General features: G+C 42.0%; 2 protein-coding genes and 1 pseudogene across 9 annotated transcripts; 2 read left to right on the top strand and 1 right to left on the bottom strand.

Annotated features, from left to right (window-relative positions):
- Positions 1 to 178,070: 178,070 nt before the first annotated feature.
- SETD4 (SET domain containing 4) lies at positions 178,071 to 538,929 on the bottom strand. 8 transcript variants are annotated; one of them, XR_016392952.1, is made up of 17 exons: positions 538,475 to 538,919; positions 536,750 to 536,919; positions 533,098 to 533,193; positions 528,767 to 528,804; positions 526,100 to 526,188; positions 524,143 to 524,572; positions 521,625 to 521,799; positions 520,062 to 520,143; positions 518,842 to 518,922; positions 516,198 to 516,321; positions 514,758 to 514,924; positions 455,868 to 456,012; positions 438,752 to 439,024; positions 428,648 to 428,751; positions 353,790 to 353,902; positions 254,692 to 254,742; positions 178,071 to 191,262 (listed from the first exon to the last, which is right to left on the bottom strand). XR_016392952.1 is itself a non-coding variant. In XM_022552807.3 (12 exons), exons 2-11 carry the CDS (start codon positions 536,820 to 536,822, stop codon positions 514,790 to 514,792), a joined length of 1,323 nt encoding a protein of 440 aa, XP_022408515.1. In that variant the 5' UTR covers positions 536,823 to 536,919; positions 538,475 to 538,919; the 3' UTR covers positions 470,672 to 499,276; positions 514,758 to 514,789. The 8 variants fall into 8 exon arrangements, 2 of the variants coding, with proteins under 2 accessions (XP_022408515.1, XP_022408514.1); XR_016392953.1 differs by lacking the exon at positions 438,752 to 439,024; XR_016392951.1 differs by lacking the exon at positions 178,071 to 191,262 and having other exon boundaries at positions 239,433 to 254,742; positions 431,089 to 439,024.
- On the top strand, positions 430,835 to 431,403 carry LOC111163784 (large ribosomal subunit protein uL14 pseudogene; annotated as a pseudogene).
- A 5,198-nt stretch (positions 538,930 to 544,127) lies between the features above and the next one.
- On the top strand, positions 544,128 to 550,375 carry CBR1 (carbonyl reductase 1). Its single transcript, XM_022552935.3, has 3 exons — positions 544,128 to 544,567; positions 545,340 to 545,447; positions 549,693 to 550,375. The coding sequence occupies exons 1-3, from the start codon at positions 544,279 to 544,281 to the stop codon at positions 550,127 to 550,129; spliced, it is 834 nt and encodes a 277-aa protein (XP_022408643.2). The 5' UTR covers positions 544,128 to 544,278; the 3' UTR covers positions 550,130 to 550,375.
- The last annotated feature ends 26,341 nt before the right edge of the window (positions 550,376 to 576,716 follow it).

Genomic DNA, 576,716 nt, shown 5'->3' with positions numbered 1-576,716 from the left:
TTCCCACCGTGGCCGATCTCAGGCTGCCAACCTAATGTCGCTGAACCAAGCTGGGAAGAGACGTGCCACAACGTTGTCCAGAGCGGGGTCAGCTGGACGAGGGGGTGGGCTCCAGCACAGCACTGGCAGAAAAGGAAGAGCACTGGCTAGAGCCATGGGTCTCAGTCCTCACTGTGTAGGAGCATCACCTGGGAGTTTTTAAGATTCCTGATGCCCGGGTCACACCCTGAAACAATGAGGTTGGATTCTCTGGGGGTGGGACCCAGAGGCGATTCCAGCAGGCAGTCTTGGTGGAGACCGACTGGGCTGCACAGAGCTTGCACGATGCTCCCTCTTGCAGAGTTCCCGCAAACACTCTTGAGACATGGAACATTTCTTCATTAAAGCCTGTCAGAATCACAGTTTGGAAACTGCAAAACCATGAGCAGGGAGACAGCAGTTCTTGAGTGTCTGCTTTTACCTTTCGATGGTTGCACAACCTTGGGAAATGAAATGAGAACCCAGGGGAGACACAGTGATAACCTCAACGTACAGAAAGTTCTCTGCAGCCTCCCTCCAAAGAGATCAAACATAACCTAGCTGAGAGGTGGGCTGCAGGTCTTGCAGCATCATCTCAGCCATTTGCCTTGACTGCAATGCAAGGCTCCCTGTAGGTGCCAGTGATTTAGGTAAACAGGTCTGTGGTTCTGCAGCTGGACAGTCTGCACCATTGAGTAAGGCACTTTGCTTCTTTCATCTTGTCGCCTTCTCTATATCTGTATTGCTTTTTATGTGAAAGACTTTATTTTTTATTGAAATGTAGCTGCTGTACAATATTATATGTTACAGTATTATGGTGATTCACAATTTTTAAAGGTTATACCCCATTTATAGTTATTATAAAATATTGACTATGTTCCCCATGTTGTACAGTATACCCTTGAGGCTTATTTTATACCTAAGAGTTTGTACCTTTTAATCCCCTACCCCTATATTGCCTCTCCCCCTTTCCTCTCTCCACTGGTAACCACCAGTTTGTTCTTTATATCTGTGAATCTGCCTCTTTTTTGTTATATTCACTCATTTGTTGTATTTTTTAGATTCTACATATAAGTGATATCATACAGTATTTGTCTTTCTTTGTCTGACTTATTTCACTAAGCATATTGCCCTCCAAGTCCATCCATGTTGCTGCAAATGGCAAAATTTCATCATTTCTATGGCTAAGAAATATTCCATTATGTATACATATATATTATATATATATAATATATATATTATATATATATATTTTTATATATATATAATGGACACTTAGGTTGATGGACACAGGTTTCTTCCGTATCTCGGCAACTGTAAATAATGCTGCTATGAACCTTGGGGTGCATGCATCTTTTCTAATTAGTGTTTTTTGTTTTTTTCAGATAAATACCCAGAAGTGGAATTACTGGGTCATATGGTAGCTCTATTTTCAGTTTTTTGAAAAACCTTCATACTGTTTTCCACAGTGACTAAACCAATTTACAATCCCGCTGACCATGTATGAGGGTTCCCTTTTCTCCACACCCTCACCATTTGTTATTTCCATATCTATATGCTAAATACATTTTGTATTTTTCCTTTTATGAAAGGTGGTTTTGGTATGAAACTGAATATTTATTTGAAGTGAGTGAAGACATCCCTATATATTATGAATGTAGAAAAGCTGACAACTGCTGGAAATTGCACAAAATGCAAATTAATGACACGATATTTTATTAATGAAATGTTTGTCACCCCTCTCCAGTCTATTTTTAACTGTGTGCTGCAGTGGTGAGTCTATTCCTGGCTGAGAGGACTCCCTTTTTACTAGTTATTTGTGAGAACTGAATTTTCAACTTCCAGTTTTTAAAGAAAATGTTTTTATTGAAGTAAATGCACAGAAGAGTGCAAAAATCATAGCTTAGAGCTTCATGAACTTTCTCAAAGTGAACGTACTCATGTAACCCTCACCTGGATCTGGAGATTGTACTTCCCCACACCCCAGGAGCACCCCTTGAGCCACCCCCCAAGGCCCTACGGCTCTCCCGTGGCTCTACCATCCTGACTGGTCACCATCGATGAGCTCTCCCTGTCTTTGAACTTCATACAAATGGAATCATGCAGAATGCACCCTGTGGTGTGGGCTTCTTTTGCTCAACATTATTTGTGACCTTCATCAATGAGGTTGCTTGTAACAGTAATTCATTCAGTTTCCTTTTTGTATAGTATTCCCTTATATGGATATGCCACAGTTGATTTATACATTTCACTATTGATCTAGTTTTTGACACTTAAAAAGGGTCTTTGTGTCCAATTTCTGTCAAACGAAACTCTGTCCTATGTCTAGTGAAGATGACGTTCAATTTAGATAACACCCAAATTGCCACTCATGCCCTGTTTTTTTTTTTGTTTGTTTTTTAATCTTCCTACAGGCCAAGTTGTTACATTTTAAAAGCTTAAAAGTTTAGAAGTTGAAAAAGTGCCCCAACACTCAGCCCCTGGCACGGGATAAAGAGTATCTTGAAGGAAATCAGAAAGACTGAGTGATGGGTGAAGGTGTGAAAAGAGACCACACAATCCATTTGAGGATCTTATGTTTGAAAGGGACCCTGGAAAGGAAACATCCTCCTCTTACTGGATAAGGAAACTGAAGCCCAGAGAAAGAGGAACTTGCCCAAGGCCAAGCAGTTAAAAGGCAGCTCAACAGGAACCGCGGAACCTTGGTAACTCCTGGTCAACTTCTTCTACAACGTTGTACTCTCCACATTTTTAGACCTTAAACTGTAAATTCCAGAATGTGTCAACCTAAGTCAAATGTGAATGAGGAGAACCCATTTTAATGATCTGAATTCTAACTCAATAAAGAATTCATAAATACCTCTCACATTGGTCAACTTGCCTCTGCCCCAGCCCAAGCTGCCACCACCTCCTGCCTGACTCCTGGCTAAGCTTCTTGATGTCACTCAGCAACCACTTTGGCCTCCTTCCAATCAGTTCTCCAGGTAGACAGCATAATCTGCGTTTCTGCAAATCTGATCTCTTCATAACAACCCTTTTCGAAACACTGGTTTCTCATTATCCTTAGGATAAAGACCCAAATCCTCCTGGTGCCCCAAAAGGGCCTGGAGAGCCTGGACCCACCTCAGCTCTTCATCCTCCCCTTGCACGATCAAGTGCTATTCTGCCTTCAACTATGACTCCAGCAAACCCCCCTTATGAAGGCTTCCCTCCCCTTAGAATCAGTTTAATTATCACTTCCTTGGGAGGTCTTCCCTGAGCTCCTGTCCACGTCCCCTGCTATACCAGGCCCCACCCATCGGCAGCACCCATCACTGTTCTGACTCTACATTTACTTGTGGGGGTCTGTCCTTTGATTCAGACTTGTCCCCAGATTCCATGAAGTGTGGGTCACACCTGTTTATGTACCGGCATATGTTAAGTCCTCAATAAATATCTGTTAGGTGAACAAATATATGAATGGTTGCTTTCTAGTAATTTCTGTTTCATTATTTGCATTTTATAGCCTATCAAGGACAAGCCTGTTGCATTTACTGAAATTTTATAAATATGTAACACTCAGTATTTATTTAGATATTGACTATAATCAACTCAGATGAAAATACAGAGGACACGTTAATTACATTCTCAGATAGAAATAGTTGGGAGGGCAACAGGGTAGAAAAGTCAAGATTGCAAAAGTTCACAATGACAAATACATAAATGTAGGGTCTTTTACTGGAAACCAAACAGTCAACTCCACAGTGTACACTGGACACGACAGCTTGTCCAATTCTGAAGTCTGAAGCTGCATAAGCATGGTCCCTGAATTAAAGAGCCAGTGGAAATATAAAATGTGGGTGTGACCTTACCATACGCTCACATCCGGTGTGAAATTATAGTGTCCAAATCAGTACCCTTTCCCCAGGATAAGACCTGATCACTGTGGAGCTACCAGACTTAAAACAACAAATGATGAATTTAGCCTGGTTCTTGCTGTTGAACAAAAGACTTTTTAAATTGCTGTGAGTTTTACAGGAACTTCCAAATGTGATTTGGTGAAATATTTTATCTCCCCAGAAGACGGTCTGGGCATTTTTCTCAATATATTATGACTTCACCAAGAACGGTGCCATATGCATGCATTTAAAATACTATCAAACCCCCTCTGAGCACACTTATCTCCACAACCACTCCTAGATGTCTCAGGGGTCTTCACCTACCCTAACCGGGCTAGTCCTCGTACCTGACAGTCACCAAGATGCCATCTAGTCATCTCCTGGTGGCCTTCTCCAAAATTGATGCCAGCCACCCATCTATACAGACCCTAGTCCATAGACCTCCAAGCCATCATTTAGTGCCCTGAATTGCCATCTTGATTGATGAAAATACAAAACAAAAAAGATAATGTTTAAAAGATTTTATGAACACTTAATCTTTCATATAAAGAGTAATATAATGCCTGCCTGAAATGCCACTTTTGTTCTATGCATGGATTTAATTAATATCATCTCCACTCGACTGGAATGGACAGGAGTTTTCGAAGCTGTGCTATTAATTATGTCATGAAGGTTGTTATAGCTTAAGTTTGGGCACCCCATTTCCCCCAGCCCCCCAAAAAGACCAAGTCTATTTTATAGAGGGACTTGCATATTTAATCCTGACCAGGCTCCATGGAGAGAAAATTTTGTTCACACTGTTCATTCCCTGTTTTAGATATTCCTCGTTGTCTTGGACATGGCTAATTTCCTTGCCTCTGTATCCCACAGTTTGGATAAAACAGACAAACCCAGCCTTGAAAAACATTGATACTAGAAATAGAACCAGAACAGCAATTTCTGTGATCAGTTTACTTAAAACGTTAAAAATTATGTTCTAATTTTCAATATATGTTCTCCCCAGGTAAAGCTGAGGCGATTCGATTTGGTGCCATTAGTTTAGTAAAAAGGAAATTATGTTTGGCCAATATTTTAGGAGAAGAAGATAGCCTCTTCAAAATATCTGGAAACAGTAGAAAGGGTGAGGAAAACCAAACCAAAAACCGTATGGCAGAAATATCTTGGAGTTTTTATTGCTTAATATATATATATATATACACACACACACAATGCATTCATTATTCAGAATCGTGTCTATTCTATTCCAGTGCCATCCAATTAGGTTTTCTTCCTGACAGGAGTTGGTTCCATCTAATAAATTCACTAAATTCTGTAAACACTTACACGACAAGACTTGCAAACTTTTGCTCCGTGCTCCCATCACACCCCGTAGGTCCTCAAGCAGAAGAGAGACCATCAACGAAAATGCAGAGCCAAAAATCCTCCTCATAAGAAAAAGAAGTAAAGGTTTGAAGAGTCAGAAAGATTAATATTTTCTCCTCTTTTGTGGATCTGCTCACACCCTTGGGGCCTCATTTTCAAACTGGCTAAAAATGAAAGGATGAAAGAGTCCAGAAAGGTGCAGGATAATTAGTCTGGATATACAGCAGCGAGACATTGAAGGTCAATAATTATGGTTGGGTGGAGTGTCCCTTGTTAGATATCGAAGCATGAAGGCCACATCCATGGCCCAGTGTACATCATAGCGCGGAGAGGCACAGGGTGTAGCAAAGAGGATGCATAAGCACCTTGACCAGTTGTCGTCTGCCGGGTACTTTAACGTTTCATTGAAAATGAACTTCTTTTTGTTGTTAGTAAAGGGATTTCTTCTGACACAAGATGTGTACTGGGGCCATTGATATTTCTCACTGAGTTCTAGATCTGAACTTTGAACTGAATTCTTTTTTTTTTTTGCAGTACGCGGGCCTCTCACTGTCGTGGTCTCTCCCGTTGCGGAGCACAGGCTCCGGACGCGCAGACTCAGGGGCCATGGCTCACGGGCCCAGCCACTCCGCGGCATGTGGGATCTTCCCGGACCGCGGCACGAACCCGTGTCCCCTGCATCGGCAGGCAGAATCTCAACCACTGCGCCACCAGGGAAGCCCTGAACTGAATTCTGAAAGTTCAAACTTGACCCAGTAACTTTGCCCCTTTCCCTTCTCCATGGATTTCCTGTGGTCCTGTTTCTCCACTCCTGTGATGTGTACCACTGTGTGTCACCTGACCTCTGTCAGGCGTGCCTCTGTCTCAGATGCCCATCTGGATCCTGCTTTCTAGACTCTCAAGAGGGTGAAAAACAGTTCATGGGGAGAGGAATCAAAGACATATTCCTGTTTTTTATGTCTAAAGCACAAATATACATACAGTGCATAAACTCATATACAGTACATCTGTGGTATCAAAATTTCACGGAGGGGTGCTATGTTTGGGCAGAGTGTTTGTATCCACCCCAAATTCTTATGTTGAAATCCTAATCCCCAAAAGTGATGATATTAGAAGATGGGGACTTTGGGAGATGAATAGGTCAGGAGGGTGGAGCCCACGTGAATGGGATTAGGGCCCCTATAAAAGAGACCTCAGAGAGCTCCCTTGTCCCTTCCGCCTTATGAGAACATTACAAGAAGACAGCATTTATGAACCAGGTGAGTGGCCCCTCACCACCCCTATGCTGGCACCCTGATCTGGGACTTCCAGCCTCCAGACTGTGGACAATTAATGTCTGCTGTTTATAAGCCACCACGTCTGGGGTATTTTGTTATACCAGTTGAATGGTCTAAAACAAAGAGTGAGATTAGTTTAATAAAAATGTCTAAAAAGTTTCCTTAGAGGGACAATAATAATAACTTTAAAAATTGTGAAGCACTGGCCTGGACTAAAAGCTGGTTGAGGAAGGGAAGCTTGCCTTCTCCTGCCTTCTCTTTCATATTTTAGGAAAATGATACAATTTCATTAAATAAAATTTTGAAAAGCAAAGAAAGAGGTCACTCCTCAACCTACCACTCTAGACTTGCTTTCTACCTCCAGTAATTTGTGCACAATTTTACATAGTTATGCTCACCAAACACACGATCCACATGCATTTTTTCCATTTATTTTTTAATACAATTTTTAAAGGTTACACTCCATTCACATTTACTCTGTTATTACAAAACACTGGCTCTATTTCCCATGTTGTACAATACATCCTATTGTAGCCTATCTTACACTCAGTAGTTTCTACCTCCCACTCCCCCACCCCTATACTGTCTGTCCCTCTTCTCCCCACTGGTAACCATCAGTTTGTTCTCTATATCTGTGAGTCTGCTTCTTTTTTGTTGTACTCACTCCTTTGTTGTATTTTTTAGATTCCACATATAAGTGATATCATACAGTATTTGTCTTTCTCTGTCTGACTTATTTCACTTAGCACAATGCCCTTCAAGTCCATCTACATTACTGCAAATGGCAAAATTTCATTCTTTTTTATGGCTGAGTAATATTCCATTGTATATAGGTACCACATCTTCTTTATCCATTCCTCTGTTGATGGACACTTAGGTGGCTTCCATAACTTGGCAGCTGCTATGAACATTGGGGTGCATGGATTTTTTCGAATTAGTGTTTTGGTGGGGTTTTTTTTGGATATATACCCGGGAGTGGAATTGCTGGGCCATATGGTAGTTCTGTTTTTAGTTTTTTGAGAATCCTCCATACTGTTTTCCACAGTGCCTGCACCAATTTACATTCCCACCAATAGCGTACAAGGGTTTCCTTTTCTCCGCATCCTTGCCAACATTTGTTATTTGTGTTCTTTTTGATGATCGCCATTCTGATTGGTGTGAGGTGATATCTCATTATGGTTTTGATTTGTATTTCTGTGATGGTTAACAATGTTGAGCATCTTTTCATATGCCTGTTGGCCATCTGCATTTCCTCTTTGGAAAAATGTCTATTCAGTTCTTCTGCCTATTTTTTACTCGGGTTGTTTGTTATTTTGATGTTGAGTTGTACAAGCCGTTTATATATGTTGGATATTAATCCCTTATTGGTCTTATCATTTTTATATTCTAAGTTGTTTATTTATCTTAATCTTGTAAGCATTTTCATGTCATAACACATCATTATAATCCATGCATGAGAACTCTCCCCATCTAGCCAAGGAATAATTCCTAGTTTCCTTCTGATCTACCTGGGGTCAAGCAAACTCAAAGAGCAGGACAGAAGGACTCTAAAGACAGCATAGTTCTCAAATACATGTGTTTGTAGATCCTTTAAGAAGGTAAACAAGCAGCAGATGTAAACGGGTGAGCCCTTCTTAGACAGTCTCTGACTGCTGACCATCACCAGACCCCAGAGGACCCAGCAGAGCAGGGTCAGGCCTCCACTAGGACCTTGACCCAGGAGTCTCCTCCCATTTGGCCTAGCATGAGGGCTTTGTACCTTCTCTCCTATAATTTCTGATAACAAACATGAGGAACCAGCTCTCCGTATCACATTGGACAATTTATAAACCCCCCGACCCTTCACTTTTTAAATTTCTTTTTTTGTTCAGTTGATTTTTGTTCAACCTTCCCCAAGTCTCCCCATCCTCCTTTATGTTTGCTTTGCACGAACCTCAACCCCACCTTACTAAACAATTATATGTTCAGTAAGTAATTATATGATTGTTCCATGTTTGACTAAGACTGCTCAGAACTTTTAGAAACACCTCAATAGTCCCATAAACAGCAGATACCAATTTAGGACATAGATTGTACAAGCCAGCAGGTACAGCTTGTGAGTGAGCCCCTCCTCAATCCATTCATTCCCATTCCAAGGAGGTTGACTGGGAATCTCTTAACCATCCCCCATTTTCTTCTGGCTCAATATTTTCATCATGGCCAGTTTTATCCTAACTATTAATAGGATTGCAATGAGCACAGGTAGACATGTAGGGGTTTGCTATTTCCTTTTAGGAAAGGCCTCGGTGTTCTATGACCTGAGGTGACTAATTATGTGGCTCATCACAGGCATTGCTGAATTGCTGGATTACCTATTTGTCTTTGCATCTTTCAAAGTACCTTCTACATATCCTTGTTACGGTCAATGACCAACATGCAGAGTTTTCAAAGGGCAGGAGTATCGTGGATGTGCTGAAGAGAGATTTACTTTCACTACTGCTGATGTCACCATGTTTAGGTTTGTGTTGTCTAAGTTTGATGCTGTGATATCTAGTCACTATTAGGAAAGAGTGAGTATCATCTGAAGGGTATTCTTCCCTTTGCCCGCTACCTGGGATAAACAAGGAGATGGTTTCAGTTTGAGGCAGTCACAGGAGTTCTAAGATTGGGGGATTGCTTCTGGTTTAATAACCTTCTAAAGACCCAAACCATTCTTGGTTTATCCTGAAAGTTCAGATCATTTCTGATCCCTTTGATGAGGGTTGATAGGCTTGAGATCAGCCTGGGAACCTCTGGAGCTCCCCAAAGACAGTCCTAATTCCCAGCCAGCCCATGAATAAGTATCCACACTGGGACACTTTCCAAGAGAAACTAGTACAGAATTCACCACCAACCTGCCATCCCAGTGGCTACCTGGAAGCAGAGGCCAGAAATGTTGGTGCCGTGGGGCACAGGACTCCTCAGTGATGCACAGTCCAGACAGCTGTGGAATGATTGTATCTGGAATCTGCCAGGCTTATTGCTGCTGTTACAGAAATTTTATCAAAATACCTTCCTCTTCAGGGAATTACACTGAATACAATGCTAGAAGAGGTTTAAAAAATCCTCACTTTTATACCTTATTAAAAATATTATATAGATCCCAAATTGTACCCTCGTTCCTGCACATTGCCACACATTTGTTTGCTGTTTATAATAGCAAAGGCTTTTGCTTTTCCAGTAGGTTAGTGGACAATGGGGAATGTATGGTCCTCAGCTGTTCTACAAGCCATCACCATATTTCCAACCAGGCATTAATTCATGCAGAAGTACCTCAGTCTTAGATGCTTAGAAATTAAATAATGCACACACAGCTCTCTTAACTAGGTCAAATGCAGTGCTTTCCCATTCTGGACACAAGAGATGAAGGAGCACAAATTCAATGCAATAGTCAAAGACCAAGGAATAAGATAACTTAAGACTTCAGGGTTCCAGTTTACATCAGCCCCACTGGAAACTCAATAACTAGCCAACTTGGTGGACAGTACTAAGCTATGTGGATGTCTGTGGAGAGAAAGTACTATTTTCCTTTCAGTGTTACTTAATATCATGTTTTTTAAATGCTTAAAATCTAATGTATTAAGTGTTAAATTTTGAAATGTTAGAAACTTAAAAACTCTACAAAGATTTTATCATAACATTGGACTGAATTCTGTTTTCATGAGGTCAACAGGATTTAGAAGGAAACTACAAAATACAAGTGACATAAAAAGTGTAAACGTAATCAAATTTTAAAGCAGGAAAAGCAAGTTACAACAAGAAGGGGTCTCAGAGTCAGGTGGTTCCCTCTCCACCTGTACAGGTGAGCATCAGAGGTGAGATGACTTGTGAGGTCACAGGCCCAGAGCTTCATGGACAGCAAGTGTCCTCAGGCCCAATCCCTTACTGAGGGGCATTTGTACCCTCTCTTCTCTCAATTTTGGATATAATCATGACTCTTTCACTCCATCTGAATTCAAGCTTTCCTGTCCACTTCTTTCCATCCATGTTGCACACACCCATCTGTGTCTTTCATCATCCCCATCCCTTCTTCCCTCAGGTATGTTCAAGCTTGATCCCCATCACTTGCTCTGTGGATCTCATTCTTACTATGTGATGTTTCCAGTCCTACATCTTCTCTTTAACTGACATTTCCCTAATTCTCTTCTTGATTTAATTCTATCCTTCATCTCAATAAAGGTCACCTTTTCCCATGTTCAACCTCTTGTGTCTTTCACTTCTCCTCTTGAGTTCCTGTCTCTCTAATATTCCCCATTTTAACATTGGAAGGTCAGGGTAGTGCAGTGGTTGTAGATACCAGCCCTGATTCTAGCATTGAAGAGCAGCATGACCTTGAGTAAATTACTTAGCCTCTCTGTGCCTCAGTTTCTTCATCTGTAAAATGGGGTTAAGAATAGTACTTACCCCATGAGACTGTGGTGAGAACAATAAAGCAAAATCCATGTGAAATGCTCAGTGCAGCTCCCAGTAAGCAGAAACCGCTGAGGCACTGTTAGCTATCATCCACAGCTTACATTCTGCATCCGTGCTATTTTTTTTTCACTTTCTCCTATTCTCAGCCTCCAGAAAATTCTCATACACACCATCCATTTATACTGACCCTACTATAAAACTTTGTCCTGAACCTTGCCTTACCATTAAAATATGCCTGCCTGTGATCCATTCTTGAGGAACCGATAGTATAGTTATCTTGTTAATATGAAGAGGACATTTTGACCTAAAGCACTGTCAGGTACCAGATTAGTTTCATGTTAGGATCCCTACTACACCTACAACTGAGCCATGGGAACTACATGGGGAGGGAGATGTGGGACAAAGGAAGACACTTTCCAGCTCCTCACAGGTCACACATGCCTCTTTGTAGGTAAAAGTCCTCCCCCTGTAAGTCACCAGTTTCTATGACAACATTGGTGTGTTTCTTTGCCTCCTTGAAGTGATCTTAAGTTTAAGGGCAGATATAGTGGTTAAACCAAATGTTGTTACCTCCTTACAGGTGATGCCATAAATAACCACCACCACCATCATCATCATCAACTGAAGTGTTTCAACCTGTTCCAACAGCTACAAAATATACTGTAGACTGAGTGACTTACCCAATAAACATTTATTTCTCACAGTTCTGAGAGCTGGCTACTCCAAGATCAAGATACTGGCAGATTCCGTATCTAGCGAAGGTCCTCTTCCTGGTTCACAGACAGCAGTCTTCTCGCTGTGTCCTCAGGTGGTGGGAGGGGTCACAGGGTCTGAAGTCTCCTGTATAAGGGCACTAACACCATTCATGAAGCCCTCACCCTCATAACCTAATTGCCTCCCGCAATGCTCCATTTCCAAATACCATCACATCAGGGATTAGGTTTCCATATATGAATTTGGGGGACACACAAACATCCAGTCTACGGCATCTAGCGATAAAAGGTACCCACACTTTTCAAAAACTAGATGATTCCCATGGAAAGCTTGCATAACACTCTGAAACACAGTATGTTTTCTTTGTGAATCACAGAAGAAAGTACTCTGGCCTCCACTAAGCCTTAGAAAAGCCTAGATTGTCAAGTCAGTCTTGCTCATCTCTGGTTTTGTGACACCATGAAGTAGGAAGCTCCAAAACCACATGAGGACAAGTAGCAATTCCAGGCCTTATTTGTAGTGACATTAACTCGGTCAGCCTTCCATCCGGGTCTTTAACATGTGAAAGTGCATTAACACCAGCCATCTGCCATCTGCAGCCTTGTGTACAGTAGCTTTAGTAGCCGGGCGGTGGATGTTTCAGCCATGTAAAATATTGACCTCTCGACAGGCATGATTACTGACCTTACTTGACTCAGAAGGTCAGTTAGATGCTCCCATTGAATTCTAAAATGATAGCTTGGCTGCGTATAAGTCCCCAGAAGCAGCTGATTCCACACATAGCATCGTGATTGAAGGGAGGGAGGGAAGTTTGCATCGCCTGAGGTCTAATTCAGAGACCTCTACACTGTAGGGGCTCCATTTTTTAAACTAAGTTTTTATAATTTTTCACAGAGCAAAAAGCATAAGCAACTCATTAAACAAAAACGTTATTCCAGAGAGTTCACCAAACTCTACCTGAGGCCCATCTTGCCCAGCAATTTAGAAAATAACACATGCCAAGCACTTAGGATAGCAAGTGGTACAACGTCAGAGCCCGATGAATGTCTGATGTTAGCATCACTTCTCTTCCTCCTCTATCCACGTATGTGATGGCATTGCCCAAAGCAAATACTCACATGTATGTATAATTAGTTGTATGCTTCTTTGATTTTTTACATCATATTATATCATCATGATATTCACAAAGGCAGCACCACGGGCCAACAACATTCTTACCTGGAGGTGGCAGCTCTGTTGTCAAACCCAAGTTCATGTGCCTGATGCACTGTGAGGTCAAACAAAGCAAAATGTTGGAGCTTATTGCAAGGGCCAAGCAAGGAGTACCAGCAGCTCGTGATCAAAAGACCCCAAACTCCCCCATAGTTTTCAGGGAAGAGTTTTTAAAGGCAAATTTTGAGGGGAGGGCTGCAGGATGCATGACTTTCTTCTGAAAGTGGTGTGGTAACAGGGTGATGTTTAGGGAATTTTGTGCTCAGTGTGAAGTTGCCATCCTCCACCTGGGTGGGGCCCTTAGCTCCCATAGAAGAACCCAAAAATTTGTAGCTGATTGTCCCGTGTATCCATTGGGAAGGAACTAGGACTCTGCATTATAGCTGCACTGTTGTTCCTTGACTGTTCCTCCTTTGTTTCTTCATTTCCTCACTTTCCTGATAAGTCCATTTGAATCTGCCCTTTGGAACTCAAGAAGAGCTTTTATACCCAGGAGGGTCCTGCAGGGTCCTGGTCAGTTTCAGCTGCAGTTAAAATTGGTTCATTCCCACTTATTACGTGCCAAGCTCTATGATAGGCCCGTTTAAAGAATTCCTCACTTAAATTAGCTTATGGTTTTTAATTGTAAAAGAAAAGAGAACTTTAGGCTAAAACTTTGCCTGAGATTAAATCAGGCTGGTGCTTCCTCTAAGAAACAGCACCTGCACTGTGATACCCTTGTGAAATAAAATTCGTATTTTATGGCAAGACAAGAAGAATTTAAACATAAGAATTCTCTGCCCTTTGGCCTCCCCACTCCCCCCGCACTGTGCACTCTGTATCTGCATTATGCATTGACCTGAGGCAGGAGACAGATGGGGCCCAGGCTGAAGTGCTGAAGTTTGTCCCCTATGGACAGATACTCCAACATGAAGATAACAGGAGGATAATAGGAGAGAGCTCTGCCCAGATAAAAGATAGAGACCACATATTTCTCATTCTTGAGGTCAAGGAGAACTTCCCAACTATACAAGCACAGAAAAGCTCCTCAGAGGTCAAAAGGGGAGCGATGTCAACCTACTCATAGGCCTCTTCGCTGGAATCCATCTTGGCTAAGAGGTGCTCACGCACACATGGGAGGATCCTGAGATATACCAAATACGGACTCAGAACCAGGCAAAGCAAGATGATCGGCCAAAGGAAACCCAGAAGAAATGCCCCATATAAGTGATTCAAGCTACCACAAGGGTGCAACTCTCTCTCTCTGAGTCTCCTCTTGTGTCTATCCACACATACTCTTTTTCCTCCTAATAAACACTTTACTTGTTTCACTACTTTCCATCTTTGTGGGAATTCACTTCTGCAAGCCCAAAGGGCCAAGACCTTGTCACTGGCCACTGGTCTAGTGGCTAGGATTCAGTGCTCTCACTGCCTCGGCCTGACTTCAATCTCTGGCCAGGAACCCAAATCCTGCTTCAAGCCACTGCAGGCCAAGGACACTAGAGATCAGACCAAACCTCCCGTATTGGCAGGAATACCTGCTCAACCATAAAGAGCAACCTTCTCCCAGCACCAACAAGACAACTCCTTAAAATATAGCATTCCTTCTAGATCTCGTAAGGGGTCACATGACCCACATGATGAGGCTTAGATCTGGATCGTGTAAACTGTCAATAATACGTCATTTGATGTCCAGCTCTCTGCCTCAAAAAACTTATATGACTGTGCCTTGATTTCTAACTGGTGGAACAAGTCTCAGAGCTCTCTGAGATGCTTTTCCTGGGCATGCTCTTCGAGCCAAATTCTCAAATTTGGCTTGAATAAAATTTTCCTATTCTTTCTTAAATCTACTGATTAATTTTTTGTGGACACCCTCTAAAAGGGAGGGCTACACGTGGATGTTGAACAGAGCAGCCATAACTCCACAAGCTCTGCAGAATCTCTCATCTTCATCAGAGCTGCAGAAGAGGAAATGCACACAGGAAGCACACATTTGACTCAGACACAGGCCCAAATGCAGTGCCACTCAGGAGCATTTAACTCGTCTGAAGGCCCCCCAATTATATGAAATTATCATCCCCATTAAATTCCTGGCACTGCCATTAAATATCATTAGGGCTAACTCAGTTCTCTGATCACATCCTGAAGGAGTGGATTTCCCGCATAAGCACCTCCCAATTAAGAAAGGAATCCTAGGTCTTAAAGTGTAAAGGATAGTCCCTCAGTAGTCACTTAATTACCATATCCGCAAAGCTTCCACCAGGCTGAGCACCAATAGTTTGCAAAGCAATGGAATGATTCTGAATCAGTACAAAATCTAAACTCAGCCCCTAGATTTCCTATCAGTCTTAACCCTCGACAAATATCCTGTATTGTTTTCTCCAAGCAGGGAGTTCCTTGGGTGCCTATTACTAATTTCTACACATAGGCATAGTTCTTATACTTCTCTGCATTAGCATGGTATCTTGCACATAGGAAGCACCCAATACTTTTTAGGAGTGATCAAATTATGAAGTTGAACTTGAGATTCTAAACCTGCAGATTTAAGAAACGTAAAAGCTAAGCCCCTTTCTAGAGTGGCTTTACACCAAGGTGATCCTTGGAATGCCAAAAAGTAAAAGGAACTTTTTGGCAAACCTACAGAAGTCTGTTATGAAACAGCTTATTATAATACAGCCTTGGATTTACACGAGTCTAGTAATGTCTCCCTAAACAGAACTACTAGTAAAAGCCTAATATAATACAACTAGCTTAAAACTCCTGGGTATCCCACAGGCAAATCAAACTCAAGTCTCTATACCAGGTCACTTTATTTTTCCTTTCAATCCTGTGTCTACTCTTTATTTCCAGCCTCTGTTGATTGAATCACCATTTACCCAGAGTTCCAATGCCAGAAACCTTAATTCCTATCATTTTTTCACCTACCACTTTCCTGGTTCCTCCCAACTCCCCTCATCTCCCTCTCCATCTCTTCCCACACGTGGACACATTGGCCAAAAGCTGTGTGACCGAGCAGGACCCTATGGGGTCTTCCCAGGACAGGCCTTCCCCCATATCCTCTGCTTTAGCTCCTCTCTGAGGTACCTAGATAACAGTATTTGATGCACATTTCCTGAGTTGTTTTACAGATGGGAAAACCCCCCACCAAATGGAAGATGTTAACTACTTGATGACCACGAGCACATGGGCCCAGGCCTCCAGGAGCCTAAGGACTGATAATGTTAACCCCTGTGACACCACCCTGTTACCTCACCATCAGCCAATCAGAGAACTGTGCACGTGCTGATCACATACCCTGTGACACCCCTCCCTCACCTGCTTTTGAAAATGCTTTGCCGAAACCCTTGGAGGAGTTCGGGGCTTTTAGGGCATGAGCCACCCATCTCCTGGCATGGCCCTGCAATAAATCTTTCTCCGCTCCAAACTGACTTTTCAGTTTGTTTGGCCTCACTGTGGGTCGGGCACACAAACTTGTGTTCACAGTTGCTCTCAATACCACTTCAGAAATTTCCTTCAAGTGCATCCCATCTTTTCCATTCCCACCACCATCTCCGTTTCGAACAAAACTATCTTTCAGCCAGACAACTCCCAACGGCCCTGCTTGCCTCTGTCTTTCCCTTAACAAAAGCATCCTCCCCACTACTGCCAGGATAATCTTCCTCAGTTAAAAACAAACTAAGCTAAAACAGCCTGATCACATTGCTCTCTTGAGCTAAAATCAATCAATCAATCAATCCAGTGCCTACAAGAAAAACTCCACACTACTTAAATTGTCACCAAAGCTCTTGGCAATCCTACCCAGACAAGCTCTGACGCGTGTCTCATCCTGCCAGGGGCCGGGCAACTCATTCCCCCAACGGTGGTGCCCTGATCCTGTTTAGGGAGGCCTGACTCCACATCACCTGTGCAATAAGCACATGCTTTTCTCGCATCTTCTTTTAATTCCAGTAGGAAACTTTTTCCAGACATATTTGTAACATGACGTTCTGTTTCCCTTATTTATGCATATTTTTAATGGGACTTCTGTTGCTCTGTGTGGCTTTTTTCCTAATGGCTCACTCTTAAGCAATAGAAGAAGTCTCCAGACCTGACCTTTGACGGCAGACAGGGTGTGCGTGTTACTTTTGGCCTCATTTCCTGCTCACTTGCCCACTTGTGTCCTGGACAAATTCCCTTCTTGGATGTGTAGCAAAAGTGCAGGATTGGCATACACAACTCCTGGCCCTATCCCCATCCCCTCAGATTTTACTGTCTTCTCTGCGTTTAAGCCAAATGTATTGAGGTTCAATTTACGTACCATTACACACATTTTAAATGTAAAGTCTGATGAGTTTGGACTAATGTAGAGCCTCACAAAATCCATACCTTAATTAAAATATAGAACAGTTTCACAGTCCCGGAAAGTTTTCTCTGCACTCAATCCTTCCCGTCCCCCACCCCAGGCAACCACTCATCCACCTTCTATCAGAGTTTTGTCCCTTCTAGAACATCATCTGAATGAAGTCACACAGAATGCAATCTTTTGTACCTGGCTTTCTTTATTCAGCATGTTTTTTGAGATTCATCTATGTGACTATGTACCCTGACAGTTTAATCCTTTTGTTACAGAAAAGCATTTCAATGTATGGATTGTTTATCTATTCACCTGTTGATAGACATTGGGATGCTTCCAGTTTGAAGGGACTAGGAAATATGTATTTTCTAAAAAGAGAAAAATAGAGCATGGGATCATATGATATTTTAAATGACGAAGTGCAGGATTTTTACCTGATTTTATTTTGTACCTCTGTCCTGAAAAATCTGGTCTCCTAATGTCATTACCAGCATTATTTCCTTACCCTAAAATGTGTCTACCTGTATATCGATATAGTTGTTTTGACATCACAATACCGGTATTATTATCAAAAATAAAACTGTAGAATGTAGTTAAAATTTTTTAATGCTCATTACACATGTGTAATGTGCATACAGGTAAATTTCTATGCTATCATATAAAATAATTTTTTTCTATGTGATTTATTTTCAACCACTTGACACAGAATTAGGATCATCTGAGTCTCTAAATTTTTTAAATTTTATTTTATTTTTACTCTGTAACGTTTGATAACATAGAACATTCACCTGGTTCCAAAGTCAAATCTACATATCAAGGCCTGTTCAGAAAGGTCTAGTTTCCATCTTCGTCCCTACCTTATTTCCCCATATCATTCTATTTGCTCCTATAAAAAAATATAAGCACATGTGAACCTCTCTTGGTACTTCTCTTCCTTTCTTATACAAAATACTAACTGCATTCTCCATCCTAACACTCTAAAAGAAGCAGTATGTCTTTCTCATTTCTTTTTACAGCTGCTTCATTTATAGATATACAGTATTACAGTTTGTTCAATCAACTCACTGGTGGACATCTGGGTTGTTTCCAGGCTTTTGCAATTATCAACCATGCTTCAATAAAAAAATCTAGTGCAAATATCATTTTAGATGATGCCAGTGTCTTTGGGGTTGTCTTCCTGATATGGTACTGCTGCCTCCAAGGGTGAATCCACAAGCCCTTTCTCTAGCTATTGCCAAAGTGTCCTCTTTCAGTGTTGTGTCATGTTCCCACCCAATGGGGTGCGAAGTGGCACTTGCTCCCGTGGCCTCACCCTCAGAGTATGTTGTCATACTTTTCGATGTTTACTAATCTCATAGTTGAGAAATAGTATCTCAGTGGAGTTCGAATTTGCATTTCAGGCGGTTACCCTTTTAATTTGCAAGCAAATCATTGTCTTCCCTTGATCTCTCCATCCACAGCAGGCAGATTATTTCTCATTACCTGTTAGCCCCGATCACCCTTTGATGGTAGTAACTTCAGTCCTCCTCCAGAACCCTCCACTCCCTCTGTCAGGGCTGCACCCTGGGTGAAATTTCACCATGCAGTTCAAGATATCTCTCCCTGGACTTCCCTGGTGGCACAGTGGTTGAGAGTCCGCCTGCCGATGCAGGGGACACGGGTTCGTGCCCCAGTCCGGGAAGATCCCACATGCCGCGGAGCGGCTGCGCCCGTGAGCCAATGGCCGCTGAGCCTGCGCGTCCGGAGCCTGTGCTCCGCAGCGGAAGAGGCCACAACAGTGAGAGGCCTGCGTACCGCAAAAAAAAAAAAAAAAGATATCTCTCCCTTCCACGATAGAACCAAGCCCGCCTCAAAACCAGTTTTCCTGTATAGAGAACAAACGAATGGTTACCAGTGGGGATGGGGAGAGGGGCAATATAAGGGTAGGGAAGTGAGAGGTACAGACTATTGGGTGTAAGATAGGCTCAAGGATGTATTGTACAACGTGGGGAACATAGCCAATAATTTGTAAAACTGTAAATGGAAAGTAACCTTTAAAATTGTATAAAAAACAAAAAAGATGTATTAAAAGGAAAATTGTTAAAAAAAAATAGTTATACTGTAGTGACAATATCCTGGGATGGAAGTAATTTAAAAGGAACAGATACAGCTCTTTGAAAGTCTCCAGAAGCATATTTTTCAGTACTTAATACATGTCATCACTTTCACACTGTATCTTTGATTCTCCCTCCCTTTCTCAGAAGATGCCATTATAATGGACTCAGCTATTACGGAAACAAGTTGTTAAAATAGAACAGATTATCGTATTCAACAATCCCAATACCTAGGTCTAGGCCCTAGGTTGGTAAGCTCTGAAGGATAAAAGCCAGGCTTATCATCGATGTTAGCTCTGCTTGCAAGGACATCTCCTAGCTGCATTCTTCTTTCATCCATAGACTCAGATTTGGAGGGAAAAATAAAAGATAAAAATAAGCCATGGAAAAGTTCACTGCAACTCAGGTCATGGTATCAGAACGAGAGTCATTGTGAATGAGGATTTTACCAAAGCTGTGAAATAAAAGTCAATCTCTCCCGATTTCTCCTGCCATCTCTTTCTGGGAAGCTCTGTCCACATGGCATGGATCTCCTCGGGAGGAGGACCGAGTCCTGGAAACCCCGTGGAGCTGTCCAGGCACTGACAGGAATTGACCAGGCTGAGCTGATCTCCAAGGACCTCCCCCAAATCCCTCCACCAGGCCAGGGCTTTTGTTCACCGCTGTCTCACGCTGTCCTCTCGAGTGGTTTAGTCTCTGGAGCCAAAACCCTCACCCTTTCCGCAAACAGGCTTTGTAATATTTTAGTGTAATTGCACCAAGCATGTTGGGAAATGAAATACCAGCCCACACCCAGTGGTCTACTTAAAATGTCAGCAAGAAAGGCAAAAATTCACTCCCAAGGTGGCAAAGAGCCATTCCAATTCTCAGAGACCGGGCTCAGACATCTTCTAAGAATAAACAGGAACATCCACAGAGGGCAGCGGGACTGATGTAGGTTATTCAGTCAAAATGGACACACTGCTTTCCAGAGTTTGGAGGTCTAAGCTCATGTGTGCTTTGGTTGAGAGAAGCAAAAAAGCAGAGGAGGGAAACGGCAATGGAGTCCACATTTAGACCCAGATTACCAGGCAGAGAAGTGCAACCATAAAAACTCAGAATCAGACAGCGGGTTGGCAGCGAATGACTTTTTTTTCCCATTAAGTAGTTTGTGGGCAGGGGCAGACCTCCAAATACTCTGTGGCAGTGCCACTGAGCAAAGAATGGTTTGCGCCTTGATTGGCTAAGACCAACAATGACACACTCTCACCCTCCTTCCATGCAGAAACACTTGCACTGAAATGATTTTTAGGTCGATGAGCTGAGGACCTTTTATGGTAGAATTGTTGCATATGAGAGGTTAAACTAGAAAGGATCCACAGACTTGGTATTACTGAGCAGTATGTTCTCATCTGAGGTTTGGCACAAGCCAGCAGGACATTTATGGCCTCAAGCAGCCATCACCAGATCCCAAAGGCCATTATCAGTGCCAACTATTTGCCTTAATTAGGATATTCTGATAGTGGTTCCTCATAGTGGTAAAGTGGTAACCCCTGTGGTCAGCTCTATTTGGTTATAAGTCATACAAGATAAATACCAGAGGAGCTGGTTAATACCTGGGTTGATGGCAAATGTGCCAAAGAATCACATTTGTTGTTAGTAAGTACAGGTAAGAATCAGATCACGTTATCATGAGAGTAATGACTTCAAACCTTTACAGGTGGGGCTTCCCTGGTGGCACAGTGGTTAAGAGTCTGCCTGCCAATGCAGGGGACATGGGTTCGAGCCCTGGTCCAGGAAGATCCCACATGCCACGGAGCAACTAAGCCCATGCGCCACAACTACTGAGCCTGCACTCTAGAGCCCACAAGCCACAACTACTGAAGCCCGTGCACCTAGAGCCTGTGCTCCGCAACAAAAGAAGCCACTGCAATGAGAAGCCCATGCACCACAACAAAGAGTAGCCCCCGCTCGCCTCAGCTAGAGAAAGACTGCTCACAGCAACGCATACCCAATGCAGCCAAAGATAAAATTAATTAATTAATTGTAAAAAAAAAAAACCCTTTACAGGTAAGAATAGGGGCTTAATGTGTCCTGACACTCATGTAGACAGACTGTACAAGAGTGCCTTTCAAACCTTACTATGTGTGCAAATCAGCCAGGGATCTTGTTAAAATGCAAATTCTAATGCAGCAGGTCTGGAGCTGAACCTCAGATTCTGCATTTCTAACAAGCTACCAGGGTATGCAGATGCGTAAGGATATAGAAGGTCCATTGGGACAGCCTTTGAGTAGCAAGACTGTAAAAAAGATGAAACACAGAACTCAAGGATGATAATAATTGTTCCCCCTTCAAAGTGGTTTTGGAAATATGTATTCCAAAATTGTAGCCACTGCTTAAAATAGTTTTTAAAATTTCTCTTTTAAAGTTGCTTTAGAGACAATTTTGTAATGTATTCTAAAGTCAATTCTACTATTTTAAAGTTAATCCTTTGTTTTGACGTAGAAAAACAATGCATTATTGGTTCATTCAACTCATCCATCAGTCTTGGCATCAAAAATCCATGAATTCGAGAGATGGGTCTGTGAGTTTACAGGCAAGTAAACAGATTTCAAAGCTGTGTGGAGCAGTGGTAGCTGTTCTGAAGGGTCCTATAATGATTTAAAAACTAAAGTCAGATTCGTTGGTTACATGAAAAGATGCTCAACACTGTTAATTATTAGAGAAATGCAAATCAAAACTACAGTGAGGTATCACTTCACACCAATCAGAATGGCCATCATTAAAAAGTCTACAAATAACAAATGCTAGAGAGGGTGTGGAGAAAAGAGAACGCTCCTACACTGTTGGTGAGAATGTAAATTGGTGCAGCCACTATGGAAAACAGTATGGAGGTTCCTCAAAAAACTAAAAATAGAGCTGCCATATGATCCAGCAATCAAACTCCAGGGTATATATCTGGAGAAAAATAGAATTCAAAAAGATACATGCACCCCAATATTTATTGCAGCACTATTTACAATAGCCAGAACATGGAAGCAACCTAAATGGCCATTGACAGATGAATGGATAAAGAAGATGCGCTATGTATATACACAATGGAATATTACCCAGCCATTTAAAAGAATGAAATAATGTCATTTGCAGCAACATGGATGGACCTAGAGATTACCATACTAAGTAAAGTCAGAAAGAGAAAGACAAATACCACATGATATCATTTATATGTGGAATCTAAAATATGACACAAATGAACTTATCTACAAAACAGAAACAGACTCACAGCCATAGAGAGCAGACTGGTGGTTGCCAAGGGGTTGTGGGGTGTGAGGAGGGATGGACTGGGAGGTTGGGATTAGCAGATGCAAAATATTATATAGAGAATGGATAAACAACAAAGTCTTACTGTATAGCACAGGGAACTCTTGATATATTCAATATCCTGTAATAAACCACAATGGAAAAGAATATGATAAAGAATGTATAAATATATATGTAGAATGGAATCACTTTGCTGTACAGTAGAAATTAACACAAGGTTGTAAATCTAATATACTTCAAGAAATTAAATTTTTTAAAAATTAGCCTGGGTCATTAGCTCTTCTATGTAAAATAATAATAACAATAATAATATAGTTAGTACTTAGATGAATTCTTAAAACTCACCTAGCCACTGGCTGTAAGTATGCTATAACAGTGTATTCCCATAACAAGATTCCCCATTATCTCTGAGCAGCATTTGGGGAACTGGGGTGCAAGGTCAATGTAAAACCAGTGAAATAATAAATGATTGTATTTTATATTGAGTGATATTATATGTATGTTCATATGTTATAAATATATAAAATACACTTATGCAGGATTGACTACATCTGGCACAGTCCTAAGAGCTATTTTACATGTATGAACTCATGTGATCTTCACAAGAACTCAGTGAGAATGTTATCCCCATGCTGCGGTTGAGGGAGCTGAAACACAGAGGGATGGGCTAAGATGGATACTTCCATGCAGCTGGTGAGAAATCAGAGCCCGTGCTCTCCATCACGCTGCCCTCCTGCACCTTGATGCTCTCATCGCTGCAAGTTGGTTTGCTTGATGCAGATGAGTGGAAGGCAACGCCCACCATGACTTCTGTAGAACGTGGGATCTCAACATCCATTTCCCATCTTTGCAGGTGTCTGAGCACGGCGATCATGCCACAGCAGTGAATGGGGCCTGGCCTTGGCACGTTCAAGTTCAGAAGGGAACACTGAGTTATACTACAAGAGAGATTCCAGGTCATGTGGGTCGACATCATTTGAAAAGTCCTTGTTATAAGTAGCATGTCACGTAACATTTTTACTTGTGTATCATGAAAGAATTGCTTCATATAGGAGTTAAAAAAAATCTGTGAAACCTCTGCATTGGAAATGGTTAAAAATTATTAGGACTGTTTACAGAGAAAGAAGTTGTAGCTGGCTCTCCTGTTAAGTGACATGATCCATCCTGGAACTGCTAAGGTAAGGCAGGAGCTCTGGCCGTGGGTTGAGAAAGACTTCAGATAGCCGTGTTAAAACAGACCTCACGTGGGCAGGTCCTGGTGTTTGTGGGGTACACGTTTTGTTCTGTGAAAAGAGTGGATGGGTTTTATATTGTCAGAGACTTCTTCTGGAAGCCAAGAGGATTCTTGATATGTGTAGATCAGTTTATACTGAATGTACCCCTGATGTACAAGGGGAACATTTCATGGTGAGTTGTCTATAATAATAGCAAATACTTAGATGGTACATGCTTTTTACGTGTATGAACTATGTTAATCCTCCTACTGACCCTATGAGTTAAGTACTAGTATTATTATTCCTATTTATCAAATGCGTAAACTGGGACAAAGAAGTTTTATGATGTGACCCAGGGGTCACGTGGCAAGTAAGCAGTGGAGACAGAATTTAGGACTAGGCAATGTCTCCAGTGTCCCGGCTCCTGACCACTGGCCACTCTGCTTCTTCACAAAGTAAGTTTCTCCCTTTCCCTTGCCCTGTGGGGCTTTGCACCAGCTTCTCCCCTCTTCTTGCAGCATAAACGTTGTTCTTCTTGACCTTCATGGAGTGACTCTTCTGGGTGCCTTCAGGGTTAATGTTGCCAATATAATGTGGAATAAGACATTGCATGAAACATACCTATACTAAAATATTATTGTTTATCTGAAATTCGAATTTAACTGGAAGTCATGCATCTATATTTGCTGCACCTGGCAATTCTACTCAGCACTCAGCTTAAACATTTTCTCCTCAGAGGCCCTTTCTAAACACACAGACTTAAGAGACCCCCAGCCATTGCCCCATCCCCACAAATCTCTTCACAGTCCTCATCTAACAATATCATTTTTCTTCACTTGTCTACTTGACCTCATCTGTGTCCTGCTATGAAAATGTCACTCAGAGAGTCAGGAGCCTCGTCCATCTGGTTTACCACTCTATCTGCAAAGCCTAGAACAGTGCCTGTTGAATAATAAAGCATGTGATAACCTTGTGTGGGAAGAATGAACTCTTCCCTGCTGCAAGGACCTCTGCCTACATATGTGGGGGATGCTTTGTTTCTGCCAGCAAACACAGAAGAGCTGATCGGAAGATATGCTGTACATCGTTGCCTTTTCCCTGCTTTGTGCAAATAACCTGGAACTGAACACACTGACCCGATTTTCTAATTCAAGGGTGATAACTTTCCTATTAGCTAATGGTTATTCATATTTTTAAAACTGTTAAAGAAATGTCCGTTTCCTTGCAGGCAAAGTGGTAATTTAGTGTATGTCTTTGAAAATAGTGATCAGCACTTCCCCAGTGTATGTGGCAGATGCCCTCAAACACAGAAAGGAGTCAATATAGCTCTGAAAAGCACTACGATGACCACGATGACAGCCAGGGAGAAATAATTCATTTTTATGCGGTAGCCCTCGGTTTGGGTAAAGCACGTGATAAACATCTATTTCACTAACTCTCTTTTAAGGTAGAGCTGTTTTAGTTTTACAACAAAATTGACAGTTCGAAGGTACAGAGATTTCCCATATACCTCTTCCCCCACCCTTTCTCAACATCATCACCAAAATGGTACATTTGTTACCACAGATGAACCTACACGGACACATCATAAGCATGCAAAGTCCACAGTTTGCCTTAGGGTTCACTCTCAGTATTGTACATTCTATAGGTTTGGACAAATGCTATCTAACCTATATCCGTCATTATAATATCATACAGAGTAATGTCACTGCCCTAAAAATCCTCTGTGCTCTGCCTATTCAAGTCTCCTCCCTCCACACCCCTTGCACCCACTTATATTTTTATTGTCTCCACAGTTTTGCTTTTCCCAGGATGTCATATAGTTGGAATTATACCACTAAGTCTTTTTTTACCCGCTGCTTCAAGTAAATGGAGTAACAATACATGTAGAACAAGCGAGTGACCCTCTATGGACATACACTTTCCCATTGAAGACCTTGATGTGGTAAGTAAAAGGCTATAGCACCAATGATTTTTAACCTGGTTTAATACGAACAATGAGGGTTTGATAAAAGATGAACCCGAATGAAGTAAGAACAGAAATCTTGAGAATCTTTGAGCTGTTCAATCAACATCATTTCCAGAATGGGTTAAGTGATGCTGAAGTTCCCTGTGACTGTAACTATGAATTTGTAGAAGGTAGAATTTTCACCACTTTTATTCATTGAAAGAAACTAAGACATTTCTCACATGCAAGTTACAGATGTTTGGCTACGTTTCAAATCCTAATTTCACTGAACCAAAGCTATTGCAAAAGAATCACTAGTTGCTAATTTTTTTTAAATGAGTAATTTAGTCTTAGTATTAGGTATAGTTAGAATAACTAATTATTGATTTTATTTTATAGTTATGACATCTTAAGTTGGAAAGACTCTTCTACTTCAGTAATTTGGGGGAAGAGTTGTAAGAAAATGTTTTAGAACATTGAGGTGCAAACCCTAGTGTGTGGGCTATGTACTCTACATACACCTCTACAAAGCTTATTTCCTGACCTCCTTTTTTATAATCCAAACAAAGTGTAAAAAAAAAAAGATGCACTTATCAACCAGGACTTTTTTTTTTTGCCAAGAATTTTCTCAGAGTGAAAAAAAATCAATAATATACACCCACTTTACCTGCCCACAACTCCCTCTTCTCTCCCGATATCTTTTCAACCTTCTACAACTGATCAACACTTTGCATTAATAAACTTTGAAAGTAAGAAAAATTGATGATGACTACTTCAAATGGGAATCCTACTGGGAAAACCATTGATTCTTTATCAGAAAACTCTAAAATGCCACCCAAGGCAAAATGAACTGATTTTAATATTTTATACTAAATAACAGTGTACTTTCTCATAAGATGATATTTTTAAAAATAAGAATGAGTGAAAAACAATTTACTCCGAGGTACAAGAAGTCACTTCTTATTTTATATGGGGGGGGGTGGGATTTGTGGAACTATTGAGGGATATGAAACCCCTGTCTAAAAAACAACTTGAACTGATGTCCATATAAATCACAGCTTTAGAAATTCAACAATTTTATTTTAAGATATGCTCGTGGCTTAATCTATACGCACACTTATACCTTTCCCTGAATTGCCATTTCTCTAAAACCGTTGATTAAGGATGAGCCCCTGTCAGGAAATGCAACCTCCCTCTCTATCCACCATGGGGCAGGGGACATGCAATAACTGATAATTTTCTTTTAAGACAGCTTTGCCATGATCTACCTGGCATACTCCTTAACCTCTTTGAACTCAGCTTCCTCACTGTGAGATGCCATAAAAATACCTATTTCATTGAATTGTCATGGGGATTAAATGAGATAATGTATACAAAGTACCTGTTGTATAGTAAGTGCTCAATAAATGTTAGCTTCCCCCCTGCATTTACGTGTATATGTTAGCAAGGTTATGTAATAGCAGATGTGTAAACAAGGCTGGATTTTCCAGTTCTTATTTACAGATCTCAATTCATGTTTTTTTGTTTTTTTTATACATTATTATTTTTTAAAATAAATTTATTTATTTTTGGCTGCATTGGGTCTTCGTTGTTGCACATGGGCTTTCTCTAGTTGTGGTGAGCAAGGGCTACTCTTTGTTGCAGTGCACAGGCTTCTCATTGCAGTGGCTTCTCTTGTTGCAGAGCACAGGCTCTAGGCACACGGGCTTCAATAGTTGTGGCACGCGGGCTCAGTAGTTGTGGCTCATGGGCTTCGTTGCTCCGCAGCATGTGGGATCTTCCCGGCCCAGGGCTTGAACCCGAGTCCCCTGCACTGGCAGGCAGATTCTTAACCACTGTGCCACCAAGGAAGCCCTCAATTCATGTTTAATAATTAACATTAATATACACAAATGCAAGCAGAATAAAATAACTTATGCACACAGTCAGATGCCTCACACCCTAATGCGTTGTAAAATGTCCTTGAAGTTTTTCAATCTCTTAGAATGCTGTGTTCTTCAATCTCCCTTTCCCCCTAGGCACCATTTGGGAGTCTCACCATGCCCCTCTCTCCATGAGTCCCTCTAGTTGACTCCACAGGCTACTTGGACCCTGGCTGGCAAAGTTCCGGGGAACGCGGGGGAATTTCACTCGATCAGAACATCAACATAAGCACACCACTTGGGAGTTCCTGGTACAAGTCCAAGTGGATAATTGCTTATAACCGTCATGCGTTCTCTACTAGACATATAGGATACAGTCCACGAGCTTTTCATTACATCAAGACTGTAATATAATGTATTGTAGGTAAGGAAGATATTCATCACTTGGCAATGGCCCTGCATAAGATATTCAGATTTGCAAAGCATTGAAAGACGGCCAATGTCTATGGTTCTCCAATGACAGATGATAAAAAATATCAACTATATGGCAGAGGCTGAAATCACTTCTTGGGCATCCCACGACATCTGCAGCAGCTTAGAGCAAAGATCACCAGATTTGGAGTCGAAAGACTTAGATGTGGGTTTTAGCTCCGACACTGGTATTTTTCAGAACCTCAGATGTGTGACCTGGAAGAAGGAGAGTAAAGACTCTCCCAGCGCTATTGTTCATGAATCAAATAGGGTGGAAAGGTAGATGACTCTCTAAAGCCCTACACGCGGAAGTTATTGGGGTCGTCTTTGCTTAGTTTGTAAGAAGTGGACTTAAATCATTTCCAGAAATTCTCAATTTCTCCATCTACAACGCCATGACGCTTCCTGCCTTTCACCTGTAACCCTCCTCTGACTGGTGCAAACTGTAAAAAATCATCATCGATACCACACCGCCATTTAAGGAGGCGATTTTTCAGATCAGAGTACCAAGACCCACATAAATGAACGTTAATCAAAGTCATGCGTACTGATTCGTAGACTAATATCCTATCGTTTTACACTCTGCACTTATGAATTTCAGTTAAGAATTTTGCTATTCTATCTCTGTATATTCTCTACAGGGAACATGCTGTCGCTGTTGAATAGTGTTATTGGTTTCTGTTCTATAAAGAGATTCTAGACTTTGTAACTACACAAATTTATCATCAATCATGAAACTGAAAACTGGCTGTCGAATCTTTCATGCTCTTTGCTTTTAAAATACAATTTAAACAACCATCAAGCCTATTTATTGGCATCCTTACCTGATATATTAAAGAACCATTAGCGGTTTGAGGGGCAGAAATGTAGGTGGTGCTAAAGCATGACACGTGGGATGTATTTGACATTCGAGCAGCTCTCACCGCTGCCTGTCAATTACTTCCCCTGAAATATCACTTACGTCCATGTGGGCACCCTAGACACAGGGGGATAGTCTCAGGAAATGGCGCTTCCATGATCCAACGATAGTGTTGGAACTTGGAAGCAGAACCTTAAACAAGTGATCATTAGAAGAATTCTCTTTCAACTTTGGAAATTTTTTTAAAAATGGATGCCATTTTCACGGAAAACAAATATGATATCCAAGCCAGTCCCAGCACTTTGAGATGTCCAAATTAGTCAGAAGTCCATAAAACACACACATTTGTGTGCCAGAGAGAGAATGAGATTACATGTGCATATATTAAGCTTGATTATAAATGAAATAGTTGTATGTTTGTACATTGTATAGATCCACATATAGACATACATAAACATTCCATTAACAATTAAGCCAAATATTTAAAAAATTAACTCCAAACCAAGTTAATGGTCAGTAAGAAAGAAGAACAAAATATAGCCAATCCTCTGTAACTCGTGTTAAAAATGTTAAGACACAGATATGGATACTTTTTATCAAATTCAGATTTTGCTTTGAAAGGCAGAATGTGATGATTTTGTACCATATTTATTTGTGCTACAACTTTCCACTCTAGACAGAGAGCAGCTAACTTGGGAGCTACAAGAAGTAGCCTGAGAGTGAATCAAATGATATTATTTACCAGGTGCATGGAATTTTAAGAGCTTGAAAATCACAACATCCCCACTTTCTCGATGAGAAAACTGAGGCTCAAAGCGTAGGGGTCACAGCTAGAATTCTAGTCTGGACTATTCTAAAACCTAAATTACCTAAAACTATCATGTATCTTTTATTTATTTTTATTTAACAAGCTCTTAACTTAGCATTACCATGTACCTGGCACTTCTGTAAATGGTTTTATACCTATTAATTCATTTAATCAGATCCCCTAAAGACCTAACAAGTAGGTACTGATGTTAGCCTCATTGCACTGATGAGGAAACTTTAGGCTGGAGAGCCTAATTTACCGAAGCTTCGATAGCCAGAATGTGGTGGAGGAGGGTAGGGTGAATCCAGGCTTTGTGTGGCCTGAAGCTTATACAATTTGGGGGACTCTCTTTAAAAAAAAAAATACAAAATTGGGTATGAATAGGAAGAAAAATCATAACAAATTATTAGAGTCTGGAGATTTGGGGCCTTTCTGATGAGACACCAAAGTGAATGTACTAGAAACATTTCCTGATCACACCTGTCTCCCGCCCCAACTAAAACATTCTGTAGCTTCCTGTGAGTGCTGAACGCAGGTAGCTTTCCATATGGTACTGCTAATCTCATTAAGAGCCCTGCAAGGCTGGTCACTGAGGCAGGGAGAATGAAATGACTTGAAGACCTTCTTCAGGAAGCCTAGATGGTTCCAAATCCTGCCCTTTCTGTGAAGCTCCTGCCAACGTCTCTCCTAGGAGCTGGCTTTTATAGGACTGAGAATTCCTCCTCCTCTTTCAGGGGATTCCATTGCTTCCTCTAAATGACTGTGCACACCCTTCTTCAATATCTCCTGCTGCTAACACGGAACACTGTTATCAACAAAAAGGGAGTGCTGTTAATAGAAAAATAAGAAGATCTTGGATTTTTGAGCATTTTACTCAAAACCCACTAAAGACTCTAGTGCATTCTGACTTACATAAGGGTTGCTGGTTTATAAGATGTGCTGTTAGCAATAGTTTAAAAATGAGTATATCCTTTGATAAAGGAGGCAAGACTATACAATGGAGAAAAGACAGCCACTTCAATAAGTGGTGCTGGGAAAACTGGACAGCTACATGTAAAAGAATGACATTAGAACCCTTCCAAACACCATACACAAAAATAAACTCAAAATGGATTAAAGACCTAAATGTAAGGCCAGACACTATAAAACTCTTAGAAGAAAACATAGGCAGAACACTCCATGATATAAATCACAGCAAGATCCTTTTTGACCCACCTCCTAGAGAAATGGAAATAAAAGCAAAAATAAACAAATGGGACCTAATGAAACTTAAAAGCTTTTGCACAGCAAAGGAAACCATAAACAAGACGAAAAGACAACCCTCAGAATGGGTGAAAAAATTTGCAAATGAAGCAACTGACAAAGGATTAATCTCCAAAATATATAAGCAGCTCATGCAGCTCAATATGAAAAAAAAAATAATAACCCAATAAAAAATGGGCAGGAGACCTAAATAGACATTTCTCCAAAGAAGATATACAGATCGCCAACAAACACATGAAAGAATGCTCAACATCACTAATCATTAGAGAAATGCAAATCAAAACTACAATGAGGTATCACCTCACACCGGTCAGAATGACCATCATCAAAAAATCTACCAACAATAAATGCTGGAGAGGGTGTGGATAAAAGGGAACCCTCTTGCACTGTTGATGGGAATGTAAATTGATACAGCCACTATGGAGAACAGTATGGAGGTTCCTCAAAAAACTAAAAATAGAACTACCATACAACCCAGCAATCCCACTACTGGGCATATACCCTGATAAAACCATAATTCAAAAAGAGTCATGTGGGCTTCCCTGGTGGCACAGTGGTTGAGAGTCTGCCTGCCGATGCAGGGGACGCGGGTTTGTGCCCCGGTCCGGGAGGATCCCACATGCCGCAGAGCGGCTGGGCCCGTGAGCTGTGGCCGCTGAGCGTGCACGTCCGGAGCCTGTGCTCCGCAACGGGAGAGGCCACAGTTGTGGGGGGCCCACGTACCGCAAAAAAAAAAAAAAAAAAATAGAAATAAAGAGTCATGTACCACAATGTTCATTGCAGCTCTATATACAATAGCCAGGACATGGAAGCAACCTAAGTGTCCATCAACAGATAAGTAGATAAAGAAGATGTGGCACATATATATACAATGGAATATTACTCAGCCATAAAAAGAAATGAAACTGAATTCTTTGTAGTGAGGTGGATGGACTTAGAGACTGTCATACAGAGTGAAATAAGTCAGAAAGAGAAAAACAAATACTGTATGCTAACACATATATATGGAATCTTAAAAAAAAAAAAGTTTCTGAAGAACCTAGGGGCAGGGCAGGAGTAAAGACGCACACACAGAGAATGGACTTGAGGACACAGGGAGGGGGAAGGGTAAGCTGGGACGAAGTGAGAGAGTGGCATGGACATATATACACTACCAAATGTAAAATAGATAGCTAGTGGGAAGCAGCCACATAGCACAGGGAGATCAGCTCGGTGCTTTGTGACCACCTAGAGGGGTGGGATACAGAGGGTGGGAGGGAGATGCAAGAGGGAGGAGATATGGGGATATATGTATAGCTGATTCACTTTGTTTTATAGCAGAAACTAACACGCCATTGTAAAGCAATTATACTCCAATAAAGATGTTAAAAAAATAAAAACTAAAAGAGTGTATCCGTATTATATCATATCTTATATATTAGTATTCATTCTAGCAAACGATTGCTTTGTATTTTTTCTTGTCAGGTGCTAGGATCAGATATCTCTACGTTCAAGATAGAAATGGAAAGGCTCACAACACAACCCAGAGAGGATATCTGAGTCAAGAGTTCAAAAGTCAGACAATAGACTAAACTTACCACATTTATAATAGATGTGCCAATCACCAAGGCAAGCCTTTTACTGGCATAAAAGAGCAGAATCCTGCTATCCCCTACTTTACTGCTTACTCTAACCAATGGAATCAGTCTGGTCTCTTTTTGTTGTATCTGTTTCCTGCCAGCCTCACCACTTGTCCATAGGAATCACTTTATATGGCTCCATAGAATGCTACACCCAGGACTATCACTGCCAAAGAAGCAGCCAATTCCCACAACCCAGGCCCAGCAAGTGGCCCTGCTGAGGCTATGGAGAGTGGATTCACGGGAATTCCAAAGAGGTCCTCCCAGCTTGGTCTCTAGAGCTGAACTCCCTTTGAATAAGGTGGATTCACCAACCTTTCCTTCCTGGACCATGCAATCTTCTCATAGGTCCCACGTCTCTAGGGGCTACATGACCATTCACAGAAAGTACTAATTACAAGGAGGCCTGACCTTGACCTCCTATGGGAGAGGCATCAAGAGTTCGCCTAAGGATAAAGATCCATCCCTTTAAGACAGCAACTGAGTCCAAAGACTAAAGTGTGAAAAGAACAACGGGTCCAAAGATGAGCACATCAACACTTTCATTGCCAACAGCAATTGGTTGCATCTAAAAATAGTTCTGTTTTTAAGGAGAACTGTTTCAAATGACTCTTAAAAAAAAGAATAAGCCCACATTACCAAATTTTACACATTCCTATCTCCTAGGAAGAAATTTCTACACTTAAAAATTAAATAAGTAAAACATTCTGACCCCTTAGTTTATGCCCAAGACAAATTCCTTGACTCCACACATTCACAAATTTGCTAACCATGCAGCTGTGGTTAGTCATATGGTTCCTTGGTTAGGTAACTATGGTTTTGTTCTGATCCTTTAAAAAAATACATTTTTAGCATATCTTCCATTTTTTAAAATATATTTTCTCATTCTTGCCATTCAAATCATTTGAAATGCTTCCCTAAAGATCTATATCAATAGTGTTGAAAGAAATGAATGCTTGGGAACAGGAACAAACAATGGAATAGACTTCCAGCTCTAAATATTCTATGAATCTATGCTTCATTTAAAAAATTTAACCCCAGACCTGCCAGTAGAGCATGGATAGGTGTTGAATAATCCCAGATCCCAAAGTCTGTATTAGAATTCAGGTAATTGGTCTTTTTATCACCCTCAGCAGTCTACAATATTATCCTTGATTATTTGTGACACTTTTACTTACCCTTCTAAGTATCACTTGTTTCCATAGCAGACAAACCCAAATACCTCTCAACTAAACTACTTTTTTTGCACTATACAGCCCATGTGCAGAAATTCAGTTTGTTTATATTCTGATTTTCTCAAATGTAGATTTGTAATTAAGTGTATTTGTTGCCCTTAGAATAGTGTAAATATTTTGCCTGCAAAACTCAGCATAAACATTCATCCATCTTTTTGAGGCTCCAATTCACTTCTGTGCCTCTGAGGATGTAGTGGTGGGGTTGTTAATCAGCTTTAGACATTGAATTACTGTTCGGATGCCATGTTTCACCTTTGGACTTGTTCCTCACAAAGCTGGAACCAGTGTCTTTAAAACTATGCGCAAATAACAGATTAGCAGCAGTAAAAGACTTTTCAGCAGCATCAATAAAATCTCGGCAGTATGCACGGGGAGCCAATGGTCAGAGAGACCCAGGAGGCCTTCCACACAGGATACGTATCTTGTTACAGAATTCCTCAATGCCTTTTTGCTGTCTCCCTAATGACCAGTTAAATGGGCTCCCTCGAGGATGCCTGAGTCAGCGCCAGCTTGAAAACTGCTGAGGAAACATCCTCTTTTACTGGAAATGATTTCCAACAAACTGCCATGTGCCATATTTAGACTCATGGCTTAGTAACACCCAGCCAAAGGGGCTAAGTTTGCAGGGCAGGAGGCCCTGCACTGTGAGAAAAGAACTTGCTTTTGTCTGGCCCAAGTGACCACAGGGCAGTGAGCTAGTGAGTCTGTGGTGGGCTGTAACCAGAGGCACAGAATCGTTTCTTTCTATCTGGAGAGACAGGCTTCCTTCCGCACAGGCAGCTGCTTCATCCCGTCCTGCTTGTCCCACAAATCAGAGATGTGAATAGGGAGGTGGTGATTCAAGTTTATGCACATCTACCTGCCAGTGGGACATCACAACCCAGCAATTCTGTTCACCTGAGCTCAGCGGGTGGATGGCGGGCAAATGTCTCTTCTCCCCCATCTAAACTTAAATCACAGAAAAATGATATTAAAATGCCTTGAGTCATAGAATATAATTCTGCTAAAAAGCTGAGTCACAAGATTATAGAACTTTAAGAAATGTAAGATGTTATGGAAAAACCTGAAATAAACTTTTGGGCACCCCAATATTTATACATAAACATACACGTATAACTTGACGTAAATGTTTAAGCAAAATTATGTAGACATGGGATTTTAAGTGCAATCATTTCCCCCACCCCAATTTTGTCCTTGGCTTCTCTCCTCTCCCCGTTCTCCCTACTCCCAATATATCACCCCAACTTCCCAGATTAATTTATATTAACAACATATCTTGCATCTTTCCATGTTCCTCCTTATGCTTATATAATTGTACACAAACACACAGACATATATGCACATAGCTAGGTCATTTCTGTCACTGTTTGATGTCTACAAAAAGAATATTCTATTGTAAACACTTTTCTGCATTTTGCTTTTCTCTCAATAAGAAATCTGGGAAATCCCTCCAAGTCAATAGTCAATAGCTCTGATTCAGTCTCCAACAGTGTGTAGTATTCCAGGGTACGGAAGGTTCATCATTCTTTCAACCATTCCCCTCTGAAGGGGCAAAGCTTCATGAAACTCTGCCCTGTATTTTTTAATATACGTTTCCACTGGAAAGCCGAACAAAGAACACTTACCCAAGTCCTAAATATATCTTAACAAAGAAAAGTTCTCCCTTGAGCCCCAGTACAAGCTTATCTTCCATTCAGTGCACAAGGTATGCTGTTTCAAAGTGTAGGTTTTGTTATTATTCAGGTACCGTAAGGGAACAAATCAGGAAATGACTGTAGGGAAAAGATAGTTTGTTACTCATAGTTCCCAAGAGGAGAGGGCATGCCATGCCATGCAGGGCCACATGCGGAAGCACCAGGGTTAGTCTGGAGAAAGAAGTGTAAGGGGAAAACTTGAGCAAAGAGCCTTTATTGTGGTTTTGCTGGGAAGGAATGGGCAAGATAGTGTAAGCAAGCTAAGCAGGTTTAGGATTAGCTAGTTTGAATAATTTCAGTGGGATCTGGGTTATAGGCACTGTCCCAAGTTGTCTGGTACTTGGACCTGGAGTGATTAGGGAAGGGTAATATTGGGCCACAGTATAAAAGCCCCAGAGCTCAAAAATGGAGGCGGTTGGGAGGTATGGGCTTTGGATCAGTTGGTTTGCAAATGAAAGTTTCACTCCCAGGCAAGTTGATTGCCATCTCTAGGAATTAGCTAGTGCTGGAAAGGAGCAATCCCACTCCAGCCAGTGAGACCCCAGATGCCAAAGCATCAAGAATACAGAAAATAAGGGCTTCCCTGGTGGCGCAGTGGTTGAGAGTCTGCCTGCCGGTGCAGGGGACATGGGTTCGTGCCCCGGTCCGGGAAGATCCCACATGCCATGGAGTGGCTGGGCCCGTGAGCCATGGCTGCTGAGGCTGCGCGTCTGGAGCCTGTGCTCCGCAACAGGAGAGGCCACAGCAGGGAGAGGCCCGCGTACCGCAAAAAAAAAAAAAAAAAAATACAGAAAATAAGAAAACATAGTAAATGCAAATGCCCAGCACACTCAAGCAATATTTGGTAAATGACAGGCACATTAACCAAGAAAACACAGCACACTCTGCCTCCTGCCAAGGGACACAGCTCCACAGACTCAACCAAGTTGTTGCAAAGGGCCTTGGGCTCTGAGGGGTGCATAGGAGTTTGTTCCGGGGTAAGGTGGGAGAGGTACTTCTGGAGCTGTGGGGCTGGTAGCTAAGATGACAGCATCAAAGCCACGCAGAGCTAGCACTGTGGCGGGGAGAATGACCACAGCCACTCTTTGGTCTACACAGCCTGTGGTCCTGCCTAGTGATGCCCAGCTGTCCTCAATCCCCTGACTGCTTTGGGCAGTTGCTTCAGATCCTGGAGCGGCATCCAGAGTGTCATAAATTCCCTTTCCCTGGATTAAGAGGTCTGCCACCAGGCAGCTCTTTGACCAACTCTCTTCCACTGGAGAATCTCTCCTGCATTCTGTCTCCATCATCCCTCACTTCCCCTGTTCATGGGAGGAAGGATGGAATTCTCCCTGCCATGCACAGGTAGGACCCCTTTAGACCTTTACTGGGACCTTTTGCTGGATATGTCCTATTCCCACACACACTGGAATACAATGACTATCATGTATAGTGATCACTGGTCATTTTTCCACGTGTTTCTGAAGAGGACATTACTTAGGGATTTTTTTCATGTATAGAGGGATTCATAGGTGAAACATGGCAAAAGAACTAAGGTGTTTGGGTTTTTTCTTTTCTTCTCCATCAGCCTACTTCCTATATCCTCCCTTTCTACTGGCTGACCCTCAGGTGTTGCTGAGTTTGAGTTAACTGAGGAAGCAAAAACTGTGCTAATGACCAGCCAGGCCAGTTCAGTTCAGGTATATCAAGAATGTACTGTGTGTCTCTTCTGCACTAGGATTGGAGACTAAAATAAACAACATGGTCCCTTCCCTCCAAACACCTGTCCTCTAGTGAGAGAAGCAAAACAGAACAAATGTTTTGAGTATATACTGAGTGTTGTCAAGAACTGTGAAGGGTCTGAGATTTGATCCTGCTTGGAAGCTAACAAGTGAGTCTGCTACATTTCATGGATGCTGGCAGAAGACATGAGACTCCTGGATCAGAGACAAAGGACTTAGTGACTCACAGCACAGCAAGCAGTATGAGTGTCACATTCACTTCAGCTCTCTTTGTCCCTCAAACCCCACGGAGGTGAGGAGGAGAGATCCAGGTGGATGCTGCAAACAGAGTGAGTTTGTGTCACAGCTGAGGAATCTCAAGGTTAGGTAACCCAGACCTTTATAGAGGGCCACAAGCAAACCTGCCCAACCCTTTGCTCCATTGGGAGACACTATCTCTACCATCCGAGGATGGGAGCTATACAAATATCTTCAAAAAGATAGTCCATAGAAAATGGACGGTTAGTATTCTTCTCATAAGACACACAGAAGCAGACACCTGTGGGGAATACTATCCCCAAGGGCACTTAAGACCAGCCAGGAATTGTCCTAAATGCATGATCTCATTGATCATCCTAGCCACTCCAGTTGGCATCACCCTTCCCATCCTGCAGATTAAGAAACAGATGTGTGCCTCAACTTCCAGTTCACCAACACAAAACTAAAAGGTGACAAAAGAAATGGGATTCAGATCTGATGCCTTTGCTGTGTCCTTCTCATTACACCACACTGGTGTCGAGAGGCACCAGAGGTAGAAAAAGAAAATCTCATTCATGGCATATGACTGAGAGTTGGCAGCAAGCAGAAATCCAAGTTGGGATCCCAGAGAGCTGGAAGCCAGGCATGATGTTGAGGGGGGAAGATATTAAGACATCCTCCCTTCCACCACCCACCAGTGCCCCAGGACATTCTGGAAGATGCTGCTCTCACACATGAATTATTACGTTGCTTTCTGTTAAGATAATCCACCCTGTCATGACAATTTGGCAAGTGGATAGATTAACTATCAATCTTTTGAGTTCTTACCTCTTGCTGGACACTGTTCTAAGTGCTGGCAGTAAGTGACTGCCATGAAAAGAAAGAAATTCATCCTCAAGGAGCTTGCCCATCTTCTTGTGGGAGGAGCCAATCTGCTGTCCAAAAGGTGTACATTTTGCAGCTACACAGGTAGTTTTGCCAAAGACAGTGTAATATTTATCACTCACCTCCCCATTACCACCTGCTAAAAAGATATCTCAAGAAGGCCCTTGCTAGGTGTTCAGGTGTTATGCCCATCTACAGATAATGATGGAAGTCATGAAACAACTTTCAAATGGACTTAATGATCCAAATGTCACAGGCAATTTTTTTCCTCCATCAAGGCTCAGTCTAGTCAGAGAAACAAGATGACCAGAACATAACTATGATACTTACCTGACAGGTTAAAAAAATACCATGAAATTTTCAGATTGCAAACATAGGCAATTATGATGTTTAGCTTGTGTATCTCCATTCCAGAAATATTTATTTACGGTTCACCAAATGCCAAGTTGGCATTACCTGCCCTTGTATCTTAGGCATTTCCATTCACTGTCAGATCTTCAAAAAGCCAAGTAACTAAATGTTTTAACTTTGGGTTTCTGTTTTTAAACCCTTTGCGTGTTTTTAATATTTAATAGAATAATTAACAGCATTGATTCTGATACCTTCCTAAATCTCTAAATTTTTTCTCATCTATCTAATCTGGGTAATAATGGCTTGTTTAATGAATGTACTATTTTTGTTTCATGTTAAACTTAGTGCAATTAAATTAGACTAACCTAGCCTAACTTAAACTCAGCGCCATTAAATTAGACTAACCTAGCAATCACTTAAATCTCCCTCTCCTCTAACTCTTCCTCTTAAAAGAAAATTATGATTCTGCCCAAGGATGGCAAGTAGAGTGTGTGCCCAGCTTTCAACATTGTAAGGCAGAACTGCCATTTGGATGCCAGGGATATTCCGATGCAGGGACATACTGACAGACAACCAATCCCATCACTCCTTTCCACCAAACAATTAAAATAAAATAAAAACATTTTTTTTCAATTACCACATATATAAATTGAAGTGCCTCCTCCCATACCTGACCTTCATCCTAACCTCAACCCCATGATCAACCCCCACCCCAAGTCCAAGAACACAATTTCAAGTTCTGCTTCAACCAGTGGACAAGACAGGGCGTTGCTATGGGTTGAATTGTATCCCCCCACCCAAAATTCACATGTTGAAGTCCTAACCCCCAGTACCTCAGAGTGTTACATAATTTGAAAATAAGATTATTGCAGAGGTAATTAGTTAAGATAGGGTCGTTAGGGTGGTCCTCAATCCAATAAGACTGGTGTCTTTAAAAAACGGGAAAATTTGGAGAGAAACACACATAAGGATGAAATCTATATAAACAATAAATGCTGGAGAGGATGTGGAGAAAAGGGTACCCTCTTGCACTGTTGGTGGGAATGTAACTTGATACAGCCACTATGGAAAACAGTATGGAGTTTCCTTAAAAAACTAAAAATAGAACTACCGTACGACCCAGCAATCCCACTCCTGGGCATATATCTGGAGAAAACCACAATTTGAAAGGATACATGCACCCCAATGTTCATTGCAGTACTATTTACAATAGCCAGGACATGGAATCAACCTAAATGTCCATCAGTGGAGGAATGGATAAAGAAGATGCTGTACATATATACAATGGAATAGTACTCAGTCATAAAAAAGAACAAAACAATGCCATTTGCAGCAACATGGATGGATCTAGTGATTGTCATTCTGAGTGAAGTAATTCAGACAGAGAAAGACAAATATCACATGATATCACTTATATGTGGAATATGTACAAATGAGCCTATTTACAAAACAGAAGTTGAGTCACAGATGTAGAAAACAAACTTGTGGTTACCAGGGGGGAAGCGGGGGACAGATAAATTGGGAGATTGAGGTTGACATATACACACTACTATATATAGAATAGATAATTAACACGAACCTACTGAATAGTGCAGGGAACTCTATTCAATACTCTATAATGACCTGTATGGGAATAGAATCATAAAAAAAGGGGATATTTGTGTATGTATAACTGACTCACTTTGCTGTACACCTGAAACTAACACAACATTGTAAATCAACTATACTCCAATAAAATTTTTTTTTTAAATGAAGGCAGAGGGGCTTCCCTGGTGGCGCAGTCGTTGAGAGTCCGCCTGTCGATGCGGGGGACACGGGTTCGTGCCCCAGTCCAGGAAGATCCCACATGCCGCGGAGCGGCTGGGCCCGTGAGCCATGGCCGCTGAGCCTGCGCGTCCGGAGCCTGTGCTCCACAGCGGGAGAGGCCACAACAGTGAGAGGCCCACGTACCACCAAAAAAAAAAATGAAGTCAAAGATCTAGGTGATGCTTCTACAAGCCAAAGATTGCCATCAAACAACTAGAAGCTGGGAGAGAGGCACAGAGCAGATTCTCCCTCACAGCCTCAGAAGGAAAAAACCTGAGGCCACCTTGAGTTCAAACTTCTGGTCACCATAACTAAGACAATCAATTTCTGTGGTTTAAGCAATGCTGTATGTGGTGTTTTGTTATGGCAGCCCAGGAAACTAACATAGGTGTCATCATACCTTACTCAGGGAAAGTGATGGGAAAATAAGGACTACTTATTTCCAGGGGCTGCTGCTGAGTCAATTCAGCATTTGTCAGATGCCTTCCTCACCTTCCTGATAACCTCTCCATGCAGGTTGGTTCCCACAAATTTGTGGGGCCCAGGGCAAGATTGGAGAGCTCCCTTGCTTACATCTAAATATCTACATCTTATAAATCAAATTAATAAACTGTTAAATAAAATGTTATCCTTATACCTTTATAATATCAAAATAAATGATTTTTATATGACTGTCAGCAGGATATAATAATTAATATTACTAGGCAACAATTAATATTATTAGTGTTCTGCTTGTGTGTCAGCATTCTTACCAGAGTAATAAAATTTAAATGTACATAATTAATTAAATATTATATATTTATTCCATAAAATTTAATCCTTTTTTACTTTCCTTTCAAATGTCTCTGTAATCAAAACTGTCACATAATTTGCATTGTGTTGACTATAAGCCAACTGAGTCAATATAGTTTTTTAATAATTTTAGTTTCAAAGAATGAAAGTGCTGAGAGTGGGCATCCTTGTCTTGATTCTAATCTTGTAGGAAATGCTATCAGCTTTTCACCATTGATTATGATGTTAGCCGTGGGCTTACCATATAAGGCTTTTAGTGTGTTGAGGTAAGTTACCTTCATACCCATTTTCTGGAATTTTTATCATAATTGGATGTTGAATTTTGTTAAAAACTTTCCCTGCATCTATGAAGATGATTGTATGATTTTTATTCTTCAATTTGCTAATATGGTGTATCACATTGATTGCTTTGAAGATATTGAAACATCCTTGAATCCCTGGGATAAATCTCACTTGATCATGGTGTATGAACCTGTTAATGTATTGTCGAATTTGGTTTGCTAATATTTTGTTGAGGATATTTGAGTCTATGTTAATCAGTGATATTGGCCTATAATTTTCTTTTTTTGTGATATTTGCCTGGTTTGGGTATAAGGGAAATGCTGGTCTTGTAGAATAAGTTCAGAAGCATTCCTTCCTTTGCAATTTTTGGACTAGTTTGAGAAGGACAGGTATTAACTATTCTCTAAATGTTTGGTAGAAATCACCCATGAAGCCATCTGTTTCTGAGCTTTTGTTTGTTGGAAGTTTTTGTATTACTGATTCAATTTCATTACTGGTAACTGGTCTGTTCATACTTTCTATTTCTTTCTGATTCAGTCTTGGAAAATTGTATATTTCTAGGAATTTGTCCATTTCTTATAGGTTGTCCATTTGATTGGCATATAATTGTTCATAATAATATCTTATGATCCTTTGTATTTCTGTGGTGTTTGTTGTAACTTCTTTTTCGTTTCTGATTTTATTGATTTGGGCCCTTTCTCTTTTTTCTTGATGAGTCTGGCTACAGTTTTACAATTTTGTTTATCTTTTCAAAGAACCAGCTCTTAGTTTCATTGATCTTTTCTACTGTTTCTTTAGTCTCTTTCACTTATTTCTGTTCTGATCTTTATAATTTCTTTCCTTCTACTAACTTTGGGCTTTGTTTGTCCTTTTTTTCTAGTTTCTTTAGCTGTAAAGTTAAGTTGTTTATTAGAGAATTTTCATGTTTCTAAGGTAGGTGTGTGTCACTATAAACTTCCCCCTTAAAACTGCTTTTCCTGCATCCCATAGATTTCAGTTCACTGTGTTTTCATTTGTCTTCAGGTATTTTTGATTTCTTTTATTTCTTCAGTGACCCATTGGTTGTTTAGTACCACATTGTTTAGCCTCCATGTGTTTTGGGTTTTTCTGCAGTTTTTTTTTCCTTGTTGATTTCTAGTCTAATAGCATTGTGGTCAGAAAAGATGCTTCATCTCATTTCAATTTTCTTAAAGTGAAATTTCAAATTTCTTAAATTTACTAAGTCTCGTTTTGTGGCCTAGCATGGGATCTGTTTTGGAGAATTATTAATGTGTACTTGAAAAAAATGTGTATTCTGCTGCTTCTGGATGGAACATTCTATATATATTTATTAAGCCCATTTGGTATAATGTGTCATTTAAGGCTAAGGTTTCCCTACCAATTTTCTGTCTGGATGATCTGTCCATTGATGTAAGTGGGGTGTTAAAGTCCCCTACTATTATTATGTTACTCTCAATTTCTACCTTTATGTCTGTTAATATTTGCTTTATGTATTTAGGTGCTCCTATGTGGGTTCATATATGTGTGTGTGTGTGTGTGTGTGTGTATACTATTCTTATATCCTCTTCTTGGATTGATCCCTTCATCATTATGTAATGTCCATCTTTGTCTTATTACAGTCTTAGTTTCAAAGTCTATTTTGTGTGACATAAGTATTGTTACCACAACTTACTTTTGATTTCCATTTGCATGGAATATTTTTTCCATCCCCTAACTTTCAGTCTGAGTGTGTCTTTAGATCTGAGTGAGTCTCTTGTAGGCAGCATACATATGAGTCTTTTTTTTTATCCATTTAGCTACTCTCTATATATCTTTCTTTTTAAATAGCTGATAAGAATTTTACTTTTACTTTTCTAGGGAATATTAATATTTAATTGAGCAGAACATTACTATACAAAATGAACTAACAATTATGTATGATAACATTATTTTTGCACTTCTTATTTAATTTGCATTTTTAGCCACAGTTTTTAGAAAGTTGGTTTTTTGTTTGTTTAACATCTTTTTTATTGGAGTATAATTGCTTTACAATGGTGTGTTAATTTCTGCTTTACAACAAAGTGAATCAGTTATACATATACGTATGTTCCCATATCTCTTCCCTCTGCATCTCCCTCCCTCCCACCCTCCCTATCCCACCCCTCTAGGTGGTCACAAACCACCGAGCTGATCTCCCTGTGCTACGCACTGCTTCCCACTAGCTATCTATTCTATATAACTTTTGATTGGAGCACTTAGTCCATTTATATTTAAAGTAATTATTGATAGGTATGTACTTATTGCCATTTTGTTTATTGTTTTGTGGTTGTTTTGTAGTTCTTTTTACTTCCTTTCTTCTTTTGTTCTCTTCCTTTGTTATTTGATGACTGTCTTTAATGTTATATTTAGATTCATTTCTCTTTTTTGTATGTGTATTCAACATAGTATTGGAAGTCCTAGCCACAGCAAACAGACAAGAAAAAGAAATAAAAGGAATCTAAATTGGACAGAGAGAAGTAAAACTATCACTGTTTGCAGATGACATGATATTATAAATAGAAAATCCTAAAGACACCACCAAAAACTTCTAGAGCTCATCAATGAATTCAGCAAATTTGCAGGATACAAAATTAATATTCATAAATTTGTTTCATTTTTACACATTTATAGTGAACTATCAGAAAGAGAAATTAAGAAAACAATACTATTTACCATCACATAAAAAAAGAATAAAATACCTGAGAATAAATCTAACTAAGGAGGTAAAAGGCCTGTACTTGGAAAACTATAAGACACTGATAAAAGAAATTGAAGATGACATAAACAGATGGGAAGATACTATGCTCCTGGATTGGAAGAATTAATATTGTGAAAATGACCATGGTACCCAAGGCAACCTACACATTCAAGGCAATTCCTATCAAAACACCAGTGATATTTTCCACAGAACTGAACAAATAATTCACACAGAAGACCCTGAGTAGCCAAAATAATCTTGAGAAGGAAGAACAAACCTGGAGGTATCACACGCCCTGATTTCAAGCTTTACTACAAACCTTCAGTCATCAAAACAATAAGGTCTTGGCACAAAAACAGACACATAGATCGATGGAACAGAACAGAGATCCCAGAAAGGAGCCCACACTTATATGGGAAATTAATCTATGACAAAGGAGACAAGAATACACAATGGGGAAAAGATAGCCTCTTCAACAAATGGTGTTGAGAAAACTGGACAGCTACATGCAAAAGAATCAAACAGGACTACTCTCTCACACCATATACAAAAATAAACTCAAAATGAATTAAAGACTTAAATGTAAGATCTGAAGCCATAAAACTTCTCTAAGAAAACATAGGCTATATGCTCTTTGACCTTGGTCTTTGTAAAAAAGTTTTTGGATTTGTCTCTTTAAGCAAGGGAAGCAAAAGCAAAAACAAACACATGGGACTACATCAAACTAAAAAGCTTTGCACAGTGAAGGAAGCTATCAACAAAGCAGAAAGTCCACTTACTGAATGGGAGAAGATATTTATAAGTGATATATCCAATAAGTTGTTAATATCCAAAATATACAAAGAACTCATATAAAATCAACATCATAAAAACCAAACAACCAATTAAAAAATGGGCAGAGGATCTAAATAGACACTTTTCCAAAGAAGACATACAGATGGCCAACAGGCACATGAAAAGATGCTCAACATCACTAATCATCAGGGAAATGCAAGTCAAAACCACAATGAGATAACACCTCACACCTGTCAGAATGGCCATCATCAAAAAGACTACAAATAACAAGTGTTGTCAAAGATGTGGAGAGAAGGGAAGACCTGTACATTGTTGGTGGGAATGTATAATAAATTGGTGCAGCCACTAAGGAAAACAGTATGGAGATTCCTCGAAAAAATTAAAAATAGAAGTACCGTGTGATCCAGCAACACCTCTCCTGGGTATTTATCAAAAGAAAACAAAAGCATTGGCAAGGACATCTTGTGACATTAGAACATCTGCTGTAGTGACTAACACTCTTCAGGTCCCAGGGAAACACTTCTCCACCTCTCATCTCCTTGTGTGATAACTGAGTCCAAATGCCATGAAGGAGTGTGGGTTTATTACTGGCAAATAAAAATATAGGGCACTCAGTTAAATTTGAATTTCAGGTAAGCAACAAATATTTTTTAGTATAAATATGTCTGCAATACACTGTAATTTATGTTAACCTTATGCTGGAGATGGACACAGCTTTGGAGACACCCCTGGACAGCTTTGGAGACACCCCTGGATGAACTTGTTCATCCTTAAAGACAGAGGTGCTCAAGACAGAGGTGCTGATCTGGTCTTTAAGGCAGGTTCTCTTTCTGCCACCACAGGGAACGATTGTTATGCACACACTTCTTGCCAACTCTCTGCGAGATAACTCCATTCTTCTTTTTTTTATTATTTCATTCATAAATATCTATTGCATGCACACCAGGAGCCAAGCACACCTCCAGGCACAAGAGAGGTGAGGAAGTAGAAGACTACAAAAATGAGTAAGAGAGGAACCCCACACTCTGTTGCCTACAGACTATCAGGAGAGACAAGGCACATCTTTAATAGCAAGAGCATGAACCAAAGATCTTGCCCGTGAAGGTCAGGAGTAATTTCAAAAAGAAGCAGCCTTTAAGTCACCTTACATGCAGATTGGTTTAACAGACAAAGAGAGAAGCAAACAAAGGAGGTTGAATGTCCCATGTGAAGACATACTAGGAAAGAGTGTCATGAGGCAAAACTCATACGTCTTAGAGGTAAAATTTGATAAATCCTAATGTAAGTTACTATTTTTTTCTTATGTAATAGAAAAGTTGGTCATTTTTCCTTTGGAAAAATTGACCGTAATTATCCTGTAAAGAAACTCATGGATACTAGTCAAGGAGCAGGTTAGTCCCTTTCACAGAGTGAGAGGTCAGGCAGCTATACTTTTCTAGCATCAGGTAATGCGTGAGACCTATTCCTCAGCCCTTCCAGTTAGGGATGCCCTGCAGAGCTCTCTCCACCATGCCGCAGATGGCATACTGTGCTTCTGGCTATTAAGCTGGAAATGCAAACCACCTTTTTGTGGTTCAAATAATCTCCAGGAGATAGTTTCCTGGAAGTTTTAAGTCCTATTTCTCATATCACCTCCATCTAAATTGATGGTATCTATGACCTTTTCATCTAATTACACTAGTATTTTGTACCTATTTTTATTAAATGGTTCCATTACATACCCATTATGTGATAGCTGCTTTCTGTTAATAACCTAATGAGCCCACTCTGCTATTTCTCTTTCCTTTCAAAATTAGATCAACATACTTAAATACTGAATTTGTCATGTTATCTAAGATTGTCACAGAAACCCTTATTTGACAAGTGATTTTTACTAACACCTAAATAGAAGAGATAGACAACTAAAACTCTACCAAAATCACGTGTACTCCACTTAGAGAAGTACCTAGATTGGCTCACAGGACAAGGAAAAAGTGGAGAGGACTGAAAAGCAGGAGGTAAAGAGATGACATTGCAAAGGAGAAATCGAGGAATGCAAAAAAAAATAGATGACAAGTGGGAAAATGATGGGAAGAGCCTGAAGAATTCCCCAATATGTCACCAGTCGTTACAAGATGCACTGTGTAGCCACCATGGGCAGTACAAATCAGCCCTCTACCCCACTTTTGAATCAGAAAAATTCACAGTGTAAGGCAATATCCTCCTAATATGTTGTGAAAATTCTACTGGGTCCTAGTTAAAGGCAGAAATTAAATAAACGAAAAGACATTTATGAGAACACCATTAGGAAGACCTGCACTTCTTTACTATGGAGGCTTATCAGTGAATTGTCTATTATTATGACTTGCATATTAACATTGCATGGATTTCCACTTGCTCAGTCCTACCCCACAGTATTTGCTATATTTGAGTTCTAAACCACTATTTTTATTTTATTTTCTCCTGTCCGATATTTGGCGTGCATCTAGTCTATTGGGAACATTTGCTATGTTTGCGATAGTTATTCAGAAGTTATAAAACGGGATTATATAGCAGCATGTAGCTGTTACATGTGATTAGAAATTACTAAATGCAAGGCAGGGAATTCAACTAGAAAAGTTAATTCATTGTGTTAGCTAGTATCACGAAGAGAGCCTGACTTTAGGGAAGACTTTTTTACTGAGGGCAGTAAGCCAGTAATGATATGCCTAAACCATATTAATAGCAATTGCACTGCTAATTTCATTAGCATTTGAATTATCATTATGTATTAATTACTACAGTTAGGCCACCAAAGACTAATATCCAAATCTGACAGCACCAATTCCCCAGATGCATTTTGTGGTCGTTGAATGATTATCATTCAACAGTTTGCTGCTTTAACAAATACAAAGCAACACAGGCTCCCCAGCCTTGACAGGACCGATTGCACAGACATCATTTAAACTAAGCTAAAAATGCCTTCAAACACTTTAAAAAGAGAAGATGCTGCATGAAAAAATGAAGGAATAGATGAGAAAACACCAAGCACAGACGGTTACAAAGTTCTACCTTGACTCCAGGTGGAAGGTTTTTGCTCAAATTCAAATTCCTTCAAGTGGAGTGACATTCTCAGGGCTTTCTCTGATGATCTGTGCTACTGAAAAAAAAGTCAGTGGTCAACTAAGTGCAGGAAACACTGATCTAAAAAGAAACGTGGATCCTACTGCAGACCTTCTCAGAGCTTTTAACATGTTATTGCCAGTTGTGATCTTATGAGAGGAGGATAGAATTGGCAGAGTTTCCTAAAATTTACTTGACCATCTAATCTTTCTTCTCACTGCCTATCTCCTAGAATTATTAATCCCAGGAACATATTTTTGAAGAAGCTGAATTAGCAGAATATAACTTTAACCAGAATAGTGAGCATTTCATAAAAGTAAATACCAACTCATACAATAAAAACTTCTGTTGTATTTAAGAGAAATCCATTGTCATTAGAGGCTCCATAATTTCCATATAAACCTCTAGTCTACATTGTGAGCAGAATCTAATATCATTGCCAAGATCTCTGCAAATTATTCTCCTGGATACTCTGCCCCTGAGCCCCAGGTTCTACGGAACTAGGAATCTATGGATCATCTCTTCTCCAGTGCACAGTGTCTCCTTCCAGCCCACATTAACCCAAATAAGGAATGCCAATCCTTTCCTAGATTTCCACCAAAACCAAACAAAAAAAACCCTCTCACAAGGTCTGTTTTTTATTTTTTGTAGGCTTTGCTAAATCCTGGGGAGGCATTTGGAACTTATACTGCAGCAATGTAGTTGCAAACAACTCAAAATTGAGTAAGGGTGAGCTTTGACAGGGCGAGAGAGAGTCATGGACATATACACACTAACAAACGTAGTAAGGTAGATAGCTAGTGGGAAGCAGCCGCATGGCACAGGGATATTAGCTCGGTGCTTTGTGACAGCCTGGAGGGGTGGGATAGGGAGAGTGGGAGGGAGGGAGATGCAAGAGGGAAGACATATGGGAACATATGTATATGTATAACTGATTCACTTTGTTATAAAGCAGAAACTAACACACCATTGTAAAGCAATTATACGCCAATAAAGATGTTAAAAAAAAAATTGAGTAGTAGACACACCTTTGCTTTCTTTTTTAAAAGCTTTATTGAGATGTAATTCACATACCATATAATTCACCTGTTTGAAGTATGACTGAATGGTTTTTAATAGATTTACAATATTGAGACACACCTCCGCTTAACTTCCGCAATTAGTTCACCAAGGTGGTGGCCCTCCCACTCCTCTACCTTCTCTTTTTCTCTCCAACCCTCAAATTCAATTTCTTTCTTTTGCAATTCTTTGGTGTTCTTGCCTGCAGCCAATCCCTTTTAATCCCATCCCTCAACTCCAGATAGCACAGTAGGGTAACTTTCTAAATAAAGAGACAGCAGCACTAGTTACAATAGCCAAGACATGGAAGCAATCCAAGTGTCCATCGACAGAGGAATGGATAAAGATGTGAGATATATATATATATATATATATATGACTCAGCCATAAAAAAAATGAAATAGTGCCATTTGCAGCAACCTGGATAGACCTGGAGATGATCGTATTAAGTGAAGTAAGTCAGAAAGACAAATATATAATTTCACTTATTTGTGGAATCTAAAAATATGATACAAATGAACTTATTAGTATTTACAAAACAGAAACAGACTCACAGATATAGAAAACAAACTTGTGGTTACCAAAGGGGAAAGGGGGGGTGGGAGAGGGATAAATTAGGAGTTTGAGATTAACAGACACACACTACTATATATAAAATAGATAACAAGAACCTACTGTACAGCACAGGTAGCTATACTCAATGTCTTGTAATAACTTATAATGGAAAAGAATCTGAAGGAGAATACATATATATACATATATGTATACATATATATATTTATAAATATATAAAACTGAATCACTTTGCTGTACACCCAAAACTAACACAACATTGTAAATCAACTATACTTCAATTACAATATTTTTTTAAAAAAGATGGATCTCTTCCTGAGTGTCAGATGTCAGAATTTAAAATCTTGAAATAGATAAATAAAAACTTTATTGCATGAGGCCAATTTTCATCTCCCCTACAGAAGTCTCATGATGAATTCTATCGGATCGCTTCTGGAAAAGCTGTGGCTCTTCCTTTAATATAGTATCATCCTACATGAAAACAGTTATAGCTGTTTCTCACTTCCCTCAATCCATCTCCTTCACCTAGTTATGTCCCTCAGATAAACTTTCAGTAAAACCTACACAGAGAGCTGAGTTCAGACTCCCTCATGACATCACCATCGCCTCTACCCGAACAAGCCGAGAAAATGCTATTATTCAGTCACAGGCAAACAATTCAATAGAGCAAGGGAGTACAGTGTTTCTGGCTGAAGGCCTGGCCTCCAACAAAAATGGCCCAGACTTTCTTAAGCAAAGAAGAGAGGGAGGGAAAGTAAATGGAGGAGAAATGGTAGTGGGTTTAAGAGCGCTGCACCATAGGTTTCTGACCGGCCATGTCAGATGTGGGCTGGGGATGAGAGGAGATCTCAAACTCCGTAAAAAGCAATGGGGGCTGCAGAAAGCACAGGAAGACCATGACCCACCCCGTCCTTAGGGTATTTCCACCCTGGTGAAGGGTAAGCAGCTCAGTTGCCGGATTATGAGTTTGTTGTGCAGGGCACACCTAGAATTTTCTTTCCAGATAGGGAGGCTCTACCAATTTTTTTAACCATTGGGTAATTATTGCAATAAAAGCTCTACACATTTGCACTTGACCCATGTGTTCCCTGTATTCGTTCATTCCCTGTGTGTTCTGTCCAGGCTATACAAAGACACGTCTTCTTCACTCTACCTTGAAGCATTTGGTTTAAGGAATTTCAACTTTCTGTTGTGTTTCATCATAATTCCTTATACTTCATATCTTAAATAAATCTTTCTTCAACACTTAGATCAAAGAGCTCAATGCTACGCACATGCAGCCAACTGACATCAAGAGGATGCAAAGGATGGTGTGAGGGACTTCCTGGTCGGTCCATCTGGTACATCACTGCCTCACATCTCAGCAAGTGATGATCAGGTGAATAATTACAACTTTATTTGAGAACCAAAGCCAACCAAGACAGGGAACTTGGAAAGGTGTCTGTGTCTAGTGGTCCCCAATCTCCATCTGCTCTCCCCACAGTAATACCATATTTAGATGGGCAGGTGCTGGTCCAGAAGCTATAGATCATCTCTAGACTATATTTCCTTCTATGCAGCTAGGGGGGCTATTCACAAATAAGCCGTTAGATATGCAAATTTGTTACTGAGCTGTTGCTACCTGGGGCAAAGAGGCTTTTTTTTTTTAATTGAATCTGTTGAGAACTGATGCTTTTGTAAAATACAATGCAAATTAACTATAAAATGAGCCAGGCATCTGGATCTCCTGGCAATGTCACATTGCTGTTAAAACTTTCCAAGTACTTGACTCTCAATTTCTGTGCTTATCTCAGCGCAGACTGCCCAATAGGATGCGAGAGGAAGGTATGTACACGACCTGCAGGTCATGCTTTGAAAGGGAAGGGGCGTGCTCTCCCTTGCTCCTCCATGGTCCCCTTCTTATTGGCTAAAATGCAGCTGGCCCGTGAACTACCTGGGACCACACAGACATAACCAGTGTGTTAGGAGGACAGAGAAACAAGGCAGAGGAAGTCTGGGCTCCACTGACTTCACTGAGCAAATTGCCTCACCAGCTTGAACTTTTACACTTCTCTGGTTCAGGAGACATTGGTCACAATGGCAAACCTATACCTTATCAACATATGGACTCAAGGCCAGATTGCTAGTTGGAACATCTCTATACATATGGATGTCTGAGTATATAAATAAGTATTAAAAGTCCTCTCAGCAGTGTTCTGTAGTTTTCAATGTAGAGATTTTGCAAGTATTTTGTTAAATTTAAAAGTGTTTTATGTTTTTATGCTATTATAAAAGGAGTTGGTTTAAAAAAAATACATCAAAGTCACAATAAGGTCCTACTGTATAGCACAGGGAATTACATTCAATATCTTGTAATAACCTATAATAGACAAGAATCTGAAAAAGAATAGATATATACGTGTGTGTGTATATATATATATAACTGAATCACTTTGCTGTACATCTGAAACTAGCACATTATAAATCAACTATACTTCAATAAACAAATAATAATAATAACTTGGAAAAAATACATCAAAGTCCAACTGACTCTATGTCTAAATATTTGGGTAACACACCTTGAAATTCTTATTGGTTTGGTCCCTTAGTAAAAACAGAGTCAGAAATTTACCTCCTTTCCCTCCATGTGGGGACAGGCTACTGTCTCCCTTGAGCTCTGACAGCCTCTGCGCAAAGATACACCTTGGTCATAAAAAACAATATATGATTATATGTATCCTAAAAATATCATTCAGCAATGAAATAGTTTGCTATGGAACATATGGTTTTTTCCCTGGGGGTTGAAGGAATTTGATAATGCTTTTGTATTAAATTTTGAAGCAAGTTGACGGAAAGCAGTCCATCTGCAAATGTTCCACACATAATGCACACTGACCACGGACAGGATTTAAAAAGGTGTTGGATTGGGATGCAAAAAACAATAAAGTCAGTTTAAAAGCACTTTACCTGTATTCCTGAATAATGAGCTATTAAAAGAACTGCCTTTAAAAATACCTTTATTGAGTTGATAATTTAATAATCTTATTAATTTAGAACCGATTGCTATTTATCCCAATGTGTGTGTGTGTGTGTGTGTGTGTGTGTGTGTGTGTGTGTGTTTAAAGGTATCTCATTTATTTTAAGCCTTCAGTAGAGCTTTCTGAACTGTCCAGGTTGGAGCTACTGAAAGTGAGTTTTGTGACCCGTGTGGTCCAGGAATTGTTTGTAATCCATCTGTACTAAGAACAGAGATTGGGAGTCAAGTACTTAGAGACATTTATAGCAACATGACATCGCTGTGAGATCCAAATACAAGTTCCACTTTCTAACAACTAATTTTTCTTGTAGAGTATTGATACAAAAGCACCAGTTCTGAACAGACTTGACATTTTAAAAAAATGGCCTTTCACCACAGATAGCAATTGGTCTAGTAACCAATCTGTGGATACGAAGGCCCATTTGCACATTAGCCCTCAGCTTCATATACGCCTTAACTCACACACAGCCAACATAAAAACTTCTTAAGGACAGAGGCACAGAAGCGATCACCTACAGTAAAAGCAAAACAAAAACTTATCATTCATATATTCTTGCCACTTGGCAACAGAGCAAGACTGTTATAACTGATATTATTATCAGTGGACAAATTTGCAAAGCATAGTTTTATGAGTATAAAAATTACAAAATAATTTACTTTATAAGATAGAACAATTTGTATTCATGTGTGTGTCTCAATCATAGAAACAGTAATTGTCCCCATGTCTTCTGGACTTTGTCTTCAATTCTAAAACCATTTCTTAGAATTTGCTCCAGGTGTTGGTAGCTACACCTCTGGAAAGAGTCTTTGGTTGATACCAAACGCATTTGACTTATTTCTTTGGAAAGCTTTATTTTGTCCCTGGAGAAATGCAGCCTGGTTAAATGTCTGAACAAATTGTTATTATTATTTTACTGAGCAATAAACTAAAGAGTGATTGAGTTACCAGTGACTCACAGGTATTGTTAAGCCTGGAATCACATGGTTGAATGACCAGCTGGCCCAGAACTTGGGTGATTCAAATGATCCAGAAGACAAATGAGCCAGGAGCGAGAATGTCTCACACCAGTGTAAACGCAATTAATGTCAACAAAATCCCATTAAATTTATCGGTTGCCTGGCTTCTGAAAATGGTGGAACCAACCCCTTTCCTGTGCCTGCAGGGCAAATTCATTAGATGGAAAACAGCATCTTGTTAACCATGGAGTTCAGCCAGGTAAACATGGGGGGCAGTGCCAAGTCCTTGAGACACTTACAGAGGGTCAACCTAGAAGGAGGGACCACAGAGAGGAGTTGCTGGACTTCCTTTATGACGCACAGTAGGTTCTTCCTAAACAGTGTCTTCTTAGAGTCACCTTACAAGATGGAAAGAATATATCTGATTGTCATTCAGTTCATAAAATAATGATTTTATATGGCGGGGGGACAGAGACAGAAAGATTGAGATTTTGCCTACAAGCTCATCAAAGACTCCCACTTTTTTGTTTTTTGTCTTAGTATTTGTCTTAGTTTTTTGTCTTAGTAAGAATGATTCATTTGTGCTGACTCAACTTCAACCATATTCACATCAGATGCTCTTATGCCCACAATTGGCAACTCTGTGGAACAAAACAGAACTCGCTGGCCCCAAAAGTCATCAAACCTACAATTTTGACTTCTGTTCTATGTGCTCACACCAACTGGATGAACATTGTTAAACTCATCCAACTCTAAACACTCTTAAATGATCCATCATTGTGCTATTTGGCAATGGGATGGCGCCGCTTCTGAGATAACTCATGCCGCAAAACTCAACAACACTCCCCTTGTTCAAAGTAGAGATGATGAACAGTGAAAGGGCCATGTCACAAAGGGCTTTTGTGTGAACAGACTTACCACCCTGGGGTAAGAGAAGTGTAGCCTGGAGAATGGTTTGACTGGATAAGGCAAAAAAAAAAAAGCCAAACAATCAAAAAGCATGGATTTTCAAAGAGATCATTTTCCCAGCCATGTCTGATTCTGAATTCAAACCCTTAGATTTCACAGTGTTCTATCAAAAATCTACTGAAATCAATCCAAAACAGAAAAATATTGAGGTGAAATGTTACCAGCACCAGAAAAAATGTCGAAAATACTTCTTTTCTTATAGAGCAAATGTTCTTTGTTGGTTAAGTTGCTAATGCAAGATGTAGCACATTATGGCAGTGGGAAATTAAAAAATTATTACTCATTCATTGAGTCAAAGCTTATGTGTCTGGCATTGCTCAAAACTCATGGGATAGTATTTCTTTGTGCTCTTGCTTAATTTTTTTTTCCATTTTTAATAGTGATTAGTGCATGAAGAAAATCTGGGAGGGTAATGAGACAGAATTCCAGAAGGGAATGGCAGAGTAATCCATTTAAGAGAGGGGAATCCTGTGAAATCTAAGAAATTTGAGCTACCATAACTCCCAATGTCCTTTAATTTTTGTATTTTTACTTAGCCCATGGGAGAAATCAAAATTCATAAATGATGGCTGATCATGGATCTTTAGGGATAACAAAAGTTGACATGTGATTAACATTCTGAAGAAAACTAGATTCTGGTTATTCTTAACATGCCATGACAAGGCTCTTCTGGAATGCAGAGCAGAGGCCATTGAGGGATGGGGGAAAAGCGGGATGAGGTCGAAAACATCAGTAGAACCAAGAAGCAGCGAGCATAGGGCAAGGGGGAAGGAGGGACAAAGAATATACCTCATGGCCTCCTAGAAGAAGTTTTGGAATGTAATGAAGGAAGTAGAGGGAATATCTGTACGTTAAACTGCCTGGAGCCTTCCCCATATTCTCCCAGACTCCTGAGCCTTTCTTTCATAGCATTTTTTCTTTGCTGATTTCGATGTTACCAAAAAAAACTTGTAGAGTTTCACTGCTGATTTTTTCTCCAGACCATCTGCTCATTCTTGCCCTGGGCACCCTGATCCATAACTATTGTCAGCTGAGACAAAACTAGCTCCTTCACGATTTACCGACTCATGCAGTCTCCACAACATCGATCCCCGCAGAAATGTAGATCAGCTTTTCCAGGGAGAGCCTCCCTCCTGAAGAAATGACCCTAGGCCAGTGTCCACCACAGAGAGAAATCCCGAAGAACTCACCTGGGTGTGCAGGCAGGAGTTGGGAGGGTCACAGGGTCTCACAGTCCATGTGACACACCATAGGCAGGAGCTCATAACTTGCTGCTCCCAGCAGTAAGACAGTGATGTGTCAGCTCTTTTCCTCTCTCCTTGCCAACTAGAATTCATTTGGATCCTAGAAAGTGGAGGAGACCAGAAATCGGTTTCCCTTATTACCTACTATCATATACCGCTATTTTGGCAGAACTGGGCCCTGCAGCTGTGTGGAGGGCAAAGTCTATTTCAGTCCTGCCATCAGAATATCCAGCAGCCAATGGACAGGGGGGTTCGGTGTAAACTGGGGGAGGGAGAGGGAGCGGGTTGGAGGGGTGTATGCAAAAGCTACAGGCACTGAAGGGGTCAGAGATCTGCTAAATAAAGTGAACCTTTTCTTCCACGATTTGTCTCTCCTTGGATCACCATTGGCAATTGCCCCCCAGATAAGAGGGAGCCCCAGCTGGGGCCACTCTGCAAATTCATGAGGCAGGGGAAACACACAAGCTGGGCATATGCATGATTATTACAGGAAGAGGAAAACACTGGAACTATTTAGCATGTCATGGTTGGACAGGGCTATTGCTGAGACAGTGGTGGGGAAGAGACAAATGGGGTGGGGAAAATTCTCTAATCTTAATAAAATCTGTTTGCCTCTTCCAGTAAGTAAAATATTGAGTGATTACGTGTCTGACCCTTTAATATCATCAGTGGAACGAGAGAGATCTAAAGGAAAATATTTAGAAAAACAGAGTCTATATTTTGCCTTGCCTGTGTTATGCCTTAATAGGTTCTCTCATTAGCAATAAGCCAATTCTATATAAACAATGTTTTCTCAGCAGGCAACAGCAAGTTAATAAGGTACCCTCAACACTCCTTAGAGCTCCCAGGCTTTAAGAACCTACCTAAAGAGATATTGTGGCTTTCCTGGTACTCGGCACACATTTCAGTGGGGAATAAATGGGTGTGTGCGAGGCAGTAAAGAGCAACTTCCCTTAACAAGCTTACTCTTTTCTGCCACTGTCCACCAACATGGGGAAACATGAGCGAAGCAATTATTCAGGCTTTACCTGCAAAAGGGGAAATATCATACAACCATCAGAATACATACTACAAAGGTTAATTCATTTTTTCTTTCTAAATGACTTTTTTTTCTCAATTTGGGAAGATGTTTTTAGTTCTTATTTTAAACAGATGTAATTTCTGAGGCCGGCAGATAAGCCATCTGAGTTTTAAAACCATAAGTCATTATTAATTGACTTTAGTTATCAAATTAACTTTCTTCAAAGATCTGCTGACTTACTAAACCCCACATCGGACACAATCGCTTTCCTGCACCTTTCCACTTGTCGATCAGCTACAAAATCTGATATTTGAGATGGATTCTATTTGCCTTTGCCCAAAACTTCTTAGAATCAAACTGGATAATTATTTCTCTTTCCTCATCCTATTTAGACTTTGTACTTCCCTGGGAAAATGTAAACAGTATTTGCAAAACAGCTTAAGGAAAACCCAATTATTTCCCTGGTTTTATTAACTTGATATTTGTACCAGTAACTCTGTACTTCCACACATATCAATAAAGTTTATCACTTGTTTCCTTCATGGACTGGCTGACATGGTCAGGGCAAAATTTAATGTCTTAAGGTCAGTATTTTGGAATTATAAAAATGATTATTTTGGACATTCTTTGTAATATTACATATAGTTCAAAAGCCAACATCTAAAAATCTATTCCCCTTTAAGAAATGTCATAATTATCTTCAATTATAAATTTAAACACATATAAATCTGTATTATAATTGGTATACTTTAAATCAGTTACTCACTTGGATCTTTAAGAATACATTTAAAACCAGTATAGTGTAGGAATACTTGCTATTGATCAAAAATAGAAAGATTTCACAATATGTGTTAACCTACATCTTACTTACCTTTCTTTTTCTTTACCTTATGAAATAAAAATGTTCTGCAAAATAGGATTGCTACTCCCAAGTCCCCCTAGACAAGCCATTAAAATCAAAATGACAATCTTATTAGCTTTAACTTTAATTGGTTTTATACAATCAGTGCTTTGTTAGGTAAATTCACTTCTCAATATATTTTAAGTATTAAAAGATTACCTTGATGTCTAATAAAAATAAAACAGTTGTATTAGCTTTAACTAAATTGTTTTTTCTTTTTAAGCATTACTTCCCCTCTGTCTTTCATTTTATGTTATATGCACTGCGAGTATTCCCAATATTTTTAGAGTTTCAATACCCTACTCTTAACATACTTATGTTTTATTTGAAGAGAATTGAAACATATTTTAAAAGTTGAAAGTTTACCTCATTCCTTCAGAAAACTCAGTACACGTCAATGTATCACAGTATCCGGATTGATCATCACTTATTTAGGGGCTGAATCATTCATATCCTAACTAGAATTTCTCATCTTTCTTTTAAAAAACTTTAAACAAGTATAAATAAGTTTTAATATCCTGAAGATTTTAATAAGAAAATCACATTTGTATGGTTATACTTCTAATAGTTAAATCATTTTAAAGCTAGAGGAATACGTTAGCTCAAACATTATTTTGAGGACAAGAAAATGGAGCTCCAGTATATATAATTTATTATGTGGCAAACAAACAAAATGCAATCTTGAATTAATTCACTGACACTATTCCTTGAGTAACAATAAAACAACAAAACTGTAAACAGTTTCAATGTACGTTATATTGTTATTTGTAAATCCAGAAAAGCAAGCACAACTAAAAAACAAACAAACAAACAAACAAAAAAAAACCTTAAATTTTACATTCTACTCAAAGATACAGGTGCTCTGACTATACCAAATTTGTTCTCACTAATACCCAAAGCAAGGGTTCTTAACATCGTTTTTGTTTTGTTTTTTTTCATATTACATCACATTTCACTGACATTTAGGTTACCAACCAGCTGAAGGGACCAAAACCAGGCCCCCCTTACTACTCAAAAAGATAACATTCACAGTGATACTGTGTCAAGCAACTGTACTCGAGTGATTTTGATTTTGATTCATTTCTTGTCTTTACAACTTTCACTTTGACCTTTTTCAAATGGACACAGAAATGAGTGAGTGGTGTGATTTCTTTTCATTCATTTATTTGGCCATTCTAAACCTTTCACTGAGTGCCTAATATACGTGAAGCATTATAAAATGGCATGACCACAAATAAAGCAAATATTGCCAAAGCTTCAATTAACAAAAACAGCATGTCTGGAATGAGGTAAGTGCTGGCTCAGATACTACTAGAGCATCATTTGCAGCCATCCTCTAATAAGGATGCACCTGGGGTGCACTAAGAAGCGAGTGACCAGAAATCGTCAGCCTGCAACTTCCGGATGGACTAGGAATGTGTAGCCAGGGAGGAGATACCTTGGTTGTAATAAACTTTGTCTTGGAGTTCCTCAACTGTATCATTTAGTTAAGGCCTCCCCTATATTTCTGTAGCATTTTTTTTCTCAGACTTAGTTGTGCTTTCTTACTTTTCAAGCACATATAACTATGTTTATTTTACTCCCCCCCAATGGATACACAAAACTGCAGGATCTCCTAACAAGTCCTCTATGTTGAACATTTTCAGGGCATCATTTACCAGTGGGAAGGAATACTTTCTGCTCGTTTGCCTTTTAGCATTTATGTTTCCTTCTTAACTACACGTCAAGCAAGAACGTTTGAGCTAACCCAAGTCCTGGAATTGGGTAAGGATTCCTCTGTTTACTTAAAATATTTGCTTAAGTTTTGCTTCATTTGTTTAAATACCCAATAAACCAGTAGTAATTTCTTTAGTTCACATTCTATGTTTAAACCAAAAAGAAAGAATAAGTATGATCATATTGTGAAGTATATATGGTAAAGAATAAACTGGACTTTAAATTTATCACAGAGAGAGTTTGATCATCTATCTCCAAGGTTAAGTTCTTTAACTGTTCATAAAATTTGCCAAGCTTTCCTCACATCATTAGGATGTTTCAAATTGTAACCCCCAAAATCATTTGTTTTTACCTCAATAATTTTATCTTGACTCTTTTTAATAGGCATGTGAATGTCTTTCAATCCCTAAGTCTCTCCAAGACCAAACTAAAAAGGAAGACAGAGAGAGAAAATAAAAATCCCTTTCTTTGCCTCCTTCTAACAATAATCGCTTATGAGGTTCATCAGCTATGAAGGACAGAAAAGGCAGAATCACAGACACAACTGGAAAAGTAACAGGAGGTACCTTTCCATCCCACAGACTAACTTTGTGATGTGCTTCATTTAGCAGTTCCCAGGCCCAGGTGGAAATTCTCTAGCATCTTCTTAATAAAGTTTCATGTTGGGAAAGTTTCATGTAACAAGTCATGTTTATCATGTCAGCAGATTTTGTTTTTTAAGCTAAACTAAATTCATAGCACCACGCATGATTTACAATAAAACCTTAACGAAACGCTGAGAACTGTTTAAAAAGCTGCAGCAGGTTTTTAAGGAAATTGGTTGTCTGTATTTACTCTTTGAATTAAGTGTTAAAGAAAAACAGAATAATAATATATAAAACCCTGGTTTCCTGTAACAACAATAATTATGATAACTAACATCTGTATATGGCTTTACAGTTTGCAAAGTGCTTTCTCATACATTACCTCATTTAGTAGAGTGGAAATGTTTAATGATCCCAGTCTTAAGCTGCATTTCATTAACAGTATATACATATAATATTAATAAGCACATATATATAATATTATATATATAATATTAATAAACACATTTAGAAGAAAATATCTTCATAGTCACTCTGCACTAAGCCTGAACAAGAGGGAGATAGGGAGACGCTGAAATCCAATATCAACCCCATAAATCAAATAAATGTCAAATAAAACCTGTCAAACACTTCATAATGTTCTGTGCATGTCATCAAACTCAAGGAGAACCCTGCTGTGTCACCTCAGAATGATGAAGAGATCTAAGGTGTGAAAGCACGCTGTTAGAAGTTTCATTAAAGCCTTATTTACTAGTTCCAAACGAAGTTACATTGATCTTTTAAACTATTGCTAACCACAAATGCATTAAACCTAAACAGTCTTCATTTACTGAGAAATAAATGTGTCAGCAGAATCATGACTTCTGTCCAATGTTGTTCCGGCATTTAATTCACAGAGGCTCAGTGTTAAGCTTTTTATTGCTTGTTGTGCTAAAGCCTGTTCATTTAATTGCAAATATATTTCCTTCCTGCATCATTATCAAAATTGTTATCTTAAGGAAATATTGTTTTTAAATAATCTGCTGGAAAACCAGAGCCGTACATGGGCTTATTCCGAATAATTGTTTCCTGCTACAGATGAGTTAGCAATTAAGTGGTAACGTTGCTCAAACAATTTTAAAAGGAGGTGAGGATAAAAGGAATCGGACTGTGCTGGTCCAAGTTATGAGAAGCTTTTGGAGTTTTTTGTGGAGTCAACATGCACTCGTGGCTGATTTAATCAATACTTACCTGTTTACATTTTAAAAGAACTTGGTTAATGGTTCCAGGGCCTAATCTAATAAATAAATCATTTCAATGTAGGTTGTAATTTTGTGAGATATGAATTAATTCAAAAGTGACCTTAGTCTTTCTATCCTTGAAATGGAGACAAATGTTCTGCATTTGACCTTGACCTTGATCTTTCCTTATATTAATTTGGGGAAAGGACTTGCAGCCAGGTTTTAAATTAAATGATGCCAGTAACACTATTATGGGCACACCCATACTAAAGAAAAAAATTAAGATGCTATAATAAAATAAGGAAGAAAATGCATTATGTGACTCCAGAATCTACAGTATTTACATGCACTTTTTAAAAAATTACTTTTCCATAGCTAAATACAACAGGCATGGCATGTTTGTTTCAGTGGGTGAAAATGTATCGACAGCATTCCCAATTCTTCATTAGTTAAACCCACACTAAATAGATTGCATCATATTGTCCATTAAAGGAGACTTACAAAAAAAGGAAGTGCTCTCTAGGAGATGACTCCAGTTCAATAGTATTTAAATTCAAGAAAAGAGCAATTGTTTACTGAGGAGATGACTATGGGAAATACTTTGGAGAGTGTTCATTATTTCTGAGATTAGTTCTATTGCTAACAATGGAGAAAGACACAATTTCTAGAAATTAAAGCAATATAAATCAAGCTTCCAATGGGAAGCAACCAAGATAATTCAAATTTGCAGTTAAAAAAAAATTGCCAGTAATTGACTGGTGATTATTGCTCTATTTCAAAAGAATTGAGAAACCCTCCATGTACCTGTTACTACATGGAATTGTCCAGTTTATTTCAGAGGGAAACAGTAAGAAAATGATTGGCAGGGTGGGACCAGAAATGGGTGGACCCCTGCAGTGGACCAATGAGCAATTAGCCATGTCCTGCGTGGCCAAGACTGGGGAGTGACAGGAAGACATAAATGATAAGAGTCTAAGGTAGTAAACACTCACAGCCTACCTTGATTCATCCTGTCCTTTGTCCACCATGGAGTATCGGGAACATGGGCAAGGGACAACCATTCCCAAGGTACAGAGGGTACCCACCCCAAGCTTCGATAATACATCTACATCCCAGCAGCCTGGAAACCAACAGACTTGTCTAGGTATTTTCTGGGTTTCTCCTGCAGAACTCACAGAGCGAAGGGCTCCAGGAGTGTGATGGAAATGGGTAGCAGCTACTAAGTAGTTAGAAAATGGAGTTAGAAAATGGGTAATACGGGAAAGAAATTTCTATTTCTGCGGTCAGCTGAGCCTCTGAAACCTGGCTTCCAAAGAACGAAGGTGTTACCTTGACAAGGCTGTTGATGGGCATCCTCTCACGTCTCTGCCCACATGCATCTTTCAACGTGCTCTCCCACCGTCACAACCTTCTGCTGCTGTCACCCTCCTCCTCTCCCGGGTCTCACATGGTTATAAATATTGCAGTTCTCGAGCACTTGTGTGCCCTTCCGCCGGCTTCAGAACTCCTCTCCTTGCTCGCTCACCTCCACACACCTCCCACCACTTTAATTTTGACCTAACATTACCTGTGGTTTTCTTGTAGCTTCCACCATCCATTTAGGTACTCCAAAGGATTGGATTATTGTCTTAAATGCCTTCTTGAAATCAAGACCCAATTCTTTTCTGAGGTCAAAGCTCAGATTTCCTCTTGCTCACAGTCACCTGCTATTTGGCAATCTTCTGCCATCCATAAAAGCATCCTGCATGTGCTAAAGTGTACCGCAACATACTAACTCTTTGCTGCTCCCAAGCCGAAGAGATGCTCAGCGAGGATTTACCTTCTCTTCTTCTGGTCTCGCCTTAGCCTTCACGGGACGCCAGGTATACGCATGCACTTCATATATTCTCATTCTCTGAAAATCCAGGCGAACAATGTCAGTATCACCAGCTACCTAATTTTCCCTTAAGAAAATATATGTTTCACACAACTTTAGGACCTTCTGGAGATCACAGCTGAGGAAAAGTATCTGAGTACTTCGAAACAATTAATTCAAAAACCTGAGACACAGTATACATTCTTTTTATGAACAACAACATGGATGTTTACATTCAAGTTCCTGCCTAGATGTGGACACAGATGTCTCAAGCTGGTAACAGGCAGAGCAAATCAGACTGGAAAGTGTGTTTTAGCCCACACAGGCTAATTCGTTTCTTAACCTGGTCTGGATCCAATACATAAAAAGCTGATGACCTGACAACAGAGACCATGTTCCCATACTTTCTGTAGTGACTGGGCAGACATTGTACTCTTCAGATACAACATATGTTTTCCAGGACTTGAGGAACCCAACCCACTTCTCTCAAACATATAACCTGTGTGACCCCCAGGGAGATTTGAATGGTCCACGCTTGATCAATAAATTTTTTGAAAGTCAAGAAAATTTTGATGAATAAGAAATAAATAGATTTTTACTCAGTGTGCTTTTGGGAATCCTCTTAATAGCTTCATTCCAACCACATCCCAATCCAGTGACTATACCTGTTTACTTTTTCTAATGATGAAACAGGGTTGGTCCCTTTGCATATCTGGCATCTAAGAGAAACCATGAGCATCCATCAAGGGCATTAAGTGTTAACCTCACTTTCACTTTATGAGTTTCGGGCCATAGGCTCGCGGACCAACCCAACTGTGGATCCATAAACAGTGTCCCCATCCTGAAGAGTATAAAGTGAGGTTAAGCACAAGAAACCACCAAGAGTATCTCCTTCAAATATTTACAAGGCTGTAATATATGTATGTGTTTTATGTCTTGGTCAATACGTCTGATTGGTGGGAGTTCCATTTTTATGAGTTCCAGGTGCTTTGACTCATGAGCTTTTTATTCACATCTAGAATATAGGTATATATATTTCCAGATATAATCTTATCCAGCCTCTTCAGATGTTAGTACTAACAATTTCAAGAATATTCAAGCAATAGGATGGAAGAGATTCCTCTAGAATGAAACCAAAACAATATTAATAACAACCATAAGACCAAGATGAAACATTACGAGAGCCTCATTTGGGAAGCTTATCTAAAGAATAAGCTATTTATTAATGAGTATAAACCCTATTTATACATTCAATCATTCCCATCTTCAACTCATTGCTCTACTTTTTCTTTCAATATTTTATTTCTATATGATGCCCCTTGACCCCTCAGTAGGTTTCATTGGAAGGGTATGCTCTTTGAGAAAATAAGATCAATAATGTTATCACTTTCAACTGCACTATCATTTTCACAGATCCAAGTTGAAATGAAATCAATTATGAGAACAAGTAGCACTGTTTTATTACTAATGAATGAATTTAGCATTGTTTCCCATATTCCCACCACTTAAAATGGAAGAAATAGAGCAAATGTGGTCCAGAGAAAGCTCAAATAGTCCAGGCTAATGGTGGAAATACTTAAGTATCATCCGTATACAGCTAATATAAACCAAAGTGGTTTATTACTACTGTTTTGTGATTTATGACTCACATTATGACTTTATTTTGAAATGGTTGCATGAAATATTAATGTGTGGTGAAAGAACACACAAGAAGGAGCAGGGATCATGTTCTATCAGATGTTAGGCTGCTCAGTGATTTATTCCTCATAATACACTGAACTCAAGTCTTAGTGTCCTATTTGCTTTCTTATTGTAATCAGCCCCTCATATTCAAACTTTTCAAGGTGAGGTAGCCCTACTTTTGTTCCTAGATTGTAGGTTGCGTACTGTTAATTTTTAAAAGGATGGAGTGGTTTATAACAAATGTGAATAATTTATAGCAAATGTTCTCAGCATTGATTAGTGTTCTTTAGAAATAGAATGTCCTCTTGATATGCATCACTCCTTTTAATGCCTTATGAAAAGTCAGAAGACCTATTACTGCACTGCTTAATGGACAAATCAACTTTAATTTTAGTCATATATAATATGAAAGATAAGTACCTATGTTTTTCCCTGTTTGGGATTTGCCAGGCATTAACACTGAACATTAGCTCAAAGCAATCTAAAGAGAAGTTAACAATAGGACACAATTGCTCTCCCTTGGAATTTACATTTGATCTGGTTTCTCCAAACTTTGGGGTGGATGGTTTCTGAAATCTTTCATTTTGCTGCACTTTAAGTCATTCTGCACCTCACTTTACAAAGCTCGAACCTGGGGACTTAAGTAACAGATTCCACAACAACTTTACTGAACAAGTATATTAATTTATACAGTTTCCTATTTCATTTTAATTTGATCAACTGCATCCAATGCATGAAAAACAGTATCTTTTTGAATCATCATGAAAGTTAACATGGTTTGATTTTCATAGTATTGAATTCACCAACTATGATTTTATCATATATATTTAAATGTCAATTATTGGTAAATAAAGAAAATAACATAATAGTTGACACTGTTCTTTCTATACAAATGACATACACTGTCCAAGAGCTTTACATATATTAACTGACTTTATTCTCTCAATAACCTGTAACATAAGTACTGTTGTAAGGCCTGATATACAAAGAGGAAACTGAGGCACAGAATCAGTAAGTAACGTGCCCTAGTGACACTGCCAGTAGCGGAATTCGATTTAAGAAATTAGATGGCTTGATTTCAGAATCTATGCTCTTACTACTACACTATTCCTATTGTCCTTTGCTCAGAAACATTTAGCTTCAATGCCCTTTGTATAAACACAGAAAAATGAAAAGATCCAATGATCTGGACCTTAAGGGTACAAAATCTAACTTTATGAAGGATCAATGTTAAGAATTAGGTTCAAATGGTGAAAGGGGAAAAGGACAGATTTTGCTTTTGAAATTCTTTAACATGTCCTTGAACACCCATGGTCATCCAAATGGCAAGATGGCTACCTCCTGCATGCTCCAGGAATAGTAAAATGTACAGCAAGAGCACTAGGGCAGAGAGAACTTGGCTATGAATACACATCATACTGGGCAATCCTGGGATTATCGCTGAACTTCTCTGAGACAAGATTTCCATTTCCAAACTAGATAATAACACCCACCAGTAAAGCAGTTGTGACAATAAGAGCTAATATAAAGTGTCTGGCATATAGGTCCACAGTATGTTATGATATATATCTGTTGTCATTGTTTTTGTTCTATCAATTTTATTCTTTCAGCAAGCCTACCCTCAGACCAAGTCACTGCATGAGCGCAGGGAACTCAGCCCTTTAATGATGTTAACCCCTAAGCTCTTTAGTTACCCTTCCCGCCTTGCTCCTGCCATTCAAACTTACATTGCAACTCACTCAGTTAAATTCACATGCATTCTTAACTTCCAATAGCCATTGGAAAAATGATACAAGAGACACTGAGAAGGCAGAGGGACTATGTGATGTCCTACACAAACACGTCTCCACTCAGGGAAAATCCTTTTAGGGAAGATGCTTTGCTCTTACCTCTGTGGTTCGGTTGGTAAATGTGTGACCACTGATATTCCTTGTCTGTGAATTCCTAGTCCTTTCCCAGCAAGATAAGGGCTTGAGAGAATAAATAGAAGAAAATCCAAGAGAAAAGAATCTGTATGATTTGGGAAAAGAAGACAGATGGAAACCAAGAGGGAGAAGAAATGAAGAAACGAGGGAAAGAGAGAAAAGGTTTCTTCCAGAGAGAAAGTAAATCAATAGTAGACATTTCGGCACGGAATAACTGTGATAGAAATAGGATGCAAACTGAGCCAGGCTCATTTATTGTTTTGTGCATCCAGTTATAGAAAGTAGCGTGAATAGCAAAGGGTTCTGCCACAAACATGGAATTCCCAAAAATGATAAAGGGCAATTCCATGGAAGTGAAGCATTGCTGCAGGCTTATTGTATTATTATTATTATTATTATTATGAAAAAGCACATCACATGCCAAGGGCTGTTCAACTTTGTAACTTAGCTGCCCTAAGACGAGGGTGTGAGGTCTAAATGCTCCTCTCTCGACCTAACCAGAAGTGGATGGAAATATAACCCTTTATCCACCTGAGGCTCCAAGGAATGATTTTTAAAGTTGCCTCCATCTCTTTAGATGTATGCATGAGGGGAGAAATGGCCTGTGTAGAGCAGTTTTTTAAACGCTGCTTAATATTTTCCCTTTATATCTACCATCTTTTTCTTTTGACTGTTTTGTGTCATAAGGATCGTGACTACTTTTTTTTTTAAACTTTTGCTACCTCCTTTCTCTCATCTTTCTTTCCCAATTTTAATTCTTCCCTGAGAACAGTTCAGAACCCCAGACTTCAGTCTAGACTTCCCATAGCTCCCCCTCCTCCCCCACTGCAATGACCCAATTGCCTGATTGTGAATGGGTAAGTGTCACGGAAAAGAGGTCTACGTACATAACTACTAACCTATGCTCCATAATGGAAAGTTCTAAAGCCAAAAAGACTACTTTGGAAGGGACCTTCAAGATGGTGGAGGAGTGAGACATGGAGATCACCTTCCTCACCACAAATACATCAAAAATACATCTACATGTAGAACAACTCCTACAGAACACCTACTGAATGCTGGCAGAAGACCTCAGGCTTCCCAAAAGGCAAGAAACTCCCCGCGTACCTGGGTAAGACAAAAGAAAAAAGAAAAAACAGAGAGAAAAGAATAGGGACAGGACCTTCCCCTATGAGAGGGAGCTGTGAAGGAGGAAAAGTTTCCACACACTGGTGCAGACAAGGGGTGGGAGTGGGGGAAGCTTTGGAGCCATGGAGGAGAGCGCAGCAACACGGATGCAGAGGGCAAAGTGGAGAGATTCCCAAATAGAGGATCGGTGCCGCCCAGCACTCACCAGCCCGAGGCTTGTCTGCTCACCTGCTGGGTTGGGCAGGGGCTGAGAGCCGAGGCTTGGGCTTCGGAGGTCAGAGCCCAGGGAGAGGACTGTGGCTGGCTGTGTGAACACAGCCTGAAGGGGGCTAGGCGCCACAGCTAGCCTGGAGGGAGTCCGAGAAAAAATCTGGACCTTCCTAAGAGGCAAGAGACCATTGTTTCAGGGTGTGCAGGAGAGGGGATTCAGAGCGTCGCTTAAAGGAGCTCCAGAGACGGGTGCGAGCTGCGGCGATCAGCGCGGACACCAGAGACAGGCATGAGACCCTAAGGCTGCTGCTGTCTCCATCAAGAAGGCTGTGTGCGAGCACAGGTCACTATCCACAACCCCCTTCTGGGGAGCCTGTGCAGCCCGCCACTGCCAGGGTCCCATGATCCAGGGACAACTTCTCCAGGAGAACACACGGTGTGCCTCATGCTGGTGCAATGTCATGCCCGGCCTCTGCCACTGCAGGCTCGCCCCTCATTCTGTACCCCTCCAAACCCCCAGCCTGAGTGAGCCAGAGCCTCCAAATCAGCTGCTACTTTAACCCTGTCCTGTCTGAGTGAAGAACAGATACCCTCAGGCGACGTACACGCAGAGGCGGGGCCAAATCCAAAGCTGAACCCTGGGAGCTGTGCGAACAAAGAAGAGAAAGGGAAATTCCTCCCGGCAGCCTCAGGAGCAGCGGATTAAATCTCCACAATCAACTTGATGTACCTGCATCTGTGGAATACCTGAATAGACAACGAATCATCCCAAAATTGAGGCAGTGGACTTTGGGAGCAGCAGTAGACTTGGGGTTTGCTTTCTGCATCTAATTTGTTTCTGGTTTTGTGTTTATCTTAGTTTACTATTTAGAGCTTATTACCACTGGTAGATTTGTTTATTGATTAGGTTGTGCTCTTCTTTTTTCTTACATATATATATTTTTTCCTTTTTCTCTTTTTGTGAGGGTGTATGTGTATGCTTCTTTGTGTAATTTTCTCTGTATAACTTTGTTTTTACCATTTGTCTTATGTTTCTGTCTGTCCTTTTTTTTTTAGTATAGTTTTTAGTGCTTGTTATCATTGTTGGATTTGTTTATTGGTTTGGTTGCTCTCTTCTTTCTTTCTTTTTTATTACATTTTTATATTTTTATTTTTAATAATTTTATTTATTTTAATTATTTTATTCTATTTTTTTCTTGCTTTTTTTTCAACCCTTTTCTTCTGAGCCATGTAGCTGACAGGGTCTTCATGCTCCAGCCGGGTGTCAGGCCTGAGCCTCGTAGGTGGGAAAGCCAAGTTCAGAACATTGGTCCAACAGAGACTTCCTGGTCCCATGTAATATCAAATGGCAAAAGTTCTTCCAGAGATCTCCATCTCAACACTAAGACCCAGCTCCACTCAACAACCAGCAAGCTACAGTGCTGGACACCCTATGCCAAACAACTAACAAGGCTGGAACACAACCCCATCCATTAGCAGAGAGGCTGCCTAAAATCCTAATAAGTTCACAGACACCCCAAAACACACCACCAGATGCGGTCCTGCCCATCAAAGACAAGAACCAGCCTCATCCACCAAAATACAGGCACCAGTCACCTCCACCAGGAAGCCTACACAACCCACAGAACCAACCTTAGCCACTGAGGGCAGACACCAAAAACAGCGGGAACCTGCAGCCTGTGAAAAGGAGACCCCAAAGGCAGTAAATTAAGCAAAACGAAAAGACAGAGAAACACACAGCAGATGAAGGAGCAAACCAAAAAATAATAATAATAATTAAGAGGAAACAGGCAGTCTACTTGAAAAAGAATTCAGAGTAATGATAGTAAATATGATCCAAAATCATGGAAATAGAATGGAGAAAATACAAGAAACGTTTAACAAGGAACTAGAAGAACTGAAGAGCAAACAAACAATGATGAACAACACAATAAATGAACTTAATAATTCTCTAGAAGGAATCAATAGCAGAATAACTGAGGCAGAAGAACAGAAAAATGACCTGGAAGATAAATAGTGGAAATAATTACCACAGAGCAAAATAAAGGAAAAAGAATGAAGAGAGTTGAGGACAGTCTCAGAGACCTCTGGGAAAACATTAAATGCACTAACATTCGAATTATAGGGGTCCCAGAAGAAGAAGAGAAAAAGAAAGGGACTGAGAAAATATTTGAAGAGATTATAGTTGAAAACTTCCATAATATGGAAAAGGAAATAGTCAAGTCCAGGAAGCGCAGAGAGTCCCATAAAGAATAAATCTAAGGAGAAACACACCACGACATATATTAATCAAGCTATCAAAAATTAAATACAAAGAAAAAATATTAAAAGCAGCAAGGGAAAAACAACAAATAATATACAAGGGAATCCCCATAAGGTTAACAGCTGATTTCTCAGCAGGAACTCTGCAATCCAGAAGGGTGTAGCAGGACATATTTAAAGTGATGAAAGGGAAAAACCTACAACCAAGATTACTCTACCCAGCAAGGATCTCATTCAGATTTGACAGAGAAATTTAAACCTTTACAGACAAAAGCTAAGAGAATTCAGACACCAAACCAGCTTTACAACAAATGCTAAAGGAACTTCTCTAGGCAGGGAACACAAGAGAAAGAAAAGACCTACAATAACCAACCCAAAACAATTAAGAAAATGGTAATAGGAACATACATATTGATAATTACCTTAAATGTAAATGGATTAAATGCTCCAACCAAAAGACATAGACTGGCTGAATGGATACAAAAACAATACCCATATATATGCTGTCTACAAGAGACTCACTTCAGACCTAGGGGCACATACAGATTGAAAGTGAGGGGATGGAAAAAGATATGCCATGCAAATGGAAACCAAAAGAGAGCTGGAGTAGCAAGTCTCACATCAGACAAAATAGACTTTAAAATAAAGACTGTTACAAGAGACAAAGAAGGACACTACATAATGATCAAGGGATCAATCCAAGAAGAAGATATAACAATTGTAAATATTTATGCACCCAACATATGAGCACCTCAATACATAGGGCAAATGCTAACAGCCATAAAAGGGGAAATCAACAGTAACGCAATCATACTAGGGGACTTTAACACCCCACTTTCACCAATGGAAAGAGCATACAAAATGAAAATAAATAAGGTAACACAAGCTTCAAATGATACATTAAACAAGATGGACTTAATTGATATTTAGAGGACATTCCATCCAAAAACAGAATACACTTTCTTCTCAAGTGCTCATGGAACATTCTTCAGGATAGATCATATCTTGGGACATGAATAAAGCCTTAGTAAATTTTTAAAAATTGAAATCATATCAAGTATCTTTTCCAACCACAATCCTATGAGACTAGATATCAATTACAGGAAAAATATCTGTAAAAAATACAAACACATGGTGGCTAAACAATATGCTACTAAATAACCAAGAGATCACTGAAGAAATCAAAGAAGAAATCAAAAAATACCTAGAAATAAATGACAATGAAAACACGATGACCCAAAACCTATGAGATGCAGCAAAAGCAGTTCTAAGAGGGAAGTTTATAGCAATACAATCCTACCTCAAGACACAAGAAACATCTCAAATAAACAACCTAACCTTACACCTAAAGCAGTTAGAGAAAGAAGAACAAAAAAAAACCCCAAAGTTAACAGAAGGAAAGAAATCCTAAAGATCAGATCAGAAATAAATGAAAAAGAAATGAAGGAAATGATAGCAAAGATCAATAAAACTAAAAGCTGGTTCTTTGAGAAGATAAATAAAATTGATAAACCATTAGCCACACCATCAAGAAGAAAAGAGAGAAGACTCAAATCAATAGAATTAGAAATGTAAAAGGAGAAGTAACAACTGACACTGCAGAAATACAAACGATCATGAGAGATTACTATAAGCAGCTTTATGCCAATAAAATGGACAACCTGGAAGAAATGGACAAATTCTTAGAAAAGCACAACCTTCCAAGACTTAACCAGGAAGAAATAGAAAATATAAACAGAACTATCACAAGCACTGAAATTGAAACTGTGATTAAAAATCTTCCAACAAACAAAAGCCTAGGACCAGGTGACTTCACAGGATAATTCTATCAAACACTTAGAGAAGAGCTAACATCTATTCCCAAACTCTTCCAAAATATAGCAGAGGGAGGAACACTCCCAAACTCATTCTACGAGGCCACCATCATGCTGATACCAAAACCAGACTAACATGTCACAAAAAAAGAAAACTACAGGCCAATATCACTGATGAACATAGATGCAAAAATCCTCAACAAAATACTAGCAAACAGAATCCAACAGCACATTAAAAGGATCATACACCAGGATCAAGTGGGGTTTAGCCCAGGAATGCAAGGATTCTTCAATATATGCAATTCAATCAATGTGATACACCATATTAACAAGCTGAAGGATAAAAACCATATGATAATCTCAATAGATGCAGAAAAAGCTTTTGACAAAATTCAACACCCACTTATGATAAAAACCCTCCAGAAAGTAGGCATACAGGGAACTTACTTCAACATAATAAAGGCCATATATAACAAACCCACAGCCAACATCAGTCTCAATAGTGAAAAACTGAAACCATTTCCACTAAGATCAGGAATAAGACAAGGTTACCCACTCTCACCGCTATTATCCAACATAGTTTTGCAAGTTTTAGCCACAGAAATCAGAGAAGAAGAAATAAAAGGAATCCAAATTAGAAAAGAAGACATAAAACTGTCACTATTTGCAGATGACATGATACTATACATAGAGAATCCTAAAGATGCTACCAGGAAACTACTAGAGCTAATCAATGAATTTGGTAAAGTAGCAGGATACAAAATTAATGCACAGAAATCTCTTGCATTCTTATATGCTAATGATGAAAAATCTGAAAGAGAAATTAAGGAAACACTCCCATTTATCATTGCAATAAAAAGAATAAAATACCTAGGAATAAACCTACCTAAGGAGACAAAAGACCTGTATACAGAAAACTATAAGACACTGATGAAAGAAACTAAAGATGATACAAACAGATGGAGAGCAATTCCGTGTTCTTGGATTGGAAGAATCAACATTGTGAAAATGACTATACGACCCAAAGCAATCTACAGATTCAATACAATCCCTATCAAACTACCAATGGCATTTTTCACAGAACTAGAACAAAAAATTTCACAATTTGTATGGAAACAAAGAAGACCCCGAATAGCCAAAGCAATCTTGAGAAAGTAAAAGGGAGCTGGAAGAATCAGGCTCCCTGACTTCAGACATTACTACAAAGCTACAGTAATCAAGACAGTATGGTGCTGGCACAAAAACAGAAATATAGATCAATGGAACAGGATAGAAATCCCAGAGATAAGCCCATGCCCATATGGTCACCTTATCTTTGATAAAGGAGGCAAGAATTTACAATGGAGAAAAGACAGCCTCTTCAATAAGTGGTGCTGGGAAAACTGGACAGGTACATGTAAAAGAATTAAATTAGAACACTCCCTAACCCCAAACACAAAAATAAACTCAAAATGGATTAAAAACCTAAATGTAAGGCCAGACACTATAAAACTCTTAGAGGAAAACATAGGCAGAACACTCTATGACATAAATCACAGTAATATCCTTTTTGACCCACCTCCCAGAGAAATGGAAATAAACACAAAAATAAACAAATGGGACCTAATGAAAATTAAAAGGTTTTGCACAGCAAAGAAAACCATAAACAAGAGGAAAAGGCAACCCCCAGAATGGGAGAAAATATTTGCAAATGAAGCAACTGACAAAGGATTAATCTCCAAAATTTACAAGAAGTTCATGCAGCTCAATATCAAAAAAACAAACAACCCAATCCAAAAGTGGGCAGAAGAGCTAAACAAGACATTTCTCCAAAGCAGATATACAGATTGCCAACAAACACATGAAAGAATGCTCAACATCATTAATCATTAGAGAAATTAAAATCAAAACTACAGTGAGGTATCACCTCACCCCAGTCAGAATGGCCATCATCAAAATATCTACAAACAATAAATCCTGGAGAGGGTGTTGAGAAAAGGAAACCCTCTTGCACTGTTGGTGGGAATGTAAATTGATACAGTCACTGTGGAGAACACTATGGAGGTTACTTAAAAAATGAAAAATAGGACCACCATACGACCCAGCAATCCCACTATAGGGCATATACCCTGAGAAAACCATAATTCAAAAAGAGTCATGTACCAGAATGTTCACTGCAGCTCTATTTACAATAGCCAGGACATGGAAGCAACCTAAGTGTCCACTGACAGATGAATGGATAAAGCAGATGTGGCACATATATACAATGGAATATTACTCAGCCATAAAAAGAAACGAAATTGAGTTATTTGTAGTAAGGTGGATGGACCTAGAGTCTGTCATACAGAGTGAGGTAAGTCAGAAAGAGAAAAACAAATACTGTATGCTAACACATATATGTGGAAACTAAAAAAAAAAAAAAAAAGAATGGTTCTGAAGAACCTAGGGGCAGGACAGGAATAAAGACACAGATGTAGAGAATGGACTTGAGGACACAGGGAGGGGGATGGGTAAGCTGGGATGAAGTGAAAGAGTGGCATGGACATATATACACTACCAAATGTAAAATAGATAGCTAGTGGGAAGCAGCCGCATAGCACAGGGAGATCAGCTCGGTGCTTTGTGACCACCTAGAGGGGTGGGATAGGGAGGGTGGGAGGGGGACGCAAGAGGGAGGGGATATGGGGATATAAGTATACGTATAGCTGATTCACTTTGTTATACAGCAGAAACTAACACACCAATATAAAGCAATTATACTCCAATAAAGATGTAAAACAAAAAGACTACTTCATGTTGTCCACCACACCAGTTAGGAGGAAAGATCCTTTTAAACACAATCTCTCATGTGTCATCTCAAATATTAAACCCTGAGAGATGTTTCACAGTGTATGGGTCTAATGCTGTTGACCAGTTGGCCTGTAGACTGTTAAATAAACCACGTTGTCCATGAATTCCCCCCACACATTAAAAGGCAGAAGTTGGCAAATGTATGCAATATACTTCAGCTTATTAAGGGTATTTTTAGACTACCCCTTTTGGGTTAATAAAAACAAAAATTGTCTTGTAGAAGGGAAAAACTCTCTGGGGCACTTGGAATATCATGCATTCCAGACTTGGAAAGGAGTTACAATTTCCAGTTTCAACAAAACTTTTCTTACCTAAATAGGAAGCCAGAAAAAAAAAGATAGAAGTTTACATCATAACTCAGGTCCGTCTATTCTTCTGATAAGAAAATAAGACCTAAAACAAAAACAAACAAAAACTCATCAGTTATTAAACTTCGTAGGAGGATAAAGAAATGTCATTCTCACTTTCAAATTTCTTTATGTATTCCTTGAGAGGTAAATGGGTCCTGTCTTCCCTCCAAATTCTCCTTTAGAAGAAAATTTCCAAAGACTTTTCATTCTGTGAGTAAAAAGTACATCCACATTTATTCCGTGGTTTATTCAACAAATATTTTTGAATATATGGAAAGGCAAAGTTTTCAGAAATAATGTCGTTTTAGAAATAAGCAGTTATTTTCCCCAAGTATAATTCAGTGACTCAATCTACCTTCTGCTGAAGCCACTGTCATCACCACCAAAGCTTGAGTGTATGAAAAAATTTAGAACTCACTTTCAAAAATTGTCCCAGCATAGAGGTAATTAAAATAGAATTATTTTATAATTCTATTGTAAAATAGAATTATATAATTCTATTTTACCTCTAATTATATATTAGAGGTAAAAACATAGAATTAAGAACACATAAAATGCCAGACAGGCAAAAGAAATCTAAGGGAACTGGCACTAAAGTTTTCAAAACACGGGGAACTGAGCTTTTCAAACGTCAGCCAAAGCAAAGCAGCTCATCAGGAATTCAAGGAAAAAGAAACACAAAATCATTATCCCTGGCATCTGACATGACTATTGGGAGAAAAAAGTAAGGAAGTTCTGTTTATGGCCTTAAAAATGCCATTATTTGGACCAGAGTCATAACAGAAAAGCGCTGCTTATTTCAGTGAACTGTAAATATCAAACCCAAAGCCCAAGATCTTAGAACTCAGGAAATGTTCACCATTGACTGCTGTTGCGTAGGTAAGAGGGCCGCTGTGGCTGTGGATGACTCTCTGATATACGTTGTTTCTTTTTCTCCCCCCTGGCTATCCTGTGTCTTTGTACATTCTTTATAACACTCCCTTCTCACTACTATTCAATTAGCTTTCAAATGAGTGAAGAGTACCTATGCACCACTTTACCAACCACCATCACAAGAATTCACAACCGGCTGCTTTGAAGTAACTGGCATCAAAATGTGCAGAAAAATTACTTTTCTAATGGTTGCCTGGAAGATTTATATCTTTAAAATGTAATTAAAAAGTAGATTTAGAAATCTGCTCGGCAGCCAAAAAGATTAAATATTAATGTGGAGTGTAATTAATAAATTATACATCCCTTGATTACTAATGGCTTATTGACTGTAAAAGCATAACATTATGGAATATTAGGGCAAACAAAGGCTTTTGGGGAATATTGCTCAGCTTCAAGGATGAAGCTTCTGCTCTCGAATTTTCAGAAGAAATCCCGATCTTGCAGATAACATAAAAATTTGCCCAGTTGTTCCCATTATCAGTCTTCATTCTTTACGTTACAAAGTCTGCTGCTCTTTATAAAATGAAAACTTTGTAGTTTCTTGAATCTTTTTTTATTGCATTAAAGCAATTTCTATTGCTTATCCTCTGGGCTTTCCAGTTGAAATTTCAAATCTAGAAGTATTTCTGTCCTCTTATATGAAAACAAAAGGTCTAAAGCCATTGCAAAGGGCAGCAGTGAAGAGAAACATGTGAAACAAGGTGAGTGTGTGATGGGTAATACTTGCAGGGCGCTTCAAACTGAAGTGCAGGATGAAACTATGAATGGAGATAGTGGGCTTCCTAATGGCTTCCGCAGACGACTTTGAGCTCCAATCATCCTAAGTTCCTTTTACAATTTTTCAAGACATTTATCAGAATCTTAGAATGCGAAAGCTGTAAAGCATCTTGGAGGTTACCTGGCTGTAAAATTTCTTGGAAGTTATCTGGTCTACCAGCTTCATTTTGCATATGAATTTGGAATTCTCTTATCCAAGGCAGGCACATGACTCATACAAGATTTCAAGGGTACTCAGGGGCAGAATGGGTACAATAACTCGGGTCTCCCCCCAAAACCAGTCCAAAGCTTTTTCCTTTGTTTCATTAGTAACTGAGAAACCAGAATGGTCTTAATTTACAAACCTTAATTTACAAATCTTTTGATATTCAAGTGTTTTTCTAAGAAATTTTATTAACATATACACAGAAACAAGTGATGTCCAAACCACTAGAACCAAACTTCAAATAACTACCTCTTTAGGAGTCCCTCCCAACTCGATCCCCACTAACCTTTGTCTAAGACAATGAATTCCTTCTGTCAGAGAATCTTCCAATGGAGAAAAATTAGCAGAGTAAGATACAGCCAAGGACCTAGAGTTTCAGTCTCATTTTATTCTTCTGAAATTAGGCAACTCTTTACACTCCTCAGAAACCAGAACAAATAGCTCTGTAGTCAGCACTTAGAGCGATGAAGGCAGGACTTTGGCAGGAATAATATTTGGGCAACTGTGCTCAATAAGTTTTGCTCAGGAAATTTCCCAGAGAGAACCCGGTGAGTGCTGAGAAAGTTAATCTGATTCCTAAAGCAGAGTACTTCCTGGGTCAGAGTTCAAAAAGGAGGAGGACTCACCCCCCTGCCCTGGGAAGCCCATGAGCAACCAGACCTTGGCTCTCATCTCAGCTTTGATGTTCCTCCTTCAGGCAGACCCTCCCTCTCTATCTGCACACTTTCTTCATAGCACACATCATAATTATACTTACTTTTTGTCTATTTATCTAATCATCTATTGTATCCATTTATTTATTTGTTTTTCTATGGACACGTTTATCAGTTTATTTTGTCTATTTCATGCTTTTCTCTTTTAGAGTGGACTCTAAGCTCCCTGAGGGCAAAATTTTCTTTACTCCTTTAATTCCAGAGTCTAGCACTACACCAGAAAAATGAAAGTTCCATGAATATCTGTTGAGAAATAAATACACCTATAAGAGCAGAAATTTCCGGAAAATCCTCCCAGCTCGCTCTCTCCCTGCTTGTTCTTGCATTATATACACTGTTCTTTCATTTCAACACTGGAGTCTCCTCTATTTTCCCTGTGCAGCCAAAATGTGAGGAGGAAGGTGGAGGGCCTCCATCATTAGGAGGGTGGCCACCATCAACGTGGAAAACTGTGGAGGCAAGAATGGTGACAATATGCTCTAGAGTGGTCCTTTCTCTTAAGTCCAAGCGGATTAAGTTGCAAAGCATCTCACACTAGAGGAAAATCAAAGCTCCTTCTAGAATGGATCAAATGGTCTTTCTCCAGTGACAACGAGTAGAACACAGTTAAATCATAGCTCTGAACAAGAAATAAAATCAAAGGGGAAAATGTAAATAGGCAAGACTTTTGCAAGCTATGTTAGAAATTCAGGCATTTAACAGGTATATCACTCTATTAATTTCACACGAATGTAGTTCATAAATTCTAGCTTGTAAAATTCTCCTTCCCTTTTTATGAACAATGTCGTTCATATGTCCCTACAGATGTCACTCTGTACAATTCCATGGTTGAATTTTTTTTAATTTCAACATAAGTCCAAAGATGTCATATTTGTTGACCAAAAAAAAAGAAAGATACTTTAACATTTTGAGAGCGTGACACTACCTTTCTTGTTGAACTGAGTTAATCTCAGCTCACTTCACTTCCTCTCAACCATCATTTTGCTCTATCTCTTCCGTCACGTTCTGTAGCTGACAATAGCAAAAACACTCGGAAAATATATGGACAAATTAACATGGGCTCAAAATACAAACCTACCAGCTTAGCTCTAATAGAAATTCAATCACCAGAAATTATTATTTTTAAAAAGTTACAAATAATAATATAATCAAAAAATCCTAAGGATACTATATTTCTTCAAGCTGACAATGTTAATTGTCACCAGAATACTATCTATACAACAAAACTTTTTCATTGCTTAACAAGTAATCAATAGGGAGAGTGGGAGGGAGGGAGATGCAAGAGGGAAGAGATATTGGGGGCATATGTATATGTATAACTGATTCACTTTGTTATAAAGCAGACACTGACACACCATCGTAAAGCAATTATACTCCAATAAAGATGTTAAAAAAAAAAACAAGTAATCAGTGGCTTAGAAACTTCATACAATTTCTGATTTTACAGAGGTGGAAATTAAGTTCTTGTGAGGTTAAGAGACTTGGTTTAGGTCTGAGTCACTTGCTAAAATAAATGCATAACCTAAATGGTATTCATTTTGATGCAATTATTTTATTTTATACTGTACTCACCATGGCAGAAGTGTACCTGATTAAGATCTTGACAATTATTTTGCATACTATTAACAGCAGTGCTTAACCCATGTGGCAGGATAGCTACCAATAGTTTCTGTTGTGTTCTCTGTGTTTTTTCTTCCTCCTTCCAAGGTAGCAGTGGAATACTGTGTTCAATTTTACTTCAAAGAAGATTCTTCAAAATGACAGTTATAAAGAAAGTAAAATGCATAGAAAAACACATGTTATAATTTTAAATTTAAAAAGACGAAAGACTAGTGTCTCCATTGAGTAAATTACATGCACATGTAAGGTCTGAAGGAAAACATGACAAGATTTGCTCTGTTAGAGCACAGATTTTTTAGTTTCTACCAGTATATTACTTATTCAAATAAAAATTAAAATTTAACATCATTAAGTACACATTCTAAAACAACAGGTGGAGGTTGATTGTTTCTTCTGGATAGAGATTCCAGATATTTCAGCAAGTGGCATCTAAAAATACAAAGTCCTTCCTAGGACGGAATTGTGTGGCATTTTATCTAAGATGCTGTGGTTATTGGATTTGATGTTCCTTTGGCAGCATGAACGTTTTGGACCTTAATTATGCTCATCAACAGTCCCTTATGACAATTTCAAGGTCCGAACATTTCTGGAAACAGAAATTCTTGTGCTAACTCATTTGGGACAAAACCTGCCTTGAAGTGACAGGTCGCTATGCATAGTCCTTCTCCGACTGATGAGAATATTAATATATTTGATTAAAGACATAGTTAACAGTTTAGATTATGGAGTGATGCTGCAAACCTTGCTAGGGCTCTTATACGATGTGTGATATGCCTATTAAAGTACAGTCCAAAATCTGAAACCTTCCAAATTTCAAGACACGTCTGGCTCAAATGTTCAAAAAATGGATAGTGAACTGTATTCTGTCTTATTTTACTGTTTAATGTAACCGTACGCTAATGACAGCATCAAAATCCCTTTGCAGTCCTGTCCTGCATGATCACAAACCACACACAGCCCAAATCTGACCAGTCCTCGGTGTCAATCAGCTGACAACTTATTAGCAAAATCAGCGAAGGAAAATCATCCTTCATGGTTGTTGATGGCTTGTCAGGGATCCACAGAGAAACTCCGAACCTTAATCTACATGAGTGATGACAAGAGAAATCTTATTCATACTGCTTTAAATACTCATACTGCCTAATATATTCTGGAATCTCTCAACAGTACGTGACACTGATAACTCTTCAATGTTTCCTGTTTCAGAATGAAAAGCTGTCTGCGATTTGGGTTTGAAATAAAATTATTTCCCAACAGCTTGAGCACCAAAAATGTCAAACGGCCTAACATTTTAGGCTGATGCCGCCGAGGTGCTCTAGAAGTGGGGAAATGGGGAAAACAATTAAGCTTGTCATATTTCAACTTTTAACAATTTTTTTTATGACACACAACATCGGTATAAAGACGTAATTAAATTCTCCAACCCATGGGGATCCACGTGTGTTGTCATGCACAGGCAACTTAGTAATCATTTGACTTTTAGTAGAAGTCAGGAGTATTTCCGACCATTTTATCACCAAATATTATTCCACTTCTTCCTGTGCAAATTCATCAAATTTGCAAAATGAATAGGCTTCAAAAACAGAGATACTGAACTCTCAGTGAGTAAAGAGTAAAGTACTCCGTGGATAAGTCATGTATTTTGGGTAACATGTTAACTTTTTGAAAGCTTCTCAGGGGCCATTTAGCATATTTAAATAATAAGTAAGGAAATCAACATCAATTAATATTTTCTCTGTGCCTGCGGGGTACTTGGCACTGTCTGTTGGACTCAGTGGGAAACAGTCATTAACTGTCCCTGTTCTCAAAGGGCATTTTCCAAACAGACCATAACACCAACCTCATTCTTTCACAAACCGCAGAGAGCAAACAGAAAAATGTAACTTTAGCCAATTAAGAGACTTTGTTTTTAATGGATACTTTACTTCAGTTGGCTTAAATCTTTGTCTTTGAGGTGGTGGAGGAAGGATTGGGAAAATAATAGGATAAGACAGAGAAGTGATGACGAGAAGGAAGGAAAGTAGGAAAGTGCTGAGTAGACATGATGTATTTCTTTTCTCTAAATGGCCAGTAAACACAGCTCATTCCTTCATCTGCTCAATCACTCAACTCTATGTCCCGAGAGCTTCTCTACGCAACCTGGTCCTGGGCTGGGGACAAAAGAGTGAATCATGGAGCCCTTGCCCCCAACTATTCAATGGGGCTACAGGGATCTCTATCTCACTGGGTTCTTGTGAAGATTAAATGAGCTAATATGTGTGACAAGGTTCAAATAATGCCTGGCACATACTATATGGCACAAGTGCTCTAATATTTTGGGAAATGGGCACATAAACAGACATTTTCCGTGCAATGTGGTAAGGGGGGAGTAGAAGACTGTGGGAGGGTGCACGGGTCGGGATGCAGAGGAGGGGCGGGGAGATTAGGTGGGGGCGCCAGAGTCCTGTCCAGGCATCAATGTATCAGAGGGCTGCGCCTGTGCAGCTGGGCTGCCCCACGGAGCAGGCAGAAACCCTGCCTGGGCTTCTTCCAGACACCATGTGTCCTGGCCTGGGACTGTACGTGCCAGAATTAAGGGGCATCTCCTCTTTCTCTCAGCAAGTGCTGTGTACTCCAGGAGAGGAACTGCGCAGTCTTTAAATAACAGGTGGAACTGATCAGGTCTGTATTTCCAATCACTCAGCATGGCTGATTCTGCTTTCCCCGGAGGATCAGGCGCTCTGTTGGGTGTAGGTACTGTGTCAGGGCCCTGCCTGTGGCATTTTCTTGTCCCTTTTCAGAACCGCCTCGTGGACTAAGAGAAGGACCCAACTCTCCAGTAAACCCTGACTCTGCCTAGAAAGCCCCCCTGGACAGGGGCCTCCAGTGGGGAGGCTGCAGCTACCTGGTTCCCAGGTATCCAGGTGTGAACCACCTGTTGGCCAGGTGTCTTCAATAAAGAGGGGAAAACAGGAATCCAGCTCTTACTACTATGTTGAATTTGGTTCAAGTTCCATTTGTTAGAGCCTGGGGAAGAGAAGGGGCAGAGGGCGATCCAAAATGACTCACCTGGGGTGCACCTGTTGAGTGAGGTATCAGCCATGCAGTGGGAGGCAGAGCTCACTCCACAGTGGCTCCTGCAACTGTTCGATGAGTGCTGGGAGCCTGCTGGGTGTCAGACCCTGAGCCAGGGCACCGGGGACCCACAGTGAACAGAACATACCTCTAGCCCCCCAGGGTGTGTATTCAGCTGCGCCAGACTGATGTACAAGGACTCATAGTAAACGGTTAGAGGGAGAGTGCCCTCAGCATTCGAGAGCCCACGTGGGTCCAAAGAGGGGACCATAGTTGGCCTTTAGCCCAGATGTTGCCGGGCCAGGAGGCTAGAGGCAGATGCTATGAGAGGTGCTGGGTAAGGACCCAGGGTCTGAGCAAGACAGGGACTGAAGTGGGCTGTCATGGGGGATGACTCTAGGCAGGCCACCACTGGTTGAGTAGGACCCTCTAAGCCATTTGTGAGGGCAGCAGACATCGTAGGCCATCTACCAACTCCACCTAAAAAGGATGTTTGCATTCCTGGAGCACCGGCAGTGGATGATGAACGGAGCGTGTTTAGACCTGAATCTCAGAAGCCTCCTCTAAGTGAGCTGTTGAGAAACTGGAGGTGTGTGTTCTCCTTGGTTCCCAAGAGACTGCCCTAGGATCATCTTTAGAAGATCTTAGATGAAGAAAAAACAAAACATAACAAAAGCCATGTTTTAATCCCTCTGCCATTTATTAACCGTGAAAATAAATATTCACTTGATTCACAGAGGTGGTGTGAATTAACCTTTGGTTTTTAACTTTCAGGCTTCAGAAGTCTCCTACATCGGGAAGTTCTCTATTGCCATACCAATGGTGGTTTTTCTGTGGAACTACTTGAGGATAATCTTTTGCCCTATAAATTGGAAGCCTGGATAATGCTGTAAGGGGGGTGGGGTTTGTTCTCATTCTTTGGTTCTGTATAATAGAGAAAAATTTACAGAAACCCAAAAGAAAAGAAAAGTGAAAGATGTTCCTTGTTCATAATAGTCAAACTACTGTCTCCCGAGGATATTAGGGACCCTCAGATCAGATTTCAAATTCCAACTCCTAATGAAGTACTAAATAGATAACTTTGGCTAAATCGTTTAACCTCTGTGAGGCTGCATTTTGCTCATTTACAGAAAGGGAGAAACAAGACCCACCTCTCTTGTACAGGCTCCAGTGTGATAGCATCAGTGAAGGCGTTGTGCATACTCAGAAGCAGTGGATGAATGCACAGAACTATATTCAGTCATCAGCTCCTTTCCTGATGGATGAAACGGTAGCAGAAAATCACAAAGGTCCAAGTCCTTGTACGGTTTCCTAAGGCTCTGCCTGCTTAGTGATGTCAGAGTCCAAGTTATAAAAAAGGGAGGAATCCAAAATTCCAGAATTAAGGTTCGAAATCTTGTGAAGAAAGCATCCTGGGGCTTTGGAGGATTCCAGCATTAATCCCTTGCCTGCCATCCCCTTGGTTTACTCTGCCCTTCACAGATCGCAACCTGCAAGGCCAGACCTTCACCCATTTTCTGCAAACACTCACAGAGCAGCACACAGGCAGATAAGGGCAGACCCATGCCGGGTTCATCAGAGAGGGGAGGGGAGGGGTGCCCGATCTCAGCATAGAGGTGACCAAGTTCACGTAACTGTCAGGAAATGAACCTGATTCCCCACTGGACTCCAAGTAGAACTCATCGAGGACCAACTATGGGCTTACCTGAAGCTCATGTACTCCTCACAGCAGCTCCATGAGGACTTCAGATATGTATCCTCTAGGTCTCTCAAGGGAATGACTACAGAAATGTACAAACTGACTTGTTGATACAAGCCGTGGTTTAAGCCCAAGCTCCTCTTTCTGAGAGTCACGATACCTACTATTTATTAAGCACAGATCACGTGCTAGACACTATGTGCCAAATGTTTTCCATGTACCATTTCTGTTGTTCCTCACCAGCTCCTACATGTCAAGGATTATTATCATTCCCACTTTACAGATAAGAAAACTGACTCTCAGGAAAGTAGTCACTTGCTCAAAGACACAGAGCTTGTGTGATTTAAGCCAGAACTTGCCTTTTCCTCTGCTCTACCATCTCCTCAGGAAAAACAGGTCCATACTCTAAGCATTGGTGAGGCAGGGCATTACTGAAATAACCTATAATTATTGATCTACACAGACATTGGGAATGTCCCAGGCAGCCACTTCCTAGCCTACAGACCCTGATTTTGTTCGGGCACCAATGTGTCACTCTGGATGATTTAGTTGGTGTAACTGAATGGTGACAATCCCAATCGATTTAGCCAGCACTTGACCTTGTTCTGACCAAAGAGATGTAAGAAATCTCTTCTGGATTTCCAGAAAAGATTCTTTCCTCCCTGACAAATAACACTTGCAGAGGAGAAAGCCCTTTTGCGCCAGCTCCTCCTGTCACAACACCTGACAGCCACAACACTGTCAGATGTGTGAGGACCCAATGGTTGGAGCAGTGGCAGCGTCTTGCGAGCATGAGTGGAAGGTGAGGGGCATTGCTCTCAGTGTAAGGGTGTCAGAATGAAAAAGAAAACAAGTTCAGGATTTGGAGTCATTGTTATGCCATCAAACCTACCCTGGGACCACCTACTTCCAGAGTTTTTGTAACGTAAATACGAGTTGTTATGCTCGAAACCTCTGTTAGTAAGTTTCCTATTGCTCCAGACACACCCCAACCGACAGAGTTATGAAGTCAAATCAAAATGCAATGTTGGGCTTCCCTGGTGGCGCAGTGGTTGAGAGTCCGCCTGCCGATGCAGGGGACACGGGTTTGTGCTCCAGTCCAGGAAGATCCCACATGCCGCGGAGCGGCTGGGCCCGTGAGCCATGGCCGCTGAGCCTGCGCGTCCGGAGCCTGTGCTCCACAACGGGAGAGGCCACAGCAGTGAGAGGCCCGCGTGCCGAAAAAAAAAAAAAAAAAAAAATTATTAAAAAAAAAAATTTAATTGTATAATATTACAACAAAAGCTACTAACTTTAATCACAAGGCTTACTGTATTTTATTTTTAAATTTTTAATATTAATATGTAATTATTATAATAACTTAACCACTACAGAAATGCATAAAGCAAAAGTGAAACTTGTCCCAGAATTAAAATGTGCTGAAACTTCTTTTAATAATTAGAAACTTAATTTGTGTTTGAGCTTCATCCATGTTGTGTGTAGCAATAGCTCATTCCTTTTTATTAATGTAATAATTCATTTGTTTTTATTAATGAGTGGTATTTCATTGCACAAATATACCATAGTTTGTTTATTTTCCTGTTGATGGACATTTAGGATGTTTCCAGTTTGGGGCTGTTATGAATAATGTTTTTATCACTGTTCTTGGACAAATTACTTTTTCTTTTCCTCATTTCTCTGGGGTAGAGAGAACAGGCAAAATTAAGTTATCAGGTTGGAAATCAGAGCAGTGCCCCTAGGGGTGGCACAAAAGAACTTTCTGAGGTCATGGATATGTTCTATATTGTGACTGGTGTGGTAACTACGCAACTATATACATTTATCAAAACTCATCAAACTGTGCACTTTAATGTACATAAATCATACCTCATTTATAAAACTCATGAAAAAGAAAAAAGAGAAAACAACACAAAACAGTATGACGTTGCAGTGGATAAAGAGAATCCATTACATTAGCATCAATTACAGCCACTTTCCTTCTTTTTTTCTTATGCTTTGCAATATCTTTATTTTACTAGAAAGCACTTAATATATTCATATAGATACATATCTCCTAAAGTATATACTTTATTTTATTTTTTTTAATTTTTATTGGAGTACAGTTGATTTAAAATGTTGTGTTATAGACAACTAACGAGAACATACTGTACAGCACAAGGAACTCTACTTAACGCACTGTGGTTACCTAAATGGGAAGGGAATCCAAAAAAGAGGGGATATACGTATATGCATAGCTGATTCATTTTGCTGTACAGTAGAAACTAACACAACATTGTAAAGCAACTATACTCCAATAAAAATTATTTTTTTTAATGTTGTGTTAGTTTCAGCTGTACAGTAAAGTGGATCAGGTATAAATAAACATGTATCCACTCTTTTTTAGATTCTTTTCCCATATAGGTCATCACAGGGTATTGAGTAGAGGTCCCTGTGCTATGCAGTAGGTCCTTATTAGTTATCTATTTTAGACTTTTTTTTTTTTTTGCGGTACGCGGGCCTCTCACTGTTGTGGCCTCTCCCGTTGTGGAGCACAGGCTCCGGACGCGCAGGCTCAGTGGCCATGGCTCATGGGCCCAGCCACTCGGCGGCATGTGGGATCTTCCCGGACCGGGGCACGAACCCGTGTCCCCTGCATCGGCAGGCGGACTCTCAACCACTGCGCCACCAGGGAAGCCCTAGTTATCTATTTTACACATAGTAGTGTGTATATGTCAATCCCAATCTCCCAATTTATCCCTCCCTCCCTTTCCCCCTGGTAACCATAAGTTTGTTTTCTACATCTGTGACTCTATTTCTGTTTTGTAAATAGGTTCATCTGTACCATTTTTTTAGACTCTACATACAAGGGATAGCATATATTTGTCTTTCTCTGTCTGACCTACTTCACTCAGTATGATTTTCTTCTGTTCAACCCTAAACTGTAGACACCTGGAAGCTAAGAACCATGATTCTCAGATTTTCTCGAATCAAGGAGTCAAACTAAGCTTCTTCAAATTAAAAGCACACTTGCAGGCTTCCCCATGTTGCTGCAAATGGACCAGGGCACGAACCCGTGTCCCCTGCCTCGGCAGGCGGACTCTCAACCACTGCACCACCAGGGAAGCCCTGTTTTTGTTTTTTAATTGGAGTATAATTGCTTTACAATGTTGTGTTAGTTTCTGCTGTACAGTGAAGTGTATCAGCTATACGTATGCATATATCCCCTCCCTTCTGGACCTCCCTCCCTCATCCCACCCATCTAGGTCATCACAGAGCACGGAGCTGAGTTCCCTGTACTATACAGTAGGTTCCCACTAGCTAGCTATTTTATACATGGTAGTGTATTTATGTCAAACCTAATCTCCCAATTCATCCCACCCTCTCCTTCCTGCCCTGTGTCCACACGTCCATTCTCTATGTCTGCATTTCTATTCCTGCCTTGCAAATAGGTTCATCTGTACCAGTTTTCTAGATTCCACATATATAATGGAATATTACTCAGCCATAAAAAGAAATGAAATTGGGTCATTTGTAGAGATGTGGATGGGACCTAGAGTCTGTCATACAGAGTAAGTCAGAAAGAGAAAAACATGTCTTTTTTTTGTTAGTTTGTTTTGTTTTGGTTAATTATGAACCTTTTCAAGGATACATAATAGTTGAAAGTATTGTAGAGTGAACACCCATATAGCCACCATCTAGATCCTACCGTTGTTCACATGTTAATTTTGCTTCATCACATATCCACAACACATTCACACACAACTCCTTATTTTTCAGATGCATTGACAGTGCATATTTTAATTCAGCACTTCCACTGGTGGTCTCTTAGTCCCCTCCAGTACCAGGTAGTGGCTCCCCTAGAGGGCCAGTGCCCCAACTTGTTCTTGGAGTCTTCCAGATGACCACCCTAGAGCCCCTCCTCCAGCCCTCTGACAATTCTGTAAGCCCCTCACTCCATGTACAGTCTGTTCTGCCACAAGGCCTCTTCCTAAGACTCCAAAATAGCTCATGTAGGACTGGGAGTCAGGGGATGATGTGACAGTAACATGACAATTGTCTTGATTCATACACAGTTTTTTCTGAGCAAGAGGAACAGGAAAAGAAAAACCTTCAGCTCCACAACAGAATGCTTCTCAACTCTACCCAAGAAAATTAAAGAGGATTGCCTGCACCCGCGGCTCCCTCCCCCAAGAAGAGATGCCCCCAGCCTTGCAAAGCTTTGCGCAGAATAGGTTGCTCTTCCTTCCAGGTTTGGAGTTTCCATCTGCATTTTCTCAGCCCAAAAGCCAGCATTTTCATTCGTCTTTATTCATTTTAAACATCCCAAGGCTAACTCCGGACATGTTCAGTCACCTGTCCAAGCGCCCTCTGAGGTTCAAATCATTGTTTTTGCTGGTGCCCTAGATGCAAAATGACATAAGTTTTGAGTGATCTGCACGGAACCTATATATTCTGTAATTATTAATTTTGAAGAACACGAAGTTGTGGGTTTTTTTTTTAAGAACACAAAGTTTTTAAGGAACACAAATACTGGGTTACAGAAGAAATAACTAATTTTTAAAATTTTTTATTTTTTTTAAATTGAAGTATAGTTGATTTACAATGTTTTGTTAGTTTCTGGTGTACAACAAAGTGATTCAGTCTTTTTCTTTTAACATCTTTATTGGAGTATAATTGCTTTACAATGGTGTGTTAGTTTCTGCTGTATAACAAAGTGAATCAGCTATACATATACATATATCCCCATATCTCCTCCCTCTTGCGTCTCCCTCCCACCCTCCCTATCCCACCCCTCTAGGTGGTCACAAAGCTCCGAGATTCAGTCTTATATATATGACTTTTTCTTCTTTTTTATATTCTTTTCCATTATGGTTTATTTCAGGGTATTGAATGTAGGTCCCTGTGCTATACAGTAGGACCTCGTTGTTTATTTATTTTATATATAGTAGTGTGTGACTGCTCATCCCAAACTCCTAATTTATCCCTCCCCCACCTTTCACTTCTGGTAAACAAAAGTTTGTTTGTTTTCTATGTCTGTGAGTGTGTTTCTATTTTGTAAATAAGTTCATTTTATCATATTTTAGATTCCACATATAAGTGATATCACATGGTATTTGTCTTTCTCTGGCTTATTTCACTTAGTATAATAATCTCTAGGTCTATCCATGTTGCTGCAAATGGCATTATTTCATTCTTTTTATGCCTAAGTAATATTCCATTGTGTCTGTGTGTGTGTGTGTATATATATATATATATATACCACATCTTCTTTATCCATTCATCTGTCAAAGGACACTTAGGAAGCTTCTATGTTTTGGCTATTGTAAATAGTGCTGCAGTGAACATTGGGGTGCATGTATCTTTTCGAATTAGATTTTTCTCTGGATATATGTCCAGGAGTGGATTGCTGGATTATATGGTAACTCTATTATTAGTTTTTTGAAGAACCTCCAACTGTTTTCCACAGTGGCTGCACCAACTTACATTCCCACCAACAGTGCAAGAGGGTTCCCTTTTCTCCACACCCTCTCCAGCATTTATTAAGAAATAACTACTAAATCAATCTCTGCTTAACACAACTAGAGTCACTCCTGTCATCTGCAATTGAAATCCAACTGATACAGAAATAAAACCAGATCTCCCAACCCACTCCAGGCCCCAGAAATAATCACCAAAAATAGGTTTTTGGACCCTTCCACCTATGAGATCATATAGTACATGTTTTCTTATGCGGGACTCCACTTAACAGCATTAGTTGAGCAGTCTCTCCAATACCAGGACTTGTAGCCTACCTCACTGTCTGGGTTTATCGTGATTTACTTAAACAAAATACCACCTGTGGACACTTGAGATACTTCAACTGTTTGCTATCATTAAAAACGCTATAATGAACATCTTTCAACACACCACTTTATGTACCCAGGAGAACATGGATGCAGGATACATTCCTAAATTCCAAAAGGAATGTTCACTGTTGCCCGGCAGAGAGGATCCTCCATTGTATTCCCATCAAGCCAGTGTGTATACAAGCATCATCACGGGGCAATTTCAAATATGCTTTTGTTGTTGACTGTCTGATAAATGAGAAAAACTGGCATCTTGTTTTAATTTGAGATTCCTAATATTGAGAAATGTTGAACAGTTTTTGTTTACCAGGCATCTACCACTTCTTTTCCTCTGTGGATTGCTTGCTCTTTTATTATAAATTGATTTGTAAATATTTTACATGGCAATGACATTTACCTTTTGTCCTATATATTTGAAAATGCTTTTGCTAGCTCACCATTTGTCTTATAGTATGTTTTCCATGCAGAAGTTTTCAACTTTTAAGTAAATTCATCGGTCTTTCCCATTATTTACCTCTGGTTATTGTATCATGTTTATAAATTCCTTTTTCTTCCTAAGAATGGATATAGACAGGGATAGAGATTGAAAATTCTTTAGTAATAAAATGGCTTTGTGGTTAAACCTTTAGCTCATCTGAAATTTGTTTGGTATTTAGGAGTGGGATATTTTTAACCAAATGGGTAGTAAATTGAGCACATGTAATTTATTGAATTATCTTATTTTGCTGATAAAATGTCGCCTTAATGTACTTAGGGTTTTGTGTATTTGTGCTCCCCATAAATTATGAGCTATTTCTGGAATATTCTGTTCAATTGACATGTCTGTTCTTATTCCAGTTCCACCTGTATAGATATTGTAGGTAATGCTATAAAAAATTCCAATATTTAGTGGAGATAGATAGTCTTACCCTCCAAATACTCTCCCCCAATCCCATTTTTAAAGAATTTTCAGGACTATTCTTAGATACTTATTTTTCCAGTTGAACGTTAGTATTAATTTTCAAGTTCCTGGGGCCGGGGTGGCGAGGGGGGGAGGGGGAAGAAGCTTGATTTAATTTTTAAAGGATTGACATCTTTAGACTACTGAATAATACTGAGTCTCCTTAACCAGTGACAAGCTATGTCCTCTATTCATGAGTCTTAATTTTTTTAATGTTCCTTAATGAGGCTTTTCCAGGGTTTTTTTCCCCATAAGCATTAAACAGGTCTTAAAAAGTTTATTCCTAGATAATTTATATTTTGCTGCAATCCGAGTGTGATATTTTTCACTGTATTTTCTAATGGCTTGTATGGTTCCTAATAGTTTCCATGAAGAGGTCAGTGTGACTCAGCTTAATTTAAGTTTACATATCTCTGTTAAGAATGCATCAAGGTTGGGCTTTGGCCTTGATATTCAAGAAAAATCTTTTCAGCCATTTGAGGTCCAAATAGCTGTATGACTGCAGTATCATTTCTGGCATCTCTAATCTTGTCTATGATCCATAAACCTGGGAGTGTAGTCATTTGCATCCTATCTAACCAGTGTTACAACATCAGTGATATCAACATGCCACGTGTGATGCTTAATTTTACGTGTCACCTTGACTGGGCTACGGGATGCCCAAATAGCTGGCAAACCATTATTTCTGGGTGCATCTGTGAGGGTGTTTCCAGAAGACATTAGCAGCTCAATCAGTAGCCTAAGTAAAGCACACTATGTCTCTCTTCCAGTGGGCATCATACAATCCACTGAGGGCTTGAATAGAACAAAAGGCAGAAGAAGGGTGAATTTGCCCTCTGCTTGAGCTGAGACATTTATCTTCTCTTTTCCTGGTTCTCAGGGCTTTAGTCTCTGGGACTTACACCATTGGTTCCCCTAGTTCTCAGGCCGTTGGGTTTGTAACCATACCTCTAGCCTTTCTGGGCCTCCAGCTTGCAGACAGCAGATGGTGGGACTTCCCACCCTCTATGATTGTATGCCTCAGTCTCTCCCAATAAAAGTCTTTGTATATATCTATATATATCTTATTGGTTCTGTTTCTCAGAAGAACCCTGACTCATACACCATGCTGTTTGGATTTGGATTCAATATCTGACAATTTACTTAATATAGGTAGGAGAAGAAAAAATTTCCTTACAGGCTTTATATGTTAAAATTCCATCAGCCAGTTTAAGGATAAATGAATATTTATTTTTTCAAGAGTACCTGCTATAAAGATTAATTATGACATTAAAAATGCATATTTTATGTTAAAATAATTATTAAGAATGTACTAATAGGGCTTCCCTGGTGGCGCAGTGGTTAAGAATCTGCCTGCCAATACAGGGGCATGGGTTCGAGCCCTGGTCTGGGAAGATCCCACATGCCATGGAGCAACTAAGCCCCTGTGCCACAACTACTGAGACTGCACTCTAGAGCCCATGCTCCACAGCAAGAGGAGCTACAATGAGAAGCCCACGTGCCGCAACAAAGAGTAGCCACTGCTCACCGCAACTAGAGAAAGCCCTCACGTGGCCAAAAAGACCCAACGCGGCCAAAAATAAATAAATAAAATAAATACATTTTTTAAAAAAAGAATGTACTAATAGTTAAATTAATGTGGAGAGGGGAAGATATCATGATACAACTATTAAGAGAATGTGTTACATAACATTCTAAAATCAAGAAACATTTATAGAAATTTAAAGAAACTTATAGAATACAGAAATTAGATTATATTGCAATTATAATCTGTGTACAATTGTTTGGTATGCTAGCCTTCATAGCATTAAGTAAAATATCTATTAGTGACTGTATTGAATTTTTAGTTATTTAGCACCATTTAGGCCATGAATCTTTCAAGAAAAGTCCATTTAAAAATTCTTAATATCTCGTCAGAATGAAATGCATAATGTCAATTTTGCTGGCTCAGAATTTCATAAGGGAAAAGAATCACACACATAATATTCATGAATAATTATCTGTGACTCAAAATAAAGATTTTAAGAATAGTTTTTAAAAAGAGAAAATATCACAGGAGAAAAGTCTTTCTCCTCTCTGAACCTTAATTGACAGTGAACATCTGCCTTATTTGATAAATATGCCTTCAGGGACTTTGCACTATGTCAAACTTTTAAAATATGACTAAGACTTTTATATTTTTAAAAATTTTTGTTTTGAAAAAACATTTCAGACCTAGAGAAAAGTTTCAAGAATAGTAAATACTGATACAACCTTTACCCAGCCCCTCATTCTCTCTCTCACCCTCTCCCTCTCCCTCTGTCTTCCCATCCCTTCCTCTTTCTCTCAGGGAATGGACCACGCTGGGAAGAAGGTCCAGACTAGGGGTAAGGGATTCAAGGGTTCTTATTCTGGATCTGCCTGAAAAAAGCAGCAAAACTTAGATGACTCTGTTTACCTCTACGGATCTCTATTTCTTCATCCTGATGATCAAGAGTTTGTACTGAAATCTCAAGGTTCATTTATCATTTGCTATGATCTGTAATGATTGTATAAATACAGTTGTCCCTCTGTATCCATGGGGGTTCCAGAAGCCCCAAGAATACCAAAATTCACAGATGTTCAAGTCCCTTATAGGAAATGGTGTAGTATTTGCGTATAACCTACGCACATCTCCTGTACACTTTAAGTCATTTCTAGATTCCTTATAATACTTAATACAATGTAAATGCTACGTCAATACTTGTAGATACAGTGTAATTGGTAGGTAAATAGTTGCCAGCACACAGCAAATTCAAGTTTTGCTTTGGGGAACTTTCTGGAATGTTCTGGTAATATTTTTGATCTGTGGTTGGTCGAATCCATGGATGCAGGATCCATGGATATGGAAGGAAGGCCATACTGTGAGAGAATAAACAATAGAGTGCAAGACTTGGAACCCTTCAGGAAAGTATGAAGAAAGCAAGCTGAAAGGTGGAAAGTGGTAGATGCTTAGAATAATAAGAAACAATCTTTCTAGAATAGTGTTTTCCTAATCTTTGGGAAAGTTAAGAAAACAACTCCTTGCTTTCAAACACTAACTTGGGAGGAACAAAGTCCCATCTGTCTGCCAGTGACTAAATATCAACACAAAGTACAGTAAACCTCATTAATTTTCCCTAATTGGGTGGAAAGTTTTGAAAAAGTCTGAAGTAGAGAAACATTTTCACAAAATTCAGCTTAATTTCAAGCTCATATGGCAACAAGGATGACAGGGCCCCCAAGGAAAGGAAAGAGCATACTGTCTTAGAGAATTTTTAATAATAGGTTTTTAAAGAAACATTAGGAATTAGAACATTCATTGTTTCACAGAAGCGTTCAATTTCAAAGAGGGTTTACAAGTGTTTAGAAACATTCGTTGGCCTTCAGCCTTATAAAAACTATGTATTTCCCTTGTTTGTACTTTTAATTTGCTTGGCAAACCCTTCCTCTACTTCTAGCCCTAATGTATCAATGCATTTCACCAGCATTTTAAATTTATCCCGGATTCTGAGTTAGTGGATTTCTCATTGGCCAGGGTCATATAGCTCTTTTCTAAAAATCCTCAATACTTTTAAGCTCCCAGGAAACGCACCTGTCAATATGGCATGTGCGTTCTCTCATTTTCTTAAAAGCAGGAACTAGGTTTCATTTCTCATCCTTGATTCTAAAGCAGTTGGAGAGCTTGAAAGAGAAGGGGGCCGTCAACAGAGCGCAAATAAATCTAATCGTGGTGAAAAGGTGATGAAAGACTTGTGCTTACATTTCCTCAATTTGTTCTTAAAATAATCCTTGACACACTCTTTGATTAAGGACTAACTCTTGCTTTTCCAAGGCTGGGGTCATAGAGATCAGGAACAAAAGACACAGTAATTTTAAAACACATATTTGAGCAATTAGCTCCCACCTTTTCCTCTCCATATTTCCAAAGATTTAATAAGTAGCTAAATTGGCCTCTTTGAATTCTGCTTCTGCTCCTTTCCGCAGCCCACTCTCTAACAGGTACACTGCTGAGTGAGTAGTAGACTGGTTAAGAGGAATGACTTGAGAAAAGCTTAACTGAAAATACCACCACCAGCCACTTAAGGCCTATGAGTGTTTCTAGCAGAACTAACAGCTCAGGCATGGATTGAAAGGGAAAATAATATATATGAGTAATATTGGGAGGAGGAAGGACTAAAACTGGGGAGTGTGACAGATGCTATCAATGTCACACCAGAGTCCCGAGACACTCGCTGTCCATACCATGATCCATACCTGCAACTCACCTCCTCCACCATGGATTTCTCTCTCACAGTGTAAGGAAGACCGGAAGTGGTAGAGAATTAATGCCCCTGGATCAGCTCTCAGCCCATAACAAATGGGAATTAGAGGATAAATAGTCAACTGTCTCCCCTGTAGGGTGGGACAGCTCTGAAAGCACATTCTACTCTGTCTCTCAAAGACAAATCTTGCAAACAAGGCATTGACCACTCTTTGTTCTGGAGTACCTTGTCATGAATGTTTGTATAGCAAACAGCCTTGGAAGATAGAGATAATATCTTCTTCTGGAACAAAGGATAAGAATGCTTGCTGCTCGTTATGTAAGATTTGGGTTCCTTAAGTACAAGGTTTCAACCCACTGATTGCATAAACAAAATCTAGGCCCATCTGCACTATGCGCATGGTATAAGGGGACAAGGAGAACCAACACAGTGATGCTCACACTGCCTGCTGGGCCATATATAATGAAGTCATTTGTCTCTGATGTAGGGGTCTCATACCTTCTGCCAGCATCCATGAAACTGTGTTAGGCCAACATGCTAGCTTGAAAGTATGGTGGAGCTCTCAGACCCCACTGATCTCACACCATAGAACATGACCAACTGCAGGACTGAATTTGAATTTGGTCTAAATTTGAATTTGGTCTAAATTAGAACAATCATTTTCTGAGAAAATGTATTTTAAAAAATTTATTTTGCTATATTGTTCAGACAGGATCCTAATGAAAGTTGAATATTTTGAGAAATAGATGTCCAGGGTTTCTCTGGTCACCAAACTTGAAGGCTGAGCCACCCAAAGCTCTTAGCTGCTGGCAGATATACTAGAGGCTACAGAGTTAGTACGCTCATTCTCTCAAATAGTGAATTGTTCAAAGATCCAGGAGACAAGTACAGCTCCTTCCTCTGAGACTTAAAAGACAGAATATTGGGAATTCCAAGTGTAACAGTCAGACACAATGAATTCACCACTTTTGCTTCTTGCTTGTGGAACTGTGGGTCAATGTATATTTTGTTGGTTAGTTCACTTATTTGTTACACCATACAAAAGTCAATCTCCTTAAGCATATGCATTAAAATGACAATGGAGAAAAAAAGTACAATTAATGGTGAAAAGAAGAAAAGTTACTGAGGCATTTGCAGGTTGGGAGGGAAGGAAAAGCATGTGGCTAACACTGGGATTAGCAATAAGTTTGAAGTCCAAAGGGTTTTCATATTCACTCACAGGTGGATAAAAGGGTATGAGTATCCCCATGTACAGAAGAGAAAGAGGAACTGTTGCCAAGTTCATCAGCTCTCTGCAGCTCCATGGAGAACAGTAAGCTTTATTTTACAGATCACTGAGAATGAATCAGGACTTGTCATAGCTTAAGAACCCTGGTTTGCTTTAACTAAATACGTATATATTGTATATTACATATATAAATTATAATGTAACATCATATTGTTACATTATTATGTAATGATAAACATTAGAATTATGTTAGAATTATATATGTAGCATACATATTTTAGTAACATATGTAGCTAACTTTAGTAACTTCAGTATAGTAATTTCAGAAAAAGCTCTTTCTAGACTAGCCATAAAAATAAAGGCTTACTTTACTATTACTGGTTCTCTGTATTGTACTTAAACTTCTACAGTTGTGTGTCAGTTATAAAACATACCATTAAGATAACATTGAAAAGGTTATATTAGTAAACTGCACTATAAGTATGATAACCTTCAGTTCAAATCAGAGACCAAAAAGATCCAAAGCTAGGGAAATAATTTCACCCTTACTTAATATGTTTTTCAGATTAATCTAAGAATGACACCAAAAGGCCAAGATAAGAAATGCAGGCAGTGAATGCAAGCAAAATATTTTTTTAAAAGACCATTTTAATATTGGAAATCAACATACCCATGTAAGTGATCAAATAGTAGGAATTAATGATGTCCTAAAAAACTTCCATTTTCCATCATTTTATTGGTTTGAGGGCTTTTAGTTTCAAGCAGAAATAAAATGAGCTTCCTTCCCTGAAGATATAATAGTCGTTGTCTGGCCTGATTTTGACACTGATTTTATAAGTTATTTGTAGAAGAACAAACATCTTCAAACAGACAGTTCCTTACTGAGCACCTGTGATACACCAGGCGTTGTGCTCAGGGGTGGATTCAAAGAAGAAAAATGTCCTTGAAGGGCTCAAAATCAGACACGTATTTTTTTAAGCTAAAAAATAAACATGTGACTTAGTTTTTTTCCAAAGGGCCTGCAAATTGGAATTTATCCAAATTCCCTGAAAAATAGAAACCTAGGGAGGAATTAAGACAAGGTTTTATCCAGCATGTTATCTACACATTCTTAACTATGGTAGGAGCCTCCAATTTTCCCCACTAGCATGGGAAGAGAAAAGATACTAAAAGTCCTTACTTCCACACACTTCTTTTTGTGTCTCCCCCTAATATAGTTGCTTCATTTCTTGAAATTCCTGCTATTTTATTAGTCCCGTGTGAGGAAAATGGAGGTCAAAGCCAAGAGTCTCTCAAGATGAGGTAAAAGGAGGGAGTTGGACTCCATGTAGCCCAGTCCAGAGCTTGAGGACAGAAGACTGAGCTAACAATAAAGTGGGTCCCTTTGCCTGGAGGGTTCTTAATGTTAAAGACAGACTGTGAAGAGCTAGATGATTTTGCAGGTATATTCCACAAACTGTCCTCTTTTATACAAATGATTCCAGGGAGGGCTCCCCACTTAAATTTATGAGGCTGGTATAACCTAGGCACCAAAACTGGACAAGGACATTAAAAGAAAAAAGTGCTATAGGTCAATCCATCTTATGATCATTAATGCAAGAATTCTAAATAAAACATTGGTAACCTAAATCCAGCAGGCTATTAAATAATTACATCATGGCCATGTATGGCTTATCACAGGACTACAGATTAGATTAACATTAGAAAATCTACAAATATAATTCACAACATATTACAGGAGAAAAGCTATATGATTATCAAAATATTCAGAAAAACACAAAAGTAAAATTCAATACCTTTCTGGATAACAAAACAAATACCCTAAACAAGTTAAGGATGGAAGGAACCCCTTTAACTTGATCAATGGAATCAACATAAATCATACACAATGGTGAAGAATTAATAACATTCCCTTAAAAGAACCAAAACAAGTCAGGAACAAGAAACAATGCCTACTCTCACTGCTTTTATTTAAAATTGTACCAGCAATCCTAGCCAGCACAATAAGGCGCGAAAAAGAAATAATCGATATAAGCATTGGAAATGAAGAAATAAAATTGTCATTATTTGTAGACTAAAGAATTATTTACGTAAAAAAAAGTTCAAGAGAGCTTACAACTTATTAGAGAAAAGAAATAGTGGTAGAAAAATAGACCAAATGAACAGATTAGGGAAATTTACAACAGACCAACATATCCATGTGCACTTCATATACGAGAGAGGTGCTGATATAAACCAGAAAGAAAGAATGAACTATTCAAACAATGTTCTGGGCTGACTGACTACACATTCGTAAAAACATCTTTGCCTCATGCCAGATTCAAAAATAAATTCCAGATGTATTTAAAATCTAAAGATTTTTTTAACTTAACATTTATGGAAGAAAAAATAGAGAATAGTTTTAGAACCTCAGGATAGAGAATCACTTCTAAACCAAGACAAAAGATGACAAGGAAAGAAGAAATGATACATTTTTTGCTACATTAAAATTAAAAACCTTTGTATGACACCATAAACAGAGTGAAATCTATAAGCCAAATACTGGAAAAGACAGCACAAATACCTGCAAAGGAGATTTTCCTGTAGGTCCTATTGGCCAGAAATGGGACAGATGACCAATCATTGCTTATCTGTAGGAGCTTAGGGAAGACCTGCCCTCATTTCTTGGGACATTGTCACCTCACACCTCAACCAAATCAGGACACTTTTAATAAGAAAGAAAGGAGGGAAATGTTGGTTGGATAAGCAAACTATTACATCTGCTAAAGACAGCTCACAGGCAACTGACAGAAGAGTAAACCAGAATGATTAATAAACCAATGAAAAGTTCTGGGCTTCACTAGCAATCAGAGGAATACAATTTAATGGTTGGGGGAGGAAGAGAGAGACAGAGAGAGAATATCATAAAACCATCAGATTGAAAAAATTCTAAAACATGTAATAACACCACAATATTGGGGTTTGAAGAGGCCCATCTCCACTTAGATGCCTTGTAAGCCTCTCAGTATTCAAACCCAAACTGCTTCCTACAAACCCTTCTTTCCCCCAGTCAATGGCACCACCAACAACTTAAGGGGAAGACTTGAGTCATCCTTAACTACTGTCATAGCTTCATGGCTCATATCCAGTCACCCTGACATACTTGTAGGTCCTTCTTTTCTGTTTCCACAGTGCTAAAACCCATTTCCACTACCTGGTGGATGTCCTCATCACTTCCTGTATGAAAATCCTCTACATCCTCTTAACCCATCTTTTTGCTTCCTATCTTGCTGCCTTCCAACCACTATTCAGCAGGTAATGGAGCTGTCTCTCCATGCTTAAATGCTCCCAATAGCCATTGTTATAAAGATCAAGATGAAATGCCAGATGGGACGTCCCTTAAAGATCTTTCTATGCCTCTTCCAGCCCCATCTACAGGCCTCTCTAGGAGTCCACACCTTCCTATTGGGTTCAATTTTCTTTTCCCCAAGTACATTCATTAAGAGTTATTTTAGTGAGGATCTCTGAGCAGTAAATTCATCTAGCATTTGTATTAAATTGTTTTTATTTGCTTTCATCTTTGAATGATTATTTATTCCATGTTCATTGTTATTATCCCTCAGCACTTTGAGGGCCAAGGAAGGCCACTAATGATGGCACCCAGGACACAGACCAATGATGCAGAGTCAAAAAAAAAAGAAATGACTTGCCTTCCTTCTAATTTCTGTCTGACCAGCCTTACTTATAAAACAGAGTGTACTTCCCAAAGAGAACTTCTCCATACTCTAATCAACAACTTTGCTCTGCTTATCTCTGACAACACAAGGCTCTTCCCAAAAAAACCCCAAAAAACTAAAAACAAAAAAAGAAAACAGCAAGGGGGACACCGTCCTGACGATCTTTGTAAGGTAAGAAAAGTTCAGAAATACTCTTGCACCTTGCCATACTTTAGAGGCTGTGATGCCTAGCTTTCTATGATTATAAAAAAAAAATTTATAAGTTAAAAAAATGTTAAACTTTCTATTTTAATTCTAGATGTAAGATCCAGACATGAGATTCAATGCTCAGGACACTGAGGCTAACTTATTTCTGTAAAATAAGTCATTTCAGCTAGTAAGCTGAAAGGAAATGTATGTTATTCATTAGATTACCAGTACCCCCATATCAGCACTACTGGGTAATTCTTTTTCATCTCTAAAACACCAATATTTGTGCCTAATTTAATTGATTTATGCCAAAGATGCAGGTGAAAATTGTTTTGAGTTTTATTACATTACTCAACTATTAGCTTAGTGTTTCAGAGAGGAAGAAAAAATGTTTTGAAAAAATAAAAAGAGATCCAGGTGCCCACTGGCCAAAAGAAAACACACCAAGGAGTGGCATGCACATACAGGCTTCTGGGTACAAGTTTAAATCAAATTTTCTTAGGAGAGGCAGACATTGCTTATATTTTACAAAGGATATATTTGACCTAAACATGCATAAAACATAGGTGATCATATTCTAAACAACCTAAAAATATTAACTCATTTCCCCCTTATTTGGCATTTCCTTTGGCACTTTTGTATGCAATCTGAAATCCACTGTAAAGCACTTGACATACATACATACAGTCTCATATGTGCCCTCTTGAAATGTGAATGTATATAAGCCATGTCTCAATGTAAGCTGACTACAAATTCTTTTCAGGCAAAGACCATGATTTTTGTCGTTATTCTTTCCTAATTATTAAAAATATCTCAAAATACCCACTTTGGTGCTGTGTTTAGATTTATATGATAGATTTGCTTTCCCCAAATGCTGTACTTCTTTTACCACCAGGACTTTGCATGTGGTTTATCTGGAACATTCATCTCATCCTTCAAGAAGTAGACATTAAAAATATGGTTAAAAGATATTATGAGAAACTTTATGACAGTAAACTTGACAATTTATATGAAATGAACACATTCCTTGACAATCACGTCTTACCAAAGCTGACACACAAAGAAAGAGAGAATATGAATAGCTCTATATTTATCTAAGAAATTGAATCTGTAAATAAAAATATTTCCACAAAGAAAATTCTAGGTCCAGATGGCTGCACCTGTGATCTCTTTTAAATATGTAAGGAAGAAATGACATCCGTCATACACAAAACCTTTCAGAGAACAGAAAAAGTCCAGCTTAACCATGATATCAAAATCCACAAGGGCATTACAAAATAAAGAAATTATACATCAAATTCACTTATCAGGTACAAAATCCTGAACAAACTATTTGCAAACTAAATTTAATAATGTATAGAAATGGAAAATACATTATGGTAAATTTGGGTTTATCCTAGGAAGGCAAAGTTGGATTAATATTAGAAAATTCATATAATTAACTGCATTAACAGATTAAACATGAAATCATCATATGGTCCTTCCAATAGATGCAGAAAAAATGATTAGATAAATTTCAATGCTCATTTATGTGAAAAAAAAAAAACCAAACCTTTAACAAACTAGGAATACGAAGGGACTTTCATAACCTGTAAAGAAAATTCATAGCAAATATCCTTTATGATGAAAGTTAAAAACTCACCTTGGGAGTCAGGAACAAGATTCAAATGCATGTTATAATTTCTATCAACAATTCAGTGGAAATTCTAGCAAGTACAAGGAAATATAAACTAAATGCCTAAAGACTGTTATGAAAGAAACAAAACTTTCATAATTCACAAATGATATGTTATTATGATTTTAGCATCTATGTTCGTGAGTACATTTGCATTGTCATTTTTCATCCTCATTCCTGTGAGGTTTGGTCAAGCTTATGCTAGTTTCATAAACTTTTTCAGTACTCTGGTATACATTTTGTATGTATTAGCCGTGTCTCTTATTTTCTGATGCTTTGACATTAGGAGGTCTTGCTGCTCCTAGAGGGACTGCCCCACCCCACAGGGTTAGCTAATTCCCAAAGATAGTAAACAACTCACCCCTGAGGGTGCCTTTCAAATGTAAACCAATCCAGAGCCCACACACCTAACTCCTTCTTTATCAGGCTTTCACATATCAGGACACTATCCACCTGCCCCAATCGCTCCAGGGTCACATTCCAAACACCTAAGGACAGCTCCTATGCCCCAGAGCCTCCTGAAATTACTCAAAGTAATCAATCTTAAACCTGTTTACCCTGCCTCACCCATTCTTTTGTCCATCGTGGCAAGAAGCCGGGCCAGGTTCCTTCTGCTTGCATCCTTGAGTATAACAACCTGTCTTTACAATGGTAATATTCTCCCAATCAGTTGACCTTGCCAGAACTAAGGAATAATAAAACCTCTTATTTTAAAATATATAAAATTAGAGTTATTCATGAGAACTGGCCCTCGTTCACCTCCCCTTGCATTACTGGTCCCTTTCTTTTCAGGTTTCAGCGGCACTGGACTTCCTCCTTTAACTCTACATGCCTTAGGGTTTTTGCCCCCATGATTCCCCCCACCCAGAATTCTCCTTCCCCAGAACCCTGCTGGTTCCCTTATTACCATCTCAGGCAAGCCTTCCCTGGCCATGTGGTCTAAAGTAAACCCCTCTCCTGCTGCCCCCTTTCCTTATTATCAATACATTACTATATCTTATTTTATTTTATTTTATTTTATCTTGTTATTCCATTGTGCTCATTGCAACCTGAAATTTTCTTTGTTTCTTCTTGGTTTACTTTCCTAAGTCTGTTTCCTTGAAAGCCAGAAATCCATCTGACTTTCACTGCTTTAGCCTAGGAGAGCACTTGACACACAATAGGGGCTCAGCATCATTGTTTGAATGAAGAATTAATAAATGGACACAAGAATATGCCACAAGCCGTGGCAGGTATTTGAGAAAATAGTTTGGGAAAATAGTGAGGAGACCATATCCCTTAGAGCCAAGGCCATTTAGGGGAGGGTGGGGAAGCGAGTCCGTAGGGAGCCCTGAGCACCCAGTGGGAGAGTAAGACAGGTTGGAGCATAAACACCATCCACACTCTGTACTGCCCCAGCTCTTGAATTGAGACTCAATATCTGGCTGGAGGCTTACAGTGAATTTGCCTCTTGTGTCACCTAGACTATAGGCTTCAAATAATCGACAGGGAATATTGTAATCGGTGACTAGTTTTAATTCTAGAGAGACCCAAACATGCAATTCTATTCTTCCTTAAAATAAGAGAAGACATCTTAGAAAATGAGTTGTTTAAAACACAGATCGCTAAGCATCAATTTGGGCATTATCTGAATTCTGACATCATAAGTGAAAACAGTTTTAACTCCACTTAAAAAGATGTCAGATTCAGGCAGTTTTACAACAGGAAATGGGAAAAGGTTAAGGCCTTAACATGATTCAGGTGTCATTTGATATATATACATAGGAAATAAGGTCAGTTAAAATAATTTTTTTCATCAAGAAATTTACAGCTCAGAATAAAATGATGTTTCAATCCATTTTAACCAGCGTTCCGACTCATTCATGTTTCTTAACATGGCTCCTCTGCATTGACCACTTAAAAGCTACAAACAATGGAAAGTTCAAAGAAGACCTCTGTGCTTATTTCACTAACATTTTAATTCCGGTAAAGTTTAAACTACTGAATACAGCTATTTTCATGACAAAACAAAAAAAGGAGTCTGCCATTAAACTGTGGGTGACTGGAATAAAATGGAGAAATACATTAGCATCAAAGTTTCTTGGTTCATAAAACAAACCGGTTCAAGGGGGGAAGCCAGAAAAGTGTGAATAAACCTCAACGGTTTTGCTGTTTATTTATAAATATCTATGCACATATTCAAGACCCAACTCAAATATCACTTCCAGGTGACTACTTACCTTTTCCTCTCCTGTTTTCCAGTGTATAAATATTCTTATGCATATTTCCTTAGATAATAGATAACCCCTCTACTCAACTTTCGGCTTCATAAAAACAGAAGTCCTTGTTTTGTCGATTTTGAATCCCCAGGACCTGGTATAGTGTCATACTTTCAAGAAAGGTTTATTGACAAAGTAAGAGTATTTTAAGCAAGGGCCTCCTATATATGTACTAGGTGCTGGTCATTGTTGCTCTAATAGTAATTTTTTTTTAAAAAACCCTGATCTGCCCCTGTCCTCAAGAACCTTATGTTCTGATTGTGGAATTTAAAGAGGCAGAGGGTTTGTTTACTAGTTACCACTCTGTCTTCACCCAACCAGTTCGTGAGGAGTTTAATAGCAACCTGCCTGTATTTTTTTCACAAAGGATTTATACTCCAAATATAGTCATCATCATAAAAAATCAGGGAGTTGTGTCACACCATCTTAACACTATCCTTAATGGTCTCTTCAAAATTAAGGGAAAAGATCCATAAGATTCCAAATTGTTTATTAAAGAAAGGCCCTGACTGATGACATGTTTCAGACCATGACTGCCATAGTTTTTAAAGAAAGGAAAATTTTAAATGTAACACGTGGAAGTCACTATATTAATTTAGTTATAAAATATATCTAGTAAAGAGCTGCTTCTAGGTATAATTTATACGGTTAATACGTCCAACTATAAATCAAAAGCACTCACCGTGGGTGTTCCTAGTGAAATTGTCCCACTCTCCATTAATTTTACTGACTGGTATTGCAGTCGAAGATTAAGCAGTTGATTTTTCAAGTAGTAACACAAATTCTCTTTTCTCTTAATGGAAGATGGTGAGAAAGGGTGTTTTCCACATTTCTGGCCTATGAGGAGAGACAAAGAAGTTTTATTGTACTGGATTGGAAAGACAATGCTCCCGTTTGGATAGGTTGGGTTTCTTTGTTGGTTTTTTTGTTTTTTTTTTTAATCACCTATACACATAGTGTAGAGGTTGAGAATTTTTTTATTCAAGGAAATTATAAAATATATTTTTTAATGGGGAAAATCTGCTATACTAAAAATATAAAAGCTATGTCATCCCAATGTGTGAAATAATTGTGATTTGAAGTATTAGGGTCCATTATCCCCAAAGAAACCTGCACACCTATCACAGGTTGGGTTTTGGTTTTTGATTTGGATAATATGGACCCTATAATTGTCCATCGCACTCTGTCACCCAAAATGTCCCACAATAAAAGTGTGTGGTAACTCAATCTTCCGCATGGGAATTAGCCAACTCTGATGTTATGAGCAGGCCTCTGTCTAATTTTTTAAAGAGCTACTTGCCGTATATTTCCCACCAGGCAGTCTTAAAATTTATTGTGAGCTTATACACCACATGAAAATTCAGGGTAGTATTGGTAGATCTTTCTTATGGGAAAAGCATTCCAAAATGATATCTTGTGGAAAGAGCACAAACGTACAGCATACACACAAAATAAGTATTTGTAGTCCACTTTCAATTTATTCAAAATATACTCTTCTCTCCCAGTTAAAGGAGAAAATGATTACATATTCAGTTATCTTGAAATAATTAAAAGGTCATCAATTTCCTGTCAGGGAAGTGATATGGTTTAATTACATTGTATAAATGTATTGACCAGGCCATGGGGGAGAGTATCCCCATGAGAGGTTATTATCCTAACAACAATCTGGCCTCCACTGAGTGGGATATAAGTGTGTACTTAGAGATTTGTGTATATGTGTGGATTTTAAAATAACTGTAGATTTGGGATTAGCAGATACGAACTACCATATATAAAATAGTTAAATATAAGGTCCTACTGTATAGCACAGAGAACTATATTGAACATCTTGTAATAACCTATAATGAAAAAGAATATGAAAAACATATGAAAAAGAATATAACTATATGTATGACTGAATCACTTTACTGTACACCTGGAACTAACACAATATTGTAAATCAACTCCTTCAGTTTAAAAAAAAAGAATCAAATAAATAAGCAGGATTTTATCTGAAACAACAATAGAAAGTAAAAAATAAAATGGAGTTTAGGGCAATTGTATTGAGATTAATTAAGGTTTGGTTTACTACCCAGAGTCCACAAGTCAAATATCATCCAGACTGACAATTTAGCGTGAAAAGTAAGGACTCAAGAGTTCAAAATATAGGGAAGTCAGTTGAAAATTACAAAGGATTATAGTAAAAAAATAATGACTATAGAGTCTCTGAATGGTAAAGCTGGTTGGAACCAGAGAGAGTTTAAGATTTGTTCATATTTTTCTATGAGAAAATAAAATACTTATTCATATAAATACAGAATTCCCTTATATTAATTTATACAAACTTTCCTTTTGCAAGGACTTTCATCCCATCAGACTAACTATTGAAATTGGGCACAGAAAATGGCAATTAGGGGCTTCCCTAGTGGCGCAGTGGTTGAGAGTCGGCCTGCGGATGCAGGGGACACGGGTTCGTGCCCCGGTCCGGGAAGATCCCACATGCCACGGAGCGGTTGGGCCTGTGAGCCATGGCCGCTGAGCCTGTGTGTCCGGAGCCTGTGCTCTGCAACGGGAGAGGCCACAACGGTGAGAGGCCCGCGTACCGCAAAAAAAAAAAAAAAAAAAAAAAGGTAATTAAATAGAACATCCCTCAAGGTAATCATATTTGCAGTTTCCCCAATCTACCCTAAAATAGTTAAAAGGAACAAGTCTCTAAGCTGAAGGGTTCATTCTGATATCACCCAGTCACGAGTCTACATGAGCTAGGGAAAACCTACATAGTAAGTCGTGTGGAAAAACCCTGTTGACTAGCTAGAATGTCAAAATGTAGTATTTCTACCCAAAAGTTTTGTTACAACAAGTGGTAGCATACAATAGTTTCCAATACAGAGAATTTCTTCAAAGTGAAGTCAATTAGAGTCTTAACACACTGTTATTAACACATGGATTAATAATTCACAAAACAGATTTTTCTCCTCTCTTCACCTCACATCACTCCATGCTCGAGGCTTAACAGATTGCTTGGATGCCTCTACAAAGGCCGTTTCTGCTTCATTCATTTGAGCCTGTGCACTGGTTGTCTGTTTCCTGGATGCCACTCCCCACCTCTCTCCCATCCCCAACCGGTAAACAGACTCAACTTGAAGATCAAAGTTCCTAGTAAAGCCCCCAGAGCTGGAGCTGGGCATTTCTTCCCCTATTTACCGTATTTACCTCTAGCCATGCCTCAAAACAGTCAGCTCCCTGTTTTGTCACTTACCACCTCTGTGATCCTGAGGAAGCTTCCCAATCACCCAAGCCTTGGTCTCCTTATGTGTATAACTGGGATAACGACACATAACTAAAAAGTCTTACAACAACTAAAAGAGAATTTGTGAGAAGCCCAGCACAGCGCATGGCACACAGGGGCACTCAGCAAATGGTACACCTTCCACAAATCCCAGCTCCCTTCTCCAGGGTTCCCTCCAATAACCCTGCAGCCCACCAGAGTGCGGGCCCCGGGGACGATGCACCCTATGTTAGGTCAGCACCCTGCTTGCTGCCCCCTGAAGCCCTATGTATATGTGAAGTTTCCTCTGGGTTACAGCCTTCTCCTCCTCTGTCTCCCCAGCTGATCACAGCTTCCAACACAGATTGTGATTCACATCATCTGGGGTGAGGTCTGCAGTTGAGTAGTTTTTATTATTTTTTAACTTTAAAAACTTTTATTTTATATTGGAGTATAGTTGATTACAATGTTGTATTAGTTTCAGGTGTACAGCCAAGTGATTCAGCTATACATATATCGACTCTTTTTCAGATTCTTTTCCTATATAGGTTATTAAAGTACACTGAGTAGAGTTCCCTGTGCTATACAGTAGGTCCTCGTTGATTATTTTATATATAATAGTGTGTATCTGCTAATCCCAAGCTCTTAATTTATCACTCCCCCCAACCTTTCCCCTTTGGTAAACATAAGTTTGTTTTCTATGTCTGTGAGTCTGTTTCTGTTTTGTGTTTTGTTTTTTTGTGGGGGCGGGGGGGCCGGGATATTAATTTTCTTTTTTTAATTTCTATTTTATATTGGAGTGTAGTTCATTTGCAATGTTGTGTTAGTTTCAGGTGTACAGCGAAGTGATTCAGTTATATATATACATATATCTATTATTTTTCAGATTCTTTTCCCATATATGTTATTAGAGTATTGAGTAGAGTTTCTTGTGCTATACAGTAGGTCCTTGTTGATTATCTATTTTATATATATTAGTATGCGTATGTTAATCCCAACCCCTTAAAGCCCTATGTATACATGAAGTTTCCTCTGTGTTACAGCCTTCTCCTCCTTATCTGTCTCCCTAACGGATTCCAGTTTCTGACACAGAGGTTGTGATTCACATCATCTGGGGTGGGGTCTGCAGTTGAGTATTTTTTATACTCCTAGGAGTTATTCTAATGTGCATCCAGGATTGAAACCCAACACATCCTTCCGTGATCCCTCCAGCTAACGGAGTCCCTCTCCAAATGTACTGTAATTGTTTGTTTCCTAGATGGCGACACCCTTCAAGGTCAGCACCGTGTTTCATTCAACTTCAGATCACTAAAAACTTAACACAATGTCGAGCATTTTGCAGACCCTCAAAATCTTAATAAATAAATAAAAGGGTAAAATGTTGGATAAATGGCCCACCTTGCTAGTCCTCTTTTCTTTTCTGGAGAATGTGTATAATATTTCTCCTACTCACAAAGACACTGAAAAATTAAATCAAGTTTTTTTTAAAAAAGCATATGTTTGGGTGGGATGTATTGGGAGCTTGGGATTGACATATATACACTACTATGTATAAAATAGATAACTAATGACAGCCTGCTGTAGAGCACAGGGAACTCTACTCGGTGCTCTGTGGCGACCCAAATAGGAGGGAAATCCAAAAGAGGGGATATATGTACACATGTGGCTGATTCACTTTGCTGTACAGCAAAAACTGACACAACAGTGTAAAGCTAGTATACTCCAATAAAAAAATAAAAGCATATGTTTAAATAAATATGTACTGTATAAAGCAATACCATTGCCAAACTCCAATAATATATGTTCATATTCACTTTATACAATAAGAAAGCTGAAAGTAGGAATGCTTGTGAAAACATATCAATTTAGTCATTCAAACGTCTCTCTTGAACTCATTTCTTTTTAATTTGTGGCTTCCATCAGTAACCCTGGAAATAACTTCTTTAAAGTAGAATTCATGGCCACAGTGACTTTGAACTCAGCTCACAGAGACTGATAGATGCTGAGCTAAACAGCATCTCACTTGAAACAAGACTGGCATGTGAAGCTATGGCCCCAGAAGAAGAAGGATCACGTGTGCAGTCAGTGCCGCTCCTGGCCCCGGAGCTGGATCAAATTCGAAAAAGCAGAACACAACCAGAATCCACTCTCTAAGCATCGTTCCTCAGGTAAGGCTTGGACACCTCCAACTCTGATCCCCCCCACAGGGGACAATTCGTCCACTTGAACAGTGCCCTGGGTGAGTCTATTATTGCCTTTAGGATATGGGGAATAGCAGTATTCACTTCCAACTGGCTTCTTGACAAATTACCACAAACTTAGAGGCTCAAAAACTGATAGCAAAAACAGTCCACAGATTTATTCTCTAACAGTTCTGGAGGTCAGACATCCAGAATGAGCCTTAAGGGGCTAAAATCAAGGTGTCAGCAGGGCCAGTTCCTTCTGGAGTCTCCAGGGAATAAGCTGTCCCTTGTCTCTTCCAGCTGCTGGTGGCTCCTGACAGCATCACTCCACCCTCTGCCTCTGCGATCTCATCACACCCTCCTCCACGGTAGTCAAGTCCCCTTCTGCCTCTCCCTTCGGTTTACATTTGGGGCCACCTGGATAATTCAGGATAATCTCTGAATCTCCAGGTCCTTAACTTAATCACATCTACAAAGTTCTTCTTGCCATGGAAGACGACATTCACAGGTTCTGGAGATTAGGACGTGTACATCTTCAGGGGCCATTATTCAGCCCGTACAGATATATAACTAGATGAAAGTAAGATCTGTCCACAAATAATTATAATACAAGGCAGCACATAAAGACGCTGTAAGAGAAGGACAGGTGAAGACATACAGAAGTAAGAGGGGGAATAAGTCCTTCCCACTAAGAAGGGTCAGGAAAGGCCCTGTGGGCTGTAGGATTTGACCTGGTCTTGAGAGATGGGAAGACTTTGGAAAAAGTAAAGCTCAAAATATGTCAGTAAAAAAGTCAATAATCGATACTCCTCCTTCCTGTGATGTGCACATATACATACACGCACACAGTAAAATAAACCAAAACAGTTTTTTGAAAAAGAATGACTGGGACTATTCTGGACCTGTCAGCCAATGGTATAAATTGATACCAATGGTATCAATTGTGACCAAAGGTATAAATCGATAGTATATAAAATATTGAAATTCTGGAAATCTACAGAACACAATAGTCAAGGAACTGGCTATCTTATTGCATATATATTTAACATGTATGGTAAAAGAAATATTTTAAATAAATGAGAAAGGGGTAAGTTATTTCATAAATAAATCCCCCTGGAACAACTGATTATTTGATGAAAAAAATCTATTTAGATTCTCACCTAAAATCATTCACCAAACAATATAAATTCCAAGGGAACTTTAAAATTAAATATAAAATATCAATATATAAGAAATCAAGAAGAAAAAACTTTTTAAATTTACCATCATTGGAGGAGGTACAATTTACTAAAAGATGAAAACATTATTATATGTTACTAAGTTTAAATTTTAAGCTTCTCTTCAATCAAAATAAATAAATGGAACAAAATTAAAAGGCAAACATCATATTTGGGGAAAAATAGTCACAGGAAATACTATCTAGACAAAGTACTAATATCATTATATATATAAAAAGCTTAATCAAATTGAATTTTAAAATACTGAAGCTCCAATGGATAAACTGACAGAGGATGTGAATAGGCAATTTCCAGAAAGGAAATATAACTAATCAACAAATGTGTGGAAAATGTTTTCCTTCACTAGTAATCAAGGAATGGGGCATTAAAATAACAATGAAGTAACCTTTGACCCCTATCAAATTAGCAAAGATTTTTTTAAAAATAATAATTTCCACTGTTGATAAGGGGACTGTGAAAAAGGTACTCTCGAATATTGCTGATATTTTGGTATAATCCTTTTGGAAAGCAATTTGGCAAAGAGTCTTGCAATGTTTATACTCTAACTCAGTAAGTCCACTTTTGAGAATGGAGGCTAAGAAAATAATTCTGAATATTCAGAAGCACTATTTATAAAAGGAAAAAAAAATCAGAAGTAATCTAAATACCAGATACAAACACAGTTTTTACATAAATTGTGTATATTCGCTTCATTAATTATAATGTAACTTTTAAAAATCATATTTTTAAAGAATATGCAATCTATGGAAAATATAAGCATTACAATGTTAAATGAAAAAAGAGTAGGATAGAAATAGTATATACATGATCTTTCCATTTAGAATGAAAACAAATAGAATAAAGATTAGATATAAATACAAAAAAATATTCACAGTGTCTGTCTTTGGATAGTGAAACCATGGATGAAATAGATAGATAATAGATAGATGGATAGATACTTGCTTGTTTTAATTTTAAGATATCCTTTTGTTGTCATTGTCAAACTCTTACAGTTTGTCACATAAAGCTTCATTAAAAACTAATTTTTAAATGCCCCCAATTAAACTTTTTTCCTACTGAAAAATTTCAGGAAATAAATTTTTTCCACTTTTTAAAAATAAAAACTGGCTTTTGTTTTTAATTTTTTTTGTTGTCAGTATGTAAATAACACAAGAATTACAAATTTAGAATCTCCTTCAAGAGAATACCCAGACCACTTTCCTTCTAAGACAATAGTTATCTGGTATAGCATTTTATTTTATTTTATATATATATATTTTTTACCGGTACACTGGCCTCTCACTGTTGTGGCCTCTCCCGTTGCGGAGCACAGGCTCCGGACGCGCAGGCTCAGCGGCCACGGCTCATGGGACCAGCCGCTCCGCGGCATGTGGGATGTTCCCGGACCAGGGAACGAACCCGTGTCCCCTGCATCGGCAGGCGGACTCTCAACCACTGCACCACCAGGGAAGCCCTGGTAAAGCATTTTAAATCTCCATTGATTACACCATAACCCTCATAAAGTGTTTCTACTTGCTCATAACTTCTCCCATAAGCTCTGAAATTCAAATAAGTGATACAGTTTTTTAAAAAATTCTAATTTAGGTTTTGATATATATCTGCCTAGAGACAAAAGCTAAGTTGATTTCATGTTTTTAAAAAGACCCCCAAATATTATATGTGCTTCTAATCTCATTAGCAATTAGTTTTTAAACTGTTTGCTCATTGAACGTAACATTTGCAGATAATTTTAAGAAATGATTTTTCAAATTGCTCTAATAAATTCATCAAATGACTCCCCACTGTTGGATTTGGCAAAAATGGAGTTTGAGGTTGAGGGAAAGAAGGGATGCAGGCCCAAGGGCCCAGACAATCTGGGAGCCAGAAACCAGTGGCCCAGCAAGATGCCTCGTCACATAAAGAACCCAGGAGCCACTTGGCACTGGGAACGAAATGCACCCTTCTGTCTTGGACACCAGACCTGGGATGCTGCCAAGAACGGGGCTTGCCTTGGGGGACTTTTAGGAACCTTCCAGGACTGCACCAGTCCTGCACCTTCTCTTGCTGGAGCTCTCCCCTCTGCTGGGGAGTAGCCAGCCATGCAGAGCAGCATCCAGGCCCTCTTGGGAGCCCTGCTCCCATGGACCAGGCAAGGAGCCCTGGTCAAACATGACGCTGCCTTTAGGACACAAGGAAGACTTGAATATCTCCCTGAACTTCTCTTGCCTGGTTTGTAGCCATGTTGGATCAGACCAGAAACTGTGACCTCCTGATACACAGTGTCTAGACAGTATGACATCCAAACCACATCAGCAGACCTCATCTCATCATAAAAAATGTCAACATTCTGGAATTGCACCATCCAGAATTGTAGCCACTAGCCACATAAAGCCATTTAACATTAACTTTAAATTTATTAAAATTAAGTAAAACTTAAAATACAGTTCCTCTTTTGCACAAACCATAGTTCAAGTTCAGCCAGAGGTGTCTGGTGGCTGCCACCTCGGACAACACAGGTCTAGACAATTCCCACCATCACAGAAAGGCCCACGGGGCAGCACTGTTCCAGAACATACTGGTTCTAGCAGGGAGTCAACGGGCCCACTTCCCCCATTTCTAAGACAGTAAAACTTAGAGGATCTGACTCGAAAAAAAAAAAACAAAAAACAGGGAAGAAGCTCAAATGTTGTTACCATTTAATTAATTAATTAAAATTTGCCTTCAGCCCCATCCATATAAAATAAACTCCTAGGCTTCCCTGGTGGCGCAGTGGTTGAGAGTCCTCCTGCCGATGCAAGGGACACGGGTTCCTGCCCCGGTCCGGGAGGATCCCACATGCTGCGGAGCGGCTGGGCCCGTGAGCCATGGCCACTGAGCCTGCGCGTCCGGAGCCTGTGCTCCGCAACGGGAGAGGCCCGCGTACCGCAAAAATAAAAAATAAAAAAAATAAATAAACTCCTGACTGTGGCCAGCGGTTACATGCAGACTTTGTCATTTTGCTTACTGACTACACATTTTCATTGATCAATTCTAAATTGGATTATTGTTAGTTTTAAAAGCGCCTGAGCAGCAGAAAGTGGCCACGTGGCAGGCAAAGGGGAGATTGATAGCAGAATAAACAGGGAAAGTGACAAGATTCGAGGCTGAATTGATCACTGTCAGCGGGTCCGTGGTCAGCTGTCTGCCCTTTAGTGCCCAAAGTAAACATCAGAATAATGTTTAGACAAACACATTTGATTTTTGAGGTAATGGGTATGTCAACTAAATGACAAACCTTAGAAAGGTCAAAGGGATAGCCATTTTTCAGACTCTTTCAACCATTAATCGTTGATTTTGGTAACAGAGCTCTGGTAGGCAGAGCGGGGAGAGAACGTCGGCTTGTGTGCGCTGTGTGATGCTCCAGACAGACCTCCCCAGGATTCCCTGGTCGTCAAAATAAAATGCTGTTGTAAGCGAAGAGTTCCTCCTTTAAAAATGGCACTCAGCATCTCAGCCGTCTAAAGACAATCCGAAAGGCAACAATCTTATTAATCCTTTGAAGGGACTCAGTCCATTAGTACCCACTAAAATCATATTTCTGTAGCCTGTTATCTACAATAGAACAAAGCACAGCAAATCCTTTCCTAATGATCCGTTAGCCTCTGAGAAATTTATAACATTGTTCCAAACACAGGAAATCACTGGTGAATCACAAGTACCCGGAATTATAGTTTGGTACAATTCACCACTTGCTGGGTCATTTTTAATGTGATTTTTTTCCCTTTGAAATATCATACGTTAACGATGACTTACAAGGCCAATCAGCACTGATGGTGACTATTGCGAGCGTCCCAAATTCACCTGGTTTATCTGATCACACAAAGCATTTTTTTCCTTCTGCCTAGAGGGGTGTGACCGATGAGACTGGATGGGAATGGAATGTAGGTAGAGATGTTCCTGCCTCCAGAAGGAGCTGAGCATAACCCTGCCTCTCACAGAAGAATGTCATGGTGTTCTTGTGTGCTGACAGTTGCTGCACGCAAATCATAATTCATCGATCTGTTGAAATCATGTCACTTGCCAAAATGTTAGGACTCTCTAAACTCATCAAGCACATCAACGTACATAGGAAGTCAGAGAAATGTGAAGTGTGTATTTGAGTCCTACCTGTAAACACACGTGCCACGGCATGGAGTGCACATCCCTCAGATAAAATAGTGTAACGAGTAGGAAGCATAAACCATATAGAGGTCTATTGTTTTGCTGTGTAAAACTCCAGCAAACTCACTGTGCAGCTTGGGTACTTAGGAAATAAGTCTTTGAATATATCTGCAGTGTGGGAGTGTCTTAGTCAGATTCAGTGCCATAACAAAATACCTAGATTGAGTGGCTTGAACGATAAAACTTTATTTTCTCACAGCTCTCGAGTCTAGAAGTCCAAGATCAAGGAGCCAGCATGGTCAGTTTCTGGTGGGAGCTCTCTTCCTGGATTGTAGACAGCTGCCTTCCTGCTGTGTCCTCACAGGGCAGGGAGAGAGAGAGGGAGCGAAGGAGAAAGGGAGAAAGCGAGCTCTTTAGAGTCTCTTTTAATAAGGTCACTAATCCTACCATAAAAGCCCCATCCTCATGACCTCATCTAAACCTAATGACCTCCCAAAGGCCCCACCTCTGAATACCATCACGTTGGAGGTTAGGGCTTCAACATATGAATGTGGGGGGCACACAATCAGTCCATAGCAGGAGGCATGAGGTTATCAGCTATGGAGGTGGATGTTACTGATGTTCACCAATTTCTAGTTCTTGTCTATTTCTAGTGACGTCTTCATTACACTGCTCCATACCCTTGGAATTGTTTGGCCATGTCATTAGTCATGGCTAATGAAATATGAGGCATGTCACTTCCAGGCTAAAACATGTCACTGCTGTTGCTCAGCTCTCCTGTCATCTCTTACACTATCAAGGTAAGTCCTGAGCCCCTTGTGATGGTGTCATAGGTGGTATTCTAGTTACCATGCTGCAGAAGAGCTGAGCAGCTTATAAAAAGCATTGACTTACATTCATGGATGCTGTGGGTCAAGAATTTGAACAGGGTAAAAAGAGGATGACTTGTCAATGCTCCATTATATCTGAGGCTGGGAAGTCAATGGCTAATGTCTAGAATCATCTGAAGGCTTGTTCATTCACATATCTGGTGCTGGGGAAGATGATTCAAAGGCTAAGACTGCCACCTTGAGTGCCCACTGTAGACTCTCTAAGTGGTGGGGACTTGCTCACAAACGGCAACATCAAGGCAGTCAGATTTCATACATGGTGGCCCAGGGCTCCAGCAAAGAAGGCAGAAACTACATGGTCTTTTGAAGCCAGCTTGGAAGGCACACATGTTACATCAGGTATACGCTATTAGCTGAAGTATCAATAAGCTGGCCCAGGTTCAAGGAGAGGGGACACAGATACCATCTCTCCACCAGAGGAGTGTCAAAGAACGTGTGTGCATTGCTGGAGTCGGTGGGGAGGGGACTTTTTAAGATCACTACTGAGGGTGTGGAATGCCTGTTTGGAGCAGAGCCCCACTGCCCTTCCACAAAGCCATGTGGAATAATAATAAACTCTTACTGTGTTAAGCCACTGAGGTTTTGGTGGCATCTGTCCATGCCCAACCCAAATAGAATATCTCCTTAAGTCCTCAAAGAGTTAATGAGCTTCCTCCATAAATATCAAATTAACCAAAACAGGAAAGGCTTCTACTTTAGAGGAGTATAGCTCCAGTGCTAAATTCATGCTTCAAAAGCAATCAGGTTGGAGTGTATAACTGAGTTACTTTGTTGTACAACAGAGGTTGGCACAGAACTGTAAATCAATTGTACTTCAATAAAAAAAATTTTATAAAAAGAAAAAAGCAATCAGGTTACGCGACTTTAAACCAACATCCCCCAAACTGTGTTTGGAGGAACACAATATATATGTCCAATTTTTTTAGCAAGAAAACAGAGGTTCCCAATAAAGCCACAATAGCATGTACCTGCCCCAGGTATCTACCCCCAACTGCCTGCTAAGTGGCCGTGTCAAACATCGCAGATCATCCTCAACACTAACCATCAAACAATCTTCTCCTGAGTCCCAAAAACTACTTTCTCTAAGATTCATTCTAGTATAGCTCCTCTCCAAACCCACATTATGTTTGTATCTTTGTGTATTTAAATTCCTGTCTTTGGTCTACTTTGGTACAGAGGAGAGAGTATGGGTTTGAATTCTACTATTTGACCAGTTATTTCCAATAAGTATGTCAAAGTATAATTCTATGTCTAAACTTGAACTAAAAGCTGGATTGCGGGGGGGAGAGTGAGGGATCTACTGAAGACTTGTTAGTGAAGGCTAAGATCTGAAGTAGCATTTCGTCTCCCTGGGGAGGCAAGATGGGCACACAAAACCATATTAGTCATCTGATCGTGTATGATAAGGACATTATCAGAGTCATGAGAAAGGAGATGAGAATTGGTTAAAGTAGAAGGAGACAGCTTTACAGACGGAACTGGATTCAGCTTGTCTTTGCAAGGAAGACAGATTGGACTGTAAGGGTAGGAGAAAGAATGCGCAGAATGTGTAGAGGCAAGAATGCTCAGGGGAGGATCTAGTGCAAGGAAGAAACCAGACAGCTGGACTATGTACAGTGTCCTCATAAAGCATCAAGTTATCAAAGTTATTGATAGTTCCAAAGTCATTGTGATCCACTGGAGAACCTGACTCAGCCCACTTCCCAAGGGCTTCAGACCAGATGGAAAACTAGGTTCCTCTTATTTTATTCTATGACCTGGAGCAGCTTGAAAAAAGCAAGAAAAGTCAAGAGCCTGGGAGGAGGTGGGCTGTGAAACAGAAGGTCCTGGGCACAAATCCAACTGTGCTTCTCAATCGCACATGAGGACTTAACTCATCCACACCTCAGCTTCCACTTTTGCCACATGAGTATGAAATTCTCATTAACATGACTTCTCTGTGGATTAGTTTGACACTGTGTGTAAAGTTCCCAGCACTGTTATGGTTACATGGTAGATGCTCAAAAGAAGGTGTGTGTTACCATCACCATCATCATTATCATCACCATCACCTCATTAACAAAATGAAAGATCCCAAGGATAAATTCCAAGCTATGCTTTGGAAAGAAATAGACTAGAAAGATAGAGGTTTGTAGAGAACACAGGGCTCATGAGTCCTGAGTCAGCAATAGAATGTGCTTCAACTAAAAAGTTAATTTAAGAATATTTTCCATCCGCGGTTTGTTGAATCTGCAGATGCGGAACCCGCGGGTATGGAGGCCGTGTCAAACATCGTAGTAATGAAACTGTAGTAATGAAACAAGGAAAGAGCAGCATTATAAAATCCCAATGCCAGTTAGTGTTGACTTCTCAGGAGGAGGGGGGAGGACAGATGTCAATGAACATTATTGGCAGTATTCTAGTTCTTGGATTGTGTGGAGGATTGATGCCTGTAACGTATCATTAATAAATGAATAAGTGAAATGGGAGAGGGCCATGCACGATAGCTCAAATATCAAGTAAAATCAAATACTGCCCAGTGCTGTACTTGGTCATGTGAATGACGAGAAAATGTCCTCACGTAGGAGTCTTCCATCCTCTGAACACTGAAGCAATATAATTATACTCATTAAAGAAAAAAAAGTTAATTTAAGAATATCATTTTAGGGCTTCCCTGGTGGCGCAGTGGTTGAGAGTCCGCCTGCCGATGCAGGGGACACGGGTTCGTGCTCCGGTCCGGGAAGATCCCACATGCAGCGGAGCGGCTGTGCCCGTGAGCCATGGCCGCTGAGCCTGCGCATCCGGAGCCTGTTGCTCCGCAACGGGAGAGGCCACAACAGTGAGAGACCCGCGTACCGCAAAAAAATAAAATAAAATAAAATAAAAAGAATATCATTTGAAAAAAAGGAAGTACTAATGTCTGCTGCAACGTGGATGAACATTGGAAACACTATGCTAAGTCAAAGAAACCAGATGCAAAAGCCATATTGTAAACTAGAGATGATCATACTAAAGTAAGTCACAAAGAGAGAGACAAATAGCATATGACACCATTTATATGTGGACTCTAAAATATGACACAAATCAACTTACCTATGAAACAGAAACAGACTCACAGACATAGAGAACAGACTTGTAGTTGCCAAGGGGGAGGGGTGTGGAGGGAGGGATGGAGGGGGAGTCTGGGGTTGGTAGATGCAAACTATCAGTGTTATATATAGAATGGATAAACAACAAGTCCCTACTGTGTAGCACAGGGAACTATATTCAATATCCTGGGATAAACCGTAACGGAAAAGAATGGGAAAAAGAATGTATATATGTGTATAACTGAGTGACCTTGCTGTATGGCAGAATTTAGCACAACATTGTAAATCAACTATACTTCAATAAAAAAAAATTAGAAAAAGACCGTATTGTATGAGTCCATTGATATGAAATGTCCAGAACAGACAAATCCATGAAGACAGAGAACAGATTAGGTTTTCCTCTTCCAGAACAGAAGAGGCAATGGGAGTAACTGCTTAATGGGTTCGAGGTTTCCATTCGGGGTGATGAAAAGTTCTGGAACGAGACATTAATGATGGTTGCAAAACATTATAAATGTACCTAATGCCACTGAATTGTACACTTTACAGTGGTTAAAATGGTAAATTTTAAATTATGTGTATTTTAACACAATGAAAAAGTGGCATCCAAATATATTAGCAGAAAAGTAACATTAAAAATCAGGGAACTAGTGGGAAGCAGCCACATAGCACAGGGAGATCAGCTTGGTGCTTTGTGACCACCTGGAGGGGTGGGATAGGGAGGGTGGGAGGGAGACACAAGAGGGAGGAGATATGGAGATATATGTATACGTATAGCTGACTCACTTTGTTATAAAGCAGAAACTAACACACCATTGTAAAGCAATTATACTCCAATAAAGATGTTAAAAAAGAAAAAAAAAAGCAGGGAACTAACTCTCTCCTAACACTCAGAATTTAAGATCCTAGTGAGATGACAGTACAGTATGGATGCATGACGTTAAAAATGACTGACAGAGAAACCGAAGAGCAATAAAAATAATAAAAAGCATAGAAAAGAGTGTACCAAAAAGCGGTCAGAGATGGAATGACTAAAACAGACAGAGGAGACAGCAATAACGTGTAGAAATAGGAGAGGTTATCTCAGATGATCTGAGTGTCCATGTGCGCTCTATTAAAATAACAAGATTGTCCTTGCATAATTCCCCACTCTAATTCATTTCAACAAAAGTCCCACCCCAGAACCACTGGGGCACTGAATGCCAACTATAAATAAACTGTTTACAGCGAAACAATACTGTTTTGTAATCATTTTTCATATTTTCCCAAATGTCAATGCATAGAGAAACTCGAATCTTGGTGTAATATTTTCCCCACGAATAGGGAAAGCTGATACCTTCACCATTTGGAAGATAGAGAGAGAAGGATGCTTTCTGGAGAAGGAGATAAAAGATGTTAAACTGAGAAGAAGGTGGACCATTGTGCACAACTCCCCCCTCACTACAGCTGGTCATCTGCTGGAACCAGCAAGCAGAGTGGCACTTGCAGTCTGAGAGGGAAGTGGCTGAAATAGGGAAGCCCTTTATTTGGAGGAAAGCTTTGTTAGCAAGGACAGCTAAGGGGCTGCGGTCAGAATGCCCAGCTGAGGCTACCCCAGGAGTTCTATAAGAGAAAGGCCTGAGCTCGTGCTGTCAGGCTCAGCTCTGAGTCAGCAAACAAATATACAGTTTTTGAGTTAAAGTTTCATGTAGTGCTGTAATAATTAATCTTGCTTCGATGTTTATAAGGTCATCATTTTGGAATCTGTAGACTAACAGACAGTAATAACTCCACGGATCAGGCTGCCTGAATCCAATTACAAATATCTCATCTACAGTGGCAGCAACTTGGAGTGAGGTGAAACTTGGAAGAAAGGCTGGAAGGGTTCCATCAGGACCGCTAGCCTGAAAAAATTCTGATAAACATGAAACTTATCAACAATTCTGACATTTCTTTCCCAGATAGAAACATTTTATGCTATGAGCTTTTTGAGGACTCTTTTTCAGAGAAGACTTACTGCACACCATGGGTTCAGAATGCAAATCACCACCTACAGTGGAAGAAAGAGATAAATTTAAAAAGCAGATTTTCAGAGAAAGACCCAAAGGAAGAGAAACAAATGGACAAATGGGGTGGGGGAGGTGAGATCAAGGGATGGAGTGAGATGAGGAGGGACAGAAATGAAAATAAGAAAGGTTCCAAAATGGAGACTCACTTCATCTCTTCAAATTTCCTGGTGTCCTGATGGAGTAATGGGAGATTCCAACATAGATGGGAGGATCTAAGTAAAGGATCAGGGGACATCAGCTGGCTTTCTATTTGTTCCCAGACCCGAGGGTTGTCCACCTCTCAGCTGACACCTCTCTCACCCATGGGTGGCCCCTGATCTGCTCCAGCTAAGTTTGTTTCCTTGTTGACCAACACGCCAACACATCACAACAAGAAGTTGGCATGGAAAATGACTTAAAACATGCATCATGCTCATAGGAAGAGAGTCAGTCTTCTTATCTGCCCCTGCAAAATATAAATTGCACAAAAGGACACTTTGTCATCATGAGAGAACGGTGGGCAGCCATGCTGACCCGTATACCTAGGGCTTGGAGAACAAGGAGGCCAGTCAAGGCTCTATCTCCCCTGACACCAGGGTGCAGGGTCACACTCCCATCTACTCACTTAGTGAATGCCAAAAGTTCTGCAATCCTTTCTAGACTTTAGAACCATGAGGGTTACAGTGTCTCATCTCAAGAAGAAAGGAAGTGCCTTTTGGGGGGATTAGGTTTGGTTTGTTGTTTGTTTTGCTCTGTTTCCACTGGCTCTCAGGTCAGCTACCCACTCTTCAGAACGGAGCCAGACTTCCTCTGCACCATGAACAGGACACTGGCTTTTTCCCAGGTCTCCTGCTGAACTTCTAGCACCTTCCTCACACAGATTGCAGGTAGGAGATTAGAAGCACAGAGCTCTGGAATTGTAAGGATGGAAAAGAAGATGTAAATAAAGGTCCACCTTTCAATCTCCTGGGCCTCCAGTTCAAATTTAAGTGCTCAAAACAGTGACTCTCTCCTAGAGAAAGGGAGCTGCTGCACCACAGTGCAACAGGCTGTTTCCCGGCTGGTGCAGCCCATCTCTGGGCTGAAGCCAGAGTGCCCACTGCATGAGCTGTGAGCACACATGGTCCAGCAGAAACCCCTTCGTTTTCCACATCTGTCCCTTTAAAATGTCAGTAAGGTCCACTTTCTCCCTGCACTGCATCTGTTTCCCTGGCATCCCACGTTTCTGTTACAGAGAGCTAAATCCTCGATTTATTGCTTTCTCTTTTTCAAAGTAAGAAAATGTAGATTCAAGACATTTAGCAAAGGTCTCCAGCTAAGTCCCAAATTTAAAGATGAGGAAGGATTTGGAATTCCCTATACTATTCTCCTGTGACCAGGCTGTATGTTGTTTGTTTCCGGGGCACGTTGTGATACGAGGCTCTTTGACTACATATTAAGATGTCGTAATTGGTCTCAGTGATTTCCAGCTTGCAAGACATCACCTAGAGCTAGACTGGTGCAAATGTTTTAAATTTTTAATTAGCATTTTAAAAACAAACCGTAGAGTTAGGCCAGTCCATATTCAAATGCTCTGGGCATCAGTCCCAGCTACTCGCCAGCTGGCGACTTGAGACCAGTTACCTAACTTCCCCATGCCTCAGTTTCCCACATCTACAAAACTCTGATGAGAATTCCTGCCCTACCTACTTGGCAATACTAAAATGGGAAAATGCTATGAATTATAAAGCATTCAAAGGTGCTGTCTTATGACTGAGAATACCAACTTGTTCATAATAATTACTGGGGGACTTGCAGGTTATGCTCAAGTCATTGGAGAGTAAGACACAAGTAACTTCCTACTAAACTACTGAACTACAGGGCTTCTTCCAGAACCCATCCATGTGAGTGCTAGTAGCTACCTTTCCATCTACGGTATGGAACACCTGTTTTTACAGAATGATCATCTGAGTGCAGCTGTTTCCAAATCTAAAAATAAATCAAGGTATAAGCAATCTTTTAATTTTTAAATTATATGGTAAAGTCAACCTTTTCCCCTTTGGTGTACAGGTCTACCAATTTTCATACGTACAGCCTGGCCTAACCACCACCCCAATCAGCGTACTGTCCAGTTCCATCACCTAAAACATTCCCTTAATGGACACATTCTTTCTCCCTCTCCCCACCTCACAGCACCTGCAAGCATGGATCTGTTCTCCAGGTCTATTCTGACGTTTTTGGAAAACGTCATCTCAATGGAATCATACAGTATTCAGCTGTTTGAAACTGGCTGTTTTTCACTCAGCATAGCATCTTTGAGAATCATCATCAAAGTTATTGTCTGTTTCTTTTCATTACTAAATAGTATTCCCTGGTACTGATGTACCACAGTTAGTTTAACCATTCACCTGGTAAAGGACATCTGGTTTATTTCCACATCTTAGCGATTATTAATAGAGCGGCATAAACATTCACGTGTAAGTTGTTGCGTGAGCCTAAGTTTTCATCTCTCTAGGGTAAACACCTAGGAGTGGGATTGCTGGGTCATCCAAGTCATTCTTTTATAGTGACAGGTAAATTTCAACATCACATTAAATCTCCAGAATTTTTTTTCAAGTCAATCTCTTAAAATAAGAGACTAAAAACACTATTAAACAACACTATAAAAACTCATGTACTCTACCCTCTCTCAAAATTTGAAGTTTTGATATTTTTGTGCTATTTTTGAGTGTTTTCCATAGATATTTAAAATGTCATTTTAGCACATTGTAAATAATTTTCAGTGATTCTATCAAGAGTTATTTTTATCAGCTAAGAAACATCCATTTGACTTTCTGAAATAAAGACAAAATAAAGCTAAGTAGAAAGGGGGTTCAACATCAGAGTTTGAGTTAACACAGACCGGATCTAGCATAATTTTGAAGCCGCTAAGGCTGAACATTATGAAGAAGACTCCTTCAACACTGCTACTCATCAAGTAACCCTTGGGGTGTTTGAAGATACTTTTTAGGAGTGCCCCCAAAGGCCTGGATTTAGCATTTGTTAAGCAGTCATGGAGGAAGCCACAGTCACTGGAGTTTTTTGAGCCAGTCTCTACGTGGTATCTCTTGCCCTGAGCCTCATGGGTCCCACGGGCCCCAGAACAATCTTCATTCCCGTGGTTGAAGATGACAGCATAATGTCAGTGTACTTAAAATTCAATTTCATTCTTCCTAATCTATGCTCCATTATGCAGGCCTTTGAAATAGTCTCCAAAGAAGGTAAGCCTTCTATTGATTCCCATTCTCCTACATAGCAACTGGTGTGTAGCAACCCATCGTATATTACGAGGGGGAGAAAATATTGATTCTAGGAAACTTAATATTATTAAAAGACAGTTGTATTAAATCTCTTTCCTGGACTTAGCTGAGCGCTTTTTTTTTTTCTTTCCCATTTTCAGAAAATCAATGAAGCTAATACCCTTGTTAGTTTTAGAGTTTCTACGAAAGCAGTTTCATGTCATCATAGAACCATCGGAAGGTTTGTAGGCTCAGTGCTCAAAGCTTGCAGCCCTTGACTGACTGACGATAATAACATTCCTCTCTTTAGTTTTTTCTCTTTAGTTATTCTGCCACTCAGAGGGGGCAAGTTGTATTCGAATTACATTTTCCATGTTATCTGTTTTCTCCGGTGTGTAAAAGTCTCAAGATAATGCTTAGCCTTCACCATAAAATGCCTAAGTGCCTATGATAAAGTTCACTTCACAAATGCAATTTGCAGTTTGAGAGAAGTTTAAAGAAATAAAACCAACAGGAATCAACATGGCGGGGGTGTGGGTGTTGCTTGATGGAGAACACCTGCCAACTGAAAACCCCAGAATCTGCTATTTAAGACTGTAAGTCACATTGGTTTTTCTGTGGACCATCCAAACATGAGCTTTCCTTTTTATAAGAAGCAGCTGCTTCTGATTTGCGACAAGATTAAAGCATGTTGGAATCTCTTGCCAGCATCCAAGTTCTGATAGAATGTCTGCTATGTCATTATCAAATATAACAAGACTGTAATATGGCTCCAGAGTCAATGAACCAAAGACTGGAGTCTTCTTCTAATTATATAATATGAAACTTCTTGTAATTCTGATGCCATGAATTTGGAATTTGTGATTAATATGAGTTAGGCTGCTAAGCAAGCATTTTCACCATAGATACTGCAAACAGTATTTTAAAAATAAGATGGCAAGAATAATGCTGAAACTATGTGAAAAACAAACTGTCTTCAAACCCCCTCAAAGACTTTAGAAGCCACAATTAGCATGCAAATATTTGTGGTGCTTTTTATAGTTATTTTATATCCCTTTCCTCTGGCTTCCCTTGAGAGTGGTATTCTCAGTTTCCACCTGACCAAGTCCACCTGGACATTTCAGACACCATGAATTGATTTGCCCCAAACTGTATTGGATATTTGTATTTCTTGCTCACTGTCTCTCTTCCTGTTTTCCCATTTTCCATGAAAGGGCTCATCTCTACCGTCACTTAAAAGAGAAATCTGAAAAGGAACCAAGGACCGTTGATTGACGTTGACACTGTTGAACTTGTCTAACTTGACTCCTCTCCCCTAGAATTCATCCTGTTGCTGCTTCCTCCCCACTCACCAGACCCCTGAAAGGCCTCTTACCTACCAGCATGTCTGGTCCCAGAGATGAAAAAAGCAAAGCATCAGATCATATTGAAAACTGCCCTTGGCTTCATATCGCCCATCAGATAACATGCTGAGTCACCAGCACCCTGTGCTGGGAAGGCTCTGGACTCAAAGATGATGCACATGAGCTTGAGCAGATACCAGAGCAGAAATGCCTGTGTCCTTTTTGGGTGAAGGTAGGAGACCCAAATGGCTCAAACAGGAGTTTTTGTTAGTGATATTTATACAAAATGGGTCATAGAGGTGAAGGGTTCCAGACCAGTGGAGGCTTGTAAATCAGCCTGAGACTTTTTGACTGTATCTCTCTATCCGTGGGGAATCATGGCATGTCATGAGCAGAAGAGGCAGAGAGAAGCAACGTCCAATTGGAAACACCAATCCCCCTCCCCTACTGCCACACAAACAACTAAATGATGTCATTAGGCTACTAGCTATTTTTGCTAGTGACTACTTCATTTGTCTTTCATGGGAAACAAGGAGACAAAGAGAGATTTATTGACAAGTAACTCTTTAGGAGCTTCCCTTTAATACACTTCGAATTTTTAAGTAATATTTGGTACTGGCTCTACAGACATAAATGCTGTTTCAGAGATTTACAATGTATTAGTAGTAGTATATAGCTTAACTGTGATGGTCCTTTCTCCAGAGGATAAAAAAATAGAAATATAGTACATCATCAGATAAGGTACTAACATATTAATGAGGGGACTTCATTTCTTTGAACCAAAGAAAACAAAAAAAATATGATGAAGAATGCATTAATGAGGGTTTCAAACTTAAGTGCCTGGTCCTTTTAGTCCAAAGCCATTTTACCAGATAATCTCATTCAAAGTAAGACACAGTGGTCCTATGTGTTATAGCCTCCATTTGAGAAGATCATTTAAAAATCATTTAAATGGGAGTTGGTATGTATACACCACAATTTGTTTATCCAACCATCCACTGATGAACATTTGGGTTCAGTCATTTAAAAAAACGAAGTACTGACACATGCTATAACATGGATGGACCTTGAAACATTATGCTAAGTGAAAAAAGCCAGACACAAAAGACATGTTGTATGATTTCATTTATATGAAATGCCCAGAACAGGCTAATCCATAGACACAGAAAGCAGACTTGTGGTTGCCAGGGGCTGGGGGGAGAATGAGGAATGACTGCTTAGTGGGTACAGGATTTCCTTTTGGGGTGATGAAGTTGTTTTGGAACTAGATAGAGGTGGTGGTTATACAGTGCTGTGGGTCTACTTAATGCCACTGAATTCTTCACTTTAAAATGGTTAATTTGGGGCTTCCCTGGTGGCGCAGTGGTTGAGAGTCTGCCTGCCGATGCAAGGGACATGGGTTCGTGCCCCGGTCCGGGAAGATCCTACATGCCGCGGAACTCCGGCTGGGCCCGTGAGCCATGGCCGCTGAGCCTGCGCGTCCTGAGCCTGTGCTCCGCAACGGGAGAGGCCACAACAGTGAGAGGCCCGCATACCGCAAAAAAAAAAAAAAAAAAAAAAAGGTTAATTTTGTGTTATGTGAATTTCACCACAGTTTTAAAAGGGGGGAGGCGGTCTGTAGATGGCCATCCAGGAGGCTGTTACAGTGAAATTTCAGACATTGTGGCAATAGGGTAGAGGTTTCCTAGTAAGGAGCTTTCTCAGGGTCCCTAAATCACAGGAGTGAGTTTGCCTTTGTCCAGGACTGAACTTGCCTCAGATAAAAAGTCCTCACTGTGGCTTGTCTGGGAAGCCAAGGTTAGCTCGCAAGAAAGGAAGGAGAGTTGGCCTCAGCCTTCCACTGGCATGGATCCATCCTCTGTGCAAAAAAAGAAATAATAAGTAACTAATGCTGACTGGAATTAATTTTATTATTATCCTTATGCTATGCTGACCTTTTCTTTTCTGTGGCCTAAAATTAGATCTTGTGTTGTTTATCCAAATTTTGCCTGGGATTCTTTTTTAAGTTGTATTGATTCCCTACTGCTGTGGCAGCAGAACCAAGCCAAGGCGAGACCTGGTGGTTACACACAGTTTACTTTATGGTTTCACCCTCGGACACAGACCGAGGCAGCGACATTTGTTTTCTGGTTACTGATGACACATGCGTTTCGTCTTTCTTTCTCATGCCCCAGGCTAACCTGGGAAGCCTACCCAGGGCCTTACGCAAGGGAGCCCCTGGTTGCTGAGGCTGCAGACTATAGCGTCTAGAAATCTGAGACTTGAAGACCCACCCACCCGATTCCCATTGGGTAAGAATGCCAGCCTTTCTCAGGGCAGGAAATCAACATGATAAGGGCAGAGGATAAAGAAGAGACTAGATGGAAGTGAGCTCTGAGTAGGTATAGTTTTGCTGTCCTGCTTTTTGATGTGAGTGGATGTACATTCAACTTTGCCTTTCTATGAAAAAATTCACCAGGAGGAGGGCACAGCTGTCAGGGTTCATTCAAAGGACAGAAATCACTCTAGTTATTTTAACAAGGAAGATGTAATGCAAAGAAATGTTAACTATAAAAGATGCTTAACTATTTCATTTTTAAGAAGGGAACCTAGGGCTTCCCTGGTGGCGCAGTGGTTGAGAGTCCGCCTGCCGATGCAGGGGACACGGGTTCGTGCCCTGGTCTGGGAGGATCCCACGTGCCGCAGAGCGGCTGGGCCCGTGAGCCATGGCCGCTGAGCCTGCACGTCCGGAGCCTGTGCTCCGCAACGGGAGAGGCCACGACAGTGAGAGGTCCGCGTACCGCAAAAAAAAAAAAAAAAAAAAAAAAAAAAAAGGACCCTAAAGAAGTAGCATTACCTTTAGGATGAGGAAGAGAGATAAAAGGACAAAGAATTGGGAGAGAAGCCCCCTCTTGCCATCCACAAGGTTGAGACTCAGAGCTCATCAGAGGGGACTTAGCTACCACAAGAACTTACAACCTGCTGGTGGTCAAGAAACATCCTGGAAGGCAAAGGCCAGAGATGGTCTGGAGAAGCAGCCTGTCATTGTAGGGGTGTGTGTGGGAAGAGCTCCTGGGAAGTGGCCACCAGCAGAGACAGCATGGCCGGAGCTCAGCTACATAGGCCACTGGGCCACTGCAGAGGAGGGTAACGCTGGAGATCCCGAACTCAGGAGCAAAGAGTCTCCACCTTGCATTTGCCATTCTAAACCCTCCTGTGATGAAGTTAACATCTGGCCAGTGGGCAAAGGAGAAATGTTTACAGGGTCCACAGCTCCAGTATCACAAATCAGGGTAGAGAAGAGTCAGTCTGGAGCTGGGAGACAATACATTGACACTTTGCACAGATGGGGACCCCCATTCTAGATCTGGTCTCACTTCCAGGGCAGGCGGACCCTTCACGTCAGTGAACCGCTATCATGGTATCTCCATCCCTGGGAGGAGCACGGAAAACATTCTTCATCAACTCCATTTGCCAGTACTCGGTGATATATCCAGGTGAGTCAAGGGACATCATTAAACTTTCAAAAACAGCGGGTGATAAATATTTTCACAGCATCTCAGGTGGAGGAGAAAGATAAAGAGGAGGACTTTCGTAAACCTAGATGTGGCCCCAAATGGCTGTATTTTCACCAAAATCAGTTTCCTTTTCCTCCTGAGCATCCAGCTAGACTCTGTTCCCAGCTTCCTTTTACAGTTAGGCAGAGGCCACATAACTGATTCTAGCCAATGGGGTGTAAGCAAAAGTAATATATCCCACTCCCAGGCCTGGCCCTTAGAACAGCCCCGGCCCTTATGTCCTCTCTCTTCCATGACCCACTAGCTTCTTGCAGAAGAGGGGGTCTGTGGTCTTAGGGAATGGCAGAGCTTCTAAGGAAGGAGCCTAGGGCCCCGAGTTACCTTTTGGAGGAGAGTATCCCTGGAGAGTTGCCCAGCCAGATACACCCACATTGGACTGTGATGACAGGAAAGAATAAGCCCTTGGTGCACTGGTTTCCAGACCAGCAGTGTCAGCATCACTTGCAAACTTGTTAAAAATGCAAATTCCCGGCTTTGACCAAGGCACACTCAATTAGAAACCCTGCGGGAGGGTTTCTAAAGCCCTGTATCTTAATAAGGAGATTTAGGCACTCTAAAGTTTGAGAACATCTGCCTTATTGTGTAAGGACACTGAGATTTGGAGGGTTTTTGTTAAGTCACTTAGATAACTATCTACAGGGAGTCCCAACATAAAAACCATCAACTGAGTCCTTGGTAACCAATTAAAATTTGACTGCTGCTTCACTAGAGACCTTTGTCGCGGCTCCATTAATTCCAAGCCTGGACCAAGCTGATTAGGTCTTCATAAGGTTGAAGACTTACTAACCTCGGGTATCACCTGTGCCATTTGACCGGGAACCGGAAAACCAGGACTGGGTTTATTAATTGAATTTTTTTAGACAAGTCACTTAAACTGCTCATTTTATTGCCTCTGCAAAAAGCAGATCAATTCCAACCCATTTAGTAGTTACCTGGAGGAAAAATCCTCAGACAAACAAGAGCCAATAGATTGCACGTCCATGTTTAGAGAAATTCCATATGATCGTTTTTATATCCATCAAACTTTAGAAAACAGAAGACAAAACCCAGCAGCTCTTCAACTCCATACACCAGCTGCAAACAGGGGACTGCGCAGAAACAAACGATCTAGGTTAACTCGTTTTCAATTTAGAACTTTCCAAATGTGAAGTTTTCTATTTCAACTGTTGGCCAAAATGTAATGCCATCCCTACAAAAATTGGGGTTGTTTAATTTCCCAAATATAAAGTCCAAATTTTAGGGTTTTTGAAATCACATTTCCCAGGGGAAAAATATCATCATTTCAGGGAAATGGGAAGCTTGGAAAGAGCATCTAATATCAAAGCAATGTGTTTAATTAGCCACGTGGGTAAACAAGGGCAGCCAGGAATGCGGCGGCTCAGAGGAGAGTCATGGCATTTAGTTCCAGCTCCGTGCAAAGCCACATCTTCAGCACTCAGTTCAGAAGTAATTACCATCTCGCTGGCCCTCGGGTAGAGGGAGAAAAGAAATAACTATATTCATCTTGTGATTAAATGGCAATTAGCAGCTAAGTGCCCTGCAATAATGTGGCGCTTACCACCTCGTCACAGTATCAGCAGCTTCCCTGGCCAATCCCACCAGCCCGCTGGGTATCAGAGCCCAGTGCTGCGTGGCTAGGACCCTAGGGAGGACCCAGGCACCAGCCAACACAGGTCAGAGCGAGACACAAATTAGTGGTTAAATGGGGACCCTACAGCCAAGCTGCCTGGGTTCCAAATACAACCCCACCACTTATCAACCTGCCAACTTGGCCGAGTTACTTACATCTTTCTCAGCAACAGTGTCCTCATCTGAAAATTGGGGGAAAGAGTTGTTTCTAACACATAGCATGGTGAGTGTGAGGCTTAAGTGAGTTAATAGATACAAAAGCATTCAGGAGAGCTCCCAGAACACGGAATATTCTCAGTCAAAGATGGTTAATGTTTCCCCATGCTTCTCCTTCATGGGGCTGGGACAGATGAACTCTTTCCAGCCATGCATGATTTAATGCTAAAAATAATTTTAAATGTACTGTACTGCCAAAAACAGAAACACACACAAACAAAATACCCTCTCTTATACCAGCCTGTCCCTTTGGTTCTGTATGAATTCTGATTTATCCTGTACCTGAGGGACCACCCTCAATTGTTACAGATTGTGAAACACATAGAAGCAACATCCAGGAAGGCCTGAACGGAAATTTTTTATTTCCCAAAAAGAGCAAGGCTATGGATTCAGACAAGAAACTGGGAAGTCCAACGTCTCAAGACAAAAATGAATGAGGATGGACCTAAGTAAGGCCAAAGGGACGATGGGTGTGGCCAGCTCTTGATTATCTACATTTATAGCCACCGGTTGCTTCTCAGGCTGCCGTCTCCTCTCACCACAGGTATTGTGAACTTGGTGCACAAATGATTTCTGAAATTAGTTTGAAAACATAATAAATGATAAATCTGTTGCAAGACCATAGAACTTTTTTAAGGTTACCCATTTTGGGCAGCAGGGGTCATTTGTTCCTAGGTGTTTTCCTAACCCCTGCCCTACTCTGCTCTGCACAGCTGGGACCTGCATCTCCCATGCTCCTTGCCGATTAGCTTTGTCCAACACGAGACAATGGTAAGACTGGAGAGTCTTACTCTACCTGTAACAGAGATTCCAACAGTGCCTGCACCTCCTATCAGATAGCCCTCCACTCTTGGTTCCCAGCTCCAGCCAGGATATCCCCACTCTGGGACTCCAGTTCAATATCACATCCTTGCCATGTCCTTCTCCAGCCCAAGAGGTGGCAGTGGAATGTTCTGATTGCTAATCACTGATTGACTAATGGTTCTCTGGTGGTTTCTTAGCTGTAACATCACTTATGTAACCAATTCTCTTTATTAAATTCCCTCTGTTTGAGATACCTAGACTGGATTTTATTCCCTGAAGAAACACTGACTGATAAACCAGCACTTCATCTATGTTACTTTCTCCCTCTTCCAATCTCAGTGAGAAAAGCACTGGACTAGGAATCAGGAGCACTGAGTTCTGGTCCCAGTTCTGCCACTAACTGACTGTGTTACCATGGGTATTCTTCTCTGTGCCTCAGTTTCCTAATAAATAAGATGACTGGACTTGAGGATCTCAAATAACACTTTCAGCTATAAAGTTCCGGGACTAGATATTCTGACCAGTGTCACCTGGCACTTCAGAATGCGGGAACCCACGGCATTGACTTACTCCCTGAGTTGGCTCGCACACATTCACTAGTGTGTCATTTTACATCAGCAGCTGAGTTAGAGCAAGGTGGTCTCGTCTGTTTTGTAGGTGAGGCGAGGGTCTGCATGTGTGGAGGGGTGGCCACACATATACATGTATGTACTTGCGATTCCCTAAGAAACATTCATAGGGGCATTATTCTCTCTCTATTCATGATTTAAACTTATAAAGAACTGAGCATATTAACATTGCAAGATGAGGATTGGTGAGGGTGATACTATCCAAATTAACATTTCAGCCAAATTAATATAAAGATACTAAATAATAAGCATGAATCCATGATACATTTGCAGCCTCAGCAAGTAGATTTCTATTTTCTTTCTCTTCTCCGAACTAGCAGTCCTCGTTTTCTCCTCACAAGACAGCATGATCAGTTATGGGTCACACACTGGTATAGCCATGGAAAACTTCCAGTGTGCTATATGTAACCTGACCCCTTCTGCTTTTTCTCAACATTATGTAAAAATTCTTATTGTTTTCTAATGCCTTCAATACTTATAGAGTTAGCTTTTAATTCATTTTAGGCTAGAGTTACAATCAAGTACATATTTAAGTCAGTTATCAATTCATGTCCTTTACTGATAGAACTTTTTTTTTTAACTTTTATTTTTGGCTGCATTTGGTCTTTGTTGCTGCACGCGGTCTTTCTCTAGTGGGGGCTACAGCAGTGCACGGACTTCTCATTGTGGTGGCTTCTCTGGTTGCAGAGCATGGGCGCTAGTCATGCGGGCTTCAGTAGTTGCAGCATGCGAGCTCAGTAGTTGTGGCTCGCGGGCTTAGTTGCTCTGCGGCATATGGGATCTTCCCAGACCAGGGATCGAACCTGTGTCCCTTGCATTGTCAGGTGGGTTCTTAACCGCTGCACCACCAGGGAAGTCCCTAGAACTTATAAATATAAGTTTATATGCATGCATGTGTGTTTACATACATCTCACACACATACACTCACAAAACTCAACCTTGAAGATATTTCTACAGTGAAAAGTCTCATAAAATTTTTCTTCTCATCAACATACTCTTAAACTTCACCCAGAAGTAATCCATTTTCTTTTAACTCCTCAGTGCTCCATAAAAAGACTGATATTCTCTTTTTATCAGAAACCAGTACTGAAATATTCATCTATAACTGCAATGTCCAATATGGTAATCACTAAACACATGTGGCTATTGAGTTCTTGAGATGTGGCCGGCTCGAATCAATTTATGGCATAAATGTAAAAACACACCAGATTTTGAAGTCTCAATATGAGAAAAATAAACATAACATAATCTCATTAATATTTTATATTGACTGCATGTTGAAATTATAATATTTTGGACACCTTGTGGTGAAAAAATACGGTTAAATTTAATTCCATATGTCTCTTTTCGTTAGAAAATTTTAAAATACATCACATCCTATTTCTACTGGGCAACACAGATTCTAGATGTTAAAGGATATGAAAAGATGCTTCTTCCGTGTTTTCTTTCCTTACAGAAGAACTTTGATGAGAAGCAGCAGTATTGACCACAGTTGATGGGGGTGGGGGCAGGGAAGGGCTGAATCTGTAGGAAAGATGGTTGTTAGGGTTTCAACTTGCTGACACCCAAATCAAGCTTCACTCTATACAGAAAATAGCAAAGACCCAATTAACGGTGCTGTACACTGGAAACAGCATCATTGTGTTAATAGCTTGTGCTTTCTTCATAAGTCCAAGAGAGAAGGGCTTAAGGCACTTTTTCTTATTGACTGAAAGCTGAAGAAAGTTAGGATCTCTGAGTTAAAGTTTCAGGGGCTTGAATTCCCGTATGGCCACCCGTTTCATTATCATTCAAAAGCACATGCTTAATGATGTTTGCTGAATTGCACCAAAGGAACAACTTAAGCATGTCAGTTACTGAAAGTTGGACTCACTCATGCTGTTTAAGACAATGAAGCAAAGATGCAGCTCCAGAAATTCAGAAACACAGTTGCAGAAATTACCAAGTACATGCCACAGCCATTAGAAAGGTGAGAAACGAAATCAACCTTTCTCGGAACGCCATGTTGTTGTTCTATTAGCTAATGAGGATCTCAGTTTTTCTGCTAGGTTGTGTAATGACCATCTTGGTAGTTCTTTAATAGGAGAAAGAAGCCGGGTCTCTTTGCCATCTCAGTCTGTACTGGTTTGCATTATTTTTGTCCAAGACTTTTACACTTACAAAAAAATCTATTTAAACTTTGCATTCTTTTTCCTTTGCATGGGTCATGTGGGCACTAGGGTGGACCTCAGGGGCTTCTGGGTGGATAAGACCAATAACAGGAATTGCTAATGTGGTTTCTATTGAATATGATGGATTCATTAGGTAAAATCATTTGATAAATCAAGAGTACTACATGTTTACTCCATTCATCTTTGTCTTTTGGATTCCAGGGCGACATTGCTGACACAAAGTACCACTTAGAGCTAAATGAGCAGCCTTGCTTGAAGAAGCTGGTTTAAGGGATAAACACTGCCATTCCTTGATTCTCACAAGCCCCTGCATTTGCCTTGAAGTCACGCTGAAGCTACACTACACAGAAGAGCCCTCATTCTCCCCAGTGAGTTTTAACGATAAGCCCCAAACCTTGGGGAATTTCTTCTTCTCCCTTTCACATAGTAGTAAGTCTGGATGCAACCAGCATGGTCCTTAAAAATCTCAGTTGTATTATTTTTAACAATCAAATGGAATTTGTTAATATATAATACATATATATAAAACGTTGTACCCCACAACCAAGTGGAATTTTTTTTAACATCTTTATTGGAGTATAATTGCTATACAACAGTGTGTTCGTTTCTGCTGTATAACAAAGTGAATCAGCTATACGTATACATATAGCCCCATATCCCCTCCCTCTTGGATCTCCCTCCCACCCTCCCTATCCCACCCCTCTAGGTGGTCACAAAGCACCGAGCTGATCTCCCTGTGCTATGCAGCTGCTTCCCACTAGCTATTTTACACTTGGTAGTATATATATGTCCATGCCATACCAAGTGGCATTTATTCCAAGGATGCAAGGCTGGTTCAACAGGCAAAACTCAGTGTAATACAGCGTATCAAGAAGCTATAGAAGAAAAATTGGATATGCACATCAATGGATGGAGGTAAAGCACTGGACAAAATCCAACACTCATTCATGATAAGAAAAATCTCAGCAAATCAGGAACAGAGGGAAACTTTCTAGACTTGATATAAAAACTTTATGGAAAATAAACTTGCAGCTAACATTGTACTTGATGAAAAACTGAACATTTCCCCCCTAATATCAGGAACCTGTCAAGGAGGTCCTTTCTTACTACTCCTATGTGTTGAATAATGTTCCCCCCATCCAAAGATATGTCTAAGTCCTAAGCTCCCAGAACCCGTGAATGTGATCTTATTTGGAAAAAGGGTCTTTGCAGTAATTAATAAGTTAAGGATCTCAAGATGAGATCATCCTGGATTTAGGGTGAGCCTGCCTAAATCCAACGGCAGGTGTCAGAAGAGAAAGGCACAAGGAGTTAACAACAGAAACACAGGGAAAAAGGCGTGTGAGATGGAGGCAGAGATTGGAGAGATGCATCTACCAGCCAAGGAATGCCAAAGGTTCCCAGCAGCCACCAGAAGCTAGGAGAAAGGCATGTAGAATAGATCCTCCCTCCAAGCTTCCAGAAGGAACCAACCCTGTTGACACCTTGATTTTGAACTTCTAGCCCTCAAAACTGTCAGAGAATAAATTTCAGTTGTTTTAAGCCACTCAAATTGTGACAATTTGTTACAGCAGCCAGGAAATGAATACATCAGGTGACAAAGCTCAGCAGAACCCAGGGACCAAATGAATCTGATGGTTTGTACAGAGAGGCTGGGAGTAAGCTTACCTTTGCCAAGTCCGTGAAGAGCAGAAGTCCTGCTCAGCAATTTGCGTTCTCTATAAGACTAAAGTTTCTTAAATCCCCTCAAAGTCGCCACTGTATCCGAAATACATTATTCAGATTTATTCATGACATCACTCTCTCTGTCTGCACCCATGCACCTCTCAGGAGTTCACTCCCTCCTGCAAAGGCATCCACCCCTGGGCTCCCCTGTGAGCCTCTGGAGAGAAAGAATTGTGCTCTTAAGCTCCTTATGGCCCCAGCACCCAGGGCCATGCCCAGCACATACAGGGGCCTAATAAATGTCTTCTGAGTGGACAGATGGAACGAATGTGTGATTAAAAGTGTCCTCCTTAGAGCATAAATGTATCTCCCAATACCACCTGTGTCTCCGTTCTAGGTCTTTCCCTAAATACCTCCACCATGTGTGCTTTTTCAGGGCCAATATGGCGTCCATGCAACAGGCCCACTCCCCTGACCTGTTGAGGCTTCATCACATAAGCCCTTAGCCTGCTGAGCAGAGGCCCTGAGCACACCATGGTCTTCACACATTTTCACATTCAGTGCTGTTCCTTTGTTCAAATTCCTATTCCTTCACGTCTCAACTCAAACGCAGTGACCTCTAGGAAGCCTTTCTGAATTTCCTTAAACAGCTTTGACCTTCCTCTTCCATCACACTTGGAAACACTTAGCATTGACAGCTAGCTGTGTGCTTTTTGTTGGTGGTGGAGAAGGTGGTGGTATCAATATGACTGAGCCTCTGCTGGGTGTCCTTCCCTTCATTATACCAATTATTCGGTTTTACTGTAATTTCTTGCTTGTCTGCCCACTACGTTAGAAGCTCCAGAGGACAGAAGTCTTTTCCCCTTGAAATCTGGCTTGTAATTTCACTGTGGCTTCAATTTCTTATCTGATGACCTCATCTCAGCTTACCCAGAAATTCTCCCAAGGGCTCAGGAACCGTTTGAACCACAGATCCAGTCCAGACCACCCTGATGTAACAAATGCCAACCACACTCCAAAAGGACGCAGTTTCTTGTTTTTAAAGTATTTGTGGGCTTCCCTGGTGACGCAGTGGTTAAGAATCCACCTGTCAATGCAGGGGACACAGGTTCGAGCCCTGGCCTGGGAAGATCCCACATGCCGCGGAACAACTAAGCCCGTGTGCCACAACTACTGAGCCCACGTGCCACAACTACTGAGCCCGCATGCCTAGAGCCTGTGCTCCGCAACAAGAGAAGCCACCGCAATGAGAAGCCCGCGCACCTCAAGGAAGAGTAGCCCCCACTCGCTGCAACTAGAGAAAAGCCCACACGCAAAAACGAAGACCCAACGCAACCAAAAAAATAAATTAAATTTAAAAAAAAGTATTTGCTAGTATCTCTCAGATTTTAAACATTTCCCCAAAAGCCATTATAAATGGAGTCTATGATTTTTAAAATATTATTACTTCAGAGGAAGGAAGATTCACGTCAGTTGCCCGTGCAGCCAAGCCAGCACAAAAACCCCCGGTGAAAAGTAAGTCTCTTAAACAGAAACCAGTAACCGGGCTGGGCTGGTACAAGTAGCTCCCCCTTATCCGCGGGGGGATACGTTCCAAGACCCCCAGTGGATGCCTGAAACCAGACTGAACCATATTTATGCTGTTTTTTCTATACATGCATATCAAAAATTTTAATTTATAAATTAGGCGCAGTAAGAAATTAACAATAATAATAAAATAGGACAATTATAACAATATACTATAATAAAAGTTCTGTGACTGTGGTCTCTCTCTTTCTCTCAAAATATCTTATTGTACAAATTTAATGCCTTTTCCATCCTAAGTGCTTACTGTGCCCCGTGGCCATAATTCTTGCACTTTGAAGTGTGAGAGCAAAACTAGCACAAATTTCTTTTTCTTTCTTCACAGTTTCACAGATAAAAGATTCCTTATTACCGTAGGTCTTAGCAACCTCAGCATAGGATTTTTCTTCTTTCCTTAAGTCGAGAACTTTGATCTTTTCACTTAAAGGGAGCACTATACGGCTTCTCTTTGGTGTATCCAAATTGTGAGGATCACTGCCTTTGTGCTTTGGGGCCATTATTAAGTAAAATAAGGGTCACTTGAACACAAACCCTGTGAGTGGTCTGATGACCAATATGGCTACTGAGTGACTAAGGGGCAGGGCACACTGGACATAAGGATGATTCACGTCCCGGGTGCGATGGTGCAGGTGGCATGAGATCTCATCACATTACTCAGAACAACTTAAAACTTAATGAGTTGTTTATTTCTGGAATTTTCCATGTAATATTTTCAGACCATGGTTGACTGCAGGTAACTGAAACTGCAGGAAGCAAAACCATGGATGGGGGCGTGGGGTTACCGTATAGGAAACATGTCTGCAGCACAAGGAAGGGAACGCAGCCCTGCACAGCTGCAGTGGAAGTCTGCCCACAGTGTGATGTGCACGTGTGTTCACACTGAGTGTAACTAGATACCCCCGGTTGGTGTAAACTGTGTTCTAGGGTCGGGGGGATTTCATTCTTCTGCACTGGAGTAAAGTTGGTTTCCACGAGCCCTTTCAACTTGCCTATCTTTGTGTTTTTATTACTTCCTTGTTGCCCATTTTTATAAGTAAAACTTTTCTCTGACAATGACTGCATCTCCCTAAAAGCTTCTTCTGAGTTCTTATTTTCAAAGCAGTTGGATCCATCTTAATATTTTCCTGCCATAAATTGCCTCAAGCCAATTTCTTTTAAAGGAATTAAAAATGCAAATCTAATATTCTAATTGCATAATAGGATCATCTTGGCAGCTCGATCAATACTATCTCCCACTGTCAATACTATGGCCGGGCTGCGTGGATGTCAGAGCTCACTGATCTCACTTTATCACTGGCCCCATGGCCCATCCACATCTATAAGATGTGACATTTTATTGGTGGCCTTCCATCAATCAGCTCTAATTTGTGCATCCCAGAGATGCACGTTGTCATCTCAGCATCCGCGTTGCCCTGGGCACCAGACAGCACAGAGTTGAAGCCTTCATGTTTCCCGGGACTAAGTTAAACGGCAAGAAAGAGGCTGGTTGACAGCCACACACAGGAATTTTTTTCCAGGTCACCATCCAATGGAATTAGAAGCAGAGGACCTATGACAGGTCACCCCAAAGATCCTAAACCTGTCAGTACAGCTACAGATCATTACAAATGACACAGGTCTGGAGTCAGGAGACCCTGGCTGACAGATCCAGCTCAGCCATTCCCCAGGGGTCACCTTGAGCAAGTCACATAGCCTCTAGGTGTCTCAGTTTCCCCTCTTACAAAATAACGGTGTTTCACCTAGGTTGAATGCTAAGGTCCCTAGCAACCTACAACTTATTTTACTTCTAGAAGAGTAAAGATCATACTCTAAGTAGCAAGGATGAAGGATATTGTCAGTTGATTGAGATAAGAAACACGGTTACTACTTCTGGGCTATTTGCCAATTAACAGTAGAAACATCATAATTAGCACGTATCATGCAAATTCTACTTCCGTTAAGAAGTGTTTCTCCAATAGTTGTGTTGGGGGAAAAAAAGAGAGTGTTTTCCCACACTCTCTCTCCAGCAGAGTGGTTTTTTTTTTTTAGGTTTCAAATTCCGTACTATTTGATCCAAAACACAATCATTCAATTTACCCACCTAAACCAGCAAAAAGCTATAAAAACTATGCCAACGATCATAAATTTCCTTAAATAGAACTAAGCAATTGGAGTGTAGCAAAATTTAAGGTTCTTATTAAATCTGATTTTAGGGTAAGCTGATTTTGAATAGACAATCAGGTCAAAGTCTTTTAGATTCTCTGAAGAACACCTTTCTAAAATTATGACAGCACACACTAAGTCTCAAAATGTAATTTATTTGGCTTTGGAGAAAAGCACTCTGTGTGTATATGTGGGTATCTTAATGTAACTATAATAACATTTCTTATTTATGTGGTTCTTTGTAGATTATTCAATTAACAATTATCCATTATATGCTGGGCATTGTGTAAGGAGCTTTCATAGACATTTCTTTATTGGGTTCTCAGGGTGACCTCAGGGGTCAGATGAGAGTTGCCTTGTTGTTTCCAGAGGAAGAAACTGAGGCTGGAGGACAGTAAGAGGCATCCCCAGGAATTATCAGGAGACATGAAAGTGACAGAAGACTCAAGGATTGTTCAAGAAAACAAGAAGCAAAGGAAAGATTCTGAAGAGTTGAGTCAGCAAAGGGTTCAATTTTCAGAAGGGTGGAGGGAGGGCTTGGAGATAAGGAGGGAGAGAGAGAGGAAGGGATATTCTGTGAAATACAGATCAGTGGGCTTAATATTGATCCCTGGCAGAAAGCGAGAACTAATCATTACGGGTTGATCTGTGAGCTCAGGGACGAGAAAACAGCGACTGCCAAGAGGCTGCCGTCTCCTAAACAAGCCACCCCAATCTAATCTCCTTTCCTCTCTTGATAGGTTATTAGGCTGGTTGATCAGTGGATCTGATCTGTGGGTTTCAGCAAGGCACTTGACAGAGTCGCTCAGGATATTCTTGTGGACAAGAAGGAGAAATGGGGGTGGGACTAGAGGACAGTTAAGTGAATTTGTAACTGGTTGAACAAGCGTGTCCAAAGCGTTGATTAATAGAGTGGTGTCAGCCTACAAGGAGGAAGCCATGTGCCCTGGGGCTCTGTGTTTTGCTCTGTTCTGTTCAACCAGCTAATCAGTGTCTTGAATGATGTTGTAATGCTTGTTAGAACATGGAAGGACATAATTATGGGGTCACTAATAGGTTAAAAGAATCAGGATCCAAAATGTGCTCATCCTGCTAGTCCACTGGCCCCAAAACCTTAAAGAAGAAATGTAAAAGGAATGAGTTGTATAGTCCTTTGATTGATTCCCAAATCAATAGCACAATAGAGAATCTCGGCTTAGGAGCAGTTCGAGGAGAGAAGACCTGGTCCCAGGCAAAATATGCCCCCGTAAACTGTTGTAGCCAGTAGCAAAATCTAAGGGGTCTTGGATATCATTAGTAGATTTCCAGGGCCCCCACTAAAAGTAGTTATGATCTTGCTACCTGGTGGGTTGGCGGGGATACAGGTTCAGGTCAGGCACTGCATTTTAAGGCAGGTAAGAGACAATTCATAGGAGGGGAACAATACAAGTGAGAGATATGGCTACTACTCTAGGTGAAGAATGGTTGACATGGTTGGTGATATTTACACGAAGAGAAGCAAGGTGGCAGTCTTCTAATATCTGGAGAGCTGACATAGGAAGAATGAGAAAACACAATTTTCACTGCTCCATAAAGATGGAGGGAGTTACAGAAGATCAGAGATAGAGTTTCAGGGCAACCAAAGCACAGACGTTGCCACATGAAGGACTGAGTTCTCAATTCTTAGTTCCCAGTATTGAGTTTATAGGCTGGGCTGTTGAGGGAACTATTTTTTTCTGGAGTGAGAATTGCCCTGTATGATTCTACAAGGCAAAATATTTGCTGTATGTAGATGTGTGGACAGGAGAATTGCCATAGAGCCTGCTGATAAAATCCAGCACACAAGCACTAGCAAAGTATTACTTCAAGGTACTTTGTGTACATAGAGAAAGTGTGATGGAAAACTAAAAACAACCATGACACATTGCTTTCCCTGGAGGAGCTTAAAATCTAAAGACACATAAGTAAGTATGTAATTGGCTTTAAATAAAAGGCAGAATAAAATAGATTGTAATAGAGGTTCAAAAAATAGATCAACAAGATAAGGAGAGGGTCACATTTAACTTTAAGTTGGGTTTGGAGGCCCATCAAAGACGGCTTCAAGGAATAGGTAGCGTTTGACTCAATGGGAGTTGGATTTCCAGCCCAGACCTCCAGGCAGCTCCACCGCAGCCCTGCTGACATTCCAAAGGTCCCCATCCCTGCATCTTCTTCCAGATTTACCATTCTGAAACTTCTTCTCGTCTGTGCCGTTTCTTTGACCAGATTTTGTTCTCTGTCCACACCTGCCACCTGGCAGCTTAAGATGTCCTTTGCTTCCCTACTTCCCCAACACCCTCACTGCTACCCGGAACTTGCCTCCATTCTCTGTGCCCCAGCCCTGCCCACTTTCACATCTGACAGAGTCCTGGAACAGGGTGTCACTTAATCACCTTTGCCATGTTCTGTGTTTAGACGCAAGTCAGAGGTCCCACCCACATTCAAGAAGAAAGGATTATAGCAGGTATGAATATGAGGCCACCTGAAAGTCTGTCTGCCACAGGTACCGAACAGGAGTCATTTAGACACCCGGAGCAAGGAGAGGAAAGATGGGACAAGGGCACGGATGGCTGACAGTTGAGTGCAGGGTGCGGGTGCATGGAGGGTGTTGGGCCGGCCCTGGGGGAAGCCTTTAGAAGTGGCTTTGTCTTCCTCTCGGCTCTTGCCCAGACAAATGGCTTGTCATCCTATGAGTATAACAAGGGGACAATTTAGGCACCAAGTAGTCACCTCTGAAGACTTGTTTAGTTATCAGTAACTAACTAAAAAGGCAGTAAATACTTTCAGGCATGAGCAGGTGCCCATCACAGGCAGCACGCAGCCTTGAGTTCTTCCCCTTCACAGTTCTGGAAGGCTTGCACCCTCGAGGGCACTAATCCACCCAGCTGTGGCGGCTGACGTTGTTGGGATTTACACGTCTTGGCCATCATACAGGCTCCCAGACTGTGGTTAAGTTAACATTATCCCCCCAGCCACGTGTTTACATATGGGAATTCCTGTACATTACCAGCTGCTTAGACATAACATTTTATTGCCAGCGGTTTGAACTCCACATCGCACTCAGAGCTTGTTGCTGGAGCCTCTCCCTCAGCTTTCTCACAATGCAAGGTGTTGTCTCCCTTGAGAACCGACCGTTTAAAAATTAATCACCATGATGTTTCATTCCACAATGAAGTTCCTGTTCTATTTATTTCCTCTTCTTAAGACCTGCCCCTGGAGTTCTCAGGGGAAGACTATGTGTTTTGTTATTTTCTCCTGTAAAGTGGTCTGAAAACTGCAGAGAAGATAATCAGGAGATACTTCTAATCCCAGCCATTTCTTCTCTCCAAATACGGCGCCCTCTTTGGGGAAATGGTGTTTCCAACAGTGAGTAAGTGCCATAAGTCTGCTGCTCTTTGGGGCATTGACTAATCATAAGAGTAGCTCTGAGATAGGCTGCAAAATGGCCACAGTCCTTCGGTTCTCCATATAATCACACCCTTAGCAATGTGGCTTTGTGACTCTTCTCATCAAGAAATGGAGTCTACCTCTCCCTACCTTGAATCTGCGTTGTTCTTATAACTTACTTCAGGCAAAAGAATAAAGTGGACATGACAGGGTGCCAATTTGGGGCCCAGGCATCAAGAGGTCCTGCGTACTTCCACCCCTTGGAATCCTGCAAAGATCAAGCCCAGGCTAGCCTGCAACAGAGACTTGCCATTCCATCTGTTGGCATCTTAGACTAGCCAGGCCCCAACCAACCCAGAAGCCGACGGCCGACACATGAATAAACTTGGATGAAATAAGAAAAACTGCCCAGCTGAGCTCAGCCCGAACTGCCAACCCACAGACATGTGAGAGAAGAAAATGGCTATTGTTTTTGCCTACTCCGTTTTGGGGTAGTTTGTTATGCCGTAAGAGCTGACTGATACAGGTGCCATAGTTTATCAACATAAACATCAGGGTTCCCAGTTTGAAAGAATAATGGGGCAAAGACACCTACTAATGATGTCCCAACCGGGCTCATTCTCGAACACTCAGCAGGCTGACAATGCCCCCATTCTTTTTTTCGCTAAGTCTTTTGAACCCATTTTCGTGAGCCACCAGAACCTCACACTGAAACTGGAAGGAAGAGACCTCCAGGGGATGGGTTGGGCTGCTATATCTTTTCCTTTCACAAAAACCTTGCAAAACATACTTCTTTTATTTCATCCCTGGATGATTGCCTTCAATTCTTTGTTTCATAAGCTTCTGTTCTTCTGAAGAGCCATGACAGCATTGATTTCAACCTATGATTGCTGGTGAAATATTAAACCTTATTGATTCGAAATTAAGGATCAGTTGCAAGTTGGATGCTCTGCATATTTTGAAGATGCACAATTTTATTTCTTCTAGTTGAAAAGTAATTGCATCCCCACAATATGATTCTTTTCTTTGAAGATGGAGTCTTCAAATCAGCTTTCTCATTTTGCCTTGCCAAAATTGTCAAGTACATTATGTTGACTAGCCAATTTATTCTTCCAAGTGAAGCATTCACATTTCTTACGTATAAGTGCGCTGGTGTGAAAACACATGTTCTTTTCATTAACTACACATTATGATGCCTCTGCATCCCCCAAACAACAACAAAAACCTCACTGGCTAGAAGTAAAGATATTCTGAGTAAGAATTCAGTAGATTTTTTTTTTTGTCAAATCAGCAGAGTTTATCATTAATTTGATGTTTCATTGAGAGCATACCACTGTTCCCTGAGACTCATAAATTTAAAGCTCACCTCAGTACATGGCTACGATGGAAGTTCTTTCTTCTAAAATTCTCTCATAAAATAGAACACCGCACCACTGAAATAAAATCTCTCAGGATGACTCAAGTCTTGGGATCGGCATTGTGCTGTCTAAAACCAAAGTTCACCTGAAGATGCAAAGACATGAAGATACGCATGCAATAGGATACTTATTTCCCAGTTCCTAATTCATAGCCGCATTGCTCTTAAGCATCCACAGATATATACTCCTCTCCAGAGCGCAGTTGTTAAACAGTTTTTTTCCTTTGAAGCAATTTGAATGGCAACATTTTTTTTATTGAAGTATAATTGATTTACAATGTTGTATTAGTTTCAGGTGTACAGCAAAGTGATTCAGTTATACAACTGTATATATATTCTTTTTCAGATTCTTTTCCATTATAGGTTATTACAAAATACTGAATATAGTTCCCTGTGCTATACAGTAGGTCCTTGTTGTTTACCTATTTTATACATGGTAGTGCGTATCTGCTAATCCGAAGCTCCTAATTTATCCCTCCTCCCCCCTTTCCCCTTTGGTAACCGTAAGTTTGTTTTCTACGTCTGTGAGTCTATTTCTGTTTTATAAATAAGTTCATTTCTATCATTTTTTAGAGTCCAAATGTAAGTGATATCATGTGATATTTGTCTTTCTCTGTCTGACACACTTCACTTAGTATGATAATCTCTCGGTCTATCCATGTTTCTGCAAATGGCATTATTTCATTCTTTTTATGGATGAGTAGTATTCCATTGTATGTGTGTGTGTGTGTGTGTGTGTGTGTGTGTGTATATATACACCATATCTTCTTTATCCATTCATCTGTCAACGGACATTTAGGTTGCTTCCATATTAAACATTTTAAGGGACATATATAAACAAGCTAAACACCTTTCCTTAATATATACATCTCTATATCATAGCTGTATTTGACCTAAAAAACGGTTGCCCTGGTGTGTTCCATGTAGACAACACAAACACAGAATCTCTCTCCCTTTCCCCGTCGGCAGTCACTGCTTAGAATTCTCCACCCCTTTCCCCTCCCAGAGCTCCTCCCCCAAGCTCTGACCCCTACTTCTCATCTCTAACTGGCATTCACTTGGGATGAGGGAACCTCAGCCCCCCAAGCCCCACGTCTTCCACAGAATAGTATACTCTACTGTCTTGCCGTCCTCCACACCAGAACCGTGATGCTGACTCCTGAGGTAAAATGTCTAGAAACGGGGGTTGGAGGGTCCTTTTGAAATGTAGGTGAGATGTCCTCCTTCCTTATTCTCAGTCTTTATTCTCAATTTATTCTTTGATCCATTCCTGAATTCCTCAGCTGGCACTCACTGGGCTCATCTGACAACTGCAAGGTAGACAGAGAAACAAGCCCAAGTTCTTGGTCTCAAAGCACTAAGAGTCTTGAGGGAAAACACCAATGATCCTGTCCCTTTCCCAACAGGCTTGCGGTTGAAAATGAGAAGATGAAGAGCAGACGAGTCCATTCACTGCTGTTCGTGTCCCTATCACATGAGTAAATACATAAATACAGCAAAAACTCTTGAGACTGTAACCGGTTTATTAAGGAGTCTCCGAACATGGGGTTACAAACACAAAATGGTTTTGTTTCTTCTACACATTGCCCTTCTCACGTTGCTCTGTGGAATCATCCTTTGAACACCCCTTAACAGTATCTTGGGCAGAATCCATACCTTCCCAGTCACTGGTGCATTCCAAAGCTTCAATCTCAATCTTGATGTAAATCCCATGTCCTCCTTCCCTCTATGCAGACTTGAGCTGGGACCTTAAATGCTGAAGGGTGGATGAGATCTGCTTCTACAATGCCCACACCCTGTTGCCTGAGCTCTCTCAGTTGATGGGGCAGGAAGGAGGCACCAGAAAGGGACACAGGCCTATTCACTTAAGTGGTCGCTACTGGCATCCTCTCTTGGGTGGTTCTTGAAGCTCTGCTGGCCAGCTGGCTTATGATTCCTCTGAATGGCAGCGTCCAAATGCTGGCTGTCTTGTGGGGTGCATACATGAGCTCTGAGGGCTCTGTCAGCTCCCTTCTCTGCCCCCACCTACTGCACAATTCCCTGACATTCAGAACCTGGTGCTTGGTTAACCTCTTTCAACCCTGCCCCACTGTTCCCTACATCAGGGGAAAATCCCAAAGCCTCTTACTGCTAGGATTCCTGTACCTGACGGACACTCTTCTTAGCTGGGTACCAGCAAGATGGTTCAAGCTCAGCTTTCTTTCTGGGATGTCCACTGACCCACAAGAAACTCAGCCTGCTTCACGCCCACCCTCTGTCCAGGCTGCCTCCCCTCCCATGTCTCTCAGAGAGGCAAATCGGCAAGTCCACTTCTTAAGCCAATGGCCAGTGGGGGAAGGCAAGTCTCCCTTTCTTTCGGGCACCTCCAATCTTTTAGTATTTCCCTGGGTTGTCTCACTTGTCTTCATGTTGAGAGGGACGTCTCTTACTCCAATGTCCTCCTTCTCCCCTCCCAGCTTTATTAGAAACACTGGGTAGTGGCTGGGTGGGCAACTGAAAAGCCCCACTAAAACTTCCTGGTGTTTGTTTCCAGGGGCTTCCATAGCAGATAACAAAAAATGGAGGGCCTTAAATGACAGAAACTTATTCTTTCATAGTTCTGGATGCTGGAAGTCCAAAATCATGATGTTAGGAGGGCCACACTCCCTGTGAAAGCTCTAGAAAAGAATCCGTCCTTTCTTCTTGCAGCTTCTGGTGGCTTTAGATACTCCTCAACTTATAGCAGCATCACTCCAATCTCTGCCTCATCGTCACATGGCCTTCTTCACTCTGTCTCTGAAGGTGTCTCTTCTCTTCTTATAAGGACACCAGTCATTGAATCTAAGGGCCACCCTACTCCAGTATCACCTCTTCTTAACTAATTATATCTGCAAAGACCCCATTTCCAAATAAGGTCACACTTGGAGGTTCCAGGTAGTCATGAATTTTGGGGAAACACTATTCAGTACAATCTTGTCACAGAAAACTTCCAGGTCATTTCCTTGAGAAGCAGAAGAATCAGAGAGAAGCTTTGAGATGTGTCTTGTTCTACAGAGGGCTTCAAGGGAGAGAAACTTTAGTGAAGGTGATGGTACAGGATTCATGCAGACCCATCACTGGGATCTACAAAAAAAGCCGAAAAAAAAAAAAAAAGGTGGCGGGGAGATAGACAATAATAGGTCATGAAGATTACTGGCTAAAGAGATATCCCTAGACCCTTTAACTACCCTGGACCTAGGAATGACCAGCTTCTCACTCGCCAGCTCCCAATCCCCTTCCTTCCACTCCTTTCAGCCACCACCCTGTAGGTGACCATGACGGCCACCGCAACCCCCATAGCCAGCCCCTGGCAGGGAAGGGGAGAAGCTACATCATGCCTCTGGAAGGAGGTATTTGCCCAGCACATGTTAATACTCTTGATACACTTGCCCGTGGAGTGAATGTAGCTGCGGTGTTTCTTCTAGTCCAGTTTGGATGATGTGACACAGCTCAGGTGGGCTTTAGTCACCTGTCTTGGGATCCTGCTGTTCTTTGTATGAGGAAGAACATTCTAATCCCCAAAACTAACTTCTAAATCTGCCCTTCCATAAGGCATGGATTCCCTAGAGCACCACTATTGGGGAAAGATTGTTTATATAACAATGAGATAAACCTTGAAATGTCCAACTTAATACATCAAGCCAGAGGAACATGTTAAAGATTGAGGATGTAATCTAGGAGAACTCTATTCTTACTCATTTTCTCATTAGAAGTATGTTTAAAATTTAGTTTATATCCTTCCCCCCAAAACAGTGATAAATACTTCCTTATATGTGTCACTAGCTATTAAAATGGATTATTCAAAATAAATAATGCATCATATTCAGGATTAAAAATGGAAATTGTATTTAATATTTTTGATAGCTTGAGGAAAATATTACTGAAGCTCAATTTCACTTAAACTAGATAATTTGTTACAAATGACATATCATTTTCAATAAATATTAAAATATGATTCTTCCCTTTTAATAAATAGACATGAGCACAGACTTTGGGCAGAAGCTGGGGCTCTATTCCAGCTATTTTTCTAACTGTGTTAACTTGGCAAAATAATGGCCCTTATAAGCCTCAGTATTTTCACCTGGAAAATGGGTTTAATGATACAATCTACCTCAAAGTGTTATGATGAGATTAAACGAGTTAATGCACGTAGAGCTCACAGAACAGAGTCTGAAACACAGCAAGCACTACACAAGTTCTACTGTTGTAGTTTTTTGGTAGGCCTTTCTGCCTTGTCTTTTCTTCCTCTCCACTTTAAGTTTCCAAAGTACAGAGGAAAAAATACCAGCAATTATCTCTCCCCAAGCCCTCAGCATGGTGCTCAGCAGAAGCTGGGTGCTTCTAGCGCTGTGGTTGAAGTTGTGGAATCATTTACTTTCCTGTGGCATTCTGATACAGTTCAGAATTATTGATCTTGGTCTCTGGGAACAATATGGTTACATATTAGACATTTTCAGACAAAATTTTGTCTTCTCCTAGAAAGATAAGGTAAAGTGTCACAGCCTCCTCGTCTTGACACAGAGAAATGATCAGTTGGGAGTCAGGAGCCCTGGCCTCAGTTCCATCTCTGCTGGCTACTAGTTATGGTATCCTTAAAAAAAAAATCACTTTTCCCACACAGACCTGGGTTCTCCCATTTGACAGTGAGAAAAGTTCTTCCTCTGTGATTACGTAATTAATAATAATGACAGTGACAGCCACATCACCTCTAACGTAGACCAGGCATGAGTCAGAGTTCTTTAGAATTACCAACTCCTTCAGTCCTCAAGATACGGTTCCCACACCAGGACTTTAGAGTCCCCACTCTCATTATCCCCATTCTACAGCTGGGGAAACTGAGGCACGGAGGCCCCACTGCTGGTAAGCGGTAGGACCAGAGTCTGGTTCCAGAGGCTGACTTTTTAGTCATTACCCAGTACTGCCACCTCCAAGTTCATCAGCATTTGCAAGACAAACAAATACTTAATGTGCTTCCCCTAAAGCTCAGCATATGTCGGACCCCGTGCCCTCAGGCCTCTGTGACATCACTAGAATAATCCCTCAGCTCATCCTTCAAGAGGCAATTCAACGTCCACTCTCCTGAAGCTTTCCTGAGTCTCAGTGCCAACAGACATCACTCCTACTTTGACACACATTCCAACCCTGAGGCTGGTATGGCCACTGCGGTGTCCTAAGTTGGTGGCCATTGTTTTATATGAATTGTCCCATCTCCCTGCACACATGATTATGCTCTGACGTCAGAGGCTGTGTCATCCTCTATTGGTATCTCCCTGCTGGAGCCCATAGAAGGCTCAGTAAATATCGTCACAAGTCAGCATCACCGACGTGTGGTGCATCCTGGTCTGACGTCATCTATTGATTAAGCTGATAGGATGTGGGATGGGGGTGGGGAGAAGCCTGGGACTCCTAAATTCATGGTGCAGGAACGGAGTGGAGGCAGCATGGTGAACCAAGACTGGCAATGGAGGAGGACTGCAGTTATTCAGGGAAGACAAGGAGTTAGGACACACCAGGCTTATTTCTACAACAGAGTGTAAGAACGCAGCAACAGACAGACACCGAGTTGCCACAGGAGCTTCCTGAAGGACCCTTCACTCAGTCCACAAGAGTTGCCCTGGAGGAGCAATGCATCACTCGTAATGCCATTTCCATGTTTACCTTTTTGAAATATTAATGGCCTTGGCTGGGCTTTGTTCTGCTGAATATGGACACAGAACCTGTCCCTAGAGGAGGCGGATGCAGAGCCCAGGACTGAAATTCCATCAAGTCTTTTGGTCAGTAGAAATCCTTTAAGCTATGACAATAACTCAGGTCCACTCCTTCCTTCATTTAATTCCAGAGACTTGGAGGAAGTTTCGTCCCTGAGACAGAATTCCATTTCATTTCTAACACCACACACTGTGGCTTAGAGACAGAAGGCTCACCAGCAAGGTCGAGGGTCTACAATGTACAGGCCATTCACCATAGGCGGCTGGTGCTGCAAGTGTCATGTACTGGGCGCAATGGTTCTCAACCCCACAGCCTGGGAGGAAAGTTCATTTTAGGATTTATACCGGGAGTACACACATGAGAAGAGGGTTATACTTTCTGTGTATCTGCTTTGAAGCTCTGTGCACCAGATTGTTAATATCAGAAGACCATATGAACTTCTGTGGATGTGTCTCTACATCAGTGCTGTCCGGAAATGGCTGTTGGATCCACACCAAAACAAAGCTCTCGAGAAGAGAGAGAGGACATTGGATGTTTCTGGTAGAAGCTACAGAAGGCTAGTGTTTCAGGAATGAAAACCAAGCTGCAAAGACAGAGCTGGAAAGTGGGATGTTGCTGCTCAAGGGGCCACCAAAATGCCTGGAAACCCCAGAAAGAAAGGACAGTCTCAGTGAGAGGGTTCCAAGTAGTGACAGCAAATGTGCATCCAACTCTCAAGCATTTGGTGGTTTACCTGCATCCCATATACAGACCAACTATCATCTATTGTCTCAGACTCCGCGTGATTAAAGGCCCTCTGGTGCAGTCCCCATCTAAAGGTCATATACGTAACCTCACACACACACACACACACACACACACACACACACACACACACTAGCAGACACCACAGGTGCCCTGTCCATATCCCTTTGGCCCTTCACTTTCCAGTGCACTCTGGCCCAAAGTCCAACTTCCAGCACCTGCGATTTTTTGCCTAAAGGCTTTCTCTGGCCACCAGAACCTGATCTGCTCATAGACATTTCAGGTTGGAATTGACAGGAATTAATGCTACTGGGAGCAGCCAGTGACTGATGGGAATTAGTGGGTACATACACCTCAAAGTGGGAAAATTCTGTAGTTCAAGTTCAATAGCATTTTCCAGAGCTTGGATATATATTACACACACACAGACAGACATACACACACACAAACACACACACTCCTCTACTATTCAGAGAAGGTTTAAATTGTACGACACTCGTATCTTCACATCAATTTTATTATTGTTCTTATCATTTCACTTTAGAAATGAAGAAACTGAGTCTCAGAGAGTTAATAGATACCAAAGTCATATAGTGCACTCAAGACCACTTCTAGGTGCTTCCAATGCCTTCAGTTTTTCCACTGTGCCAGTGCTGCCTCAATGGAAGCGACAATCAAGGACACACTTCCAAAGAGCTCATTTATTGTCACTGTGTCTCTTGGTGAAAGGCACAATAGATATAAGGGCAGAACAAACGTTACTCTAACCTCAGTGGTGAATCAGTTCTTACCTATTCCCCACCATCTACTGGCACACACTACAAACAATAGTAGATGCTTAAGAAATACATGGTGGATGAATGGATAGATGGAAGCATGGATGCATGGATGCATGGATGCATGGATGATGGATGGATGAGTGGATGGATGGATGGATGGATGGTGGATGGATGGATGGTGGATGGAAGATGAGTGGATGAATGTATAGCCATTATCAGTCCTCAGTGAATATCTATGTCTACTGCATCCTGAGCAAGAACAAGGGTGGAGTTACAACTTATTAAATATGATTTGCATATAACCTATTGCCTATTTTACGTCCCAGCACCAAAGACATCTGAGAGGGTGTGTGTGAGAATGTCATCTATTGGGGTTGTCAGAGCAGAAAATGTTTGAGAAAAACAAGTCTCAAACAGTCACCAGAGGCTAGGTTGAAATCCAGTAGCGGTTCTTATGCCTAAGTGCACATAAAAACCATTTGCGAAACTTGTTAGAAATGCTGATTTCCTGCCATAAGTCTAAGGTTCTAATTTAATAGGAAGCCAGGAATCATGCAGTATCCTCAGGTAATTCTGAAGACACCCCAAGGGTTGTGATGCTCTGAATAGGGATGAAGGGATCCCCTTCACAGAGACCTTTTCTTCTCTCCCTTAGTTTATTGTCAGGATTTGCCTTATTGTGTCAGCATCACAAATACACATGAGGCTTGAAGAGGGAGTCATTAGTGGGATATAAAAGGCATCACTCCCACCCTGGGTACTCACTGAAAGTGTCAGGGAAAACACAGCATCAAAGCCTTAGGTGTAGATAGGGTAGATAAGGAGATTAGGGGCCAGAAAATTCAACCCCCGACCCAGTGCATCAATCCCTTATAAAGCTGCCAAAAGAAAGTCGTCTCACTTTTGCTTGAACACTTTCTGCAATAAGAAGTTCTCTACTTCCTGAAACTGTCATTGTTGAACAATCTGGTTACACAGTTCTTAGTGGTTCCAGTTCTGTTTACTGAGGCCACAAAGATGAGGTCCAGTTGTCCATGCACCATACAACTCATGGAATATTTAGGGACAAATGGCATGTCTCAACCCCTCCCCCTTATTCCTGTAAGTATTCATGAGATAGAGATTGACAACTATTAACATCTAAGTGATGCCCTCTGGACCTACCTTTGAATTTAGCCTCCCAGCTGTGGTCAGATAAGAATAAGTAGAGAGGGTCTATCACACTATCATACCCTTTTATGGACACTCTACCTCCATTATTGCCTTCTAAAATCACATTAGCTGATCTAGTGGTCAAATCCTATTGAGCCAAACCTCAGTTAAAACCCCAAAGTCTTTTTCACAAAACCTCTGTGTGTGTGGCCATTGATTCGGTTATCAGCACTCGTTGAGTAAAGGCATTCACCCATGTTGTGACTCATCTAACTACTTGGCCTGCATTTTGGCATCTCTCCATCTGCTCCACGTAGGAAGAGGCTCACTGCTTCTTCAGCCTTCCTCTGTTCACTAAATCTGGGTAGAGCTATCAAAATCAACTCTCCTACCCCTGCCCCCTGGAAATACACCATCATTACATTAGTGGAGACTCTTGATCTGGGATCTGATCATATCTGCAGAAAGACATGACAGATAAGACCTCGTTTCTTATGAAGATAAGAGTGAAATGAAGGGTTCTTGTCATGAAAAATTACTTCCTCCCATGCTGACACTGGAGAATAGGGCAACCAGGGTGCTGTCAGAGTATCCAATGAATGAGGAAACTTTTTTCCCGTCTCACTGATGGTTTAATGAAAGTTTAATCTATTTATATTTATTTTGGTCTATTTTAGCTTTCACTTCCCTTGCTTTTTTTTTCTTTCTTCCTTCTTCCCTGCCTTCAGCTCTGTTTTTGTTTCTTTTTTCTTTTGAAATTATATAGTCACATTTCTCTACTTTTATTATTATAGTATTAAGCATACACAACTATCTTTTTTTTCAGATTTTGATGCTAACCAATAACTCTACTCTCCCACCGGATAAGAATCTTTAATTCCACCCTAAAAATTGCCTTTCTATCACCCAGGACATTGCGGTCTAGAATTTTAATTCCTTCTCATTTCAAATATCCCCTCAAATATTATTATTGCTATTCTTATAGTAGATTTGCAAAATGTTTTTACCCGTTTCACAACTTTCCTGCTTTTTGATGCCCACTGGTTCCTTATAGCTTCCATTTTCTTCTTTCAGTATTGCATTATTTTATTTGCCCTTTCAGGCAGTAAGTCTCTTAGTCTTTGTATGTCTGTAAATATATTTACTTTACCTTTACTCATATCAGGGAGTGAAACAATTATATTGAGAGAGTTCTGAGGGTAATGAAAACAAGGGAACTAATGATGATAACCCTTGACAGCAGCCCTGCCAGCATCCCAGAGCTGCTAGAAAAATCTTCCCTCGTTTTGAATCATCATTTAACTGAGTATAGATACGAAGTTGATCGTTACTTTCTCTTACAATTTAGAAAATAGTATTTGATCATCTTCTGACATGTCTTGTTGCCAATCAAAAGTCTGCTGTCAGTTTGATTGCAGCTCCTTTCCAGGTACACGTTTTATTTAATTTTATTTTAATTAATTAATTAATTAATTATTTGGCTGTGCTGGGTCTTAGTTGTGGCATGCGGGATCTAGTGTCATGACCAGGGATTGAACCCGAGCCCTCTGCATTGGGAGGGCAGAGTCTTAACCACTGGACCACCAGGGAAGGCCCAGGTACATGTTTTAAAGATTTTTATATCATCTTACATATTCTATAATTTAATTCCAAGGAGTTAGGTTTGGACCATGTTATGTATCCTCTTCAAGATTTAGGGTTCTACTGCAAACTGGTTAATGATTTTTCATTATGGAAAATTCTTCACCAGTATGTCTTTGACTATTATCTCTCCTTCATTCTATCTCTAATTTCTTTCTGGAACTCAGCTGTATTTTGGAGCTTCCTGTTTTGTGTTCATTGTCTCAATTTCTGTTTCATATTTGTACCATCTCTTTGTCTCTTTGAGCTGTATTTTGAGCATTTTATTTTTTCAGCCTTAACTTCAAAATGATTTCTTTCTTCACTTGCATTAGCAATCTTTGTTTCTTTCTCAAACCCAACTGCTTTTCATCTTGCATTACAAAATCTATTTGTGCTTTTCACCTTGATCATCTAAATCATGCCTATTTTCAAATTCTTTGGACATTACTCTTATCTGAAGTTCTTAGTGAATTCTACCATTTGTTGCATCTGTTGACCCTCTCTCAAGGGGTGAATGTCACTGTGGGTTTTGTAATTTTTTAGTTACTTGTGGGAAATGAGAACATACAAGCTTGCATGGTGTGTGAGATGTAAGCTTGGCTCTGGTATATGAGGCCCTTGTGAGAATTCCACCTGTGTGCCCTGGGTTATGGGGGTCACCTTAGGGGGACAGGCTAACTTTGGCTCCTGCAGACTCTATGGAGTCCCAGGCTGGTTTTTACATTCATGTTGTGCTAGACTTGTTTTCAGTGGTATTTTTTGGCTTGAGATTTGGCTGTGTACATTTAATCTCACATTCATGCTGTGCAAGCCTGTGCTTTCTGACTTCCCTCAAGTAACTCTTGCTACCCAAGGTCCAGAGCATAACGCCCACATCTGGGGCTGGTGGGTGGAGTTTTAATCCCTGTTTCATTGATGGGCAGTCCTTATCACTGGGAGTTCAGTCTCTCCTCCTGCATCCAGGGATCTTGACGCCTGAACTCCCTGCCAGTGCATTGTTACAACCCAGACCCCTGGGAGACACTCCATCCACAGTCCCCGGCCCTCCTTCTCCTCCAACTCTGGCTCCTTGTTTCTGGCATCTGGAGATCTCCCTTCCCAGCTTTTGAGCTCACCTCTGGATTTTGTCTTTGTTATTTTTGGAATAGAAGGGGAAATTTCCCAATTATCTCGGTCAACCATCTTGATCAGAAGTTTAGAGGGTCTTTGAAACGGTAGAGGATTTAATTCATGGGCAATGCTTTCCCCTTAGCCTTTAATCGGATGTCTTTATAGCCACCCACCTCTGCATCCGAGTCCTGTAAGGGCAAGCAAGTACCTTTATAGCAAGACAAAAAAATCACACACATTCACGGCGGCAAAAGCCTAACCTCACAGGAACTGCTCTGAAAGGGAAAGCACCATGTGAAGAAACAAGTTCTGATATGTTCAGTGAACACTAGTCTTGGTATCTTCTGTGTCCTCATCCAATAAAAGATGGTGAAATGAAAGGGAAGTTTCTCTACCTCTGTGTTCCTGGCCTGGAAGTGAAAGGACTTACATTATAAGAAGTACCATTTATCTTGGAAATATAATTTTGAAAATAAGACTCTTTCTTTGCAGGTCCTCTTCACCCCAGCCCTGGTCAGAAACTCTGAGCAGCTGCGGGTGTATGCAGAGCTGAATGTGCCTGAAGTTCAGTCGTTCAATAAGATACAACAGAAATGTTAACAGCAGTATTGATTTTTTATTATGTTTGTATTGCCTGTTTCATTTTATTTTCCTTGCAGGAAATTTTTTAATCAAAAATCCAGTTATTGAAATGCCCCATAAGCCAAATGATACTAGTGAGGCTAGAGGAACACAGGCATTAAATCCCTCCTGGCTTTCTCTCTTCCACCTTTGCCCACCCCCAGTCCAAGACTGAAAGCTCCTCCATTTCCAGCTGAGAGTAAATGCATGTGACCTTCAGTTCCACAGAGGTTAACCTAGTCTGATTAACTTTTCCATGTTATTCCATTAAATAAAAACAGTTTTGACACCCAGAGACTAAAGCATCCTAGAGATAATACAATAACCCTATGCAATCATTGCAAATTGGATTGTAATAATTCATTTAGGTGACCATACATATTTGTTATATGTAATATGAAACATCGCAAAATGAAATCAATAGAAATGTTTCTTGTTAATGAAGATATACTGGGCTGTTATGTGTGGGTTGCGGACTCAATACCACAGAAATCTTATTTGTATTATAAATTTCAGGGTATCCTGAGTGTTACAAATGAAGATAGCATTTCTTAAAGAAGCGATGGCTGGTCTTTTAGAAAATTATATCATAAATTTTATGTCATTTCTTGGTCTTTCAAGATCTTTGCACAGCAACATGGTCTTATAATTCAAGTAAAAATTCTGGCTGAGTGATTGCGTTCAACAATTTGCAGACAAACTTTTACCCAAACTTCCATTTTAAAATTACAGAGTTCAAAATAATTTAGCTTCGGTAGTTCTGAAGATGTTACCTCAGAAGATTTTAATATACTTTTTAGGGTATTTCCTTCCTCCTAACATAAAAACTGCAGATGTAGACGTACAAATTGATAGGTATAGGTACAGATATGTGACCATACACACATCAAGCACTGTGACTGTAATGAACTTCACTAACAGAATACTACCCTCACCTTCACAAGTGAAATACAATAGAACATAGCATTACATGGTACACTATAGTACGATAATATAACGCATATGTTTATTTATAGGTATAGATAAATAAAGTAAGATCGTTTTAACTGTGTGTTAACTAAACTCACATGGTATTTTAAAAGGCCCATTTTAATAGTAAGCTCTGCATTTTGAACAATATTATGGTGATATTTCAGATGAACAGTTGGCAAATATTGGCAATAGGTGCAAAGAATTAGTGAGGTCCTAAGTTATGATGCCATTTACACTCCTCTTGTCAAAGCTCCTATGCTTTCCTTCTAGTGAGACCTGACACGTTGAGTAAGGCCCGTAAGAATGGCATCCATCGCCCTCGTGAGAAAGGAGGATTACAAAACGCAAGTAGAGTTATTGGCAATAATTAAATGGTTATCCGGGATAGTATAAGTTTAAAACAGACCCATAACAGGTCATTGTAATGATGTTTCTCCACCTGTTATCTTTTTGATTAATGCTACTCTCTCCCGTTTCTACGCACCCCTTGTGAGCCTCCTGGACTTGGCTGGTGCCCACTTCCACACCCGCTGAAGGGCTGTCTGAACGGACAGGAGCTGGGGCTGGCTTTGCCTTTGCCTCCTGCTGTCAGTCTTTTATTAAATATTTTGAGTCTGGGCTCTTCAGACTACACTGCCCTCTAACTTTCCTCTGCACTGTTTTCTACCTTCCCCTCATTTACCCCCTACACTCACCGGAGACTTGGGTTCCTATGTTGGGGTCATAGGTGTCCATCCATGAGCTTCTCCAGGCTCTTTCCCCTGAGACTTTCATCACTGGGACCAGCTCTGCCTCTGAAATGGGAAACTGGGATTCTGTCTTTACACCTTCTACTCCTCTGACTCTCACCTCTGCTTCCAATCTGATGTCTCCACCTCCTCTAGAGCTTCTCCTGTGTATCATCACAAGTGTCTGGAACCTCCCCCTTCCTCCTGACTCTGCCCTCATCCTGATAACTTGTTCTAGCTCTGCCTGCCTTAAAAAAAGAGAGAGGCAATTCTCTGAATCTGGACCCCAAGATCCTCTCTAGCCACTCCTCTCTTGCCTTCCCTTCCCAGTGCAATTTCTCGAAGGAATAGCTTACGCTTCTCTCTTCTTCTCCCCTCCTTACATGCCACCACCAGCTACCCCTGAAACTGCTTTGGCTGAGTTGCCAATGCCCTGTTAATTTCCAAATCCAATGGAAACCTGTCTGTCTGTCTTTTTCTCTATCTCCTGTGGCCAGGAATTCCCATTCCTGCAGCATTCTGATTTCATGAACTCATGAACTCCCCGATCTGTGGTTACTGCATCTTTATCCATGAAAGATCTCTCTTCCTCCATCTGTTCTTTTTTCTTAATTTGAATTTTTTTTAAATGATGAGTTATTTCAAACATTCATAAAAGTACAGGGAATAGTAGGTTCATCTCTGATTCCCTTATTTTCTCATCCTCTGCAGTTGCTCCTAGTGGCCTCTTCGCCCTGCTAGTGTTAACTACTAAATCCTTTCCATCTCTTCCTCCTGACCTGCAGGTCTGTGTCCTCCCACATCCAGACATCCCCATTGGACGCCCTACAGGCTGCTCCACCAAACTGACCTCTTCTCCACACACAAGCCTGCTCTCCTCTTTCATCATTTGTATTGGTGATTATCTGTGTTGCCAACCAAGTTGGATAACAGAACGCTTCTGGCAAAGTTCTGTTATCACATCTCAGAAACCTCTTCATACTTTATCTCTCCTCCCATGCCCCAACCATGGCTTTAGTTCAGACTTTCATCATTTCTTGCTGGATTTGATGTAACAGCGTAACAGATGTAACAGTCTCCTCGTTAGCCTAGTTCTAAAAGTTCTTCAGTCTTGTCCCAGCACCTTCCAACCCAGCCTCCACCCACCTCTACACACCTCTACACGGATTTTTTTCTTCATACAATTAAAATCCTATCATGCCTCTTCCCTCCTTGGAAGGCATTGGGATCCCTCCTTGAACTCATGATAAGGTCCAGACTATAACATTGGTACCAGATCCAACTGATCAGTCCCCCCACCCCACTCACAAACCCTCTGCTCTTCCAAGCTGGTTACCCTCTCCGTCCAAGAATGCCACTCCCCTGGGTTCCCCCCAACCGCAACCATGGAGCTAACTCTAAGTCTTCCTTTAAGACTTAGAATCTTGAAGTGTTTCCTCCTCTGCATCATCTTGCTAGGTCTCCAGTTAGGAATGATGCTTCTCCTCTCTGGATGCCTCTATCACTGCTCTTACCTCGCTGCTACTACCATTTGCATGTTGGTCTCCCTGGCCCATCTGTGTAAGCCCAGAAAACAGGGACTATTCTGACCTCTGCATAACCAGGACTTAGCACATTTCCTAGCATTAAGTCCTCAATAAGTACCCAACATCTCCTGACTCAAGAACTTGTTCATATGCACAGAGATGGTGTGCTGGGCCTTAATACAAAATCAATAAAATTGCAGAGGACTGTAAAAACTCCACTAAGGGCACAGTGTTCAGTGTAAATTAAACAAACATTTAAATTCAAGAGCCACGATTTCTACTGCTTTAAAACAAGTCAAGGGAAGTTAGCATTATATATTACTCCCATGTCCTTGAATGCTATTACTTAAGAAGGATAGGCGGATAATCAAATGCTCGCTTTAGAGGTTGAACCCTTGTCTTATCATAGAAAACTGGGTAGTTATTAATGAGGTGATCCACTGATGATAAACCTCTATCCCGGGGCATAACTCTGAAATTGTTCATGCTGTGCTGCTCTGTGGCTCTGGACAGGAACCGGGGGCTTGGTTATTTAGGTGACGGGTGGGAGAAGAGAGAGGAGGACAGGATTTAAGTCAAGGAGCCCCTGCCCCAAGTGGCTGAGAATTAAGGTCATCTTGGCCCCAGGGAGGCTAAGGGTTCTCTTCCCCATATCACAGGTTATGTACTGGCGTCCCTCTACTGCTTTGCTGAATAGGATACCTGCATCACCCAAAGATAACCTATTCTCTTTTCTTCAGTTAATAAGATTGAGCTTATAATTTATTGAAAGTGAAGAGGTTATTATGAGTTCTGCAGAGATAGATTCCCATGCGACCTGATTATTTTCTTTTTGTCCACCGCCATGTCCCATTCTCTGGGCTTCTCTGTTTTGTTCAGTGTCCCAGGAGGCTGGGCCTATGAACTTTTCTAGTGAGCTTCCCTACCTTGTGGCTTCTGGTAGGGTTCTGACAATGGGAGCCTTGGCAGAAGATTGGGGTTGGAGGAGGGAAAGACCAGGCACTTATTTCTTCTACACCCTCTCTGCCAACCCTCAGTTTTGCCAATGGCTGAGTTTCTCTGCCCGTGGCCCCAACCTGCATCGGGGAGGCATCTCCCATAGATCTCAATTCCTACCTCTGCTCTGTTTCAGCCAAAGGGAACTAACAGATTTCCACTGATGCTCACCCTTGGGTGTACCACCTTGCTGATTCCTTTACCCCTTGACCTCTGACATTGTCTCTTCAACGAACCCCTGTAGTACACAATCTATTTCCTGCCAGGAGTCTGATGGGGAAAACCTCCTTGATTCCATCCCTCACCCTAAGCCTGACTGCAGTAGCCACACCATCCTCAGAACAGTTATGCTTGGCACTGTGGTCACCGGACAGACAGATCTCTCTGATGGTTGGCCTCGATCCCCGAATCCCTCCCCTCCTTGAATCAGTCATATTTCTCCAGAGAAACAGAACCAATAGGGTATTTAAGGAATTGGCTTAAACAGAACCAATAGGACATTTAAGGAATTGGCTTTTACGATTATAAAGACTAGGAAGTCAATTGGGAGATTGGAACTGACATATACACACTACTATATATAAAATAGATAACTAATAAGGACCTGCTGTATAGCACAGGGACCTCTACTCAATACCCTGTAATATACACACTACTATATATAAAATAGATAATAAAGACCTACTGCATAGCACAGGGACCTCTACTCAATACCCTGTAATATACACACTACTATATATAAAATAGATAATAAAGACCTACTGTATAGCACAGGGACCTCTACTCAATACCCTGTAATATACACACTACTATGTATAAAATAGATAATAAAGACCTACTGCATAGCACAGGGACCTCTACTCAATACCCTGTAATATACACACTACTATATATAAAATAGATAATAAAGACCTACTGCATAGCACAGGGACCTCTACTCAATACCCTGTAATATACACACTACTATGTATAAAATAGATAATAAAGACCTACTGCATAGCACAGGGACCTCTACTCAATACCCTGTAATATACACACTACTATGTATAAAATAGATAATAAAGACCTACTGCATAGCACAGGGACCTCTACTCAATACCCTGTAATATACACACTACTATATATAAAATAGATAATAAAGACCTACTGCATAGCACAGGGACCTCTACTCAATACCCTGTAATATACACACTACTATATATAAAATAGATAATAAAGACCTACTGCATAGCACAGGGACCTCTACTCAATACCCTGTAATATACACACTACTATATATAAAATAGATAATAAAGACCTACTGTATAGCACAGGGACCTCTACTCAATACCCTGTAATATACACACTACTATGTATAAAATAGATAATAAAGACCTACTGTATAGCACAGGGACCTCTACTCAATACCCTGTAATATACACACTACTATGTATAAAATAGATAATAAAGACCTACTGCATAGCACAGGGACCTCTACTCAATACCCTGTAATATACACACTACTATATATAAAATAGATAATAAAGACCTACTGCATAGCACAGGGACCTCTACTCAATACCCTGTAATATACACACTACTATATATAAAATAGATAATAAAGACCTACTGTATAGCACAGGGACCTCTACTCAATACCCTGTAATATACACACTACTATATATAAAATAGATAATAAAGACCTACTGCATAGCACAGGGACCTCTACTCAATACCCTGTAATATACACACTACTATATATAAAATAGATAATAAAGACCTACTGCATAGCACAGGGACCTCTACTCAATACCCTGTAATATACACACTACTATGTATAAAATAGATAATAAAGACCTACTGTATAGCACAGGGACCTCTACTCAATACCCTGTAATATACACACTACTATATATAAAATAGATAATAAAGACCTACTGCATAGCACAGGGACCTCTACTCAATACCCTGTAATATACACACTACTATGTATAAAATAGATAATAAAGACCTACTGCATAGCACAGGGACCTCTACTCAATACCCTGTAATATACACACTACTATATATAAAATAGATAATAAAGACCTACTGCATAGCACAGGGACCTCTACTCAATACCCTGTAATATACACACTACTATGTATAAAATAGATAATAAAGACCTACTGCATAGCACAGGGACCTCTACTCAATACCCTGTAATATACACACTACTATATATAAAATAGATAATAAAGACCTACTGCATAGCACAGGGACCTCTACTCAATACCCTGTAATATACACACTACTATGTATAAAATAGATAATAAAGACCTACTGTATAGCACAGGGACCTCTACTCAATACCCTGTAATATACACACTACTATGTATAAAATAGATAATAAAGACCTACTGTATAGCACAGGGACCTCTACTCAATACCCTGTAATATACACACTACTATATATAAAATAGATAATAAAGACCTACTGTATAGCACAGGGACCTCTACTCAATACCCTGTAATATACACACTACTATGTATAAAATAGATAATAAAGACCTACTGCATAGCACAGGGACCTCTATAAAGACCTACTGTATAGCACAGGGACCTCTACTCAATACCCTGTAATATACACACTACTATGTATAAAATAGATAATAAAGACCTACTGCATAGCACAGGGACCTCTACTCAATACCCTGTAATATACACACTACTATATATAAAATAGATAATAAAGACCTACTGTATAGCACAGGGACCTCTACTCAATACCCTGTAATATACACACTACTATGTATAAAATAGATAATAAAGACCTACTGCATAGCACAGGGACCTCTATAAAGACCTACTGTATAGCACAGGGACCTCTACTCAATACCCTGTAATATACACACTACTATGTATAAAATAGATAATAAAGACCTACTGCATAGCACAGGGACCTCTACTCAATACCCTGTAATATACACACTACTATGTATAAAATAGATAATAAAGACCTACTGTATAGCACAGGGACCTCTACTCAATACCCTGTAATATACACACTACTATATATAAAATAGATAATAAAGACCTACTGCATAGCACAGGGACCTCTACTCAATACCCTGTAATATACACACTACTATATATAAAATAGATAATAAAGACCTACTGCATAGCACAGGGACCTCTACTCAATACCCTGTAATATATACACTACTATATATAAAATAGATAATAAAGACCTACTGCATAGCACAGGGACCTCTACTCAATACCCTGTAATATATACACTACTATGTATAAAATAGATAATAAAGACCTACTGCATAGCACAGGGACCTCTACTCAATACCCTGTAATATACACACTACTATATATAAAATAGATAATAAAGACCTACTGCATAGCACAGGGACCTCTATTCAATACCCTGTAATATACACACTACTATATATAAAATAGATAATAAAGACCTACTGCATAGCACAGGGACCTCTACTCAATACCCTGTAATATACACACTACTATATATAAAATAGATAATAAAGACCTACTGTATAGCACAGGGACCTCTACTCAATACCCTGTAATATATACACTACTATATATAAAATAGATAATAAAGACCTACTGCATAGCACAGGGACCTCTACTCAATACCCTGTAATATATACACTACTATATATAAAATAGATAATAAAGACCTACTGTATAGCACAGGGACCTCTACTCAATACTCTGTAATGGCCTATATGGGAAAAGAATCTAAAAAAAAAAAAAGAGTGGATATTTGAATATGTATAACTGATTCACTTTGCTGTCCACCTGAAACTAATACAACATTAGTAAATCAACTAGACTCCAATAAAAAACTTTTTTAATTAAAATAAAATAAAGACTAGGAAGTCCAAAATCCATAGGGCAAGCTGGCAGACTGGAGATCAGTTAGGAATTTATGCTGTGGTCTTGGGTCTGACAGATGGAAACTCAGGCAGAATTTCTATATTGCCCTAGAGGCAGAATTGCTTCTCCTTTGGGGAACCTCAGTCTTTGCTCTTAAAGCCTTCAAATGATTGAGTGAAGCCCATCCACATTATGGAAGATAATACGGTTTATTAAAATCAACTGATTGTAGATGTTAATCATATCTAAAAAATGCATTCACAGAAACATCTAGATTAGGGTTTAACCAAACCACTGGTCACCACAGTCTAGCCAGTTGACACATAAAATTAATCATCCCCCAGCCCCCATCCACCACATACATTCAGTTTCTTCTGGGTAAGGAGGTACCTCTTTACCTCAAAAGCTAACAAGGACTTAGAACAATTTGTACTCACTTATATCCTCTTAGGAGGTAAGGATAAGAAATACCCAGTGAAATAACAAAAACAAACACCTTCATGGTATCAGAGAGACCATCCAAAATCCATCAGGCTCTGCACAAAGTATAACCCTGTTACATTTTTTTATTGACACTGATTGGCTTGTGCTTGAAACTGCCCAAGAAATTTAGAAATATGGAAAATAGGATTAGAAGGAGTTTGAACTATGACCCAAGAGATCAAACCCTGACAACTTGGTATGCTAAACTATATTAAAATGTATGACTTTGAAGGAAGAGATCAATATATTTTTTTCTGTTTGTGAAGAGCCTGCACTAAATGATAGTGAGATATAAGCAGCCTGAGAATGTAAACATATCCTAAGGATTTCCATGGCTTGTAGTTGTCCAAGGCAGCCATCTATAGAAAGGGAAAATGTGACGAGCTTCTAGAAAGAACAGCTGAGACATTGGCTTGTTTGTTTATTTTAAAACCAAGAACAGATTTATAAATTACATATGTCTTAAAAACCACGTGACTACCACTATGGACCTGACCCAAGACACTCTTTTTTAAGTATAGCAAAATACAACTGAAAACGCAGCTTTCTCTTAGCCTGAGTGCCACGGAGGTTTCTGTGCAGGGTATTTATTCCTTCTGTGCCGCCATACTGCAATGGCAGCACTCCTCTACCTGTAGCCACGACCCCTTCAGGAGTCTCTCTCCCCCACGTACACCTTTCCTTCCCTACCCCTTCAGGCCTAAGGGAGGTGCCAACTTCCTGCTCACCAATCCTTCCTGCAACCAACAGAATCTTGGAGAAACAACAGGCCAAGAATGGAAAATCTTAAGTCCTAAGAGAAGTACCAGTCCAGCCAATCCCAGAAATCCTTCAGTCTTTAGCCAACATGTGTTCTTTTTCTAAAACAAGCTCACAAAGGAGCTGGTCACTCTCTAAGTGTCCCTCTCTGAACCGCCACATTTCCCTTCACATTTGTTCCTGTCCCTACCTACATCATCTTCTCCTTCTTCTCTCTCACTCTCCTTCCCTCTCTCTCTCTCCCTCTCTCCCTCTATCTCTCTCCTTCTCTCTCTCTCTCTTTCTGTCTCTCCCTCTCTCCCTCTCCTTCCCTCTCTCCCTCTATCTCTCTCTCTCTTTCCCCTTCTCCTCCTCTACAGACAGACAAGCTTTCTTAATGCAAAGGGCTACTGAATGCTGAAGAACCTCTTCACCATCTGCCTCTATTACAGTATCACCAACTGAGGTACGCCAATTACAACAAAAGGAATTCAACCAACTCTTATTCTCTTAGCGGAGGTGGTCCTCCAGCAATCACACACACTGAGTCCAAGACCCAGATTTTCTCATCCATGCACCATAACAAAGGACTTTTTATATGCGAAACAAACACGAAGGGGCTGCCAGACCAATTAAATGTAAGTGATTTGCTTTATGCTGTGATTTCTTAGCTAAATATATCTCAAAACTTCCTTCTGGAATATTGACGCTTTCCTTTCTCTGTGTGGTTTTTGTCTTTGATTATCAAGGCTGCTTTGTCTAGCTCTGGCTTATATTTTTATGGTCTCACACTACCAAGCAAAGTGAGGACTGCCTATACCTAGACCCTCCGACCTGCCGTGAGAACGAGATGGAGCTTTCTTTTCCCCCTTTATGAAATCTTTGCAACTGCTTAGCAAATAAGAGCCAAAAGAGGCCAGATGTTGGGAAAAGAGGCAAAAAAAAAAAAAAACAAAATCGCCTTTAAACAAATATTTTCCTTTCTCTTGATACAGAGATGCCATCCATCCTATATCGCCAAATAATGCTCTTCTGGAAAATGCTCTCACTGATAGACAGGAGGGGAGAGCACACTTGCTGCATGTGACCAGCAGGAGCCAGAGTTTATCACCTTTCCTTCTCAGGAGGGAAGGGAGAGACTGGATAAGGGATTTCCCCAGCGGTGCCCAGCTGGTGGGGTCACTGGGACTCACACTCCTCCACAAAACGTGGAACCCCCTTGCCCTCCACCCACCCCAGTGTGAGTTGGGGACCCTTGCCCATGCTCCTGATCTTGGTCATCTTGGGTCAAATCTTACCTTATGAGGTGGTTGCTTTAGTCTCTGTTCGCCCCTTCAGGCTGTGAGCCAAGCGAAGTCAGAGAATCTTCCTTTCTCCTGGGGACCCTCAGGTCCGGCCCAGTACCTGCCTCACCCAAGGAAAAGTAAACTCTTAGTCCAGGAGTGAGTCATCCCCCCACCCTGGGTTGAGTCCAGGCCTCTGTCTAACACTGAATCAGTGACCTTTACTGCCTATGGTTTTGAACATCGGTAAACGTACCTAATTTTGATAATCTGCTTTTGAAAAGAATCTTTCATTTCTCAGCCTGGGAGACACCAGAGTCCTCTAACTGGGAAATTTTCCTAATGCAGCCCCAGTGACAGGCTGACCCCAGGACTGTAAGAAGCCCATTCATTTCCTCCCCTGATGGCTCGATAACGGGGCTGAGAAGAAATGCCTCTGTGAGTCAAGGCTACTGTGGACCCCTCTGTCCTTTGTGCCCTGTGGACCCATCTCTGTGAAGATTATCTTCTTTTTTGTTGGTTTGTTTATTTTATTTTTCCAAATAAACTTTTTTTAACTATATGGAGTATAGTTGATTAACAGTGTTGTGTTAGTTTCAGGTGTACATCAAAGTGATTCAGTTATATATATACATGTATCTATTCTTTTTCAGATTCTTAAGATTATCTTTTTTTCTAAGTCCCTACAGTTTGCTCTTGCCTACATGATTACACATTGGGCAACCCTTATATTTTCAGCAGCTCATCTCATAGCTGCCTCCCACCCCTCAGAGGGTGAGGTTCAGCCTCTGCCACAGACTGGTGTGAGGAAGGTTCGATTCCATCAGAGCACATTCCTGGTACTCAAGCATCCCTGATGGATGTATTCTCTTGGCCCTTCGTCATCAGCCTCTGACCCCACTCTGTCCCTTGCTCTTGCTCTTGTAGAGCTGGGGATGCACAACAGTCTTGAAATTCCTTCATCTCCTCCTTCCCCTTCCACCCAGCTTCAGGTCTATAACCACCTGCTTTGCATGTATGGTCCCACAAATGCCAGCCAAGGACACCCTAAGCGCAGAGTTCCATCCCAGGGTTCCCCAAGTCCCCGTTTCTTTAATTACTTCCCCTCCTGACACATGTTTCAATAGCACTATTTACGTCTATCTATTCCTCTCGAACTGTAAAAGGTTTTCATTTCTTTCCATATCACTTAACTCTGCTTGCTGTGTTTAATAGCATTCTTTATTGAGCCTCTTTTTTCCAAAGTGGTTTCCAGAATTTCTTCCCTCAGTGTCTCCAGAGATCAGCCTTGTCTTCATTGGCTTATAGCTGGGTAAACTCCTGAATGGAGACCTTATCTGACTTGCCAGCAGTCACTCAGCCATTCAGTAACACTCAAACATAAAGGTCCGACATTAAAATTACTTGTCTCTCAACTATGGGTAACCTCTCTGGTCCCAAGGAAACAGGAACAGGCTTGATAGAAAAAACAATGTTCACTTTAAATAGCAGTGGCAATGCTTAAAATGATCATCTTTGGGGTTAGACTGACCTAGCTTCTGTCCAGTTCATCCAAGCTTCAGCTGGGTGACTTTGTGCAAATTACCTAACCTCTCTGAGCCTTCGTTTACTTATCTGTTGCACGGGAATGGTAATACCACCTCGCAAAGTTGAGAAGATCAAATGACAAAAATGCTTAGCCCCGTGTCCAGTATAAATGAAGTGGCCAAATAACAGCAGTGATCATTAATTTAAAGAAAATAATGATATAGCTGAACTTAATTTTTTTTAAAGTATATGAAGAAAGGCTCAAACTCACAGAAATCAAATAAATGTAAATTACAACAGTGAGGTGCTACTTTATACTATCACATCAGAATGGCAAAAATAAAAAATGGCTAATATCATGTGTTGGTAAAGATGGAACATTTCTACATCACTGGTACCACCATTTTGGAGAATAATCTAGCTGTATTTATTGAATTTAAATATATATACCTTATAAAAAAATAAAATATAAAGATAGAAATTAGATGCCCTCCTCTGCTCCTCCCGTTGACATGGCATCCTCTAAGAATTGCACCTGGATCCTCTACGACTTCGCCAGATTTTCCTTCTCAGGGAGCTCAAGTACTTCAATACCTCAACTCTTTTTGTTGTTGTTGATTAAACTGCTCATATAGGATCTCCATCTTCTCCCTAGTTGCCAGGATCTCCTCATCTATGGCAGTGTTTCCCAACCTTGCCTGATCATAAAACTTACAGGAAGTAGGAGTGGGGGGACTTTAAAAAATCTCTAAACCCAAATCTGCAATGGGTGTGGGGATATGCAAGTTTAACAGGCCCCCTAAGGTAAGTCTGTGATCAGGCAAATTTGGGATAAAACAGCCTATCAGCACAGCCACCATGGTCTCCTAACCCAGGTCTCATGACTTATGAAGGAATTTGCACCACTATCTCCTGCAACTAACAATCAGAGGGAAAGAAAAATTGGAATCAAAACCCTGGGGATGTTGTGATATTTCTATAGCTTATAAAGACAAGAGCTGGCACACTTAATATTGAGAATCTTTTGAAATATTGAAATAAATATGGCCACCATATCTGCAGGACACTTCTGTATGAGAATCCCAACTTTTAAAACTAAATGTGCCAACAGAGATCAGCCAAGATAGTGGAGTAGAAAGACCACAAGCTCACCTCCTCTCACAGGTACACCAAAATCACAACTACTTATAAAACAACCATTGGTGAAAAAGACTCGAGCCCACTAGAAAAGATCTTCTACAACTAAAGATATAAAGAAAGAACCACAACAAGACAGGGGGGAGGGGCAGAGTCACAGTATAGTCAAATCCCATACTCCCAGGTGGGTAACCCACAAACAGGAGAATAATTACATTGCAGAGGTTCCCGCAAAAGAAGTGAAGGGTCTGAGCCCCATATCGGGCTCCCCAGAACATTTGGCTTTGAAGGCCAGCGGGGCTTGCTTTCAGGAGTCCCAGAGGGCTGCGGGAAATGGAGACTCCTCTCTTAAAGGGCACACACAAAACCTCACACTCCAGGATCCAGGGCAGAAGCAGTAATTTGAAAGGAGCCTGGGTCAGACCCATCTGCTGATCTCAGAGAATCTCCCAGAGAGGCAAGAGGCAACTGGAGCTCACCCTGTGGACACAGACACAGGCAGCAGCAGTTCTGGGGAGCTCTTTCTGCCACGTGGATACTGCTGCTGGCAAGCATCATTTTGGAATCCTCCCTCTAGCTTGTTAGCCTCAGAACCCAGCCCCACCCCTGCCCAACAGCCTGTGAGACCTGTGACACCCCAGGCCAAGTAACTAACTGGGCAGGGACACGGCCCCACCCACCAGAAGAGAGAACTCACAGACGTCCCTGGACACAGCCCTGCCCATTAGAGGGCCCAGAACCTGGTCCCACACCCCAGTGCATAAGCACTAGACCCGGGACCTCCAGTGCCCTGCATCCAGACACCCCAGGACCCAGCTCCACCCACTAGTGGGCGGGCACCAGACCCCAATCCTTGGCCCCTCCCACCAGTGAGCTTGCTCTAGCCTCAGGACAAGCCTCACCCACCAGCCGGCAGACAACACTGGTGTTCCCTCTATGCCCACTTTCTAGAGATGTTTTTTATCATAAATGGACGTTGAATTTTGTCAAAAACTTTTTTCCGCATCTATTGAGATGACCATATAATTTTTATTCTTCAGTTTATTAATATGATGCATCACATTGATTTCTAGGTATTTGCTGCATCTTTTTTTTTAATTGGGGAGCAAAATTGTCCCTAGAATCACTTGCCCTTGTGCTTTCTTGGGCAGAACTGAAGAACAGACCCACCCCTAAACTTCTCACTAGCAAAAGGAAATGGAATTATTAAGTTTGCCTTGAACCAATCATGGTCTATTCCTGAAACTCACCTTCCCTGAGAGTATTTCTAGAATACATTTAGGAAGAAGAAAGGAATGGCTCATAGATAGGTAACCAATGGAGTCTTGAAAAATGCACAAGATCATAAGATCACAAAATAAACTTTCTTTTTCATTGCTTGATTTGCAGAGTGTTCATGCCAACAGATTTTAACCACACACAATTTCACTTCCAAACAAATGCCTAAGTCCTTCAAAGCAAATTTATAGTTTCATTTGTATTAGATTGCTATGTTGCATCTGGACTCTTAATTACAAACAAACTAAACTCCTACTAATACTACAAAGAGCATATGCTGGCCTCAGGGAGGTAGAATGGAAGTAGAAAGGTCTAGTCCAAGCTTCTCCCACCCAAGTGTGGGTTCTCAGTTGATGGACAGAAGGTCTAACTAAGGTCATGACCACCGTTCTGTTTACACAAAGATATTATTAGAGGGTCCATCTTTAGATCTTGGTGGCTGGGGGTCAATATATATTTTTATTCCAAAACTAAAAAAGCTTTTATCTTTAAAAAAAAAAGTTATTAGGTATATCATAAGAACCCTTTCTATATTTAATTATTGAATAAATGTTGATATTTGTTAATTTATATTCTCTCCCTTTCTACAAATGATTTGGAGAAGCTTATAAAAAAAAAAAAAGAGCCAATCTGAATAAGGCTAGTGGATTGCACCAATGTCAATTTCCTGCCTGTAATATTTTACAATAGTTGAAGAAGATGTTATCACTGGGGGAAACTGGGTAAAGAGTAGCCTGGATCTCTCTGTATTCTTTCTTACAACTGCATGTGCATCTACACTTATCTCAGAATAACAAGTTTAATTTAAAAATAAATAAATATAATCAAAAAGGGTAAAATATAAAGAACTGAGCATATCATTGGCAGCAAAAATGTTACATCTGAAAGCAAGAAAAAGCAGAGACATGCAAACCAGCAGTCCTCTGCAGTTGTTAGCAGGGGTCTGAAAATTTGGTCTAAGCTTCCTAGTGGCCAAAGGAAATAGGGAATTACTTACAAGGATCACAGTGCCCTAAAATTTTATTAAAAGGGGGGAGGAGAGACTGCATTTCTGATACTGCAACCTGAGAGGAATTTGTTCCCTTTACAGATATGTTGTGTTGTACACAACAACAATCCTACAAGAGAAAAAACAGAAAAATTCATAGGACTTTTTTTTTTTTTTTAGTGTTCTTGAACCTGTAGAGACAGTGGAACTCCATGGTACATTTCAGAAAAAAATAAAATTCTGAGGGGCCAGTAAGTTTCACCCATGGGTAATGAAAGGAGGCACAGTGACATCATTTGATCACCTTTCTGCCATAATTACTCACAATTATTGAATTACGTTTTCACCCTGACACTGTGAAATACATGTTCTTCAGGAGCAACAGGCAAAGGTGGCTCTTCAATACATTTTCTAGAGTCTTCCTTTTGAGCAAAAGTCAATGGCTTGCCAGCCATCTCCTGTCCTCCTGGCTCTTCCCTGGCCCCAGCGCCATCCCCAGCATCATTTCTGGGCTGCATGGCTCCAGGGGAACTCTCTGCAACACTGGGGAATCTCTCCAGGTCCCTGGACAAAGGAGCCATGGCAAAGAGCACACAAGGGAGCTGCTGAAGTTTCCTCTCCCTTGTGAACAAAAGCAGAATTGGGCATTTTTTTAAACAGTCCCTGGGTAAATGCTTCTGGGCTAGGTGTTACTTTGCCTCGGACAGGCACAAATCCAGCATGCCCTCTCAAGCACACACTGGAGAAGTCAAGGTTGAAGACACATCTTAAATGACACTGTTAAGTTCAGACATTACTGATTGGTGGGGATCAAAAGGCAAAGGATTCAACTCATGGTCTCTAACCCGCTGAAGTTGATTATCTGTTCAATGCCAAGTATAGATAAGGTCCTGGAGAAGCCACACAGAACTGAATCAGAGGAAAATCCAAGTGTTGTAAACTCAAGATGTCAGTGCTAGGTTTGAAGGAGCAATCTGAGAAATGAAGCCAGAGGGTGAGTCTTAAATGAGGTCTTGGAAAGAGAGAGGAATTACACAGATTGCCCGTGAGGAAAGGGTATCCCTCACGGGAGGTACAGCAGAGAGAAAAACATGAAGGTGGGATTCACAATTCATCCTCGGGGGACGTTACACAGATTGATTTGGTTGGCCAAACAAGGCCATGGTGGAGGGTAATGGAAGAGAAAGCTGGAGAGATAAGGCCAACTAAGGCAAGTCTTTGAATACGACACTATGGCATTGAGAGGATTCACAAAGAAAGATAGCAGCACGTACATGCCAGCCTAATAAAAAAGTAGAGACAATGGACTGTCTCGTGCATCAGAGGTACTCTGCCTAAATTATTTTTGATCTATTGGCACATCTTTTATGATCTACTAAAAAATTAAATTTTTCATTCATCTATTGTATTCAACAAGTGCAAGTCACGAGCCCAGATTATTAATGATGTCAGATCCTGTATTACTAAAACAAATGCATAAAGGTTCCATTTCTGATGACAAAAACAGAGTCATTTGTTTCAATCATGGAAGACAATCTTATTAAACATTGCCAACTTACTGCCAAGCTGGCTGGTCACCAAGGCACAGCTACAGAACAAATGGAATCGAGAGGACTGTCAATCTTCTGACAGTGTCACAGTCCCCAAAATAATAAACTTAGGGAGAGATAAATCTGTTATGACTTGGACACTTTTACTTCTTAATTCTGGAGTCTTTCAAGTTCACCATTTTCATAATCCTTTCATGTAACAACTAAGCTGTTTGGCAAATACTAGCGAGGATGGGTAAAATGGTCCTATCTGCGTGGAAACCTTATACATATTCAGATAAACTGACTTAACCTTTCAGGAAAGTAATTTAGTAAAATAGATAAAAAGCCTTAACAATGTTTATACCCTTTGACCCAATAATTTTACTTCTCAGTCTAAGGAAATAATCTGGAATGCAGAAAAGGCATTGTGATCAAGAATGTCCATGTCCATCACTCTGTAGCTCTTAATGGCCAAAAACAATGGAGCCAACTGATTTTCTAACAGGAGGGGCATGATTTAATAAAGTACCTTCTAGCCGTGGAAAAAATGCTTATGGCACATTACATATATGCTATGTCATATATACTACACTTTCAAGTATACAAATAAGGTTCCCAGAAAGTATATAAATAAGGTTCTCAGAATGAAGACTAAAAGATAACTGCCCCTAAATTTTGACAATGGTCTTTCAGATGTTGAGATATTATGTATCTGTTTATTTTCTTCTTGTTCTTTACTACAGTACTTTCAAACTTGTCTCAGTACTCATGTATTACCTTTAAATGCAAATAGAACTCTTGAAACATTCCTGAACAGGTTCATTCTAGAAGGTCCTCTAGCTGGGGGGCACCAGGAAGAGTAAAAGACAAAGAGCGCAAAAAAACCAAGAAGGATGGTAGCTCCTATTACACCTGAAAGATAAACGTGTTTGTTCCAGATTTGCCAAGAGAAGCTTGGAGGGATTCCCAGGGAATGAGGCCAGAGTTAAGGTGCTGCCCAGATCCCAAATAAGCCCAGCCCCTACCCAAATGGCCTTGAGGTAGGAGAGATAAGATAATACAAATGCCAGTTAGTTTTAGGGGAACCCAAAAAAAGAGGGTTTCATGCTTCAATTCCTATTTGGAATTCTGGGAGAAGACCACTTTGTGGGATGCCCAAAGGCAACATGAGGTAGTCTCACTAGAACAGAAATGGCAGAGTGGGGTCTGGAGCCTCTGAAGTAGTTCTCACCCCAGATCTCCATGGCCTAAGCAGCAAGGCACAGAAAGATCCAGAAGTTCCCATGAGACTCCATGGTGAACAGGCCAACGAGCTGAAGTGGCCTAGAGTCGTGACGAAGAGCAGCCAGGTGATGACGCTAGTGACCAAACTGCCCCAGCATTAGTGGCAGATGCAGGTGCACACCCGAGGCCAGGAAAAATTCACTATTTTTTTCTTTAGTTTACCCCTTGGAGCTTCAGATGCACAGAACTAACTTAATCATACTCCTAGGTAATGGCATGGCATCATTTAGTGGCACACTCTGGTCATCAGTTTGTGATGAATTATGATTGATTGACTGGTTGCCTTTCATTCCCATTCTCATAACCATCTTTCTCTCCCACCATGGGCAGTCACCCCATTGTATTTGACTAGTATTCTTGAGTCTGTATGTACCCTTGAGAATTACAAAGTTTCAATTTATATAAATGGTAACGTGCTAAAGTTGACATTGCGTTTTTACTTTCTTTACTCGGCACTAAGTTTTTAAAGTCTATTCATTCTGATGTGTTTATGTGTAGTTTGGCATCTGGATAATATTCCTTGATTTATTTACACATTTCCCAAGTGACAAACACTTCAGATGTGTTCAACTCCAGCACAGACACTGCTGCAATGGATATTCTTTTGCATGTCCACTCATCCACTCATAGACCCTTAGGAGAATTTCTCTGATATGTATCACCAGGAGTGGAATTTCTGGAATAGAAGAAACACACCTACTTAACCTAATGACTGACTACTGCTTTTAAAAGAGGCCTCATAAGTCTTCAGTATGAAAAACAGTTGAAGAGTTACAGTACAAACACACACACACACTCACACACACACACACACACACACACACACACCATGCCTATGACAGATGCAGAGCTGTGCGGCTCAGATCCCTCTTCAAGGATGGAGGGAGTGTGGTCCACAGTCAGCCTCCAGCTGTCAGCTCCCACAGGGTCCATCTCCGTTGTGGAACATGTGGTCTCTAGCCTCTTGGGGTTGATTATATGACCAAGGCCACATATAGATAAAGACTTGGCTGCAGTTCTTACCTTCCCAGGCCAGCTATTTCAGCCAAATGTCAGCAACACTGAAGGGTAATTTCCGCTCCAGAGGCCCTGGCTGATTGGCCAAGGCTTTGCCCTGCGTGCATCACATCTCAACTTCTTCTGCCCAATACTGCATCCTCCCTACTCCTGTCTCAGGTGCTGATCCCTGATAAACTCCGTCTCACTGCACTGTCTGCTACTGGAGCACCAATGTGCAACTGCACCACTCAACTGCCCAATCTTGCCAGTTGGCTGTGTCTCTCACTGTTCTTTGAACTTTCATTTCTCTGCTTCCTAATGAATTGAAATGTTTATTCATATACTTGTTAGCTGTTCAGTTCTCCCCTCCTCTGAACTGATTTATTATATCCATTATTCTTGGTTCCTTTGACTTTTTCACGCTAACATGTAGGAATTCCTTGATTATCCTGCATAAGCCTTCCAGTTTTAGACGCCGCAAATATCTTCTTCTAACCTGCCATCTGACTAATAACGATGTCTCTATGAGATTCTACAATGAACTGGATTCTTAAGTTTGATGTAATAAAATCTACTAAGTTTTTACATTTGGTTGTGATGTTGAGGTCTGGTTTAAGAAGTCTTCTCCTACCCCTAAGTCAGATAGTCTCCTGTGTTTTCTTCTATTATTTTTATAGAATAGGTTGACGTTTAGGTTTCTAATTTATCTGGAGTCACCTTTATAAATGAGATAAGGTTGGGATTCAGTTTTATTTTCATTCATCTAAAGAGGAAGTTTCTGTAGTAGCAAGAGAGGAAAAGGTAGTAATATAGCTTTAATTGGACAGGGAGGAAAGGTGGGCAAGGGGGGATAACAACAAGTGGCATGGTGTATTATTTAGAGATATGGGCTTGACCATCAAAAGTAACCCAAAACAGAAGCAGTTAAAGGTAAAGCCCTCAGAGAGGGGGAGGGGCAGGATGGGGAGAGGGGGTGGGGGGGACACACCAGGATCTATTGCTTGTCACATAAGTCCTTTTGTTCTCTTTTATTACTTCAGTAACTTTTTACAATTACTATTCAAGTTAAACGTGAACTTCAAGTTAAACTTGAACTTCAAGTTAGACTGAAAAAAGTCACACTTGTTATGAATCTTTCCCAAGCAGACCCTGATGTCTTGAGTCACAGACCTATCCCAGCTCTCCTTACTCCCCATCAATGCATCACACTTCTTCATTGTGGAATGAGTTCCCAACAGGAACTCATCATCTAGGGTGATGTATCACCCTAGACACTCTTCATGACACCACCCACAGGGGTGGGACATCTGCCTTCAGGGAGGGTGGGCACATGATTGTCCTGGACATGAAGGAAGGGCAATGACCTCACCGTGAGGTGAGGAAGGCACAGGGGCTGCGGAGATGTGGGTTTACAGAGGGCCTGTGAGTATTACTTTCTGAATAGAGAAAGGCATATCTGGAAGGGACACCACAGTAATTTATCTGTCTATGAATATATGATACTCTTTCTTCCCCAAAAATGATTTTTAAAAAAGCACTTCATACTGTCTAGCAAGTCCAAATTATTTAGAGCCGCTGTATATGGTTGTGAATGTTCTATGTGTGAATGCCCTGAAAATATGCTCTTAAAAAAATACATATATATATATATGTGTATATATATATATATATATATATATATATATATATATATATATATATATATAGTTGTTTCTATATGATACATCATGGTGCTTTGAAAAGAGCTCTGGACTGAGAGTCAAGAAAGCTGAATTTTGGCCTGGCCACTGGCTATGTGATTTTGAGCCAGTCCTCCCCTTTCTAAACGCTTCAATTTCCTCTAAGAGAATGGGTTACTAGATAGTTTCTAACACTCTTCTCAATTTTAACAGCCTACTATACAAATCTCTGATTAAATTCCTAGAGAATCCCACAGTATCAGAATATCTATAAAACACATTTTGAACCCAGAAAGTGAATTTCACTGAAATTTACTACCAAGTGTAAATTTTTATTTATAAATTTGATTGCCCTTTTAAAATATGTCCTTTAAATGCCATTAATTGATAAACAGCAGAAATGGTTTCAAAATCTAATCCAACAAAGCTCCCGCGTGTTCTAGATGAGATGAACAGATGAATCCTTAAATTTTTTAGGGTTATCAGACATGGATAATATTGCCAGTTCATTAGAGGGTTGTATACCATACTTCATTCGTCTATGGCTCAAAGTGTTATTATCGGCTCAAAGTGTTGTTATCAACTCAAATATTTGACAGTCTTAAAGGTGAGCGCACCTCTGTGGGTTAACCTTCCCTCTTGTGTGCACACAACATTTCATGAGGCCAACATAAGAAATCTTGCTTATTTGTTACAGTGCAAGCCAGGTGTACCTTCCCCAACAGCTTCTAATCATTCGTCAGACCCATCTGGAAAAATCCCACACCTTGACGACTGAACTTTCCATCTCTGGTTGAGGAAACTCAGAAGATCCAGTCTTTTATTTCTCTAACACTGCAGTTTGTAGAAAAGAAGGATATGGCTTTTTCCACCCTGCCAGGTTCCCAGTTATGGGATGTGTCTGGTACTGCAGGGTACCTTTGAACAAACAACTGGCTATTTCCATGTATCCACATGTTATTGCTTTGCTACAAGGAAAATATTGTAACACTGGCCATTTAATATTAGAATACTGACCCTATCTTATTAAGTGATCTACCAGTTGTTGGGCATTTCATTACTATAAACAACCTCAGAATAATAAAACCAAAAGCCAACTCAAGCACAATCACAGGGAAAATGCTTTCAGTGGAAAAGGATGAGCATTTTCTCGGCATCATCATGTATCACAAGATTTAGTTCTATAGCCAGAATGAAAAAATCGGGGAGGCACACAGCAAGCTGCCCCTCTGGCCTGTCCCTGGAGCTGTGCTCCAAAGAGCACCCATCTTCAGCCAACAGATCCGATGGCTCCTTCTCAGCATGGTCCTGTCAATCCCAGCACAGCATTTAACGCTGTGAAGCACACCTTCCTTCTGAAATGGCAGCCTCTTCTGGCTTTGGGGATAACTCTCCCTGACCACTCTTTTTTCTACCCGTAACCAAATGCTGCTGTTCACCAAGGCACTTTCACCAACTTTTTCTTCAAAGCTTTTCGGGGGAAAGTTCATCACCCATGTGATGATGGCTCTGACAGAACTCTCTACAAAGTTCCAATGCAAAAATTTCACTTTCCAATTGTACATTTTCCATCTTGCATTTTAAAATTTAAATCCATTTCTTCCCCACTGATTCCACCAAAAAAAAATCTGATCCCTTTTCCAAGTTCTCTCAGTTAATGTCACCATAATATACCCATTTATTTGGGTTTGAAATCTCACAACCATCTTTCACTCTCCTTTTTTTCCTATATCTAATCAGTCACCAGCTCCTGTCAGTTTTACATCCTGAAAAAGGTCAAATCTTGATTATTTGAGGTTGAATTAACCACGGTGAAGACTGAGCAGTGACCAGGGGTCCTTTACCTCTCCAGCTGAGTGAGAGAACTCATTGTTGGCTGACTGCTAAGCGGGGAAGAATGGACCCAAAACGCAGAAGAGCTGCCTTTGATGTCAGCAGGAAAGAGAGACCGAAACTCCATTTGGCCTACCTGGCTCAACCTCCTGCCTTCACCCCAGGACCTGACCAATCTCCAGGGCGGATACTCGGTAAACATCTGCCAACCACAAGCATGTCCTAGCTGTCTTCTGAGTCTTAGCCATAGTTGTTCCACCACTAGAAAGTCAAGAGTTGACAGTAGTTTCGACCTAACTGTAATTAGGAACTAATATATTCTTCTTCACCACCAATCTCTCCCACTTAATGGAATCTGGACTCTGATTCCAGAATCATTCCTCTCCTTTACTACTACCATAGTCCGAACTCAAATCTCCAGTATCTCTCCTCTAAATGACTGCATAAACAGTCTACTGGTCTTCCTTGCTTGGAGTCACTCTCCAATCCAACTCAGCCCCAACCTTGATTCCTTCTAATATACACCCTGGACCTTATCGCTTCTCTACTGAAAGCTTCAATGGTCAACTACAAAACATTGCTTAGATATCATTTACAACGCTAGTATTCCCGCTATAACAAGTTCTTGCTTATTCATAATCCATTTAGAGTAATACAAAATTAAAAAAAACTGGCAATAACCTAAGTGTCCACCAACAAGAGAATGTTAAATAAATTCTAGTACATTCAAGATATGAAACATTAAGCAGTCCTGAAAGTCCTTTGAAAGAATGAGATGGTGGCAAACAAAGATATCCGCCATATATATGCCTTATTTTTATGTTTTACAGGCAAACAAAATTTGGGAGAACACATACCAAACAGGGAACCTCTAGACACCACTGGGGAGTGAGGTTGCAGGAGAGAAGGAGCTTTTATTCTTACTTTATAAGCTTCCATGTTATTGAAATGTGTTACAGCAAGCTGACATTATTTTTAAATACCCAAAGCTAATATAGGGTTTATAAATACATTTGTTATCTGAGGGCTTCACTTAGAAATTGTCCTCATTATATTTTGATTTGGGGTACATTAACATATCTATACATATAAACCTAAAATTTAACCATATAATGTCCTCACTAGACTGTGTTCTCATTGATCATTGAAGACAGAGTTTGATCCAGTTCATCTTTGTATTTTCCCAGAATTCTTTGCATGATGCCTGGCATATATTAGGAGATATACATATATATAATTTCACTACCAATTTCTCCCAGTTAATGGAACATGACGGAACATGGACTGTGATTCTAGAATCATTCTTCTATCGCTCTATATAAGCCATATATACAACTGTATTTTTGCATATTTGTATATGCAAATATATATGCAACCAAATGGGAGAATGATCGGCATTTTGTCAATTTGCCGACAAACCTGTCTTGCTCACTGCTATGAGATCTCCAAATCACCAAGTGCTCCAGGAAGGACAAGAGCCATTCGCTAGGGAATGAATCCTTATGTTTGGAATGATGGGCACAGGCTGGCGTTAACTCACAGGTGAGTCAGGGCCATTTGGGGATCAAGCACACCAGCAGGAAGCCTCTTTCTGTGAGACTGTCATTGAGGAACTCAACCCCAGATTGAGGGAGAGGCCCTCAGAATCTTTGGAAGGGAAGGAAACAAATTCCTAACCCCAAACCTACTGGCCTGAAAAGGGAGTGGTCACTTTATACACACATGTCTCCAAAATCCTGCCCAGTGAGTAAAAAGCATTAGCTGGTGTTTAACTAAATATTTAAAATCTCATAGAGGCAAAAAGGATCACCATAGAAAGGAACAAAGAAAAGCAAGCTCAGCCTTTGCCCTATGGCAGTTGATTTCTCTCCCAAACCCCAGGTAGCTGAAAGGTGGAAAGTCTAGAAACAGAATCGAACATGTCTAATCTCTTTTACAACAATGTTCTTATTTTAGCCCATGTCATCAGGGGAAATGGCTGAAAATAGTGACAAATACAACATCAATAAACATAATAATAATTGATTTTTCCAGAGATGAAATATTTGAAATTAGTGGACATTTCCCCCCAGAGTATTGGTTGATTAATTTAATGTTCATCTTAGTCTTTCAGAGATATCCTCTTACTGCTTATCTGCTCTGCCACGCTTTGTGATGGGTTTTGTGGTTAGGACTCCATGGTTAAAGTATATTGCACAGTTCTGCAGTTTTTCAAAATTTATTTTATTCAAGTATTGTTGATCTACAATGTTCTATTAATTTCTGCTGTACTGCAAAGTGATTCACACACACACACACACATATATGTATATATAAATATATATAAACATTCGTTTTCATATTCTTTTCCATTATCATTTATCACAGGGTAGTGCATGTAGTCCCCTGTGCTCTACAGTGGGACCTGGTTGTTTATCCATTCCATATATAATAGTTTGTGCCTGCTAATCCCAAACTCCCAATACACCCCTCCCCCTTGGCAACCACATGTCTGTTCTCTACGTCTATAAGTCTGTTTCGTAGATAAGTTCATTTGTGTCATATTTTAGATTCCACATATAAATGATATCATATGGTGTTTGTCTTTCTCTTTTTCTGATTTACTTCACTTAGTATGATAATCTCTAGGTCCATCCGTGTTGCTGCAAATGGCATTATTTCATTCTTTTTTATGGCAGGGTAATATGTCATTATATATATGTACTACATCTTCTTTATCCATTCATCTGTCAGTGGGCATTTAGGTTGTTTCCATGTCTTGGCTATAGCAAATAGTGCTGCTATGAACCCTGGGGTGCATGTATCTTTTTGAATTAGAGTTTTCTCCAGATATATGCTCAGGAGTGGGATTGCAGGATCATACGGCAACTCTGTTCTTAGTTTTTGTAGGAATCTCCATGCTGTTTTCCATAGTGGCTGCACCAATTTACATTCCCACCAACTGTGTAGAAGGGTTCCCTTTTCTTCACACCCTCTCCTGCTATTTGTAGACTTTTCAATAATGGCCATTCTGATCGGTGTGAGGTGGTACCTCATTGTAGTTTTGATTTTCATTTCTCTAATAACTAGCAATGTTGAGCATCTTTTCATGTGCCTGTTTGGCCATCTGTATGTCTTCTCTGGAGAAATGTCTATTTAAGTCTTCTGCCCATTTTTAGATTGGGTTGTTTGGTGTTTGTTTTTTGTGTGTGTTTGTTTGTTATTGAGTTGTGTGAGCTGTTTGTATATTTTGGAAATTAAGCCCTTGTCAGTCACATCATTTGCAAATATCTTCTCCCAGTCTGCACGCTGTCTTTTTGTTTTGTTTATGGTTTCCTTTGCTGTACAAAGGCTTGTACATTTGATTAGGTCCCATTTGTTTATTTTTGCTTTTATATATTGCCTTGGGAGACTGACCTAAGAAAGCATTGGTATGATTTATGTTCACAGTCCTGAAGCTTTAAAGAGAATCCTGATTGTTTAAGGATGGCTGCAGCCAACAGCAACAACAACTACAACAACAAAGGAGGTTAAGACACATAAAGCGATTAAGCTTCCAGAGGTTGGGATTTCAGGTTTTTCACACAAGATATAAATTTGGTGACTGTGCTTCTCAACATTTTTGTAACTTAAGTATTCAAGAAACAGATTTTTGAGAGCTTCTATTTGTACTCCCCCAGAGCACCCAACTTTCACTGAATTAATTCAGAAATCTCAACACAGAGCAAAGATGAGATTCAAGTGACTATTTTCCTTCCTTCCTCCCTCTCTCCCTCCCCACCTTCCTTCTCTTCTTTCTTCCTTTCCTCCTTCCCTTCCCTCCTTCATTTTTCCCTCCTTTCCTCCCTTTCCTTCCTTCTTTTCTTCCCCTTTGCTATTATCTGAATGTTTATGCTCCCCCAAATTCATATGTTGAAATCCTAACCCCCAAAATGATGGTATTAGGAGGTGGAGACTTTGGGAGGTTATTGGGTCATGAGGGTGGAGCCCTCATGAATGGGATTAGTGCCCTTATAAAAGAACCCCAGGGAGATCCCTGCCCTTTCCACCATGTGTGGCTGCAGAGAAAAGACAGCAGTCTAGGAAATGGGCCTCACCAGACACTGAGTCTGTTGGCACCTTAATTTTAGACTTCCCAGCCTCCAGAACTATGACAAATAAATCTTTGTTGTTTATAAACCCCTCAGTTTAAAGCATTTTTGTTATAGCAGCCTGAATGGGCTAAAACACCCTTCCCCCTTCCTTCTTTCCTTTCTTTTCCTCCCCTAGCTCCCTCTTTTCCTCCTTCCTTTCTTCCTTCCCTCTGTAACTCTAAAACAATGTTTTAAAATCACCTTAGACTATTTCAAGGTTTTATATTCATATTTATGCTGGGAGATAAGTGGAGTGAATATTATTTTTTCATTTACTGTGAATAAGTAAAGTGAAACACAGAGAGGTTCGGTGACTTTTCCAAGACACTATGGTGAATGGATAAACAATCCAGAGAAACAGGTTGACCTCTAGAGTTCCAGTTGAACACTTTCCACGAGTTGTTAGCCCTTCCTGTCTGTCAGGGAGAATTCCAGTTGACCTCACTGACAATAGCTTGTCTTATAACCTGTAAGCACAGACTGACTCCTGTATGGAGCCACCCATCTGGTGGGTGAGGCAGAAAATCTGTGTCCACCCTCACTTCTTGTCCCTTCCCAAACGTCACATCACTCAGAAATATGTACTTTATCATTCTAAACATGTAAAGATAAACTGGCTTCCCTGTTCTTAGGGGCTAGGAGTGGAAACTCCCCTTCTATCAGATCTCTTCACATCATCATGCACAAGTGAGTTTAAACCAGTGCTTTGGAAACATGAGCTATGGCTCCTGGCACTGGCTGCTTGCTCCCTTCCCTTCAGGCCACCATTACTATTTGTTGTAACTTGACTTCTCTTAACGACATTGCTCTGCAGTGATTTATCCTGTCTAGAACCCGGGGGCACCCGGCCTATGATCTTTGTCCCTTACAAATCGACCAGAGCTGCCTCTCTTTCCCAACTGCGTACACTTTGTCTCCCTCTCATCTTTCCTTCTGCCCCATCCCATGGTCCCCATAACTGTGCCCAGGAGACATAAGACACCTTCTGTGAAGACACATCTAGCTTCCTAACATCTCGCATTTACAATTTGGTTTTTCCCAGCACAATTACCCATCTATAGCCTTCTTTAAGACAGTGTTATTCATCCCAGTGCATTTACCAAAGGAGATGAATTGGAAGTTTTCATGAATGGAAATGAACTTCCCTTTCGACACTTTGAACAGAATGACGCTCCCTAAATAAGGGTCAGAGTGAGATGGCAGCACTGTAAGCCACCGTCAGGTCAAGCTCCCTAGGTCAGGTCAGCATCAGGCATTAAAAAAAAAAAAAGGCTCCATTAAGTAAATGAAATCATTTCACAGAAGGGAGGGGAACATCATCACGTGTAAGAATGCATTTTGTAAACTTCCTTTCATTAAGATGTCTTTCCAAAATGTTTCAGAAACAAAGAGAAGAAAACCTCTTCATTTCCTTTCCTAGGTTCTGCCTTTCAGAGCTGTTGAGGCTGAGCGATGCTGGGAATATGAGGAAGTCATACAAATGGGGGAGGGCAGAGCTGGGGGAATCTAGTTAGAGATACAACCTGTATCAGAGTCATGGTCCAAGCATTGGCCCCATTTATAACCTGTTCTTTAACTTTGTTTATCTTTGTAATCATTCACAGGAGCATCTTATTTTCCAGAAGTTGGGGCCCTATAATCATTACCTGTCTTTGGAGAAAATAAGATTATGAACATTTAGTTCCTCTTCTCAGAAAGTCGACACTGTAATAGGCCACTCTTCCCTGACCTTCCACCTCCCACCCTGGTGGGGCTGCTGTATTTTCATGGTTTCCTCTTGGCCCTGGTGCTATAAGCACAACCAACAATGGTGGGATCTTTGATTCTTAACCTCAATCATAAACAGAAAGGGGACAAGAGGACCCACTTTCTCATTTAGGATTTGTGATTGAGACCCTCAGCATTTCTATGAATGAGCACAAGCTTCTGGAAGTGAATACATATGTTTGGCTATCTGGCTTATATTAGTTTGCTACAGCTGCCACAACAAGGTACCACAAAGCCTGAGTGGTTAAAACAACAAAAATGTATTGTCTCACAGTTCGGTAGGCGGGAAGTCTAAATTCAAGGGGTCAGAAGGTGGGGTCCTTCTGAGGGCCTGGAGAGAAGGATCTGCTTCAGGCTTCTCCTGTTGGCTTGTAGATGGTCATCGTCTCCTATGTCTTCATAGCTATGTATCTTCCCTCTGTCACTGTCTGTTACTATGTCCAAATTTCCCCTTTTAATCAGGACACCAGTCATACTGGATTAGGGCCCACCCAAATGATGTCACTTTAACATTGATGACCTCTGTAAAGACTCAATCTCCAAACAATGTCACATTCTGAGGTCCTAAAGGTTAGGACTTAACATATGAATTTTAGGGTACTCAATTCAACCTCTAACATAGCTCAAATAAGTTGCCTCAGCTTCCAAAGAGAAGTTGGTTTTTGGTAAAAGGTGACCAGCAACCACACTGGATTTCTTGTCCCTCTCCTATATACAGCACAGTTTCCCACTCCAGCCCCATCTCTGCACCACAGAAGGTTTAGAGTTGCCAGCAGAAGTCCCCTCACTCGGTTGGAAGCTGTGCTTCAAGTTGACACCTTGAACCATAGGGACAAGCCTATGGGGACAGATGCTGGTTTCAGAAAAGGCTCCCTCATAATGGGCCCTGATCATGGCACCTGTGAACGCCAACGGCCCACCTATCAGCCTTAATTCCTGGACCCAAATCATTTATCAGCCCTTTTTATGGTTGAATTCAGATTCCACCCATCCATCCCTTCATCAGTTTATTCATTTGACGAAGCATTCCTCAGCATCTGCCTTGTGCAGGCACTGTGGTAAGAGCCGGAAGCCTAAATGATGAAGACCCATCTCAGGGAGCCCATAGCGGGGTGTGGAAGTCAGAGACAGGAGGAAATCCAATACAAATGCAGTGGCAGAGGGGTCTTTGGGCACACAGAGCTGGGTCATTCTAGTTAGACTAGGGAAGGTCCAAGAAGACCCCTGGATTTACCAGGGAATGATGAACTTGGCCAAGTTCTGACATGATGCCTCCTCCTGCAGGTGTGGCATGACACGAAGCCAAGGAGAAAAGGAGTGAGTAGAAAGAGAGAGTGGTCACCAGAGATGGATATCATCAGGATGGCAATGAAGACCAAGACTGAACTAGTCAGTGGGTCCAGCCTTTCATCTGGCTAGTGCCGTCCTCTTCGCCTTTGCTCCTCTCTCCTTCTCCCCAGACGAAGGCTTCTTCTTCTGGCCTACACACATTCACCATTCTTCCTCACCCTCTGCCCCAAGCTGTGTCTCAAAGTCGTAGTTCCCTATGGCTGCTATAACAGGTTACCACAAACTCAGTGACTGAAAACAACACAAATTTACTATCTTATAATTCTGGAAGCCAGAAGTCTAAAATGGGTCTCACCGGGCTAAAGTCGTGTTGTCAGCAGGGCTGCCTTCATTCTGGAGGCTCTAGGAGAGAATCTGTTTCCTTGCCTTCTCCAGCTCCAGTGACTGCCTGCAATCCTTGGCTTGTGGCCCCTTCTTCCATTTCCAAAGACAGCAGTACAGCATCTCCCAATCACTCTCTTTGACTCTGACCTCCTTCTTCCCATGTGATCATATCGGACCCACTCAGATAATCCAGGATTATCTCCCCAGCTCATGGTCAGCTGGTGAGTAACCTTAATTCCAACCGTGACCTTCATGCCCTTTTGCCATGTAATATGACATAGTCACAGGCTCTGGGATTAGGGTGTGGATATCTGTGGCAGGGGGAGGGCATAATTCTGCCAACTATACCAAGCAAAGACAAATTCCTTCCTATGAGGAATTCCGATGACAGTTGTTACGAAAATAGGGTTTTCATTTCAGTAGGGAATGAAGAGTGTCCACTGGGTTGTTGAACAGAAAGAGGACCTGAATAAGGGCAATGGCAGAGCTCAGTGGAATAATATGGAAGAGTCAAGAAATGAGAAAGTAAATACAGACAACACTGTAAGGATAGCATCTGTTTGTAGGGCCAGTAAACAAGTCATTAATATGAGTAGAGCAAGCACCAGGAATGGGGTAACAATATCAGGTTTAAAGTCTTAATTATAGACTTTTCATTCTCCAAATTCTAGGAAGCAGATTCCTTGTTCCATAGATCCTCATCCCAGTCCATTTGCCAATCAATTTTCGGGAGAGATCTGGCACAGGAGGCGGTAGAACAGTGATGCACTGCCCAGATGTCCTTCTTAGCAAGTTTGCACACTATCCTGGAATCCTTGCCAGGGAGTTTGATCTTGGGAGAGTACTCCCAAATCTTTAAACTCTCCCTTATCCAACCTTATATTCCAAGCTCCAAAACCCAGAACCCTCAGAACCAGACCCATGTATATTCCACGGGTCTTGCTGGTCCATGCTGCCTAAGTCTTGCAGCTATTTTCCTCAATTATCTGGTTTAGCACATCCTCAGCTGGGGTGTGCCAGGATGAAACCTATTTATAGACCTAGGGATCAGGAGGGGAGGGGGCTCAGGTTATCTTGCAGGGGCAAAGTCTCTGCACTGCCTCCAAGCATAAGGGAAGTGCTAGCTCTTCATAGGAGGGATAGGCTACTTCTGTAGACTCAGGGGGTGCAGGGGAATCTGGAGATTCAAGACTTTCAAGAGATCAAAAAGGTGCAAAATTTCAGAAACCACTCACTCCCTGCACTTTCATGGACCTAAGAGTGAATACCTCCTTAAACTGCACCCTGGATGCTTCCTTTTCCTCTTCCTAGTCACTGTCCTGCATCCAGATGTAAAGGTCTCACTCCTTCTCAACCAGGACCCTGACCTTGGCAGAGCAGACTGGCCTTGCTTAGAGTTTAACCTTCTTTAGCAAGGACCCCAGGAGACTGTGCAAACTAGCTACTGGGATGGCACCTCAAAGCATGGAAAGAGTAATGACCAACTTACTGAGTTCAAATGCCAGAATTCCTGAGATCAAACAGCTCCTCTGGGTGAGCAGGCTGGAGAGGACAGATCATGGAAGACCAGGAAACCCACCAGAAAACCCATGTTCAATGGGAAAGCCTAGATGATAGGCCACTTACAAAACAACAGGATGAGTGGGTGATGGGTCACTAGCAGCACTTGGGAAGTTCAGAGCAGCTCCTCTTCTTTAGGCCAGGGTTGATGATAGGAGAGGCTGCTAGAGAAATAGTCTCACCAGACCAATGGGGATGATAAGACCCCAAACAGGAGAGACTAGGAAGCAGAGCATAACCATGTTTAACCATCAAAAGCCAGGTGGATGCAGGTATTGTAATGACTAGCAAGGCATCCCTAGGGCAAAATAGATGAGCAGCTGGCAAGGGCACTGCTCACCTTGTGCCTGTAAAAGAACCAAGGCTGCATGACAAGGAGACTAAAGGGAGTTGCTCCCATTAAGGGTCATGGTCCTTTTCATAGTTTCCAGCCCTGAGCCAGTTTTCAGACAATAACTCATTGATTAAAGAGGAGCGAGAGAGAGGCATGGACATATATGCACTACCAAACTTAAGGTAGATAGCTAGTGGGAAGCAGCCGCATAGCACAGGGAGATCAGCTCGGTGCTTTGTGACCACCTGGAGGGGTGCCATAGGGCGGGTGGGAGGGAGGGAGATGCAAGAGGGAAGAAATATGGGAACGTGTATATATATAACTGATTCATTTTGTTGTAAAGCAGAAACTAACACACCGTTGTAAAGCAATTATATTCCAATAAAGATGTTAAAAAAAAAAAAAAGAGGAGATGGAGCCCCAAGGACAGACCCTGTAACATACGGCAAATGAACATGGTAATGATGCCCCCAGTCTTGACCCAAAGGGACCTCAGCCATTTACTCAGGTAACTGTACACTGGGCAAGAGAAACACTCAAATATGTCTAGGAATATTGCACACGAGGTCTCAGCTTACACTGATAGCTGGAGAACTGAAGCATTATCATGGCTCTTCTGTGAAAATGCGAGTATATGGGGCCCAGGAATAATGGCATCTGACCAACATGCAACCGAGTGGGCATCCACCAGTTCTACAGACCCACCTGGCAATGATTTACCTCATCTTCAAAAGTACAATTGGGGTAGACATATTGGTAGTCAGAGCAACCAACCTACATTGAGTTCTTGACCTATGGGATAAGAATGATCATAGTGGGGAAAGCCAAGTGGAAACTTCTGAAACTGCCACCTCCCACCCTGCCCAAATATAATATTAAATCAAAAAATATATATCACATACCGGGGGAGGAGAGTAGAAATTATTTTCACCCTCAATGATCTAAAGGATACAGGGGTAGTGGTCCCCTTCCTGTCTCCTCTTAATTCATCAGTCTCGCCCCTGAAGGAACCAGATAGATCCTGGAGGATGACAGCAGACTACTCAAACTCAACTAAGTAGGAGCCCCAGGTGCTGCTGTTACACCAGACGTGGTGTCTTTGTTGGGGAGATTAATAGGTCTCAGGTACATGCTATGTACCCATGGATTTGATGAAGTGAAGGTGTTCTTCTCTAACTCTATCAGAAAAGAAAATCAGAAACGGTTTGCATTCAAATTGAAAGAACAAAAATATGCCTTTACCGTTTTGCCCAAGGTCTATGTTAGCTCTTCTGCCCTCTGTCGTAATGCAGTCTGAAGAGAGCTGGACATCTGGACATCCCACAGAACATCACATCTATAGCATAATTCTAGTCTGGCCAGATGGACAAGAAGTACCTAGTACACTGGAGGCCTTAGTAAGACACATGTGCTCCAGGGGGTGAGAGACAAACCCTATGAAGATTCAGGACTTGCTATATCAGTAAAATTTTAGGGGTCTGGGACATCCCATCCAAAGTAAAGGACAAAAATATTGCATCTTGTATCTCTCACTACAAAGAAGGAAGCCCAAATGTGACATCAAAGACAGACTTACGATAGTCTCCAGGAGCAATGATCGCTCTGCCATGAGTAGAAGAAGTGATACCAACAATGCTAGGTTTTCTGTATACATAAATATTCATTGAGACTCTCAAAGGGTTATGGGCAACAAAAGTGAACAAAAAACCATAAAATTGGATTAAATTTACTTAGTGACTTAAAACAACAGCCATTTATTTAGCTCATGATTCCTTAGGTTAACAATTTAGACTGGGTTCAGTTGGATGGTTCCTCTGATTTTTCCTGCGCTCATCATGCATGTGTGCTTAGCTGCCGAGACAGCCAGGGGCTGGCTGGTTTGGGATGGTCTCTGCTGAAACATCCTACCTTGGTTCCATGTGGTTGTTCATCCTCCAACAGGCTACTCTGGTCTTATTCACAGCGAATCTGGACAGGGATCAAAGAAAGAACAGCCATGGATGAGCTCTTGTGCTAAGCTTAGAAATGTCACACCTCACTTCTGCTGTGTTCTATTTGTTAAAGCAAGTCACAGGGCAGCCCAGATTCAAAGGTAAGGGAAACTGACTCTGACTCTACCCCTTGATGGGAGAGTTGCAAAGTCATATTACAGTGAACATGGATACAGGGAAAAGCAAAGGATGACGGCCCTTTTCCACCAGTCTGCTAGTTTCTGTATGAACTGACATTTGTTGGGGCTCCCAAAGAAGAAAAGCTCCTGAAAGAGTGAGGGAAGCAGGAGCCTGATCAAACTTCTAGGCCAGTCATTTCAATGCCTGAATCAGAAATTCCTAAACAAGTCTGATGTCCCTCTTTTAAAAACACAGCAGGAGCACAAAGCCCTGACCTTTGCTTCTCTTCTCTCTGAACGCATTCCACCCTCTGAAATGATTTCTCTGTGCCTCTTGTCCTCTTTAGAGTCAATTTAGAAATGACTCCTTCAGAACAGAGCAAATTGGTAAACACGCTAACAGGGGTGGACAATTTATTCAAGCAAAACAGGAATGAATTCCTGTCATCTACCTGGCACCCTCCTGCATGATTTTATGACAGCCTTTGTTTCAAAAGAAAAGAAAAACAAGTGGTCTGACACAGAAACTGCACTAAAATGCTAGTAAGTCTGCACTGACAAGAAACAAAAAGAAAGAAAGGAGAAAATCCTAAAAATGTTGAGGTAGGGAGCCAAGTGTACCATATGTTCTTGGGAATCTGATCTTGACAATGAATCTCACAGATGGCTGTCAGAGTGAGCTAGGTGGTGAGGGGAATGAAGTGATAAGAAGGGTTTCATCAGAGAATAGCCATGTACGACCTCTCTCTTTTCTCCTTTGAAAAGGATGAAATAAAGCACAATTTCCTAAATCCCAAACCTATTTTTATTTTATTTGCAAAATTTTTTTCTCTGCTCTTTAACGTTTCCTGGTTCTCTTTTTTCTCCCCCTTTTTTCTTTTCTCTCCTCCATTAAGGAGCAGGGGATTTCAAGCTTTGCCTCCTTGTCAAGTCGAAAGGCCAAAGAAGCAGAAGTTGTGGGCCTTTTGGTTTCTCTCTATTTCAGGATATGATGAGGTCATATAGATTTGCAAGGTAGAGAGGTGCTCTATTATCTAATCATGGCTCCAAGAACAGGAATTTGGAAGGAAAAAAGGAAGTAATTAGGCTTCTCCCTCTTAAAATGCCTTTAAAATGTGGATTTAAGAAAACATGTACTCCAGAGTCAAGCAGAATGAGCAGAAAGAGCTTTTTAGATTTCAAAACACAGTGGGCTTGGAGCTTGAAGAGAATTTAAAGGGACTAGACCTATAAGCAAGGCTGATCCCCTAAATTAACCAGATCTCAGCCTGAGCTCAAGAAGACATTGCCCACAAGAGCCACCATGCTAAGGACAATTTTTGAATGCAATCAATAAGATGCTCTAAATTGAACTTGCCTTTATGAGCTTTTGTATTCAAACAGACCAAAGGAAAAAAAAATGGGAGGCAGCTTAGCATGGTACTAAGTGCTTAGACCCATACCAAATTGCCTGGGTTTGAGTCCCAGCTCTACCAGTGTCATGAGTTGAATTGTGCCCCACTCCCTGCTTCCCAAAAGTCCTAGGTTGCAGTCCTAAGCCCCCAACACCTCAGAATGTCACCTAATTTGGAGATCGGGTCTTTACAGAGATAAACAAGTGAGGTCGCTAGGGTGGGCCTCAACACAATATGACTGGTATCAAGGAGAAATGTGGACACACAGACATACATACAGGGAAAACGCCTGGTGAACATGAAGGTAGAGATCTGGGTGATGATTCTACAAGCCCAGGAACACCAAAGATGGCCAGCAAACCACCAGACACTCAGAAAGAGGCCTGGATCAGACTCTCCCTCACAGCCTCAGAAGGAGCCAACTGACTTGATCTTGAAATTCTGGCCTCCAGAATTGTGAGACAATCCACTTCTGTTGTTTCAGCCACTCAGCTGTGGTTCTTTGTCACGGTAGCCCTATACACAAATGAATACACCCAGTTATCATGTACCTGTTGATACCAAGCAGGACCCTGTGGGGCTCCTGGGCACAAAAGCCTTTCTGTGTCCACCATTTCTTGATTACAGGAAATAGACTTCATTCAGCCTCCATGACCTTCCCTGAGTTCCAACCGGCAGGTTCAAGCAGTTGCTAATCAGGGAAGGGAGGGGATGTGAGACAAGGGAGGAACAGTTCAAAGAAACAAAATATAGTGCAGCCTTAGGGCTGAGTCCTGGCTCCCCATCATGGGATACACACAATATCTTTGAGTCGTTTTGCAAATACTGAAACCCCCAACAGGTGGGAAAAGTTAATGATATGCTGCCCACAAGCACGTAGACCCCAGACCGGCTGGAACCAGATGGTTGATGGCGCTGACTCCCACTTAGCTCACCAACCAATCAGAAGAATATCAATGAGCTGACCACGCCCTCTTTGCACAATTACTATAAATCTCCTCACGACTCCCTCCAGGTCGGGAAACACAGTTTTGAGGGCATAAGCCCGCTGTGGCCCCCTTCGCCTGACAAAGCAATAAAGCTATTCTTTTCTACTTCACCCAAAACTCTGTCTCTGAGATTTATTTAGGTGTCAGGGTACAGAGGCGGGATTCGGCTTCACTGTGACTCTGGGCACAGTTCCAGGCACATGTGGATAATAGTAACAGGGTCCAATGCAGATGTTGTTAGAAGGATTAAATGAATTAGTATGTGCAAGTGCTTCAAATAGAAGTTGACACAAAGGAAGCTATATATATATGTATTTGTTAAAGAGATTTTTTAAAAAATCTACATCTACACCAGTCATTATAGGAATTATTAATTTGTCTGACTTTGCAGCCAGGTGGTATTAGAGGGTTTTTTTTAAAAAAAAAATCCTTTAGAAAATCTAAAGGCCATTACTTATTCCAAGTACGGCCAACAAATTGTTATAATTAGAGCTATGCTGTTTTCTTCATTCTTCTTTCAATAGTGTGATCTGGCACTACCGAGGGCCGTTAGGTTTCTAATAAATTATTAATCTGGGAGTTAATAATTCATGTTAAATGGTGCTATAAGCCACTTTCTCTGGCAAATGTGAGCAAAGGTCATAACTTTTTAACAGCAAAGGTGAAACCTTTTCTAAGTTTCTTTTTCCATGCTCTATCGTGGAAATATTAAGATATGGAAGGCAAATTTTAACCAGAGCTGAGAAAGCAAGATAATTCCAAGGGTAAAAGGTCTAGACCTTCAGTTGTATTTTGTGGACCAGTACTATCTCCACAGCCCCGAAGGAAGGAGAGAAAAGCTCCAGAGAACTCAGAGGTATGCCAGCCCCATGAGAGCCTTCCCAGGAAGGACACGGCAACTCAGGTTTGGGGATCTTTGACAAGACGACATATAATAATTATGTGTTGATTCGTTGTTGATAAAAATTTTTTTCAGAAAATAACAAGGCATTTGAGGTAGTAACTCACCGGTGGGATTTTTTATAACAAATCTTCTAAATTACAAGGCATGGCTTTAAGTATAGCAGGCACAGGATCCTAAGCAAATCCCTCTCACCATTGACATCTTTGATTTTAATTAATGTATTTAAGCTCTGCCTTTTTTTTTTTCCAGAAAGAGTTTGAGGTTATTCCTGATTGCAGACCACAGAAGGCAAGAAATTAAAAGCTTCTTACCTCAAAAAATTTGCATTTACTGTCCAACTCATTGATTCATCCTTGGGTCTAGGAAGCAATCGCTAGTGACCCAGATGTTCTGAGTGTTTTCTACCTTTTTTAGCCTTGGTAATTACTTGTAAACTTCATGTCAAGCCACAGACTGGTGTAATGAAATAACATTTGCCCATTTGGAGAAAAAAATTCTTCTTAGTAGCTTTTTTTCAGTTTTGATTAAAAAATGTCAAATATGGAAAGAATGATGTCTGAAGACTTAGGATAAAACTTAAATGGAAACCACTAGTTTAAAGAGTTTCGGGGCTAAAAGTCAAGTCTTCTAGCTCTTGTTTTTCTAAAGAAAATTTGAATAGCATATGCTTTTCATTGTGCTCCTTTTCAGTCATTTACATATTCGGGAAATGTATATTTGGCAACAGGTCCTATTTTTAGGAGTCCTTGAAACTTGCCCTTTGAAAATGTTTTCATTTCTGGCACATATGTGTGTTTTCAGCAGAATAAAAATACAAAGCAAAAAAGAAAAATATGTACAGAAAGGAATGATTTTTCCAGGCCCATGGAGCACAATAAGAAAGCAATCATTCAGTTGTGACTTTAAAAATGGATTCATGCCTGGATTTTCCAAGTATTTCCTTCTAAATGACCATTTCTCTACAGAACTGAACTAATGTAAAGAGACGGGTTGTTCCAGTGCCAGAACTGAACAAGCAAAAAGGATGGAGGTTGTATTTTTATAGGAGGAACTTGACCAAATAATACCCACTCTGTTTCCCTGCAGCCCCTTGGGTTGATGCAGAAGAAGGTGCCATATGCCCATTGTGTGGCTTGGAGCACGTTTTCCTGGCCTGACTCTTGATCACCACCAGACTATTATTTGCAGTCAGTAACAAAGATTCGTCCTTGTGTCCATCAAGCAACAAGGAGAATCTTTGTCACTTAGTGTAATTAATAGCTACACTTCACATGGGAAGACGGAAGGAGAATGCCCTTCTCACGTAGACTTGTGTGGATTCAGAGCAGGCTTCATGGAACCTTGCTGCCTTTTGACCATTTAAAAGGCCAGAACTCCAACAGAGGTAGTAAGATGGTCAGCCAAGGGTTCCTTTTTGTGGTTTGCTTCTGTTTTCAAGAGCAATAAAGTAAAGCTAACCTTCTAGTGCTTAACACTGTTCAGTCTTATTTAAAACACGGCTTGTGGAAACTAAACAGGCACACACCTAAATGCAACCTTGGACTAGTTGCTGTATTGGAGGAAAAAACATTATAAAGGATATATTATTTGGATAAAATTGGAATATGGATGGCATATTAAATAAAGGTATGATATTGATGTTAAATTTACTAAAGTTGTTAAGTGGTCTGTGGTTATGGAAGAGAATAATTATCCTTGTTCTTAAGAAATATACACTGAAGTATTTAAGGATGACAAGTCATGATATATGTAACTTACTTACAAATGTTCAGAAAAAATACTTTGTGTGTCTGCGTATACGGATACGTATAGAAGAGAGTACAAATGAGAAAGCAAATGGAGTAAAATGTTCACAACAGATGAATCTAGGTAAAGAATATTTGTTGTTCTTTGAAAATATTCTTGTTGCAGTTTTCCTGGAACTTTGAAGTTATTTCCAAACAGAAACTTTAAGTGTATATATATATATATATATATATATATATATATATATCTTATGGTTTGAAATTATGTTTTGAAGAAGATTTGGAGAATGGAGAGACAAAAGCAAAAAGAATTTAAAAATTAATTTCCTAGAAAATACGTCTCTGCAAGATGGGAAGATAACAGCTTCTTTCCATCTTCAGAGACGCATCAACAACTTAAATGTGCTTCTGCCCACCAGCCTGATTCTATTATCTCCAGTCTTCCTCATCAGTTAATAGCCTTCAAAAGCATTCGGGTTGGTGCAAAAGTATCTACAAACAAAAAGTATCAGAATGAGCATCTTGGTGCAAATGGTGCACAGCATCATCTTGGCACTGAAGACTTTCCTTCCACTGCTGAAATATCCACTGAATCAGGCAAATACAGTTCACTGAAGTTCAGTGTTAAACTTTTAACACCTTTGAAATAGATGGCTATGTTCCAGACGAAGGTACTAAACAATGTTTTATAATGATAATAATAATAATTAGTAGTAGTAGTATCATTCTATTCTAAGCTTTTCAAATGTATTAATTCATTTATTCCTCATAATCTTATAGGAGAGGTATTATAATTATTTCCAATTTACAAATGAAGAAACAAAAGCCCAGAGAGACTACATAACTTGCCCAGGGTAACACAGCTGGTAAATTGCAAAATGTGAACCCTGGTGGTGTGACTCCATAGCCTACATTCGTAATGACAACACTAGACTTCTCAACTACCCTCTCCTAGCACTCAGACATCAGTCTTTACCTGCTAACCAGTTGAAACAGTTCTAATTATCCTAATCGATTGGTTAGGATGTCACTATGATGTCGCACTGTCTTTGTTCAAAATCCCATCACCTATGGGGGGGGGGAGATGCAAGAGGGAGGAGATATGGGGATATACATATATGTATAGCTGATTCACTTTGTTATAAAGCAGAAACTAACACACCATTGTAAAGCAATTATACTCCAATAAAGATGTTAAGTAAATAATAAATAAATAATAAAATCCCATCACCTGAGTTTCACAAAGCAAACCTCTACTGAAAAGCCAAATTTCCTCTATGGCTGCAATTAAGTTTCTAAGGCCAAGCTCATTGTGTGTTGAGATCACCACTTCCAAATAAACTAGAAAGATTAAATAACTAATTGCTTCTCCATGAACTCTTCAACAATTTTCTCATAACCCAAAATGATCTCTCCCCTCGAAACCCATTGTGAATCATTAGGTGGCATCCAGTTCCATAACAAGAGGTAATGTACCAGTTCCATGTGCATAATCCTTGAGTGACTTAATCTAAGGTTTGTTTTGATAGTTTGGCTAGTACTTCACATGGGTTTGCATCAAGAAACCTATTTTCCCCTCTCAAGAAGCATGAGATCCATGGTAGCCTTTCCTTTCTCTTTTTTACTTTTATTTTTTTTTTTGAAGTATAGTTGATTTACAATGTTTCAGGTGTACAGCAAAGTGATTCAGTTAGAGATAGATGATGCTAGATAGATAGACAGATAGAGAAATATATACATATATATTCTTTTTCAGATTCTTTTCCATTATAGGTTATTACAAGATATTGAATATAGTTCCCTATGCTAAACAGGAGGTCCTTGTTGTTTGTCTATTTTATATATAGTAGTGTGTATCTGCTAAGCCCAAATTCTCAATTCATCCCTCCCCTCTGCTTTCCCCTTTGGTAACCATGTTTGTTTTTTATGTCTGTGAGTCTATTTCTGTTTTATAAATAAGTTCATTTGTATCTTATTTTAGATTCCACATATAAGTGATATCATATGACATTTGTCTTTCTCTGTCTGACTTACTTCACTCAGTATGATAAGCTCTAGGTCCATCCGTGTTGCTGCAAATAGCATTATTTCATTCTTTTTTATGGCTGAGTAATATTCCATTATATATATACCACATCTTCTTTATCCATCCATCAGTGGACATTTAGGGTGCTTCCATAATGGTAGTCCTTCTTGAAATAAACCACCACTTACTTCAGGTAATAGTATTGATAGTACTTGCCATAGTAGTAGTACTAGTCGTGGTAGTGGTGACATTTCACTGAGGATGAGGCACAGTTCTGTACTTTGCCACATCCTTATGAGGTAAGTACTATGAGTTTCCCATTTTAAAGATGAGGAAGTTGAGGCACAGAACAAGGAGGGCATCCTGGCCATTGGAAAGTCAGATTTGGCAACCACCTTGTATTGGTCAGACAGTCTAACCACTATAGCAAATAATCCTAGATCTCAGCAGCTTAATCTAAGAAAGGTTTATGTCCCACTCGTCTGATCACAGTCTGGTCAGGCAGTTAGCAGCAGCCTTCCACAAGGTGACTCAGAGACCCTGGCCCCTTTCTCCTGGCGATTCCACCATCCTCTGGACCTTGAGGTCCTCCTTGGACCACGTCTAGCCAGTGGAGAATGAGGAGGCATGGAATGTGGTCTCCTGTGTGACCAGGAGAAAAATGAGTCCCTTGGTGAACACTTGGCATGCTGTCGGAAAGATCACAGAAGCCTGAGTTAGACTGGAGCAAAGAAGAGAGAAGAATTTTTGTCCCTCCCCACCTAGCCAGCATGGCAAGCTTCACTTCCTCCTTCACCTTGCCCCACACAGTGAACCTACAACCACACACGTCTTCTGGGGTCAGGAAATCACATTTTGATTCCTTGTGCTTTCAAGAGCAATCAATCCTGAGTCTTCTGGGCCAGGGTCTCCCTCAACAACTAAACAAAAGAAGCAGTGTCCCGTGATGGCCAGAGGCTGGAGAACTTTCTCTGACTCACATGAACTTTGGCCTGAAATAAGCAAAGCCCTAGGATACTGACACGGCCTTGACCTAGGCACAGCATTGTTTCTGAGTGCTTAGACTGGGCTCTCACTCTGGTCCCCGCCACACCTTCTTCGTTATGTCACAAAACTTTCATGAATTTATGTCAGGCAAATCGGGGCTTAGCTGACTACAGGCATCCAGGAAGAGCAGTGGTAAAAAGACAGAGGTGCTTGTCCAGGGTTGACAAGCCCCCTCCTTCCTATTCAGTGATGTCCTGTTTATTCTGAATATTTTATTTCATCCGTCAGTCTCTTTAGATATCCCTTTTTAATTATGCATAGTAGGGATATTTCTTATCAAACATCAGATTCTAGACATTCATAACTTTCATGGGCCCAGAAGATAAAACTTAACGTTGCCTCAAAAATATCTCTCAAAGATCTTAACTTTGCCAAATTGTATTGTATCAGAGATCGTGTATACAGTGACGCCACTAGTCAAAGACATCTTTAATGTAACATCATAAACCCAACGTCTCTTTAGAACATGTGAGTCAGCATAATTTTTTCCTAACAAGTTGGTATCTCAATGTCTTTATCCTCTGCTGGTATCAAAACTCCAGGGAAAATACAGTGTTTAAGAAACACTACAGTGCTCACTGAAAATATATAGCACAAAAATTTTCAAGACAAAATACAGAAATAATCATTCTTCCCTCCTCTTTCTTCCTACCCTTTACCCTTTCTTCTTCTAAGGGCTTTCAAATAAAAATTCAGAAAGGAGGAAACTTCCCAAATAAAACAAAACAAGCAAAGCCAATTAGACATAGTATCTGATTCTGTATATCAGTATAAAACAATGTTTCTGCATTAAAAACATTTTAGAAATTATGAAAAGTTGTAAAAATGAAATTAAAACCACTTATAATTCCATTAACCAGAAATGATCTTTTTTCTAAATTGGAATTAAATAGTATAAACAGTATATTCTACCTTTTTCCCTTTAGATAGTGTAAGCATATTCCCATTGATTAGTGTACTTTGAAAACACGAATTTTCACAGTTACATGTCTGTTATGTAGTTGATAATAACATTGGCTTATTGCTGGAAATATAAGTCTTCATAATGTATTGTTATTATAAATAACACTATGATGAACATCTTAAGGTACCACTTGGTTGTTGATAATCCTTTACAACAACATGAACCATGGGCCTCTTCTCAGCTACGATGTGGATATGGACTGCTGATTTTCTGACTTGGACTGCTGAGAAAATGTTCCTGAGTGGCTAAGACACTTTTCTAAGGAAAATATTACAAAGCTTATTTTCAGTTATCCATGATAATCGAGGAAAAGGAGATGAAAACCCCAACTTCATGGACTTTCTGTTGGTCCTGAAAATGCATGAGAACGGATCCAGAGAATTCCTAGACACCATGGGTGGCACTGAGGGACTATTTTTATAATAACTAATTTGGTTCACTTTCTTTTGTGACAGTCGGAAGCTTGGCCAATGAATCCTTTTGCCCCCTCTCTCCTCATTTGAGAGATTAGTCAATTTCATAGTCTACATAAAGAGAGATTATTTTTCTTTATACAGTCACAAACATGGGAGGGGGAAATACACGAGAGATAGAAATGCAATTAATTTATTCCGGGCCCTGAAAGTCGTTCAGGAAATTGCCAAGCCGAGGGAAAAGACAAAGAGACTGTTGGGTGAGAAGCCAAAATTGAGAGCCAGGAGACTTAGACGGTGGGGTAAGGGGAGGCAAGTGGGCGGGGGGTGGCGCTGGCAGCCAATGGGTCAACAGAACCTGAGCCAGAGGTCAATGGCCTATGGGGGTCAATGGGGGAGGGGGGTTCTCTTTTTGTCCACAGTTCAGTGAACTTGCTGATTAGAAGTACAGCTTAAGACTTTCATAAGCACTGTGACCAAATCCCTAAGGAAAAGTGTCTACGACAGCCCGAGCAAAGCCTGCAACGAATTGTTGGACATTATTAAAGGTTCATGTCCCACACTGGTGGCAGAGGGTGAAGCAAGTTAACTTACAGAAACTAAGTCTTTTCCAACCCACAAGTCTCAGAACTCGCTCAGATTTGGCAAAATTCCACGAGCAAAAGGCAGACACACATTTACCACGACTCCCTCCATCTTGTGAAAAATTGCATTTTCCTGAGAACCCAATGTGCTTCTCCAGATGACACATGTCCTCCCAACCAGAACCTAGTGCAAACTCTGGGAGGAGAAGGGCAGAGATGCTTTAAAAACGCCTAGACACACACTGAGTCACCAAGGGTTCTTCCAATGTCAGTGAGGGCCACCACGGGGCAGAAGAAGACTCCCTCTCAGGCTGGAGACCTGGAGACGACAGGGGTTGGGGGTGTGAAGAGGAGGAAGGGGCCAGGGAGCTCAGAGCCTCAAGTAGCAGCCTGCTCTTGGCAGGGGCGGCTGCTAATTTTCTTTGGCTGGCTCTGACTACCTGTCTGAAAGCACTGCAATGCAGGAAGGAAATTTTTCAAAAGATTAAACTATTATTGTTTCCTGTGTGGCTCTCTTCGCTGGTGTATGAAAAAAAGCTTTAAGGGCACTTGAAAAGAGATTTGTCTGAATAGCACGGCTGTTGTGATTCATCTCCCCCTCCAGTGGGGATTTGGCCAATTTCCTCAGGAAAGTGGTTGATTAGGACCCATGGATTTATCCATGGCCTAAATATAAGATGTCATAAAGGTGATTAATGGTGAGCTCCCCATCAGAGGGAGTTAAGAGTTTATAAAAGCTATTTTTAATGGTCTGAAAGGGGGAAAAAAACCTCATTTGTCACGTTGCCAACATGTTTCAAGAGTTAAAAACTTCTTTGTGGCCCCGGATAATTCATGCTACCAACTGTTAAAGGTCGTTGTATTTTCTGATTTTACAACTTTGTTTGAAAAATTGGTTCAGCATATTTTGCTGTTTATAGAAAAGCACATGAAGAAAGGAAAATAAAATGTATTTCCCCCCCGACTAGTGACCGCTGCTCCCGTAACACTTAAGTACAATAAACTTGTTTGTTTTCTCCACCCTGCCTTGCTGTTTATGTCCCACCATACAAATAGCAATTGATGGAGGATATTCTGAGACAGTTTTCAGAGCCCGAGTGAAACTAGCCTGGGGTTCCCAAGTCAGGGGAAATCAGAGTTGTTCAGAAATCAGATGACGGCACTGATGGCCACTGGCAGTGTCTAGCGTGGCTCAGTGATCTCACATTAACCAGAGATGCTCCAAAATGTGAATTCATTGTCTGGACAGTTCCACAAGGCAAGGTCCCTTCTCCAGTCACAAAGCAACCAGCTTTATTTAAAGGAACATAGATGATCCGCCTTCCTATAAAGCAGCTACCAAATTCTCTGAAACTGGCTATCAACCACTGGCCAAATCATGCAGTAAAGCACAAAAAATATTTACTGAAAATAAAAGGTTGCCAACGTTGGCTACATATTTGGGCCTTTTATGGAAACATGAAGTCATGGGTGCATTTGCTAATGTTTATAGGGCTGGTGGGATAAGGGGAGTGGGGTGTAATTGTTGAAATACAATCAATTGCTATCAACTATTTTAGTGCTTTCTGGGATCCTTGCATCATTTTGTAAGTTGACCCTAATCCACATGGGAAACCTGATATAGTACAAGGTGTTCTTTAATTCCTTAATCTGTTTAGCAAACCTCTAACGTGGCAGGAACACCGACTGCTACTCAGTGCTAGAGAGGAAAATATGAGGGCTCAATGAGCTCCTGAGTGAGCCTGGCAGATAAAGAAGCTTCTTACAAGAGTGAGATAAGTGATTTGATAATGTATATACAGGCACTCAGCCTGAGTCAGGGAGAGGTGAAAGTTTTTCTCCCAGAGTGCTAGAAGTAGAGATAATAATAGCTATCACAGCTAACTAGAAGCTTCTGTTGAAGAGCACAACCCAGAAGTTGAAGGAATGGCTCTCTTTGTGTCCTGTTGTCCTGAACTTTCTCTGGTTACCACACCCAACTGCAGTGAAGACACAATATTATAAGCAATTAAATGTAAATTTAAGCATTTTTTAAAAATTGAAGTATAGTTGATTTACAATTTATAATATGTAAATATTTATAACAAAGTGCAATCAATTTTCATAGCAATACAATATGTATAGGGTTTGTTCAAAAAGTGGTAGAGAATTTAAATGCAAGAGGAGCCAGAGGAGATGAGATCATCTTCAAGTCTTCAGACTCAAGGAAAAATGGCAGGAGCGAGGAAGATCCCCCGGCACTGGCTTTAGCTGCTGCTATGGCTGCGTCCTCAGCCGTGTGAGCTCTTCCAGCAGTGAGCTGTATCCCATCCATCTTTGTGCCTCCAGTGCCTAGTATAGCTCATTCCCTGTCATTTATTGACTCCTGATTAACATTGAAGAGACGGGAAGAACACTTTAGTTGGGTTTTAAATAATGGATAAGATGTACAAAGCCCTATCACCAAAGGGGCATTTGACCTTGGCCTCACAACCACAGGGTCTCAAATTTGGACTTTCAAGATACATATATGACATATAGAGATGACACACAAGGTTGAAAGATGATGACATTCATCACACAACTTTGATCTCATGTTGCATTATCAGGCCACCCCCCTGTGGTACACAGTGAATTAGTTTTTATAAAACTTATAAATATCTTGTGCCTAACACAAACATACAGCATTGTGGGCTTTGTGTTTGGGTTATAAAGAATTTGTTTGTTAAAATGTCAAGTTGGGTATTCTGGCATATTTGCAATGCTGTTTTGACCTTTCTTCCCCTTGTTGTTGTTGTTTTTGTTTTGTTTTGTTTTTTACACTTAGGGTCTCAAAAAACTTGATGTATCCTGAGCCTCTCTCAATCTTTAAAACTCCAGGAACATATATTCTAAGGTTGTCCACTCCAAACTATGCTCTTCAGTGCAAGTTCCCTGAACATCCTATCTTATTTTTTCCATTTAGATTTGGTAACCGGTCTTCAGCCAGTTTCCCAGCATAAAGTATTGGAATTCTGGTAATTTCCTGGCCCTTTCCATCCTTCAAAACTGTTACTTTAAGGGCCAATAGTCTTTCTTGACCTGGGCTCTCAGGATACACAGACCCTGGTTTCCAGCTCAGTTCAATCATTCATGGTAAGCAGGTAAACAAGGAAAGAAAGTGAGGCTGGATACAGTCCTCCAACCCTGAAAATACCTGTTTAGACTTTACTGCCTTTTGAGGCACCTACCATACCCTCCATTCAAAGTTGATAAGTACACACATAACTAAACCCCAACTCCAAATCTCTTACAAAGGACTTCAGTGCAAGCAATCACTAAGTGGGTTTTCTAAAACTATGTGATTTCCATATTCCATGCCAACACCCCAGGGTTCATCCTAATAAGAAATGTTCATAAAAACAGCCCAAGGAAAAACGGAGCTGGAGGAATCAGGTTCCCTGACTTCAGACTATACTACAAAGCTACAGTAATCAAGACAGTATGGTACTGGCACAAATACAGAAATATAGATCAATGGAACAGGATAGAAAGCCCAGAGATAAATTCATGCACATATGGTCACCTTATTTTTGATAAAGGAGGCAAGAATATACAATGGAGAAAAGACAGCCTCTTCAATAAGTGGTGCTGGGAAAACTGGACAGCTACATGTAAAAGAATGAAATTAGAACACTCCCTAACACCATACACAAAAATAAACTCAAAATGGATTAAAGACCTAAATGTAAGGCCAGACACTATAAAACTCTTAGAGGAAAACATAGGCAGAATATTCTATGACATAAGTCACAGCAAGATCCTTTTTGACCTACCTCCTAGAGAAATGGAAATACAAACAAAAATAAACAAGTGGGACCTAATGAAACTTCAAAGCTTTTGCACAGCAAAGGAAACCATAAACAAGACGAAAAGACAACCCTCAGAATGGGAGAAAATATTTGCAAATGAAGCAACTTACAAAGGATTAATCTCCAAAATTTACAAGCAGCTCATGCAACTCTATATCAAAAAAACAAACAACCCAATCCAAAAATGGGCAGAAGACCTAAATAGACATTTCTCCAAAGCAGATATACAGATTGCCAACAAACACATGAAAGGATGCTCAACATCACTAATCATTAGAGAAATGCAAATCAAAACTACAATGAGTTATCACCTCACACCAGTCAGAATGGTCATCATCAAAAACTTGACAAACAGTAAATGCTGGAGAGGGTGTGGAGAAAAGGGAACCCTCTTGCGCTATTGGTAGGAATGTAAATTGATACAGCCACTATGGAGAACAGTATGGACGTTCCTTAAATAACTAAAAATAGAACTACCATACGACCCAGCAATCTCACTACTGGGCATATATCCTGAGAAAACCATAATTGAAACAGAGTTATGTACCACAATGTTCATTGCAGCTCTATTTACAATAGCCAGCACATGGAAGCAACCTAAGTGTCCATTGACAGATGAATGGATAAAGAAGATGTGGCACATATATACAATGGAATATTACTCAGCCATAAAAAGAAACGAAATTGAGTTATTTGTAGTGAGGTGGATGAACCTAGAGTCTGTCATACAGAGTGAAGTAAGTCAGAAAGAGAAAAACAAATACCATATGCTAACACATATATATGGAATCTAAAAAAAAAAAAAAAAGGTTCTGAAGAACCTAGGGGCAGGACGGGAATAAAGATGCAGACCTACTAGAGAATGGACTTGAGGACACAGGGAAGGGGAAAGGGAAGCTGGGACAAAGTGAGAGAGCAGCAAGGACATATATACACTACCAAATGTAAAATCGATAGCTACTGGGAAGCCACCACATAGCACAGGGAGATCAGCTCGGTGCTTTGTGACCACCTAGAGGGGTGGGATAAGGAGGGTGGGAGGGAGACGCAAGAGGGAGGAGATATGGGGATATATGTATATGTATAGCTGATTCACTTTGTTATACAGCAGAAACTAACACAACATTGTAAGCAATTATACTCCAATAAAGACGTTAAAATAAATTAATTAATTACTTAAAAAAAAAACAGCTCAAGAGGGGAAACACTTAACACAAACAATAATCCTTTCCCAAGACTGAGTCTCAACCACATAGAGCAGTGATATTGGAATGAGAAACAGATTTTGTGAAATGGTGTTTTGGGACTTAGTCTGGGCTCTCTTCCCTTCCCCATCTACCATTTTACTCTACGTGACAACATCTAAGTCCATGACTTCCACGAACAACTACTGAGATGCTGGGATGACTTCCGGATCTTAAACTCCAGCTTCCACCTCTCTGCTAAGCCACAGACTCATATATGCCTCTGCCTGCTAGGGATGGACACAGTTATCTCAACCTCAGGTAGTCAAACTCCCTCCATACCGATCTGTGCTCAACAGCTCATGAGATCCTGCTTGTCCTCCAGGTTCCCTGTGTTGGTTAAAGGCACGAGCACCTTCCTCCATGCCCAAGCTAAACATCTGAGCATCACCCAGCCTCATATATAATCGACCTCCAAGTCTTGTTGAGTGTCTTCTAAATGCCTCTCAAATCCAATCACTGATACCACCTTGTCCAGGCAACTTTGATCTTTTTTCAACAATAACTTTCTAACTGGATTCTCTGCACCCACTCTTGCCCCAATTCAACCCACTCTTCTCTCTGCAGCCAGAAGTTATTAAATATCTTTTTCCTCATTGATTCAGCAAATAATCTGCGAAGTATTTATTATGTGCCAGGCACAGTGCCGATCAAGCCAAGGGTATACAGCCGTGAGCAAAAGAGCCGTGGTTCCTGTCCTCACAGAGTGTAGACCAATCAGATCGTGTCACCTCCAGGCTTTATGTCTGTGGTCGGAAGAAACGTGGCCCCCAAAAATGTCCACATCCTAGTGAAAGGGGCACACAAGCTAAGGAATGCAGGCAGCCTCTAAAAGCTGAAAACGGCAAGAAAAAGGATTCTTCCTTAGAGCTGAGGGAACACAGCTCACCAACACCTTGATTTTAGTCCAGTGAGACCCAATTTGGACTTCTAACATCTAGAACTGTGTTGTTTAATCCACCAAGTGTGTGGCAATCTATTACAGCAGCCACAGAGAACTAATATCCCAGTATTCATAGTATTCACATAATACAGCTTTCTTCAACAGTTTCCCAGTTCCTTTCGGACAAAGCCCAAATCCTTACACACAGCCTCGATCCCACCCACCCTCCCTCCCTTCCTCTCCCCACTGCCACCAACTGAACTTTTTTCAACTCTCAAAGGGGCTACACGCATCCTTTGAGGCTGGAACACAGCATCCCCACTCCCTGGAACCTTACTCTGCTTTATCTGCTGCCTCCAATCCCCAAATGCAACCTTCAAATTAAAGACCATCTTCCCCAAGATGTCTGACAAGAACTCCTCCATCTGATCGCGTTAGAGGCTCCCACGCTCCCTCTATTTTCTTGTTCAAAGTATGCATCACACCTGGCACTTTCTCAGTATCTCTACTCCCCACTGAACTATAAGCTCCTGGAGGGCAGAGCCTACAATTGTCTTATCCACCACTGGACCCCCGAAACCTACAGTGGCCGGTACTCGACAAAAGTTTGCAAAACGAATGAATGTATGAACGAATAAGGGACAAAAGACAACATTTCTCCTTCATCTAGAGAGTAGTCCTTTGTGTGTACATCTGGTCATTTGTTACATTGAAATAGTTACTTTATTATAAACAATATTTTGGACCTCTTAAATTCTGATTCCTTGACTTGACACAAGAAAAAAATCACCTTCACTGTTATGCACCTTCTCATTTTTTTTTACAAACTGCAGACCACTAAGTTTTTATCGGGTGAGATTCTCTTGGTTCCTAGGGTCCCCCACAAGGTGTGGACTGAACTTTCTGGGATTCACTTATTCCAACAGAACTCAGTGACTGGACACAATAGAACGAGTGACTGAAAGTATCCGAAATAGCCATTGAGCCACAGCACCTTGGAATTAACTCATTCCTCTAGGAGATGGCCCCACTGACTTCCCATGGCTGAGCCTACAAGGTAAAGTGTTTCTGCCATAGCAGTGAAAGTGAACCCTTCCTGTTCTGTTCACTCATCTCACACCCCTTCCTGTGGGGACCTGCACCTCCTTTCTGGGAACTCTCCTCCCTTCCCCCACTCCAACCACGTGGCTGCTGGAGAAGGAACTATGAAGATGATGCCCTTCGGTGGTCAACTTTCAAGCCAATTGGAATGGTACCCTGGGAAATTTAAAGCTGAGAAAGAGAGACCACTTTCTCCTATTTCCCACTGTGTGCATCAAAGAAGCCAAGAGAATAAAATCCAGTCCAGGGAGGGATGGAGAGAAAGGGTGGCAAACCCAGGTGGAAAAGGAAAAGATAATCTCTGAAGGTCACTCCTGAGACCCCACCCAGTTCTTATCTTTGGTACCATAAGACATCTCAACAACCATGTAACAATTTTTTTTCCTTTTGGCCTAAGCTAGTCTAAGTTGGGTTTTCATTACTCACAGTTACTGTGTACACATTCATAGAAACTCCCCCTTTAGCCTCCCTTTAATCGACTACAAACACACTCAAGGCTGCTGCCCAGCGAAATCCATCTACGGCCATATGGAACCTGGCACCACATGCAAAGTAAGCCATGTTCCACATAGCACACTCTACCTCAGGGAAGAATGGAAGATGATCCATTTATCAAACAAACAGACAGAACTTAATATATGCATGGCAGCCTTGCAAGGGATTACAGGATACGACCCCATTCAGTGAAATTCAATGCAACCTTTAAGAAATCTTTATCAAGATCTTTTAAATCTTTACTACTAAAACAAAAAAGCCAATGAAGGATTTGTTCACAGCTCACAGCAAAATCTGAAATCTTGTTTTCACATCTTTCTTAGAAGCTCCCATGCACAGCAGTATCTCCCACTTCTGTCCAAACTTCCAGAACCTCTCCCTGCTACCACCATCCCAGGCTAGCCAGTATGGTCCATTGTCATTCATTCTTTCAACAAGTATGTGTGCCAAGCATTTCAAGAACAAGGATAAACTGGAAAACAAGTCAAGCAAAATTCCTGATCTCATGGAGCTTACATTTTACAGTGGGAAAATAAGCCTTCCAATCTTCTCGATCAATTGTATTATCTTCCATACATAACTTTCTAAAATAATTCAATAAAGACCTTTTCCCTCTCCCAACACTCACATTCTGTACAAAAAAGCTTTGTGTGCTGACCTGGAACACACAGAATTCTTCCAGCAATTTTTCTAAGCAAGGAAGAGATGGTGAATACCCATTTTTGAACTATTTTTCATGTTATACACTCTAGATATAAAAATGGCATGGGGGGGGTTCCCTGGTGGCGCAGTGGTTGTGAGTCCCCCTGCCGATGCAGGGGACACGGGTTCATGCCCCGGTCTGGGAAGATCCCATGTGCTGCGGAGCGGCTGGGCCCGTGAGCCATGGCCGCTGAGCCTGTGCATCTGGAGCCTGTGCTCCGCAACGGGAGAGGCTGCAACAGTGAGAGGCCCGCGTACCACAAAAAAAAAAAAAAAAAAAAGGCATGGGAATAAAATTTATAATAAAAATATAGAGATATGGATATATACATGCATATACATACATACATGTATGTATGTGTATGCATGTGTGTTTGTATGTATGCCACATGAAAGATTCAGTCTCTGCAAGATGGGATTTCAGAGAAAGGACAGTTCAGTCAATTGAATAAAAAGAGAGAAGGCTTCCTAGAGGACACAGCCTTGGAAAGATGGATAAGGTCCAGGCGCAGGTGTGGCACTGTAAATAGAAAAACTCATGAGCAAATAGAGAGAGGAAGGAAAATGGGGAAAAGCCAGTAGACCAGTGAACCTGGCTATCCAGGAGGCCCCATGTACAGGAGGTGGCTGGGCTATGCAACGGATCTGGGCCCTACTGAGAGGGTGGTGAATAGTCAACAAAGGGGTTTGCATCATGTCCTCCAGACAATAGTAGGCTGTTGAAAGTCATGGGGGGAAGTTTCAGTGTTGAGTCATGAAATTCAGTACAGGAAGGGAAATTAAAGGTCATCTAATCCTCCCACCCTGTCAATCTTATATTTTATAGGTAAAGTAACTGAGACAGAGCAGAGATCATAACCACAGGGTCCTAACACTTCTCACTGCTCTCATTCCCATGATCTTCCAAGCATACATTACTGTCTTAATGAAAGATTAAACTGATGCAATTGGTAAAGGGAGAGCGATGGGGAAAGGGAGCGGTGGCTACTAGAAATGTATTTAAACATTCTAGGTTAGTACTAAGTATAATGTGATAATGGCCTAAAAGTAAGGTGTTGGGGATGTAGAAGAGAGATGCAAGTAATTATGACAATGGTAATAGATTAGGTGCGCATATGTATGTGAGCATGTGTGTACACACACACACAGACACACACACACATATAAATTGAGCTGTTTGTGAAGACCGTGTAGAAGGAAGATGCCTCCAGGCTTGAAGCCAATTCTTCCACCCAGCACAGCCCCTGTTACAGAGAAAGTCCTCAGTCACATTCATTAAATGAAAGAATGACTATGTGATGCGGGGAGAGTTAATAGGGCTACTTCCCTCCTCCTCCAGTCTTAACATAATGCACCCCATTCCCTTGGTGTTTATTGTCAAGGAAAACTCAAAGCAGTTTTCAACTGCTGAGTTTCCTCTTATTGTCACCCACATTGTCACGGTGTGTCCGTGGGCCGTCAGGACAATAACTCAGAATTCCATGCCTTCCTGGGCCTTAGGGAAACACAAAATGGGTCACAACAAATACTATGAAATCAGGAAAGAGAGCCAATTCAGGTTGCTAGAGCCCCCACGCTCCACCCCCAAGATGTGCAGAGTCATAAAGGGAAACGCTACAGGGCCCTAAGGCTTCATGATACTCCTGACCCGGAAGTGAAACTCACTTCCTGATGGAGCTCAGGCAACTTCCTGCAGCCACCCTTAGCTTCTAAGTCAAATTTCAACTATAGAACTCACTGTGAACACAGCTAGGGCAACAGAGAATTCAGTCCTCTCCAGAAGGCAAGAATCTGAGGGAAGGACCACTCTTCAAATGTGTGGACCTTGAGGCAAAACACTGTCTGCACCCTACTCCCATCACACACCCCCACCTCACCACCCCCTCAATTGTTATACAGGTATGCCTCAAAGAAAAAAATTAACATCAATGGCCATTGTGAAGAAGAAAAGAAGTCACAAAATGTGGAAACGGTGAAGGGAGGGGAAAAAATTGAATGAGAATGGTAGCTCATATATGTATCAATGAGTCCTGAACTAGTTTTCATGTTAGTTGAAGCACCACCAGTATACGGAGTTACAGCCCATCTACCAGCAGCAACATGGGGCAGCTCTACCCCCACCCAGGGGCAACAACATCTATTCGCTGTAACAAAAAGCTCTACCTCAGTCAGTGGTCTCCAAACATCGTTCAGGATTAAGTATCATCATAAAGGATTAAATGTAGATTTCAGCTCATTGGTAAACCCAATACTTCATGAAGTAGTTTAGGATAGAAAAATGGAAGAAGTAAACGTTTTGGTAGAAAATCATATTCACAAAAATCCAAGAAGTAAGCATGTTTATTAATTTCATAAGAAAATGATAGAAAAGGAGGGGAGAGAGAAAGGACATTTACCTGGATACAAAATGTCTAAAAGAGGCTTGGGGCAGGACACCCAAACCTAAAATAGCTCTTTAGTCCTTGGGTTCTGTGGTCTTTCAGCAAAAGTTAAGTTTTCTGGCTTGGAGTTTCTTACTGAACTCCAGTGTGAAGTATTGAAAAGAAAATGACTACAGAGAACCTATTTAGACCTTTCTGGCAAGGCCCGAATTGGAGGAGAGGAGGGAAAGGGCTGTTTATCTTAACAGAGGATTTCCTTACCAGAACATGGAAAACATTCTTTTTGTCACATATGGTTAATAGTCACCCAGCAACACAAAGAGTAGTTTCAGTAGCTTAAAATCAAAATGAGGTGACTGGGAGAGGTGTGACCATGCCCCACAGACAGAACATGAGCAAACTTACAGCCGTGTCTTGGACAGAGACAGTGTTGTTGATGAGTGCATAGGAAAAATGTCATTACCTAATGCACTTTCCACCAAGGAAAATGTAGTCACCTACTTAGTAGGTAGTGCAGACCTGCCCAACCAAAAGCTAGAAAAGAAGCAATATTAGCACATCCTCAAAAATGCCTTGAAAGACACAGCAGCTGTTCTTCAAACAGGAAGAACAACGATGCCCTCAGCCATTCAACTTCCCATTCCGATGGGAATGACTAATATTTTGCAGCATTCCAACTGACTTCCTCTCTCAGCTCAGTGAGTATATGCCCTGGTAGTAGATGCCTCTGAACAGAGCATCTATGATGGAAATAGTATGGAATGATGGAAAAAGTTTGGATTTGCAACTTGGTTATGTAGGCCCTAGTCCCGACTCTGCCAATGACTAGCTGGGTTTCCCAAGACAATTCGGCATCTCTCTGGACCACAGTTTCCTAAAGATCTTTCAACTCCAACGTGTAAAGAATAGAGTCATGGAGTTAGGAAATTTCTTAAAGATCATGTATATTAGAGATAGATCTCTGGATTAATCCACCAGTTTCAAGTCAAATATTCATACTAGTGTTTTGTTTTTATTCTTCATGTTTCAGAATTAGTGCAAGGAACATTTATATATAGTTAATTTTATTTGCCCTTTTTTCCACCCACAGATCTTAAGGCAGTTTTCTGTATCTTTTCCCTACATACAAAAAAAAATTTTTTTAACTAAGATAAAAATGATTTTGGGGGCTTCCCTGGTGGTGCAGTGGTTGAGAGTCCGCCTGCCGATGCAGGGCACACGGGTTTGTGCTCCAGTCCGGGAAGATCCCACATGCCGCAGAGCGGCTGGGCCCATGAGCCGTGGCCACTGAGCCTGCACGTCTGGAGCCTGTGCTCCGCAACGGGAGAGGCCACAACAGTGAGAGGCCCGCGTACCGCAAAACAACAACAACAACAACAAAAAGAATGATTTTTGTTTTCAAATTCTTTGAAATTCTAACTACCTAAAATGCTCTTCTCTTCTACCTGAGTTACAAAGGGTCATTCATATTGCCTGGTTAAGAATTGTATAAATTCTTTGTGGTTTTTATATAATTTATTTTATAAATCAGAATAAGAATATTGGCATGCATGGGGTGTGAGAGATGATTCTGATCTCGTTTTGAGTTTTTAAATTCAAACAACAAAAACTGAAGCAATAAATGATAAAACCAGATTAAGTACTTGGAAAAGTTTGTATCTGATGTGGTAGATTTCAGTGGTTCTAGCCATTCCGGTCAAGGGGTGGAGGCTATTTCCCTGCCCCTTTAATCTGGCCATGTGACTTGCTTTAACAAACAGAAGGCAGCAGATGTGATATTGGGTCACTTTTAAGCTAAGCCCTCTAAAGGCTTTGTAGCTTTTACTTGCTGTTTTAAGAACTGCCACCACATGAGCAGACCCTGCTAGCCTATTGGAAGATGAAAGAGTTTTGGTATAGTCCCCTCATCACCTCTAGCCAACGAAACATGCAAACGAGGCTATCTGGGACCAGCTACCACCTCGCTCACCTACCAAATGACCACAGATTCATAAGGCCAGCCAAGACCAGCCAAGCTCAGAAGAGACAAAAAGAGCCACCTAACAGAATCATGAGCTAAATAAATGGTTGTTGTTTTAAGCCATTTGATTTTGGAGCTGCTTGTTATGCAGCAAAGGCTAACTGATACACCTAGTTTGTCTTAAACAAAGGCTAGCCTAGATATTATTACATGCAATTTTTTAGATATTATAAAATAAGTAGTTTGTCCTCAGAAACCTCCCTGCCCATCCTGCTTTTGCCCTTACCCTCACTGACATAGCACCCTCTCCCTCTAAGATATTACTGTCTCCTGTCATCTCCAGGCTTCCTGACACAGAGGGGAAAAAAATTTTAATAAAACCAGTTTAAACTAATGTATGAATATTAAGGGTGTTTTTAGATGCATTATCTCATTAGATTATATTTGATTTTTATAACCACCTATGAATTAATACCATTCCCATTACACTGATTAGGAAATAATAGTTCAGAAAGGAAAAAGCCTGCCCATGACCGCTAAACTAGGAAGTGGTCTCTCAACTCCAAACCGTATATACATATATACATATACTCCTCTTCTCCCCTTCAAATTGTTTCTCTTCATCCAGGGTATTTGCATTTCAAAAAAAAGGAATTTGCATTCCTGGAGGACTGGCCCTGCTAGAAATTCAAGCACTAATTTATGCAGTGGATTAGAATTTAAGAAAGCATTGGTTCCTCCTGTGCCAGAGACTTGAAGAAAGGAATCCATTTAAGCAGTGTGCCCTTTAGTTACACACTCAGAAGACAATTGTGCATTGCTGTTTTGTTGAAGGATGACGCCAAGACTTTCCTTTGAGGAGAGCATCATTGACTTTCATTTATGAGTGTTAACCTAAGCCAGTGGTCCTCAAAGTGTGGTCGCTGGACCAGCAGCATCAGCTCCACCTGGGAACTTGTTGAAACTACAAATTCTAGGCTTCCACCCCAGACCTGCTGAATCAAAATTCTGGAGGTGGAGTTGAGTCACATGTGTTCTGATGAGTCTTCCAGGTTGTTGTGATACATGATCAAGTGTGAGAACCACTCAGTCTGTGGTACCTGCTCAACCTGAGGACTTCCTAGAGCAGGGGTTGGTAACCTGCAGCCTGTGGGCCAAGTCCAACCAGCCACCTGTTTTTGTAAACAAAGTTCTATTGGAACATGGCACTGCCATCCTTTTATGTATTATCTATGGCACCACAAGGGCAGAGTTGAGTAGTTAAGACTGAGACCATATGACAAATAAAGCCAAAAATATATATTATCAGGCCCTTTACAGAAAAAGTTTACAAACCCCTGTCCTGGAGGTTGACTGCATTAGGTACAATGGATAAGAATGTAGGTTTATATGTAAACAATATGAGGTGGAATACTGTCTCTACCATTTACTAACTGGGCTGCCATGAGCAAGTTTCTTTACTCTAAGACCATCACAGCTTCAATCATTCTAGATCCAGAGTCCCCTGTAGGGCTGACTGAGGCTGTAACTCAGCCTCTGCCCTGTTCACTCCTGCCTCCTCCCCCTCCCTCCCTGCCATAGGTGTTGCTTCCAAGGATCCTCCTTAGCAAACAATCTGCATGCCAGTGTCTGCTCAGAGTCGACCTCTGAGTGACCCCAATCCATGGCAACCCCAGACTTGAAGATGATGTTCTGAATCACCTGACATAAAGTACCGTGATCAGCAGAATAATCCCCTCCTCAACAATGTCCCCGCCCTAATCTGCAGAACCTCTGGAACCTACATGACAAAAGGCACTTTGTGGATATGAATAAATTAAGGAATTTGAGAGGGGAAGATTACTAACCTGGGTTATCTGGGTTGACCCAACCAATCACATGAATCCTTAAAAGCAGAGAAACTTTCCTGGAAGTTATGATCAGAGGGAGATATGACTTTGGGAGGGGGGGTCAGGGAGGTGCGACAGTGATGGCTTGAAGATAAAGGAAGGGACCATGAGCCAAGGATTGTGGGTGGCCTTTAGAGAGTGGAGAAGGCAAGGAAATGAATTCTTCCACAAAGTCTTCAGAAAGAAACACAAAACCTTGATTTTAGCCCAGTGAGACCAGATCAGACTCCTGACCTCCAGAGCTGTAAGATAACAAATTCTTGTGTTTTAAGCCACTAAATTTGTGGCAATTTGTCACAGCAGCCATAGAACACTAATAGAGGCAATTGACAAATATAAAATTCACAGTGAGAGGCTATAAGACCTGAGGGCACTTCAGAGAGAAAAAGGTCACTCTCATGTCTCCTGAGAAGCTTCTGTGCCTGACAATCAAGAAAGATGAGCCACAGGTATTAATAGTTTCACAGACGGGGGAAAAAAAGCAAGCAGAGTCAAATATGGACTTGAAGCCAGAAGTCATAAGGACAGATGCACACTTGTGATGGAGCTGCTTCTCCCAGGGGCAACGCCACAGGCTCCAAGGGGAGAGGCACAGGATTTACTTCTTTTGTGATTCTCCCCACAGCACTCAGGAGGCCAGCTGGTTAACAAGGAGGACTTTGATAATCATATATTTTATTAAGAATTATGTGTCACCAATAAAGATGTTTAAAAAAAAAAGAATTATGCATCAAACTTCTGTAGTTAACACCAACTTTCTTATTTAGCCCAGTGAGGCATTTTGACAACTCAGAGAAAAAATGGTGAAGAACAATCACGTTACAATAGTTCATTCATTAGGGCTGGGTCACTGGGCATTTACAGCACTTTGTAAAGTCCTTTATTCATTCAGGGCAAGATACAATTGATACACAGCCCAGTTCACACCATTACACAGGCTGTCAAAGCTGGAAGGAAACTTAGAGTCATCTTGTCTAACCCTGTCATTTTCTGGATGAGGAAACTAAGGACCAAGATGACCAAATTATTCACCAAAGGCCACACAACCAGTTCACATGGGGACTCAGCTCCAGCCCTCTGACTTTTGGGCTAGCCTCTCCCCCTCCCACCTCCATCAGGCTGTCTGGGGTTCTAGAGCAGAGGGGGCCAAATTCACAGCCAAGGCCGGATTAAGCACATGGGTACTTCTAGCCAGGCAATAATCTGACCGCTTTCAACAGTATTATCTGTTCTACTTTTTTTAGTGGGAACAACATTTATTTATATTAATAAAAAATTGTATTATATACAGAAACCAATTCACTATCCCAGTCCAGAGCAACATCTATATTCTAAAAGAAATGATGGCAAAACACCACTCATTATTCTACCTTACTAACCAGGTAGATCTTTGGGAGGCATATAAAGGGTTTTAAATGTATAGAACAAAACAAACTGATTGTTCCTGGTAACTGGCACTGCAGAATGCATTGTTTGGGTTCAGAATTTCAGAATCTATGACTTCATGTTTCTACGGCAATAATTGTCCACAAGTAGAGGTCTGGGCAAGTGGGGAGTGGTTTGGGTTTTTTTTTGTTATTTCCATGGGAGGATACTATCTTTGGTGGCCCAAGTTAGACTTCCTTGGTTGTGTTAGTTGCAGGATAAGGAAACCTGAGTTAACTGGTGAACCATTTACCGAGATATTCAAATTCACTGTATGGCTCAGTAGCCTGAGCAGCTTGTCCAGCTGGCTCAACCCCTACTTGAATTCTGATTGCAAGCACTCCTTCGTGTCTTGGTAAATGGGAAAGGGAATATCAAAAGGATGCTTGGGTCCAGCCAGGAAAGCACCAGGTTGTCTCAGAGGAGAATCAGCAGTTTAGGTAAATGCTGAATGAAGATCCTCTGAGCACATGATCCTGGTTTACCCTCAGAATGGGATCACCAAAATAATGTATCTCTGTGGAGCTTTTTCTAGTAGTTAGTCTCCATTTTGAATGAGGAGAAGAAGAAGAAAAGGAGGAAGAGGGAGATGAAGAAGGATGAAGGTAGTTGGGGAGAAGGGAGGGGAGGAAGGAAGGAAGGAAGGGAGGAAGGAAGAGAGGAAGGAAGGGAGGAAGGAAGGGAGGGTGGGAGGGAGGGAGAAAGAAGAAAGAAAGCAGACCTTCTATTCCTAACAGCCAGACTGGAAACTATCCAAATGTCCATCAACAACTGAATACGAAATTTCATCAAGCTGTACCCTTAGGTGCATGTATGCTACCCTCCAATTAAAAGTTTTAAAACTTAAGTACAATGGTTCTGCCCCTTGATCAGGTATCCTTTGACCCCAGTCCCGAAAGGAAGTGCCCTCACTGGCTCACTATGCACAAGAGGAGCAAATAAAAGTAGAGGTTTGAGATAATTCGTGGGGAGAAAAATAAAGAAAGAAAAATGTTTCTGAAACACCTAATTGAAGCCTGTGATTCTGTCTACAAAGAAACATACCACTGGCATTATTGTAAGTCAACTCTTACTCCAGACCCTTTCTATATGCACATTTCCAAAAATTTGGCTCATTTCTCAGAAAGACTTAGTAAATGCCCCCACTGCTTACAAAGAGCCAGTCTTGACGAGCAGGAAAAAGTTTACAAGCTGCTAATGAGGGTTTAGCACCCTTTGAGAGACAAACAGCTCCAGTCAGCAGCTCCTCAGAGGGAAATGAGCCCCTGTGCCCAGCAGGTACCAGCCAGGAGGCACAGTCCTGCATTGATTGCTAGGTAGCACAGCCAAAAGGGCGTCTGCGTTAATTATCATTCCATAAGCTCAGTGGAAAACACGCTAAGCCTCATATCTCTGGGTTCTCCAAACATCAAGACAGATAACCAGAAAGCAACAAACTCACAATAGCAACAGCTAGACTGTGACGGCCTTATGCCACTTTTCCTTTGGCTTAAGGGAAAATTTCCTCAGGAAGGGACACAAAGTAGACTCAGTCCCATCTATTTGCTTGTTTCGTTCATTCATTTAACAAGCATTCACGAAGTGCCGATTTTGCACCAGTCACTCTTGTAGATGCTGCATATGCAACACTAAACACGATCTTCCAAATCCCTGCCCACGGAGACCTTCAAGATGGCGGAGAAGTAAGACATGGAGATCACTTTCCTATCCACAAGTACATCAAAAATACATCTACATGTGGAACAACACCTACAGAACACCTACTGAATGCTGGCAGAAGACCTCAGACCTCCCCAAAGGCAAGAAACTCCCCACGTACCTGGGTAGGGCAAAAGAGAAAAGAAAAAACAGAGACAAAAGAATAGGGACAGGGGCTTCCCTGGTGGTGCAGTGGTTGAGAGTCCGCCTGCCGATGCAGGGGACACAGGTTCGTGCCCCAGTCTGGGAAGATCCCACATGCCGCGGAGCGGCTAGGCCTGTGAGACATGGCTGCTGAGCCTGCGCGTCCGGAGCCTGTGCTCCACAACGGGAGAGGCCACAACAGTGAGAGGCCTGCGTACCGCAGGGAAAAAAAAAAAGATTAGGGACAGGACCTGCACCTCTGAGAGGGAGCTGTGACGGAGGAGAAGTTTCCACACACTAGGGACCCCTTTCACTGGCAAGGACAGGGGGTGGGCAGGAGGAAGCTTCAGAGCCACAGAGGAAAGCACAGCCACAGGAGTGCAGAGGGCAAAGTGGAGAGATTCCCGCACAGAGGTTCAGTGCCAAACAGCACTCACCAGCCTGAGGGGCTTGTCTGCTCACCCGCCAGGGCGGGCAGGGGCTGGGAGCTGAGGCTCGGGCTTTGGAGGTCAGACCCCAGGGAGACAACTGGGGTTGGACGTGTGAAGACAGCCTGAAGGGGGCTAGTGGGCCACATCTATTAGGAGGGAGTCCGGGAAGAAGTCTGGACCAGCCAGAGGGGCAAGAGACCATTGTTTTGGGGTGCACGAGGAGAGGGGCTTCCTGCTTCTTGTGCCCACAGATGGCAGAGCACCACCTAAGTGAGCTCCAGAGACAGGCATAACCCGCAGCTATCATCTCAGACCCCAGAGACGGGCATGGACCACTAACACTGTTGCTGCTGCCACCAAGTATCCTGTGTGCAAGCACAGGTCACTATCCACATCCCCCTGGGAGACTGTGCAACCCGCCACTGCCAGGGGCCCATGATCCAGGGACAACTTCGCATGGAGAACGCATGGCTCGCCACAGGCTGTTTCAATATCATGCTGGCCTCTGCCACCTCAAGCTAAATCCACATCCCAATTATGATTACTGTACCCCTCCAGCAGCTGCTTTAAACAACCCTCCTGTCTGGGCAGAAAACAGACTCCTGAGGGCAACCAACACGCAGAGGCGGGGCCAAATCCAAAGCTGAACCCCAGGAGCTGTGCAAACAAAGAAGAGAAGGGAAATCTCTCCCAGCAGCCTCAGGAACAGCGGATTAAATCTCCACAATCAACTTGATAAACGCTGCATCTGTGGAATACCTGAATAGACAATGAATGTTCCCAAAATTGAGACAGTGGATATGGGGAGCAACTGTAGACTTGGGGTTTGCTTTCTGTGTCTGATTTGGTTTTGGTTTTATGTTTATCTTAGTTTACTTTTTTTTTTTTAGTGTACTTTTTAGTACTTGTTATCACTGGTGAATTTGTTTATTGGTTTGTTTGCCCTCTATCTTTTTTTTCCTTTTTTCTCTTTTTGTGAGTGTGCATGTGTATGTTTCTTCATGTGATTTTGGCTGTTTAGGTTTGCTATTACCATTTCTCCTAGGGTTCTGTATGTTTCTTTTTTGTTGTTGTTGTTTGTTTGTTTGTTTTTTCTTTTTATGTGTGTATGTTTCTTTATGTGATTTATCTGTTTAGTTTTGCTTTTACCATTTATCTTAGGGTTCTGTCTGTTAGTTTTTTGGTTTTTTTTTTCTTTTCTTTTCTTCCTTTTCTTCCTAGCCATGCAGCTAGCAGGGTCTTGGTGCTCTGGCCGGGTGTCAGGCCTGAGCCTCTGAGGTGGAAGAGCTGAGTCCAGGACATTGGACCACCAGAGACCTCCCGGCCCCATATAATATCAATTGGCAAGAGCTCTCCCAGAGGTCTCTGTCTCAACACTAACACCCAGATCCACCCAACAGCCAGCAAGCTCTGGTACTAGACGCCACATGCCAAACAACTAGCAAGACAAAAACACAACCCCACCCATTAGCAGAGAGGCTGCCTAAAGTCATAATAAGGTCACAGACACCCCAAAACACAGCACCAAAAGTGGCCCTGCACACCAGAAGGACAAGATCCAACCTCATCCACCAAACCACAGGCACCAGTCCCCTACACCAGGAAGCCTACACAACCCATTGAACCAACCTCAGCCACTGGGGGCAGACACCAAAAACAACAGGAACTACGAACCTGCAGCCTGCAAAAGGAGACCCCAAACACAGTAAGTTCAACAAAATGAGAAGAGAGAGAAATATGCAGCAGGTGAAGGAGCAAGGGAAAAACCCACCAGACCAAACAAATGAAGAGGAAATAGGCAGTCTACCTGAAAAAGAATTCAGAGTAATGAGAGTAAAGATGATCCAAAATCTCAGAAGAAGAATGGAGAAACTACAAGAAACAATTAACAAGGAACTAGAAGAACTAAAGAGCAAACAAACAATGATGAACAGCACAAAAAATGAAATTAAAAATTCTCTAGAAGGAATCAATAGCAGAATAACTGAGACACAAGAACTGATAAGTGACCTGGAAGACAGAAGAGTGGAAATAACTGCCGCAGAGCAGAATAAAGAAAAAAGATAGAAAAGAATTGAGGACAGTCTCAGAGACCTCTGGGACAACATTAAATGTAACAACATTCGAATCACAGGGGTCCCAGAAGAAGAAGAGAAAAAGAAAGGGTCTGAGAAAATATTTGAAGAAATTATAGGCGAAAACTTCCCTAAGATGGGAAAGGAAATAGTCAATCAAGTCCAGGAAGCACAGAGAGTCCCATACAGGATAAATCCAAGGAGAAACATGCCAAGACACATATTAATCAAGCTATCAAAAATTAAATACAAACAAAAAAAACTAAAAGCAGCAAGGAGAAAGCAACAAAAAACATACAAGGGAATCCCCATAAGGTTAACAGCTGATTTCTCAGCAGAAACTCTGCAATCCAGAAAGGAGTGGCAGGACATATTTAAAGTGATGAAAGGGAAACACCTACAACCAAGATTACACTACCCAGCAGGGATCTCATTCAGATTCGATGGAGAAATTAAAACCTTTACAGACAAACAAAAGTTAAGAGAATTCAGCACCACCAAACCAGCTTTACAACAAATGCTAAAGGAACTTCTCTAGCTGGGAAACACAAGAGAAGGAAAAGACCTACAAAAACAAACCTAAAATAATTAAGAAAATGGTAATAGGAATAATACATATTGATAATTACCTCAAATGTAAATGGATTAAATGCTCCAACCAAAGGACACAGACTGGCTGAATGGATACAAATACAAGGCCCGTATATATGCTGTCTACAAGAGACCCACTTCAGACCTAGGAACACATACAGACTAAAAGTGAGGGGATGGAAAAAGATATCCATGCAAATGGAAATCAAAGGAAAGCTGAAGTAGCAATTCTCATATCAGAAAAAATAGACTTTAAAATAAAGACTATTACAAGAGACAAAGAAGGACACTACATAATGATCAAGGGATCAATCCAAGAAAAAGATATAACAATTGTAAATGTTTATGCACCCAGCATAGGAGTACCTCAATACATAAGGCAAATGCTAACAGCCATGAAAGGGGAAATCGACAGTAACACAACCACAGTAGGGAACTTTAACACCGCACTTTCACCAATGGAAAGATCATACAAAATGAAAATAAATAAGAAAAAAAAGAAAAGAAATAAGGAAACACAAACTTTAAATGACACATTAGACCAGAGGGACTTCATTGATATTTATAGGACATTCCATCCAAAAACAACAGAATATGCTTTCTTCTCAAGTGCACATGGAACATTCTCCAGAATAGATCATACCTTGGGTCACAAATCAAGCCTCGGTAAATTTACGAAAATTGAAATTGTATCAAGTATCTTTTCCGACCACAACACTATGAGACTACATGTCAATTACAGGAAAAAACAAACTGTAAAAAATACAAACACATGGAGGCTAAACAATACACTACTAAATAATCAAGAGATCACTGAAGAAATCAAAGAGGAAATCAAAAAATACCTAGAAAAAAATGACAATGAAAACATGATGACGCAAAACCTATGGGAGGCAGCAAAAGCAGTTCTAAGCGGGAAGTTTAAAGCAATACACTCCTACCTCAAAAAACAAGAGAACTCTCAAATAAACAACTTAACCTTACACCTAAAGCACTTTGAGAAAGAAGAACAACAACAAAAAAAACCCCCAAGGTTAGCAGAAACAAAGAAATCATAAAGATCAGATGAGAAATAAATGAAAAAGAAATGAAGGAAACTATAGCAAAGATCAATAAAACTAAAAAGTTGGTTCCTTGAGAAGATAAAATTCATAAACCATTAGCCAGACTCATCAAGAAAAAAAGGGAGAAGACTCAAATCAACAGAATTAGAAAGTAAAAAGGAGAAGTAACAACTGACACTGAAGAAATACAAAGGATCATGAGAAACTACCGCAAGCGACTATATGCCAATAAAATGGACAACTGGGAAAAAATGGACAAATTCTTAGAAATATACAACCTTCCAAGACTGAACCAAGAAGAAATAGAAAATATGAACCGACCAATCACAATCACTGAAATTGAAACTGTGATTAAAATTCTTCCAACAAACAAAAGTCCAGGACCAGATGGCTTCACAGGTGAATTCTATCAAACATTAGGGAAGAGCTAACATCGATCCTTCTCAAAATCTTCAAAAACATAGCAGTGGGAGAAACACTCCCAGATTCAGTCTATGAGTTCACCATCACCCTGATACCAAAACCAGACAAAGATGTCACAAAAAAGAAAACTACAGGTCAATATCACTGATGAACATAGATGTAAAAATCCTTAACATAATACTAGCAAACAGAATCCAACAGCACATTAAAAGTATCATACACCATGATCAAGTGGGGTTTATCCCAGGAATGCAAGGATTCTTCAATATATGTAAATCAATCAATGTGGTACACCATATTAACAAATTGAAGGAGAAAAACCATATGATCATCTCAATAGATGCCGAAAAAACTTTTGACAAAATTCAACACCCATTTATGATAAAAACTCTTCAGAAAGTGGACATAGAGGGAACCCACCTCAACATAATAAAGGCCATATATGACAAACCCACAGCCAACATCGTTCCCAATAGGGAAAAAACTGAAACCATTTCCTCTAAGATCAGGACAAGACAAAGTTGCCCACTCTCACCATTATTATTCAACATAGTTTTGGAAGATTTAGCCATAGCAATCAGAGAAGAAAAAGAAATAAAAGGAAGCCAAATCAGAAAAGAAGTAAAACTGTCACCGTTTGCAGATGACATGATACTATACATAGAGAATCCTAAAGATGCTACCAGAAAACTACTAGAGCTAATCAATGAATTTGGCAAAGTAGCAGTTTACAAAATTAATGCACAGAAATCCCTTGCATTCCTATACACTAACGACAATAAATCTGAAAGAGAAATTAAGGAAATACTCCCATTTACCACTGCAGTAAAAAGAATAAAATACCTAGGAATAAACCTACCTAAGGAGACAAAAGACCTGTATGCAGAAAACTGTAAGACACTGATGAAAGAAATTAAAGACAATACAGACAGATGGAGAGATATACCATGTTCTTGGATTCGAAGAATCAACATTGTGAAAATGACTCTACTACCCAAAGCAATCTACAGATTCAATGCAATCCATATCAAACTACCAATGGCATTTTTCACAGAACTAAAACAAAAAATTTCACAATTTGTATGGAAACAAAAAAGACCCTGAATAGCCAAAGCAATCTTGAGAAAGAAAAATGGAGCTAGAGGAATAAGGCTCCCTGACTTCAGACTATACTACAAAGCTACAGTAATCAAGACAGTATGGTACTGGCACAAATACAGAAATATAGATCAATGGAACAGGATAGAAAGCCCAGAGATAAACCCACATAAATATGGTCACCTTACCTTTGATAAAGGAGGCAAGAGTATAGAGTGGAGAAAAGACAGCCTCTTCAGTAAGTGATGCTGGGAAAACTGGACAGCTACATGTAAAAGAATGAAATTAGAACCCTTCCTAACACCATACACAAAAATAAATTAAAAATGGATTAAAGACCTAAATATAAGGCCAGACACTATACAACTCTTAGAGGAAAACATATGCAGAACACACTATGACATAAATCACAGCAAGATCCTTTTTGACTCACCTCCTTGAGAAATGGAAATAAAAACAAAAATAAACAAATGGGACCTAATGAAACTTAAAAGCTTTTGCACAGCAAAGGAAACCATAAATAAGACGAAAAGAAAACCCTCAGAATGGGAGAAAATATTTGCAAATGAAGCAACTGACAACGGATTAATCTCCAAAATATACAAGCAGCTCATGCAGCTCTATATCAAAAAAACAAACAACCCAATCCAAAAATGGGTGGAAGACCTAAATAGACTTTTCTCCAAAGAAGATATGCAGATTGCCAACAAACACATGAAAGGATGCTCAACATCACTAATCATTAGAGAAATGCAAATCAAAACTACATTGAGTGTAAAGCAATTATACTCCAATAAAGATGTAAAAAAAAAAAAAAACTACTACGTTGAGTTATCACCTCACACTGGTCAGAAGGTCCACCATCAAAAATCTAGAAACAATAAATGCTGGAGAGGGTGTGGAGAAAAGGGAACCCTCTTGCACTGTTGGTGGGAATGTAAATTGATACAGCCACTGTGGAGAACATTATGGAGGTTCCTTAAGAAACTAAAAATAGAAGTATCATATGACCCAGCAAACCCACTACTCGGCATATACCCTGAGAAAACCATAATTCAAATAGAGTCATGTACCACAATCTTCATTGCAGCACTATTTACAATAGCCAGGACATGAAAGCAAGCTAAATGTGCATTGACGGATGAATGGATAAAAATGACGTGGCACATATATACAATGGAATATTACTCAGCCATAAAAAGAAACGAAGTTGAGTTATTTGTAGTGAGGTGGATGGGCCTAGAGTCTGTCATACAGAGTGAAGTAAGTCAGAAGGAGAAAAACAAATACCATATGCTAACACGTATATATGGTATCTAAAAAAAAAATGGTTCTGAAGAATCTAGGGGCAGGACAGGAATAAAGACACAGACGTAGAAAATGGACTTGAGGACATGGGGTAGGGGGGAGAAGGGTTAGCTGGGACAAAGTAAGAGAGTAGCATGGACATATTTACACTACCAAATGTAAAATAGATAGCTAGTGGAAAGCAGCCACATAGCACAGGGAGATCAGCTCGGTGACCACCTAGAGGGGTGGGATAGGAGAGTGGGAGGGAGACGCAAGAGGGAGGAGATATGGGGATATATGTATATGTATAGCTGATTCACTTTGTTATACAGCAGAAACTAACACAACATTGTAAAGCAATTATACACCAATAAAGGTGTTAAAAAAAAATCCCTGCCCACAAGGAGATGATATTCTGGTGGGCAAGACAGAAAAACCAATAATCATATTAGTACCCAGAATACAGTTAGGTAGCAATAGGTGCTCTGAGGAAAAGCCAAGCCGGATAAGGAGATAGAACCTGGTGAGGACTGCTGCTTTTGAAAAGGGCATCTCATAAATCTCTCCCCAAGGAAGGGGTCTTGTAAGCCAGGGTAGGAAATTCAGATTGTTTTCTGAAGTTGTTGGAAATTGCTGAAAGTTCTTAAGCAATGAAATGATAGAAACTGATTGTGGATTTGAAGGATCACTTTAGCTGCTGTGTATAGAATGGATTTTAGCGGGGCAAGAGTGGAAGTCAGGAGCTTCGGGGGAAAGTGAGGAGATGGTGGTGTAAATGTAGAGATATAGAAGTATATACAGAGTCACTATGTTTTAGAGATTGAGATGCTCTTGTCTCACTAACAGTTTGAGTGCAGGTTTTGAGAGAAAGGAATTAAGGATGACTCCTACTTTGGGGCTTGAGCCAAAGTGAACTGCGGTGTCATTTACTATGACATTCCTGCCTCCTGATCCACACGAGAAAAAGACCTTTCTGCCTATGGGACTTCCCCTGTCTCTATTGTCTAGGGAAGCCAGAACTGACTTGGACATATTCCTAGGTACAGAGAAATGGTAGCCTCATTATTTTATTTCAGCCCTCAGAGGCTGTAACTTTGGGAGCACACAATTCATAAATAAATTCAGAGTAGCCTATTTATCTCTTCTTTTTCCATTTGATTGAAATCCTGGGCATCGGCTTCTACTAGGATGAGGAATTTGGCTAGAGCTTTGTCACATTTATTCAAGACTAATATGGTGTTATCTAGTACAAGAAACAGATGAGAAATCATTTCTGCAGGACTGAAGCTCAGACATGGCTCAAAGGAAACATACGAGACATAAGGAAATCGTTGGAACACAAACATTAGACAGTCTTGTGCTGAGCTAGAAAAAGTCTTAGCTCACCCCAAATGTAGTATTTATAGGCATCGGCAAGAAGGAATTAACTTGAGCATGCTGCAGTTGTGTTTCAAAGGTGAATTTTCTTAGTGCTGTTTGAGAGCATTGAACTTGGGATTAGCAATTCACCAACTTAGGAAAATCAGACAGTCAACAAATATTTACTGAGCCACTTCTATCTTCCAAGTATCATGGAGGGTACAGTGGGAAGAAAAATAAACCTGCTCACTTCCCCTGTGGAAATGATGGTCTAAAGAGAAAGGTGGCATAAGCAGAGTGATTATAAATTATGAAACGCTTGCAAAGGACAAGTACAGGGCTGTGCAAATGCATTATGGGGGACCAGTCTAGTCCAGGGAGTGACGCTAAGACAGGAAGGATGAGTGGGTGACAACGAGGCAAAGAAAAAAGAATCACTGCCTTCAGAGCAAACAACACCAACCAGGGCCAAGAGGGTAACGGTGTGGCATTTTCAAGGAACTCTGAGAAATGAAGTGGAAGGGACCTGGGAGACAGTGATGGAAGAAGATGTGGGGTCAGCACGGGCCAGATCAGACAGTCAGGACATTATAAACTGTGCTTGTTGTTTATTCTAAAGGCAATAGGAAGCCACTAAGTGGTCATAAGTAGAGGAATCAGGGTTGGGTTTTTAAAGATCACTTTGGCAGCAGGATGGGAAGAGATGATGGGGACAAGAATGCTTGTGGCTGGAGAGGGAAGAGGTTTGCTGAGTCAGGACAAGGGAATGGGCACTGTAAGAGTTATCAGGAAGCAGGATCCACAAGACCAGGTAATGGATGGATGGACGTGTGACCACATGCAGGGTGGGGCAGAGGTGGGAGGCATGGAGGGCAAGGAGATTGCAAGGTCAATCGTGATTCCTGGGTTTCTGGCCGAAGCATTTTACTAACATAGAGAATTCCAGAAGGTTGTATGAGTCTCTCCACTTAGATCCAGTGCCCACCCTAGGTGATAAGAATGTCATCTAGAAGAAAATATAGATGGAACGTCAAAGAAACCAAAGGGACAGAGAGACCATTTGAGAGCCTGATAGATATGGAAAGCCAGAGAGAAGGAAAAACCTGGTAACCATCAACAAATATAATTATGCCCTCCCTCCCTCTGACAAGATGAGAGGGAGGTACCAATATGTGGGACTGGGGGAGATTAGAGAAGAAACATATAGCAACTGTCTGCCCTGTGGTCTTCGGCATGGCTAGAGGTAAAGGCATTATTATAGTCGAGATCCCCTCAAAGGTAGAACAGATGCCAGCACAGAGAAAAGGGGTCAGATGTGTGGAGCTGAAAGGGGGCTTCCACTCCACTGAGCAGAGCCTTGAACCACACCTGAGGAGGCTGAACTTGGAAGCCAGAACACCCTGGTTGCACTCCCTCTTGCCCACCCTTGGATAGATATGAAAATACCAATGATTAGTCCTGAGGTGTAGAGGTTTTGCAGAAAGGAGGCTGCACAGTTTTAGGCTCCCTGTGTAATGACTGATATGTATGCTATGTGATCTTTTCTGCTGTGAGGAGGGAGCTATTTCTGTGAGGGAGAAGTTATTTCAGGATCACAGATATGATCAGAGGTGCTAGCAAAAGGACTGAAATAAGTCATTCATAAGATTCCATGGAACAATTTACCAGAGGAGTTCATGAAAAATGTTAAATTGATGTGTCACACCTAGAATGAACCTCTTTGCTCTGTATGTTTCCCCACTGCTCAGAGAACCTCCCAGGAGAGGTTGATCCCTCCCAGTTGACCCCTCCTGCTTCAGGAGGTCATATGACTTATGCAGAGGGGGATCCTGAACTCCAATCACCTAAACCATGAAAGCAATGGCTTGGTCTCAAAGGAAAGGCCAGGAAATCAGGATGACAAGGAAATCTTGTTTTCACTAAGGAGAGAGATGCCGTGGAATAAAACTTGCCATATTAACTGAGGGTTTCCCTGGTGTCTCCTTGTACGCATGGCAGTGCTCCCTGGCCTTTGCCAACTCAGAGTCAGTAAGAAGCAGCCGTTGAGCCAGGGAACGGACTTTACATCAGAATAAGAAGAAAAAGGGAAGTTTTTGGAATATGACTTTGAACATGGTTTTCCTTATTCAGAATCTACAGCCTTTGCTTTTCCAGAGGCCACACTTTTGAGCTTGCATTGCCCACATCCTAAATGCTTCAGGAAATAAAGGCTGGTTGGTTTGTTGTTATGGGTCCCAAACACAGAAGTCAGTTCATCATGACCCTCCCGTGTTGGGAAACTTTATCACTAACATCAGTGCATGCAAAGCCCCTCTCAGGTTCATCTCTTCCCTTTGATCCATCACCCCCTCACTCCATTCCCTAGTTCCCTGTAGGTAATGTACTCTGAAGTACTGGCTTAGCCCTGAATATGCATGTGTCCTTTTAAAATATGCAGAGCCATTGTGTGTGTTTTTTTAATTAATTAATAACAAATTCATTAAGTTATTACTACTAATAATAAATCATCTACCCATGTTGTCATGTGTACATCTATCTTGTGGTTTCTCTCTGCTACTACACATTAAAAAAAGCTCAAGACCTAAAGTTTAAGCAATAAACAAGAGATAAGAAAAAATGATGAGGTAGAGCGTGCTGCTCCAGACAAGGGAAAGCATCTCTGGGCTGGGAAGAGGGAAGACAGACTTAAAGGTGAAGAAAACGGTTGAGACATGAATGGGGATCCAGAAAGGGAAGCTCTTTGCCCTGACTCCCAGACCAAGATCGGGGGGTTCAACAAGAGAACCCAAGGTAGATCCAGAGAATCCAAGAGGCCCTTTTCTAGGTAGAGTTCATGGAAAAGAAGCAAGACCCCAAAGTTTTCTCATGCCCAACTCGGGACAACAATCAGAGAATTGTCTGCATGGTCTGCTTGCAGATCTCAGAGCCCTGGTTCTCCAGCACCATGCAAGCCCAGTGGGATTTGGCCTCTCCCGTGAGCATGGGGCGAACATGGGGCTTGAGCCAGCCTTGTGAGCCAGATGGGGCTGATATGGCATCAAACTCCTGACAATGACACTTGCCTGATGGCCTCGTGCCCATAGTATCTTGGCTCTCCCTAAGCCGCCAGGATAAGGATGAAACCTCAAGAAAAGTGGAAAAGACTTTGAATTAACAGAAATTTAGTTTCTACTATCCATCTACCAAAAAAATTGATGGGTAGCTAAATGCCTACAAAGGGGAAAAATAGAAACTTCTTGAATTACATCTATGTTTGCTCTTCAAATTGCTCTTTACCAAATTCCAGTGATCTTTAACTTGGTAGCATCTCCTTAAAATGGAGAAAAGAAACATAAAATAGACCATTTGAAAATTAAAATAAATAAAATAGGGATGACTTTGTGCATTTGTTGAGTAGATTTATGGAATTCATTATCCCCAGGATGGAGGAGAGCTGTGAGGTCACGCACAGTTGACAGAACCATAAAGGATTATTGAAAAGGTTTTTGTTAGGAGGGTCTTTGTCCCAAGGCTGATATCATATCTTCCAAGATAGACTTGACCTTGCTCCACAGCCATAATTCTGTTTTATTCTGAAGGAGTTGGTTCTAAACAGAGATCCAGGAGATTCCAGATCCATCATAGTTAATGAATCACCTGAGACCAACCTTACAAGGAGACATATTTCTTGAGCATCACAGATCAAGTCAGCATCACCTAAGAAGAATATTATTCCAAAAAACTCCCCCCACTCTCTCCCACCACAAAGTAATCTAACAGGCTTTCCCTAAAGAGTGCTCCAACCAGGAGTCCACATGCTCTGGAAGCAGCCCATTCTGCCTATCCGGGATCCTCCAGTGCCCTGTTTCTCTTCTGCTTCAGATCACTTTGCTGGACAGATGTTTATGCACACCTAATTCCAGCAAAGACCACAGCCAATAAAGGGGACCCCAGTGGCATCCCGAGAGAGCACCTAGCATTCAGGTTTGCTTTTTTGATGGTAACTACATTGCTCACAAAATATGTAGCCAAACCATGGGATATTTGCTCAAGTCAAAAAGTTTTTTGAATGGCCATGAAGTCCATCCACTTTTATGCCTATGTCTTAGTAAAACCTAACTGTCCTTATTTGTTTAAGTCAGTTAAAGTAACAAACCTGAGAACAAGCTATTCACTATGCCTTCGGCAATGAATAAGATGTCATTTTTATTCAGCACTCTTATCCTAGTCTCTTTTTAAAAGAAATGCTTCTAAAACTAATATTTACTTGTTCCCCCAGAAATACTTTAATTGGCTTTGTGAAATCAATGGTTCCCTGGATAACTGATAAAAGAGTGGCTCTTTTCACTGTCCTGGCAATATCTTGGTTTAAATAACAGGACAGATAATTCTTTCACAAATATGAAAAACAGATTTTCGGAAACAAGCTTATTTTATTAAGCCATGTTATTTAATTTTATCTGACATTTGCAAGTCATTTTTGCTAGTAAGCACTCTACATTAATACCTTGAGTTCACATAGAGTTTAACAATATGAATTTCCTATCAGAGGAAAGTACAATATATGTTTGGCAGAAGCCAAGTTCATGAAGAATTAACAGTCATCAGATCCCAAAGGGAAACAAATTATCTTCACTCCTCTCTTGCCAGCAGTCGAGCATTTAATTTGCACTTTTAAAATCCTGCCTGTTATCCCAGATTCAGGAATGAGAGCAGTGGCAACTCCTTTGCACATCCATGTCTAACCATATAAAATCCAGACATCTATAGGCGACCAGTCGCCACTGAGGTAGGAAAAGCATATCAACTTCAAATAATTTTCATATTAAGAATATCTGGAATGAACCACAGAGAATAAGTTATTTTTATATGCTTAAAAGATGTGACAGAAACCAATTTCAATTTACAAATTAAGTGGATTATTGAAAATTTGTGTTAAATGAAAACTGGTCACTGAATCTTACTTTTCCACTGACCTGTGTTTTAAAACATATAAAATATGGTTCAGTTTTAAAATGCAGAAACCAAGCAGTAATACAAATAGCAAATATTGAACAATAATAAATCTTTAAGGGGAGAAAGTGTTCTTTCTTCCCATAAACAACACATATGAAAATACACTGTTCTCTATACTCCAATAAAATTAAAATACTAAAAAAAAAAAAGAAAATACACTGTTCTGAGCAGACCTTCAAACCTCCATCATTCTCTGGGTCTTCAGAAACACTGTTTAATCTGCAAAGAACCACACTTATCTGGAAAACTCCTACTCAGAAAAGTTCTAAAAGTTCAGCTCAAAAAGCACAACCTCTATATAACTAGCCTTCCCTGTTATGTAATCCCTGAGGAAAAAAAATATCTACACAGTTCTGTGAGCCCTGAGGCAGAATTAGGGTATCTCCTTCCTCTCCCAACACCGAAGCATTCTTCCTGCATAGCCTTGGAGACCAATTGTCATCATTCTTGAGAACCCAGATCACCCACTGGACCCTGTGCTCCCTGTGGAGGGGACACAATGCACCTTTGGTGTTCCAGTGCCTACATCAGCACCTGGCACTTCATTGGTGCTAAGCAAGACTTTGAAATGAATGAGCAAAGAAATGAAAGAATTAATTAATTTAAAAGGATATTTTGGGTTTTTTGGCTTACTGTTTTTTAAATACATCTTTTTTTCCTTTAACATCTTTATTGGAGTATAATTGCTTTACAATGTATTAGTTTCTGCTGTATAAAAAAGTGCACCAGCTATAAGTATACATATATCCCCATATCCCCTCCCTCTTGAGCCTCCCTCCCACCCTCCCTATCCCACCCCTCTAGGTCATCGCAAAGCACCGAGGTGATCTCCCTGTGCTATGCGGCTGCTTCCCACTAGCTATTTTACATTTGGTAGTGTATATATGTCAATGCTACTCTCACTTCACCCCAGCTTCCCCCTCCCGACTGTGTCCTCAAGTCCATTCTCTATGTCTACATCTTAATTCCTGCCCTGCCTCTAGGTTCATCAGTACCTTTTTTTTTTTTTTAGATTCCATATATATGTGTCAGCATACAATATTTGGTTTTCTCTTTCTGACTTACTCTGTACGACAGACTCTAGGTCCATCCACCTCACTACAAATAACTCAGTTTCATTTCTTTTTATGGCTGAGTAATATTCCATTGTATATATGTGCCACATCTTCTTTATCCATTCATCTGTCGATGGACACTTAGGTTGCTTCCATGTCCTGGCTATTGTAAATAGTGCTGCAATGAACATTGTGGTACATGTCTCTTTTTGAATTATGGTTTTCTCAGGGTATATGCCCAGTAGTGGGATTGCTGGGTGATATGGTAGTTCTATTTTTAGTTATTTAAGGAACCTCCATACTGTTCTCCATGGTGGCTGTATCCATTTAAATTCCCACCAACATACTGTAAAGCAGGAAAGTTATAGCATTAGATTTTTATTTTTAGAAAATTACTCTCTTTGCCCTATGAGGAATAGATTGGAGGAGAATATGAACCCAGGACAGGAATGATGGCCACTTAATCTTGAGTGGTAAAAGTGTGGATAAAGAAAATAGACTTACTTGAGAGGTTTGTGAAAGACAGACCTGACATAGTTCTTTGTGCATTTGAAGACAGAAAAAAAATCATCAAGGTTGTTGGCTTGTGCAACTGAATGGTTAAGGGGTTCATTCTGAGACAGACCACAATGCAGAAGATCCACAACTTTGAGAAAAAACTCATGAAGACAGTTTTGAACAGGTTGAATTAGAGATATTAGAAGTTTAGCTCAAAATGTTCAGTGGGCAGTTGGATTAATGGCATGCAGCTTAGGTGAAAGGTGTGGGTTAGATATTTAGGTTTAGAAATCATCATTTATTCAGACTACTAGAGCTAATCAATGAATCTGATAAAGTTGCAGGATACAAAATCAATGCACAGAAATCTCTTGCATTCCCATATACTAATGATGAAAAATCTGAAAGGAAACACTCCCATTTACCACTGAAACAAAAAGAATAAAATACCTAGGAATAAACCTACCAAGGGAGACAAAAGACCTGTATGCAGAAAACTATAAGACACTGATGAAAGAAATTAAATATGATACAAACAGATGGAGAGATAGATATACCATGTTCTTGGATTGGAAGAATCAATATTGTGAAAATGACTCTACTACCCAAAGCAATCTACAGATTCAATGTAATCTCTATCAGACTACTAATGGCATTTTTTACAGAACTAGAACAAAAAATCTTAAAATTCGAATGGAGACACAAAAGACCCCCAATAGCCAAGGCAGTCTTGAGGGATAAAAACGGAGCTGGAGGAATCACACGCCCTGACTTCAGACTATACTACAAAGCTACAGTAATCAAGACAATATGGTACTGGCACAAAAACAGAAATATAGATCAATGGAACAAGATAGAAAGCCCAGAGATAAACCCACACACTTATGGTCAACTAATCTATGACAAAGGAGGCAAGAATATACAATGGAGAAAAGACAGTCTCTTCAATAAATGGTGCTGGGGAAACTGGACAGCTACATGTAAAGCAATGAAATTAGAACACTCCCTAACACCATACACAAAGATAAACTCAAAATGGATTAAAGACCTAAATGTAAGACTGGACACTGTAAAACTCTTAGAAGAAAACATAGGAAGAACACTCTTTGACATAAATCACAGCAAGATCTTTTTTGATCCACCTCCTAGAGTAATGGAAATAAAAGCAAAAATAAACAAATGGGACCTAAGGAAACTTAAAAGCTTTTGCAAAGCAAAGGAAACTACAAACAAGATGAAAAGACAACCCTCAGAATGGGAGAAAATAATATGCAAATGAATCAACAGAAAAAGGATTAATCTCCAAAATATATAAACAGCTCATGCAGCTCAATATTAAAAAAACAAGCAACCCAATCAGAAAATTGGCAGAAGACCTAAATAGACATTTCTCCAAAGAAGACATACAGATGGCCAAGAGCACATGAAAAGCTGCTCAACATCACTAATTATTAGAGAAATGCAAATGAAAACTACAATGTGGTATCACCTCACACTGGTTAGAAAGGGCATCATCAGAAAATCTACAAACAACAAATGCTGGAGAGGGTGTGGAGAAAAGGGAACCCTCTTGCACTGTTGGTGGGAATGTAAATTGATACAGTCACTATGGAGAACAGTATGGAGGTTCCTTAAAAAACTAAAAATAGAACTACCATACGACCCAGCAGTCCCACTACTGGGCATATACCCCGAGAAAACCATAATTCAAAAAGAGTCATGTACCACAATGTTCATTGCAGCTCTATTTACAATAGCCAGGTCATGGAAGCAACCTAAATGCCCATCGACAGATGAATGGATAAAGAAGATGTGGTACATATATACCATGGAATATTACTCAGCCATAAAAAGGAATGAAATTGGGTCATTTGTAGAGACGTGGGTGGATATAGAGACTGTCATACAGAGTGAAGTAAGTCAGAAAGAGAAAAACAAATATCGTATATTAACACATATATGTGAAGCCTAGAAAAATGGCACAGATGAACCGGTTTGCAGGGCAGAAATAGACACAGATGTAGAGAACAAATATATGGACACCCAGGGGGGAAAGTGGCGGGGGGTGGTGGTGGTGGTGTGATGAATTGGGTCATTGCGATTGACATGTATACACTGATGTGGATAAAATTGATGACTAATAAGAAACTGCTGTATAAAAAAATAAATAAAATGAAATTCAAAAAGTCAAAAATAAATAATCATTAAAAAAATGAAAATAAAAAAATAATAAAATCCCACCAACAGGGCAGGAGGGTTCCCTTTTCACCACACTAAAAGGGTATTTTGAATTCTTAAAAACCTAACACAGGGGACTTCCCTGGTGGTCCAGTGGTTAAGACTTCACCTTCCAATGCAGGGAGTGTGGGTTTGATCCCTGGTCAGGGAGCTAAGATCCCACATGCCTCACAGCCTAAATAAATTAAATAAATAAATAAATAAAACAGAAGCAATATTGTAACAAATTCAAGGAAGACTCTTTTAAAAAAATGGTTAAGATGGTAAATTAAAAAAAAAAAACTAACACAAATACAGCCTAGCTTGACCCCTATGATTCAGAAATGCTTTCAATTATCAGGTCCCTTATATCTCCTGTTGTCAATACATGGGGTAATTTTAGTTTGGTTGCTCTTAAAAAAAAACCCTGTGCTCTCTGATTTCAGAAATTAGGATCAACAGACTTCTTAGAACCTGATGTGCTCATCTGTTCATATCAGAGTGACTCAGCAATGCACTGGAGCCCAGGATACTTCACTTAATGATGTCTTAATTAGCAGACTCTTTAAACTGCTATCCTGAGCTGACTAACAAGTATTACCAGAGGGAGTATGTAGTTTACAGAGCAGGAACAGTTTTGAATCTGAAGGAAAAAACAAGGTTACCAATTTAAAGTACTTGTTACATCCACACAGCAGATAGTAGAGAAATGCAAAGAAGAGTACACAGTCAAGGGCCAACACATTTTCACAAGCTGGCCATGCAATGCCTGCATCACATACTTGCACTGGTGGGAATCTCTTCCTGAGGACTTCAGGGAGCTGTGTGGGTGAATGGCTGAGCACACACCGACTTTTAGAGTCTCCCTGAGAAAGCGCTTAAATACCTACAGGACTATGATCAATACCTTCATCTCCACAATCCTCGGGGGATGCAGGAAATACTGAGATGTCAAAAGACTGACAGGTTGGGGCTTCCCTGGTGGTGCAGTGGTTGAGAGTCTGCCTGCCGATGCAGGGGACACGGCTTCGTGCCCCGGTCCGGGAAGATCCCACATGCCGCAGAGCGGCTGGGCCCGTGAGCCATGGCCGCTAAGCCTGCGCGTCCAGAGCCTGTGCTCCGCAATGGGAGAGGCCACAGCAGTGAGAGGCCCACGTACAGCAAAAAAAAAAAAAAAAAAAAGACTGACAGGCAACTCCCAAGGCAATAGAAATAAAAGCAAAAATAAACAATTGGGACCTAATCAAACTTATAAGCCTTTGCACACCAAAGGAAGCCATAAACAAAACAAAAAGACAACCTGCAGACTGGGAGAAAATATTTGCAAGTGATGCAACTGACAAGGGCTTAATTTCCAAAATACACAGACAGCTCATACAACTCAATAGCAGTAAGAAAAACTCAATCAAAAAATGGGCAGAAGACCTCAATAGACATTTCTCCAAAGAAGACATACAGATGGCCAATAGGCATATGGAAAGATGCTCAACATCGCTAATTATCAAAGAAATGCAACTCAAAACTATTGATACAATGAGGTATCACCTCACTCCAGTCAAAATGGCCATCATTAAAAAGTCCACAAACAATAAATGCTGGAGAGGGTATGGAGAAAAGAGAACCCTCCTACACTGCTGGTAGGAATGTAAATTGATGCAGCCTCTATGGAAAATAGTATGGAAGTTCCTCAAAAAACTAAAAATAGAGTTACCATATGATCCAGCAATCCCACTCCTGGGCATATATCCAGAAAAGAGGAAAACTCTAATTTGAAAAGATACATGCACCCCAATGTTCATAGCAGCACTATTTACAACAGCCAAGACACGGAAGCAAATTAAATGTCCATCAACAGATGAATGGATAAAGAAGATGTTGTATGTATGTATGTGTGTGTGTGTGTGTGTGTGTGTGTGTATACACACACAACGGAATACTACTCAACCATAAAAAAGCATGAAATAATGCCACTTGCAGCAACATGGATGGACCTAGAGATTATCATACTAAGTGAAGTAAGCCAGACAAAGACAATTATCATGATATCACTTGTACGTGGAATCTAAAATATGATACAAATGAACCTATTTACAAAACATAAGCAGACTCACAGACATAGAAAACAAACTTATGGTTACCAAAGGGGAAAAGTGGGGGCAGGGAGGGATAAATTAGGAGTTTGGGATTAGCAGATACAAACTACTATATGTAAAACAGGTAAACAACAAAGACCTACTATATAGCACAGGGAACTATATTCAATATCTAGTAATAACCTATAATGAAAAAGTATATATATATAACTGAATCACTTTGCTAGATGCCTGAAACTAACACAACATTGTAAGTCAACCTTACTTCAATTAAAGTAAAATAAAATAAAATAAAATAAAAAATGATATACAAGATATACACACAAAAAAAAAACCAGACAAGTGATTGTAAGGCAGAGCATCAACTTGGAGGCAATGGCTAAAACTAACCAAGGAAAATGACCCACAATGTTTTTCTGCAGGTTTGAGTCATGGAAGATTGAAGGTCATTTTAAGCTACACTGGGTATTGATGGAACTGCAACCAAAATGACAATAGAAGTCTCAATGTTTTCCATTGATAAAGTGAAGAGAAGGCCAAACTGGATATAAATGACCAGCAGACCTCACTAAGGGGTGGGGAGTTGGAAAATTCTCTAATGAATATTAGATGGCAGGGAGAGAAGATACTTTTCCTTTTGCATATTTTAGTTTGTTAATTATGAACCTAAAAGCTTGATAACCTAGAATCCATATTCCACCTGCTGATTCTTCAGCCTACAAAAAGACTTCTTAATTATCGAAGATTCTGGAAGCTTCTTAATGCAACCACCATGACCTGTAAAGAATCAAGTCACAGATTGGCTTGAACTGAAACCTCAAGAAGCTGTAATGTAAGGTTTGCATATGGAATAGTAAGGTGTTGAAAGCTCTTGATGTCAGTGGGTGCCCTTGTATTTGAAGGTATTTAAACCTTCCATGGTCAGTTGAGCATACTACCAAAGCCCAATATTCCTCTAATACTTCTTGAGTAACTATGTGACAAAATTTGCTGACAGAATTCACCTCAATAAATCTTCAGATTTTTTTTTTTTAACATCTTTATTGGGGTATAATTGCTTTACAATGGTGTGTTACTTTCTGCTTTATAACAAAGTGAATCAATTATACATATACATATGTTCCCATAGCTCTTCCCTCTTGCGTCTCCCTCCCTCCCACCCTCCCTATCCCACCCCTCCAGGCGGTCACAAAGCACCGAGCTGATCTCCCTGTGCTATGAGGCTGCTTCCCACTAGCTATCTACCTTACATTTGTTAGTGTATATATGTCCATGCCTCTCTCTCGCCCTGTCACAGCTCACCATTCCCCCTCCCCATATCCTCAAGTCCGTTCTCCAGTGGGTCTGTGTCTTCAGACTTCTTAATTCAGTAGAATTAAAGATTCTATTATTTTTTCTCCTTACATTTTGCTTCTATAGTTAGTCATATTTTGCTATCAATCTATTTCCATTTCTCCAAATTGTTGTCAAGTTCTGTAATGTTTACTATTACCAAGAGCTGTTGCCACTTCTTAATAACAAGATCTAGATTTTGAAAATCTGAAAAGTTAATGATATTTGCAGAAGTGCTCAACAAGGTGGGTATAAACATGTTTATGGTTGCTTTTCATTTCACATTATTCCATTGTTCTAGCTAATGCACGGAACTAAGAACTGATATGATGTGAGCAACTAAATTTTGAATCTGTGATTTCTAACTATCTTTAACAAACTCCTCAAGAGAAAGAAATTAAGACTTTCATACAAAATAAGCACCCCTGTTTATACATATATATAAACAGGTGCTGTGGAAAGCAAATAAAGTGAGTACAATTTAAATAATATATTCTTCATGATGAGAGGACTCCCAGAGAGGGATATATTAAAAAGTCCTTAATTATACCTCACCTTTAGACATGCTCATATTCTTCATCAGTTTATTTCTAGTATTTCAAGCATGCCCCTTAATATTCTGTTTGCTTTTCACACATGAATACACAATTCACATGCTTAAAAACAATGCACGCCAAAAGCTAATTCACCATAAAATTTTCCTCCAATTTTATGAATTTTTTAAAACCTACACTTCTTATCACAGTTATCACAGGTATTTGGGTTCTGATATTTTCCACTGATTTTTCTAAATTAAGGCCAAAATTCTAGAGCTATTCCAACAATTATACAAACACTGCCTTTCAGTCAAAGACAGCAAAGCGGCCAAAGTTGAATTAGTCTAAACAGAGGAAACACCACACACACGGCTCCTTCGGCAGCTGAAGTGCGAAGTGTGCCTTAGAATCATCAAGATCTCCAAGTGTGGATACATTTCAACCCAGAGACCACGTGTACACCCACAAGACATTAGGAAACAGTGACCCAGATCTCTGGTCCTTTCTGTACTGCAGCCAGTCTGGGATAGTTTGACTTCCTCACAAAGACCATGCCCCCCGCAAATTCCGGCTTTCACACAAGCAGTTTCCTCAGCCTAGAATATCCTTTCCCCACCCACATTCTCCAATTTCCATACAGCTTATGACTATTCTCAGTTTAAACGTAGCCATCCATGAACCTCCAGGTCAGACTCTATCTGCCCTCTGGGGTCACTCTGCCCTTGGAGCCTGGCAGCACTCCTCAGGCTTGTAATGATGTTTGGTGGTCATTTTCTTTGTATGACTCTGTACACACAGTCTGGAAACCTGTCTCTTCTGTTTGCTCCTATAGTCTCATTGCCTGGCACACGGTACACCCCTGCCAAGTCTCCCCTGAACTGGATTAAATCAAGTTAAATGAGAAGCTTCGTAAACACAATTTGTTTCCTGAATGAGATCTTTCTTTTTGTCATGTTTAGGTAGGAGGGAGACAGAGAGATACAAAGAGAGGGGAAAAAAAAGAGAGAGAGAAAGAGCGAGGTTCATCTCTCCATCACGTAAAGCAATGCCATTGAACCATGAAGGCTATTTACGTGGCATCCCAATGGGACAAGTTTTCCTTCTTACAAATAGGTCTCCAAGGTCCAAACAAAGCAAACCAAGTCTGTACTTTGGCCTGACATCTGCGGTGTTTTCGTCTTCACTCATTTCTTTGTACCAATGGAGATCTGATCTCTGTGTGTAGTGGCAATGACTCTCTTTGATCTTCTGTGTTGACCACATGTTCCCCCAAAGCCAAGGAAACAATTGTGTCTTCAGCTGACAACTGCAAAGGTGATTCAAATATAAAACATAAAGCTCATATTCCAAAATGAGACCAAAAGGAGTCCTATAGTTCTAGGTTTCAGAGAAGAGGTTATATAACAATGATCCCACGTCCTTAATTCCCAGTTACCACCAATGGTACCACCAGCAGCTGCCAGATACACAGAAGAAGCAACCAGAACCACAGGCAGGGAATCACACATGCTTTCTCTTACACAAAAAACGAAACCCACTTGGGAAATAATCAGTCTTGGCAGAGGAGAAATCAAAAAAGGAGGGGTGATAAAAGAAACAGAAGCTTGCTTCTAAGATAATAGTATTAACAATGAGCCTTTAAACAAATACAAAAAAAAAAATACATAGTTCAGCAAGTTCTCTTTCATCAAAAGTGCCCTAGTCATATTCCACTTGAGATTGCTCTCAAGCCTCTGGAGCTTGGTTGGCTCTTTGCCTCCTGTTAGGGGCCGCTGTACCTGAGTTACCAGTAGGTACGGGAATACCAACAAACCCCTGGCTCAATGTGTTGTCATAAAGCAATACAGAAACAACTTTTGGCTTTGCTGCAAATGTGCATAATGGAAAGCAAATATTATTAAAAAGACAATCATTTTTAGTGATTAAAATAATCCAAGGCAGAAAAAATTTCTCCCATAAGTTTCAAAGTTCTCATTTATCATCGTTTTGCCTCAAGAAGCCAGAGTAATTTTATTTTTCCTGACTTCTATTAAAAAGATCAATACATATGATTCCAAAGAGTCTCGGCTCATGAAAAGATGGAGCAGGCCTGTAATCACATATGAAAGTACTGGTTGTCATTAGCAGAAAGATTGATCTGAAAAGACAGCAGACTCAGAGTGAAAGGACTTAAAATTTTCCACTGGGCATCCCAGCAACTTTCACCTTCCAGATAATTGAATACAGATAACAGATTACCATATTAGAGGAAAGAATTGGATTGGGGATATTCAGTAGATACCCACTTTAGCAAAGCAATACCAAATTTCTCAATAATGATTTTTGTTTGATGCAAGAACATTAATGCAGCCTGACAGTACAAAGGCATAGTCCAAAGCTCACTGAAGTCAAAGTTGTTGGATCAGATTTTTATACAGTTACCTGTGGCATCAGAGGTTGTAATGAATGCACGTGTTCAGTTGGCTGTTAAAAAACCAGTTAAGGAACATATTCAGGCATATGTCATGGCCTTATTCCATGAATAGAGCTTCTTTCAGCTTTCTTCAGTGAATTATTGTTATGACCCTTAGTGGTGATTGTATAAAACTCACAAGAACTGAACTCATGGGCATGCAAAGGGTTTTCTTCACTGCATAGCTGTCCTTTCCTGAAACCCACTTACAGCGTAGTAAAAATGCTAGCTATAAAATAAGTTGGAATTTTTATAGGACCTTGGCAGGGCACAGTGAATTTGGAAATTCAGAGTTGTGGTCCAAGGAAACTAAACTGGAGGTCAAGGTTTTCCATATCTTCATCTTCATTCTACATATATACAATATTGGCACCCCTGAGGATGGTGTTCCCAAGCTCCAGAATTGATAGATAAGATGTTTTTTAAGACATCTGAATATTTCATCACCCTTCAATCCCTTTACTTACTTAGCTGCCAGCAAATACCTGGACATCTCACAGGAATCAGATCTATTCATAATAATTAACCACTGATCATTTCCTAATGACATAAAAGCTGATCCTGGAGAAAGATATCAATGTCCATCCCCTATAACAATCATCTCGACAGTGTAAGTGGGCATTGCATTTGTGTTAAAAACCATTGTTTGTTATGGACTTCAACAGAATTTGTGAGACATTTTATGTTAAGTGTGTTCCTCTATTACTCTTCTATGAACCCCTAAATGCTGTCATTATCTAAATTTTCCACAAAAATCACATTGTCATGGCATCCACTAGACACTTCAGTGCACACAAAGCAAAACTGTTTTCCTCCATGTCCAAATTTAAAAAAACGCAAACACTTGTTTTTATAAAAATACCAGAAAATGTTCACGCCTTTGGAATTTCCTGTAATAATAGTATCAGGAGTAAATTCCTTTAAATACAGAGGACGGGAATAAGACCAGCCAGGAATTATTTTTAGTTTTTCAAACTCAGTAAATTCTTTTCCATTCTCAGCTGAAAGATTTTTTTTTCTTGCAACTAAGAAAACATCTCCATTTTACTAGTGAAGTCAGTATTTAAAAAAAAAAAAAAGGAGAAATATTGTTTTTCCCATTTGTGCTTCATACAGGATTCTGTGTAAATATATGTGTACACATTTATATTTCATGCTCGTAGTAAGGCCACATTTTTTTTTTAAGGCCACATTTTTTAAGCCAATTCTCTTTTCAAGAAAACTAAAGTAAGGATCACTCAAGGGTACTGTTACTTTAAAAGTGGAGCATGATAGCTCTCCAAGACTGGAGTGGGCTATGGAAATTGCCCATCTTTGTCCTGATGAAGGGTTCTCTGACAATGAGTCATGAGACATCACAAGGGACAGATTGCCCATGACATAGCAATGAATGTATGAATGCTCAGTGACAGGCCCACATACTGCCAGGTCTCCATCCCTCCCCTGCCCTTCCCTGTTTTGCTGATGCCTTGATGAAAGAGCTACGATATGATGCCCTGGATTGACACGCTCTCAAGGGAGATGACAATATAGCCTGTGTGCTGCTCCAAGGCACACAATGAGCTCTGATTTGTACTGGGCTGTGCTAATTACAGTGCGTGTGAGTTGTATCTCGTTCCTGTCCTCTGTGTACCATGTGATAAACAAAAAGTTGCCGAGGCATGAAACACAAAATAAATAGGGCCTCAAACACCCTACCTTTCCAAACACCGTGGAAATTACAGTACATTTTTTTTAACAGAAAAGACAAAATGAGAAAAAAGCTACAATGTCACTGTATTAGTCAGAGCTCTCCAGAGAAACAGAACCAATAGGACAGACAGAGACAGAGATTGATTTATTAATTATAAGGAATTGGCTCATGTGATTATGGAGGGAGACAAGTCCCAGGATTTTCAAGGTAAGTCAGCAAGCTGGAGGGTCAGTGGTATATAGTTCCAGTCCAAGTGCAAAGGTCAGAGAACCAGGAGAGCTGATGTGTGGTTCTACTCTGGAGGCCGGCAGCCTCAAGACCCAGAAAAGCCAAAGTTTCAGTTCAAGTGCAAAGGCAGGTACAAGCCCAGCTCAAATGACATTGGGCAGGAGGAGTTCCCTCTTAACCAAGCAGAGGGTCAGCATTCTTGTTCTATTCAGGCCTTCAACTGATTGGACACATTCCACAGAGGGAGGGCAATCTGTTTTACTCTGTCAACTGATTTAAGTGCTAATCTCATACAAAAACACCCTCACAAAACACCCAGAAGAATGTTTGACCAAATGTCTGGGTACCCTATGACCCAGTCAGATTGACATATAAAATTAACCATCACAATAACCTTGTCAAATGCTAACCAAATACACTTTGTTTTTTTATCTTAATACAAGTGATAATATAACTTCTGTTCATCCCTTTTTTGTGATGATTCTTTTTGTCCATTTGGTTTAAATATTTCTCTGCATGTCAAAAAATAGGCAATAGATAGGTAGTAAAATTGCACTGAAAATTCATTTCCCTCAGCTAAAGCAAACTCAAGGAACATTTATTTAATAAAATGGAGAATCAATAAAATTACAATTTTAAGTGAGAGTCAATGCCAAGTTGTTCTGTAAAGAAATTTGATAGGAATCCATGTTCTCTTCTTTGTTAGGAAAAATAATATTAAAAGTAGAATTAATTTAATGATCATCATACTCGTTGGTTTAGTGGTGATAAGAAACATGCATCCAGCTTCTATTCCTTTGAAACTGCATTTTCCAATTCTTTAAGGACCTTGCTACTCAAAGGAGGTTCCACAGAAAGGCAGCAACTGCATCACTTAGGAGTTCGTTTAAAACGCAGATTCCAGACCCCACACCAGGAATATTAGATCAGAATATCTGGGGGTGGAGCCTAGGTATTTGCATTTTAAGAAGCTCTCCAGCACCATAACATTTGAGAATCCCCACGTTAAACAATGCTTTATCCAGTTCACAAAAATCACATACACCACAGATTAAACCTCAACCAGAGAAACTTAGTTCTATCATCCAGCTGAAGCCTGTTGAACTCTGATTCATTCAACAATGGAGAATTCTATGTTTAACTGTGTTTGCTCATTCCCTCTAAATTGTGGAGGATTATATTCTTTTGGATAAAGTTAGTGGTACTAGAGAATATCAAGATAATACAGTATTAAAATGTAATAGTAAATTTGAAATTTAAATACTAAATGAAAGTTAATATTAAAATATTATGTTTGCTTTGCATTTCACTCTACCATCTTGGAATAAAAAGACAGCCCTCAGAAGACATTTCAAATTGTCTATATTTCTCTAATTAGTCATATTTTCAATTAAAATTTAGGCACTAGACAGCACATATGATCAAGGTCTTGACTATGAACATGAGTACCGAAAACCACTGGTTTAGAGCAGTTGGCCTATTTATTGTGGAGCATCTTTTAATTCTGCCATCCAAGTCCTATCTTAGAAAAAGATACTAGTTCAGTTATAGCCTTTAATCAGCCCAGATCCCCTCTTTGCAACGAGAACATTAAAAGAAGCCAAATTTTGAAATAGTGGAGTTTACCTTCTCTTTCCCCAACCTGAGTTCCCAATGTCTCCTTATTGCCCATGCTACACAGCAATAATTCCCCATCAAGACATTCATTGCCTACATGTTGACCTTTGCTGCCCTTGATGATCCTCTCATACAGTGGTCTCTCCGCAAGTCCATCCTCACTAACCAAGATGTTCTATACCATTTCCCACTCTCAAAAGACCTGATACCAAATACTTATCTGTTCAAAATCCCTTTGGGATAATAAGAATGAGCAATAATTTGGCATTGTGTCAGGTTATGATTTGGTGCAAAGAGGAACTTTGAGTTATAGAACCAGAGTTCAAGACCTATCTATGGTTATATAACCTTGAGGAAGGTTTTAGCCCCAAGTAACTCAAAACTTAATAAGGTAAATAAGACAGTTAAACAAAAATACAGTTGATCGGCAAATGCCCAAGAAATGTACAATAAGCCAGGGGAATCAAGAACAGGAGAGCTCATATCCAGCTGGACGTGAGCTTCAGACATAGTTTCTCAGAGGAAGCCACCCCTGGTCCACAGTAAACTCATCTTTTTCTGGGGTCACACTTGAAACAAAATAGATATACCCAAAACTACTCCATCTAGATATAAGAACTGGGTCCATGCAAGCTCATGTCATATTGGTTTTTCTCTTGGCTCTAAGCAGAGTGAGGCTCATGTGACCATACTGGAGTCATTCTGACATAAGCAGCCATAGACAAGAACTGTCATCATGGTCCTTTGAAACTAGTCTTGTAACATCTCAAGATATGTGTGAGGGGTATATGCTTGTGAGTAGATGGGGACAAGTGTATATGCAGGATTATATATGATTTTTGCCTCAAGCTAACTAGATAGCTTTCCTGTCTATCAGTAAATAAGGGCATATTGAGTATTTGTTACTGGCCAAGCCCCGTGATGAGGATATGGCTGCAAACATAGAGCCAGTCCCTGCCCTTCAGGAGCTTAGAGTCAAAATGACCACAGAGACATTTACAAATAATGACTAGTGTAGACTAAGATATAGTTGCAAGTTTAAGACTAAAATTTACACAGCTTCCAGACAGTGATTCCTTTTCTTTGCTACAGTTCTATGACCTGCTGTTACAATGAAGAGGATTATGACTCTTGTCCTCATATTGAGTGGTGTGGCCAATGCCTGTCTTGGTTCCGTGAAGACAGCCCTGTCTCTTCAGCATGGAGTCCTCACTTATTCCATGCAACCATTCTATTAAGCAGTGGTTCTTAGCCTACAAGGATCACCTGGGGGGCTAAAGTGCAGATACCTGGCCTCACCCAGAAATTCTGATTCAGACTCTGGCTGGGAGAGTCTAATTGTATTTGAAAATCCCACCTGAGTGGTTCTAAAGCAAACAGGTATGTGAACTGCCCTGAGAAACCCTGTGACCTAGAGGTGAATGAACTAAAAACTCCAGTTTTCCTTATCCAGACAAATTGAGAGCATAATTAAATTGATATGCTACATCCACTTCAGAATGTTTCAAAACCATGCACAAACATCCACATACCTTCGCTTGCCTCCAAAAGACACTAAGAAGCAAACTATTCTGAAAATAGAAGAAAGTTAACAACCCTAAGATTTGAACTCCTTGTAAAGAGCTGTGTTAGTATATAACTTCAATACATGCTCCAGACTAACAAAAAAGATGATTCATCTATCATCTAATTTTTTAAAATATTCATTGGTAAATCTCTCTTTTGGGCAGCATGAATAAATACCTAACGGTAAGAAATATGCCAACCCGAAAACTAAATTCTGACAACAATTCATGATAGAAATAAAATCAGCTCCAAAATCTGAGATAAACCACAGATAAAAGAGAGGTTTTTCACTGTGACCTTCAAATCAATTCTTTGGTTTTCTTTTATCATTTTGGTTTTCTTTTACAACTGGAAAAATGACTGCATTTTCACTAAATCTAATTTTTCTCTTTCACATAACATCGATTTAAAGGCAATGTTATCAATAGGAACTTCCAAAGCCATAATTCTGTTGAAACCAAGATACACAGTTTATGAGCAAAGATCAGCAAATTATTTTAGAAAAAGACATCAAGGCTTGGGATAAGCCCAGAATGATGTGAAATGAGGAGGGCAGGCAGGAAGAGTAAGAATAGGAAAGATGTATTCTTCAAAATTCTATTGAGGTTTTTTTTTTTAAATTCATAAAAGGGTAACTTTATGGAAAAACTTTGCAAAGAAATTAATGATAATAAAACAGCTGAACAGCATGGCAGGCATTGAAAGACTTGAAAATGAGTGAATGAATAAATGCACGAACAAATAAGAAATTGAATCAGTGAACTGCTGTGCAAATCCCTTGGGGCCTGATACAGTGAGCTGTGTTAGGAAAACAGGTTGAATAAAATATAGTCCATGTCTCTAAGGCACTCACCACTTAGCCAACAAAGTCACAGACATCTATCTCTACAACTAGGCATAATACAAAAAGATGTGTGATACACCAGTCTTATGAAATAGTGATTCAGGAACAATGAGGGTAGCGTGATGAATTCTCCTGGGGACTATAATCAGGGTGGCCTTACAGGGGAGGTGAGTGTTTTGCAGACTTTGGGTCTCAGCAAGTCTCCGGGTGAAGGCATCACTAGCTTGAGACAGTCTAATTTGTGCGGAGTTTCCCCTTGGGTCCTCTGCTTGACTCTCATTACACACTTCACGTGCACATGTTCAGCTGCTGTCTGTATGCTTATGACTCCCAAAACTATGTCTTCAGACAAAAACCTCCTGCCTGGGTTTCAGAATCACATCCAAATTGCCTCCTGAATAACCTACAGACTCCTCAAATTCATTATACCTAAATCTAAACACTTTAACTTTCCCCACCCCTTGCTCTACCCTCAATCCCATCCTCTCCTATGTGCTTTCTCAATGAAAGACGTAGCCACTCATAGCCTGAGACAGAAATTATGCATAATCCCAGATTCTCCCCCTCCCTACATCCCAGTCACTAAGCCCTGCCGCTTCCACTTAAAAATCTCACCCTCCTTTCATTCTTCCACAGCCATAGTCTTAGTTGATACTCTTATCATGTTTTACCTTGTATCCATGTCTCTATTTTTATTCCCTTCCAGTTCATCCTCCACTGCCAGACGGACGGACTATAGCTGATAGTGACTTTGTTTTTCTGATTAATATCTTCCAGTGGTGCCTCAGCACTTCAGGGTAAATCCCACATTCCTCATAAACTGGGTTCTCTCACCCTACCATCCTTTTCTCCACTGCCCTCAACAGGTACTCAGAGCTCTGACCATATGGCACTTCATCCTGTGGCTTGACCTAGACTGTTTTCTCTGGCCTGAGCATCCTTACCTTCCCTTTAACTGACCACCTTCCATGCCTGTTTAGCTTCTGCTCAGCCCAGTGACCTTTCCCCTTCCTTTGGGAGGCATCTCTGATCCTCTGGCCCCTAGCTCCCTGTGCCAGTCTCTAGTGGAGGGCTTCCACACTCGTTGGTATTGGTTGGAATATTTGTCTACATCCGGCAAGCTGACTGTGGAAGCTTGAGGGCAGGACTTTGTCCTGTTCATCTTTATATCCCTCATTTCTAGCACGAAGCTCATCACATAAGAAAAATGCAACCATTTGTGAATTATCTTAATTAACTAAAACCTTTCTCTGAGCTTCATAACTGTTGACATTCAAGAATGAATAGTTGAAAACCTCAGAAAGCATATGACTAGTAAAAAAACTTTCCTTCTCAAAAATAAACTGCCAACAACAAAAACTACATCCTCAAGTTATGCAAGTATCATATTAAAAAAAATTGATTGGATATTGAAAATTTGGGTCAACCAGTTGTTTTCTTCTAAATTGTGCCAAATAACTGATTTGGTAGCTATTATTGCTTAAACCATTATATTATCTGATACTTTAGAGACAGCTGAGTTAGTGGGGCAGTTGCTTAAGTTTCATGTAGGTGCAATCTGTGTGACGTGTTGGCAGATTTCACTGAATTACTGCAACTCAATCCCTCAAGCGCTTTTTTGAGCATCTACTTTATGATTGGCATAGATGCTATGCCAATGCTTCTCCAAGTTATCCCATGGACCACCTTCATCTAAATAACCTAAGGGTAAAATGCAGATTGTTTTTTGGGTTTTTTGCGGTACACGGGCCTCTCACTGTTGTGGCCTCTCCCATTGCAGAGCACAGGCCCCGGACGCGCAGGCTCAGCGGCCATGGCTCACGGGCCCAGCCGCTCCGCGGCATGTGGGATCTTCCCAGACCGGGGCACGAACCCGTGTCCCCTGCATCGGCAGGTGGGCTCTTAACCACTGCGCCACCAGGGAAGCCCAAATGCAGATTGTTAAATGCAGATTCTTACACTCCACGCAAGAAGTCTTAAACCAGATACCCTAGAAGCAGGGTCTGCTTCATCTTTAAAAAGTCCACCCTATAAATATTTATTCAGACCAAAGTTTGAGAGCCATTGGTCTACACTTTGGACTGTCCAACAGAAAGTGGAAGAAAAGGATGAGGGAGTGGAGGGATGAGGGAGTGAGGGAGGTCAATTGGGAAGAGAGGTCAATATATTAAGATATAGGGTCAGCTGCTGTGACAAGGAGACCCAAGATAAGAAGAGTTTGTTTCTGTTTCACATAATGGTCTGAGTATAGGCAGTCCAGGGCTCATGTGAAGGCATCAAGGCATCAGGGACCCAGAATTCTTCTACCTTGGTGCCCTGTCATTCTGAGAGTCTTTCTCTCATCTACATGGTCTAAGATGGTTCATTACCTCACCCTCATTCCAATAAGGTGAGACGGAAAGGAAAAGCGTGCCTCCCCTTAAAGGCACAAGCCAGAAGGTGCACTCACAACACCTGTTTATATTCCAGGACATACCCATGTAGCTTCATCCAACTACAAAGGAGACCAAGAAGTGAACTGGGGTGAGAAGAAGTCCATGTACCCCACTAAAAATTGTTCTATAAGAATTGAGAAAAGGGGAAATAGATAATGAGGTCAACTTGCAATTTCTGTCACCTAAGAAAAAGATGAAGAGGAGAGAGGGGTAAGAGTTGGAGAGGAGGTGGAAGGGAAGGAAAAACCATAAAACCAATTGTCAATTCTCCAAAACATTCTCCATCCTCCAACCCCCAACCCCCATCCAAATACATGTACTTAGAGCCTGGTGTTCCTGAGTTTCTGAAATTCTTTAATCAAAATAGTTGTGTTCACTTTCACTCATACCCCTCTAGCCTTGGCCTTAGACATTGACTTTGCTGGACAATAACCTGCTGCCAATGTTTCCACTATCACTGGCACAATGGGCTACAGGCACAAGCTGCTTATCCAAGTTCTCTGCTTTATATTAAAAGTCATGGGCTTGGGCTTCCCTGGTGGTGCAGTGGATAAGAATCAGCCTGCCAATGCAGGGGACACTGGTTCAAGCCCTGGTCTGGGAAGTTCCCACATGCCGCGGAGCAACTAAGCCCGTGTGCCACAACTACTGAGCCTGTGCTCTAGAGCCCGCGAGCCACAACTACTGAGCCCGCATGCCACAACTACTGAAGCCCACACGCCTAGAGCCTGTGCTCCGCAACAAGAGAAGCCACCACAATGAGAAGCCCGCGCACCGCAACGAAGAGTAGCCCCTGCTTGCCACAACTAGAGAAAGCCCGCGCGCAGCAACGAAGACCCAATGCAGCCAAAGATAAATAAAATAAATAAATTTATAAAAAAAAAAAGTCATGGACTTGTGGATGAATTTTAAGCAGCACCATTTCCTCGCTTTTGGTTAAAGATGGCACTGTTTGATCAGTCCAAACACGGCACTTTCTCTATGAATAGTGCCCCTGAAATTGGGCAATGCTGTGACCCTTGTGCTTGCTGAATTGAATTTCCAAGTGAATATTCATCTCAGCTTTCACGTAGAAACCGCACTTTGGTTTGTAGTCCAGCTGCTGGAGAAACTCTAAAACGTGAAGGGACAGGCAGCTTTGGTGTTATTCCTACACTCAGGGTATCTTTCCCGCGGAAAGATAAGAACTGCCGTGGCCTCGGGCCCAGAATGCTGACCTGCGAAGAACAGCCCCTCCAGCCTTTCAGGAACCTAAGATGAACCGCATGACACCCATTCCACAGATCAGACATCAGGTCAGATCTTACTCCTTTTGTACAATGGCCATTATGTGATTTACGGAGCAAAGAATAGATACAATACAATCCTCAGAGTACGTTACAAAGTTAGAGGGTATTTCTAAGCATGAAAATATGCAACATTTCAGGAGGTAATGTCATAAAAAGAGGCATCAGACCAATAGATCACTGTCTCCATTCAACTGTAATTGCTAAAAGTAACTTTAGCTCTCATTTCTGAGAGTGAGAAACTCTAGAAGTTACATTCACGTTTTTAGGAGGCCATATGTAACCTAACTTTTCCAAAGCTGAACTTGAATATAATCTAGTTAGAATTACATCCCCCTAGGACATTTCAGTATAGATTCAGATTCACAAAGCAAAGGAAAAGATAATGTGGTTTTATTCCAAAGCACAGGCTTAAACACATGGCAACACTCATCATTCCCAAAATTCCCAGTTGCTTCATTTGCTCCCAATAGTCAAGTGGCTTCTATCAGAAAATTACATGCAGTCAGAAAATTACAGGAGGCCTGCTTCTTAGGGCATAATGATCCATTCATCTGATAATTTGCTAAGTGCTTACTCTTTCCACTTGTTATTTTTTCCTTCTTGGTTAGCACATCATGCAAATTGTGACAAGAGATAAAGAAATGGAAACACTCGTAGAAAAATAGGCAAAATAAGGACAAAAAAGTAAGATACAAAATGTCTTTAAAAATAAACTTAATATTTTTAAAACTGCCTTTCATGAAAAACACTAGAGGAGAAATTTAAATGTACTAGTGTAGCCCCTTGGACACTGATTTTCAGATGGTGATGCCATATGGCCCCTGTCACTGGAATTGATACCACTGAACATGGATGCTGGGAACATCCAAGGACAACTCCAAGTAGCCATCTGGCTGTGGACAAATCCACTCTGTCTCCAGAGACTTCTTTAAGATTCCAACTCTGGTCTTTAAATGTGTGTATATAAGCAACACTGATCTGTAGGCTATTGTTTTATAGGTGAATCTTTGCATTTCATTGTTCTGAGGTTGATATTCTCATTGGTTAGCTATTCTTGCCAGTTTTTACTTTCTTGTTGGCCACTGTTCAGTGTTCACCAGAACCTGGGGCAGTAGCAGTGGAAACCAAGGAGCTGCCCTGCATTACCCTGTTGCTATGCCTGCTACAACGTGGTGATGAGAAGGCTGGAACTGAAAGCCAAGGAGACTTTCCACTACGAAATGCAAGATAAGCATAGGGATGGCCTCATGTGCCTGGGGAATGTAGCCAATTCTAATATGTCCAAAAAGCACCCATGCCAGGTGATCTCGAGTTGTGAAAACCAGGCAGATTTTTACTGTGCTTAATGTATTATAATAGCCAGGATTTTAAATATGTCAGCTCTTTTTGGTGTGATTTAATACAGCTTACTTGAAAGGAAAAATAAAAAATCTATCTGAACAGCTTCCAGCCATTGGCTCTAATTTCCCACGACGGCCCATGACAAGGAACTCGCAACCCTATGGAACAGACTTGACTGGATCAGAAAAGGGCTGATTGGAATTTGTGCTCACTCTTCTTTTCCTCCTCACTCTTTCTCAACATTCCTAAGAAACATATCCAATTTTCACGCCAAGCAGGATGGCAAAAACGACATTTACACTGGATGGCATCTAAAAGTCTTTTACACCAATTTCAACATTCTAGGAAAATAACTGTATGATATTCCAATATTAACAGAAGAAAGGAAACATTTCTTCAAAGATGGCTATCTGCTCATGCTCTATGTATTTCCTGTCTTAGATGAAATTCTTCCATTTTTCTCATGAAACCAGTTAGTTATAAGCCTGGAAAGTCATCTGACATTGCGTTTCAATGAATTTCTCTATTTCTCTTTTGACTTCTTAGGGAAGAAGAGAGTACAGTACAGAGAAATATTCACTCTGTAGGATATAAGATCAGAAAAGCAAGCCCATGACCTATTCACTGTTGAGTACCTAGCTCATTACCTGGCACATGGTAATTGCTTAATAAATTTTTGGCTGTATGTTAAATGACTCTTTCCAATGGGTAAGTCACTGTTTTTCTGCCACTCCCCAATACTCAAGGCTCTAACAAAGATCTTTTTAAAGATACCATGATTTTTATTCTAGAGATTTCTATCACAACTTTTCTTCTTCTCACTAGTAGCTTTCTCTTATACACCCAAAGGTCAGCTGTCTCTTGAACCCAAAGTTTCAGCTTAATTACGGAACACAAGGGCTTTGAAGTCAGACAGACATGTTCAACCATGTGGTTCTGCCACTTACCTAGTGTGGTTCATCAAACTGCTTAATTTCTCTGAGTCTCATTTTCCCCACCTGTAAAGCATAATAATTATTTCAGAAGGTTATCTATAGATTAAATGAAATAATATGTATAAAACAGCAAAGTGCCTGACACACAATAGCCTGTTCATGATGACTACTTTGGTAATACTCGTATCATTATCATTATCAACATGAAACTTCAGAATAATCCTGTAACATGCCTTATAAGTTAAATACTGTCACATATCTAACTGAGAAGTTCTCTTGTTCATAAACTATATAAACTGGGTCCTTTTTTTACTGTATAATATCAAAGGAAAATTGCCTTAGTTTTTGTGCTGTCCAGGGAAAGATAAATACTAAACTATGCTATTTCTTGGATGCAAATTTCTCTAGAGCTTTCTTAAGTAGTCTATACAATGCTTTAATGGTATCACAAGCTAGCTGTAATTTTCCCAAAGTCAAACAGCCTGTCAGTGACCACAAAATACAATGGAGAAAATAGTATACCTCCATATGAATTTTCATTGAAATAAATGTAGAGAGTGTGGAGAGATAAGATCAGATGCTCTTCTAGGAGTTTCCTTGCCCCACACATCTACTTTTCATCTTGTGGCATAGTTAAAGTGATACACTCAGCAGAGACTCCTTTACGTCAAGCACCATGGGTAGCTAAAAAGGAAATGGGTTGTTCACCTCAAAGAACTTGAGAAGAGATTAATACAGCAAACAAAGAGGTAGAACCACTTGTCAATACATGAACAGCATGTAGGAAGTGTGTCACCACACATGAGCGGTGGATAAAAACTTGAAAGGAAAGGATAGTAGAGTGCTTTATGCTTTAGGCCACTACTCCGAATTAAATAACTAAACTACAATGGTTTGAGCTAATCTAAAATCAATAACAATTGGCACGTGTATCTAGGTTCTGAAAATCAGAGGTGAGATGGCATACATCTCATTTTCTCTCTTCCTCTATTCCCAAGTCCCATCGACAGGAAAATGAGCCCCAGTCAGCTCATCTACTCATGTGCTTTAAGCCAGCACCTGAATAACTGTGAATGGTCCTCAAATTTATTTTTGATGTCTCTCCTTCGAGCCCCACTTCCATTAAACGCTTATTTCTTTTTGGATGTTTCACAAAGACCTTATACCATCATAAGCAAATCCTATAGTCATTTTTTTCAATTTAGGTTAAATCTTAATCGTCTGTAACTTGTGAACGAGTCTGTAATTTGTGTTCTGAATAAATAGCTAGCCAGCTGCGATTAACTGAGGTCTTCTTGTTAAATTTTATAGCGTCAAAGCCTCCTAAACGTGTCTACAAATGTATTCATTCTTTCACCTTACATCCATCTTTCCTAAATCAACAATTACCAGCAGGAATATCATAACCTTCGTGCTTCCTAAAGTTGGCAATTTTGGTTTCATCTTCAACTCCTCCTCATCTTTGGGGCTGGAGGATGGAAGTTTGGGGGAAGCAATCCATGTCCTTTACAGTCTACAAGCTCAAAAAGGCTAAGCTAGGAAGCATCCATTGTGGCCTAAGCATTCCCTACAAAAGGCCCTCAGGATAGCTCAGAGGTGAGAGAGGGCAAAGATGGAAGCCTTGGCTGCCTTCTAAATGCACACATGCCTGCATCTCACCCTTTAAAGGCATAAGGATTCATTCATTCTTAGTTTCAACTCAGAAACAGTAATTGAGCAGCTACAAGTGCCAAGCACTGCTTTGCTTTGGATGATGGAGATGAAGTAGCGAACAAAACCTGCCCTCATGGGGCTTGCATTCTAGAGGGGTCTGTTTCTTGGTAGTGAGAAAAAGGAGTAAAAATAACAGACCTTACAGTTGGGGTACAATATTTTTTTCAATATTTCTAAAAGTTCTTAATTGCCAATCTAATTTCTAAGCCAAATTTCATTCCTTCTGTGCAAAATGGCATGGCCGGTCTGACCACCAAATACCAAGGGGCTTTCTTGACTACTCAAGCACATTGTTGGCCAAAGAAAGCAGGCTGCTCCGAAATGACATGGCAAAACATGTAGAGTAATTTTAATCAATTCTTTCAGCCAATTTTAAAGGTATTTATCATGGAGTAGCACAGTCTTGCTACAATATTTCTTTAAACACAAAGAGTGCTTTGTTTCTAAACATTCGAGAAATAAAGGGAGCACCCAGACACTGTGCCTGTTTTGTAAGTTAAAGTGAAAAAGTACGACACTGAAACTCGTAGTTGATATCTCTTCAGAAGAGAAATTCATCAGCAAGGTAATAATTCCCAGTAGTTATACAAAGAAACCACAGTCTTCAGGAAAACCACATAACAGAGAATGGAATACTGGGAGCAGCCCACATAATTACTCATGATAGATAACTGTATTAAAAATTAAATATAAATTATTGTGAGCATTATACTTTTGGCACCAGATGAAAAAAGTGCTTTATGTTACTTAAAAGTTTCAATAACTGCCCTAAATTTGGCTCTGTTGAAAGTAAGCCTACCCTGAGTAAATATAAAGTGTTTATTATTTGAAGTATTGCTTTCAATAAAATTGTAAGTTTAAAAAGATCTCTTGAATTTGCTAAAAGTTTCTATATGACATTGATATTTCTTAAAAGTACTAAAAATGGAGACAAAGAGGTGAATTTTAAACAGGGCCTTAAGGAAGATTATTTTAGTATATGAAAATATCTCACAGAAATGCAATAAAACACAAAAATCAATTCCAGATGATTTTTAATCTAAATATAAGAGGGAAAAATAAATCTTAAAAAAAAAAATAAGAGAACGTCTTCATGACCTTGGAGTAAGTAAAGATTCCTTAAATAGCACAAAAAAACAAAAACTAACCTTTAACAGAAAAAAAGATGAATTAATTGTATTAAAATTAGGAATTTCTGTTCATTACTATTAAGAAAATGAAAAGGCAACCCACAGAGTGGGAAAAGATGCTTACAACAAAAACTCCAACAAGAGGAGACCTTCAAGATGGTGGAGGAGTAAGATGTGGAGATCACCTTCCTCCCCACAGATACATCAGAAATGCATCTACATGTGGAACAACTCCTACAGAACACCTACTGAACACTGGCAGAAGACCTCAGACCACCCAAAAGGCAAGAAACTCCCCATGTACCTGGGTAGGGCAAAAGACAAAACAGAGACAAAAGAATAGGGACGGGACCCACACCTCTGGGAGGGAGCTGTGAAGGAGGAAAGGTTTCCACACACTAGGAAGCCCCTTCACTGGCAGAGATGGGGCGGTGGCGGGGGGGAAGCTTCGGAGCCATGGAGAAGACCACAGCAATAGGGGTGCAGAGGGCAAAGCGGAGAGATTCCCACACAGAGGATCAGTGCTGACCAGCACTCACCAGCCCGAGAGGCTTGTCTTCTCAACCGCTGGGGCGGACAGGGCTGGGAGTTAAGGCTCGGGCTTCGGAGGTCGGATCCCAGGGAGAGGACTGGGGTTGGCTGAGTGAACACAGCCTGAAGGGGGCTAGTGTGCCACAGCTAGCTCGGAGGAAGTCTAGGGAAAAGTCTGGACCTGCCTAAGAGGCAAGAGACCACTGTTTCGGGGTGCACGAGGAGAGGGGATTCAGAGCACCGCCTAAACGAGCTCTAGAGATGGGCACGAGCCGCGGCTATCAGCAGACACCAGAGACGGGCATGAGACGCTAAGGCGGCTGCTGCAGGCACAAAGAAGCCTGTGAGCGCGCACAGGTCACTCTCCACACCGCCCCTCCCGGGAGCCTGTGCAGCCCGCCACGGCCAGGGTCCCGTGATCCAGGGACAACTTCTCCGGGAGAACGCACGGCGCGCCTCAGGCTGCTGCAACGTTACACTGGCCTCTGCCGCCGCAGGCTCGCCCCGCACTCCGTGCCCCTCCCTCTCCCTGGCCTGAGTGAGCCAGAGCCCCCGAATCAGCGGCTCCTTTCACCCCGTCCTGTCTGAGCGAAGAACAGACGCCCTCAGGCGACCTACACACAAAGGTGGGGCCAAATCCAAAGCTGAGCCCCTGGGAGCTGTGAGAACAAAGAAGAGAAAGGGAAATCTCTCCAGGCAGCCTCAGGAGCAGCGGATTAAATCTCCACAATCAACTTGATGTACCTGCATCTCTGGAATACATGAATAGACAACGAATCAGCCCAAAATTGAGGCAGTGGACTTTGGGAGCAACTGTAGACCTGGGGTTTGCTTTTTGCATCTAATTTGGTTTTGGTTTTATGTTTATCTAAGTTTAGTATTTAGAGTTTATTATCATTGGTAGATTTGTTTATTGATTTGGTAGCTCTCTTCCTCCTTTTTTTTACATATAGATATATAATTTTTTTTTCCTTTTTCTCTTTTTGTGAGTGTATATGTGTATGCTTCTTTCTGTGATTTTGTCTATGTACCTTTCCTTTTACCATTTGTCCTAGGGTTCTGTCTGTCCGTTTTTTTTGTTTTATGGGGTTTTTTTTTTGGATAGTTTTTAGTGCTTGCTATCATTGGTGGATTTGTTTTTTCGTTTCGTTGCTCCCTTCTTTCTTTCTTTCTTTTTTTTCTTTTCTTATTACTTTTTAATTTTTTTATTTTTAATAATTTTTTATTTTAATAACTTTATTTTATTTTATTCTCTCTTTCATTCCTTTTTCCTCACTTTTCTTCTGAGCCATGTGGCTGACAGGGTCTTGGTGCTCTGGTTGGGTGTCAGGCCTGTGCCTCTGAGGTGAAAGAGCCAAGTTCAGGACATTAGTCCACCAGAGACCTACTGGCTCCATGTAATATCAAATGGTGAAAGATCTCCCACAGATCTCCATCTCAACACTAAGACCCAGCTCCACTCAATGACCAGCAAGCTCCAGTGCTGAACGCCCTATGCCAAACAACTAACAAGACAGGAACACAACCCCACCCATTAGCAGAGAGGCTGCCTAAAGTCATACTAAGTTCACAGACACCCCAAAACACAGCACCATACATGGCCCTACCCACCAGAAGGACAAGATACAGCCCCACCCACCAGAACACAGGCACCAGTCCCCCCCACCAGGAAGCCTACATAACCCACTGAACCAACCTCAGCCACGAGGGGCAGACACCAAAAAAACAGGAACTACAAACCTGCAGCCTGTGAAAAGGAGACCACAAACACAATAAGTTGAGCAAAATGAGAAGATAGAGAAACACACAGCAGATGAAGGAGCAAGGTAACAACCCACCAGACCAAACAAATGAAGAGGAAATAGGCAGTCTACCTGAAAAAGAATTCAGAGTAATGAGAGTAAAGATGATCTAAAATCTTGGAAAGAGAATGGAGGAAATACAAGAAATGATTAACAAGCACCTAGAAGAACTAAAGAGCAAACAAACAATGATGAACAACACAAGAAATGAAATTAAAAATTCTCTACAAGGAATCAATACCAGAATAACTGAGGCAGAAGAACAGATAAGGGACCTGGAAGACAAAAGAGTGGAAATAACTACCACAGAGCAGAATTAAGAAAAAAGAAAATAAAGAATTGAGGACACTCTCACAGACCTCTAGGACAACATTAAATGCACCAACATTTGAATTATAGGGGTCCCAAAAGAAGAAGAGAAAAAGAAAGGGACTGAGAAAATATTCAAAGAGATTATAGTTCAACACTTCCCTAATATGGGAAAGGAAACAGTCAAAAATCCAGGAAGGACAGAGAGTCCCATACAGGAAAAATCCAAGCAGAAACATGCCAAGACACATCTTAATCAAACTATCAAAAACTAAATTCAAAGAAAAAATATTAAAAGCAGCAAGGGAAAAAACAGCAAATAACATACAAGGGAATCCCCATAAGGTTAACAGTGGATCTTTCAGCAGAAACTTTGCAAGCCAGAAGGGAGTGGCAGGACATAAAGTGATGAAAGGGAAAAACTACAACCAAGATTACTCTACCCAGCAAGGATCTCATTCAGATTCGATGGAGAAATTAAAACCTTTACAGACAAGCAAAAGCTAAGAGAATTCAGCACCACCAAACCAGCTTTACAGCAAATGCTCAAGGAACTTCTCTAGGCAGGAAACACAAGAAAAGGAAAAGACCTACAATAACAAACCCAAAACAGTTAAGAAAATGGTAATAGGAATATACGTATCGATAATAACCTTGAATGTAAATGGATTAAATGCTCCAACCAAAAGACAAAGACTGGCTGAATGGATAATAAAACAAGACCCATATATATGCTGTCTACAAGAGACCCACTTCAGACCTAGAGACACATACAGATAGAAAGTGAGGGGATGGAAAAAGATATTCCATGCAAAAGGAAATCAAAAGAAAGCTGGAGAAGCAATTCTCATATCAGACAAAGTAGACTGTAAAATAAAGACTCTTACAAGAGACAAAGAGGGACACTACATAATGATCAAGGGATGAATCCAAGAAGAAGATATCACAATTGTAAATATTTAGGCACCCAACATAGGAGCACCTAAATACATAAGGCAAATGCTAAGAGCCATAAAAGAGGAAGTCGACAGTAACACAATCACAGTAGGGGACTTTAACACCCCACTTTCACCAATGGACAGATCATACAAAATGAAAATCAATAAGGAAACACAAGCTTTAAATGATACATTAAACAAGATGGACTTAATTGATATTTATAGAAAGTTCCATCCAAAAACAACAGAATATACTTTCTTCTCAAGTGCTCATGGAACGTTCTCCAGGATAGATCATATCTTAGGTCACAAATCAAGCCTTGGTAAATTTAAGAAAATTGAAATGTTATCAAGTATCTTTTCCAACCACAACACTATGAGACTAGACATCAATTACAGGAAAAAATCTGTAAAAAATACAAACACATGGAGGCTAAACAATACACTACTAAATAATCAAGAGATCACTGAAGAAATCAAAGCAGAAATCAAAAAATACCTAGAAACAAAAGACAATAAAAACACGATGACCCAAAACCTATGGGATGCAGCAAAAGAAATTTTAACAGGGAAGTTTATAGCAATACAATCCTACCTCAAGAAACAAGAAACATCTCAAATTAACACCTAACCTTACACCTAAAGCAGTTAGAGAAAGAAGAACAAAAAAACCCCAAAGTTAGCAGAAGGAAAGAAATCATAAAGATCAGATCAGAAATAAATGAAAAAGAAATGAAGGAAACAATAACAAAGGTCAATAAAACTAAAAGCTGATTCTTTGAGAAGATAAACAAAATTGATAAACCATTAGCCAGACTCATCAAGAAAAGAAGGGAGAAGACTCAAATCAATAGAATTAGAAATGAAAAGGGAGAAGTAACAACTGACACTGCAGAAATACAAACGATCATGAGAGATTACTACAATCAACAATGTGCCAGTAAAATGGACAACCTAGAAGAAATGAACAAATTCTTAGAAAAGTACAACCTTCCGAGACTGAACCAGGAAGAAATGGAAAATAAAAACTGACCAATCACAAGCACTGAAATTGAGACTGTGATTAAAAATCTTCCAACAAACAAAAGCCCAGGACCAGATGGCTTCACAGGCGAATTCTATCAAACATTTAGAGAAGAGCTAAGACCTATCCTTCTCAAACTCTTCCAAATATAGCAGAGGGACAAACACTCCCAAACTCACTCTATGAGGCCACCATCACACTGATACCAAAACCAGACAAAGATGTCACAAAGAAAGAAAACTTTCTTAGGCCAATATCACTGATGAACATAGATGCAAAAATCCTCAACAAAATACTAGCAAACAGAATCCAACAGCACATTAAAAGAATCATACACTATGATCAAGTGGGGTTTATCCCAGGAATGCAAGGATTCTTCAACATATGCAAATCAATCAATGTGGTACACCATATTAACAAATTGAAGGAGAAAAACCAAAAGATCATCTCAACAGATGCAAAAAAAGCTTTTGACAAAATTCAACACCCATTTATAATAAAAACCCTCCAGAAAGTAGGCATAGAGGGAACTTACCTCAACATAATAAAGGCCATATATGACAAACCCACAGCCAACATCATTCTCAGTGGTGAAAACTGAAACCATTTCCTCTAAGATCAGGAACAAGACAAGGTTGCCCACTCTCACCACTATTATTCAACATAGTTTTGGAAGTTTTAGCCATAGCAATCAGAGAAGAAAAATAAATAAAAGGAATCCCAAGCAGAAAAGAAGAAGTAAAGCCGTCACTGTTTGCAGATGACATGATACTATACATAGAGAATCCTAAAGATGCTACCAGAAAACTACTAGAGCTAATCAATGAATTTGGTAAAGTAGCAGGATACACAATTAATGCACAGAAATCTCTTGCAATCCTATACACTAATGATGAAAAATCTGAAAGAGAAATTAAGGAAATACTCCCATTTACCACTGCAGTAAAAAGAATAAAATACCTAGGAATAAACCTACCTAAGGAGATAAAAGACCTGTATGCAGAAAACTATAAGACACTGATGAAAGAAATTAAAGACAATACAGACAGATGGAGAGATATACCATGTTCTTGGATTGGAAGAATCAACATTGTGAAAATGACTATACTACCCAAAGCAATCTACAGATTCAATGCAATCCATATCAAACTACCAATGGCATTTTTCACAGAACTAAAACAAAAACTTTCACAATTTGTATGGAAACACAAAAGACCCCGAATAGCCAAAGCAATCTTGAGAAAGAAAAATGGAGCTGGAGGAATCAGGCTCCCTGACTTCAGAGTATACTACAAAGCCACAGTAATCAAGACAGTTATGGTACCGGCACGAAAACAGAAATATAGGTCAATGGAACAGGATAGAAAGCCCAGAGATAAACCCACACACATATGGTCATCTTATTACTTTTTTTTTTTTTTTACGGTACGCGGGCCTCTCACTGTGGCCTCTCCCATTGTGGAGCACAGGCTCCAGACGCACAGGCTCAGTGGCCATGGCTCATGGGCCTAGCGGCTCCGCGGCATATGAGATCTTCCCAGACCAGGGCACAAACCCATATCCTCTGCATTGGCAGGCTGACTCTCAACCACTGCACCACCAGGAAAGCCCCGGTCACCTTATTTTTGATAAAGGAGGGAAGAATATACAACGGAGAAAAGAGAGCCTCTTCAGTAAGTGGTGCTAGGAAAACTGAACAGCTACATGTAAAAGAGTGAAATTAGAACACTCCCTCACACCATACACAAAAATAAATTAAAAATGGGTTAGAGACCTAAATGTAAGACCAGACAGTATAAAACTCTTAGACAAAAACATAGGAAAAACACTCTTTGACATAAACCACAGAAAGATCTTTTTTGACCCACCTCCTAGATTAATGGAAATAAAACCAAAAATAAACAAACCAGACCTAATTAAACTTCAAAGCTTTTGCACAGCAAAGGAGACCACAAACAAGACAAAAAGACAACCCTCAGAATGGGAGAAAGTATTTGCTAATGTAACAACAGACAAAGGATTAATCTCCAAAATATACAAATAGCTCGTGGAGCTCAATATCAAAAAAACAAACAATTCAATTAAAAAATGGGCAGAAGACCTAAATAGACATTTCCCCAAAGAAGACATACAGATGGCCAAGAGGCACATGAAAATATGCTCAACATCGCTAATTATTAGAGAAATACAAATCAAAACTACAATGAGATATCACCTCACACCAGTCAGAATGGCCATTAAGAAAAAATCTGGAGAGGGTGTGGTGAAAAGTGAACTCTCCTGCACTGCTGGTGGGAATGTAAGTTGATACAGCCACTGTGGAGAACAGTATGGAGGTTCCTTAAAAAAACTAAAAATAGATAGAACTACCATATGACCCAGCAATCCCACTACTGGGCATATACCCTGAGAAAACCATAATTCAAAAAGAGACATGTACCACAATGCTCATTGCAGCACTATTTACGATAGCCAGGACATGGAAGCAACCTAAGTGTCCATCGACAGATGAATGGATAAAGAAGATGTGGCACATATATACGATGGAATGTTACTCAGCCATAAAAAGAAACGAAATTGAGTTATTTGTAGTGAGGTGGGTGGACCTAGAGTCTGTCATACAGAGTGAAGTAAGTCAGAAAGAGAAAAACAAATACTGTATGCTAACACATGTATATGGAATCTAAAAAAAAGAAGAAGAAAAAAGGTCATGAAGAACCTAGGGGCAGGATGGGAATAAAGACACAGACCTACTACAGAATGGATTTGAGGACACAGGGAGGGGGAAGGGTAAGCTGGGACAAAGTGAGAGAGTGGCATGTACATATATATACTACTAAATGTAAAACCGATAGCTAGTGGGAAGCAGCCACATAGCACAGGGAGATCAGCTCGGTGCTTTGCGACACCCTAGAGCAGTGAGATAGGGAGGGTGGGAGGGAGGAAGACACGAGAGGGAAGAGATATGGGAATATATGTATATGTATAGCTGACTCATTTTGTTATAAAGCAGAAACTAACACACCATTGTAAAGCAATTATACTCCAATAAAGATGTTTAAAAAAAAGGATAGTCAATCAATAATTGAAATTCAGTATGAACAACATAAAAAAAAAAAACTCCAACAAACAACGGATGCCTAGAATAAATAAAGAATTCCTACAACTCAATAAGGAAGAGAAAGACCACCCAATAGAAAAATGAGCAGAAGACTTTAACACAGACTTCACATTAAAAGATATCCAAATGGCCAATGAACTTATGGAAAGGAGCTCAACTTCATTAGCTGCTAGGGGAAGGTAAATTAAAACCACAAGAAGATAACCTTCCTTTTCAATCCGTATGCCTGAAATTTAAAAGAAGGAGACTAATACCAAATGGAGCAACTGGCATTCTACACTGCTGACAGGAGGGTCAATTGGTACAAATATTTTGTAAAACTGTTTGGCAGCATCTGCTAAGCAAAGGTTTTCAAAGTGTGGTCCCTGGACCAGGAGCAAAAGCATCACCTGGAACTTTTCAGAAGTACAAATTCTCGGGCCTCACCCCAGACCTACTGAATCAGAAACTCCAGGTGAGTCCCAGAGATCTGTGGTTGAACAAGCCCTCCTGGTAATCTGATTCATGTGAATTCTTGAGAACCACTGTGCTAAAGCTAAACGTATGCGTACCCTGTAACCCAGAAATTGTACTCTTAGATAGAGGTAACAGTAATGTGTACAAATATTCCTCAAAAAATACGTACAAACATGTTCACAGTAGCACCACTTACAATAACCCTGAACGGGAAACTAGCTAAATGCCCATCATCGGTACAATGGATAAATAAACTGTGATATGGTTACTTCATAGAAATCCATACAACAATGAGGATGAGAAGTCTACGGTTTCATGCAACAATTTAGATGAATAAAAGAAACCAACACAAAGCAATACATCGTGTATGATTCCATTTATATAAAGTACAAAAGTAAGTCAGGATAATGGTTATACTTGGGAGAGACCAGTGGGTAGAAACTGGACAGGGGGTGGAGGAGGGCTTCTGGATGCAATTAAGTTTCTGTTTCTTGATCAAGGATTGTTCAGTTTATGAAAATTCATTCAGCTTGTAATATTCACTGTAGACTTGTAATATGTGTACATTACTGTCTCTATACACAAAGGTTTTTTTAACTCGATTAAAATAATTACGTTCAAGTTGCATAGGTGAGAATTACTTCAGGTAGTATATTTGCATTGAAAAAAGTTTAGGACGTTAAAGAATAATGAAGAACATCAAAAATAATATACTACTATGGGGAAAATTTATCCATATGGCAGCAGCAGCAGGGTGGGGAGGAAGATGCAAGATCATACACCAATGAAAGCTTCCCTGGAAGGCTGCATCTAGGTGCTAAAAATAGTCCCTGGGGTCTGGTTGGACAGTAGAAACCCAGCAGTGGGTGTAGCTCGGTAAATCTAAGCTTTAATAATGAAAATGTAAGCACTACATCTCTACATCCCTTAACACCATAGGAATTTTCAGTGGTCGTAGTTGCATTAACCTACCCATCAGTCAGGTTAAGCGGCCGTCGAAGGAGCAAAGTGAAAACAGCCAAACACGTTAGTTAATGTTCGCTTCTGATTGAAGTTTCTTAATATTTTGCCAGCAGAGTCAGTGGATTTAAAAAAAGACAATGAATGTTCTCATCTCCGTCACAGCAAAGCCTTCATTCCACCTCAAACTCTCTTTTGAGTAGCTTCTGGGCTCTGGTTTAGACATGGGTTCAGCCTGATGTTTACTAACAGGGATGTTGACCTTGGCCAATTACGTCACTTGGGTAATTCAATATGAGCAACACACTACATTTTTTCCTTTTTTAAAAAATGTTCTCTATCTTAGTTTTTATTTTTTGAAAAAGTAATTTGCTTGCATGGTTAGAAACTCAAAAATTACAAAGGGTTATATGGAAAAATGCCTCCCTTCTTAACTCATCTCCCAGGATTAGAGGCAACCAATGTTACCAGTTTCCTATATAACTTTCCAGAGACTGAATATTCATTGGAAAAAATCTATAGCCATATCTCTATATTCCATCGTATCCTTCCCTCTTTTCCATACCAAATTGCTCTGCATTTAACATTTAAATCTTGCAACGGTTAAAAAGGGGCATCTCCTTTTTTATAGCTGCACAGTCATCCATTGTATGAATGAATGAACATTCCACCATTTAACCATGTTAACAGACATTTATGTCTATTAATCTTTGCTTATTGTAAATAGTGCTATAATGGATATTTTTCTACATATGTGTCTGTAAACATGTGTGTGTATACCTGAGGATAAATTCCTTATTTCTCAATTTTTTGTTAATCTCTTCAGTTAAAAAAAAAATTCCAGACCTATAGAAAAACTGCAAGAATATCACATTGAACTTCTAATATTTTGATATAAATCTCTTTAGCATTGCAACCCACTAACCATTTTATATGGCGAGATATATCTTTCCACTGAATCCCAAGAAAGTAAGAAGACGTGGGTATTTGAAGGTGGTTTTAAAATAAAATAAAATAAAATAAAATAAAATAAAATAAAATAAAATAAAATAAAATAAAATAAAATAAAATAAAATAAATAAAATAAATAGAAGCCTGTAGGAGGGCAAGAAATGCAGAAGAGGGATGTTAAGAGTCCCAGTGACAGCCAACCTCATGTGGCTGTCCCCAGGTATATATGGTCTCTCAATGCCTACACACTAGGATGGAGGTGGCAAACTTTTCCTGTAAAGGGCCAAATAGTAAATATTTTAGACTTTACAGTCCTTAGAGGCTCAGCCACAATTATTCAACCCCACTGTTGTAGCACGTAAGTCGTCATAGATAATACATCAAATAAATGAGCGTGCCTGTGACCTACCTTCATTCACAAAACTGTTTACAAAAACAGGCTGAGGGCTGCGTTTGGCCTACTGGCCATAACTTGCCAACCTATACTCTTAAAGATGACATGAAAATTACTCCTTTTTAAAGGAGATCAGCCTCTAGATTCACTCCAAAGGTAGAAAAGCACGTTCAGCTATCCAAAATCAATCATAAGCACTAGTGGCTGGTCTCTGACCTCAGATAATTAGACTGTCATTCTTAGCATTAAATCAAGTTCCATTGTCCTTCTTAAAGCATTTCGGGCTTGCACTGCTATCAACTGTCTCTGTAAGGTGCTGGCATTGGCACTGTCCCTGAACGGTCCTGAATGTGCCCACACAGGTGAGCAGGAATAGTGGGTCCACCTAAAGGCAGGCACCCATTGAGCCTACAGGCTTGGGAACGGGTATGCGTCAGCCTGAAATCACATTATGTCACTCCAGAGAGAAAATATTATTTTGACATTTGGACCTTCACACAACACAACAGAAAGTATAGCTGAGAGTCCCAAGCAATATGGCCCCAGTGATTTAAAATACAAAGATGTCTTCCAACCAGTTTCATAAATGAAATCTTTCTAGTTGATTCCTTTGTTGTTTTTTTTTTTTAGATCTTTATTGGAGTATAATTGCTTCACAATACTGTGTTAGCTTCTGTTGTACAACAAAATGAATCAGCCATATGTATACATATATTCCCATATCCCCTCCCTCTTGAGCCTCCCTCCCACCCTCCCTATCCCACCCTTCTAGGTCATCACAAAGCACCGAGCTGATCTCCCTGTGCTATGCAGCTGCTTCCCACTAGCTAACTATTTTACATTTGGTAGTGTGTATATGTTGATGCTACTCTCACTTCACCCCAGCTTCCCCCTACCACCCCGTGTGCTCAAGTCCATTCTCTATGTCTACATCTTTATTCCTGCCCTGCCACGAGATTCATCAGTACCATTTTCTTTTAGATTCCATATATATGTGTTAGCATACGGTAACTGTTTTCCTCTTTCTGACTTACTTTACTCTGTATGACAGACTCTAGGTCCACCCACCTCACTACAAATAACTCAATTTTGTTTCTATTTATGGCTGAGTAACATTCCATCGTATATATATGCCACATCTTCTTTAGCCATTCATCTGTCGATGGACACTCAGGTTGCTTCCATGTCCTGGCTATCGTAAATAGAGCTGCAATGAACATTTTGGTACATGACTCTTTTTGAATTATGGTTTTCTCAGGGCATATGCCCAGTAGTGGGATTGCTGAGTCATATGGTAGTTCTATTTTTAGTTTTTTAAGGAACCTCCATACTGTTCTCCACAGTGGCTCTATCAATTTACATTCCCACCAGCAGTGCAGGAGAGTTCACTTTTCACCACACCCTCTCCAGATTTTTTCTTAATGGCCATTCTGACTGGTGTGAGGTGATATCTCATTGTAGTTTTGATTTGTTTTTCTCTAATAATTAGCGATGTTGAGCATATTTTCATGTGCCTCTTGGCCATCTGTATGTCTTCTTTGGGGAAATGTCTATTTAGGTCTTCTGCCCATTTTTTAATTGAATTGTTTTTTTGATATTGAGCTCCACGAGCTGTTTGTATATTTTGGAGATTAATCCTTTGTCTGTTGTTACATTAGCAAATACTTTCTCCCATTCTGAGGGTTGTCTTTTTGTCTTGTTTGTGGTCTCCTTTGCTGTGCAAAAGCTTTGAAGTTTAATTAGGTCTGGTTTGTTTATTTTTGGTTTTATTTCCGTTAATCTAGGAGGTGGGTCAAAAAAGATCTTTCTGTGGTTTATGTCAAAGAGTGTTTTTCCTATGTTTTTGTCTAAGAGTTTTATACTGTCTGGTCTTACATTTAGGTCTCTAACCCATTTTTAATTTATTTTTGTGTATGGTGTGAGGGAGTGTTCTAATTTCACTCTTTTACATGTAGCTGTTCAGTTTTCCCAGCACCACTTATTAAAGGGGCTGTCTTTTCTCCACTGTATGTTCTTGCCTCCTTTGTCATAAATTAGTTGACCAAATGAGCATGCGTTTATCTCTGGGCTTTCTATCCTGTACCATTGATCTATATTTCTGTTTTTGTGCCAGCACCATAGTGTCTTGATTACTGTAGCTTTGTAGTATAGTTTGGAGTCAGAGAGCCTGATTCCTCCAGCTCCATTTTTCTTTCTCAAGATTGCTTTGGCTATTTGGGGTCTTCGTGTTTCCATACAAATTGTAAAATTTTTGTTCTAATTCTGTGAAGCATGCCATTGGTAGTTTGATAGGGATTACATTGAATCTTTAGATTGCTTTGGGTAGTATAGTCATTTTCACAATATTGATTGTTCCAATACAAGAACATGGTATATTTCTTCATCATTTTATGTCATCTTTGATTTCTTTCATCAGTGTCTTATAGTTTTCTGAGTACAAGTTTTTCACCTCCTTTAGGTTTATTCCTAGGTATTTTATTCTTTTTGTTATGATGGTAAATGGGACTGTTTCCTTAATTTCTCTTTCTGATTTTCATTGTTAGTGTATAGGAACGCAGGAGATTTTTGTGCATTAATTTTGTATCCTGCCACTTTACCAAATTCATTGATTAGCACTAGTAGTTTTCTCATGGCATCTTTAGGATTCTCTATGTATAGTATCATGTCATCTGCAAACAGTGACAATTTTACTTGTTTCCAAGTTGTGTTCGTTTTATTTCTTTTACTTCTCTGATTGCTGTGGCTAGGACTTCCAAAACTATGTTGAATAAAAGTGGTGAGAGTGGACATCCTTGTCTTGTTCCTGATCTTAATGGAAATGCTTTCAGTTTTTCACCATTGAGAACAATGTTGGCCGTGGGTTTGTCATATATGGCCTTTATTATGTTGGGGTAGGTTCCCTCTATGCTCATTTTCTGGAGAGTTTTTATCATAAATGGGTATTGAATTTTGTCAAAAGCTTTTTCTGCATCTATTGATATGATCATATGGTTTTTATTCCTTAATTTGTTAATATGGTGTATCACATTGATTTGCATATGTTGAAGAATCCTTGCATTCCTGGGATAAACCCCACTTGATCATGGTGTATGATCCTTTTAATATGTTGTTGGATTCTGTTTGCTAGTATTTTGTTCAGCATTTTTGCCTCTATGTTCATCAGTGATACTGGTCTATAATTTTCTTTTCTTGTGATATTTTTTTCTGGTCTTGGTATCAGGGTGATGGTGACTTTGTAGAATGAATTTGGGAGTGTTCCTCCCTCTGCAATTTTTTGCAAGAGTTTGAGAAGGATCAGTGTTAGCTCTTCTCTAAATGTTTGATAGAATTCACCTGTGAAGCCATCTGGTCCTGGACTTTTGTTGGTTGGAAAATTTTTAATTAGAGTTTCAATTTCATTACTTGTGACGGGTCTGTTTATATTTTCTAATTCTTTCTGGTTCAGTCTTGGAAAATTGTACCTTTTCAAGGAGTTGTCCATTTCTTAGTGGTTGTTCATTTTATTGGCATATAGTTGTTTGTAGTAGTCTCTTATAATCCTTTATATTTCTGCATTGTCAGTTGTGATTTCTCCTTTTACATTTCTAATTTTATTGATTTGCGTCCTCTCCCTGTTTTTCTTGATGAGTCTGGCAAAGGGTTTATCAATTTTGTTTGTCTTCACAAAGAACCAGCTTTTAGTTTTATTGATCTTTGCTATTGTTTTCTTCGTTTCTATTTCATTTATTTCTGTTCTGATATTTATGACTTCTTTCCTTCTACTGACTTTGGGTTTTCTTTGTTCTTCTTTCTCTAGTTGCTTTAGGTGTAGGGTTAGATTGGTTATTTGAGACTTTTCTGTTTCTTGAGGTGAGACTGAATTGCTGTAAATTTCCCCCTTAGAATTGATTTTGCTGTGTCCCATAGCTTTTGGGTGGTTGTGTTTTCGTTGTCATTTCTTTCTATGTATTTTTTTATTTCTTCTTTGATTTCTTCAGTGATTTCTTGGTTATTTAGTAGTGCACTGTTTAGCCTCCATGTATTTGGTGGTTTTTACAGGTTTTTTTCCTGTAATTGATTTCCAATCTCATAGCATTGTGGTCAGAAAATATGCTTGATAAAATTTCAATTTTCTTAAATTTTCCAAGGCTTGATTTGTGACCCAAGATGTGATCTATCCTGGAGAATGTTCCATGTGCACTTGAGAAGAAAGTGTATTCTGCCACTTGTGGGTGGAATGTTCTATAAATATCAATTAAATCTATCTCGTCTATGGTGTCATTTAAAGCTTGTGTTTCCTTATTTATTTTCTGTTTGGATGATCTGTCCACTAGTGTAAGTGGGGTGTTAAAGTCCCCTACTCTTAATGTGTTACTGTCGATTTCCCCTTTCATGGCTCTTAGCATTTGCCTTATGTATTGAGGTGCTTCTATGTTGGGTGTATAAACATTTATAATTGTTATATCTTCTTCTTGGATTGACCCCTTGATCATTATGTAGTGTCCTTCCTTATCTCTTGTAACAGTCTTTATTTTAAAGTCTATTTTGTCTGATACAAGTACTGCTACTCCAGCTTTCTTTTCATTTCCATTTACATGGAATATCTTTTTCCATCCCTTCACTTTCAGTCTGTATGTGTCCCTAGGTCTGAAAAGGTCGCTTGTAGACAGCATATATATGGGTCTTGTTTTTGCATCCATTCAGCCAGTCTGTGTCTTTTGGTTGAAGCATTTAATCCATTTACATTCAAGGTTATTATCAATATGTATGTTCCTATCACCATTTTCTTAATTGTTTTGGGCTTGTTTTTGTGGGTCTTTTTCTCCTCTTGTGCTTCCCACCTAGAGAAGTTTCTTTAGCATTTGTTGTAAAGCTGGTTTGGTGGTGCTGAATTATCTTAGCTTTTGCTTGTCTGAAAAGCTTTTGATTTCTCCATCGAATCTGAATGAGATCCTTGCTGGGTAGAGTAATCTTGGTTATAGGTTTTTCTCTTTCATCACTTTAAGTATATCCTGCCACTCACTTCTGGCCTGCAGAGTTTCTGTTGAAAAATCAGCTGATAACCTTATGGGGATTCCTTTGTATTTTTGTTTGTTTGTTTGTTTTTCTGTTGCTGCTTTTAATATTTTTTCTTTGAATTTAATTGTTAGTTTGATTAATATGTGTCTTGGCATGTTTCTCCCAGAGGTTATCCTGTATGGGACTCTCTGTGCTTCCTGGACTTGGGTGACTACCTCCTTTCCCATGTTAGGGAAGTTTTCCACTATAATCTGTTCAAATATTTTCTCAGTCCCTTTCTTTTCCCCTTCTCCTTCTGGGACCCCTATAATTCGAATGTTCGTGCATTTAGTGTTGTTGCAGGGGTCTCTGAGATTGTCTTCAATTCTTTTCATTCTTTTTTCTTTATTCTGCTCCTCAGCAGTTATTTCCACCATTTTGTCTTCCAGCTCACTTACTCGTCCTTCTGCCTCAGTTATTCTGTTATTGATTCCTTCTAGTGTATTTTTCATTTGAGTTATTGTGTTGTTCATCTCTGTTTGTTTGTCCTTTAGTTCTTCTAGATCTTTGTTAAACATTTCTTATATTTTCTCAATTCGTGCCTCCATTCTATTTCCAAGATTCTGGATCATCTTTACTATCATTACTCTGAATTCTTTTTCAGGTAGATTGCCTATTTCCTCTTCATTTATTTGGTCTTGTAGGTTTTTACCTTGCTCCTTCCTCTGTGACATATTTTCTTGCTGTCTCATCTTTTTCTTTTCCTTTTTTTTATGTGTGGGATTGTGTTCCTGTCTTACTGGTTGTTTGGCCTGAGGTTTCCAACAATGCAGCTTGTAGGCTGTTAGGTAGAGCTGGGTCTTGGTGCTGAGATAAGAACCTCCATGAGACCTCACTCCAATGAATATTCCCTCGGGTCTGAGGTTCTCTGTTAGTCCAGTAGTTCAGACTCGGAGCTTCCACCACAGGAGCCTTGGCCTGACCCCTGGCTCGTGAACCAAGATCCCCCAAGCCATGTGGGGCAGCAAAAAAAAAAAAAAAAAAAGAGAATAACAAAGTAAAAAATAAAATTAGACTAGGAAACTAACAGATATGTTAGAAAAAATATAAAAATAAAAATATAGATGAAACAACAACCAGAAGGTAAAACAGAACCACAACAGTAAAAAAGAGGAGGAGAAAAAAAAAAAGTGGAAAAGGCCTTGGTTGTGGAGGGCAGGGCATAAGCAGGGGCGAGGTTTGGGTGGTGGGTAGGGTCTATGCTTAGGACCCACCAGGCTGGAAAAGGTCCCAGGGAGTGTGGGGGGTGGAGCTTAGGCTCAACAGAACAGAAGAGGCCCAGGTGTGCCTCCTGCCTCTGGTCTCAGAGCGTGGGAGACCCAACCTGGGAGCCCAGCAGGCTTCCTAGGCTCGAGTGGATGGGCAAACACCTTCCACTCCTCTCCCACTCCTCCAGTCCTGGAAGCCCTCTCCTGCCTGCCTCTCCTGTCCTCTCCCAGCTTCCCTCCTAGGCCCCCAGGACCAACCCAGCCCAGAAGGGACCTCTGAGGGCATAGGACATGGCCTGAGAGCAAGGCAGACTTCCGTAGCTGATTGGGCAGGGGAAACGCTGGGAGCACTCCCTCCTGATCTGAGCCCCCAAGGGTCCCTCCAGGATTGGGACCCCCTCCCCCCTCTCAGCCACCCCTCAGGGGTGCTGGTCCTATCCGGCCTCCACTTCTCCTCCCCCTTCAGTCCCCCAATGTCCTCCCGGTTTGCTTGGGGGTTCTTCCATGTCCCTGGGTGTCAGGATCCCCTACCAGCTTCTGGCAGGTGCCCTAGTTGTGGCGAGACACAAACACCGCGTCTTCCCACACTGCCATCTTGACTCTGCCTCCTGAATTCTTTTAAGCCATGTAATTTTCCCTCTTGAATCAGATATCTTATTTCATTGGGTTATTATTTCCCTGGAGGTAAGGGACTGGCAGAACGTCTTTATCAAATAGCAACAAGTTACACTTTCAGTGCCCTAGAAATGTACAACAATAATAATTAATTCAAAGCTCGGCTGGAGAGTAAGTGCATCTCCTGTTCCTTCTCACCACTGTTTTGTTTGTTTGTTTGTGTTTTTGTTTTTTGGGCTTTTTTTTTTTTTTGGTCACACCACACAGCATGTGGGATCGAACCTGCACCCCCTGCATTGGCAGTGCAGAGTCTTTACCACTGAACCACCAGGGAAGTACCTCATTACTGTTTTTGATCAACTTCATTCACACCCATGTTCTCATACGTCCCTTCTTTTCCATGCATGTTTTATGTTTCTGACCCTTTTCCTCTTATTTCAAACCAACAAAAAGTACACAAATTTTTAAAAGTTGAGGGCAGCAAGACTTATCTATTGAAAAGGGGGCATTTAAGAAAATGTCTTTCACACAGCCTTTTGAGACTGTTCTTTGAGAGCAAGAACATATGTCCAGAATAGTATGGATTAGAGCCCCTCTAACCATGTAATAAACCCAAAATATCAACTTATACTAACTCTACCTCCAATGTTTTATTTTATGATTTAATCTCAGTATGTTTCTTTAATTGATATCTGCTATTGGTTTGACACCAATGTCAATTAAAAGCAGCACAGTATGGCCACTATGCAATCAGATAGGGATAAGAAAACACTAGTACATATGTCCGACATAGAAAATGCAAATTTGATCCTTATGATAATAAATATATTTGTTGAGAGGCTGATGAATAACCAATGGCTTATTGATAATATCCTCTAATCCCCCTTCCTATTACTAGAAAAAATATAGAAACTGAAATAAAAAGATAATACACTAAGTATTAAAATGAGAAAGCAGAGTGTCCCCTTGATACATAATACCATAACATTCTTTCATACCTACAACCTGTTTCCTCCTATATCAAATGAAATTATACTGCCCACCAGCCAGTGCCGAGAGGAGTAAGTCAGAGAAAGAGACACCATAGGAAAGCAGCCTGAGAATAGCCAGGTGTTCTGCAAACACAAGTCATTATTATCAATAAAACAGAAATAAATCCATTAGTCTGAAAAATCTCTCCTCACAAAATGCCTTCATATTATCTGCAGGATCTAACAGATCAGTTTATCAAAGTAGTGGTTTTAATTATGTGCTGTGGGTTAAAATAATCATACACACACTCAGATCCCATGGCTGACTACCCACAACACTTCTTTGTTTTGTTTTGTTTTTTTAATCTGGGATAAGATGGTTTTTGTTACTGAACCAGAAAAAATTCCATTTTCCCTTGGTGGTTCACTTATTAATTCTTAGATAGCTAGAATTTTTCTTTTTGTCTTTGGATTCTCTTTCTCACACAGACAATTGAGTAGAAATAGACAGTACCTAAGATGTGAGGAGCTGTCAGTCAATTGATGTGGAGGTTTCTAAAAGTGCAGCTCCTGGGGTGTCAGGTACCAACAGGAATACGAGCTGAGGGCATTACTGCCACAGAACTAAACACCTTCCTGGTCCATGCTCTATCTCCAACCCTAGCCTGTCAGTCCTGATATGCCATTCAGGAAGTACTGGCATCCTCCCAATACCTTATATATAGTGTGTCTCACAAACCCAGAGGGGATCTAATGAATGACAGTTCAGAGTGTTTCATACTCTGGGGCCAATAGTCCTGGGCTCCAACCTCTGGACCATCACTTAATGTTTGGAGACCCCTAGATGGCACTCAGCATCCATAAGCTTCACTTCCTGTAGTGGATATCTGTCATCTTTGTACAAACACAGAGACACACAGACACATGCACACACACACCCCAACACATTTCTGAACACTCTGCCTGTGTTCATGGAAATTTCTCCCTTAGCAGTCCTACTTCCCCTATGAATAAGCTAGAACTCATTTTACAAGCTTTCCTTGCAATTGAAATGTAGCATGTGATCTAGGCTTGATGAATCAGATGCACCCTCAAGAGACTTTAGTGCAGTAGAAAGCAACTTAGGGAAGCATAAGCTCCCCACAATTTTTGTCTTTTGTGAGAGAGACAATGGAAGCCTCCAGCTTATAAAGCAAAAGAGGCCTCCAGCATGAGTGATAAACAACTGTGGTATCTGTGTCCTGTGAAGGTGGTAGAGTCTTCACAAAGACTGTCTACCCTCACAAGGGTCTGTGAGCTTTCCAATAAATCCTATATTAAGTTCTGCTTCTCTTTATGCACATTGGTGTATGTTCTTCTGTTTCCAACTAAGAATCCCAACAAATTCAGTTGCTCCATTTATCAAATGGAAATGATAAGGCAGGTATCACAAAGATGCTGAGGATTACCTGGGACAACTAGGTAACAGTACCTGGGATACAGGCAAAAAGCATCCATCGAATGTTAGTTTTACTTTCCACATCTTTTAGTAGTCATATACTTTAATTACTGTATTTATTTTCTTTCTATTAGCATGCTAGCTATGTATTCTTTTACTATTCTTTTAATGGTTAACCTAATGATTACAACATGCTTTCTTGATATATCACAGTCTAACATATAATATAATTTTTATCATCCCAGTTCTGCTAGAACTTTAGAACTGTTTAATTCCATTTACCTCCATTCCAACTTTTGCTTTATTATTATTACACATTTTTCCTGCACCTATTTTAAACTTCAAAGACATTACAATTATTGCTTTGCACAATCAAGAATTATTTCGACTTAGCCACATGTTTATCCCTCCTAATATTATTCATTTCCTCCTGCATCTCCATATTATCGTGTGGAATCATTTTCCTTCTGCCTGGAGAAAATAAGTTTCTCTTTTAATACAAATATGCCAGCAGCAAATTCTCTCCACTTTCATTTGTCTAAAAATATCTTTACTTCACTTTCATTGTTGAAAAATATTCTTAATTCTAGGTTAGCAGTGATTGTCTCTCATCACTTTAAATTGTCCTCTGGATTCCACGGTGGCTCATAAACATCCCACTGTCAGTCGTAGCTCTGGATCTTTTAAAGGTATTATGTCTTTTTTCTCTAGTTGTTTTTAAGATTGTAGATTTTACTTTGGTTTTCAGCAGTTTCAGTATGAGGTGCCTCTGTGTGTATTTCCATTACTCAAGATTCCATGAATTTCTTGAACCTATGGATTCAGCTGGATAAAATTCTCAGCCATTATCACTTTGAAACTTTCTTCTGCCCTAATTTCTTCCTCCATTAAGTCAGGGAATTCCTGCTTTTTCTTTAACTTCTAGGGCATGGACATCCTAGCTTTTTACTGAGATCCTGATGGGGCCTTTGTCTCCTTGGCCCTGAAAGATTCTGAGAGTTTCAGTTTTGCCCTTCAGAAGTCTTCAAATTAGTTCTCTGTCCTCCCATCCAATGAGGCCTCAAAATTTGAAAATATCTTACTGGGGAGACTAGACAAGTGTCTGCTGCAAGTCCTCTTTTTCTGGGGAAGGGTCTTTGTTTCTCACCCCACATCCAGAATTGGCAAATGATCACAGAGGGATGAAGAATAGCTTCTGATTGCCAGCTCACCCTAGAAGGATTCTCTCCTTGGAAGTTTAGTTTAGCTAGTCTTCATTGCTTTTCTAGCTTTCTGATGCCTATAACAATAGGCTTTTTGTAAATTTATAAATTATCTGTTTCTTACTAATTGTTGCAGCAAAAGCATTGACCAAGACCTTCTGCATTCTACTTAGGAGAAGAAGTTCCTTTCCCTACTTTGTAACAGATGATGTAATTGGTGACTTGATGCTTGTTAAAAGCCCCCAACTTTTTCATTAATAACAGAAGAAACTAGAATAAAACGAGATCAATCAATCAGCTTCATCAACAAACAGTTGATTGTTGGATTTTATGGAAACTTTAAATTGTGTTTATTTCATTCTCAGGTCTAAAGAACATTTCACTTTGTATAAGAACCACTTCTTTATAGACAGACCAAGTTGACAGAATTTAAATCACAATGTCTAGTTCACATTCATTTTAATCATTCCACTTATATATACCACAAGTCAAAATAAGGCGATTGTGACAGAGGAGAATAATTTTGCCTATCGGCTTCATCCTTGTGATTAAGACATGTTTGTAGTAAATTATTTGGTTTTTGTTAGGATAACACTGAATCATATTTCCCCCACTTCCAGTCAAAATACGCTTCATACTGATATAACAGAAAAAGAACCGATTGTGGAAAAAAAAAAAAAAACTGGAAAGCAGCCATATTTATAATAGAGTGCTCCTATTTATAAAAAGGCTCTAGGGCTTCCCTGGTGGCGCAGCGGTTGAGAGTCCGCCTGCCGATGCAGGGGACACAGGTTCGTGCCCCGGTCCGGGAAGATCCCACATGCCGCGGAGCGGCTGTTCCCGTGAGCCATGGCCGCTGAGCCTGCGCGTCCGGAGCCTGTGCTCCGCAACGCGAGAGGCCACAACAGTGAGAGTCCCGCGTACCGCAAAAAAAAAAAAAAAGTTTCTAGATATGATGAGTGCAAAACCTGCCTCCAAGTAACTCCATGTACCAATTGCTGCACTGAGGAAGACAGAAAGATAAGAAATTACATCACATGCTGTGCGTAAATCTAATGAAGGTGGCATAGAAATGTGAGGGCTGAGAACCCACCAAGCACTAAGGAAAAGGCTGACTTCTTACATGGTCCTGCGAGCCCTTTATTCTAGGAATACAATGACTCTGGAGAGTTCATCAATGCTTCTGGTATAAAAATGGGAAAGGGCCTTATCACATGTAGGTCATGGTCTAGATGATATTTGTCTTAATTTCCAACTGCTTTCCATCTCCATGGCTACTCACCTTTTACAGAACCACCTAACTGATATCTTCTTTTGCCATAAAGAGCACAGACATATCACTTTAAAGGTACACCACCTTCATCTTCCTAGATTCATTATTTCCCTCCCTTCCCACCCCACCATTATGTTTACCTTTAGTTTTAGAGACTTGCAAGGATAGTAGAATGAAGAGTTAGAAGAGAGGCATTTTAAGACCTTTCTATCCTAACAAGGAGGCACAGCTCACCTTACATAATGCACAGGGCCAATCCTGGTCAGAGCAATTGAGGAAATGGATGGTTCTTTTCATAGGATGGGCTGGGAGAACAATGGTATCATTAATCGTTCACCATTTCCAGCCCATTCTTTGGATGTGCCATCTCTATCTTGTCACAGCTGGTGAAAAATTTAAAGGTCACTTTTATTTTTCCAATCAACAGCTTGACATGATCCAATAAAAATGCAATTCCTTTAATGCACAGGCTAATGCACCAGCAAATTGAGGTCTAAGGCCCCCATGCCTGGCGCACGCACAGATAATCTCTTCCCGGAAACAAATCTTTCCTTCCCAGCAAAGGGTATGAATTATTTGTCCAAACAATCTCCCACTCTTAGCTTAATACAAAAGCTCTGTCAGTGTTGAAATTTGGGTGGAGCCCACCAAATCCAAGGCTCTATAGTTCAGGGGGAAAAAAAATCAAATGCCTGGTATGATGAGAGATCAAATGAAATCAGAACACTCTACCTTGCCAAGCATTTCCAGCAGCCAAATACCAATACTAGTTCAAGATAGATGGCTTAGACTTAAGGTCAAAGAGGTATTACTTAAAGATCTTTCAATATTGTTCCTTCAACAAATGGCTTGCTTTCTTATACTTTCTGCCTTTAAAACGTTTCAAGGGCTTGAAATGTGTGAATAGGTTCTTCGATATCTTATTTTGACATAAATATATTTATGACATAGTAGACATAGTGTGTTTTTCCAAAACACTTTATCTATACTTTTTTAAATGTCCATGATAGATGATACACTGGTACATTTTTGCTCCTACAAGTGAATCACCAAACTCTGAGATGATGACTAAATGACCCCCCATTTCTTTGGTACATCCACCTCTGGCCAGGTTCTCCACCTGTTCCCAGGTACCCAGAACCAGCTTAATCTCACTCAACAAAAAGTTTGGTTGAACCAAGAATGTTTTTATCTCTCTGCCATCCAACATGTAAGCCTGACTCTTGTCCTTCATTTCAACCATTAGCCATATCTGAAGACCTTATCTACCTTTTAACACAGTTCCCTGTGTAAAACACCCAAAATAAACAATCTCCTGCCAGTTCTCAGTGTTAAAATCTTTACCCACTTTGTATCAATTTGTTGATTCATTTGTCAATAACATGTGGATTCAGAGAGACCGTAAGTCGAATCAGGTCCCCACCCCTCCAAACATAACTATACACAGAAAAATCCTGCGTGATACAGTCTATAAGATGGATATTAGTTTTGGCTCCCTAATCTAGCTTCAAAAAAGAATTCACCTTGAAATAACAAAGGCCAACTTTGCAGATCACGGCAGTTTTAAAAAGCACTATTGCAATCATTATCTCACTTGATCCTCACAAGAACTCTATGAAGTCGACAAAGCAGGCATGATCCTTATTTTAAAGATCATGAAATTAGGACCCAGAGAGGTTAATTACCCTCCAAACAGCCCCCTGCTAGTAAGTGGCAGAGTCCCAACAGTGTCATGGTTCCAGCACATCACACAGACTCAGAAAACCCCGATTAATTTCATCTTAAGCACAACATACAGGACTTATTAGAGCAGTATTACCAGCTATCGTAGGGATAAATATCTCTTGAAATTAAGCCTTCTGAATGTGGTACCCAGTTATTACAAAGCTCCGGCTCCTTCTAACAGTGTTTCACCCTGTTGTGCTTAAACTTCTCTCTCTTTCCACAGGTTCACAGGGCTCTTCTTCATCGGTTTTTATTGTAAGTTTTACAAATATCTGATCATGTTAAAATGGTTGGGTGGCACTCCTTTAATGGTCAGTCAGTGATGTGAAACTATCCTGACTGTAATAAGTGACGTCTCTGCAGGATTGACCCTGCAATTACTCAACAACCTTCCCTCATTCTATTAGATCCTGTCTTTATTTTACATTTTCATATTTTGTTCATCATAGATTTTTATACTAACTTTTATTTTTTTAAAGATTGCACCACAATGTCATTTGTCTTGATTACTGAGCTTTGTGGCACTCCCTTAAATTTCATGCCAGGACCAATTGCCTCACTTGCCTCACCCAAGCCCCAGTCCTGTTTATTTGAAATCCTGCCTTTTCTGGTCAAAAGCAGTTCGGTATTCCAGGTTACATAGATCTTGATCTTGGCCAGGTTACGTAAGTGCTTTGATCCTCCATCTTGGACTCATGAGAGTATTTAACTCATATGATTGTTTAAAAGATGTTCATGAAAGGTCAGGCATATAGTTAATATAGAAAAAAGTGATAGCTCTTGTTAAAATTATTACCATATTTTCCTTGTTAATTTTTAAAATTTGTAGTGTGGTAAAACACACATAACATCAAATTTACCATCTTAACCACTTTCAAGGGTACAGTTCAGTAGTATTCAGTATAACCAACCTCCAGAACTCTTTTCATCTTAAAAGACTGAAACTCAGTACTCATTAAACAGTTTCCCATCACTCCTCCTCCAGCCCCTAGCAACCACCAATCTACTTTCTGTTTCTATGAAATTGACTACTCTAGGTACCTCATTTAAATGGAATCATACAGTATCTGTCCCTTTGTGTCTGCCTTATTTCACTTAGCATAATGTCCTCTTGGGTTCCTCCATGTTGTAACATGTGTCAGAATTCCTTTCCTTTTTAAGACTGAATAATGTTCCATTTTATGTATAGACCACATTTTGGTCATCCATTTATCTATCGATGGACATTTGGATTACGTTCACCTGTTGCCTATTGTGAATAATGCTGCTATGAACATGATGAAAACATATTACTATAATTTTTATTCTTGTCTTTTTATTTTCTCCACTATATCTGACACTGCACAGAATGAGGGCTTGTCTACAGAGTGAAGGATAAAACCACCCTGGAATCATTCTGATACAACCTTGGTGCTAGCCTAGCTTCAGAAAGGTGCAATCTGCAGGACTCAAACATAGTAACTTTTCATCATTTATTGATTGAGGCTAAAGTGGTGTGAATGTAGTTCTGGACTGATTCAGCCAATGAGTGGAGAGCATAGAACAAATCAGTGTTTCCAATTCCTCTGTCAAATGGAGACGCGTCCATGGGTATTCCACTGAATCTGTCAGCCAACATCTGTTAGTTACTTTGGCAAAAAACTGTGTTATGTTCAAAAAAAATTTCCCTGATATTCTGCATTTGTATTAAGCTGGTGCCTTCTGAATAATGGATGAATCCCAGGGAAAATTTTTTAATATGTTATCGTCAAAACATAGATTCTTCCAGCTACATTACAAGGGCATTAATAGATGACAGGACTTAGAATTCTCATCTTCTTTCTTTCATTCAAATATATTTTCTTTCATTCAAAGCTACTGAGCACCAAGGAGGAACCAGGCATTTGGCTGGGCACAAAATAACCAAGAAGAGCAAATTACAGTCTACCTAGAAACACACACTTAGAGAGATCAATTTAACAGCTTAACATTCTCCCACTTAGGGCCCCAACCCCACCAGGACAACCACAGCAGAGCAAATCTCTCTCAGAAAACCTGCACAGAGTATCTCGGGAGCTTGTCACAACTGGTCCTTGGCATTGTCTCTCCTCTGGTCTTCACCAAGTTGGACAGCCATTTCTTCTGATTATCACCTGGGGATGAGTGAATTTTATGGTCTGCTTTCTAGTCAGGAAGAGAATCAATGGGATATATAGAAAGAGAGAAAACAAGCAGCTTTTTAAGGAATTGACCAATGTGATTTTGAGGGCTGGCAAGTCCAAAATCAAGTAGGACAGGCGATAAGGCTGAAGATTCAGGTAAGAATTGATGTTGCAGTCTTGAGTCCAAAATCTGCAAGGAAGGCAAACAACCTGGAAACTCAAGCAGAATTTCTATGTTGCAATCTGGAGAAAGACAGAATTTCTTCTTCTTCAATAAACCACAGGCTTTGCTCTTAAGGCCTTCAACTGATTGGATGAGGTCCACCCACATTATGGAGGGTAATCTGCTTTACACAAAGCCTACTGATTTAAATGTTAATCATATCTAAAACATACCTTTATATTGACTTCTAGACTGGTGTCTGACCAGACAACTGGGCTCCCTAGCCCAGCCAAGATCATACATAATATTAATCATCACAGTATATCTCTTTTTTTAAAAAGAGTCAATAATTAGAATACAAACTATTTAATTAAAAAATGATCAAAAGATTTGAACACACAGTTCACTCACAAATATATACAGGTGGCAAAGAATTGCATGTAAAGAGGTATAGCATCGTTAGGTAAATGAAAATTAAAAGGCATTTTTAAGTACAGTTTTTAAAAATCCCACTTCAACTTTAGTTCATATGAAATGGATTGAGACTTACCATGTGAGGTGACCCATGCATCTACAGACACCTCATTTGCTTTATTCAGTTAATGCTTTAACACGACCCTAGCAATTAAACACTTTTTAGCAGGAAAGTGTTAATACTGGCTTTCCGCTTTTGCCATCTGTACAAAACCAACATCCTCCTCCTCTGTATTTTAGTTTCATTAGTTGTGCAGCAGCAAACTTTTTCTGTGAAAAGCCATACAATAAATGTTTTAGGTTTTGTGGACCAGAAGGTCTCTGTTGCAAATACTCACCTCTGACTTTTCACTGTAACATGAAAGCAGCCATAGAGACAAGGTATAAATAAAGGAGCATGGCCGTGTTCCAATAAAACTTTACTTACAAAATTAGGCGGTGGGCTAAGTTTGGCCAGCTGACCTTTATTTGCTGACCCTTACTCTATACAACAACCCATTCTGTTTTACTTCCTGACATTAGAAATTCAGAGTGAAATGATATATTTGCGAGATGCCTGATCATTGTCAAATTAATTGTAGGGAAACATTTTGTAAGGAAGATATAGTCAACCAAAACAACAACAGAATCAGAGTTCCCCTCTCAGCACTTGTGATGTCATAATACAATAAGAAATATATATTTTGGTCTTTATCTCTAGCTCCCAGTCAGAGCTCCTAAAACCTTTGTGATTTCCTGAGCAATGTAGAGGCTAGGAGCACCTTTTGTGCTAATATTTAGTCTCTGATTCTGATTCCTGCTGTAGAGCTCCTAAATCCCTTGGAATTTACTAAGTGATAGAAGCATCTCTTGTTCTAATGAGGCAACTCTTGGTGGGTTCCTGGATGGCTTCAAGATGAAGGCTGGTCACCAGAAAGAGCTGGCCATGATGAGAAGCATGGAACTTTCAGCCCTACCTCCCCACACTCCAGGACTGAGTTAACAACTGATCATGCCGAGGTGATGAAGCCTTCATGAAAATCCCTGAACTATGGGGTTCCAAGAGCCCCAGGATGGTGAACGTCCACATGCCAGGAGGATAATGTGCCTGGAAAGGGCATACAAGTTTCGCACACTTTTCCACATACCGTGCCCTAAGCATCTTTCACATGGCTGTGCCTGAGTTGTATCCTTTTATAATGAATCAGTAGTCTAGCAAGTAATCTATTTTTCCAGAGTTCTGTGAGATTTTCTAGCAAATTATCGAACTCAGAAGGGGGTCATGGGAACCTCTGATTTATAGCTGGTTAGCTCGAAGCACAAGTGACAACCTGGACTTGCAGTTGGCATCTTAAGTTGGGGGGGGGGGAAGTCTTGTGGGATCTGAATTGAATTGTAGGACACCCAGCTGGTGGTGGAGATTGGTCAGTGTGGGAAAAAGCACTCACGCTCACACAAATTTAGTGGCCAGAAGTGAAGTGCGAGAGTAAAGGAAAACAGTTTTCCCTAGACAGCGCCATGCCACATGGAAACTCTCGGTGACATCACTAACAGGTCCTAAGTGCCTGGCACAGAAGAGATGTTCAAATAAAGTTGAATATCATTATTATTAGAACTACATAAGTAAAGTGTGAGTAGCTGAAGTTGTTATAACTACCATTACTAAAGCAAGCTACAAGATACTTTTTAACTGACCTCATGTCATAGTTTATGGATCACGAATTGCCAACTTTCTTTTCAGGGTATAAAGCTGAGGCCTGGACGATTAGAAATAGTCCCAGGTGCCAGGAATTAGAGGTAAGAGGAGGAAATGGTATAACCAGGTTTGGAAGCCCTTGCCAAGGGCAGGCATGTTGTAGGTGCCTTTCATAGCTATTAGAGTTTTTTTGTTTTTTGTTTTTGAACAAAATGGCACACAAGTTTCTTGGGATTTAGGCTATTTTGCCTAATAACAACAAATTTTATTGCAGCAATTTGAGACTAATTCATCCCTTAACTTCAAATCTCTCCTAGTTCACTTAGAAGTTTCTAATGTGGAGGCAACAACATTTCAGTGGAAAGGGCATATGCTCTGGGGAGCCAAAGAGATTTAGGTTCAGGTCCTCCTCTCTCATTACTTGCCTGCTGTGTGATTCTGGGGGAGTTATTTGACCTCTCTGAGTTCCAGTTCACTCACCTATGAAATGTGAATAATGATACCTACCATATAGAGATTTGTGAGTGTTATGAATTGAAGTGTGTCCCCAAAAAAGATATACTGACTTCTTAAGCCCCAGTACTTGTAATGTGACCTTATTTGGGGATCGGGTCTTTACAGAGGAAACTGAGTTAAGATGAGGTCATTAGAGTGGATCCTAACCCAATATAACTGGTGTCCTATGGAAAAGGAAAATTTGGACATAGAGATAGATACACATAGAGGGAAGATGATGCGGGGACGGAGACAGAGATTGGAATTATGTTGCCACGAACCAAGGAAAGTCTGGGGCTACCAGAAGCTGGAAGAGGCCAGGAAGCATCCTCCCCTAGAAGTTTCAGAGGGAGCACAGCCTGCCCACATCTTGGTTTTGGACTTCTGGCCCCTGGAACCAAGAGACGATAAACTTCTGTTGTTCTAAACCACTCAGCTTGCAGTACTCTGTTAAGGCAGACCTATAGCAAACTACTACATTTAGAATTCAATAATCATGGAAAGGAAGTGCATGGCTCAATGCCTGATCTGTAATAGATGTTCAAAAACTTGGGTGAAGAAAGAAATATTCTTTTCAAAGTCCAGTTCCCATATTGAACCCTTACTTTAGGCTGTACTAGGATACTTAGCATATGTTCACATTTATAATTCTTACAATAACCCTATACAATATGGGGACTGATCAGTCCCACCCACTTTAGAGATGACGGAACCACAGCCTTAGGAGGTTAACTTGCCCAAGGTGAACAGCTAGGAAGTGGACACTGTATGTCACCAACTCATTTAGGGTTAAGTTGCCTAAAGACGGGGTGCCCTGTCTGTAGCAATGTCACTAGAGGAATCAAGCAGTCAGAGTTGTGTAAAAGCCTTTTTCATAGGAAAATGTGATCTAAGTCTTCCATGCTAATCTAAAGCACTCAGTGGCATACATTAACCATAGACTCCTGAGGTCCTATATAACTTAATTCCACTAAAAGGATAGGTCATTGGAAAGGAGATATATGATGGGCATGGAGATGTGCTGCCGACACAGATCCTCCTTCAAAGAGGGGCTTGTTGCCCCAGCTGTCAATTCCTTCAGAGTTGTCTGAGCTACAGAAAGACCCCACCCGAGGTCATGGACTTCCAGAGCAGTCTATGGAGGAACAAGCGTTTCAGGCCAAAGTCCGCTCCTGTAACCACACTACTCCCGCTAGAGCTCCCCCTCTAGGTTGACGGAGATATTGTCAGGCCTGTACCACGGGTGGGTGTCTCCTGCCCAGTTCTACTTCTCCACTGTTCCTTTTACCTGTTGTTCCTTAAAAATATGCTACACACCAAATCCCACCTCCAAATCTGCTTCCAGAAAACTCACTACGCTTTGCCTCTAACTTTGGCTGGCAAGGAGTGATACTGGCCCAGATAAGAAGCTGACAGAGTATCCAGGGAAAGAAAAGATCCTGGTATCCATGTCCTTGTGACTTGAGTCCAGAGGAGGAAATGCAATGAGTTGTGGATGCAGGCCTAAAGTGTATGTAATAAATCTCCACCCCGGTCATGGGCAGATTTGACGTCCCATTGACTTAAAATGAAGAGACGGAATCTCCATAAAATAACAGCAAAATTAAGTGTTCATCTCCCCAGGGGGAGTCAGAAAGTATCCCTCTGCTGGTTATGGCATCAAATCCCCAAGGCCAGACAAATGCATTTTTTAAAGGAATGTGCAATAAGAACATTGAAAACTGATATTTCGAATCATACAGATCAATTCCAAAAATCATACATGCTTGGCTAAGAAAAGCCCATCCAAATGGCACTTCAGGCTATTACAGTTATGGGGGGAAAAAAGATATAAAAAGTCTTGCGATTTGCGCACAAAGACCCTTGGCTAGTAGTAATTGTTTCATAAATATGTTTTTTTTCACATTTCCACCAAATCAAGGTCAAATTAAGCTAAGTAAAAGGAAGGAGGGGAAAGGAATAAATTGTTCCATGAAAATTTTTGAGCTGATTAAAAATTTACAGAGAAAGGAATCCATTCCAAGCACAGTCATGCCATATCTCCTGCATAAAGGGAGCCTGGTTACTTAACTCTAAACCCTGCCTTTCGGGCTATCTGATTACCCCTTATCAGGGGCCATTAGTGTCTGATAATAGCAACCAATCCCTTGTTTGGTCAGCCTTAATTTCCTTAAAGAAAAATCTCCTGCTTTGGCATGCAACGCCTCCCCTTGTCCACCCAATGGAGTAATGCAAGAAATAAAGATATACTTTAAGATCTGGCACCAAAAGGCAAGTCACTTCCTGCCTATCCACAAACATACTTTTCCATGTTCCTGTCACCAAGCAGTAGCATCTTCTTGTCCCAGGCTTTTGAACAGAGAAATGAAAAAGCATGCAATATGTATTATGATAATTACAAAATATGTAGAATGCACATCAACAGGACTGTAGAAATCTTTTAGCCCAGCCTCTTCCTTTTATGAGTGAGGAAACAGAAGCCCATAGCCTCATAGGGCAGTAAAGGTCAAGTCTAGATTTCTGATTCCCAAACCAGACTTATTTCCACTAAGACAAGTCGTGACCCTCATCATATCAAGTTTTCTACAATATGACGTATGCAGAAAACAAACTATTCAGCCTGATTCATTCCAGGAATGTCATCTCACCTTTGCCATTGTGTGTCTTATGGCATTTATAAACATTTTAAAGAGAATTCTGACTAATTGGGATCCATCACCAACGAATAATGGCTAGAGGGGGAAAATCACCTTTGAAATGAAAAGTCCATGGGGCTATTGACCTCTGGTTTAAAAATGCAGTCTTTCCCAGTTTCCACAAAGGAGAAAACAAGATATAAAAAAGAAGATATAGAAAAGGGGGAACCCCACAAGAAGAGTGAAACTATGATTGGCAGGCAAACTATTACCAGAATATGGAAGCAGTGATGCTAATATGACAGGCAAAGCCAACAGCTGCTCCACTGGAGCTCAGATGCTCCTTCTGCCTCTGCACTCAGAAACCGAGTTCTGTATGCAACAGAAAACAGCTCAGCCATCCCCATGTTGTGTGGACGCAAGATTTTAGGTAGTTATAATCCCTTCAGAGCCTCACTTTATACTTTATTCTGAAGAAGGAAACTAAGCAAATGACTTGGGGACGGCAGAAAAGGGGTGACCAGTGAGGGTGCCTTCATGCTGGGAGGGGCAGTGCCAACTGCTGACATGAGTCAAGAACTTCAGTAGGAGGAGATGTGCGCATCATACTTTTTCATACCTTCTGCCAGTTCAAAGTGTCAGGAAAGCAAATGGTAAAGAGAGGATCCCACTTAGCAGAGACCTGGGAGAAAGAACCAAAATGCGGCGTGCAAATTAAGTTGACAAAATCCAAAGGGTTGCTGGTGAGACCCAGAAGAATGTTAAGACAGCAACAACGTTGGCCATCTGAAATCAAATATCTGTTTCATGTCTGGTAAAGGCAGACTGCATCACGTAGAAAACTGAAACTGTGATGAAGAGAAGAGTTGGGTGCTCTGGATGAAAGCAAAGAGATAAGGAGATAAAAATGAAGACCAAGAAGATGGCAGATCCCCAGAACTGACACTGTCAACTTAAATACCATGAATTCTTGAGGAGGTATTTCAGCCAGAAAGGCTGAAAGGAAAGTTTTGATTTAAAATAATTTACAAAAAATGTTAGAGTTCAAAAAACACCTGAGTATGTGGAGGAAAAGGGTTCATTCACCACGTTCCAACCTAAATTGATGAGAGCAGCCCCCATCAACACACATTCTGACAACTCTTAAATCATATAAATGGAGAAAAAGAGCATATAAGCATTCAGGCAGGGGCGGCGGGGGAAAGGAAAGAAAAAGAAATAACCTACAACAGAACAAAAATTAAAGCAGCTTCAGGTATCCCTTCCATAACACTGAAAACAAACAGAAAATGCAACTACAGTTCTGTCTAAATTTAAACTGGACAAAAAGATTAAGAGAAATATACCGAATAATCAAGAAATGATTCAAAAAATTAAGATTTTGTGACCTAAAAGGACTGGTGGCGAACACTGAAATTCATTAAAGATGATCCAAATAAAGATTATAAAAGTGCTGATCAAACTAAAAATAAATGTAAAATACCTCTTAAAACTAAGGAATAGTAAAAAGAAAAAAAAATACTCATTGAATATCAATAATCCAAATCTAAAAACACAGGTTATATTTTTTAAATCTCAGAAATGAGAAAGGGGAATAAAAACACATTAAATCTCTTACTTGGCACAGAAAGTTTTTTAAAATATTATCTCATTCTTAATTTTATTATAGAAATACATATTTTAAATTTTTTTAACTTAAAGAGCCACGAGTAAAATTTAAACTAGAGTACATTAACTCAAAATCACGGAGAATGTAAAGGTAAAAAATAAGAACAGAAAAAGAACTCAAAAAAAAAAAACCCAGAAAACATTAAAAAGAAGGAAAAACTCTTCAAAAAAAACATAAATATCATGGCAAAAATAAATAAAAACATTAAAGGATGATCCGATTGGATTTTAAAAAATCAAACATAGTCTGCTCTCAAGAGATATGCTGAAATAAAATGAACAGGAAAATTTAAAAGAAAAAGAGAGAGCAGAAAGGTTTATTACAGAAATTTTTAAGGTAGACTTTAAAAAGTAGGAAACTATGGAAATTATTTATGACAAAGTTGAATATTAAGAAGAATATTAAACAGTACAAGGACTGGAATTTTATATCAATAAAGATGGAATCCAAAATGAATACACAACCATAATAAACATCTGTTGACTACTAGAGCATCATAATATGAAGCAAAAATAATAAGAAATGAGTGATAATATTTAAGCAAAAGAGGAAGCCACTACATAGAAATTAATAAGCACGCTCTTAAATAACCTTGAATGAAAAATTAAACCAACAAGTGGAGTTTTTTTAAATGAGTAATATTTTAAAACTATCAAAACTTTTGAGGTAGGATCAAATAGTACTCATAGGAAAGTTCACATTTAAATTCTTAGTATATAAAAAAAAAAAAAGTAAAAGAACTAGCCGTCAATGCAAAACCCAGGCATATCTATAGGATGCAGAAAAAATGTTTAATACTAGTTTTGTTAAACCATAGAATTAATAGGTAAATCCTGGAACAGATTTTTTGGAAAATGTAAACAAATACACACATATTTCTAGTCACTCAAAACAAGAAAATAAAATCAGAAATTGAAAATATACCTATAGAAATGAAAAAATATAGAAATGACCCCAAATGCAAAGAAGGTTTAAAAATATAAAAGCATAGTTTGTATAGTTCTGTGCTAATCTCCTTGAAAATCTTCAAGAAATGGCAGATTATTTTAAGAAAAGAAAATAAAAGCAAAAACATCTCACTCGCTCAGATAAACCAAAACTATAGAAACGCTGGGAAAGTGACAATTTACTTCCAAGAGGTTATAACCCATAACAGGCTTTTTAGATATACTCTTAAATAAGGAATAGATTATTTTTATAATGTATAAATCACGTCAGAGCATAGAAATTATAGAAAGCTTGCCACCAACACCATTTATACAACTGGTCTAATTCTGAACAAAACCAGAAAAGAGAGAAAAGAGACAAACCAAAAAAAAAGAAAGAAAAAAAATCCTATAGACTGATCTTATAAACATAGACACAAAAATTCTAAATCAAATACCACAAGAGAATTTCACATTATTTTAGAAGAATGACCCACCTAAAAATATTTACCTAAGGAATCCATGGGCCATTTAATATTAGGCATTGTATTAATATAATATGACACATCAGGGCCAATTTGGAAAATGGTGTGATACTCTCAACTCTATCCAAAGAGTTTCTAAAGTCAGCTGTTCACGTACTATCTAGATATTGAAGGGTAAAACGTAATTTCCAGATAGCCAGGTAATTCTTTAAGAAAAAGATCAAAGTCCAAACTATCCAGCTATCTGGGATTAAATATTCATTAATTCAAATAGAATATTCCTTGAGAAAGAGAAATATTATGCTACAAGCCATTTCCTCAATATTATGAGCAATAGGAACTCCCAAATCCAACCAAGAAGGACCTCCAGAGCCTCAACCTGGCTGTCATTTGACACAGTCATTTGCCCCTTTGTAGGTCATTTACTTCTTGTCCATCTCCCTCCATGACTCAGCTACACTACCCCTAGACACACTTGTATTTCATCTCCTCTTCATCCTCTTCATCCCCTGCAGGAACTTACTGGTAACATCCTCTTCCCTCATGGCCCTAGTTCTATCAGAACTCTCCATCCTGATTATTTCCTATCTGTCTCCTCTGAGACCACAGACTCCTGGGGCCCTGTGTTGTGTCACCATGTAATTTCACTACCCAACCACACAACACAGAGTAGGCACTCAATCCATTTTGATTCTTTGTTCAATTAATCAATCCAAAAATTTGCAAGTACATATCTATATTGATTTCTGTATAGCAAAACAATTCTAAACTAATATAACTGAGTCATATTTCCCTCCAACAAATGGGTCCAAAACTCTCACGCGCTCATACATACACATACACACCTCGCAAGTTTTAAGGCCTGATTCCAACTTTGCACTTGAAGTTTTAAGATTTGCCACAGGAATCTGGGGAACAAAAGCTAAAAGTCAGTCTGCTGTCATTTTTCTTCCTGGTTTGGTTTCATCTGTGTAGACAATGAGAAAACACAACTAAGCTAATCCAAGTTTCCCACTTCAGTTACCCGTTGGGAAGGGGTGATCTCCCAATGAAACTCTAACCCAGAGAATTTAGTTTCCTCGGCTAACGGCCTGAACATCTCTCCTTGGTCAAATCCAAAGAGACGTCCCTCTCTTTCATGGGGAGGGATAAATTGGGAATTTGGGATAAACAGATACATACTACTGTATTAAACAACAAGGACCTACAGGGAACTATATTCAGTATCTTGTAAGAACCTATAATGGAAAAGAATCTGAAAAAGATTATATATATATAAATATAACTGAATCACTTTGCTGTACACCTTAAACATTGCAAATAAACTATACTTCGATTAAAAAAATTCCCTCTCTTATAAAAAGGCAACTTTCTATTTTTTTACATTTCCTGTACCAAGTTATACTTATGAAGACCATACTAACATGGCCAGGTCCCACCCATTAACCAATTTGCCAGTCTTCATGGGAATAGAAACACTAAGAATCCTAACTATTGAACTAACTGGGAGAAAAAAAGACTGCCCTGCTTCATTTTTCCAACTCCAAAATTATAGATAAAACCCCCAGAATCCACTATGGAATTGGCTGAAATAATAATAGAAAATTCATTTTTGTGTGCCTTGATGCATTTTGAGTCTAGGGTTCTAAAGAGTTTGTCACTCTGATCTCTAATTGGGCTTTGAAATGGATATTTTTAAAGAATCAAGACAATCTTAAAAGTTCAGTTAGATGGAAGGGAGGCGGATGCAGCCTAGGTGGATACTAGTGGGTAGTCTGAAGAAAGGATGCAGCAGACAGACAAGACTAGCATTAACAACAGGACCACATTTGCATCGCACAACAGGAAGAGGAGGTTGGCACTGGTTCCAGAAACCTGAGCTATGAAGTCGGCAAATCCAAATTATTCAGTACAAATCCCCATTTTCAAAAGATGGGCCAGGTCCATAAATATATCCACAGTCCCATTTACTCAATGCACAGTTGCCTACCTAAATATTTTAGTTGTAGGAAGTAGAGCATCTACTGAGTTAAAAGGCAATTTTTACCCATCTTCTTATATCACAAAGCAATTATTGCTCAGTCACCACTTAATTTGTTCTGACAACCTAATGTCAGATAATACCAAAGAAAACAAATGAAAAATAGAAAGAATAGTTAAGTCTCCTATATGATATATGTTTATGCCAAAAAAGATTAGTTAAAAATCCATCTTCCTCCACCTGAATCCAGAGAATGTTTAAGGTAACTGTCAGTAAAATCATTACTAATGAAGTCCCAGACTATGCAACACAATGGTTAGAAAGGAAATTTAAAAGATAAATGCAATTGCAGATGTCACAAATTTTCCATTAACGAATGAAGATGCTGGGAAAGTTCACATTTTTGGAACAGCCTATGAACATCACAAGTATTCAAAGCATCAAATCTTATTCGATCCTGTATTCTCATCCAACTCTCAGCCTTCTCCCTGTGCTCAGACTCCTCCTACTATGTTTCGGCATTTGACCTTCCTTATAAAAAATTGGGAAGGAAACTATTACAATCCACTATCCCCAACAACCAAACACCGAACCTACTTTCTTGGCTAGCATTGTCTGTGGTATTGATAAACAATCCATCTTTCAATTACAAACCATCTTCACTCACCCAATTCTCGAGGCATCTCAAAATCCCACCAAGGAGCCCACAGGAAGATAGCTTTGCTCATGAAAAGGATGGGGCTTGATCTAAAGATGAACACCCAACTGTACATCTGGATGGTAGGTTCTGGCATGGGGAGTTGAGAGCAGAGCAATTCACAAAGATGGCATGGAAAAGTAAAGAAAGGAGCAAGAGTGAGTGCTGGTAGTGTGGCAGTTTTCAAAGTAGGTTTCAAATGATTAATCTCTGCCAAAGGACATTCCCATCCATGCCTTTCATCTAGTAACTTGATCTTTTTCAATGGAGGAGAAACTTTATCTTCTTCCAAAGAACAATGGGGAGATAACTCAGAGGGAAGAAAGAACAAGAATTCACTGTCCCCTAAGACTTCTTCTAGAACATTTTAATCTCAGTTTCTTTTTACTGCCCACATCAACTTGAGAAACCAAATGAACTTCCATGGCTCAGCCCACCCTGGACTCTCCTTTCTCCTGAAGTCCAGGCAATGGCCAGCATTGCTTGGTGCTAATAGGAGGAGCAACTGTATCTCCCTCTTGGACTAACAAATGAATGAGTGACTGAGAATTGGTTGGCTCAGTAGTTACCATTCCTGAAAAATACCTTAAAAACAAAAACAAAAACAAAAACTCAAGAAAGAAACTAATGAAAACCTTCATGGTGAGGTACTATAAACTTTTAACCAGTTCAAAGACTAATTTTTTTAGAGTTGCACCAAAAGTCAAAACTAGAATCACCACATTTGTAAGATTGTTTAGAGATACCCCAAAGGTGTGCCAACCCTACAGCTTGGACTTCACCTCTGAGTCCACATGAATGATATACCTGTTGTATTGAGTTTTTTCTTATAGTTCTTGTTTCAGTGACGGGCAATTAGGACTATTTTGCTTTGAGCAAAACGCATAAAGCTAAAAAAGTCAACTCAGTTATGCAGATGGGAGGGAACTCTGCCAGGTACTGAGACATAGATCTAGACTAAGACTTAGATGCAAAGAGAGCCAAAGCTTTTCACTATGCACTCCTTCCTCCAGGAATCCAACCTGTGCGCGTGCCAGGGGGTCCAAAAGCTCACGGAGATAGAAGGATGCAAGGCTTGGGGTGACAAAATCCATGCCTAGCAAGGGGCAGGGCAGGACTTGAATCTCAGTGGGGAATTAGTGCACAGACCAGGAGCTGAGGAAGAAGACTCATCAATGACCGCTCACCCAAGCTTTTGCGAGTGAAATAAAATAAGGCTGCAGGTTGCACGTGGGGTAGGCAGGACACCTGGGTCTCACCAGACTCAGGGTAGAAGGAAAAGGAAGTCATTCCAAGCCCCTTTCACCAGTGGAAATGGGCTGTTCAGTACATTGGTTAGAAGAGGCTCGAAGACTGGGCAGGACTAAGGCTGCAGCAGATGGGATTCAGCACATACATCTGGTCCAGGCTGGGATGGACACAATCATGATGAATCAGAAACAGAGAAGCAGCCTGGGAAAGCACTTGTGCGATCCACTTCATAATCAATGCAGAAGTTTTGCAGCCCCCGTGCCTGAAAGCAGCACTTCAATTACTAGAGCTGCCAGTGAGCTGAGTCACACGTTAAGTGATGCATTTGCCATGGAATAGAAATCACCTCAAAGTACATAATCCTTTCATTCCTCAAACACTCTCTGAGCATGAGTGGGAGAGATGCTGGAGTCTGAAGACGAGCATGTGGTCAGTGTGAAGACATCCCTCCCCACAGCTTGTGGAGGGACCACAGAAAGTTTAAGCCCCAAACATTATCCTCTTCTTTATACTTAACAAGGGAATCTTGGCTTGAGGGTCAAAGTTTACATTGACAACAGCTTTCCCAATGTTTTCTTTGTTCTGTTTTGTTTACCAAGACTTATCTTCATAGCTGTCAGATTCACCCTACATGGAGTTTTTCTGCTTGTTTGTTTGTTTGTTTGTTTTACTAAGTGGATCTCATAATGTATTTAATACAGAGTGTGCTAAGGACATGCCGAGGTTTCAGGATCTGATCTATTTGATAACACTTTGGAACTACAGAATCAGTAAGAACTTTTCTACTCAACACTTGATGCCATTTTCACATAGCTGACGTGTACACAAATGCAGCTGTGCAGGACACTTCATGCTTTCTCATTATTCTTAGGAATAGCATGAGGCACTATTTCATTAAGTTGAGCAAGACGTGGACCCTTCTCATAGGAAAAAGTTTCCCGTCTTTACCACCTATTCATCTTTATACCCCAGATGCACAGTAAGTGTTGAGGATGGAGTATGTGCTCCTGGAGTGATTCCTATTCAACACCAAATGCATTAGATCCCCAGTTGTTTAACTTATAATGTGTCTTAAATATGAACGCACCTAAAACTGGGAATAGATTCCCTCTGCTCAGAACACTTCTGAAACTATAAATTAACATTTAAAACAAATATAACCAAAATGATAAAAAGCCACAACATTTCAAAGTAAATTCATGTAATATGGCAGGTGATGGTGTGACTATACAAGGGACCGTTGAGGAAGCTGTGGCCTGAGTCTGGACTGTGGCGTTCATTATTAGGTGCAAATGAGCTGTGTGGTTCTCCCAACACTTGTCTCAAACTACAATAAAGCTTTGCTTGTACAGCACTAGGTGACAGCCTTGGTCCCTCATGAGGAATCTCATTGTATATGTCCTAGGTCCAGCCCTGTTCTCACATTGGCATCTGATAATTAATATTAAGGTCTCTGCTGTCTTGCCATGCCAGGATCACTTTACCACAAACAGGACCAGGGTGCTTACCACCTTCTAATCATTTAATCAGTTTCACGTAGAGCATCTCCCGGCTGCCTGTAACTTCAGCCCTTCTACTGTTCAAAGGCAGGGTGATGAAATACCTCCCAAAATCAGACTTGGAATTATTGCCCCAGATCACAGTAAGTTCCAAGAATTTATAGAGAGTTTAAGTTCTAAAATCAGCACAGAAGGCAAAAACTAAAGTGTAAAGTACACTTGAATTGTCTTAAATTGCAAATCAAACATGGCTTTATCCAATACAGCCCTATATAGTAATTCTTAGGCTCACTGCAGTTTGAGAACCACTGAAACAGTCTAAAGGGAAGAACACAAGGAAAGTCTTTCCAGGGAAGTCTGGGCATCCAACCATCCATGCGTCAGACAACCACAGTCCCCAGGGATGAATGGGAAATTCTGAAGTGTCCTTGCTCCCCAGGAGAATTCACTCCATTCTTTTCTAGTATCAAGCTTCCCAACCTAACATGTGTCAGTAGATACAGTCACGTTGTGAGGTCTAAACAAGATGATTGTGGAGTCTCATCCCAGGACTGGTGTATAAATTAAGTTGCTAAGTTACACGAGCGTGTGCACAATTCTGTTAATTCAACCTTGCATGGTGAGTTGATTGCCTTTTTGTTTCATCCCATAATTGGCTTATGTCAAACATAGTTTCCTGAAATCTCCTTTTTGCAAAATATTAATTCTGTTAAAATGTACACCTCTATATGTATTAGCTGAAAACCAAAATGAATTGTTTTAAAAATCAAGGATTTTATACTGTGCCCAAAGAATCAGGCTGCCATCAGGCTGAGATTCAGGAAATATATATATATAGTGCACATAAAAGTACCATGTGAAAGAGAGAGAGGAAATAAAAAAGAATACTTGGTTATTTAGATGGAAAGGCTGAAATATGATAACAGATCTGTTGCCCTTAATCAAACCAAACCAACAGTCAGAATATTTGGTCTGCATAATTTTCCAGGAAACATTTTAATGTCATGCATTTGGGTCCTCTTAAAGAAATATGGCCTCTACAAATATTCAGGCGTAAGAACCAAAATGAGCGATTTGGTAAAAGATATGGCCCTGGTTATACCCACTCAGTTCTGGCCTCTTGTCCTCAAGAGGATTTTTTCTTATATTAACTGCCTTTGCTCTTTCTAGAGCCACCTGGCTGTGACCATCCCACTCCCATCCAAGCCTGGTCTTCCTCCAACTACCATGCCCCCCCTGACTCCAGTGATCCCACTAAGAAACCTAGAAGTCTCCCCCTTAACAGCACATCCAAGCAATCACCCAGCCCTGCCATTTGCTCTGGGGAAGAGCCCAGGCAGACCTCTCCTCTGGCTCTGCAGTGCCAGCATCTTGGTCCAGGCCATCAACATCTCCCACCTGAACTATTGAAACACCCTCCGAATTGTGTCCACTCTCATTCCCTACCAATCTGTTCTCCACACAGCAGCAGAATGAGCTGAAAAATGAAATCAATTGTATCCCCTTCTTGACCTTTTTATTTACTGCCCTTTTCTCCCAGAACCATAATGGATTCCCTCCCCTACCTGCCAGCCACGTTCCTCACGATCTTGCCCCTGGCACATTCTCCAGCCTCAGCAGGGGCCATTTTCCCCCACTCTCCACATCAGGCCACTCTCAGACTTTCTAAGGCCCCAGCTCTGTGACTTGGCAGGGGCTTCACACCTTCTCAGTCCTTGGCTGGGGCTCCTGTCCCTCCCGGGTAGCCTGTACCTCCAGACTGCTCCCCTTGCGACCTCTCTCCTGGTGTGGTCAGTAGAAAAATGGCACCCCAAAGATGTCTACACCTTAAACTTTGGAATCTGTGAATATGTGACCTTACAGGGCAAAAAGGACCATGCAGATGTGATTAAGAATCTTGAGATGGGGAGATTGCCCTGGATAAACCAGGTGAGCCAGACGTGATCACATAAGTCCTAAAAAGCAGAGAACCTTTCTCATCTGTAGTCAGAGAGACACATGAAGACAGAAGTGGGTCAGAGAGATGCGATGTTGCTGGCTTTGAAGATGGAAGAAGGAGCCGTGAGTCAATGAATGAGGGAAGCTTCTAGAAGCTGGAAAAGGCAAGGATGTGGAACTCCCCCCTGGAGACTCCAGGAGGAATGCAGTCATGACCACAACTTGGCTTTACCCTTGTGAGAGCATGTTGGATTTCTGACCTCCACAACTTTGAGATAATCAATCTGTGTTGTTCGAAGCCACTAAATTTGTGATAATTTGTTAGAGCAGCCATAGGAAACTAACGCACATGCTATTTATGGTATTTGTCATCCCTGTAAGATTAGTAATTATGTGGTGGTTAAAATTCACAGGCTCTGGGGTCATACAGGTAAGGTCAAGCTCTCACTCTTCTTCTCGCCAGCCAGGTGGCTTTAGGCAGTTAACCTAACAAACATGCTAAGCTTCGATTCCCTGATCTGTAACAAGAGGATGATAGGGCTTCCCTGGTGGCGCAGTGGTTGAGAGTCCGCCTGCCGATGCAGGGGACACGGGTTCGTGCCCCGGTCCGGGAAGATCCCACATGCCGCGGAGCGGCTGCGCCCGTGAGCCATGGCCGCTGAGCCTGCACGTCCGGAGCCTGCACGTCCGGAGCCTGCATGTCCAGAGCCTGTGCTCCGCAACGGGAGAGGCCACAGCAGTGAGAGGCCCACGTACCGCAAAAAAAAAGAGGATAATGCTTGTCTCCAAGGGTAGTCAGGAGAACTCAGTAAGATAATATGAAGAAGTACTTAATATAGTGACTAGCAGAGAGTAAGCTTTCAGTAAGTGGAAGCCACAATGAGTATTGATTATCAGTTGTGTGATTATTTCTTTTCCCCCACGAGGTTATAAACTCTGCGAAGACAGGCACCATGACTTTAATGAACATTGCTATATTTCCAGGGACAAGCACAGAGCTGGATGGAGTGAGTAGTCAATGTAAAAATGAATGGATGAATGAATGAATGAATGGGTTTATATGTAAACACTTTAGGTACCAAGAATTACCTAGAGACATAATTCACCCAGTTAGCTCAACAATACATACTGAGCAGCTGCTGTGCACACGGGGCATTGTACCCGGTGCTGATGGACAGAACGGGAAAAACAAAAAGTGTCCCTCATTGTCTATGAGCCCAGACTCTAAGTAGGTACACTCAGGGTGACAGCACTAGACAGCATGGCATGAGTGTCATGAAGGAGACAAAGCCAGGGGACTCCTTAGAGTTATGAAAGAGGAAACGATCTCACCTATCTTGGATGATCTGGGAAGCCTTTCTGGAGGTGGTGAGATGTGAGAGGGTCTTTGAGTCTAGGCAAAGTTTCCACTGGACAAGAGCCAAGAAGGAAAATCATTCCAGGGGTGAGTAAATGGCCCTAGCAAAGGTACGGAGACAGGCAGACTGAAGATGTATTTAGTGACTCTGGTAAAGGGTTAATATTGGGGAATAGAAGACATAAGCCTGCAAGAGTTAGTTTGGGCCAGTTTTTAGATGTTTTTGAGCACCAGCTTCCCCTTAAAGGAAAGGTAGGATCAGTAAAGATTTCTGATTCAGGGACTAACACAATGAAACAAGTCTAAGACAATGGTGGGATTGGGCTACACAAACAGCTGGCCTACCTGATACACCAAGTGGGGATTCAATTCCTAGTTTTATAAAATGGGGGGAAGGGCTTCCCTGGTGGCACAGTGGTTAAGAATCCACCTGCCAATGCAGGGGACACGGGTTCGAGCCGTGGTCTGGGAAGATGCCACATGCCACAAAGCAACTAAGCCCATGTACCACAATGACTGAGCCTGAGCTCTAGAGCCCACACATCACAGCTACTGAGCCTGTGTGCCACAACTACTGAAGCCCACACACCTAGAGCCCATGCTCTGCAACGAGAGAAGCCACCACAATGAGAAACCCACACACCACAACAAAGAGTAGCCCCTGCTCGCCGCAATTAAGAAAGCCTGCACGCAGCAATGAAGGCCCAGTGCAGAGACCTTCAAGATGGCGGAGGAGTAAGACATGGAGATCACTTTCCTCCCCACAAATACATCAGAAATACAACTACATGTGGAACAACTCCTACGGAACACCTACTGAATGCTGGCGGAAGACCTCAGACTTCCCAAAAGGCAAGAAACTCCCCACGTACCTGGGGAGGGCAAAAGGAATAAAACAGAGACAAAAGAATAGGGAGGGGACCTGCACCTCTAGGAGGGAGCCGTGAAGGAGGAAAAGTTTCCACATACTAGGGAGACCCTTCACGGGCAGAGACAGGGGGTGGCAGGGGGGATGCTTTGAGCCACGGAGGAGAGCGCAGCAACAGGGGTGCAGAGGGCAAAGCAGAGACATTCCCGCACAGAGAATTGGTGCAGACCAGCACTCACCAGCCCAAGAGGCTTGTCTGCTCACCCGCTGGGATGGGGAGGGGCTGGTAGCTGAGGCTCCGGCTTCGGAGGTCAGATCCCAGGGAGAGGACTGGGGTTGGCTGCGTGAACACAGCCTGAAAGGGGCTAGTGCACCACAGCTAGATGGGAGGGAGTCCAGGAAAATCTCTGGACCTGCCTAAGAGGCAAGAGACCATTGTTTCGGGGTGCACGAGGAGAGGGGATACAGAACACCACCTAAACGAGCTCCAGAGATGGGCACGAGCTGCGGTTATCAGCACGGACACCAGAGATGGACATGAAATGCTAAGGCTGCTGCTGCAGTGACCAAGAAGCCCGTGTGCAAGCACAGGTCACTATCCACACCTCCCCTCCCGGGAGCCTGTGCAGCCCGCCACTGCCAGGGCCCTGTGATCCAGGGACAACTTACCCAGGAGAACTCACGGTGTGCCTCAGGCTGGTGCAACATCATGATGGCCTCTGCTGCCGCGGGCTCGCCCCGCATCCCATACCCCTCCCTCCCCACGGCCTGAGGGAGCCAGAGCCCCCTAATTAGCTGCTCCTTTAACACCGTCCTGTCTGAGTGGGAACAGACGCCCTCAGGCGACCTACACGCAGAGGCGGGACCAAATCCAAAGCTGAACCCCAGGAGCTGTGTGGACAAAGAAGAGAAAGGGAAATCTCTCCCAGCAGCCTGGGAGCAGTGGATTAAATCTCCACAATCAACTTGATGTACCCTGCCTCTGTGGAATACCTGAACAAATGAACAGCCAATGAATCATCCCAAACTGAGGCGGTGGACTTTGGGAGCAGCTGTAGACTTGGGGTTTGCTTTCTGGATATAATTTGTTTCTGGTTTTATGTTTATCTTAGGTTAGTATCTAGAGTTTATTATCATTGGTAGATTTGTTTATTGATTTGATTGCTCTCTTCCTTTTTGTTTTTATATATAGACAGATTTTTTTTTCTTTTTGCGAGTGTGTATGTGTATGCTTCTTTGTGTGATTTTGTCTGTATAGCTTTGCTTTCACCATTTCTCCTAGGGTTCTTCTGTCTGTCCATTTTGCTTTTTGGTTTTTTTCTTTAACTATAGTTTTTAACACTTGTTATCATTGGTGGATGTGTTTTTTTGGTTTGGTTGCTCTATTTCTTTCTTTCTTTCTGTTACTTTTTATTTTATTTTAAACAATTTTTTTATTTTTTATTTTCATAACTTATTTTATTTTACTGTATTAATGTTTTTTCTTTCTTTTTTCTCCCTTTTCTTCTGAGCCGTGCAGCTGAGTGTCTCTGAGTTGGGAGAGCCGAGTTCAGGACATTGGTCCACCAGAGACCTACCAGCTCCACATAATATCAAACGGCGAAAGATCTCCCACAGATCTCCATCTCAATGCTAAGGTCCAGCTCCACTCAATGACCAGCAAGCTCCACTGCTGAACATTCCATGCCAAACAACTAGCAAGACAGGAACACAACACCACCCGTTAGCAGAGAGGCTGTCTAAAATTATAATAAGGTCACAGACACCCAAAAACACACCACCAGACACGGTCCTGCCCACCAGAAAGACAAGATCCAGCCTAATCCAACAGAACACAGGCACCAGTCCCCTACACCAGGAAGCCTACACAACCAACTGAACCAACCGTAGCCACTGGGGACAGACACCAAAAACAAAAGGAACTATGAACGTGCAGCCTGTGAAAAGGAGACCCCAAACACAGTAAATCAAGCAAGATGAGAAGACAGAGAAACACACAGCAGATGAAGCAGCAAGGCAAAAACCCACCAGACCAAACAAATGAAGAGGAAATAGGCAGTCTACCTGAAAAAGGATTCAGAGTAATGATAGTAAAGATGATCCAAAATCTTGGAAGTAGAATGGAGAAAATACAAAAAACATTTAACAAGGACCTAGAAGAACAAAAGAGCAAACAAACAATGATGATGAACAACACAAAAAATGAATTAAAAATTCCCTAGAAGGAATCAATAGCAGAATAACTGAAGCAGAAGAACGGATAAGTGACCTGGAAGATGAAATAGTGGAAGTAACTACCACAGAGCAGAATAAAGAAAAAGTATGAAAAGAATTGAGGACAGTCTAAAAGACCTCTGGGACAACATTAAACGCACCAACATTCGAATTATAGGGGTCCCAGAAGAAGAAGAGGAAAAGAAAGGGACTAAGAAAATATTTGAAGAGATTATAGTTGAAAACTTCTCTAATATGGGAAAGGAAATAGTTAATCAAGTCCAGGAAACACAGAAAGTCCCATACAGGATAAATCCAAGGAGAAACACACCAAGACACATATTAATCAAACTATGAAATATAAAATACAAAGAAAAAATATTAAAAGCAGCAAGGGAAAAATAACAAATAACATACAAGGGAATCCCCATAAGGTTAACAGTTGATCTTTCAGCAGAAATTCTGCAAGCCAGAAGGGAGTGGCAGGACATATTTAAAGTGATGAGAGGGAAAAACCTACAACCAAGATTACTCTACCCAGCAAGGATCTCATTCAGATTCGATGGAGAAATTAAAACCTTTACAGACAAACAAAAGTTAAGAGAATTCAGCACCACCAAACCAGCTTTACAGCAAATGCTCAAGGACTTCTCTAGGTGAGAAACACAAGAGAAGGAAAAGACCTACAATAACAAACCCAAAACAATTAAGAAAATGGTAATAGGAACATATATATGGATAACAACCTTAAATGTAAATGGATTAAATGCTCCAACCAAAAGACAAAGACTGGCTGAATGGATAAAAAAACAAAACCAGTATATATGCTGTCTACATGAGACTCACGTCAGACCTAGGGACACATACAGACTGAAGGTGAAGGGATGGAAAAAGATATTCCATGCAAATGGAATCAAAAGAAAGCTGGAGTAGCAATTCTCATATCAGAAAAAATAGACTTTAAAATAAAGACTCTTACAAGAGACAAAGAAGGACACTACATAATGGACAAGGGATCAATCCAAGAAGAAGATATCACAATTGTAAATATTTACGCACCCAACATAGGAGCACCTCAATACATAAGGCAAATGCTAACAGCCATAAAAGGGGATATCGACAGTAACACAATCATAGCAGGGGACTTTAAGACCCCACTTTCATCATTGGACAGAGCATCGAAAATGAAAATAAATAAGGAAACTCAACCTTTAAATGATACATAAAACAATACGGACTTAATTGATATTTATAGGACATTCCAACCAAAAACAACAGAATACACTTTCTTCTCAAGTGCTCATGGAACATCCTCCAGGAGAGATCATATCTTGGGTCACAAATCAAGCCTTGGTAAATTTAAGAAAACTGAAATCGTATCAAGTATCTTTTCTGACCACAACGCTATGAGACTAGATATCAATTACAGGAAAAATCTGTAAAAATACAAAGACATGGAGGCTAAACAATACACTACTGAATAACCAGGAGATCACTGAAGAAATCAAAGCAGAAATCAAAAAATACCTAGAAACAAATGAAAATGAAAACACAATGACCCAAAACCTATGTGATGCAGCAAAAGCAGTTCTAGGAGGGAAGTTTATAGCAATACAATCCCACCTCAAGAAACAAGAAACATCTCAAATAAACAACCTGACCTTACACCTAAAGCAATTAGAGAAAGAAGAACAAAAAAACCCAGGGCTTCCCTGGTGGCACAGTGGTTGAGAGTCTGCCTGCCATTGCAGGGGACACGGGTTCGTGCCCTGGTCCACGAAGATCTCAAATGCCACGGAGCGACTAGGCCCGTGAGCCATGGCCGCTGAGCCTGCACATCGGAGCCTGTGCTCCGCAACGGGAGAGGCCACAACAGTGAGAGGCCCGCGTACGTACCGCAAAAAAAAAAACAAAGCATAAGGAAAGGAATCATAAAGATCAGATCAGAAATAAATGAAAAAGAAATGAAGGAAACAATAGAAAAGATCAATAAAACTAAAAGCTGGTTCTTTGAGAAGATAAGCAAAATTGACAAACCATTAGCCAGACTCATCAAGAAAAAAAGGGAGAAGACTCAAATCAATAGAATTAGAAATGTAAAAGGAAAAGTAACAACTGACACTGCAGAAATACAAAGGATCATAAGAGATTACTACATGCAACTATATGCCAATAAAATGGACAACCTGGAAGAAACAGACGAATTCTTAGAAAAGCACAACCTTCAAAGACTGAACCAGGAAGAAATAGAAAATATAAACAGACCACTCACAAGCACTGAAATTGAGACTGTGATGAAAAATCTTTCAACAAACAAAAGCCCAGGACCAGATGGCTTCACAGGCGAATTCTATCAAACATTTAGAAAAGAGCTAACACCTATCCTTCTCAAACTCTTCCAAAATATAGCAGAGGGAGGACACTGCCAAACTCATTCTATGAGGCCACCATCACCCTGATGCTAAAACCAGACAAAGATGTCACAAAGAAAGAAAACTATAGGCCAATATCACTGCCGAACATAGATGCAAAAATCCTTAACAAAATACCAGCAAACAGAATCCAAGAGCACATTAAAAGGATCATACACCATAATCAAGTGGGGTTTATCCAAGGAATGCAAGGATTCTTCAATATATGCAAATCAGTTAAAGTGATAAACCATATTAACAAATTGAAGGAGAAAAACCATATGATCATCTCAACAGAGGAAGAAAAAGCTTTCGACAAAATTCAACATGCATTTATGATAAAAATCCTCCAGAGAGTAGGCACAGAGGGAATTTACCTCAACATAATAAAGGCCGTATATGACAAACCCACGGCCAACATCATCCTCAGTGGTGAAAAACTGAAAACATTTCCACTAAGATCAGGAAGAAGACAAGGTTGCCCGCTCTCACTACTGTTATTCAACATAGTTTTGGAAGTTTTAGCCACAGCAATCAGAGAAGAAAAAGAAATAAAAGGAATCCAAATCGGAAAAGAAGTAAAGCTGTCACTGTTTGCAGATGACATGATACTATACATAGAGAATCCTAAAGACGCTACCAGAAAACTACTAGAGCTAATCAATGAATTTGGTAAAGTAGCAGGATACAAAATTAATGCACAGAAATCTCTTGCATTCCTATATACTAATGACAAAAAATCTGAAAGAGAAGTTAAGGAAACACTCCCATTTACAACTGCAACAAAATGAATAAAATACCTAGGAATAAACCTACCTAAGGAGACAAAAGACCTGTATGCAGAAAACTATAAGATACTGAAGAAAGAAATTAAAGACAATACAGACAGATGGAGAGATATACCATGTTCTTTGATTGGAAGAATCAACATTGTGAAAATGACTATACTTTGGGTATACTACCCAAAGCAATCTACAGATTCAATAAATCCCTATCAAATCATCAATGGCATTTTTCACAGAACTAGAACAAAAAATTTCACAACTTGTATGGAAACACAAAAGCCCCCAAATAGCCAAAGCAATCTTGAGTAAGAAAAACGAAGCTGGAGGAATCAGGCTCCCGGATTTCAGACTATATTACAAAGCTACAGTAATCAAGGCAGTATGGTACTGGCACAAAAACAGAAATATAGATCAATGGAACAGGATAGAAAGACCGGAGATAAACTCACACACATATGGTCACCTTATTTCTGATAAACAAGGCAAGAATATACAATGGAGGGTTTCCCTGGTGGCGCAGTGGTTGAGAGTCCGCCTGCCGATGCAGGGGACACAGGTTCGTGCCCCGGTCCGGGAAGATCCCACATGCTGCGGAGCGGCTGGGCCCGTGAGCCATGGCCGCTGAGCCTGCGCGTCCGGAGCCTGTGCTCCGCAACGGGAGAGGCCACAATAGTGAGAGGCCCGCGTAACGCAAAAAAAAAAAAAAAAAAAAAAAAAAAATATATATATACAATGGAGAAAAGGCAGCCTCTTCAATAAGTGATGCTGGGAAAACTGGACAGCTACATGTAAAAGAATGAAATTAGAACACTCCCTAACACCATACACAAAAATAAACGCAAAATGGATTAAAGACCTAAAAGTAAGGCCAGACACTATAAAACTCTTAGAGGAAAACACAGACAGAACACTATGACATAAATCACAGCAAAATCCTTTTTGACCTACCTCCTAGAGAAATGGAAATAAAAACAAAAGTAAACAAATGTGACCTAATGAAACTTAAAAGCTTTTGCACAGCAAAGGAAACCACAAACAAGATGAAAAGACAGCCCTCAGAATGGCAGAGAATATTTGCAAATGAAGCAACTGACAAAGGATTAACCTCCAAAATTTACAAGAAGTTCATGCAGCTCAGTACCAAAAAAACAAACAACCCAATCAAAAATTGGGCAGAAAAGCTAAACAGACATTTCTCCAAAGAAGACATACAGATGGCCAAGAAGCACATGAAAAGCTGCTCAACATCTCTAATTATTAGAGAAATGCAAATCAAACTACAATGAGGTATCACCTCACACCAGTCAGAATGGCCATCATCAAAAACTCTACAAACAATAAATGCTGGAGAGGGTGCTGAGAAAAGGGAACCCTCTTGCACTGTTGGTGGGAATGTAAATTGATACAGCCACTATGGAGAACAGTATGGAGGTTCCTTAAGAAACTAAAAATAGAACTAGCACACCACCCAGCAATCCCACTACTGGGCATATATGCTGAGAGAACCATAATTCAAAAAGAGTCATGTACCACAATGTTCACTGCAGCACTATTTGCAACAGCGAGGACATGGGAGCAACCTAAGTGTCCATCGACAGATGAATGGATAAAGAAGATGTGGCACATATATACAATGGAATATTACTCAGCCATAAAAGGAAAGGAAATTGAGTTATTTGTAGTGAGGTGGATGGACCTAGAGTCTGTCATACAGAGTGAAGTAAGTCAGAAAGAGAAAAGAAAATACTGCATGCTAACACATATATATGGAATCTAAAAAAAAAAAAAAAAAAAGGTTCTGAAGAACCTAGGGGCAGGACAGGAATAAAGACGCAGACTTAGAGAATGGACTTGAGGACGTGGGGAGGGGGAAGGGTAAGCTGGGGTCGAAGTGAGAGAGTGGCATGGACATATACACAATACCAAAGTTAAAACAGATAGCTAGTGGCAAGCAGCCGCATAGCACAGGGAGATCAGCTTGGTGCTTTGTGACCATCTACAGGGGTGGGATAGGGAGCATGGGAAGGAGACGCAAGAGGGAGGAGATATGGGGATATATGCATATGTGTAGCTGATTTATTTTGTTATACAGCAGAAACTAACACACCATTGTAAAGGATTTATACTCCACTAAAGATGTTAAATAAATTAATAGAGTGAGATGCAGAAAAGAAAATATCACTGCCAAAAAAAAGTCCCAATGCAGCCCAAAATAAATAAATAAATTTATTTTAAAGAATTTTTAAACTGTGGAAACTAGGTGATAAGACATCAGGATGTTGCTGCTCTTCACTTTCAAAACCTCTCTGGAATTTGTTGTTTTCAGGGCACCATCTGGATCCTTGCCCCAGTCAGTCTTGACACCTCGCCTGCTTTGTTCACTGGAGCAGCTCACGATCTCTCTGCTCTCACTGGCCCCTGGGCTGGGCAGCTCTTCTTTGTAGCTTCCCACAGTGAACTTATTCTAGTGCCCCTCTTGGGGGTGCTGGCATTTCAGTCTTGAGCCCTCTGCAGTGCAGGTTTAGGCCTTGGTCATCTCGTAGACATTGTCTCAGGGAGTTGAGGGTAGAATGAACGGTAAGTTGGGACCTCAGCAGTCTTTGCCAAGAACCCTCAAATCGTAGTCCTTGGGTAGAACCCTCCCCGCCTGAACATAAGACCCACCTCCCTAAAAAAATGAGTTTTGTCCCATCAGTGGCTGACACAGACATGGGAACCAAACCCAGACCTATCCTGGGAATCTCTGCTCACAAATAGGCAGGGACAGAAGACCATCCTCCATCCTTGCTTTGTGATGCCAAACTCTATTATAAAACATTCGCTTGAGAAAAGTATCAAATGTTTATTTCTATTACAAATAGCACCCAAACATTTCCCAAATGGTTTCTGAAACCAGTCGTGTGCATGTTTTTACATTTTTAAATGTTTCCAAACTCTTTTGAAATTTGTAGTGATTGAGACAGGTTTTTGGGTTTAGTATTACCACTCATGTCACATTTCGCCTGATTTCCAATCACCTGTGGTCTCCTTGATTAGTAAGGCACTTGATTTTATCTTTTACTGAGGGCCTTTGAATGTAGCAAAATGTTGAAATGATTCATCCTTCATAATAAAAGACTTCAAAGGGATCCAAGTTAAACTTCAGGATTCTGAAGAGCATGCTAGACAGTCAACTTCTTGCATTTCAACTTCAGGACCATGAGCCTAGTGGAGAATTTTGCTAAAAATGTCTAATGAGCATGTTAGTCACGTCTAAAAATCATCTGTTTTCCACATGTTCACATTCATACATATACGGTGTGTGCATTTCATCCAACATTAATTTATTATGTAGCAAGATATAGTTTAGGCTATTCATTTCCACTGATCCATTCCCTGAACATCAGAGGCCCCTGCAAAAGGAAAACAAAGCAAATTCCTTAGGGTGGGAGCCATGCCTGACCAAAACCAGAGAAACAGCATGGCACCCGATTCAAGCTTTGTCTATGTGGGTTCCAGTTGGAAACATAAAGTTGAAATCCATCAGATGATTGTTTTTAAACCAACAATTCAGAAACGCTTTTCTTTCGTACTTACATGAATGCTACCTTACGTTTTCAAAGCAAGCATTTGGACTCAGTTTTTAGAAAGACAGAAGATATTCGGTGTGTGTTTAGTGTTAAAAACGATTTTAGAAGTGATAGCGAAGGCTAAAAAGTGAACACACAATTAAAAATAAAGAGCTCTCTTTTGAATAGATCTTAAAAGTTTTCATCACAAGAAAATAATAGTCTATAACTATGTGTGGTGATGGATGTTAACTAGACTTCTTGTGGTGATCATTTCAAAATGTACACAAATATCGGAACCATTGTGTTGCACACCTGAACTAACATAATGTTGTATAACAATTATACCACAATTATTTTTTTAAAAAAGATCTCTTTTTTAAATATATAGTTAAAGTATGTAGTTCTCCATTTCTTGCAATGGATGTAATGAGGAACTGCTAAATGGAAGTACTGAGGAGCACAAACGGTGATGAAATACACCCTGGGGTGTCCAAAACTTAAAAGAAAATAGATACCTAAGTGCCCGTAATGCTGGGCAGGCTGTGATAAAGAGAAAACTATACACTCATTGAGACTGCAAAGAAAAGGCAATCAGTAATCCTTCGAATGATATTTCCATATAAATTAGGCTTTAAGAGGTAAGAAGGATCTCAACACCCAGAAATGACGTCTCAGAAAGAACAGCATGGCCATAGGCCAAACTCAGGAGAAGGGTGACACAGCCCTAAGGCAGCGGGTAGTTGGGAGGGGGGTGTACACTAGAAGTCAGGGGGCAGGGATATCACCTGCCACTAAAATGGTAAATTAGGGTCAGGTTGTAAAGGGCTCCAAATACCAGCCAGGGAGTTACAAAATTTCTCTGCAGAAAATGGGTCCCAAGAAGGTTTTGACCAAAGAAGGAGGTTAGAAAGATGAATCTGATGGTAAGCAGAAGGACGAAAGTTGCAAAGAATAGGATGGAAAGATTTGCTAGAAGCCAGGGATACCAGCTTACATGAACATCAGGTGGGTGGAGACAGAAAAGAGAAAGGATAAAATTCAGTATTAAATCAGCATTTGGTTAACTGACCTCATCTCGGGGGCAAAAGATGATCCAAACTTTCTACCTGGGAGAGGTGGAGCGACAGGGATAGAATTAAGGAAGAGAGAGAACTCAAGAGAAAATGTAGATTTTTGCAAACAAGTCATTGATGTTCCCCCCCCACTTTTTTTTTAAGTGATGTCTGATTGGAGTCTTAAAGTCTTAAGTTTCACTGGTTAAAAAGAGGAAGAAAAAACAGAGGCACACTCTAGCCAGAGGTGAAAACATGAGCAAAGCCACAGAGGTGAGAACTCTGAGAGGCTGTCAAAATAGGAAGGAAGAAAGAATGGAGGCGTACAATAGGACCAAGTAGCAGGAATGGCAGAGAGGGGCGAACGTGAGAAATATTTAGGAGGCAAAATCAATAACATCTGATGATGCGTGGGATAAAGGAGACAAGGGAGTCAAGCAAGTATCTCAGGTTTCAAGCTTAAGTGACCCCTGGGATTTCGCTCCCACATTTGAAATGGAGAATAGATGTGGAGGAGGTAACAAACGGGGGGAAAGATGATTGATGTCACTTGGCCAGAGCTGCAGTCAAGGGGTCTGGGAGCCAGAGGGACAGCTTCCACTCAGAGATGGAGGTGCAGAGCTGAGCCTAGGGAAGTAAAGAGCTGGTATAATAATAAAGATGTAAGGGACATTAGGACGTAGGCAGTAAATAAAACCATGCGTGTAGTTGGTGTCACTTTGAGAGAGCCAAGAGGAAAGCACACGTATCTCTCCCTACAGATGGAAGACCCCCAAAGTGAGCACCATTTAGGTTAGAAGAAATCACCTGAAAGTAGTATCATAAGGAGATACCAGTATTGTAAGACCAAAGAAAACTAATAACTGCGGCAAATGACGATTCAAGATTCATTCATTAACATGCTACTTACTGTTCCACTGACAACTTTAATCACCTGGATGAGCAAAAACAATTGCCTTTCATTAATCCCTGCTGATAAATGGAAATACCTTCTAATGACCACCAGGATATCGGGAGCCATGCTTCCTGCTTTCTGTACCCAATGTTTCATTGTAATTAGTGCTCACACTTTGAACATTCCAATATGGTACAGCAATCTGAGAGGCGAGGCCATTTACAAGAAATGTCCATCTAATGCTCTGCCTGAAGACAAGAGAGTTCTTCATCGTGGGACCCTATTCATCAAAGTTTAAGAATTTAGGTCTCCTTGATTAACAAAAACTTACCTCTGGGAAACTAAAAGCATCTTATTTAATAGAGCTGGCGAGTCAGCACCGGGTTAACTCACATCCACAGTGCATGGGATCCACCCAAGGAACTTTTGTGGGTTTTGCCTGAGCAGCCCAAGGAGTCCTCTTTTCAAGACTTGCATAAAGGTAGCAAGTGAATGACATCACCTGAAACGGACGCTCTTGGACGAGCTGACACCACATTTAACAGAAGGCTGAGAAATGCAGCAACTCAATCAGCTCAAATTGGCATGGCGGCCGAACATGATCTGCCAAGAATTCTCCCTCCTGGAGCTTGATAAAAGAATAAACGTCTAGAACCTCTGGGTCTTCAATTATTAAATGGAGCAACTTATGTAACCAAAGTCGAATAACCTCGCAGGCTTGCTGACCACCCTTCGAGATAGAAACACCCAATAGTACAACGGGTGAAACTGATCTGGCTGGAAGGCTGGCAGAGGGAGAGAAGGAAGGGATCAGAATTTCAGGCCGCCTTCCACCCTTAATTACAGGAGAGAGCGGCTCATTCATGGCTTCCCGCCCTGAGGTTTCTAACTCTCCAGTCCCCTCTGCCCGCCTGCCGCCCCCCAGGGGAGGTTGTGTCCTTCTTTTCTTTCTTGTGTCAGATTTCGGGCTGACACGTGGTAATTGATTCCGTTGCTGGTTAGACGGGTGTTAAGTGGGAGGGATGAAGTTTCAGTGAAAACAAATAGCACTTCATGGGTTTGACCTTTCCTCTTTGGAGCTTTTGTTGTGGTCGGCTCTGGGATGTGCAGCTCAAAAACTGCGTGAGCCCGTCGTGTCTGTGTCTGCAGTTCCCTTGATTCACCTTCATCAGCTCCCAATGTGCCGATGACAGCTAGATTGTCTCAGTGTCGCTTCTGGCTTGATGACAGCCCAGCAGCAGGTGGAGGCTCCGAGAATTGGTGTCTGAGAGATAGCAATGGCCGAGCAGGGCCTGAGCCTTCTAGGATAGCATCCCCTTCATGGAAAAGACTTACATTCTGGAGATAAGAAGAAGAAACCTTTTAATGACAGCACACCTGATCCAAGGGCTGCTCCCAAAATCTGTGGCACAGTTTCAGTGTTCAGTTCCATCCGCCAGGAGGCATCAGCACTGAGCCAGGGAAAGGCTGGGCTTTTCAAGGAAGAAAACAGATAGACCCTGAAGGAGCTACAGGGCCCAGGCAACATGTACTGGCAGGAAACAGGTAAGGATGATGGTGCTGGACCCTCAGGCCTCCAGATCAGTTTATCAACAGGAGAACATTCTCCTGTCCTACGAGATGCAACACCTTTATTAGTTTGCTTCTGCTGCCGTAACAACGTACCACAGACCGGGTGGCTTAAACAGAAACGTATATTCTCACAGCCCTAAGAGGCCAGAAGACTGACCTCAAGGCGTCAGCAGCCTCTCTCCTTGGCTTGTGGATGACCATCTTCTCCCTGTGTCCTCACATGGTCTTTCCTCTGTGTGTGTCTGTGTCTTAATCTTCTCTTTTTTTAAGGACCCCCATCATATTGGATTAGGGCCCACCATAATGACTTCATTTAAACTTAGTTGTCTCTTTAAAGCCCTCTCTGCAAACACAATCACATTCAGGGGTACTGGGGGTTAAGACATCAACATATGAATTTATGGGGAAACACAACTCAGCTCATAACAACACCCTGACAAGAATTTCAAGAGGCGGTATTAGCATGCTGCTGAGGTGACTCTTGGAAGTTTGGAGCAAGCGATGGTCACACAAATGAGGTAGAAATGCCAGAAGTACCATAATGAAGAGCGAAGGAAGAATCCAGCAGCTTCTTCCTTCCAGTGAAGGAAGAAGTAAGCAGCTAGAGTGACACATCATGAAAGTCCAGAAAACCCAGCAGACGCTGTTCCATGGAAAGGCCCAGAGGGTAGTCCATTAACTAAAGCAACAAGGAGTGTGCCGGTAAGGACGCTGGTATCATCACTGAAAATCTCAGTGGGTACCATTCTCTATAGGGCAAGACTGATATTAGGAGACACCATTACAGAAGTAGGTTCACTGGTAACCCTGGGGATGATAGGATCCAAAATATTAGAGACCGGGCAGCTATGCTCAGCTATCAGATGCCAGATAGACAATTATCCTACTGGGTGCCGAGGAGGGAGTGATCCTCTGGGGATCATGCAGGCACGGATAAGAGATGATTGTTAGAGAACAGCACCCCTAGAGGCCAGAAAGAGCAGCCACCCAGGATACCGCTCAATCTAGCCCATCAAAAGAATCAGTGCTGGACAATCAGGATGTTGGGTGAGAGAACCCATCCCACAGACACTACCCCAGTCCCCAAATGTGTAATGGGAACAGACATACTTGATAGTCGCAAACGTCTAAACAGACAAGAGCTATCATAGCAAGGAAGGTTAAGAGGAAGCTTCTCAAACTGCCTCCTACCCCAGCCAAGTTAGTAAATAAAAAACAATATCATGTCCTGGGGTGGGGAGAGGGGAAGGTTTGGATTTTAAAGCTTAGAACTACCCTTAAAGACCTACAGAATGCAGAGTGTGGTCCCTATCATACCGCCATTTAATTAATCAGTCTGGTCCCTGCAGAAACCATACGGGTCCTGGAGGATGACCGACTCCCACAGACTTAAACAAGCAGCAGCCCACAGCTGGCACTGAAGCTCCCTTGCCAGATAGTGTATCTTTACATAAACACAGGCTAAGGTACATGGCATGCAGCCTTTGATCTGGGGACTCTGTCCTTTTCATCCTTATCAAAAAGGAGGATCAGAGACAGTTCGAATTTGCTCAGAACAGACAACCATATTCACTTACAGTGTTGACGCAGGGCTATGTTAACTCTCTCCTCTCTGCCATAATATAGCTTGAGGAGACCTGGACCAGCTGGTCATCCACAGAACACCACACTGGTGATGACATCACGTAAACCAGAGCTGGTGGGTGAGAAGTGTCAAGAATGCTCAGGGCCTTTGTAAGTCAGACTCAGGCTATAAAGAAAATGGGAAATAACCATCAGGGGCCACATCAATAAACTTTTTAAAGGTCTGGGGTCTGGGGCGTGTCAGGATATCTCAGCCAAAGTAAAGAACAAATTATCATATCCCACCCCTCCAAACACAAAAACGCTGCAGCTCAAAATCCAGTGGGCTTTTTTAGGTTTTGGAGACACTAGTTCCACAGCTGGGAATATTGCTCACATCCATATAACAAGGGACAAAATGACAGCCACGAGAGGGAAAGGCTCTGCAAAAGGTCCCAGCTACAGGGCAAGTGGCTTGAGCCTTGTGGCCCAGCAGACCCCAGGGCATTAGAAATATTGGTGATGGCAAAGGACACTCATATGGAGTTTTTGACAATCCACACTAGAAAAAATCACAACTCAGACACTTGGAGTTCTGGGGCAAGGTTACATAAATAACTATATAACTTTAGAATAAACAGCTCCCAGCATGCTATTGGGCCCTAGAAGAGATGGGAGTACCTGACCATGGGACACCAGGTAACCAATCATCCATGCTGAGCTGGGTTCCATCACACCCATAAACCCACATGGTTGGGCATGCCCAGCAGCAATCCATTGTGAGATGCAAGTGGTACATCCAGGGCATAAGCAAGTCATATAGCAGGTATCCCGGACCCCCATGTTATTCACCATTGCTCCATCAGTGCCTCTCCTTAGCCACATGCAAAGTCCATTATGACCAACTGTTGGAGGAGGAAAAAGCCCACGCTTGATTTATCCATGAGTCAGCTGAATATGAAGGCGCAAGCCAAACATAGCCAGTGGCTACAGAAACAGCTTCGTTCAAGTGGTATCCTTGACAGACAGTGGTTAGAGGGAATCATCCCAGTGGTCAGAGCTTTGGACAGCACACACTCTGGTTAAAGGGGAATTGGAAATTGCCAGTGTACAGATACCATTAGCTTCTTACACAGTGATTGGACTTGGGTAGACAGCAACATCCCTGGGTAGTTTATCTCACTGGTCCCCAAATCTAGTTGAGCATCAGAACCACCCGTAAAGTTTTTAAAGAATATAGACGCCTAAGCCCACCTCAAAATTACTGAAATAAATGCCCCAGACATGGTGCTAATAAATCTATATTTTATGTAAGATCCTTCAGTGATTCTAATATTGCTAGTCCTTGAACTGGTATTTGGGAAACATTTGTCTAAGTAATTGGCAATGCCACAATGAAGAACAAAAATATTGACAATTAGTGCAAACACACAACTAACCCTATTGTGATAATCATTTCACAACATATATGTGTATCAAATCATACTGTACACCTTAAACTTACACAGTGTTATGTGTCAGTTATATCTCATAAAACAGGAGGAAAAAAGAAAAAGAAATCAATTTTTTCTAAAAAGCAAGTACTGGTAAGACTATATGCTTTAATATAGGTCAACTTTTTAATTCTCACGACTGCCCTCTGAGGTATGGTAACCCCATTTGGTAGGTGAGAACACTTATGTGACATGACTTACTCAAGGTCATACAGCAAGTGAAGGATGGAGGTAGTATTTGAACTTAGCCTGAGTCTAGAGTCCTTATGCTTAATCATGATGCTTAGTGGAAAAGGCAGTCCAGAAAAGAGAAGGGGGAAGAAAATTCTGTAATCCACAATCACGTACAGTTTGTAGGGCTAATTTTTTTTTCTTTTTTTTTTTTTTTTTCGGTACGCAGGCCTCTCACTGTTGTGGCCTCTCCCGTTGCGGAGCACAGGCTCCGGACACGCAGGCTCAGCGGCCATGGCTCACGGGCGCAGCCGCTCCGCGGCACGTGGGATCCTCGGGGACCGGGACACGGGCACGAACCCGCATCCCCTGCATCGACAGGCGGACTCTCAACCACTGCGCCACCAGGGAAGCCCTGTAGGGCTAATTTTGTATTTACCTTAAATGAAGACATATTGCTTTTCCAAATAGTTTGACTTCAATCTCCCTTTACAATAGCATGTGCGCGCCATCTAGTGGCTAGATAAGTCTGCTTGATGAGTGTTAAACTGCTCTGCGTTAGCAAGATCGGCCGAGAACAGGAAACTTGTCATTGAAATTTAGTAGATGCAAGTTTCCAGTTCCAGAATGAATGAATTCCAACTCCAGGAGGATGAATTCTTTGACTTCCAGAAAAAGTTTTTAAAATATAGTAAGGATATAAAGATGAGAAAAATTAATCAAAATGGGTGAAGTCAACAATAGCCACAGAAATGATGTCAGATCAGGTTTTGTTTTGTTTAATGAAAATGCAATAGTAATAAAACATAAAAAGAAAAAAGCCATATGGCAAATCATTATTAACTTTATATCCTTATAATGAACTTACTATATGCACACACTAAAAACTTTTCATGACCAATCACTTTTTCCAGGGCTTATCTTCATTCAGCATCCTTTTCCTGTCCAGGTATTAAGATACCGTCTGCCCCCACCTCTCCTGCATGAGACTTCATGGCTACCCAACAGGATGAAAGGTGATGGAAGTTAGAAACCCATGACTTGTCTTCTCTCTAATGTCCATGGGATTGATTTTCTCCCAAGATCTCTTAAACCCAGATAGGCAGAGGCAAGGCAGCAAGGTACTGAACTTACACAATAGGAATCAGTTCGCTATGTGGGAAGCAGGTCCAGGAAGAAGGGCCATGAGCAGGAGATGATGTCAGGGCCCCAGGAGTCATCATCCAGGTCCAGAACCAGTGTCAAACAATTGGAAGACAGAGGAGTAGCTCTGTGGGCGGAGTCTGGCCTACCCAGCCTCTGACAAGCTTTCTTTCCAGCATTCTGCAAGCATCAGGGTTCATCCCACAGTTTCTTTAATGCTCATACTCAACTTTAAACAGCTCTTTAGCAGGATTCATTTCAGGGACAAATGTTCTCCTAATGTGAACCTCGAAAATATGATGTTAATTGAAAAAAGCCAGACACAAAGGGCATACATTGTATGCTTTCATTGCTGTGACATATGCTGCATAGGGGACTCCACAGAGATAGAAAGCAAATTGGTGGTTTCCAGGAGATGGGGAGCGGGGAGGAAGGGGGGGAAATGGCTTCATGGGTAAAGGATTTTACTTTGGAGTGATGAAAATGTTCTGGAACTCGATAGAAGGGCTCATTACACAACATTGTGAATGCACTAAATGTCACTGGGTTTTTGAAATGGTTAATTTTATGTTATTTGAATGTTACCTTCTGCGGCCAAAACCAGAAATACCACAAATAAAAAATTTTATCTTTTGTCTTAGGATTTTAGACCAGGGTATTTTAAATTTTGAATATTTGGTGAGAGTTGTTCATAAGATTTAGTTAGAGACCTCAGGCCACCCTTTAAAGTGAGAAGGTTATCAGAGCCTTCTGTGTGAACAGGATTTAATAGTGAGAAGGGGGAGAAAAAAGATACCACCTGGGCTCCGGGGAAGGGAAAACAGAGCTCATTCTTAGCAGTGAAGTTGTTCTAAAAAGAAGCAAGAAAACAAGCCGCTCCCACTGCAGATCTGCGCTTTGTAACAGGTTCTATGTTTAGATGGGTGGGGTAGAATTCCTGACAAGAATCAAGGAGGTTCTTGTCTCTGGGGAGTTCCCAGCTCCATGCTTCTAGGGCACAAGAAACCCGGAGCCTGGAAGAATCCAGCACCTCATCGGCAAAGCTTTCTCTCAAGAAGCATCAGAAGGCAATCAGCAATTGGCCAACAAGCACAAATTCCAAACACACACCCAGTAATGAAAACCACACACACACAAACACACACAACCTAGAGATATTTTCTACCTGCCAGTGACAATCTGAAGCAGGAAAAGCAGACGGAAAATAGCCACAGGGGCTTTATTCTGAATAGTCTACATCGAAGGGGGAATTGAGTTTCTCAAAAAATAAAGACTTTCGGTTTACAAACATACTGTTTTTGCCAAAAGGCATTTTTTATTTTAGGTGCTTTGGGAAGACTTCAGAGTCCTCGGGTTTGGGGCCAAAGATGCCTGCATGTTGCAATCCTAAACCTTTGGCAGTGACGAAAACATGTTTGCAAGTGGAAAGTTTTCGGCGTGGGGTTTTTCGTGTTGTTTTGTTTGGGTGTGTATTTGCCTGCTTGGTGGCAAAGGGTTTCCTCTGCATCTTCCCAGAACCAGGGAGCGGGAGTCAGCACTCCATTTGGGATGTTGGCCCCAAACCACCTGCACCCCCAACTTGTCCATCCTGTATGCCCTGAGGCAAGAAAAGAAGCCAAGAAGAGTAGGGTACTACCCTTTTCCTGCCTTCAAGCCGAACCGGAAGGCTTGGAGAGTCAGATGAGGGGCCAGGAGGAGTTCCGTCTCCATCACTGTGGGTTTCATGTGGGCTGAGTGGATTTCTGCATTGCAGGCTCTGATTAACGCAGTTTGCTCCTTATGTCTCACCCTAGCAGGACACATTTCTACTCTTTCCATCTTTCTGTGGCTACTACCTGTGCTGAGGTAACAGTTTGATATATTAACTCTGGCTTTCTGTCTATTAAAACTGGGCAACCACATGGAACAACTAAGCCCGTGCACCGCAACTACTGAGCCTGCACTCTAGAGCCGCAAGCCACAACTACTGAAGCCCGCGGGCCACAACTACTGAGCCCACGTGCCTAGAGCCCGTCCTCCACAACAAGAGAAGCCACACAAGGAGAAGCCCGTGCACCGCAATGAGGAGTAGCCCCTGCTCGCCACAACTAGAGAAAAGCCTGCGTGCAGCAACGAAGACCTAACGCAGCCAAAAATAAAATTAAACAAATAATTTTTTTTAAAAAACCATAAAAAATAATCTAAAAAAAAAGAAAAACAAAAACTGGGCAACCAGAGAAGACCAGTCCTGCAGAATGTAGAGACAAAAAGAATGCAACTTGCAGAGAACTCTACATCTTAACAGAGCAGGAACAATAGTCTTGAAAACCAAGTCTTTCGATGCACAAGATTCGGGTACTTTGGAATTCACAAGCTAAGCCTGGTCCCTGGTATAAACTGCTACTGCGAGAACAAAGGAGGGTCCCGGTGTGCCACCCAGACGCTGGACAAGGGCAGAAGCAGGACTGAAAGTGACCAGACGCTGTAGAGAGCGCCAGAGTCACAACCCCAGACTCATCTGTCACCAGCCCCCGTCGGGGAGCTGAGAGGCAACAGAGGCCCCACTCAGTCCTATGGATATTCCAAAGAGCTCTGAGCTCAAGGGCCACCCTCCCTACCCTGGACCTTGCCCAGGGTAGGATCCCCGCTGACAGCGGCTGCGCTTCGCCCATCGCCATCCGCCAAGATGCTCCTCCCACCTCTGTGTCTGGTGTGCATCTAAGCACTTTGCACTCAGAAAACCCAAAACTGATGGCTGCAATCGTCCTCCTCTCTACCTCAGCCCTCTGCAACCCAGTCTCCTTCCCAACTGGCCTTTCATGATAAGTGCATCTTGAGTAACTCACATGAGATTCTTGGCATAGGCTCTGCTATCTCCATCTCCCACCCACCTCCCAGCCGCCCTGCCACCCCCAGAGCTCATCTACTGCCAATACCACGGATTCTACCTCCCTGGTGTCTTTTCCATCTGCCCATGGTTTTCATTACCATTGCCACCGCCTGATGCAGGAATCTCCTCCTGTCTCAACAGAAACAATTTAGTATTCTCCTAAATAATACCTCCCTTGGGCTCTCCCACATGAATTCTTGTAAACTTCTGCACTGTTTCTACTCTGGCTCCTGTTTCTCTATTCCTCTCTATTCCTCCTCCTTCTGTCTCATCTCCACCACCACATCTCCAGTGAGAATTCACCACCACTCCCATTCTCTGTGCCAGACAGACTACATTTTTCAGTGTCTCAAATACAGGGGTGATAGTCTCTTCCCTTAAATCCTGCATGAAAGCTGTTCTCTCTGCCCTTTTCTCCCGTCTAACTCCTAAGCATCTTTCAGATGTCACTTCCTCTAAGAAGGCCTACCATGCTTTCAGCAACACATGGCAGGAACACTGATCCCCACTGGCAGAAACAGTAAGGAAATGTATTAACAGCATTTAACAGGAAACATGAAGGTAGGGTTTGGGTTCATTGGTGCCATGCTGTCATCAACCACCCTGTTTCTTCCTTCTTGTTTCTTTGCCATCCCTAGCGTTGGCTTCATCTTTAGGCCGGTAGCAAGATGTTTGCCACAGTTCTAGACACCACATCCAGACACTCCAAAGTCCAGAGGAAATGGGAGTTTTTCTTCCCATACTTTCTCTCAGGTGAGAAGGGACTTTTGCAGAAACATCCCCTCCTTCCCTGCCCCCCACCACTAGAACCTCCCTTACATTTCATTGGCCATAATTAGTTCACATGTCCAACACTCAGCTTATCACAGGTGAGGGGAGTGTCACTACTGGTGTTGCCTGTTGGACCACCTCTCAGACCTGGATGTAGGGTCAGCTTCCCCAGAGGCGCGTGACTGTGCTGAAGAGAAAGCAGACATCTGATCAGAACCCAGATTCCATTTGGAAAGAAGTAGGAAGCAAAGGCAATCAGCAGAGTTTACTCTTCTTCCCATTTAGTTCTATGTTCCTTTAGCAGCTGTATTAGTCCATTCAGGCTGCTATAACAGAATACCACAGACATGGTGGCTTATAAACAAATACAGAACTTTATTTCTCACAGCTCTGAAAGGTGAGAAGTCCAAGATCAAGGCTCTGGCAGATTTGGTGTCTGGGGAGGGCCCCCTTCTTGGTTCACAGACAACTGTCTTCTACCTGTGTCCTCACACAGTGGGAAGGGTGGGGGGGCGTGTCTCTGGCATCCTTTCAACAAGGACACTAATCCCATTCATGAGGGCTCCACCCTCATGACCTCATCTAACCCTAAATACCTCCCAAAGGCTCCACCTCCTAATACCATCATATTGGGAGTTAGGATTTCAACATATGAATTGGAGGGTGGGGGAGACAAAAACATTTAATCCGTTGCATTCTACCCCTGGCCCCCCAAAACTCATGTTCTTCTCATATGCAAAATACATACATTCCATCCCAATAGTCCCCAAAGTCTTAACTCCTTCCAGCATCAACTCAAAAATCTAAAGTCTCATCTAAACACCATCTAAATCAGATACGGGTGAGACTCGAGGTAGGATTCACTGAGGCAAATTCTCCTTCAGCTGTGAACCTGTGAAACCAGACAAGTTGTGTGCTTCCAAAATACAACAGTGGGAAAGGCATGGGGTAGACATTCCCATTCCAAGAGAAGAAATAAGCAAGAAGGAAGGAGTGTCAGGTCCCAGGAAAGTCCAGAACCTAGTGGAAAAACATTAAACCTTAAAGCTCGAGAATGATCCTCTTTGGCTCAACGCTCTGACCCCCAGGCTCACTTGGGTGGCAATGTCCTCTCCATGGCCGAGCAGGATGACCTCACAGCAGCTCTAGGCCTGGGTGCTGCCCCCATAGCTCTACAGCAATTGGCTCATCTTCCACCATCTCGAGAGCACTCACAAAGTTGAAAGTGAGCATATACCATCCTACCGCCATCTCTTCTCCTGGGCCCTCTTCTCTCCTCCACCTCTCCATGCTGAAATCTCATCTTTTAAAGCCCAACCACAATGTCCCATTCCAAAATGAGCCTTTTCTGACCGATCGCACATAGTCGTCCAGCATTTTTAGATTTATAACTTCTAATGATACCACAGAGCACCCCATATCATAGTCTTTTGAATATGTGACTTCTTTGAAGCTCCTGAATAGCAAAGCTGACGTGACTTACCTTTGTACTCCCTCTGGAACCCGACCCCGTGCTCTGCACATACTGGGTGTCCTATAAAAGGTCATGAGTGGGTATGGGGGAACACTCAACTTAGGGTCTGTGCTCAAGTATTCTCATCTAAGCTCAGCTGCACATCTACCATGCAAACTGGGGCAAGCCGTTGGGCCTCCCCAGAATAAAATGAGGCTCTCTGGATCAGATGTCTCAAAACCCCATACAGTTCTGTATTTGTTTCCTAAGGCTGCAGCTGCCACAAATTGCCCCAAACTAGGTAATTTAAAACAGAAATCTATTCTCTCCCGATTCCAGAGGCCAGAAGTTGAAAATCAAAATGTCAGCAGATGTGGCTCTTTCTTGGAGGCTCTGAGGAAGAATCTTTTCCATGCCTCTCTCCTAAATGCTGGTGGGTGCCAGCACCCCTGGGTGTTCCTTCGCTTGTAGCTGCATCACTTTAATCTCTGCCTCCATCTTCATATGGCCTTCATCCCTCTGTGTGTCTCTGTGTCTCAAAACTCCTACTCCTTTCTCTTATAAGGACAACAGCCATTGAATTTAAGGATCACCCTAAATTCAGGATGGTCTCATCCTACCATCCTTAACTTGACATCTGCAAAGACTCTGTTTCCAGATAAGGCTCCATTCACAGTATAAGGCTTAAACGTTTCTTTGGTGGGGGGGAGACACAATTCTACCCATTACAAGCTCTAACACTGCTGAGTTCTGTTAGTTATTCAAGGACCACTGAGGCTGAAATATTTCCTTCTTTTTTAAAAAATTGCCTGAAGATACATATTGTGCATCATTCAACCACTCTTCATTTGAAGGTTGAGATTTTTTTTAAATTTTTCTTTTCATTTCTTAAAATACAGGCAGTGAGTCAGTCTCCAAATTTCAGATGCTGATCCTCTGCACTATAGATCATTTGTTTTGGCTTCTGGTTATCAATCCACAGCCTAGAGGTCCCCAATAGCACCATCTCGAAGGTGTGTCTTGGTCGCAGCTGACTTTTCACTTCCCAGTGCCTTAAAATCCCCGACAATGATGGCAAGAACCCTTGGAAGAATCACAGGGAGGACCCTGTGTTAAGTGAGCCCCTGGCTTGTTTCAAGAGAAGCAGATCAGTCTCAAGGGGCCATAAGAGACCAGCAACACCACCGTAGCCCTGGACATCACACAGAGTGTCCCCACCACATACCAGACAAGTGCCATTTTTGAACTGCATTTGCAGTGGGGAAAGGTCCTGATGCTTCTATCAAGTTGCACCAAATAATGCCACTGATGGATGAGGTGACTCCAAACAAAAGGCAATCATTTTTCTTTCTTACATTTTCTCTGCAGGCTTCATGGCTGGCAAACCAATCCTATAGAACCGAACCCTCTGAGACGGAGCTCCACCCAGAGAACAAGGCTGAGTTGTGTGCCGGGCTTACGTTATGTCTATTTTAAAAGTTGACTTTGGCAGGTGTGTGGACCACTCACACAATATATCTACTCCCAGAAAAGATAAGGGGGAAAAAAATCAAACACTGAATTTTCTTTAAATTCTCACTTGGAAGCGAACAGCCTGGCCTTAAAAAGGGGAGTATAATCCTTGTTTCAATGATGATGAACTAGTTGGAACAAATTATAAAGAAAATATTGGAGCTATAAATAACGCATTTTTAAAGAATTGGTGTGCTAAAGTATCTCCTGAGAGGCAAATTCTAAAGAATGTTAATCTCCAGATTATATTCTCTCTGAGGCCATGTTTTTCCAGAACTCTTGGAACGTGTCTAAGTAATGAAATAAACTCAACAATCTTTTTGAGAGTTCACTGTTAAAAGATACTAGGAGCAAACAGATGATTGTAGACTCATGGTTGTACCTTCGGGTAAAGGAAAATGAGAAGAGCTCTAAATCATCCAAGATGAAGAAGTCCCACAGCCAGACATGCTCTGGTTCAAATAATCAGGAATGTTTCAATCCAATGCCAACTTTCTCCCTTACAATAATGAATGTATAAAAAGGGTACGTTCAAAAGGGATCTTCACCACCTTTCTGGTTTCTACCTCTGTCCTACCTCCAAAAACTCCTTAAACGCCACCCCCCAGAACCTCCTTTCCTTACACCCTAGAACAAAACAACAAAAATAAACTTTATAAAAGTTTATAAAACATAACCTTACAAAACCTGTTATTGAGGCGCTACAATATATTTTTAAACTAATAACGTGAATTTTTCCATGCTGAAGAATTGTATAATTGGGTCACCAAATATAAAAAGACACAGCTGTAATAGAAAACATTTCAGAAAAGGAAATTCATACTTCAAAAGCCCTGACTAGTCATAAAGTGATGCAAATTTGAAAGGAAATACTTAGATTATATTTTTACCCAGCTGAGCAGTCAGATGTTTGGAAATGCCCTGGATTTTTCTAAATATTTCCTCCTGTTAACAGCAAAACAGCTCAGATGCTCCAGAAACAAAGGACACACTTTCAAACCTTTATTCTGTGTATTTTTCTTAATTACAGCTGCTCCATTCCAGTTGCAATAAGAGGTCTAATTGTAAAGGCTTTAAAGCTAAGATGTTTACCCGGAGCTGCCAAACAGAGTTATTTTTATGAAAAATACTAAGAAGTGCAAGTCTGGGAATACACACAGAGCTTCAAATGAGAGGCTGGAAAAAGAAGGAGGTGATGAAGAACTTAGCACATTTTCAGTTTGTTTCTCTTACAACCTGTGAGAGAACCCAGACAGTCCATGGGCTCCAGGAGAAAACCCAAGATGGCTGCCGTCCAGGGAGTTTGGCAAAACCCTGGGCAAGGAGAGGCTGTGGTGAGCTGGGCTCCCGGACGGGAAGGTGATGACAGCTGCAGCTGAGCTGCATGGCCTGTGAGCCCAGAGGACAAGCTCTGGCAACTGCCTGAGCAGTGCCCTGTGGCCTTTTCTTCAAAAGTGAAGATGGGGGCATCTGGTCAACCACAGGTGAGGTGGCACTGCAGGGTGAAGCTGTAAACTGTCAACTCAGCCAACCCTAATGAGGACCAGACACCCAGAAGCAATTGCAGAGTTGGCGGGGCGGGAGTGAGAAGTAGGGTTCGCTTGTGTCAAACCACCACCAGCTAAGCAGGCCCGCACAGCGAGGCCAGAGGGAGACAACGTCCCCTGGACTCTCTGGGCAAAAAGCAGAATTAGAAACGTAGATTCAAAACAGGCTCTGGGGGGCTTGTGCCAGATTCGTGCCTGGGTGACTGCCTGGCCCTTTCCCCGAAATAGCACACAGAACCTGTGAGAAATATGCTCTGGCCCCTTTTAGACCCCGACCCTGAGGACATGAGGGTGGGAACCAGAGGAGTAACATTTGCTCAAAATCCTCATCACCACTTCTTGGCATCAGTTCTCTGGCTCACCGCCTGTCCCTAAGAAATGGGGAAAAAACAGCTCCCAGCAGTGAAACCTGGAGAGTTCTGCCCTGGACAACCTGGGACCCACTGAGGCCAGGTCCACTGGGGATGGCACATGCAGGGGAGCTTTCTACAGAAAACTTGAGTTGAGTTCAACCAGAAGGCTTAGCTTTCTAAAGATTTCATGGTCAGCTCTTTCGAGGGTAAAGATTTGTTTTTAAGATTGTTAAATATGGCCCTCTTAATTACAAGCTAGGTCAGCAAATAAAATGTTCCAATCAAGTCTGCAACTTAATTTTCCACAGTGGTCTCGTGACCTACTGGAAGAACTTACGAACGTATTTGTTTTATTTCTTTGGGATGGAGGAGAGGGGACCTGTAACCACAGTAAGCCATGTGACTCCTTTGTCCACCTCAAGCACACTATTACGGGTTGAACTATGTCCCCCCCAACAGACACCAAATTCATATATTGAAATCCCAACCCCCAAGACCTCAGAATGTGATCTTATTTGAAAGTAGGGTCGTTGCAGATGTAGTTAGTTCAGTTAAAATGTGGTCATATTGACATATGGTGGGCCTCTAATCCAGTATGACCGGTGTCCTTATAAAAACAGAGCAGCAGAACCTGGCAGAGAGGACTGGAATAGCCCTTAGGAGGAAGCAACCCTGCCAATACCTTGATCTTGAACTTCTGGCCTCCAGAACTGTGAGACAATACATTTCTACTGTTTAAGTCACCCAGTCTGTGGTCCTTTGCTCCAGAAGCCCTAGGAAACCAATACAGTACCCTGGGCACTTTTGCCCTGTGGGCCTCTCCTCCATAAAATGTATTCAAAAGTACTTTGCAACTGTGTTGGTATAAAGACAAATAAAATCCAGGCTGGATCATATTCTTTTTTTCCTTCTAATTTTAGAAGAAATGAGAACATTTTTAGCTTAAAAGTCTCATGAGCAGAGTCAACACTGTACTCCCGGTCGGCCCTGTGGAACTGTTCACTGGAGACCCCAGGCTCGGTCAGGTGTCTCCCTGTGCTTACTCTGTCTTGGTGCCATATTGAAATTACCTGTCATTGTGTCTAATGTTCCCTCTCCCTACCCCCTGGCTAAAATAGACACAAGCAAAAAGGCTGTCTTATTTATTTTTGTAGCCCCAGCATAGCCTGGCACACAGAAGGTGCTCAAGAAATAACTGTTGAACCGAACAGATAAAGATATAGGGTTATGCAAGGTCATTGCTGAAAAATGAAGCAAAAAAAAAAAAAAAGTGTAGAAGAAGGAAATTTTGGCAACAACAGAGCCTTAATAACTGGAACCTTAGCTCCTGGTAGCGGAGTGAGGATCTGGGAGCACATCCCAGGAAAGTTTTGAAACTGAAATAAAATGAGTGTTTTATAACCACGCATTCTGTTCCATTTTTCTCTCTCTCTTCATCTTTAAATTTATTTTTCACTCTCCGGGGCTTGGAGAGTTTTCCTTACATCACAGCTATGTGCCTTTCTTTGGATGAGGGTTTCTCAAGTTCCAACTTTTCCACTGAGATTTTCTGACAGTAGATTTGGCCTTTCTTTATTTATTCTCTGAATTTTATTTATTTATTTTTATACAGCAGGTTCTTATTATCTATTTTATACATATTAGTGTATATATGTCAATTCCAATCTCCCAATTCATCCCACCACCACCACCCCCCTCCACTTCCCCCCTTGGTGCCCATACGTTTGTTCTCTATATCTGTGTCTCTATTTCTGCCTTGCAAACTGTTTCATCTGTACCATTTTTCTAGATTCCACATATATACGTTAATATATGATATTTGTTTTTCTCTTTCTGACTTACTTCACTCTGTATGACAGTCTCTAGGTCCATCCACGTCTCTACAAATGACCGAAATACGTTCCTCTTTATGGCTGAGTAACATTGCATTGTATATATGTGCCACATCTTCCTCATCCATTCATCTGTCAGTGGGCATATAGGTTGCTTCCACGACCTGGCTATTGTAAACAGTGCTACAATGAACACTGGGGTGCATGTGTCTTTTTGAATTATGGTTTTCTCTGGGTATATGCCCAGTAGTGGGATTGCTGGGTCATATGGTAATTCTATTTTTAGTTTTTTAAGGAACCTCCATACTGTTCTCCATAGTAGCTGTATCAATTTACATTCCCACCAACAGTGCAAGAGGGCTCCTTTTTCTCCACACCCTCTCCAGCATTTGTTGTCTGTAGATTTTCTGATGATGCCCATTCTAACCAGTGTGAGGTGATACCTCATGGTAGTTTTGATTTGCATTTCTCTAATAATTAGTGATGTTGAGCAGCCTCTTGGCCATCTGTATGTCTTCTTTGGAGAAATGTCTATTTAGGTCTTCTGCCCATTTTCTGATTGGGTTGTTTGTTTCTTTAATATTGAGCTGCATGAGCTGTTTATATATTTTGGAGATTAATCCTTTGTCCGTTGATTCATTTGCAAATATTTTCTCCCATTCTGAGCGTTGTCTTTTGTCTTGTTTATGGTTTCCTTTGCTGTGCAAAAGCTTTGAGTTTCATTAGGTCCCATTTGTTTATTTTTGTTTTTATTTCCATTATTCTAGGAGGTGGATCAAAAAAGATCTTGCTGTGATTTATGTCAAAGAGTGTTCTTCCTATGTTTTCCTCTAAGAGTTTTATAGTGTCCAGTCTTAAATTTAGGTCTTTAATCCATTTTGAGTTTGTTTTTGTGTATGATGTTAGGGAGTGTTCTAATTTCATTCTTCCCATGTAGCTGTGCAATTTTCCCAGCACCACTTATTGAAGACTGTCTTTTCTCCATTGTATATCCTTGTCTCCTTTGTCATAGCTTAGTTGACCATATGGGCATAGGTTTATCTCTGGGATTTCTATCCTGTTCCATTGATCTATATTTCTGTTTTTGTCCCAGTACCATATTGTCTTGATTACTGTAGCAATGTAGTATAGTCTGAAATCAGGGAGTCTTGATTCCTCCAGCTTCATTTTTTTTCCCTCAAGATTGCTTTGGCTATTCGGGGTCTTTTGTGTCTCCATACAAATTTTAAGATTTTTGTTCTAGTTCTGTAAAACATGCCATTGGTAATTTGATAGGGATTGCATTGAATCTGTAGATTGCTTTGGGTAGTATAGTCCTTTTCACAATATTGATTCTTCCAATCCAAGAACATGGTATACCTGTCCATCTGTTTGTGTCATCTTTGATTTCTTTCATCAGTGTCTTATAGATTTCTGAGTACAGGTCTTTAATCTCCTTAGGTAGGTTTATTCCTAGGTATTTTATTCTTTTTGTTGAAATGCTGAATGGGATTGTTTCCTTAATTTCTCTTTCTGATCTTTCATTGTTAGTGTATAGGAATGCAAGAGATTTTTGTGCGTTAATTTTGTATCCTGCCACTTTACCAGATTCACTGATTAGCTCTAGTAGTTTTCTCGTGGCATCTTTGGGATTCTCTATGTATAGTATCATGTCATCTGCAAACAGTGACAGTTTTCCTTCTTCTTTTCTAATTTCCATTCCTTTTATTTCTTCTTCTTCTCTGATTGCCGTGGCTAGAACTTCCAAAACTACGTTGAATAATAGTGGTGAGAGTGGACATCCTGTCTTGCTCCTGATCTTAGAGGAAATGGTTTCAGTTTTTCACCATTGAGAATGATGTTTGCTGTGGGTCTGTCATATATGGCCTTTGTGATGTTGAGGTAGGTTCCCTCTATGGCCACTTTCTGTAGAGTTTTTATCATATATTGGTGTTGAATTTGTCGAAAGCTTTTTCTACACCTATTGAGATGATCGTATGGTTTTTATTCTTCAATTTGTTAATATGGTGTATCACATTGATTAATTTACATATATTGAAAAATCCTTGCATCCCTGGGATAAATCCCACTTGATCATGGTTTGTGATTCTTTTAATGTGTTGTTGGATTGTGTTTGCTAGTATTTTGTTGAGAATTTTTGCATCTACATTCACCAGTGATATTGGTCTATAATTTCTTTTTTCGTGGTATCTTTGTCTTCTCTTCATTTTTGCTTGTCTGTAAAGCTTTTGATTTCTCCATCAAATATGAATGAGATCCTTGCCAGATAGAGTAATCTTGGTTGTAGTTTCCTCCCTTTCATCACTTTAAATATATCATGCCACTCCCTTCTGGCTTGTAGAGTTTCTGCTGAGAAATCAGCTGTTAACCTTATGGGAGTTCCTTTGTATATTATTTGTCATTTTTCCCTTGTTGCTTTTAATAATTTTTCTTTGTCTATAATTTTTGTCAGTTTGTTTACTATGTATCTCAGCGTGTTTCTCCTTGGGTTTATCCTGCCTGGGACTCTGCGCTTCCTGGACTTGGGTGGCTATTTCCTTTCCCATGTTATGGAAGTTTTTGACTGTAATCTCTTCAAATATTTTCTCAGGTCCTTTCTCTCTCTCTCCTCCTTCTGGGACCCCTATAATGTGAATGTTGTTGTGTTTAATGTTGTCCCAGAGGTCTCTTAGGCTGTCTTCATTTCTTTTCATTCTTTTTTCTTTATTCTGTTCCACAGCAGTGAATTTCACCATTCTGTCTTCCAGGTCACTTATCCGTTCTTCTGCCTCAGTTATTCTGCTATTGATTCCTTCTAGTGTAGTTTTCATTTCAGTTATTGTATTGTTCATCTCTGTTTGTTTGTTCTTTCATTCTTCTAGGCCTTTGTTAAACATTTCTTGCATCTTCTCAATCTTTGCCTCCATTCTTTTTCCGAGGTCCTGGATCATCTTCACTATCATTATTCTGAATTCTTTTTCTGGAAGGTTGCCTGTCTCCACTTCATTTTGCTGTTTTCTGGGGTTTTATCTTGTTGCTTCATCTGGTACATAGCCCTCTGCCTATTCAGTTTGTCTGTATTTCTGTGAATGTGGTTTTCATTCCACAGGCTGCAGAACTGTAGTTCTTCTCGCTTCTGTTGTCTGCCCTCTGGTGGATGAGGCTATCTAAGAGGCTTGTGCAAGCTTCCTGATGGGAGGGACTGGTGGTGGGTAGAGCTGAGTGTTGCTCTGGTGGGCAGAGTTCAGTAATACTTTAATCCACTTGTCTGCTGATGGGTGGGGCTGGGTTCCCTCCCTCTTGGTTTTTTGGCCTGAGGTGACCCAACACTGGAGCCTACCCGGCTCTTTGGTGGAGCTAATGGAGGACTCTGGGAGGGCTCACACCAAGGAGTACTTCCCAGAACTTCTGCTGCCAGTGTCCTTGTCCCCATGGTGAGCCACATCCACCCCTCACCTCTGCAGGAGACCCTCTAACACTAGCAGGTAGGTCCGGTTAAGTCTCCCATGGGGTCACCGCTCCCTCCCCTGGGTCCTAATGTGCACAGTACTTTGTGCGTGCCCTCCAAGAGTGCAGTCTCCACTTACCCCAGTCCTGTCGAATCCTGCCAGCCTTCAAAGTCTGATTCTCTAGGAATTCCTCCTCCCGTTGCCAGACCCCCCCAGGTCGGGAAGCCTGAGTTTGGAATGGGAAGCCACTCCAGTGGGTGGACCTCTGTGGTATAAGTGCTCTTCAGTTTGTGAGTCACCCACCCAGTGGCCATGGGATTTGATTTTATTATGATTGCGACCCTCCTACTGTCTCATTGCAGCTTCTCTCCTGTCCTCGGATGTGGGGCATCTTTCTTGGTGAGTTCCAGTGTCCTCCTGTCAATGACTGTTCAGCACTTAGTTGTGATTCCGGTGCTCTCGCAAGAGGAAGTGAGTGCACGTCCTTCTACTCCGCCATCTTGAACCCAGATTTGGCCTTTCTAAACCCAACCTCATTTATGGCTCATGAAAACTTTAGAGTCTAAGTTGTTCTCATCTCTGGACAATTTCTACCTTTCCTGCTGACCATTCCTTATCTTTGCTCTATCCCAGCATGAAAAAAATTCTTTTCTGCACCAGGACTCCATACTGGCAAACAAGCAAACCTTTCTTAGCGCTTGCCACAACATAAACTTCTCAAAAAGAAAGAAATAAATTAACATTCTATTGGCCATTTGGGAAAGATAAAGAGCACAGAAACTTACACAGTGTGACTGGGAAGATAAGTCCTATAAATTTCTAATTGTGTGTCATAAACTTCCTAGAAGAGCATTCCCCAAAAAGCATTCAATAGGATGCTAACAGAGTCACATAGATGAAAGGTTCCAAGGACATAAATTGGGGAAGTACAGGGTTGAAAAAGCTAAGCCCGTTTCTATAATGCAGAACTTCTCAGATCCTTAGTGTGCTGACATGCAATGTGAGTCTCCGTGAGGCAGAGAAAACATTTGGCATTTCACAGACTGACTTAGTCATGGACCCATCCTTCAGGGGGAGCAGAATACAGGGAGAAAGGTGTCCTTTGAGAGACACATCTTCCAGGAATTACTCTGGAAAACACTGGCCTAGCCAGGATATATCGAGTTTCAAAGGATGGAGTTGCCATGACTATTGACATAAGGATTCCCTGTGGTCTGAAGTGGTTGGAGAGGGTATCTTAAAAGTAGTATGATTCTCGGGAATTCCCTGGCCATTCAGTGGTTAGGACTCTGTGCTTTCACTGCCAGGGACAAGGTTCGATCCCTGGTCAGGGAACTAAGATCCCACAAGCCACGTGGCATGACCAAATAAAAATTTAGAAATTAAAAATAAATAAAAAATAAAGTATTTTTAAAAAGTAGTATGATTCTTATTAATGATCAAAACACAGAGAGAGGAGAGGAGAGGAGGGTGTTTGGGCAGGGAAAATAGCTTCAGCAAGGGAGAAAAATTACAAGCTGTGTTTGAAGAGCACCAGCGTGGAAGGTATGCTGTGGAAAAGGCCAAAAGACCTAGGAGGAGGGAGAAATGAATAGGAAAGAGGCTTAGAACCTGACTGTGATAACCTCATCCCGAGAGTGTAGGAAACAACTCAACTTCAAGGCAAAAGTGCAGACCAGGGGTGCTGCAAGAGTATCACTGAATTAGGCACCAATCAATAAAATGATACCTACTGTTGTAAGACCAGACACTATAAAACTCTTAGAGGAAAACATAGGAAGAACACTCTTTGACATAAATCACAGCAAGATCTTTTTTGATCCACCTCCTAGAGTAATGGAAATAAAAACAAAAATAAACAAATGGGACCTAATGAAACTTCAAAGCTTTTGCACAGCAAAGGAAACCATAAACAAGACGAAAAGACAACCCTCAGAATGGGAGAAAATATTTGCAAATGAATCAACAGACAAAGGATTAATCTCCAAAATATATAAACAGCTCATGCAGCTCAATATTAAAGAAACAAACAACCCAATCAGAAAATGGGCAGAAGACCTAAATAGACATTTCTCCAAAGAAGACATGATGGCCAAGAAGCACATGAGAAGCTGCTCAACATCACTAGTTATTAGAGAAATGCAAATCAAAACTACCATGAGGTATCACCTCACACCAGTTAGAATGGACATCATCAGAAAATCTACAAACAACAAATGCTGGAGAGGGTGTGGAGAAAAGGGAACCCTCTTGCACTGTTGGTGGGAATGTAAATTGATACAGCTACTATGGAGAACAGTATGGAGGTTCCTTAAAAAACTAAAAATAGAATTACCATATGATCCAGCAATCCCACTACTTGGCATATGCCCAGACACAACCGTAATTCAAAAAGACACATGCACCCCAGTGTTCATTGTAGCACTGTTTACAATAGCCAGGTCATGGAAGCAACCTAAATGCCCATCGACAGACAAATGGATAAAGAAGATGTGGTACATATATACAATGGAATATTACTCAGCCATAAAAAGGAACGTATTTGGGTCATTTGTTGAGACGTGGATGGATCTAGAGACTGTCATACAGAGTGAAGTAAGTCAGAAAGAGAAAAAAAATATCGTATATTAATGCGTGTATGTGGAACCTAGAAAAATGGCACAGATGAACCGGTTTGCTGGGCAGAAGTTGAAACACAGACGTAGAGAACAAACGTATGGACACCAAGCGGGGAAAGCCGCGGGGGGGTGGGGGTGGGGGTGGGATGAATTGGGCGATTGGGATTGACATGTATACACTGATGTGTATACAACTGATGACTGATAAGAACCTACTGCATAAAAAAGTAAATAAAATAAAATTTAAAAATTAAAAAAAATGATACCTACTGTCTACTGGGCAGGGAGGAAGGAGAGTGCTGGTGAACTTGGCATGTAGTGGAGCCTTGGCAGTGGAGGGACAAGAGCCCTGGCATGTTAGGGAACTCTCACCTTCCACACCCGCACTGCTGTGACTTTGGACAAGCAAGCTCACCCCCCCACACGCAGGCACCCAGTGTTCTCATCTGGGAACTAAGAGGAACTAACGCTCTGGTCCCCTACTACTCTAACACCCCTACTACTCTAACACCCCTACTACTCTAACAACACCCCTACTACTCTAACAACACCCCTACTACTCTAACACCCCTACTACTCTAACAACACCCCTACTACTCTAACACCCCTACTACTCTAACACCCCTACTACTCTAACACCCCGACTACTCTAACAACACCCCTACTACTCTAACACCCCTACTACTCTAACAACACCCCTACTACTCTAACACCCCTACTACTCTAACACCCCTACTACTCTAACACCCCTACTACTCTAACAACACCCCTACTACTCTAACACCCCTACTACTCTAACAACACCCCTACTACTCTAACAACACCCCTACTACTCTAACACCCCTACTACTCTAACACCCCGACTACTCTAACACCCCGACTACTCTAACACCCCTACTACTCTAACACCCCTACTACTCTAACAACACCCCTACTACTCTAACACCCCTACTACTCTAACAACACCCCTACTACTCTAACAACACCCCTACTACTCTAACACCCCTACTACTCTAACACCCCTACTACTCTAACAACACCCCTACTACTCTAACACCCCTACTACTCTAACAACACCCCTACTACTCTAACACCCCTACTACTCTAACACCCCGACTACTCTAACACCCCTACTACTCTAACACCCCTACTACTCTAACAACACCCCTACTACTCTAACAACACCCCTACTACTCTAACACCCCTACTACTCTAACACCCCTACTACTCTAACAACACCCCTACTACTCTAACACCCCTACTACTCTAACACCCCGACTACTCTAACACCCCTACTACTCTAACACCCCTACTACTCTAACAACACCCCTACTACTCTAACAACACCCCTACTACTCTAACACCCCTACTACTCTAACACCCCGACTACTCTAACACCCCTACTACTCTAACAACACCCCTACTACTCTAACACCCCTACTACTCTAACACCCCGACTACTCTAACAACACCCCTACTACTCTAACAACACCCCTACTACTCTAACACCCCTACTACTCTAACAACACCCCTACTACTCTAACAACACCCCTACTACTCTAACAACACCACTACTACTCTAACACCCCTACTACTCTAACAACACCCCGACTACTCTAACACCACCCCGACTACTCTAACACCACCCCGACTACTCTAACACCCCAACTACTCTAACACCCCTACTACTCTAACACCCCGACTACTCTAACACCCCTACTACTCTAACACCCCTACTACTCTAACACCCCTACTACTCTAACACCACCCCTACTACTCTAACACCCCTACTACTCTAACAACACCCCTACTACTCTAACACCCCTACTACTCTAACAACACCCCTACTACTCTAACAACACCCCTACTACTCTAACACCCCGACTACTCTAACACCCCGACTACTCTAACAACACCCCTACTACTCTAACAACACCCCTACTACTCTAACACCCCGACTACTCTAACACCCCTACTACTCTAACAACACCCCTACTACTCTAACAACACCCCTACTACTCTAACAACACCCCTACTACTCTAACACCCCTACTACTCTAACACCCCTACTACTCTAACAACACCCCTACTACTCTAACACCCCGACTACTCTAACACCCCGACTACTCTAACAACACCCCTACTACTCTAACACCCCTAATACTCTAACACCCCTACTACTCTAACAACACCCCTACTACTCTAACACCCCTACTACTCTAACAACACCCCTACTACTCTAACAACACCCCTACTACTCTAACACCCCTACTACTCTAACACCCCTACTACTCTAACACCCCTACTACTCTAACAACACCCCTACTACTCTAACACCACCCCGACTACTCTAACACCCCTACTACTCTAACACCCCTACTACTCTAACAACACCCCTACTACTCTAACACCACCCCTACTACTCTAACACCACCCCGACTACTCTAACACCACCCCGACTACTCTAACAACACCCCTACTACTCTAACAACACCCCTACTACTCTAACACCCCTACTACTCTAACACCCCTACTACTCTAACAACACCCCTACTACTCTAACAACACCCCTACTACTCTAACACCACCCCGACTACTCTAACACCCCGACTACTCTAACACCCCTACTACTCTAACACCCCTACTACTCTAACACCCCTACTACTCTAACACCACCCCTACTACTCTAACACCCCTACTACTCTAACAACACCCCTACTACTCTAACACCACCCCTACTACTCTAACACCACCCCGACTACTCTAACACCACCCCGACTACTCTAACACCCCGACTACTCTAACACCCCTACTACTCTAACACCCCGACTACTCTAACACCCCTACTACTCTAACACCCCTACTACTCTAACAACACCCCTACTACTCTAACACCCCTACTACTCTAACACCCCTACTACTCTAACAACACCCCTACTACTCTAACACCCCTACTACTCTAACAACACCCCTACTACTCTAACAACACCCCTACTACTCTAACACCCCTACTACTCTAACACCCCTACTACTCTAACAACACCCCTACTACTCTAACACCACCCCGACTACTCTAACACCCCTACTACTCTAACACCCCGACTACTCTAACAACACCCCTACTACTCTAACACCCCTACTACTCTAACAACACCCCTACTACTCTAACAACACCCCTACTACTCTAACACCCCTACTACTCTAACACCCCTACTACTCTAACACCCCTACTACTCTAACAACACCCCTACTACTCTAACACCACCCCGACTACTCTAACACCCCTACTACTCTAACACCCCTACTACTCTAACAACACCCCTACTACTCTAACACCACCCCTACTACTCTAACACCACCCCGACTACTCTAACACCACCCCGACTACTCTAACAACACCCCTACTACTCTAACAACACCCCTACTACTCTAACACCCCTACTACTCTAACACCCCTACTACTCTAACAACACCCCTACTACTCTAACACCACCCCTACTACTCTAACACCACCCCGACTACTCTAACACCCCGACTACTCTAACACCCCTACTACTCTAACACCCCTACTACTCTAACACCCCTACTACTCTAACACCACCCCTACTACTCTAACACCCCTACTACTCTAACAACACCCCTACTACTCTAACACCACCCCTACTACTCTAACACCACCCCGACTACTCTAACACCCCGACTACTCTAACACCCCTACTACTCTAACACCCCGACTACTCTAACACCCCTACTACTCTAACACCCCTACTACTCTAACACCCCTACTACTCTAACACCACCCCGACTACTCTAACACCCCTACTACTCTAACAACACCCCTACTACTCTAACACCCCTACTACTCTAACAACACCCCTACTACTCTAACACCCCTACTACTCTAACACCCCTACTACTCTAACAACACCCCTACTACTCTAACAACACCCCTACTACTCTAACACCCCGACTACTCTAACACCCCGACTACTCTAACAACACCCCTACTACTCTAACACCCCTACTACTCTAACACCCCTACTACTCTAACAACACCCCTACTACTCTAACACCCCTACTACTCTAACAACACCCCTACTACTCTAACAACACCCCTACTACTCTAACACCCCTACTACTCTAACACCCCTACTACTCTAACACCCCTACTACTCTAACAACACCCCTACTACTCTAACACCCCTACTACTCTAACAACACCCCTACTACTCTAACAACACCCCTACTACTCTAACACCACCCCGACTACTCTAACACCACCCCGACTATTCTAACAACACCCCTACTACTCTAACAACACCCCTACTACTCTAACACCCCTACTACTCTAACACCCCTACTACTCTAACAACACCCCTACTACTCTAACACCACCCCTACTACTCTAACACCACCCCGACTACTCTAACACCCCGACTACTCTAACACCCCTACTACTCTAACACCCCTACTACTCTAACACCACCCCTACTACTCTAACACCCCTACTACTCTAACAACACCCCTACTACTCTAACACCACCCCGACTACTCTAACACCCCGACTACTCTAACACCCCTACTACTCTAACACCCCGACTACTCTAACACCCCTACTACTCTAACACCCCTACTACTCTAACACCCCTACTACTCTAACACCACCCCTACTACTCTAACACCCCTACTACTCTAACAACACCCCTACTACTCTAACAACACCCCTACTACTCTAACACCCCTACTACTCTAACACCCCTACTACTCTAACAACACCCCTACTACTCTAACACCACCCCGACTACTCTAACACCCCGACTACTCTAACACCCCTACTACTCTAACACCCCAACTACTCTAACACCCCTACTACTCTAACACCCCTACTACTCTAACAACACCCCTACTACTCTAACAACACCCCTACTACTCTAACACCACCCCTACTACTCTAACACCACCCCGACTACTCTAACACCCCTACTACTCTAACACCCCTACTACTCTAACACCCCGACTACTCTAACACCCCTACTACTCTAACACCCCTACTACTCTAACACCCCTACTACTCTAACAACACCCCTACTACTCTAACACCCCTACTACTCTAACAACACCCCTACTACTCTAACACCACCCCGACTACTCTAACACCCCGACTACTCTAACACCCCTACTACTCTAACACCCCGACTACTCTAACACCCCTACTACTCTAACACCCCTACTACTCTAACAACACCCCTACTACTCTAACAACACCCCTACTACTCTAACACCCCGACTACTCTAACACCCCTACTACTCTAACACCCCTACTACTCTAACAACACCCCTACTACTCTAACACCCCGACTACTCTAACACCCCTACTACTCTAACAACACCCCTACTACTCTAACAACACCCCTACTACTCTAACACCCCGACTACTCTAACACCCCTACTACTCTAACAACACCCCTACTACTCTAACACCCCGACTACTCTAACACCCCTACTACTCTAACACCCCGACTACTCTAACACCCCTACTACTCTAACACCCCTACTACTCTAACACCCCTACTACTCTAACACCACCCCTACTACTCTAACACCCCGACTACTCTAACAACACCCCTACTACTCTAACACCCCGACTACTCTAACACCCCGACTACTCTAACACCCCTACTACTCTAACAACACCCCTACTACTCTAACAACACCCCTACTACTCTAACACCCCGACTACTCTAACACCCCTACTACTCTAACACCCCTACTACTCTAACAACACCCCTACTACTCTAACAACACCCCTACTACTCTAACACCCCGACTACTCTAACACCCCTACTACTCTAACAACACCCCTACTACTCTAACACCCCGACTACTCTAACACCCCTACTACTCTAACACCCCGACTACTCTAACACCCCTACTACTCTAACACCCCTACTACTCTAACACCCCTACTACTCTAACACCACCCCTACTACTCTAACACCCCGACTACTCTAACAACACCCCTACTACTCTAACACCCCGACTACTCTAACACCCCGACTACTCTAACACCCCTACTACTCTAACAACACCCCTACTACTCTAACAACACCCCTACTACTCTAACACCCCGACTACTCTAACACCCCTACTACTCTAACACCCCTACTACTCTAACAACACCCCTACTACTCTAACAACACCCCTACTACTCTAACACCCCGACTACTCTAACACCCCTACTACTCTAACACCCCTACTACTCTAACAACACCCCTACTACTCTAACAACACCCCTACTACTCTAACACCCCGACTACTCTAACACCCCTACTACTCTAACACCCCTACTACTCTAACAACACCCCTACTACTCTAACAACACCCCTACTACTCTAACACCCCTACTACTCTAACAACACCCCTACTACTCTAACAACACCCCTACTACTCTAACACCCCGACTACTCTAACACCCCTACTACTCTAACAATACCCCTACTACTCTAACAACACCCCTACTACTCTAACACCCCGACTACTCTAACACCACCCCTACTACTCTAACACCCCTACTACTCTAACAACACCCCTACTACTCTAACACCCCGACTACTCTAACACCACCCCTACTACTCTAACAACACCCCTACTACTCTAACACCACCCCTACTACTCTAACACCCCTACTACTCTAACACCAGTCTCTGATGTCATGAAAGTCACAACTGTCCATAGCCAGCAGGAGTAGAGGGAACGGGGCTTTTTTTTTTTTTGCGGCACACGGGCCTCTCCCTGCTGTGGCCTCTCCCTGCTGTGGCCTCTCCCGTTGCGGAGCACAGGCTCCGGACACGCAGGCTCAGCAGCCATGGCTCACGGGCCCAGCCGCCCCGCGGCACGTGGGATCTTCCCGGACCGGGGCACGAACCCGCGTCCACTACATCGGCAGGCGGACTCTCAACCACTGAGCCACCAGGGAAGCCCCGAACGGGGCATTTTGTGGTCAGACACCACACTCCATTCTCCCACCATGAGCTTGACAGAGATGTTTTCAGCTGACAAGCCCTTCTGCAAAGAGAGTGCAGCTGTGTCAGTCTGGGCTGCTCTGCAGCCCAATACAGCCACCTGTGCCATCAGGGCAAGGGGTGGGAACCCAAGAGGCATGAGTTCTGAGAGAATCAAGGGACAGTCCATTGGGGGACAAGAAGACAGAGGAATTGTGAGCTGTGTCTCTTCCCGTTGAGTTCAGGCAAGCTAACTGCCATCCTTTCTGAATCTTAACGAGGGAATGGACCAGGTGCATGTTTTCTAATTCCTCAGCTGCTTCCTGAACTACCGAGAATCAATTAACAGCTCCCACATGTATAAAATTAAGAAATTCATCGTAGTTTCATAGGGCGGTGGAGTGGATTGAATGGCAAAGGTTATATAAAACACAAAACCCCGTGCCTGGCCTAGAGGACAAGTCAATACATGTTCACGGCTTTGCAGTCTAAGCGTGTTGTACTCAAACCTAATTATTTCCCAGGATGTGTCACTGATGTGTTGCTTCCTCCATCCCACACCCCTGTCTCACCCCAACACTTCGCTGCCTGCTGATGGGACTTGGCTCCAGCCACTCAAGGCATCCTTCAGTGGACAAAGGGACCAGGAAAATACAGACCCACTTGGGCATCTCAAACTTCTTTTTACTTACAGCCTACACTATGATTTTAGCTAAAATGTTAGAATAGTTTTGTTTTCCATTATTAGCATGATTCTTCCTTACCATGATGAAATATGGTTTCCTTTGGTTTTAAAAAAAAAAGTGTCCAATATGTTGTAAAAGATGAAGTAATGCTTAGTAACCTTGGTTGTTTTTTAAAACCCCTTCCTATCAGCTTCTTAAGGGACTTGGTTGTAATGTTGATCCATGCCACAGTATATCTGCTTCATGCCCAGATTCTGGCTGACCCCTTAATGGGTAAATTCATTAGGTAATATGAGTCAATTAATCAGAATGCATAGTTATTTTTATGAACTCTACTGCCAGCGCATGAACTCATGACACGTGTTTCATAAATGGGAAGAACGGCTAAAATTAAAGTATAGATTTTTATATGATATATGGTTCTAAAAGTCAGATACTATGAATAAATCATCCATTCATTCCCCCAAGAAGTGTTAATTAAGGACCTACTAAGAACCAGTCACAATTCTCAGCACTGGACGTAATAGATGGGTCTAGTCAAGGAGGGGTAGTAGGCGTGCAAACAAATCTGCACACACAGATTTATGATGGAGGTGGGGATGGGATGGGATGGTGAACAGTGTGGAGGCCACACCCCTGCCAGAAGGTCAACCAAGGTTTCAGAGGGACAGAGTTGCATCTAGAAGGATGCTTAGGGACTCAATGGATAGACAGAAAGGGAGAGAGAAGGAAAGAATGATAGAAAGATGCCCCAGGTATTGGGAATTTCCTCTGAAAATGCCTCAAGGCTCCAGGGAGCAGAGTAACTCAGAATGGCTAGAATGTAAAGTCCCAGGGAAAGAGAGGGGAAGTGATGAACAGGCGCTAAGTGGAGGAACAGGCAGAGCTTAGAAGACCTTGAGTAGCACACTAAGGAGTCCTGAAGGCAATGCAGAGTTTCTGAAGGGTTTTAATCACAAGGAGTGGTGTGGCCAGATGTTTAAAAGATCACTCTGGAGACAATGTGGTTGATGGATTAGGGAGAACAAGACTGGTGGGAAGATTAGCTTAGAAAGGATATCGTAAGTCCCCAGTGAGAGATGATGGAGGTCCGGGGTAAGTCAATGGCATAAAGGAGAGAAAAGAGACAATAGATTTCAGGTATATTTCTTCCAGTTTTATTGAGATATAATTGACTCAGGTATATTTAACAGCCCGAATCAGCAGGGTTTGCTCATGGATGGAAGTAAAGTGAAAGGAAAGAGTCTGGGGTTCTAAGTGGATGAATGGCAACACCATCAACTCAAGTAGTGGAGAGAACAGGTGTTCAGGGAGGTTCATGAGCTCCATTCAGCCAGGTGGATTTGAGGGGACCGTGGGACATCCAAATGCAGGTACTGGACAAGTTGTTGTACAGGTGGGGCTGAAGCTCAGGGAATGAGTCTGGGCTGGTGAAAGGCAGTCAGAAATCATCACTGCTATTGTAAAGGAATCAAGAGAGATGTGTGATTGCTCAGGAGGGGCGGGGGAAGAAGAGGAGTCCAAGAACGAGGTAAGTCCAAGGATGATATAGCAAGACAGAGGATGACATAGAGAAAGGGGGGTGGACATGGAAATCACCGGATAGAGCATTTCAAGATTGTGCAGTCCACAGCGTCAAGTGGCACAAGGAATGAGCACTGGACGTGTTCCTGGTTGGCACTTTTCAGTTCCCGTGAGGTCAGCTGGCACTGACCAATCAGCCACAAACAGGGAGGTGCCAATTGATACAAAAGGAGAGAAAACCCAATGGCTCTCCAACTTTGATGTGCATCAGAAACACATGAAGGGTGGGTTTAAATACAAATTCCTGGGGCCCCACCCTCAGAGCTTTTGATACGGTGGGTCTACAGGAGATCCCAGGAATCTGAATTCTTAACAAGCACCCGAGAGAGTTTCTAGGAGGGCAGTCAAAGAATCCACTCTTAGGAACACTGTGAAGGTGCCTCCCTTGAAGTCAAAATTGAGACTGTTTTAACAAAAGCATTTTATTAACAAAAGTGTTCCCCAGGGGTCACTAGTATCCCTCTCTTCCACTCAGAGAGGCCGAGGCTTCTGGGTTGGTTTAACCTTCCAAGTGACTTCAATCCTGTAGCCCTCAGCATCCTCAAAATGAGATCAGCAGTTCTCATAACTGGAAGAATAACCTTTGCATTTAAGAAAATATATCGACAACGTCCTGGTACCCAGAGGTGGAGCTCAGGAATCCAGAAATTTCTAAAGTCTCCCTGGTAGATTCTGTGGCTCAGCCAAGTTTAGAAACAACTGAATAGATGATCTCTAATCCAACATCAATCGTTAATAGCCCATGAATTCAATGGGCATCTGCAAGAGGAACTGTGTTTTGGTTGCCGATGTATGGCCCCATAAACCTCCCTGTCAAAAAGGAAGTTTAAGATTCCTTGATGTCAGCAGAGCCTGCGATAGAAACTTTAGTCCAACTGTGAGTTTTCAGAGTAAATATTATGACAATGATGTAGACTTTTAGCTGGTCCTGTTAATTGTGCAGTTGAAGCACTTGGATGGTTCACAGGTACCCTGATGTAAACATTCTGTTCAGTAATTATTACTGTCAAGTTCAATGGCCTCCTCCAATCAGTCAGCAGAGAGATTTGCCATTGTTGTTATAACAACAAGAGGAGTCCTGGAAGAATGAGTCCTTTCATCAGCTCTGAAATAGGAAGACTTGGTATGCATATTTTTAAGTCAATGCCAAACAATATGGGATGCCTGATAAGTAACATAAAGGGCTGGTAATCACTACTATTTCAAAAGTGCCATTCCTCCAGAGGTAAAAGAGACAGACAAATCCTTGCAAATGAGCCAGTTACCCCTCTAACCTTTGCTTCTTTCCTCCTGTGGTGACCCCCAAGCTAGGGGATGCTGAAAGAGAAGGCAGCTGAAGAACAGGGGACCACATGGCAGACCAGCACTGAAAACCCACTTGCAGGGTCTGCCTTTGTTATCTCCCTGATTTCTCTTAGGATGGCCCCAGGGAGGTACCATCAGCTTCCTACAAAACAGAGGAGATCTCCCCTGCTGAAAAACCTCAGTAGGGTTCCCAGGGCTTACACAATAAAACTCATATTGCTTATAGAGGCAAGCAAGAGCGTTTTCCATGGGGCCTTCACTGCTCTCTCTTCTTGCCACACACCCTTCCCCATCCTCACTCCCCATACCCCCAACAGGTACACACCCTCCATTCCGTGAACACTGAACTTCTTACTTTCCATAGCTCCACACTGGGCAAATCTCCCTCATCTCTCAAGACCCAGCTCAGACAGCACTACCTTGGTGAAGCCTTCCCAGATTATCCCAGACAGACATATGGGTCCACCTTTGACACTCTGGAGCCCTTTGTTTAAACGCCTATGACATCAAGTACCCTGCTAAACTATCTTTTATCTAATTGCCCATCCAACTCTTATGCTAGACCATGAGCAGCTTCAAGGCCAAGCTCATAGCAGATTCTCAAAAATGTCTGTTGGATAGATAGAAGGAAGGATAGATGTATGGAGCAACAGACAACATAAAGGAAAAGGAGGCAGAAAGGAGAATTGGGCTGGAGTCAAGAGGCCTATATTTCTTTATCTGTTGATACAACAAACATGTATTGGGAGCAACTATCAAGTTCCACACTGTGTGAGGCACAGTGAGACAAATAAGACACACCTCTGAGCCCCACAGAAGGCTCACAGGCCAGCAAGGGACACAGATAAGCAAATACACAAGTACATTGACGTCTGTGGAAGGATACACAGGGTGTTATGATATCTTATAGGAGAATTAGCTAAAACAGTCCAGGAGGGTCAGACTGAAAGCTGAATCCTAATGCATGAGTGGAGCTGGAAGCAATTCACATTTCCAGTAGAGAGACAGAATGTGCAAAGGCATGAAAATAAAGAAAAGCTTGGGCAAAGAATTGAAAAACAATGCTGAGGTGTATTTTAGCATGCAGGCAGGAGAGATGAGGCTGGAGAGAGAAGCAGGGTGTGGCCATGAAGGAGTCTAGAGTAACTATGGACATGAGGGTAAGCAGAGAGAAAGCTCTCACTGAACTCCGGGCCTTTGCACACGCTGTTCCTTTTACTTAAAATAAGTTCAGTTTCCTCCAGCCAAACCCTGCCCCTTTAGTTAGAGGTTCCAGGCACCCTACACCTGACCTTTACAACACTCATCAAAATTCATTAAACTAATCTTTCTAGTATCTGGCTGCCCCAGTAAAGTGGAAGATTCGCCGGGGCAGCCATTGTATATGTGTTGTTCATCATCGTATTCCTAGCACCTAGAAAGTGCCTGGCCTATAGTAAGCCCTCCATAAATATTAGTTAAATAGACGCAAGGGCTTCATGGTCTTGTTGACCAAATCTTTCCATCATGGAATCTATGAAATAGTAAAAAGAATCTCACCTGGAGGAGTATTTGAGAAAAGTCCATGAGGTAGAAAAGATCCTAGCAGAGCTGGTTCTCACCCAGCCACTGACACTCAGCCATGATGTGACCCCCAGCTCACCAAGGCTTGCCTTCTTATTTGTCAAATGGGGCTCTTGGACTGGATGAACACTAAGAATGCCTCTAACTCATAAAATCAATGATTTTTACATTGCAGTAGCTCCAAAGCCATAATGGCCCATGGCAAGGAGTCCCTTGGCAATACTAACTTGGAGGAAAGAACTCAGTGCCACTCACTTCCAGGACTGTGGTCTCATTGGATTTGTACTCAGGGAAGCAGGTGCAAAGTCCACTCTTGACTTTATTAGATGTGAAAATATAATCAGAGATGAAAAGAGAGGTCACCTCTCCTGCTCAAATAAACTTTCTTTCAGTGAGTCCCCAAGAGATGGATATGGAGAGCCCAATGTTTTCCACTTTCCAGTTTAAAAGGCCCAGAAAGAGTCACTGTCCCTACAGCCAAACCTGGGAGAAGAGCTTGCTGCTTCTTCCCAGCAAAGGGCCACGTGGTCTGCTCTCCGCCCAGGAAATCCGGAGGGCTGGAAACAAATTAAGCCATGATTTAAGTAATTTCATCTATGTGTTTCCAGAAATTAATTATATTTATTGTATCTGACACCAGTCATGGATAGCAAGCGCCTTTTGTGAGTCTTACAACAAAAGTTAGAAAGCATTACTCGTAATGGCTGATTTTGCTTTATTATATCTGACTCAGAGCCAAAGGTAGACAGCACTTAGAGCCGTCTGTGGATATTAATGTTTGGAAAGCAACAAAGACAGCTCCCCTCCCTGGCCTCCTACCACCACTTGCACATACAGCCCACCCCCTCTCAGTATAAGGATGATGGGGGTGGCAGGCAGCAGGGAGGCAGGGAAGCTGTTCAACACCCTTAGGATTTGTTGTGTAGCCACCATACCCCAAGCACAGTACTAGGCATTGCTGGATCCTCCGTGGTGGGTAAGACAAGGATCCCCGCCCTCCAAGTATAATTGATAATAGTCTAAAAAACATTATCCCATAAAAATCATATTATATGTCATAAGACAGGATGAGGATGTACACAAAAGGGAAAGATGCATTCTAGTTGGGAGAAGTCAGGAAAGGAGGTGGCATATGAGATGAGCCAGCAAAGAAGAGGCATCTCTTAGGAAGACACAAATGGGAACTGATTTGGGGTGCCAAGAACAGAATAAGCGAAGGTGGGAAACCAAGGAAGCCTGGGGCATGTTCAGGCAAGCCTTCAGTGGCATGTGTCCAGGTGGGGAAATAGCACACAGTGGGACGGGAAAGATGGAGCATGCGGTTGAAGGCCTTGAATACTTCCTGAAGAGCGTGTCTATGTTTGGTAGTCAGTAAGGAGCATGCACGCCATTGAGCAGAGGAGTAAGAAAAGAGCTACGCTCCAAGGATATTAGTGCAGGGATAGTGTTCGGTATGCAGCCAGCAGGGCCTTAAGAAATTGCCTTCCCTGGCCCGATTGAGAGACACTTCTCTGGAACACAGGCACACCTGGTGATTAGGGTCTGTAGCGTTGCTTCAATACTACAGAAATTAACATGGCGGCCTTGGCAAATTTCAGTCAGCTGGCCTGGGAACCTAACTGTCATGTGTCCACAGAAAAGTGCAATTTTGAATTTCAAGCTGTTGCCATAGAAAGAAGCTTCAAAGACAGCCCGTGAGCTGCAGATGACGAAGATCTGTGTCGTATCTTTAAGGCGTGCTTCCACTTTTCAAGAATTTGACATCTAGTGGAAAAGATGAACATATTTTGGACAAAGGATCCAGGATATCCAAGCATGAGGGCACTTACATCCACCTGTGCCCACGATATCAGGACAAGAACATAACCCATCAGGGAGCACCCACACACATACCTCACTAGCTACACAATGGTCTGTCTCCATAAGCCTTAAAAAAACAGCAAGGATGTGAAATGGTTCTAAAATCCATAACGTCTTCCCAGAGTTACTTTTCCTGGGAAATCGTTCCCCCTTTATAGAACATTAGTCCCTAAGGACACAGTACAGTGAGGAGAAACCTGTTTTTTTATGAATTTGCCTAAGAAAGTTGATACACACTAAAGTCCATCGAGTTATGCATTTCTCTCGCATCTGTCCCTTGTTTGTTTACTCTGAAACCACCAATCTAAACCTTCTTGAGACACTCAATGCAAAATAATAATAAAAGTCTGGTCATGTTTATTTGGCTTTAAAGGAGAAAAGTAGCAGAAGAAAGGAACAAGGTCTCAGCTCATGATTAAGAAAATATGGCGGAAATGAACATCTACGAAAAATGAATCAAGAATGAATCTCTGTATCTCTGCATTGTCAATGGATTCTTTTTCTTCACAAAGAAGACACTTATGTCTTTCTTCCCTGTGTATTTTCTGGATCCATCATTGAGATGCCATATTTTATTGTGCCAAATATATTAATAAGTTCTTAAACATAAAACGTCTCTACTACTTATCTTTGAAACAATATGTAACTCAAAAGATACAGTAAAATTGTACCAGTAAAGTTATGAATGCTAGCATAAATACGCATAGGTACATATTTATATGTCTATTGAGAAAAGCATATCTATACATTAACTTTTTATTTCAACATAATTTTAGGCTTACAGAAAAGTTGAAGAATAGTATAATGAATTTAGAATTCCCATGTACTTTTCACCTAGATTCCCCAAATATTACCATTTATCTTGCGTGTGTAGCTAGATACATAAGTTCCAGACATGATGCACTTTTATCCCTAATCACTGAAGTTTGTGTCTCCTAAAAACAAGAACATTCTCTTACATAACCACAATATCATTATCCAAGTAAGAAAATTAACAATACTATTGTCCAATACCTATTATGCAGACTTTATTCAAATTTGGCCAATTGTCCAAATAGTGACCTTGAGAGCAAAGGAAAATCCCGCATCACACATAGCACTGATTTGACATATGTTCAGCAATACCGACCACCTTCATGTGTAAAGAGCAGAGAAACTTGCTGTCATGAAGAGTCTCAGAAAATATTCCCTTGAGTTCTTCCTGAGGAATTTACTAGAGCACAAGCTTCAGACAACCAAAATGACTAGAGAAGCATGCACACAAGGCAGGTGGTGAGCATTTTGACATGGGGTTACTTGAAGAACTAAAACTTAATGAGACTTCATAAAGGGAGACTTTATAGTCTATATGACTATATAAATATAGATCTGCCTACAAGTATATAGTAAAACCATAAAAAACAGAGGGAGAATGAAGGTAGCATATGTGACAAAATGAAGTTAACCATTTTCAGGAATCATAATTAGTGGTAATAGCATTATGTAGTTATTCTGAGACTGTTGTGTATATACTATGGAATAAAGCAAGTGAGTAATTATGGGAAGTTCTAATTCTACCACTCTAATTCTCTGTGCTTGAGAACTAAGGTTTTTGGTGTGAAATAAAGGAGATACACATGCAGTACAGAGGAGGTAAAGTACAAACACTGTAGTCTTTAACTTGAATTAGAAATCAGTGTGAATTCACAAGGCATTTTATCTTAGATAATAGGTAGATAGATAGACAGATAGATAAACAGACATAGATATAGACATATACATACATATGTGTTTTCCTAGCTCTGTCCACTGGAAAAGCCTAGAAATGGTGATGAACTCAGTTCTAGATTCATTTCAAGAAGACACAAGAGTAACTGGTTATAGAGGCCTAACTTGAAGAGCTTCTCTGGGTCAAAGATGGGACAATGTGAACCCCCATGAGGATGAGAATTGCTATAGATTGAAACTCGTCAAATACGTTTAAATCCATGAGCTCATAATGACATGTTTTAAAAACCTAACTGGTCAACTTTCAAGGATGACAAGGAACCCATACATTATCTTGAAAACTAAGTAAGTAAAAGGAGAGTGCCAAATATTTATATTACTTTCCTATATGAACTATACCACCAGGTAACCAAATAGTAGATGAAAGATGGTATCTCCTTATAAAATTATCCCAGCTAATATAGCTGGGATAAACAAAAACTAAATGAGGTAATTAGAACATCAGCATTCTGCAGTGCTCAGTGAATGAACAGACCTAGACAGTGTACATCATATGAAAAACAAGGGAGAAATGAGCATGTATGTGATGGAAGAAAACAGCACCACCTACAATATTCTAGTCCAGGGGCTAAACCTGGACCTGGTAAGACTTCTGGATCCAGATGCCAATTTATAGGAGGACAGATCTGCACCATGAGTGTGCAGTCAGCAAACTCCAGCCTGAGGGATACTCCACAGGTGAGAGGGCCCAGGTTCTTCAGGTTCAAATGTAAAAAATTTTTTAGTGAGCAAAACCTATAGTGTGTAGGGCTGCATACTTTGGATTAAACCATAATGATGCAACAAATTTAATACCATAATATCCATAAAAGCGATTACTTTTGGTGGGAGTGAGGGAATTTCTAGGGTGACTGGCAAAGTTCTACAAAGTTTTACGATAAAACTGCTTTAAAATAAATTTAAAAGTCAAAAACTTGATAGGTGTTGTTTTAAAAAGACTTTCCAGAACAGGAATCCATTATCATTATGATATACAATGTGGGGAAACCCTTACAGTATACATCTACATATAAAATAAATGTCTAGAAGAAGTCTTGAAGCCTGCACACCGAACTATGAACCGTGAAGGAGAGGTGGTCCTGATGCAGCCCAGAATGAGATGGAGAGAGAGCTGGGAGACTCAGCCCAAGAGGACTCTCACATTTAGCTTGATGTATTTTTATACCATTTGCATTTTTACAAGTGACTTTTCATGTATTGCTATTTTTTTAACATCTTTATTGGAGTATAACTACTTTACAATGGTGTGTTAGTTTCTGCTTTATAAAAAAGTGAATCAGCTGTACATATACATATATCCCAATATCTCCTCTCTCTTGTGTCTCCCTCCCACCTTCCCTATCCCACACCTCTACGTGGTCACAAAGCACCAGGCTGATCTCCCTGTGCTATGTGGCTGCTTCCCACTAGCTATTGATTTTACATTTGGTAGTGTATATATGTCCATGCCACTCTCTCACTTCGACCCCAGCTTACCCTTCACCCTCCTCACGTCCTCAAGTCCATTCTCTAAGTCTGCGTCTTTATTCCTGTCCTGCCCCTAGGTTCTTCAGAACCATTTTTTTTTTTTTAGATTCCATATATATGTGTTAGCATACGGTATTTGTTTTTCTCCTTCTGACTTACTTCACTCTATATGACAGTCTCTAGGTCCAACCACCTCACTACAAATAACTCAACTTTGTTTCTTTTTATGGCTGAGTAATATTCCATTGTATATATGTGCCACATCTTCTTTATTCATTCATCCATCGATGGACACTTAAGTTGCTTCCATGTCCTGGCTACTGTAAATAGAGCTGCAATGAACACTGTGGTACATGACTCTTTTTGAATTATGGTATTCTCAGGCTATATGCCCAGTAGTGGGATTGCTGGGTTTTATGGTAGTTCTATTTTTAGTTTTTTTTATGGAATCTCCATACTCTTCTCCATAGTGGCTGTAATGGGACCTAATGAAACTTAAAAGCTTTTGCACAGCAAAGGAAACCATAAACAAGATGAAAAGACAACCCTCAGAATGGGAGAAAATATTTGCAAATGAAGCAACTGACAAAGGATTAATCTCCAAAATTTACAAGCAGCTCATGCAGCTCAATATCAAAAAAACAAACAACCCAATCCAAAAATGGGCAGAAGACCTAAACAGACATTTCTCCAAAGAAGATATACAGATGGCCAAGAAGCACATGAAAAGCTGCTCAACATCACTAATTATTAGAAAGATGCAAATCAAAACTACAATGTGGTATCACCCCACCCCAGTCAGAATGGCCATCATCAAAAAATCTACAAACAATAAATGCTGGAGAGGGTGTGGAGAAAAGGGAACCCTCTTGCACTGTTGGTGGGAATGTAAATTCATGTATTGTTTATATAGATTAAATGACTCAATCAATCAAGGAGTTCGTGAACTAAAGAATGTGCGAGCTAGTGGGAAAAAGTGGGTGAGCAAGTGAATAAGTAAGTGAGTGAGTTAATGAATAAGTGAATGTGTAAGTGAGAGAGGGAGGGAGCAAATAAATGGAGAAAGAAAAAAGTACCCCAGTATGGTAGGCAGGTCCTAATAGAAAAGTCTTTATAAAATCATGTTTAGCAAACCACAGGGGAAAAACAGAACATGGGAAATACGGTCAACCCAGATATTTCACGGCCTGCGTATCTGAAGATCCTTAAATCCCTAGCCACTGATTCAATGAGATTATATGCTAAAATTTTATAAATGAAAAATTTACAAGGAAACTTGAGGAGTGACCAGTCAAGTGTGAATTCAGAACCAAAGGCCACTTTGAAAGACCCTGTGTGTCCATCCTAACAGCAGCCTGCCTACACTCCCCTCCAGGAAACCCCTAATCATGAGATCCCACCAGGAAGTCTCCCTGGCCTTTCAAATTTCATCATCCACAAAGAATTCTAAAGCGCACCTCTGCATCCACCCAGAACTGCAAACATTCCTTTTAAACACAGAACCACAGCCTCTGAGTCCCTGACCACCCAGTGTCCAAATTCAGAGCCAAGAGGTGTTCTTTCACACTTGAAGCAGTTCAGAACCACCTACCTCCAAGTTTCTTCGAGTCACCATACTTAACTCTGGGAATGCGAGGTTCTGGAAAGCTTGTCAGAAGGAGAGTATGTTGCTTAATTTCTCTGGGCTTCCGTCAGGGTCTCCATCTGTAAAATGGAAGGAATTCATCACCCATCACAGAGGGGCATGTGACCTCGACGGGAGAATTATGTGAAATGCTTAATACGATGCCTGCTTCACAGCAAGTGCTCAGTGGGTGTTTGCTGTGGTTCCTTACCTTTATTAAGGTGAAATTCACGTAACATAAAATTTTCCATTTTAAGGTGCACAATTCAGTGGCAATTAGTATGGTCCCAGGATTGTGAACCACTTCCCTCTAGATCCGAAACATTTTCATTACCCAAAAAAAGCCCCTTATTCACGAAGCAGTTAACGCCTATTTCCCTTCTCCCCTGCTCCAGCAACCACTAATCGGCTTTCTGTCTCTATGGCTTTACCCATCCTGGATGTATCACATAAGCAAAATCATACAATGTGGGACCTGTTGTGTCTGGCTTCTTTCACTAAGTATAATGTTTTCAAGATTCATCCATATCGTAGTGTGTATCAATATTTCATTCCTTTTTAAGGCTGAGTAATATTCCGTTGTACGTTTATACCACAATTTGTTTATCTGTTCATCTGTTGATGACATCTGGGTTGTTTCCACCTTTTGGCTGTCATGAATTAGCACTACCATGCACATTCGTGTACATGTATTTAAGTATCTGTTTTCAATTCTTTGGGGTATAAACCTAGGAGTGAAATTGTTGGATCGTCTGGTAATTCTATGTCTAATTTTTTGAGGAACTGCAAAACTATCATTATTTCTAAAACATTCATTTCAGTGTCTACTAAGAACAGGGCATTCTTTCACAGCGGGTGCTGTAAATATCCATGAGCTATAGCCCCTGCCGTCTGGGAACTTATTTTCTATAAGCAGCATTAATCCAAACGGAAACAAACAGTCATAATTTTCCATGGGCTGTTAGTTTTTGTTTGTTTGTTTGTTTGTTTGTTTCCGGTACGTGGGCCTCTCACCGCTGCGACCCCTCCCGCTGCGGAGCGCAGGCTCCGGACGCGCAGGCTCAGCGGCCATGGCTCACGGGCCCAGCCGCTCCGCGGCACGTGGGATCTTCTGGGACCGGGGCACGAACCCGTGTCGCCTGCATCGGCAGGCGGACTCTCAACCATTGCGCCACCAGGGAAGCCCCCGAGGCTGTTGGTTTTATTCAAAGTGAGTACCTAAGCAAACTCATGACAATTGAACCTCAAATTTCAAAGTAGTCTTTATCCCCCAAATATACATATTTCAAATGTATATAGGTAAATAAGCCTATTCTTTTAAGTAGTGCTGATAACTTCTAACTGGGTCAAACTTGACTTTCTATAGCCAGTAACTGATAAAATATATTTTTAGGCCTTAAATCATACACATCCATGCAAGCACAGATGTAAAACGGCAGAATGCCTGTCTGACATAATTGCTCAGGTGGATCCGTATCTTAGTAAAGGAAGGTTAGAGAAACAAATACAGTATCAAGTGGAGGGGCAATTAACAGAGCTCACAGAAACACAGAGGAAAGGACAACATAGGTTTCAGAACAACCAAGCCAGGGCAGAGATTCAAAGAGCAGAACAACACGACAACAATGCCAGGACATGGGGAGATGTGCCAGTTATGGAAAGAGGCAGGGTTAAAAGATGAGAGAAGAATGTCAGTTTCATGTCCCTGCCAAATCTTTCACGGCTAATTACACCGACAGCCTATAAATTCCTCTACTAGTTTTCAATGAAGAAACTATTCTTCTACCCATTCCCACAACTATTAAGTAGCATAGCTGGTTTAGACTAGCTTCCAGAATCACCCAAGCGGCGTTGATTATCATTGATGGGTGTGGACAAGAAAGAAAAAAAGAATGCATTCTTGTGACAGCCTTCTGGGCAAAAAGCACTATGTATGGTAAGTATAAGATTCCGCACATAAAGTGTCCCTATTTCCCAACTGAAACAAATATCTGAGGAGTACCTGTCCTCCCCTCTCCTCTCCTCTTCTCTCTCTCTCTCTCTCTCTCTCTCTCTCTCTCTTTCTTCCACCCCTCAGACTAGGACCCAACACAATAGCTGAGCTCTCCAACCAACCACCCCTCAAATTCATTTTTCAGAATCAAGGGATTTATCTTTCCCACCATGGAAGAGTTCTGGTTCCATATATGTCAGCTAAGAAACAAAAATTCAGTTTTCAGAGACAGAGGCTCACTCATCTCCAACAAGCAGCTTCTTTCATGGTTCTGAATGAAGACAATGATAGCTAGCATTCATATGGTGGCTTTTGTCTTCACGACACTTTAGAAAGAGGAGGGGGTAATGGGTTAACAGACCACCTTCAAAACCCTATTTTTCAGGTGGCTAGTCTACATTTTGACTGTTTAAATAAAGCAGGAATGGAAAAAAGTCCCATTCAAAAGGTCTAATTCTACAGAGAGAGTGAACCATCTATGGGGCAAAAGAAAATAAGTAATAAAATAAGTGTCAAGTCCCCAAAAGTGAGCCCCCCTCTGCTAAAGGTCACTGACTTAGGAGTCAGGCACAACTCATTTCAAATCCTTATCCTGCCATTTACTAGCTCTGTATCCTCTGAAAGCATCCATATTCTCACTGGAAAATGGGAGAAACAACACCACCTACCAAATAGATTTAAGTGAGTTAATGTCCAGCCTAGTGGTCAGTAATTGTGGTGGTAGTGGTAATATTATGCCCCGTATCAATGACTCAACTTTTAGAATGTAATTTATTATGTTATAAGACCAAGTCTTTTCAAAATATTAAATGGTTTGGGGATCCTTGAAAATGTTGAGAGGTAAGAAGTATTTTGCTTTTTTTTTTTTTTTTTCCCCGGTACGCGGGCCTTTCACTGTTGTGGCCTCTCCCGTTGCGGAGCACAGTCTCCGGACGCGCAGGCTCAGCGGCCATGGCTCACGGGCCCAGCCGCTCCGCGGCACGTGGGATCTTCCCAGACCGGGGCACGAACCCGTGTCCCCTGCACCGGCAGGCGGACTCTCAACCACTGCGCCACCAGGGAAGCCCTATTTTGCATTTTTTAAAACAATTTGGGGATTGTTGTTTTAAAGATTTTTTAAACTTTTGCAGTTAATAGCTGGGCACTACTGATGTAGCATGGGAGCATGAGCTAAGATTCTTCCAAGATGTTTGAGTAAGGATGTCTGAAACAATAGATGCACCACGTGAAACCCATACAGGCTGCTTCTTCAGCCCATCGCCATGCTTGCCACCATTTATTGCATTGGCCAAAAAGTTCGTTCGGGTTTTTCATAAGATGGTACAGAAAAACCCAAACGAACTTTTTGGCCAACCCAATGTTTCCTCTTTGAGTGTGGCTTGGGATAAGGTAGTATCATTTGTGAAAGGAATTGCTCCAAAGCACAGAAAGGCTTACAGAGATACTGATTTAAGAGTAAAAATTATGTTTGTTACTTCACCCTCAGTGGGTGAAGACCACTGCGGCTTACAATCGTCCTCTCACCAGCAGACAATTTAGACGTGTGAAGTAATTTCGCTGCCTTGTAAATTTAGTACAGTATCCTGACTTAAATACAACCAAACTGAGCCCACCTGGAGAATTTTGAACATCCAACTGGATATTTACAGATAACTTCAAAATGTGTATCTCCAGCCCAGATCTCACCTATGGATTTCAGAACCATAAATTCCATGTGGCATCTTAAATGCCACTTGTCCAAATCTGATCTTAAGATCGTCTCTCCCAGTCCCAGTCCTTCTTCCCTCCTCCTGTGTCTCCTCTCTCAGGGAATGGTCCTTCCTACATCCAGTTTTGTTGAGTAGAATCTGAGGGGCCACCCTTGGCACCATTTTCTCCACCTCCCACCCACACATCACAGCCAACTCATCACCAACTCCTGTCCATTTTCCCTTCTAATAATAATTAGGTCTCTTCACTTCTCTCCAATTCCATGGCCACCAACGTACAAACCCAAGACACTGACATTTTTTGCATGAACTACGCCCCAGCATCCTCCCTGAACCTGCCCTAATCTCTTCCCCATGGTTTCCAGAATGATCTTCTCAAAACTCAACATTCCACCTTAAATTCCTCCTTGGCTTCCTATTATTCAGGTAAAGGAGGAAACATTGAGCATGGCCTAGAACACTCACCATGATTTGACCTCACAGACTTTTACCTACTCTGAGCTCCAGCCAGGGTCTCCATTCAAGTATATGCCCACTCCTGTCACAGGGTCTTTGCTCATGCTCTTCCCCCTCCCAGACAATCTCTTTCGCCTAACCCCACCTCTGTCTGGACAATTCCTACTTGCCCTTCAAATCTCTGCTCAAAAACTGCTCCCTAAGAAATTATCTTGGTCAGATTCTTACGTTCCATGTGGTTCAGCATGGCTCCATATGTTCATGGAACTGTATCTCTTTCTTCAGTGCTCTCCTTTCAGTCTACATTTATCACACCCCCCCACCTCACCATTGTGACTGTTGTAATTGCTCCTCTACTAGCCTGTGAGCCCAATGAGAGCAGGGACTATGTCTGGTTTGTGCACCGTTATACCCTGATTACCAAGGCCAGTGTATAGTGAAAAGAAGGCACTTGGTAAATAGCTGTTGAACGAATGATGAAATGGATGCATGTGAAAAGGTATATTACATGTCTAATAGGAGGATATGAGAGCCTCAAGTGTAACCTTAAAAAGAGTCTATAGGACAAAATTCCAGGGCATGGCTAGGGAAGGGCAGAAGGGCTTCTGCATCCCAGGTCAGAGTCCTACAGCAATGCTACAAAGATCCTAGCCTTTGTTATTTCTAGCAAATTCTGTAGAAAGAGAGGGTACAAATATTTGGGCATCTTCCTTTTATATCACCACCCTGAGAATCTTGAGTTTCAAATGGAGGGTCAATGGTGGGGGTGGTGATGAGAGAAAGAACGAAGGAACATGTCATTCCAAAACATTCTAGAGCTTTCAGGACAAAATGCAAATGTGCCAAAGAATATCAGATAGAAATTGGGCCTATCTACAGCTTTGCAAAATGAATAAGGAGATCTCACAAATATCCATGCGTTTCATATCTTTTACAAATTATGCAGCCCCTCCAACCATCTTAGACACTGTTGGAAATTTCCAACTAACTGGGAAAAATATAGTCCTCAGCCTTTCCTCAAGATGTCTGAGGAAGTGAGACTTGACACAGGTTTTTTGACGTGTGGCAAAAGCCACGTCATGTTTCAGAAGGAAGATGGGAAGAGGTGTGTCCTGCCCAACCACATAGAATTTCTCGGCTGAGAACAGCCACTAGATCTGTGGCCCGGCTGTGAGCTGCCAGAGGATGCTTGCCTAAATGCTAAAAGGACTGCAGTCACGTGTTTTTTCTGTTTTGATAATTACTCCTTCATTTGAAAAGAAAAAACAAAAACCATGAGCATCCATCTCACATGTGAGCCTACATTTAAAATCAAGCTTTCATGATGCATCTTTAGAGAACTAAAAATCTAACAATGCAAGGAGAGAACCCTCCTGCAGAAAGACTAGCACCTTCCCCAAAAGCTACCAGACTGTTCTTTCCAGCACTACAGCTCAAAGTTTCTTTCTTTGTTTCCTTTAAAAACTTCAACTTGAAAGAATATACATGATATTCTGAGTTTGTGTTGCAATCAGAACAACAGAAGTCTAAACTCAAGCTTTAGATAAAAGTGAGAAATGGATACGTGGCTGTGGCTTCTCCTGGCCCAGATCAGGCGATTGAGAAGATGTTCAAGAACCTAATCCCATGAAATATGCAAGGTGCTGTCACTCATCCAACTCTCTTTTACTCTTTCTGAAGACCCCACCTGTATTGCTTCATCTCCTCTACCTGAACCAACTCCAAGCCAACCCAGAGCTCTTTTCTTCTAAGTTTACTGAACCTCGATCTTTAACCCCCTGACATTTTCTTGCCTTGGCAAAACCCCTAAAGCTTTCAGGGTGGTTAACAAACAGTAGGTGTCAGCCTCCAAGGGTTAAGAATTCACGCTCCCAGATGATAATCATCAGTATAGTGTTCTGGAAAATTAAATACACCTGGGCCAAGTTTCGTAAGGCTGTACTCTTTGGAGATGTTTCAATTTTTTAAAAAAAGAAGCAGTTCAAGAATGTGAAGTTCATTGTTCACGTATATTTCCCTAGACTTGCTTTCTTTTTTCTCCGGTATTTCATTATGTGATTTGGGTTTTCCCCAGATTTTTACCTACCCTGGGCCTCTCTGATAAGTGAAAAATGTGCTTGCACGCTGCCATCTTAGTAGGGGCATCAAATGACAAAAGAAACTGTTCATTCAAGAAGGCCTAACTGCACTATCATTAGATTCAAGCAATCTATCTGCAAAGTTCTCCAGCAACAAGAATGAACCCGGCTGGGTGGGCGCCCTCACTCAAGAAATGCTGATTTAATCCTTCTATGCACCAAACTTTAGGCTCGCATCATGTCTCCAGAAAAGCTATCAGGATGTTCTGGTTCTCAAGGAATTCACATCTGTTGGGATAATGGACTAGAATAGAGGTGAGCACAGGTTCTACCAGAGGAGTGGACACCCATGGTAGAAGGGAGGCTGAGGAATGCATCATATGACGTAATCACCAGTTCACCAGATGATGGAGATGCCATCATGGCCTCCCAGGTAGAGAAACCAGCGGAGGCAAAGGTACAGAAATGTGAAAGGACATAGGGATGTTTCTAGGTGGCCAGACCAAGCCGTGGGGAAGAGAAACAAAACTGAAACCTAGGAATATCTATGAAAAATGGGTGATGGAAGCTTTGGTGTGTTGGCTTTATTCTGCGTTAAGAGGAAGGCAAAACACAAGGAGGGCTTTCAGTCTGCCAAGGGATTGAACAAGGAGCTGTAATAGGAAGCATGACCAATATATTTCTCCTCTGGCTGTAAGAGAAGTGTATGAGGGGGAAGAGGAGGGCAGAGAAGAATCCTTTTCAGTTGAGGACAGCATGAAGGGACTTCAGGAAGAAGGTGGCCTTTGAACAACATTTTAAAGGAGGGCAGGACTCAGACCATGAGTGACGAGAAACAGTGCCCTGAGCAGAGCAGGGGCACAGGCTGGCCAGTGGGCATGGCCCGTTCCAGAAGGAGCATGGGATCTGCCAGGGTTGGCCGAGGCTGTTGGAGGCTTAGAGCAGAAGATAAGCAGGCAAGTTAGACTAGATCGTGTTGTGGAGGCCTCTGAATGCCACATTAAGGATACTGTTCTGAAGACAACAGCAAGCCTGCAGGGTTGTCGATGTCCAAGTTACCCGCTCTCCTGCAGTTGGCTGTGATCACATGGGATGTGATCAGAAGTGGTGGACTCACGTATCAGATCTTCCCATCCAAGCTGCCAGAGTGCCTCTTCATTGCCTTTTCCTTTCCAGCTGGTGGTGATGATGCTAAGCTCAGAGTATCCTTGGAATCCCACTGAACATGACTGAAACTCCATCAGCCTGAATCCCTGAATGAATGGCTGTGTGCACAGAGCCATACCATGAACAGCTTACTCACCCAATACTGTTACGTGAGCGAAAACTAACCATCTATTAATTGTGTGTCATTTTATGCTTTCAGATCTATTTGTTATACCAGCTCTGCCTATCCTACCTAACATTGGCCCCAACTAGCAATGGGGACAGAAAAAGTCCAGAGACTTGTGGACATTAGTCCTCCAGAGGTGGCCACCAGTTTTTTGTTTGTTTGTTTGTTTTTTGTTTTTTTTTTGGCGGTACGCGGGCCTCTCACTGCTGTTGCCTCTCCCATCGCGGAGCACAGGTTCTGGACGCGCAGGCCCAGCGGCCATGGCTCACGGGCCCAGCTGCTCCGCGGCACGTGGGATCCTCCCGGACCGGGGCGCGAACGCGTGTCCTCTGCATCGGCAGGCGGACTCTCAACCACTGCGCCACCAGGGAAGCCCGTGGCTACCAGTTTTAAGTGCAGGTGAGAGTCAAAGATGGAGCCACCATTTCCAGCCAGAATGGAGGGGAGTATTGAGAGGCCATTCATCTGAGTTACCATGGAAGGAGGAAAAGGTTTTGGAGGAAGGTAATGAGATTTGGGACCTATAGAAATTGGGGTATCTGTGGGGTCCCCAGTGGAGCTGTCCTGCAGGCAGTTAGGAACACAGGCAAGGAGCTGGACCATGGAAGCCTGGTAGAGCCACACAGATGCTTCCAGAACAGCCCATGCTACCCAGGAAGCCTCCCTGTGTACTTTCCTCAAATGTTGCAAATGTCTATGTATAAAATAGACAAAGACCTACTGTCTAGCACAGGGAACTCAATATTTTGTTATATTTTGTAATAACCTATAAGGGAAAAAAAGGTTGTTTTGGAATAACCTATAATGGAAAAGACTCAGTTATACATACACAACTGAATCACTGTGCGGTACACCTGAAAGTAACACAACGTCGTAAAACAACTGTACTTCAATTTTTTTTGAATACTGCAAACGCCAAGGACCGCAGACTATAAATCAGCTATTTAAAATATTACTGATAACCTCTTAAGATGAGCTCTGAATGAGTTACGGGTGCTAAGTTGTCTCGGGTTAGTAAAAACTCCAGCTCTGCCACTTACTAGCATACCAAGAGATGTCACCTCTCAGGGCCTCCATTTTTCTTCTGTATAAAATGGGGTAATGCCTCCGCCCATGCAGTGAGGAACAAATGGGCAATGTACCCATTACACAGGGCTCAGCGCCCATACATGCGATTACTGTAAACAAATGACAATAAGTACGGCATTTATTGAATTATTCTAAGTGTGCTACTGGATCCACCCACTTAATCTTGACAAACCCTGGTACAATCACTTTCCCCATTATACAGAACAGGAATCTGAGACCAAAGAGGTTAAGTAACTTGCTCAAGATTACACAGCTAACGGTGAAGCTGGGCTCCAGCCCCAGCAGGCAGGCTGTGGCACGTGGGCTCTTCCCTGCCACGTGACACAACCATCCTGGGAAGGCACAGTCCCCTCAGGAGCACAGTGTCCCTCTTCCTCCTTGTTCTTTCCTGAGTCATGACCTAGGAAGCATCTCCAGCAGTTGTGAGCACTTGCTTGTTGCCTCTATCAAGCAGTTCATCAAGGCAGCTGGCAGTTCTCCGCAGGTTCTAAGTGGTTATGAGAACTTTTGACTTATTCTTGAATAGCATTTTCACAGTAATGGAGAAAAGGCAAGAATTCCCAAAAAACAAATGCTAGTTGGGCAAGATAACAATCCCAGGGCTGGGCTTCCCTGGTGGTGCAGTGGTTAAGAATCTGCCTGCCAGTGCAGGGGACACGGGTTCAAGCCCTGGTCTGGGAAGATCCCACATGCCGCAGAGCAACTAAGCCCATGCACCACAACTACTGAGCCTGCGCTCTAGAACCTGTGAGCCACAACTACTGAGCCCGCGTGCCACATCTACTGAAGCCTGCACGTCTAGAGCCCATGCTCTGCAACAAGAGAAGCCACCGCCATGTGAAGCCCGCACACCTCAACGAAGAGTAGCCCCCTCTCGCCACAACCAGAGAAAAGCCCGCGCGCAGCAATGAAGACCCAACGAAGACCCAACGCAGCCAAAACTAAAGTTAATAATAATTTAAAAATTTTTTAAATAAAATAAACAATCCCAGGACTTCTATAATGCTCTTAATTTTCCAAAGCATGCCCATGATCTTCATCTCACTTCCACCAAAGGAGATTTGAACTCGGGCCATTCAAAGGTTCATGGAGGGAAACAGAGGACACTGGCAGAGAAAATGTAAACTGTCCCTCTTGAAAGAGGCTACTTGCTGCACCCATTTTTCTCTGTCTTAGCCAGGACCATCTGGAGCCCAGGAGGACCTGCATAGTAGGGGGGAAGGGGAGATGGGTCATTTCAGCTGCTTGGCTTGGGCTGCAGGACCCCCCCATATGGAAGGGCGCCTCTCCAGAGGTTGCTGCTGCTGTTCTTCCCATGGGTGTCTCTTCTCCAGGCTGTTCTACTGCAGGTTTCATTCTGGGGGACAAGATCAGACTGGCGCACAGAGGCTCTGCTACAACTTACTGAATGTTAAAGTACCATGAGGTTAAAACTGAAGCAACACGATGATGCTTGAAAAAACTTCAGGGCTTGGGGCAGCTCAGACCTCAGTGCTCCACTTGGTAGAGTGTAATTTCCCACATGGGGAGACCCGGGATGCCGTGCTGCCACCGTGTTACTATTACGACACTCCAAGCAGTTGCAAAGCCGAAACATCCGGAGTCCTTCTTGGTAGTTTCTGGCCCTGTCTGCAGGAAGCTTGACAGGACCCAGAGGCCTGGGTCAAGCATCTCGCTTGATCCGCACACTCTCTGCCACCTCCCAGCTCTTGCTGTTAGCGCCGGCAGAAGCCACGGGCACGGAGAACTTTCCTCCACAGTGCACAGATGTCCCCAGGCTCCTTTCAGGATTCCAAAGAGCTCAAGGACCTTCTTCTCCCAGTTACATCCCTTATTCCTAAGCCTTGGTGCCCATCTCACCCTCCTTTAAAAGGGGGGAGCAGTATATTATATTTTAAAAACCCGGAATTAAACAGGGATCAATCAACATATTTCTTAGAAGAACTGCCAAGAGTCTCCGGCCTCACCAGCCACAGAGGCTGGCTGTTGCCTTCTTCTTTGCTCAGCCTGCAGCTCATTTAAGGATCATTAGAGATGACTCATGTTCCAGTTCTTAAAATCAAACTTCTGCCAAATCCAAGACTCTGAATTTATCCAAATGGTGGAAACATGCTTTTACCATCCATCCACCAAAATACCTCTCATTCAGATCAACATTATGGCTGATTCAATCCTCTCAAATTTTAAAAATATTCTTACGCCTTCACCATCAGGGCAGAGGCCCTCAGTGTTCCTCACACAGGCTCAGAGAATTCCATTCACAGTGGGGTTTACTGACCAGGGTTCCGGCCTTCCTTTTTTTTTTTTTTTTTAACATCTTTATTGGAGTATGATTGCTTTACAATGGTGTGTTAGTTTCTGCTGTATAAAAAGTGAATCAGCTATATGCATATGTATATCCCCATAGCCCCTTCCTCTTGCATCTCCCTCCCACCCTCCGTATCCCACCCCTCTAGGTGATCACAAAGCACTGAGCTGATCTCCCTGGGCTATGCGGCTGCTTCCCACTAGCTATCGATTTTACATTTGGTAGTGTATATATGTCCATGCCACTCTCTCACTTCGTTCCAGCTTACCCTTCCCCCTCCCCGTGTCTTCAAGTCCATTCTCTACGTCTGCATCTTTATTCCTGTCCTGCCCCTAGGTTCTTCAGAACAATTTTTTTTTTTTAGATTCCATATATGTGTGTTAGCATACAGTATTTGCTTTTCTCTTTCTGACTTACTTACTTCATTCTGTATGACAGACTCTAGGTCCATCCACCTCACTACAAATAATTCAATTTTGTTTCTTTTTATGGCTGAGTAACATTCCATTGTATATATGTGCCACATCTTCTTTATCCATTCATCTGTCGACGGACACTTAGGTTGCTTCCATATCCTGGCTATTGTAAATAGAGCTGCAATGAACATTGTGGTACATGATTCTTTTCGAATTATGGTTTTCTCAGGGTATATGCCCAGTAGTGGGATTGCTGTGTAGTATGGCAGTTCTGTATTTAGTTTTTTAAGGAACCTCCATACTGTTCTCCATAGTGGCTGTATCAGTTTACATTCCCACCAGCAGTGCAAGAGTGTTCCCTTTTCTCCACACCCTCTCCAGCATTTACTGTTTGCAGATTTTTTGATGATGGCCATTCTGACTGGGGTGAGGTGATACCTCACTGTAGTTTTGATTTGCATTTCTCTAATATTAGTGATGTGGAGCATGCTTTCATGTGTTTCTTGGCAATCTGTATGTCTTCTCTGGAGAAATGTCTATTTAGGTCTTCTGCCCATTTTTGGATTAGGTTGTTTGTTTTTTAGATATTGAGCTGCATGAGCTGCTTGTAAATTTTGGAGATTAATCCTTTGTCAGTTGCTTCATTTGCAAATATTTTCTCCCATTCTGAGGGCTGTCTTTTCATCTTGTTCATGGTTTCCTTTGCTGTGCAAAAGCTTTTCAGTTTCATTAGGTCCCATTTGTTTATTTTTGCTTTTATTTCCATTTCTCTAGGAGGTGGGTCAAAAAGGATCTTGCTGTGATTTATGTCATAGAGTGTTCTGCCTATGTTTTCCTCTAAGAGTTTTACAGTGTCTGGCCTTACTTTTAGGTCTTTAATCCATTTTGCGTTTATTTTTGTGTGGTGTTAGGGAGTGTTCTAATTTCATTCTTTTACAGGTAGTTGTCCAGTTTTCCCAGCACCACTTATTGAAGAGGCTGCCTTTTCTCCATTGCATATTCTTGCTTCCTTTATCAAAAATAAGGTGACCATATGTGCGTAGGTTTACCTCTGGACTTTCTATCCTGTTCCATTGACCTATATTTCTGTGTTTGTGTCAGTACCATACTGTCTTGATTACTGTAGCTTTGTAGTATAGTCTGAAATCCGGGAGCCTGATTCCTCCAGCTCCGTTTTTCTTTCTCAAGATTGCTTTGACTATTCGGGGTCTTTTGTGTTTCCAAACAAATTGTAAAATTTTTTGTTCTAGTTCTGTGAAAAATGCCATTGGTAGTTTGAGAGGGATTGTATTGAATCTGTAGATTGCTTTGGGTAGTACAGTCATTTTCACAGTGTTGATTCTTCCAATCCAAGAACATGGTATATCTCTCCATCTATTTGTATCATCTTTAATTTCTTTCATCAGTGTCTTATAATTTTCTGCATACAGGTCTTTTGTCTCCTTAGGTAGGTTTATTCCTAGGTATTTCATTCTTTTTGTTGCAATGGTAAATGGGAGTGTTTCCTTAATTTCTCTTTCAGATTTTTCACCATTAGTGTATAGGAATGCAAGAGATTTCTGTCCATTAATTTTGTATCCTGAAACTTTACCAAATTCATTGATTAGCTCTAGTAGTTTTCTGGTAGCATCTTTAGGATTCTCTACGTATAGTATCATGTCATCTGCAAAGAGTGACAGCTTTACTTCTTTTCCAATTTGGATTCCTTTTATTTCTTTTTCCTCTCTGATTGCCGTGGCTAAAACTTCCAAAACTATGTTGAATAGTAATGGTGAGAGTGGACAACCTTGTCTTGTTCCTGATCCTAGAGGAAATGGTTTCAGTTTTTCACCATTGAGAACGATGTTGGCTGCGGGTTTGTCATATACGGCCTTTATTATGTTGAGGTAAGTTCCCTCTATGCCTACTTTCTAGAGGGTTTTTATCATAAATTGGTGTTGAATTTTGTCAAAAGCTTTTTCTGCATCTATTGAGATGATCATATGGTTTTTATCCTTCAATTTGTTAATATGGTTTACCACATTGATTGATTTGCATATATTGAAGAATCCTTGCATCCCTGGGATAAACCCCACTTGATCATGGTATATGATCCTTTAAATGTGCTGTTGGATTCTGTTTGCTAGTTTTTGTTGAGGATTTTTGCATCTATGTTCATCAGTGATATTGTTGGCCTTCCTTAATCAATAGAAACTGACTAGAGGCCAGAGAAGAAATACAAACAAGGCTTTAATGGGGCCGCTGCTGCAGCAAGGGGAAGCAAAAACAAGTAACATGTTCCCTTACTCACTCCCCAAGGGAGGACAAGCTGGTTCCTCATATGGGATGAGGGTAAGGGCGGGTTCAGTGTTCCTCATATAGGATGAGGGTAAGGGCAGGTCCAGGGGTCAGGCCAGAGGAGTGGCTTAGGGGTTTGCCCACCCCTTTGGTGGTGTGTACAGGGGTATGCACAATACCCTGCTTTTGCTCCCGGTACTCTGTTTTTGCTCCCAGCTCTTCAGAAGTGGCAGTTGGGTTTTTGGTCTTTTTCTTTCTTGTTGTCAATAATTTGCCCCAACTGCACATGGATGCAGTTATTTTTAGTCTCTTATGGTTTCTTTGTATTTTGTTGCTTGAGAAGACGTTTGTCCAGGTGCAAGCATGCCGCAAAGGGTCCTAGGTCCCAGCCTGTCTCAGGGTTACCAATTCACAGTCTGACAGAGTACTCCTATCACAGGTATTTTTAAAAAGCTGACCAGGGGCTCGGGTATGCACATCTTGATGGTGAGATCCTTTGATTCAAGCTCTTCGTTTTGCTGGTGAGAAAGCCAGGCCCATGACAGTAAAAGGTTTGCCCAACGTCACATGGCTATGAAGGAAGCCTCCAACATGACACGGATGCTCAAACAGCTCTGACCTTTGCTCTAGGTCTAAAGGAGGGAAATCACTGTTTATTAATTCCTCTTAGGTGAACAATCATTTAGTTCTCTCGTTGGTAACAACTTCTCTCCTTACCAAAGAAGACTTCATGGCAGAGCGAACTAGGCTCAAAGAGGGAACAGCGTTTGACTATGAACAGGTGGAAGGGAGGCTGTTCCAGGCAGCAGAAACAAAGGCATGGAGGTGGAACTTCCTGAGGTACATAACAGGTCACAGAGTAAGTGGTTCCTTGGAGTGGAGCACAGGCAGATGAAAACGATTTAAACAATTGTATCCTTGTAACTATTTTTCAAAAGTAATTACCCTCCCATTACATTAATACATATACAGACATATAAGTCCCATCATGTGTTAATTCTCTCTTATTGTACCTTCAAGAAGTCTCCACCCTAAAACACTGAGAGGGAATCAAGTTTTGCTAATCATAGAAGGTAGATCATAGAAGGCAAAGAAGAATTTACCAATCATTGGAGTTCTTCATAAAAGGCATGAGCTGCCGGGACTTCCCTGGTGGTCCAGTGGTTAAGAATCTGCCTTCCAATGCAGGGGACGTGGGTTCGATCCCTGGTCAGGGAATTAAGATCCCACATGCTGTGGGGCACCAAAGCCCACGTGCCCCAAGTACAGAGCCCACAAACTCTGGAGCCCGTGCGCCACAACTAGAGAAGAGCCCGCACGCTGCAACAAAGAGCCTGCATGCCACAACTAAGACCTGATACAGCCTAAATAAATAAATTAAATAAATAAATAAATACAACTGCAGGATAAGTTAAAAAAAAAAAGTCATGAGCTGCCAACAAAGTAATGAGCTCTCCATTGCTTGATGCATTCAAGCAGGGGGCTGGATGACCACCTGACTGGAAGGTCAGAGAGATTTTTGCTTTGGTGGGAAGTTGGCAGGAGGACATTTAAGGAGTCTTCCAAGCAGAACAGGTGTGGTCTTTGGGTTAGGATCCACCTGAGTTTAACCCCAGCTCTGCTCCTTAGCAGCTGGGTGACTTGGCAAAGTAGCAAACTTCTCTGTGCCCCAGTTTCCTTCCAGATAAAGTGGGAATAAATACCAGTACCTACTTCTAAGGTTGCTGCAAGAATTAAATGAGTTCATCCATACCAAGTGTCTGAGACATAAACAATGCTGGGTAAATGTTGGTTGTCATTCTTGTTATGAAACTGTTATTATTACTGGTACTCTGAGGTCTCAGCGTCTTTCACTCTCCAGCATCATGAGGCCCCATAAGGAAATGCCACTGAAGTATACACCCAGCCAAGTGTATACTGGCTGATGCCACTGAAGTGGCTACACAACACAGTGTGACATCCATCCAAGCACAAACCGTGTACCAAACACCCAGTTTCCTTCTGAAGGTTCCTTTTCCTCTTCCTTTTTTTAATTAAAAAAGTTCTTACGAAACAAAAAGAACTGTGAGACTCAGGTTTAAACAACTGGATTAATTTCTAATTACGTTAATACATAGCAATGTAATTCCCATTATGTGTGAGTCTATCTTATTAGTTGGAATTCCAATGTTTTTCCACCCTCAACCCTTTGAAAAGCACTTCTGGTGGGGAGAGTGGAGGCTCATAGAAGGGACCCTTCCTGTGTTCCCACCCTGGCTTCCTGGTGCTGCATTTTTGGGGAAAGTTTCCCTTGAACTTCTATGCACCTCATTCTATCCCCCTGCAAATTTACACACAGAGCACCTTTGTGAGCCCAAGACTGAGGCAGGGAGAGAGCACAGAGAAGGTCTGTCTAGCCAAACAAGTTGATTCATGTGCAAAAATCCCCCAACTGCATTTACAGATTAAATTGGAAAAACTTTCAGCTGCTTCTGGTTGAAAATTCCACTGAAACCCTTTACTGACTGTCTGTGCCTGTAGCACATACAACTCCCAGGGCCTGCACAATAGTCTACACGTGCAAACGCATATGATCAGAGGTACGTGAGTAGCGTGTGGCTTCAAGGTGTCTGTGTCATCCGACGGCCAATGGTTTCCTGAGTATGTGCTATGTAAACACATCCCTATCTATTATTGTGCTGTAGCCCACAAGGCTTAACAAGGTCTGCCTGGTGGGGCACTTGAATTTTGAACTTCGCAACACTAGATGCTTGAATGCATCAAGCAATGGGGGGGACGTACTTTGTTAGCAGTTCATGCCTTTTAATGAAGAGCTCCAATGATTGGGAGGGAATAGTTATAGATCTGCACTGTCCTATGTGACAGCCACTAGCCACCTGTGGCTCTGGACACTTGAAATATGGTTAGTCCAAATTAAGATGTGCTATAGGTATTAAAGGCACGCCAAATTTCAAAGATTCAGTACCAAAAAAGAGTCAAATAACTCATTAATAACTTTTTTGGTATTTTTTATTGAAGTATAGTTGAGTTACAATGTCGTGTTAGTTTCAGGTGTACAGCAAAGTGATTCAGTGATATATACATACATATATATGTGTGTGTATATATATATATAATATATATATTCTTTTTTATATTCTTTTCCAGGATAGGCTATTACAAGACACTGAATACAGTTCCCTGTGTTATACAGTAGGTTCTTGTTGGTTTCCTATTTTATATAGTAGTGTGTATATGTTAATCCCAAACTCCTAATTTATCCCCCCCGTAATAACTTTTTAGATTGATTATATATGTTACAATGATAAATTGTCTATATTGGATTAAATAAAATGTTACTAAAATGTCACTTGTTTCTTTTTACTTTTTTAATGTGACCACTAGAAAAATTTAAATTGCACATAGGGCTCACGTTATATCTTGACTGTACAGTGTTAACTCAGAGTATTTATTAAAATCAGAATCTCATAGAAGTGGCCCAGGAATCTGCACGGTTAATAAGCACCCAGATGATTGAGATCACTGCCATTTGCGGACCCCTGATATAGCAGGCAGCAATGTGGACCATGAGTCATAACACCTGGATTCTACACTTGATTCAAGTTCCTCCTCATCAACAGAATGAAGGTCTTGGATTAGACCTAGAAAGTCATACGGCTTAAGGCTTCCAATCCCATTACCCACTGATTATACATCCATCGACCCATAAGATCCCCAGAGACTGACTGGAGCCAAATGGATAACAACTTCATGCCATTTTTAACCTTATGAACTATTCATTTCATTCCTCCAAGAGGACTCTGACAAAAGATGTTAAACCAGTCGTCCAAACAGCAAAAGGGTTTTCACTGGGGAAAAGAAATGACCCCTTCAAAATATTTCTAAAAGTAACCAATGAAATGAGTGAGCAAGGCCATGTGGTTTTGGAGAAGGAAAGATAGGAAGCAGAGAAGGAAGTGGATAAGATCCACCCCCATCTAAACCCTGAGTGCACTTAGGGTAAGGGTGCAGGAGAGTCTCCAGATCCCTGGCTACAGAGCACACTAGCAGGTGGGCTTTAGATTTGAGATGATAGAATTTCAAATAAATGTTGGCTGACTCGTGTGTGAGGACAAATTCCACCAGACTGCCTAAAAGGAAAAGATCCTGGTTTGAACCTTTTCCTTAATTAATGCAAGAATCCTCACTTTCCTCCATCACTTTCTTAACACAAAAAAGAAAGGCATAGGGCTTCCCTGGTGGTGCAGTGGTTGAGAGTCCGCCTGCCGATGCAGGGGAAACGGGTTCATGCCCCGGTCCAAGAAGATCCCACATGCCGCGGAGCGGCTGGGCCCGTGAGCCATGGCCGCTGAGCCTGCGCGTCCGGAGCCTGTGCTCCGCAACGGGAGAGGCCACAACAGTGAGAGGCCCACGTACCGCAAAAAATAAAAATAAAAATAAAATAAAGGCATAAAGGGCCAGCAACAAGCTGGTCAATTCAAGGATCTTCTATGGCTGGGAATATCCAGCACACATGGAAAGACTGTTTTCTCCACTAAATAATAATGATCCAAGACATAGGGCTGTGACAGTATATGCCATGCTGAATATCAAACACGTGTAGAAGAGATCAATTCCTACATCTTGCTTTGCTAAGGGCTCTCACATTTTCAGCCTCAGACCTTCCTAGATTACATTTTCGTGTTAGTTTGATTCTCAAGCTTGACCTAAATGTTGGCTTCTTCCCACGCTCATTAAACCGGGGCTGGCCTGCCCCACAAGACCTTTACCACTCCAGCCAGACAATTCTTGCCATCAGACAAGAGGAGGAAGACAAACAAACTTATAAGAAGCGAAATAGACTGAACTGGGACCCAAATCATGAGCTAGCACCATGAATAAACACGCACAGAGATTCCAGGTAAACTGTGGTTCTGTTCACAGTGGAACAGGACGCTCTTTCCTGGGACAGCTCCTCCTAGCTTACCTGATTAGCAGCTCCACATTCATACGATCCCCTTCTCAAAAGTTTTCTTTGCTGCATAGGCAGGTGACGGTTTTTTGCACCAGATGAGCTTAGTTAAACAGAAGCAGGGTGATCTAGGTAATCAGCTACATACATTGCCAAAGAAGACCTCTAATAATACCACCAGCTGCTATGGCCGTCACCTCTTCCTCTGCACAGAAAACAATGAATAGTATCCTTTCTGCTGTCCTTGGATCCCACCACAGAGAGGAACATCTGGCTATGATTAAAGTACTGGTGGTAGAGATGCCAGGTCACCAGGAACCTAGGTTAATGAGCAGCCAAAAAGCTTGCTGGAAGAAGTTGGCCCAATAACTAACTCTTGGTCACCAGCAGAAGTGATTCTGAGTAGACCTTGATGCTTGGTCTGAGCCCAACTCAGCCCAGCCCAGTCTGCCATCTACAGAGGTTGTAACTGAAAACAGAGGTTGTCTTTCTCAGAAGCTATCTAAGGCAAGGAGGCTCTGCTTCAGTTACCCTTCAGGAAGTACAAGACCAGGTGAAACAGGAATTCTTTCCACAGAAGACCACACCGATGTGGCTCCTAAGGGCCCTACCATATATATCAGCAGCACAAGCAGAAGAAATGGCACCCAAGGGAGGGGACCTGGGAGGGGAGGTGGCCCTTGTTCCCGGGGGTAGCGTCGCTCTCCAGGAGACTTGGGTGGCACTGGAGAAGTCTCTGTAGGCAACTACCCATCTTCAGGGGAATAAAATGGCAGCTGTCACATGGCAACTAAGCCTGTGAGTAATTGGGAGAAAGGTTTCTGAGGGTCAGGCTCCCATAAAAAAAGCAAGAAGAATATGGTCTATACAAAATTAAACCTCTTTTAAACTCCACAAGTTGTGTGGTCTTAACAAATTCAAACCTCTTCTGGGACGCAAACATTGAAGACAAACTGAAAGGCTGTGGGTTCCCCCAAAGGGCAGCTCAGAGATCTCTTCTGCTCTGATCTCCTTTTAGGATTAGGCAATTTAGCTGGTTTAATCTGAAACTTAATGGAACTGAAAGATAAACCTCTCAGGTGAGTAAATGGGATGCAGAACAGAGATCATTAGCTGTCATGAGAAACCAATGCCAAAGGCGTTAGGCCCGTGGGTTCCACCTGTCCAGAGGATGGCCAACTTCACAAAGGAAACAGGAGAGTATTTGACTCTGGGGTCATAAAGATGTGGATTCAAGTCCCAGCTCTGCCACTTGTGAATATTATAAATTTTAACAAATTAGGTGACCTCTATGCACCTTGGACACCTCAACTATCAAATGGGAATTCTAATAAATATCTTGCAGGACTTTTTTGAAGGTTAAATAAAATGTATAAAGCCCCGAATAGAATGCTTGGCATATCAGAGTTGCTTTTTTTAAAAAAGTAGCAATTACTATTAACCAGCCAATTCTAAACAACATCCTTTATACATAAAGAAACAAACTTATGGTGACCGGGGGAAAGGGGGGGGAATAAATTGGGAGACTGGGATTGATGTATACACACTACTATGTATAAAATAGATAACTAATAAGGACCTACTGTATAGCACAGGGACCTCTATTCAATACTCTGTAATGACCTATATGGGAAAAGAATCTAAAAAAGAGTGGATATATGTATATGTATAACTGATTCACTTTGCTGTACACCTGAAACTAACGCAACAAATAAATAAACAAAAGCATGAAAACAAATTAGAGACTGATCCCACTGATGGAGGTTCAGGAACAGTAAGTGTGTTTATAAAGCCATGGAATTTGAGAGATAAAATCTCCAGATTACATGGTCCAACCCCCTTATTTTTTGCATATGGAACTGGGGCTGTTAAGTGTCAAACTAAAGCCACACAGTCAATGGGGGACAGACTAGAACCAAAATCCACGCTTGGCTACTGCTGTGGGTTGAACTGTATTCCCCAAACAAGACCTGTTGGAGTCCTAACCCCAGTACTTCTGAATGGCATCTTATCTGGAGATCAGGTCTTGACAGAGGAAATCAAGTTAAAATGAAGTCATTAGGGTGGACTGTAATATAATATAACTGGAGTCCCTAGAAAAAGGGGAAATTTGGACATAGAACAGGGAGAACCCATATGAAGACTGGAGTTATACTACCACAAGTCAAGAAACTACCAGAAGCTAAGATAGAGGCCTGGAAGAGAACTTCCCTAGAGCCTTCAGAGGGAGCATGGCCTTACCAATACCTTGGTCTTAGACTTCCAGCCTCCAGACCTATGAGACAATAAATATCCATTGTTTAAGCCACCCAGTTTTTTTTCATTGCAGTATAGTTTATTTACAATGTTGTGTTCATTTCTGCTGTACAGCAAAGTGATTCAGGTATACATATATATACATTCTATTTTTTATATTATTTTCCATGGTTTATCATAGAATACTGAATATATTTCTCTGTGCTATATAGGACCTTGTTGTTTATCCATTCTATATATAATAGCTTACATCTGCTCACCCCAGCCTCCCACTCCATCCCTCCCCCACCCCCTCCCCCTTGGCAACCACAAGTCTGTTCTCTATGTCTGTGAGTCTGTTTCTATCTCTTGGGTATGTTTATTTGTGTCCTATTTTAGATTCCACATATAAGTGATGTCATATGGTATTTGTCTTTCTCTTTCTGACTTACTTCACTTAGTATGATAATCTCTAGTTGCAACCATGTTGCTGCAAAAGGAATTATTTCATTCTTTTTTATGGCTGAGTAGTATTCCATTGTATATATGTACCACATCTTCTTTATCCATTCGTCTGTCCATGGACATTTAGGTTGTTTCTATGTCTTAAGCCAATCTGTTTTTGATACTTTGCTAGGCAGCCCTAGTAAACTAAAACAGCAACTTCCCATAGACAAAGCCATCATACTAGTCATTTTCAAGTTCTGCTACGTAGGACCCCAGGGACCCTGGCAGACAGTGATACGCTGGTAAATGTTGAATAAGTGGGTCTCAGGAGGAGGTGACAGGAGACCTGATGTGCAGTATTTGTCAAGTTCCATGGTGTAAGGACTCTCACCCTGGTTAATTTCAAGCTACCCATGTGAGATCAGTGAATGCAGAGGTGGGAAGAGCTGTAGCACCATCAGCTCTCATGAGCCAGGATATGCCCCATGAGAGGCACCTCAGGGGCTGCCACGGGACAAGGGAAAAACCAAAGAGGCAGACCAAAATAAGCCCTATATGTATGGGAGTAATGCTACTCAAGGGTGTGAAACCATTGCAGTAGACCATGATCCTCAGAGGAATACATCCAACTTCTATTTTCAACCTGCAGTTCCAGTTAAGTGTCTGCAACCCTCACCAACCTCTGGAGCCCCAGGTAAGTGTCTGTCCAAGGGCTTTAGCGGCCACCCCAAAGGGTGTTTTGTCAGAGGTCACCCTCCTCATTCCTGGCCTCTACTCCCTGCCCATTAGAGGTCATGCAGCTTTTCACTGACCTAGAGATGAATATCAAAAAGAATAGCTTTCTTTCACATTCACCAAAGGGCCAAGTTCTTTACCAAAAACTATGTCTTTAGGGAAATAATTCTAGAACAATCTATTCACAGATTCTGAGTCCTTAATCTAGCTGTCCAGTGTGACAGAACTGAGACACTGTGAAAAGGTTTCCTGTTACTGGGCCTGTTCTCCAGGTCGATGTTTTTTAATAATAACGTTGATGTCTCGAGCCTTCGCAGACCTGTTCAACCAACAAGACTTGGCATTTCTGGTCATTTTATTTAAGCTTCTTTGCCAAGATGATGGATGCATCTCACAGTTCAACTGTCTCTAACAGACTAAATATATAGACTCAGCACAACAAACAATAATGGTGAAAATAGCACAGTAGAAAGAGCGCTGGCTTAGGAAAGAATTCCTGTGTTCTAGAACCAGCACTGTTGTTCATGAGTGTTATGAAGTCTTTTCACTTTTCAACCTCTTTATCTGCAAAAGGAGGGAACAGGGAGTACTAATCTCTGCACAGGTGTGTCGTGTGGATCGAACGAGATGCCAAACACGTTAAACACATTATCATTTGTGCTTTCCACTTACCTGCTTTGTTCTAATGATTTAGGTAAAAGGGTTTATATGATTGATTAATATGAGACAGCATTCAAAGTTTCAAAGTAACTTTCGTTGTAAAAAGCGAACTAATCAAGAAAAAAGTAATTCCAAAAGTACTATTTTTTTGTTTAGTTTGAGAGATTACAACCAGATCATTTCTTTTTAAAGGTAAATGTTTTCTTTAGGAGTGTGTTCCGGCCACCATGCCTTCCAGCCACATCATCACTAGCTCCAGCACACCTGAGCACGTTAACGTGCGGGATGCCTCAGGTGATAGCTCACCACAGTAAACGACAGCTTGAGGCCCAGGAATAAGCACCGAAATGGACAACAGAAAGTATAGAGAAAACTCCAGAAGAACGAGGAACCCATCTCTCTCTTCTCATTTGGTATATTTCCCTGTGTACGTGCACGTGCGTGTGTGCGTGTGTTCTCCCAGATTGTCTCAAGCAAACTGAATCACCAGCAACTCAGAGTCCAGCGGGCTGACCTCTTGCTGCAGAGCAAAAACTCCAATGCATAGGATTTTTTGGTTTTCCTACAAGGAAAGAATGAAGAAGATGGAGGGGCTATATCATTAGAATGCTGTTGTTTAAAGGAGAAAACGGAATCAAATGAAAGAGTCCCAGGTTCCCTGTCTGGGGGAATAGAGGAATAACAAGGGGAATGTAATAGTAAAAATTAATAACAATAATAATAAAATTACTGTTGGCTCCAAGAGACTCTCATATTCCACTCCAATTCTAAAATTGGAAATAAAAACTGGAGTGCCACTGAGGCAGGGACTGTAGGTTTGTGAGTTACACGCTTCAAGCTGCATGTGACTTCACCAAGAGAGTAAAGGCAAAGGCCCTAGAAGACACAGTGAGGGCCCCCAGGGTGGGAGGGAGACGGGGAAGGCTCAGGAAAACTCAGCAAAGGGAGTCACAACTATGGGTGCCAAGAAGAGGATGGAAAGAACAAATTCCCATCAAAGGCAAGGTAAGAGGGCGCTTTCTACAAGAACAGGTGGTCACTGTGCCAGATACTGGAAAGAAATTAGGGAAGAGAGACAGAGGACTGAGATACAGCCAATAGTTTTGTCGATAAGGCAGCCATTAGGATTCCTTGGTGGCATATTTGTAATAGAGTGGTGGGGACAGGAGCAACTAGTAGGTGGGACAGTCACTGATAATTATGGTAGGGAAATCTTCAATCCAAACAAACGTGAGATATGGGGGTGTGAACTGTGTGGACAAAGGCTGGTTAATTGCAACGGGATGGAAGAGATTTGAAGGGACCCAACCTGGAACTTCAAGGAGTCACTGGGGTGGGGATAGGGTAGAACGGACTTGGGGGCAGGCTGACCCAGCCTCCGAATCCAGTTCCGCAAGCAGGGCGCAGGGTCCAAAGGGGTTGGCAACAGCCAACCACGAGTCATCCCGGGGAGCAGACAGCGTGGGGGCAGGTGAAGGAAGGGCGCAATCTGTCCACGTGGTGAACTGTAAATTTTCCCAACAAATAAACTAAACCAGGGGCAGGAAGGAAGCAGGAGGAGGAGCTACTCAAGGAGGTGGGGAGAAAGACAGCCAAACAGCATCGGGAATCGTGACAGAGAGATGGCATCCCACCAGTGGGCCATGACTCAGGGGCAAGACACCAGTCCCTGGGGAGGATGGGCGAGGGCAAACAGAAGGGGCCCGTCCAAACAGGAGTGGGGGGATTGAGTACCGGGCAGATTCCTAAGGGAGGGATCGGGGCCCCGTCGCTGCGTGGAAGCCAGTGGCAGACCTGGATGTAAAGCAGACCTGGAAGGGCAGACAGAGGGACCGGTTGCAGCCCGGAGTGCTGAGCCAAAACCCCCTCAGCTCCTTCCCCTAGTGGGGCAGAAAGGGCCCAGACCTGAGGCTCAGGAGAGCCCTGTTTCATCCAAAAGATCTTAGCAGAAGAGGGCCACCAAGGATGAGAATCAGGCAGGGGCCAGAGAAGGGATGCTTTAAGATATAGTGGACCTCATCTTAGAAACAGAAACAGAAAAGCAAGAAGGTAAGGGAGAGTCTAGAGATAGTCATGAAGAGTATTTTATGGGGAGGAGATCAAGGAAGATATGAGAAGGAATCAAATTCCCAAAGAATGCGTGCCCTTGCTCCCCCCAGGCCTAATCAGTCACGGACCCAGAGATACCATAGAACCATCGTTCATCAAACACGGTGCACCCTGGAATCACACCAAACTGGAGTCTGATCCGCTGTGTGAGGCCCAAGGAATCATCTCTAGATTGTAAAGACCAATAAATACCCACACGAGTGGCCATAAGAGGTTATGAGGGCTCCTTCTGCAGTAATTAGTTTTTCTCAGTGCCCCCTCACCTATTCTGAGATCCTTTTATGGTTCTAACTGAGGGCCAAGAAGTGAGTTTGAGAACGTCACACAGGACAAGGTAACCCCATTCCTTCTCCTCCGAGCTTGCCAGCTCCTCCCAGCGGCTGGTTTCAGTTTCGCGACTCTTCTTGTTCAGGATAATAGCTAAGGTGCCTTTCAGTGAGATGACTGAAAAGGGAGATCTCTTCCTAGCCAAACAAAGGCTTCCAAACCATCAATTCCTATTTTAAACTTCTTAAATGAACCCAAACTCTTGAGTACTAACAACTCTTTAAAACTTTCTGACTTTAGGTTGTCCCCTTAAAAACTGTATGCTTGATAAGTGAAGTAAGTCAGACAAAGACAAATATCATGATATCACTTATATGTGGAATCTGAAGAAAGATACAAATGAGCTTATTTACAAAACAGAAATAGACTCACAGACACACAAAATAAACTTATGGTTACCAAAGGGGAAAGGGGGGAAGGGATAAATTGGGAATTTGGGATTAACAGATTCACGTTACTATAAAATAGATGAACAACAAGGACCTACTATATAGCACAGGGAACTATATTCAGTATCTTGTAATAACCTATAATGAAAAAGAATCTGAAAAGTTATATGTATATATATACATATATATGTATATAACCTGAATCATTATAAGCCAACTATACTTCAAATTTTTTAAATTGTATGTTTGGTTTTCCTTTAAGGGGAGAATATTTTGGATTTGCTTTTGTCAGCTTCCAAGGAAGGATCTGCACCTCTACATTAATATCTTAACCAAAAGAATAAAACATTGTGACACCTCAGACGCTGAGTGCAGGAAGCTGGGGATTGCTGAGGAATAATCCAGACAGAACTTTCAGAGGACGAGGAACTAGCACCTGGCAGTCTCCCGTTTCTTTCAACAGATTAAATCATACCTCCCCAGGTAATCAGACTGACCTTAATCAAAGTTCTCAGTAAAGAAATGAGGAGGACACCTTGACCCAAAAAATCTCTGGCCCATGTGTCAGGAATGTGGCAGGGATAAGTGAGGACAAGATTGGTTCCCAACTGTGGTTTATTTTCAAATCCAGTAAAACATAGAACATGGGTCATTTGCAAATTCCAGTAAAAACAATTCAAACATGAAGTTCCTGGGACTTCGGTACACGTATTTTTGTTTGCATCCTCTCTTTTCTCCCCTCAACGTCATGTATGAGATGCCTGAATGCAGACTCTTTTTTATTTTTACTCAGTAAATGTATTTATTTACATGGGCTCGAACAAGACACACAGGCATCCAAAACATAGGAGATAATGAGATACTCATATTTCTTAAATCAATACAGACGATGTTTTCAAAACATGATTTAGCTACTGGGAATATCTGAGTTCTTGATAAATCTCATTGATAGGCAATTTCAAAACACTTACAGAAAGAAAATCATCTGTTTCCATGGTTTATAACCCACACACTGATACAGACTGGAAATTGCTCTCTCCATTCCTCGCCTTGCCTCGATCCCCTTGCACAATCTCACCTGCCCAAAAGTCCGGAGGGCAGACGACAGTTAGCAGGGAAAGGACACGGCAAGCCGCAGCTGCTCTGGCTTCACCGGCATGGGTTTACTCCACCACATAGTACATAGTCTGATCTCCCTCTTCCTCCTGTCTGTTTCCGCAGTCCCTTCTGCTGGTTGCCTCCACAGGAATCTCCACTGCAGTGGTCCTGGCAGCATCATGGGCCTTATAATGAGGTAGCCCTGGGCTCGAATCCTAACTCCAACATGGAAAAACTGTGGGATAGGGAGGGTGGTAGGGAGACGCAAGAGGGAGGGGATATGGGGATATAGGTATACGTATAGCTGATTCACTTTGTTATACAGCAGAAACTAACACAGCATTGTAAAGCAATTATACTCCAATGAAGAGGTTAAAAATAAATAAATCAATAAAATACATGTAACATAAAAAAAATGTAATGACAATTCTCAGCTCACAGGCAGCACAAAAAGAGGTCACATGCTGGATCTGGTCCAAGAGTTGCAGCTTGCTAACCCCTATGTTACTGTAAACCTGTTACAGTTCTAAGGATCCATAAATACTAAATCATTCTAGCGATCCTAAAAGAAAAAAAAAGAAAAACTTTGACCCTGAGCCAGCTATCCAAACTCTGAGCCTCAAGTTTCTTGTCTATAAAATGGGCTTATGATACCCACCACTTAGGGTTCCCATGAAGATAAAATAAGATCATATATGGGAATCCCCTGACATAAGGGGGTGCTCTGTAAACCTATGTTCCCTTCCTTCTTTCCTCCTCAGTTTACTTATAAACTTACACTAAATGAACATGCAAGGAATAATTTGAAAAGACCTTGAGGTACTTCTTGCCCTCCAAGAAAAACACAATGAGTTACAGTATCTTACAGAATGTTCAAAGAAGAATAAGAAAAGTGCTCAAGAGGATGAAGAGGTTTCCATGAGGAAATGAAGGGAAACATAACTTCCTACCTGGAAAAGCACAAGGAGAGACATGTTTAGATGCTACCAAATCTACAAAGCCTGGGCACGGAGTGAACACAAGGACATGTGCATCAAGTTTGGATATATTGGAATGTTACCTGCCCTCCTGGATCTCCCCACAACTGTTTCTTCTTCTGCAAAATGAAGATAACAGTACATAACTCAAAAGACTGTAGAGAGGATTAACTTCAGATAATGTGTGTAAAAAACTTAACACAATGCCCGAGTATTAGTTTTCTATGTCTGTTGGAATAAATTACCACAAACTTAGTGGCTTAAACAACACAGATGTATTATCTTATGATTCTGAAGATCAAAGTCCAAAGTCACAGACATAGAGAACAGATTTCTGGTTGCCAAGGGGGAGGGGGGTGGGAGAGGGACAGACTGGGAGCTTAGGGTTAGTAGATGCAAACCGTTACACATAGGATGGATAAACAACAAGGTCCTGTTGTAGAGCACAGGGAACTCTATTCAATATCCTGGGATAAACCATCATGGAAATGAATATTAAAAAGAATGTGTGTATGTGTATAACTGAGTCACTGTGCTGTACAGCAGAAATTAACACAACACTGTAAATCAACTACACTTCAATAACTAAATAAGTAGAGATAAAAAATGTCCAAAGTGGGTCTCACTAGGCTAAAATCAAGGTATCAGGGCTGCCTTCCTTCTAGAGGTTCTAGGTAAGAACCTACTTCCTTGCTTTTCACAGGTTCTGAAGGCAGCCTGCATTCCTTGGCAGGTGGCCCCTTCCTCCGTCTTCAAAGCCAGCAGTGTAGCAACTTCAGATCTCCCTCTGACTCTGCTCTTCCCACTTTTTCCATAAGCACATTTGTGATTACCTTGCACCCACTTGGCTAATCCAGGAAAATCTCCCTACCTCAAAATCTTTAAATCAATCACATCCACAAAGTCCACTGTGCCATGCAAAGGGACATGTTCACAAGTTCTGTGGATTAGGATGTGGACATCTCTGGGGCCCATTATTCTGCCAACCACAGTATGGTCTGTAGTATGTTCTCAACACATGGGAGCTGCCATGGCAAGAAGGAGGGAGAGGCAGCAGAAGCAGGGGGAGGGGCCTAAGGAAATTGATTGCCTAAATATTGAAAACTCGTTCCTAAGTGAGTTCAAATAAAGCCACAGATGACTCATCCGAAAGGTCTGTGAAGGAAAGCTAGGGATATTTGTGGTATGTCATCAACTTTCAAAGGCTAGCAGCATTAGAGGTAAGAGCCAACTCTTCTTTAGTAAATATAATATGTAGGTACCATTTAAAATCATCACCATGTGCGGTGATGGATGCTACCCAGACTTATTTTGGTGGTCATCTCACAATATATGCATGTATCGAATCATTATGCTATGCTGAAGCTAATATAACTTTATATGTCAATTACATCTCAATATAAATAAATAAATATCATGAGAATCTTAAGGGTATTTTTCAACTCAGATCAGCATTTAAGCTAGAAACCCAAGAGGCACAAATTGAGAAATCTGGCTTAATGGGCATCATCCATCATCATGCTGGGAAACATCCTTCATTTGCCTATGAATTAATAAATGCTCAAGGCATAATTTCATGCCAGAATGGCAGGAACATAGTTTTTCCTGGGCTGAAGCAGGCTGAGGTGGGTCTGGCACTCTGATCTGAGACACAGCTAGAGAATCTGGTACATAGAATGAGCAGCATGTGTCTTAAATCAGCATTCACAGTCCCAATCCAGCTCTTGACCGGTCCTCTGTCAGGATTAAGAGCCCCGAAGAGTGGCAGAAGGGCAAGTTGACCCGTTGCCTAAATGAGAATAGATCAAACGCTTTGAACTCCCCAAACACAGGTGTAAAGTTAACTTTTAAAGTTATATTTGATGATATAAATTTAAGAATCTGACCACTTGCTCTGTTGCTCCCATGGGCGTGCACTGGAGTACACAGTGCAGACACAGCAGGCACTTTGAATTCACTCAAGTGCCCATGATCAACTCCGATGCAATGCCCAGGACTATGCTCTGAAGACGCAGGAAGACGAGATCTTAAATTAGAAGATTTTTGAAGGCAAATGATGGTGGCCACCAGCCTCTGCTCAAAGCTGCTTCATAGGGCCCCTTGAGAATCTCTCACTTGATGAGTCCTGATGTGCTCCCAAGATAAACAGGGACTTATGTCCCCCTAGGAAACAAAATGGATTGACATGTTGGATGGAAGTAATTAACAATTCTCTCTCTCAGTGCTGAAGAAGGCCTGCTATTATCCCGGCTGTCTTTCTGACATTCATCCATGAGGAAAGATGAGGATGGTTACAAATAAAAATGGCTCATATTTATTGAGCACCTATTTTCTGCCCTGCATTGATCTTAACTTTATTAATTCATTTAATTCTCAACAATCAGGTGAGCTATTATTATTTTGCCTCCTAGATAACTGAGGAACACAGAAGTTAGATTCCTTGTTCAAAATCTTAGAGCAAAACAAAGAAAGATTCAAACCCGAGCCCTCTGGGTCCTAAGCCTGAACTCCAAACCATTCAGCCCTATTTTTCTCAAGAATTAACAGATTCATTCATAATTGTCCTATTTACATTTTTCAACAGAATCATTTTTGTCCTAATATACTTTGACCCTATTAAAGGTAACAGTGCCAGGCACTGGGATTTTCTTTCAGAGCAAGGACACAGGCCCATTCAATGCTTTAGTATAATGCTACCTAAAATCAAAGAAATATGATCTTATTTATTTTAACAAAGACAACACTTCATAGTAGAAATAAAAATGGTCTTCTTGCTCATTTACTGAATCACTGCCTTGCCCATCTACTGGCATCACCAACACCGGGCCTTCAGCCATAATGTGGTTACCTAAGAGCACACAGATGGTGTCTTTATCTTCTAGATGGTTTTCCGAAATGCCCCCAGTGTCTGACACCTCGCTCAGGCTACACTTCTTCTCCAAAATATGCATGTTGTAAATTTCTCAAATATCTCATGGATTGCATGTGTGGGGAAAAACGGGAGCTTTGATCATAAGAACACACCCCAACAAAAAATTTTTATTCTAAAGCCAGAACATTGTTAAGAACAAACCTGTATGAAGGGTTTCCTCTCACAAACAGAAGTTGATGGAAAAAAGCAGTTCCAGTAACTGGGCTGTAAGCCTGGACCCCTCAGCTAGGTTGGACTGACACCCATTTACATGAAGGATTATATAATCTTTGGAGACCGTCCTGGACAGTCTTGCCATGGATTTGGCTGTCAGCCTCTTAACCCTTTCTCCGTGCTTGGGAACTTCTACCTACACATACTGTTTGCCTTCATAGCCTATCAATATCACCACCGAAGCTGAAAACGCCTCCACCCTGCCTGCTCCTACATCTGGTGAGGAAGACTGGTCACATGACTTCTCGTGGCCAATCAGATGCTCTGGCTGGGTTTTTGCCCCCGGACTGAGTGACCCAGGTTTATTTTCTTTCACCACACTTATCACTATGTTTATGAGTTCATTTATTTTATTTCCCCAACTGAATGTAAGGCTCCATGAGGCTTATATTTACGCTATACTCCTAGTACCTAAAATAATACCTGGCTCACAATAGGAACAATATATTTCTTGAACGAGTGAATAAATGGATGGATAGATGGAATAAATGCATGCATGTGCAAAGGAAGGTGAATTTACCACTCCCTTTCCCACAAGATCATGCATCATAAAGAAGCTCATGGATGCATTCCTTCACGCAGACATTACCATTAAGGGAAAGAAGACACAAGGGGCAAAACAAGATCATGCTACTGTTTTTGTGGAAGGAGGCATTCACCCCTTCCACTATGCAACCTGTTCTCGTAAGCAGAACTGTACACATTCTTTCCCCTGGCAGTGCATAACCAAAAGGACATTTTTAAAAGGGTAAATATCACCATTTTGAGAACCGCAACTTCCAAAACTCCCAAGAAGAAGAAAATATTAAAAAATGATCCAAACATGCCAGATAGGAGGCCACCGTTGGTCACCTTAGAGAACAAGGAGAAGTGTTTAGGAACAGAGTTAGGCAAAAAAAATGCCTCAATACTTTTAAAGGGAAGAGGATTTATAGAGTATATAAATCAATACTTAACATCGATCCCTTTAGAAATCCACAGCAGATTAACAGCTATCATAAAATCTGCATATTTTAACGCACATACGCCCTATCCCACCTTATATCTCACTCTCCATGCAGGATATCCACGGCCACCTCCACAATTACCTTATGACATGTTTTCTAGAACAATCACCACCATAGATGTCCTCCACTTGACAAACCCTAACTTGTGTATGTGTATTATAAATTGCAATATCCAGAGCTAAACATACTATCCCAGAAATTATGAGAATACAGAATCATCAATCACCCTTTTTGTATCAATATACGTCTATCAAAGTAGCTCGTGATTTCATTTTTCTTTTAGCAGTCTCTTCATACTGCACACTGGAACTGCTCCTAAGCCAATCACTCCACACTCTTCAAATTTCACAAAAAGATGGAGATTTGGACTAAGTGACAAACTTAGTACATTCACCTAGTTCTCCCCCTGCTCCACATCCTTATAAAAGATAGAAGAGATGGGGCTTCCCTGGTGGCGCAGTGATTGAGAGTCCGCCTGCCGATGCAGGGGACGCGGGGTCGTGTCCCGGTCCGGGAAAATCCCACATGCCACGGAGCGGCTGGGCCCGTGAGCCATGGCCGCTGAGCCTGCGCGTCCAGAGCCTGTGCTCCGCAACGGGAGAGGCCACAACAGTGAGAGGCCCGTGTACCGCAAAAAAAAAAAAAAGAAGAGATGGTTTTTTAAATAGTGAAGCCGTAAGAGTGGTGAAAAACAAGAAACAGTACCTAACATTAACTAGAAATTTTGAGACAAAAAGCAGAAAGACAAAAATCAAACAGGATCAACTTGTTGGAGAAAAATACAACCAACACTTGTGCAGAAGTCTGCTACAGAGAGCGGTCGTTACACTGTCCTCCAAGCTCCAAGGCAATGGATCCAAGAAGCAAGAGGGGCAAATCTGGCAAAAACAATACTGGATCACTGCATTTGCAGCAGCTACATCTTTTGGCTTCTCCCTCCTCCCCCCTTGAACTGAGTGGTGACCAACAACAGCATATAGCACTGGTTAAAGTGATAGACTGGGGCGCTCAGGCCAGAGAGGCATCATTCACCTGAAGCTATGGCAGAAAGTGGCTTGACACTCACCAAACCCACCTGCCTCTTCCTGGGCACAGGAAAGCTATATTTGCCAGCTTCCTTTGTACTTAGGTTGAGATCATGTAACTAGTATCTAGCCAATAGATACTAATGAAATGTACCCCTTCCAGGCCTGCTTATGAAAGTCCTGTACAATCATCCTCATTCTTTCTTCTCTGAAAGTAAAGGATCGAATGAAGATCTGTGAGGGGCCCCTGGAAGATGACCATGCTCCAAGATGGAAAGAGCTGGGATTTCGAAATCAGTAGAGAGAAAAACAAATCTTTATTGAGTTACTAGGGTTTGGGGGTTATTTCTTTTTTTTTCTTTTTTTTTTTTTTTCCTATACGTGGGCCTCTCACTGTTGTGGCCTCTCCCGTTGCGGAGCACAGGCTCCGGACGTGCAGGCTCAGCGGCCATGGCTCACGGGCCCAGCCGCTCCGTGGCATGTGGGATTTTCCCGGACCGGGACACGACCCCGCGTCCCCTGCATCGGCAGGCGGACTCTCAACCACTGCGCCACCAGGGAAGCCCTGGGGATTATTTCTTATAGCTGACATGAGTCCTCTAACTAATCCCATGGCCAAGGAAACCCTGAGAGGATATGGAGGGGCCACAACAAAAAACATTGCACCAGCATCTCCATCAGGGTGCTTCCAGGAAATGGATGGCACACTCAAAAAGTTGATCAAAGAGATACTCAAAAATGGACTATTTCAAGAGGCAAGGACAGGGCTGAGGGAATCATCCAAGGATGATGAAGCTCCCGGGGGTCAGCACCAGTGGAGAACCATGGCCTTCCCCAGTCCTGAAGGGGGAGGGATGGAGCAGTTACTAGAAACAAGGAAGAGCTGTAGCTACAGGGTAGAAGTGTCCCTCCAGGACTTCTGACTATAGATAGAAAACACCACCTCTGCCAAAACCAGGATGACAGAGGGAGGACAGAAGAGAAGGGGAGATCAATACTCCAATCCTTCCTCCTGTCCTCTAGATTCAGCTGGAGTGTCCCTTTGGCTGAGCCAACTGGAAGGCAGTGGGCAAGGGAGCCCAGTGATGCAGAGATCAGCCTCCTGGGGGCCCAGAGCAAGGCTGCTTGGGACAGAGCGTGGATGTGGAAGACACACTGAGAAAAGCCCGAACACCCTCTCAGCAGCCCATCCTGCCCAACCCCCAGCAGCCCAACCAGAGATGAGCACCTGTAATCAGAAACGGCATGCCCAGAGGGACAAAGTAAATGAAGATGAGATGAGCAGATAACAAAGAATCAAAGACTTAAGGAAAGAGCAGCACAGAAGTCATTATGAAGAAGAAATAATACTGAAGGCAACAGAGTTTATAGTGCAAATAGAGGAAGGATTAACAGATTTCATGTTGTGAAAAGATACGAGTGGCTATCAGATCTATAGATGAAGAAGCAGCTACTACACAAGAAAATCTGAGAAATCTTAGAAATTGTAAGAATTGATTCAGAAAATAAAACACTCAGTGACTATATGGAGTCAGAGGAAGTTCACAGTTAAATAGTAACTTGTTGACCTGGATAATTGAGCCAAGGGATTATTTAAGAATATATCACCAAAAGGGAAAAATGGAAAATATATATTTTTAAAAGGTATGAAGTGCCAATATCCATCTAATGAAAATTCTAGAAATAGAGAATAGAAAAAATTCTAGAAATGGAAAAGAACAAGTAATAAAGAAACAAAAAGAAAATTTCCCAGGGCTGAAGGAACATGAATTAAAACTATTCATCACTTTCCAAAAGACCTACTCTTTGATTTTTTTTTTAACCTCACTGTTGTAAAATTCAGAAGTTCAAAGATAAAAAGAAAATCCTAAGTGCTTCATGAGAGAATAAAACAGCCTACTTAAAATGAATGAGTTTCTGAGCAGCATCAAATTTCTCCTTGACAAGACATGATGCTAAAAGACAATTGAGTAATACCTTAAAAGTTCTGAGGGGCAATTACTTTGAACCTAGAATCTGATTCCTACCCAAATTAACATTGAAAAGGAAAAACAAAATAAAGGCATTTTTCACAGACATTCAAAGATTCACACACAGGCCTTCTCTAATAGATTTAATCAAGCAAGAAAGAGAAATTAATTCAAAAAAAGGAAAATGGGGTGGGACCCATGGATCAACAGTAAACAGAAAAACTAATAAAACAGAGTTCGCTTATAAATATCTTTTAAAAAATTTTAATAATAATCTACAACTTAAAAATCCCAGAGGATCTCAACATGGGAGGCAGCAGGGTTGGAGAGTAGAGAGAAATTAGTGAAAACAATACTAAAGTTCTAGTTTTGTTTGAAGTGTGAAAGAAAAATAGATTAGCTAATTCCAACTAATTAATTTGGAATCAATATTTCAAATATTAATTAACCTAACAATGGGAAAAGGGGCCTAACTCTAGATATGAGACTTTATTAAACAAAAGCAAATAATACTATATAAAATTTTTTAAAATCTCAAGGGCATGATTTTCTATAAAAATATGGATTAACCAAAATTGATCCAAGAAGAGGCTGAAAATGTGAATAGATGAATACCTTTATAAAAATTTAATAGGTAGTCAAAGCTTGAATCCTTAAAACAAAAAAATGGCACCAAGACCAAATACTTTTATATGAATTTCTGTTCCATGAAGAAACTGATAATCCTTAAATTATACATCTATCTGGAAGTACACAAAAGTAAAGAGAATCCAGACTCATTCTACACAGCTAACATCAATATGACTCCAAAACCAGACGACAAGGTTAGCACAAGACCAAAAAAAAAAACACAAAAAACTCTTATTACAGCAAAAAAGAATGTAAAATCATGCAGCCTATCACAGAAACTATCATATTTAATAATGAAAGATTAGAAAGTTTCTATTAAGATTGAAAACAAGACAACCATCACAGCTACCATCCTTCATTGTTCCATATAATAGGTCCTATTTAAAAAGAGAGAAAAGTAAAAGAAATAAGAGGTATAAATATGGACAAAAAAATAAAAATTTTCCTACATGTAGACAAATTGCTGTCCCAAGAGAATTGAAGGAAATACTATTAAAAAATAATATCAGATACAAAATCAATACCTTTCTTATACACAAGCAATAACAAATTGAACGCCTCTGATATTTTCTTCTAATCCTTTCATAGTTTAGTTTTTATATTTAGTTATTTAAGCCATCTATAATTCATTCTGGCATAAGGTATAAAGTAGTAGTCTAACTTGAACTTTTTAGAAATACCATGAATAATAGCAACAAGCAGATATGTAATAGACCTAGAAATAAACCTAGTTAAAAATGTACAGGATGGGCTTCCCTGGTGGCGCAGTGGTTGAGAGTCCGCCTGCCGATGCAGGGGACACGGGTTCGTGCCCCGGTCCGGGAAGATCCCACGTGCCGCAGAGCGGCTGGGCCTGTGAGCCATGGCCGTTGAGCCTGCACGTCCGGAGCCTGCGCTCCGCAACGGGAGAGGCCACAACAGTGAGAGGCCCGCGTACCGCAAAGAAAAAAAAAAAAAAAAAAAGTGCAGGAACTAACATTTAAAAAAAAAAAACTACAAGAATGGTTTTGTCCCCTGGGTGCATATTGGAATCACAACAAGACTAATTAAAGCAGAGTTTGTAGGGTTGAGACCCAGGGTAAAAAAATCTCTATTACAAAATGTAATGATATTGGTTTTTCTAATAAAGCAAATGCAGTCATTACGGACAGGAAGATAAAAAATTGTAAAGATGTCAGTTCTCCCCAAATTAATCTATGAATTCAATGCAATCTGAATCAGCATCCAATGGAATTTTTTATGGAACTGGCAAGTTGATTTCAAAGTTCATCATGAGAAGAAAATATAAGAACTTTGTTTTGAAAAGATTAAAGGGAACTACTATTAAATACCAAAACATACTTCAAATCTGAGTTAATGAAAAGAGTGTGCTATTGGTACAAGAATAGAAAAATAAATCAACAAAATAACAGAGTCCAGAAACAGTCCCAGATATACAACATTTTTATAAAGTTTCAATTCAATGGGAAAAAGATGGATAAACAAATAAGTGGTGTTGAGACAATTAGATATTTATTAAGAAAAATTAAGCTAGATTTCCCTTCTGTGTAGAATACTCCAAAACAAAGTCCAGATGGGTTGAAGGGCTAAGCATTAAAAAAAAAAAAAACTCTAAACATTAGGAGAAAATACAGAGAATTTGTAACCTTGGAGAAAGTCATTCTTAACCAAGACAAAACCAGAATTTCCAAAAACGAAAATTAAAAGATCTGCTATCAGGGCTTCCCTGGTGGTGCAGTGGTTAAGAATCTGCCTGCCAATGCAGGGGACATGGGTTTGAGCCCTGGTCTGGGAAGATCCCACGTGCTGCGGAGCAACTAAGCCTGTGCACCACAACTACTGAGCCTGCGAGCCACAACTACTGAGCCCAAGTTCCACAACTACTGAAGCCCACGCGCCTAGAGCCCATGCTGCACAACAAGAGAAACCACCACAATGAGAAGCCTGCACACCACAACGACGAGTAGACCCCGCTCGACACGACTAGAGAAAGCCCATGCGCAGCAATGAAGACCCAACGCAGCCAAAAATAAAATAAATAAATTTATTAAAAAAAGAGATCTGCTATCATGAACATTTAATGCTTTCATAAGAAAAGACTCCTTAAGTAAAATTAAAATACAAGAAACAGACTTGGAGAAAATCTTTGCAACAATTAATGAGAGTAATGTCTAGACTACATAAAGAACTCATACAAATCTGTAAGAAAAAAAGGATTAAAAAAAAGAAAACAGGAAAGGATGTAAACCAGAAATTCCAAAAAACTATATGTACAAGTGTCGAAAAGCAAACGAAATGCTCTGATAATCTGGAAACTACAAACTAAAACAAGAATAACACTTTATTCTCCCATCAGCATGGCAAAAACTTAACAGACTGATAAAAGCAGTGTTCATAAGAATGAAGTATGGGGGAAACTGGCCTTTACATACATTCTTGGTAAAAGTACAAACTGATAATACATATAGCTGATTCCCTTAGTTATACAGCAGAAACTAACACAACATTATAAAGCAATTATACTCCAATAAAGATGTTAAAAAAAAAAAAGTACAAACTGATAAAGCTTTTCTGGTAATAATTTTCAGAAATCACAATGATTCCCTTTGATCCAACAATTCCTAAAGAAACACTCACATGTGTGTTATATATATAAAGATATCTGATGCAATATTGCATGCACTAGCAAAAAAATATTAGAAACATCTTTGGGGGAGACAGTTTAATAAATCACGATTATCAGTTTAAAATAGTGGGCTTGTATACATGATAGAGAAAGATGTGAAAAAAATGTCCTAGAATATTTATAGAGCACTATCACTTTTTTATTAAAACATGTATATATTTATGAGGATAGAAAATCTACAGAGAAAGAACTGGAAGTGTGGTTGTATCCCTCCACTTTGGCTATCATGGCACATCATATTCAACTGTATTTATTTGTTTTCATGTCTGTCTCCTCCCTAAGCTATCACTTTCTTGCACTCTGTTTTAATTATTTTTCTCTCCTCAGAAAGCACTCTGTAAGTATCTGTTAAATGTCTGCCTGGCTCTCTTACCTCAGCCCTGCATTTTAGAGGTTAAAAGGATGATACAATCCAATACTGCTCAGTTTCAATCCCAGTATTGCCATTTACTACTTGTATGACCTTCGGCATGTACCTAAATCACTGAGCCCCAATTTTCTCATCTATCAGGAGGAGAAATAATGCCTATGTCATAGCACTGTTAGGAGGATTAAGTAGGAAAATATATGAAAAGTTAGAAGCACAGTGCCTGGCACTGTTCTTACCACTGTGAATCAAATTGCTCCAAACTTAGCGGTTTAACTCAACAACAACAATCTACTGTGTACACGAATCTGATCTTGAGCAGGGCTCAGCAGGGACAACTCATCTCTGCCCCACCTGGAATAAGCTGAGGCAGCTCTACTGGGGCTGACCCATCCCTTCCAAGGGGACTCTCGCACCTGGCTGGCAATCGTTCTGGCTCTTGGTTCCTCCCCTATGAAAGCATCTCTATAGGGCAGCTTGAGTTTCCTCTCAACATGGTGGCTGGATTCCAAGAATAAGCATCTCAAGAGACAGGAGGCAGAAGGTGCCTAGGCCTGAAAACTGGCACAGTGTCGCTTCCCCATATTCTACGGGTCAAGCAGCTACAGCGCCCAGATTCAATCTGCCTCTGGACACGTATTACATGCAAAATACACTCACTCCTCCCAAGACCAGCCAAAAGTCTCATCCTTGTGAGTCATGTCCAAGTATAACTGAAGCTCTCTGAGTGTGGCTCTTCTTGAACAACTCACTGAGCTTGTTCATCACCATCGGAATACTATGAACTACAGAGACCAATTATCTTCACCCCGACATACAGACACATACTCCACACACAATGGTGGGACAAGCAAAACAAAAAAACCACAACAGACACTCCCATTCAAAAAGGGGAGAAACAGGAGGCTTCAGTCAGCACTGGTCCAAAGCAATTCTGCGCTCCAGCTGCATAGATGGTGCAAGTTTCTTTCTAGGGCCCAGGACTCTCAAGTGTCTCTTGGCTGCACCCTCTGGACTCTTGTCTCTTTCTCTGAGCATCCTTCATTTTCTGTAAGAACACTTAGTTGGTGATTCTGCAGCCTTCTCAACCTACTTCCTCCCCATAGAAGTTGGGGCTCTATTTCTGTCTCTTTCAATCCAATCTGGTGGTGCTTCCAGTCAATAAGTGTTTACAGTCAATAAACAGAGTCTCTGGGGGCTTCCCTGGTGGTGCAGTGGTTGAGAATCTGCCTGCTAATGCAGGGGACAGGGGTTCGAGCCCTGGTCTGGGAGGATCCCACGTGCCGCGGAGCAACTAGGCCCGTGAGCCACAACTACTGAGCCTGCGCGTCTGGAGCCTGTGTCCCGCAACAAGAGAGGCCGCGACTGTGAGAGGCCCGCGCACCGCGATGAAGAGTGGCCCCCGCTCGCCGCAACTGGAGAAAGCCCTCGCACAGAAACGAAGACCCAACACAGCAAAACTAAATAAATTAATTAATAAATTCCTACCCCCAACAAAAATAAATAAATAGAGTCTCTTATTGTTATTGTTATTAATAACATGGATTAAGATATAAAGACGCCTTACCCAGCAGGCAACTCTTACAGTATTTTTGCAGGATAGAATTAAACAGGTAAACAGAACAAGATAAAATATAATAAGGGTAAATAAAAGTCCTGCATTTAGACTTTAAAAATCAATTTCATAATTACAGGATGGGGAAGCTTTGGTTTGCTGGCATGCCTGTCTCCCCGACTAAGCTGTAAGCCTTTTGTGGGAGAAAATTGAGGGGATTTAGGTGACAGCGAACTCACAATGAAACAAAAGCATGAAGAGACACACACTGTAAGTGGCATCCTGACAATGTAGCTTAAGATCAAGATGGTGAGGGAAGTAAAACCACATAATAGGAGTAACTTTTGAGAAAATGAGTGGCTTTGCCTGGAGAAGAAAAAAAGCTCGGGGAAGTGATACAAACTTAGGGGCAGGTTAGCAGCCTCATATGTCTGAAAGGCTGTCACGTAAAAGAAGAGATAGACTTGACTCCAGAGGACAGAATTAGCTTAGATGGGTGGTAGCTCCTGGAAAGCTGACCTCCATCAGTACAAAAAACAGCAGAGCCATTGCTCTCAACCTTGGATGCTTATTGGCATCATGGGCAGAGTTTTAAATAATATTGATGCCAGCACCCTCCCCAGAACAATTCTATCGGAGTCACTGAGAGTGAGCCCCAGGCAGTAAGGAGTTTGTGAAATTTACCAGGAGGTTACACCATACTGCCCGTGATGGTGTATGTTGGATTGACCTAGCTGTGTGAGCAGACTCACAAAGAACTGACTTACCCATCACCAGAGGGGTTCAAACAAGAGTCAGTATTGTGATTACGGAGAGATCCTGCACCAAGTGAGGGAGCAAATGAGCCTTGAGACCCACTCCAGGACCCAAAGATTCAAGGGTGGAGATGATTTGATCTCATCAGACAACAGAGGACTCAGAGATTCCTCACTGCCAAGGGAGCTGTGCCCGCATGTTCGGGCCATGGTTTTTTCCTCTCTAACCTCCTGGAACAGACAGCTGTATTCGCTACCCTCCATAATGGGGGTCTCTCAGCATGGACTTCCTTGCCCAAATGGACAGTTTGAGTCAGGGAATAACCTGTTTGGAATGGTTAAGAAAATGGAAAGTTTAGGGGAGAGAGAGAGAGAGAGAGAGGAAAGGAGGTACTTAAGCCCATGACCTGGGTATTTGAAATTCTATGACCTTATTTCCACAGAGGCTCTCCTATCTCCTCAATTTCTGCCCACTGAGTCCCCAACCCAACTCCAGCTCTTTATATCAAGCTGAACTGTTCTCTTCTTTTGAATCGCATTCTCTTCAATGCGGGTAGCTAGTGTTGCCCACAATTTGCTGTTGGCAAAGTCCTCATGAGGTATTTCATTCTCAAAAGTCAGAGACTGGAGCCTGAACTACCTATTCTCCGCCCCCGTCTGAGCTCTCCATTTCTATTTTTAGACCTTTCTATTAATGAAGTGCACTAGTGTATTAGAACATTCCAGCTGTGTTACCAGCAGCCCGGAATAAGAAATAACCATTTGGGGGCTTCCCTGGTGGCACAGTGGTTAAGAATCCGCCTGCCAATGCAGGGGACACGGGTTCAAGCCCTGGCCAGGGAAGATCCCACATGCCACGGAGCAACTAAGCTCGTGAGCCACAACTACTGAGCCCGTGCTCAGCAACATAAGAAGCCACCGCAATGAGAAGCCCGCGCACTGCAACGAAGAGTAGCCCCCGCTCGCCACAACTAGAGAAAAGCCCGCGTGCAGCAACAAAGACCCAATGCAGCCAAAACTAAAAATAAATAAAATAAATAATTTTTTTAAAAAAACACCATTCACTTTATTTAAAAAAAAAAAAAAGAACGAAAGAACCATTTCTTTTGGCAGATCATACATCTGCCAAACTGGTATTTCACAAACAGAATCCTTCTTCATTTTCTTAAACCTCCCATCATGAAAGAAGACACCACTGCAGCCCTGCAGCCCACATACCAAGAGCAGATATCTAGCGTATGTCAGGTGAATATCTTATTTTTCCACATGAACTTGCTTAATTGTTTTTCTATTTTCAGATATGGGTCTCCCTCACACTGAGCATTGACCAAGACAGGTGGCCAAAAAGAGAAATTTTCTTGTAATTTGAATACAGATTAAAGAGGGGAAAATTGTTATAAATCACAGCACTGTCTTCTGAAGGCCAAGTGCATATTATAAAACTTTCCCGGTTCATTTCAAGCGACTGTTGAGCTCATCAATGCTTTATTTGTGAAAGCAAATGCCTGGCCTTACAAAACATCTATTCAAACATCAATGACTCAGAATTCTGGGACTTTCCTGCTTGTCTGGGAATTATGTTTATGATACAAATGCCGAGTTAATAAAAAGCCTGCCTTTCACACGTCAAAGACCTTTACAATCTTCAAGAAAGAGGAAAAACGAAAAAAGCTGTACTTGGCTGCTCTTCTTTTGCTATGTAAATGACATTTGTGAAGTTTCTCTGTATTTGAAAATGACCAGTCAGAGGATTTTTAGGGCAGTGAAACTACTCTGTATCCACTACAATGGTGGACACATGTCATGATACATTGGTCCAAACCCACAGAAGGCGCGGCACCAAAAGTGAGCTCTGACGTAAAGTATGAACTCTGGGTGATGATGACATGTCGAGGTAGGTTCATCAACTGTAACAAATGTACCCTCTGGCCAGGGCTATCGGTAGTGGGGAAGCCATGTGTGTGTGTCGGGGCAGTGGGTGTATGGGAAATCTCTGAACCTTCTACTCAATTTTGTTGTGAACCTAAAACTGCTCTAAAAGGTAAAGTCTATTTAAAAAAAATAAATAACCAATTCCGTTGGAAGAAGGTCTTCCTTAGTGCACTCATGGGCTCTGAAAGAATGCTTCCTTTTGAAACACAAGAAAGTATGGGTATATCGGAGAAGGTTACCTTTGGAAGTGGGAGATTTTAAGGTAGATTGTTACTCCCTTGAGATGTTTACACCTGGTGGTCTCCCGACCCTGACATCTCTTCCCCCAGGTCTTTGCATGACTGATCCCTCCCTGTTACACTGAACTCAGCTGAAATGTCATCTCCTCGGAGGAGCTGCCCCTCCCCCCCTCCCTCCCTCATCAACCTGAAATAGCTCTCTCTAGGTGTCACACCAGCATGTCCCCCTTCCATCACTGCACCCCAGTTCTCCTCGACTGTAGTAGTTCTTTGTCCCTCTCCTTCCACATTAGAGTTTTCCCAGCGCATTCTGTAATATTTCCCGAGAGCCAACAAACTGCCAAAGTGAGGTGTCTGCCTACATTACCAGGACTCTGCCCAGTTGATATAGAGGAAGTCAGACCAGCTGGCTGCCACACGCTGTTTTCATGGGGCACCAGTGGCCTCCTTGTGGCCTGCTACCAGGTGGGCATCTAGGGAAGGAGAGACCCAGGCAGCTCCATCACTGCTGGGAGAGTCTCAAGGAGGAGGTGCAGACACACACGGCTGACCCAGATGTAGTACTATTCCCTGTCTGTAAACAAAATGTCCTTACTGCTAAGAGTTTTTGTGAAAGACTCTCCTCCCTGGCTTAAATGCAGTCTTGTCTCCTCCAGCTCAACCTAAGAGGATTGTGCCTGAAAACCATGGAAGCTGCTGACCCAGGAAGCTAGCGGGGACTTGCCAGGGGCCAGTGAATCAAAAATATAATCACAGGGACTTCCCTGGTGGCACAGTGGTTAAGAATCCGCCTGCCAATGCAGGGGACATGGGATGGAGCCCTGGTCCGGGAAGATCCCACATACTGCAGAACAACTAAGCCTGTGCACCACAACTACTGAAGCCCGCACGTCTACAGCCCGTGCTCCACAACAAGAGAAGCAACCGCAATGAGAAGCCCGTGCACCACAACGAAGAGTAGCCCCTGCTCGACACAACTAGAGAAAACCCATGTGCAGCAACGAAGATGCAACGCAGCCCAAAATAAATAAATTAAATAAATTAATAAATAAATAAATATATATATATATATATATATATATCATCACAGATGAAAAGTTTAGGATGTTGTTTCTGTTCCAAAGGAGATCATCATCTAACAGGGCAGCTACAAACTCCCCAACCCCGTATCACAGTGACTAAGCCAAAAAGAACTCTGAGAAAGACAGATGGGAGCATTCTCACTGGAATCTTATAGATAGATACATGAACTAGAATCGTACACATATGGAATTACCTATACTGCTATATTATTAACTAAGTATACTATACATAGTACATAATATAACAAAATACATTATATTCTTATATTTTAATTGCATTTACAGAGATGATTTTATATGTAGAATGGAGTCTCTCTCTCTCTCTCTCTCTCTCTCTCTCCATATATATATAAAGATTGGTCAAATCTTAACCCCTCTCTGCATCCACATCCTTGACCAGACCATTTTTTTCTTGCGTGTTGACTTTGGACTTGGCCATAGGACTTGCCTTGGCCATGGCATGTGGGTGGAAGGAAATTGTGCCACTTCCCAGCCTAAGCCTAAGAAGCTCCCCTTGTTTCCATTTTCCTCCTGCACCTCTGCCACCACCTGGAGAAGAACCTGCCGCAGCTTACCCCGTGGTTAACCTCAGCACCAGGGGAGGTCTTGGAACAGGACCATCCTAGCCACATCCATAGGCACAAGAGCAATCAAAATTAATTATAGTTCTCAGTCCATGGCTTTTGGGGTGCTACTATGTGGCATTACATGGCACATGAGAACTGATACATAGGAGATGTGGATATTTCTCCATAAAGGTCTAAAGCACCCAGCGTACATTTGTCAGTTTGTCCTTTCTTACTGCCCTCCACATCAGCCTTCCAATCCCTCAACTGACATTTTTATGTTTTGAAATTACAGAGGAGTACGGAGAAGTTAACAAACACCCATGTCCCCAGTGCCCATAACTGCTTATCATTTTAACATCCATCATTATTTACTCCCAACCATTCTTAATATACAAGATTACCCATAAAGTTCAAGTCTGCTCTGAAGATGAACCAACACATCCCTCCACACTTTCCCAACTTGCCATGTTGTCCACAACATTGGTCTATTTGGAGGCTGGAGGAGCTGGAAGAGGACTGAAGGAGGGCAAAGAACAAGGGGGAAAGCATCATTCAGAAGTTAAGAAACTTCACTGTGCCTTGGTTAGGATCAACAGAATCTACGCCTTACAGAGACGTCACGTCCCGAGATACTCATGAAGACTGTAGAAGGGATCACACATCATCGCTCCCTTGGGAAAGTGGCTTAAAAACTCAATGAGGCAATTGATAAGCTCACAAGTCTCCCAAGCAATCAGTGGAAAATTTATTTGGAGTTTCCATGATTTGTTTGCCAACTCCCAAGAATACACACACACACACACATGTACTCACACACAGCAGCATCCAGGCTTCTACAGCTCCAGATCTTAACCTGGTTAGGTGAGACTTGCTAAGTCCCCTTGCTGAGATGGGACTTGCCTCTAATATGCTTTTTCCCAAGATCTACTTTCTGTGTCACCTCCCTTCCCACATTCTACTCCCCACCACTAAGCTACCAAAAAGTGCGCAGGGGCTACAGCCATGGTGGAGAAGCCAAGAGACACATAGGTTCCCAGGGGATTTATTTGGTTTCATCAGTGCATTAGAACACACACAGGGGAGAAAAGTGAGCAAAGCGCAAGGGAAAAGTTTCTTTGATCTTCAGTCTGGAAACAAAACATATTGGCGTGAAGCAATGAAAAGCCAGAAATGGCAAATGAGAAACCACAGCTTGACTCTCAGAATTAAACACCATTATCAAATTGTTGTAGGTCCCCGATGGCCCCTAAAAGCTCCATTTCAAAACAAACCAAAACTATGGCTGGAGCTGAAGAGGCTCTTATAACAGGTGAGTCCACGGCCTGGGTGAGAGAGTCAATGTCTTACTCAGCTCCCCTCACCCAGAGGCATTAACACCTACAAGCTTCACCCGAAATAACTCATCGCGGCCACTCTTTTTATCTTGGCAGCCTCTGGGAGACTTTCGCCAAGGTTCTGGGCTCTTTCAGTCAACGTGACCAATTCCACATCCTTTTATTAATCACTAACCATTTCCCCTCGTAGTCAGCCCTGAAATCCCTGCTTTGATCTGCCTGACATGTCACATGGTGTGTGCTTCTGAACACAACCTCTCCCGTAGCTGACCAAGAACCGGCAGGCCTGGCAGACACACACACAAGCAAGGGAGACATTTCCTGGAGATACTAGAAAAAGGGGAATTCTACCAGGAAATCAATGGCCATAAGCAGAGAATTTATTTTGTTCATTCCCTCTTTATTTATTGATGGATAGCCCTTTGGTATATGCTGAAAAATCAAATTTCAGTGGCTATCATAAACACCCTACATCCCATCCAATTAGAGGGTCCATAACTTATTTAGCTCAAGAATTGACTGTGATTCTGAAAGTAAATTCTGATGAGCTGAATTAGGTGCTTAACCAAGAAGACTCACAGACAGGCCTTCTGGTAGCTTCCGTTAACTTTTCCAAAGGCACCAAGGCGTCTGCTGCTCCTAACCAAGTCAGAACGGCTTGTGATGAGATGCCTGTCTTGTAACCAAGACAAAGGACGTGAGCAGATGCCCTTCATCCAGATCCACTTTCTTCCTTGGACCACTCTCTATATAAACAGCCTTTATGATATTTCAAATTGGCGTAACGATAAACCAGAAGCATTTCCAAAGGCACACGTACAAATCCGTTGTCTCCCTGGAGCCTGACAGCAGATGCTTCCAGGGAAATCTGAGGGTAAGCACTACTGTACTGAATTTAACAAAAGTAATTGAATTTTTGGAGCCCACCCCAAGGATCAAAAAGAAAACAGCCATTACCAGCAAGCATCCGATCTTACATGAGCTGAAATTGGCCACGTGATTAAAAACATTAAATAACAAATGATTTGCCTTTATTAAATATTTAGACCATTTCTATTTAACAAAAATGTGAACCTTTTTTCTCTGCACAGCTTAAGATGCAGGTAAGCTAAAGCTCATCTTTACTTCCTCTTGGCAACCCCTACACATACAAGTCAGTCTTGCCTATTCCCCTGCGGTAAAAAAAATACCAAGTCGACTCTGCTTCTGCTGAAATTGCTGTCTGGTGCAAAGATCAAAGGGGCCCCTTCCCCCTGCAGATTACTTGTCTATAGTTCCCTGGCTTCTCCGTGTGGTCTCAACTGCTCCCACTCGTCCGGGGCTGCTCCACAGTTAGCAGCCGCCTAGATCTTCCAGCTATACAACTGAGTTTGTAATGACAGTAATTGCTAGTCTGTCAAGTCACCTCCAACCAAGAAGGAAAATGCCCTCCAGACACACTTCTCAGGCCCACATGAAGAGATAGGAATGAATTCAATAAAAGAAAATTATCCAGTCCTGTTTATACAATGCCACTAAGACCAGGAGGCTTTTTTTTCTTTTTGTTAATAGGGATATTAAACACTGCTGGGCCACAAAGTGGGGCAAAGGTTTTATGTCTGTTCCCTCAAGTGTCCATGTCCTTGACTTGCTTTGACCACCAGAAATCCACCAAGAAGCAATAAGTCCTTGAGCATTTCACATCTCTCCAAGGTATTGTTGGGCTGGGGATGCCTTTGGGAGGATACCTGCACAGGCGAGGGGCCACCTGGGTTCTTATCCAAAGTGCAAGATGTTTCATCTCATTCCTTCTCTACCTTTTCTGTTTAAATTTGATCCTTTTTTTTTATTGTAGAAAGACAGGATTGGCATGGCCAAGACCTAGGATGTAAATGATTGTTTTGGTCTTGTTTCTTACCAATAAAGCCAATTGGATAATTAGTCTGAATAAACATTAACATGAACCTTTTAAATATATTATCCATTAGCGTCTATACAACTTCAGGGTTGTATGTATATGCTAGATTATAACGTTATATGATTCCACAGAGACGGGTTTAAAGAAGTGATAACTAGTAACAAAATGTATCTCATTCATGAATTTAATCAAGTAATGTGCATCTACTTTAAATTTACGTAGGATATGTCCTTGGAAATGGGTGCTGACTAGAGTCTTTTGTCCCTCAGCTCCACTCTCTCCCTTCTTTATTCTCCCATCTGGCCTTGGGGCAGAAAGCCTGAAAACCACATTTCCCAGGTTCCCTGGCCAACCAGCCCCCTGTTGGGTTCTACCAATGGGAGGCACCAGCAGCAAACCGGAAGGTGAGCGGAAGGGAGATGCTATTTTTCCACCTCCTTGAGGTGCTTCTGGCAACGGCGGCAGCAGCAGCAAAGGCAGTGCTGTGGCTTCTGGGTTTCTGCTACGTCAGCTCAGTTTTAGCAACAACAGTTTCGTGGCCAAGTAAACCAAAGCTGAGAGTCCCGCCATGTTCCTTGTGGCTTCTTCAAGCCTAATACACTACCATGTGTAAAACAGCTAGCTAGTGGGAACCTGCTGTATAGCACAGGGAGCTCAGCTTGGTGCTCTGTGATGACCCAGATGGGTGGGTGGGATGGGGGGGTGGGAGGGAGGTCCAAGAGGGAGGGGATATATGTGTGTGTATAGCTGATTCACTTCGTTGTACAGCAGAAACTAACACAACATTGTAAAGCAACTCTACTCCGATAAAAATAATTAATTAATTAATTTCTTTTAAAAAGCCTAAGGGGATAGTGGCTTCCCGCAGTTACTAATCTTTAGGTAACCCTGCCTCCACATTTTTCCTCCTTCATCCCTCTCAAATCATGTACTGCGTATTCTCTGTAGGAAGCACACCTCATTTTATTGCACTTGGCAAATATTGCATGCTTTACAAATTGGAGGTTCACGGTAACCACGTGTTGAGCAAGTCTATCGGTGCCATTTTTCCAACAGCATTTGCTCACTCCATGTCTTTGTGTCACATTTTGGCAATTCTTGCAATATTTCAAATTTTCCCATTACTATTATATTTGTGATGGTGCTCTGTGATCAGTGATCTTCGATGTTACTATTATGACTCACTGAAGGCTCAGATGATGGTTAGCATTTTTTAGCAACAAAGTATTTTTTAATTAAGGTATATACATTGTTTTGGGGGGTATAATGCTATTGCACACCTAAAACACTACAAAATAATGTAAGCATACCTTTTATATATGCGCTGGGAAACCAAAAAATTCGTGTGACTCACTTTATTGCAGTGGTCTGGAGCCAAACCCACAATATCTCCAAGATACGCCTGTACCAAATTCCTTCTTTGAGATACCTACAGTGGTTTCTAACAGAAAATTGCACTGATTGGAAACCGATCGATTCATCTTGTCATACAAAACATTTATCCCCATAAACTGCATTTGCAATGAAGCAAAGTTTAACCAGATGTTTAAAGATGATGCTAAAGTCATTTCATTCAGTCTGCCAAATCCATGGCAGAATTAGGAATAAAAGTTTAATTATATAAATCCTCCTTCTGAGACGCCATAAAATAGGCAGCGAGTGGCGCAATCCCTTTTCCAAACAGCTTTGGTTTGGATTTCATGCCTGTTGGGTTGGGTGTGTCCGTGTGGGTCACGTGCTGGCCTGCTGCGGGATCTCAGGATTGTCACCGAGTTTGCACGGCTGTTCCCTGACCTAACGAGGCAGATACTGGATGCCGCAGCTTTGATCCACGCACGCGCACAGCATATAGACATAAGAGCTCCCCAAACCAGCTGGAAAGAGTCCCCGTGGGAACACTCCACGACATATTAATCAAAGTCAAATGGCAGAGCAAATTGAACTGGTTCATTAACTATGAAAATTCTCTCACAAAGTGACATCTTGTTAACTACGTGGAAGCTTAGCACATTTTCACAAGGTCCTTGCCGTCTACTCAGATCTAAAATGTCGCATTTAGTAATAAATAGAGGAGGTTTTTTTCCTTGTTGAAGAAAAAAAGCTCTTTTATGCCTAACCCACATGTAAATATATACTGTGTGTTTCCCTATGCCCACTATGTTGTGGATAGAGGTAGCGAGCTGATAAAAGAAAGTTTACAATACCAGAATGTGTTTTACAAAGATGTATAGGAGGAATTAGGAAAATAGATGTTGATTATTTTAAAACCTCTAAATCCATGTCAACTGCCCATACACCTGGGCTTACTGGGAAAATTCAGCTGTCGTACCGAAAGCTGGCCTTACTTCTCTATGAATGCTGGCTAAAGTAGTGAAAAGAATCTGTGCCTCGTCTCCACTATCATTCAAAGGAACTTCAGTTGCTTGGGTCTTTTCCTCCTTCAACATGTGGGGATGAGCAGTTTAAGTGACTAAATGTTCCCTTTCAATATTCAGACCTTTTACATAAACTGAGACAGCCATTAGACACAGTTTGACTTACCTCCTGTAAGTCTCTTACCTCTCTATAAGATGGGTGTCTCGTCTACCCAATCTTACGACAAGGCCTGACCACTGGAAATCCTTTCTAGATCAGTTAGTTAGGTTACTGATTTGGCTGCTGTAACAACGGCCAAAGTAACAGTGTCTTAAACTGAGAGAAGTATTTAAAGAGTGCAATGCCAGCCCATATCATCAAAGTCCCATCTCTGATTTCCTCCTCTGTCATTCAAAATACATGGCTTCCATTTTGCCGGTTACTGATACGTGTACACCTAGGCCAGTCCACAGAGGCCAAATAACAGCCCCTGTCCACAGCCCCTCAAGGTCAGATCCCACTGGCCAGAACTTAGTTTCGTGGCACTCCTCACACAAGAGAATACGGGAAAGTCTTTATTCTGGGCTGCCGATCGCTCAACAATACTAAAGAAGGAGGGCAGTGACTGGCCACCTCTGCCACGCTCTCCCTTTTGTTAAGGTGCAGTGTGTCCCTAAGTATTGGCACAGGGAAGGCACAAAATAGATAACTGTTAAATAAACAAATGAGTGGATGAAATCCTTAAGGAAATGCTAATTTAAAAACAGATATGATGGGCTTCCCTGGTGGCGCAGTGGTTGAGAATCTGCCTGCTAATGCAGGGGACACGGGTTCAAGCCCTGGTCTGGGAAGATCCCACATGCCGCGGAACAACTAGGCCCGTGTGCCACAACTACTGAGGCTGCGCGTCTGGAGCAACAAGAGAGGCCCGCGCACAGCGATGAAGAGTGGCCCCCGCTTGCCACACTAGAGAAAGCCCTCGCACAGAAGACCCAACACAGCCCAAAATTAATTAATTAATTAATTTAAAAAAAAAACAAACAGATATGAGGACAGATTGCTAGGACGTCCATGGTTCATTTCTCCATCACTCTCTCAGAAGTGAAATTTAGGTTTAATTAGATAATTAAGTTGACCTAGAAATCGTATATTTGTATGTCCGAATCAGAATAGTGATATAAATACCCAATGATGACTCCATCAGATTTTTCTCCAGAATTTCACAAACTCATACAGTCTTGGAACCCTTTTGTCAGAGAATATCCACTAACAATTCATGAGACATTCATGAAAAACACTGTCCTGCCCAAAATCTTAGAAGAACAGTAGAATTCAACCATTCATCTTCTCAAGTAGGACCTTAAAGAAATCATTCTATACACAGCAAAATATATATTTTTTAAAAGCAACAACACACAGCAAAACTACTCTGTTTGACATCATAATGGTGGATACATGCCATTAAACATTTGGCCAAACCCATAATATATACAACACCAGGAGTGAACTGTAAGGTAAACTATGGACTTTGGGTGATTTTGATGTGTCAATGGAGGTTCATTGATTGTGACAAATGTAGCACTTTGGTGGAAGATGTTGATGGCGGAGGAGTCCATGCATGTGGAGGGGAGGGGGTATATGGGAAATCCCTGTACATTCTGCTCAATTTTGCTGTGCAGTAAAACTTCTCTAAAAAACTAAAATCTATTTCTGAAAAAAGCAAAAGAGGAGGCTTCTCAGAGCACGCTAATAATGGTTCCACGGTATCTTGCCATGACTGCGAATGACCAGGCGGGTTGACCTGCCACCTTACGTGACATCCTCTTCTCCCCAGTGATTTCCCAACAATCACGGAAGGTTAGAAATGGCAGGGATCTTCAAATGTCATCGAAGCCATCCATCTGTGTTCAGACCCTGATGTCACCGCAGGACTGGGAGAAAACATCAGAACGAAACTTCATGACATGATCTCATTCATATGCGGGGTCTGGATAACATCACTTCCACTTTAAATAAACACTGAAAAGGGAAGATTATCCAGACAGACGATCTTAGATGCACTGTATTTGTGGACTAGGCGACTGTAACCAACAGCCCCAGGAAATCTGGCGTTTGTTTGGAAAACGCGTCTGGATTTTGAAAGGGCTCTGCCTTAACACCTTCAGTGTATGCCCAGAGGTCTCTGAGGAAGTGCACTCATAAAGAGGATGCAACTGTGTGAGGAATTTTGATTGATGCCACTTTCGTGCTGCAACTCTGGCTCAAAAGGGAAGTTAGTCCAGTTCCCCTTTGAAACAGCTTCTCAGCAGCAGGTGGCCACCAACCACTCAGAAGGCAGGCATGTGAACGCAGCTGTCTTGAAATTCCACTGTTTTGTAATGATTCTCCCTTAATCCATTAAAAGGGCATGAGAGGGAGGACAGAGAAGGTCGATTTTTCGTAGACAATAGTCTCTTGGAATTACAAAACTCAATATATCATGGAGACACTGGTTCCTTTCTCCCATTTCGAAGAATTGTTATAAAGTACTGGAACTAACTGAAAGCTCAGCGTTGGAGAACCCTCTGTAATTAGCATGGTTTGGAGGAGGAGAGTTGAGGAGGAAGTCCGTTGAAAATAGTTTGGAGTAATCTATTAGGCAACTCTCTACACTTTTCCACCATAATTTTCATTTTTCCCCTAATGAGTTCTTTTTTTGTCTCAAGTTTCTATATTTAGTCTGGAAACCTTCCAGACTGGGAGATTGTTTTTATAACTTCCTTTTTAATTGAACTAGAGTTGATTTACAATATTGTGTTAGTTTCTGGTGTACAGCAAAGTGATTTAGTCATATATATATATATTCTTTTTTCAGATTCTTTTCCATTATAGGTTATTACAAGATACTGAATATAGTCCCCTGTGCTATACAGCAAATCCTTGTTGTTTATTTTATATATAGTGGTGTGTATCTGTTAACCCCATACTCCTAATTTATCCCTCTTCCCTTTCCCCTTTGGTAACCATAAGTTTGTTTTCTTTGTCCACCAATGAATTCTGAGTCTCCAGAAATTAGAAAGACTATTTCTCAATTTACCTGGGCAGTAATCCATTTTAATGAAACTAAGTCTGGAGACTGAGGGAAACTAGATAATAATAGAAATAATTGTGCTAATTTTAAAAAGAAAAGAAAAAGAGCAAGGTTAATGTTGGTTACGGTAAATATTAATGAAAAATATGTGTTATTCAAGGTAGTCACTAAAAGGATGGAAATATTTTCAAATGTGATTCATTCCAATTGAAACAGGAAGGGGAGCAAAAACATCAACATCTGACAAGGCAGTTAACCTCACTAAGTGACAGCAGCTCTGCCCCTGTGGGGAGGACACCGCCCTCCTCCCAGTGGGGGGCTGGACCAGCTCACTCCAACCAGCAGCCTCTGGAGAAAGAGTCATGGAAACACACACACACGCACACACGCACAGAGAGACGACAGCCAGCCACAGAGTGTGAAAGACAGAGGGGCTACACCAACCCCTTCAGGACCACGCCAGCCAAAAGATATCCTTCAAGAAGAAAAGGAATCACGAAAAAGAGCTGAAGGTGGAGGCGCTGGGGGCAGTCCTAGGCACTTCTGGTTTTGCGCTGCCCAGCTGGAACAGATTTTTGCTCAAATAAACTTACAATTTTTTAAAAGAAAAAGAAAAATAGTTAATGGATAACTTAGGTCAAAATCTTGTTGGGAGAGGGTTGACCAGTTTTCTGGATTCAGGGGCCCTGAGACAAAAACCTAAATGTCATCAGCAGGTAAGGAAGGCAGAACAGACTTGGAATGAAAGGGAAGGGGGCCCAGGGATAACACACTGTAAACGTCCAGGCCTTGGGGATTTGCAACTTGAAGAAAATGGCCAAAAGTTACTTCTGAAAGCTAGGAAAATGTACAGAAAACACAAGCATCTAAAAAAGGAGGGTTGTGAAGCGGGAGAAAGGGATGATCTTGGCTTCTATGAGTCTATCCACCTACTTTTAATTTCCTTCACTTAAAAAAAAAAAAAAGTTTGTGTAATAATACTTTTAAAACCCGTAAGTAGAAAACCTAGTTGGGAAATAATCAGTGTGAGCTGGCAGAGCATAGATATAGTAAGACCCCTACATACAAACCTTCACGTTGCAAACTTTCAAAGATGAGAATGTGCGTTCACGTGTCCAATCACGTAAGTCAGTTCACGTGCCTGGCGTACATTGTCACGCGTGTGCAACCTCTACAAGCGGTTGTGCTTTTGTGTACTTACTTTGTGTAGCTTACTAATGAAGACCTGATGGAATTGGAGGCCCAGAGAAAGGACGAAGAGAGACAAGAGGAAGAAGAAGTAACTGAAGAACTGAAGAGATTCGCGATGCAGGAAAGGGCAAGGGGATTTTCCTTATATGAGGAGGCACTGTTGGGACTTCCCTCGTGGGGCAGTGGTTAAGAATCCACCTGCCAATGCAGGAGACACGGGTTTGATCCTTGGTCTGGGAAGATCCCACATGCTGTGGAGCAACTAAGCCCATGCGCCACAACTACTGAGCCTGTGCTCTAGAGCCTGTGAGCCACAACTACTGAGCCTTTGTGCCACAACTATTGAAGCCTGCGCACCTAGAGCCCGTGCTCCGCAACAAGAGAAGCCACCACAATGAGAAACCCACTCGCCGCAACTAGAGAAAATCTGCGCACAGCAACAAAGGCCCAACGCAGCCAAAAATTAATTAACTAATTAATTAATTTTTAAAAAAGAAGGAGGCACTGTTAGTTTTTGAGGCACAGGACCCAAATGTAGAACGGTACGCGAAGGTTGCAGCAGCCATTCAGAACGCAACCCAGTGCTACCATGTCATCTTTGATGAGAAAAAAAGAGCTACTACCCAGACATCACTGGATTGTTTTTTTCAAGAGGGTAGATAGAATTGAATCCAGCAAGGAATCAGAATCTGTGCCATCAACGGCAGGCGAGAGTGAAATTGCAGCTTTCCCTCTGTCTCCTACTGCTGACAACCCTTCAGCTCTACCATCTCCCACCTCCTCTCCCTCCTCCAGTCAGTAACTCTTCTTGCCTGTTCTCTCGATGCCAGCCCCTGGATGCCAGCTGTTGTGCTGTACCACTGTACTTTTCAAGGTACTGTACAGTAAGGTTAAACATGTTTTATTTTTTGTGTTTGTTTTTTATGTATTATTTGTGTGAAAAGTATTATAAACCTATTACAGTACAGTACTACACAGCCAATTGTGTTAGTTGGGTACCTAGGCTAACTTTGTTGGACTTACGAACAAATTGGACTTAATGAACGTGCTCTCAGAACAGAACTTGTTCGTATGTAGGGGATTTACTGTATTCTCCTATTTATCTAACTTCCCTGTAAGAGAAGCCATGGGCTCCACATTACAGAAGGGTAAACGGGTGCCGTGTTTTAATTTTTTCAAGATTTTGATTTAATCTAATCAAGATATTGGGGTTTAGGGGGTGGAGTCAACTACCCTAGGAAGGCGGATCCAGTTACAGACTTCAGGTGCACTCAGATCTAGACCCTTCCTCCTGACTTGACTCAGCTCAGCATCACCATCCGGCCGCACTGGGCACTCCACCAGGAGACCCTGCAGACCCTCAATGAACTCAGTACCTTCCCTTCTCTCACCCTCTTTCCTCTTTCACTTTCATCTCCCTTCTCCTCTCAACCTCCTCTGACACTGTCTTCTGCATCTCAATTAATGAGGTCACTACCCACCTGATTTCCAATGCTAGGAATATTCAGGCACATCCCTGACTAAATAACTCTGCAACCTCCCTCACCTATAGGATAAAATCCAAACTTTTCCATCTCCATTGAGAAGAGCCTTTCACGTTCAGGTCCCCATCTACCTTTCAAACCCTCCCTACCCTATGCTCCCAATTCACCCAAGTGTCCTGCAAGACTCCACACCCAATCACGTTCCAGTGCCCCTGGACATACTCCCTTCATTTGGGGCACCCTCCTATTCTCCTTTGCCTCGGGAACTGCTCCTCACTTCAAGGTTCTGCTGAAGCCTCTTCTGTGAAGACCTCCCTAAGTCCCCAGGCAAAGTCTGTCAGTCTGTCTTTCATCCTCTTGGGTTTATAGAATAGCACTTGTCCTGCTGACTGCTAACCACTGTGTTTTTGAGACTCTCTTCCCCAGTGAACTGTTAGAAGGCATGGAGATCTCTTATTCATGTTTGTGAGTGAGCAGTAAGCACCTTTGTCACCTTACTTAACATTGCAACGTACACATACACACATCCTGCTGTGTTTTCACCATAGCACTAATGTATACACGCTTTACCTGTTTATTTATTATCTGGCTCCCTCCACTAGAATACGAGCTCCATGAAAGCAGGTATTTTGGTCTATTCTGTTCTCCCCTCTACCACCAATTGCCAGAATAATACCTGGCATGTGGTGGACGCTGAATAAATATTTTGATGAATGTGCATCCAAAATGACTACAATGGTGTCTACACATCCAACGTATTCATTGTTGAATGAATGCAAAAGCCCCACCTGCCTCTTAGAGCTTTCCTCGGCTTTCTTCCACCTTTATTCACCTCCTCTGAACTCCTACAATAGCTACAGTGAGGTCCCACTACTCTCAGTGCTTTGTTCCATTAATGTATTTTAATCTTGTCTCTCTAACGAGATTATAAAAATTCCAAGGGCAGGCGCCACACCTTCCAAGAAAGACAATGTTAAATATAACTGGTGCCAGGTGCTTCCAAAGTGATTTATTGTATCACTTAATTATCTCCCAAACATCTACGAAATTAGTTCACTATTCCGATTTGGCATATAAGGTAACTGAGGTGCCGACGTACCCACGTTCTCAAGGCCTTTAAGTAGCAAAATCAGGATTCAAACCAGGTTTGACTCTGTGTTCCTTCCACTAACTTCTGTGTTCCTTCCACTAACCCACATTGCTTCTGAGTTAATGTAGCTCACTGTTCATTTTTCCAAAAATATAGAAAAGCTAAAAACAGAAAAATAATCACCCACAAACTCTTCACCCAAAGACAATCACTATTAACATTTATTCTATGACTTGGTCTTTTTTATTCTACACATTTTTAAATAGTTGTGGTCATACTATATCTAAAAAATGGTTATACCAACTTTCTAATTAAGATTTTAAGTTTGTGTCCCATATTTATAATAAATGTTAGGATATGATCATTATTGTCTGTTTATCCATGAAGCTAAACGTTTTTTCAAGTGTTTCTTAATGTGTACTTTTTCCGTTTGTGAATTATTTATTCTTTCCCTACTTACCTAGTCGAGGTCTTAATAATTTTCTTGTACATTTTATAAAGAATACTTTCTGAAAATTGTTGAGACATCAGATTTTTAAAATTTTAACCAAAAAGAATTGTAACTATGTGAGATGATGGATGTGATGGATATGTGAACAAGCTTATTGCGGTGATTTTTTCACCACATACACGTACATCCAATCATTACGTTGTACACCTTAAACTTACACAGCTTATGTAATTCATATCTCAATGAAGCTGGAAAAAAAGAATACTTTCTTACCCATTTTTTCTGAGTAATTTTCTATGCTATTTCTCAATTCTCTTACCCAATAAGTGCCTAGCACTGTGCTGAGTGCAAAATGAACGTGACATAATAGTGTTGATTAATCATTTTAAATTATTCACCCAACCAAGTGATCGTGGTTCACATCATCAGTAATGTCCTATTGATATCATGTCTTCCTGATATGAAACAATAAGAAAAGCACTTCGGGTTTCCCTGGTGGCGCAGTGGTTGAGAGTTCGCCTGCCGATGCAGGCGACGCGGGTTCGTGCCCCGGTCCGGGAGGATCCCACATGCCGTGGAGCGGCTGGGCCCGTGGGCCATGGCTGCTGAGCCTGCGCGTCCGGAGCCTGTGCTCTGTGACGGGAGAGGCCACAACAGTGAGAGGCCCATGTACTGCAAAAAAAGAAAGAAAAAAAAAGAAAAGCACTTCCTCTCCATGGTGTTCTTCCCCAAAATCCATAACCCCGGTCTCACCATGAGAAAACTCAAGTTGAGGGACATTCTAAGAAATACTTGACCAGTTCCTTCAGAAATGTCAAGGTCTTGACAGATGAGGAAAGACTGAGAAATAGCCAGAGATTGGAGAAGATTAGGGAGACACAATGACCAAATGTAACGTGGTATCCTGGATTAGATTCTTTATAGAGAGAGGGCATTAGTGGAAAAGCGAGTGAGATCAGAATAAAGCCTGTAGTGAGTAACAGTACTGTACCAATGTGAATGTCTTAGTTTTGATAAGATACCCTGTTAGATGAGATGCTGACATTAAGGGAAACGGGGTGGAGAGCATACAGGAAATCTCTGTACTATCTTTCCAACTCTTCTATAAATCTGGTTATTTCAACATAAAAATTTTTTTCTTTAAATGATTCACTCTGGATACATAACTAGTATCATTTCACAGAAGAGCATAACTTTACCTGACACAACCTTAGTTCTTTCAACAACCTTAAATGCCAGAATAAAGAACTATTTATTGGCTTCATAATAAATTAGAGGATAGCTGAAACCCAGAAATATAATGTACTGGATGTGAGTTTGCCAAGTTGGAAAAGAGATCAGAAACAAGACTAGCTCAGTTAGACAGGTCAAAAATCACCTTTCCAAGGCAGAAAAAGTGGACCAGACAAACTAAATACAAGGTCCCCTAAAAGCAGAATGGTATGCTGGAAACAGCCTGAGTTCTGAAGTTGAATCCTGGCACTGCCCATCTCCAGTTGGTTGGGGACCTTAGGAAAGTAAACAACCTTCCAGAGTCTTGGTTTCTTCAAGTTTGAATTTGAAATAGTTATATTTCTTTTATGGGCCTCTAGAGAAGGGATCATCAAACTTTCTTCCTAAGATAGGAAATATGTTAGGTTTTGTGGGTCAGATGGTCTGAGTCACAGTTGTTCAACTCTGCCAATGTAGTTTGAAAGGAGCCACAGACAACACTTAAAAGTATGGCCAGAGGCTCAAGGAAGAGATTAGCTGGGGAAGGAGAAGAAGACAGAGTAGAAGAGATTGATAACTTCCATGTGCCACAGAATTCCCCCATTTCATTGCCAGGATGATGGTGAGGGTAGCACTGTCTACAGAGACCTTCATTTCCAAATGTAAATATTGTTCGTGTATTAGCACCCTGGGAATACAGCAGCTATAACGTGTTTGCTGTATTTTTAAATATTCAGTACAATTTTAGAGGACAAGAAAAATAAATGGGGTGGTTGAAACCCAAAGGGTACATTACTTAGACGGTAAGTAAGCTAGTGGCTCGTGCAAGGCAGGTGAAATTCATTGATGTGTTCAGTAAACAATGTGTTAGCCGTAGGTAGTGAGTAAGCATATAGCATAATGCAGAAGATATTTATATCTTGAAATAGCATAGTCATATAGGATGTATCCAAATATTCCTCTTCTTATAAGCATATCAATCATTTTAGATTAGGGCCCACCCTAGTGACCTCATTTTTTTTTTTATTTTGGCCGTGCCTTGAGGCAAGCGGGATCTTAGCTCCCCGACGAGGGATCGAACCCACACCCCCTGCACTGGAAGCATGGAGTCTTAACCACTGAACCACCAGGGAAGTCCCAACCTCACTTTAATTTAATTACCTCTGCAAAGACCCTGTCTCCAAACATGGTCACACCATGAGGCACTGATGGTTAGGATTTCAACATATGAATTCAACTGGGACGGGGGACACGATTCAGTCCATAACACTTGACTTTTCCAACGTCTAGATGCCACCTGCATTCCTTGGCTCATGGTCGCCTCCTTCGTCTTCAAAGCCAGCAGTATAGCATCTTCAAATAGACATCTAGGGCTTCCCTGGTGGAGCAGTGGTTGAGAATCTGCCTGCCAACGCAGGGGACACGGGTTCGAGCCCTGGTCTGGGAAGATCCCACATGCCGCGGAGCAACTGGGCCCGTGAGTCACAACTACTGAGCCTGTGCATCTGGAGCCTGTGCTCCGCAACAAGAGAGGCTGCGACAGTGAGAGGCCCGCGCACCGCGATGAAGAGTGACCCCCGCTTGCCACAACTAGAGAAAGCCCTCGCACAGAAACGAAGACCCAACACAGCCAAAAATAAATTAATTGATTAAAAAAAAATAGACATCTCTCTCTCTGACCTCTGCTTCCATCATCACATCTTCTTCTCTAACTCTGATTCCCCAGCCTCCCACTTTCCTAAAAGGACTCTTGTGACTACATTGGACCCACCGGATAATCCAGGATAACCTCCCCATCGCAAGCCCCTATATCATATCTGCAAAGTCCCTTTGCCATGTAAAGTTACATATTCACAGTTCTAGGGACTAAGATGTGGGCATCCTTGGGTGCCATTATTCTGCCTAACACAACCAGCCAGCAGGTTGATTGGGGACCTATAGCTACTGGCTGGACATCTTTCCAATAGAGCAAGGATGTGCTGGTTACAGGCACCTTCCATCTACTGAACACCTTGTTTAACCTCAGCTCTAGTCCTTGTAAGCACACCATGGACAGACAAGGCTGATGCAGCCGACAGGCAGTCAGCACGTAGCCCAGGGTTCCAGAATCCTCGAATTATGGTCTTTCCACCCTGCAGGCACTGGATCCTAAGTGCGTTCATCACCCCATCAATTTCTCCTTGCTTTTCACTGCATGTCTTGAACTGGTTGAATAAACCATGTGATTTGAGCATCTTATGTGGTCTGTGAGCCTTTCTGTTCCGTGATAGCCTGCCTGGCAGGGTCGTGGAGGCTGCCACAGCATCAAGGTCATTTTCGATACATCATCAGCTTTCATACAGAAGCAGATTTGTTGAGTCAACAGAACACGGTGAAATCTGATGGAGAAGGGTATGTAAGCTTCGGGCTCAGAGAGGGTGGAGTTGGGAGGAATCCAGCAACGAGCAGCCCAGGATCCCACGAAGGCCTCTGCATCAGAGGACTGGGGGTGACCAAGAATCCACCATGGAGGAGGAAGGCCCTGCCAGCCAACTTCCCCAGGCCCGCTGCCCAGACCAGCCCTGTCCAACAGTGCCCGAGGCTCATGCCAGGCCAGATTCCAGGGCATTGTGTCATTTGAGGCAGTTAGACGCACCAATGAACATTGAATAGTGTGGGAAATCTGACAGTCAGGATACCAACAGGACGGCCAGGAAAGGAACAGCGAACAGAACTCCTGTTTCCTCTTTGTGTTGTTTCTGAGCCATAACTTCCATAATTTGTGAAATCCAAAGCAGAAAAAGAATGTTAAAAGACTTCTGCATACATAGGTTTAAAACACTTTCTGCCCTTTTCCCAAAATACCAAAATCAGAAGCATTCCAGATTTCAGGAAGGAAATACATATTTAATTTAATTTATGTTTTTTAAAGGAATGCCATTTGAAAAACATTAAAAGATGCTCTTGTATACCAAAAGCTGACTTTTAGAAATGAATTTATCTTCACTTTAAAGAGGCTTTAAAGGGTAAATATCCTTTTAATTCAATGTCAATCTTTTAAAAATTAAAAAAAGCTTTTCTCAATAGTAATTGTCACATTTCAAACCCCTACATTTTGGATTTTTTTGGAAAATGAAAATAAAATGTGTCCTATCTGGTGAAGACACATGGAGTGTTACTAGGACCACCCCCAAAACTCTGCCCTTTAGACTCCAAATTCTAGATCAGGACGAGCCCTGCGTCTGTCATCTACGTTAAGCCGCCACCACAGTGATTGGAATAAAGTGTTTCCTTGAGTGATGGGCATCCTTAATAATTCACAGGTGACCACTCACAGGTCCCTCCAAGAGACAGAAGACCCTCCCAACCCTATAAAGCTGGGTAACTGAGCCCATATAATAGGGTTATGAAAAGCAACCTTTTCTGATAGAAACCTTCAGAGTTAAGTTTGCAGAAAAAACACGCTACCGGTGTTAAGACCAGGAGAAAAATAGTTTATTTGCAAAGCACAACGATCCAGGTTTCCTAGCCCTAATGTTGTCTTATGTGAAGAGATGCTACATGAGAAACACTTTCCAGACTTCAGGTACAATCCTAGTGTCAGAATCCCCTGATCCAGCCCCGAGTTTATAACAAAAACGAATACCAGCATATAACAAATGAAACATATAATGAAAAGGATGGAGAATCCTTCCTGAGGAAGTTTGCATTCTGCTTTCATGTCAAGAATACATGTGTCCTCCCTTTAATTCCAATTACAGATATTTATTCAAAGGAATTAAGCAGAGATGTGAAAAATGTATATACAACAATATTGATTTCAGCATCATTTCTGAAGTAAATTTGGAGCAACCTAAGTGTCCACCAATAGGAAAATGATTAAACAAAGAGAAGCACAGGCAAAAGATGGAATAATACGTTACCGTTAAAAGTTGGGTTTTGAAGAGTAATAATACAGGGGTATGTTCTTGATATAATGTAATATGAAAAGGAGGATATAAAATTATAAACACCATCTGATTTCAATTTTGTTTCTAAAACGGTAAGGATTATTATTTTCATGATACTTTCCTGTTTTTTCCAAGTTTTCTACACTGGAAATGTATCACTTCCATAATCGGGGGGTGGGGAGTATATATTATTCAAAGAAATGGATTTATCCCAGAAAACTCCCCCTTTTTAATTCTACTGTTTTTTTTAACTCTACTGTTTAATTCTACTGTTTTTACAATAGCCCAGCACATGCATGTGAAAAGTGGCTACAAGGAAGGCTGCAGTGACCACAACCCTGTGGGCTGTTTCTCCCCAGGCCTCAGCATCCCCCATCTAAGACTGCGTCTGCACCCCCAGGGGAAACACCACAGACAGTCCAGGGGAACCTGCCCAACGATTTCAGTTACTTTGATAATTCAAAGTTTGACCACAAGGCAGCATTAGTAGAGTGCGTCCTGTCTATTCAACAGCAGACAATCCTGACCCCCAATAATCACAGATAAGCACTTCAACAAATGTACTCTCCTCCTAAACAACACTTACAAGGCTCTAGCACACGTGTGTTGACACAGAAAGTGCCATCAAAGTGTGTGTGCGCGCAGGAGCCTGTGGGCAAGAGAGAAGGCGAGGGAGAGGAGAAGGGGGAGGGAGAAAGAGAAGGGAGGGAGAAGGGGAGGGGAGGGAGAAGGGGAGGAGAAGGGGGAGAGGAGGGAACAAAGGGAGGGAGTGTTCACACCAATGACTCAAGTCTGTGCCTGGCTAATTTAAAAATTCGCTGACTCTAAAATTTTCCTAACATTTCCAGGATAGGGAAGAACTAAGAACTCTAATCCCGACTAAAGGAGAATAGCCCCTTCTGTTCCTTCTTCCAACAACTTAACACGAACATCACCAGCTTTGTCTGTGTACACAAGTCGTCTAGAGCACTTGAAACTGGTGCCCAGCGAAAAAGGAGAATTGAGCCCTTCTTTCAACAGGATCCCCTAGCCCGGACTGCAGGCGTTATCTACATGCATTAATGCGTATGCAAATTACCGCCGATCTAGCACGGACACCGAGAGACATCTAGTGACAAGTTGGGTGAAGAACACGACAACATACAGACCACAGAGAGGAAGCAATGTGCCATCCACCTGCAATTGTACTTTATTCAATAAACTGTTATTAAACATATAACGTGCTAGGCACCAAGCTAAGTTTGTGGGAATACGAAGAACAAGACAAACAAAAGAAGAATTTTCCATCATTTGTATCACATTTGTATCAGAATTTTCCATGATTTGTAAATATCTCTCATTAGAAAATGTCTTTCTTCTGCTGTCTCTATTTATGAGACACAAAACAAAGTCCCACATTCAAAACAGAGCATCTCTCAAAGGAAAGCCAAATTATTTGCTTTCCCATGGTAAGAAAATGATTTTCCAAAAGCTCTAGGATTAAAAGAATATTCTGTCAGTAATTCCCAATTTGCAATCCTTGCAAAAGGCTGGGTTTTTTCTTTGATTTTTATAACACTTTCCCCACATTCCCTCTCCCAACCCAGAGGGCTGAGCAGAACAGAAATAGTGCTTTTAAAGTGAGTTTATATAAATTTTGTTCTGGTAAGTTTAGAAATTAATTTCATAACATTCTTTAATCAGTTCAAGCATCAGGCTCATAAACTAACCAAAAGAAAATATAAAACTAACATTCAGGGCTTCCCTGGTGGCGCAGTGGTTGGGAGTCCGCCTGCCGATGCAGGGGACACGGGTTTGTGTCCCGGTCTGGGAGGATCCCACATGCCGCGGAGTGGCTGGGCCCGTGAGCCATGGCCGCTGAGCCTGCGCATCCGGAGCCTGTGCTCCGCAACGGGAGAGGCCACAGCGGTGAGAGGCCCGCGTACCGCAAAAAAAAAAAAAAAAAAAAAATACTAACATTCTGAATTCAGGTCTCCTTGATACTATCGATAGTTTGTACACGGAAACTTTTCTATACTAAGAGTGGAAAGGTATCTCTGTGTGCGCGTGTGTGTATGTGTGTGTGTGTGTGTGTGTGTTTACTCTCTGAATACCTCCCATCACTAAGAAATATCAACATGTGGAAATTCTAAGCTGTATTTTATCTTCAATTATATCATAATGTATTGCATATATAAAATGGTACATTGCAAATCACTCCATCATACATTTCTTTTCCTTGTAAGAGAAGGAAAACAGTTCAGTACTCTGGACCTCGAGCGCTAGAGAGGTTTGTGAGCAATCATAAGAAATGTTGGTACCTTTCTTCCAGGGAGGGCCGAAGGCAGTCCAAATCACCAGATCTCGTAAGACCATATAAGTAAAAGCAACTCAACTTAGAGCTTATCCTACTTAGCGGTTTTGGTGAATAAGAAATACAGGATATGCCATTCATTTTAAAAGCAAAGACCAAGAAACATAAAATTATTCTGGAAATACAGTAAGTGAAAATAAACTTCCCTTCTACGTTATGCACATTTCAGGAAAAGACATAGTGATGGGGAGGGGGGAGTCTGGAAAAAAGACAGATTATGAGACCAACCTGGGTCTTACCGTTTGCCATGTGCCCTGAAGGCAGGATGGCTTTCTTTGGGAAAAATCTCAACCCTTTGGATTAAAAGGATGAATAAATCTGGCCAAAATTTTTTAATTAAAAAATATGTTTAACTGTTGCCATTTGATATATTTTTGTCCCTCTTCATTTCCTTCCCAAATCACCAGAGTCCCATTGCATGCAGCCCTCCCAAATGCCTGCAGCCTACAACAGGGCATCCTGGATGTGCCTCTGTGATCTGTTTTACAGCCCTGCTTCTCTATCCCAGCAGCCTGTGACATTTCTTTCCAGACCTGCATTGCAGTAAGTGCAGACCCCTTGCACGGTACCTGCCTGCAGAAAAACCAGGGTGGAGAGCACACTACATTTCCTACCTGTCACAGCTGAACCCCTGCCACCATCTCCTTCTCAACAGGTATCTTCCACCTGGCTTTGAATTCCAGCACCACACCAGGCTGAGCCCGCCCGGGGAGGAACTGAGATAGGGCTTGAGTCACACCTGTTTGACCCCATGAGTGCTGCATATACACAGTGCGCACACGCACACACACACACACAATCTTTGATAATGATAATTTTCTAAGATAACTGGTCAACACCGCTAAGTCAGAAGAAAGGACCATGTGCTTCCAAATGAAAAATACCCAGAGAAATTACTGAGAGAGGTATGGTAATTAATCACACTGGCAGATACTTTCAAACAGGCTTTCTCTCGTGCCTCCGTTCACAACAGCAGTTGCAGGTCCGTATCGGGACAGTCCAGCAGCCCAGCGACACCTGCATTCAGGCAGCACTGGCTTGTGCTCTTGTTGCAGCCCCTAGTAGGGACCGTCACGCTGCCCCTCCCCCCAGGGCTGCACCCAGGTCTCTCTCAGCCCCGCAGCCTGCTGCAGGGTGGCCATCACCCCGTTAGCCCAGGACAGTCCCAGTTTACACTGGTTAACCTGTCATAATGATTATTAGCACCTTCTTTTATTCTGAAAAGAGCCCTGGTTTGGATAATAAATTTCATGGTAACTCACCTTTTGGGAACATTCTCCCCACCAACACACCTTTCCTATCTGTGCAACTGTACAGTCGGCTGAAAAACGGGACTTTTGCACTTGTGTATTCCCATGATTATATGCCCTGGGCCCATCCATGGTTCCCCGAGGCTGACGTTGGCCGCTTCTAGACCATCTACTAGTCCAAGATAGACAGATCACACGTGTTCTCTACCTTCCCCTTTCCAACAGGTTGAACTCTAATCACATCAGATACACTTGTGCATGGATATTCATCAGGGACAAACTCTAACATATGGGGTCCTGTTGATTGATCTGTATTAGAAAAGAAGATAATGTAAGATAATGTAAAAATAAGATAAGATAATGTAAGTTAGGGAGGATACTCAGTTGTAAGTCCTCATCTGTGAAACCTTTTACAGAGGCTTCATTCAAAATTTAAATAGGATAAAATTCACAAACATCATGATTTGCTCCTAATCGTTGGTGACTCCAAAGAATGTCACAGACCTTCTTCAAGTTACTAATGAGAACTGAATTCAAGTGTCTTTAATTTATAAATGTCATCATTATTCTGTCCAACTGTGGACATGTACCTACCACCACTTGGTAGACACCCAAGGAGTACTTGTTGATTCATTTGTTAACAGAAGGGGAACCACTTCTCAGGCCACATTTGCAGGCAGCATTGCAGGGGTGAAGAGCTGGGGCATATGGTCAGACATACCTGTCTCTGCAGCCTGGCTCTACCCTCTTAATCCTCTTCTACTTTGAATAGTCTCTGAACCTCTCTGAGGCTGTTTCCTACTCTGTGAAGTAGGGATAAGAGTCACCAACCCCCTAGCATTGTTATACTACCGCACCTAACAAATGAATGGATAAAGAGGATTGTGGTATACAAGGGAATACCACTCAGCCATAAAAAAGAACGAAATTTTGCCATTTGCAGCAACATGGATGGACTTGGAGGGCATGATGCTAAGTGAAGCAAGTCAGAGAAAGGCAAATGTATGATATGTATGATATCGCTTATGTGTGTAATCTAAAAAGTACAACAAATGAGTGCATATAACAAAAAGCAGCAGACTCACAGAGAACAAACTAGTGGTTACCAGTGGGGAGGGTGGTGGGCAGGGGCAATTTAGGGGCGAGAGAGAACACAGCCAGTATTTTGTATTACGTAACTGTAAACAGAAAGTAATGTTTAAAATATATAAACATGTTTTTAATTTTAAAAAAAAATACTGCACTTAAAGTGTCTGATACAGCGCCTGGCTTTAAGTGCCTGATACAGCGCCTGGCTTTAAGTGCCTGATACAGCGCCTGGCATCTAAGAAGCTTTTCAATCATTATTTTTATCTAACAAATGCACATTGTGCTCATTAAGTGTCACACCCAGTTCTGAGCACTTTGCAAATACGAATTCATTTAATCCTCCTAACAACCCCATGATATAGATAGTAAACATTAGTACTATCCCCATTTTACAGATAAAAACTGAGACAGAGAAAGTTTAGGTCCCCTGCCTGGGGTCCCACAGTTGGTTACCACCCAGTCAGACTGGCTTCAGACACTAATCTCTTCCCCGGTACGCTAGGCAGCTCTGCTAGTTTTCCACACTGGTTGAGAGCACAGATGGTATCATTAGGACCCACTGAGGCCAGCTGATCAGTGGAGCTGAGGTAGGAGCTCCACAGTAGCGTCTGGTACACAGACTTGGACACAAGGACACTTACTGTCACCATGACACACCAGGATGGTGACCCACTGAGATAATCAGTGGCCAGATAACTCTAGCTTAAACCCAGATGCGTCCTGCATCAACTTCTATTACATTTTTTTAAAAGACTTCTGTTTTCTCCTTGCATTGATCTGAATCAACACGGAATCCACACCCAACAGCACAGGTTCTCCAGGTAAAGAACCAATGTCAAGTTAATCCTTCAAAATGGAAGTGTTTTGAAGGGCTCTGATGCTTTCATTTTAGAAAAGACACATAACTCAAACTTCACATCAGAGATACATTCAGTCAAAAAACAGGATTTACTGAGGGCTAGCAGGACCTCCAGAGCTCACCACTAGGTGAGGGACAGGACCTGTGATGTTTAATTGTGTCCCTCCAAAAAGACACGGTGGAGTCCTAACCCTTAGTGCCTCAGAGTGTGACTTTATTTGGAAACAAGGTCTTTACAGAGGTCATCAAGTTAAAATGAGGTCATTAGGGTGGGCCCCAATGCAGTATGACCGTGTTCTTATAAAGGAAGGGGAAATTTGGACACAGAAACAAGCAAACTCCGAGGGAAGATGGTGTCAAGAGAGACAAGGAGAAGACAGCCAGCTACAAGCCAAGGAGAGAGATCTGGTACGGAAGATTTCCTCACAGCACTCAGAAGTAACCAACCCTGCTGATACCTTGATCTTGGACTTCCAGCCTCCAAAAGTGGGAGAGAATAAATTTCTATTGTTTAAGCCTCCCAGCTTGTGGCACTTCGTTACGGCAGCCATAGGAAATTAACACAGACTATGGTATCAGGAGTGGAGTGGCTTAAACTCAGAAACCTAACTGGCAAAGAACTGAGGGGCACCCCTGAGACACACAGTGAGCTGATGTGAGTTAGACAGTGGGCAGACGGGGCACCTGTGCCCCCAGGTGAGACCAGAAGACTCTCTTCCTTGGCCTCGATTGGAGGGGGTAGGGGGTGGTCCACATGCTCTGAGCACTGAGGGTCACCTGCCCAGTGGAGCCAGGAGCAGGCTTTACTGTCCCCATCCAGCTCAGTGCCCCTGGCCATTCCAGCCAAGAGCAGACATGTCTAATCTCTCCATGTCTAAACTCTCCAGGTCAGGCCTCTGTCTCCTTCATATTGAGAGTCCTCTCGACTGGCCTGTGGGTCTCTTGATGCCTACTTGACTATGAAGGACAGCCTCAGCTCCTAGAAGATGGGGCAGGCATATGTCAATGTGGGTTCCTCTCTACTTAAATTAACCCTTCACCTAGTTGGTGCAGAGGTGTAGCCAATGAAGCCAGTTGAAACTGGGGGTGTTACCCTGTAAAAGCAGAAGTCCTTCCCCATATACTCTCACCTCTGTCCTTGACCTCAAGCCTTGCCTAACAAGTAACCTACTGGCCTGTGTACTTCAACGCCTCTGTGCTGCCTCTGATCACTTGTCTGATGAACACATCACTCTACCCTTTAAAATCCTAACCCCTCCACACCTTCAGTGATTACAATTCCGGGGCTGGTGCCGTGGAACGGAGGCACAAGTGTAGCAGGGATGGTTTGATCTCTGTAAAATATTGCATTTACATTCAACATCATCTTGAGCTGAACTCTCCAGATTTGGAGAAATCACCTCTCTTACTGAAATGTAATTACTTCTGTGATTTTGGTCTGCCAGAAAAAAATACAACGCACAGAATATAAATAAGAAACAGAATAGGCAGTGCCAGATATCTGACTGCATTTTTCCTAATATAAAACATATAGGTCCTAATTCCCTTCAAACATCTCTTGCCCTGTAGATGAAATATAGATATCTTTATTTTTAATAAACAAAGGGGAAAAGGATCCTTTATGCAATATTTTCTTGGAAATACCAAATATCTAGCCATGTCAAGGATCAAATAACCTAAAATTAACCAAATATTCAATAACATGGAGGAATTATTTGTACATCAATGTTAAAGGGAAAAAAGCAGAATTCAGAATTATATATTTGTTATATATATATATAATCACACAATGATTATATACATGTATAGAAAATAGAAAAAAGGAAATGCTTCAAATAATGGTAATTATAGCTGAGTGATAGATACCAGGTGCTTTCTGCACCTTTGTGTATTTTCCAGATTTACTAAAATAAGTTTGGATTACTTTTTTTTTTTTACTTTTTTTTTTATTTATTTACTTATTTTTGGTTGCTTTGGGTCTTCATTGCTGCGCACAGGCTTACTCTAGCTGCAGCGAGCAGGGGTTACTCTTCCCTGCGGTGCGTGGGCTTCTCATTGTGGTGGCTTGTTTTGTTGTGAAGCATGGGCTTTAGGTGCCTGGGCTTCAGTAGTTGTGGCACGTGGGCTCAGTAGTTGTGGCTCGCGGGCTTAGTTGCTCCGCGGCATGTAGGATCTTCCGGGACCAGGGCTCGAACCCGTTTCCCCTGCATTGGCAGGTGGACTCTTAACCACTGTGTCACCAGGGAAGTCCTGGATTAATTTTTAATCAGAGAAAAACGTTATATTTTATTCTGTTTATTAATAATACACATACTTTATAAAGTATATGAATACCTGATTACTTTTTGCATGTAAGCAATATTAGCCCATTAGGTAAAGTTTTATAGCCAAACACAAAAGTCATTACGAGTTGTGCGTCGGACCCCACAGAAGCACACTATACACACCTGTAAATAACAATTAAAGAAAATATATAGCTTGTTATCACTTGAGCAAGTTTAGTTTTTGGTAACTGATTCTGTTTCCATTTGCCACAAGAAATATATCCTCTTTATCTATGTCCTCCCTTGCTTTTTTTAGGTGTATAAAATGACAGCTTATGTGAAAATCAAACTGAGGTCAAATTACCAATATTCTGTGTGTGGCTGGAGGTCAGAATTACCTTTGTAAAGAGCCCTGAGGCCCAGAATGAATTTCTATTTATTCAGCAGTCTACCTCCCAAACTCTGCTAACAAAAAAAGAAGAAAAGGGCAAAAGGTTCCCAAGCTCAGAGTTCAGCTTGTGTTTGCAAATGACCAGGAAAAAGAAAGATGGAAGTAGGCACAACCAGAGAGAATAGGGGCTAGAAGTTCCTTGTATTTGTAAAGGCAAATGCTTGATTGGTTTGATTCAGCTTGCATCATTTCAGTTGCATGGTATTAGAGAGAAAAGAAAACTGTACACTGCCAGATGATGGAGACCCTTGATGTGCTTTGTGGGCTCCCTGTGTGTGTGTGTGTGTGTGTGTGTGTGTGTGTGTGTGTGTGTGTGTGTATTTCTTTTTAATTTAATGGGCACCTACTATGTGCCCAGCACAGCGCTAGGAGCATAGATCCGTGACAACTGACTGTGGCCCTAAACCCTAGGAAGAGTCTGGCCACTTCTTTCTCACTTGTTGACCATGTTCTCTGACTATTTGGGGTTTTACTACATGTTATAGAGGCTTAATTCCCCTTCCAGAAATACCTGCTAAGTCCCATTGGTTTAATTGTGTATAATGCTTGTTCGGGCTTCAACAAAGAGGCATCTGGATTATGGACTTCTGCAGAGATTGAAAAGTCAAGGCCTGCATGATACAGCCCATGGAGCACTGCCTTTCCCATCATTATCCATCTCCCCCACTCCTACTTCATGCTGCCTCACTGAGGTCAGTGATTCTAGTCTATTCAGGCTAATAGCACGTCCTTCTTAGTGAGCTGCTCCTAACAATGTGTGTTGCTTTGCACACCCCTGGCTACTTTTATCTCATTTGTGCTTTACAACATCTTTGAAAGATGGATGGGAAAAGAAATATAAGTTGAGACGTAGAATGTTCTAAAACCTTGCAACTTAACACCAGTTTCCACTTTGATACTACTTAGTTCCATAGGCTGCTAGCTTTCTCCTTGCCTTCTGCAGCCTTGTCCCGTTCCCATCCATTCTCTGTTATGGCATCAAAGGGCTTTTTCAGAAATGCAAATCCGATCATGATATTCCCCAATCTAATCCTGCCCAATGGCTCTATGTCACCAACCAAGAACAGTTGGAACTACTCAGTGTGTCTTCCTGGCTGCCCCTTCTGGCTGCTTCCCTCCTGCTGGGGCCAGTGTTTCAGCCCCATCCAAGCCTCTGCGTGTGCGTTCTCCCCACCTGGACCACCTTCACCACACCTCATCGCCAGCAGAGAAACTCCTACTCATCCTCCAAGGGCCAGCACAAGCATTCCATCCTCCATGAAATGTGTTTCTTAGAAACACTCAGCTTTTAATAAGGAAAGACATTTGAGTCAGTACCTTCTTTGGAAGAGACAGGAGAGTGGTCTTGACCTTGGAGAGAAAGTTACACTCAACCTCGGATAACCTGCATCTGTGATTTTTCTTTCATCCAGTTCCCATAACTAATGAAGAAGTGGACTCGGTACACCAGGATGAAAATCACATTGATTTTTACTACTAAAGCCCTAGGAAAATAAACAAGTCATGGAACCAGTCAGAGCTGGCAAGATCTCACAGGAAAATGCTCATGGAAACAAAAAATACACTTTGATATTTTCTGCCCTTGCAGAATATTTTTTCCACAGAAGTGTGTCTTTCACTATCATCACTATCCCCAAGAACTTGGGGGGAATAAGATGGTTGGATCGAGGGCCCACCCGAATCCAAGATGATTTCATCTTGAGACACTCAATTTAAGCACATCTGCAAAGACCCTTTTTCCAAATAAGGTCACATTCACTGGTTCCAGGGGAATGCACCTTTTGGGGGACCACCATCCAACCTACTACAGACAGCATGCCTCACTCTGATTGAAACCTTATCACTAACACGCCAGTTCTGAATCCTGGCTGACCACACTGCTTTCCGATTGTGGTTTCATTCCCAGGTAGCATGACCTCTCTGGAGTTCTTGAGACTTCAGCCTCTCTGCAGTTATATTTCTTGTGGAAAATCAATGGACTGGAATTCTGGTTATACACTTGAGTCTCATAATTGACTCAAGTGTATAATTTCACTTGAGTGAAATAATTGTGTATCTGTGCTAGAGAGAGAAGAGCCCACCTCTTAATGTGTCAGCCCAATACTATTCCTGAGCCTGCAGACCTGGAGCCCAATTGAAGCCTGGGAAATTAAGGTAATTTTCCTAAGGTGAGCCATCTAGGGAGGTCCCTAGAGAGACTGCCCACCAGCCATTCCACAGATGACCTTCCCTTATGCCTGGCCAAGTGAGGACATAGAAGCAGAGAGGACCAGAGCTCCTCGGGGAGCCAGTAGTCCATCCAGGTCTTTCCACCCAGTTTTGTGCTGACCAGTGGTTTGGCCCTTTGAGTCAGTCTTCTGGAAGATAAGGAGTGGGGCCAGTCAAGATGGCAGAAGAGGTAGTGAAGAACCTTGAAGACCATCCTGAGCCCTAATGAACCATCTCAGTGAGCAATGCCCACTGTCCAAACACAAGCAGCCAGGAAGCCATGTCTAAGAAGCACATACCTCCTGAAGTGGAATTTGACATGCAACCTCGCCTCCTGGAGCAGGTGATGCCATATGCCAGCTGAAATCATACTTTCAAAGCTCTCCCTTAGCTACTATCTAAAAAGTCAGTAGAAACAGGTCTACACAGAGCCTTTTTTTTAACTGAGGTACAGTTGATTTACAATGTTTCAGGTGGACAGCAAAGTGATTCAGTTATATATATACATATACCTTTTCAGATTCTTTTCCATTACAGGTTATTACAAGATATTGAATATAGCTCTCTGTGCTATGCAATAGGTCCCTGTTGTTCATCTATTTTATCCATAGTAGTACACAGAGACTTCTTAACCTATTGTGTGCTGCTGGTTTTGTTATTGCTGTGGGTATTTCTGCACGATTTCCAACGGATCTGGCTTCTTGGAGAAGCTGGTAGTTTTCCAGTGATTAGAACTATTCTCCGTGAGAGGAAAAGGATGATAAACTAAGATCTTAAATGTCACGGTGACACTACGTGTGTGTCCTCAGAAAAACATTTCTGCTGAGAGATAAAAATCTTCTGGATGCTTTTATCTCTGAGCTTCTGGCAACTGCAGAAATTCCCTCCTGGAGCACGTGCTCATTACCAGACCACAGACACTGAAACAGGGAAGAAGGACCTGATGTGAAAGGATGAAGGGAAGGGCAGGTTTGTGGGACCTGAGAGACAGAGCTAGCGGCAAGGAGCTTAGTGGCTCTAACTGAAGCGATCCTGGGTTATGCTTTCTGAAGTTCATTTAACTTAAATTTACCTTCTTCTTTATGTGTGAGGTACATGGGCCTATACTGAGTGTCCTGCCTGGCTTCCCTCCATATTCTGTGCCAAAACTCAGCCTAAATGCTGTGTCTTCCCAGTCCCCCATCAATTTTGGCCAACCAAGTGGAAATGCAGAGGCGAGGAGTTCCAGCACGTTCCTGCCCAGTCTCCTCCCAGGACCTACCTGTGTCCCCAGACACGGATGAGAGGCTGTCAAAAGGGACAGTGGTTTCTGGAGGCAAGAAAATGGCTTACCAGTATGAAGGGGCCAGGGAGAGGGCTGTGCATGTTTTGAATTTCATTTCAGACCTAACCTTCCCCTCAGTCTCTGTCTAATAGAAAAGAAATAGTGAAAGACTCACAGACTTAGAGAACGAATTTATGGTTACCGGGCAGGGGGAAGGGATAGTTAGGGAGTTTGGGATTGACATGTACACACTGCTATATTTTAAATGGATAACCAATAAGTCCCTACTGTATAACACAGGGAACTCTGCTCAGTATTATGTGACAACCTAAATGGGAAAAGAATTTGAAAAAGAATAGATACATGTATATGTATAACTGAATCACTTGGCTGTACACCTGAAATTATCACAGTGTTAATTATAACACTGTTAATCAATTATACTCCAATATAAAATAAAAAGTTTAAAAAAGAAAGAGTGAAACATTCTGGAAAAGATAAGCAGTGGAATCATTAAGTGCTTACTTTTAGGAGCAGTGTTCCAGAGACATATACCCTCACAGCTCTTCAGACAGGAAATAGCAATCTAATTTCAGGAAATATCAATGATCTTCATGGCTTAGTATTTCCTGTAAAGGCGTAGAGAAAAGGGGGGAAATGACATACTCAGCTTGCAAAAACTGCAGCTTCTAAAAAAAAACTGCAGCTTCTAACTCATGCCAATTCTTACTTACCTAAAGGCTTCAAAAGTCAGCCCCAACGTGAATAAAGAAACACCCTTGGTCGAGGACTGTGTTTATATTGGTTATTTACAATATTCTATCACACTGACACTCCAAATGCTAAGTTTCCTACAAGGTTTTTGGAATATGTCATGTAAACCAACAACTAGTTTACAGTAGATATTTTTGCTACATTGAAGAGTTTTTCACTCTCAGGTAACGATCAGACAAGAGCCTTAAGTGACAACTTTTTTAAAGCTGTCTGCCTTTTTAATGGAAGTTTGCTTTTTCGAAGGTGAAGTACGCTGTTCTTTATGACAGCTTTGTTGACACCAACAGAAATTCAAAGTAAAGCTCTGAAAGTGAATCAGGTAGGATTCCCTACATGTTCTTGGAATTCAGCTCGGCTTATGGGAAATTTGTCAATTATTTTCATATTCCATTTCCCAGGAAAACATAGTCCATGATCAACAGGAGCTCATTATCCCAGAGCAGCCAACCAAGGAAGCATACCCTGTCACCAGGTGAGATACGGCTACATCTGGGTCAACGTCATGAAGAAATACATTATCATCGTGTAAACATGAGCAGTTTCAGGAAGACAGCCTTTGCATTCCTGCCTTGTGTTTCATCGAAACCAGGACACGGAACTCACGCTTCCAGACACAAGTCAACTCTGCTTTGACCCTTGCTTCCACCAAGTTCACCGACACTTCAGAAAAGCAGAGAGTTGCCTGGATGAAACCAAAGAATCTTCTGGCAACCCCCAAATCCTGCCCCTGACAGCAGCCTATACAAAGTGAGTCTGAGAAATGTAATACATCTTAGGAATGCACCTGAAAAGCAGCAATATTATATCCACCAGGGGAAAAGTCTTCCTGGGGATTAGTGTGGGCTCTGAAACTTGATTCTTCCCAAGCTTTCATAATTGTTATCCCAATTAATGGAACTGCAGACACCATTCTTCTATTCCCAGGTACAATCATGTCACGTTCTTCTGAAGCTCACAAAGCCATTTCCTTCAACACTGCCCTCCGGGAGGGAGACTTGAGGTTAATGACCCTCCACAGAAGACTATCATTTACGTACTGTACAAGTGCATCTTCTTTGCATTTCAGTCATGCCCTGACCTTGGAGAGGACGATGGAAAAGGGGATGCCTGACTGCCTTCCCATTTATAAACCGATTATTTTCCTATTGGCACCTTCATTCTGCAATCACTGACATAAAATCTTTTACCAAACAAAATGTAAGAAATGAGAAATCGATTGGATTTCTAAAGTTTGCTTTGAACTCAGCCATTAATAACAGGTTCTTTTAAGAAGAGAAGTCTGTAGAAGTGACTCCACACCAGAACCCAGCTGTGCTACTTTCCGAGGAGATGCGGCCACATCCAATCGAAGCGTAGAAACTCTTAGTCATTTTTAACTGAATTGACAGAGAAGTACTATTTTTCTACCAAAAAAAAAAAAAAAAAGGAAGGAAAGAATGCTTTCATGTAGATCTACGCAAGCTAAACTTACACCAAAAGCTCATGCAAGGTCAATGAATAACAAAGTTTTCTACTCCCACCACAGACTCCTTGCCATGACGTGGCCCTCCCAGACAATCTTCCCCAGAGGGCAGCTCAGCTGCTTCCTTTCTCTTCTGCAGGTCTTCATCCAAATGCCACCTTCAAGGCAAGGCCGTCCCTAATCACCTGTTGACAATTGTAAAGCTTCTGCCCTACCATGCCCACCTGCTTTCTCCACTCAACTTTCCTTTATAGCGCTTCTATATCTGAGATTCTCTACAGTTTGTCTAGTCCTTTATTCTGCCTATTGCATGTCTCTCCTCATGAGAAGGGATGCTCTATGAGGACCAGGAGATAACAACAACCCCTGAACAGAAATCATCACAGAGCAGACACTCCGTAAATATAATGATATAAGATGTTTAAAATGGAAAGTCAAAATAAAATCGCCCAGCTTTTTGTCGCTCTCCGGCATTCAAGATGTCAAAGCGAGGACATGGTGGGTCCTCTGGTGTGAAATTCTGGATTTCCTTGGGTCTTCTGGTTGGAGCCATGATCAGTTGTGCTGACAACACAGGAGCCAAAAGTCTGTATATCATCTCTGTAAAGGGGATCAAGGGACAACTGAATAGGCTTCCTGCTGCTGGTGTGGGTGACATGGTGATGGCCACAGTCAAGAAAGGAAAACTAGAGCTCAGAAAGAAGTGGTAATTAGACAACAGAAGTCCTACCGGAGAAAAGATGGTATGTTTCTTTCTTTTGAAGATAATGCAGGAGTCGTAGAAAACAGTAAGGCGAGATGATAGGTTCCGCCTTTCACAGGACCAGCTCCAGGAGAATGTGCAGACCTGGGGCCCAGGATTGCGTCCGATGCTTGCAGCGCTGCATGATTCTTTGGCGTGTTTGTAAAAAAACAAAAATTACTTGCTCCCCCTCCAAAATAAAAATAAAATAAAATCACCTGCCACGAACAAGTAACCACCTTCTCTCCACTAAGGTAGACAGTATGCTGAAGCCATTGCCCAGAGAGCCGAGGACGAAATAGGAGGAGAAACACTGCTCATGCCCTGGCACATTGGATACTCAGCCTTGTGCCTTCCATTTCACCTTGGAGCCCTGATCCCTGTGCACACCTCCACCTGAGAGACTAGAGGGAAGAGGGGAGACGTTCCCTCTGGTTTTCAGCTTGCTTGTCAACTCACTGGTGAGTTGTATCCAGGACCGACCTCACGGGAATACAGCCTGCATCATCCCACAAGTCTCCGCATTTGGAAGGGACCCTATGTTTGGTTTAACGCTCTGCTGTCCATACCTTGAAATTCTTAATAATTTTACCTTGCAATTTGTCTTTTATAAGTGAAATTCAGTGGGACAATGGAAGATGCGTATGAGCAGAGGAGAGTCATGAAATAAAGGAAAAACCTTCACATTTTAGTATCTTTAACGGCACTTTTCCCTACCTTTCAACAAGCAGTCCCATTTTCACTTTGCACTGGGCCCCAAAATTATGTAGTTGGTCCTGGTTGTATCCATGTTATTTCTGGAGAGCAACAAAAACTTTCTAAGGTAGAGGAAATCCATTCTGTCCTATATGGTCTGTTCTCCCAGCTCGAAAGCAACATGGTCATCTTTTTGGCTGGCAAGGACCCCCATCACCAACCTTAGATTCAATTAAAGTAGAAATTAAGGATAGCATTTGAGGCAATGAGTTGATTTTGGAAAGAAAGAAAAAAATAAAGAAAATTCTGTTATAAAAATAATTACTGAAAATGTTAACAACAGTAGCTTGGAAACTCTTTGTTGTCAGAGAACTTTTCAAAAAGTTTTTTTGTTTTGTTTTGTTTTTGCGGTACACGGGCCTCTCACTTCTGTGGCCTCTCCCGTTGCGGAGCACAGGCTCCGGACGCGCAGGCTCAGCGGCCATGGCTCACGGGCCCAGCCGCTCCGCGGCATGTGGGATCTTCCCGGACCGGGGCACGAACCCGTGTCAGGCAGACCCTCAACCACTGCGCCACCAGGGAAGCCCTCAAAAAGTTATTTATTAAAATCATATGACTGTGTCTACTACAACTACACCATGTATGAAAAGAAAATGGTTTAATCCACCTCTTCCTGGGGAAGAGTAGAGATTAGTGACATTACCCAAGGCGTCTCAAATACTGGAGAGAATTTGGCCATTCGACAATGACGCGCGTTAATAAAAGGCAATGCTCATCTTTATTTTCACAACTTCCTAATTTTGAGAAAACTCTATGAACTCACAGGTTAAATTAAAATAAGAAAAAATTTAAACGAGCTGCTAAAAAATAAAAGTTAGATGGGTCATTCATAAATTAAATGCTCATGACACCCAAATTTGGTAACTTGCAAGAAATAAAATAGTTTAACCTCATATTCCCAAATGACTAATATTTTTCTAATAGCCAGCCCTTCCCTATGTCTCTATTTCCAGGATGCTGTCAAAGAAGATGCAATACCTGAGCTGTAAAATCAAACACCTGTAGGGGCCAGACACATAACACAAATGTGTGACTCAGATTAGATACAAGATAACAGAGGAGATGGGACAGTAAGAACTGCATGTGTCCCTTATAAAGAGGTGTTTCATTTCGTTTTGTTTTGTTTTGAAGGGGGCCTGTGTTAGTCTGGGTCTTCTGAAAAGCAAAAACCAAGAGAGGATTAAACGTACGAGTAATTTATTAAGAGAAATACCCATGAAAGAACATGGGGAAGGAGCCAGTCTCCAAGAGGTGATGGAACGTGATGCAGGTCTGACGTGAGGGAAGGAGAGAGGGAAGGAAGGGAATTTGCATGGATGCCTCCTGGGCTGTCTGGAGCTCTACAGAAAGTTCGCCAAGGCCACTGGGGGAGGCCTAAAGCCACAGTCAGAGGCGTCTTATCTCTCCCAGAAATGGACCTGCCTCAGTTTCCTGCCTCACTCAGCCTTGGAAGGCATGGCCTCACTACCAACCAGTGATGGATTTCAAAGCTCAGAAGCTGGGACTTCTGAGAACCACTGGAGATATGAGGTCATTCTCATGGCCCTCAGGGTGCCCACAAAATACACCTGCAGACCAGCAGTTTGAGACTCTTCCTGGGCCCAGATTACAGTTACTTTCTTCATTCTCTCGATATCTCTCCCTTGATGAACCACTGTTGTCTTTCTGTGTCTATACATCTCTTCAGACACAAGGAGAGTTTAGTCATCCAGTTCAGAGGCACTGAAAGGATTCATCAGTTGAAAAACAGGACTTGCGCCGCTAGGAGCAACATTTTCAGAAACAGCTGTCCTTAGAGATCTGTTGGAAGTCAGTCACTGAAGTTGCCTTCAGGCCAGAAAAGTTGGATCAGGTATCAGATTGTTCCATGTCCCCACAGAGGTCACGGTGCCCTTTGCTGAATGTGGTTCCAGAGCCAGAAAATTTATGTAGGAACAACCAGCATTTTTTTAACCAATTAATTTTATACCAGTGTTTGAAACATAAAGGAATCTCTCACCCTCTTCTTTTTATACAGAAAAGTGTTCCCCTTGGGAAAGTTCCAATGATCCCACAGTTCCTCCCATGGATACAGAAATAGCATCAGTGTTACATTTAAGAAGTTGAGAAGACAAAACCCTGAGTACTACCAGACCCAGGGCCTGCAAAAATATTAGCAGCAGTGTTGCCACACAGCAGGGCTGAAAGTATCATGGCTGTATCCCAAGGGGGCCTCAAGTTAGCAAAATTATTCTGCTGAAGGACTGAAAGAAAATAAAGAAGAAAGCTCCCTGTAAATACAGAACCAGTGAAGAGAACAAAAACAAAAGGGCATCCTTTTAAAAACACAAATGAAATATGAAACACGAAGGAAGATTAACAGCTAAGCCCTCACAGGGGGGAACCAGAAAAAAAGGAAACTTTGTTGTTGACATGTCCCAAATGCCACCTGAGAAAGCTGAGTGCAAGGGGCCTACCAGGGGGAAATGATGGTCTTCTTCAAGATCTTTTCTCTAAAGGATCCAATGCCCCTAAAATAACATGGCATGCATTTTGGGGAAGAGATGAGTAGAGAAATACTTTGTCAAGAACTAACATGGGGCGATTGCCAGGGAGCAAGCAGACAACTGAATAAAAAGGGGAATGACAGTTATATGAAGGTATAGATTAAAGAAAAATCATCTAAGTGTAAACTTAATACATGCACATTTTATTGATATAAGTTATGCGTCAATGAAATTGAAAAATCTTAACAGAAAAAAAAAACTAACATGGGGTATAGAAGAATGAAAATGTGAGACTTGGGTGTGAGCCACATTTTACTGATACTGTTAACCAAGTGTGTGGTTACACTGTGTATTCTAAAAATGGAATTGTGACATGATCTGTGTGTTGCCTTCCCAGGTGATGTGTCTTCTACTAGGACATTCAAACATCCTCAAATCCATCCTGACCCCCAACAAACAGCCTGCCCTCATGTTTTCTTTCAGGAAATGGCAGCCCTGTCTATTCTGGAAACCTATCCATGTTGGAAGACTTCTCTTCTCCAGCCTTATACAACCCATCACCAAGACCTCTCAGTTTCACTTTCTCTTGACTCCATCTGCTTCTTGTAACCGTAATCTCCACCCTGGTCTAAACGAAGGTCACTTTTTTCCAACTCTCCAGAGACAGCCATCCAACTGGTCCCCTTGATTCGACTCTTTCTCCACACCCCGCGTCCTTCTCCAAAGAACAGCCAGTGACCTTCCCAAGACATAAATGGCTCATATTGTTCCACTGTAGTCTCAACCTCTCCGGTGGCCTCCAATTCTGCTTTACTTACAAAGACTCTCATCCTCAACATGCCCGACAAGATCTTCATGTGTGTAGCCCCCCTTGCTAATACATCCACCCCATCTGCTCAGTCCCTACACAGCATCAACGCCGCCTTCTTCCGGTTCTTCAAATACTGTGCTCTTTGTTGCCTCAGAGCCTTTGCAAACACTGCTCCCTCTGCCCCCATCTCCTCACCTCTTCCATCCTGCATTTCATGGAGTTCAGAAGGATTTTCCTCAAGAAAGCCTTCCCTGCCACATCCTTAGCTATCCCATCTCAGAATAACTGAGGTCCTTTTCACACTTTTTGTAGCATGATTGCCATTTTAGTGTATTTATGGGATGATTTGACTAATCTCTGTCTTTATATCTAGAGTGAGGCCAGGAACCATGTCTGTTTTCTCAATTATTTCCCTTGTGGCTAGTCCAGCACCTGGCACAGAGGTGAATAATTGTGTTGGATGGATGGATGGATAAGTACAAAAATATTACAAATGCATAAACCAAATACATCTTTCCAGGGGCGGAAATAAATTTCCAATGTAGATAAACGCTAATGGGTAAATATACCACATTTTCAATGTTTTAATTGTTTTGAATAGGTAATACATTTACATGCTTCAAATCTAAAAGATATCCATTGAGAAGATTTGTTCCTACCTTGTATCCTTCTATTCCATTCTTCACTACCCCTATAAGGCACCCTACTAGCATCTTATCCTTGTATCTTCACGCACATACAAGCAAATACATGTTCTTAGTTTCACTTTTTCTTACACAAAAGACAGCATACCATACACACTGTCAGTTTACCGAGAGCTTCTTACTCTTCTGTACAGGTGTGTGGTAGTCTGTTTATTTAACCCTTCCCCTCCTCTCTTTTTTTTTGCTCTTTCAAACAAGACTGCCATGAATAACACTGTGCATGTGTCATTTTGTATGTGTCCAGGTCTGACTGTAAAGTCAACTCCTGCAGAAGTAGGATAGCTGGGTCAAAGTGTAAATACACTGGTAATTTTGCTAGATTTCCATCTATATGCATTTTAAAGTCTCATTTTAGAAATCTATAACTTCGAAAAAAGGTAAGTTAGGAGATAGTGGGGTAAGCCTTAGAGCCAGAAATGTCTGGGTTTGAATCTTCACTCTATTATTTATCAACTATGTTAGCATGGGTTAGATCACCTCTCTGAGCTTCAGTTTTGTGGCTTCAAACAACTCCCAAACCTCCATCTGCAGCTGAGACTCTCCTCACTTGTCCAGTTGCCAACTGGACACCTCCTCCTGTATGCCCCACATCCTTAAGTTGCCAATATTTAAAACAAAACTCACGATCTGTCACTTAAACTGGATTCTATTCCTGCGTTATCCAGTCATCCAAAGATACAGAGACCTGAGGGGTTTCTTCTGCTCTTTCTCATTCTACCCATAGTTCCAATCCAGTCATCAAATCCTGGTCATTCTTCTTCCCAAATCTTTCTGGAATCTGTTTCTTCCTTTATTCTCTTTCCATCTGTCCCATTTTAGCTGTTCATAGCTTCCTAACTGGACGATTACAAAAGGGACCAGGCTAGTTTTTCTGACTCTGGTCTCAGGGCCTTTTAGGACAATCTCGCTAACCAGTTGTAAAGGGATCATTCTAGAACACTAACCAGGTCTTGTTTCTCCCTGGATGAAAGCCACTTGTTGTCCTCCACCTTCTGGGAGCAGGTGTCTAAATAAACAGCATGTAAACTGTATGAACCACAGCCTTCTCTCAGCTTCACCTCCAGCCACTCGCCTCCAGCCCCTCCAGCCTCTCACCCAAACAGATTTCTCTTTGCACAAGGAACTCTTCCTGTATGTTTTCCATTCATTTATTCATTCAGCAAATATTTCTGAGTGGCTAAGATGTAACATTTATCCTTTAATTTAAAATATATATATATGTCTGGCATGCCTCAGACTACTGGACCCCCAGAAGCTTCATTGGTGCAACAGATCCCTGAATTTTCATAGGGTAAATCTCCCAGCTCTGCTACACAGGTGTCTTACTAAGGCAGTATTTCTCAACATGGCACTATTAAAATTCGGGGACAGACAATTCTTTGGTGAAGGGTGAGGGTTGTCTCAAGCATTGTAGGATGTACATCCCTGGACTCTACCCACTAAATACTAGTTACTCACAATCCCTCATTTTTAACAACCAAAAATGTCTCCAGACATTCTCAGGTGTACCCTGGGAGTTAAAATCCCTTGATCGAGAACCCCTGTATTAGGGCATCTATGATACTTGCAGCACCCTGATCAGTAAGTCCAAGTACCATGATGTCATTAATAGGTGGGCAGAATGATGTTCGGTAGAATGTCAGGATGAGCAAGGTCCCAGCAGACATGTAGACAGCGAATGTATAGTGCTGCCCTTGCCATGTGAAGGCCAACCACTCTAGATTCTCCCCGTTGACGGGGATTGAGAAAAAAGTATGTGCTAGATCAGTAGTCCCATAACCAAGTTTGAGAATGTGTGTTGATCTTCAACATTCAACACATCTGGTACAGAAGCTTCAAAAGGGATTATCACCTGAATAACTTTAGGATGGACTAATAACACCTGCCATAATTCATCTGGTCATTACAGGGATGCAACGGGTAAATTGAATAGAGATATTATAGGAACCACCACTTTGCATCCCTTATGTCTTTGATGGTGAATATCTGTAATTCTTCCCTAGGATGCAATATTATTTCTGATTACCTATCTTGGATAATGGGGGAAGAACAGTTTCAGATTACTTTTATTTGGTCCTTCCTACCATAATGTCCCACACTCCACAAGTCAGAAAACCTACTGGGAGTTCTGCCAACCATTAAATATATCTATCCTACTTGGGAATCTGAGAAATAACCCCAGGGTAGTTTTGTGGACCCAAAGAGCCATTATAAAATGGACTTTGGGGAAGACTTAATTTGTCACCTGGCCTCCTAAAGCTGCTAATCTAACTATGGGGCCAGTATGTGGCATTTCAGATACCTTGGTACTACTGTCAGCTTACACCTTATATATAGTAGTTCTCAAAAGGTCTGGCTAGTCCCCATTCCGTAGCACTAGTTACTTGGGGAAATATCTACAGATCCCTTGAAGGGGAGGATTAGAGGAATAAATTTTCACGTATACTAGTGAGAAATAGTAATGTTCTTCTCCAAGAGGACCTCAGCCTCCCTTAGAGTCTCCAGATTCTAGGTATGTGAGCTGACTTACATTTGAAAACCAAGCAAGAAGCCGTAATTTTCCACTGCAGTGACTGATAACATTCTGCTCTCCAGGTTTCATTTCTGTTATTATTATACAATTATAACAACACCCTAGTCAGCTGTCCATCCGTCTCCTGTCTAGAAACACCACAATCTGTTAGTCATTGCCACAAATCTCTGAAGGTTAAGGCACCCTAACTGCTACTCTGTGGTGCTTCCGGTTATAATAAGCATGGCTACCTTTGCCTCTGGTGGTCAAGAGCTGCCACCTAGTCTTTTAATTGTGGAATCTCATTACCCCCATTGACATTAAGGAGTCTATGGCAATGTTTACCACCATTAAGCTCAGCCTACAGAAGACAGACACCAACCTCTCAGAGATGTCAGTGAGCCCTTAATTTGTGACTTTGTATTGCCTTCAGAGGAAGTGTCCTCCAGTCTCTCAAGAAACAGAGTGGGCTTCCCTGGTGGCGCAGTGGTTGAGAGTCCGCCTGCCGATGCAGGGGACACGGGTTTGTGCCCCGGTCTGGGAAGATCCCCCATGCCGCAGAGCGGCTGGGCCCATGAGCCATGGCCGCTGAGCCTGCGCGTCCGGAGCCTGTGCTCCACAACGGGGGAGGCCACAACAGTGAGAGGCCCGCGTACTGCAAAAAAAAAAAAAAAAAGAAACAGTTAAGTGGAGGGTTCTCAGGTTTTACATAGTAAATCCATTCTAATATTCCCAACTCTTTGAGCCTTACCCTTTCTTCACACTCCTGCACCTCCACTTTATCAACTGTAGGCCATCATCCTGCCTAAATGTCAAGGAGCCACCCCTACAGACCAGCTCCATGTGGACCGTGGTCACCTGGTCACCAGACCAGGTGACCATGACAATCTAACACTCTCAAGACCCACTCCTACCCATCTTTGCTGGTGCACATTTGACAGTCCCTGTATGTCCTTTGACACACAGATTGTTTTCCTTGGAGCGGAGAGCTGTGATCAGACCTGATTCTGGCTATTACCCAGGAGACAACAAGGGATGATAGGGACCGGCAGTGAGAAAAACAATGGTCAGATGTGAAGCATCTCCTCTGGGAGGTCATGGTGTGATCCCCTGGGAAGGGGAGGCTGATCTCTTCAAGTCACTGGGACAGCTTCTGCCAGCCGGGAAGCTTCAGGCCATTTGGGATCCAATATTCTCAGTCTCAACCAGGCAAATGTCACCATCCAAGGGTCCCACTTCTTTCCTCATCAGGGAATTTCCTTTGACACAGAGGAGCCACTAAGGCTGTACATTTATTCTTTACGTTTCTAACATCTTATCATCAGATCCTGCTTTAAAAGTCTTCTGCCTTGCAGCTTGAGGAGATGAGAACCCCCTTTACAGCTACCACAGGAATACCCTGGCTTTCAAAGAGAGGCTCAAGATAGCACCTATCATTTTTTTGCAAGGCTTCGAGAGCCTTCAAAAGTGATTACCGCACATCACCGTCCTAGTATTTATTGCCTCAAAACGGATTGAGTGCCGAAGTGAAATGATATCCGCACACTTTACCTCCACCTCACCCTCGTCCTCTTTAACTTCGGATAAAGGCTTTAGTAATCGTGACGCTACCATGTGTGGAGGGTTGTCACCACGCACTCCCCACTGCCAAAGTGCACCAGAGGGTCTGCTTTCTAGAGCCAACCTAGGTTCCCACTCTGTTGGCCCAGCTTCTCTAGACAACAGACCCTGGGGCATGTGTTTATTTGTTAATACTTCATTCAAAGGTGTGATCCTAGAGAACGGGGTGGGGGAGGGGTAGAACAGCGAGGCAGGGGAGAGGGAGCCCAAGTGCACGAGGGCAGGGTACTGAGTCGGCCAAAGCTTTGTGACAGCCTGGCTGACTGTGCAGCCTCACGTGATGTCTTCAGGAAGGTTGTAGGAACTGTTGCATCTCCCAACAGTTTCTGAAGAGAAAGGAAAAAGAACTCATTGACCAGCTCCTTCCTATCTGCCGCCTCCCACTGGGTGAAGTTGGCCCCAGGAGGTTTTCATCTCTCCACATTTCCAAGATGTCCCAGCCTCCTCCGGGACGGTGGCCTCTTCTTTTCTTGCTGGTCAGGCTGCATGGAGAGTGGCAGCTGCAGTAATCTGACGTCATGACCACAGGAACAGAGCAAGTCATTGCTGGCGCAGCTCCAGCCAGTAGGCAAGAGGGAGGTGCAGATCCGGGCAGGTACAGAAGCTGAGTCTGGCACAAGCCCTGAACACTACCCTTGCATTTGGATTAAATAACGTCAATGAGTTGGATCTAAAGGAGGTCATTTCAGCACAGACACAAGATAAAATAACATGCGAAATCTTTTCTTATCCTTTTCAAATTCATGTCCTTCGATTTTTTTTATTTTTTTAAGAAAGAAAGCTGTATAGCAGCTAAGATGTTGACATTTCCTTAATACATTCATTGAACTTGAGAAACTAACCACAGATTTTCAGGGAATTCTACCTGTTTAACCAAGAAAGTTAATGTAGGAAGCCAGAAATGTTTGAAATTATAAATTCTATGCCACTGGGCACAGCTCACTACTGCTACTCTGTCAGATGGATTTTTTCTCTAACTAGTCAAATTGCATAAATTCTCCACTTCTATTTGTACTTTGTAGCCAAAGCTCCTTCAGCTTCTTACAGCCTCACCAACTCTCCAGCTGAAGGATGTCTCTGACTGCAGGGCAACTCTACCTGTGTGCTGCAGGGGAAGAGTTGACTTGTCCGAAACTACAATTTGGTAAAATACAAGACAAAGGGCTAGAGAGAAAGGAAAGGATTTTTTTTTAAGTCTCCCATTTGTATTAACCGTGAGCCAAACTGAATTCGAGGGACTTGCGTATTTTAATTGTAAAATGTACTATATCTGACTTCATTACAGATTCTGCTCTTAAAGTGACATCATATTTTATCTGGACTGGGAAAATTGTTCTTTAAAGATACTGCAGTGATGAGGAATATGGGGTTAACAAACTACTATACATAAAATAGATAAGCAACAAGGATTTACTGTATAGCACAGGGAACTATACCCAATATCTTGTAATAACCTATAATGGAATATAATCTGAAAAAAAAAAGCGGTACACCTGACACTAACACAATATTGTAAATCAATTATACTTCAATTTAAAAAAAAAAGATACTGCAGCAAATTTTTTATTGCTAAGTGTCATTTTGTGATATGAAGAATCACGACTTATTTTATCTGTTTTTTATGTTCAAATCTATCCAAAAATCTTTCAGGACAATATCCCGGTATTTCACGTCGAACTTAGGGCATAGTATCCAAAACATGCTTCACTTTTGTATTCAATGAATAATACAATGCAATACAAAGCAATACAGACCGAAATCAGGAGCTAAAACAAAAATGCATTCGATGGCATGAGGGCAAATTTGCCGTGGCTGCAACGTCTCCTGCTACAGCCTACCCAACATGCTGTCACCATATCATTCTGGTTTTGCGTTCAGTAAACCAGCAGTCTCGTGGCATTTGGATGTCGAGACAGGGCAAAGTTTAGAGCATAATCTTTCATTTTAATCTTCCACCCTCATGAGATGTGACGCATATGCAGCTATCTTTGGATTGCTCGACTTCCAAACGTCCACTCCCTCCCTGCACGGACACAGGCCCACAAAGGAACGAAATTGATAGCTCTGAAGTAGAGACAGCCCACACAAAGTTAACCAGCAATAGGAATATGGAGTGGTTTGGGGGCTTTTTCCCCAATAAGAATACCCTCTGTCAACATGAATCTTTTAGACGGGATCAGAAAGGGACTCCCTTAAACATCCAAGCAAACAACAGGTACCCTTGGTTCCCAGCCACAGAGCCCTCTGCTGCGTATCGAAGAGGGTCCCCCACACAAGCATACTTTGCTTTAGACTCAACTATTTTTCAATTTATTCACTTTCTGGAGTAAAATGAGGAAGAAAATTACACAGTTAAGAGCCATGTAGGAAAAAAGACCTCACACAACAAAGGTATCCACTAAATGCTTGGTCAATGAATGAATGAATGAGTCAATGAACGTATCTGAGCATGACATGGCACAACAAGCATTTTTTTGAACCTCAGATCCTACGTAACCAGTCAAAGCTTTGGTCAGTTAAACTAAGCAATGTCCTTTTTTTTTTTTAATTTTTTTTTAATTTTTTTTTTTTTGGGGCTGCGTTTGGTCTTTGTTGCTGTGCGCATGCTTTCTCTAGTTGCGGCAAGCGGGGGGCTACTCTTCGTTGCGGTGTGCGGGCTTCTCATTGCGGTGGCTTCCCTTGCTGTGGAGCATGTGCTCTAGGTGCGTGGGCTTCAGTAGTTGTGGCACGCAGCCTCAGTAGTTGCAGCACACAGGCTCAGTAGTTGTGGCATTCAGGCCCAGTAGTTGTGGCGCATGGGCTTAGTTGCACCGCGGCATGTGGGATCTTCCCGGACCAGGGCTCGAACCCGTGTCCTCTGCATTGGCAGGCGATTCTTAACCACTAAGCCACCAGGGAAGTCCCAGCAATGTCTTTTTAATCTCTTTCTAAAAATACTATAAACAGCTATCACACTTATTTTAAAAGTAATAATACTAAAATATGGAAAATAAGAAATGGAAGTTCCCAAAGTCCTATTCCTGAGAGGTTATCTCCCTTAACAGTTGGCTGCATAATTCTTCCAGGTTTTTTTTCCCATGCATATATAGAATATACGTACATATTCTTAATAAATGGGGTCCTAAACTGCATACTATTCTGTAAGTCACTTTTTTTTTTTTTTTTTTTTTGCCACACCACACGGCTTTCAGGATCTTAGTTCATCCACCAGGGATTGAACCCGGGCCATGGCACTGAAAGCACCAAGTACTAACTACTGGACCCTCAGGGAATTCCCTGTAAGTCACTTTTTAAATCTAAGTCTCTATTACAGATATTTTACATGTCAGAATATATAGTAACTATATCTCACTTCTTTAAATGCTAAATAATGTTCCATAAGTCACTTAACTTACCCCCTATAGATGAAGTATACTTGTAAGGTCAAAAATATAGGCACTTTTTAAAAACAGATATTGTCAAATTTGTCTCTAAAAAATTATACCACCATCATCAACACTGAGTACTGTTAGCCTTCTTAACACGTGTAATCTCATGGAGAAAATGCTATTTCATTGTTTTAATTTGTATTAATTTGATTATCAGTAAGGATAAGCATCTCTTCTGCTTATAAGCTATGTATACTTTTTCTTCCATGAATTGCTTTTTCATAACCTTCGTCCATTTTAAATTGGATTGTTGATTGCTTGCTTACTGATTTGTAGGCACTTAGACACTTCTTATATTAACCTTTTTAAATTACACAGGGTGAATATTTTTCCCAGCTTCATATGCTGTTTTTAAATTGGGTTATATAGCTTTTAGTTACATAGAAGAGTTTTGCTTCACTGTTATCAAATATGTCATTCTAAACCATTTGACTTATGGGCCATATGGCATTTTTTTTTAATGCTTTGCTCACTCCAACATAATGAAAATATTTCCTATGCGCTTACTAGTATTTTAAAGATTTTTCTTAATGTTTAGATCTATAATCATTTCAGATTCACTTTTGTATGTAATATAAGTTAAAGATATAACTTTCTTTTTAAATGTTTTATTTCTTAAATCTTAGCTTATTTTTTAATTTTACCAAATTACAGCCAGATGTGTAAACATAATTCGTTCAATAATTTATCCTTTCTTCACTAATGTAAAATGCCTCCTTTATCATATACCAATTCTCCATGTACAGTTGAAGGCTTTATGAGCAAAGACTAAGGTTTTCAGGAGAAGAAGCAATTCTGCCCAAGACTGCAACACGGAAACCCTGGCTGAGTCTCCAGCCTGCCTGGTCTGCCCTGCGGAGTCTGGACTCAAGACAGTAACATCAGCTCTCAGTATCCTGTTCATCTCTTGGTCTACTCCTGGGCTAGCATCTCACTCTTTTGATTACTGTAAGTTTATAGTTCATTTTCACATCCAGAAAAGTAAGACTCTCCTTCATTCTTCTTTTTGAAAAGTTTCTTGACTCTTCTAGAGCATTTGCTTTTCCAGATTAACTTTAGAATCAAATCTGCGATAGTACAATCATACACATTCTGCCTTGGAAGATTTCTTCTCTTCCTGCATCCAAAGTACACTAACTAGGCCTCTTTTGTGTGTTGGCCATCGTATGTAGGGACCACTCTTGCAATGGTTCCAAGCATCAGAGAGCCGCAATCTAAGAAGTCATAGACTAATAAATAATACATTTCCACTGCAGTGGGGGAAATAAAGGATGACCTGGATGTCCAAAGAAGGTCACCTAACCCAGATTTCGTGTCAGAAAAGATTCCATAATAGGTGATATCTAAACATTGACATAATGTTAGGCGTTGGACAGGAAAAACAGATTTCGGGAAGACAGAAGGCAGTGAGGAAGAGAAGGCACGTTGAGCCACAAGACCTGAAATGTCCACTGTGACTAGAACATGGCAGCCACCACCAGGGGCCTAACAAGCTCCATGAAGGCATCTGTGCTCTTTCCCAAGAGCAATGAGCTGCCTTAAAAAGGGTTGGACAGAAGAGAGTAAAGGAAATGAGTCAGAGTCATTGAACAGTCATTGAGTGCCCAAGCGTCCCCTCTTTTCCCAGTGCCGTGCAGCACCTGTCACAGGGGGCAGTACCATTGACCAGTTCTGGCCAATGGGCTGTGAGTGGAAGCGATCGACGGCATTTCCATGCCAAAGCATTTAAAAGCTGACCCTCCCACCCTGGTTGCCCCAGCAACCTGGAAGCCACATACAGAGATCTTGGCTTCCCAATATGCAAGTGGCCTGGATCACCAGGTCCCTGATTGGGGGACAGTGCCCTGAAGACTCGCCTGACCCACACCAGAATTTTCATGAGTGAGAAAGAACTCTTTATTGTGTAAGCCATGGAGTTCTAAGGATTATTTATTGCTACAGTACAGCCTGGTGCTAACCTAAGAAAGTCTCCAAATACAATCTGATGACAGGGGATCCAGCTTCTCAGAGCTCCCCAACACCACTGAAAGTCCTTGTCTTCAGAAGCTGAGAATACTCCTTCCTCTTTAGGGGAGAACAGTACTGATATCAGCAAGGCCGTCGCTATGCCTTCTCGGGGGTTTACAAGCTACTCCGTTGATGAACACTTCGCTCTACTGAGCAGGCGTGAGATGCTTCCTGCACAGCGAATGTTAAGTGATCTGCAATTTTCCACTCTCTCTCCCCTGCTTCATGGTTGTACCTTTCTTTCTTATGTCCCCTGGTTCTTTCATCCCTGGCCTTTTTCCTATCTTTCTTCAGCAGTGAGATGGTGCTGGCTGATAACTCAAGGGTGGCCACGTGGCAGCTACAGCCACAAGCAATGTCCTAACCTCCAGCCCCGCTGCACCTCCAAGAGGGAGGACAGACTCCCTAGCACTGCTGCTGCAGGCACAGCAACCCAAGTTCAAATCCAGCCCAGTCTCTTTCGTCTTTGTATGCAGTTTGAGAGTTTCTTAACTTCTCTGAGATTTCATTTCCTATTCCGCAAAACAAGGATAGTGATACTTACTTGAGAGTCTTACGGGGATTATAGGAAAAAACAAATGTAACGTTCCCAGCACAGTGCCTGGCACAGAATATGAATTTCCTAAAAGTCTGTTTCCTTTGCCCTTTCTCCTGAGGGAGAAACCGACTCCTCTCAGATCTCCATGGCCTTATCCTACATCTATCTATGTCGGCCTTTTGATGGGCAAAACTGCACTATTAGATCTGTGGAGGATACAAATGATCAGACAATGTAGCTGAGGAGGCCAGACGTACTCATAGGGAAAAGTTAACAGGTTAATTATTAATTAGATGTGTAAATACCCGAGGGTTTAATATAAGCCATAAGTGCTAAAGAAATCCAGAGAAAGGAGAGACATGCTCAGGCTCCTGGGATTGAGGCTAAGGATTCAGCACAGGGAGACGGGGATAAAGAAGCAGCTCCTGCTTTCCCGAAGGTCGGGTCTCCCATCTCTGGGTCAGCATCCACTCTAGTTCAAGACGGGCTTCAGATTGATAGCTGTCCCAATGATGACAGAGCTGTAGAGTCATTTTCGGACAGGCTCTGTCCGCTCACAGCAGATACATCTCTGAGTACTACCTACTGATTCAGGAGGGTATAACAAATAAACTTTTGAATGAATGTGCCCACCCTACAAAAGATTTTAGAGGGTCCCCTCTGTGTAAGGTACAAGGGTGGTCACTCCAAAGGCTATACTTGATATCAAAGGCGGGGACTATGCCGGGTACCCTTGCCAAGCCAGAACCTAACACCAGCACCAGGCACCCAGAGGTTATTTACAGACTGTCACAGGAGGTTCCCATGGCTCTGCAAACATGCCTACAAATGCCCTCAAACTTCTAGATAGGTGGGGTCAGCTCCTGATTGGGAATGAGGCCGTCAGCTTACTCAGCTGCACGTGTGCTTTAGCCAGGACGTACAGTTCCTTTCAAAAATCTCACAAAGGGGCTTCCCTGGTGGCGCAGTGGTTGAGAGTCCACCTGCAGATGCAGGGGACACGGGTTCGTGCCCCGGTCCGGGAAGATCCCACATGCCGCGGAGCGGCTGGGCCCGTGAGCCATGGCCGCTGAGCCTGCGCGTCCGGAGCCTGTGCTCCGCGACGGGAGAGGCCACAACAGTGAGAGGCCCGCGTACCGGGAAAAAAAAAAAAAAAAAATCTCACAAAGGTGGGGATCATTTAGTAAATGTATAGAAATTTCAAATCACTACTGTGTGAACCTGGAACCAACATAGTGTTGTAGGTCAATTATACTTCAATTTTTTTAAAAAAAGAGAGAAAAGAAAGTTTGTAATCACAGTATTCTAATAGGTTCTGTCTGCAGTGAACAATATTTACATAATTAGAATGTTGCAAACACTAATTACTGGCATAATTAAAAGTATGATAATTTGGGGGAAAGAATGAGGAAGGAGAGGTAGAGGTATTAAATCTTCATCTCTTATAACACTGATAAATTTAAAACTTGCTTTTTTCTTTTCTTTTTATTGTGTCTATACAAGACAATAAATGTTAACTAAACCTACTGCGGTCGTCATTTACAATATATATAAATCAAACCATCACACTGTACACCTTAAACTTATAGACCAATGTGTGCCAACAGTTTCTCAATAAAACTGGGGGAAAAAAAAATCTAACAAAGCTCCAGCCACCACTCCCACAGGAAAACATGAATTTTAGTGTGATCCTATCACATTAAGTATGCAAAAAAATGCAAAGTTGCATATCAACATAATACATCCACTGGCTGAAGACTCTCACGTCAAATGGCATATTCAAAGGCCAGCAGAAAAGTAAAACAAATGAACAGTGACTAGGTTAAAATGTTCGCTTCTTTTCAGAACCCTCTGGGTACATGGAAATGTAAGGGAATAACAGGCTGATTGTTCTTTAGACTTTAAAGTAAACACAGGCCAACGGTGTGACACAGCTACCAAAAAACCAAATGAGATCTCAGGATGGATAAATTAATAGAAGTATAGTGTCATAAGCAAAGGAGGTGACCGATCTCTGTACATGAACGATGTGCGGGGTCTATATTGCTACTGGACAACTCCTGCAGGAGGTGAGAGTGTTCTCCCTTTGCATCAGAAAGCAGTGAGGACATTCAGACAGGAGACAATAAGGCAACGTAAACACCAGTGTCATCTTTAAACATTGCAAGGATCTCAGTATGAAGAGAGCTGGATTTTTTTCATATAGTTTCAAAGGGCAACTGAGAACAAAAGACAAAATTGAGAGGGAGACAATTTTTAGCCAAATGTGAAGGAGACCTTTCCAACAACGAAGGCTGTTCAAAATCTGGAACAGTCTCGTGAGGTGGTGGGCCTTCCTCGCACTGAAGCTTCCCTACAAAGGTGTCTTCCCACTTTTTTGGCTGCATGAAAATTTAGAGGAACATGAGATTCTTCAAGTTTCAAGGCAGGTTTTGTAGAAAGCATTCCTTAGAACAGAGAGTTTAGGTTGGGTGGCCTCAAATGACTGCATAGAAGCTAACCAAAAATTCTTGCTTCCTCAGACATTATTTTCCCCTATTACAAAGGTTAAGAATTTCCCGGGTCAGATTTTAAAGGGGCATTTAATCGGGTCATTAAAGTTCAGTCCTTTTCCCAACTGGCAAGTCCTGCGCTCACTGGCCTTTGTGCAGTTCTGCCCTCTCCTCTCCCACCCCAAAGTCACACCCGCGCTCTTGCTAAAAGCTGTGGACTCTAAACCTCATCATGTAGAATGCAGAAAGGGAATCATTGATTTTGTTCTGGTTAGTCATCATAATGCTTTTCTCTTATATGTACTTAATCATTGTGGTTTCTCCAAGAATGGAAAGCTTTCCTTTCTATGGGAGAATCTAAATAGCTCTCTAAACAGACAGCAGCTGAGCAAACAGTGCAGAGAATTTCGGTGCCCTGTGATGAGAGCCACCGCACCCTCAGCCAAGGCCAAGCAGCTCCTGGCATGGCAGCCAAATTACAAATAGCTGCGGAGTGATTCCTTTTGATCAACGGTGGATGCTTCCATTTCTTACAAGAATGTTCCATGCAGCTTTGTGCTTAGTCACAAAGCCTGAAAATGATAAATGTACTAGAGAATCAGCCAGCGTTTCCCTTCCAGGACTAGGACCAGACGGAGCCCGGGCAGCACCACTGCAGCAGGAAATAGCCACACAGCTGGCCCCCTGGCAAGGGGCCGGCATGAAATGCTTCTCCCTGGAGTCCTCATTCTCCACAGCCTTCGCTGCGCACCCTGCCTGGCCCGCTCTGCCTGTCTCTGCCCAGTGATCAGGCCTTTCGTACTTCGCAATCTTAAGCACAGGAAACGCACAAGTCAGCACCCACAAAAGCGCACATCACCTCTTGCTCCTAAGGAGAATTCCCAGCAGCTGTTTAACAGGGTGTATGCCCACTCACATTATCTAATTGCTGAGGCAGGATGAGACGGGGTGGGAAAAAAAAGGAATGAATGACTCCTGTGAGACTGCAGACTGTTGAATAATAACCAGTTGGCATTCTTCCCTTAAGTAGTGTCGGGGGGGAGATGTAGGTTTGAGAAGCGTTGCAGCCTCCTCGTGTTCTAGGGGAAGAGGGCTGACCAGGGGCTTTTGCTAAATAGAGAGGCTCCTTGGGGCTGGCGCTGGGAGGAGTATCTCCAGCTCAAAGCACCAGGGGATGCTGCAGCAGAAGGAAGGGAGAGAAGAGTACAGTGTCTTCAAGGCCAAGGCCACCTGAGGTCTGACTCTGGGCATGGTCAGCCTCCCAGAGGAGGCCACAATGAACTTGGAGCCTGTCTCCTTGGGGGAAGGACTGCTTGGCTTCTTGTTCTGTGGGAGAAAGCATGAAGCCTTGTCTTTAATTTGCATTTTCTCATTAAGTGGAGTCAAGCCCTTTTACATCTGTGGATATTGTGGTTGCCTTGACTGGGTAGTGTCTTTACATTCCAAATTCCAAATTACCAGCTACAAACACACTTTTATTTATTTGCCACCTGTCTTTACACAACCTGGAACACACTCAAAGGAAGCTGAGCCTCATGCTGTAAAATCATTATTTTTCCCAGGTCGTGCCGAGCTCAGGCTACAGAACCCTGACCGCATTACTAAGGCTGGGTCTACCCGGGCCAGGTCTTACTGCTGAACATTGACCAGAGGCTTTTAAATACAGGACTTGGTGAGGGAAGTTTATAGCAGTACAATCCTACCTCAAGAAACAAGAAAAATCTCAAATAAACAATCTAAACTTACACCTAAAGCAATTAGGCAAAGAAAAACAAAAAACCGCCAAAGTTAGCAGAAGGAGAGAAATCATAAAGATCAGGTCAGAAATAAATGAAAAAGAAACAAAGGAAACAATAGCAAAGATCAATAAAGCGAAAAGCTGGTTCTTTGAGAAGATAAACAAAATTGATAAACCACTAGCCAGACTCATCAAGAAAAAAAAGGGAGAAGACTCAAATCAATAGGATTAGAAATGAAAAAGGAGAAGTACCAACTGACACTGCAGAAATACCAACGATCATGAGAGATTACTACAAGCCACTATATGCCAATAAAATGGACAACCTGGAAGAAATGGACAAATTCTTAGAAAAGCACAACCTTCTGAGACTGAACCAGGAAGAAACGGAAAATACGAACAGACCAATCACAAGCACTGAAATTGAAACTGTGATTAAAAGTCTTCCAACAAACAAAAGCCTAGGACCAGGTGGCTCCACAGGCAAACTTTATCAAACATTTAGGGAAGAGCTAACCCCTATCCTTCTCAAACTCTTCCAAAATACAGCAGAGGAAAGAACACTCCCAAACTCATTCTACGAGGCCACCATCACCCTGACACCAAAACCAGACTAACATGTCACAAAAAAAGAAAACTACAGGCCAATATGACTGCTGAACATAGACGCAAAAATCCTTAATAAAATACTAGCAAACAGAATCCAACAGCACATTAAAAGGATCATTCACCATGATCAAGTGGGGTTTATCTCAGGAATGCAAGGATTCTTCAATATACGCAAATCAATCAATGTTATACACCATATTAATAAACTGCAGGATAAAAACCATATGATCATCTCAACAGATGCAGAAAAAGCTTTTGACAAAATTCAACAACATTTATGATAAAAGCTCTCCAGAAAGTAGGCATAGAGGGAACTTATTGAACATAATAAAGGCCACATATGACAAACCCTGAGCCAACATCATTCTCAATGGTGAAAACCTGAAACCACTTCCTCTAAAATCAGGAACAAGACAAGGTTGCCCACTCTCACCACTCTTATTCAACATTGTTTTGGAAGTTTTAGCCACGCAACCAGAGAAGGAAAAGAAATAAAAGGAATCCAAATCAGCAAAGAAAAAGTAAAACTGTCACTGTTTGCAGATGACATGATACTATACATAGAGAATCCTAAAGATGATACCAGAAAACTACTAGAGCTAATCAATGAATCTGGTAAAGTAGCAGGATACAAAATTGATGCACAGAAATCTCCTGCATTCCTACACACTAATGGTGAAAAATCTGAAAGAGAAATTAAGGAAACACTCCCTTTTACCACTGCAACAAAAAGAATGAAATACCTAGGAATAAACCTACCTAAGGAGACAAAAGACATATATGCAGAAAACTATAAGACACTGATGAAAGAAATTAAAGAGGATACAAACAGATGGAGAGATATACCATGTTCCTGGAATGGAAGAATCAACATTGTGAAAATGACTATACTACCCAAAGCAATCTACAGATTCAATGCAATCCCTATCAAACTACCAATGGCATTTTTCACATAACTAGAACAAAAAATTTCACAATTTGTATGGAAATACAAAAGACCCCAAATAGCCAAAGCAATCTTGAGTAAGAAAAACGAAACTGGAGGAATCAGGCTCCCAGATTTCAGACTATACTACAAAGCTACAGTAATCAAGACAGTATGGTACTGGCACAAAAACAGAAGTATAGAGCAATGGAACAGGATAGAAAGCCCAGAGATAAAACCACGCACGTATGGTCACTTTATCTTTGATAAAGGAGGCAAAAATATACAATGGAGAAAAGACAGCCTCTTCAGTAAGTGATGCTGGGAAAACTGGACAGCTATATGTAAAAGAATGAAATTAGAACACTTCCTAACACCATACATAAAAATAAACTCAAAATGGATTAAAGACCTAAAAGTAAGGCCAGACACTATAAAACTCTTAGAGGAAAATATAGGAAGAACACTCTTTGACATTAATCACAGCAAGATCTTTTTTGATCCACCTCTTAGAGTAATGGAAATAAAAACAAAAATAAACAAATGGGACCTAATGAAACTTCAAAGCTTTTACACAGCAAAGGAAACCATAAAAAAGACGAAAAGACAACCCTCAGAATGGGAGAAAATATTTGCAAACGAAGCAACTGACAAAGGATTAATCTCCAAAATATACAAGCAGCTCATGCAGCTCAATATCAAAAAACAAACAACCCAATCCAAAAATGGGTAGAAGACCTAAATAGACATTTCTCCAAAGAAGATATACAGATTGTCAACAAACACATGAAAGGATGCTCCACATCACTAATCATTAGACAAATGCAAATCAGAACTACAATGAGGTATCACCTCACCCCAGTCGGAATGGCCATCAACAAAAAATCTACAAACAGGGCTTCCCTGGTGGCGCAGTGGTTGAGAGTCTGCCTGCCGATGCAGGGGACACAGGTTCCTGCCCCGGTCCGGGAAGATCCCACATGCCGCGGGGCGGCTGGGCCCATGAGCCATGGCCGCTGAGCCTGCGCGACCGGAGCCTGTGCTCCGCAACGGGAGAGGCCACAGCAGTGAGAGGCCAGCGTACTGCAAAAAAAAAAAAAAAAGTCCCCCCCAAATAAATAAATACAGGACTTGATGAAAACAGCAGAGCTAGTAAACCCTCCGTGTAAACAGAAAGCTGAATTCTGTGTATATTGACTCCCTTAGGAGGTGACTTAGGCATTAGTGATTTCCACAGCTAAGACTCATGTTTAGCAAGATACTGATATCAACAAGGGGTGAGGCCCGGAGCAATGAGGAGCTCCCTCCTCTCTTCAGAGGAGACCTAAGCAGGGCAGAATCTGGAGAGACTGGAGGGGGAGGAAGAACAGGAGGCAGACGGGGGCTTTGTTTGTGGCACAGAAAAGCACATCCTAGCAGAGAGGGCGTCTGCCTTGGGCACAGGTGATGAGCATCCTACGGACACAGATGCTAAAGGCAGCCAAGGAGAAGCGGCAGTCCGTCCTCACAGCTCTGCCCCTTCCCAGCTTCTCCCCACGCTCTGCCCTCCTTCCTTCCTTCCTCCTCCAGAGCTTCACTGGGAAGCAGCTGCATCGTGGAGAGGTGGCGAAGCTCCTGGTGCCTGTGTTCTGCCTCTGGACACAGCGGGGAGGCCTCTGGCTGGGGTCAGGGCAACACGCCCGCTACACTGGCTCAGCCCCACCTCCGTGCCAGTTTTCACTTGCTCCACCTGGAGAGCAGCCCCATCCTCTGGTCTGGATCTGTCCCCATGGACCCTGCGCATCCTCCTCTGTGTACCCTGCATCCCAGGACTGACACTGGGCTGTCACTTTCTTCTTCACAGGGACCTAACTCTTAGTCTCTCCTTATGAGCTGCCCCAAGTCTTCTTTCTGTATCGATTATAGACCTTCATCAATTGTCTTGGCAGAGGCTGGCTTCCCGTAGATTGATTGATGCCCACAGCAACTTTGCTGAAAACCTGAGTGAAACCCAGAGCTCTGGCTCACTCTTCATCCTCTGTCTTCTGTCTGACAACTATACCCTCCACTGCAGTCAGTGCCCTGGGCGTTCTAGGAGAGGAATCAGTGGGAAGAGGCGTTTCTCAACTGGGTTCCAAGCTGGAAACGGTTCCCTTCAGGTGGAACCATAAATACCATGACATGTTGGGAAGGAAAAATCAACAATAGCTGGCAATGAGATGTGAAGGGGGAGGGAGGATTCCTGCACGGCTCCCCAACTTTGAACTTGGATGACTGGGTAGATGGCAAACGAGGGCAGGAAGACAAAATGGAAGGGGGTGTGAGTGGGTATCCATGTGGGATCTCTCCCAAAGGTAACAGCTACCTGGAATGTTGTTAATCATCCCCTTGCTTCATCATATATATGCAGTGACGTGATGGTAAATGTTTAAAAATCAGCTCTCCAAAAATTAAGTATGTGCGCATATCCTAATAAGTTTGTTATAAATTGTTTGATACAAAGGATGTATATCACACAGTTTACAAATAATAAAATATATAACATCCTTATTATAAACCTCTAACATTCAATTGATTCTCACAGAACATTTTTTATTTTTGCCAAACTTTCATAATTGTGGCCAACCTACGGTTGCAACAGATGAACCAATGTAGTTTCAGTATGAAGGTTGGTTGATATTTTCGTTTACATAAACAAGTAAGAAGAAAGCAAAATGACAGAGACACATGGGAGAAAATCACTGTTTTATCAATTATGTGAGCAACTTCTTTGTTGAGTCGGGTAATAGTTTTCAAACACTGGAAGGCTATTTCCTCAATTTCTGTGCTATTCACAATGTAACAGCCGCAGACATGACAAACATTTAAGTTTAATCTGTTAATCATTATTAACATTTAGTCCGTCATTTTGTTATATCCAGACAATCAACAAAGCAATCACGCCCTGATTTGTAGCACTGGCCAATTTCTTTCATATAAATAGTGGCCCATTTCAAGCTACCAAGGTGATGTCACTGAACACTGAATTGGAAAGAGATCATAGTAGCATGCCAGTTTATAGGATTTTTACCATACAGATGCAATAGATATAATAACCTCCGAAGCATAGATAACAGTAAAATAAGTAAGATAATTAGGAGGTGATGAGTTATTTATTACCATTCTCTTTGCTGTAATTATTTTACTGTAAGCTTATATAATTTAATTTTTAATAACAGCTGTGTTTAACAACTGCCTTGCTGAATTCATGAAAATTTAACTATTGGATCTCGCAAGTCAGTTCAAGCCGGCTCAGGCATACCATTGCGTGAATGGCCCAACAATATGTTGTTTAATTTTGTGCTTTATAAAAATGGTACCATGTTGAGATTCCCTGGCGGTCCGGTGGTTAGGACTCCGCGCTCTCACTGCCAAGGGCCCAGGTTCAACCCCTGGTTGGGGAATTAAGATCCCACAAGCTGCATGGTGCAGCCAAAAAAAAAAAAAACAAAAAAAAAAGGCACCATGTTGTAGGTAATCTTCTGGGAGTTGCTTTGTCACTCACCATCGTGTTACTCTTGTCTAGGGACACTCAACACTATCCTGTCCCCTCGTTCTCAGCTCTGTCACAGGAAGTAGAAGCCTGAGGGCCACAACCCCCAGAATCTCTTGCCAACAGGGTTTCTGTTCTATGACCAACGACAGGTGGACGGTGGTACAACGTGGATTTCACTCTTCCTCAGGCAGCGATGGTGTCTGTGGTAGCCATAGTGGCTTCCTGCAATGTTCTGGTTTCCGAGGAGCATCCCCATCTCTGGATTTCGCCCCCTCCCATCCCTTCCAACAATTTTGTAGGACCTGATTTCCTGTACTAAACCCTTCCGACTGGAAATATATAGAATGGTTTCTGGGCTTAGGATTAAAAGACCGGGATTTATCCACGTTGATGCATGTAACCTAGGACCGTCTTTTCCACTGTGGTATAACAGGCCACGCTGTGATGGTATCACATAGGATTCTCCATAGTTAGGCTGCATTTTATATCCTGCCTGCCCACCTTTGATACTTTCAATACAGCCAGTGTGCCCAGAGGATACTACCACGGGCAACAAGGGGTCACGCCCTGGTGTTGGCCCACACAGTTCTCAGGCTCACTCATTGGACTCAACATTCCTGCCCTTACCTCCTTCTCCATCTCCTTCTGTAGGTGATCCACTGGATCCTGCTTTCCAGTCCGTCAACCTTGGCCAAACATGCTATCATGTACTGAAGGAGGGTCTATTGGTGATAAAGAAGTCTGGTTCCTGTGGGCCAGTACAGGCTCCCAGCTACAGCATGGGAAAAAAAAAATCACATAAGAAAAATGTAGCTTGGGTTAGCACATGTAAGCTTTTATATATGGAGTGGACAAATAACAAGGCCCTATTGTATAGCACAGGGAACTATATTCAATAACCTATGATAAACCATAATGGAAAAGAATATTAAAAAAAAGAATGTGTATATATATATATATATATGTATAACTGAATCACTCTGCTGTATAGCAGAAATTAACACAACATTGTAAACCAAATATACTTCAATTAAAAAATATTGAAAAAAAATAGCCTATCTGCTCATAGTAAATTACCTTGAGACATAAGTTGACAATAGCATGACATAATTGGCAACAGCCCGCCCAGATTCATTAGTTAATCAAACCCAGCCAGGACTTTTCCAGAATGTCCTCCCTGTTCCCATACAACCTGTGCTGAGCTGCTTACGAGATAAGTTAATTTATTTCTGGGAAGAAGAGAGAAATATTCTCTCCCCTTGTCTATGGGTTGAAACCCTATTCACCCTTCAAAACCCAGTTCAGATATCTCCTCCTCCGTGAAGCCTTCTCAAACGCTACCCATCTGAAATACCCTCCTCTGTATCCTCTGCACCTTGTGTATAATTCTTTACACCCTTGAGGGATGGGATAATGTCTTCCCCACAGACAAAAAACGGGCTTGCTTATCACTTACTATAAACAGTGGATTCCCCAAGCTCAGCATTCCTCGGCCATGATACAAACTCACTGCACACCTAACATCCACCTGGACCCCTCATATTGCCCCCGTGGGGCTTGGAGGACAAGGGGAACCCAGGCCATCATAATACTCATTCAGTTTGCTCTGCCGTGAATAATGAAGTCCCTCGTCTCTGACCCAGGACTCTGTCTTCTGCCAGCATCCAGTGAACCAGTAAGAGGCTAACTCATTAGCTTGTGAGTAAAATCCCAGACCCTTCCCAGATCCAAGACTGAGTCTGTGTCTTATCATCCTTGGGGCTCCAGAGTCTACTACAGGCCTGACTAGTACAATATATGTTTGGAATTTCATCAAGTTGAATGGACTAGACCAAATACCGGGAACTTTTCTTCTACTGAGTACCAGTGAGCCCGGAGTCTCTCAACCTGGGCACTATTGACATTTGGGGCTGGATCATTCTTTGCTGGGTGGAGGGTGGGAGGCGCTCACTGCAGGATGTGCACTACAGGATGTTTAGCAGCATCCCTAGCCTCTACCCACTCTCCAACTGTGGCAACCAAAACTGTCTCCGGACATTGCCAGCCGTGCCCTGAGGAGGCAATACCACTCCCCTTTCTCCAGCAACGAGAACCACTGGTGCAGCCTACCCAGAGGGTAGCAGTGAGAATGGGAAAAGCAAGCAAAGGGGCTGTCGCTAAGTTATAATGTAGCATCCAGACAGAGATATAAAATATTACACAGAGGGGGCTTCCCTGGTGGCGCAGTGGTTGAGAGTCCGCCTGCCGATGCAGGGGACACGGGTTCGTGCCCCGGTCCAGGAGGATCCCACATGCCGTGGAGCGGCTGGGCCCGTGAGCCGTGGCCGCAAATCCTGCACGTCCGGAGCCTGTGCTCCGCAACGGGAGAGGCCGCAGCAGTGAGAGGCCCGCGTACCGCAAAAAATAAATAAATAAAAATATTACACAGAGATATAAAATATTGCACTGCCTTTTCACAGCTAACAGTAAACACAACCGTGTGAGCACCACAGGTGCCCCGGGGGCATCAGCTAGATCACCTCATTCACACCCTCCCCAACATTTCACTCTGTAGGAACCGGAGGCATGGATGGGGTAAGCGGCTCACCCAAGTGGAAGAGTTTGGACTTGAACCCAGAGCTGAGGGTTTCCAACACTCTTGTTCTTAATTCTTAGCCTCGTTATGATCCCACAAAGAAAGGGGGGAGACAGACTGGGGCTTAGAAATAAGGAGATGGGAAATCAAAGTTGACCTTAAGAAAAAATAATAATAATCAAAATTACATGTCAACACCAGTCTCTTAAGGGTTAAAAATACATAACCCTTTAGCTATTTTAAGTGGGCAAATAAGTGCCAGAATCTGTATTAACATGTGCTTTAATTCCTACATAAAATGTTTAAGTACAAGCCCTCGTGAGCTGCTCTCTTCTGCATCCAGAAAGTCCAGAAAGGAGAAAAGTGTCAAAAGCTGTTCTAACGCAGCAAACGCACTGGTGAACTTCAGTGGAGCGCCTCTGCCATCTGGTGGCGAGTTGAAGAACTGTCCTTAAAAAACGCAAAGCCACTTGGTACTTTGTGATAGGTGTTTGAACGAGCGCCCACCTCATTCCCAACTGAGTCAGACAAGAATTGATGCTCCAAACTGGCTACAGGTTGATACCAGATTTGGGTAATCTGGAGAGCAGAAAAATTACTGATTACCTATGGAATTACAAAGCTTGAGTAACTCCTAAGGAAAAGCACTATTTTGACTTTATTTTAAACTTTCCCTGAGAAGCTAACATTCCCCTCATCCTTAATTCTCAGAAATGTTTTCAATGCACGATAGCGTTGTGTTTTGGAGGCAGAGAAAGACAGCAAGAAAGAAGGAGGGGGAAAGAGAAGAAATGAAAGAAAGGGGACATCACTGCCATATTTGGTGCCAAAAACCATAATTCTATTAAAAACATGCATATTAGTCAAAGATTTTTCAACATCTAAGTCAGTTTCTCTCAGGAATCCTAAAAACATCATTAATGTTTTTATTAAGAAATTAATGATGACTTTTTAGTTAAAATAATAAATTTACTTAAAAGTGGGATTAATGCCCAATACTAAGATACATCTACGTAACTCATGTTGATAAAAATAATCTCCTCCCATTATTTTGTGTTTCAAATAGAATTGTCTCATGTCTTCATTCCTCAAATCTTTAAACTGTTCTCTTCCTCTACTCAGTAATATCACAGAAAAGTCTATAATGCATTTTCGTTAATCTAATGAGTATATTCTTGAGCATCTACTATGTACCAGGCATTGGGATACAGCAGTGAATGAGACATATCCTTACCCCATGGGGCTTACAATCTAACAGGGAGAAAGGCGATCCACAGGCTCTATGTAACGTGGTAAGCACCATCTCATTTAATTTTCACAACTCTATGTGGTGGGTCTTATTATCCCCATTTTACATATGAGGAAACTGAGGCTCAGGGAGGTTAAGTGGTTTGTCCAAGGACTCAGAAGACTAAGTGGCAGAAGCAGGATTCAAAATCAGATACCATTTCTCCAAAGCCCAGCTCTTAACACCTGTACAATCCAGTTACACGTTTTCAACAGCAAAGCAGGCAGCGTGCACTGAGAGCTGATTTGTTCAGGGCACGATGCCAGGCCCTGTGGGGTATAGAGAAGGTGCCTCCAAGAGTTAGAACAGCATCTGCCTGCAAAGATTAGCACATGAGGCTTCCAGGCCCAAGAGCACACCTCCCCACTCACCAGCATTCATTAAAAATAACGAACAGGGCTTCCCTGGTGGCACAGTGGTTGAGAGTCCGCTTGCCGACGCAGGGGACACAGGTTCGTGCCCCGGTCCGGGAAGGTCCCACATGCCACGGAGCGGCTGGGCCCGTGAGCCATGGCCGCTGAGCCTGCGCGTCCGGAGCCTGTGCTCCGCAACGGGAGAGGCCACAGCAGTGAGAGGCCCGTGTACCGCAAAAAAAATAAAAATAACGAACGATCCCAAACTCCACTCTAATACTCTGGGGGAAAAAAATCATTCTTAAAATTATAATTTAAAATGTATAATAAAAGTGAAATTCAACAAAAAGAATCCCATTAAGAGGATCATCAACAGATCCAGCCATTTCCCCATAGAGGGAAGAAAGGTCAGGTTTGGGGCAACGGATATCGTGGGGGGCTTCCGCTCCCACACCCCACGAATTTAAAGTCATGATGAAGGACAAGGACTGGGATTTTCAGGTGGCCAAATACAGCCCCTGAAGTGGAGATCTTGCTTCTGTACCAACAGTGCATTTTGAAAGGCTCCGTGATGTAGAATGTAAAAGGAGGAGTGGGAAATTGCAAAAGACACTCCACTTGAACAGACGGAAAGTCAGCACTTCTGGATATCACGTGCCTCTTGAGCAGGTATCCTAAGTCTAGGCTGCATCTCACACAGACCCAAAGTTGACCTCGGAAGAGAAGCCCCGCTGCCTACACCGCTGTTAAAGCCCATTCCCCCCGGCCATTTCCGGCAAACCTCTGATTTCCACTTGTTGTCTGAAACACAGTTTGCTTGGCCAAAGCCAAAAGACCTGAGAACCTCCCAGGGCAAATGTTGATCTAAAGAAAATGTCCTAAGTGGTTGGCGGTATTTATCCAGGTATTATTTCCGCCACCTGAGCTGAGTTTACCAAGCAGGTGGGGAGAGCTGATCTCTCCCCTACGTTCCACTTGAGTTGCCTGGATACCACGTGTTGTGTTCAACAGGGAACATACATGTAATTGTTCCTCTCTGCACTTAAACCATAAGGATTCCAAATTAGATCATATCGCTGAACCACAAGAAGGAACCCTGTGCACATGAACTCTGCGTGGCTGGCCGGAGCTGCCCTGTGAAACCAGAGGCAGCAAGGTTTGTAATCGAGAAGATGTTTCAGGGTCTCGCCAAACCAACCAACATTCAAGAATCCCTCCTCTTGGCAGGCGTCAGTTTCGGTGTGATCGCTCTTAATTGCTGGTGACATTAAGGAATGGATCTCTGAGGTCTGATTCCCTTTCTGCAGCCAAGTTGCTAACGTACATTAAAAACACCCTCATAAACTGTCATTTGTGGGCAGAACCATCAGTGCCCATTCCAAGACATGCTTGGCTTCCACAGACTGGAAAAAAAAGAAGAAATCGGAAAAAAATAAGCCCAGAAAGGACGCAATTATAATAAATGTAATACAAGGAGTAAACTTCAAAGTTGCAGCTACCGTAGAATCTTTGGCAAATCTTAAAATAAGATTATGAAACGTCATGGAAACGTTTTAAGGTATCTTTTCACGAAATCAACTTTTTTTCTTTGGGTTCTATTTTCATTTCATAGCACTTATCACAACTGTGATTCATGAATTATGCACATAATTTTTTTTATTGGATGTCAGACTCCCTGGTTATTCTGTAGCTCCCTCAGTGGAGGACCCGAGACTGATTTATTTACATTCCCTAGGCCCCATATATGGATGGGCACATAGTAGGGGCTCAAAAAAAATCGATGCTATCTTTGCAATAGCACTGTGATTTCATCATCTTGATGTGTCACCTAGCTGTTTCAAAAGCACTCTGCATCATTTCATAGTTTTGTTATTATCGTTAAGCAAGACGTTGCAGGGGTAAAGGGTACATGGTACCTCCCTGTATATTTTTTTTTCTTGCAACTTCCTGTGAATCTGTGATTATGCAAAGTCTTGGATTTCACCTAAATAGTGGAATTTCCATTTCGATCTCTCACACGCATGATGTCACAATGCTCTTGGCTTCCTGGATTTCACCAGTGTATTCTGGGTTTCCCCAACTCTACTTCCAACAATCGGACACCCTGAGCAGCCAAGTGATAGCTAGAAGCTCATCTTTTTTTCCCTCCAACCCTTGACAGAGCACATCCCTCTGTACAACAGCTACCCCTCTGAGACAGCCAGCCAAAATGTCAAGTCTGATGCCAATTTTCATACCATTTATCCTTCTCTGTCTTCTCCACACAGAGACCACCAAAAAGTTATCACATGGCAGTAATTTTCAAGAACTAGCTGGAATACCAAGGTTCAGGGAGAGATGTTATGTTGCTAAGCCAATCATTCCCTCAAGATTGTTAGTTGGCAATAAAATCCAGAACGTGTGTGTCCGGATTCCAAGTCGGTGAACCACACACTCCTAACTCTTCTTTTGCCGCGTCCGTGGCAGCCTCGTGTTACACAAAGAATCAGGCCGCCACCGAGCTGCCAAGAGCCTTGGAAAACTGTACAAAGTGCATTAAAATCAACAGAAAGGCTTCCCATGTCACAGTATTTGGATAACTTCTCACCCCTGCAAGCTCCCCCAAAAGCTACTGGCTGAAGTCTGACACACTGGCTTGAATCGCACAATCAGATTCAAACTTTTAAACAAAGCACTGTGCAGATATTCACTTCCCCGTGAGCCTGGGAACACAGCCCAGCCCCACTGGACGCGAGGACAGATCCCATAGCTAGGGGCAGAGCACTCTCAGAAGTTGAGTATACGAGCAGCCTCCGTCAGCCCCGAGCTGAGCCCACTCTGCTTCTTCAGCCTCCTAATTAATGACCTTCTCCGGGACAAAACAAAAATTCCTGCCTTTAACATTCACATCAATCTCTGTGAGTCAGAAGACAGAGGCTGTCTGGCTTTCCAACACTTTCACAGGCTCAGAGCACCGCCCTCTATCGACCCTTGTAAAAGCAGATGGCAACAGCAGAAGTTCAAGGAGACACAGCTTTGAAAGCTACTCCAACAGTGAGGCCGGGCTACCAGGAAAGACGAAAAGAAGTGAAAGCCAGTTTTCATTGCCTCCTGGACCAAAGTGGGAGAAGAGGGAGAGAGGGCCAGGGGGAGGAGAGAGAAATGATCTTCATTATTAAAATGCTTTAATAAGGTAGCATACACACTACCAAACGTAAAATAGAGAGCTAGTGGGAAGCAGCCGCAGAGCACAGGGGGATCAGCTCGGTGCTTTGTGACCGCCTGGAGGGGTGGGATAGGGAGGGTGGGAGGGAGGGAGACGCAGAGGGAAGAGAGATGGGAACGTATGTATATGTATAACTGATTCACTTTGTTATACAGCAGAAACTAACACACCGTTGTAAAGCAATTATACCCCAATAAAGATGTTAAAAAAAAAAAGAAAAAAAGACTGATATTCTCACTGCCGGGCAGTGAGTCCAGAGAGAGACAAATGCCCCATCCTCTCACCGTTTTTGTTTAGCAGAAAAATAATGTCCATTGGTATAGCATTTTTAAATCAATAAAGTACTTTCACAAACTCTCAGCAGCCTTGAGCTATTATACCCACTTCGCAGATGACGAATCTGAGACTCACAGCAACACAGAGTAAGTGGAGAAGCAGGATAACAGTGGGATGGTCAGCAGTCAGCAGGGAGACGAAAGAAGCAGGTGAGAACTGCCTTGCTCCCCTTTGGGGGAAAAATAGAATAAAACATAGTCCCCAGATCAGGGTGCGGGGGATTCATCCCCACCTTTGTGGTGGGCCTAGGACTCCAGACAGGACTCCAGAGAGTTAGTTTATTCTTATCCTGACAATTCAAAAAGAAGAGTCCCTAAGCTGATAATTTCTCATTTCAGAGGTAATTCATAGAACATTGTCTCCAAAAAGAAATCCACTGAGAAATGTGAGATGAGAGAGTTATAAACGAAGGGCCCCCAGCTGCTACTTGAATCGGTTACATGCCTCAAATAGGACAGGAGCCTAGGCCAAAATATTAAAGGGCTTTACAGCGGGGCAGCTCACCTTGAAGTGACTCTGGAACACGACCTGGTCATGGATGAAGACACAGAAGCTCAAGCCAGGGCCTCGGTGACAACAGGAGGTCAAGTCCACGACTCAAACCTCTGCCCTCAGATAATGAAAGGCAGGTGGGCCACACCCTCTGGTGCTGATGGAGAAGCCCTCTGCTCCAGGTTTCATAGAGCACCCACTTTCTAAACACAGAGACACGCACCTCTGATTTCCATGTGCAAACAGATGTGGCCTTGGGGGATGGAGAAGTGGGGAGGAGAGAGGAAACGGTGCTGCGGGAGAAACTGGGCCCTGAGTGCTGACCTACGCTCTGCCCCTCAGGGTCCTGTCCGAACATCTCACCCTAACCCTAACCCTAACCTGACAGAGCGGAGATGCAAGGCCAAGCTTGGCCGGGGCCCCTTGAATATATAAAAGTAAAGCTTGGTTCCATGACCTTGGGGAAATGAGTTTTCTGTCAAGCTCAGCCTACAATTGCCTTTAGGAAACCTCTGACAAGGGTTTCCTTTGCCACGTCCGGCTGTGCTCTCTGCAACCATACCGGTGTCCCCACAGGCCTTCGAGGAGGTGGGTACCTGCTCATTTCAAATGTACTGAATCCATTTGACCTGTCCCAGGCTGGGCCACTTGGACTGCATTTCCCCCTTCTGGAGAATTTGGGAGCACACTGCCCTGGGCGGACACTGAGAGCAAAGAGTGTACTCCCCAAGTGTAAGCACCCAACTCATCCTGGAGGCTGGGGGAAGGGATGGAACAGCAACACTGAGGAAGGCCCAGCCCCCCCTGCCTGGTCCCAGGGGGACCCCATGGAGCAGCGACCACCGAGCTGCCCCCCTACCGCTCTGGGACAGAGAAATAAATGTCTGTGTCATTGAAGGCGCTCAAAACACACACAAACAGGACAGAGGGAAGGGGCAGCCCAGGATAGAACTTTCTTTTGATGAGACTTTGGATTCTATGTCATGTTTTAATCCACAAGAAATTTGGTCTCACTTCACGCCCTGTGAAATAACAGAGCCTCCCTCCATTTTCCCAGCCTACTCTTCTGAAGTTTTATTCCAGATCTCTCTTTTCGTTCTAAAAGTTTTAAGGAGGACTTCCCCGGCGGTCCAGTGGTTAGGATACTGTGCTTCCACTGCAGGGGGCCCGGTTCCATCCCTGGTCAGGGAACTAAGATCCCGCAAGCCATGTGGCGTGGCCATGAATAAATAAATACATAAATAAATAAAATTTTTAAAATAAAATAAAAGTTACAACAAATTAGGCCCATTGTGTTGTCCTTTCATTTATTTTTTTAATTGTGGTAAAATACACATAAAATTTACCATCTTCACCATTTTTAAGTGTGCAACTCAGTGGCATTCAGTCTATTCACATTGCTGTACAGCCATCACCACCATCCATCTCCAGAACTTTTTCATCACCTCAAACAGAAACCCTGTTCCCATTAAACAATAACTCCCCACCCCACCCCCAGGCCCTGGCAACAACCATTCTGCTTTCTTGTCTCTATGGATTTGATTCCTCCAGATATACCTCATGTAAGTGGAATCATACAGCATTCGCCCTTTTATGGCTGACTTCCTTCACTCAGCACAATGAAATGTAACCTTGTGGTTCATCCATGTTGTGGCAGGGGTCAGGATTTCCTTCCTTTTTAAGGCTGGATAATATTCCGTTGTATGGATATACCACACTTTGCTTATCTAGTCATCCTTCAATGGATGCTTGGACTGTTTCCACCTTTTGGCGGTTGTGAACAATGCTGCTATAAACATGGGCCTACAAAGTCTGTTGGAGTTTGCTGCCCTTCCTTACAGCCGCCCAAACTGAGATAATTAGAAATGAACAGGGCATCCCAGAAGACCGTCGGTTTACTATTGCGACGTCACTGCCCAAGCCCATCTGAAGCTTGGGCCCAAGGGTCTGTCTCAGCAGCTTCCAAGGCCCCAGTTCCTTTTCAGTGCCCCACACACACATGACAACCAACCCCACAGGCCCAGCCATCGAAAAGCACAGACCCCCCAACCTTCACACAACCCAACCCTCACACACACCCAACCCTCTCACGGCCCTGATACAGCAGAGGCCCTGTTGTCTCTGGGTCTGGGGGCGTCATGGAGCAACCTCCCGCCTGCACTCCAGGACTGCAGCACTTCCCAGCCTCAGGGCATCATCCCCGGGGCCCCAGCATTTCCAACCCTGTCCCCAGCCCTCTCGAAACTGAGTACTTTTGAAAACCAAACACACCCTGCCTCTGTTGCGTGGACAAGGGCAGCTCCAGGTCTCCTGGACACAAAGCCCTGCTCTCCCCTCGGACACCAGAAGTAGAGAAAATATATCCCAGTAAATCATCCTGCACCATGAAGGGTTTTGTGTCCTCTCTGACTCTGGCCTCTTTGGTTCTATTTTTATTACATTAGTTCACTTTGCCTCCAAAGGGAGGAATCGATTAGAAAAACACATTTTAAATATCCTCATAAGATTCTCCCGCTGTCCTTGGAGTATAGGTGCTATAGGAAGAATATGGAGAGAATTTTAAGGAAGGAAAATGTGTCTAGAAGCTATTCTGTGGGTTGGAGAGGAACAGGCTGTGCGAGTCTCATTCACAACTGTAGCCACAGTGAAGACAGCTGGTATATAGTCTGCTCAATAAATAACTGCTGGATGAGTAAATGAATGAATGTTGGAAGTCAATGGAAGGATGAAGGGAGAGAAGGGGTCCCCCTTACGCATCCGCCTTCACCTTCAATCATCCAGGGTAAAGTGCTGCTCGGGATGGGGAGCTTCAGGGAAAACAGGGATCAGACCGATGGCTTCTGGCTCCTGGCTCATCACAAGAGCATGGGCCAAGGTGAAATTCACAGGCAGGGGACCCCATGTGCACCTGCCCGGCTCACGGACCTTACCCAGCCTTCCTCTACACCGTGGCCATGTGAAGTGTAAGGACAAGTGCCATGAGAATCACACAGATTAGTCAGGAAGACCAGTGAGTCTTCCTGGATCCTCTTGACAGTGGGATGGATACCTGCGGTGACAAGAACAGGAGGGGGCAGCAGACGTCAACCTGGACTTCACCCAGCCCCTTAGGGAGGCAGACTCTTCACTCACCACGCAATAGACAACCCACCCTTCACACTTCCACCTGGGCAGGTAAGCATCAGACGGTCAAAGGGGGAGAAGGACGCTTTCCCACCCCTTTTAGGAAGATTACGGAAGAAAAGTCGTTCTGCCTACACTGTCTGTACATCGACTGGCTTTGCCAAGCCTGTGGATGGTGATGGCCACAGACTTAGACAAGATGCACAAGACAAGATGACCCAGACAACAGAAACGAGGCCTGTTTCTCAGCAAGGTACTGAGGAAGGAGATCAAGAGACCAATCAAGTTTTTGTGAAGAAACATGATCAGAAACAACAGGAAAGACACCTTCTGTGCCATCTCCTTTAGATGGGCCTTTTTCTGCGACAGGCTTGCAGTTTTTATCATTTGAACCAGTGCATTCAGTTGTAACTCTAAAGACCCTTGGCTCTGGATCCAGCAGACTTGAACTTGGTACAGGGAGACTGGAAACCGTCCTACCAGGAACCAGGAAGACAGGTAATCTACAAGGAGTACAAAACTGTTGCCATCTCTTAAAGAAAGGGTTGCTCTCACTTTATTTAAAACACTAGGGCAACTGCAGAAATAATTACATGCAGTAAAAATACTACTCCCCACGTCAACACAGTAACTGAGACCCAGGACAGTCTGTCATTAAGACCCATAAAGAAAAGAAAGGCGTATCAACATTGAGGTTTTGTGGTGAGCGGAGATGAAGCCTCTCTAGAGTCTGCTGGTTCTGTTTCACACGGCTACTTTATCCCAACATGGCTGTGGTTTGGTCTTCAAACAACTTGAAAGATAAGCAAATACCCTTCCTCCCAGGTTACATCTGACTGCCCTCAGCATCCAGTGTGTTTCATGAACACCAGCGGTATAGCAGAAAGCCACAATTCACCCACACTCAACCACAGAACCTCATCTAGAATAAACCATAACTGGGGCAGAAGATCCCACCCAAACAACAAAATCAAATTTGATTAAAACGTGATACAGCCAGCCTCTTTCAGCCACTGATCTTTTTGATGTGGGAAATGTGAGAGTTAGGGAAATCAGATGGGTAATTCAAACCACTATAAAACACAAGCAGGCATCACAAATGATGTCTTACCATCAGAAACAAACACTCTGAAATGGATTGATAGACTAAATGTACACTGTCCAATTGAGTATCCCTAGACACATGTAACTGTTTAATTTTTAGTTAATTAAAATGAAATAAAGTTTAAAATTCAACTCCTTAGTCATGCTAACCACCCACGTCAAGTGCTCAATGGCTACATATGGTTAGTGGCCGCCATATTGAATGGCACAGGTATAAAACACTTACCAGGAAGTGTTATTGGACAGCACGGAACTAATTACTAAGAAAGGGAGAAGGAAAGGAATTTTAAAAAGAAATAAAAGGGTTTGTTTTGTTTTGTTTTTAATCAGAAACTTAACTATCTACTGGGTACCTCTCTCAGAGATTCCTGAAGGCATACTCAAACACAACAAACACATGGATGACCTGACATGCAACTCTAGGACTACACAAGCCAATGTTGTTCTATAAAAAGGTAGTAATAGTAGAAGTGCCATGGGTAATTATTTTTGTAATTTTCATAGCTTTTCAAATAGACTGAGAACAATGCTTTCAACCAAAGGTTAGTTGGAGCTCTCACGCTCATTTTGGTAATGTGTTTGCATATTATCATCTTTATATTTTTGCTGTGAAAAACTAAAACAATGAAAGCTTCTAGGTTACTCACTGTAGCTCATTTTTTTGGCAAACATTAATACTGTATTTCAATTTTTTAATGCCATTTACCCAAATTTTTCATACTAAAACTTCATTTCAAGGAATACTTTTCCCTTGTATTGAAAAAAAGAATCTGTTTCCATTTGGATCTTTTCACCAGGTACGTTTTCTCTCCCTGGAGTTCCCAGAAAAAAATAAAGATCATTTAAAATGAAACTGGGTCTGCTTTATTCATTTGGCCCAGAATGGCCAAGGAAGTAGGTGACAAGCTGAACTCTGTTTATACCATTGGCTTTTCATGTCTTGTGGTCCAAACTCTCAAGGTTTCCAGCAATCCACCCAATTTTCCCTCTGTTCATGGTTAATGGGATAACAGGAAAAACATAGGTTTTGAAATCAAATACCGTCGATAAACTCTATGATTTTGAGCAAATTACTTATTCACACAGCGCCTGTTTACTTACCTGAAAATGAGGTTAATAACAGAAACATCACAGGCTTACTGTAAACATTGAGTCAATGTGCGTAAATCACCTAACCTAGTCCTCAGCACACAATAATTAATCTGTATTAGTATTATAATTATTATTGTTGTTGTCTTTCTTTCTACGGCATTCCTTTTAACATGTACTGTATTCCTGAAAGTGACCGTCTTTAGCTTGGTCTTGAAAATCCCTCCTCTGATCTGCCCAAGGAGTATCCTAGCTAGGCACGTAATCTAATGGTCCAAGGTCCCTCCCAAACTCAGTTCCAGCCCTGGGGTGAACCTCAGTCTAGACATTGAAACAAAGGAACATTAAGAGAAAAGTAGATTCTTTGAAATAGGTAATAAATATTGATAAAATTCTGTAAGTCTGATTAAAGAAAAGAGAGAAGGCATAAATAAAAAAGATTAGGAATGAAAAACAGAAACATAGATGTACAAATTTAAAAGATAGAAAATTATGAACAATTTTTGCCGATAATTTGAGAACTTAATTAAAATAGATAAATACCCAGAAAAACACTAATTGTCAAAAATGAGTACAGAAGAAATAGAAAACCTGAATGGTCCTATAAATATTTACAAAAGTCAATCACTAATTTAAATTCTTTCCTCATCTGGATGATAAACACATGGGGTTTATGATTCTATTCTCTCCACTTTTTATGATCAAAAATTTCAAATATGTGCAAAAGGAAAATTAGTAATAATAACAATTTCCCACATAGAAATGTTTCTGCAGGTAAATTCCATCAAACACTCAAGGAAGAGGAATTCTACTCTCTCATAAAATTTTTCAGATACTAGGAAAAGAGGAACCAGCACAGCTCACTTTTACACTAACAAAATCTTGAAGTCAAAAGGAGATGAGGATGAGATGAGAAAGGAACTTTCAGGCCAGAGGAGCTACCCTGGGAACTGGCGTGTGTCCACGCAGAGGCTGAACTCCATGGTGAACTTGCCTTCAGTTAAAAGAAAGCCACATTTTACATCAAAAGCTTTATCATCCTTCACCTTTTACATTGTGAGTTATTGTAATTAAACTCCAATCCTTCCATTAACACCTGAGAAATCCACACACTTGAGGGTTGTGTTGTGGACGAAAGTGAAGAATAAAGCCTGTGCTGCTCCCACCGCCCTGGCTCCCAGAGACCCAGGGCGCACATGAGGGGCCTCTAGCCTGTGTGTTCCAGGCGGAAATCATAAGCAGGGTGAGGGGTGAGGATGTAGATGACTCCCATTGGCTTTGCCGTTGCTCAGGTCCCATCTCCAGGTGACTACTCAATGAAGTGATCTGATGTGGACAAATCTTATGAATTGGGGACACCCCACAGCAGCCCCACGGCCATAGCTCAGGACAGGCGGATGCCTTTCCCCTCCCCCCTCATCAGACATGAAGCCCACTCCTCACTGCCCCTCCGACAAAGGTGTTACGTAAGAAACATCAGAGGTTTGAGCTATCAACTACTTCACTCCTCTGTCTCTCCTGCTGGCATTGTGACCTCATTCGTATCATTAGCCCAACTATACAGCGTCTTGCTAAGTGAGACCAATTTTAGTAACTTCAAGAACTAACATTCTCTTGCAGTCAGTAATTTCCCATTTTCCAAGGCTAGATCATTTTGAACAGAACCAGGTAAGCACGGATGGGCATGAAGTATTTAAGGTACTGTGAGATTATCAGGCTGATTGAGGTAGAGAGTCATTTGGGGAGTACTGAAAGGTAAGTTTAGTTACACCAAGCTAGACCAAGATGAGGGTGATTGATTTTACTTGTTTGAATAAGCCAAGGGGTTTTCCAGCTTCTTTTTAGCAAGAGTGCGTTTTTATAGATTCTTTTTTTTTTTTAGAAGAGATAATGAGGGTTCTTTTGGGGTTTTTTAATTAATTTATTTATTTTTTTGGCTGCGTTGGGTCTTGGTTGCTGTGTGTGGGCTTTCTATAGTTGCGACGAGCGGGGGCTACTCTTCATTGCAGTGCGCAGCCTTCTCATTGCACTGGCTTCTCTCGTTGCGAAGCACGGGCTCTAGGCGCGCAGGCTTCAGCAGCTGTGGCACGCGGGCTTAGTTGCTCCGCAGCATGTGGGATTTTCCCGGACCAGGGATCAAACCCGTGTCCCCTGCATTGGCAGGAGGATTCTTAACCACTGCGCCAGCAGGGAAGTCCAGCAACAGTGCAATTTTGATGAATGAAATTTTATGTAGGTCTTCAATATATAAAATCGATCAAATCAGAGCTGGTCTTCTTATAGTAAGAGGATGGAGATTCAGGGATTCACCCACTGGACCTTCTCGTATCCTCTGAGTCAGCCCCACCCCCAGACCCTAGACCCCAGCCCTCAGCACTGTGGGCTCTGGACACACGGCTCAAAATCCACTGCCATGGGCCCTAGATGTCAACTTAAAACCTTCGCCATAAGGTCATGCATAATTTAGAGGCAGGAGGTTTATGTAAACCAAACCCTCCATTTTACCAATGAGAAAACAGTGGGAAGAAGGGTCTTCCTGACTTGTCTGAAGTTCACAGCTATTCAATGGCAGAGGAAAACATAGTGTATAGGACTTCCCTGCTGGCGCAGTGGTTGAGAGTCCGCCTGCCGATGCAGGGGACACGGGTCCGTGCCCCGGTCCGGGAAGATCCCACATGCCGCGGACCGGCTGGGCCCGTGAGCCGTGGCCGCTGAGCCTGCACGTCCGGAGCCTGTGCTCCGCAACGGGAGAGGCCACAACAGTGAGAGGCCCACGTACCGGGAAAAAAAAAAAAAAAAAAAAAAACATAGTGTATATGCACCCTGATCCCTACCTCCTCCTATTTCTACCACATCCCACTGATGCAATTAAATAGAATTGAAATTTTTTTTTTTTATGGCTGCATTGGGTCTACATTGCTGCGCGTGGGCTTTCTCTAGTTGCGGTGAGTGGGGGCTACTCTTCGTTGAGGCGCGCAGGCTTCTCATTGCGGTGGCTTCTCTTGTTGCGGAGCACGGGCTCTAGGCGCGCGGGCTTCAGTAGTTGTGGCTCACGGGCTCTAGAGCTCAGGCTCAGTAATTGTGGCACACGGGCTTAGTTGTTCCGCGGCATGTGGGATCTTCCTGGACCAGGGCTCGAATCCGTGTCCCCTGCATTGGCAGGTGGATTCTTAACCACTGCGCCACCAGGGAAGTCCCAGAATTGAAATTTTTGAACTTGCATCCACTAATGACTCCTATATTATTTCTATCCCAATATCTGAATGATATGTGTACATACTTCTGCGCAGTTCTAAGGATATGTGTAGCAGAAGTCCTTGCTAGGCTGTAGATGAAGCTTGTGGAGATGGCTGGACCACCCAGACAGGTGTCATCCACTAAGTAGCATGGAGGCCCAAAGTCTCCCAGAAATTACTTTAATATCTGTTGAAACTGGAGGCAGGAAGAACAGGGTCAAGTAAGGAGAATCAGTAGAAGGTAGGAATAGGAGAGACTGTGAGGTTCCCTAGGAAAGAGCAACCATGCTGGATAAAGGGATGGATCTTAGGGGCCAATTTCACCAACAGGACCTAAGGGATAGAGGGGAACGGCGATTCCAGGTGTGACAAATGCGTCTCTCTCCCTAGATGCTGCCCCAAACTCAGCCACGATGACAGTGTGTACATGACTTGGGAAAGAAAAAAGGGTATGGAATACAAACACTTAAGAAAACTGTAAGTCCTAAAAGAGCCAGCACCCAGCATCTCCGCAGAAGGACCCCCTCCAGAAAACAGAGGTTGGAAAGGTGTTCATTACCAGTAAGAGGGGAGTGAGCCTCAGGACATGACAAGACCCAGAGGCAACAGACACTGTCTTCTTCCCCCACTCCTACTCGCCACCCCACCCGCAAGCAAGTGTCAGCAGCCTGAAGGGATCTTAGAGCAGACCTGGAGTTCCAAACAGCAAGCTCTCTCTGCAAGTCCAATGTATAAATCTACAGAAAACAACACTAATAGGCCCCGCTTGTGTCCCATGACAATGCCTGGGACCAATCACCATGGTGGGAAGGACAAGGTACCATGAGTGGCACACACCTGAGCCAGATGCCCATAGGCCAGCCAGCAACACATGATGGGGGAGGAATGGCAGGACCCCAAAGGTGAAGAGGAGTGCTATTGTTGAAGGGATGGGTGTGAAACAGACCAGAACAGCAGATATCTACCAAGACTCTTAGCTTGAGAAATTTCTAGACCATTACCTCAAGATCAAGAATTAAAGGTTGGAATAAGCTGAAGTCATTTTAGAGAGGAGTATCTGGAAAAGAAGACGCAACGATGAAAATTGGGACTTCCCTGGTGGTGCAGTGGTTAAGAATCCGCCGGCCGCTGCAGGGGACACACGCTTGATCCCTGGTCCGGGAAGATCCCATGTGCCGAGGAGCAACTAAGCCCGTGCTCCACAACTACCGACTCCACGTGCCACAACTACTGAAGCCTGCGTGCCTAGAGCCCGTGCTCCGCAACGAGAGAAGCCCCTGCAATGAGAAGCCCGCACACCGCAACGAAGAGTAGCCCCCGCTCACCGCAACTAGAGAAACCTCGCGTGCAGCAACGAAGACCCAACACAGCCAAAAATAAATAAATAAATAAACAAATTTAAAAAAAAAAAAAAAGATGAGAATTTAAGAAGGTAACTGTCACATCTGAGGGGATAACAAAGAAAAAGATAAGGAGCTGAGCCAACCAAAGACAAAAGTGCGGGAATGAAGATAAAAGGAATAAACTAAAGAATAACCAAAGTTACCATGTGGCCTCGCCTCCTAGCGCTACATACATTGTTTCATTTTATCCTCCTAACAGCCCTGCACTGTAGAGTGTCTCCCCGGTTCCTGCCCGTCCCCACCACCCTGTGAGAGCTGAGAAATCTGGCTTTCATAAGGTCAAATATACCAAGGTCATTCAGCTGGTTATGCGGCAGAATTGTTCATCAAACCTAGGTCTGAAGACCCAAAACCTCTCCCACCACCTTTCACGTCTCTCTGCCCCCTCACGCCCACCCCCAGCACCCTCCTACACCACATTGTCTCCCTGTAGAGCCTGGGTGGGCTCTTCAGGGGATACCGGGCAGGAGGGAGGACTCCCCTACGGGGGCATGGGCATCATCTGGGCACTGATGGCTTGGCCATTAAGTCATATTAGAGGCTAGTGAATCAATCGCTACTTAGGGTGTCACCAGAAGGAAGAGAAGAGAATTGGGAAAGCAGGAAGTGAGTCTCAGACATTAATGCTGAAAGCACCTCTGGGTCCTTGTTACACTGCACCTTCTGGGTCCTCATCCAGAGATTTGGATTCTTTGGGCCTGGGGTGAAGCCCAGGAATGGCAGCTTCAACAAGCACCAGGGATTCTGAGGCAGAACAGCATTCAGAAACACCGGTGAGAGACGAGGGAGAACTAAGGATAGCAAAGTGTGGCAAAAATGGGAGAAAGACGTACGTGTTCTAATTAATACTGTGAGAACTGGAAAAGAGGAAAGAGAAACGTGTCCAAGGCCACCGCTAAACCCACCTCCCTGCCTTTGTCCCAGAAAGGGAATGCTCTGGAAGAGCCAGGCAACTGATAAAGGGAGGGGGGAGGGGGAGGTACCTCCTGCATCACTAAGTGGCAAAGGACCAAACCTAAGCTAAGGCTTAAAATAATTATTAATACTTGATCTAAGGTTATAAAAGCGTAAGGAAAGAAAATAAGAGGAAAGAATGCACTGAGTCAACGTTATTGATTTACACTCTGAAAGAAATGCCAGAACTATTATTTAGATGTCAAAATAACTCCAAGAAGAGTACAAGGCTGTTTTGATCATTTGAAACCAAATACCTGCCTTCTTTGAGATGGGGCTTTCAGACAGAGAGCCTCCTTAAATACCACTGCGATGTTCTGAACAGATCACATTTCCCCTTCAAAGGTTATACCACTTTAAATTATATGCAATTTCAGAAAGAACAAGTCGTTGTCCTACTTTGAGTCCCCTTCTCTTAAAAGCATGTTTTGACTAAGATTAATTTATAGCCCAAGGAGATTTGGGGAAAGGAAAAAGCCTTGAAATTGCAAGTAAAAATAACTAAGAATTCCGGTCGCTTCTTAAATATTGAGTGACGTCGTTTTGGGAATAGGACCAGAACTGCACAGAGCCACAGGTAAATGGGCTGACTGTGGGATCTGCGGTCTCCGGTAGACACTTGAAGGGGAAAATTCTAGCTGGATGGCAAGGTCAGGGAGTACTACTACGTGAGAAAGACAAATACTGTATGATATCACTTATATGTGGAATCTAAATTTTAAAAAGCATACAAATGAACTTATTTACAAAACAGACCCACAGACATAGAAAACAAACTAGAGGTTACCAACGTGGAAAGGAGGGGAGGAAAAAATTAGGAATTTGGGATTAACATCTACACACTACTGTGTGTAAAATAGATCATCAATAAGAACCTGCTGTACAGCACAGGGAACTCTACTCAATATTTCCTAATAGCCTATAAGGGAAAAGAATCTGAAAAAGAATCTATATATCTGAATCACTTGGCTGTACACCTGAAACAAACACAACATTGTAAATCAACTACACTTCAGTTTCAGAAAGTAAAAAAGCATCTCTTTGTGCTTTTTTTCTGTGACCAACCTCTTCATCTTTCACTTCCGTAACACTTGCTCTACCAAATCAATCAAACTCATTATTAAGTGAAGGGACCCACAGCCGATAGAACTAGGGTTCATTCACCCACCAAAGGAAGAAAAACTTCTTATACTTCTCATCCTTTGCATGTAGTCACTTTGGTAATTTCATTTTTTTGATTCTTCAGATGCAAATTACTGAAGGGAAAAGACGTTTTCAGTGGGATAGGGGATTAAGTACTTGCATTGTGGCTTTGATCTGTTGGAGCATTTCCTGAGTCCTGGCCCAACATTTGTTTCCTTAATAAGAGGATCTATTAGCCTGCCTGGGCTGCCATAACAAAATCCCACAGCTAAATCGCTTAAACAACAGGCATTTATCTTCTCACAGTTCTGGAGCCTGGAAGTCCAAGATCACAGTGTCAGTAGGGTTGGTTTTTCCTGAGGCCTCTCTCCTCGGCTTGCAGACTGCCGTCTTCTCACTGTGTCCTCACACGGCCTTTCCCTGTGCACACACCCCTGGTGTCTTTACCTCTTCTTAGGAAACCAGTCCAGTTGCAACAGGGCCCACCCTCATGACTTTATTGTATTAGTGGCGTTTTCCAGAGAAACAGAACCAATAGGATAGAAGAAGAAACTTATTATAGTAATTGGCTCACATGGTTAAAGAGGCCAGGAAGTCCCACAATCTGCTGTCTGCAAGCTGGAGACCCAGGAGAGCCAGTGGTGTAATTCTGTTGAGTTCAAAGGCCTAAGAATCGAGGGGCTGGTGATGTACGTCCCGATCAGAGTCCAAAGCCAAGAGAACCAAGAGTGCCGATATCTGAGGTCAGGAGAAGATGGATGTCTCAGCTCAAGCAGAAAGTGAACCCACTCTTCATCTGTCTTTTAGTTCTATTTGGGCACTCAATGAATTGGATGATGGCCACCCACACTGGGGAGGGCAGGCTGCTTTACAGAGTTCACCAATTCAAATGCTAGTCTCCTCTAGAACACTCTCAGACACATCCAGAAAGAATGTTTTACCAACCGCCTCAGCATCCCTTCTCCGAGTCAAGGGGACATATAAAATTAACAATCACGCTCACTTAGCCTTAATTATCTCCTTAAAGATTCTATCTCCAAATACAGTCACACTGAGGGTTAGAGCTTCAACATATCAATTTGTGGGAACACAATGCAGACCATAACAGAGGATATACCAGAAATATTAACAGAGCCAACTGTTAAAATGCTGTAGAATGGGGACTTCCCTGGTGGCAGTGGTTAAGAATCCATCTGCCAATGCAGGGGACACAGGTTCGAGCTCTGGTCCAGAAAGATCCCACATGCCTCAGAGCAACTAAGCCCGTGCACCACAACCACTGAGCCTGCGCTCTAGAGCCCATGCTCTAGAGCCAGCAAGCCACAACTACTGAGCCTGTGTGCTGCAACTACTGAAGCCCGCAAGCCTAGAGCCCATGCTCCGCAACAAGAGAAGACACCGCAGTGAGAAGCCACAATGAAGAGTAGCCCCCGCTCGCTACAACTAGAGAAAGCCCGCGCGCAGCAACGAAGACCCAACGCAGCCAAAACTAAAATTAATTAATTAAGTTTTTTAATGCTGTAGAATGATGGAGAAGTTTAAGTTATTACTCTCTTTTAACTTGACCCATAAAACCATCAATGTACAAATACCATGGGTTAAACCATACCCCTGAAATAAATCAACTATCTATCTACCTATCTACCTACTATCGATCGATCGAGGGACAGGCAGATAGATATAATAAAAGCACTACATTTATGGAAAGTAAATTCTCTTCCTAACCTCTATCTTTTAATATAATTTAAAGGGGCTTCCCCTCCACCAGAAACCCTTGGACATTCATTCCAGATCCAAATGATAAAGTAAGTCAAAATGTATATCTTAGAAACCATCTGTATTTAGCTTCTGATGGGGAAAAAATGCAGATACAGCATTTAATAAATAAAAGACAAGGGCTTTTCACACAACATCCTTATGATCTGAAAAACTGCTGTTGTTAAATTTAATAGCCGTTATTATTTTAATAAGCAATGAGACAATCCAGAAGGCACTTAGTCCAAGATCATAAAATCTATGTAAATCATCAAACGTGACTAGCCAATGAGGGAATTACAGCTTCCGGCACTGAATCACTATTGGCCCATGGTACTTATTACTTTTCTTCATCAAGATGCATGACTCTACAACTCCCTGAGGACTGACAAATAGCCGTTCTGCAAATGAGATAACACAGCCAAGGGGCAGGTTAGAACATGGGATCATTGAAAGGAGGGATCAGGTCCAGGAAACAGCCTTAGGTTGTACTAAACAGCATCTTAAAACACATTTAACCAAAACCTACAGAGAGATTTTTTCTGAACCTCAGAGTAACCCAGCTTTTTTGCAGCTCATGACATTTCTATCATCTGCCCCACACCTGACATCATCAAAGTAACAAAGTGCCAAAGTCTTCTTAACCAGTACTCTTAGCTTGAATTTCCCATATATCTTTTCATTCTTTATCACTTTCTCCCTGTTTCCAGCATTGTGTTACTTTCTTTTAAGTCCCCAAGCCATGCTACTTTGTATGACTAAATCTTCATGCAACATGTCCGAACTTCCATGGAAGTTTTCTTTCAACTTCTCTGCTGCTGGAGTGTTATGGTGATGAAGATCTACTAATAATTACTAGCAAAATGGGATGGCAGGGGGAAAGGTACAGTTGTGAGGGAAACACAAGAAGGAATAACCCCTAGAACAGATTTCTTTGTAGTAAAGATATCTGTCGATTTATGATATATTTTACCATAAGATATCTGATTCAACATAAATACGACTGGTAGAAGCATCGTAACTGGGGAAACCCTCACTTAACACTTCTTCTAAACTGGGAAGAATCATGGCCAAGTTCTTTCTGTCAATGATATCCAAGCTCTGAAGCACTTCCACAGATAGGACCTACTCTGTCCAATTTCTTTCCTGATTGCTGTTCCCAAAACATTAACCAAAACAGCATACTACAGGTCAGAATCTACATTCTCCTATTGCTTAAAATAGTAAACTGTATTTTACTCCAGTAAGGAATATTTAAGGTGAGCAGTACAAAACATTATATTACATTAAATTGTCCAGAGGAAACCATCTGATCACTTGGTTTAGAGTGAAGATGGCCTTAATGGCTCCCTCAGGTTGACTTAAGTTTAGACAACCTTATTCCTCACTCTAGGGTCTGGCCTCCTATTACTTAGAGCATTTCTTCTAGAAAACTTGTCATTGTAAATTCTTTCTCTGCCACTTTGAGAGCTATATAATCTTTTTTAAAGCCTGTTGCTAGTTTTACAACCCAGGGATGTCTTTCTCAAGGAACTGGGAGCCATTCCCTTAAAATGTAATCATCAAGGAAGAGAGTGCCCTATCTCCCAGTCTCTGTTGAGTGGGTGGGAGCCTAATTTGATGGTCTTAATCACAGAGAAAAACATTTGCAAACTCGGGAAATAACTCAGTGTGCTCGACACACATCCCATTGATCAACCTCCCTGCTAACTTCCTCCAGTATATTTCCACTAGCTCATCCCAGCCCTTTAAACACCCCCTGCCCTTTATTGCAGTAGAGCTGAAGTCAGACTTAGTTCTAGTCTCTCTCCCCTATTGCAATAGCCTTGAATAAAATCTCCCTGGCCTGTTTAACTTCGTATACTGCGATTTTTGCTTTGACAAGGGTTTATCATTTCTATGACTCTGCTCATCATGGAAAAAAGGTAAAAGTTACTTATTTCACCATTAACAAAGGATCCATAATTCCTTCAGGGTATGATGTCTATGAGGCATCTATCTCAAATTGCTGGCAAGCTGTCTGAGCAGTACATATATATTTGTTTATAGGGACCTCTACTGATATTCTTCATCGTCATCATTATTCAACAACTAGTTATTGGAAATTATGCCTGGTCCTAGGGCTGCACTGGGAAGCATGCAGACACAATCCCAGCCTGCGGGAAGCTTCATTCCAGCATCGGTGTTACAAGGGTAGCAGTTTGGAAAGCATTAGTATGCTTTTCTCTTTTGCTCTTCTCTTTGCTCTGATCTTTGGAGACATCCCTCTGCTTGGGAGGGGAAATGAGAAGTATATAAGGAAAGCAAAGAGATAGGCCAAGGTAACATTCACCTTCACGCATTAAAAATTATGATTTCGCAGCAAGAGATAACCTTTCAGGCTGGGCTGCTGACCAGAGAAAGGATGCCCAGCTTTCCTTGTCTCCCCATTAGTGTATCAAGAGCCAGGCCTGGAGGACTAAACTATGGAGTGTTTATAAGGGAGACCTAGACAGGACCTGCCCCTTCTGGCCCTGGGGGAAATGTGGTGAGGAGAAGGGAACCAAGAGGCAGGAGGTCAAAACAACTGCCTTGGTCCATTCTTGCTGCTATAACAAAAGTACCATAGATTGGGTGGCTTAGATGACAAACATTTAATGCTCACAGTTGTAGAGGCTGGGAAGTCTGAGATAAGGGTGCCAGCACAGTCAGTTTCTGGTGAGAGCTCTCCTCCTGGTTTGCATCCATCCATTTTCTCATTGCGCCCTCAATAGCAGAGGGAGAGAGAGGAAGCTCTGGTCTCTTCCTCTTACAAGGGCACCAATCCCATTACGGAGGCTCCACTCTCAGGAGCTTATCTAAACCTAATCACTTCTCAAAGGCACAAAACCATCACGCTGGAGGGTAAGGTTTCAACACAGGAATTTGCAGAGGGGCACAAACACGCAGTCCAAACTTACAAGCCAACAGGTGTGCTATCGTTCAAGTGAGGATATGCCCAGGACAGGGAGTTCTGGCTTTACTACGTGTGTTAGGCTATGAAGGAGCCACCTTACAGGCTGCCCCGTATTCCAATCCAGGGCCCAGACACACCCTAAAATTTCTGGCAGCACAAAAAGCAGGGTCATTCTGAAGGACGCCTTGAAGACCAGATGTCCTGGGCCACACGGATCCCTGGCCTGGGGCCAGCTAGAGAGTCAGGCTCAGGGGTCTGCAGACAGCAAAATCCAGCAAGGGAGAAATAGCAGATGTGTCCCAGAGGTACTGCCGGGGCCCAAAGAACAGACTGCAAGTTCACCAGTTCCAGGCAGGAGAACCACCACAGAGGGCAGAACACTAAACACACAACACCCCTCCCACCCAAAGCCATTTCAGGCAAAAGACCAAGAGAGACCATTGGAGCAAATTTCACTTTCGGCTATTGCCTAAAGGAGCTCTTTAAACTCAACTGTGGCCTTTTAAATTAGGTTGGATGAGATGATATAAACTGGACGGGACTAAAAGCAAAATTTTACCCAATAACCCGTAGGGTGGGCTCACGGAGGATCGGGTCATGCAGCCAAAATGAAGGCATCACGTTTTCTCTGCAGCGAAACTGATGCCCCTGCACAACAGCCAGGCCTGGCTGCCCCCGGAGGTATACTTCATCCTTCCAGCAGCCGTCGGACATCAGTGCTCTGCTTGTCCACATTTACAGATGAGGAAAGGAAGGCACAGGATGGATATAAACTCTCCATGGCCACAGAACTAGTGAGTGGTGCATCAGGACCCAAACCCAGGTCAAGGCTGGGGGCCAGTCTAGAACCCATGCTTATAATCCAGACCCCACACGGCCCCTGATCAGAGTACAGTTAAGCAAGAAGCCCATGTCGTTAAAGCAAAAGGAAGATACCATACAAAGCATTCATAGCAAAGCATCAAGCAAAAGCGCTCTACCAGCCAGCGAAGCTACGTGACATCAAAGTGCCTCGTGTCAGGTGACACAATCTACCCTCAAAACTAAAAAACAAAAGCAAACAAAAAACACAGCAGCAGCAATAATTAAAGATGAGATGAGAACAGTTAAAGAGAAAAGGCAAGCTGGAAGAGGTTTCCTGTGAGAGCTGCATTTTTAGGGAAAGAAAGGGAGAAGAATGATTTTTCTTTCCATGACTGGATCAAACTCTGAGGTCTGAGTAAAAGAAATGACCTTGAGCCACAGCAGAGAATAATAAAAGACAGTTTCCAGTAAGCATGCTAGCTCAAATTAATGATTTACTTTTTATTTTTAAACTCAGTTCAGTAGAGATTTACATGCATTAGGTTACGGTGATTAACATTTGAAACTCGACCGTGGAATAATCTTTACATTGTAAATTCTTAATGATCAAAACAATGTTCTCAGTGATTAAAACATATTAGTAATTAACGAGTAAAGGAGAAAAATCGCAAATATACACGCCTAAAATCTCAAGGCTTTTAAACCATTTGTACAAATGACTGGACATTTTTTACATTTACAAAAAAAAAAAAACCCTCCATCTGATTCTCATTTTCATCATCAATCCAACAACAACAAAAACGGTACTTCTCTGCCTCTTCTGTTGTCTTGCAAACTAGAAATGTACACAACTACCTTTGATCCCATCAAAGCCAAAGAAAAAAATTGTCCCATAATAATCTGTAACATTAAGAAATAATCCCAAGAACTTTCTTGAGTAAGGTTAATAAAAGGTCAGTGGTTTTGATGATCATTTGTCTTTAAAAAAAAAATCACTTTGTGAAACAGTTTAATAACATATAGTCAGGACACCGTCTTCGAGCTCCACCTAACAACCACGAGTGATGCTCAAACTGCTAACAGGACAAGTGGAACTTACCTAGCCAACTGGATTTGCCTGAACAATTTTTCCTGAGTAATAAGGTTTCAAGAAAGAATTATATCTCATTACATAGAGAAAAAAATTCAACCAGGTATCAGTCCCGTGTATTTTAAGTAATCTTTCCCAATGTTGCAGCTTTCGTTAACTTGTATGCTCTTCCCTGGAATAGATTTCCTCCCTATAGAAGGAACCCACAAATGTGTACAAGCCAGCGCCAACTGTGGCTTCCACTGGCCAAGGACCAGGACAAGGGCCTCTCAATACACTGGCCTCCCAAGGGCTGATCACACCTAGCCAACTCTCTTGGAGAAGATAAAAAAGTATCCCCTACACTCTCCTTGTCTGTGAGGTCCCATCAGAAGTGACAATGTTTAATGGAAAAAAAAAAAGAGAAAGAAAAGGCAATTTGCTGGGGCATCTGATCTATGTAATTTCCTGAGTTGCCAAACATTACTTTTAGTAATTTACTTTATGTTGATCACTGAGATATTCTTTCAATATAAAGGAGCGATATTTGAAATGTTACCTATGTTAATTTTCTACTGCTGAATAACAAATTACAACAAACTTAGTGGCTTAAAGTAACACAAATGTATTATTTCACAGTTTCTGTAGTCCAAGATCCAGTACACTTTAACAAGGTTCTTTGCTCAGGGTTTCTGCTAATGGACTAATGTTTGTGTCACCCCAAAATTCATATGTTGAAGCTCTAATCATCAATGTGATGGGACCTCTGGAAGGTAATTAAGATTAGATGAGGTCATGAGGGTGAGGCCCCCATGAAAGGATTAGAGCCTTGTAAGAAAAAGAAGAGACCAGAGCTCTCTCTTTCTCTGCCGTGTGATTATATAGCAAGAAGGCAGTCCCATGCAAACCAGGAAGAGGGTCTTCACCACACATAGAATCCACCAGCACACTGATCTTGGACTTCCAAGATCTTGAACAGTGAGAAATAAATGTTTGTTGTTTAAGCTACCCAGTCTATGGCATTTTTGTTATAGCAGCCTGAGCTGACCAAGACAGTCTCATAAGGCTGAAATCAACTTGTTAGCCAGGTGCATCCTCATGTGGAGGTTCAATGAGGGAAAGATCCACTTCTAAGCAACCTCGGGTTGTTGGCAGAATGCACTGCCTTAGAGCTATAGGACTGAGGTCCTCATTTTCTTGCTAGCTGCCAACTGGGGACCACTCTCAGCTACTTGAGGCTATACTCTAACCCTTGCCATGTGGCCTCCTCCACAGGTCCCCTCACACTTCAAATCTACCTCCTCAAGAAGGACTTGGTCCCCTTTGAGGGCTTGCCTGATTAAGTCAGGCCCACTCAAGATAATCTCTTTGGATTAACTCAGAGATAACTGATTTGGAGTCTTAATTATATATTGCAAAATCCCTTCACTTTTAGCATAACCTAGTCGTGGTATTCATAGTCCTGTCCACACTTAAGAAGGAAGGGGGATTATACAGAGTATGTACACCAGGCAGCAGGAATCTGGGGCCATCTCACAATTCTATTCCTTTGGTTTTTCTGGAGAACCCTAATATACCTGTTCATTCTGTGAGTTACAATTCGGGCTCCACAGTATGTCTCTCCAAATTCAATTTGTCCTTTATACTACCCACGTTCATACAAGGGGCAAAAACGGTAACCCCTTGAGGGTTTTTTTTAATGGTCATGACATCCTAAAGAACCCTGGCAGAGCTATAGACCACATAACCTTGAGACTGTACTTGGTTTATTTTAAACAGAATCCAGTGACTGTCTAGTCCCTCTGATGATACCTTTCTGCAGGCACAGTATGTCTTAACCCGATGACATAGAAAGTGGAGGAAAATTTTAAAAACAAGGAATGTTCCTATTGCAGAGGATACAATAATAACTATCAGATAGATATTTTTAGCTGCAAATAACCAAAAACCTAACCAAAAGGGGCTTAAACAATAATAAAGACATGTTACTTCACATAACAAGAGACCTGGAGACAGGAGGTCTCCATACTCCTAAGAAGTATGTATTCTTTCCTTCACATAACAAGGAAGGAGACAGGAGGTCTCCACACTAGGAAGGAGTGTGTATTCTTTCCTTCTTTATACTCTGCCATCCTCAGGGTGTTGGCTTGGGATGACTCCCTTCATAGTCCCAAGGAGGCTGCATAGATCCAGGCATCATGCAGACATGACAACATCTAGAAGCACAAAGGGGCTATTCCTTCTCACTTGCCTCTTTCAACATTTTAGAATGGAAGCTGAGGAGATCTACATTCTGCTGTAAAATACAGTGAAAAACACCAATACTTCACAAAGTCTTCCAAAGAAAAGAAGAGGAAACACTTCCAAACTCATTCCACAAGGTCAGTATCATTCTGATACCAAAATCAGACAAAGGTATTACAAGAAAAAAAAACTATAGACCAATATCCCATAGGAATACAGATAGAAAAATCCTCAACAAAACGTTAGCAACATATAAAAAGGATTATGTTCCATGACAAAGTGGGATTTATCCCAGGAATGTAAGGTTAGTTGATATGAAAATCAATCAAAGTAATATACCTTATTAAGAGAATAATGGATAAAAACCATATGATCAGACGTGGAAAAGGCATTTGGCAAACCCCAATACCCTTTCATGATAAAAACACTCAATAAAGTAGGAATAGGAGGGAACTTTCTCAACCTGATAAAGGGTATCTCAAAAACCCATAGTTAACATCATGCTTAATGGTAAAAGACTGAAAACTTTGCCACTAATAGCAGGAACAAGACAAGAAGGCTCCTCTCACCACTTCTATTCAATATTGTACTGGAGGTTCTAGCCAGGGCAATTAGACAAGAAAAAGAAATAAAAGGCATCCACATTAGAAAGAAGTAAAACTTTCTCTCTTTGCAGATCACATATATAGAAAATCTTAAGAAATCCACAAAATAAATAATTAGAGTTAATAAAGAGTTCAGCAAGGCTGTAGGATACAAGTTCAATATACAAAAATCAACTGTATTCCTATACAGGGCAATGAACAATCCAAAAATGAAAGTAAGAAAACAATTCCATTTACAATAACATCAAAAAGAACAAAATAGGTAGGAGTAAATTTAACAAAAGAAGTGCAGGACATATACAATGGAAACTACAAAGCCTCCTTGGAACAAATTTTTAAAGATCTAAGCAAGTGGAAAGATATTTCACGTTCATGGATTGGGAGACTTAATATAGTCAAGGTAGCCGTGATAGTCAGTTTTATGTGTCAGCTTGACCAGGCTATAGTCCCCAGTTATTCAATCAAACACTAATCAAGGTGTTGCTATGAAGGTATTTTGTAGATGTGGTTATCCTCTATAAACAGCTGACTTTCAGTAAACGCGATTATCTTAAATAATTCGGGCGGGCCTGATTCAATCAGTTGAAAGTTGTAAGCACAGAACTGAGGTGTCCAAGTAGAAGATATTCCACCCGTGGACTTCAATTTCTCCTCATGTCCCAGAGTGTCAGCCTGCTCTTTAGACACCCTGCCCTGCAGACTTCAGACTTGCCTAGCAGGCCCCACAACTGCAGGAGCCAACTCACTGCTGTGTGTGTGTGAGTACGTGTGCGCCTCCTACCAGTTCTGTTTGACTGATAGAACCGTAACTGATATAATGGTTACAGTCCTCAAATTATCTACAGATTCAACACAATCCCTCTAAAAATCCTTGCTGGCTTTTTTGCAGGAACTGACAAACTGATCCTAAAAATCATATGGAAATTCAAGGGACTCAGAATATCCCAAAAAATAATAAAATCTTAAAAAGAAAAACAAATTTGGAAGGCTCACATTTTCCAATTTCAAAATGTACTACAAAGGTACAGTAATCAAGATAGTATGATATTAGCATAAGGATAGACATCTACATCAATGGAAAAGAATTGAGAGTCCAGAAGTAGACCCGTACACTTACGAGCAACTGACTTCCAGCAGAGTACCATGACAATTCAATGGGGAAATTATAGTCTTTTCAACAAATGGTGCTGAGACAATTAGATATTCATACACAGAAGAATGAAGTTGGGGGACCTCTCTGGCGGTCCAGTGGTTAAGACTCTGCGCTTCCACTGCAGGGGGCACGGGTTCGATCCCTGGTCAGGGAACTAAGATATCGCATGCCGCATGGTGCGGCAATATAAACAAATAAATAAATAGCATGAAGTTGGACCTTTGCTTCATACCATATACAAAAATTAGTTTAAAATGAATCAAAGACCTAAATGTAAGAGCTAAAACTATAAAACTCTTAGAAGAAAACAGGTGTAAATTTTTGTGACTTTCAATTAGACAATGGTTTCTTGGATATGACACCAAAAGCACAAGCAATTAAAGAAAAAAAACAGATTGGACTTAATCAAAATCAAAAACTTTTGTGTTCCAAAAGACACTATCAGGAAAGTGAAAAGATACCCCACAGAATGGGAGAAGATATTTGCAAATCATATGTCTGCTGAGGGTCTAGTATACAGAATATATAAAGAAGTCTTACAACTCAACAATAAAAAGCAAACAATCCAATTTAAAAATGGGCAAATGACTTGAATAGACATTTCTCCAAAGAAGATACACAATGGTCAATAAGAACCACGAAAATCTGCTCAACATCATAGTCACCAAGGAAATGCTAACAAAAAGCACAATTAGATACTATTTCATATTCACTAGGATAGCTATAATCAAAAAGATAGACAAAACAAGTGTTAGTGAGGATGCAGAGAAACTGCAACCCTCATACATCGCTGGTGGGAATTAAAATGACACAGCCACTTTTGAAAACAGTTTGGCAATTCTTCAAAATTCCACTCCTAGGTATATACCCAAGAGAACTGAAAACACATGTTCACATAAAACCTCGTATAGAAATGTTCATAGCAGCAATGTTCGAATAGCCCCAAAGTGAAAATAACCCAAATGTCCAACTGATGAATGAATAAACAAAATACGGTATATCCTTATAATGGAATATCCTTCCACATAAAAATTAATGAAGTACTGATATATGCGAAAACATGGATGAACTTTGAAAACATTATGCTAAATAAAAGAAGCCACTCACAAAAGGCCGCCTGTTCTATGATTCCTATTACATGGAATGTCCAGAATAGGTAAATCCATGGAAACACAGTAGATTAGTGGTTACCAGGGGCTGAAGGGAGGGGAAGTGGGGAGTGACTGCTAATAGACCAGGTGTTTCTTTTGAGGGTGATACAAATGTTCTGGGATTACATAGTAGTGATAGTTACACAGCTTTGTGAATATACTGGAAACGACTGAATTGGATACTTTTAAAAGGTGAATTTTATCCATAAATTATATCTCAATTTTTAAAAGGACAGTGAGAATTTGAAGCTCCTAAGAGTGTTCCCCAAAGGACGTGAAGAGAAAGAGGAAGGAAAAGGAGGAGGAGGGGGGTGACATGATGAGAAGCATGGGTTTCTCTGGGGGTGGGGTGCAGTGGGTGAGAAAAGTTTGTTTTGCAGGAGACCTTATGGAAAGGAATCAGGAATCAAAGACAGAGGTCCAGGAGAAATCAGGAAGGGGCCTCAGGGAAGGAAGGGGGAGTGGAGGGGTTTAAGAGGAACTAAGGGAGAGCAAGGCACTCCACAGAAGGGAGAGGAACCGGGGGAGGGATTTGGTGCCCAAGAGACTTAGCTTGGACAGAAAAACATGTTTGAGGAAGAGAGTTCTTCTGGGCAAAAGAATGAGAGAAACAGAATTTTCTTAGGAGCCACCATGAAGTATATGCTTGGATCCATTTAAGACTCTTCCAAAAACTCTAGTAAGATGGAAACTCCTATTGGGATTGTGCTTCAAAAACAGCACATCTCAGACCACAGATGTGAAAACAAAACTTGTCAGGGATACATTATATCTAAACTATTACGAGTCCAAATTGATGGAATTTTACGGCAAAAATCATTTAGAAACAGATTCTTTACTCACTGCTCTTCCGAAAGGTGAGCAAATCAATCTCACTTCCTAGATGTGTCAGATGGACAACATTACACAACAAGAAATACAGATGAACTGACTCCCTGACAGGCCTGAATGGAAATACAATCCACTGCTTCTCCATCCTAAATTCATCGCGTTTCAATCCACTATTTCTTTAAAGTTGCTCAGTACAATGTTGGACGTGATTCCTCAAAGTCTCAAAGCCCTGCACATTCAACATCAATTTCAAAAAGATGTAAGACATTGGCCTTTTTCTTTTTCTGTATTCGAAATACAGAATTTATGCTCCTGTTTTCAGAGGATGTAAAAAACTTGCTGTTTTGTAGTCATGACACCAATCATGAGAATTCACAATTTTGTGTGCGAGGATTTCTCACATTTGATAAATGACTTCATTATTGTGTACTACTGGTTATTTGCTTTTCAGATACATTACAGTTGTTGGAAACATCCATTAGCCAGTACTTATCCACATTTTAGGGATTGATTAAAGTGAATCAGTGTTTGGGGAACATAGAGGAACCACTTGTGCTCTGAAGACAATGAAGACATCCAGTAGATACTTTGGGAAGAGAACAATAAACAAGAATCTGGGGCCACCTATCACTGTCATTTGTTTCCTACAGGTTTACCAGTAAGCTCTTCACTTTTACCTGAAAGTAGCTCAGAAAGCAAAACAAGTCAAGGGGAGAGTACAGACGCAATCTAATGTTATAATACAAGACCACCACTTAGACTGTGTCTGTAGTTCATCTTTGCTTTTGGTTTCCATCTTAAGTTTTTAATTGGGGTCAGCAAACTTTTTCTATTTATTCATAGTAAACATTTCAGCTTTGCAGGCCTGAGGGTCTTTGTTGCAACAATTCAATCAGCCTTTGTAAGAACAAAGCAGCCACAGATATTGTGTAAATGGATGGGTTTAGCTGTGTTCTCATAAAACATTTACCAAAAAACGAGCATCGGGCCAGATTTGGTCCATGGGCCATATTTTGTCAACCACTGGTTTACACTATACTAGAATCAAAAGTCATGATTTATGCTTTACAACTGATATGACTGTTGTGAATGATTATATTTCATATTTCTCCTACTTTAGGCAAACCGTGTATTTTTTTTTTCTCATTGCACATTGCCAAATTACATGGCAATGTTATGTCACAGATTTGGAGGTGCCACATTTTAATGGAAAGGGAACATGGTGATACGGAGACAGATACACATCAATCCAAGTCTCTCCAACTCTATACTACGGCCTTTCTCCATCCCTCCTAGCTGCAGACACACAGTTGAGCTCCCAAGAATACGAAATGATTGGGAAGAGTAGAACAACTCTTGGGTAGAAGCTGCGAAGTGATTATAAAAACCCTCTGCTTCTCCCCCACAGTCCTTAACTTCCTTCCCTCTTCTCCTTTTGGAGTAGGATTTTGCATGGTAAGATTTGAGAAAATCTGAAATGTGTTCTGAGTGTTCTGAAATTAGGTGTGCTTTTGATTGGGAGCCAAGGCAGGGCCCCAGGGGTGTGAAGTGCAGCAGTGGCTTCCTCGGTGTGATAGCAGGTCACAGGTCCCTCCTTATCTGCAATGCCCTTTGGTGTGTGCTCACCCCGCCTCCCCCTGATTATAGATGCTGGAGAGGCTGCTTGTTTCCTTGAAGTCTTCTTATCCTAATTGTAACACGTTCTCTGTTTCTCCATGATCCACTCCAAAAATCTCACCTCAAAGGATCAGTCCAGCAGAGTGGGGACTGCATTGCCCTGGCCACTCCAGTTCCAACCCGTGCAGCTCTAGACAGCCCCAGAACTCCTAGCGCCTGCTCTGCAGGCTTGCATATAAAAGGCCTCCCCTGCTTTGTCCTGATCTTTGATCTCTCTCCAGAAAATGTAGCTGTGACTCCCGTTTCTGCTGCTGTGTATCACTGTGGTGCTCTGGCTGGAGAAGCCCCTAATTTTTCAACAGGGAAACCACCTTGCATATTAAGTTCAACCTTCACATTATCCCAGGCAGCCCAAGGTGTGCACAAATAACTCGTTATTAATAAAAATTTAACAGCTCTGATGTAAAATTATTCTTTCAATAATTTAGAGTAGATTTAATGTTACTCCTGAAATAACGTCACTTTTTTAAATCAAGAAATAATGATGCACTTTCCCAATTAAAAAAAAAAAAGTTGGCTTAAGATGAAGGAGAGATAGTTAACTACTGTCCCACCACTCACACCCAAAAGCCCATGATACGGTTGACAGTTGTGGGAACTACAATTTATACTGCTCATGAGGTGTGGTTTTACAGTTTCTGTTGTTCTCTTTTGAATTTCACTCAGGGATATATTTTCAGCAAGAAAGACATCAAGGACAAGCAAAGAATATGTCAGCAGTCTCTGCAACACCAGGGGACAGAACGCTACCACGCCCCTCCTCAGTCAGCGTGCTAGAGAAATCTGCAAGCTGGCTGTATTCAGTATTCTTTATTTTTTTCCAATTTACTTTCAAATTATTTCAAATTTACTCTCAGGCACGTATCACCAAAAAAAAAAAAAGAAAAAAAATCAGACAGCTTGAATATGACTGTGTCCCTTATAAGCAGGGAAAGCCACCTGCAGATCAAGGCCATCACGTGATCTCTCCCTACTAATAGCATTCAAATATCTGTGAATTCCATTTATCGTGACTTTTAACAAAATGGTCTTTATTTAAACGTATTTATCGTAGCACGTGCCTGCTGAATTATCTGAGGAATACAGAAGGAGAACAAAATCAATACCCATGTTTTTAAAATCTGTACCATAAAATACATTTTTTAAATAATTTTCAATAATCACATTAACAGTTTTTTGCAAAGTGAACAGTTTTTGAGATCATCACATGGCTGCTTTATTTACCATGTGGATAAATGTATTTATAAAAGTCACCCAAAAAAGCACAGTGTCATTTGCCTTATTTCCCTGCAAGATTTCTTTGTATTTTCCAGAAATCTGAGTCCACTCATGGGATGTGTCATTATATCAGATGTATATATATCTATACAGCCTGGATGTGAATGTCATCCATTATATGTGTGGTGGGTTGAAGGGTGTTGAAAGGGATCAGAATATGCCACCCCAAAATACGCCACTTTGGCATAAGGACTCTTTTGCGCTGAAGGCAACTGAGACACAGCAGGTGCAGGAGGAACTCTCCGCCCTCCTCCTTTTTGCCTAAAATCAGGGCATAAACTTCCATTTGTTAAGGTGTCCTCCCCCGTCCCCACACCAGGAAGAGAACTCTTAATCCCCAGAGATTCCTATCACTGGAGATTGCCAACTTGGTCTGCATAACAAACCTTACTAAATACCCCTTATCTTCCATTAGTTTCCCCAAACATTCACCTTCTCACAATTTACCCTCCCCCCAGAAGTACAAACCCCTTCTCCTTTGTCTAGTCTTTTCTCTACAGTATATCACCTTTTAAAAAAAAAATGACATATAAGCTCTGAAACCTAACTACATTTTGGAGTTTTCATTTCTTTTCTGTGTGGCCCTTATGTTAGGGAAAACACTGACTGAAACCGCCGGCCCTGGCCAGGCAAAGACAGCAACAATTTGCATGAGTTATTTCATGACAGGAGATCCTAGCGAGGAACACGGAACTAACAAGCCAACACAAACGGGAAGAATACGGGAAAGGTCAAAAGAAGAGAGGAGACGCCAGTGCATATACCAACCTCCCAGAATCCTTCTCACTGGAATCCATCTTGGCTAAGCGGTTGTGTGTGCCACCGGAAAGGACCCTGAGCCAGAATGATTGGCCAGAGGCAACCCAGAAACTAATCCCATCACCATAAAACCTGAGACTTCGAGCCACGTGGCAGAGCTATCCGCCTAGGTTCCCTCACCCTGCTGCTCTCCTCCTGGGCGCCCCTTCCCAATAAAGTCTCTTGCTTCGTCAGCACGTGTGTCTCCTCAGACAATTCGCTTCTGAGTGTTAGACAAGAGCCCATTCTCGGGCCCTGGAAGGGGTCCCCCTTCCTGCAACACTTACATGCATGCAAAGTAAATCTTTCTCCTCTTGGTCTGTCTATTGCCAGTTAATTTGCAAGCCTCAGCCACTGAACCTAAGAGAGTAGAGGAAACGTTTTTCCCTCCTCTACTGTGTCCTCACCACGCCCTCATAAGAAAGGTCCAAGTCCTAAGCACCAGTACCCATGAATATGACCTTATAGGGTTTTTATAGATGTAATTATGTGAAGGATGTCAAGATGAGATCACCCTAGATTAACCAGGTGTACCCTCAATCCAATGCCAAGTCCTTTTAATGGAAAAGAAACAGAAGTAGATACACAGAGAGACACAGGAAGGTGATGTTGGCCCTAGCGGCAGAGACTAAGGTGATGCTGCTACAAGCCAGGGAACCCCAAGGATTGCCAGCAACCGCAGAAGCAAGGAGAGAGACCTGGAACAGATTCTGCCCTAGAGCCTCCAGAAGAAACCAACTCTGCTGACACCTTGGTTTCAGACTTCCAGCCTCCAGGGCTCCTTCCTTCCTCCAGGACTTCAGACTTCCAGCCTCCAGGACTCCTTCCTTCCTCCAGGACTTCCGACTGCCAGCCTCCAATATTCTTTATTGAGAGAATAAAATTCTATTGTTTTTAAGCCACCAAGTTTGTGGTAATTTGTTACAGGAGCCACGGGAAACTAAAACATATGTGTTGGGGCAAGAAATAAAAAAAGTGTTGCCACAGCACAGATCATACTTGCTCTAGGTTTTAAGGGAGGGAAAGAACATTATTGTCAGTCCAGGCCCTGGGAGGAGAGCGGATGTATTAGGGCCAAAAGAGCTTGTCTGCGGTTGGAGCAAGCCCGGTGTGATACCGAATACCAGGTACCAAATACCTGGTAAAGTGAGTGCAAGATACCAGGTAAAGAACTAAGCCTTGTTCAAAACCAGTTCCCAGGAGACGGAACTCTCCAACAGAACCACCAAAGGAAGCACATATTTGATTAGATCTAGGGCAGGAGTCAGCAGACTTTTTCTGTAAAGGGCCAGAGAGTAAATATTTTCAGCTTTGTGAGCCATTTGTGAGCCATCGGGTCTCTGTCACCACTACTCAGCTCCGCTGTTGTAAACTCTGCCATAGACAATCGGTAAACAAAGAGATCCAGCTGTGTTACAATAAAACTTCGTTAACATACCCCTGGGTATATACCCAAAGAAAGTGAAAGGAGATGTTCAAACAGATACTTTCATATCCAAGTTCAGAGCAGTGTTACTCACAAGAGCCAAGAGGTAGAAACAGCCCAAGTGTCCATCAACTGATTAACAGATAAATAAAATATGGTATATACGGACAGAATACTATCCAGCCATAAGAAAGAAGGAAATCCTGTCACATACTACAACATGGAGGAGCCTTAAGGACACGATGCTGAGTGAAATAAGCCAGACACAGAAGGACAAATACTGCTTGATTCTACTTACATGAGGTATCTAAAGGAGTCGAACTCTTAGAAACAAAAGTAGCATGGTGGTTCCAGAGGCAGAGGGGAGAGGGTAAAGGGGAGGTGTTATTCAATGGATACAGTTTCAGGTCTGCAAGATGAAAACGTTCTAGAAATCTGTTGCACGACACTAAATATAGGAAACACTACTGACCGTACATTTTAAAATGGTTAAGATGGTAAATTTTATGTTTTTACCACAATAAAAGAAAAAGCAATGATGCAAGGTGAATTAAGTTCTGAAGATCTAATGTATAACACTGTAACCACAGCTAACAATACTGTATGTGTTTTTCAAATTTGCTAAGAGGATGGGGCTTCCCTGGTGGCGCAGCGGTTGAGAGTCCGCCTGCTCATGCAGAGGACGCGGGTTCGTGCCCCGGTCCGGCAGGATCCCACGTGCCGCGGAGCGGCTGGGCCCGTGAGCCGTGGCCGCTGAGCCTGTGCGTCCGGAGCCTGTGCTCCGTAACGGGAGAGGCCACAACAGTGAGAGGCCCACATACTGAAAAAAAAAAAAAAAAGAAAAAAAAAAATTTGCTAAGAGGGTAGACCTTAAGTGTCCTCACCACTAAAAAAAACATAATAATTTTAATTTTAAAAAAGGTGGTAACTACGTGAGGCGATGGATACATTAAAGAGCTTGATTGTGGTGATTCTTTCATAATGTATATCAACTCATCAAGTTGTACACCTTAAACACATACAATGTTTAATTGTCAATTATACCTCCGTTAAGCAGGGGGAGCAATGAAGTACTGACATATGCTAGAACAGATGAACCTCAAAAACATTATGCCGACTGAAATAAACCAAGACGCAAAAAGACAAATGTTATATGATTCCACTTCTATGAAATGTCTAGAAGAGAAAATTACAGAGACATAAAGTAGATGAAAGGTTGCCAGGTGTGGGGCCGGGGGGGCGGGAGGGAATGGGGACTTATGGTTTAGTGGGTACAGAATTTCTGCTGGGGTGATAGAAAATGTTTGGAAATAGATAATGGTGATGGTCGCACAACACTGCACTCAATGTCATTGAATTATACACTTGAAAATGGTTAAATGGCAAATTTTATTATGTTACACCTATTTTACCACAAGTTTTTAGAAGTCTGCATTTAGAAAAAAAATTTTATTTACAAAAATAGGGGCTGGCTGACCCCTGATCCAGAGTTTTCTGTAAAATGTGTTCTTCAATCTAACACTCTCCCAACCGTAACATGTGTTCTATAACATGTGTGTGTTATGACTCCAGAATTATCCCCGTGTCACAGATTCGAGGTGGGAAGCTCTGTGGTCCTCGTCATTGGTCTGTGCCATTTCCTCACAGGTACATACTTATACACATGTGGAACATGGAGAAAGGCAAATTTATGTTGGATTGTGTGACCTTAAAAAGCCTCCAAACTATGTCATTTACACTCTGCTGTGTACCTAAGAGGGACTGTCTGATACAGTATGAAGACTTATGGGTTGGGAGACCTGTCACCATTCACTTCCTGGCCCTCAGATGCATCATTTCTGCTCTCTGGGACTCAGTTTGATCAGACGATTCTCATTTGCTGGTTACATGATGTCCTGCACCAGAGAAGCACGTAGCCTCCAATGGAGCCCGCGTGAGAGGGCATCCCAGCATCCCAAGGATGGCTGCCACCAACCTTAGGAATATTTTTATCCAGAAGAATAAACATCCTAGTAGAAGGAGACATGAAACGCGAAGCTTGAAGTCATAATTCAATGTATAAGAACCCGCAAACCGGTGCAGGTTTATTAGATGGCTAATAAAAATAAATCATGGTCATGTTTTTAAAATGACTTCTCATGTGTTGTGGTTACTTCTTGGTATACTGTAAATTAGCTGTGAAGGGCTACTTCCTGCCGGGATTTTTTTTGTCCCTCAAATATAAAGGGTTATAAGGCTAAAGAATGCAGACACGCATCATGTCTGCAGAAATCGTAAAAAAAGATCAAATGTAATATTTTCTTTCAACATGGACAACGGCTTTGAGATTTTCCATTCAGGCAGCCTTGAACACAGCCTCCAGCATTTGCCAATTACTCCTGACAAATACCATTTGGGCCTGAGTGATGTTGTAAGTGAAATAAAACAGTGGGAGGAAAAAAACCAGAGCATGATAAAAGGCATTTTTTTTGGTCTGCTGAGAACTTACTGTAAGTTATACATTCACAGGGGAAGGTCTCGCTTCCTGCCAGTGACAGGCCCCATGTGATCGAGAGTTCTAAGGTGACTTTTGTTTGACAGTAATAGGAAGAGAAGACAAAACTCAGTTTTCGTGTCCCTTAAAAGGGAGTCAGCTCTTTTTTTCCCCTCACAAAGAAAAATATGTCTATAAACAAAGGAAAGGACACCAGGCACTGCCCCCACCCCATTCTGCATAATGTGAGCTAATGGGTGAGAACAACGCCGTGAAATCAACCTGGCCAGAATGCCCTGGGTTGCCAGCACCCCCGGCTGGCTGGGATCTGAGCTTGGAGCATGTCAGAACCTGCAGGGAACCCAGGCCACAAGAAAGAAAAGGAACAGCCAGCGCTCAGAGTGAAGCTGTCTGATCCTTCCCACGGCCCACCTCTCCCGAAATCTCCTCCGCTTCTGCGGTCTTTCTGTCCCAGAACCCATGGGTGGCCTCAGATAAGCGAAGACCAAATCCATCCCCACCACCACCACTGCCTCGTTCTTCAAGGCTCCAAGGAAACTCATCCCTACACTCAACCTTAGTGCTGTAGGGAGTCAGAAAGCAGCTCATGGAAATGGCCAGAAAGAAGCTGTAGGTGTATGAAGGCTCCTTTATACTCCTAAGTTAACACCATGGCCGGGTCTGAAAGCCCCTGGACTCTTCCACTCGAGGCCCACCAGCCCCCATGCATTTGCAGTGGCTCAGGGAATTCAAAACCACACCGTTGCACGGGGATCTATTTTTTTCCCCGTGAATGTGAACCTCAGAAATGGACGTTAGGAAGACTGGGGTTCCACAGCTGACTGCCCAGCAGCCGCAGCAAGGGGTGGGGGTAAGGAGCTGGGTGGCTTCCGTCGGGCCACCTCCCCTGGCACTTCCGAGGAATTTGGGAACAGCCGTCCCCCAAAGTCAAAGGGGCAAAACTATGATAATCGCCAAGGATCTGGCCACGTGGATCCTCCCAGCAGAGCCCCAGGGCCCCACGAACAGCGCCCTCATGTCAAGAATGGGCGTCCCCCAACTGCGCCAGATGGCTTGCTGATGGTCCGACCGACTGGTCCAGGAGACTGGGAATTCTCTACCACAATGGCTTGGACCCCAGAGCCAGTCACACTTCTGCGGCACTGCTTCTCTAGCTCCCGGTAGGTTCAGGGCAGGGCCTGAGACTCTGCTTTTCTCACAAGCTCCTGGTACTGTTGATTCTGCTGGTCTCCAGACCAGCTTTTAAGGAGCAGGGTTCTAGGGCAAGCCACCCCAATAAGAGATGCTGCCAGTGCTTCGTTAGCTTCCTGAGGGACATTTTCAGTGGCAGTGGCCTCCCCCATAGACTCCTGCCACTAGCAAACTGTAAAAGAAAGATGATGAATTCTAACAGTTGCTCACTGCCAATATTTTGCTCCCACTGGTATCAGAAACACTGCCTTGTAAATACAGAGACAGAATATTTCCTTTTTCATACAATTTCTGCTGATGGCTGTGTCCATGTGCGCCACGGCTCCCAACCTGGGCTACGGTGTGGTCCCCTGGCCTGAATATTGAACCACAACAATCACAAAGAACTCATTATCCCAACATGAATACTCTGAAGCAGGATCTGTTTCCCAAACAGCCAGCCACCACCAGTAAGGCAACTCCAATCAGAGAAACTGTCATCTGTAGTTTACTCCTCCAAATAAGGGGAAAAACTTCAATACCATAGTAAGGGCCTCATCCAGGTCTTGCTAGCACGCTCTAGATGAAATGCCCAAGAGAAAACAAACACCCACTTGAGACAAGGCTGGGATGTGTATAAATAGCAAGAGGGGTGGAAGGAGAAGAGAGTGAGAAGGGAGAAACCGTGATCAGAGCTCCCCTGATCTGCAAGTTGAATTCATCTTGATGGAAGGACAGATCACAGAGGCACTGGGAAAGTCCAGCGGACCAAAGAGATCGTTTCAAAGGAGCACCCCCCCACCACCACTGTGCAGTCACTAGGTGATGTGTGCTGGGTCACGTCACTGCCCCAGCCACGTGGGATCTGGAGCCTGTCAGTCACCTGTAGACAGAGCAGTCCAAGGACACCCTGGTATCGTTTTCACTCTACTTTGAAGCTCTGTCCTCAGATCAAACGCACGCCTCTAACAACAGACAGGCAGCCCTCCCGTTGGTTGGGAAGAAGTGGCTCCTTTCCAGCTCTCCACCAAATGGACCACTTTCTAATTCTAGAAGCATCTGGCAGAAGAGGGGTCACAAGAGTTGCCCTCCTTTCTTTGTGTGGGTGGTCAGTTTAAACTCCAAAGCCACCCTTGCTCTTTTTGCCTGTAAGTCAGGACCTGTCTCCCTGCTCCCAGTGATAGAAATTAAATAGAATAGAAATTAAAACCTGCTAGCCGGTGTGAAAAATTAATTAAAACCTGCTACCTGGTGTGAAAAATTCTGGCCAGCTCCCTTCTCTGTCAGCCATCACCTTGAACTATTGTCTATCGGTCTGCGTTTCTCACTCCAGGAGATCCAACGGCCCACAAGAGAATATGAAGCCTGCATTTTATCCCAGTAGCAACACATAGAGTTCTTGTTTGCCTTGTCTGGATCCTAACATCTGAAAAAAAAAAAAAAATGGCACTCCCTGTTGCCTGATTTTGACGGCAGCCTCCAGGACCTCAGTCAGCATCCTCAGCCCAGCGGTCTTCTTGCGCCATCCAGTGTTCAAAGGTGGAAGTGTCTCAAGCTCACTGCAAGAGTCCCACAGATTCAGAGATCCATTTCGTATTTTTCAGGCATCAACCGTAACACTTGGGACACTCACAGGTATAGCGAGTTTTTAAAGGAGACTTGTGAAAAGAACTAAAACGTACTGAGCACCTGCTGTGGTCTGGCCACTCATATTTCACTGTCCTGGCTGAACTGAAGGTTAAGCACTTGTGCTTTGGATTAATCTGTACTCAGCAGGGATTGGTACTATTTTAGAAATTATTTAGGCAGCATAAACTTGTTCAGTGGAACAGCAACTGGCATTCTCTCTCCTGCCTCCCAAAACTATTGTAACTGTAGGCTTGAAAATCCAGAATGTTCCAGCTGGGAGAAGTTAAAGGAGCTTGTTCCTATAGCCCAGAGACTCAGAAAGGAAACTCTGGTGAAGAGCAAAGTCACCTGGGAGCTTTAGGACTCCCAGGATGTTGGCACACCCCAGACCAATTAAATCAGACCCTCGGGATGGGACTCCGGCCTCTGCAGTTTTTAAAGCTCTGCATGTGAGAGGGAGGTGACATCAGCTAGGTGGAGGGCTAGGAGGTCCCAATGTTCATCTACTCACAAAAACAGTAAACAACTGTAAACCAACAAAAACAGCTCAGGGAAAGCTCTGGAATACAATGAAGAAGCATCAAAAATCCTGCAGAGCTCAAAAACCGAGGATGGCCATGTAAAGAAGTGCAGGAAGCATCTTACCTGTGTTACCCCAGCCTCAAGCCAAGAGCGTCTGAGTGCCAGGGAGATCACCCCCAGAGGAATTCCACCTCCTGGAGAAAAGGAAAGCAGAAGCTCCAGCAAGCCTCACCACTGTGCATGTCTGCAGCCTTTGCTACTGAGGTCTCCCCCAGTCTACACCAACGCTGATCCCAGCTGATGGAGCTGCCCCGAGTGCCCACAACCATGTCCCCTCCCTAGGGCTGGAGCTGTCACCGTCCTCAGAGGCCCCAGGCACTGCCGTGCCCCACTCTCTGGGATCAGGGCCTCACAGTGCATCATCATATACATGATGGGAGCCACGGCTGCCCGGAGCCCTGCCCTCAGTCTCAGGTCACACTCTGACCATTACCAGTACCACACTGTCACTGCCCTGAGCCTCACACCCAGCTCCCAGGTCTTGGCTCTGAATCGTCACTGATGGGGCTGCCCTGAGCCCCAACCCCACGACTCAGGCCACCACTCGGAACCATCATTGCCAAAACACACTATCAGTGCTCCCAGCCCTGCCCCTCGGTCCCAGGTCAAAGCTCTGAACTGTCATTGCCAGAGGCACTGCCACCGCCCTGAGCCCTGCTCCCTGGATCCTAACACAGGGTTTTAACAAGCCACCACCAGGTAGGTGCTACTACCGTCCTACAACTGCCCCCTGGGGTCAAAGGTGGGACTTCAACCCACCCTCTTCAGGCTGTGCTGCTACTGCCCCCTGCCCCCTGGGGCCGAGGACCAAGCCATTGCTGCACCTTGTCACCCCAGGGTCTGTGCCACGCCCCACCAGCCACAGTCACTGTGCATCACCACGCCCCGCCAGCCAGAGTCACTGTGGTGAGACCCAGAGACCCAGACCTTGGTTCCACAGGCCATCTGTACATGCTCACACCTTAGACACAAGTGATGCTGCCTCAGCAAGTGGTCCCAGGACTCCAGCTCCACTTCTACTGTTTGCCAGCACAACAGATCACGGCCAAGAGGGATCCCACTGGCTAGAACTTCCTCCCATGGGAACAGCAGAAGACCCCAGCAACCTTCACCTCCCAAGTTCCCAAAAGCCTTGTTGCCACTCCTACCCACAGGACCTTGGCAGTCCTGGCCACAGAATATTCCAGCAGTCTGCACCTACGATGACCTCAGCTGACAGAGCCGCGTGGAGGCTGTGCTGCTGTGCCTTCCAAGAATGAAAGACACCGTATCCCGCCAGGCTAGCACCCTTGCAACCACATTTAGGTGAGTCTTTTCCCACTGAAGCCAGTCCAAAAAGTGAATGCATCCTCAAATGCACAGACATCGATGCAAAGCCATCAGAAATATGGAAAAGCAAGGAAACGTGACACCACCAAAGGAACATAATGATTTTCCAGTAACCAATCCCAAAGAAATGGAGATCTGCGAATTACCAAAAAAAGAATTCAAAGTAATTATTTTAGGGCTTCCCTGGTGGCGCAGTGGTTGAGAGTCCGCCTGCCGATGCAGGGGACACGGGTTCGTGCCCCAGTCCGGGAGGATCCCACATGCCGCGGAGCGGCCGGGCCCGTGAGCCATGGCCGCTGAGCCTGCGCGTCCGGAGCCTGTGATCCGCAACGGGAGAGGCCACAACAGTGAGAGGCCCGCGTACCGCAAAAAATAAATAAATAAATAAATATTATTTTAGGAAGTTCAGCAAGATTTAGGAGAACACAACTTAACGAATTCAGGAAAACAATAAATGAACAAAATAAGTTCAACAGACAGAAATCATTTTTAAAAAGAACCGAACAAACTCTGGAGCTGAAGGCCACAATGAATGGAATGAAAAAATGCAATACAGAGCTGTTGAAGCTCTCTGGCAGAATAAAGAATCTGTGAACTCAGACTTCCCTGGTGGCGCAGTGGTTAAGAATCCACCTGCCAATGGAGGGGACATGGGTTCGATCCCTGGTCCAGGAAGACCCGACATGGCGCAGAGCAACTAAGCCCATGCACCACAACTACTGAGCCTGCACTCTAGAGCCCAAGAGCCACAACTACTGAGCCTGCATGCTGCAACTACTGAAGCCCGCGAGCCTAGAGCCCGTGCTCCAAAACAAGGGAAGGACCACAGTGAGAAGCCCGCGCACCGCAACGAAGAGTAGCCCCCACTCTCCGCAACCAGAGAAAGCCCGCGCGCAGCAACAAAGACCCAACGCAGCCAAAAATAAAATTTAAAAAACTAAAAAAAAAAGAATCTGTGAACTCCAAGATAGATTTCTTGATATTATACAGACAGAGGAGAAACAAATTAGATTGAAAAAGACTGAAGAAAACTTATGTGAATTACGGGATACTATCAAACAAAACAAAACAAAACAAAAGAAGAGAGAAAGAAAAGGACAGAAACATATTTAAAGAAATCATAGCTGAAAAATTCCTAAATCTGGGGAGAGATATGGCCATCCAGGTACATAAAACCCAAAGGTCCCCAAATAGATATAACCCAAAGAGATATTCACCAAGATACATTATAATTAACCTCTCAAAAATCAAAGACAAAGAGAGAAATTTTAAAACAGAAAGAGAAAGAGACTCATCACATACAAGGGAATCCCAATAAGGCTATCAGCAAATTTCTCAGCAGAAACCTTGCAGGCCAGAAGAGGGGATGACACATTCAAAATGCTCAAGGAAAGAAACTATTCACCAAGAATACTTTATCTAGCATAATTGTACTTCATTAGTGAAGGAGAAATAAAGACTTTCCCAGAAAAACAAAAGCTGAGGGAATTTATCAGCACTAGACCTGCCTTACAAGAAATGCTAACGGGAGTTCTTCAAGCTGAAACAAAAAGACACTAATTAGTAACATGAAAACATGGAAGTATCAACTTTACTGGTAAAGGTATAGTAGAATTCAAAATACCCTAATACTGTAATGGTGGTGTGTAAGTCACTTTGAACTCTAGCATATAGGCTAAGAGACAAAAGTCTTAAAAATAATTATAGCTACAATATTTTGTTAATGGACACATTATAAAAAGTTGTAAATTGGGACAACAACAATATAAGTTGAGGGTGGGAGCAAGTAAATGTGTAGAACACTTTTATGCAACTGAAGTTAAGTTATAAGCTTAACAGTTATAACAACAAGATGTATTATGAAAGCCTCATGGTAACCACAAAGCACAAACTATCTACTGTATAGATACATAAATGATAAAGAAAAAAAAGAATCAAAGCATACCACTATAAAAAAAATCAACTCACAAACAAAGACAGCAAAAAAGGAAGAGAGGAACGAAGAAACTACAAAACAATTAGAAAGAAATTAATGAAATAGCAATAGTAAGTCTTTGCCTATCAATAACTACTCTAAATGTAAATGGTTTAAATCTTCTATTTAAAAGGCAAAAAGTAACTGAATGGGGCTTCCCTGGTGGCACAGTGGTTGAGAGTCCACCTGCCGATGCAGGGGACGCAGGTTTAAATTTTCTATTTAAAAGGCAAAAAGTAACTGAATGGGGCTTCCCTGGTGGCACAGTGGTTGAGAGTCCACCTGCCGATGCAGGGGACGCAGGTTCGTGCCCCGGTCCGGGAGGATCCCACATGCCACGGAGTGGCTGGGCCCGTGAGCCATGGCCACTGAGCCTGCGCATCCGGAGTCTGTGTTCTGCGACGGGAGAGGCCACAGCAGTGAGGGGCCCGCGTACCGCAAAAAAAAAAAAGTAACTGAATGGATAAAAAAACAAAACCCAACTATATATACTGCTTAGAAGAGAGTCATGTAAGCTTTAAACACACAGGCTGAAAGTGAAGATATTTTATGTAAATGGAAACCAAGAGAGCTGAGACAGCTATACTTATATCACACAATATAGACTTTAAGTCAAACATTGTAACAAAAGACAAAGAAGGTCATTATATTGTTATAATGATAAAGGGGTTAATTAATCAAGAGGATATAACAATTGTAAACATATATGCACCCAGTATTGAAGCACCTAAATATATTAAACAATTACTAATAAAGCTGAAGGCAAAAAACAGATAGCAATGCAATAATCGTGGGTGAGTTCAATACCTCACCTTAAACAATGGGTAGATCATACAGAGAGAATCAGTTTTAAAAATGGACTTGAAAGACACTTTCAATCAAATAGACCTGATAGACGTGTAAAGAACATTCCATCCAACATTCATCTCTAGCACACATGAAACATTCTCCAGGGTAAATCATGTTAGGTCACAAAACAAGTCTTAATAAATTTAAGCAGACTGAAATCATACTGAGTATCTTTTCCAACCACAATGGTATGAGACTAGAAATCAGTAACGAGGAAAGCTGGAAACTTCACAAATATGTGGAAATTAAACAACACACTTCTGAACAACCAACAGGTCAAAGAAGGAATAAAAAAATATCTAGAGACAAACAATAATAGAAACACAGCATACAAAAACGTATGCGATGCAGCAAAAGTGGTTCTAAGAGGGAAGTTTATAGCAATGAATGCCTACATTAAGAAAAAAGATCTCAAATAAACAACCTAACCTTTACTCCTGAAGGAACTAGAAAAGGAAAAATAAACTAAGCCCAAAGTTAGCATAAGGAGTGAAATAAAAATTAGAATATAAATAAAGGAAATAGAGATGAGAAAGACAATAGAAAAAGATCAACAAAACTAAGAGTTGGTTTTCTGAAAAGATAAACAAAATTGACAAGCCTTTAGCTAGACTAAGAAAAAAAAAGAGATTACTCAAATTAATAAAATTATAAATGAAAGAAGAGACATTATAACTGATACCACAGAAATTCAAAGGATCATAAGAGACTACCATGAACAACTATATGCTAATGAATTAATTTAGAAGAAATGGATAATTTCCTAGAAACACACAACTTACCAAGAATGAATCATGAATTAACAGAAAGTATGAACAGACCAATAATGAGTAAGGAGATTAAATGGGTAATCAAAAATCTCCAACAAATAAAAGCCCAGATGACTTCACAGGAGAATCCTACCAAACATTTAAAGAAAAATTAATGCCAATCCTTTTCAAACTCTTCTAAAAAACTGAAGGGGAAGGAAAACTTCCAAACTCATTTTACAAGACCAGCATTACCCAGATACAAAAGCCAGACAAGGACACTACAAGAAAAGAAAATTATAGGTCAATCATCAGAGGTTGAACAAATCCTGCAAATGCAAAAATCCTCATCAAGATACTAGCACACTGAATTCAAGAACACATTGAGGGCTTCCCTGGTGGCGCAGTGGTTGAGAGTCCGCCTGCCGATGCAGGGGACACAGGTTCATGCCCTGGTCCGGGAAGATCCCACATGCCGCAGAGCAGCTGGGCCCGTGAGCCATGGCCACTGAGCCTGCACGTCCGGAGCCTGTGCTCCGCAACGGGAGAGGCCACAACGGTGAGAGGCCCGCGTACCGGAAAAAAAAAAAAAGAACACGTTGAACTGATCACAAACCATGATTAAGTGGGATTCATCCTTGGGATGCATGGATAATTGAACATATGTAAATCAATAAATGTGAACATCACATTAACAGAATGAAGGATAATAATCAAATGATCATTTCAATAGATGCAGAAAAAGCACTTGACAAAACTTAACATCCTTTCATGATAAAAACTCTCAACAAATCAACTATAAAAGAAATGTTTCTCAGCATAATAAAGGCCATATATGAAAAGTCCACAGCTACATCATACTCAATGGTAAAATTTTAAAGCCTTTCCTCTAAGATCAGGAACAAGACAAGGATACCTACTCTCACCATTTCTATTCAACATAGTACTGGATGTCCTAGCCTTAGCAATTAGGCAAGAAAAAGAAATAAAAGGCATCCAACTCAGAAAGGAAGTAGCAAAATTATGTTTGCAGGTGATATAATCTTAGACATAGATAACCCTAAAGATTCACCAAAAATCTGTTAGAACTAATAAATAAATTGCAGGATACAAAATCAACATCGGAAAGCAGTTGCATTTCTATACACTAATAACAAACTATCTGAAAGACAAATTAAGAAAGCAATCCCATTTATAGAAACATCAAAAACTATAAAATACTTAGGAATAAATTAACCAAGGATGTGAAAGACCTGTACTTAAAACTATAAGACAGTGTTGAAACAGACTGAAGAAGACACAAATAAATGTAAATATATTCCATGTTCATGGATTGGAAGAATTAATATTATGAAAATGTCCATACTACCCAAAGTGTTCTAGAGATTCAGTGAAATCCCTACCAAAATTCTAATGGCATTTTTCACAGAAACAGAAAAAAAACTACCCTAAAATTTGTATGGAACCACAAAAGACCCTGAAGAGCCACAGTAATCATGAGAAAGAAGAACAAAGTTGGAGGTATCATATGTCCTGATTTCAGACTATATTACAAAGCTACAGTAATCAAAAAAGTATGGTACTGGCATAAAAACAGTCACATAGACCAGTGGAACAGAATAGAGAGCCCATGCATAAACCCACACAAATATGGTCAACTAATTTTTGAAAGGGTACCAAAAATCCACATTGGAGAAAGAATAATCTCTTCTAACAAATGGTGAGGAGAAAACCAGATATCTACATGGTAAAGAATGGACCGCTATCTTACACCACACAAAAAAATTATCTCAAAATGGATCAAAGACTTAAATGTAAGACCTGAAACTGTAAAACTCCTGGAGGAAAACATAGGGAAAAAGATCTTTGACAGTGGTCTTGACAATCACTTCTTAGATATCAAAAGTACAGGCAACAGAAGCTAAAATAAACAAGTGGAACTGTATCAAACTAAAGAGCTTCTACACAGCAAGGCAAACAAGCAATAATTTTAAAAGTCAGCCAACAGGATGGGAGAAAATATTCACAAATTGTATATCTGAAAATATACAAAGAACTCATACAACTCAATAGCAAAAAAGCAAATAATCCAATTTAAAAACAGGCAAAGGACCTGAATAGACATTTTCCAAAGAAGGCATACAAAAGTTATATGAGATGGTGCTCAACACCACTAATCATCAGGGAAATGCAAATCAAAACCACCTCACGCCTGCTAGGATGGCTATTATCAAAAAGACAAAAGATAACAAGTGTCGGTGTGGATGTGGAGAAAAGGGAACCCTTATACACTACTGATGGAAATGTAAACTGATACAGCCATTATGGAAAACAGTATGGCGGTTCCTCAAAGAAGTAAAAATTTAACTACCCTGTGACCCAGCAATCCCATTCCTGGGTTATATCTGAAGAAACTGAAATCAGTATCTCAAAGAAATATCCATACAGCCATGTTCACTGCAGCATTATTCACAATAGTCAAGATATGGAAACAACTTAAAATGTCCTTCAACAGATGAATGAATAAAGAAAATGTGGCACACATATACAATGGAATATTACTCTAACATAAGAAAAGAATGAAATCCTGTCATTTGCGACAACATGGATGAATTTGGAGATAACCCAGATTGAGAAAGACAAATACTTATGATATCACTTACATGTGGAATTTTTTTTTAAATCCCATTTCATAGAAACAGAAAATAGAATGGTGGTTATCAGGGGTTGGAAGGAGGGGGAAATGTCAAAGGGTATAAATTTCAATTATCAGAAGAATAAGTTCTGCGGGTCTAATGCACAACGTGGTGACTAGTTAATAATATGGTATTGTGGACTTGAAGTTGCTGAAAGTAAATCTTAAGCATTCCCACCACACATGTGCGCGCGCACGCACAGGCACAAATGAGTTAACTGCGTGAGATAATAGATGTGTTAATTATCTTGATCTTGATAATCATTCTACAATGAGTATGTATCAATATATCAAATCATTATGTTGTACATTATAAATATACACAATTATATTTGTCAATTATTCCTCAATAAAATTTTTTAAAAAGGCTCCACATGTGATTCCCTTGAATGGTTAAGGCTGCGAACCACTGGTCCCACCTTCACTGAGGCTCAGAGGCCAGTCACCCAGGACACTGAGTCCCAGAGATGACCTGAGAATCGAAGGTCTGTGCTGCCCATCTCCAACATGCTCTATACGTGACCTGCTTCCTCAGTGACCTCCTGAAACCCCCTCTCCTCTTAATCAGTTTAGAGTCTCCCTTTGTGAAAAGGGCAAAGTTAGAACTGCAATTACTTACTGCCCTAATAACTGCTTAGTAGATGCTTTGCAGTCCTAGGTTTTGCCTCATCCTCTGATTCTAGGCACCAGAAGGCGTCCAAATGCTTGTGGCCAGAGCTGCAGAGCTGAACAGGGACCCTTGATATCAATAGGGATCCCCACCCCAGGACAAATTCCTCCGGAATGGGAGAAGCCTGCCTGGCGGGACCACTCTCCCCTTCTTGCCCCTCTAATAACACCTGCTGCCCTTTATGGGATGTGGGTCTTCACGGTGAGTGGGAGAGGCTGGAACACTGAAATTCGACCATAAAAAGGCTGCAGGGAGAGGGCTTGGCCCGCAGGGACTTCTGGGCAGGCCTTCTTTCTCCTCAAAGCTCGGTGCTGCCGGTTCCTTGTGGCCAATGAAGTCGCCCATTGTAACACAAAAATGAGACACAACAAAAACTGCTCTCAGGTGGCCCATCCCTACCCTGCACCCTAGGCTGCCCATCTTTGGAGGCAGAAACAGGTGTGGCTGACAGGTGATAGACTTGAACTCAGACACTCCTGGGGTCAAACCCCAACTGTATGATGTGGGATAAGTCCCCTGACCCCTCTATCCTTCAGTTTCTTCACATCTAATAAAGACATAATACGTGCGTCCCAGAGCCACCGTGAGACTAGAGGAGGGGCTGAAATGAGGACAGAGGCCAAACCCAGGGAGGACTCAGCTCCAGCGCGTCCCTTCTCCAACCCTTCTCAGGCTGACGCTACCGCTTCCCTTTCTCCTCCAACAGCCCCACTCCCACTTTCTGATTCTTCCCTGGAAGAATACAGTTTGGGGAGTTCATTTGGGACAATATCTAGATCTTGCACTCTGGAAGGAGGATGCAGGAAAGCATAAAGTCTGCTAGAAACAGCAAGAAAATGTGGGTTCTGATGCTAAGTCCATGGCCCAGAGCAAGCTTCTCACTGTCTGGGAGCTTCACCCACAAAATGAGGGGTCAGAGTGGATCACCCCGAGGACGTCTCTCACTGCCACCCTCTGATGCTACACATATTCAGAGGCCCAGGGTCGGAGTCACACGATCGAGGGTCAGGTCTGTCTAACACCTCACCTCAGGAACCTGTGAAATGACAACTGAAGCCCTGGGACCAAGGACCAGGGCGCAGCCCCTCCTCTGGCGTCTCTAGGTCAGTGGTTTGCAGACAGCGCTCCCTGAAATCACCTGGGGCCTCAACAAATACACATTCCCAGACCTATCTCCCAGAGACTGACTCAGTGGGTCTGGACTGGGCTCGTGCACCCTGGCTGTTTCTGATGCCAGGGTCAGGGGACCCCACCATGACAAACGTGCTCCTAATAAAGGCTCCTGCTGCCCGCGACAGAGAGCAGCCTCACCGCCACCCTCACATCACTCCGCATTCCTTCTCTCCTCGGAGCCTGTTTCCTTTTCTCTAAAACGTGGCTAATAACATGCCCTCTCAGGGTCAATGTGAAGTCAGGTTCCCTGGGCCCTGAGTCTGCTCTTCCATGTACTAAGGCGTCTCTGCTTGTCAAGAGAAGGCCAGTGATCAAGCCAGGAGGGAGCGTGCTTGAACAGCAGGACCACAGATCCCAGCCCTCCAGATGCTCGTCCAAGGGCGACCACTCCAGCTCCACTTTGAGTCCACGTGATCCTGATCAGGTGAGGGCAGGTGCCCACCTAAGCCCGCCTGTGCTTCACAAACACAGTCACAGAAGCATCAACTTTAGGAGAGTGGGGTATGGAGGTTGACCAAGGTTTGAATCCTAGCTGTGTGACCTCAGCAAGAACTCTACCTTCCTGAACCTTTGTCTCCACATTTACAAAATCAGGAAAGTTATTACCGCACAGATCATTGTAAGAATTAAACGAGGTGATAAATGTCACGCGTGGGGCAGAGGACCTAACGCTGCTAGGCCTCTACCATCGTCATCAGACTGACAAACTCTAGCCCCGCCTGTGAAAGTGTTAGCTGAGCATGAGAAGAGGGATAGAATTGAACTCCCTGGCGGTCCAGTGGTTAGGACCCTGCACTCTCACTGCCGAGGGCACAGGTTCAGTCCCCTCGCCAGGGAACTAAGATCCCACAAGCACACAGTGGCGTGGCCAAAAACCAATTTAAAAAATTAAAAAAGAAGAGGGATAGAATTCAATAGGTACTAACCCTACTTTTTTTAAAAGAATAGCCTTATTGAAATATAACTCACATGCCATACATTCACCCATTTAAAGTATATAATTCAATGGGTTTTAGTATATTCAGAGTTGTGCAACTATCACCACAATTTTGGAACATTTTCATCAACCCAAAAAGAAACCCCCTACTCTTTGGCTGTCACCCTCCAATCCCTCTAGCACCCTGCCTCACGCCACAGCACCTGCTAGTCTACTTTCCATCTCTACAGATTGGTCTATTCTGGAAATTTCATGCAAATAAAATTCTATGTGGCCTCTTGTGACTGGATTCTTTCATTTAGCATAACGTGTTTAAGGTCCATCCATGTGGCATGTGTTGGTGCTTCATTCCTTTCTATGGCTGCATGATATTCCATTTTATGGGAAGACCACGTTTTGTTTATCGATCCATTCACCCACTGATGGACATCTGGGTTTGGGGCTGTTATGAATAATGCTGCTATGAATATTCATGCTCATGTTTTTGTGTGGACATATGTTTTCAATTCTCTTGGGTATGTACCTAAAGGGGGAATTGCTGGGTCATAAAATAACTCTATGCTTATCAACCTCTTGAGCCACTGCCAAACTATTTTCCAAAGTAGGTACACCATCTTCCTTTCCCACCAGCAGTGTGTGGGGTTCCGATTTCTCCATATCCTCAACAACACGGGTTATTATCCACTTTCCTTATGATTGCTGCGCTAGTGGGTGTGAAGCGGAAACCTTACATTTTTCTTAAATCTTACTATATTTCTGTGAGCAGTTTTTTTTAAATTTTACTCATAGCCTGATGTTAAAACTACCTTGAACAGAAGGAAATTAAACAAGAAAATATCCCCTCAAGGAAAGGTTACAACAAAATGATGAAGACAGAGAAATGCCCTCTGCAAGGTGAGCGGGAACAGCCCTGGAGAGACAGCAGATGGCACTGCTGTACATGACGCATTGTATCGTTGTATGTGGTACAATGACACCGTTGTATGTGGTATGACATTGTTGCCTGTGGTACAATGACCCTGGTGTATGTGATACAATGACACTGGTGTGTGTGGTACATTGGCACGGATGTAGAAAAGTGCATCAGGACTTCCTCCTAATCTTCTTGTTCCCTTTAATTCACACGTAACTTCCTGGACCTGTAAAACAAAGCTCTTTTCCAAGTAAACCAACATGGTGGCGTTCCTGACAAAGCTCTATATTCAAATGTCAGCTGACAACCCAAATAGGTTTTGTTACACTTTCCTCCTCGGGACAAAACTTACTGCTGCCCAACCAACACTAATCTATCACAGAATATAGCTGCGGTTTTACCAACTAAAGGAGGAGCTAAAATAGTCCCCCATTCCTGTGCCCGGACTCCCCTCCAAGGGGGTGTCCAGGTGTTTCAGTGACAGCCATTTTCACAGCATTACAGCGCTGATTTCCTGAAAGGTCATTAACAGTCTCCACCTTCAGGCAGGAGCACTTAAAATGCCCCAGTCCAAGGAGAGTCTCCTCTATTTTTAGCTTGAAAGATTTCAGGAATGCCGCAAATCATCCTTCACTTCTTGGTGTCTGCCCCCTCAGGCCAAGGCAGCCGTTGGAGGTTTACCACCCACAAACTTCGGAACCAGATACCAACAAGGGTGGGTGTACTGCAAACCGCAGGCCTGCCCAAGGCCTAGGAGACAGAAAACAAAAAAGGGGGACGGAGAACAGTGGCAGTGGGGTGAGAGGCGGTACATGGGAGAAGGGAACAAACAGTTCTGCTGGTAAGGACAGTGCAGGCTGCCCCCCTGTGTGGGCAGACGCGGGGTGCTGGCCCTCACAGGGACTGGCAAGGACGAGCCTAGGGAGGCAGTGTGTGACCTCCCTGGGGTTCGCCCTGACGGCCAGGCTGTCCACAGGAGCCACGCGTTTCTTGCAAAGAGTCTGAATGCATTTATACACCAAGCGTCATCTGCAAACTGAAAGTCTTATACTTCTGTTTTCTTTTTTTTTAATTAATTTTTATTGGAGTATAGTTAATTTACAATGTTGTGCTAGTTATACATATACCCACTCTTTTTAGATTCTTTTCCCATATAGGTCATTACAGAGCATTGAGTAGAGTCCCCCGTGCTATACAGCAGGCCCTTATTATACTGCTGTTTACAAATAAGGGTAGATCTGTCATGGATGATGAAATAGCTCTCATTTGTCAATGTCTCTGAGTAGTTGCTTCTTGTCATTGTTCGTTTTTTCTAACCACGGGACAACTAAAGCATAAGTCCCACATGGGTCTGAGAAGTTTTTCCTGTTGGGGTGTGAGGGGCTTTAATTTCTAAAGGTATAAAGCACTCTCAAGTAAGAATTAATATATTTAGGTCCTAAATGTCCACGAATAGGGGACAGGAAAAATAAATGATGCTGTAGTGCAGGGTCAGCACCCCACGGCCCGTGGCCTGTCTTGGTAAATCAAGCTTTACTGAAACACAGGCATGCACGTCTATACATTGTCTACAGCTGCTGTGCACTACAGTTGGGCCAAAGACCATATGGCCCAGAAAGCTTAAAACATGTACTATTTGGCCCTTTACAGAAAAAGCTGGTGAACCCCTGGTAGAGTGTATCATGAAACACACTACAGCTATTAAAAAGCAGAGTAAGGGGGGACTTCCCTGGAGGTCCAATGGTTAAGACTTCGCCTTCCAATGCAGGGGGTGCGGGTTCGATCCCTGGTTGGGGAGCTAAGATCCCACATGCCTCGTGGCCAAAAAACGGAAACGTAAAACAGAAGCAAAGATGGTAACAAATTCAATAAAGACTTTTTAAAAAATGGTCCACGTCAAAAAAGTCTTTAAAACAACAACAACAAAGTCAACCTCAACTGCATCTATGAACAGGGAGAGATGCTCTAGATACAATAATGAAGATGTTTTATTTCTAACTCTGATCCCTGAGGTGAGTGGGCTCCGTTCACTTGTTTTTTGATGAGCTTCACGAGAGGAATTCGCTTCTGGGGAAGGCTGAAAACAGGGCAGGGAAGACAGAACTCTGGGCAACAGAAACGCCGGGGCTGGGGCAGCCCCCACCCCCCATGACCCATTCAGGGATCCCCGAGGCCTGAGGAGCGTATACACCCCCTTCCCACGCTAGTTCTGAAAAGGATAAAAAATACTCCTAGGTAAGGACAGAGGTCAAAATATAACCATGGCCTTAGGTCAGTTTCCCTACACAGAGGCCCAGAATCAAGAAGACATCCCCACTGCGGCACGGCTGCGCTGGGTGGAGCTGGGTTCCCCCAGGGGCGAAGCGGAAAGAGCTGCGCAGGGGGCCCAGCCCTTCTTCCCAAACTGGCAGTCACGTAATCCCTGCCCAGCGAGGTGCGGGGCCCGCCCCGTCCTCCTGGAAACCCCCAGAAGCCTCCTGCAACGGCCAGCTCGATATGTCCACGCCGGGAAGGCACGCAGGCCGAGCCGCTGGGTCCACGGAGCACAGAGGCCAGCCCCTCGCTCCCCGGACAGGACCCGCTTCCGCCCCGGGACCAGCCACAATGCACCTGTGCGCTGGCGCCTTCCCGGGGAGGGCGGTGGGACCGGGCGCGGCCACGACAGCCGGAGGAGGGACCGGCTCCCGGTATGTTTCTCATCCCCGCTCTCACATCGCAGGGCGGCGAGAGCGAGGCCGACCCTATCGCGGACTCCCCAACGAAACCTTCAGTGAAGCCGCGCGCCCAAGGCCAGTGGGCGAGGAGCGCGGCCGTCGGTGAGGATGGAGGAGAGGCACGTACCCGAGTCAGGAGAGCGCGGAATTCCGGACACTGACGCCCCCGAGCTGTGACTCGTGTCCCCCAGAGGGTCAGCTGAGAGGCACCATCGCTCTGCCACACGCTAGGTGTGGGATCTCCGGCCGTTTCTTCCGGTTTTTGTTTGTAAAATAGGGCGGCTGTGAGGCTTCCGTAAAACTCCGCGCACCGAGCCCGAGCACAGGGCCTCGACCCAGCGACGCTAACGTTTAATAAACGTCACTGCCGTATGTTTCAACAACGTCCAGTTTTTATAATAAGCACGTATTTGCTTCTGGGATATATGATGACACCGCTCTGACCCCCTCACAGTTGTTAATTGACGGGCATGAAAACGCTGTGAGAAGTTTAAATCCAGAGCCAAGATCTAAAAGTACTAATTAGAGCACACTTTACATAAAACCCATACTCAAGAGTGCCGTCAACAGCCTAAAGTGCTTGTATTGTCTTTTTTTAAAAAAGAAAAAGAAAAAAAAGGAAAGCAAAGCCTGAATTCAAAATGACCAAGTGAGCACAAAACTTTATCTCCTATTCCTCCCAATACCCCCATTAAAATGAAGAAAAGGAGCAGAATAAAAGGGTTAAACACCCACCACAAGCATGGGAAAGGGACACGGGCTGAACAGAGATTTGAACACATTCTGGGAAACTGTAAACAGAGGGAGGACTGGTGAGGCTCCACGAGTCTCCTGTTCGACAAGGACGAACTCGCTTTCTGCGCACAGAAATCACAGGTAGTCAGGGCTGGAGGGGCCCTCCCCGTGAGCTAATCCCTGGTCCTCAGCAGACAGGGGAGGCGCAGACGGGGAGCAGCAGCACCACCGGGGCCTGTGCCACAGGCCCTGCTGCTAGGTGGGAGCACAGGGGACCCCCGTAACAATCTCGTTTCCAGATGGGCAGTCAAGGACGGAAGATTCGAAGTGAGTTGCTCTAGCTCAGAGCGGCGGGGGCGGAGCCCTGCTGGGAGCCAAGACGGCTGGGCACCGCCCCACACTGCCCCCTCCAAAGCCACCCAGCCACTCACCACCACATGCTACATGCCCCTCAACCCTAACCCGCTGGCATCAGAGCACAGAGCAGCACTACGTCTTGTGCTTTTACGGCCGCTGAGTCAGGTAAGAAGCAGGACACCCAGAGGAAGACCACAAATGGGGCCCCGGGCTGACCCCGGCCCCCTCCCAGCCTCGCCCTCCCGTGACAATTCATTCGTTCCTGGGACGTCTTCCTCCAGGACTGCTATTTGCTTTGACAGCAACAGAAATGCCGATGGGATGGAGTCCCCAGGACCTGCTCTGCCCCTACAGATGCCCTTCGGCGTCCCCAAGCAGCCACCACTCCTCCCCACAGACAGACAGAAGCAGGGAAATAGGATTAAGCAGATAACTGTTTAATAGAAACCGTTGATTGACTGTAAATGATTCTATATAAAATAAACCTTAGTTTAAAAATGTTTAAGAAGTCACACCCACCATTGGAGGTGATCACCTGCGCTTCGGTGAAGTTACGTAAAAGCTGTTTGCAAACTGGTTAGGGTCTCAGCAGAGGCCTGGAGAATCTTCAGCTCTTCTGTCCACAGTGTTTCTACCAAAGTTAGTTGGTTTATCAAAGCCACTTCTTCATCTTTCATATGAGAAACCTGGAAGTTATTTTTAAATGATTTTCTTTAGTGTAGTAAAATATACATAAACATAAAATTTAACATTTTAGGGCTTCCCTGGTGGCACAGTGGTTGAGAGTCCGCCCGCCGATGCAGGGGACACGGGTTCGTGCCCCGGTCTGGGAAGATCCCACGTGCCGCGGAGCGACTGGGCCCGTGAGCCATGGCCGCTGAGCCTGTGCGTCCGGAGCCTGTGCTCCACAACGGGAGAGGCCACGGCAGTGAGAGGCCCGCGTACCGCAAAAAAAAAAAAAAAATTAACATTCTGACCATTTTTAAATCTACAATTCAGCGGCACTAAGTACATTCACAGTGTTATATAACTACAGCCACCATCCATCTCCAGAACTTCTTCATCATCCCAAACAGAAACTCTGTACCCATCAAGCATTAACTCCCCATTTCCCCCTCCCCAAACCCCTGGTAACCTCTACTCTACTTTCTGTCTCTATAAATTTGCCTATTCCAGATATCTCATTTAAGTGGAATCATACAGTAAAGGGTATTTGTCTTTTTGGGTCGTGGTTTATTTCACTCAACACAAGGTCTTCAAGGTTCAATAAAATTATTTTTTTTAATCCTAGTAATGTTTTCATTCAAATAAGCTAATTCCTCATTTAATTAAAACATTCATTAAATAAAAGGGAAAGACGGGACTTCCCTTGTGGTGCAGTGGTTAAGAATGAGCCTGCCAATGCAGGCGACACGGGTTCGATCCCTGGTCAGGGAAGATCCCACATGCCGTGGAGCAACTAAGCCCGTGCGCCGCAACTACTGAGCCCACGCACTGCAACTACAGAAGGCTGCGTCCTCTAGGGCCTGCGTGCCACAACTACTGAAGCCCCGCGCGCCTAGAGCACATGCTCCACAACAAGAGAAGCCACCGCAATGAGAAGCCCGTGCACTGCGACGAAGAGCAGCCCCTGCTCGCCACAACTAGAGAAAGCCCGTGTGCAGCAACGAAGACCCAACCCAGCCAAAAAACAATTTTTTTAACTAAAAGAAATTTAAAAATAAAAGGGAAAGAGTACCTTAAAAATCTGTTACCAAGAATTCATGCAATAATTTTACCTATTAAAAGGTGTAGACACATGTTAACAGTCAAAACACGGATTACATCAGTGTTCATTTATTAAGGCATTAACAACACCCTAAGAAGGTGGACTAACCCTATCCAACAAGCATCAGTACAAAACAACTTCTTCATCAACACACTTCTTTAAGAAAAGAACGCAATATTCTAGAAGCATACCTTTTGAAGCACAGCCTTACTCTCCTTGATGAAATAATGGCATATTTTCTGGGCTATGTCCAAACTTGCCTTCTCATTTGTATCTGAAATTATTTCCCCAATAAGTACTTTTTTCCAGCATGTCCTAGAACCAAAATATTCAATAAGGTCATTTCAGCAGGTTTTCAAAAACAAAGGCGGCTTTTCCACTTGAACACTTCTATTTTTCCAGAAACATAATAAAACTCATTCCATCAGCATGTTCCCTCAAACCTCCCACCACATGCAGGTCCTGCGTTGGAGCAGACAAGGTATACAGGACAGAAGAAGGATAAGAAGCTGAGGATAAGAAGCGAGGGAACTGGCGCTCTTTGCAGGCAGGGCCTGAGTTTTATTAGCACCACGATCCTGTGTGTGGCACATGAGTAAGAAGAGTCGCATCCACCAGCCATAGGAAGAGAACAAGGGACAGACAGGAAGGTGAGTCCACAGTCAAAGTACTACCAACTAAGGAGCAAAGGCGGAGGTTTTCCTTTTCTTCAAATGACAGCCTCTCCTAAAAGAAATGGCAAATGGAACAGGACATGTTTCACAAAGTAAAATGCTCTACAGACGGAAAGAGGAATCTACAGTGAAGCCTTTCTCTACACGCAGGTCCTTCCAATTTTACACTAAGGAAGTCCGTAGGAAATGGGGCTCAGCGGGCTGGCGGGGCCAGCTTTCTGTAGGGGAGGCAAGCGTGGGCCGCGGCCAAGGTGCCGAGCAGGAGGGGCTGAGTCAAGCCTACAGGCCGGCGAGGAGCACTAACCAGGGAGGAAGGGGGCGGGGGGACAGATGCTGGATGCACAGAACGCGAAAGTACACGTGGCTGAGGAGGGAAAGGCCACGGTGACGGCTCTACCATCCCAGTGGAGGGCACAGAAGTCGCTGAGAAATTCAGAACAGCCCAAAAGCCATACAGAAAACAAAGTCTTAGATGTCGTCAGCTTCAGGGATCATGGTGGCAACCCCAGGAGCAGATAAGCTCTCGGGAAAGAAAGGAAGTCAAGAAATAACATTTGGGACTTCCCTGGTCCAGTGGTTAAGACTCCGCACTTCCACTGCAGGGGGCACGGGTTCAGTCCCTGGTTGGGGAACTAAGATCCTGCATGTGAGTGGCGTGGCCAAAAAAAAAAAAAAGAAAGAAAGAAAGAAGGAACGCCATTACTGTGTGCCAGGAACAGTGCTTTATACGCAGCCAGTATCTGTTTTAATCTTCACAACCGCCTAGCAAAGAAAGCATTATAATCCCCACCTCAGACACAAAGAAACTGAGAATCCGGAACAGTAAAGCACTCACCCTAAGTGACGGAGCTAATGAGAGGCAGAACTAGCGTGCAAATACCCGTCAGGCAGAATCCCAAACACATGCTTCCTCTGCCACACCACTCAGGTAGTCAGAAAGCACCCAAAGGGAAGAAAGGAGGCCTCAGGAGGACCTCTGGGAAACATCCAGGTGCTTTATTTGAGGTTGACGCGTCTCCAAGAACGACTTAAAGAAACTTATGTGGGTATGCACGAGATAAAATAAAACACAAGATGAATGGATAGGGAAAACAAGACGAAGGAAAGAAGAAGAAAGATAAGATACAGCCAGGAATGAGTCAGTGATAAATTGCAGGCCTTAGAATCCTGCACACATGGATGGACCACAAGTTGGCCTCTGAGTTTTCTAGCGAGCAATAAAAAGGAAACATATCAGATACAGAATTCAGTGTCTGTACGACAAAAACACACCATCTGCTGAGAAGAGACACAACTGCCTCTGGTGTTGAGACCAGGGGATAGTTTTTCTCCCCAAGTCCCTACAGAAAAGGAAGTAAGCAACACCGTAAACAGCAACATCACGGGCACGATGGAATGAGCACAAACTACTTCCAGGCACTGTGCTGAGGGCTACTTCTAGGCGTTATCTCACCTAGTCCTCCCAACTGCTCGAGGACGGGGTTCGCCATCTTCAGGAAGTCCTCCCTGTGGTGTCTCTCACCTGAGATTTGCTAAGTAGCAGGCGTTACTCCCCGACTCCCTCGCAAGGAGCTCCAGGGCTGGGCAGCGCACGGCCGCGCGTGTGACCATCCTTTCCACACTAAGGGAAGGACCAACAGCCTCTCAGGAATAGTGAGGACCTGACCAGGATGCGTGTCTACACCAGGGGCTCCTCCACCTGCCTCCTCTATGGAAATATCCAGGCCTCTCCTTGAGCAGGCGTCTGGATCTGCCCCCAGGACAGAACCGGGGGGGGCCCAGCCAGTGGTCAGGAGCTCGGTCTGTTCTCAGGAAAAACCCACCTGCTCAGAGGCTCTCCTCTGACCAGGGCCAACACGCACGCTTTTCCAAGTGTTTACCCTGAACAACGAGCTGCAGGTCACCAGGGGGATACACGTGAGGAGAGACCAGTTCTCAGGCCCGTGTACTCTATGACTCTAAAACCAGAATTCCAGAAATGGTGCAAACCTAGAAGTGAACCACTCCCCACACGGGCAAGTTACACAGAGAATAAGCAACCCCAATATACAAGGGCATTCCTTTCACCTCTGAGGTTGGGCCTTTGAATGTAAGCCCCAAAAAAGCCAAAGTTATGTCCAAATCGTAACTATAGCTCATGACCAACACACAGGGAACTTACAATTCTTCAGCTTCCAGACATAACAACTTAAGAGCTGTGAGTAACCGCCAAGACGGTCCATCCCATCCAAACGTCAAATTTCTAAAGTAGAAAAAGAACAGATATATGTATATGTATAACTAAATCACTTTGCTGTACACCTGGAACTGACACAAGATTGTAAATCGACTACACTCCAACATAAAATAAAAATTAAATTAAAAAAAAAAAATTACCAATCTGTCATTTCGGTACTTCATTACATCACGGTAAATGACTAAAAAGCCAAACATTTTTTTAAAGGGGCCACTAAACATTGCACAACCATGGTCTTAGTCACAAAGAGAAAAGTAAGTCTGCAAATACTTAAGAATAAAGCCTAAGTAACAGAAAATTCTTTGTGTTAAAAAAAAAAAAAAAAAGTAGGGCTTCCCTGGTGGCGCAGTGGTTGAGAGTCCGCCTGCCGACGCAGGGGATACGGGTTCGTGCCCCGGTCCGGGAAGAGCCCACATGCCGTGGAGCGGCTGGGCCCGTGAGCCATGGCCGCTGAGCCTGCGCGTCCGGAGCCTGTGCTCCGCAACGGGAAAGGCCACAACAGTGAGAGGCCCGCGTACCGCAAAAAAAAAAGTAAAAAGCTATTTTTATTTGGTAAGAAGCTGAACTTGGATGAGGGGGCCACAGTGAGATGAATGATGAAGAATCTGGATGATCCTCCGGATCAAACAAATGGCAGCCACCAGAGCTAGTGTCCCTCACAGTGCTGCTGGATTGTTTAGAACTTAATTTCACCTATAGAAGAAAATCTGAAAGGGAGGGTGTCAAACCCAGTTTATCCCATTCGGCGTGGAATCACCTAGGCTCCTCCCATCCCAAGAGCCTGCATCCTGTTGCCAGGTGACTGATGGCCAGGCTGGCCTGCAGTAGCCGATGCCACCCCACCTGACCACATGTTTGCCACAAACACACTGGGCCACCGATCAGTACATACGGGGCTCTCCCGGTACAGAACTTGAGACTTCAGGCTTGTATCTTAGGTCCCCAAACAAGTCGCCTGACCAGCAAATTCCCCTCCTGTGTATCCCGCAACATGAAGCACGATGTGCCACACAGAGTAAATGCTCAGTAAGTAGCTACCTGTCACCAGATACAAGTCGGGAGGCAGCTCACACCTGTAAAAATCCCAGCTCTCAACTTTTCATCAAGATTTCCTGAAGGAATAATTACTGGAGAGAAACACTTACTCTATAAAGTCGTGATCCTCTAAAATGGAAATCTTTTGGTTCATCCGTTTATCTGTTGATGGAAGATATTTAACAAGTATATCTGCATTAAAAAAAAAAAATCAGGCTGAGATTTAGGGTATAATTCAGGTGGAAGAGAGGGGGGACCCTTTCTTCTCAGCTTACTTTCCTTCCCGTCAGCAATCAAGACATGTGTAAACAATTTTACCTATTTCACATCAAAAGAATCTAGTCTTCAAGCCCAACTCAATGAGAGTATGATTCAGCCCTCTGAAAAGCTACAAGAATTCCAAGGCAGGGGACAAAACGTCTGCTACCTCAGCTGCTGCTCTCACTAAGCAAATCAACCCGCGAAATCGGGTAATGAAGACATTAGCAGGACTGCTGAGAAATTACACCCACCGGAAGTACAGACTCCGTACAAACATGAGGAAATGTTTCCAAGACTCAGTTTTTAAAAGCCAGAATTCAAAACTGTCTGGATATTAGTGACTGTTATCATAAACAACTGAAAGTGAACATGCAAAACTTAACAAAGCTTTTTGGGGTCATAGGATAATGAGGGATTTTTCTATTTCTAAAATTTCTTTTTACATTTCTCTACTTTTTATTTTTTAAATGCAGAAATAATGAAAGTGTGAATTTTGTTCAAATTATTTAACAAATCAATACTTCATGGTCATCGATATTAAAGTTATTCTGATAATATGAGGCTAATTTCAAAGCTAGCTTTCTAAGAGACGCAGCAAGGCCCAGTTTTCGCTTTTCCATTTCATTCTGAGAAATAACATTATTACTTTGGCTACTAACAGGATGGAGTAGTATCACCTTGACCAAGTCTCTATTTCCATTAGAACTTATATTAAAACTACCTCAAATTATACAGTCAGTAAATCTCTAGACATTTCTTCAAAGCCTAGAAAACTATTTCTCTGCTGCTTCAAGGAAGGGGGAAAAAATCAGCCCCCTATGTACTATTTTTAATACCATATTTGAAATTTTCACAGCATAAATTTAATAGGTAAATCATTATTTTAAAAAGAGTAATACCAATGATGACGCTAGGTAACAAAAGAACATACATGGAATGCATATTTTATCATGCCATTAAGCCGCCCAAAGAAGGACTGTGTAACATATTTGCCATGTGATTGGTGCACCACCTTACACACAGTGGGTGCTTCATAAATACTTTTTACTTGTTGCTCTCTAATCCTATTTTATCTTTAGTGACAATGTCTCAGTACAAAAATTTCCACTTCTTGCCATCTATTAATACTCTATTTATTTCCCTAGCAGTTTCTCTTTTCTTCCATTCTACTGTCTGACCTAATGCAATAAAAATCTCAGTTCTTCTTATCCTCAACATCGATCAAAGCTTTGCTGGTTTTACTTCAACACTGAAATGACGTGGTCAATAAGAATCAGGCTAGCCCTGCCTAGGAGAAAATAAATGATACACACTTTAAGGTTTTGCCATTGTTACAAAAACTTAACATAATCACAGATGGGGGGATGGGGAATTCTATCATCTTAGTGATCAGAACCAAAGTTAATTCCAACCTTTTGAGACATAAACACAAGCATGAGGATTGCAGACGGAAACAAATCCATACTCGAGGAGCAGGCGGTGGTTATCGTGAGGGCCATAGCAGATGAGCACCTCTTGGTGGTTCCCACAGCTCACAGCTGTTCTAATTTCATAACAGCGAGTTTCCTCATTAAATGCTGCTTTTACCTAGAAAAAAGAATTGTAAAAGATGTTTTTAGAGCAAAGCAGAAAGCTAAAAAGATTAAGTGATCGTATTAAGCAGGATGCCGCTTTCAAGCACTCATCACGGAATTTATCCACCTGGAGAAAAAAATGCCACGTCCGCACTTTGGCCTCTTTGGTTCTCCTCGACTTCCCCCCATCGGGGTGGGAGGGAGTCCCGCCTGGGGGCTCTGAGGGTGGCCAAACACACGACACCTGACGTCGGACAGATGACTGACTGACGGCAGTTTATTGTAAGTCACCCACACGGCCCGGGGGGAGGACACAGCACGCCACACAGGGCCACACAGGGCCACACAGGGGCTGCGCCTGGGAGCGGAGTGTCAGCAGAGGCCATGGGAAGCAGGCCTGCAGGCGCACGGGGTGACGCCCTGGTTCCCCGGGGCGATGTGATTTGCCTGTCTGAATAATTTTGAGGGCTGGCAGGGAGTTGACACGCATTCGGTTGAGGACCAGGTGGGCTACAGCCAGTCCGGCTGAGGGCAACTTCCCACTGGGTGGGAAATATCCAGAGAGGGCAGAGGAACTCACGGTCAGGCCTTCGGAGCCCCGCGAGGCCCAGACGTCCAGGCCAAGCATGAAATTTCAGGTCCTACGATACACACACAGCCTTTTGTGAGCAGCATGATGTTGGCTGATACTGTCATATGGATTTTGTGACAGCTTTGTTAGGTAACAGGCAGAGAGGAAAAGACCAAGGAGACCGGACTGCTCCCACAACAAGCGGCGGGTACAAGCACCGAGGCCTTCTCACTAAGCAAACTGCAGTGAGACGGGGATGAGGAACAGGCTGAAATTCTAGCTTTTGTGGCACCAACAAGAGGTCAGGGCCAAGGCCGGCGGTGTCACGTCAAACGCCAGCTGCAGCGCACTTTTTTTTTTTTTTTGCAGTACGCGGGCCTCTCACTGCTGTGTCCTCTCCCATCGCGGAGCACAGGCTCCGGACGCACAGGCTCAGCGGCCATGGCTCACGGGCCCAGCCGCTTCGCGGCATGTGGGATCTTCCCGGACCGGGGCACGAACCCGTGTCCCCTGCATCAGCAGCGGACTCTCAACCACTGCGCCACCAGGGAAGCCCTGCAGCGCACTTTTGACCAGGGGCTGGTGATCTTTTTCCATGAAGGGCCAGAGAGTAAGTATTTTAGGCTTTGCCAGGGTCCTGGGACCACGTGCCCTAGACTGTAGTTTGCGACGCCCTGACACTCAACTGTAAAATCCCTGGTTTGGAACATAAATGCACTAACAGCTCAATAATAAAGTCACGCCAATGGGGACTGACCGAGTCCCTGTGGCCAGTACCCTACTGTCCTGTACCCCCTTGACTTTAGTTCAGCAGTATCAGCCACAGAAACACCCATCTACCCTCAGTCTCCTTTGTTTAATTTTGTTAGAAATGCATCTTTCTACAAAAGCAAGGAGCAGACAGGCACGGCGATGGCCGCAGCCTAAGAAAGCACAGGGAGGGTCTCCCCTCCATCCCCACGCTCTCCTCTCGTGGGCACGTGGGCTTCTCAGGGTGGCGTGGGTCACTAAGAGGACAGCGTGAGCGCAGGTCCCGCCAGTGCGCCTGCAAGTGCACCCTGAACAGGCAACAGGTTAGCTGACACACAGACATCCTTTGCCCTCATGCCAGGCCTTCAGCCCCATGTGCCCCGCAGATATAATCATCTCCTTTATGTGCTGGAGCAGAGAAGCCTGAGGAAGAAGAGATCCCCGACTGACTCCCAAAGTGGGACCCCTTAACGATTTCCCACAAATAGCCATCCAGCCAGAAACTGTTGATTGAACAGTCAATTGAACAGTTGATTGAACAGGCCTACTACATGCCAGGCCCTGTGCTGAGCACTGGCGTTACAAAAAGTACAAGGCAAAGTCCCTGTCCTCTAAGACTGCAGAGCTCCAAGGGGGGAAGGAGCAAGTTCCTCAGAGATCACGGCAAATTGCTGACAGCGATGCCACCAAGTGTGAAAGGGAAAGAGACAGGAAAGCAAGCGAGACTTTAGCCACAGGTCTGAAAGGAGGAAGAAGGATGCTGCACCATGGGGAGGTGGGGGAGGGCTAGGGTTCGGGCCATACAGGGGATAGAGCACCTGCAGGCCTGGAGAGCAGAGCAGGGAAAGTGGCAAAGGAAAAGGATGCCGGAGGGGAAAGAGGGCCGGGAAGAAAGAGAGGAGCCTACCTGACAGCAGGTGGGTTTACCAGCTGCACCTCTCCCTGCGGTTCTGCTGGCTCTTCCGAGTCACAGGTTCTACACGTTAGAGTCCTTCCTATTGAAACCAAACACAGGTCTCCCGGTTAACCTCTCACCTGGGCGTCAGGGCTGTGGTTCAGCAGATCGAGGAACGGGGCGAGCACGCAGGTGTCCGGCTCTGCGGAAAAGCACTGCCTCGGCACGCGCTTCATGTACACAGCCCTGGTGTTGACGGTGCACCAAGCCCACAGGAGGGCACTGTAGCTGAAGATGCTCTCGACGGCCTCCGAAAACAGAGGCTGCAGGGAAGAGAAAAAGTCTCTGGAGGAAGAAATGAACTCCTGCACGTGGGTTCTCTGCTCTCTGGCCTTTGCTTTCAAAGGTCTGGGAAGAAGATTCACCACTTCTGGCTCCAAACAAACAGGGCAGGTATAGGCCTTGGGCAAAACCTCCAGGTAAGGCTTCCAGGGAGACCTGTCCCCAGCATGCTTTTCTGAAACTAAAAAGGTGCAAAGAGCCAGCACAGGAGATGGAGGAGGCTGCCACCTTTTAAAATGATAAGCAGATTAAAGGAATTACTTTCATTCAAAATACGGCGTAAGCAAGAGGTACAGACATCCTAGGGCTTAGTTCTGCTCCCAGAGGGACTGTGGCCAAGCTCACCTAATGCACCCAAGAGAGGTCTTCCTTCCTCAAGGCTTTCCTCCCCGGATTGCACCCCAGTACAAATGCAGTGAACCAGTCACACTGATACAAGAACTGGCTCACTAACCCGAGCTCCAGCTTTGTTTGCCAGAGATTCTTTCTTGCAAAAACCTCTTTGCTTCCAACTTGGTTCTCCAGTTTTAAAGCTTTTGCTGGAATTTCACTTGTTCCACTTGGTTAAGGATATAAATCTTGGGGGGTAGAGGGCAACTGGTGGAAAGAACCTAGATGTGCCCCATCCAACACAGTAACCGCTGCGTACATACAGCTATTTCAATTTTTATTTTTTTTCATTAAATAATATTAAAAATTCAATTCCCCAGTCATACAAGCCACATTTCAAGTGCTCTTGAGCCATATGTGGCTGGTGGCTACCGTACCAGACAACACAAGGTAAAACAATGCTATCATTGCAGAAAGTTCTATTATATGATACTAACCCAGGCAGAAAACTGAAGAGGCTCATTATATACCTGTTACAGATCTAAAGCTTTTGTCTTAAATGTACCCATTCTATTGCAAATTATACATTGCAGTGTTTTTATTTGTTACCAATAAAAAGATCACATGTTGCATGAATGTATTTAGGAAAGTTTTCATTAATCCTTCAAAGTCCAGATTCCTAAATTACCATGCGTTCTACTCAAAATTTCAGAAAATGTTAATACTAAGAGCATCCTTGCCTCTACTCAGGCCAGTGAAAATACACCAGCCCTCTTACAAAAGTAAGCCAGGGGAAAAAAGTCCAGAACTTACTGTGGGTTGAGAAACAATACAATCTTTCAACTTTTATAATTCAGAAACCCCTTATGCTGAGGATCTCCCTCACACTGTCCTCAGAAACCCACCCAAAACAGAGACCCCCCTATAACATAAGCCAGAAAATAGTTCTCAGCTCCCATGTTGGCCTCCTCTCTTCTCTGCCAAACAAAACCAACTCTCTCATACTGTCAACAGCTCTTCAGAGCTGAAGGGGAATCCAAGCAAGTACAATAAGGGTAAAAATGAAAGAGTAAATAGAATTTGTCAAGACCTACTACAACGGAGGAGAGTGGAGTGTCAGGAGACAAGGCACTCAGCCGTGATTTAAATCTATTATCCCATTTAATCCTTATTTTCTAGTAAGGTTAGATCAGGATTCAAACCCACATCCCAAGCAGCCTATTAAAACCTTAAAAACGCAGTTTACAATGAATTAAGAGTCAACTTCATAAAACAGAGTAAACCTTTCAAATCATTTCAGATATTTGTTAGCTACGTGAAAGGGCTGGGTCCTAATGAGCTGTGTCTTGGACGACACACTCTCCAATGATAGAAACTTTAAGGGAGAAGCACTTGGCGCAGACAAGCAGGTGAGCAGTCACTTACTTAGCAATACACGGCCCTAAGTAGCTTCTAAGCACTGTGTCCGTGGTGAGCAGGCAACTCTCAGGCAATGAGATAATCATCTGGCCCTCCTTGCCAAAAAGAAAGGGAAGTTTAGGACATCCACGCTTTGCGAAGGACCTGAATGAGTCTTTAAAGTCCTTGATTCCACAATCATCTAATAGGAACCCAGCAGAGCCCAACCACCGATGACCGAAGAGCCCTCAGGGGATGGGCTCCCCAGTTTAAGTCAGCAGATGCAGGCAAGGCTGCTCCCACGCCAGGGATCGATACTACATCCCCAGCAAGAATTAAAGGTTAATTGTGTGACTGACACCCACCACCAGTCAACCTTCCACCAGAAAGGAATGTGGAAACACTCTGACAGCTCGAATCATATTACCCCTTCATTTTCTGACACCAAGAAATAGTGCTACCTATAGGCAACAGACAGAAACCACGCCAAAAAATTCTTCCAGTGAAATCCATGTGTCCAGTGACTATTCCCAGCAATGGCCTACTCGCCATATAACCTGCGCCAAGTGGCTAAAGAAAGGGCAGCCCCCCCAGCACAAGGGTCTCATTTGACCACCTGCCAAATTATAGTTTTCAGTTTCTCCCACTGAGACAGAAACATAGAAAGAAAAATCAAGACGTCAAGGAAGAGACATCAGAAAGAAAGCACTAAGAAGCCAGATATAAGATCCTGCTTTCATCATAACTGGCATCTAAGTTGGTTAAACATCACAGCCAGGGGTTCCCTGGTGGCGCAGTGGTTGAGAGTCCGCCTGCCGACGCAGGGGACACGGGTTTGTGTCCCGGTGTGGGAAGATCCCACATGCCGCGGAGTGGCTGGGCCCGTGAGCCATGGCCAATGAGCCTGCGCGTCCGGAGCCTGTGCTCCGCAATGGGAGAGGCCGCAACCGTGAGAGGCCCGTGTGCCACAAAAAAAAAAAAAAAAAATCACAGCCAAAAATCTCCTGGGTTCAATTTCTGGTCTCCTCATCTGTGATTCAAGATTGAGTTGGGATGGTCACTACAGTCCCTTCCTGCTCTGACATCCCATGACTTTCTGATTTAAAAAAAGGCACTTAATAAAATGCTCTATGTCTTGACTGGGGTAAATGTCTTCATCATCAAACTGGACACTTTAAATCTGTGCATTTCACTATGTGTAAAATACATCTCAATTTTCAAAAAGTTTTCACAAAAAAGCCACATTTGAAAGTACATGTAAAGCAACTGCCAATTATCATTTCATGATCTTAACAAAAACTACCCATAGCCACTGCTGTATTCATGAGAGGTATACTTCTCCCCCCAAACTCTGCTACAGAGTGAAGTCATATACCTCCCCTCAAAAAGAAAACTACTGCACAACAGTGTTAGTGTACTTAATACTACTGAACTGCACACTTAAAAAGGGTTAAGATAGTAAATTTTATGTTGTGTAAATTTTACCACAATTTTAAATGTTTAATAAAAAAAATTAAGACAGCATAATAGAATTATAACATTAAAAGCTACCATTCTTTAGGCTAAAGATATATACACAGCTGGGTTTTTTTATAAATTAAATTAAGGAAGTAAAAATAAATTAGAACAATTTTGAAACAGAAAATTAAGATTACAAATAAATTAAGGAATTAATTTCTAGCTTTACAGAAAACTGTGCATTAGGTACCCTTTAAGTAGCACAGAAGAACTAAAACAGACCTTGGGGAGCATCCGCATGACTTACCTCCTGCTTTCCGGGTGAGGAGACAGAAGCCAGGAGGGTTAGCAGCCTGCTGGCCTGCCAGGCGTGCTTACTATGGATGCTCAGATTCGAGCAGCTCCCTTCCAGCCCCAGCCCATCCCCAGCGCGTTTACAGTAATGATCCGATTTACAAACCCTGCTGCGGCACAGACTGCTGGCCGCCCCCCCAACGCGCTCCCTGCTCCTGCTCCCCATGCAGTCCCACCTGAAGGGTGCGGCTCGCGGCAGCTGGGGGCTCGCGGCAGCTGGGAGCTGGCGGCAGCTGGGAGATGGCGGCAGCTGGGAGCTGGAATTTCCGGGGTGAGGGGAAGCCTGCCCTTCCTCACCCCTTGCGCCGTCCTGCTGCTCGAGCTCCTGGAGATGCACCCTGGAGCTGAGGGTGTGGGGCTCCCTCTCAGAACATGGATAAGAGCTGGACGGAGCCCGAGAGACCAGCACACCAGCCCAGGTCTGCCCGTCCACGCTTGTTCACGTGACGGCACGAGACACTTGCGCTCTGTTACCTTGGGTTTGTCTCTTATACGCTGCAAACTTAATTCTAACTGACAGAACTGTATTCAAAACTATACATTAGGGCTTCCCTGGTGGCGCAGTGGTTGAGAGTGTGCCTGCCAATGCAGGGGACACGGGTTCATGCCCCCGTCCGGGAAGATCCCACATGCCGCAGAGCGGCTGGGCCCGTGAGCCATGGCCACTGAGCCTGCGCGTCCGGAGCCTGTGCTCCGCCACTGGAGAGGCCACAACAGTGAGAGGCCCGTGTACCGCAAAAAAAAAAAAAAAAAAAAACTATACATTAAGTAAAAAAAAATAATAATCTGTATGTCTAAAATATTTTTAATTCACTTGATTGAACCACAAAAACAAAGCAGCAAAATCTACTTTGGGTTTCAAGATAAGAGAGAAATTCTCACCCGTAGGGATGTTTTGCTCATCAGCCCTCTTCCTGTACCTAGGAATGCAAAGACAGAAAAAGGGTAAATCCTACTCTTTCTTCAAGGTCTTAGAGATACTATTTTGCATAAAAGATGTGGATGAACTTCAAAATTACACAAAGCTGAAGCTGAGTGTCTCGCATCCTTTGACTCCCAGGGGAACCAAAGGATCAAGAAGCTATTCTGGGGCTTCCCTGGTGGTGCAGTGGTTAAGAATCTGCCTGCCAATGCAGGGGACACGGGTTCGAGCCCTGGTCCGGGAAGATCCCACATGCCGGGGAGCAACTAAGCCCGTGAGCCACAACTACTGAGCCTGTGCTCTAGAGCCCACGAGCCACAACTACTGAGCCCACGTGCCACAACTACTAAAGCCCATGCGCCTAGAGCCCATGCTCCGCAACAAGAGAAGCCACTGCAATGAGAAGCCCATGCACTGCAACGAAGAGTAGCCCCCGCTCACCACAACTAGAGAAAGCCCGTGCTCAGCAACAAAGACCCAATGCAGCCAAAAATAAATAATTTTTTTTTTAAAAAAGAAGCTATTCTGGAAAATGGCCCAACCTCCTTTTGGGTTTATAATCTTGAAGGGCAAAGTCAGCTTCAGAGTCAACACCTAAAGATCATCACCTTTAGGCTGCTGGGTCTCTTACAGGAAACTTGAGGCTGGATTCTCTCCCCTGGAGCTCACCAGCCGGGGTGGAGCCTAACCCTAACGCCCACCCAACCTCAGAGGCTGGACCCACAGGCCACTTTTACCCACTGCCAGACCCGGCCTTCCCCAGTAATGATCTCGAGTCTTTAACCGAATTACCAGTAAAGCTCACTCAGCTCCCTCAAAGCCTGAGGCCTACCCCCTCCCCACCCCAGCCAGGCAGCCATTAGCCACGCTCTCCGTGACCTGACGAGCTCAGCAGGGTAGATCCAGGGCCAGCTGCTCCCCGTGAGCCAAGGCCTTGGCCAGAGCACACTCACAACGCTAACCTCCGCAGCAGCTCTGTCAACGCCACCAACAGGCAGACGTCCACCCCTCTGTGCCCAAGGCTGCCCTCCTGCAACAGTCAGACGACAGCTTTTCCGGCAGCGATGGGCACGATATGTATGACCTGTAACTATCACACGGAGTCTCTCTAGTCATCTTCTCAAATCCACAGTTGTTGACTTTTTTCTCTCAGCTAGGAGGGTATATAATTCAGCAAAGGTCAATGCCTGCGGGACTAGTGGAAGCTGCAGGTTCCTGGAGGAAATTCCCGCCTCGAGTCCCGTCCGGTATCTGGCAAGTTTGATTTGATGAGTTATCTCCCTACCCAGAAGCGTCTGTCTGCTCAAACACATGGTTTTGGTTTTAAGAACTTACTTAATTTCTTCTGTGTGTCCCACTGTGGAGTTAATCCCCGTGGGCCAGAACCCTTCCTAAAATCAATTACTAATGAAAGGACTTTTTTCTGTGGGGTCATCTTTTAAAAAAATTCATGTGCTGGGCTTCCCTGGTGGCGCAGTGGTTGAGAGTCCGCCTGCCGATGCAGGGGACACGGGTTCGTGCCCCAGTCCGGGGGGATTCCACGTGCCGCGGAGCGGCTGGGCCCGTGAGCCATGGCTGCTGGGCCTGCGCGTCTGGAGCCTGTGCTCCGCGGCGGGAGAGGCCACAGCGGTGAGAGGCCTGTGTACCGCAAAAAAAAAAAAAAAAAAAAAAATTCATGTGCTAATTTAAGTGGAAATTTCTCTTCGAGCACACATGAACAGAACTTGGCATGTCAAATAAATCCGGAAGATACTTTACCTGTATGTCTACAATATAGTATTCAGTAGATCAGAAAGCAGATCACAGTAACCTGCACTTACTAAGGCAAGGTAGCAAGTGGCCATGAGGATCTTATTACAGACTTCTCCCTGCCTTATAATTTCTGCTACCATCCATCTACCCGGGAGGCCCCGATTTGGACAGTGCTTTTAGCATTAAAAGGAAATACTAGGGTCAGCTCCCAAAGCATAAATCAGGTCAGAGTCTAAAGACTGAATCCTGCTTGCAACTTGGGAGCCTTGCCACAAACCAGGACTAACTCCCCAGAATTCTGTACATTCTGACAGACTCCCATCAGCATGCTCTTCTATCATACACTGATTAAGAGCTGAAGATATAGAAAGCACTTAGGGAAGGTGTTGCAGACCGCATGCTTGTGTCCCCCCAAATTCATATGTTGATTTCTCAGCCCCCAGTGAGATGGCTTTAGAAGGTAGGGCCTCTGGTAAGTGGCTAGGTCATAAGGGTGGAGCCCTCATGAATGGGATTCGTGCTCTTATAAGAAGAGACAAGAGAGCCTGCTCCAGCTCCCAGCTCTCCACCACGTGAGGACAACAAGAAGATGTCAATTTGCAAAGCAGGAATCGGTCCTCGCTAGACACTGAATCTGCCCACACCATGATCTTAGACTTCCCAGCCTCCAGAACTGTGAGAAATAAATGACTGTTTTAAGCCACCCAGTCCATGGTAATTTGCTATGGCAGCCCGAGCTAAGGCAGAAGGTTCCCTGACCCCAGAACTGTAAGTACTGGGTTCTGATCACTGCCAAACCACTTTGCTTTAGCTCCTCCAAGACCATGAATCTGGAGGTGGGCCCAGAGAAAGTTGCTCCTACTTTTAAAACTGCTAACTCTTCACTGCTCCAAACCATAGACAGATTACTTATTTTCAGGCATTCAACTGAAACCATATGCCAATTCCCGCTTGACAATTTTAAACCTACCCTTCTTAAGGCAAAGTGACACCCGAGGAGTAGGCAGGCCTTAGGCACAGCAAGTCCACTCCTGACACTACTTTCCCTTGATCATCTCATAAAGAACTCCATCCAGTAAAATCTAAGAGTATGGTTTTTACTGACCGTTCCTTGACACACAAAAACAGAAAGTTAAACATTCTGTTAGAGGCTGATAAATATGGTTCACCATCATAAAGAAGGAGCAATCCTAATAGAAGTTGGTTCAAATCAAGTATTTTAGCCCAAAGTCATCATGTATAACTGACACATAGGGAACAACTTTACACACATTGCCTCACTGGACCAGGGGCACACATGGTAAACCATTTATCTTGGGTGATATATAAGGAAGTTAGTTTGCTCAAAGTTAAATTACCTAATGGGTACCTGAATTCATTTTAATCGCCAAGGGAAGCATTCAGAGGCATATGATCTAAATATTCTTCAAAGTGAAATGTCTGCACCTGCCCTGTGATACAGAACTTCAAGGCCCTCAGCACATAACTGTCTCTGTGCTACAGCAGATCTGTAGCACAGAGACAGGTGGTCCTCTCTGTGGTTACCTCAAGCCCACTTGTGGACAGAGCTGGGTCGCCTTGTATGCAGGCACAAGCCCATAACAAGCTGCCCAACTTCTGTGAGAGAATGTTCCGGAAGAGAATGTTAACCCAAACTCCATGACAAGCTCCTCAATTTTCAGAAAACAATGTTAATCCAACCTTCACAACAAGCTCCTCACCTTCCAGAAGAGAATGTTCACCCACCCCTGTTCAGGTGACTGTGGACGCCAGGGCCACACAGGGGCTCCTCCTCCAACACTTGGGGGGCAATACCGCTGAGGCCTCCCTAAGGGCTCCTCTCCTGGAGCCACCCCCAGGGACCAAGCACCTCTGCTGGTTCTCTGGAACCCCTCCCCTTAGAAAACAACGGTGATGCTCCTGAGCTAAGGGGTAATCCCATCAGCCTGCATGGCTTGAAAATCCCATGAAATCACCATAAGCAGGTTGATGGGGACACCAGTCCCCACATTACACAATGTCCTCCCAGAAAAGCCCAGTGAAGATGTTTCCCTCAGGTCTAAGTTCCAGAAATACCTGTACTTCTGATGAGTAAACAATGTAGCTGGGTTTACAGAACACTAAGATTCAGCTAGTTGACCATATACATTGGGCTGCTGGAAAGATGAGTCAAATTTGTAGCTCACCTCTGACAGGGGTATGAAATTTCATAATCATGGCTTTTATGTGTTATCCTTATCCCTGCCTTCGTCTTATTTTTCTATTCTCATTTCCCTTTTCTAACTTTTAATTTTATTTCACCATTTTGGAACTTCTCTCCACAAGCCACTTAAACTCATTTTTAGAATAAGGTCAAGTAAATATTACACCTACAAGGCAGGAAGGCTGCCACACAACAGAAGATGTTAGATATTTTTTGTCGGGTTGAGGAGATGATATGCCCCCAGAGAGAATACAGCCCACCTGCAAGAATCACCCCTGCTTTCCTACCACCTGGGCCCACATGTCTCTCGTGTGAGAGTTGAATGTCAGACCTTACCTGGAAAACGAGCAGGTATTAAGTTTGTATCTTCAAACTTCCTATCTTTCAGCCACTTCTTAAGCTCTATAAATTCAGGCTTGTAGCTCTCATTCACTAATCAAGAGAGGAAAGAAAAACTGGTGATTAAAATCACTATACAATCAGATCACCATTTAAAAAGTAAATCTCTGATGAACTGTCTCAGACAGTCATATCATAAAAGGGAATAAATTTTAAAATATGCACAAATAATGTAAACTAAAATAGAAAAACCACAAGATCATCTCAAAGATGCAGGAAAAGCACTGGATAAAATCTGACACTCATTCCTGATAAATACTCCCAGCAAACAAGGATAGAAGGGAACCTCCTCAACACGACAAAAAATATCTAACAAAAACCCTACAGCTGACATACTTAAAGATGAAAAACTACGTGCTTTCCCCCTAAGATCAGAAACAGAAGAAGGATGTTTGTTCTCCCCACTACTACTCAACACCACACTGGTCCTTGCCAGTGCAAAAAGCAAAGAAAAATAAATAAAAGGCATCTATTATGGGTTGAACTGTGTACCCCAAAATTCATATGTTGAAATCCTAACCCTCAGTACCTCAGGATACGACCTTATTTAGAGACAGGGTCTTTACAGAGGTAACCAAGTTAAAATGAGGTCATCAGGGTGGACCTGGATCCAGTATGACTGGCGTCCTTATAATAAGGGAAATTTTGACAAAGAACAGAGGGAAGATGATACAAGAAACACAGGGAGAAGACAGCCAACAACAAAGCCAAAAAGAGAGGCCTAGAACAGACCCTTCTCTCACAGCTCTCAGAAGGAACCAATCCTGCTAACACATGCTTTATAGATGAATCCTCAGGGCATTACTGAAAGTGAAATAAGCCATTCACAAAAAGACAAATACTGTATGATTCCACTTACATGAGGTATCTAGAATCGCCAAGTTCATAGAAACAAAAAGTAGAGTGGTAGCTGCCAGGGGCTAGGGGGAGAGGGGAATGAGGAGTTATTATTTAATGGGTATGAAGTTCCAGTTTTGCAAGATGAAGAGAATTCTGGAGACTGGTTGTACAACAATGTGAATGTACTGAACACTACTGAACTACACTTAAAAATTGTTAAAATGGTAAATTTTATGTTACATGTAATTTTACTACAATTAAAAAATTTTTTAATTTTTTTAAGATCTCAAATCAATAATCTGAACAAATGGAGAGATACATCTTACTTATGGGTTGGAAGATTCAATACTGTTAAGAAGTCAAGTTCTCCCCAGATTGATCTATAGATTCAATACAATCCAAATCAAAATGTAAGCAGGCTTTTTGACAAGATGATTCTAAAATTCATATGGAAATGCAAAGAACCTAGAATAGCCAAAACCACTTCGAAATACTGATTTCAAAACTTTTTATTACTATAAAGCTACAGTAACTAAGACTGTGTGATACTGTCATCAAGACAGACAACGAAATCGATGGAACAGAAAAGAAAGTCTAAAACAGACCCACACATATGTGGATAACTGGCTTTTCACAAAATGCAAAGGCAATTCCGAGGAGAAAGGATAGTTTTTTCAATAAATATTGCTGGAACAATTGAAGTAAACAAATCATGGAATATTATCAGCAATAAAAAAGAATGACCTGTTGATACACACAACAGAGAATTATCTCAAAATAATTATGCTGAGTAAAAGAAGGCAGAGAAAAAAGAATGCATACTATATGATTAAAGAAAACTATAAAACAAACAAATCAATAGTGAAAGAAATCAGATCAGTGGTTGCCTGAAGATGGAGGCAGGGGGGGTTCAAAGAGCGCAAGATGAAAGGATTACAAAGGGAAACAAGGAAACTTCTTGGGGTGATGAATATGTTCATACCTTGATTTCGATAATGGCTTACTGTGTGTATACGTATGTCAAAATCTATCAAATTATACACTTTAAATATGTGACATTCATTGTATGTCAATTATACTTCAATGAAAGTGTTTTCCAAAAAAATACATGATCCAAAATCTAAGGCTGCTAAAATACGTTATCACAACCTAGAGAACAGAGTTTACAGCAAGAACATTTAATAAGCAACTACTACACTCCCAGCACTATTAACCACTGTGGAGAGCGTTCAACATGTTCCTCACCCTCAAAAAGTTAACACTTTAGTTGGGGAAACAAGACTTCCATGAAAAACAACTGGAAAACCACAGCTCCTGAAGAATAATACCCAATAAGCATGATAACCCAGTGACGTTAGTGAGAACTGTAAATGGCATTACCAAAAACATAAGATCTCAACTCAGCCTCGAAGGTTAGAGAGAAACTGAACAAGAAGGGAGAAGGGAAGAAAGATGTTTTGGCTGAAGAAGGACCTTGAGGAATGGCAGAGGTGGCAATGTGGGAGGTGTGTTCAGGAAATGGTGAGCGGAGAACATACTGCCAACACAGGGAGTGGGGCGGGGGAGCCACTTAGAAAGGCAGTTGATGTCAGGCAGGAATTCAGAGAGCACACAAAGAGAATGAGGGGGACTTCCCTGGCAGTCCAGTAGTTAAAACTCTGTGCTCCCAATGCAGGGGGCACGGGTTCGATCCCTAGCTGGGGAAGATCCTGCATGCCGTGTGGCACGGCCCAAAAAAAAAAAGAGAGAGAGAGAATGAGGATCCTGGAGGCTCCTATACCAAAAAGGCTACATCCCTTAAGAAAGTTAGACTGACAGTGACAAGTGGAACAACCAGCAGGGAAGAAAACAAGAATGTGGTGAACCAGCCAAGAGCTGGCTGAAGTCATCTCTGGGTAGAACAGAGAGGGAGAAGTGAACCTAAGAAAGGCCAGGTGAGAGTTAGTAGGACATGGGCTCCAGAGAGCAAAGAAGGATACATAGTCAAAGATTACCTCCATGGTGCTGACATGCTGGGGGTCAGCTAGGAGGAGTGCTATTAATTTTTATGAAAAATAACAACTGCATTTATGTAGTACTCTCCAGTGGTCCAAGCGCTTTCACATACGGTATCTCGTTCAGACTGGGTTACACTGAACTTGAAGTGATAAATTTACATCCAAATATTAATATCCTTTAGGTAGCTAGAGGTCAGCAGAGAGGTCAGGACCAGAAACAGAAACCTGGGAGTCATCCCCAAAGAAGACATAGTTGAAGCAATATATCTGTATTTCTACAAGCGTTTAAAAGAATATAATGGCACTATTTAAAAGAATATTTTTTAAGAAGTATTCTCTATGAACACTGCTCATGGGCTTCCCTGCTGGCGCAGTGGTTAAGAATCCGCCTGCCAATGCAGGGGACAAGGGTTCGGGCCCCGGCCCGGGAAGATCCCACATGCCGCGGAGTAACTAAGTCCGTGCACCACAACTACTGAGCCTGCACTCTGAGCCCGCGAGCCACAACTACTGAAGCCCGCGTGCCTAGAGCCCGTGCTCCGCAACAAGAGAAGCCACTGCAGTGAGAAGCCGCGCTCTGCCGCAACTAGCCCACGCGCAGCAACGAAGACCCAACGCAGCTAAAAATAAATAAATAAAAAATAAATAAATTTAACATTGCTCGTGTGCCTCTGAGAAAAGCTATGTGTTAATAGCAATCAACAAAGGATTCCTTTTTTTCATCAATGGCGACAAAAGAATCAAAACTGTACCTCCTCTTGATTCAGAACTTGTGAAGAGTTTTCGTCTTCTGATTCGGCTTGTTCTTCCACCTCCGTTCCTCATACTAAAACTGCAGTTTCTGCTTAATTGCCCAATCTAAAATAAAAAGCATTATCTCTGCCTTTCTTTCCAGCTGTATGATAATCACTGTTGATTGTACCTATAAAGATTTAAATATACAAATGTAACTATTTAGTAAACCATTTCTCTAAAGTGTTTTTGTATATAAATTGTTTATACTCTGAGCTAAATCATGCGCAGTAATGGAATGCCCATTATATTGGTCCCTCTAAAACAGTTTTATCTTGAGGTCCTATTACATGCTGATTAATCATAGAAATCCTCATAACTGATTTCATAATTGTGTGCTTTGGTGACGTGTACATCAACAACAATCAACACTTACTAAGCACCAACCTATCTGTACTTTGAATAAACAGTAGTCCTGAAGCCCCCATCTGCTAGGAAGTCTTAGAGAAAAAAACCAAATCCTCTTTCAGCGTGAAGTAAATAATGATTTGTCCTTAAAACCAGCATCCTGAAATAAATATAAACTAAGCGGGGGTTTGCCGCAGATTAGGGAGAAAATGAGAGCCAAGAGAACAGACAAAACAAAGAGATAAGAAAATCTAAAATGACTACAGTTTCTATACATTACTTCCTCGGAAATATAAAAATGAAGTCTATTAAACACACCAGCATGATCAGATAATGGAGTGGCCTACTATATGAAGCCATTAATAGCAAGTATGCGCTAAGATGTAAAAATGTCCAAGATATATTACATGAAAAAATAAAGTTGCAGAACAAATTCAGTGATCCCTTATGAGTTTGATACTGTGCACATTTTATATTTATAAAACAAGAGGCTTTAAGGAAGGATATTAAAAAATATGCACGGGGAGGGGACTTTTACTATTACTTCTGTATCCTCCTAGTCTGTGCCTTATGTATGTATGAGTACATAAGTGACATAATATGAATATTACTTAAGTGCATATATATGTGCATTTTAACCACACCACTGTTTTTTTTAAAACCACTAAAATCTACCGAACTGAAATTAATAACAAGACACGAACTCCAAGCCCTATTACTATCCCACCCCAGCACTGGAAGGTTCACTATTTGATCGACCCAAAGTTGGCAAGTCCGGTCCCAGGGCCACCGGCGGCTCGTCCCCTCGGGGTCCCCAGTGCCCCGCCCGCGCACGGGCCGAGACGCGACCACACTGACCCCCGGCCCTGCCGCGCGCGGGTCCCGGGATCCGGCGAGCGAGCTGTGCACGTGGCGCCAAGGCGACAGCACGGTTGGTCGCACTGTCCTCGCCCCCAGTCCTCAGCCCCTAGACGTGAAGCCGCCCCACAGCTGCGACACACCCTGCCCCTCCCCCGCCCCCTCCGTTTTCCGGCCGCCGGGTTGGCTGGGCAGGGGTCGAGCTCAGACCCCGACCAGTTACAAACTCCCGACCGTAGGGTCCTTCGCGCCTGCACAGCGGCTTCTCGGGTCGACATTCGCTAAATGAACGATTCCCAGATGACGGGGGGAGGGGTCCTGTAATGAGCAGCAGCATGCCAGGCCTGGCGGGGGTAGGCCATCCGAACTCAGATCTCTTTTCGAGCCCCCAAAATTAAAGTATATGGAAAGCTCCGGCAGGAGCAGGTTCCCGTTACCTGGGCAACGGTAGGCCCAGCCCCGGAAGTCGACCCGCTCACCTTGGCACAGCTTTAAGATGGCGGTGGGCAGGCCCACGTGGAAACCCAGAACAGCGCGCCAGATGCTCGCGAGTTAAAGAAGCGAGCCACAGCAGCAGGGGGAGGGATAGAGCGCCGCCAGGCCCGCCTCGAGTCCAAACTGACCCACGCTCTCAGTCCCCAGGCGGAGCCCTCTTTCCGCCGCGGGCCTCAGCCTCTCGGCGTGCGCATGCGCATTGTGTTCCGGAGGCGCCACCGCCAAAACCGGCTGGGGTCAGAGCGCCCCAAAGCTGGACCGGTGCGCCGGGGGGAAGAAAACCCTGTGGTCCGTGGACCGGGAACTGCGCTCTGAAAAGCCAACCTACGCAGTCCTTCCGTACCACCAGAGAAGGAACCGCCAAGTGCGCGCATCCCAGAGCGGACTCCACCCCGCGCCTTGGCCCGCCAGCTTCCGCCTCGCCTCTGGGCCTCGCAATCCCGGACCTTCCCCCACTTCCTGCCCGAAGTTGCCTCGACCCCGCCCTGCCTCGGGTCGCAGTCTGCCCTGAGCCAGTTGCAGGGCAGCCCACCCCCACTTCACCCTGCTGTCCCTGTTGGCGGACGTGTCCCAGGATCAGCCTAACAGGAAAATTCCAGTCGTTTATGTAAATACGCCTCCCTACAGGAGATGGGGCTCAATCTCTGCCCCACCCACTCCACCTTGATTATCTCTTGCTTCCAAGACAGCCCAGCATGGAAAGGAGGGAAAAGTAACTTTACAGTGGAGAAACTTGGCAGACACTGCCTTGGCCAAGTGATAAGGGTTAGCATATCAGTAATAAGTTATGTTGATTGCGAAGTTCCCAGCTATAGGAAGGGTACTTTACCTAACATTTGGAGATGTTACTCTCCAAAACCCATAACTCTAGTTCTGTAACAAAGAACAACCTGGCTCTATATTGGATCTATTCCTTTAACTCTAACGGTTGTGTTGTTGCCTGTGCTTAATCATGCTGGCTCTGCACCTTTGTGTTACCAAACGGAGAAAGAACGTTGTCCACAGCCTGAAATACACATAATAGTCCTTCCACAAGGCTCTGCCTCCCAGGCTTGCATTTTAAAGGCATAACACTTTTCATTTGTATAGAGATTAAAAAGCTGCAGAACTTGTTGAAGGTTTACGAGAACATCATGTCCAGACCAACCGTGGACGGCTGCAAGAACAAAGGATTATCACACCCCTCTGAGTCTGGCCAGTACCAAGGGATCTGCAACAACCAGCCACAACCCCTCCTTTTGGTATAAAAGAAGCCTGAATTCTAACTCAGGAAAGATGGTTCCTTAGGACACTAGTCCGCCAGCTTCTCCGTCTGCTGGCTTTCCAAATCGTCACTATTCCTTGCCTCAACACATCGTGTCTCAATTCATTGACCTGTCATGCACCAAGCGGTACAAGCTTGGACTCAGTAACAGTTCTTCCTTGAGAATAACATGAGACAAACCCACAAACACCTGACCAGTACAACCGGCCCTCTGTATCCACATCCGTGGATTCAACCAACTGCAAGTCCAAAAATACTAGGAAAAAAAATTTCAGAAAGTTCCAAAAAGCAAAACTTGAACTTGCCACACACCTGCAACTACTTACATAGCATTTACATTGTATTAGGCATTATAAGTAATCTAGGGATAATTTAAAGTATATGGGAGAATGTACCTAGGTTATGCAAATAGTAGACCATTTTATTTGAGGAACTTGAGCATCCCAGGTTGTTCGTATCCACGGGGGGTCCTGGATAACAAGGGACGACTGTACTCCTCAAAGCCGTCAAAGTTTGTGAAAAGCAAGTAAACTCTGAGAATCTGTCATAAACCAGAGGAAACTAAGGAGACATGACAGTTAAATGTAATGTGGTATTCTGGAGAGAACCTTGGACTAGAAAAGGGATATTAGAGGGAAAAACCAGTGAAAGCCGCATAAAGCATAGAGCTTAGTTAATACTGTTCCAGGGTTATTTCTTAGTTATAACAAATTACCATCATAGTGTTTGTTACCAAACTGAACTTGGGTCCACTCACCCACAGCAAAACCAATTTCTGACAAGTCGTGAAGGAAAGTACAGCATTTATTGCAGGGTCCAGCAAGGAGTACAGGCAGCTCATGCTCAGAAGACCTGAACTCCTCAATGGTTTTCAGGGGAGCGTTTTTAAAGGCAACATTTGATGGTGAGGGCTGCAGAGTTCATGACTTTCTTCCGATTGTTTGGTGGTGAGGTAACAGGGTGGTGTTTCAGGAATCTCAGTCATCAACTTTGTGGTTCCAGCCAGTCTGGGGTCTGGTGCTTGTGCTCAGCATGTAGTCACCATCCTCCACCTCTGGGGGTGGGGATGAGGTCTTAGTTCCCAAAGAACAATTCAAAGATATCCATCAAGTTGTTACGTACATACCTTGGGGAGAACTAGGACTCTGTTTTATCACTGAACTATTGTCGTTAGTTTTCTTATTTAACTGCTTTTCCTTTCTTTCTGCATTCCCTCACTTCCCTAATTAGTAACTGCATGTGCCTGCTCCTTGGAACCCAGGGAAGACCTAGGAGACTAAATCCTTTTACTGCAAACAAGAAACAGGGGACATGGAGGAGCTTTTGTACGTGAGAGTGCCTCACAGTGTCCCACTCAGTTTCAATAGTCAGATGTTAATAATAGGGGAAATTTGATGTGGAGTATATGGGAATTTTCAGTACTGCATTTGCCACTTTTCAATAAATCCATTCTAAAATTTAAAGTTTATTGAAAAGCAAAGGGGGGCTGGAAATAGATGGTTCCAGATTTGGACCCATGAGTCAGTGATGTCATTAAAAATCAAAGCTCTCCCTAATTTTCCACAATACCATCCTTAGGGAGTTGGCTAACCTCTTAGTTTGTTTCCTTATGATCTCAAGATAGTTGCTGCAGCTCCAGGCATCACATTCTCATTACAAATGCATTCAAGACAGAAGAAAAGGGGTAGATAAAACAGGTATTTTCCCTTTATGAGGGAGAAAAATCATGTAGACTCCCATTTTCTAGAGGGGAATTGACAAAGATTCTCTTCTTGACCAAGCTCTAGCCAGTCTCTTCCAAGCCCTGTTTTCAGCTAGGCCTCAGCCTGGGCCTATAAAACCTACTGACTCGGCACTAATGATTTCATCCACTCCCCCACCAACCCCCATGTTAAAAGACTTAAACACTAACATAGTTTCTAATAGCTCAAGGCTGTATCACTAGGATGACCTTATTTCCCCCTTGATGAGCTCCAGGCTGCCAGAAGAATTTACTATTTGTTCTAGCCAACACCTGACAAGAGGTCCTTTACTACCCTTTCTTAGAGCATTTACTAAAAAAGGACCTAAAATTTGTGACTTCTTCCTCTGTCCATTTGCAATATGTATGTATCTCCTACAACTCAGGACCTGAGTCTTTCTTTCTCAAGGATCTGAAAGCCATTCCTTCGAAATGTAATTATCAGATAGGATAGGACCTCTGTCTCCCAGTCTCTTTATAGCCCTGATGGGCATTTACACTCACCAGGCCTTTATAATTTTCCCCTGACTCTACCCAAGCCCCTCCATTCCCCCTGCCTACTCCCTCAACTTCCCTTTAAAACATCCAGTCACCTCTGTACAAATCCAAGTTGAGTTCAGTTCATGCTGGACACTCTTCCCTACTACATTATAATACTGATTAAAATCTGTCCTTACCATTTGAGGGAAGGTAAGTTGGTGCAGCCACTGTGGAAAACAGCACCGTATTTCACAAACTTATGCAGAGTTAAAGTTAATCCAATTGTTAGGTTTGTGGTCAATTACCTATATCCAGTACTTCTGGGTTACCTTGGTGGATTTCTGCACTCCAGGGCTCTAATTGGAAGGCCCTTAGGCCACAATTGATATTACTAGAGGGGACTCCCTCACTTGGCCAGTTAATAATACCTGCTCTGACCCTGGCCATAAATATGAATTTTTCTTTTAGGGTCACTCAAGCTCAATCAGAACCACCAACTGAATCACAGTCGAAAACCTCCTCAGTTACAGATGGATTTATGTGGTTAACACCAGGCTTTGGTCATTTAAGTTTAAAGGCTCCTTTATGTTAGAAACAATAAAAGCATACTAAGGATAACCAGCCTAGTAACACTAGAAAATTGGGCTGGGTGCCTTATGAACAATACCAATATATCATCTCCCTTAAAGGTAAGGACTGATATGGAACACGACCAGAGATTGTGTTCCCTGGTTATTAGTTTTGTTTTTTGCAACTGATTGGAAAAATCCCTTGAAATTGCAACGTAATTGGAGACTATCTAAAATATAGCTGTTCAAGAGAAATTTTTGCACTGATGGAAAGAAATATGTGAACTGTCCGATACAGCAGTCACTAACACGTGACTATTCAGCACTTGAAACGCAGCTAAAGCAACTAAAGAACTAACTTTAATTGTATTATTTTGATTAAAATTACATTTAAATAGCCACTAGTAGCTCGTGGATACCATAAGAGTGTGGACAAAGAATGTTGCCTGCCATTTCAGTAAACAAAGGATCAAGCCATCAGCCATGGCAGCGGACTGCGCTGGTGCACACTGAAGGGAATTCAGGATGGAGAAAAACAGGATACTGGCTCTAGATGGTTCAGGTGCACATCAAAGGAATAATTTCAGTAAGCCCAGACTCTTGCATTTTCCCATACACTGAAAAGTGCTAAATTCATTAACTTGAGATGTCTGATTTTCTTTAATTAGCAGTAATTGATGTTCCGACTACCTGGGTTGTTTTTATGTTTTGTTTTGTTTTGTTTTTGCAAAAACTCCTACATATCCTGGCTCCTCCCTTACCTCTTCAGAACAGTCCCTCAGCTATCTGAGAGGCTATATCCCAAGGCTTAAGTCCCCTAGGTTGTGCATTTCCTTTCAGTCGACAAGAGACAGCACAGAAATGAAAATGATCTTATAGACCCCCTAATTCCTCTGTTTTAAGTGGTAAATAGTAAGGAAGAAAATTAATTTCCCACTACTGAGCTAATTTATGAACTTCCTGAGGATCCATTTCCTCGCTTGAAAATGGAGATGCATCCTGATGAGTTATTTTGAGTGTGAGAAAGGGCTGCAAAGCCCCTTTGCACCTGTACACTTCAGGACCTGCATACAGGTAACCTGACAACACTGGAAGTATCTAGTGAGGTAACCCTATGATGATTCAGTAAACACTCCCCACTAACACGTGAGAATCATTCAAGGATAGGGCAGTAGCTTGGCTTTCACATACTTACGGGAGGAAGCAACACACACTTGATCCCTACCATGTTCTCCCAACTTATTCCACAACTCTAGGTTACAAAGACTTCAGTTCGAGAGATATTTTTCAAACACCAGGAAAAACAAAGTCTGCACAAATGACCCATTTCTTCAAGCGCAACCGCGAAGAGTTGAACATCCGGATGAAAAGGAGGAGAACAGAGGATAGGGTTCAGTTTAAACATAGGCAACACAGCTAATCAGAACGATTCTCTGATGCCAGGCAGGCAGTCGCCAGCAGCGACTGTTCAGCAGAACTGTCCTGCAAACTTGCCTGATGGCCCTTCTCTACGTTCCCTGCACCGCTGGGAGGGCGCCGGCGATCCCAGCCCTGAAGGGGCGGAGCCTGCGCCTGCGCTTGCGCGCTCAGCCTGGCCGCTCCGGGCGTGGGACCTTCAGGTGTGCGCTCTGCAAGCTCCAGCTTCTGCGCAGACACTCTGACGCGCCGCGCCGTTGGGAAAGCACAACGGGCTCGGCTCTCCACCCAAGGGCACCGCACACCCAGCACCCGGCTATGTCGTCCTGCGCCCGCGTGGCGCTGGTCACCGGGGCCAACAAGGGCATCGGCTTCGCCATTGTGCGTGACCTCTGCCGGCAGTTTCCGGGGGACGTGGTCCTCACGGCGCGGAACACAGCACGGGGTCAGGCGGCCGTGCAGCAGCTGCAGGCCGAGGGCCTGAGCCCGCGCTTCCACCAGCTGGACATCGATGACCTGCAGAGCATCCGCGCCCTGCGCGACTTCCTGCTCAAGGAGTACGGGGGCCTCGACGTGCTGGTCAACAACGCGGGCATCGCCTTCAAGAGTAAGGGGCTGGGTGCTCCCAGGCGAGGCGTTCACCGCCGAGCATCTGCATCCGGGATGGGCCGTATCTGTCGGGGAATCGCTGCGGTGGGGCTTCTCCCGCCTGTGGGGTCCAGAATGACTCCCTAGGGACCGAGAAGGGAAGGGGGGAGGGGTGCAGCGAGAGCGGAGTCTGCAGGGAATTGGATGCTTTCTACCCATAGGGAACTTTGCTTCTTTGGCTCGAATCCTGGGGACCTTTTCTAGATTGCCCCACAGCTTCTTTCTGATTGGACTTTGGGGCAGTTGGGTTAATTTTTAATGCATTTTGAAATAAACAAGAAAATTGCAAAAACTGATGCACAGAGATCCCGTGTGTGTGCACCCTTTGGGCACCCCCCCCGCAGTGGTGCCATCTTACAAAACCATAGGCATTATCAAGCCCTGAAATTCACACTGGCACAATACTACTAACTAGACACTACTTTTACACAAAATTCAACAGATTTCACATGCACTGTTTTCTTTATATCTTCCTATAGAATGTTACTTGAGGGCTTCCCTGGTGGCGCAGTGGTTGAGAATCCGCCTGCTAATGCAGGAGACACGGGTTCGAGCCCTGGTCCGCGAGGATCCCACGTGCCGCGGAGCAGCTAGGCCCGTGCGCCACAACTGCTGAGCCTGTGCTCTAGAGCCCGCGAGCCACAACTATTATTAAAAAAAAAAAAAAAAAAAAAATGAATGTTACTTGATGGCTACTATTTATTCACTCAACTTTTCTTTTCTCCTAAAAGCCATTGATTCCACACCGTTTCATATTCAAGCAGAAGTGACTATGAAAACAAACTTCTTTGGTACCCAAGATGTGTGCACAGAGCTACTGCCTCTAATAAAACCCCGAGGTGAGTCTGATGAAGAGCCCAAACTGCAGTGTTTCTGGCAAGATCTGGGCCCTGCCTGCCTCTGGTCTCATCTACAGGCCCCCCACCTCTCCTGCTCAGCTACACTGGGCTCCATCTGTGTCACCATCCGGCCAGGTGCCCTGAGGCCTCAGGTTCCTCTAAACACTGCCCAGGTCATTGGTGCTGTCTATCCAGCTGCTCTTTGCACATCTGGCTCTTTCTTTTTCTCATCTTAGCCCAAAGGTCTCCTCTGAAAGGCTCTTGATTTGCTCCATGCCCCCCACAGGCGGCATTCCCTTAGGAATCCATCTCAGGCCTTCTCTCCTCTGACCCCCTCTCAGAGTGATCTTACTCAGGCTAGTGGAGTCTCTACTCCCACCAGTTCATTAGGCCTCACTCAAATCTGTCACCTGCCTAGAACATTCCCAGAGCTCCAGGCACACATTGTGTCTTCTTGCCTCTCCATCTTAACCTGATTCCCATCCTTCCTCCCCTGAATCCCCCCATCTAAAACAGATATTTCCAAAGACTCGTCCTTTCCCCAAATCATCTTGGGCACTGATCCCATCATCCACCCACCAGGATCCTGGAGGTCACCACGCCTGCCCGCTTACTGCCATTTACCAGATCCTAAGACACTTCCTACTGATTTTCTTCCCAGGCCTTCACCCCCATCCCAGCTCTACAAACGGGCCCTCAGCTGTCATTTCTAGACAATTGTAAACTCTCCTAAGGGTCTCTCCCTGCTTCTTGAGTCCTTTGCTTCCTGGGCATTCTCTATACTCTGCATGCCCAAAAATCCTTCAGGAGTGAAGTCCAGGCCCTTAGCATGACTTGTAGGGATCTCCGTAATCCGACCTGCCGAACTCCAGGTCCATTTTAACTGCCCTTCAATCTGCTCAATGTTTCAAACAAAACAAACTCTCATGTTCCTTTGGGTTAAACTACTATAATACTTACCCCCAAAGTAATGGGCCAGGAGGGGAACCACCACCCATTAAACATACCAAATAAGACAAGCAGATACTTTTAGAAAGGTTAAGAGGCGTGGCTGGAGATTTAGTACATGCATTTACAATTTACACTCAGCTTCTGCCCTGTTTCCCCATCCTGTCCTCCTGGAAAGTTCTTCTAAGAATTGGTTCACTAGGACCTAAAAAGTCAGCTCTTTAGAGTGTCACCTGATTCCTCCACTCGTCCCAACACTTGCGGGCTGCAGTGGAGTTCCCTGTGTCAGCCGCACATGCTGAATTCCTCTTGACCTCGTGCTGAGGACCTCTGGCCCACCACTCCTCTTACTTAGCTGGGCTGTTTCTTGCTGTGTCTGGGCTTTGTCCAGAAGGAGGAATGAGTACCCTCCAGATGTGCTAAGACAGCCTCTGTTTAACAGTTCGTCTTGCCTCACGAAAGCTAGAGTAAATGGAACTTTAAATACATGCTATATTCTCAGTATGAACTTGCCTGTTGAAATAGGAGAATTCTTGTTTTGTTGGGGAAAAGCTACAGCAGTTCATGTTATCATGACTTAATCGAGCGTGTGATTCTCTTCTGGGTCTACAGTCTCACCTAGTTGGGAGGAGAGGGCTCCAGGTGGCTGGCTCTAATCCCTGGGGATCCAGTCAGTGGGAGGGGCTGGCATGGAACACATTGGGAAGATGAAACAGCCACATCCAGGAGTTTATCACCTCGAGAGAACTTTGGATCTCCTGGTCAAGCTTCCCTGATACGGGTTAGTATTTTCACCGCTGATTCTAGACTTCCTGAGGTAGACTAGTTAACACAGAATAAAAAAGGTTGTCGTTTGATTACTGATTATAACCATCCTAGAAGAAGTTAACAGTATTTCTCTGTCTACTGTCCAGGTTGAAGACCCATGAAATAAATAATGTCAAGGCCCTTTTTTTTTTTTTTTTTTTTTTTTTGCAATACGCGGGCCTCTCACTGTTGTGGCCTCTCCCCTTGCGGAGCACAGGCTCCGGACGCACAGGCTCAGCGGCCATGGCTCACGGGCCCAGCCGCTCCACGGCACGTGGGATCTTCCCGGACCGGGGCACGAACCCGTGTCCCCTGCATTAGCAGGCGGACTCTCAACCACTGCGCCACCAGGGAAGCCCGAGGCCCTTTTATTGATAGTAATATAGCTGCCTTTCCTGTTTACCAGTTAACCATTGTGACTTCCGCTCCTGCAGGCTTTTTTTCTTTCTTTATGCCTTTCTATATTTTGCATTTTTAATTCATGAAATATGTGTTATTTTTGTTGTGAGAGAGGCTTGGTCATGTTTTTGAGAGCGAAATTAATTATCCTAAATATAGCATCTCTGAATGGTGCTTACTGCAACATTTGGACAAATTGGTTCTATTCTATCTTAAGGACAATGTCATTTCTATTAATTTACTAGTTGCTTCTTACTCTTTACATGTTCTAGATTAGGAGGACATGGAATAATCGACCCGTTTCAAAAATGTGTTCATCTTAGAAGAATGCCCGGAAGATTAATATGGCAATTTCTCTAAATCAGTTTATGTATTTCAGAGAATCATTGAATGGGAGTCCTAATGCCATCTACTAATTTATTTGTTGATGTTTTCTGAACTTCCAAACCTTTAGTGGGATAGACATCAAAGCTAACTGACCATGGTAGCATGACATGCCATTTCTGTTGCCACATATTTTCCCCATGGAAAAAAAGGGTTTAACATTTTTGTCCATGCCTGGTAATTTTTGGTTGGAAACGGGACATTGCAGAATTTTATAGCTACTCTTGCTATTAGACCCTACTTCCCACGGGCTTGTGGTTGTTATTTGCTTATTTGTTCAGTGACTGGCTACATTATTTTTTGAAGTTGAGTCTCCGCCCTCCTCCCCTCGCAGTGTGAAGTTTCTGATGTTTCATCTCGGAAAGTACAGCCTAGCAGAGACGCACAGTCACGCTGGGATTACTGTGGGTTTAGCAGAACTCTCTTTTGCTGTCTTTTTCCTGCACCACACCCAGCTGTTAAGCTCCACTACTTGCTGGCCGATTACTCCACCGTTTTTAACAAGGCACAGCATAAATTGCTTCACAGATGGATCTCCATCCAATTAAATTCAGGCTCTTTTGAAAGGGTAGTTTTGGTGCTCTGTTCTGAACCGAGAAGGGCTCTTACCCTTATCTTTCTCTAGTTTTCTCTGGCAAACTTGCTGACTTAAATGATTTAGTTTATATTTCTAACAAAGCTACCAATCTCCTAATTGCTTTTCAGCACAACTTCCATTGTTTTTGAGAGTGCCCTTAGGGTCGAACTTCCCCACACTCTTTCAAATGAAATCACATCCTTTTGGGAGAGCTCTCGGTTTTTATGTCCTGACTCTTTCTCCCTCTTGTGCAAAATCTCTAAGCCACAGGTCTGAAGATAGAGGCAGGGATGATGACACTTCTCTTTGTGACACTCCTGCTTTAGGAGCTAGGAGGGAAGAGAAGCAGTGGTCTCTGGTCTTGTCAGCTTGCCTCTCTTTGCGTGATACTTCTGCCTTACAAACAGGCTGGGGAAAGGGCAGTCTGGGCCCCAGTATTCTCAGGATGTCCAGCCCAAGGTAGAGCCTTTGTCCCACAAGTGAGGGCTGGGTCACCTCCTAAATGCACTTGCCAGGAACTGAACCTCTGCAACAGCTAGCTGAGGAGCAGCATGAGACGTGCTGATGTCCTGCCCATCTTGGGAAGATACAATAGTCTTGTGTTCTCGGTTGCACCATCCTAGAGTGAAGTTTCCTTTGTTATGGCCAGAAAGGGGGAAAGGAAGGAGCAGGTCATGGTTGAAATACCACAGAACAGACTCTGTTCTTACCTGAGTTGTTGGAGATATTCGGGAATAAAAGTTTCTTCATTTGCTGTATGCCCTCAGGACCATTAGCAGAGACTTTAAATAGTTAAGTTTTTAAAATAATTTTCACAAGTTGTTCTGGGTAGTAGATTCACAGAATTCTTCCCGTTGTCATTACTTATTTCTTGAGTTTAAGTGAAATAGTTCATTCCTGTAATTTTCAAAATAATTATGTGTAATTTTTAAAAACATTAGAAATAACAGATTGTTACTTATAATAATAAAACAGATAAAACCCAGTGAGTAACCCCCTCCCAAAATACGTTCTCTTCCTTCCCTAATGTCCTCTGACAAGAGGACATGAGGACATAAATCCTGTCCCGAATTTGGCATTCATTGTTCTTGTGCTCACCTTTCTATGTAATGACTTGTGTTGTATTTTAGGCAGAGTGGTGAATGTGTCTAGCTTTGTGAGCGTCAGCTCTCTTAAAAAATGCAGCCCCGAACTGCAGCAGAAGTTTCGAAGTGAGACCATCACAGAGGAGGAGCTGGTGGGGCTCATGAACAAGTTTGTGGAAGACACAAAGAACGGGGTGCACAGGAAGGAGGGCTGGCCTGAGACCGCATATGGGGTGACGAAAATCGGCGTCACGGTCCTGTCCAGAATCCAAGCCAGGAAACTGAGTGAGCAGAGAGGAAGGGACAAGATCCTCCTGAATGCCTGCTGCCCAGGGTGGGTGAGAACTGACATGGCGGGACCCACAGCCACCAAAAGCCCAGAAGAAGGAGCAGAGACCCCCGTGTACCTGGCCCTTTTGCCCTCGGATGCTGAGGGGCCTCACGGACAGTTTGTTTCTGAGAAAAAAGTTGTGCAATGGTAAGCTCACTCACAGGTCCCCCCATGGGCCCGATTATGTTCCTGTCCCAATTTCACGGGAAGGACACTTACACTGTCAAAAATATCCCTATGCAAAACAAAAGAAAGAAAAGAATCAGAATATCCCTATCAGGCCCTCACTGGGAAATGGCTACTAATTCTGTGAAGCCGTTTGTTTCCTCCTGTGATCCCAGGGGAGGAAAGGTGGGATGGATGACAAATAATAAATAAAAGTCAATAGATGAATAAATAGTTCTTTATAAACGTCCATTTATGCAGACTCTTCAAGGCTGAACCAGCTCAGTTACTCATAATTGTTGGACCTACTTTGGAGGACATATGGGTGTCCACTCTACTATTCGTTCTACTTTTCTGTTTGAAGTCTTTCAAGGCAAACATCAGAAACCAAAAAGTCTTGGCACTGCCGCCTTCCTGCATGACCTTGATCAAAATACTGCATCTACTGTATCCCCTCAAATGTAAAATGGGGATAATAGTCATAGGAATCACCCCTATATAGGTGACAATGTTGAAATCACATTGGAATTGCACAAGTGTCTTCTATCACGAGTCCCTGCGAGAGGAGCCCGACACCACCCAGGGCAGTGACGAGAAGCTTCGTACTGCCCAGCACCACGCCTGGCTTCCCCAAGGCCCCAGGGACTGTCCACCACATTCCCTCCCTTCACAGAAGCACTCCATGTTGTACAGACGCCTCTACTGTCATGTTATTTGTCACTTTTCACATCTGATTCTCAGGCTTGGGGAGATGAAAAGTGACAGCCCCTGAAGGCAAGTGTGGAACCCTTATTTGAAGAGTCAGGTTTACTTTACAAGTGTCTCCCTTCCACTAGGCTGTTAGTTTCCTCTTGTTATTTTATTTTTCTAAACTGCCAACAGGATTGTCAATGTCTAGATCAACACCATAACATCTGAACTACTAGTTTGGAAATGGACACGGGGATCTTAAAGATTTTTTTCTTAATTCCATAAAATAACACCTAACTACGTATGCCACTTATTGTCTATGACCTAGGACAAACCAGAATGCAGGCACTTTTAGCAATTGAAAGGATTAGATAACTATTAAATAAAACATTCCAATTAATGACTTGGCACAGAGTAAGACCTTCATAAACAACCCTCCCACCTGGGAGCACGCTGGGAATCCCACAGGGTTAGGTTCGCTGACCGCACTTAACTAACAAGGATTGTTGAGGGTGTAGAGAAAAGGCAACCCTCATACACTGTTGGAGGGAATGAAAACTGGTGCAGCCACTATGGAAATAGTATGGAGATTCCTCAAAAAATTAAGTATAGAACTACTGTATGATCCAGCTATCCCACTTCTAGGTATTTATCCAAAGAATACGAAAACACTAATTTGAAAACTTATATGCATCCCTGTGTTCATCTTGGCATTATTTTAAATTGCCAAGATATGGAAACAAACTAAGTGCTGATCAACAGATGAATGGATAAAGAAGATGTTATACACACACACAGAAACACACACAAATGCATAATGGAATACTACTCATCCGTAAAAAAAGATGAGAATATTCCCATTTGTGATAACATGGATGGACGTCGAGGGTGTTATGCAAAGAGAACTAAGTCAGATGGAGAAAGGCAAATACTATATGATTTCACTCATATCTGGAATATAAAAAGCAGACAAACAAATAAATGAACAAACCAAACCAAACCAAACATAGATACAGAGATCAGAGTAGTGGTTACCAGAGGGGAAGCGGCAGTGGGGAGGGTGAAATGGATAAAGGGGATCACTGTATGGTGATGGTGGAAACTCAGATTTTGCTGGTGAGCACGCTATAGAGTATACAGACGTAATACTAGCATACACTTGAAACTTACATAATGTTATAAATCAATGAAATTTTTTTAATTTAAAAATTTAAAATTTTTAAATAAAAATGGCTTCCAAAGATATATTCATTTCCTAATCCCTGGAAATGATGAATATTACCTTATTTGGTATGCTTGCTTATTTTCTGTGTCACCTTTCATGGGCCACAGTACCTAGACTGGTCAAACACCAGTCTGAATGCTGTGAAGGTATTTTTTCAATGAGATTAACATTTAAGTTAGTGCACTTTGAATAAAGCAGGTTATCCTTGTAATGTAGATGGGCCTCGTCCAGTCATCTCAAGGCCTTAAGATAAAATAGACTGAGGTCCCCTGAGGAAGAGGGAATTCACTTCCAGACCATCTTCATCAATGTTTCATCAGTATATTTATGTGCTGTGATACTGGGTGCACATATAATTGTTATAGCTTCCTGATGAATTGAGCCTTTTATCATTACATATTGACTTTTTTGTCTCTAGAGACAGTTTTTTATTTAACCTCTTTTGTTTGATATAAGTTCATCCACTCCTACTGTCTTTTGGTTACCATTTGCATAAAGTATCTTTTTCCATCTCTTCCCTTTCAGCCTACACCTGAAAGGTGTATTTCAGCCTTTAGATTCAGTGTGGAATCAAAAGTGAGTCTCTTGTAGACAGCACATAGTTGGGTCCTATTTTTATCCATTCAGCCACAACTGTCTTTTGATTGGAGGGTTTAATCCATTTATATTTAATTATTGAGAGGTAAGGACTTACTAGAGTCATTTTGTTAATTGTTTTCTGTCTTGTAGTTTTTTGTCTCGTTTCTCCTTTCTTGCTGTCTTCCTTTGTGATTTGTTGATTTCTTTGGAGTGATATGCTTTGATTTCTTTTTCTTTTGTGTATCTTTTATAGGTATTTTCTTTGTGGCTACTGTGAGGCTTACATAAAATATCTAATACTTATAACAGCCTATTTTAAGCTTATAAAAACTTAACTTCAAAAAAAAAAAACAATCACATACAAAAACTCTACACTTTTACTTCTCCCCCACCACAAATTTTTATATCACAGTTTACATCTTTTTATATTGTGTATCTATTAACAAATTTTTATAGTTATAGTTAATTCTTTTGTCTTTTTAATTGTTAGACTTGAATCATGATTACATACCATCATCACAGTATTACAGTATAATGTATTTGTATATTTACCTTTACCATTGAGTTTCTTACTTCATATGCTCTCGTGTTACTGCTTAGCATCCTTGTATTTCAACTTTAAGACCTTCCTTTGGCATTTCTTGTAAAGCAGGTCTAGAGGTGATAAACTCCCTCAGCTTCTGTTTGCCGAGGAGTCTATATCTCTCCTTAAGTTTTGAAGAATAGTTTTTCCAGGCATGGTATTTTTGTTTGGTAGGGTTTTTTTTTTTCCTTCAACACTTTAAATATATCATTCCACTACCTCTGGCTTGCACAGTTTCTGCTAAGAAATCTACTCAAGGGAGTCTTATGGGGGCTCCCTTGTATGAGATAAGTTGCTTTTCTCTTGCTACTTTCAAACTTCTGTCTTTTAATTTTGAAAATTTGACTACAGTGGGTCTCCATGTAGGTTCATCCCGTCCTGGGTTCATTCTATTTAAGGTCATTTGGGAATCTGTATGTCCATTTCCCACCCCAGATATAGGAAGTTTGGGGCCATTATTTCTTTAAATAAGGCTTCTCCCTTTTTTTCTCTCTCTTCTCCTTTTGGGACTACCATCGTGTGTATATTGATTTGCTTGAGGACATGCCATAAGTCCTTTACTTTCTTCACTTCTTTCTTTTTGGTCCTCTGACTGGATAATTTCAAGTGACTTTCTTTGAGCACAGTGATCTTCAGCTTTATCAAGTATGCCCGCTAGTAAATTTTGAAATTCCTTTTCATTCTTCAGCTCCAGAATATGTTTCCTTTTTAGGGTTTCTGTCTTTGTTGAACTTCTCGTTTTGTTCGTGTGTTGTTTTCCTGATTTTGTTTAGTGGTCTATCTGTGTTCTATCATAGTTCTCTGAGCTACTTTAATATGATTATTTTGAATTCTTGGTCAGGCAATTTGTAGATCTCCATTACTTTAGGATCAGTTACTGGAGCTTTCCTCTGTTCATCTGATTATGTCATGTGCCCCTGAATCTTTGTCTTCTTCGTAACTTTGCACTGGTGTCTATATTAGAAGAAATAACCACCTCTCCCTGTCTTTGCAGACTGGCTTTGAAAGGGAAAGGCCTTCACCACTCGGTCTGGCTAGAGATTCTGGGAGCCTCTCAGACTTTTTCTATGGAGGGGCCTTCTCTGGACTTGTGTGTGTAGATTCCAAATTAGGGGACTTATTGGTTTCTACTCCCGCCCTCCAGGAACCCGAAATCTCGTCTTTCTCTGGTGTCTGTCTGCTGCACTGCTGTGGGCCAGGATATTGGAGGCATGGTCCATGCCTCTTCCTTCTTCCCTGTGGAGAAGCTTCAGGTTCTGCACCTTCTCTCAATCTCACAGAGCTGTGGCAGTCACACCAAATCCCCACCCCTTTTCCTTTGTCCTTAACTGCACCCAGGTGTCCCAACTACCCTGGTTCCATCAGCACTCCGTGTGAGGCAAGGAAAAAGCTGGCCCCTCGGGCAGTGCACTGAAAGAGCAGACCATTTGAGGCACACTACGTTCCATCTTCCCCCACAAGGGAGAAGTCGAGGGTCATGGCCATCTCGCTCAGCGCTGAGGTGTGCTGGCTTAGGGGAGGGCTGAGGTGCATAAAGTGAAATCGCTCTTCTTATGCATTGCATCGCAGCTTCTCTCAGTTCTGGGCTCCTCTGGAGTACTGAAACTAGATTCCGGTCCTCTGTCAAATTGGTGTTTCTGTAGGGAAATGAGGGCGGGGACTTCCTATTCTGCCATCTTACTGATGTCACTCTCAAGCCTGCTGGCCGACCCTGATGATTGTGTACTTGCCAGCCTCCATAATTGTGTGAGTCAATTCCTTAAACGTCCTTAAACCCTCTCTCGCCACCTCCCTTCCTCCCTCTCTCCTTCCCTCTCACTCTCTATATGTGCACACACACATACACGCACACATGCACAGACACGCACACGCACACACTATTGGTCTATTTTCTTGGAAAATCCTGATTAATTGACTAATACATATGGCAAAAGGATAAATATTACTTTATATTGCAAAAGGTGTGATTAAGTTAGAATTCTGAGCAAATTATCCTGAACTATCTGGGTGGCCTCTAAATGCCATCACGCAGGTACCCTTATAAGATCAAGACGGAGCAAGTTTTGAAAAACAAGAAGAGGAGGCATTGTGACCACAGAGGCAGTGACTGGAGTGATGCAGCCCCAAGCGAATAAACACCTGCCGCCACCAGAAGGCGGGAGAGGCAAGGAAGCGTCCTCCTCTAGAAACGTCAGAGGGAGAACAGTGCTACAGACAGCTTGATTTCAGACTTACTTTGAGAGAATAGATTTCTGTGGTTTTAAGCTGCCTAGTTTGTGATGTTTCGGAAGCCCCAGGAAAGTAAGACACCCACGTTCCTTGCATGTTTAGCAAACAGGCCACGTTTGTGATTCAGTGTAAGGTTTGACAGATCACCCCAGCCAGCACAGATGTAAAAACCTCTGGCGTGGGCTTCCCTGGTGGCGCAGTGGTTGAGAGTCTGCCTGCCGATGCAGGGGACATGGATTCGTGCCCCGGTCCGGGAAGATCCCACATGCCGCGGAGCGGCTGGGCCCGTGAGCCATGGCCGCTGAGCCTGTGCGTCCGGAGCCTGTGCTCCGCAACGGGAGAGGCCACAGCAGTGAGAGGCCCGTGTACCGCAAAAAAAAAAAAAACCTCTGGCGTCTCTTGGTGACAGCTATCCCTAGGATTCCTGGCTGTACTGAGGTGTTGCTGTTGGAGAACAGAGAGCTCAGGAAGTTCCTTGTCTTCAGCCAAGGGACACAATAACCAGCAATCATGCCTCTTCTTTTGTGTGTGCTTTTGGTCTATGTGGTAGCGTCCCCACCTCTCCCTCCAGATGGGACATGCTATCCAGTGGTAGAGAACGCTGTTGGCTCTTCAGGAAGTTCAGGAAAGGAGAGGCTAATACTTATGATGGAAAAGAATCATATATATGTACATATAAAAAATATATATATATATATCTGAATCACTTTGCTGTACACCTGAAACTAACACAACTTCGTAAATCAATTATATTTCAATAAAAACTTTAAAAAAAGAAAGAAAGGAGAGGGTACCACATGGACCTCCATCCAGGAGCAGGTGACTTGAAGCAGCTGCAGGAAGATGGGCTGATCTCTTGCCCATCAGTGACCTGTGTCATTTCTGAAATGCAGGGCCTAAACAAGGTCAATCCACTGCAAAGAGATCAAGGAGGAAGAACTGTTGGGAACAAGAGAGGTTTTGTGCTCTGTGGGTTGAGTTAACTAACATGCTCTAGTGGCAGTATATTAACTCAGGGTAAAGAGGTTGATGGTAGAGCCATGCGGGCGACATGGCGATATAACAAAAACAATTCACAAAATTGTTCTGTAACTTCTGGAGATTCTGGACCTCTGGCTTCTGCTTGAGTTCTGCCAGTGGAGCCCAAGCTCCTTCCCGCTAGGCTCAGCAACAGCTTGCTTGGTTTTGTGTTCAAGAGCGAAGACTATTGACAAACTGTAAGCCAGACTACTTCAGCAACTGGTCTAATTTACAAATTCTTATCAGTCTCTGCCCTCATCCCAGGCTAAATGATTCCTGCCTTAAAATTCCCCCCATGATGGGCTTCCCTGGTGGCACAGCGGTTAAGAGTCTGCCTGCCAATGCAGGAGACACGGGTTCGGGGTCTGGGAGGATCCCACATGCTGCAGAGCAACTAAGTCCATGCGCCACAACTACTGAGCCTGCGCTCTCAAAATAGAGAAAGCCCGCGCAGGTACGAAGACCCAACACAGCCGAAAATAAATTCCCCCCGTGACTAACTCCTCACCAAAACAAAACAAAGCTTTATAAAACCCAAGTGCTCGCTATTTACAATAGGCAAGACGTGGCTCTACCATCTAGATTAAGATACCAATGCCTGTTTGCCTTCTCCAGGGAAGGACAACAGTTATGCCCCCAAGAGTTTACAGAAGAAGCCCCTTCTACTTTTTACAAGTTTTAAATTCAGATCTTAAAAACCTTAAATTTCTCTAGGATTTCTCTCTTCTCCAGTATGTCTGTGGCATTTTGCTATGTTCTAAGGATTAAGATAAGCTCCAAAACAGATTAATTTACCTACTTATTATTTTTTTTCACAAAGAATGTAAAGTTTCTAGAGGTAAAGTATAATCTTGGCAGAAACAAACCACAATACATAAGCCTAGCCCAGGAAGGTTCATTATAAGCCCTTCAGAGCTGCCCTGTCTTGATAGTAAAAGACAATTAAAGAAGATTTGGGGTCACACTGGCTATTGTAAAGTGAGTTCCTAACTTTTTTGTGATCACCACATTTCTCTGACTTAAACGAAGTCCTCAATGTCATAGCACCCTGTTCTCGAGAGCAGTAGTGTATTTAACGGTGGCCCCCCAAAGTTGTAGTGTATTTAACGGTGGCCCCCCAAAGTTGTAGTGTATTTAACGGTGGCCCCCCAAAGTGATGTCCACATCCCAGAACCTGTGATTGTGACCTTCCTTGGTAAAAAAGTCTTTACAGATATAATTTAGTTAAGAATCTTGAGATGAGATTATCCCAGATTATCTGGTTGGGACCTAAATCCAATGACAAGTGTCCTTATAAGAGACACAGAGTATTGACACACAGAGAGAAAAGAAGGTCATGTGAAGAAGGGCACAGATGGGAGTGATGCAGCCACAAGCAAAGGAATGTCTGCAGCCACCAGAAGCTGAAAGAGCTGAAAGATGGCAAGGAGAGATTCTACTCTAGAGCCTTCTGAAGGAACACAGCCAACAACTTGACTTCAGACTTATGGCCTCTAAAACTGCGGGAGAATAGATTTTTGTTGGTGCAAGTTACTAAGTTTGGAGTCATTTGTTATAGAAGCCATGGGCAATGGATACAGGGACCCAAACATGAGAAGGCATTTTGTAACCTAATGCTAGCCTTCCAACAACTTCCACAATGGCTCTCCATTCATTCAGTCACACACAAAGCCTTCCAAGTTTTACCCAGCATCCTGAGGACTTGAGGCAAAAACTTATACCAGCCTTTTTCTTGATCCAGTGGCAAAGGCTCATTCACGTGCCTCAGAGCAGCAGCAATGGCAGCCCAAGAATCGGGAGACCCACCAACTTACCCCCAGGATCTCCTTTTAGCGTAATGGTCCCTCATGCCATACAGTTCTTTCTGCTCATTGAAAATAGTCAATATTTCTCAGTAACCACACTCACCCGCCATGAGATTTTATGACTTTCTCCCTCACCCATTTATATCTGCAATTGTATTTTCTTGACCCCTAATACACTTGTCCTTTATCTAATAAGGAGAACCCTCTGATGCTTAACCTCTGCTTTGATGGTTCAGGAACCATCTATCCCTCAAGCAGAATTGTTGGAGACTGCCATAGAAAGTCCATATTTGACATTGTTTGTGGAATTGAAACAGGAAACGCACAGGCTCTACGTACTATAACAGATTTTAACTAATCTTTAGAAGAGACCCTCTACTTAAAACACAGAAGAATCTACTTAAACTTGTCGCATCACTAGAGCTTGCCGATTGGCTGTGGATAAAATATATGTTAATAATACATATATTGAAAACCTGTATGTCTTTGAGTTGGTTGGTATGATTTGGGGATGTTCTGGAAACAGTGAAGGTTCATGATATCTGCAGGAAGTCAAATGTAAAATGGTCGCTAGTAGATTAAGAAACTCCTAAAAGCCCTGATGTTTTCTATGGAAATGGCTACTAGAAAGATAGAAACATACTCAATAAAAGAACAACCTGAAGCACAAAAGAAAAGCTCTGGATGGACACCATACCGAGCAGGTAGCCCTTACTAAACTCATGGTCCTTATAGCTTCTCAGAGCCAAATATCTGGACTAGCTCAAAGTGACCAACACACCGAATGTCAGAAAGTGGCTCTGAAATTGGAAAAAAGATCTCAGGAAAGACGTGACTGAAGGTGGTTAGAGGATGATCTCTAGTGCCCTCAGGTAGGCTCTTGGTGCCAGAAGACCTCAAAAGGAACCCTGGGAGGTCTTTACATGAGGTTGGCTACCGTCCTTGGTCAGTGTTGGTGGGGAATTTACTAAAGCGACCAAGGAGGTTTGTAGCACATGCCTCATCTTTTACCCAAAATGTTGGGAAACTGCAAAGATGGGACGTGGACAAAAGCCCAGGCTTTAGCATCCCTCAGAGCATTTCCAAATGGACTTGATAGGATTATTGCCTTCAAAGGGTTTGGGATACATTTTTGTCGTATTTTGTTTATTTTTGAGCTGTCTGTTGGCGATAAGACTGTCAGATTCAGGCAGCCTTTGCTCACCTCCTCCTAATCACTTCGTACGACGACATAAAACCTGAGACCTGGGCCTCTAGAAGGGACCTCAGAGGAAGGAGCTCCCAAACCTGATGAAAAGGCTCCTACCGGGTTCTGCCAACCACCACACTACGATCAGATTACAAAAGAGTTGATCTTCAGATTCGCATCACCCAGTTAAGAAGACAAAACGCTACCTTACACCAATGAAAAGCCATCTGAACTGGAGATCTCAGACTAAAGATTCTTAAGAATCCTTCAGACGCCAACAACCTGAGGAACCTATGGCCTCAAGTCAATGTGAAGTAGACCTTCCACCCTAGACATTAGAACTAGATCGCAAATGCCTAGAACACTGTCATTCATGTCTTTACATGTTTCATTATTTCTTTACCTAGTTATTTTTTCTCTCTCTGCTGCCTTAAGATTCTGGATAGTGAGTAGATATTTGTTGCCTCCTAACTATGGCACCCATTTAGGCCCCTATTCTTTTTTTTTTTTTTTTTTTTTTTGGCTGTTCGCGGGCCTCTCACTGTTGCGGCCTCTCCCGTTGTGGAGCACAGGCTCCGGACACGCAGGCTCAGCGGCCATGGCTCACGGGCCCAGGCGCTCCGCGGCATGTGGGATCTTCCAGGGCCAGGGCACGAACCCGTGTCCCCTGCATCGGCAGGCGGACTCTCAACCACTGCACCACCAGGGAAGCCCCTAGGCCCCTACTCTTAATGCTGTTGTTTGCACCCTAGTCACTCCATGACTTAAACATATAATTCAACCAAACATTGGCTTTATAACCACTTTCCTTTGAATGTCACCCAGTTTCCTATAGTACCAATCTCTTGTAGTGAATCAGTTGATTTCTGGGTGGTAGAACTTAACTCCTGTGTGATTTTATAGATGGCAAATATTATAACAAGCCAGATAGCCAAAAATCTAAGACCTTCTATCATGTCACCCAAAGAATGGGAATTTTCTGTCTCCATTAAAATGAAATATAGGTATCTCTCATAGCAATTAGCACTTCAACAAAACTCACAAGTCGAGTTTGGTAAGAGATTAAATGGTAAGAGACTTATTATGCAAGTGGAGAGATCTGTATCTCTCTTACAGATCCTACAAGGAAAAGCCAGTCTCCTTGACCATGGCTCTACCCTCTGATCTCTACTGTGTACCTCACTGAATGGTACTCAGCTACACTTGTTGTCTTGTCTCATAGCCGCAGGACCTAATCAGACAACCTCATCGGGGTATTTTGGCCAACAGTGAGTCACTGGGTGCCCCCAAATGTCTGATATTGGGTTTGTTCTACCAAAAGAAAAAGCCTATTGGCTACTGCCCACAAATTGGACAGGTACTCACCATCTCAATAAACTAATGCCTACTCTCAGGAAACTCCCTGGTATTACTCTGGGTACATTTGGCCTATTGATTTCCCCTCCAAGAAAAAGCAGTCTTTAGGCATCTTAATTCAAGAAAGAGAAAAATGTGAGCCTCAATTTAAAACCAGAAATCTTAACCTGTGAGGAACAGTTCTGGGGTGCTTTATTCTGTCCTCAGGCATACCTATTTCACACCTTAAAGAAGGTCCAAAAAGTGGTACAAAAACCCCTACATGCTCTGGTTCAGAGAATGACTGAGAACCAGACAGCGTCACTAAGGCCAAACATCTCTTTGCCTGAGAAATTCACAAGATTGGACTGGCAGTGGGTTAAAAAATAGCCATCCTGGTCATATTAATGCCTTCTCAATTTTAGAGAAAGAATGCTGCATTTCCACCCTTACAGGGATCTTTAAGTTTGCTTTAAGAGATCTGGAAAACAATGGCATGAGAAAATTTGGTAAAAACAAGGCTCTTGGGACTTCCCTGGTGGTGCAGTGGTTAAGAATCCTCCTGCCAGTGCAGGGGACACGGGTTCGATCCCTGGTCCGGGAAGATCCCATGCGGAGCAAGTAATCCTGCGAGCCACAACTACTGAGCCCACGCACCTCAACTACTGAAGCCAGTGTGCCTAGAGCCCGTGCTCTGCAACAAGAGAAGCCACCGCAATGAGAACCTCGCGCACCGCAACGAAGAGTAGCCCCCACTCGCCACAACTAGAGAAAGCCCACACACAGCAATGAAGACCCAACGCAGCCAAAAAAAAAAAAAAGGCTCTTCATATTATTTTCTTGGCTTAAATGGGACACATTTGGTTCCTGGCTTAGAAGTAGACTATCAACTCAGTGTTTGTCACTGTTGCAATGGTCAAATATTGGTTCTAAAAAATCTTAAGTATTGCACATAGCTGCTCTTTTATCAAATGATCTTGCTGATAGAAGCAAGAAGGTCTAACATCAAGTGAAACTCCTCAAGTGACCTCCATCATGACCCTTTGCTTAACTCAGTGATGTAGGTATAGACAGATCATCTAGACAAGGATGTGGTCTGTCCCATAGCCATGGTTGAAGTATGATCCAAAAATTGTGACTGAGAGATAGAAACATGAAGCAATTACATCTTGTCAACTAGATAAGCTACACAGAAACCAAAAACTTAAAATACAGAAAGACTGTTTAAGCTCAAACAGTTCAGGCAACAGCTTACGTAGCAGAGTTGTGTGTTTCTGAAAGATAAGCTCACAGATAAACTGTTCAAATACAAACCATTTCAGCAACTCTCTCAGTTTACAAATTCTGACCAACACCAGTTTAGATCTCAATTTCTAATTTCTGCCATGTGACTAACAATTCAAACAAATCCTTGTGAAACCCAAGAGCTCAACACTCTAGTGGAGTCCATTGGATGGAATTCATTCAACCAGTGGCTTCCTTGGCTGACAAGTTTCTAATAAACTTAGGCTTTTATTATTTTTTTTAATGACCACAAGTTTCTCTGATGGTCCCATATGGGGTCTTTGACAGCTCATTGGGTGATAGTCAGGAAAAAGTAAATAGGGCTTTTTATTCCCTTAAACTAGCTTTCCTCCCTACTCTTTATGGCTGTGATTCTGGGATGGGGAGTATATGAACGGCAAAGTGGTTTTCTGAAATAGCATGTTCAGTCACTTGCCCCAGTCTCTAACATGATCCTGCTCTGCAGCTCAAAACTGAGAAACACGAGTGCAGTAGCCCCTGTCAGTAACGGAGGCATAGTGCATCTCCTAGTAACGCTGGAGAAAAAGCATTGAAACCGCTGGATTATAAATCACCAATGCAAACCCACAAAAGTAGGAGATACGATAATGTAAGTTAAAATAACTGATTTTTTTAAACTATGACTACTTTTTTAAGCTATGACTTCAAGAAGTCATAAACTATGGCTCCAAGTCACTGCTCCCATCTTTCTCTTTCATGTAATATCACGTGCCTCGTGGGTGGGTGAGAATTGTGTGTGTGTGTAGCGGGGGAAGGACACACAGGGTAGAAACACCAGAGATAGGAAGGTCACTGGAGGTGGGATGAGGCAACATTGTGCTGTGGGACCTGACGCTGCCGTCATTATTCCCATTATTAGTGCTACTGATGCTGGTCTCCACCCCAATCCCATTTCCAAGCTCAGTGTCCCTAAAGCACTGCTGCCCTTCAGGCACAGCCTTGCTAAAAGCCTTGAAGAGCAGCTACCCCCGGAAATATAACTAGGCCCTTGGCAGAGCTGGTCTTTGACCGGACAGTTATAAAGGACACGGAAGCAGACAGCTTCTAGGCAAGTGTTGGTTTGCAAACTGGCCCCGGTACTCAGAGGGCAAGGAGAAACCAAAGAAGGAGGCGAAGCACTCCAGATTGGTAGGTGGCAGGTTTAATAAGCAAATGAACTTGCTTTCAAGGCTTGTCTTGGGCTGTAAGGTGAGTAGATCTCAGCACCCACCTGACAGTATCTTAAAAATTTCTGTAGAGACTTTAACTGGGTTCAATTGTGTGCACAGTGCAGGTGGTCTCCACACCTTTTACTCTCTCAGCTGTGTCCCTGAAAACAGCTCCCACTGTGCGGACGGTGGGCAGAGTGTACATTCCATGGACAGGGGAGGGGGTGGGAGCCCCAGATGGCCTGGGTCCATCTGGAGGGTCAACTGGTGGTCACGTCACCTCAATTACCTGCAAGGATTCTCAAATTCTTGGAATCTATACATTAACTTACATCTCTCAGAAGGAAAGGATGACCGAGCACAGGGAAACTATCCTGGAATTCAGGAGGAAGACCACAAGTTTCAAACAGAAGACACAAATCCAGGAGGCAATCTACAGGAACACATATCCTGCAGGATTCAGGTTGCTGATTTGGGAGAACACAGCTCTGAACCCAGCTTATGAAGTCCACCTAATGTTGTGGACCGTCATTCACTACAAGGTACAAAAAAAACCCAACAAGGAAAATTACTGAACTCTCAGTGTTTTTGACCAGTATGAACAGAAGCTTCAGAACAATGTTCTAGGCTCCAAAGGAGGCCTGACCCAGCCTGTTGCTATTTGGGTCTGAGAAACATCATCGTTACAGCATTGCGTTTGGGACAGAGTAACCTCACCCTCCCAAACAGGAGCATCTGCTTCAGGACAGGTGACCCAGCAGCAGAATTTAGATAGTTGATCTGAACTGCAAGGGTCACTTTAGGTCAGTGCCATCAAGACCAGCTTTTGGAGGCCTCGACCTCTCAAGCCATTGTCCCTCACAAGAAGCTTCTCATCCAGGTGACCAGTAGACACAGATCATCAGCAGCCAGCTTCAGCTCAAGAAAGAAGTCTTTGGCCCAGCAGGTGACATCTCACCAAAACACCGGGATTTGCTGCTGATCTAGGCCAGCTCGTCTGCTCCATCAAGATGCACAGGCTGACCTGAGCATGAAGATGACCATTCTGACGTTCACAGGCTCCATCTCCAGCAACTACTTCCCCACGGACCAGAGGCACCTAGGGGGTTTTCTGCCCAGGTCTCCATGCCAACCAGGCTCGTGTTTTCAGTACTAGCAGGAGATTGGGGTCATGAGTGCCAAGGAGATTCTAGGGGTCAAACCCAGAAATGAACTCCGGGCCCCAGCTCTGCTAGCCTCTGTGAAAGATGCTTCAGACTGCCCCACTTGCTCCCCTGGACAGTCAGGGTCTCCAGTCCTACAACCAGCAGTCAGGGGCCTCTACCCACTGCTCCGACATTATCTGCCCCCATGACCACCAGGCTACCACCATCCCAGGCACGGTGGCTTTTTTAGAATCAATCTCTTTCAGCCGTTCTTGGATTCCTCCCAAGTCACATTCTTCCAGATCTTTGTGCTGCTGGCTAGGACTCTGTGTTCTTATTGACCCAGGAATTTACCACTCAGCTGGGCTTTGCTCCCATCACTAGCCTGCAGCACAATGAGAGCCATTTTCCAAGGCATCTCCAACATCACTGCATGCTCTGGCTCCAGAGTATTGTGAGGCCAGCCTACCCTCCCCATTAATCAGCTCAAAAATTGAGCAAATAGGGCTTCCCTGGTGGCGCAGTGGTTGAGAGTCCGCCTGCCGATGCAGGGGACACGGATTCGTGCCCCCGGGAAGATCCCACATGCCGCGGAGCGGCTGGGCCCGTGAGCCATGGCCGCTGAGCCTGCGCGTTCGGAGCCTGTGCTCCGCAACGGGAGAGGCCACAACAGTGAGAGGCCCGCGTACCGCAAAAAAAAAAAAAAAAAAAAAAAAGAAAATTGAGCAAATAAACTGAGTCCTCCCAGGGACAGCCTCAGAGATTTGCATGCCTCTAACACAGTGACACCACATGGCTGCACCAGAACTGTCCCCAGAAGACCCAAGCCTCTCTTGATGCAGATTTCACTGTCACATCTATTTTGACAGACCTATACTTCAGTCGTGCTCATTAGCTCATTTTTTTATGTAGCAGCTTTAAGATTTTTTTTGAGTCCTAGGAACTCTTTGCCTCAGATTTGATCCATGATTGTCTGAGGCTTCTAGGCATGTGCAAAAATTCTTCCTTGATCGCTAAAATCTCTTCCAGGACCCTTTTTAGAGGCTCCATTTAGAAGTTTTCAATAGATAAAATGATTGGGGTCAGTCTCAGAGAAAGAACTAACTATTTTTGTTGTTGGAATTCTATTTCTCCCCAGTGCAAAATTTTTTCCCCACCTTGGCTGCTTTCATAGAGAATTAGCGGAGAAGCATGAACAGCTGTCCTGAAGGAGCTCCGGTTATCAACTCAGGGAGCTTCAAAATGCATGGCAGGAATAAACAGCCTCTGTCCTCAGCTTCATGGCCAGAGGCCAAAAGGCCACATGAGTGTTAACAATCAAGCCTTTGTTTTTCATGGTCTTTCGGGCTAGTGTGAATGGAGAAATCCAGTTTCCTCAGTTCAGCCTTTTGTAAGTTATGGTCTCAGCCAGGCCCCAGGGGTCCCCCAATCTTCTTTCCCATCACACAGGAGCATCTGGGGTTGTTCCCAGGGAGTGGCCTTGGTCTGGGAGAGAGGGCTTCATTTGCTGCATGGAGAGGCCATCATGGTCTGCCTGTGAAGGAAGATACGGCGTTATGTGTCACTCTTTTTGTACGATTCCAACTATCTCTGCAGGCCCAAGCTCCCAGGGCCATGGTGTGGGACGGCCTCGCTCGCAGGCAGCTCGCCAGACTGCAAAACATTCTAGGCAGCTTCCCAGCTGGCACCAGACCTCAGTTGGCTGCCCTTGCACAGAGAGAAGGGCTGGCCCAGCAGGGGAAGCCCTTTTTAACCACCAAGGAAGGGATTTACCAAGTTGGGGGGATGGAGGGGGCAGCAGAAGAGAATGGAAGTTTCCCTCTCTTCCAGGCTCTTCCCGATTCACAATCTCTGAAGCATTCAGAGAGTGGTCCCCTCTGTTCTTGGATGCTGAAGAGCCAGTGGGTGGCTGGATGTTCCTCACAGAGCTCGTGGCCCTCTGCCCACTGCCTTCGGGAGGGTCTGGGGGCCCAGCCAGCAACCAGAGTTAGCAACAGAGAGATGTTGGTTTGGAGAGGTCCAGTGGATTCTTTTTTTTTAAAATAAATTTATTTATTTTATTTATTTATTTTTGGCTGAGTTGTGTCTTCATTGCTGTGCACGAGCTTTCTCTAGTTGTGGCGAGCAGGGGCTACTCTTCGTTGCGGTGCACAGGCTTCTCATTGCGGTGGCTTCTCTTGTTGTGGTGCCCTGGCTCTAGGCACGCCGGCTTCAGTAGTTGTGGTGTGCGGGCTCAGTAGTTGTGGCTTGTGGACTCTAGAGCACAGGCTCAGTAGTTGTGGCGCGTATGGGCTTAGTTGCTCCATGGCATGTGGGATCTTCCCAGACCAGGGCTCGAACCCGTGTCCCCTGAGCTGGCAGGCGGACTCTCAACCACTGCGCCACCAGGGAAGCCCTCCAGTAGATTCTTGAAGACAAAGTACAAACTTACCCCGATCCTTGGAGCTAAGCTACTGGATTTGTCTTCTTATGCTAGCAACAGAGAATTACATATGAACTTTTCTGTTTGGTTTATTTAACAAACCTCTGTGACAGGCTTAAAAATGCCCCTCCAGAGGTACATTCACTTCCATATTCCCAGACTGCGTATTACCTTATGTGGCAAAAGATGTGATTAAACTAAAGATCTCAAGAGGAAGAGCTTATCCTGGATTAACCAAGGGAACCTTTATGCCACCACAGGTGTCCTTATGAAAAAGGGGCAGTGGAGAAAAAGAAGTAAAAGGTATCTAGATTGGAAGGGAAGAGGTAAAACGGGCACTATTTGCAGATAACAAGATACTCTATGTAGACAACCCTAAAGCCTCTACCCCAAATCTGTTAGAACTAATAAACGAATTCAGCAAGGTTACAGGATACAAGATTAATATACAGAAATCTGTTGCATTTCTGGGACTTCCCTGGTGGTCCAGTGGTTAGGACTGTGCTCTCACTGCCAAGGGCCTGGGTTCAATCCTGTTTGGGGAAGTAAGATCCCGCACGTCACGCAGCGCAGCCAAAAAAATAAAAATTTAAATTAAAAAAAAGTGTTAAAAAAAAAAAGGATTTGTATAGATGTTTCTCCAAAGGAGATATACAAATGGCCAATTAGCACATGAAAACATGCTCAAAGTTATTAGCCATAGGGAAACACAAATCCAAAAACCACAATGAGATACCACTTCATACCCATAGGGTGCCTAGAATAAAATGACAGACAATAGGGCTTCCCTGGTGGCGCAGTGGTTGAGAGTCCGCCCGCTGATGCAGGGGACACGGGTTCGTGCCCCGGTCCGGGAAGATCCCACATGCCGCGGAGCAGCTGGGCCCGTGAGCCATGGCCGCTGAGCCTGCGCATCTGGAGCCTGTGCTCCGCAACGGGAGAGGCCACATCAGTTACAGGCCCGCATACCGCAAAAAAAACAAAAAAAAACCAAAAAACAAGACAGACAATAACATGTGTTGGTGAGCATGCAGAGAATTTGGAACCCTCATACACTGCTGGTTGGAAAGTAAAATGGTGCAGCTTCTGTGGAACACAATCTGGTAGCTCCTCATGTAGCTAAACCTAGAATCACCCAATGACCCAGTAATTCCAGTCCTAGGTATATACCCAAGTAAAATCAAAACATACATCCACACAAAAACTTGTACATAAAGGTTCACAGTGGCATTATTCGTAAAAGTCAAAAAGTAGAAATAGGACTTCCCTGGTGGCACAGTGGTTGAGAGTCCGCCTGCCGATGCAGGAGACACGGGTTCGTGCCCCGGTCTGGGAAGATCCCAAATGCCGCGGAGCGGCTGGGCCCGTGAGCCATGGCCGCTGAGCCTGCACGTCCGGAGCCTGTGCTCCGCAACGGAAGAGGCCACAACAGTGAGAGGCCCGCATACCGCAAAAAAAAAAAAGTAGAAATAACTCCAAGCATCAACTCCAAGAGTTGAATGAATAAAATGTGATATCCATGGTATGGGATATTATTTGCCAATAAAAAGGAACCAAGTACTGATACATGCTACAACACGGACAGGCCTTGAAAACGTTAGGCTAAGTGATAGTAGCCAGTCACAAAAGAGTACGTATTGTACAGTTTCATTTGTACTGTGTCCAAAATAAGCAAATCTATCGAGACAGAGAGTAGATTGGTGGCTGCCTAGGGCTTGTGCAATTAGGGGGAGATGGGGAGTGACTGATACCGGTACAGGGTTTCTTTCCGATGTGATAAAAATGTTCTCAAGTTGATTGTGGTGATATTTGTGAATGTCTGTGAATATACCAAAAGCCATTGAATTGTATACTCCAAATGAGTGAAGTTATATGGTATGTGAATTATATATCAAAACTTTTTTTAAAATTCAGTTAAAAGGAAGATTAAATAGGTGAGGAAATGAAGGAAACATTGGTCATGAGTTGACAACTGGTAAAGTCGTTGGTATATAATGAACCCCACATTCCCCTTTGTCTCTGGTTTTATATACATTAGAAAAATCTCCATGATAAAAACCTAAATGAGTTTCTATTAATGAAAGGAAGAAGGAGAGAATATTATTGGAGAGTGTTAGCCAGATGTCACAATAACCGTACTTTTCAATACAAATAAGTTTTTCTTCTACAAGTAATCACCTCAGCAAGCCATGTACTGATCACAGGACTGCTTCCACTGGTCAGCTTTTTTGGAACTCCTCTGAGTTTTTTTCTAGGCTTATATGCATCTCCTTAATTTCTCCAAATGTGGGGAATCTATCTTTTAAGAGTGAATTTGATTTTTAAATATGTTTACTCATTGAAAACATTTAAAGCAGTTATTCTACAGAATGAGATCAAGTAAGAAAGTGCTACTATATGAAAGATTAAAATGTTTCATCTAAAACATACTCACAGATGAGTAATTTAACTCCTACTTTTCAATTTTCTCATCTATAAAATGGGAGCAATAAGACTCATCTCACAGAGCTTAAATGAAATAAAATAATATTTAGCCATAATTACATTATGATATATCATTGATAAATTATTTAAATTACTAGTTCACATCCGGCTGTATTTGACCACAAGACTTTTTCCCTAATGCGTTTCAATATAAAGATAATCTTTCATGTCTAAAATCTTACTTCCCTGTTGTATTAGGAAACTCTGTATTTCTCATCCTGTAGGAAATTATGGAAAATAATTTTTTAAGCTCTTGCAAGGGTTGTCCATTAACCTTTATAAAGTACGGACTATAATGAGTTGGAGGAAGAGAAGATAAATTCATATATTTAATGAAAACCAAATCTGCGTGAATCAACTGATAAAATTAGTATTTATTGCTTGGCTGGGTTGAAGCACAATTTAGAAAAAGTTTACTTCCATATGGTTGTACGAAACATCTCAAGATGGGGCTCCTTTCCTTCCAGTTCCATGTGTTTTTACTTTGTTCATCAGTCCACACACTCACACCTGAGTCTGTTGCTCTTATTCTATCACCTGGAGCCTCATCCAGGCCGTCCTTCCCTTGGGTCCTCCTGCTGCCCTGTTGTTACTTCTCCGGGCATGAGAAAGCCGTGGTGTGTGAGTGTGCAGGCAAGCCAGGAGAGTTAGTGTGTGTGTGCTTTACCTACAAGGGGGCTGAAATTATGGGCTGTCTGGTTCATTACCTACTGAAGATTCAGGGGGTATATTCTAATTTAAGATGTCCCAATCATAAATCATGAAAAGAGATAACCAGATATCATGTTACTCCTGATGGAAGTACATATATATTTGAAGGAGTCAGACTAAATAATTTAACTTGAACCTGATTATGCCTATAGATACAGAACTATTAGTTTACAGAAAATAAAGGAAGCCAAAGAATACTAAGAGCAGCAATCGGCAATCTCCAGACTGGGGGAAATTCTATAGGACAAATGACATGTTTCTCTCTCTCTTTTTTTTTTTTGCGGTATGCGGGCCTCTCACCACTGTGGCCTCTCCTGTCGGGAAGCACAGGCTCCGGACGCGCAGGCTCAGCGGCCATGGCTCACGGGCCCAGCCGCTCCGCGGCACGTGGGATCTTCCCGGACCGGGGCACGAACCCGTGTCCCCTGCATCGGCAGACGGACTCTCAACCACTGCGCCACCAGGGAAGCCCTCTTTTTTTTAAGTAGGGGTGGTAGGACAGGAGAGCCATAGGTTAAAGAGGCTTAAGAGACATAGAGATGAAGCACGATGTGATTATATGAACTTGGATTAAATCCTGGTTTGAACAAAACTCTAAAATGATTGAGACAATCAAGAAAATTTAAGCACTGACTGAATAATCAATACAGACAAATTACTAACTTTGGGTGTGATCATTGTATTTTTAAGATGGGTCCTTGGGACTTCCCTGGTGGTTCAGTGGTTAAGAATCCACCTGCCAATGCAAGGGACACGGGTTTGATCCCTGGTCCCAGAAGGTCCCACATGCTGTGAGGCAACTAAGCCCATGCGCCACAACTAACTGAGCCTGCACTCTAGAGCCCGCGTGCCACAACTACTGAGTCCGTGTGCCACAACTACTGAAGCCCACGCGCCTAGGCCCTGCGAGCCACAAGAGAAGCCACCGCAACCAGAAGCCGGCGCACCGCAGCGAAGAGCAGCCCCTGCTCGCCACAACTAGAGAAAGCCCGTGTGCAACAACGAAGACCCAATGCAGTCAAAAATAAATAAATAAAAATAAATAAATCTATTAAAACAATTATTAAAAAAAAATTTTTAATATAAAAAAAAGAAGAGTCCTTATCTTTTAGAGGTATATATTGGATATTTAGGAGAAAACAGCATGTCTTTGATTTTAAAACAAACCTGTGGGATGAAGGAGGAAGGGGTGGAGAGAGGTATTTATGAAACAAGAGTGTCATGTATTAATAGTTACTGAAGCCAGGATGACAGGGGAACAGGTTTCCTTACATAACAGTAAAAGGAATAGACTGTTTTCAAATACCCATAACCTCTTTGCTAACTATGAACCATTAATCAGAGAACTCTGCACTAATTAGCCAATTTTGCTAGAATAATACTTTTATTAAGCTTATCTAAGTAAGGTAAACCAGTTGAGCCAATAGTAATTACACTAGTCCTTGAGTAAGGCTTAAGAAAAAATAAACGGGGGTGGGAGAGAGTAGGAGTGGGAGGTTGGGATTACCAGATGCAAACTGGTATATATGGAATGGATGAACAACGAGGTCCTACTGTATAGCACAGGGAACTCTATTCAATATCCTATGATAAACCATGATGGAAAAGAATATGAAAAAGAATGTATGTACGTGTACTGAGTCACTTTGCTGTACAGCAGTAATTAACACAACGCTGTAATTCAACTATACTTCAAAAAATAAATTTAAAAAAAAGAGTGTAAACGTTTTACAATATGATCACTTTCTGACAGATATGAGGGAGGTAATATGAGAGGGTGCGTGGTCCCCACTGCCCACTGACCGGAAACTCCCTTGAGTTTTGCCTGTTGTGGAGTCACCTGACTTCGAAAAATTCAAGACCCAAGATTTTAAAAAGATTCTTTGGAGACTGAGTTCCTAAAAGATTTAGGTGGATTTTTGGAAGGAATATTGGCAGGTGACAAGAGGACATTTGCATAGCAGAACTGCAAGAAATGGGAGCTGGACAAGAAACTATGGATACAAAGCAAAAGACTGATCTAGTGCACGTACATGTTGGGGGTGTCTATGTATGAAGGAAGCTGCCTAAACCAAAGACGATACAGACGAAACACTGGAGAAAGCACTTATAGCCTCAAAAATAGGAGTTAATATCCTTAATAATATAAAAAATTTCACAAATCAGGAAGGAAAGGGTGACTGTGGTGGACCCAGTGGACTAGCCCTTAGAATTCCCTCCAACCTCCTTCTGTGGACCTTCCTGTAACTACAGAAGCCAGAAAGGGAAAAGTCATTCTACAAATCAACTATTGTTATGTAACAAACCACCCCAATACTTAGTGGCTTAAAGTAGCAACCATCTATCATAATTATAAAAATCTTTTTTTAAATTAATTTATTTATTTTTGGCTGCGTTGGGTCTTGGTTGCTGCATGCAGGCTTTCTCTAGTTGCGGTGAACGGGGGCTACTCTTCATTGTGGTGCATGGACTTCTCGTTGCGGTGGCCTCTCTTGTTGCGAAGCACAGGCTCTAGGCGTGTGGACTTCAGTAGTTGTGGCATGTGGGCTCAGTAGTTATGGCACGTGGGCTCAGTAGTTGTGGCACGTGTGCTTAGTTGCTCCGTGGCATGTGGGATCTTCCCGGACCAGGGATCAAACCCATGTCCCCTGCACTGGCAGGCAGATTCTTAACCACTGTGCCACCAGGGAAGTCCCTAAAAATCTTTTTTTCTGATTGTAAAAATATTTTAGACCAGCATCATATATTTGGTCAAGTGTTAAATATCTCTGACTGTATGCATCTCAAAGCTCTAAACTTGCTTCTCAGGACCAACCACCTGCTGTCTTCAAAAAATAAACTGCTACAAAAAAACAAAAATTGCAGCTGGAAACATAGCTTAAGAGATTTAAGCAATTGCGATGAATGTACCATATTTGGATCTTATGGCAAATAAAATATTTTTAAATGAGACAATTGTGGAAATTTAAATGCTGGCTCGATATTTGGTTAGCAACTGCTCATCTTTTTAAGGTTAGATAAGGGTTTTGTGGTTATGCTTTAACAACGGTTATCTTTTCCACATTAAAACACACACAACTCCCACTAAGACACTCAACAGATATTTCACCATGAGTATGCAGGGAGAAAGAAGTGATGTACCTGAAAAAGAAGAAATGATAAAAACTTTTCCCAGGAAGGAAACTATATATTTAGCTGGAATTTATGCCAAGTAAGTTGGATGATCAAAAAGATGATAGAATGTCCTTGAATAAGGATCAGTGAGAACTAAATCCTCAGACTGACAAAAGTTCCAGAGAACTGGGTGGGGTAGCATGTTTTGAGCACCTACTATGTGTAATATAAAAAAAAAAAAATGAGTCGTCATCTTGTAAATTCATGAGTTTAGCCACCTTTCCATCTTTTCCTTAGCATCGATACACACTACAGGTTTTACCTGAGCACTTTCCAGAGCGGCCTCATGTACAAATCGGCAAATTTCCCCTTCTTTTTTCTGGTTGTAACTTTTTGTTGATTCAGTATTGAACTCACAGCCTAACAGCACTAAAACTTGAAGGTAGCAGAATATGCCACTCCAAAATATGTCTGTAGGGGTTCAGAACATGCCATCCCAAACTATGCCATATGGGTATATTGACTATTTGGAGCTGTAGGCGCTGTAAACAGCAAATGTGGGAACAGGCTTTCTGTGAATGCCCCTTATCCAGACAGACCCTCCAAAAATGTCATCAATCTCCTCCCCAGGAGTGTCGTCAGCTGGGAAGATTGACTCTTACCACAGGAGAAGAGAATGGAAGTGGACACCACACCCAGAGAAACACTGTCACCAACTATCATGCCTCCCATCTCGTCTCCTAAGGGCCCCTTCATCTTTCCTAAAACCATTTACTCTGCGCCTAAGGGCCCCTTCATCTTTCCTAAAACCATTTACTCTGCGCCTAAGGGCCTCTTCATCTTTCCTAAAAACCATTTACTCTGCCCTAAGAGGCCTATATCCATCTCCCCTTTCCTTATAAGATGGTATTTAATTCTGAATTCTTACTCATTTTTCCCTACGTTATCTCCCATGTATACATGAGGTACACATGTTAATAAACTTCTGTCCGTCCTTCTCCTATGGATCTTTTATTACAAGGGTATCAGCTAAGAACTCAGAAGAGTGGAGGGGAAATTATTGTTCCTCCCTGACAGACTCATGCCTGAACAAAGCTTTTCTAATACAGGTATTTTCTGGGAATTCCCTGGTGGTCTAGTGGTTAGGACTCCATGCTTTCACTGCAGTGGGCCGGGGTTCGATCCCTGGTCAGGGAACTAAAATCCCCGCATGCTGTGCACTTCAGCAAAAAAAAAAAAAATGTTTAACAGAAGTATTTTCTCCATAAGACGCATCAAAGCCTCTTGTACTTAGGGGACACTAGACAGCACTTCAGCTCTGTGCTTGGGCCATTTCAAAGAGCAAAATCAACAACAAAAAGGCAAAAAATATGGCACTAACTAAACCACAATAAGGACACTTATTTAAAGGGCGGGAGAAGAAACAAGAAGGCAGAATGTCCTGTTTTCTGACCTCAGCTGGGAACCTGAGTGTTGGCCGACTCGTATTTTGACCACTCTGCTCATGTCTGCAGGTGACTGTGACAGCACCTTGAGGATGGATTGGACAAATTCACAGATAGAAATCCACGAATAGTAAGGACCAACTATACAGGCAATTCTTGATCACGATGACTTTTGTTTTAAGGCTTTCTTCTTTTTTTTTTTTCTTAATTGAAGTGTAGTTGATTTACAATGTTGTATTAGTTTCAGGTGTATAGCAAAGCGATTCAGTTATACATACATATACATTTATATTTTTCAGATTCTTTTCCCTTACAGGTTATTACAAAATATCGAGTAGAGTTCCCTGTGCTGTACAGCAAGTCCTTGTTGTTTATCTATTTTACATATAGTAGTGTGTATATGTTAATCCCAAACCCCTAATTTATCCCTTCCCCTTTGCTCTTTGGTAACCATAAATTTGTTGTCTATGAAGATGACTTTTTTAAGATGATCTCTTCAAATTTTTTAGAGTTATCATTGATGAGAAACTTTATTTGCTCAAGTAGGTAGTAATAAACAGGAGACTTTTTCCCCATTTCCAAAAATTGTCTGTTCTCACCGTTAACCAGATTTCCCAACATTCGATCTCTTTAACTCATAGCTCAAGGGAACAATCTATCCTTTAAATCGAGTAGCTTTTGTTTTTATTCAGAGATTAATGTTTTCTTATGGTATTGCAAATAGATTTTAAATTCCATCAGATTTTTCCATTTCAAATCATCTCCCTCAAAACGAAAGAGAATGTGAGCCATAAATGTAAGCACATGTAACTTAATTTTGTAGTAGCCACATTAAAATTTTTTTAAAAATGGATGAAATTAGTGTTAACATTTTATTTAACACAACACAATCAAAATATCATCACTGCAACATGTAATGAGTATGAAAATTGGTAAGATAATTTATAATTTTGTGTACTAAGTCTTTGAAATTTTAACATTTATGGCTCATCTCAATTTAGACTAGTTCGATTTCAAGTGTTTGATAACCACGTACTACCATACTAGACAGCATAGTTTTATTTCAAAATAATGATGCAGTCTTTCCTCAAGCATGTGCAGATATCACAGTACTCACTGTATAATTCTTCAGGATTCAATTTATAAGATTGACTAGGGATTGCTAGTATACAATTTTAAACTCGTTTTCAAAAGTTGAATTTTTGCTTTAAATGCACAAACTTTAAAAATATACATACACAGGAACTTCCCTGGTGGTCCAGTGGTTAAGACTCCATGCTCCAATGCAGGGGGCATGGGTTAGATCCCTGGTCAGGGAACTAGATCCTGCATGCCTCAACTAAAAAGATCCCCCATGCCGCAACAAAGATCTTGCACGCCGCAACGAAGATCCCGTGTGCTGCAACGAAAACCCGGCACAGCCAAATAAATAATATTTTTAATTAAAAAAAATAAAATATACATACACACAAACACACACTGTAAACCAAAATCTCAGAAACAAAGACCTGATTGAAATAAAGAGGCATTAATTTGGGGTTTGTTAGGACTGCTGCCAGGAGACACAGATTCAAGAAGTACTTGAACTGTGGGCCACTGGACTACAAAATAGAAGCTTATAAAGGCAAAAAAAGTAAGGCCCCAGTTACATAAGTCGTTTGTCAAGGATTCTGATTGGAGCTGGAAAAAAAAAATAAAGGTGCTTGTTAAACAAGGATTGGTTGGGGTCTGATATAGTTACAAAGTTGCGAGGCGAAACCTTGAGACCACAAGGTTGCAGCTAGCAGATGTATCCTTGGGTTTGGTACAGTTCAGAAAGTTTCAGTTCTCAGTGGTTCAGGGATATATCTGAGTCCTGATTCTCAATGGCTGCCCAACCCCATTCTGTGTGCCTGAACTATGATTACTATGACTTCAATCTGTCATCAACACACACACGTATAAAATATATTTTCATATGGTCCATGCAGTATTCTTTAAGTTCAGATGTTCAAATGTTTAAAAAAAAAAAAAAAAGGCCAGTGTTGACCTAATCTTTACCTGATGACTGACTTCAGATTATTCCGGGAATAACTGTCAGTCTGGGGAGTCAGATGACTTTCCAGCTCGTAGTAGCCAGCCAAAGACCATCCCATGACGCCTGC

The sequence above is a fragment of the Delphinapterus leucas genome, chromosome 4 (genome assembly GCF_059928025.1).
Source record: "Delphinapterus leucas isolate spDelLeu-1000000601 "Yukka" chromosome 4, BTC_Dleu_Yukka2, whole genome shotgun sequence".
In the NCBI taxonomy this organism is placed as follows: domain Eukaryota; kingdom Metazoa; phylum Chordata; class Mammalia; order Artiodactyla; family Monodontidae; genus Delphinapterus; species Delphinapterus leucas.
Note: the sequence above shows the minus strand (reverse complement) of the source record. Positions and strands in the feature narration are given on the sequence as shown.

Excerpts from the sequence above, each read along its gene's own strand:
- SETD4 (XM_022552807.3), bottom strand. The coding sequence starts at position 536,822 with ATGAGGAACGGAGGTGGAAGAACAAGCCGAATCAGAAGACGAAAACTC. Across the intron at positions 521,800-524,142 it reads ACCACAGCCCTGACGCCCAG|GTAAAAGCAGCATTTAATGA; the intron begins GTGAGAGGTTAA and ends TCTTTTTTCTAG. Across the intron at positions 518,923-520,061 it reads GAGGATCACGACTTTATAGA|AAATTTGACGTTTGGATGGG; the intron begins GTAAGTGTTTCT and ends TTTCTACTTTAG.
- CBR1 (XM_022552935.3), top strand. The coding sequence starts at position 544,279 with ATGTCGTCCTGCGCCCGCGTGGCGCTGGTCACCGGGGCCAACAAGGGC. Across the intron at positions 544,568-545,339 it reads CGCGGGCATCGCCTTCAAGA|CCATTGATTCCACACCGTTT; the intron begins GTAAGGGGCTGG and ends TTCTCCTAAAAG. Across the intron at positions 545,448-549,692 it reads GCCTCTAATAAAACCCCGAG|GCAGAGTGGTGAATGTGTCT; the intron begins GTGAGTCTGATG and ends GTTGTATTTTAG.